General features: G+C 32.4%; 6 protein-coding genes and 6 long non-coding RNA genes across 91 annotated transcripts; 7 read left to right on the top strand and 5 right to left on the bottom strand.

The window, feature by feature from the left end:
* Positions 1-3980: 3980 nt before the first annotated feature.
* Positions 3981-18919, bottom strand: LOC141456777 (uncharacterized). Of its 4 annotated transcripts, XR_012459978.1 has the most exons (5): positions 18638-18828; positions 17561-17790; positions 6162-6453; positions 5742-5942; positions 3981-5329 (listed from the first exon to the last, which is right to left on the bottom strand). It is a non-coding gene; the product is annotated as an uncharacterized lncRNA (long non-coding RNA). The 4 variants fall into 4 exon arrangements; XR_012459979.1 differs by lacking the exons at positions 3981-5329; positions 5742-5942; positions 6162-6453 and adding exons at positions 10398-10499; positions 17330-17481 and having other exon boundaries at positions 18638-18825; XR_012459980.1 differs by lacking the exons at positions 3981-5329; positions 5742-5942; positions 6162-6453 and adding exons at positions 10494-10508; positions 17330-17481 and having other exon boundaries at positions 18638-18825.
* A 16093-nt stretch (positions 18920-35012) lies between these two features.
* myo (growth/differentiation factor myoglianin) lies at positions 35013-89639 on the top strand. Of its 2 annotated transcripts, none has more exons than XM_074133717.1 (5): positions 35013-35090; positions 57617-57978; positions 81388-81611; positions 83649-83840; positions 85641-89639. In XM_074133717.1, the coding sequence occupies exons 2-5, from the start codon at positions 57645-57647 to the stop codon at positions 86022-86024; spliced, it is 1134 nt and encodes a 377-aa protein (XP_073989818.1). In that variant the 5' UTR covers positions 35013-35090; positions 57617-57644; the 3' UTR covers positions 86025-89639. The 2 variants fall into 2 exon arrangements, with proteins under 2 accessions (XP_073989818.1, XP_073989817.1); XM_074133716.1 differs by having other exon boundaries at positions 35048-35090; positions 57454-57978.
* Positions 83669-97159, bottom strand: LOC141457156 (uncharacterized). Its single transcript, XR_012460213.1, has 3 exons — positions 96950-97159; positions 94523-94649; positions 83669-83808 (listed from the first exon to the last, which is right to left on the bottom strand). It is a non-coding gene; the product is annotated as an uncharacterized lncRNA (long non-coding RNA).
* Positions 97160-97247: 88 nt separating this feature from the next.
* LOC141457151 (inhibin beta chain-like) lies at positions 97248-269123 on the top strand. Of its 2 annotated transcripts, XM_074133720.1 has the most exons (6): positions 97248-97374; positions 97447-97501; positions 172997-173302; positions 250472-250665; positions 260433-260728; positions 262627-269123. In XM_074133720.1, exons 3-6 carry the CDS (start codon positions 173005-173007, stop codon positions 262919-262921), a joined length of 1083 nt encoding a protein of 360 aa, XP_073989821.1. In that variant the 5' UTR covers positions 97248-97374; positions 97447-97501; positions 172997-173004; the 3' UTR covers positions 262922-269123. The 2 variants fall into 2 exon arrangements, with proteins under 2 accessions (XP_073989821.1, XP_073989820.1); XM_074133719.1 differs by lacking the exons at positions 97248-97374; positions 97447-97501 and adding an exon at positions 104981-105250.
* LOC141457158 (uncharacterized) lies at positions 178941-287931 on the bottom strand. The gene is made up of 4 exons (XR_012460221.1): positions 287849-287931; positions 281358-281393; positions 209595-209821; positions 178941-178980 (listed from the first exon to the last, which is right to left on the bottom strand). It is a non-coding gene; the product is annotated as an uncharacterized lncRNA (long non-coding RNA).
* Positions 286942-305872, top strand: LOC141457157 (uncharacterized). 7 transcript variants are annotated; one of them, XR_012460216.1, is made up of 6 exons: positions 286942-287062; positions 287222-288261; positions 289097-289217; positions 303755-303811; positions 304578-304733; positions 305507-305766. It is a non-coding gene; the product is annotated as an uncharacterized lncRNA (long non-coding RNA). The 7 variants fall into 7 exon arrangements; XR_012460220.1 differs by having other exon boundaries at positions 286975-287071; positions 305507-305779; XR_012460217.1 differs by having other exon boundaries at positions 286978-288015; positions 288137-288261; positions 305507-305872.
* Positions 305873-306486: 614 nt separating this feature from the next.
* On the top strand, positions 306487-309989 carry LOC141456791 (vesicle-trafficking protein SEC22a-like). Of its 2 annotated transcripts, XM_074133066.1 has the most exons (7): positions 306487-306560; positions 306662-306872; positions 306968-307131; positions 307212-307394; positions 308615-308739; positions 308932-309000; positions 309616-309989. In XM_074133066.1, the coding sequence occupies exons 2-7, from the start codon at positions 306691-306693 to the stop codon at positions 309814-309816; spliced, it is 924 nt and encodes a 307-aa protein (XP_073989167.1). In that variant the 5' UTR covers positions 306487-306560; positions 306662-306690; the 3' UTR covers positions 309817-309989. The 2 variants fall into 2 exon arrangements, with proteins under 2 accessions (XP_073989167.1, XP_073989166.1); XM_074133065.1 differs by lacking the exon at positions 306487-306560 and having other exon boundaries at positions 306568-306872.
* Positions 309990-315149: 5160 nt separating this feature from the next.
* On the top strand, positions 315150-350204 carry LOC141457319 (kelch-like protein 17). 8 transcript variants are annotated; one of them, XM_074134093.1, is made up of 18 exons: positions 315221-315331; positions 317768-317986; positions 323873-323973; positions 328369-328557; positions 338301-338358; positions 342889-343028; positions 343112-343208; positions 343790-343911; positions 344069-344183; positions 344562-344668; positions 345048-345164; positions 345328-345541; positions 345616-345760; positions 346179-346279; positions 346985-347140; positions 347970-348225; positions 348950-349183; positions 349762-350204. In XM_074134093.1, exons 5-17 carry the CDS (start codon positions 338322-338324, stop codon positions 349179-349181), a joined length of 1839 nt encoding a protein of 612 aa, XP_073990194.1. In that variant the 5' UTR covers positions 315221-315331; positions 317768-317986; positions 323873-323973; positions 328369-328557; positions 338301-338321; the 3' UTR covers positions 349182-349183; positions 349762-350204. The 8 variants fall into 8 exon arrangements, 7 of the variants coding, with proteins under 7 accessions (XP_073990193.1, XP_073990194.1, XP_073990195.1 ...); XM_074134094.1 differs by lacking the exon at positions 323873-323973; XM_074134095.1 differs by lacking the exon at positions 328369-328557.
* On the bottom strand, positions 348704-352901 carry LOC141457321 (uncharacterized). 2 transcript variants are annotated; one of them, XM_074134149.1, is made up of 8 exons: positions 352771-352901; positions 352551-352678; positions 352299-352407; positions 351988-352214; positions 351800-351915; positions 351480-351726; positions 350218-350798; positions 348704-349191 (listed from the first exon to the last, which is right to left on the bottom strand). In XM_074134149.1, exons 1-7 carry the CDS (start codon positions 352808-352810, stop codon positions 350295-350297), a joined length of 1371 nt encoding a protein of 456 aa, XP_073990250.1. In that variant the 5' UTR covers positions 352811-352901; the 3' UTR covers positions 348704-349191; positions 350218-350294. The 2 variants fall into 2 exon arrangements, with proteins under 2 accessions (XP_073990250.1, XP_073990249.1); XM_074134148.1 differs by having other exon boundaries at positions 350222-350798.
* A 153-nt stretch (positions 352902-353054) lies between these two features.
* LOC141457320 (cytochrome P450 307a1-like) lies at positions 353055-411454 on the top strand. Of its 44 annotated transcripts, XM_074134122.1 has the most exons (15): positions 353477-353616; positions 354185-354332; positions 358641-358861; positions 360900-361101; positions 367543-368196; positions 377212-377317; positions 386850-386978; positions 388285-388401; positions 391251-391379; positions 396491-396610; positions 397629-397738; positions 406349-406880; positions 407856-408115; positions 408874-409390; positions 410225-411454. In XM_074134122.1, exons 12-15 carry the CDS (start codon positions 406469-406471, stop codon positions 410548-410550), a joined length of 1515 nt encoding a protein of 504 aa, XP_073990223.1. In that variant the 5' UTR covers positions 353477-353616; positions 354185-354332; positions 358641-358861; positions 360900-361101; positions 367543-368196; positions 377212-377317; positions 386850-386978; positions 388285-388401; positions 391251-391379; positions 396491-396610; positions 397629-397738; positions 406349-406468; the 3' UTR covers positions 410551-411454. The 44 variants fall into 44 exon arrangements, with proteins under 44 accessions (XP_073990199.1, XP_073990198.1, XP_073990223.1 ...); XM_074134097.1 differs by lacking the exons at positions 367543-368196; positions 386850-386978 and adding an exon at positions 353307-353442 and having other exon boundaries at positions 353554-353616; XM_074134108.1 differs by lacking the exon at positions 367543-368196.
* Positions 411455-414761: 3307 nt separating this feature from the next.
* LOC141457172 (uncharacterized) lies at positions 414762-433104 on the top strand. 7 transcript variants are annotated; one of them, XR_012460228.1, is made up of 9 exons: positions 414762-414976; positions 415530-415666; positions 415899-415960; positions 417370-417587; positions 418561-418701; positions 420078-420235; positions 422868-423006; positions 423377-423473; positions 429038-429903. It is a non-coding gene; the product is annotated as an uncharacterized lncRNA (long non-coding RNA). The 7 variants fall into 7 exon arrangements; XR_012460227.1 differs by having other exon boundaries at positions 414762-415147; XR_012460231.1 differs by lacking the exon at positions 429038-429903 and adding an exon at positions 432951-433104 and having other exon boundaries at positions 414762-415666.
* Positions 422733-450747, bottom strand: LOC141457173 (uncharacterized). Of its 11 annotated transcripts, XR_012460237.1 has the most exons (11): positions 450707-450747; positions 449964-450181; positions 448850-448990; positions 446583-447472; positions 442715-442819; positions 441524-441733; positions 437979-438212; positions 433688-435084; positions 432907-433007; positions 429993-430226; positions 426536-428956 (listed from the first exon to the last, which is right to left on the bottom strand). It is a non-coding gene; the product is annotated as an uncharacterized lncRNA (long non-coding RNA). The 11 variants fall into 11 exon arrangements; XR_012460240.1 differs by lacking the exons at positions 449964-450181; positions 450707-450747 and adding an exon at positions 449097-449957; XR_012460238.1 differs by lacking the exons at positions 446583-447472; positions 448850-448990; positions 449964-450181; positions 450707-450747 and adding exons at positions 422733-422984; positions 443263-443555 and having other exon boundaries at positions 428858-428956.
* Positions 450748-454385: the final 3638 nt, after the last annotated feature.

Raw genomic sequence — 454385 nt, 5'->3', positions numbered from 1 at the left:
ATTGAGACTATCAAACATCTGGAATTCTGATAGGTTTTAACTTATCCCTATCCTTCCAATCCCTTCGCTCACCGTTTAACGAGCTCCTTTACTATTATGTTCTACCGATACAAAAATTGCATTTTGCCTCACTTTTTGACGGGAATACTTAAAAATTACGCAATGTTTAAGATTTTAACAGGTTTTTACTATTTATTCTTACCACACTATACATTTTAGTTTATTGTGAAACATAATACATTTCTTTTGGATTTTAAAGACTATTATTAAGGATAATTACAACTTTCGATGTGTTTAAACATATATCGCTGCAAAATGGATTTTTGTTGTTTGTATTAAAGTGAAAGAGATAAATTCTAATTGATAGTGGCTAACTAAGAAGTAAGTTTAATCAGATCCTTATGATTTGAACTGCTTACAATTTTCCTTATGATTAGTGTTAAAATTTTCGAATATTCAATCGGTTACCAATATTTCGCGTTCATCATGAGCTTAAATAACCGAAGTTTAGGATAAATTTATTACTATTACATTTTAAATAATGATTAATTTATTACCTTTTTTAAGTGTCCAGTTAAACAAAACGTGCAAACAGGTGTTCTTCCATCCTCCCAAAAATTCCAGTTCATGTTTTGGTTTTTATGGCATGGTAAATCCACAGATCCTGTTGTTCATTTTTTTAAATTGTATTATAATATAATTACATATAATTATATTATTATTTAAAGTCTTTATTTATAAATATTACTTACAAAAAAACAATAATCAAAATGAAGTAGTCACCTCTAAAGACACCGACCGTGGTCATAGCCCTTCGTTGGATTAATTATATTACTATAATTATCTCATTTTAAATAAGACTAGTCCACTATAAAATTTGCGGGCGCGCGAAAGAGCAAATTTTTCTAAAAAAAAAATCTTTCCAACTAAAATAAATTTAAACGGTTCTCGAACTGGAAGACCAATTCACGCTCCTGCATCAAACCAGCGTCGATTCACATTTTATATTAAGTAGCTTTAAGTTGGGATCGAGAGGATTTAACTTGAGCCCTTCCAAGATTTTAGAGAGATTGATTTCATATTTGATCCATCTCTTTGAAACTGACTTTCATATTTACAAACGTCTACAGAAGTTTCGACCTATACGACCATCTACATCTTGTAATTTTTTTTTAAATTAAAAATTCTAAATCTCCAATCTTAGTGATGGCTTCTTCTTATTTGATTACTTTTTTTCATTTTTCAGGCTTCTCTAAACGTTTGTAGAAATAAATAAAGAAGATGACTATTTTTGTTGATAAGAATTCACTCCCGATTGAAAAATATACAGTGGAGTCTCGGTTATCCGTCACCCTTTTATCCATCCATTCCAATTAACCGTCACTGTCCTCAGTATTTAAAAATTAAAAAAAAAAATTATTTTAAAAAGAAAACTTTTTAAAAATTGTGTAATATAAAAAATGTGTATTCATTAATTTTAATACACAGTAGAATGAATTGAATAATGAAAGATACCTGACCTTTAAGGCTTAAGCGTATAAAATATTTGAATACCAGTTAATACAAAGTTTTATACACGTTAAACAAAAGAATCTGGAAATTTTCCTGTTTTTTCCATTAGGTATCCGTCTATTCGACTATCCGTCACGTGTCCGGTCCCGGTCATGACGGATAACCGAGACTCCACTGTATTGTATAGAAAAAAAGTAGATATTTTAAAAATATTTGCCTTCTTTATTTATGGCAGAGGATCTTTGTCCTAAAGGCTAGGGACCTTAACGATCGACTACCGACTTTAGGTGCAGAAGATCTTGAAAGCTTGGTTCCAGAAAGAAAAATTATTTAGAAGTAGGCAATAAGTAGCTTCAGCAGCTAAAAGAACTTCTTGGCCCGGTTAAATGAACAAAGTAAATTTCTGGACTACAAAAGTACAATATAAAACAAAACCGTTCAATCAATTAAAATTTACTTTAATTCGCTTAAAAAAATAAATAAAAAAATTTAATATTGTTGTTAATGTACCTGCTGTAAGTTGAGAAGCTAAATGATCAATGTAGCTAGAAGCTAATCGAAGAGTTTCAATTTTAGAAAGTTTTCTGTCAGGAGGCTCAGTGGGGATCAAGGCACGTAAGGTCGAAAAAGCTTTATTCACACTGCTTGTTAAAAATAAAAAATAAATTTTTATATTAGACAAAAGATTTAAATTCTTTTCATTAAAGAAAAAAGAAGGAATGATACTGAAATTCATAAAATAAAAAGAAAAATCTAATGTTACAGTATCCCATAAATGTTTAAAATGTATAGCTACTGACATTTTCTGACTAAAGAATAAAGAAGATTAAACATTTTATTTAACAGATTAAAAAAATTACAAAAGAATTATTCAGAAATTCGGTCATTATTATGATTTTGGAAATTGCCAATTACTGCACAAATTATACAAAAAGTGAAACAATTAATAGTGCAATAAATAATTAAATACATTTCCCTTCATTAATGGTCAATTCTTTAATAGCCTTATTAATCCTGGAAAATCTAAAACTGTAAATTTGCATAATTTTTAGCTAAAATTTAGTAGCTCTGAAGGGCATAATAACCCATTGGTTCATTGCCCCCCCCAAAAAAAAGAAAAAAAAAAGTAGCTCTGAAGATTGTATACGAAACTATTATTAGATAAAATACCTATGAGTTCGATCTCTCTCTCGCGCATTTGCTTGATTTCTTTGTTTTATTGGTTCTTCTTTTAATTTCATATTTCTTCCCATTTCTTATTGATGTGGACAATTTTCTTTTTGGTATGGCGAGTGAAGACAACCTTATTGGTATATGTTTAATTTTCTGCATCTGCAAATGTATTTTTGTGTAAAATTAAAACTGTCTGGTAGGACAGTTGTATAAGGGTTGTAGAAAATAAGAACTAAAATCTGTACTTATTATTTGGATACGTTTTTAGTTAATGTTATCAGATAAAGTTGAAAGTTAAATTTGGATGCCCAACTAAAAAAATTAATAATACTTAAATGTGTTGATAAATTTACTTACAGTTTAGTAAGAAAGATCCATTCCAACTGATGAACAGATGTTGAATGGTCATCTCTGTCGTCCACTCATTACAGTCAGATCTAAATGATCCGTGCCCTATGATGCATAAGCAGCCAATGCCATTAGTGGATGTTTTAGTTTCTTAGTTGTCTTTTTTTTATGATGATAAAGATTTGGTACTAAAAATTTAGCCGATCTTTTAAAAGTTTTTAAAGACCTTGTCCATAAGAAGATAGTTTTCATTTAGTATAAAAAAATTAATGCTAGAGTAAAATCTCCTCAAACACTCTTTCTTAATGCACTTATCAGTGCCAAACAGATAAATTGTTAATAAAATAACCAATCAGGCTGAGGTAGGTGCACTTTTTAGAAGCTTTAGCACAGGGTTGTCTTAAGAGCCGCATTTTATTATTCTGAAAAAAACAATAAAATAAAATAAAAGTGATGCTTTTGTAAATTTGTACTTTCAACATCAGTACGATTGGGCCATTTTATACCTTTTATATGTTACTTCGCAAACTTTTGTGTATATTATTAACGTGAATGTTGCAATTCAAATTCCATGTTGATAGAAAATTTCTTTTATAAGAAGTGCCACATTGCTAGCATTTTTTCCTTTGCTGAGATTTTTTCAGAAACATGTTTCTAAGATTTTATTTAAATTCGTATTTACATGCACATTTAGAACAATAACTTAATTCAAATACTTCTAGGAAGATTCGTTTGAGGTAGTTTAGCGCTAGGCTTCCGACTCAAGTGTCACGGTATAAGGATAGAATTCAATTAAACAGTTTAACAAAAACAAAGTATATTACAAGCATGAGAAATGTAGTAAAAGTAAGTCAAAAGAGAATTACAAGTTTTTATTTATTATTATGATTATTTTTTTTACTTATTTATTTAGAGTCAAAATTCTTTAATTTAATAAGATTAAAAATAAAAGAGTAATACACATAAGAATACTAGAATTGTTTTGTTCACTGAATAAAAATGCGGCCAGTGACCCAAATGCGATTTTTTTTTGCAGGTTTCAAATTGAAGGCGATGTATATATTCTAAATAAATAATTCATCACGAGCACTGCAACTGCATACATAAGTTCTTGACCTTATCTTCAAACTAAATGACAATGTCATCCTACAAAAGTTATCCCTGTGAATGTACGAGTTTCAACTTCTTTTTCCATTATAAACTGAATTTATTTCAATTAAAAAAAAAAAAATCGTTGAAACCAATATTAGAAAGATAAATTTAAAATAACTTTTTATTTTAACCGTTCTAAAAAAATTATTTTTTAGCTTCTTAGGACAGAGTCTAACATAAATAATTATAATAAAGATAGTACTTTTACTGATCATGGTAATAATAATAGTAACTATACACAGAAATAATGTGAGATTGAGTAATTTCTAATCATTTTTTTTTCTCTCTTTCTATTTATTTCAAATAATATAAGACAAGTGTAAAGTACTGGAACTTTAATTTCGTCATTAATCAAAACCAAGCCTAGACTGGGAATCAAACCTAGTACCGCGATACATCCAAGCTTACGCTCCGTGCCGCTAACCAAGATACCCACAACTTTCATTTACATTTACAATGTGCACAGATATTTGGGTTCACTTTAATCGGCGGTCCTTTGCTGCATTGATAATTTCTGTAGGCCATCCTAGATTTGTTTGGGAGTGGTTGTAAAACTGCAAAAGATTTAAAAGTTGGATGGAACCTCCCTTAAGATTGTCAGAGTCTGTTCGTTCACAGCAGGCGTCAGTTAAGTGTGCAATGATCTGCAAGTAGCTAGTCACTGTCCTACGGGTTCTCCAAGGTTACATAAAAAAATAGTATTAATTTTTGTTTATTTAGAGTTCTACAACAGTTTCACTCATTCAATCAGTTGGAGTTTATAATTCTTTTCAGTTTTAAAAACGCTTCAGCGAGATGTAACAAAATAAAACATAATTTTATAAGAGATTACTTTTTCTCGGTACTTGATAGTATGTTATTATGTCGTTTATATAAATCGATAAAGGCGTATCTTTCAATTGATTGTACTACGTACTTAGTGAAAGTGATAAATTGTTTTCGAATAATGAATGATAGAGACCCTGGACAGTTCTTGGTAGATTTGATATTCTGAAACTTGCCGGGGAGGAGAGACAAGGACACATGAATTGCTCTGCATTTCCTTCAATATTTCATGCATCTACTATTTTAATTTTTTATTTTTTTGTACCCGTGTAACTCATGTTTAGTCTTGTGAAAAATATTTTGAAGATCTTGTATCTTTCTGTAACAGAAGAACAAGATCACTGTTGCTGCTGTTAAACGATACGCCTGCATCAAAAATGTATTGGCATACACCAAAAAGCTGTCCTGATGCATTAAAAAATTTGAAATTTAATTAACGGCAACATGAAATAAGGTTTAGGATTTTTAAAATTGCATATACCTAAATGTAAAAAATCTAGACTTAACAAAAAAAAATGCATTGTTTATGTAATTGGAAAATTAATGTGAAATATGTGAACGGGGCATCTGCTACGGAAGAGGTTGTAACATTATCATGTAGCAAAATGATGTGATAGGTGAACAGTGCCGGATATTTTAGAACAAGTGCATGATGGTTGATCTTGGCACAGTTCATTGATAAGACTAAAATGTGATAGATAAGAAAGAATAAAGGACAATTGGTCTCTTACCATCTAAAGTTACCATCAACATTTGGGAATGATGTTTAACTTAGGCTTTGGAAAAGAACGTTACTTCTTATCACGACTAACCACATTGAATCAATTTTTGTTATTCATTGTTTTTCAGCACAATTTAAAAATAATAGGGTAAACCGGCTATTGCTGTTCCTCAAAGTAACCTTCAAAAAAACAGAATCCTCAAGTGCTCTCCTAGTAACAAGAAATCCAGCATTAAAGAAAGTAAGCAAGCAATGCTTTAGAAATAAAGTAAGTAGAAGTCCAGTAAATGAACCGGCCATAGAAGATATAGGAGAAAAAACTAATTTTCTTGTATGGAAGGAAAAAAGATCTTCGAGGAAGAACGAAAGATTAAAAGAAATATAACTACAAGGAATACATAAAATTATAAAGTAATATAACTTTCCTGACCTCATCATCTATGTTGTGGTGTTAAGATGTGCTATAAAAATGCATCTGTATCTATCCAGCGCCAATTTTGGGTCTATGGCCACCCTATTCCTCGTCCGTACGCTCCCCTCTAGCCAACTCATCTTCCTTCTTCCTCTGGAACGCCTTTCACAGATTCTAATTTCTATTGCCTTCCTTAATAACCCATGTTCTCTGTCAGCAAGGCCGAACCACCATGAACAGGTGCGATCACTGAATTAATTGCTTGCATTTTAACATGACTCTGATCGTATTATATCTGACACGCCCTCTCCTGTTCTTAAAAACAAATAATAATTTACATTACATTAAAATTTGCATTTTAAAAAAATTTACTTTCAAATATATATTGTAAAGTTTTCTATTATTGATATAAATTTTAATGATGTCTTTATAGGAGTTTTGAAGTATTTAATTGGCAAATACGTATATGTATATTATTTTAAATGCATAACAGAACAATTTTTACAACTGGTATTCTAAAATTTGATTTTTGAAAACAAAAGAGGTTCAGTTACATTAACTTGAAAAGTGGGACTTATTTAGTTTAAGAAGGTGTGCTAACACTTAAAAGTGATTACATCTCCTTCTTCCCAAACGAGAATAAATATTACAGAAAGTTATAACACTGTTACATTTGGGAAAACAGTTCTATCGACCGCCCTCTAGTTATTTACAGATTTGATGGCAATCCTGATTAATCGCTTAAAAGCGTCCTTTATGCATTAGATAGATTCTTCATTGAAATTTTTTTGACTTAAAAGCTTCTATAACTATCAATAAATTTATAAATTATATTTGGTTAGTCAATATAAATGCATTGATTCTTCAAAATATTAAGTTTATTATAAAATAAAATACTTTTTTGTGAGCAGGTCTTACTAAATCTCTACAGTAACATCTGCCTAATTAAGATCATATCTTTACTGTAAATGTAGTAATGGACCATATGTCAAGGCCTCGATATTATTTATTTACATGGTACATTTAATTTTTGCATAAGTAAATGTCAATTACTTATAAAAAGTTGATTTTAAGAAATTCTACAGTTTACAACTTTTCAGCTTTCGCTAATTCATCTTATCTACCATTTCTTCATATATAACAAAGAGTAGCCACTTTTTTTATAACACCCTCTTTTCTTATTGCTCTAACTTGAAAATTAAAGAGTATTGACAAGCCTAATATGGATAACAAACAAAGACTTATTTATTTTACACCTAATTGAGTAAACACAGTGAGTTTTAGCTTATAGCTCTTTTAAGAACTTGATTTTTAGAGATTCCAAGGCGATTAGTACAAGTTTCCTAAAATCTCTAAAATAAGGAGCAAATATTTGCAATATACTCTTAATAACATAATAACACTTAATTAAGCTTCTTTACAACACAGAAAAGAAAAGACAATTGTCGGAAAGTTTGATTTACAAAGTGGTTTACTGTTGCAAGAACAAATATGTACTTGTACTTATTTAGTTATTAGATTAGCCCACAATAGCAGACAGTCTCTCGAAAAGAAGAACCTAGCTATTTCCTCTCTAACGAGTAGTCAATAAATAGAACCACATTGCTTGTATGTAACCAATTGTAGCTATTCTTATGAGTATTTTTTGGACATTCTATTTTATAATGAAGCTTGAACGCAATGTAAAAATAACTGTTGGTAACAGTAATGAATACGTTAAAAAATGATTTGGCCTTATGCATATTATTGATACTTACTTACTGTGCCGTCCATACAGTAGGTTTTGCCTGAAGTGAGGCAATGATGTCTAAAGTAATTGGCTAAATAAGAGAGATATTTTGAGCATTTCCCTCAACAGTGCCCAACTCCATATTCTCTTTTAAAATGAATCTATACTATTTTAATTAATTTTAAATCTATCAGATGATGAATTCACTATCAGAAAAGTTTTACAGAAGAGCAAAACACAAGAATAAAAAAATAATAATAATAGTAAAACAGAGTAGGTATGAAACCATTTTATGAAATCATTTCTGTTTTGGCTTGATGACTAGTTAAAAATGTTTCCGTTAGATTGCACCTGTTCACGCTTAATATTTCATTGGAGATTTAGCCTGAGGATTTAACTAACAGAAGTCTAATAACAAAATCTGTCAACTACATAGTTGATGTTCTCCAAATAAGATTCACTTTCTACGCTTTTATGTGAAATACAATATTTCTTGTAGCCACTCAACATGCAGTTGATCTCATTACATGAGAGGCACTTTCTTTAACTAAGTAGAAAAATTTGTTTCTTTTCAGACTTCCGTATGCATTTTTTTTGGCATTGGCTTTCGCCATACAGCCAGCATCGTCTAGGTGCTTATCACTAGAATATCACTCACTCTCCATTCTTACTTATAAATACATTCGCTTCACCCATTCACCGAATCATCGATATTCCTGAAATTTTAAATAAATTAAACATCAATTTAAGCTAACATTAACTAAACATCCAATAAACATTATTGTAGAAATTTCTTTAATTAGAAGTGATTGAAGAAAAACAGTTATTTCACAGAAACATTCAATATTGAGAAAAAATATTTATTTGTATAAAATCAAAGAACGTGACTGCAATGAGTTTTTTTTGTAATTCACTAATAAAGTAAAAAAGTAAAGGACGACAAAAACAGAATAAATACAACTATCTAGCGGTGGATAAAAAGTTGATGTAAATAAAATACAAAAAAATAGAATGATGCATCAACCCGGTTGTATATAAATGACAAAGCCAGGAGGTTAGAATTTACTTGGTAAATATATTGTGCCGGTGTCGGCATTACCTTCTTTCTTCTTCATACGGAGGGGGGGCAGTCACAATTGAAGCACTGTTCTCAAAACATCGTCGTTTCGCACACTACTTTCAAACATTGATTCTTTCAATTTGTTGGCGGACACACACAATGTTTTGTCTCCTTCTATTATATAGTCTTACATTTTTTTTTTCTTGTTAAAGGATGCAACAATTGAAAAAGCAAATTAAATCTTTTTTTGTAATTTTTTTTTAACATGAAGGGTTGCTCACACGATACCAGTTTTCAATAGGAGATGTTTGAGGTCGAACACAGTTGTGCAGATATTCAAGTGCATAATGTTTTTATAAACATGCGCACATACATATATATTAAAGGGTTTGTGGGGGGCAGATAACTTGGTGCAATAAATTGTAAGTGGCCACTTGTCAACTTGGAATCTCTTGTTTGTGTGTATCTGTAAATGCAAGTTTAACTACCACCCTGTAGCCGGTCGAGTACCCCTTGTGACAAGGTGAAGTCCTTGCTTTTCCATTTGGGTTCACTGCACCATTGCTCCCCTACTTTGGCATCATTCCACGAACTAACTACTTCTTATCTGCTGCTTTACAACTGAGGCAATCCAAGTCATTCATACGCATTCTATATACTCCACATTCTTTAATTCATCACTAAACTATTCGTTTAAAACGTACAACGAATTCACTATGATTTCAAAAGATGGATAACTAAGCTATGAGTTGTTACAACCAGTGTAAAAATTATAATTTACTCAAGATTTTGTTCTCAATAATGTTACCAATATGTGGGGGTATTATCGTATTTGAAGAATAAACAGGAAGGAACGCTTCTGTCTCGATAACCCTCTCTCCTTTGACACTCAAAAATTAAATGAGAAAAATTCGACCCACAATACATAGCCCACTCAGTCGGCAGCAAGGACGGGTCTAAAATTGGAACCACGGTTTTTTTTTGGAGGGTAATGACGAAATCTCCCAAATAAAGCCTTGGTTTATTTACTTATATATCTTTAAAAAAATAACAAATAAATAAAAAGAACGAAAGATGGGAGAAGAAGAAATATATTGTAAATTAAGGGAACAAAAAGGAAGTATTGTTGCTGGTTACCAAGCAGCGCTTATTGCTGTTCGCTTATAGCTCCGATGATCCGATTAAAATCTAAATAAATTAAGAAATTGATATCTGTCTTTGCGGAGGGAGAGAAAAAATAAAGAAAATTCAAGGCACTTATTCACACAACCCATTAAAATCAATTCTCCTATTTTCACCTCCGTAAAAAATAATATAATTTCAGAAATATTCTAAAAAATGATTAATATAAACTAATTAATAATAAAAAAAAAAATGAAACAAAACAAAAGGGAGAACTCTTTTTCAATTTAAAGAAAAATATATTTTCATGAATTTTTATATATAATTGAAAACCAATTCTTTCAATCAAAACTCAAAAATTAGTATGTAGACCCTGAATATACCTAGGATGGTTCCTTTAAAGATTCTGTTCAAGACAGTTCCAAAGGCATCAATCAGTTCTTATCTGAAATTTCTACAATTAAGTTTGAAATTGTACGCGTTTTGAAAATATTTATTTTTGCACTGAATTTATTACTTAATTTATTTAGAATATGTACTAAATTAGATATAGAAGGTTTTATGGCCGTGCCGAATTTAAATTTTGAGTTTTTATAGATATATTTATTTGAACCCCCCTGAGTCAGAAAAAATGGTACCTATGGATTGTTAGCTGTATATACAATAGTTTGCATAACTCAATCACGGAAAATGATAGATTGTATCTCTAAAACGACTCCTACGACTTTTTTCTCAAGTTCATATGCTCACTTACACAGTAGATTTTTAATTTTTATTTTAAAGCTTTTTTTTAAGACATTATCAGTGGAGAAGAGGGATAAACTACGCTCTAATGCAGTGGTTCTTAACCGGTGTTCCGCGAATATGATCCTGGTGTTCCGCGAAATTTCAATTTTAAATTTATTGAAATTTAGAAACTTAAGAAAGATACGAAAACAAAAAATTGTTATTTTTTTTTTTAATTTGAATTTAATTTTAAGTTCTTGCTAAATACCGAATTTCAAATTATTTAATGTTAGTGTTCCGCGAGAAAAATATATTCATATAAATGTGTTCCGCGTCTATGAAAAGGTTAAGAACCACTGATATAAAGGGTTGAAAATTTTTTGGGTCATGAAATTCTGTAAAATTATGGCCGTTCTGTATCTCCCACTGTGAACCACGTATTGGTATGGAATTTTTTTCTCTTGTACACTTTGTTTTTCTCAATTATAAACCATAGTTATTTTTTGCACAGATATAAAAAGGTAGAAGATATAAAGGGTTGAAAATTTTTTGGGTCATGAAATTCTGTAAAATTATGGCCGTTCTGTATCTCCCACTGTGAACCACGTATTGGTATGGAATTTTTTTCTCTTGTACACTTTGTTTTTCTCAATTGTAAACCATAGTTATTTTGTGCACAGATCTAAAAAGGTAGAAGATATAAAGGGTTGAAAATTTTTTGGGTCATGAAATTCTGTAAAATTATGGCCGTTCTATATCTCCCACTGTGAACCACGTATTCGTATGAAATTTTGTTCTCTTGTACACTTAGTTTTTCTCAATTATAAGCTATAGTTATTTTTTGCACAGATCTATAAATGATGAAGATTTAAAGGGTTGAAAATTTTTTGGGTCATGAAATTCTGTAAAATTATGGCCGTTCTATATCTCCCACTGTGAACCACGTATTGATATGGAATTTTGTTCTATTGTACACTTTGTTTTTCACAATTATAAACTATAGTTATTTTGAGCCCAGATCTAAAAAGGTAGAAGATATAAAGGGTTGAAAATTTTTTGGGTCATGAAATTCTGTAAAATTATGGCCGTTCTACATCTCCCACTGTGAACCACGTATTGATATGGAATTTTGTTCTATTGTACACTTTGTTTTTCTCAATTATAAATTATAGTTATTTTGAGCCCAGATCTAAAAAGGTAGAAGATATAAGGGGTTGAAAATTTTTTGGGTCATGAAATTCTGTAAAATTATGGCCGTTCTGTATCTCCCACTGTGAACCACGTATTGGTATGGAATTTTTTTCTCTTGTACACTTTGTTTTTCTCAATTATAAACCATAGTTATTTTGTGCACAGATCTAAAAAGGTAGAAGATATAAAGGGTTGAAAATTTTTTGGGTCATGAAATTCTGTAAAATTATGGCCGTTCTATATCTCCCACTGTGAAGCACGTATTGATATGGAATTTTTTTCTCTTATACACTTTGTTTTTCTCAATTATAAACTATAGTTATTTTGTGCACAGATCTATAAATGTAGAAGATATAATAAGTTGAAAATTTTTTGGGTCATGAAATTCTGTAAAATTATGGCCGTTCTATATCTCTCACTGTGAACCACGTATTGATATGGAATTTTGTTCTATTGTACACTTTGTTTTTCTCAATTATAAACTATAGTTATTTTGAGCCCAGATCTAAAAAGGTAGAAGATATAAAGGGTTGAAAATTTTTTGGGTCATGAAATTCTGTAAAATTATGGCCGTTCTGTATCACCCACTGTGAACCACGTATTGGTATGGAATTTTTTTCTCTTGTACACTTTGTTTTTCTCAATTATAAATTATAGTTATTTTGAGCCCAGATCTAAAAAGGTAGAAGATATAAAGGGTTGAAAATTTTTTGGGTCATGAAATTCTGTAAAATTATGGCCGTTCTGTATCTCCCACTGTGAACCACGTATTGGTAAAGAATTTTTTTCTCTTGTACACTTTGTTTTTCTCAATTGTAAACCATAGTTATTTTGTGCACAGATCTAAAAAGGTAGAAGATATAAAGGGTTAAAAATTTTTTGGGTCATGAAATTCTGTAAAATTATGGCCGTTCTATATCTGCCACTGTGAACCACGTATTCGTATGAAATTTTGTTCTCTTATACACTTAGTTTTTCTCAATTATAAGCTATAGTTATTTTTTGCACAGATCTATAAATGATAAAGATTTAAAGGGTTGAAAATTTTTTGGGTCATGAAATTCTGTAAAATTATGGCCGTTCTATATCTCCCACTGTGAACCACGTTAATACGTGGAAATTGATATGGAATTTTGTTCTATTGTACACTTTGTTTTTCTCAATTATAAACTATAGTTATTTTGAGCCCAGATCTAAAAAGGTAGAAGATATAAAGGGTTGAAAATTTTTTGGGTCATGAAATTCTGTAAAATTATGGCCGTTCTATATCTCCCACTGTGAACCACGTATTGATATGGAATTTTGTTCTATTGTACACTTTGTTTTTCTCAATTATAAATTATAGTTATTTTGAGCCTAGATCTAAAAAGGTAGAAGATATAAAGGGTTGAAAATTTCTTGGGTCATGAAATTCTGTAAAATTATGGCCGTTCTATATCTCCCACTGTGAAGCACGTATTGATATGGAATTTTTTTCTCTTATACACTTTGTTTTTCTCAATTATAAACTATAGTTGTTTTGTGCACAGATCTATAAATGTAGAAGATATAAAGGGTTGAAAATTTTTTGGGTCATGAAATTCTGTAAAATTATGGCCCTTCTATATCTCCCACTGTGAACCACGTATTGATATGGAATTTTGTTCTCTTGTACACTTTGTTTTTCTCAATTATGAACTATAGTTATTTTGTGCACAGATCTATAAATGAAGAAGATTTAAAGGGTTGAAAATTTTTTGGGCCATGAAATTCTGTAAAATTATGGCCGTTCTATATCTCTCACTGTGAACCACGTATTGATATGGAATTTTGTTCTATTGTACACTTTGTTTTTCTCAATTATAAACTATAGTTATTTTGAGCCCAGATCTAAAAAGGTAGAAGATATAAAGGGTTGAAAATTTTTTGGGTCATGAAATTCTTTAAAATTATGGCCGTTCTGTATCTCCCACTGTGAACCACGTATTGGTATGGAATTTTTTTCTCTTGTACACTTTGTTTTTCTCAATTATAAACCATAGTTATTTTGTGCACAGATCTAAAAAGGTAGAAGATATAAATGGTTGAAAATTTTTTGGGTCATGAAATTCTGTAAAATTATGGCCGTTCTGTATCTCCCACTGTGAACCACGTATTGGTATGGAATTTTTTTCTCTTGTACACTTTGTTTTTCTCAATTATAAACCATAGTTATTTTGTGCACAGATCTAAAAAGGTAGAAGATATAAAGGGTTGAAAATTTTTTGGGTCATGAAATTCTGTAAAATTATGGCCGTTCTATATCTCCCACTGTGAACCACGTATTCGTATGAAATTTTTTTCTCTTGTACACTTAGTTTTTCTCAATTATAAGCTATAGTTATTTTTTGCACAGATCTATAAATGATGAAGATTTAAAGGGTTGAAAATTTTTTGGGTCATGAAATTCTGTAAAATTATGGCCGTTCTATATCTCCCACTGTGAACCACGTATTGATATGGAATTTTGTTCTATTGTACACTTTGTTTTTATCAATTATAAACTATAGTTATTTTGAGACCAGATCTAAAAAGGTAGAAGATATAAAGGGTTGAAAATTTTTTGGGTCATGAAATTCTGTAAAATTATGGCCGTTCTGTATCTCCCACTGTGAACCACGTATTGGTATGGATTTTTTTTCTCTTGTACACTTTGTTTTTCTCAATTATAAACCATAGTTATTTTGTGCACAGATCTAAAAAGGTAGAAGATATAAAGGGTTGAAAATTTTTTGGGTCATGAAATTCTGTAAAATTATGGCCGTTCTATATCTCCCACTGTGAACCACGTATTGATATGGAATTTTTTTCTCTTGTACACTTTGTTTTTCTCAATTATAAACCATAGTTATTTTGTGCACAGATCTAAAAAGGTAGAAGATATAAAGGGTTGAAAATTTTTTGGGTCATGAAATTCTGTAAAATTATGGCCGTTCTGTATCTCCCACTGTGAACCACGTATTGGTATGGAATTTTTTTCTCTTGTACACTTAGTTTTTCTCAATTATAAGCTATAGTTATTTTTGCACAGATCTATAAATGATGAAGATTTAAAGGGTTGAAAATTTTTTGGGTCATGAAATTCTGTAAAATTATGGCCGTTCTATATCTCCCACTGTGAACCACGTATTGATATGGAATTTTGTTCTATTGTACACTTTGTTTTTCTCAATTATAAACTATAGTTATTTTGAGCCCAGATCTAAAAAGGTAGAAGATATAAAGGGTTGAAAATTTTTTGGGTCATGAAATTCTGTAAAATTATGGCCGTTCTATATCTCCCACTGTGAACCACGTATTGATATGGAATTTTGTTCTATTGTACACTTTGTTTTTCTCAATTATAAATTATAGTTATTTTGAGCCCAGATCTAAAAAGGTAGAAGATATAAAGGGTTGAAAATTTTTTGGGTCATGAAATTCTGTAAAATTATGGCCGTTCTGTATCTCCCACTGTGAACCACGTATTTGTATGAAATTTTGTTCTCTTGTACACTTAGTTTTTCTCAATTATAAGCTATAGTTATTTTTTGCACAGATCTATAAATGATGAAGATTTAAAGGGTTGAAAATTTTTTGGGTCATGAAATTCTGTAAAATTATGGCCGTTCTATATCTCCCACTGTGAACCACGTATTGATATGGAATTTTGTTCTATTGTACACTTTGTTTTTCTCAATTATAAACTATAGTTATTTTGAGCACAGATCTAAAAAGGTAGAAGATATAAAGGGTTGAAAATTTTTTGGGTCATGAAATTCTGTAAAATTATGGCCGTTCTATATCTCCCACTGTGAACCACGTATTGATATGGAATTTTGTTCTATTGTACACTTTGTTTTTCTCAATTATAAATTATAGTTATTTTGAGCCCAGATCTAAAAAGGTAGAAGATATAAAGGGTTGAAAATTTTTTGGGTCATGAAATTCTGTAAAATTATGGCCGTTCTATATCTCCCACTGTGAACCACGTATTGATATGGAATTTTGTTTTATTGTACACTTTGTTTTTCTCAATTATAAACTATAGTTATTTTGAGCCCAGATCTAAAAAGGTAGAAGATATAAAGGGTTGAAAATTTTTTGGGTCATGAAATTCTGTAAAATTATGGCCGTTCTATATCTCCCACTGTGAACCACGTATTGATATGGAATTTTGTTCTATTGTACACTTTGTTTTTCTCAATTATAAATTATAGTTATTTTGAGCCCAGATCTAAAAAGGTAGAAGATATAAAGGGTTGAAAATTTTTTGGGTCATGAAATTCTGTAAAATTATGGCCGTTCTGTATCTCCCACTGTGAACCACGTATTGATATGGAATTTTGTTCTATTGTACACTTTGTTTTTCTCAATTATAAACTATAGTTATTTTGAGCCCAGATCTAAAAAGGTAGAAGATATAAAGGGTTGAAAATTTTTTGGGTCATGAAATTCTGTAAAATTATGGCCGTTCTATATCTCCCACTGTGAACCACGTATTGATATGGAATTTTGTTCTATTGTACACTTTGTTTTTCTCAATTATAAATTATAGTTATTTTGAGCCCAGATCTAAAAAGGTAGAAGATATAAAGGGTTGAAAATTTTTTGGGTCATGAAATTCTGTAAAATTATGGCCGTTCTATATCTCTCACTGTGAACCACGTATTGATATGGAATTTTGTTCTATTGTACACTTTGTTTTTCTCAATTATAAACTATAGTTATTTTGAGCCCAGATCTATAAATGTAGAAGATATAAAGCAGTGGTTCTTAACCGGTGTTCCGCAAATATGGTCGAAGTGTTCCGCGAAATTTCAATTTTAAATGTATTGAAAGTTAGAAACTTAGGAAAGATACGAAAACAAAAAATTGTTCCTTTTTTTAATTTGAATTTAATTTTAAGTTCTTGCTAAATACCGAATTTCAAATTATCTAATGTTAGTGTTTCGCGAGAAAAATATATACATATAATTTTGTTCCGCGTCTTTGAAAAGGTTAAGAACCACTGCTCTAATGTGTCATTTAAGCGCAATGAGTAGCCTCATTTTCTGCGCAATATTATTAGGTCTTAACTTTAAGATCTAGAGACCTAAGAAATAACTTACTGTTTCAGTAAAATTTTCAAATGAAAAAATCAGTTTAGCGCAACCGCCACTCTACTGAATAACTTAATTTTGCTTTTTCACTAAAAATACTTCAAAGAAAATTATAAATTTTTCGTGTATTGCGGGAAGAGAAAGTCATTTTCACCCCCAGATATCTAATATTTTCTTTAGGGCATTTAGAAAAAGCGAGGAATAAATAATAATATAAAAGTAATATAAAAGAATGAAAACAAAATAATAAATCACGGACCCAACACAGTCATGCAGTTTCGTTGTTAGTTGCAACAATAGAGGCATCATTAATTTTTAAACAGTATTGTGGACTTCAAATTCCAAGGACATCATGCATTAACTTTAGAAACGCATTTCTTTCTTTTGTTTCTTCACAAATTTTCATTTTTTCTAAATTTATTTGACGATTATATTATTAATCGAATACTTAGTATTTTAATGTGAATTACAACTATGATTTTGCACTGACCTCTACTCAACCAGTATTAAAGTGAGTGTAAGTAAAGTATATTTTAACAATTAGGTAATTATTATTGTTTTGTTTTCTTTTTAGTTATTCTAATTCTCTTCATGTTTGAAGTTTTCGTTTTCAAGTAGAACTTTTTCTCATTATTTCTCAGAGTTGAACCGTGGATGTATAAAATATCCTTTAGAGTGAAGAACTTGCCATATACATGTCAGCTAAGAACCCAGAATATCCTAAAACAAAAAACAAATAAAAGTTGTGTACAAATATTTCAAATAACATTGTAGTTTTAAGCTGTATCAATTTCATATCAATACCAATTTGAAATTTTATTTATTGAAGAAAAAAAGTAGTCTTTCTTAGTGCATGAGAATTCAAAGTTAAAAGAAATTCTGGACGCAATTTCCGAGAAAATTAATAAAAACAGAGAAAAAAATCCCTTTATTAAAGAGATAGACTTTGGTTGTCAGGTCTCATGGGGGTATCCAAGCAAAATCTAGTTATTTTTTTGGGCCATAGTGGTGATATTAACCAAAAAATTATTCTTTATAAACCCATTTTTTTTTTTATTCAAGTGACCTCAAAACAGATAACTCTGACATATGCGCATACATAGTTTGTTTAAATTTTATTTTATCAAATTAATGAATTATATTAGGGGAAACAATGAATTTACGAATTGACAACCGCCCACAATGTTTCTCATTTTACTTGCTGCGAGTTTAAAAATATTTAATTCCTGTTTTTTATTTTTGTAATCATTATTACTATTAAAGTAAATTAATTGCTTAAAATCTTGTTTATTATTTTTTTTAAGGTTTGATTCACATTTAAAGAAAAGTGGCACGCAACTTAACATTATTAGATGTTTTATCATATGCCGTGATAAAGTTAGGTGAGACTTTACAGAACTTATTCGTAATATTTATTTGTACAACACTTTTGTCTTAATAATATTAATTTATATATTATATGTTATTAAGCAGATTTATTGATAAGAAATAGATTAAATTTATAATTTTCAAATAACACATTGAAAACCACAATTAATGGCTGCGTCACAACTTTCGTTGTACTCACCTGCAACAGTAATCACTACAGCAACTCTTGCCTGGATTGCACTTCATTGTTTATAGTAATTCACATTATAAATTTTTACAAATAAACTAGAGTGATAGTTTTACTCATAACCAGTCACGTGTATTAAAAGCACCATGCTCTTTACTATCGCGATAGTAATCCCATTAATCAGCTGATACTGTTAGATTAATCCTATCGAACCAGATGATTAATTTACTGATTACTTAATTGTAATTTTTTATTTACTACAAAAATTAAAAGCTTAAAATAATGTATCGATTGGGTAAACATTATCAATTTAATTTAATTTACGGTAATTTACCGTACTCCAATTACTTTGTGAAGTTATCCTATTTAAAGAGCATTCATGCAATAATTTTTCTTTGGTAATTTTGAGCAGATTATTAATAATAATATTTAATAATTAATAATAAAATAATTAATAATTAAATACATAATTTTTTTAGAAAAAAGTATATACATACATAGGCATGGCTATATGCAGCCGTCTGCCAGAGTTTACTATAAATGAAAAAAAAAATCTTTCTTTATAAAACAAAAAAAAAATAGACCTAAAAAAATTAAATAATAAAATATAAATATAAAATAATAATAGTAAGTTGCTTTAAAACTTTAATAACAAATTAAATAAGCAAGTACAAAAAAGAAGACGGTACAAAACAAATAATACAAAAAATAAATTAAATATAAATAATAAATTCTAAGAAGAATCTGTGATCCAGATGTACCTATTCTCTAAGCATGTCGAGCATAGCGGATCGTGGGCGAGGATTTACTTGCCCGGATAAAAAAGCAATTATTCTACCCCTTGCATGAGTTCGCTTACCGAAATAGGGGGACCCGAAATTCTGCCAATAGAGGGCACACGCCCAGAAAATGGTATCTCTTCGCGGGCATTGAAATTACAAAGAGAACACGTTTCAACATAGCGATCTCTCTCAAGCCAAGGTCTACAGTTTAAAATATAATAACTCTCCCCTCAGCTTAAATAGCCAGCGAAGTTCAGAGTAATTTAGGTTCTCGGAGAAGGAGAGAGACTCGTGCACATGGGCAATTATCATGGATACAAGCAATAATTTAATCTACTTAAAAGTATTCGAAAATTATCAGCCCTTTTGGCACCACCGGTTATTTTACTTTTAATTGCCACAATAAGCCAAGGGATATGATTAGCTTTGTGGTCAGTTAGTTAACCCTTGCTAACTCACACACTCGGGTTTATGTTAAACTGCCGCTCCTTAGATTTTCTCTTCCTAGTAGTTCTTAAGCTCTCTATCCGGTGATGGGCAGTATCAGTACGAATACTGAATAAAGGTTCTGGGCGCCGATGACCTCAGATGCTTACATGTTTTATTATTAATAATTTAAAAAAAAACTTTCCTAATAATGCTGCACTTTTCAAATAAGCTCTTTTTTTACGCATTTTTTTTACCTAAACATCCTTAAAATACAGACTAGCTGAACCAAATGCAGCAAGTAATAATCATTTTTGTTTTTTACTAATTGTGTCTTTCATAATCCTTTATACTATGAAGTAGAAGAGGTTTCTTAATAAGTAATGAAAATCTGGAAATATGGCAAAGTTTTGCCCATTAAAAACGGCTAACTAATTGGTAAGTAGAAGCCACCATTACCCATTAACAATTTCTGTTTTCAGTTGTTTCAAAATTATGATTGTCATTAGTTAATAAAATGGAAAACTAATATAAATAAGAAATTTAAGCAACTCAAATGAAAAATAAAGATGACCAATTAAAACCAGTTTGAAATGCTATAAGGATCAGTAAATTGCTACATCTCAGTCACATTCTGTTATTTGTCTGCTGATCTCCAAGCACATTAATGTATTGCCATTAGGTTTTCTCTACGTAAATTTTGGATTTTGGAATCTCCAGCTATAGATTTGGACCTCAAACCTGACATATACTGTGTCTTCTTCAACTTTAACTCCCACATTTCGGTTTTTCCCCCTAAGGTAAATAAAATATCTTAAAACAACAAATTCAAAATATAAATACATATAGAACAGAAGAGATATTAACAGGAATCATTCTTAGCACTTTGTAAACGGTAAACTAATTATATCAATAATTACTTATATTACGGAAGAAGGTATAACAATTTTTATGGATGGAAGAAGCAGTGTTTTTTGTTCAAGCATGTTGAAGTGCTCTAAAATTAATCCAAAATGTTGCACATTTGCGATCATAACTAATTCATTCAACATGTTATCAATTTCGTAAATTAGACATACAAGTAATTTATATATTATTATAAAGAAAGGCATCATAACATGTCAATCCAGTATACAATAGATCCGTTAGAGGATCTCTCTGCTCGGTGGGGAAAATGTAATAGTGACCTATTAGTAGTGTTAACTTCATTACTAGTGTGACGCCACGCTTTACAGTTACAATAATTATTACTACTGTACATATTGCGATATTGCAGGCAAATAAATAGTAGATAAAATAAATTAATGCCACAATTTATATATTTATTATAAATGCCCCCTAAAAAAATTCTTTTTTAAAATTTTCATTGATCTAATTGAGACATTTTTTTTAAATAATTCAAATTGGTTGTTCTTGAACTGAACTGAATATTAAATGCATCTTATACCGTCAACGTATCAGAATGAAGAAGATTTAAGTTTTTTTCCTAAGAATCAAAATATTATCAGTCTTAACATTTATTTATGTTCCCAACGGCAGAATTTTCTCCTGACTTCATAACGAAAAAATATGTTTATATTCCTTCTTGCAGCCATAGGTCGCCTGATGATTATGGGCAGTCGCTGATCCAGAGACCCCAAAGCAAAAGGTTTTTTTAATTTACATTTTAATACATCTTAAGAAAAAAATTCCTGTTCTTTGCAAGAAGAAGATAATGCTTCTCGCCAATAAAACCAAGTGAAACAAATAAAATTGTGTTTGTATTGAAACGAATCAGATAGGTTTCTGTTTTGAATTCAGCCAAAGCTGAACGATAATTATATCGTCACTGTTATCTGCTAACAAATTTTTGCCAGAAATTAATTTTTTTTTAGAACCGGCAATCGCACTATTGGGCCTGTTGGTAGAACTTGCTGACAACTAACTCTAAATGAATGTATTTAAAAAAGAAACAAAAATCATGTGCCTAATACTAACACAAAATAATTTGTTCTAGCCGTTGATTGCGCCATTTGTACATTTTTTTTTTTTAATATTGTAAATAAATGTTAACACGATCAAATTTAACAATAATGCTGTAATAATATTATTGATAATATTTAAGTTTCCTCTGTAGAGTTGGTCAAAATTTTGTAATCGTCTTTTATGAAGCTGATCTGTTGGGTTTAGTTTGTGAAAACTCATTTTCCTTATGCCAAACGTTACGCCAGAGAGGGTTTTTGTCTAACTAGTGTAACTATGGTTCGAATTCCAGTTACGGAATGGATGTTGAGGTAAGTCTAAAAAGTATTAAAATTAATTCTGGTACGATGTCAGCATTAATAAGGCCATATAACTTGACAGACAGTTTGTATTTGTATAAGTTTGCTTTTTATTAATGCTACTCAATTTTAGTCATTTTTTTATTTTATTTTAAGGCGCGTCAACATCTGAGGTCGTTGCGCCCGGAGCTTTTTTCAGTTCACTGGCGGTCTACAGACAAAGATGTGAGGTCCTGAGTCGCCTTCACCAGTAGAAGATTTGGCTTTTTAATTATGTGGTATAATTGTAATAAACACTGAGAAAAAAGAGTCATCCATTAATCTCATGTCCGCTTGGCGGAGGATTGAGAAGATGAGGCACTAGATCTTTGGCCACAACAGGTTGATGGCAGAAGCGCTCAGGCTACTTTCCATCCTCTGAAGGATATTATTCATTTAGTTTTATGGCTGCGAAAGTTAAATGGTTCAAGATCGAGTCTAAATTTTGTTTTAGATTTTATCTATGATTTTTTGCTATTGGTTTTCTTTTGGATAGCAAAATGGGCGCACGGACAGCAATAGTCCCTTTCAACAAATAATAAAATAACGGGAAAGATCAAAGAGCGAATTTGGTCTTTATTCTGCAGTTTTGATAGGTGTAAACATTGTAAATTTAATAAATATTGCAGACAAATTTAAGTTTGAGTGTATTAATTAGCAAATAACAGAAAGAGGAATTTAAATTAAATTATGGACTTTTAAATATCTTCTTAAAAAAAATTAAATTAAATTAAAAGGTTCTCTTACAAACTTTTATTAATAACGCAGTTGCATTTTATGAGTCAATGAATGGAATATCAATTAATATTTTGAATGATATTAAAAATGTATATGCGATAATAATCTCTTATTAAAAAATTCATAAGTAATTGAAGTATGGTAAGAAATAGATTCCAAATTAGATTCTAGTACACAATAGTTTATAATTAATTAACTATGAAGATAGCAGGGCTATAAGTTAGGCAATTGATGACCTTGATTGATCAATAAAAAAAATAAATAAATAGATGCTACATTCCCTTTTTAAAAGCGGCCGGAGTTTGCATTAAAAATAAAAAAAAGAAGAGAAACAAAAAAAAAGAGATCATTTAAGTGAGTTAAAAGGTTCAGAAGGTTTGCAAAGTTCTATGGATGGCAATTAAGTGAGCCAAGAGGCGGAAGTCATAGAGAAGCTACAGGTGGTGTTACAATGACTTGCAATTAATACGGAAGCTGTAGTTTTGTGATTTTTACCTGAAAATTGATTTTTAATTTTTTTTTCTACTTGAGGCTTTTTTTTTCTTAGTACCACCTGGTTAACGGTGTTGCAATAATTATTATTAGTCTCCATTTGTAATAATACACATAAATTGAAAATTTACTTTAAATTCACTTAATTACACCAATAATGAAATTGGCCAAAAAACCAAATTTCTAAAGTTCAATCTTGTTCATATTAGATATATCAATTTTCTGCCTCACTTCCTTAAACATTTCTCGCTTCCCTAAAACCTTTTTGTTTTTCTTTTTAATCCTAAAGAATGTGTGTTTTGGAAGAATGTCTGCAATAGTAGAGGAGTCTTTTACACTAGAATTTTGGTAATTAGAAGCTGGTTAATTGGAACACTTGAAAAAGATAACCGCTTCTCAGCCTCATGACAGAAAATCAAATAAAAAAAAAAATAGTGCGGTATTTCAAAAGCTTTGACTTTTTTTTCTTACAAACTATTTTTTAAATTTACACACAAACACAAACACATTTTACATACATTTAGAAAAGAATATTGAAAAAATAAAAATAAAGTAAAACTGGAACACTTGATATGTTTAACTACATTCTGAAGTATAATTTAATTATATTTATTGATGTGCTAGTGCTGTAGGGGCGCCATCCATTTCTTCGCAAATGAGTTTAGATAATTCCAGTGCAGTATACAGGAAAAATAATATTTTTTGCACTGATTACATATTGGAACAGTGTTATTATGAGTAATAAATTATTAAAACCATTTCTGGTTTTTCACTCGATTGTGAATCAATTTATTTTGCTATACCAAAAAATAATTTAAGTTTTCGAAATTATTTAATTAGGACAAAAATTTAATTTCTAACAAAACTTTGCCAATGTTTCATTGACAGCGTTCAAAAATTAATAAACAAAATCCATTGCAACTGAGATATTCTGTTATCGACTCCATATATGCAGCATTTGGAATGCCATTTATAAAGGCTATCTTATGTGGTGGTGAATAAAATGAGCTAAACTGTAGTAACGATTTTTTTTTTCGAAAGGCTGCAAACAGTTAGGGGTACTTCCCCAGAGGAACCTCCAGGACTTCTCCTTGGTGTACTTCGACCTGATAGCACTGAATTTCTTTTATATTTAGTCAATTGGAAGGCCATTTTTTTTTCCTTTGGCTTTTTTTTTTCGGGTGTTGCCAACAACACAATTTTATTTCATTTTTTTAAAGGATAAATTACAGTTTACTAAAACATTTCTATCTGATCCAGAAAGTTAAGTACATGTACCGTCCTTGTTTTAAATTTATTTTATCTTTAAATTTTAAATAGATTCATTCTATATTTAACACGAAGTGTCTGATGAAAAAACTTTTTATTGACAAATTATGTACTAATAATATGTATTTAAATGAAAGTTTAATAAAAAAAAAAAAATTAAATCACACTGGATTAATTTAGAGAGTTGCATGATTAACAGATGTAATAATATTGGTTTGTAAGATTTTTGAATAGATACGCAATGTAATTATGTATGGGTATAACGAAAATATCTGAAATTAAAAAAAAGGAGATTGGGGAGGTTTATCGCTACATTTTTAAACAAGTGAAAATGATCAATAATTATACGTTTGCAGGAGATCATGTGTTCTACTTATTAGCCCCTATCGCAATTATAATGTAAATTTAGATACTTATTACATTTATTGAACCTCAAGTTATATTACATCATGTAATTTCATAGTTATCTTTATTTTTAGCATCTTATTACGTAATTACTTTTTATATTCATTTAGGTTATAGTTATGTTGATATAGATTTTGAGATTGGCAATTTACTAATTGAAATATTGAAATTACTTAAAAACATGCTTAGAAAAAAATTAATTGAAGCAGAAATTAAATGGAAACAAAAATTGTTGAATTGGCGCCACTAATGATTCACATTTAAATTATATTCTCCGTTTATTGAACTTATACAAATTCAGGAGCATTTCAGTTCAAAAGACAGCTTTCAATCGTTACTGATGTATTTAAAATTAATTAACTATTAATAATGATATTGCCATTAACCTTGCATTTTGAATAGAGCGACTTAAGTGACTTGAGGGTATATATCGTCTTTAAGATATAATCATAATTATTATTTCTTTTTACTTTATTTTCTACTGTTAACAGGAAAGTTAATTTAATTTTTGTTTATGAGAATTGTTTTTAGTTTTTTCTAATTTTGTACAATAATTTTGAACTTTCATAGGTATGTTTGCGAATGTAAATATGGGTCAATCCCACTGTTATATACATAATTGTATCGAAATAGTGTTAATTAAATAAAAGTATGACCTCAGGGTGTTAAAGGATTGGAGGATGAGGGAATTGGAGAAGCACTGGAGGCGCAAGAAAAGTTCTCTTGAGACTAATGGTTTTATGGAAGGGTAAAAGTAGGATACATATTTCATTTCCCCAAACTACCTTATCACCACCATATGATCGATCACCCAAGTGCGGCCCAGCCTCGCTTCTCGTCATTAAAATGCTACCCAGAAAGGAAGAACACTACCTTCGAAGACCTAAATAAATTTAAAAATTTGTCTATATCGCCAACAGTTTTTTATTTGGTAATTTATGGCGCGTCAATATCTGAGGTCACTGGCGTTCTGCGCTTTATTCATTACACACAGCCGGCTTCTGGACTGTGTTCTCTCTTTACAAACAAACTACACATCAACGAACTACAAGAAACTCCTTAAAAAAAGAAAATCTGGGGGGCTGAGCATCTAGATTCAAACCTAGGATCTAGGAATCAAGTACGCTAATCACTAACCTTCCCTGTTAGCAGTTATTATTTTTAAACGATATACATAATAGATTTAAAGTATAATAATAAATGTGCTAATCCTAGTCCAAACCACGTTCAGCCATGAACGAGATAAGTGTCCAATTTTACTTGTGCCTTATGGTATAAGTGACCTGAATGAAGCATCAGACTTCTTGGAATGATTTAGGGTGTGCGATAAATACAACTTTTTAAAATTCTCCCAATGCTTACCATCAACAAGCTTAGCTTGCTCAGCCCTGCAGTGACTAATGACAACTTTTTTTGGGACTCTCTCTTGGCTGTATTGGGTAATTTGGGTGAGGCATTTGACTTTTGCAAGCTTGTCAGTAGTATCATTGCTTGTGTACTCCACTGTAATCCACTAGAGTACGATCTTTGCATCTAGGCTTATCAGCTTCACAACGGGATACAGATTTAAATAATTGCTTAAATTCCCTCATTTAAGAACAAATACATTTGGTATTTGAGTACTTTCCCTAAACAAATATTAAAAAAGAATTCAATCTCAAATACATGTTACGGAAACGAAGAGTTCTGGGATTTGTAATTTATATTTTTACTTTAAAAGAGAAAAATGACGTTGTTGGGTATCCAATTTATTCAAAATCAAATGGAATATTCTGAAATTTTGAATTTGTCTATGTTTAAAAACCAAAAACACGAATGCATGTATGCATGAAACGTGTTAAACAATTTTATTATTATGATTATTTGTAGGCAAATGAACTTAGGTAAAGATTATCTTCCAAGTTTTGTCAACGTTAAGACAAATTATTGTCTTCTTCAGTCAAAAATTGAGTACAGATAAATTTTTGGTATTTCTTAGTTCTAAATGAATGTTACATTTGAATTACTGTTCTTTTTACGATTTTCTAAAACTCTCCTAAGAGTTTATAAAACTTTTAATATACACTACTATTATCTGAAATATTGTACTTGTCCGGAGCCCTCATTTTGGGAAGAATAGATACCAAAGATTTATTTATTTATTTATTGTTATAGTGGTCTTGTTTGCACACCAAAGATTAAAAAAATCTGTATTAATTTTTCAGAGAAGTTCTCAGATAATGGTAAAATAAAAATTAAACAAGTAGGAATGAAATAATCATCAGGAGATCAAACACGCATGTTATTATTTTAATATGCATTATATATGTACTTAATTATAATATAACCAAGAGGGATGATAAGTTGATTAAATGATTCCCTAACGTATGGCATATTTTATATTTTGTTTCTAATAAGAATTTTAGGATGACATTTAGAAGAGCAGAATGTTTGGATTCGTACCTGCTTGTAACGTTCTGATCTTATGTGAATCGAATTCCACAGTATTCTTATAGTAAGTTAGTAATCGAGTAGATTTGATGGGTGAAACTGTTAAGTCAGATGTTTTCAAGCTCTTCTTGAAGAATCAGCAGGTGTTCTGCAGCAGATGTTTGGAATCAACAGAAAAAAAAAATACAAGAGCATTAGTTAACAAAATTTCTCACAAAATGCAAAACATTAGTTTACAAGAACCAAAAAATTTTCCGATTTTTTTTTTCAAGAAATTTCCACACTGATCAGTCAATAGCAACACTGTTACCAAGAGTACAGGATTTAAAGCTTCTGCTTAAATTAGAGGTTCTGGGGGTTGAGGGAGAGGTAAGGGTTCATCTTTTCATTTCCCTTCTATGTGATTCAATTGAAAATCGGTTTGTGCCGAAGCTTCTTCTATTAACTGTCTGATTGTCAAAGGAGTTTCACATCTAACTACTTCAGTTTTCAAATCCTGACCGAAGATGCACCAAATTTATAAATGGCCGAGATGAAAATATAATAGCCATTAGCGGACGTTTCGTCTTGAGCATCACTGAGGTTTCTTTAGAAAGATTTTCATCGATTATTGTCGAAAAAAACCTTCTCCACTGCATCTTGAAATTCTAATGTAAACCATAATTTACTTTTGTTTTTATTTTTTAAATACTTTATATTTCTAGCCCAGTACACAAATATTATGCAGGAACAGTCCAACCTCGATAATCTTAAGTAATAATTGGGGGAAATAAAGACCACTAATAATCCAAAAATTAAATGATTTGATTACAAAATAGATTTAACAAAGAAATGTAAGTACATTTCTTTATCATATCCGTATTCTTTAGAACGAAATCGTGTTATTACCTAGTATTACAATCGAATAAAGTTTTCTTTACCAAACAAAGAAGCCACTAAACGCGTGAACCACAAATACACTTTTGGTTAATACTTTTGCGCTTAGCGAAACTTGCAGTAAGGAAAGCGTGCGTTTCGCAACAGTTATTCCGAAGTATTTATCAGTAACAATCAACTTGAAGATTACCTTTATTTTTTTCTGGTTACTTTATTTCTCCTTTAAGTGAAAAAAAAAAAATTACTTTTTGTGGGTATTCTCAATGAAGGGTTTAAACTGCATAAGTAGATGCAACTTAAATGTGATTTTATTTATTTGTTTTTTTTTGCTGCTACTTCTTCTTCTTCATCGCCTCCCTACTGAATATAAATCTGGCCTGAAGTTAATATCATATATCAATGCCTTAACGCAACGATAGGGCGTCACTTTGAAAAGTGAAAAGGTGTATTTGTATCAGTTTTACTTTGCAATGTAAGCTATAATATGCGTGTCATGAGATTCCTCTTCATATATCATTCGATAGGATGAGTTTCTCTCCCATATCAATGTGACCATATTACCATGTCAAATGACAAACCAATAAAATACAATTCACACGCACCACAAATATTATTCCTATATATAAAAGAATATTATGGGCAATGTGTTATAAATTTATTTTTCAATTAATATTTTTATGTTTTTTTTTTTTAACATCCGAAAGAGGAAGATTGCAATTGTGCAGATTTTAGATTCTGAGCTTCCTTCATTAATATTTATTTCAGGTAAATACTTTAGAAGGATTGTTTGAGCGAATTAGAGTTTAGAAAACACTACCTTATGTTTTTCATAGTTTGTAAAGAATTAAAATTAACTTAACCCCTAATCAGATGAGAAAATAATGCTTGTTTGATAATAAGCTTAAAGCGAGAGACCTGTTTCTCAAATTAAATTTTATTGTAATATATTTGAATTTTTTTAATGGCTCCCCAATTCTGAAAAAGTATAGTCAGGGACACTTAAATATATGAAAACTTATCGATTATTAAATGAAAGAGAGACGGAACGGTATTAAATAAATTTATTTACACAGATAGATTGTAAATATAGAAAGCTATTATAATTGACCAATTTAATTGCTAATCACTGTTTGTCAAATGATTATGATTATATGGATAGAAATGTTTAAATCTTATATTTCTTTACGTTGTTTTTTGTTTATATTTATAAGTTTTGAGTTTTTTTTATAATATTCATTTTATCCTGCTTTTCTTCTTTTTCCGATTACATGAAAAACCTTAAGAGCATTCCAAGCTTTTGTTTTTATAATTGTTCCAACAATTAATACTTGTTTTAAGAAATTATTTAAAAAAAAAATCATCATTTAAGGTGTCAGTTCAATCATGAGTGCTTTCAGTGCACTGCCGGCCTTCACATAGTGATGCGTATAAGGGTAGCGCATCTATTCTTCGTCATTATAAACATTATTTCTTTAAGGTGCCACCAGAGGAGAGTTAAATCATGTTGCTGTTGAGTATGTTCGGACGGGTAACATCACTTAGAATGATATTTAAATTATTACATTACGTGAAGTGAAGATCGCTCTAAGAAACAATTGGCTAGACTTGTTGTTTGGTTCTGATACTAATATGTATCATTTATATCGACCGTAATGTGAACGTTATTCTGTCGTCTGAATTTTTATTTAGGATAGATACTTTTTTTTTTTAGTAGGATGTAGTTAATGCATGCAAAAAAGACCATGACAAGGCCACGCCGTATAATAATTTTGAAGTGCCGTCTGCTACTGATTCATTCAAATTAAGATGGTATTGCCATTTCAGGAAACAAGTACTTAGGAAAGAACCAGCTGCGGGAACGCTATGTATCCGTGATCTGTTCCACTTCCTCGAGGAATGCGGGAATAATGCTCGTAACCGATTGCTAATGTTTGACTCCTGCGATTGGTGTCTGATTGGAGAGCACAGTTCTCGCTCAACTCTGCCTTGTTTTAATGACACTGGGCTGATTAGAGCTGTTTACTTTATAGTGGTCGCAATAAGTTCACTAAGTACAATTTTCTTCTACTGGGTTCTTCAATATTACATTAGATTTATTTTCACAGAGGTTAAAAAAATGTGCCACAATGACAAGTTTAAGAAAAATAAGTTATCCAGAACTGCAGTGTTAAGGAGTGATTTATGAGTTTTACCTTAAAAATATATGTATAGAAACAACTTTATGTTAAATAAATAAATATTAAATATAAATAATTAAATAAAATTTTTTTTAAAAAAAAAAGAATTTTTAAGTGGTTTCCGGACTTTGACTTCACTTGTTATGGGTAGAAATAAGAGTGGATAATGCAGTCCTTTTTATACCTGCAAAGAAGCAGCTGTGACCCCTCTAAGTGTTTAATTTACTATTTTTATTTGCCTGATTACAATTACGATATAAAAGGCTCGTAAAAAATATATATATATTAAAAAAACACCAATAACCTTCATTCTTAGCCTTTAAACAAAGGTAATAAGTACAAAGATCCAAAAACTATCATTTGAAATGTTCATATCTCCAATTAGAGTTCATATTTCTTAAAACAAACATTTTATTAATTCAAAAAAATATTTGTAGAGCATCAATACATACAAAATACTTGTTGGCGAATCAAAAATTCAGACTGACTGATCACAGGCCAAGGGTGGTGCAAAAGGATTTCCATCCACGAAACGTTGCTGAGTATGTAATTTAAACAAAATTCAGGGACTAATAGTATTTTGAATGCAAAGGAATTTTTTTTTTTAACTGTGTTATGAGGCTTTGGTCAGTGGCTGTGAGATTCACTTTTCTAATAAGAGTAATAAAAAAATAAATCAGCCTTATTTTAAAAAACTTACTTAAATTATATTTAACAATTTTTTGTTGAAACGAAAGTGAGTATTTGAAAACGTACTCTGCTGACTGGAAAGAACTTAGTTTTGTTTCCATAAGGCATGTATCTTCATCTGTTGTACCACTGCTTAGCACCAAATAGTCAGGAAAGAAATGTAAGAACAACACTGCCTTAAAACCTTTGACGAGGGAACTAAAAAAAAAATAAAATAAAATAAAAATTAATGAAATGAAATAAAAGTATGTAGGGTAGATAGTACTGTCCAGTTATGGCAATGTAATCTATGATGTTATTTCTTTCAACATGACAAAATATGTACGGCAATATGAGCAGATAATTCTACAGAAAGAACTGGTGCGATCATCCAGCATCTTTCTCTTCCTGCTATTCCAAAGTTCTAACTCATATACTTCCTTGAAATTCGGAATTTCAGCTTTATTTATTTAATTCTTACTGAAATTTAAAAAAAGTTCACTATTGACGTGATACGTATTTTGGAGAAAAGGTTAGACTCATCTCCCTTCAACTGCAAAAAAATCTTATCTAAATATAAACAAAAAAGTAAAATAACTAAATATTGTGAGTAAAACAATAGCAGTAAATAGCTTTATTTGAATTAAATTAGTTCTGGATTTAATTTTAAGACATGGAATTCACTCTTCACGATACGATAATTCTAAACTTTGTCCATGATTAGGGGCGCAAACGTTATCATTTTAATGTTACTGCAAACATAATTTAGGAGAAATAACTTTAGACATCATTATGTAAAAAATAAAATAAATTAATTATGGTATGTGATCGTAGATATAAGAGAGAGCAGTTCTAGCCTGACCAGGAAAGGTTAGATCTATTGCAGGAGAAAGAATTTAAGCAAGCATTTTCTGCATGAAGTGGGAAGGTCTTCAAGAAAACAGAAATCAACTTAGAGTCTGAGTTAGCCAAGGCTTACTCCAACGTGAAGACTAAACCTGTAAAATTGGTCCTAGGGTATGCAGATTTAGTGGGAAGAAATTTGGACACTTCTAAAAGAGAGAAATTGAACGATATCTAAAAATTATCATTTATTATTATGTATAAGACATGTTCATCCACCAGGTCATCTAAATGGAGTAAGATTCTGGACTGAACTTTGACAAGAGATTAATCTCGGACCCACAAGCTGACTGAAACAACAAGATGGGAACCATTTCAAATTACAAAGATGATGGGGGAAAAAATCGGTATTTCTAACATTGCTTAATTTCAGAGTAAATCCCTGACTTGACTTATAAATTGATCATCACCAATGCAGGTCTATGGAGTAGATGTGTAGGGTTCGACCAAAGATTGGGTTTAAAACCAAAATTTTAAAAGCATATTGCGTTTCAAATTGCCCGCTCAAAATTATCACCTTTACAAAAGTAAACATATACCTGCTACATCGAATTTTACAGCTGTAGATCTCAATTCAAAGCTTCGAGTGCAATATCACTCCTCTCCTCCACTGACAAACATGAAGCAGAGTACATCTTTCATTTTAAAGTAAGAGATTTTTGCAACTAAATGGTTTAATATCTACTCAACAAAGATAATCAGTTTTAATCAACTACAAATAAGTTTTTAAATGGCGCGCTCTAGCAATGAATACGGAGTCCAATTGTACTAGAATTACATCAAAGGTTAATGCTGTAAATTAACTGCTCAAAGAGTTTGGCTCTTTCTGAAGTCTTCAGAAAAGCAAAGCGCTAGAGTAATCATGCCATTCTTTTCAATGGAATTACTTTTTACCTACTTCTCTGTTATTTTTTTAATTAAGTCAGATCGTTCGTTAATTTCGTTGCTTTCTTGCAATATTAGAGATAATTATGAGGGTTAAGTTTACGGATTCATGAAGAAATGAAAATTATTCTTATTGAATTATTACCTTATTAAATGAGCGTCACATTAAAATTGTAATAATTACGAAAACCTAATATTAATATCTTAATAGATATTTTAATAGAACCTCCAGTAATGAAGTGAAAAAAAAAGGAGAATCAAAATAAAAATTATTGATCTTTTTTCACAAGACACTTACTGGCCACATCTAAAAACAGTTTCTACTATTAGGTTGACCGGAAAATTATGCAAGAGTTTATGTTTTGTTTAAAATACCCCTCCAAATAGTAAACTGTTTATGTTTGTTGCACTTTCGACTTTTAAAAATGTAAACCCTTATTAATCCTCTTTAAAACATACATGTTTGCTTACCTCTTTAACATTTTGTTACTTGGAAATAATTCAGTCTTTACTAAGATGTCAAATCGTGATTTTAGCATAATTTTGTTTTACGAGTTCAAACTCGGCCGTAACGGGGCCCAAACGGCCAGAAATATCAACGATGTCTGGGGCGAAGGCAGTACATATAAGTGAGTGCACTGTTCAACAATGGTTCCAGAGATTTGAGCCTTAAAGACAAAGAAGGCCGTGAAAAAAGTTCTGCCCTTGATGACGATGTTCTCCGAGCTTTGGTGGAAGAAAACCCCAGAACAACTGTTCGAGAACTGGCAGGGAAACTCGGAAGTCAGCAAATCAACCGTCGATGACCATCTCAAGGCGATTGGGAAGGTGAAAAAGCTTGAAAGTTGGGTTCCTCACTCATGAAGCGACCGCCAAAAAGATCAGCGGTATGAAATTTGTGCTGCACTTCTTTGCCGAAACAACAGCGATCCTTTTCTGTCCAGAATTGTGACTTGCGATGTAAAGTGAATCCTCTACGACAACAGCAGACGCTCTGGACAGTGGCTTGACAAAGGAGCACGACATTTTCCAAAGCCCCCAAATCATCAAAAAAAAAAAAGGTGATGGTTACTGATTTTGGTAGTCTTCATTTGGTCTAATTCATTACAGCTTCTTGAATCCTGGCGAAACCATTAATGCTGAATCGTATTGTAACCAAATTGACGTAATGCATCAGAAATTGGCAATAATGAAGCCATCTCTAGTCAATCGAAAGAGACCTATTCTGTTGCATGACAAAGCTCGGCCACATATCTCACGTTTGAATTCCCAAAAATTGTTGGAGCTTGGCTATGAGACTCTGCCACACCCGCCCTACACCGGACCTCTCGCCTACTGATTACCATTTTTTTTGACACCTAGACCACTATTTACAAAATAAAAAATTTATTGACCAAAGAACATTAGATATTTTTTTCTTAGAAGTACTGGTTAACAATTGGAGAGTCACTACAACTTAGCCAACCAATAAAATAACCACGCTACGCCACTACATAAGAAATGCAACAAAATGTTTTAGTGAGCATAATACTACCCTACTTTTTTTTTTGCCGGAACTTCTGATACTAAACTGCGATAAAGCGATCATTTCTCCATTTTTTTCTTCTTTTTTTTTATCTACTAAGCACTTTTTTACTTCCTTTTGTATCCCTTTTTATACTATTTTTTTTTGACAACCCCTATGTTGCACCCTACCGGAAATGATCCATCACGAAAGCCCTCTGTTTCCGTACACTTAATAACACATTTAAACAGAGCGTGCGCCAAAACGTTTTTTTTAAGGTACGAAAAAAATAAATTAATGATAAAAAAGAAATGAAAAAGAAGTTGGGGGAAAAAAAGTCGAATTAATATTGACAAAATGAAGGTAGGGTGAAGGGTGAGAAATGCTGCTCTTCACCCTCCCCACTGGTTGTAATAGAGAAGTGGTGGAAAAGAAGATCAGTATATATGTATAACTATATAATAAAAAGGTGGATGATGGAAGTATATATAGTAGAACAGTTTTGTTTTCACAATATAGGGTGGGGATATACAAACCAGTATATATTGCAGGTAGAGTTGATCACCTGCCCAGTCGCCCGTCAACTCATTCTTTAATCAACTACACAAGGTCCGTACCTACCTCATCATTGGATATATTATCTGTCCTCTTCAATACACTGTTATCTTCATCATCATCATCTTCATCTTTTTTTTTTTTCTTCTTTCATATATTTCGTATTACTCCTCCGATCAACATCACTTCATTATCAAACAATCTGCAACAGGTAAAATGTTTCTTATTTTTTTATTTATATTAAATTTATTCGTTCTAGAATTTATTATGTTGAAGTATATATATATCCTTCATAAATATAAATTTGATGTAGAGGCAAAGTTATAAAATTTAAAAAGTTTTATATATATGTATAAAACATTTAATTTAAGAACATTAAACACACGTGCAAATTCATTTTTTTCCCTTCACAAATTATTTAATAATCTCAAAATGTATTTTATGCCCTAATTTTTTTTTTTTTGCTATCTCCAATTAATTATTATATTCTGTATTTTATTAAAGCCCGCCTCACCTTTTATGAGCAGCTTATATCCGCCAATTAACTTACTCCGCTGAACTTAATAAATATACAGAAATTTCCTGTAATTAGGCATAATTTTTAATAGGCAACATATTATTAAGATTAATAATTTTTAAGAATATTCATTATAAAAAAAAAATATTACTCGATCAAGGATTTGTATTTTCAATAATTTATTTATTAAATTAAATATTTAGCTAATATTTTTGAAGTAGAAGGGAACAAAATTATTAAATAAAAAATACGGATACAAATTATTCAAACAACTTTCAAGCATCAACTTAAAAATTTTGTCAAATGCTGTTGAGACCATTCCATTTTCTCTTTGCCTCTCTTCCCAAAACCCAACTAAAAGCAATTCTGTTTGAGTTCAAGATCCTTAAAGGCAAGGTGAGAAATCAATTGGCCTGGATTGCTTGGTGATAACAAAAATGAATATAAAATTCTACTTTCTACAAGGTTTACTTTTTTTTTTGCAATCCAATTTCTTACATATTAAATTGGAAATTGCTCTCATCTATGAAATCGATGTAATCAATCGGATTTCTACCAATTTTTTTATTTTATTTCATACAACGTACTTTACCGCTTTATTCATGTAAACAACTTCTAATAATCTTTCCCCCTCCAAAAAAACAAGAGGGATAATGCTATTAGACCTTTCTGCTTGTTTCTAGGTTAGTTGACTAATGTTGGTTTGCCTTTGTTTACACAAAACCCAGATAATTGCACTCTCAGTTCTCAATGTCTGGACCTATATTTTTATTTGAGGATTACTCCTGTTAAGAGTTTTGCTTAAATATCTGTGTTCTACGGCCTCAGAGCTGTAAAGGCTGCTAGGAATATAAAATAGGAAAATAATTTATTGACTCATTTTTTGACGATTTTCCTCAAAAAAAAGTTTAATTAATTTTTCTTAAACATTGTGTAGACCTCAGAATGACTATTAGAATTTATTGTTTGGCCAAAAACATTTCTTTGATGCAACGTTCATCTTTCTTTTGAACAGCCGCTATATTACTTCACAAGACATATACCATGACAGTTGCAAATGAGTAAAAATGACTTATTTGAGAAAAAATGGTCAATTAGAATATGAAAACGTGATGTATGAAATTTTGAGTGAATTTTTCGGATTATTCTCTCTTTCTTCGAATTTCGGAACGAAATACCTGAGTTAATAAATACCTTACTTATTTATCAATATTTTTTTTATTTTCAATTTTATTTATGGCGCGTTATGTGAAATTATTAGCGCCTAGAGCCGGAGGTTTTTATCAGTTCACTGCCGATCTCCGTACAGTATTCTCTGTCCACTGCCGGGGGGGCCGTAAGATGTAAGAAGCTCTTAGGAAGAAAAATATCTAAAAGCCAGCAACTTGGTTTCAACCTGGGAATTCCGAGCGGGAATTTTCTCGTATGCCAATCCCTATTTATATATATTTTTTTAATTATTTAAGGCGCGTCAACATCTCAGGTTATTGGCGCCCGGAGCTTTTTTCAGTGCACTGCCAGCCTCCGGACAGTATTCTCTCTTTACAGACAACACTGTCTATCACCGGAGAGTGAGCTGTAAGAAGCTCCTAGGAAGAGTAAGGGTACGTTCACAACGGAGCTGTGAGCATAGATGATAGCGGAGATGATAGCAGTGATGCATCAGCGCTTATAGAATAACCTAGTACATTCTTATGTGAGCGTGCACAACGAAGCTTCGACTAGTGACTCATACTCGCTGGTATAAACGAGCATAGATGATAGAATTGAATTTTTCATTTTTCTGCTAGCTGAACTCCAGTATCGGAGCTTCAAAATGGACGTCGAAAAATTATTTAGTGCTGTCTTTACTCATTATTTTTGGTTATTATTTTATTATTTACTTTTAAACAATATTTTGTTTTTTAAATCGTGCTTACATTTATTTTTATGTGTATTTATTTGTTTTTCCTCAATATAACCTTACCTCAGAGTTATCACTAGTTTTTCTTCTATAGTTATAGGATTTCCATGACAATTTTTCCTACGTTTTCTTAATTTTGACCTTATTTTTTCTAAAATTTAGTCAAATGTGGTTGGACCCATCCTCACATATTCAAAAAAACGATCCGGATAATTTCAAAGTTCCTTATATAAATAGTGAAATTCGCCTAAAGTACTTCGTTTTTTATTTATGGGATGTACATGATATTTTCTACATCTTTTTTTTTTTAAATATACCATTTCGTTGCTGGTGAACATAAAAACTCTTCTTCACTACTCGACATGTTGCATGTATCACAGCTCCGTTGTGCACACTAATCAGCGATTATATTTTACTCTATCAGTTATCATCTCTGCTATCATCTATACTCACAGCTCCGTTGTGAACGTACCCTAAGTCTAAGGGCCAGCAGCTGGTTTCGAACCCGGAACCTCCAAATCCAGCTTATCACTATCATTTATCATTATTATTTGGAAAATTATGTAGGACATTCTGAATAAGCTGCATTCTTTTGCTTTCTAAATAAAGTTCTATTAAATTCCACCATACATCTAACATTAAGGGGCGCATGGATATTTAGTAAAAATTTCAACTACAATGGTGAAAGTCAGTACCTCGAATTATTTTTTTTTAAACTAAGGATTCAAGATTGGCGAGGAATCGGTCAAATAAAAAACAACTCGTTATATTATATTTGACCGATTTCTCGCCAATCTTGAATACTTAGTTTAATAATTTACGGCCACGAAGCCTATATATTCATTATTTTTATTTAAATACATAAAATTTAATTTATTGGTAAGTTTGAAGAATAAGGTGACGTAGTTTTTTTTTTACTCAAGTTCCAAAAGACTTAAAAACTCTGACGTACCTTATTCACACACATATAATGCTTTACACTCCAAAGAGTGATTCTGTACTAATTTTTCTTCAATAAGCAGTCCATTCATGGATTTCTATTATAAAATAATACTTTGCCTTACGATAAACTAGTAATTCGTGCTAGAAAATGTGGCACCTGCTGAAGTGGCGCGTTCTCTATATGAAACCAAAGGGATAGCAAGTGCTTAAACTGATTCTCCTCATTGCTAGTGCTTGCACATGAGGACGTTGCGACCCAGTGTCAAGTCATAAAAAAACTCTAATTATTCGTACACTTGTTCTGGAACTTGCTAGTCTCTGTGAGCCGCTAACTCCATTCTGAAAAAGGTAAAAAAGAGATGCAGTATGTATAATGTCCTCATGAAGTTAAATCCTACTAGACCGCGAACACAATGAATCCAACTTTTCTTGAAAGAATCTAACGACTTGCGCTTCTGCAAAAGAGTAATGGTGTTTGATTAAAATAAATTTTACTGGTGAAATCTTGAGAAAGGAAATCATTGTTGGATCGAGGTCCAACTGCATTTTAGCTAGGAACAGAAGAAAGAAGTTTTTTTTGGAGTGTGAGGAAGCATCAATTCTTTCCACAATGTACTTTCCATTAATTCTAAATTTTATTGCCAACAACTAGGTTAGAATTACTAAACTTCGACAAAAAGGTCTTAAAATTAGCCCGTTCTGTTTTTGTTTTTTTTGTTGTAAAAAAAAAATTTTGATCCAGAAAAAGATTTGTTCTTGGCCCACCTATCTTTAAAATAAAGCGAAAAAATAATAATAGAAGAACCTGATAGCCTTGTACTTATTTACATTCACCCAATTTTGGTTTGTAACGCTTTCTTTAAACGGAAAAATTAATAAATTTACAATCGATAAAGGAGTTAGAAGGAGTATAAGAGTTTTTTGACTCTTAAAAAAAAGAACGGTACGAGATTGTGATTAAAAGGATGAAAGATGGTAGAATATGCACAAAAATGCTTGATCAAATGATTAATCAGAATGACCTTTCTTTTGAACACTAATAAAAAATTGATTTTTTCCCTCATTTTTAACCGAAATTTACAAAAAATTTAATATCCAATTACATTTACAATTACTACAAACGAGTAGCACTGAATTGCAACATACTCAAAAATTATTTTAAATAAAATTACAAATGTAAATAAATTTGAACATACTGTAAATGCAAACGAGCAAACAAAAAAAAAGGGACTGACAGAAGCTACTTGAGGAAGGTCGGTCATAGTTCGCGTGAAATGTCGCGTTAATGAGGCTCCAGAAGGTTGCAGTCGATATCCGGGTCACTAGGGTAAAGTTATAGTCTGAGTGCGAAATATAGGCGGCAAAGAGGCGCTAGGCGTGTATTTTTTTTATGAAGCGTGCATGTATGTATGTATGTCTGTATATGCATGTATAGGTGTGTAGGGTAATATTAGAGGCAGTTTAATACAAGTATTGACACGCCGTTCTGTCTGCTGATATCATTATGTGTGTGTCTGTTCATATTACATTGTAATTACAACCACCTACACGTTAACTTTTTACACACACATTACAGAGGGAGAGGGAGGAGAGAGAGAGAGAGAGAGAGAGAGAGAAGTAACGCCCACTACACGTGCTACATTATTCCCGCAGTACAGCTCTACGACGCCCTTAATCCTATCAAACTAGTGGCATATTCTAGGTTCCCCATTCTAGCGACAGATTGTTGTTAAAAGCCCCTCAATATGGAACTATTGAACCATTCCTTCACATCGACAAAACTACCAAACTACATTACTATACAAGCACAGATTCTTTATAAGGAACCTACTCCAACACCTGTCCAAGAGAATTACGCTCGAAATTTCTTTCGAGAAAAAGTACAAAATTAAAAATTATAAATAATAATTATAGTTACACATAGGTAAAACTAATTTATTCACAAGTTTATAGTGAACTCTAGGAACCTTTTTCGAGAAAATAAAAATCCATTGATTATGGATGCAATTCCCGGATTTTCTTCAACCCTAACTTTAGCAACAAATATAATTTCTCAACAGTAGGATTGAATAGATAAATGGCCAGTTAGAAGGAATCTAACCAATTATTCTTTTTTTTATAAAAAAAAAAAAAAAAAAAAAAAACTTTAAAAGAATTTTCCGAAAAAAGTGCATCAATTAAATTTAAATACAATCAAAGCACCAAGATTTAAAGCAAATCGTAGGAGTCGTTTACGAGATAATCTAAAATCCTAAAAACACGATTCTGTAAAATGATTCTTCCAGTTGAGTGAATTTGGCTAAAACTTTATAGTGGCTTCTTGGTAGCATTTAAGCCAAATATCCAACTTTATCTTCTGCAACTTTTTATTTTTAGTTGTGATGGATGCAAAACTAAATAGACCAATTCATAAAAATCATTTTTTCGTACTGCCCGAATTTAAAAGAAAGTAAAATTAATTATGACAATAAACATAAAAATTTGGCCAAAAACAATAGCCTTCAGTTTAAATAGTGCTACATTGTTTATGTTTATTATTTTTCAAGAAGCGCAACGTCCAAGGTGATTAGTTCCTGGAACTTTCTAAGTGCACTAACAGCCTCTGGGGCCAAAGGTAGCACTATCCATCACTAATCAACGAAGAAGCTATATCGAGTCGCCTAATTATCAGATATCAGTACTCCAATAACGTGGCTGCCAATGAGCGGTTTAACTCAGTTTAACTCAAAGCCCAGTTTCAAAACTATGAAATACATGCTACTCAGTGAATAAAGATACTTCCGTGCCACACAGCCAAATGTCACAAATCTTTTGACCTAGATACGCCCTTGTAAATTCCTCCTATGCTTCACTAATTTTCAAACTCTGTTACAAAATTGCTTTACGAGAGTTACCGCTATCTGAGACCATCAGAATAACGTTATATAGTTCCTCTCTTTCTCTTTGTAAGATCTAAGTACGTATTTTCCAACATTCTCCAACTACAATAATTTGGAATTCAAATACAGCTTATTTAACAAAGACTTGACCGTCGCCTGACTGTCGATATTCTCGCCTATTTATAGTGCCCTTGGAGAATTGCCTCCAATATAGCAGTGTTCATTTCCAGTTATTCAAATTTATGAGGAGAATCATGGATATACTCACACGAGCCACTGATATTCCTTAGTTCATACTATATGAAACCAAGCTCTTGCTTTATACATGCCAGTTTCTCTTGACCAAAACTATCGGAAGAATAGTAGACGGCGCCATTATCTACTCCTTGAGAGTACCTCTCCACCAAACGACTGATATTCCAACCTTCCTGAGCGACTCATTTCTTTCATAGGATACTAACTGCACAGAAATAAATATATCTTTAGAAAAATTGATTCTAGGCGAGGTTTAACCTATTTTAAAGAATAAAAAGCAGAAAGTGAAAGTTGTCAGAGCGATTGTAGAAAAAAAGTTGTGACTTAAGTGGCTTTATTGTAAAAGCGCTCTAGAGAAGTGTTAGATGGCGAAGAGTGTAGTAAAATAAATACTTAATAATGAAAGGTACGCAAGATGGCCAAAATAATAAATAAGAAGATGAAAAGAATTTAAACTATTATTTACTTCTTTAAATTACCACTAAATATTCTGGATAAAAACTTATTGGTCCCTTATAAGTAGTCAACTAAATTTGCTATTAATAAACTCTATTTATGCTATAAATATTTAATTTGCATTTTTCCTCTTAAGACAACTATAAAAATCAATTAAGTTTCTTCGATAAAAGACTATTTCTAGGACACTTCAAAATAAATTTGTTTATGGTCAGGAGCTTTGACTAAGAAAAGCCAGACAAAAGTATTATTTCTAAAGAACTTCCGTTCATCTATGTTCATTTAAAGAATTAGATTAACTAAAGATTCATTTAATTTACGATAGTGACAAAAGGTAAAATTTCCCCTTATTTGTTGCCCTAAAATGTGGACACTTTCATTTAACACTGATACAATAATAAAGCCTTAAGGCTTTTTTTTACTGTACTTCATTCTTTACACGCGTAACTCAGTGAATTTTTTACTTTTGCTTATAAATCCTGAGAGACAATTGCAATAATGTACATCCAACATTTGAGTTTATTTTTCGAAAATATTTGTTTTGTGATTTCCTTGGAAACGATTTTTTTTTATTTTTTACCATTGGTCTACATGTGAGTGGGTAGCATAACTTCTTTTTTTAACAACTAAAACCAAAAGTGATTAATCTCTGTTAAAGGGCAAGTAAAACTGAAAGTTATTTATCAAAGGCGCGGGTCATGCAACTTTGTGAACATCACTTTTCCCTTCAACATGCACTAACTTACTTTGTATACTTGACACAAATTCGATACCTGCTTCTTTCAAAAAAACTATTCAAAAGTTTTGCTAATAAATTTATTTTCTTGTGAGTTTAAATACTTTTCTAACAAATTATAAGTCCCTTTAGTTTTGTACGTGCAAAACATAAAGCAGGAAACAAAACTAAGTACTCTTACTGCACAAGCTGGAACGCATAATAGTGTCAAACTCAAAACATGCAAAATTATAATGCAATCTTATGGCTTTTTCGTACATCTACTCAGAAATATTACCAAATCCAAAACATAAAAATTTAGAAAAAGTTTAAAAAGAAGTAATCAAGTTGTACGAATTATGAACTAATAAAACTTAATGGGTATATGTTATAATGGAATAAAATGCTTGCCTTAAGACCTACATGTTTCGTAGCTTTCCCTTTCCACATGCAACTTTTTTCACTGTACTGTGTTAAGTTACCTGTAATTTAGACAGTTACTTCAATTTTCTGTAAATTCCACTTTATATCTGAAAAGATATAAAACGTTAGCAAGTACACAGGTCAAAAGTGTGTTTCACCTCATACCATACACAGGGGCGGCTATAGCTCGTGTAGCGCCCGTGTGCAATGAAACCCTGGCGCCCCTAGGCCTGACCCCCCCCCCCCGCGGCTATAACTATTAACTAAGTTATCGCGTTTGATAACTGCCGCCACCGCGCTGGCTGGCCGCTTCTGTCATATCATTGTTGTACCATGTTGGTCCAAGACGATGCTCTTAGCTGTCTCAGGGAGCGCCGCGGCGCCCGTGTGCATTGCACACCCTGCACTATAGGTTAAGCCGCCCCTGACCATACAATAAAACCAATCATATACATAGAAAAACATCACAAAACCTCAAAGATTGTGCAATTCTTTTATTAATACAATTGAAATGATCACAAAATGATTGCTTAAGTGTAGTAGTTATGTAAATAAAGTTTTCAAAATCTAATTTAAATATATATTCAGTTTTGGGAAATCCGCAAATCAAAGAAACGAAAAAAAAACAAGGCATATAGCTTTACTCTGACAGAATTAGTATAGTAAGTGCGTAGTGTATTTTATAGTAAGCAATTGTAACAATACTAGTTTTCTGTAGGGACACGTGTCGAAGTAAACGGTTTTTGTTTGTAAATAAACTTGCCACACGCTACCATTGGATATAAGTGCAAATCAGACAAGTATTATTAGATCCCAATTTTATCACTCTATTAGATTAGCCTAGTCAAAACATTAATTTAACTAACACTGCTTAAAATAAATAAAAAAAACCTATGGTAAACACCGTTATTTTGTTTATGAATTATAGTGATGTTACAAAATGAAAAGATTACATTATTTTAAAGAGAAAATGCGTGATTTACGTTCTAGTTGATTTTTTTTTTTTTTTCTTTCTATACTCTCAATCCGGTTTTGTTGAAAAATCAATCCGGTTTGTTTTGTTGATGTTCACAAACGATTCCGCACAGCAATGTGCTGTCTACTAAGTGATTTCTCTATAAGATTGAAGGTCCCAAGATGTTCTGGGAGCCAATGAGGAGGACCATAAACATTTTATTGGTTTCCAGATTTCTACTGAAACTAGCTGGAAATGCAATTTTGACAACATGGAAAAGTAGATTACAAAACTAATTACTTAACTGCTTACTATTTTCAGTGTGCGTTCTTTAACGCCCCAAATACGAAGATTTTTGATCACCCTAGTATTGTCAGCTTACTAAGCCTATTTCACAAATTCAAGATAAGTTGTAGTTTCCAGTATTGGAAATGTCTTAACCCCAACAGGTCCACAAAGGCTAATTTCTAAAAAATATCGCAATTTTTCAGAATTTTTTTTTAAAGCAAATCATTTAACTGCAGAAATCAGTTAAAAGAAAGAAGAAAAACAAGAAGAAGAAGAAAAAAGAAAAAAAAACAAAAACAAAGGAATACAATTGTTTAATGCTCAAATAAGCGATTTGCAATCAGGCTGCAACAAACATTAACAGATAAAATAATCTGACGTCTAGTAGGGTCATAAATAATGGACTCTTCTGCGCCCGATAATGGATTCTATAAATAAAACCCGTTATTGATGAATTTTAATTTACCGTTCCAAAGAATAATCGATAAAATATCTGCAATTTCGGCATTCGGATAAAATCGAAAAATGTTCTTGACAAAACGTGACAAAGATTAAAAAAAAAACAACAACAACATGTAATTACCCTCTTTCACTTACGTTTTGGTATAAAAAGAAGCTTCTATTTAACTTTTAGGATAAATATTTTTTATGAATGAAACTTATCTTTTGAAAATTTTAAGTTTGTTTCGAAAAATGATTTTTTACAGAATTTTCCAATACGAATGATTTGTATTAATTTTACCTTATATCTTCCCTATGATTATCACATGAAGTTTATGATTGGTACGAGGCGATTAATCTTAGCATCATCTCTAGTCATGGATGTCACACGCCCAAACATCCTGGATCGTAAAACCGTTTCGAGTTATATTCTTTCGAAAGGCAGAAGTCAGCCAGCACATTTGACTTGGAATATCCAGATTTTGGGACCATTTTGATAGAAATGAAAGGTTTGTGGACTTATATTTCAACTATCTTTATAATAGGAGACTTCTCCCTTTATTCTTTCTTAAAGTTCTTTCTTCTAATTTGAGATGGAAGTCACTTTATTCAATAAGAGTCCAAGGTAGGGAAATTCGGCCACATTTGAAATCAAGCACTTTAATGACTTCTTATTTGTAAGCTGGTCTCACTAAATACAGCGATTCTCTTAGCTGTGCCTTCAGAGTAAGAATTAATTCCTACAAGGCTTCGTACAATCTAACAAATGCGAGCAATTAAGCTGACGGTTTTACACGCCTGATCTGATTGCCCTTTCTCCGTTTTGTTCAGGTTCAGATTTATACAGCAAGCGTACAACAAAGGGAACAATTCAAGGAGAGCCTTAACACATACATTTCTCAGGGAAAATTTGATACGGTTACTTAACTTTTCCAGTAGTAAGAGAAATGGGTCAGCGTGCCAATCGGAGCCATATACTTATAATTTTTACATTGTTATTTAATACTTAATAAAATTAGGGATATGTTTACCATTTATTTATTTTAGAATGTTTTGTAAGGTCGCATTCATTTTCCCCTACTCTTCGAATTTTAATAAAAAAACTGCAAGATAGCAAATGGATATAAATATACGAAACTTTGAACAGTGAAATATTACATGGCAATTTAAAAATGTCCACGTGAATTTTATGTGACTGAATAATTTTATTATGAAGAAGGGTGGCGCGACTGCAACCGAGTTACTCATGGGCAATGCAAATTTCTTATCCAAAGTGTCTACTGGTGACATGTGTGGCGCTCTACCCTGACTAATGTCCTCCCATAAGACCGCTTTGATTTACTGTCTCTTATTCATTCCAGAATTAGTTTCCTTTCTTTTTTCCTACTCCTTCTTGCAAATGTTTTATAAATTACCCAACAATAAAAAACTTTTCAACACTTTATTACAATTTTTGTATTGTAAATTTATTAGTTATTCATAATTTAACCACTTAAATTCAAATAGTTATTCTCTCATAAAGGAATCCAGTAAAATTTAAAAAATATTCTCTAATGGAATACTGAGAATTTAACCTTCCGCCCATGGTTTTTAGTACTATCTCGACTCGCAAGAGGGAAAAATTGCTACCCTGACGATTTTCCTAATCCAACAATGGTTTTTACAAAGTGGAACACCCTCGTACAGGGTGTTCATTTTAAGACGGCTCAAATGCATTTCATGCTTAAACGGATGATCTGAGCAAAAAATGGTAGAGAAAAAATTTGTTGCCCGTCACCACTAGTTTCAGAATATGTGACTTGATTTTAGATTCCTGCCCGCATATGCGGCTAACGCGCGACCAAAAGTGAGGGTTCGCTGTTGACCCCCATTTTCATATACACAGTTGAGTATAAAAAGTTATGAAAGAAAATGGAAACCGCAATTCGATATCTTCAAAATTAAAGGTGTTAGGCCACTTTAAAATCTGGTATTTATTAATCATATTTCAATTTTTTAACTTGTTATCAAAGAGAAAGAAGAGCACGTGATAGGTCATTTTTATGTATTTTTCATCCTCTTTCTAGTGGAAATATTGCCAAGGTAGTAAAGCTAGTATTTTTCTTAATATCGGGAAATAAGTCGTTTTCCGAGTGATTTTCTAAGAAAAATCAAATGTTAAGAGCTTTAGATGTTCTCAATAATACTCAAAATGGCTAAAAAATAATTTTACATCTGTTACAAACAAGAAGGTTTAATAATGTTTTGGTAATTTTGGGAGAGTTGCGTTTAATTACCAAAAAAATTGGAAACCTCCTGCCACATATTTAAGTGATCAATATCTTTCATGTAAAGGATCAACTTATTCCTTAATTTATCAAATAATGCACTTTATTCAACTTGTGAAGCATGTACTGTGCCTTCAAAGGTGTCTGTCTCCTCAGGCTCGCAAGCCAGGTTAGCCAGGAGGTTATCAGCACAGTACATGCTTCACTAGTTGAGTAAAGTGCATTCATTTCCCGATATTAAGAAAAATACTAGCTTTACTGCCTTGGCAATATTTTTAGTAGAAAGAGGATGAAAAAATACATAAAAATGACCTATCGCGTGCTCTTCTTTCTCTTTGATAACAAGTTAAAAAATGGAAATATGATTAATAAATACCAGATTTTGAAATGGCCTAGCACCTTTAATTTTGAAGATATCGAATTGCGGTTTCTGGTTTATTTCATAACTTTTTATACTCTTTAAAATTGTGTATATGAAAATAGGGATCAACTGCGAATTTTTTGCTCAGATCATCCGTTTAAGCATGAAATGCATTTGAGCCGTCTTAAATTAACACCCTTTTCGTTCGAACATTTCTAGGGGTTCATAGGAACTAGTAACTTATCCACCAAATTCCTCAACCAGATTTTGCAGTCTTATTTATTTAATTTTTTTTGAGATTTCTTGGAAACGGCTCTTACGATTTTTTCAACATAGTGTGATATTATTGAAAATTAAATATTCTGCTAAAATTCCACTTTTAACAAAAAACTAGCTTGATCGGTATAGTGAATCTTTTGATCGATTCCTTTGCGATAAAGACTAACACTTTGCAAATTGATTCTTCTGAGACTTTTATTAAAATCGAAGCTTCCTAAAAATAGTAAAGATTCAAATTTGAAGAAAAACTCGATAAAATTGTCTTCACAAATGCCCATTTTTGAAAACACGTCTGAGAACCCATTGTTTAAAATGCGATAAGATCTATATTAATCACCAATAAGAGAAAAGGCGGGAATGATAATAAAATAAAATAAAAAATGACTTACCTTCAAATTTACACATCAGGCACACGAAATTTTATTATTTCCTTTGATGATAAAAATGAATGAATCCATTTTCAGTCGTACAGTTGAATATAAAGCCCTGATGGAAACCTTCTTATTGGATCCTTTTCGGTTTAAAAATGGAATGAAATTAAAAGTTCAGTCGATCTGCAACAAAGAAAAAATAAATACTTTCACGAGGCTTGTAGCAGCATCAGAGATTACAGATAGAGATTGAAGAAATTGAAGTAAGAGTCAGTAAATGATTACTCTTCGATAGACACGGCTCTTTGTCACGGCAGCTCATCGTTTAGTACGCATCGAAACAGCGCCATCAGTACTTGGTGTGGCTACACTGTATTGCTCCACCAGAAAAATTAGTTGGTGCCATGTTAAGAGATAACTGATTAAATAAAGGAAGTTAAGAAGAAATAATTTGTTCTGAACAGGTAGGAGTTCCATGCAGTAGATTAAGAGACTGTACAATTATCTTCATCAACTGTATTGGCGGAAACGCAGATCTGTTCCCTGCGCCGCATGAGAAAAGCAATGAAAGGAGACCACGTTCTCAAGTTTTTGGCTCTCTTGATGTAGAGGCTCATTTTAAAAGCTATACCTCTAAGCATTTGAGTCTGCAACAAAAAAATTAGCAAAAAAAAATGCCAATAACGGCTTAGAAATATTATAATGACCAGTTACAGCAGTAAGAGAGAGTAAATTTGTTATAAATCAAGTACTTGCTGACGAAAGAGCTAATAATATTATATACATGTATGAAATAAAGATGGAGAATGTGTTTGAGTGTGCGGGTTCAGTTTATTATACGGTTCTTTTTACGGTTTGCTATTAATTACAATTACAACAAACGTATGAAAGTTACACTAATTGGAATCAATAAAAGAAGTATGCTGATGAATTGGTGGTCAACGTTTCAGCAGTCTTTTGATCGTAACTTGATTCATTAACATTCAAATGCACTCCACGTTTACTCATTTAAGAGGATATATATTTTTAAAAAAAGTGAAAATAAAGTGATGGTAATTTGAATTTCTTTTACCACTGTAATCTAACGATTTAATTTACATGCCAATATTCTAAGTTATACAAAAAAGAACATGAATAATATTTATGCAATGTTTTGATGTTTTCTAATCTCTTTTTTAATTAATATTGTAAATATTCGCAATTCATTTGAAGTAACATTTTTCTTGTTTTTAAAAATTAGCTCAAGTTCTAATATTGCTAAAATTTTTCTCTAACATTGGTAGGTAAGTGCAACAACTGATAAGTGGTGATGCTGTCTACTTGCCCATAAATAACAGTTTTCATTGAAAATTCATGTTTGAATTCACTTATGGTGGTCTTCTATTAATTTCCAGTCCTACGCGAAGAAATATCTTTCCGAGGATTTTTCTATTTCCAGGCTAAAGAAAATGGCCTTTCTTTTGACCCATGGTATGTAATAGATTACTTTACAAACTTTTGCTTCCGAAGTTTTCTATAGTTTTTATATAAATCTAATAAGACAACTCATCAGAACTAACGTCAGAATTGTTACAATGATTTGTTTTCTTTTTCTCAGAAAATAATTCTGAAGTGCCGGCTTTTGATCTATGTACAAAATAAATAATAATAATAAGACTCCTTATGGTTTGCATATGGATCTGTGTATTGAACTAGCGCACAAAAAATTTGTTTACAAATTTCAAATTTCGGAAATCGAAACGAAGAATGATCTTTCCGTCCACACCGATCTTACTATCATCGTACGGTAGTTGGGCGTTGTTAGTTGTTTATTGATGTGTTGAGTTATTATGAAATACTTCCTTGCAATTAATCTGTCTTAAATCCCACGAATAGTTTAGTTTGCACAAAAGACAATAAGCCTGGCGGCATTATGCTGCTCAGAACAATATACTGTCCTGCATGCTCTTCTGAAATTGCGTGCACAAATCCTATTTTCCCGCTTCTACAACTTCTATTTATTGGACGGATTTGTACAGTTGAAGACAACACAGAGTGTTCAGAGGTGCTAAACTTTGGCATTTAAATATATATTTCTATTACAAGAGAGATTCTAAACAACGGATCTTTGAAAAAATATATTTTTAAATTGAAAAACTAACTGTTTCAAAGAAATTTGTAGTATATATTTAGATGCTTTAAGTCACAACTCCATGAATCCAGGCTTCATTTATCAGCGTCTAGGTTTAGCTATCGTATGTATTGACGGGCAATTTTCATTCAGATGAAAAACGACAACTAGTATCTTGAGGTGCTTCATTTTTTCCCTTTTCTTTCACTTTTTGAAACTTCTTTTTGAAATTAATGTTTACAGAAAATCACATTTATTTGCCTGAAAGAGAATCTTTATAATAAAATCTCCTTAACAAAAACTTACAGTTTAAAATGTTAAGTATAAGGGTTGATTAAACGCCAAAAGGTACACAAATCAGCAAGTACCCAACAATTCATTAATTCTTCATTAGTATTTACGTAATTTTACTGCATTAATTTTCATTAATATGTTTTAGAATTTATTAGATGTCACAGACCCTCATGCTGGCCATTTTCGTCTACAAAATATATGTTCAAGTAGCACTGTAGATTGACTGTAATATCTAGTTATTTATAATAATCAAACTGTTAATTGCAGGTTAAAAAGAAAAACGTTATAAAAAATAAAAAAAAATTATGAGGCTAAAAAATTCAAAACTTTTTTTTAAAAAAAACTTACACCAACATATGTATACATCAATGACTTTGTTTATTTTGTTTATTTATTTTTATTTTTAAATAAAAATCGTCGGTTTAAGTTCATTCTTCGATTAAAGTAATTGTTATTGTATGAAGTAGTCAAACGTTTATAATAATAGGTAATAATTATCTGGCTTTATCGCAAATAATATAGTTTTCTTCAATTACATTCTCAATCTAGGTATTCATCCCACAATGTTGTACTATATATGTAATATAAAATAAATAAGATATGCATATTTTAGGACAGCTAATTATTCCAGTATTTTACTATAAGTAAAATTAGGGGGACTAAATTAAATTACAATTGAGAAATTAATAATTGTTGAATAATCTACTTGTTATTTGTGCTCACGAATATTTCGGCAAGACGAATTCAAGACAGTAGCCGACTCTAACTTTGTCTTTTTTTACTTTAACATGCATGTACGTATATGTTATTTATCATAATTATAAGAAAAAAATATTATAAATGAAGTGGCCAGCATAAGGGTCTGTGACATCTAATAAATTCTAAAAAATATTAATGAAAATTAATGCAGTAAAATTACGTAAATATTAATGAAGAATTAATGAATTGTTGGGTACTTGCTGATTTGTGTACCTTTTGGCGTTTAATCAACCCCTTATACTTAACATTTTAAACTGTAATTTTTGTTAAGGAGATTTTTGTACCTTTTGGATAGATTTTCCTTTTTGTCTATTTTGCAAAGTTACATATCTGCTTTACAGATTTTTTAAAATTTGGAATAAGCAATTCTATCATTATAACCTGATAAGGTTTTAAGTCGGAACCGTAACTATCACTGGAGAGATCTTTTTAAAGAATGATTATAGTTGCGGTCCCCCAAACCACGCTCAATAACCATTTTTTTGAAAAAGCGTTTTGAATAACATAGGAAGGTATTTGTACGTAAATAGCAAAATTAAACTGCGTTTTCAGTACTTCCTTTTAAGAGAAGTAAGAAAAATAAACTGCGATTGCAGTAGTTCTAGGCAAAGAGGCAAAGATTTTGTTAATCGAACGACATTAAACCGATTGATTTAAATCGGTTCACTTATTGATAATTTAAACGATTGCAGTACTTCCTCTTAGTAGGTGCAAGAGCATGATAGCACTTCACAGCCACGTAGAGGAGCTTTATCCACTTATTCGAGCTGAATTTTATCAAAATCGGACTAAGCGTTATAGAAATATTGGTAATAGTTATAGAAAGGGCCTTACTTGGGCGGGGAAAACTCCCCTCCATATGAGGCACAGCGTCGAGACTTTTAAAGTGCAAATCTGTACAAAATTTCGATTCGAATGACACTTCATTCATGAAAATCGGTTCACGTTTCGATAATTTGAAACGATTGCTATACTTCCCCTTAACAAGTGTAAGAGCAGATCGTCGCTTTAATGTTACGTAGGGGAGCCCTAACCCTGTCATCCTACCAAATTTTATCAAAATCGGGCTAAGATTTACAGAGTAATTAATGATAATAATTTTGGAGGGGGCCTTACATAAAGGGGGCTAACTCCTCTCCCTTTCCATGTACAGCGTCGAGACCCCCATAAGGCACATCTACATAACATTCCGACTCGAATGATACCTCATTCATGAAAATCGGTTCACGCGTTTAGGCGCTACGTTGTTTACAAAAAAGGTAACAACAACAAGAACAATTTTTGAAAATGCCGTTTTTGCACATTTTCGGCAACTTTTTTCTCAAAATCTATCAGATCTAAGTTGTTGCAAAAAAAATACAGTCATAAAGGAGGATTTGCCCTATATTATAAAGAAAATTTGGGAATTTTATCTTTTATAGAAAAAGAGAAAAAAATTGTTAAAGTTGGGTGTTTTTCAACGTTACGCTTTTTCGTGCAGTTTTTGATGATCAACCCTTGTACAACTGTCCTACCGGACAGTTTTAATATTGAGCTAAAAAATAATAATTTATTAAAAATACCAAAGAAAAACATTTTAATCAGTGTTTTACATCAGATTTTTGATCTGTGTAAAACATTTACATAAATTGAGCATTATTATTTCGAGATACGACAGCATGCAAGTAGAGAGAGATATGTTTCTTAATGAGATGAAGAGAGAGAGAGAGAGAAAAAAAAGCTGGAATCTGACCAAAATAATTACACGCTATAGATTTAAAACATCTGTTGGTATCCCAGCTGTTGCACCCCAAAGGCGGTCACCTCTTTCACCAACGGCCTCATAGATATGTATTTATATTAATCACTCCTCTGCCTTCATTGTCTAGAAACCTTGAGGCAATCTTCGAAATACAGGAAGTGTTGCAAAAAAAATATAGGCCAACAACAGGCTATAAAAAAATAAATAAAGATAAGTACAATAAAATATATAAATGCTGGTATAATGAATCATAGCGAAAAAAAATCGCTTAAGCTTGAAATTAATCAACCTAAGGATTTTTTTTAATGAATTCTACTCAAACAAGAAGTTTTGGGGTTATGGGGTCAATTTTTTTCTTTTAAGTTGTTGCAAAAACTCATATTTTGAGTGCCGTCCGTTTGATAGTCTTATTGACAAAGCCTCTAACAACACTTTACTCTAAATTTTGTAATAAAAATTTTAATTCTTATTTTATACTATATAAAAGTCTTCCTCTTATTGCAATTATTCTAACTTCTTTCGAACTTTGCTGAACTTACAGTAACCCTTCATTAACTAGATGGTACAGACTGCAATAAACTAGATTAGGTAAAAACTGATATGATGGTGAGCATATTATATTGTTCACCTCATGGCTGCTCCCCAATCATTCTTAACATTTTTTTTTCTCCCTTAGAAAAATGTGAGTGTGTGTGTAGTGTGTGTATGTGAGTATTCAAGGCGTCTTCAACATTTAAACAATTAAAGGGAAAACTAAATATTGAACATTTGACACGATCACAGTACTTCCACTTATTAAGATGAAGTGAGAGAAAGTAAAAAGCCGCAGAATGTCTAGGATAGAGAAGCCCCAATAAACAATGAAATATGTTAAAGTAGTAAGTAAGAATCACCTCGAGCTCTCGAGGTTATATCTCAACTATACAAGTCGTAATTGAGTGATTATGTTATACCTACAATCATGTGCAATAAAAATATAATCACGATTTAATAATAATAATAATAAAAAAAGAAGCCATCTATTATTAATCTAAAAATAGATGAAGGGCCTATACATGACATATATGTATATATGTCATGTAAATATGTACATTACATAAAAGAATTCCTATGTAAAGTAAATAAAGTAGTGGAATGGGATGACTAATCACCCTTAATAATATAGTTATCTATCCTAAATATTATTAGAGATTGGAATATTGATAGCTGTTAGTGAAGCGGCTGTGATGTGATAATAGAAGGACCAATGTGACTACCTTCTAAATTATAGTACCTTTCTTAAAATAGAAAATGTGTATATATATATATATAGAACAGAAAAAAAAGAAACTCACATTACATGTACCATTATATGAATGATATATAAAGAACACAAAAGATTGACCGGACTCAAATATGTATATATATAAGAAATGAGGCCAGGTAAGGCCCTTTAAACAAAGAACACTGAGTAACTATCTAAACATAAAAGCGCCCTTCTTGCTTTCTTTTATTCTTTTACACCTCCTATAAGCGTTATTCCATTTATTGCTTCTATCAATACTAATAAATTATAAAACCTAATTAATTATACCATACCATATTTGTAAATTAATAAAGTTTTACTTTTGAATATTAATGAGATATCGTTGATTTTATCCGTTGCAGTACGCATTTTTCTTATACATATAAATTCCGGAGGGGTATTGGAAATTCATTTGCTATCTGCAAATCAGAAATTGATTCATTAGACTGGTGTAGAGAATATGAGTTTTACTCACCGTTCTTTCATCACCGTAGTATATTATTTTAATGGATGAAGGATGTTAAACTCAGTAACATACAAAAAATGTTCGCGAAGTTATTTTTTACCGAAAAATAATACTTATGTTTGGCTCATCTAGTGTAAATAGTTCTTTATGAGTTTTAATTAAACTCCTACAATTTATAGCACTTCTTTCGCAACTCTAATCTCTCTTTTACAAAAAAATGTAACGTGACAAACTGTGATGCCTAGAGTTATCCGTTCAAAAACTTGGCATTCAACTAAATTCCGTGGTCAAGATTGTGTTCATAACATCTAAGAGAAAATTAGTCACATCTTTCAGGAGTAAATATTTTATCACAAAAGATAAAATGCAACCAACATTTTATTTATCGAAGGATATATATGTATAAACTGTATGTTTATATATAGTGTAGGGTGAAACTACAAAATATAAAAACACTACATCTTTATTATAATAGGTTTAGTAGCAAAAATCTTCACCATCACTCTTAATCATCCCTCATTCTTGAACGTCTTTGTTAAAACACTCACTTACACAATGTCTTAACCTTCTAACCTGCTACCTCTATCAAGTAGCGCACCCTACATATGTATATAAATATACATACAGTTTATTATTAGAAAATATAGTAGCAATATTAACAAAATAAAAGAAACATTTTGCCTTAGAAATTATAAGAATTATGTATATATTCAATTTTTAATTATTTTTCATTTCATTGTTAGATGTTATTTTTACTATGAACAAGATTTGCAAATCTTTATCATCTTCGATGTTACAGGAATTTATTCGGATAGTGTTTAAATCATAACAAACTAATGCTTATATACTTATAAGATGAAAAATGTGCAATTCTTGTTCATCTAGATATATAAGTTTAAAGATATATATATATATATATATAATATAAATATAGGGAAAATAAACACCTCACCCCCTGCATAAACCAGTACCTTAGGTGGCTAATCGTTAAGCAGTATTATCATGTTTGTAAACTTAAAAATTGCAAAATCGTAAATCTGAAATTAGTAAAATGATTGAAATATTATTCAAGTAGCAATGAAATATTACAATTATTTTATTTTACTTAATTTATTTTTTTGCAATGGTCGGTGAATGTTTTTGAAAAATCTTTATTGTTCCTAAGCGTTTTGAGGTCAGTGACTTTATCAAGGGCTCCTTTGGGACCGTGTAGTTTTAGAATTGCGTGGTTGTATCCAATAATTCGAAAAACTACTACTGTCTGATAATCATTATAGACTTTTTTAGAGGTGAAGAATCGTGCAAACAACGTTCGTTTAATATTGTAATAAGTAACGTTTCTCAATCAAGAAAATAAACCTCAACAAGGCTGAATTTTTCGGATCGCACATCATTCCTGCCTTTTTCAAACATTTGGTGCCGATTAGTATCCAGTAAATAGATTTGCTTCAAATTTTCGTGGTGTGAACTAGTCACTTCTGCAAAGATCTTGGAGCCCCACTTATACACAATATAATTACACAAACAACACTGTACAGAAACTCCTAACACTCTCTTAATAAACATCTCTTAAAACTTAACATACAGAGGTCTTCAGAGGTAGTTAATGTGAATAAATTTTGGGGTTAAACAACCTTTCAATCAAATCCTAGGACATCATCATCACGTTCACACATCCTCAATCACACTTGCAATTTGCTGAAACCTTAATTCCATGAACAGTCACTGATAGTTAAAAAAGACGAAAGACCTCTTAGTTCGCAGAAGATTTGGTTTTGTTGTTAGTCCCTCAAAAATCTACACCAACAATAAATCTGGCTAATGTTGTTGGTATCCGCACCAACGAAATCATTTAGCGGCCCCTAACATCAAAGAAATGATGCGATAAACAACATATTATGTTTGATTTGAGCTTTACCATTCACCTTTAACCTTCCGTATGTTTTAGTAAGACAGTAGACCTGCGAGCTTATTCCACCTCGTCTGATTTCCATATCATTATTTCTCATGGTAGTTGCGAAGCCACTAGTAAATGTTTGCTTCATTAACTAATCTTGATTTTTAAATTTATATATATTTGAATTATTATAACGTGTGTTTAAGTAGAACGCTAAGGGATTATGATACCGAGTTTTGTATAAAACCAATCAACCGTTCATTTAAAATTTCTTACTATCTAGCTGTTGAAAAAGTAGCAATAAAACAAATTTTCAAGTTAACGTACCTTAATGAAGGGCACAAAGGGAAAACGAAACGTTTGAGCAGGATAAAGACTTTTCAAAACACTTTTATCTGTCCATTGATGAAAACCAAGTCTTAAAATTTCATTTTGATTTTTATTAGTAAAAATTTAGACAAGATCAAGAACTTACATACGTGAAACGTGTTGCACAATACACATAAAACTTCCAAACGCGAGGTATCATTCTGAAAAGCGACAATTTTATTTAAATTACGAATGGATGCATGGAAGGCACACCTAGAACAAAATATAGTTTAAAAAATGAAAGCTATTAAATTCTACTTCAAATAAATGGAAAGTAAGCTCTAAAATGATGATAGAATTGATAACTAGTTTAAATTTAATAAATAAATTTGTACGGGTACAAATTTACCCCGTAAAAAAAGTTTAGTTTAATATTATTAATATAAATACATTTCAAAATTTGCTAGTAATTATTTGTTTTGATAATAAAATTATTGTTTACAGTTGCAATCAAAGCTAATTAAAGTGTAAAGTAGAGTGGAGGTGGCGGTGTGCGTGGCGGTCGAGTAATGCGGCGCGGGGGGTGGGGTGTTGGAGGAGGTGGTAGACTTGGAGCGGGAGTGCCAGCGAGCAGTGAGTGCATGCGGGTATGTGTGTGTGTGGGCAGGGGCCGGCGGAACACAGTGAGCAGCGGCATGTCTCCTGCCGGCGGACTAACCCTGCTGCTGGCCCTCATCACGGCGGCCGCCTCTGCATGTCCGGCTTGCCTAGCCCGCTCCCAACTTAGATCCGTTTCCCTGGCCAGCATCAAGGAGCAAATACTCAACAAACTGGGTCTAAGTCAACCGCCCAACATGACCGGCAGACAGTTTCCTTCCATACCTCCAGTGGACCAGATACTAGACGAATATTCTATGCAGGCTGACCAACCGACTGGAGGTCTTCAGTTCAAGCCAGGACCGGCCTACGCTGAAGAAAGTGACGACTATTCAGCTACCATTGAGAAAGTGATCGCTTTCGCACAACCCCGTAAGTACTTAAATTTCATTTACTTCGTATACTTCTTTTTTACATGTTTTTAATTTTTTCTTTGTTACTTTCTCTTACTAGGTAAGAGAAAATTTTGCAATCATTTAAAATTTTCGAAAACACTTAAAAACAGGACAAACGTTTTAAGATCGCCGCCCCCGTCCCATAAGTGTCCTCAATTGTACTTACCTGGAAAATATTTCAATTAAGTTGTAGACCCTGCACGAGTGCGATTACAATGTTTGTGAAAATATATTTTATACATTTAAATGAACTATCCAAACCCCTCTCCTTATGCAAGTGCTCTTAATAGAATTTTGAATTTGACAAATAAAATTTACAAATCTTCATGAATGTAATGAGTTAACTAGTTTAAAGAATAAAACAGTTTTTACGAGAAACACTCAAAATTTAACAATCCATCACTTCCATTTAGTTGATTCGGATTAAACGCTTGTTGTTGGGTGGCATGTAAAACAAATATGAAATTTGAATCACCTACGATTTTCGGTTTTTTAGTTTTGGTAATTTAAAAAAAAAAAAAACGAAAAAATCAATTGGAAAAACATATTTTTCGTTACCTGGGTATTTCAAAATGTGTGATAAGATGAAAAATCAAACTAGAAAATAAGCCTATCTTACGAGAAGTAAGAGAAAGCAAAAAAAAATCTAAAACAGCTTAAATAATCTGTACATGTGCACTTGGCGACGTAGCAATTAATATGATACAATAAAACTATGTTTGCCTGATTATGCTAATATTTTAAAGGAAAAATAAAAGAACAAATTAAGTATATTAAAAAAAAATTACTCTAAATAGAAGAGTATTTAAGATTTGTTCCGCACCTCTATCTCTTTTTTGTTGCTTTAGGGCATTCATCCATTTTCAGTTGAAGTGCGTATCATCTTCATCCACCAATTTGTCTGCTCTTTATCGCCCAATATATCTGAAAAAAAAAAACAGAATACTCTGTTAAAACAGATCTACAATAAAAGAAAAAAAATGAGCACTTTGAGAGACTAATTTATCCAACTTTTTACAGTAATAAGTATAAAGCAACATACAATTAAATAATCTGTTTTTAGTTTTTGTTTTAATTGCAATTGCATATTTAAGGGAGTAAAGTTCTATTGTATTCTTACTTTTCAAGGCCACTTCAAACGAATTTTGAAAATGACATTGCTCCTATTCATGAGGAACTTTTTTACAAGCATAAATTTAGGGATTTCTATATTGTCAACCAGTTCAATATATTATAAATTTAAATTATTCTTTAATAGGGAGGTCTAGGTTATACTTCTGCATTTATTAGAAGCTACCAAGATGAATTTAGGATTGCTTTATTGTATAAATATGTCTATATATTTTTATAAATATATTTAAATTTAACAAATTAAAAATAAATATTTAATCAAAGTAAAGATTGGTAGGGGCAGGAATTTAGTCCGAATAGCAGTAGCTATCCCAGCAAATAAAAATAAATATAAGCATGTTTATATTTTTATTGCAGGCCATTAGCATAAAAACAAGATCCTCCTTTCAAAGAGGTCTCTCTTGAAATCTAATAACTAGTTCAAATTAAGGTGCAAATGACGCGCGACTGAATTTTAACTACATATTATTGAAAAGTAAATAAAATAATTAATCGCATGGTCTAAGACCTCATTTCTTATGTCCCAAACACAAACATAAAACGCTATAATTTGTTCATCTAACTAGTTTAAACGCGAGGTACGATCACCTACCGGCGAAGAGTGAAGTGACCCGTGAAGGATTTCTTCTTACTTGAGGACAAGCCTTGAATCAAATTTAATATCGCGTTACATTACAACTCCACATCTATACTTAATAACCAACTCTGATATTAAATACATTTCATAATCTTAATATATAAGTTAAATTTTAAATAAGAAACTACTGATATATACATGTGAGTGTGTGACTGTTAAATTAACAAAATTATTTCTTCGCTATTTTTCCTCAAATTTCACATGAATCATTTTGAATGTGGCGATGTGATGATGAGAGTTGGAGAACTACATTCATCGTAAAACACATCATGTCACAAAAGAACTATAAGAGAGTGATTTATTCGTGCCGAAACATTTACCAATTATATAAAAATAGATCTGTCTAAACCTCTAACGAACTAAACAAAATGCAAAATATAGCTCGGAATTTGCGAATTTTCAACAAGACCAAAATATTGTCACAGTACGTTTTCATTATTTGTTCATAAGTCTTAAAGAGCCTGTTTCAATGTATGTTCAAAATAAACTTAAAAACCTGACCCTGTATTCACTAAATAATAGACCTATCCAGCGGAAAAAATACAGAGGGGGGGTCTCTCAAAATTCAGACGGCACCACCATTCAAAAGTAGCCCTATATTGTTTAAAAGTGCCCTGGAATGAATTTCCACTTTCTTAGGAACATCACCATTTATTTGACTAACGTTCCACATGCAAAACACAGCAAGTCAGTAAACCTGGCGAAAATTTATTATCCGAAAATGGATTTCCGATTCCAAAAATAAACATTTTCGAATCGAGGCCTCCAAGAATTCTAGAAAGAAAAGGAAATCATCGAAAGAAATTTTTTTTTGGCACGATGATTTAAATTTATTTAGTAAACTTGGCACCAGGAAAATTTTAGATCAATGTATCAGAATTAAAGAATGAAAGAATAAATTTCAGGCAGAAATGTTAGGAAAAGCACAAAAGTCCAGTTTTCACAGCGTAATAATCGTTATGTAACCGATGCAAGGCAGTGAACATTATAAAGGATATTTTCAGGTTACAGGGGCAGCAGTTAGGTTCAATTACAATGAAACAAGAAGTGAAGAACTATGTTGAGCACCCTGTGCCTCCAAGCGAGGAAGAGGAAACGTACTCTTGTATGGCTGTTCGTCCAGTGTTACAGAGATATAGGTTAGATGGCTTGGAAAACAATTACTCTCGTATAGAGTTAATAGAAGGACTAATTGAAATCGCTTATATAGTTGTTATTTAGCATCATCCAAATGTAGCCTATTTTTAATAAGTGAATATAATACGTAATCATATTTTTTGTTTAAATAAATAACAAAAAGCTTTTCTATCTACAACGGAGAGCACCGTGGTTATTAACTCATCCAGTATTTTTCATTATTCAAGTACCGAAAAATGAAAATTCAATAACTTTTTGGGAGCAACCCTTCTTGAAAGTAATTGCCCACAGCAACCACTCACCCCCTCACAGGATCTGCAGGGTTTTGTTGCCACTGTTTTAATTTAAAACACAAGTATAGATTTGGTTTACTTACTGTGAGTGGCATATATTTAGCTGAATTGTAAACAATTCACAATTGCAGTTGGAAGACACTCGAAGTAGAGTTATCGTGTGCCTAGATTTAATCAGTGCTCTACAATCTCAGAACCACACAAATATTCGAGACACCAGATAATCTAGAACATCATTCATTGCCCTGCAATAAGGAACAAGAAGTAAATACATACTTTTACAAAAATATTAAATTGTATTACTAATGTCGGTGAAAGATGATATAATTATTCATTAACAATTGAATTGATATGGTGAACCAAGTAAAAACATATGTGATGGCAAACCGTGTATTCAGCAGAGACAAACAACAAGCTAAGCAGCTTAAACAGTCACTACAACTGGGGAAACCGGAGGGTAGAAGTTTTGGTGCATAAGAATTGGCAACACTTTAACCAATGTACATTCTACGCCTAGCGAACAGTTCAATATGTAGACTATGCAATGAACTTCTAAATGTATATCCTTGTGATTGTAAAATGTCCAAAGAGGGTAATACTGGTTAGTAATTCAATATTCCGGAGACTCTGACCAAGGCATTAGCAAATGGCACAAATACGTTAGAATAAATTGTTTAAACGAAATTAAATTATTTAACTGCATGTAATAATCATAATCTAAAGAAATTATATTTATTTAGGGGAAGGGACGCATCTCCTGCTAAGTTAAAAAAATAAATTGTTAACTATATATCACGAATTGTGTGAAGATTTTCAAATAAAGTGAGTGAATCCTAGCAAATAAGCTAATTTTGAGCATGATTGCATTTATTAATTTGGGTGTCTAGGTATCTACTGACTGTGAAAATAAATTTAGTCCAATAAAGTGATGAACTCTGCCGTGAACTTTTAAAAGGCGTAATAATTCCTAAGGTTCATTTCAAATAAGTAAAAACACGAAGTTTATACAACATCGGTGGGAGTACTTTTGTTAAGGAATTCGCGCAAAATTGAAAGTCGTTCGGGGTGTATTCGTATATCTTCGATTGGAATTTCAGCAACTAACTTAAGCCTTATTAATATTTAAGCGATACATTCATATATTCACTAAAATAGCCCATAATAGAATTTTCTTGGAATAAAGTTTAGAAAAATGTTATAGGTCTGCGTTTTTGAATTTAACAAACCTCTAAATAAAATCAATGAAGCCATTCGAAAAAAATATTTTTAGTAAAGGGGCATTTTTGAATGAGTGATTTCTACTTCTAAGTTACCGACGGATTACATGATGGTAAGCAAACGAAAACCAAAATTTTAGCATTCAGCGCGTTTTCGCTTTTCAGCCAGAATGTTTACATACCGCTGCCGTTTGTGGCTGGAAAGACCTCGAAACTATTTTCAGTGAAAATTCAATATTAAAAAATTGCCTCGATTACAGTAATCCACTTATAAACGGGGAGAGAAAGTAAAAAAATAATAAATGAAGAATGTGTGAAAGAGATGTCAAGAGTAATAAAATACGTTACGATAGTGTTTAAACAGAATATGTTAGTAGAAGGAATCCTGGGATATCATATTTTATATTTTCAATAGGTAAGCGAATTTCATTGAAATAATGTAATACAGATTTATGTGGCGAGAAATTTGCTTATTGTTTAATAATTCACATCTGAGAATGGAAGAAGTCCTATTGACCTCCTTGTGTGCTCGTATACTATTATATAGAATCATATTTCCTACTCTTGTTTCAACCATTTATGCCTCCCCTCATTTTCATTACTATTATTACTAACAGTTTGTTAGTCATTGTCGTTTATTAGCTGAAACATCTCCTAAGTTGAGCTTTAAATACCTAATTATATGGAAACGATGATTAAATGAAAAATATCTTCATTACTTTATGGAAAATATTGCATTTGCCTCAGGTTTGCGAAATACAGTTTTTACCAGAAATGGTTGTTTAAACTCTCACTGAGCAGAAAGAAGGATGCATGCAGGTTCAGAGTGTACAGAAAATGGAGGAACCCCTTCATCATCCGACATTATGATGAAATCGTTAATTTTGTTCTTAATGAATTCTGATCTTTGGGCTCTGTTGTTATTGAAGCACAGCTAAATGCTGCGTTGTGTCCTGTGAGATGATTTGCAGAGATAGGCCTAAGATTATATTATTATAATTTCTTACTTAATTCGATCGTTGTATTATATCTTTCTCCTGGATGGATCCCCATAAAGATTTATTTTGGATCAGGACTTCAAGATAAGCTCTTGCTAAAGAAAAAAAGATTGCATTTTCAGTCTCTTTCGAATTAATAGCCCTCACTCAGGTAAACATCGCTATCCGTTCTGAACGCGGGCAATTCAGCCATTTCACTGCAACAAATAAGTGCCTTTATCGTATTGCAATTTTAGCGTAAAATATACATAAAAGTGTCAAGTGCAATAATAATTTTGCAGCAAATCTAAGTCAAAAATCACTGAAAATATTTTTCTCAATTTTTTAAAATTCACTTAATGGATGTTTTTATGGTAATAACATGTACAAATAAAATAGAAACTTAAAAACTTAAATATTTTTCTCTTAAATCTAAGAAAAACATAAGAAGTATATTCATTACAGAGGTCGCAGTCTAAAATGTTTGGGATTCCAAAGTTACATTGCCTAATTTTGAACGGTTTTAAATAACTTTTTTCATTATTAAAAATAGCAACATTCACACTATAATTGGTCGACCATAGTTTTATAAATAGGTAATCTTCTATAATTAGAACATTTCAGTGAACAATTTAGGCCTTTTTTTTACTCCCCCTTGTTTATAAAATTAGAACCCTAAATACTAGTATATTTTTAGATTTATTTTATACTACCTCCAGTAACATTTATGTCAAACTTAATTTTTTCTGTTAGAGGCCGAGGTTAAGTTCATAGGCAAAGACGAATAAATTCAAAGATTAAAAATTAAAATTAATGTATAGCTTAAATTTTGAGTACAGAGAAATTATTATTAGTCTGATTTTACCATTAATTTAATTTTTTATTTAAATATGTATGATTGAATTCATAAAGGTAAAATATTTCTGGAAATGTTACTCTAATACTTCATCCACCCTACAGTAAAGGAAGAAAAACCTCCTCTTTTTCCTACCTATAAATTCTGTATTGAAATGGATGCAACTGGAAGGCAGAAAGCACACATTCTTTCAGATAGTTAAATTCCTTGATGCCTAAAATCGAAAACAAAAGATTTAGGTTTTAGTAAATTTGTCAATATTAGAAACAGTTAAAAAAGTTTTTATTAACAATGTTAGTTGAAAGCGATAGGAGGTGTTTATGGATGGCGTTATTAGAATTTACGAAGTTCTTCCATTTTATGGTTAGTAGAAGGATGGTAATGAGAGGGTACTATGAGCGGAAAGAGGGACTGATAGAAACATCAAACGAGAAGTAGAAAACCACTATGATAATGATAATGATGAAGAGATGCGAGATGTAGCTGGGGCCGCCTTTCTAACGGTCGCACCAGCCCTTTTGTACTCCCCTAGCTTATCGGTGATTGATCGACCCAAACTACCCCTTTCACCTGCTCCCTTGATTATATAACCCTTCAACTTTTTTTTTTTTTAAATTGTGATTACTTTTAAAAGCTATTAACCAACTAACCCTTTACTAATATGTACTAACATCCTTTCTTTTTTTTACTTCAAGACATCTCTTTCTACGCTCGTTTTGCTGCCTATAAACATAACATTAATTAAAGCAGCTGAACTAAACAATAATTGATGCACTCAACCAAATTTAATTGATCGCTTATTTTATACCGTGTTTCCTTAATAGTATCTCTCCATTTTTTTTTTTTTTTTTTTTTAATTATTTATATTCAAAGCAGAAAAGCTTTTTATGAGTACACATTAAAAAAATAATTCCTGTTATAATGAATTTTTTTTTTATTTACTTTTTTTTTACTGTTCATTGATAATTATTTTAATACGAACTTCCTCTATAAAAAAATTGTCCTTTTTTTTTTTAATTTTTATTGTTAACAAACAGAAATTTTTATTTCTTTATTGAGCAATTAACATCTACAAACACCTGCTTTAATTAAAATTCAGGATATGAAAAAAATCATTCGACTTTTTCTTTCTAAAATTCCCATATTCTAACTGATTTTTAGATTATTAGTTTTTCTTCCTTAACTGTAGGGTGGATGAAGTATTTGAGTAACATTTCCAGAAATATTTTACCTTTATGAATTCAAAAAAATCCAAAAACAATAAAACTGCTTACTTGTTGACTTTTTTTTCTTCTTCTTTAAACTTATAATTCTTTTTCTTTTGGGTGGGGGAGGGTTGTAGAAATGGTATTATGATTCAAAGTGTCAGTGTGAGCCTTATGATATCGAAGAGGTTTTAAACTCTGGTGAAACGTTGTTCTTTTTTTGTAATCTTTATACACGTTACTTTCACATAGATTTTTAACTTTGTATAAATTTTACTAGATTTATTTTTCGCCCTCTGAAAATGTAAGCAAAATGTATATAAAACAAAAAATCCACTTTACACTTTATTGCAAATACTATTACTTTATAACTACGACATCTATAAAACCAAATAATGTTTTCACTTAATTATTTACGTATTTCAAGGTTAATTAATCAAGAAGCAAGCCATAAGTTGGTGTGCACTGTCTGAATGATGCTAATGTTCCTTTCGAAGACACTAGTATCTCGTACGAGTACTGGAAACATTCTGATGGCCGTCCGTTTGTAATGCTGCTTTCTGACTGTTCAAAGAGCTAAAACAGAAATTCTTAATAAGTATAATACAATACAAAAATGATTCTTAAGACAGAGAAAGACAGCAAAAGCAATGTAGGCTTACTGAATTTTAGTATCTCAATAACTATTATTAATAATTCAAAAGTGGGAACGTAAAAAAAAAAAAAAAATGTTATATGAGATAGTACAAAAATCAGAGAAAAAGAATTATTGTAAACAAATGGGAAAAGATACTGCTGCAATGCCTTAAAAATATTTGTTACTAGACTACAGAGTACCTTCCAATTGAAATAATACTACTTTTTCACTTTGGACCACGAATACCCTGAAATTATTTCTCCACATGTCCCATGGAGACCCTATAGGTAATTAAAGCCGGTCTAAAATTAGTCCGGATCAGCTATTATCTCAATATAGATGGAAAGAGCTTGCCAAATTACAGTTTATTAAACTTATAGCTGGTGTGTTTAACACTGCCATTCAGTAACTAATCAAAATCGGCAAATTTTCAATACATTTTTTTTTGTTTAAAGCTATGTAAATAAGAAAATTATATTATAATTTAAAGCAGAAGAATCAGTAATTACGAATATTCTTGAGGTTTAAATCCAATAATTTATCAGACAGGTAAATATTTTCAGAATCACTAAAACGTCTCATAAAATTAGCAAAAAGAAAAAGAAAGAAAAAAAGCCAATCAGATTGATGGAACTAAAGTAACAAAGACAACTAACAGAATGACATTATTGCATAATTGAAATAAAGAGCTAAGCCTTGACCTCATTTGCAAATTGTAGAGGCTGAGGTGCAGAAGCATTCAGTTCCTCTGTTTATTATGCACCATTTTTAGACCATGTCCAACTAAATATTTGGTAGATTTTTTTTTTAATTTATTACTAACTAGTTGAACAAAAACTTCAATTATAACCATTGTTTTGTATTATTATTTTAAACAAAAATTAATTAATAAATTAGCCTGCAATTATTACTGAAAATGTTCTTATTAATGAAAATTTACCCAATTGTTTTTTAAGCTTTCTATTACTGAACCGAAATTTGCAATTTTATTGCATCATATTTTCAGTTTCTCTAATTTTCTTTTACCTCTTACACTAGTTACCTTTAATTTTTTTAACGTTAATTGAACTTTTCACAGAAAAGGAAAATTGATTCTATAAGCGTTTCTCACTGAGGAACTAACACCATTTTCAAATTGGTGTTTTTTTTTTTTTGGTACCAGATTTTTCAGACTCAATGCTCCTCAAAACATGCATTTCCTGTAGTAATTTAGCGCGTTACAAAACTTTCTCTTTACCGCTGTACCGGCAGCAGTTCTTATTAATGAATTGAAAAGTGAATATTGATAATTTATACGTTAGCGAATTCGGTTTTCTTAGGTTTTTTACTTTTTTTTTGTTTTTTTTTTCTACTAATAAATAAGTACTACTTTTAAAGTTAATTTGATTTCTGAATGCCTCTTATTTTAGATTTTTAATAGTTTTTTAACAATTAATTTATGGGAAGGTTGTTTTCTTTAAAAAAAAATAAAAATTAGAAATAATGATAACTAATAAATTGTACCAAAGTTTGTAAGCACAGAACGGTAGGGGATGGGTTGATGGACAGAATGGAGGCAGCAGGTTGATGATTTGCGTGCATAATGACGTATGCCCACTGCCACACTCTCTAGACTGCCTACTCGGCCCTACAGTGTCCCTTCTAAAGTCGATAAAAAACGTTGCGTCACGCTGTTTATTAACTGCACCCACTGCTTACGTCCATCACAGCTCTTACTACCTTTTTTTAATGATTCCCCCACCTCCTACATATTGATTATCTTTATTCGTGATCCCATAATTCTACTAAGGAAAGGTGGTTATCACACGCTGCACTGTGCGTTTTATCAATCAATGTTTCCACTGTGCACTGGAGAGATTCGCTTACGTATGCTCAGACTCGCTGACGTCATTACCTCATTTTACTTCCGGCTTTCTGAGGTAGTCTTCGAAGTTTATTAATAATCACTTCCTTCTATTATTAATAAACTGTTACTGAAACACGCAAATTAAAAATATTAAACTTGTATTTACGGGTCTTTTCTGACCAAACACAATTTTAGATGATGTGTGATGGGATGGTAGGTTTCAAGTATAGCCTCATCAGTTCTTAGCTCTTCATGGTGGGAATAACCAACAAACTTTCAGAAGAAAATTATCTCAAAAAGCGCCATTCACGAACAACCGGCGTAGTTTGCAGAAGCTGCTGCACACCGCATTATAGTAAGTTAAATACTAAAATTAAAAACCGAGGGATTTTGAAAAATGGGTCTACATTATTAATTAAAATAAGAGTCTGCAGGGATTTTCGCAAGTCATAATATTGCACAACAAATTCTAAGGCTGTTTTAACCACTATGCTTCTGGAAGCGTATTTCAAGAAATGTTTTTTCGGTTTAGAATTACTTATAAACAGTAACCCTGATGTAGGATGTTGTAGATTGGGACAAATATGTAGGTGGTCAGAGTTAACCTCTCCTCAATATGTAGGAATTTCTGGCGATGAAGGAATAAATGGGCTTGCAAGTAAGGATTTCTGTTGGAACCACAATTCAATGAAAGTGGGAGGAGGTTTTACTAAAAGATGTTACTTCTTTTTACTGCGTACTCCTGACGAGATCGCGTAAAATAGGTAGATTACTTTTATACCTAATTAGCTTGTAAATCATCTTGAATAAGGAATGGTCTTCTTGCGGAGTTAGCACGATCCATCGTTTGCCGATTTATCATTAATCACCTCTTATACATGCATCGAAATAGATTGGTTAACCTTGGGTTGCTAGGAAATCAAGGTTGCACAATAGAATTATAGACATTATAATTGCTGCGTAAAATCTGTTACCATCAAGGGCTTTATTAGGGGAAATTTTCTTTGTTATTTGTTGATCAAACACATCTGCAAGTGTACAGTTCGCCATACTTCGAATTCTAATTGAACAATTCCTCTGTAACAAAGTTGTTATTTCTATCGAATATTATAAACTATAACAAAACAATATTGTTCGAAATATAGCGAGAGATAATTTCCTTAATAAAAGATTTTCGTTCTTTATTATTATTTTGCTTTGTTTTTAACTTACGGTATAAATAAAATCATCAAATGAATTAGTAAACTAAAATAAATTTACTTTAGTAAAACAAAACTATTATGAGCCTACTTTTCTATCTGAATTCCACAAAATTAATAAATTTGATGGCATGTAGTAAATTTTTGAAATTCAGAATAAAATATAATAAATTTTGGAAAAATAGATTAAATTAGTTTGGCGTCCAGCAGGGAAACACTCATACTCACGGAGAGAGTGAGCGGGAGAGATATGAAGAGAGTGTAGAGAGAGAGAAAGAGATATATAGGAAGCTGAGTATTACTAGCTGTTTAAAAATATATCACTTTCATTTAGTGATGCTATGACCATGTCAGCGACATGCTTCTCTTTTTTTCTCAGCTGCCAAATTACTACCTCGAATTCTCTTGTTGGATGTTTTTATTTATTTTTTAAATACTTTCGACGCCTACTTAACATCTTAAATTTATTTCTTATATATACTTTTTCATGTTTTGTTGGCAATCTTTCGTATGCGCATCATTTAATGACGGTTTAAAATTGTATAACTTGACATGTGTGAACCACATTTTTACTTTATTTCTCCGTTCTAATGTGTATTAGATTTTCGATTCTAATTTGCCAGAAATATGCGAAATATTTTATTCTTTAGGCGTGGTTAGTGTCGACATTATACTAAAAATTTTTTTCACTTTCAATTCTTTTACACTTACTAATTTAATCTTCTTAACAATATTTCACAGTTATTGAAGCAGGCGATGCTTAAAATAAACTCTTGTGGCCATCCTATAACCATACTTTTATCCTGGACACATACTTTCTGTATTCCACAATCTTTTTGCTTTAAATCGGAAGACAATAGAGTCTTTTTTTTTTTTTACTGTCTGACTCAGTAGAATTAACTTTCATCGTTACAAATAACACTTAAATGTTTTGGAGGAATGGAAAGGAATTTGGTTGGTCAGAATTTATTCTAACTTCGCCGTCTAAAGTTTGAATAGTTTTGTGCCTTACGCATCATTGATTCTTCCCTAACACCTCACTTTGAAAAGAATTGTCGCTATTACCTTTTGTTTTTAGGGGACTGTAAACACTGAACGCTTCTAGAGAGTAACAATGGGTGATAATTCCATTCATGTCACCTTAATTGGACTACTTATCCAGCTTTCGGTCAAAAAGAGCGAAATAATGGACTAGTTTGAAAAAGTGATACTACGCGATTTCATAATCTACTTATTTTATTAACTAATTCTTGATAGATTATTAAGAAATATTTAAACTCAATGCTTGTGATAATTTGAGTGTTTTGCTTAAGAAAGATTATTGTCAAATGCCAATCCCAAACAAAATTTCTAAAAAAAAAAGTAAAACTCCAACAAATAAAAAAGACTTAAACGTTAGTAGTTCTGGACGCTTTTTGAAGTGAAATTCATTTAAATATTTTGAAAAAATTTTATAATCACTCGAGACGTTTTAAAGTTAATGCATACTCACAAGCTTTCAAAAAGGGTGATTCGTCGCAACTTCAATCTTTCTTGTTAGGCCCCTTAGAGAACTGAGATTACATCCAGCTCTAGGTTCTTCTTGCATCTCTTGAGTTTAGACTTCAATTTATCGCTTTTGCTTTTAGGAAGATAGTATGTTTGACTCGCTGTCCTCGAAGCGCTCTTTGATAGCAAAGATGACTTAGTGCGTTAACTCAGCAAGTGTAGTTTGTGACTGAAATTTAGTTGAATTTTTCATTAGATTAACTGATTAAATCTACCTCTTATTAAATAGATATTGAAAATCCAAATCCTGTCAGAAATAGAAATACATGAGTGTGATATTATTCTAACCATAATTCCAATAAGAGTGACTAATATATTATATTAATAATTTCAACCTCGAAGAAATTATAAAATGTTTCATTTTAAAATGGAATCGTTAACTGATTGCAAGAATGTACACGGTAGTTTGTGAGCTATAAATATCGTTATATTAAGCGAATAAAGTTAACGTATACAACCATGCAATATTGTATACTTGCATGCTAACATATTTTGTACAGAGTGGGTGCATTCTGATCAATATTACAGTGACAACTATTTCCATTAATACCACTCTTGTTTGCTGTCAACAATTTTTTTTTTTTAATTACTATTTATGATTACGACATGTTGTGTGAACACATTTTCAGCACTTTAATATTAAAAAGTAAAATGTACTGCAATTAACTCATGCAACAAACTACTCTAAATGTTACTTTATTCGCTTCTTTTAAATTATTACATGCACCGGTTTCTAGTTACCTTTTATCTTGTCAGTTATTGTGCAGCTGGTGTATCTTACTTTATAGTGCAGATTAGGTATTCAAGATTTAAAGAAGTTATTGATAGTTTTGTGAATGTTAGAGGAAACTATCATTTTAGAAAATATACGATGTAAACTGCAGCTTCAAGCATCGAAAATTTTTAAAAAATCAAGAGGGGAAAAAATTATTACTCATTTGCAGCATATCTAGCTTTTCATTGTAAATATTACATGTTTCAATTAATTCGTTCTTCACACATTAAAGTGCCGACTACTATTCTGACCGATCAAAATTTGTCTGGAAAAAGGGTTTAATATAATTTAATTTCTCTTTCAGAATGACCGGACTGATAAAAGTTCTTCTGCGCAAAATAAAGAAAATGTAACTATTCAAATTCAAATTGAAGTTCTTAAAGCGAGGACCTGATTTTGATGATTTCTTTTATTTGTTAAAAATATCTGTTTCATTATTATCATATAAGAAATACTAAAATATTTTTGCAACAGACATTATTTCTGAAATCGCTGATTTAACCAATTTAACTACAGTTATTCCTGTTATCAGTGATAGCTCATAAAATTGCTTATTTCTCTTCCTTTAAGTTTGCTTAAGATTATAAAAATAATTATTTTTTAAAATTTTTATTTCTATGTATAAAATGTGAAACTCACAAAAAAAAATTAATTCAAAAATCGATCAAGTGCTCAAACTTTTTTTGGGGAAAAAAAGTTGGTGTGCGTTTTATCAATTTAGTCGGTTTATTTTACATTTCCAAATCATTTATAATTATACAGTATTATAATTATACATCCAAATCTCACGCAATATGGAGACATTACACACGCAAAGGCGATCTTGCACTCTGAACTCTTAAAACCCTATATAATTTAAAGCAATTAATTGTAAGTAGGTATTTTGTCTTTACGCTTCTTTTTATTTTTTTAAATCACTTTGCAATGATCTTGTATGAAAAAAAAATCTTTTCACATTCTCTTCTTCTTGAAAGAGGGAAGCGAGCGAGATTTCGTTACCTTTTGAAATGTTTTGAACTTTATGTTAGTCCCCAGAGTACAAAAAAAGGAGGGTTTTATAAAGTTGTCTGTATGTGTGTATCTACCATAACTCAAAAAAGAAAATTAGCCCTAAAATAAATTTAATTTAAATTATTCCACGCCTCTACAGAGGTTGTAGGATTCTCCCTTTTCAGCAGACCATTGCTGTTCATTCAAAGCTCAAAGATTAGTATCTAAGTCAACTCAGAGAAAACCCCATTTTCACCAAGGTTCCGTTCATACGTATATCGAGAGCTCTTTTTTTTCTATCCCCTACAGATGTCCCATATTTTTAGAAAGAGAAAACTATTGTCAAAATAGAGTGTTTTTCAAGGTTACGCTTTTTCGTGCACTTTTTGACGATCAGCCCTTATACAATCGTCCTACAGGACAGTTTTAATAAAGCTACACAGAGTTTTTTCTTTATCGATGATTGAACTATTAATTTAATCATTGCTCAAAAACAAAAACAATTCTAAAATCTGAAAAGGAAAAAAACACAAGAAACGGAAGGATCATAAACCTGTTTATAAACAGAGATTGAAAATGCGGCGACTGTTGAATTTTATTAGTGATTTAAATAAAAGGTCACAAAATCTCTAGATTAGAAACTGATAAAGCTGCACTGATCGTAGGTTAGATGGAACAATTTACTTTATCTCTACTTATATGCATGCTTTCAAATGGGAATGTTGACGGACTGGGCATACCCGAAACAGCCGACCTTGAGTAAGTCACTGAGTTCACCATGAGAAGGCCATCATCGCTCAGGCTCAATGACTGCCACACAGTAATCCCTCTCACCCAATCACATATCAATCCAAACTTACGTTAAATGGAATCTCTTACTACAAACAACTTTAAAAAAACTATTCGCTATTACTTTTTACTAAAAAAGAATAATGGTAACGGATATGAAGGAGAATAAAAGCATCCCGCCTTCCGTGAACAATATGGAGTATGTCAACTGTTAACAAAACAAGGCTACGGATAATTACGAGTATCACAACACAAGAATTAAAGGGATGTTCATAACTCAGCATTGTGCCATAATTTTTAATAAAAAAACAAATATCTTCTGGTAAACTATTTCTGAATTATTCATTGAATTGAATTAAAAAGCAATAAAAATATTAATAAAAATAAATAAATAGAGAAATATGTAACAGCATTTGCATACTTACATATGCTTCATGTATACAACGAAATAAAAATTATATACTATATTAACTGAAATATATTTATAAGAGTGCATCGACGCCCCCGATACTAAAAATAAACAGTATTAAATTATGTACGATAATTTTGTAAAATGAGACATGCTTGATGTTGGAGTGGGTGCCAAGAAAAACTAACTTTCTCGTTACATTGTTGAGAAACTTGTAAGCGGTTTATATAGATATTAAATTGTACACACTTGCCTGCCCAAAACTTCTCTTTCTGTTAGGATGATTTGTCAAAATTAATTTTATCATTAAATTAATGAAAGGCAATCTTTTTTATTTTTTATTTTTAAGCAAATATCTTTAGGTTTACGACTTACTTAGTTTACTTATTCGACAGTTTAAAACTTGTTTAAAAATCATTTTGGTGTCACTGCAACAATTCATTGATTTATAATACAGTACTGAATATGGTTAATAGGTGGTAGGCGTCAAAATAATTTATAAACGTCTTCAAAAATTGTATATTTTTAGAGGAGATAATCTTATACAGGAGCAGCCTAATTTTTCTTTGTTGAAATGGCAAAATTTATTAGAGGTAAGTTTTGCATTATGCATGATTCGCTAGTCATGCAAATGTCATTCTATTCTAAAAAAATATAATTTTGTAAATGGTACGATTCTACTCAGTTTTAACCAAACAATTAATACCCCTAATTTATTTCTTTTTAGTGTTCATCATTCACTTTTTAGTGTTAATTATTCCCTTTAGTAATTCGATAAAACTCTTAATGTATGAGAGTTTCGTCATAATGAAAATAAGTGGAAGGTAAACACATCCATGGAGGAATAGCTGCCATCAATACACAAAGATAAATTGGCTGAAATCTGCTTCGAAAGGGCGGAACAACTAACAGCAACTCTGCTGCGATCTTAGCATCCAGGTATCAAGCTTTAATAGCAGATTCAGAACCTAATAAAATAAGGAACCTGACCAAAAGACAAAAAGAAATTGCTCTATGTTGGATGCCATCTCGTTGTAGAGTTCTCAATGAGATAATGGAAAGCATTATGGCAGCATAGTACCTGATATAACTATACCGTATTCTTAGCCACAAGATTAATTACCGCAGCAGCAAGAAAACTATTAAAAGAAATTGAGAAGGCGCAAAGAAGAGAGAAAGTAGAAGCTACAAAGATATGAATTAACCAAAACGCAATATAAAAATTAGGATCCGAATAAAATGAGTTATTAATAAATAATTAATACTTACACAATGACTTCAAAATTGACCAAACAAGATCATAATACTCCATTTTGTAAAAAAACAAAAAACCAATTGTGCTCTCAATGACCTTGTATATATTTTATGATCTTTTATACTTGCATGCTGGAATTTTTTAAAAACATGTTCTTTAAACTGGTTTCTTTTTTCACACTGAAAAGAAAAAAAAGAAAACAATATTTTGAAAATCTCATAATTTATACTTTTTAAAAGTAACAATTTCAGATCTTAATTTACCTCAAGGATGTATAATAGTACTTTGCGAAACATATATAAATTTTAATTTCAAGAACATTAACATCGAAGTCATTGTGCACGTAGCTTTTCAGTGCATTGTCTTTTTCCGGATATTTGTTCTCTCGTTTCAGACCATTCTATACATAACTTTAAAAAACCTCATACTGTATAAAAACTTCCTTAGTTTTTGTTTACTTCAAAAACGATTGCTCCAAATTTCTATAAACCTAAAAATTTAGCACATTTTCAGGTTTCATAATAAAACATTAAATATAAACTTTTATAGAAACCTAAGAAATCGTTCTCTTCTCTATGCGGTGTAGTAAAAGTAGATTATAAGAAGTTTTGCAATAATTCAAATTGAGGTTTTATTTTCTCAAAATACTTGTTAGCAAATACACGTTTTTAGGTCTCCATAGTAGGCAAAAACAGTTTTATTTTGGTTAAAATTTGTCTTGATTATGTGAACTAAACTGCTTTTACAACTTCGTCATTTTAAAGAGACTAGAGACTTTTTTTTATTATGAGAAGTACAAAGTCGATGATCAGTACCAAAAATGAAAAAATAAAACGCTTGTACTTATATATACGCAAGTTGATTATTTACAAAGAGCTTACTGTGCTCTAACCTTTTTGTGAACCTAATGCCATAAACGTTACTATATGGCGATGTTTTACATTTCAAGACAACTACTGGAAGTATCGTTACTGGTGGATCTCAATTTCAATAATAATTCCTAGTGTGTTTTCTTATTATAAAACTTAAGCTTGAAACTAAGCTTTTTTTTTGTTCTATAATCTGCTGAAAAGTTAACAAGAGGAAGAGAGAGTAGTAAATTCTTAAAACCACTCCATGTGGCAAAATATCCATTTAAGTTTAAAAATAAAATGAAATAAAATAAAATTGTCAAAAATTTCGCAAACCCAGCACTGATGAAGTACCAAATTATTTAAAGAATTGGAAAAAAACAAAATTAATTTCCTGATAATTTCCGCATAACCAGTGAAGCGGAGAAATAAATGGACTTTCTTCCAACATTAGTTGATTATTTTGAAACGCATTAGATAATTAAGTAGTGCCGCTGTTTCCCCTATTGAATAAGTATGTACTTTCAATCCAAACACATACATATGGTTTCATTACGAAATTTGACCTGACTCAATAAGGATTATTATACCAATCAAAAGGCTTCCCTGCACATTGAGCACACCATACTCACTCCAGGTGATCCTGACTTTATAGGTGCAACTTTCGATAGAACATTTTCTTCCTCATTAACATAACGGCATGTTGATGTAGCTATATTTCAAAACTGTAATTGGGCTGTACATGTAAATAAATAATAAATAAACTCATTTAAATATGTATGTATCTATCTTGTACTGTTAAATATTCACAACTTTTTAAACATCAAATTTTTACTGAAATTGAATAATTTTAAAAGAAAGGTTTCATTCAATACTCATGGTCATAGAGAAGAAATACTTCGTCATATCAGTTTTGGACAGAACTGCCCCTGCACAGTGTCTGGATGAACAACTTTTGAGAAAGTATATCATTTACCCATTAATCCCTTTCTCATCTTGGTTTTCTTTGTTTAAAACATCATGAAATACGAAAGTGTTAAGGATGTAATTAAATTAGACGTTAATTACTGATGAATCCGAAGCCAATGTTGTAAGGAACATTAAAGAATTTACTATTCGGTTTTACTATTTCCTTTGAATAGAATGGATTCTTTTGTAATCCATTATGATAAAACTGCTGAATTTATCCCATTCTCTCTCTTGAATCTTGGTACAGAATATTATTATAAAACATTTCATAAGAATGTTAGGGGGCTTTAATTAAATCTACCTGCTTAAAGGTAATAACATTTTTATATTTTATTTTTATCTATATTCTGAAAAATGATTGCTAAAGTTAATTGCACGTTAATGTTCGCCCTAAAATGAGTTACTATAACTTCGGTAAGAACTTAATACCCTCTATCACCAATATAATGAATACTTTCAGTAACGCCCCTCTTCAAAACAATAAAAACTGCAGTTTGTACAATATGTATTATTAACCAGTTATTTGACCATTAAAAATATGGACATCTCTTTATTTTATAATTAATAGCGGCTTCAAAGAAATATAATAAGAAAAAAACGTTTCTACGAATTCCACCATCAACCCCAACAACAAGCTAAATTATTGCTCTTACTCTCAGAATATCATCTGGCAATGTAGTTAAGAAAACAAGGAAATGCTAAAAGAAGAAAAAATCTGAAATCCAATTTATAATTTGAAGTAATTTCCTTGTTCAACAAATATAGTTTGCTATTAATTAAATTTTTAGGTTCCATGCCTCAATTAAAGAAAAACAAAAAAAAGCAATACTGTAAGGACAGATTTAAGTTTAAATAAGATTTAAAGATGAAAAAGTTTTTAAAGTATCAGTGGAGCACCAAAGAGGGTATAGAGTTTATCTACCCAAAAATAAATAAACTAAAAATGTTTTCCCAATAATATGCTCTAAAAACCTAATTGTAATACATACTACTTTGTTTTTAACTAGGAAATTCCTGTTCTTAAACAAGATTAAATAACTTAAATCTCCTACCTTTGTTTACAAACATGAATCCATCTATTTTTTGCATCAGGACGATTGAATTAGATAAGATTCGAGTGGTTTCGCTCTTCAGCCTAAACCATCGTGACCAAGACGTTTGGTTGATGCACTTTTTTAGCTTGAATTCCTTTTTCATTTGGTTAGATTTAAGAGTTTGGAGAGGGATTTCAGAGTAAAGCTTGCAAAGTTTTTTTTCACCAAAGAACCGATCTGTCAACTTAAGGTACACAGATCTCTAACTTAAAAAGAAGCTCCCGAAGAAGAGTGCCAGTAGTACCCAAAACGTAGAAAAAAAGAAGATATTTTCAGAAGACATGCTATGGATTGACTTGCTCAAGATTTACTCCTAAATATGTATTACCTTTTTATTTTGATTGCCCGAATACTTTGCATTTCTTGTCTTACATGACCATCTCATCTTGTGCGGTCAACTTTTCGTCTCAGGAATTCTTGAAAAAGTTTTATAATTTGGAATGTCACCGCCCAGTTATTAGTTCCTAAGGGCACACAATTAAAAGAATTATTGGCATGGTTATCTTCTTAATTTAAAAAACAAATAACTAACGTATACAATACATATATCTGGATTAGAAGCAAGTTTTTCCAACTTAACAGTTTTTATACATATTTTTAAATTCGAGACGGAAATTCACATGTTTGGTACTCTAAAATTACCCACCAATAAACAGAAATAGGTTATGAAATGTTAGATAATCCCTAAATTAATAAGCAGCTGGTCATTTGTACTGTTTAATTCTAGTGCAATGTGGTTTCTACGTTCCATTCCTAGAATGTAAACAAACATTCACATTTGAAACGAAATCATTTTTAGTTTAATTTTATAAAATGTGAAATATTACCGTTTGTTTTGAGTCAAAAATCACCATGAGCACAATCACAAGAATGGTAAGATTTTTTTTATTTACTTTGAGATTGCTGTTTAATTTTCTGAAGAATCGAGAAATGGAGATCTGAAAGAAATTTAAGATTTTTTAAAGCACCCATATCAACTGACACGATTATGATCTTTAGAAAAGCTTCAAATAGAAATAAAATTTGTCAGTTTCATCTGGTTTTATCTTGTGCATATTTTTAAAGAAAAGTTTAGGTGCATAGTGCCTTCTAATAAAAATAAAATTAGAATTTTTTGGGTCTTAAAATATATGATTTTTCCGAGAGTGCATGAAATCTTAATTTTTGACAGATTTTGTTATTCAGTTAAATGTGGAAGACTTTTCACTAAAACAAGAGCATTCTTTGCTCTACAATTTTATAACCTTGTTCACATTTTCTGCTTGTCCTCAGAAGTATCATTTTTTTTTAGTAATGTTTTAGTAACCTATCTCTTTGTACTAATAAGGAAGGTTATCACTTTTATTAATATTCCGATTGTGAAGTGTGTTCTTCAATCTTAAGTATGTTTCAACTAATGGGTGTTGAACTTTATTCGAAAATGGCTCTTAGAATTTTCTGAACACTCCTTACGGACTTGTAAGTGGTACTTTGGAGTAAGTTTCTTGTGAAATTCCCGGTAAATGTTTTACTTTTATATCGGTGGTAAGGGTAAATATAAATATTGTTAGAAGAAAATTTGTGAGGTAGAACCTTGAGAGAAAAAGAAAGCCATTTGTGCGTTACAGCAGTTTTATTTTTCTATGACACTTAAATTTGATAACTCATTACACTCCACGATTTTGTGCAACACATACCAATTAATATTTATCAAAACATGTAGGTAAGGGAGAAGTGAAGAAGAGAAGTTAGGGGCAAAGCACCCAAGTAGGTGGGAGTGTAGGGAAAGCGAAGCCCTCGTAATAATTTGCATTGAGGAAGCCGTAGAGAATATGATGTGTTATTTATTTATTTAGAGAGAGACTGCGAGGAATGTGCACATCTAAGTTTTACAATTTGTTCATCCAGTTGGAGAAGGGTATTTAAAAGGCATTTAACTTCCACTCAGCAAGAACGTTTGTGTCCTGATGAAAGAAATTTTCAAATGGAAGTTGAATTTTCTGCACCAACCTAATGAACGAATCCCTGAAGTTGGCAAACAATCAAACCTGCCAGAAAAAAAAAAACACTAGTAAGCTATGACAGATAAAATCAGCGATTTAACGGGATGTTCAATTTTTGTTTAACTTAGCCATAAGATGGTTGTCATGAAAAAATTTTTAATTTAATACGTTTAATTAACTGAATGAAGAAGACAGAATGCCGACTTTGGAAGAATTAATGTACAATATGGCATGTAAGTTAATCTAGATAATGTAGGCTACGATTCCGAAATAGTTCATTCTAGACCAGCTGAATCAATTTAATGATGAACACAACCCAGTCGAACGAGGATATGCACGCACATAGATCGACTTTTCAATACATGGAGTGTGCTGTGAGTGAGAGAGAGAAAGAAAGAAAGACCACGTGGTGTGGCTGACCTTAGACAAAAACGTGACGTCATAAAGCCGGCCTTGCCCCACACCATCGGTCATCATGACAACGAACCTTGGTAACGTTGAATGTCTAGTGACGACAGCATACTTCTTGAATTCACACTGGTCGAAATTTATAATGAATAAACATTCATTTAAACATCCATTTTGACCAACAGGTGTGATGATGTTGTCATTCTCGATCTTTTTCCTTATTATTCGTGATAGTATTCTAGACACTTTAATCGGCAATACTTCTATATTGTGAGTTAGAATTTGTGAGTTCCTACAATTTTGGTTTCTTTTCTTATAAATAAAAAATCTATCATTTCTGTTAAAGTATTATTGCTGGAGCAGGTTTTTTTCAGGAACTGCGTAAAAACAGGAGACAAGCTTGTCGCCACCATGCTTGAATAGTTCAAGTGCCTGGCCGAAAAGACCACTTTCTTTCAAGTTTTAAAATGTTTCAAAGCCCCTCGTACTTCTTCCTTCACAATCCTCTCCATTCCTGCGCACTTACTTCTTTACTTTTCGCAGGAAGTTAGCTCTAGTTTTGCTCATCAGCTCTTCCATTCCATTCCGTTCCTGCATATCCATTTCTACTAATGCTCTTTCTGCTAACACTGGTCTTTAAATCTTTGAATATCTTACAGTTCTTTGCGAATCTGTTATAACCTAATGTACCGTCTATCTCTCTACGTCGCATATTCCATTTTTCTTCTTTTGCCGTTACCTCTCTCATATTTTCTCTTATAACATGCCTATCTATCGTTCTGTATTTTCTCCAGAGATTACCAGAGAAGCTGAGATTCCTGGAGAAATACTTAATCCACTTCCCATTTGAAACTCTTCCTCCTATCGAACTCTAAATATAGTGGTCCGGAATGGATTCTTAAGTTTAACCACATACTTTTCTTTAGGGTGGCCCTAATAGTACTAATTTCTTGTCAACGAATAACCGGCTTTGCTGAATTCGTAAAAGTTGAAACCAAATAGCTCAAATAAACAAGTACAAAATTTAGTTAAAAACCTAACATTATTATTTAAATTATTCTGTTTTATAAATTTTTACAGAAATTAAGAATAGTTTGCCTTTTTTCCCCATCTTACCATTAACCAATTTTAGTAAAAAATATCCTATCTTTTGAAAATTTAATTTAATTTTTACTTGTCAGATCCAAGGATGAGACATTGGCGGGGACAAGAGATGCTATATTTTCGTTTCTCTGAGAAGATGATGGAGAGCAAAGTGGTGCGAGCCCAGTTATGGTTGTACCTAAAGCCTCTACCACCGACGGAACACTATGACCACCAGGCGGTGACCATCACCGTGCTCAGGGCGCTCAGAAGTTCCAACACAGCGGATACACCAGTGTTCACACCATTAACAACGTTAAAGGTATAATTTTACTTTAGTTACAGCTATTTAGTAGGGGTATTTAGTAGAGTTTTTTTCTTCATTATTAACGATGTAAATACTATTTGCATCATCTCCTTAGACCTTATCAACCCATAAACGAAATATTAAATACCAACCAACTTTCGATTGTTCTAAACAAGTGTCAATAACACAACCTACTTAAGTTCTATAAGATTCTGATTCTGTTCTAATCAATAAACTCAAGATTAAATGTAAGTATTCAGGCATATTAACATAAAGTAATTGAAAAATGTACTGGCAGGGATCCAAAGGAGGGCGATGGCTCCAAATAATTAGATGTTTTATTAGAATTTGTATGACACACTAAAGCGAAAAGTGGGGAACAAGGGAATTTTGGATTGTCTGCGTTCTTTCCACTTTTTGGTGGAACCTCCCTACAATACAATCTACAAAAGCTCAAAGTCAAGTGATTTTAAGCAAAATCATTTGCTTATACTGGTTATAAAAAAATCTTTATTCACGTCGTTAAGTCATTTGTAGATTAAAAGTTTTGTCTCTTTATATTTACTGTCATCTTATTTATTATTAGACTTAATTATTAGTGAATTTGTGCAATATAATTAGGTTTTCCGTTAGTATTGGTCAAACTTACATCAAACGTACCATCAATACTGTTGACTTCTTTTCAACATTATTGTAACAAACTTCAATATCAAAGGATATTGACCACTATGGTTTGCTTATCGTTTCACGGACAATCTCTATAAAACTAGATATAGATTCGCCCCTTCAACTGACGTTTTAGACCAGTCCCTAAATCGTTTGTAAATCTAAGAAGGTATTTAAATTTGTCTTAGATTTCTCTTAAATGCACCAGCTAATCGGATTATAAACATCCTTTCATTAAGTAATTTTCATGTATTATGCAATAAACATAGCACTGTGTAATATTTTAAACAACCTGCAAATGTGTGGATAAAATAATATCATGATTAATTTCATTTATATAAATTTAGGGAATGAATGTTCAGCAAAATAAATGATATTTAAAAAAAAAATCGTTTAGCTTTATAGTTGTTCTTCGAAATAAAGTTAAAAAAAACAGTCTATCTTAATACATTCATTCATTAGAAACAAAGTGAATAAAGAAGAAATAAAAGAGAATTAATTCAGTGTAATATTTGCGATACATATCTTACAGTTAATAAAGTAAAACAAAAATTGTAGTAACATGGGTCATTTCCCTTTGATTGTCTCGCGTGTTCTTAATGCCATGCAGCCCTTATTAACACTATATCTATACTTTTTAAAACGCCTAATATTTTTTGGGAAATGCCGTTTAGCTTGTCAGTTTTCTTTCTTTCTTCTTTTTATTTTTATATCTGATTGTAAATTTAAATTAATTTCATTAAAACAAAATTGTATTTGGCAATTTAATTTTTTTTTTTACTGCTTGGTGTTTGAGTAAAAAAAATAATGTTGCCCGAAAGTACATATTTTTTGAAATTACTTGCCGGTTATTGTACTTCGCTCAAGATGTAGTTGCTTACTATTCTTTCCTACCCTAAAGTTACAGCAAGAATACTTCAGTTCTAGTGTGGGATCTCATTTGACTGTCCCAAATTTATGGAGAAGATTTACCTAGAAGCTTATCCTCTTGAAAAAAAGATACTAGCCCCTAAAAAGAAAGTAACTAAGTCTTTCTTTCTCATTGTAGGAGTGGCTAAGGTAAAACTAGATGAAAGGCTGCATAGGAAAACTAGAACTTTGAAACATATATATGTCGCATACGCATAAACGCATTATACAATTTATTTGATTCCTATAAGTACGAAACTTTCATTAATGCTGAACCCTAATACCAATACTTCTTTATGAAAGATAAATTTACAATTACATTGTTCTATAATGTAACACAGAACAATATTAAAACATTTTATTTACAATGATAATTTGCTAAAAATAAATTAACGCAAATAATTTTTTTTTTTTTAATGCATCTAGATTATTGTAGTGTTTATTTAATAAAAATTAATGACTTTTTGACTTTTGCAGGAAGCAAGACCGAGAGGTAGCCGAGGTAAATGGGTATCGTTAGAAGTAAAAAGGCTAGTCTCAGATTGGTTTAAATTTCCAATGGATAATCAAGGTATAGCAGTGCAGGCGTCCATCCAGGGTAGAGATGATCTCCATCCACAGCATCTTTTAGTCACACCTTCACAAAATGATAGATCATCATCATATTATGTAAGTTACATTTAAAAAAGAACATTTCTTATATAAATTTTATAAATTAAAAGTAATTTTGGCTTAATATTCCCGAGAATATTATTACTTCAAAATTTCTTTACTATCTCGTTCCATGTAAGGAAGCATTTTAAGCTGTCGAAAATTTTTCATATATTGTCTTTTACAAGTCACATTCTAATTATTCACTTCAAAGCACATTTTTCTTTAAAACAATTTTTGAGTTTGCGTGGGAAAATGGAGCATTTTCAAAATGAATAGTTCCCTAACTCTACTAACTACTATAAAGGCGAAAAAAAATCTTGAGTTGTAGAAATAAATCAAAAGTGCTTTTACATATTTTGTGTTTTGTAGGGGAGTGTTTTATGAACATTCGGGTATCAGAGTGCAGAGAACCCAGAGATTGCTTATTGTACTTTTCAGGTGGTACCTCGTATTTGCCTTTTCAGGCTCTGACTTTCTTTCCACATTATATTAATCAATAATTAATTATTTATATTAATTGATTTTATAGTATAGATAAAAACACATTGTTTAATCAAATCTAGAGAGCTTGTATTTTCAAAGGACAGTAACTTTTTACTGCTAAGTTTAATGTTTTTTTCAAAAGTAATCATTGACATGTGGCATTACATGTTTGAATGAAACGCTGTTACATTTTGGCTGCTTAAGCTATTAATAGCTAAAAATAGTCAATGCTCTGAAAAGCAGTAAATAAGTAATAATAAATGCACCAAAGAGATCTCTGTGATTGCAAAATGAAGAACAGTCATAATATTGGAATATTTATTTACTATGTATAAAAAACGACGGTCCAAAGGTAATAGGCAATACCGACCATAAAGCTGTGAGTAACGTCCACCAATAATATTCAACTTTTAAACCACTCTTAAAATTGAATGACCCGTAAACAAGTCCAGTGTCGTGTTCAATGGATATGCAGTTCCCAGAATGCACCCAATGATTTACTCCTTACTCATGCCATACTTTTTGTTATTACCCTTTTTTGTTATTTTTTTTCTTTTTACGGTCTTAAAAAGCCGTAAAAGTTTCGCTTTGCAGACAATAAATGTGTGCGTGAGAAGTGCAGCAATGTAAAAAGAGAATAGTAAAATAAAAATAAAAAAAATACATATAATACATATATGAAAAAAAGGGCTAAGCTGTTAAGCAAAAGCAAATGATGTAATCGGACAGGGTAGGGAATTGGAATGACGAATAATTAAAGAGTTGAGAAGTTGGCGTGATTATGGGAAGAGCGTGCAGACCCACGTGCCCTGCGGCTCGCATGAGCCAGCTACTCGCGCCTTAAACGGTAGTTTTTTCTCTTATATACCTACATACACATACTCTTTATCAAATATCTAACTAGGATGTGATCAACACCTAACAAACGATGAGATAATTGTGCTTTAAAATATAATATAACTATTGTGCTAGTTAATATACTATAACCAATGTATAAGTCTTAGAAAAAATACTTTCAAATATCCATTCATTTATCATTTACACATTTACATTTTTATCCTTTAATACATTTCTTCTGCAACCTCGTCAACAGGTGATAGTTATTCAATCAAAAAGTAGAGACCATAATAAAGTTATACGTTTAATTTCTTGTATTAGAATGTAAAGGGAGCCCTTAATTTTTGACTCAAGTGAATCCTGATTAACCTGCATCTATGGAATTTGAAATATCTGTTTTGTTTTGTTTTTTAATTTTTTGAGAATTATTTATAAAAATTAAAAACCAAGTTTGTAAAATATTTATTTTTAACACATATTTTTATTTCATTGCAGATACCATTTATAGAAGTACACATAGCAGATTCAAGAAAACATCGTACAAAAAGAACGATCAGTTTAAATTGTGCAGAGAATGCCAATGAAACCCGCTGTTGTCGTTATCCATTGACAGTTGATTTTGAAGAATTCGGATGGGATTGGATTATTGCTCCAAAAAAATATGAAGCAAACTATTGTTCTGGCGAATGTCCGTTAGTGTGGTTTCAGAAATACGCACATACCCATGTAGTACAATTGGCCAGCCCGCCGGGGAGTGATGGACCGTGCTGTGCACCGAGGAAAATGTCTTCGATATCTATGCTCTATTTTGACCAGGAGTTCAATATTATATATGGTCTACTACCTGGAATGGTAGTTGATCGATGTGGATGCTCCTAACAGTTTTAGAATTTTTTATTTTTATTAATTTTTTTTTTTAATTCTATCTCTGCGATGGAAGCATTTTTAAAAGAAGTTTTTGTTGTTGTTTTTGATAATTCTCCCATCGCAAGGCACCCTTAAATCAAATTTTACTATGAAGTTACTTAAACTACGTCAACAAAAAAATTGGTCAACAATCAGGTGACAGGTTTTTTTTAAAAAAATAATTTTTTGTTAAACAAAGCTACAACAATAAATACCTCAATAGTTTTAAACTTTATTTTGTAAACAGATTATTAGTTTAATTAATGCATTCATGACCAATAGACAAGTAGTAAAATGCTGTAATTGTACATATTTAAGGCTTCTGTATTGCCAAGATGTGAAAGGTCGGTAATTAGGCGTGAGATGTTGGCTTAGTATTTTGGTTAACCAGCGATACAAAAAAAAAGTCTTATAAAAAATTAAATTTAAAGAAACAACAAAAATCAAAATTTACGTCTTTGCTGAAGTTAATAATAATAAAAAAGAGCAAAGATATAAGTGAGATAAACTTATATTTTCCAAACTATTAATCTGGAAAAATTTTACGTCTAGAAAATATTTGAGTTTAATATTATTATTATTTTTATTTTAAATTGAAATCTTATAGGAACTGATCAAATTTTCAAATTCGAGTCGTGTTTGTTTTAAAAATAAATTAACAAATATTTTATTTTTATTTGTCAAGGCATTGTGATAATCCAAAGTCGTGTAGTTATAGTTAATTTATTCTTCTTTTTTTTAAATTTTTTTTTAGCTAAATGAAATTTTGAACTTTAAAAATAAAAAATTTAAAAAAATAAGAAAAACGTTTAACAAAAAATATTACTTTTCAGAATTTATTTGAATAACTTGTGATTTTTGTACTAATTGATCAAAATAGTGATATTTGTATTTTGATAAGGTTTATATTGAAGTGATATAAGGATTAAAAGTAATAATAATATACAAAAAAAAGTTGTTCAAACATTTATAATTAGTATATTAAAACAAAAAATTAATTAGTGTGATAAAACTTTTTTAAAATACATGATTTCATTATTTTTATTATTTTTTAAAATTTAATTTCGTTGTTTCTTTTTTAGTCTGTCCCTAGAATTTTATAGATTAACATTCTTATATTTTTCTTTTGTTCGTGTTTATATGATTCTGTACGTAAAAAAAGTAACTTTTCATAATTTTTTAAAATGGAACATATTTGCCTTCAAGATGCCTTAAACATAGGATTACTTTAACTTTGTAAACTTAAACAACCATAAGAAAACATAAGGTCACATTTGAAGTTTTTATTTCAGCACACAAGATTTTTTGTAAAAAAAAATAAAATACGATAAATTTGCCTAAAGCTCATTCAAAGAGGAAGAAAAGTGCAAATGTGGGATAGCATTTCCTTTATTATTGTTTTATTGATGTTTAACCATTTCTTGGCAGACAATTCAGTATAACGTTGAAATTAAAAGTATTGGGTGTTGTTGTATGTCTAAAAGTGCCTCATGCTCAATGTATGGTGACGACAGTCTTCATGCAGAGAGGGCATCACGGGAATAACCACTTCTGTCAAACACAAATATGCAAATAGAAAATCGGGGCTAATGACTGTTCTAAAACACTTTACAGATTAGTTTCCGGGCATGTGATCACAGATCTCCAAGCGAAGTCCAATACTTTCCCGCTACCTGACTTAGGTGCAATGCAGACTCTTCTTCTTTCAGTCTCGTTTTAATTAACCTTCAGTCGGTCTGAATCCAACTGAGATAGCTTTTTCCCTGCCAACCACTCGACGTTTCCATTTCCTTGGTTACCACAGTGACTCGGTATTTATTGAAAGTATTGGATAACATTTCCTTATTTAAATGTTATCCAGATTTCAGATAGAATGAACGTTTTTGACTTTATTCTCTTATGTCTATTGCCTCAACTGGCAAATATGACCTTATAGATAACTGGCGTTTGGCACTAATGACCATCAAATCGACAAAAGAAATCTTTGAGTAGACGTTTGAAAGTTGACTAGGATCTAACCCTGCGTTACGCAGTTTGGTTATAAGATTAGATGGAAAAGGATTTCATGGCTGCGGTTCTTTTCAAATGTTTTTTTAGAAATCTTCACAACCCTTCTGCGTCTTTCGAAGTCAAAAACATGGAAGAGAGGGTGCATTTATAAAAGAGATATTATTAAAGAATGGTTTAATCCAGATTTTGAAATAAAGCACTCTTCATTAAACGCAGTGAAAATAAAATTGATGGTGCTATTCCATATTTGTATCTCGATTTCTTGAAAACATTCAAGACAAAAGAACAAGCATCTTACAAAATATTTATTTTGGACAGAAAATAATTGAAGAAGCAACTAACAAATGTAAAATATTACTTTTTATATTAAGAAAATAACCAATTTTTTGTAGTGAATAAAATGCCTGCTAATATGGTATATAGTGGGACATTTGTCTATTTTGTAGATATTTATTTCAGATCTTAATGTAAATTTTTTTAAAAAGATTCTTGTCTTTAATTTTTTTGTGTTTATCAAAAAAGTTATAAAATAACTAACATTTCGTTTGTGTGTGATTTTTTCCAAACAGAGCACCAATCAAAATAGATTTACTTTTGGAAAAATGTCTTAAAAGAAAACAAAATTTAAGTTGAAGATTGGTTCTCAAATTTAAAATACTGAATTAAAATTTAACAAAATGTGCCGTTATTGTTTACAAAAAAAAAAGTTAAATTGAAATAAAAAAATTCTTATAAAACTGAAAATTAAACAATACAAATAAATTGAAGAGAAAAGAGAAAAGACTGTGTGCAACCAGAAGATCTCCTGGGCTAAAACAAATTATGGGGGAAGGGTTGAGAAAGAGCATATGTGATAAACGATACAGTCTCTAAGGTGAACCGAGACAAAAATTAAAAAAAACAAAAAAAAACGGTACCTATTTTACTAATATTAACTAACTGTATAAGAGTGAGTAATTAGAGCGAGCGAGAGAAAGCGAGATTGAGATAAAGTTAAATTAAAAATAGCATATTTTAGTGTTTTTGTTTTTTATTTTTTAAATTGGACAATTTTCAAATCAATCATGTTGAGACACTCTGGCAGTGCCAAAAACAAATGATGAAAATGGATTTAAGAATTAAAAAGTAATTTCTGCACAAAACCAATACATGGCAAATGTATAAGACAGAATTATTTAATTTAAACTAGAAAAACATACACTTATATGAATATACCATATATTTATATAATATATTTATTTATACATCTTATAAATTTATTGTGAATTTAATTATTGTAAAAAAAAATGACAATATCTACTTAACATCATATTTTTAACAAAATTATTGTAAAAAATAAAGGTTACACCTGCTTGAAAAAGCAGTTCAATGTTGGAAATCGTTTTAACGAAAACAATAAAAAATGTAAAATATGTACTAAACTTGTAAATGATTTATGTTTTTATTTAGATATTAATTTTTATTAAAAAAAAAAAGCCATGTATTCTTATGTTTCTTTTTGAACGGTTTGTTTTGTTAATCAAGATTTTACCACAATAATTTTGAGGACCTATTAAAAAGTTTTTTGTCCAACTGTAATATTTTTATTTCTTAAATTTGCTTATATTTCCACAAATAATAACCTAGTTTAAGTATATACTAGCAATATTTATTGACTTCATGATATTTGGGTAGGGAATATTATTTAAACCACCTAGATACAAGGCAAAGTTATATCATGAGTGAACTAGAAGGCTGTATTAATGTACTTTTATAATCTAATATAATTTTCATTAGGTTGAATTAAGCACGTGGAAGCTGGTTTAAAATGAGAGGTAAGTATGCATGCCTTCTGTTAGGTTGACTGCACTATGTATAAGATAGTTATATGTAGTTTTAAATTAAGTAATATAAGTGATTAATCAGATATTCTTTGTGATAAAGGAGAAATAGACAGTTATAAAGTAGGCAAAATCTGAGGATTCATTGAATGTAGAGATACAATCGGAAACAATTTGACACTTGCATAAAAATATCAGTTTTGAGTACAATTCTATCTCAACAGAATTACATGAGTTTCATGTGAGAGGATTCGAGTAATACATTAGAGGTCATTCTCCTAAAAGAAGTTACGGCTCCTGGGCAACAATTGGCCCCCGAATTCCTAAAATAATGCATTTCAATTATAAAAATTAAGAAGGGAGTTTTTTATAATTAACTATCTAGTTTTAAGCTTAAAAAAATTCACTGAAAGGGCGCAAACTTAAGTTTAAACCCTCCTTAAAGTCCAATTTTCCCAATTGAAAAAAGTTTTTGCAACCAGAAGTGCATTTGTTTATTTTTTTAATCCAAGGTGAAAAATTAAAGAAAAGAAATAAAATAAACTCATCGATCATTAACATAAAATCATAAAGAAGAATCTTCAGCTTGCCAAACATTTTCAAACATGAAGTGCTTTTAATAGAACTTTATTTTTGGCCGACCTCTTTTACTAAGCAAACCAGCCATTTAAAACATAGAAGAACTTAAATTAAGTCATAAATAATTATTTAAAAGAATGACGTACAGAAGTAAGTAAAAAATAAGATTTTGTAAATTGTAATTAGATGACAGAGCAAAAAAGAAATTTATTTTGCAAGAGTAACCATTAAGTGCTGCTTCCATCCGGATATATTTCAAACTTCAAACAAGCCCTACCATTTTAAATGTTTATATGTCAAGAAAAATGTAATAAAAAATAAATATATCTTCACAAATTAACAGTATTTGAGCATAATAACTGAAACTTTAAATAATCTATCTGAATTATATTTGAGGTAAGAAGAAATGAATTCGTTACTGGAGCTAAATAACAATATAATTGGATAGAGGGCTATCTATATCTAGGGTTAATTATGTACGGCAAATTAATGTGGAAGCTGTAATTGTAAAGAAAATAAAGTCGTCGAACATTGTAGATCTGTTTTACTACAGACATTTTCTATAGAATTAGACTTACTATTACCGGTCCATATTAAATATTTTAATAATCTACATAATATGGTTAATTCGCTATACGTCAAGATCTCCCCCCTAATATTTAATTTATTTATATATAGACTAAAACGTTTTATTGTTATATCTGTACTTAAACACTGTTATTTATTCAATTTGTACAAATTGTCACTGTATTATATTGCTTTAATGAATGAATTGTTGAACTTTAAAATAATTTGTTCCCAAACCGCTTAATGTAATGTTGTTGCACAGTATATTTGATAAACTGATTTATGAATAGAGGTTTTTACTTTAAAACCCAGGAATTGATGTTCGTAATGTTAAGGGAAGATTAAAGCATAACTCATTTTATTATTTTTAAAATGGTAACAATAAATATCATGGCAATAATGACGGATTAAGCCAGGTTAGATATCTGGTCAGGCAGAGTAAATTTCAACAGTTAATTGCGCTACTATGATCATTAGACAGAGAATAAATAGTTAATTTCAGAGTTGTAATTTTAGGCTGCTCTACAAGCCATTAGTTCCCACCCAAATTTTTTTTTAGAATGGTGTATAAAAAGTGACTACTGAATGGTGACCAAAACAAGAATTTTATTACTTGGCTTTTAGATTAACAGGGCAAAGAGTCGACAGAACGTTTCGTTGAAACATAAGATATCTCAAGATTTAGCGAGCATAACGTCGTAGGAATAGTGGAAGCGAAGCACTAATCAGGTGGTAAAGTTCACAGAATGATGTTAATTACTTCAAGTGGTGTATCGTTTAATTAATGCCTAGAATCAGAAAGAAGCAAGGGATACATTTGGCATAAGATAGCTTCTATAACTTTTTCAGGAAGTGAGAAAGCTGAAAGTAGCAGTTCGTAACAGTAGAGATCGTATGTGGTTAACAGCACGGTTGTTCTTAAAAGAGCGACTCTCTAGTATTACGTAGGCGTCTTCTTCCAGGTTCCAGAGGCTAATTAAATCGACAATTATAGATGCACATCAGTTTTTTTTTTTTGCTTCTTGTCTGTGCAGATTAGCCAGAGATGTAATTAATGTATTATTTATTATGAGTTCTATTGCTATTTTTGATTTAGTTACGCTTATACGCACATCAGTTACATTGGTAACGGTTAAAAACAATCCTTTGGTTTAGTTCCAATGTTTCTTATGCTTCGAACCGAATGGAATATTCCAGCAACCCTTGCGATTATGAAATAGAAGAGCAAATGAAAGAGAAAACCATTGAAAGAGTCATGACTTACTAACTATTTACAATTAAGTGAGGAAGGAAACCCTGTCCATTGGCTGGCTTTAATGGATTAATTTCTGTTGTTAAAAGTTTAATGTCCAAACAAGGTCAAACTAGGAACTAAAAACCGTTTGGGAAACACTATCTATCAATAGCTGACAGTTCTCTGATCTTTACATGCACTACAACTAGTTAGTGAGCTCTTTGGAGGACAAACTGAGCACTAAGACTTTGAAGAAATGCGCTCTAAAATGGACTGACGTCTCTTCTTAATTAAAACAACAAATATAATGATTACTATTATTATAAATGATGATAGTAAAGATTTAGAATATTTAAGACTTCCTCGCCTCTGACGTCTATTTCTATTACTTTTTAGAAAGTTCAACTGATTCATTAAAGCAACAGTTTAATTTGTTAAGATTTTTTTTTTTACCCAAAAGTTATCCAACATCTTATTATAAATCCAAAGCGTATAAAATTCCGAGAGGGTTATTGAAGAATTCCTTAAAATCGATGTTACTTTTTCTGCCTCTTCTGACTGATATACTCTGGGATTAGCAAAAATATCTTCATGAAGAAGGTCCTCAAGCAAATCTTCGGCATCACTAGCAAACTTATTCTGCTTGCACCCCGTACGGTCTTCGAATCTAAACCCAGAGCCCACTGGGCTCTTCTGATGCAAGATAATGCTACTTCTTGATGCTATTATTAGGCTATTTTTATTACATTCCCTCTTAAACTGGAGTTTTTTTTCAGATAGGCCAAATATCGTTCAGACTTTTAGCAAATTTCCTTTACTCCCCCCTCCCAGATGGGAAGTAGTACAATCGCGGTAACCCTTAACCTGGAGACAAGAAGCAACTCTTTCAGGATACCGTTCATTGGAAAGGAAGCTCTACGGGTAAAAGAACTCATTCTGTTCGTGTAACTCGGGAAAAAGAAGTACTCATCAGTGATAACAAACTGTCAAGGCGTGCTGATTAAGAGCGAACTTCAGCTCCATGATTTGGACCTAGTAATAGATGATTTCAAGCAAAAACTCTGTAATGCAAAGAAAGCAATCAGGTCAGAAATCTGTCAGAGCTTGTGCCCTCCTTATATTTGGTTTTGCTGAATTGATTTAGTAAAACATTCAAATATTTGGACAAACTTTAATAACAAATAGGTTGAAGTTTTTTACCCTTGTACACTTTTTATACGTACTATATATATTTAAATATATAAGAAATAAAAGAAATAATTCCAACTTATTATTAAAGTTTGCCCAAATATAGCTGAAAGCTTTACTAAATCAATCCAACAAAACCAATACTTCTTGTTATCTTATCACCTTGAAACACATTTCATTGTGAGCCTAAATGAATCTTTAATCAACCCTTGAAACACTCCAAGGAACAACCCTCACGTAATCTGGAAGAAGGAAGTATTGATGCTGTCACTTCTGTGACTTAAGAAGATATGTATATGATTGACTAGTACCAAGTTAGTTATCAATACTACCTTAGTTTAATTATCCAATGTATTCACATATTTCTAGTGTTCTTTGAATATTCTCGACATATTAGTATCAGTTTGGATTTGTCCTGCAATTGTATCTCTAAAAGGCGAATTAATTTATCAGGCAAACTATTACTGCAAATAAGGGGCAAATTATGCATGAATGTGGAAAATAAATTATTTTAGTTAAGAAATTGTGGCATTTATGAGTAAATATGTATTAAATACAAATGAACGAGATTTATATTTCATTTTAATGCTTTAATAAAAGGTAGTTTGAAGAGTAAAAGTTTGTTAAATGACCAGAATTGATTGATGATTTTAATTAAGATGAAAGAGAGTTGTTTTAAAGTGCAACAACCGCCATCTAAACAACAACAGACGTTTAAAACATTCTCATTAGAAATGGTAATGGCCAGTTTTTACTTTTTAAAAACTGGTTTCTATACAATCACACCAATATTCATAAATATAGAAGAGAAAAAAAATATTTAAAAAAGTAGGTTGTTCTTATTGGCCAAACCGCCAGGCTGTCTGCAAATTTTAGCAGTTATTCTCCTTCTTTTATTCATCTTAATTATACCTTCCGAAATAATTGTAGCTTCACTTTAATGACTTTTCTTCAACTTGAGTATTTACCTTGTCTTATTTTATTAATTTTTATCATTTCTTTTTGAATTTCCTACTAATTAATTAATTTAAATGTATAATTAAATATTTAAGAACAGTAAACTTAATAATTACTCGTAAACTATCTCAGTGATAATGCAGTGGACTCGCATGCGGATTTGACTTCATCCAATGATGCCCATATATATTTCCTCTGGTTCGGAGCCTCTAACAACACCTATACGGTGAGGGTCAGATTTGCCTGTAACGAGAAATACAAACAGTGAAGAGCCTCTTAACCTCAGTTGTTGATGCGCCTTATTTTAAAATAAAGTTTTACTGTTACTAACCAAATTATTAAGTTAATTATTATTATTAAGTTCTGAAGGGGAAAAAGAATGAAGATTTTCATATTACACAGAAACAACAGAAAAATCTGTAGTTTCTGGGCTATGAGAATATGAAAGTGAGTAAGTGCGAGGTCATCAAAGTTAGAATTGGATAAAAAAGTTCAATTGAAATATCAAAATACTATGCCTACGTGATCAGGCAGCCTTTTGGTCCTTCAACCGTTCAAGTTCGTGGAGGATTACTGTAAGCCTCCTATTAAACACACTTTAAAAACAAGTCTTATAATATCACATATTGGGGGTTAAGACGAGGTTTGCCATTTCATTAAGCCACTTAGATTGGCTACAGTCTTTCAGGCGGGGCTAGTCGCTAAATAACAGAGGTGCCGAGATCTTAAGACGAGGAATTTATTAATTCCAGGGTCCTCATCTTTTCGAATAGCCAAGCCGCCCAGCAAGACCGAAACTTGACAGTGTGATGATTGATAGGAAAAGTCTGCTGGGAATGCGGAACTGGAGGTCAATCGCACAGAATCCGTGTCCTGGGAAATCGTTGCTCAAGGAGGACAAGTAATCGCGTAAGGTTGGAGAACCAGGAAGAAGAATTGTACGTATATCAATGCAAGCGCTGTTCTTCTGAATATAGCAGTGAGAATCATTGGTGAAAACACTATACAGCTCACATTATGAACGAATCCAAGAAAATAGTTTAGTACCCTCAGCTTAATCTGTAAACATTTTTAAGAGATTTAGAAAGAACTGTAAAGAAAACATTAAAATAATTTGACGTTAATTCATAAAAACTAAAAAAGTGGATGAAACCAGTTCTGCAATATACATGAATATCAAATTGAATCAATAAATGAGGTAGCAATAAAAAAAAAAATACTATTAATTAGAAAGCAAGACTGTCACTTTATGATGGAAAGCCAGTTGATTCAGTGTTCAGGTTAGTAGGCTAATAAACTGGTTCTGTTTATAAACGCCTCATACATAGGTGTACTGTATTATATACAAATTTAATAAAAAATTATGTATTTCATGGTTATAAAAAAAAAGAAGTAGAAGCAAACCAATTTATAGCAGTAAGATTTTTTAGAGCCGTAATTTGATCTTCGTAGATAACCCCCGAGAAGACATGTTCTTTGGCTATTTAACGCCCCTGGAGGTCTGAAAAATGCAGCTCGTATCAATAATGCTTAAAGATCTGTATAGACTTCATTGAGGTACCAGGCTTGGCACTTAATTGTAAACGCCAACTAATTAGGCATTTTTGAAGTTCTTTCTTATACTTTTTGCGTCTTACAATGAGTGTTCCTTTATAAAATGAATCTACGACATTCTTCTCGTTTTTAAAAGTAAAATGTTTATAATCTTCGATACATCTGTAATTTTGAATTAAGTAGGTGCACTCCGGTAGTCAGATTCCCCAAATTCTCAAAACCTATTAGCATGTTGAAGTGGCGATTTTACAGAGACAAATTAATTTCGGCTGTTCAGCAAAACTCAAATGGTGCCTATCATTGAGGTCAGAGAAAAGAGGTAACAAAAATTCTTCAAATAGAAAGACTCTAACATTCATATCTAATAAATGTATCATTGTACATAGAATTAAATGGCTGAATAATATAAAATTGTAAGAGTAGAAAAAAAAAACAACCCTGCATTGTACACAGAATTAAGAAAGATGAGGTGGAAATACCTGTTGAATCTAAGTATAGAGTTCCCTTTCTTATTACCTTGTGCCCTAGATCGGGTGCGCCGGGCCCGTGAATGTACAGAGAGGGAGTTACGAGTGAGTACCTTAACCTGGCGACCCTTGTCTCCTTGTACGTCCCAATCACCCACTTTCATCCACTTACTACACCCTAGCCGACTCTACCTACAACCTCCTCCACTCAGTAGGAAAGGTTTGTTTTACTAGCTCTGTGACGGTGAAACGTGTTAACAGTTTACTGGAACGTATGCGAAAGATACGTCTATCTTTTTCTCCAATCCTCATTAATCCGTATTTAGATTCATTTTGAATCAATTAAATTATTAACGTCATAATGATTGTTAATTATTTAGCAACAAAGAATGAATTAAAACATCTTTACTTATCACACAATTCTACGTTATAAGAATTATTTAACAATTACTGAAATAAATACTGAAGTGTTCAAATATAATATAAGTTTGGTATCTTAGTTTCGTTATTCAGTATTCTGACCTTGTGCAGCTTCTGTAATTTGTTGGTTCTGTCGAAAGGTAGGAAGTCCTAATTGTGTCCTTAAGCTTTCTATGATTTGTTCACATGATTCTCTCGAGGCGTTGCGCAGACACAAAGGATTTATATTTTTCAAATGAATCCAATAGTGCTCAACGTTCCCAAGATCAGATTGTTGTATCCCAACACTGTTACCTTCCTTTCTCCGTAACGTGTAACAGGTGGGTGGTAATGAAAAGGTATTAAAACAGGTTATGATTTTGTTGAAAACAGTGTATTTAAAATTTTAATATCTGAAGGTTTCACATTGGAATCACTGTTGGTATTTACATAAACAATAAATTTTGTTAATTAGTTATTAATTATTATAATTGTATTATTAACAAATACAATTTTAAATTACAAATTAGCACCATTTTTTAAATTAGGTAATTTAATAAAAACTTAAACTTACCATAAATAAACTTCTGAATGGTAAGTTTTATTTGTTTTATTTTTAGTGAAGAATATTTAATGTGAACAAGATTTTCTGAAAACCACGACGTATAGTAGTTTGTAAGTACTTTCAACTTCGTTCTTACTTCTTGAAAGAATATGGATTAGGCTTTATTTGTTATATGTGGATTTTTTTTTAAATGAGTTATCATGTTGAGATGAATAATTTTTTTTTTTTTTACGTTTATTTATTCATCAAAAAGCATACATAATTCAATTACAATGCCGCAACAAACCCATGGTCATAAGACCGTCAGGCGAGTTCCATACAAAAAATAATCAAATAATTATCACAGATAGGTTAAATATTGATGAGATGAATATTTTAATTCTAGGTTTCATTTTCTGAGGAAATACGTGGGAGAAACTAATCTCGTAACTGGGGTATCACATAAACAAAGTTTTTTTTGCTGGAAATAGTCGAAAGAAAATTATTTACTCTTGAAATAGAAAACAAAATGAGAATTTAATAAGAGATGAGTATACTTATAAGAAAGGTGAAAATCAAACGTCTTTTTTTCTTCTATTATAAGAAAAACTGCATTAGTGCAAAGTGTCGAATTTTTTTTTAAATAAATTAAGATTCAGATAATAACTTATTCTTCTTTTATGCAATTTCTTTTGTGCCTCACTTGAAGTGTTAACAGCTTTGCACAATACAATTATCTCACTGCTTTGTTGCTTTGAAACTTGACGCTAAATTTCTTGAGACAGCCTTACACAAAAACCTCTGTGACAGTGTGATATCCGGGCAGTATGAGGAATATATTAGTTCTCATTTATTCTCAGTTTAATTTTTCAGTAGTGTCAAGTGTTGCTTACACAGTATGTGGGCAAGTATAGTCCCATTGTAATAGCATCTCTACTGCAAAACAGATCATTTTCAAGCCCTTATGACCCTTATTCTACTGAAAGAGTGAAAGTGTAAATGGTGATTTGAAGAAACAGTTTACATGCGAAGTGCTAGAGAATTTAACTTTGAATAAAATATGTTTACTGATATTGCAACGCCATGTAGCATGTTAAGATCTGAGAAGTTCCATCTTGCAAGAACACGCCTAGCCCTGGATCTTGTAAAGAGCACGATTCTGTATCTACCTAAATTTTCCTGTTTTCTCATAGATGCAAAGAGATTTTGTGATTACAGTGTCATTGGGCAACGGATCTGCCTGTTGTTATAATAATAATAGATTGATATAGAAAAGAAAGTGAAATTTTAATAAGTACCAATTCTGTTTGGATAGACATTAGTTCTATTTGTGAATTCGTAAGCGAAAATTTGATAAGTAATTGATTGCTCTTGTATCCGTCACTTATGTTTCTGAATACTAATGGTTTTAGAACAAAAAGAGAATACAACGGAACATGTGCGAAGTGCTTGAAATTTTAATTTTGAATAAAATATTTAAATTGCCTAAATCTGAAGCTGAAATTTGAATATAAAGTCTTTCAATCGGACTGCAATATTAAATGTTTAATTTAAATAGGTGAAAAAAAACTGAATTGCAAAAAAGAATAAAGCCGAGCGAGAAGATCTCTTCCATTATTATTAACTAGTGTTTAAATATATATTAGTAGGTAAGTGTAATAGAAATTGGTTTCATTGTTTCTCAATGTGTGTGGTATTTATGTAATAAATAAATTGGAGATTAATTAATACACTCTGTGTAAGATTATAGTAGTAATAGTGGGCAAGTTTTAGTTTATTAGTGCACCAGAATGTAATTGATGATATCTGTGGGACCAACGAGCAGTTAAATCACAATCCTCTTTCCTCCAGATATGATTTCCTCCTCTATATAGAATATTAATTGACTCTCTTAATTACAATACTTTTTCTATATATTCTTTTTAGTTCGTATTTTGACACATATAAATATTTGTATTTACATTTTATTTATATTAAACATGTATTAATAATAAATAATAAATTATTCTTACTGCACCTTGACTAAGCCATCTATTTATATTATGCAATGTACTTTATCAGGTTCGTTTGTCTGAGCCATTTCTTTGAAGATATACCCTGTACCTCATTTGCAGAGTTTCCATGAGGATGTGGAGAAACAGCCTCCTATCACGGAACGCGAATAGATTTCAGGCATAAAATGTAAAAAAATCGAAATTGCTTTGACTGATATTCATTAGATTACTTAATACGCTAAATTCTTGTGTATTAAACGACTTTATTAACCCAAATAATACAAATAAAAATTAGATTTTGTTCTTAAACGTTCTGTTATCAGTGAATAAGTTCAATGCGAGGAGAGGAGCAATTACTCCAAGTATGTATAATAAAAGTAAATAAACGTTTTGCAGGTTCCAATATTCAATTTAATCAAAATAAGTATAATAACCGATTCTGTTGAATTGATTCTTGTTGAACTGATTCTTGATTCTTGTTTTTTGGAACAAAAGCAATTATGTGATTTTATAAAAAGTGTATAAATTAAAATCTAGTATACTACTTGATGTATTTACTGCTTTAAAAGAAGTTGTAAGTGACTTCAATATTTAAGTACATCTTTAAAAATTACACCGCCAGATCATGTTACACAAATCTTGTGTAAATGATTAGAACATAAATTTAGTTGCAACTTCAAAGCATCAAAATCAAATGACTAAAACAGTTAAGTTCCACCGCATTCGGTCACACTGCCTGTTGAAGTTCAGGACTTGTTTGAACAGGCGTATGCCTCATAATTTGAAAGATTGGCCCAAATTATTATCACTTTAAGTTTTGTTTCTTTTCTCCCTTGCATTAATACAAACAAAACGACCTATGTTTGGATCAATACTTGTGATGAAGAATCCTTTACAACTTTAGGAAATTACGGATACATCCAAAAAAAAAACATGATTGTGGTTGACGGCTGGTGTCATCCGCTGTAAATCTCTTGTAGCCGATGAAACCATTAACAGCAGAGAGCTGTTGTAAAGAAATATGGCGAAACGCACCGGAATTGATGCCATCAGGTATTTTGTTGAACAGAGCCTTCATCATTTAGAGCATGCTAACAAGGCTGTTCTTAATATGGATAAGAAAATTTTTACAGTGATGGAATAAATCTATTTGTTTCTTGTTGACAAATGTTTTTACTGATAGAAAGGTTTATTTTACTTATTTGTGGCATTGTGCCATTGTCTTCAAGTATTAATATTATGCTTCATCACATTATGGTTTAATTGCTGATTATTACGATATATCATGTTTATGACATGAATGTAAAGGTTATTATACTTATTTTGATTAAATTGAATATTGGAACCTGCAAAACGTTTATTTACTTTTATTATACATACTTGGAGAGACTAGTAATTGCTCCTCTCCTCGCATTGAACTTATTCACTGATAACAGAACGTTTAAGAACAAAATCTAATTTTTATTTGTATTATTTGGGTTAATAAAGTCGTGCAAGTGTTTTATTAATAATTAAAAGTAATATTTTGATCAAAATCTAAGCCTCGATTTTAATATTTTGATTTAAACTACAAATAAAGCAAATGCCTTCATAAATATTATTCTGTGAATATAATAGTTGCTAGGAGATAATATTCGCTAAAATCATTCACCATAGTAAGAATATCTAAATGCTTAACTGTGTGGAATTAAAGCCGTGCTTTGAATTGCTTTACCACACAGTCAACGCTTCTACCCCTTCCTTCTTCGGCTTCTCTAATTCCTCGTGTATTTCTTGTTTTGTGTGTTTTATAGTTTGTTTAATATCGTCACTACAACTATAGTTTTGTGATTTGTTTAATATATTAGTAACTTTTTATTGGAGTAAAAGAATTCTACTTTAAGAATGACTTTGAATGGTGAAAGATCTATTATTGGTTATAAACCAGATGATATATAAATTTTTATACTTTATATCTCTGCAAAATTTGCAACTTCATTCAATTAAAAGTGGATTCGGAAGCTTTACTCTCAATCACTGGCAACACACTTTCAGTTTTAAGAGTTTTGGTCAATCAGAACAACCCGGTCCTCTTCAACAATTTATGTTTTAAATTACGGAAACTGATTATAAAGCGAAATTAGACAAAGCTTAAAGACTTTTCGAGAAAAATATGATAAATTTAAAATCTATTCTGTGAATTGAATTGCTGGTTAATTAGATATTCACAATTTTTTGTAATTGTTAACGAAGTTGTAAATCGTGCTGTAGGGATGCTTTAGAGGGGTAACGCTAATAGTTCATCAAAAATAAGTTTGTTCTTATCTTTTTTTCAAATCTGGATATCATATCTGGAGTCCAGAGGATGTCATATTCTGAAACGTTTTCATCCCTTGGATATACTCGTAAGTACAAAGAATACTTAGCGCCGCTTTTCGGGAGCTTCAAGGCCTCTTTCTCTCTAGAATGGGTACCGAAACATTCTGTCTTCAGGGATTATTGAAGTGTAAACAGTGGAACGGTTTTATGACAAGGAGTTTATTCACGGGTCTAGAACTTGTTGTAGGAGGAACTAAGGGCTTCGAGTGAACATATCTCAAGCAATACTTTGGGTTGAGTTCAAAAAGAATCTAGTGATCGAAATCACCTAGGAAGAATCTTAAACTAAACGGGAGTCAGACTTCTTTACAGACTGACAGGTACCATCGTTGCAGTATGGGATCGAATAGCCTAGAGCATTGATTCCCAAAGTGTGCGCCGCGGCTCCCCGGAGCGAAATATTCAATTAAACAATTCGGCAATTTGGTAGCATGGAACTTTCTGATTTTTGGAAATCAGTAAAATAGGAATATCCACTGGTTAGTTGTAAAGCTCTACGAATATTAGTTCCATTTGCAACATCCTATTAGTGCGAAGCTGGGTTTTCGCCGGTCGCGGTAATAAAAAGTAAATATCGCTCGAAAATTAACGTTGGACAAGAAATGAGGGTAGCCATATCCAATTTTATTCCGAGATTTGAGAAGTTGTGTAGTGAACATCAAGCCCATCCATCCCATTAATAATTTTAATAATGTTAATCATCAATGGACGTTCAATAAACTGTTAATTTAAAATTCGTGTTTAATTTATTTTCCAACTAACCTAACCACATGGTGGTTGTCCCGTCTCGATATGGATATTACCGAAACAGGTGAAATTAGATATATTATCTCAAGGAAAATAATAAGTATCTGTTTTTAATTTTTCGCTGTTAAATAGGTAATCGCTTTTGAGAAGGAAAGCTTTCCAATTTTTCAAGAAAGTCAAAAATTTAGAAAAAATCATGCATTAAGGGCGCCGCGGAAAAAATCCGATTATTTAGGGAACCGCAAACCGAAAAAGATTGGGAACCTCTGGCCTAGAGAGAAGTTTATATAAGAAAAAGAATGTTAAGTCCAATCACATTCTGCTCTGCAGCACTTCCGCTAAGTTGCGTTATAAGATCTTTTGACTTCTTGGTAACCACGAGAGATCAGATGGTAAACATTAAAAACTGGGAAAAATTTTACTGATGTAAACAAGAAAGGGGAGTTTTTTTCTTCACTTTTTGGATACTCGAGAGAATTGGACAATAGGCCGTCATTTAGAGTATGGTATGTTTTAGACATGCTCTTGGTTTCAATATAATCTAATCTACTTCTCTGGGACAGATGCCGGACTTACATTTTGTGCTACAGAGGGGGAGGAAAAGTTGTCAGAATTAATTGAGGAGGAGTTTAATTGGCCTAATATGATTTTGAAGTTCACCCTCTGAACGGAAGAACCCCGTATTAAAGTGTTATAGAGAGCTCCAAAAAGATTGAAATAAATATCTGGAAAAAGTTGAATGGGTGGATTATAGAGATTGTATAAAGTTGTGCGATGAGTGAAGCATTTTGTAATTACATGAATTAAAATGGCGATGTTTACTTTTTCTTTTTTGCCAAGTGTTGGAAGATGGTGAACACTAAAGCTCGAAAGATTTACGAGGGTCGTTTGAAAAGTCCGTGCAAAAATAAAAACTACTTAATTTTTTGGGGTAAACCTTTTTTATTTTTCAACATAGTCTCCTTTTAGGGTTATACACTTCGTCCAACGCTGCTCAAGTTTGTTGATCCCTTCCGAATAATAGGATTTGTCCAAGTCTGAAAAATAGCCATTCGTTTCTGCAATCACCTCCTCGTTTGAATAAAATCTTTTTCCCGCCAGCCATTTCTTCATATTGGGGAACAAATAGTAGTCCGAGGGAGCCAAGTCTGGAGAATAGGGGGGATGTGAAACGAGTTGGAACCCTATTTCCATTAATTTTGCGACCACAACTGCTGAGGTATGAGCTGTTGCGTTGTCGTGATGGAAAAGGACTTTTTTGTGGGCCAATCGTGGGCGTTTATCTTGCAGCTCGGTTTTCAAACTGTCCAATAACGATGAATAATATGCACCTGTAATAGTTTTACCCTTTTCCAGATAGTCGATGAGGATTATTCCTTGCGAATCCCAAAAGACAGTCGCCATAATCTTTCCGGCCGAAGGAACGGTCTTCGCCTATTTTGGCGCAGATTCCCCCTTGGTAACCCATTGTTTAGATTGTTCTTTGGTCTCAGGAGTGTAGTGATGTATCCATGTTTCATCCACAGTGACGAAACGACGCTTAAAGTCCTGCGGATTCTTCTGGAACAGCTGCAATCGTCCTTGCAACACTTCACACGATTTCGTTTTTGGTCAAGCGTGAGCAATCGCGGCACCCATCTTGCGGATAGCTTTGGTGTGCCCATATGGCCACTCCGAAAATTTTGAAACCATTTATAAACTGTTCTAATCGAAGGTGCAGAGTCACCATAATGTTTATCAAGCTTCTCTTTAGTCTCCTGAGGCGTTTTGCCTTTCATAAAGTAGTGTTTAATCAACACACGAAATTCTTTTTCGTCCATTTTTTGAAAATCACTCGACTTCCTCGATTCAAACGAATGCCAAACACAAAGAAATAGACCGATCTGGCTGAAACTTGGCGTGTGTTCTTTCAAGAGATGCTACTAACTAAACATAACCTCGATACGCGCCAGTAGTGCTATCTCTCTGACTTAGCACGGAGTTTTCAAACGACCCTCGTACATCTTTTTCAAGAAAAGGGAGGCATTATAACAGCTGGATAGAGAACTTAACCTTATTACGTTGCATATTTGCTGATTGATAATTTCTTTACTTTAAAGCTAAGTGCTAGAAGTTATGCGAAATGCAGGCAAATAGTTATGAAAAGTACGAATATAACTTTAAATGGACAAGAATCTTTAGTTTATCGCAAACTCTGATTTACAGACCATCACAATAATCGAATTCTTTTATTTCATAACTTTATTATTTGTCTACCAAATTTAAATCTATCAAGTGCTTAACTTAGCAATATTTTCATTTTTTTTTAGTATAAAATGAAAAAAAAAAACAAACTGTGGAAAAGAAAGTGTAACTTAGCAAAGTAAGTGGCTGTACGTTTAAACAGATTCTTCTAGATAAAAGATACAAGAGTTTTTCGTGGTACTGCAGAGACGGAAGTTTCTTCTTTAGACAAGAAGAAGAACTTGTTAGAAATGAAGAGAAAGCTAGTGGGCGATAGGGGGAGGTAGTTAGATTGGGGTTGATGGCACGTGGGTATGGATACGGTGGGGTTGGAGCATGCGCGCAGCCATATCTTTGACAGCGGTTCTCCTGGCGCGACCAGTGTGTCCCCGCGCGACCAAACGCTAAGATGAGACGGACCGCGTTTCCGAGGTAGCGACATACCCCGTTCTCGCAGTATGTCCCTGTGGTCAGCTACTGGCTGCCTGGCTGCCCTCTTCGTCCTGGCGGCTGCGGCTCGGCATAGACATCCTCATTATCCGACCACCACTATATCAGGTCAGTCATCAACTTCTTCCTTAATCTTAATTTTTTTTTTTGAAAAAATAATTTCCAGAAAATATTTGAGCGAGGAAAAAAGAAAGACAACCAGAAGATTACCTTCCCAAGACACTCCTGCATGCTAAGAAATAAGTCCCATACAGTACTGATTGTCCCTAACAATTCTTTATTAAAAAATTAAGTTACGGAAGTGGTAAACATAAGTAATGTTCAACAACTCTTGTATTAAAAAATGCTGAAGCTTTCTGATCTGATAAAGGTAAAAGTGGTTAGGAAAGAAATAAACTTTTTTCATAAATAAATAAATGAAAAATTTATTTTCTTTATAAATAAACCGCGGTTTTATAAATTTATAAGTATTTTAAAAAAAATACTTATTTAATAAAGTAAATTATTCAATGGTTTAAAGACCACTCTGCTTTTAGAGCGTTGAAATTCCTTGTAATATGATTCCCGTTAATCTGAAAGTGAGGATTAATTAATATGGGCAACACTGAAATTAATTTAAAATTGATAAAACATTAACCAATTATACCAACATAATAAAAATAAATTACAAAAGCAAATACAGTGGAAGAAGCCTGAGTACACGCGATAGTTAGTTTGGTATTAAACAAAACATTAGATTTAGGCCCAAACTCCCCGCATTGCGTCTTTTATATCTGCCAAACCAGGGCCAAAACTTCTAAGGGTGTGAGAAGAAATGGTTGAGCGGGGATATTTGCACGTGGAAACCACGTGCAGTCTCGCTTAACAAATACACAATTGGTTCTTATCTCTACCATATTCCTATTCAGTGCTAGAGCTCTCTGGCCAAATAAACCACCTAATCTCTTACAAATTCTAAGCTAATAATTGTTTTTTTTAACTCCATTTCTCTCTGTAATTTGACGAGCAATTGAGTAAGCTGGTGAACGATTAGTGGCGACAAATCATATAAATGTATTAAAAGCAGCAATCAATAGATTTTATTAAATAAACACGTTCGGTTTGAATGTGATAAACTCATTACAAGAAGTCTCCCGTTAAATGTGTACCAGAAAGGTGCCCAATTAAAAGTTAACGTTTAAAAATTAAAAATAAATTAAATTGAATTATAAAATTATTAATTTTTTCTCAATAATTAATAATAATAATTAATTGGAGCAGTTCTTAAATAAGGGATAATTAAAAGCTAGACACTAAAAATTCAACTTTGAATTGCATAATCTTACAAATGATTGAAATAGGGATTTTCTCGAGAAAAAAAAATTGGAAAACGCTTTCCATACTAATCATGGAAAACAAGACAAAAATATGTATTACAAAATGGTGTAATAATTACAACTTTCCGGGCCATTATCATCCTGCACGATAAATGAACGGGCGGTATCAAATCTAAAACTATAAAAGAATGCAAAACGTACAGAAACGGCAAAATGATTTTGAAATTATTTAAATCATTAACTTGTCCCTAAGAAAAATAATTGAGCAATATTTAATATATAGACAAAGTTAAAACAGATTATCAGATGAGAAAGTATAATTTTACTTTTTCCCTTACAACCAGCGTCAAGGATTTAGATAAATTTGGCCGGGATATTCAAGATAAAGAGCGATTATCCAGAATAATTGAGGTACTTAATTAAAATATAAATTTCAGTAAATATCTTACGGGTCTTAAAAAGAAAAAATATAGAGAAAATGATTTTTGAAACGTCGTCATCTTAAAGACTAATGAAGAAAATATCAATCAATAAATATTTAAAATTAAAAGAACATCTGAACTAAATTAAATTCACATTAATTTCTGTTTGCAAAATAAGTTATGACGAGCTAAATTTTATCACCAACTATTCCACTAAATAGATAATATTTAATAAAACAATTTATTTTTGAGATTCAAGGATAGATAAGCTTTTAGGTGATGATTTACTGAATCCTATCGAAATAATAAAATTTGAGAATAAATTTAATTTTCTATAAAAAAAAAGACAAATATTTGTTAGAAAAAAGAAAAGGACTTCAGTTGAGAATTGAGCACAATTTTAGTTTCAGCAATTTGCAGTTTAATTGTAATTCCTGCAATTTTATTCTTATAAATTGCAAGTTATTTACATTTTTACTCTTGGAACTGTTTAACCGAGAGAGAGGAGAGCAGCTATTTTTGAAGGGTAGCTCAAAATCAAGGAACCCTCTAAATCAGTACTTGGAAGGTTAACATTGGTGTTAAATAAAAAGAAGTAACAAGTAACAGTACCATGTTTTAAGAAAATGATTGGTTTATTTTGGAGAAGACCTTAAAAATTGGAAAGAATTCTTTACGGACAATACGCCTCTCTTTAAGTTTAACTGACTTAGTGAAAACATTTGCATCGAATTTGCTAGAAGTAGTAATATTCTGTGGAGAAACCATTTTGAACAAATCCAATACATCTTATTAGTGATGACTGCTTAAAATTCATTTCACTATACTATTTTAAATCTAGCTATCATAAGTAATTAGTAGGTAAATTTAAATGATTATCTTAAATTAACTTAGAATGATGCAGTTATCTTAAAAGATACTACTGTAGTTATCTGACGAGTAACTTGTCCGCCCTGCACGGTCCGAAATGTAGGGAAAACAACTATTTGATTTAAGAAGTATGGAACTTAAAAACAAAAAAACTGTAAGTTAATATATTTGTTTGAGTCAAAAAAACTGGAGAAATTTGTGTAATAAATGAAGTTTAAATTAGTGACAATAACTGCAAGTGAATAATAGTAAATCCAATTAATGAGTTAAAACTAAAGCTAGTTAAAACAGATAACTACCTTATACACTAAAGTAGAGTTTAGTTTAAATTGTTGGCTATTTAAATTAAGAGAGGAAAATTGATTAATTTAAATAAATATTATCATAAGCAGATTATATTTTGCTGGTTAATTAATAAGTAGGAGAAAGTATTAAATTTTTATTTGCGATACCCAATACCGGCAAGAATCCCGGATTTAGTCTTCGAAGACATCTGTTTTTAGTTTGAAAGTATTTGAAGCGTGCATTATTAATAATATAATTTTAATAAATTTGTTATTGTTTCTTTTGTCTAGTTTTGATCGATAATGTTCAATTTGTGAAAAGTTTTATGCGATATTAAATCTACTTATATAAGTGTTTCGATAAATATGTACGAATTTATATCATCTTCAAAGATTCATATTTTTCACAGTAAAACATATTTTCTGTAATTTATTTGATTACAGAAATATTGGTTGCTTAGGTGCGGATAAATCCGTGATAGTCTCTGAAGATGAAATAATATTTACAGAAACTTTGGCGTTAATATTGTACACTTAGGATTGGTAGGCGAAACTTCTCTTTTTGTTTAAATTGTTTTTAATGGACGTTTCAGCTATCATCAGCCTATGTAGAATATATTTTATTATTATTCTGATTCTATACTAAAATTTAATAAGACTAAAATACTTTTAATAAGACTAATTGAAGTTAATAAAAAACTATTTCTACTTATTCTACAGTAAAAAGAAAGTATTATGCGACCCAAAGTTAATAAATAAAAATTAATTGCTTTTATTGTTTTACACCTTAATAAAAACTAATTGTTGCCACAAATTATTCAGTTCTCACAACTCGTATTTATTTCTCGATTTGAGTAATAAGTTCTCTAACAGTTTTTTCTGTCTGTAGGTATCATTCATACATTATTATTGATAAAAAAAAGTCATTCTCATTCAATATCTTTATCAATGTACTTGAGTTTTTTTTCTTTTTCTTTTAATTTTATTTTGTAATTCTGTTTTTCATCAATACGACAAATCCTCAGACACTCTGTGACCAGACGGTCTGTATGCTAATTGTGTATACATTACGGTTGAAATGATTAGTCGGTTTTTTAATTATAACAGCTATATAAGGTACATTACATTTAAAAAAATACATTATTTTAACAAAATGTAAATCCCGAATTATGACGCTAAATTTAATAAATTTCTAGACGATAGGTTCAGGACCTTGCGAGCATTTAGAAAAATAGATATCGGATACGATGATATACTCCGGATACCGTCTCTTCTCGATAACACTACTCATACCTTTACGGTTGCTATCCTTTGATCGCCTAAGCTAGGAATTTTTGCGAAGCATGTTCTTAAACCTTTTTTTAATATCTGGAATTTATTAGTTTTTTCGATTTATGTTATTAACGCAAGTACTTAATACGTACTATTAAGAATGGTGATTGCGTTACTTCATTTTAATGGTTCCTTAATTCTAAAATAAACTCAGGAAGATTCGTTTGCGGAGTTTCCACGAGACGCAAACTGGATGGTTAGCGTAGTAATCAAAGAAAGGTTTATAGAATAAGTCGCGTTAAGTATTCGATGTAAACCCAGAGTTCAAATTGAAACTCCACCCGTCTAAATTAACTGCGGCTATACTCCAACAAGATCGCGGTCGGCCATTCAGATGATCATACTCTTTTTGACAACATGCCAGTGTAGATTAAAAGTAAAAGAAGCACATGCGATGCATAGGGCTACCAGCAGATGGTCTATGTGGGTTTTGTAATGGAAGAGAAGAATGCACGTATTGCATCAAAGTGAAGGAGGTTGGTTATGAGTCCAGAGTTTGACTCCACTTCACAGAAGAAAAACGCAAGCCTTCACTTATCCCAATTTATTTTGATTAGAATAAGATAGATAGATAGAGAAATACTGTATTTAGTTTTTTACAAAAACATTACATCATTTTGATTAGAATAATTAACAATTTAACCACAGTTCAAAGCGCATAAACAAGTCCAAAGTTTGTGAATTAAACAAAGTGCAGTTAAAGTTTTATTTTTAAAAGTTAGTGGAGCATGGATAAATAGAACAGTCGAACAATTATTTGGGAAACAATCCCCAAAATTCGCCCCTCTTTTGTCATTCGTTTTTCTTTCTTGCCGTACTTCATTTAAAACCATTTTCTCGTTAAAATTCATCCATCTTAGGATATCCTTTCTCTTTTTTGCAGGCACTAAAATAGAACATGTGCATTAAAATAAGTTAATGCTTGAACTATTTAATCCAATTAATTATATAATATTTTTTAAAAAAACTAAAGAAGAGCTGAAACATCGGTATTGAAAACTTTGTAAAGTATTTGATTGATTTCACGACTCGAGTTCAAAAATTTTTTGGATAACCTGTAAGTTAATGGATTGCCTGTAAGTTAATTTTAAAATGCCATTTACTACACGTCTTACATCAATTACAGAATAGAGCTACACCATACTAAGTACCAAGTATTTGTGTGTAGCAAGCATCTAATTAGGGTAAAACTGAACATTCTGAGTCAGAATCGCCCGCCCATACAATTGTAGCAAATCAGTAAGAGATTTTGAGTGTTTTTATCTTAATGTCATATGTTTTTATCTTCTAATACCTTTAGCTGGGAGTTGTAACAACATTGGACAAAAAAGTAGAATAACATTACATTAGTAAAATAAAGGAAATGAAACTATTCTTTAAGAGGTAAAAAAGTGGAAAACTAAAATATAACTCATTAACATACATAAGTGAAAAATAACTCAATTAGTTAGACATAAATTACTCAACAGTTACCACTCTAAGAGCAAAGAGCTTCTGAGCTTCAGAGCTTGGTACATAAAACTGTAAATATCATTAATTTGGTTCACACTATTTATATCTAACAACTAAATTAAATTAGTATTAAATGATTGAATAGCTAGTTGTAAAAAGATTAAATTACACAGACATACGTAAAATAGGACTTTTTACGGATTAATAATTTTTCGTATAAAAAAAAAAATCTAATTGGCTCTAGAAAGGTTTCATCAGATTGGAAAAACAAGGTTCTTTAAAAAATTCTTCAATCTTCTGAAAAATAATCAAACTAGGGTTTACCGTTCGTACAGTGCATATCAGAATACAAATTTAATTAAATTTTTGCCCATAAAAAATAAATTTCTTATGTTAAATTAATAAACAATAAATCTTTTATTGAATTTTAGTTTTATTCATATGCTTTTTCTCCATTTATAATTACATTAAAAAAAGAAACAGATAAAGTTAATTAAATTTAAGTTAATTTACTTTTTTTGAAACACAAACTTTGACCTAAATTAAAACTATTTAATGAAGCGTTATTATAATTAATAATTAATTATTGATCAAAAATTAAAAATTTCTTTCTTGGTTTTTAGTTCAAATATACGTACGTATAGTCGTACTGTTGCACGGTCTACTATTTGAAGTAGAAATTATTAATTACGAGGGTCGTTTGAAAAGTCCGTGCAAAAATAAAAACTACTTAATTTTTTTGGGTAAACCTTTTTTATTTTTCAACATAGTCTCCTTATCGCTTCTCGGCCTTTTGGCTAAGATCAAAGTGTAGTATTGAAGTCTCCTTTTAGGCTTATACACTTCGTCCAACGCTGCTCTAGTTTGTTGATCCCTTCCGAATAATAGGATTTGTCCAAGTCTGAAAAATAGCCATTCGTTTCTGCAATCACCGCCTCGTTTGAATAAAATCTTTTTCCCGCCAGCCATTTCTTCATATTGGGGAACAAATAGTAGTCCGAGGGAGCCAAGTCTGGAGAATAGGGGGGATGTGAAACGAGTTGGAACCCTATTTCCATTAATTTTGCGACCACAACTGCTGAGGTGTGAGCTGGTGCGTTGTCGTGATGGAAAAGGCCTTTTTTTTGGGCCAATCGTGGGCGTTTTTCTTGCAGCTCGGTTTTCAAACTGTCCAATAACGATGAATAATATGCACCTGTAATAGTTTTACCCTTTTCCAGATAGTCGATGAGGATTATTCCTTGCGAATCCCAAAAGACAGTCGCCATAATCTTTCCGGCCGAAGGAACGGTCTTCGCCTTTTTTGGCGCAGATTCCCCCTTGGTAACCCATTGTTTAGATTGTTCTTTGGTCTCAGGAGTGTAGTGATGTATCCATGTTTCATCCACAGTGACGAAACGACGCTTAAAGTCCTGCGGATTCTTCTGGAACAGCTGCAAACCGTCCTTGCAACACTTCACACGATTTCGTTTTTGGTCAAGCGTGAGCAATCGCGGCACCCATCTTGCGGATAGCTTTGCCATGTCCAAATGTTGATGCAAAATATTATGTACCCGTTCATTCGAGATGCCCACAGCACTAGCAATCTCACGCACCTTCACTCTTCTGTCATCCATCACCATATCATGGATTTTATCAATGATTTCTGGAATAGTAACCTCAACAGGGCGTCCAGAACGTTCAGCGTCGCTTGTGCCCATATGGCCACTCCGAAAATTTTGAAACCACTTATAAACTGTTCTAATCGAAGGTGCAGAGTTACCATAATGTTTATCAAGCTTCTCTTTAGTCTCCTGAGGCGTTTTGCCTTTCATAAAGTAGTGTTTAATCAATACACGAAATTCTTTTTGAAAATCACTCGACTTCCTCGATTCAAACGAATGCCAAACACAAAGATATAGACCGATCTGGCTGAAACTTGGTGTTTGTTCTTCCAAGAGATGCTACTAGCTAAACATAACCTCGATACGCGCCAGTGGTGCTATCTCTCTGACTTTTCAAACGACCCTCGTATTGTCTACAATTAACCATCTTTTTTAATTTTCATTTCATTTAAAATTATTCACCTATTTTTTTCCCAGAAAGTTGGTCATGGTCCAAAAGACTGGTTTAAAAAGAAGTTGGCTTTGTTTTTATCATATTTTGGAAGCTGTATTAAAGGACTGATGGACTTGAAAAGGTTTTTATTTTATTTTTTTAAATTATCTATGATAATTGTTCAGTCGAACCTCTTAATAACGGGCACTGGCGGGGAAAAGCAAAGTGGCCGCTGTTTGGAGGTGGTCGTTAGAAGGAGGTAGGCAAGTTTCATAATGAAAAAACCAAACATCTATTTAAAAATTGTTTATTATTAATAGATTTAGAAATTTACATAATTGCATAATTATTTAGCTATATGGAATGCATCAAATTTTTCTTAATTATCCAAAAAAATTATCAAAAAACTACATATTATTGACTTAATTAATAATTTTTATAACGATTTTTACAATAATCATCACATTTATTCATAACAATAATAAATTATGGTAAAATTATCATTATACTATCATCCATTATTAGAAAAATACTCGTAGAACAAACCTTTCGGCAAGTTGACGATGTCTCGATTTGGTTTTTGCAAAATCTTCCAACACATTTATTTTCTCTTCTAGGGTTAACCACTTTCGTTTGAGAGACATATAGGAAAAAATAATATTGTTCGTCCAAAATTATATTGAAAAATGATTAAATTGGTACAAGATGTGTGAGCTTATATAGGAAACTTTAGGAAAAAACAGAAAAAAAGAAAAACTTGAGAGGGGATAATTCTTTTTAGCACCGCGTCAAACGAACTTTTAATAATAAGGTTGGTGAGAGGTGAAACATATAATCCGTTCCCCAAAATCAATGTCCGCGGTCGCTATGTAGAGTGTCCGTTAGACGGAGGTTCTTTTATATAGAAAGTGTATAGGGTTAAAAATGGGGAAATCCAAAAACTGTCCGTAAATGGAGGTGGTTAGAAAACTGGCGTATAAAAATTAACCCAACTAAATCTAAATACATAGTCTTCACACTCAAACGTCAAACTTCACCACCTGTCTTCTTACATCACACACCTATCCCACCAGCCGACCATGTGCGGTACCTTGGAATGTACCTAGACAAGAGACTTACCTGGAACCCCCATACGGGACTTAAACGTACCGAACTAAACAAACGATACAAACTTCTAGCCAGACTACTCGACAAACGCTCAAAACTCTCACTGCAGAACAAACGACGACTCTATACAGCTCTTCTCACACCAATATGGACTTACGGACTTGAGCTTTACGGAACAGCTAAAAAATCAAACATCAATAGACTGCAAACACTCCAATCTAAAATTCTCCGCCACATAGTAGACGCTCCATCCTATGTTAGTAACCACACAATCCATACAGATCTCCAAATTCCACTCATCTCTGAACTTGCAAAATCCGTTATAAAAATTTTCATCAAAATCTCTCATTTCATCCCAACCCTTTGGCTGCAAACCTGTCTACAACTACGCTACCCTCCAATCCTCGAAGACGGCTGAGGCGCCGTTGGCCCCGTGACCAACTGGGTGACTAATGGCGGCCATCACTGGATGGTAAATTACATTAAAAGGATAAATATTAAAAAAAAAAAAAAAAATGGAGGTGGTCGCGAGTGAGAGTGTCCTTTAAGGGAGGCTCGACTGTAGTTAAAGGTTTCGGCTCGAATAATATCTTCTACAGTGGCTCTGATATTTTACGGAAGTTAGCTATGGTACAAAGATTACAAAGCCCAGTCGTGCGTAACAATTAGTTAGTGCACTTTTGCCGGTATTCTAATTGATGAAGCGCTGTTTTTGCTCTTGCAAGGACTTCGATGTTCTGGTATACTAAAAAAAAAGACTGTCGATGATTCCTTCCAAGATATTCCTGTATCAAGGAGCACCATTTAATTTCTCATGTAGAGTTCTTCCAAATATTGCTACTTTTCCTCGATATATTTCTCCTGCTTGTGCGCGAAGCATCATCTAATATTTCTTTTCATTTATTAGAATATTGTGGCAATGGTCACTCTTAACCTAACATCTTTTGGGTGTGGCTACATTTTTAAGGGCAATTAATATTAACATTGATGGTTGGTGACCGACCTAGACCCTACTCTAGAGAACAGAATTCACGTAGCGCGAGTACTATGATCAACACCTAGTATTTCTGCAGCCTTTATGGTTGAGATCTGCTTATGAAGTTATAAAACCATGTGTGAAATGGTAATTAACCTTCTTTTTTTTAGAGCTAAATGTATTTGCTTTACATGTTATTCTTCACGATTTCTTTATAGGATTAGCTTTAGATTCATAAACCTGTCAGCATTTAGAAGCTCCAAGCTTCAGTCTCTCTCTCCCGAACATCAAAATGGGATACTGTTAGCCGTGGTTTGTTGCGGCGTAGTCCTACACTCTCTTGGAGTGACATACAGGTGTAACAAGAAAACAGGTGATTGTAAGCAACGTTCAATTTTTACACACCCCCCCAAAAAAAAGAAGACACAAAAACTCTTTCAAATAATAATTTACAGCAGGGATTTAAGTACACATTAATTACCACTGTAGATCTTCATGATTGAGAAGGCTGCTAGGGTAAGCTAGAGTTATTCATGTGGGATACTCGCCAGGATGACAGAATCTCCGAAGAAGTGGATAATCAACTTCCCCCAATAAGAGCCACAACTAACAATCTAACCGTAAATAACCTAGTGTGAAAAAAGAAAAACCTCCTTTATAAGAATTATAAAGAGGATGACGTTTTCAAGCCTGTCAATAAATTGTCGCTTTATATTTACATTTCATTCTGTTTGATTTATTGAAAAATACCGTTCAAGTAAATAAATTTAACAATGATATAATTAGAGAGGACATCAAGTTAGAAATGTCCTTGTTAACATAATGTTAAGATTGAAAAGTTGTGTTAATACTTGAAATAAAAAATAGTAAATAAAGAATATATATATATACACAAAACTGGAGAATAACTAATTAATACATACAAAAACATAATAAGTTGATGAGACTGATTGTAAAGATAAAAAAGAAGAATGAGAAGCTAAAAAGCAGATGCAGGTAAAGTTTCTTTTTAAGAGTTGGGTTAGCAGCGTCAATAGAACAAGAACAAGAAGAAACGATCTTAAGAAAAGAAATAAAGAAGATTTCCAGAGTCCAAAACTGACACAAACACACATACAGAAATAATAGTGTCTAGGAAGAATGAAGGTTCAGAATGGAAGGTTTCACACTGTACAGCTGCTACAGTGAGACCCCCGTCAATGATTGATTGTCTTTATATACCTCTAGACCGGCCGTCTGTCTTACTTTAATGATTCATGCCCAAGGTCGTAGAATACACATTCAAAAACCTTTCATAATCAAGGAATCCCTTCCAGCTTTATGTTTATATTTTATTGAGTGAATGAGAGTTTTATGCACATTTCTGCATTATATACAAATCAACTTTTTTTTTACATACTTTCTATTTCACTCTTTGCATGTTTAAAATAATAATAATAATAATAAACTTACATTTTATTTAATTAATTATGAAATTTAGGTTCGAATTCATAAATTTTTCGTACACATTAAATAGCTTAAGTTTCAAGAATATATTGGTTTCGTGACCGTAAATTGTTAAACTAAGGATTCAAGATTGGCGAGGAATCGGTCCAATTAAAAAACAAACTCGTCTTTTTGCTAACGTTTCGACAAATATATTGTCTTCTTCTGGGCCTGGTTATTACAAATACAAAACAATTTACGGAGTCAGTAACATAGAAAATCAGTAATATAAACTTTACTGATCTAAATCAGTAATTAAATTTTACTGTTTATTTTTGTTTTAAGATTAATTTAAGTGTCAGCGACTTTCTTATAACTTCTAAAATCAGTTTGACGAAACTTAAAATTTCTGAAGTCTAGCTACAACTAAAACTAATATACGGCTCTTAATAAACATAATAAAATCTGGTGTAAACACTGAAACAACTTTTTCTTGCTGTAATTCACAAAATTAAATTTTGGCATTGTAAAAAAAAAAAAATTAAAAAAAAAATCGAAATTATAAATGTTCACTACAGTCATAATGATCTGTTCAAGGAAACTTGAAGTCTAAACGTCCCCTTTAACATCAGTGTCATCTGAAACCAAACTGATCCCGATGTATATTGGTATTCTAACTCAGAATTTTGGTTAGGTAGGTATCTCTCTTGAAGTTTTCTAGAAAATTTATTAGTATTATATTTATTTGTTTATAGATTAAAACCTGTTACAAAGAAGTTGTTTTTTGTGTTTTATAAAAATTACCAAAATAACTAAAAAACAATACTAATAATAGAAATAAAACTAGCACTACAATCACTGATATAGTACAAAATCAAGTAGTACCTAATTATACTAAGTGTAAAGAAATTTGAATCATTTTCAAAAAAAGATCGCTAAAATAATCGAGAAAATCTATTAGATAAAGCAGTTTTCATGGTAAAGCTTATTGCCATAGATTAAAATTCAAAGAAAAAGATAAAACATTACACCAACTCTTCAAAATGGTTTTTAGTTTAGTATCTTAAAGACTAACATAAGCACGGCCTCCTTCGTTGAGATAAACGATAGTTTAAGAGAGAATGTTTACATTTTACAGACAACTACTCCCTCATCATATTTTGCCAAGACAAGGTACTGAGTCGGACACCAAACAGGTAAAACATAAGAGACTAGTCTCACCGCAATTTATGAGGAAACTGCTCCAGATGAATCATGTGTAAGGATCTCAGTAACATAAAGACACTTTCTAAATCTATATTCCAAAATTTTGGCTAAATATATTGATGGCGATTTTTTGTCAACCATCTAATAAGGTAGGGGAAAAAGCCAATTTTAATGTCGAAAAAATGACAACAAGATATTACTTTAAAGAAAGAAAGCAACCACAAATATTGCATAAACCGGTCAATGAACAACACACACACAAATATATATATAATAAAAAGAAACTTGAATGAGTTTTAAGATTTCCATCGTCTAAATTGCTTAAAAAACAGGTTACCTACCTGAAAGTAAGCCTATGACATTTCAGCTTCAATAACTTTTTATTGAATTGCTGTAAAAAGATTTAAAAAAGATATATATGAGAAAGAAGACATTAAAATCAAACGGAAGAGTAGAAGTAAAAAAAGAATCGCCCAAGCCTAAAAGGAATAGCAAAATAAGATAATCAAATATATTGATTTACATTGTAAAAATAAGCGAATGAGCATGTGTGGTAGATATCAAAGAGATTGCGGTCTATGTAAATCCAATTGGAGGCCGCCGAATACAAGTTGTATGTGAAGAGGGCATAATAAAAGGAAGTGGAAAGAAGTCTCCCGACGTAACTTGTCTGTGTGGCCGTTTGTGGTGGCGGCCCTGCTGCTCCTTTCCCATCATCCGCTTCCACACTACAGCTGGTCCATACACACTCAAGAAGTAGCAGAGAGAGAGAGAAAAAACAACGTATTCCAATGGCAATGGAACACCGGACCTATACACAAACTGATTGATCAGTTCGTGGAATAATGAAATTTATTATTAAAATAGCCTCGGTTCCAACAGAATTTATAAACGTCAGCAGGCTAGTCTAGACTTGCATCGGCATTATTCTATAAGATTGTCAAACTTGCTTTCATGAATACACTATTCTTATTTAGTAAACACTAACCAAAACTACTAAATATTCTGAAATCAGTTAGTTGCTAATTCAAAATTTAAACTAATATCATCTAAGTTATGTATTTCCTACACACACCGAACTTACCAAAACATATTTCATTCTTACTAATATTATCAGTTTTGGAAGCGCTATACTAGCCGAGCGGTTTAGTGGTTTGTACCACAAAGAGGTATTGCGGTACTAGGCTAGACTTGGATTTTATTTAATGCGACAAATTTTGTAGTCTTTTTTTCCACTCCGTCCATGACATTTTGGTCTGTAGCGAACGTAAAACCAGCACGATGAAATTAGCACTACTTTTTACACTTTAAAAGCAGTAAAATAAATTGATGAAGTATTTTAGTTTTTTTTCAGAAATAGATGAAAAATTTCAGTGAATGTCAATGAAAGCCAATCGCCGCTAGTTTATTGATACGCCGGCTTTATTCAGTAACACAATTAGTAACATTAACCTTCAAAAATTTAGATTTCCATTAGATGGTGGTTGCCTAAGAAAAGATTTAGTTTTAACTGAGTTGGCTAAATTGTGTTTTTACTTTCAACTTTCGATATTATAATTCTCATCAGTAGAGTTACTGTTACTTAACAGTTGCAGTAAGCAAAAACTATATGATAATTTGTATAAATATCGTTAGCGTAAGATAAAATAACACATCTCCTAACTCACATCTACTAAGCACTTATGTGTACTCTACGTACACGAACTAGGAGAGTATTTGGAACCTATCAAACTTTCAACCCCACATTTACCACTAATAGCAGGTCTGCCTTGTTAAGAAATAGTAGGAAACATTTTTGGAGTATACAAACGAAAGAAATGCTTCTTAAAATAAATAAAAAAAAACATATTTTAAATAAATAATACTAAACTTGCATGAATGAATACTGTATACAAGAGGACAACCGGAAACGGAAAAATATTAATTTCATTGGATTAGCATAATGGAAAGAAAAGAAAGAATGGAGCCAGCATATCCGCAATTCTCTTTCCTCCGACGACTGAATTCAATGCCCACAAAGAGGGGCGATATGCTTCAGTATCCTTTAGCTCCATACTACTTCACAGTGGAAGCCGTTAAGTATGTAGCGAGTGAAGAGGAGGACCGATTCCAGCACGAGTAGTTTTTGGTGACGAGTCGGCGCTAATGTCCAAATTGTTGATGCATCCGAAAAAAAAAATCCATACATGAGTGAAGTAATCATTTAATGAAACTGGTAACTACGGTCAAACATTAGAATCATGGATATGCAGCAATACTTCTTTTTTTTATAAAGCAGTTTGTGTTTTATCAGAAAATGCTTAATTTCCGAGGGATGCAAAAAAAAAGGATAACTGCTTATTGTGTAGGCAGTGGATATTACCAAAAAGGGCTGAGAAGGAATAGAATCTATGAGCAAGATAAGATATCATCCAATGTGCCTTGGAATAAGAGACATGGTTGAGCTATGTCAAGAGGATACTGATTTATGCCTAGTCTAAAAGACTCTTGGATGGAAATCCTGATCAATTTTCAAGGGAGTGTGGACTGGTGATCTGGTTGGAGAGAAGAAAGTGAAAGACTGTCTCAGACGATCCTGTAACGGTGAGATTTGAAAGTAAAGCCCTGAAATGGTGTTCTCATTAAGAGAGTATCTAAGAGACATAGCCGAATACCTGAATGTTGAACTGTCTAGGCCGTAGAAGAGGATGTAGGGAAACCAAGGGAGCCATTGTAAAGAGGTAAACTTCCAAAAATATACAAATCTACCGCAGATGAGAGGTCATTGCACCACAAAATGTAACAGACACAAAAAGAACATCCAATTAACACATTTGGTAAAAAATGGAATTAGGCAATTATGTTCAGAATTCATAGAGGATTTTCCTGCCCGTTCGTGGCTGGCCAGTAAAACATTGCAAGTTTTAATTTGTACTAAAACAATTTTTATTAAAGTCTCTTTTCATGGCCTTGCCTAGGGCTTTCCAATGTCATTTATTTTTTACTTTCATTTTAATTGTTTAATTTCTATTTTACAAAGAGCGAATTTTAAAGTACTTTTTAAGTAGAAAAATAAAAAAGATTTTGGTGTCTGCTCGCCATTTTTTTGTTGTTTTTTTCACTGACCAGTTAGTCCCTGTTTTTTATTAAAATGGCGGGTCCAAAATTGTTTATTTGGGGGGGCAGGAAATGAAAAGTAAAATTTTCCACTTAAAAACTATTCTACCATTTAGGATAAAACAATCACTTTCTCATCGAGATTGTTTCTGAAAAGGTTTTTTAAAAAATAATTTGGGCAATATCTCTTTGAACAATGAAATAAGCAATAATATCCTGGATTTTCTCTGACGTAGCCCGCATATTTTTTCTATTTCTGATCACCTTCGGATTTCCAACCGTCAATAGAGAGATTGAGTCATCAGCTGGCAGAAGAGTATTCGACTTTCATTTTTTAATGTTTTTGTCGCACACAACAATTGTCTGTTTTTGTGACTTATGCAAAGATTCAACCTTCAATGGTAGGATGAAATTCTGAAGCCGATCTGGGTAGAAAAAAAACATGTTTGCTATTAACAAATGTATCAACTATGGTTGCTACAAAATTTACGAATCCAAGGCAGATAAAGGGTTTCGGGAGCCGAAGTTTACGGAAGCTTATCAGTGGGGTCAAATTTCGGCAAGCCTAAGAAAACTGGCTACTGTGTTAATTGTAATATATCTATGGTGATAATCTTTACAATTAACCAGTTAAGCGCCGAATTTAGATTTTTAAAAAAAACCCAAAGTGTGCGAAATTAAAATCAGGCAATGACGTGTATACACGTCGAACGCAGGGGGCAAAACAACCAAAAGTTTGCAACGTCATAATAAGTCACTGCAAGCGACTTTTTCTGCAATTTCTGGGGTTTGAGATTATCAGAGCATTCTGTGCTCATTCCAAAATCTTGCACCACTTCACGTACGCATTGCTGTAGTTAACTAGGGACGCAAGAGCTTTTATAAGAAAGAAAAGAGCTTTTTGAATTCTGTGCCAAATGAAAACATGCACGAACTGAGGTCTGAACCTCTAACTAAGGTAAAAACGGTATTGCAGAAGGGTTGAGAGCTCTAATGCAGAGACCAAACTTGTACCAACCACTTATCATTTGGCTGACTCCCACCGCAGTTCTATTGGTAAGATAAAGGAAACATCCCACCAAATAATATTCTTATTGTATTTTATTAAAATTTCGAGTTTTTATAGTTAATGGCAATTTTATAGTTTTCACAACGAGTATACACGTCGAACGCGAACCGTACCAAAGATTTGGTTTGACGTGTATACACGTCAACGCGCTTAACTGGTTAAAGACTCGAATTTTTCTTTGAAATCCTGGCATCTCTACTGGTTATCAAGTCCTATAAGTTGATTCGAGGCTAATGTAGGATTGCCGTTGGATCGGCAGGGTACCAGTGGTACCTTTAAAGCGTGGACGTGCTAGTAGACGTAGCAACGGTGCGGAAAAAAATTTCAGAAACCATTTTAAGCCATTCGTCTAAGTTTGTTAACTGCTCACTAATCCAAGAGATTTTTTTTTTTTTCATAGCCGCTGGAAAACTGCCTGTGTGTTTTATCACTTCAGAAACATGGATTTGAAGTTAATGCAACTAATTGTCTTTAAAAGGTAAAAAAAGAACTCAGTTTTTTTTATTTAAATTTTATAAAATTCGAAAAGAAAAACAAAAAAAATATTCATGCAAAAAAAAAATGCATTCCACTTATCGTAGCTATGTGGAAGGGCATTATTTCAAGAAAGGGTGAGAATGTCTGTAGGTCTGTACACAAGAAGAGGGAGGAATGTCTGTAAAGATACAACAGTCGCTTCCTTTCAGTGTTACCATCCCAAATCTCAACCTTCTACAACAATATATACTACCATCCCTACCAGTAGTACCAACCATTGCTGACAATTGAATTGTCGCTTTCCGGCTGTAGAACATTTTTGTATATATGGCGACTTAAAAGAGAGACTGAACTTGCTTTCGCTGAGTACGCGCGCGCCTACAAAGGTTACTTTGTAAAGCTTTTCTTATTTTTGGAACTTTACCAAATAGTGTCTTACCAATAATTTTATTGCCCTGAAAGAGAATACTAGTCTGGGGCAGTAAACACTGGGTATATAAGTTGAAAACTTCGGTTAGGGCGGTTACTGAACAAGGGGGCAAGAGCGGTTTGATTTAGATTGTTTGGCGATGTAGCCGGCTAGTAGAATTGGAATTTGAAAAATAATATGAAAGAATATGAATTTTAAATCCAATACAGTTTTAATGGGTTTTACAAATTAAACAATTTCATTCTGATTGCTCCTTCAAGATATTTATAAATTAAGCAACCTCCCACTATTTAAGATAATGTGATTTCATTCTGTTATTTTACCGTAATCTTATCAGTTGCCTTAAATATTAGCAAACATTTTAACCTTCTCATACTCCCGCAACTACAGCTGTTTTTCTGTAAATAGGTAGGGTAAAGTCGGGTAAGATGGCCACCATTTTATTTGGAGGGTGCCTGCAAAATTTTGGTTAGGGCTAGGCTTACTTTATTATTATTTTTGGAAACCTCATACGCACACAAACATAAGATAAGGGAAAAATTTCAGAAAAAATGCTGAGGGAAACATTTTTTTATTCTTACAAAGAAAAAATAGCAATTGGCCATCTATCCCCACTGGGTTGGGTGAGTTGGCCAATGTATCTTGGGAGAGATGGCCACATATTGTAAATGAAATTGCACAAGTAAAACTTAAAAATAACAGAAAAAAATGAATGGTTACTTAATATTTACTTATTATTCTTCTTTTTAAATGCGCTTTTACTACAATTTTGGCAAGAGTATGCAAAAAAAAGAGCAATTTTCGTGGAACCACTTCCGGCATATTTTGCATTCCAACCAATCTTTTTTTTTCTGGTCTTGTTGTAGCTTTCCCCATATCCTGTACATGCAGTTTCATCGATTTCTGAAATGGCATCATTTTCCTCTTCAAATTCGGGAAGGTGAGCTTTTTCTTTTTCGGACAATCCTTTCTTTCAGAATTGTCTCTTTGAGGATGGTATTTCTTGTTGGTTTGGATTTCTTTGCTACTCTGTTTTTCACAACAGCAATGTGCTCGGGTGAAGTTAATAAAGTGGCAACAGACTTTGCTCGTTTTCTTGCAGAGACGACAGTTTGGGTGTGCGGTTAATACGATCTCAAATTTTCTTCAGTATAATTGCCGCGGTTAGTGTTCTGTCTTTTATGCTGAGTTGGCATTTTTCTGTAGTGAATTGGAAACTGAGCCAAACTATAACAGAAAAAAAGTAAAAATAATTGGCCATCTATCCCTACTGTTTGATGGCCATCTGTCCCGAATGCTAGGAAGAGATTGCCATCATGATAAATAAAACATAATTTTTAACAGTTTTAGAGGTTAGGATTCATTAATGTATATTGTACTTACCTAATAAGTAGAAAACAACACTAAAATTTCGACACATACATTCACTGCAGCACGCAATATGTAACTATCATTATATTTTTTGTTGAGGCGATAATGTTTTTATTCTCTGAGTTAATTAATAACGCTTTGACGCAGACCAAAATGAACTCACTGTAGTCAGACATGAAGGTTCATCACTGGAGAAGTCACTCAGCGCCGTCGGACGACATTTCGGTTAAATTTCGACTGTTGGCCATCTCTCCCGATTGGCCATCTCACCCGACTTTACTCTAACAGACTATTGTGCATATTGTTCCAATTGCTTGGCGAAGGGGAACAACCGCCGCTACTTGTCTACCTAATTGCTTATCACAACCATCTAGGATTAAAGCGATTCTTCTAAAATCAATATAAAGAAGTAATTTCTGGTTCCAATAATGAGAAAATAGAATTATCTAGTGTTACGATGAATCACGTCTACCACGCTATAGAAGTTATTGCAGTCTGACTTGATTTACACTTTTTGATGGTATTTACAGAAATAACCAGCAGACAAACGACTTTATGACTCACAGAATTCTGGATTATTTAAAATAAAATCAATAATTATGTTAATGACTTTCTGATTTTTCCGCTTAAAAAAATAATAATGACAATAATAATATAAAAAAAAAATCTTAAATAATTTTCCTTTTTTTGTAGACAACTATAAATAAAAGATTATTCAAACTATAAAAATTTATTGCTTTATCAATTTAAAAGCAAGCAAATCCTCGGCGAGTTATATCCATAGATTTTTCTTTAGACGAGAATGGCCAACCTCCGACAATAAAATTGAAGTGCTTTCCGTTTTTCCCCTTACGAATGTTTAGAGGTCAAGAATCTGATTGTGATCAATTGGAAAATTCTTACATTAGATGATGAAATCTCTATCTCTAAATTTTATATATACAGGGTGTCCCAAGCTATATGGATAACGACTTTTTCTCGCAAACTAAGATAGCTAGAAAAAAACTAAAAAATACGTGTCCCCTTAGTTTTTTGTTAGAAATCCAAATTTACTTTGTAAATTTTTTTCGGTGCCTCCAGAAGCGAGATACAGGCACCAACTTCATTTTTTCAAATAGGAAGGTGCGGTTTTTATTTCAGAAATAGATTTCTCTATTTTTTTAAAGAAAAATTTACTTGAACAGTTTTTTTCTGAGAGCGATATTTTAGAAGTTATGAATGAAAACATGAATCTTATAAGAAATGTCAAAATGATAATATTATAACGGTTATCTGATTAAATAAGAAGAAAAGTTCTTTTTTATTATAAAGTTTACTCCTCATTAATATTACAGATCATGCTCGAAATGGCCTCCACCATTAGAGATGTATAGACATGCTCTTTTCTGCCAATTGCCCCTTACTGCCAAAGAAATAGATTCGGCTTTAACCGAGTTACAGGCATCTCTGCTTTAGTTCATCTACAGATGCCATCCCAGCTTGATTCTGATACACCTAGATTTAGAAATGCTTTTAGGTAAGCAGAAATAAGGAAAGAAAGAAAAAATTTATGAATAATCACCTTATTTTTCGGGTATCTCTAAAGGAAATAGTCCATAGGTGTTAAATCCGGTGAGAGAGGTGGCCATTGAATCGCCCCCGTGTCGATATAACACCATCAGGCATGTAAAGAGATATCTCGATAGGCAATTTGATGGGCGTGTTATATCGACACAGGGGCGATTCAGTGGCCACCTCGTTCACCGGACTTGACACCTATGGACTATTTCCTTTAGGGATACCCAAAAAACAAGGTGATTATTCATAATAAAATAGTACTTTTCTTCTTATTCTATCAAAAAACCGTTATGATATCATTTTGACATTTCTTATAAGAATCATGTTTTCATTCTTAACTTCTAAAATATCGCTCACAGAAAAAAACCGTTCAAGTAAATTTTTCTTTAAAAAAATAGAGGAATCTATTTCTGAAATAAAAACCGCACCTTCCCATTTGAAAAAATGAAGTTGGCGCCTGTATCTCGCTTCTGGAAGCACCGAAAAAAATTTACAAAGTAAATTTGTATTTCTAACAAAAAACTAAGGGAACACGTATTTTTTAGTTTTTTTCTAGCTATCTTAGTTTCCGAGAAAAAGTCGTTATCCATATAGCTTGGGACACCCTGTATATATTTTTCTGACGTGAATACGTCTTTAAATTTGCTATCATATGGAGGCAATCCAAAAAACCTAATGATAACAAAATCGGGGGATACAGTTTGGCATTATAGTTTCGAATCTATCGTCTAAATCCAAAATTAAATTAGACCACTGGATTAGCTAAAGGATCAAAGAATACGATAAGCGAGGACTGTAACGCATCGCGCGCGGTGAAGGAGGAAGCGCCGCCATTTTGAGATCATTTTGCTGCGTATCGAGATTTGCAATTAGTATAACTTTTGACTCAGAGAAGCTACGATGTTCGTTTAAGTTTTGATCGTCAGCAATCGATTGTATATAAAACATTAGTGTAAAATAGTTACAGTGAATATAATAAGGTGTTAGAATAAAAAAATATTATCAAAAATATATAATGTCGGCCTATACGCGTCGAAAAACCAAAACCAAATACAGAGATCGTATACGGTTGAAAAGGGCTTCTCAAGAACAATCGAATGGTAATAATAAAACACCATATGACCGAGTCAAGCTGTGCCGGGAACTTAAAAGAATGAATGCGGCCGAGTGGATCAACGACGGTGTCAGTACATCTGCAGCTGGGGCGATTGAAGTTATGCAAGAGGATGATGAAATAACTTCTACATTGACAACGGACTGTATAGGCATAGATTGTGTTCGATCGTCGATTATGAAGGCACATTGGGCAGCAGCTAGTGCACGTTTTACTAAGACGTTTGTCAACAATCCATTCGGACATACAATTTATTTTATATAAAAAATATAACCCATGACATAGCCACCGTTTTTTTAACCAAAAGTGGTTCAGTTTTAAAATATAAATATTTTATTTATTAAAATTAAAAAAAATCTGGTGGCCTAACAGTTTTCTCTTCAGTGACTAAAAACTACAAAAATTTTGTTCAACAAAATGGCTGTGCCGCATTACCGATTGTCTTCAAATTTGGAATTCTACTTATAAGTTAAAACTAATATAAAGGTAGTGAGACCATACATTATACTAAAATGGCACGTTAGATGGATATTTTGCCGCACTTTTTCTGATCACAAAACGGCTGTTTCTGGTTTAGAAATCAAAAATGAATAAAAGGTACTAAAAACTACTTTGTATCGATTCCCGGACTGGTTAATATGAGTAATTTATAGTTTCCGGTAGTTGGGCGTAAAGCATGCCTGAAAAAAATAAGACATTGCTAGAACTCAAAATAAAATAGTCTGCAATTATTCGATTGCATAAAAGAAAACAAATCGATTCATGCAAAATGATACTTTTTGGAAATCACTTACGTCATCTTGCATTTCATTTGACGCGCACGTTGATGTATAGTGGCAAAAAAGGCATTGGTCCAATTGAAAAAAACTTATAGGAGTAAGTGCATTTTGTTGAAAAATTACAAGTTTTCGTGTTCATAAGATTTGTAATGGATTCTTTTTTAGGTGTAAAACATTACTTAAACCAAAATATATTACTTCTTTCAAGGGAAAAAAGAAAATGATAGAACACAAAATTGACATTACTTATATTTATGTGATATCAAATGAAATTAAAAAAAAAGAAAATGTGACGAAACATTTCTTGTAACTAGGACAATGTTCTTAAAACCACGAACTTTATTTTTTACTTTTTCTTTCAATTTTTAAGTAAAATTTCTGTATCATTCGAACACATATAAGTTAGAGAAAATGAAATAATGTTGTACAAGATTGAGGTTACCTTTTTTTGCCCAATTTTCTTCTTTCACTTTCCAGGAATAACCTGTAAGAAGAAAAAAGGAAAACTAGTGTAAAACAGACAATTGTAATAAAAACTGCCCGAGGGAGTGTACTTTTTGAACACAGTTATTTGGAAAAGAAAATTAGAGCACTATTTTAGCCAATCTTTTCTTGGGAGTTTATCTAAAAGTTAATTAAATTAAAACAAATAGTGATGCCGACAAGGAGAGAGTCATGCTTTCTCTTCGTCTACTTCTTCATCAAATATATATGTGCAATGTTTCATTACTGAAATTAATAAATGAAAAGTATTTTTCTTTCTTTTCCTTTTGGCGAGGTTTTGAGAGCAGCTGGAAAATTTTAGTTGAATTTAAGTTGTCTTATTTTAAACAATCAAGTAAATTAGATAGTTCAATTAGCAGCAGGATATATAATTCACAAAATTATTTGCAAAAATATAAACTTTCTTTATGGTAGAACTAACTCTACTTCTGTTCATTTCTTCATTACTGCTCCAATACGCTTTTTTATTGCATTTAACTTTGAATGGAGTATAGCTTTTATTTTTACCCCTAACTGTGTTAGTATTAACACATATTGTTGGACACAATAATTGCCACAATAATTGTTAAAAGATTCTGGTTGTGAACTTTTCTTGGCTTACTTTTTAGTAATTTACATAATTAAATTTTCTTGAAATTAAAAATTCTTACTAAAAAAAGATGGCGGTTGTTTAAATTTATAACCCTGAGAATCTTGTTTTGCCATCATACAATAATTATTTTCTTAACAAAAGTTTTACAACTGTTATTCTTAAATTTTAATTAATTTTCACGGACTTATCGTTAAACTGAATAATCATCAACATCTTTCTCTTATTAGGTTAGGAATGTATCGTGTAAGCGCCAAGTTAGCCGAACGGTTAAGAGACTAGTCCCGCAAAGCTTAGATGTATTGTTGGTTAGTAGGTTCGATTCCCTGTCTAGGCATTGAATTTTATTTAATGGTTAATATGAGAAATTTATAGTAAAATATGTTTGCTAGTCGCTTCCGCCCAAGGCACCTAATTTAGACGTAAACAAAAATAGGCATTTCTTTACTACCTCAGTCCAAAAATTACTTATGACCATACTTCTATGTCTAATTAAAAGATTATATTAAAAAAGTTACTCTTATAGGATGAAAAAATTAATGCCAGTTTCAGTCATTATAAAATTTCCCTAGGTCATCTTCAAGGCTGTGGAACATATTTACAGCGTGTTAACCAATTAATTATATTACAATGAATATGTATAATGTAACGAAAATTTACAAAAATATTGACCTAATTTACAATATTCTTGTTTTACATCATTAGAGAGTTGGTGTGTCTTCTGTCTTGACTGTTCATGGACTGAATGTGATCGGTCTGTGTGTGATTGTGTTTGGTTGTAAGGAAGTCAGTGTAGCCAATTGTCAAGTATTTTGCAGTAAGTTGGTGTATATGTTGTTTAAATTGTTGGTGTCAGTTTTGAATGTACACTGCTTTCTGTCTTAGATATGTATATCATTTCTACTATGTATATCTTACTCTATCTAGTGAGTACCACAATATACTCTCTGGGTCGCAGCGGCTAGGTTTTCTGTCAAATCTTCTGGAATCTAATTTAAAAAATTAGTGATTGAGAAACTGGTAAAATTGCACAATAATCGTTTAAAAGTAAAAAGGTAATATTTAAACCTAATGCAGATAATACATATCTCCACGTTGCTGTAGTTTTGTTGCTGTTCTTCAGATTCATTGTAAGAGCGGTGTAGCGTAAATTTCAAAAGGGAGATTCATTAAAGATGAATGTTTCCAAAACTACAACCTTTCTAAGAGTTTAGGTGCGGAAAAGATAGATCCAAGAAGTGGGAATTACTAGCAGAATGGCCGACTGAAGACGCTGTTGTGCAGGTTAGGGTTCTTCATTAGCTAAAGTTCATATCCTAAATACAGTATTAGACTAGAAAAACAACGTGCACAGAGTAAACTCCATATTTTACTTCATCTTTACTAGAATTAAAATGATTCAGCTATTTTCCCTCAGCAATTAAATTCAGCCCTATTCAATCGTAATGGACTTGCTGTTCATTAACAAGTACGAATTTAGCCAAGGATTTTCAAAAAAATTAATTATCATATTATTCAATAATGGTTGACAAATTTTATTCTTACGAGCTGATTATTGTTTTTAAAAGAACTGTTGAAGTTAAAAACAAAATGGTTTCAGTAGTAATAATTTTGTTACATTCATGAGACAGTTGACAATAGTTGTGTACCAGATGCATTGTGAGAGAAGGTGGATAAGAATGTAGTATAATAAGGTCTAAACAGAAATGACACCAGAGTCTTGTAGGTGGTCTTTCGAAAGGTGTTCTTTTTGTTGGATCAGAGGATCTCTACCTAGCCAAGAATAAGGTACTGTCACATTGGTCCGTCAAAAAAACAAAAACATTCTCAATTAGATCACAAAATCAGTTTTTATTTCATTTTGTTAGTTTTACTCTATAAAACTGATTTAAATATAAACCAAAGGACAACGACATACTTTTAAATACGAACAGATATTCTTTAAACTAGGAAAAGGAACTTTTGATGGTTATTGATCAGGTTAACTTCTTTATCATTGTTAGTTTGAGTCTTTTCTAGAATTAAGTTACAATAATTTATAGATTTAGCGCCGACTATTGATATTTAAGGTCAAGGAACCTTCAATTAGAAATAAGGTTCATCTAAAGAAACCCTTTCTGCTTTATAAAGAAACAAATTCATCACGTGAACTTATTCAAAGATGGCCCATGGTAGGTTTTGCATCGAAGATGATAAAGAAGAAGATAAAGGACTGTTTTGTCATAGGGTACAGCACTTCAGAGATAGAAACCCAAATCTTCATAATTTACCTAAAATACCACTCACTAGACTACTAAGTCTAATCAAATGGTCAGTGCTGGAATTGGTTGTTTGTGCTTCACACAAACAAGTTGTGACTAATTTGTGTGCTTCTATACAATGAGGCAAACTTTCTGGCCTTATGAAGCCAGAATCTAATCTAATTATTTCAGCGATCCCTGGTCTAGCTTACCCAACCTTTGCCCATTTCGCGCTTCTTATCAATCTATTAATGAACCATTCAACACCGACAAATTATAATGTGTTTTTATATAAAATTTGTTAGAATGTAAGTACCACCCACCTAGCGTGCTCTTTGTGATAGGATACCAATTAAGTTCTCGCTGAAAGAGCTCTATTAAACAGTCAGCAATGGCAGCCCTTCATTTTCTGCTGTAAACGGATATTTTATTTTATTGTTTTAAACAGAACATTAACGCACTCAATTTAATAAAGTAGTGTTATAATTCTAATGATTATATTTTTAAAAAATAATTTCAAAATTGTAGAATTTGGATCACTTTGTTTTGGGCTCAGAACTTCTGTGGAATTTAATGCACTTTAATAATTCCAAGCAGGCTAAGTTTTTACTTTTCCTAGAAGTCTCTGTCGAGAGATGAGCAGTCTGTAACGAAAGAGCAATGTCCAGGGAAATGCTGTGCCCATAGAAAAGTTGCATTTATTTTTTATGGATCCGCTTAAGTTGAGCTAGCGTTAAAGGCAAAATAATTGTCGTACATTTGTTGTACAATTTGTTGCAATAAGAATACAGACAACCCAAATCCCAAATAATGTTTCCAACTTTTTTTATTAATAAACTCAGTTTTTTTGAGTTTACGTTAAACAAAAATTGAATTGAATTTTGAAATTGTAAATAAAATATAAAAAGAAAATGCGGATAATGAATTAAAAAAAAACAAAAACAGTATGTTATCATTAAATCTGGGTCGCCGAATGTTAAAACTATTATTCACAATACGATACAATGTAGAAACTTTTTGGTAGAATTGTGTTCCTTAAATCAAGAACCTGGATATGATTTATTGCAGGATAGTGAGCCTAAAGGGCGCCAAAAGATTCTTCTGTTCGCCAAGTAAATGCTCTCCTACTGCTATGCACTAGTTTCCTCTAGTCTGGGTTAAGATTCCTCAGTCTGGGCTTACTGTATCACTCTCCTGTATATATATTTTTAAGAATTAATTTTTAAAACTTGGTTTTAAAACGGGATATTTCAGCTTTACTGATTCCTTAGTTTGGTCCATTCTTCATTTCAAAGTAAGGGAACTTGTTATTAAAATTCTTCTTTTTCACTTCGAGGTTTAGGCTTGTAGCCTGTCCTCAGCTTTATTGTAGCCACCTTTCCCCGTAGCCTACCAATGTCCCATATACCGGAAGGCCTGTAATGAATGGTAACAAGTCTGCTGTCACCCATTCTATTTCTGTGGTCTACCCACCTTTTCTTGAACTCTATCATGGCCTCATCTTCATGTTATCCTTCATAATTCATCCTCTAAACCAGGGATCCCCAAACTTTTTACACAGGGGGCCAGTTCGCTGGCCCTCACATCGTTGGAGGGTCGGACTATAAAACAAACTATGAACAAATCCCCATACGAACTGCACATATATTATTTTAAAGTAAAAAACAAAACGAGAACAAATACAATATTTAAAATAAAGTACAAGTAAATTTAAATCAACAAACTGCCCAGTATTTCAATGGGAACTATGGACCTGCTTTTGGCTAATGAGATGGTGAATGTCCGGTTTAGTTACAGTGCTTTGCCTTTCTTCCTACTTCTGCTATTATTTCACACTGCTTCCGGAGCCATGACGCGTGCGTTCCGCGTCACCGGAAGTAGTACTGTACGTGAGTGACGCCCGCTGCGCTTTGAGGATGCCACAGGACGCATCCTCTTACTGACAACCAATGACAGAGGTGCCCCTTCCGGAAGTGCGGCGGGGGCCAGATAAATGGCCTCAGGGGGCCGCATATGGCCCGCGGGTTGTAGTTTGGGGACCCCTGCTCTAAACCATCTCAGAAATTTCGATTCCGTGGAATGAAGACCCTATTCTTACTAATGTGTCTTATTACCATTCGGACGGGCATAGTAATAACTCGGTTTTCTCTTGCTTACTTTCTTAGCTAAGTTCTTGTGAAGCGATGCACTTTACATTTAAAATTCACTAATTTCTTGTGTGCTGTCATGTTTGTTACTTTGATGTAAATAATGTTAATTTACGCTATTTTTGTAGCTAGCAATACTATTTATAGAGCGTGCTGAAATAAAGCTTTAAAAAACAAAAAAATAAAATAAACTATTTTACATTTACCGTAAAAGTAAAGAGACTATTACATAAGAAAGTCTTTGAACATCTAAGAACCCTTCTGTGAACTAAGGAACATATGTGTTTGGCTTTCAAAAGTTTACTAAGTGGTAGCGCTCACAATATGGAGGGGAATGTAAAACTATATATTTACTATAATGGATGTTTGGTTGCATTTTAGTAGGCTGCAAGATTAACTGTTGTTTATCTTCGGGGGATTCTGGAGGCAGGGGGAGGGAGTTATGGCGAGAATTGTTTTCATTTCCATTGGCTAACTTTACTGCAACATAACCTGCCATCATGTAGACTTATGATTGTGTCTATTTTTGTGTTGTGGAAGAAAAACCGCAATGAACATTCTGTCAATCGATCTATCTGTCTTCCATTGCAAGTTAAATGATTACAAAAACTTATGGATATTAATTTTTAAAAAGTCAACATTCTTTCTGTTGAAGAAAGTGAGACTTGCAGCTCCTTCGTAACCTCACCTTGAATCGTTGTTCACTCATCAAAGTTTCAAAACCAATTGCTAAGCCTAACATTTGGTCATATTCAAATGAAACCCTTTTTAGGTCTGTCTAGATCCAGTTTAACCATTAAACCCATAGGGGCACTTGTAACTATTTTAAATTTTGGCTATTAAAACCAAAAAAATACCCTGCACCCTGCCTCTATGAAAAGTAAGTTTTTAGTTTCTCTTGATATATATTTTCAGAGTGAGTAGAAGTCGTTTTTCTCGTTAAGATTTCTCGGATTAATTAACATTCCGGAGAAGAACTATTAGATTCAAGAATGTTCCTCACTACCTTCTATCTGTTGTAAGGGAAAAAATTTCAAAGTGATGTCACTTAAGATTGGTGATACACGAAATACGAAAAGTTGTTTCTATTTTTCACGATAAAAGTCAGCATCGATATCCATTTTTCAAAACTGTAATGAATATTTGATACTTTCTTCCGATACAATTTAGTTTTTGTAGAGTAGATATTGAATTGAAAATCATTTTTGAAAAGTTTTTTAGAACTTTTAATTTGTTTCAGTTATTCAATTAATTTGTTGCTAATTAAATATTGACAGGACGTAGTGGAAAATCTATTAAGCAGCAAATAATCCATAAATTACGGGCCGTAATTTATGGATTATTTTTGTTTTAGAGTTGTTAAATTGCTTCAAATTAAATAAAACAGATTCATTTTTATTTACCTTAAAAAAAAAGTTATCATTTTTTTAAAAAAGTATACTTTAAAGGATCAATGCAAAAAACAAATGTCTAAAAAACAAAACAAATGGTCAAAATTTGGGAGCATTAACGCCTAATTTCGTACACCGTAACTGCCAAAGAGATACTATGATAAAATATTGCTAGACAAAGCACAAAGAAAATTCAATAAATACAAAAAGTCGCCAATCGCCTAGCAAAATTGCCATTTAATTTTAGATATAGATTCTTTTCAATTAATTTTGCATTTTCAATACATCCTTTCTAATCAATTTCAACTATTCATTCAAGCAATTTTTCACAACTTTCAATTTCATGCCTGCTCCTTTAATGAAAGTCCTTGAACATGATATCGATTAGACGAACTATAGAAAACTTTAACTATAGTTATGTATACGTATATATATGTATTGTATATCTACCCTCTTCTATTAGGTGGCTGAAGACTGAATCAAATGATTTTTTTTAATGAATACTTGTATTGTGCGTATTCTGTTATACCCACAAACGCACATACATCTTGAGTCGAAGTTATAAGATGGAAGTCCGGCTTTTTCTGCCCAATTCTGTGAGTGCTGCCCTTTCATAGAGTTGCCCCAATCGGTTTGCCCAACAAGAAAGACTTTTCTCAACTGGAATAGATTTCAAATACCATTCAGGCTTTAAGAACTATTTCAGCTCCAAGTGACCATGTCAAGTATCTAGCCTGTCTATAAAGACTGATTTCTTACCTTTCATGTCATCACGCCCATCAATTCGCGGCCTCAAACTTGGCCTTACATCATTTATCAGTTATCACTGTTCGAAGCACCAGTCAGAGAGAGCTCCTGATAACGAACAATGTTATTATTTAAATTTTAAGGCCCGCAGTTGATTTTTTTAAAAAAAGATTTGTGCGAAAATTGTAAACAATTCTTATGAAAAATTGAGTTCTACCCACTATGAATAATTATTTAAAACTTTTATTACCGATGTGAGTAACTATTTTTATGTATTTGTAGTAAGGTTATGCTTTCGACTTAAGGTCTAGGTCATCTTCAAGGCTGTGGAACATAAGTAACAGATTATAATTTACATTATAATTTTGTAAATATATAAATAGTATATATATAAACAATTATTTTATGAACAATTGTAATTTGTTTACAATTAAAAGTTAAAATAATGTTACTATTTATAACGAAGAGTCTTTAATTCGTACACCTTTCGATCCGTTGGCTTTTTGCGGAAGTTAGCCATACTTGTCTAAATTATTGCAGTTTAACTATAAATAGTTTCTCTATATTTTGAAGTGGTAAATCCCATGCGCGCCGCGGTTTTGCATGCAATAGTTTCAAAGGTGATCGATGGTTGCATGTCAAATTAATCATATCTGTTCTAGATCGAATGCTTGTACTATAATTTTAAGTACTATTATAGTTGTATTATTATTTTTATTTTTTATTCTTTAATTAATTTATTTCTTTATTTATATTATTACAAAATGGAGTTAACTCACGTAAAGGAAGAAAGGGTGTTACTATATTGCTGTATTTTTCTCAGCCTTTGAGAAAAACAGAATTTTAGCTGATATACGAAGAAATTTTTAATTAAAACAATGCTTTTAATCCCAATGAAACGAGGAAGAAGTTTTCAATTTAACAGCGAAGGAACCGCAGAAGTAAGAAATATGTTTATAGCGATCAGTCATTAAGTTATTGTGTTTCTTTGAGTGTGAAATTTGGATGGCATTGGTTTAACAATAGAATACACAAAAAAACTAAGTCTGAGCTACCCTACTTCTGAATATTATGTACTACCAGCTGGGAATCGTTATTGTTTGCAAGTAAAAATACAATTATCACGTTAAATCAACACAACTAGCTTTTCCCAAGGAGAACACAATTATGAATTCCCCATAAAAATTTAAATACATAAATTTAAGACACTGCCTTATTAATATGTTTCTCGCAGCTGCTAACAAAACGAACTAAATACTCGTCCATCCAACGCTTGTTATCTCTGCAGAGATTTATATTTTTGTAGCCTATGTACGCAGATCATAAGAGTATTCATTTCTCTTGTAACGGCGCTGAGTTGGGTTATAATTGCTCTTCATGTCATACCGAAATATGAATTTAAATTTTACATCAACAGGTGCTTGTGGTAACCATATTTAGTAGGTGCAGATAGTGTTGTAAATTTCAGCTTCAATTACAGAAAAATCTGGTCTAAATGCTACGGTCTTAGTGATAAAAGTCTACTTTAGAAAGTAGGAGATAAATTGACAATTTAAAGCAAATCACGTTAAATTTAAAATGAAGTAGTGCCGTGGGCTTTGAAGCCTGTACGCTTAATATGGTGTTAATAACCAAGATATTATTAAAACTGTCCGGTAGGACAGTTGAATAAGGGTTGATCGTCAAAAACTGCACGAAAAAGCGTAACGTTGAAAAGCACCCAACTTTGACAATTTTTTTCTCTTTTTCTATTAAAGATAAAATTCCCAAATTTCCTTTAAAATAAAGGGCAAACCCTCCTTTATAACTGTAATTTTTTTGCAACAACTCATATCTAATAGGTTTTGAGAAAAAAGTTGCCGAAAATGAGCAAAAACAGCTTTTTCAAAAAATCTTCTTCTTCTTCTTCTTGTTACCTTTTTTGTAAACAACGTAGCGCCTAAACGCGCGAACCGATTTTCATGAATGAGGTGTCATTCGATTTGGAATTTTATGTAGATGTGCCTTTTTGGGGTCTCGACGCTGTACATCGAATGGGAGAGGAGTTAGCCCCCTTTATGTAAGGCCCCCTCCAAAATTATTATTACTAATTACTCTGTAAATCTTGTCCTGATTTTGATAAAATTTGGTAGGATGATAGTGTTAGGGCTCCCCTACGTAACAATAAAGCGACGATCTGCTCTTACACTTGTTAAGGGAAGTATAGCAATCGTTTTAAATTATCGAAACGTGAACCGATTTTCATGAATGAAGTGTCATTGGAATCGAAATTTTGTACAGATTTGCACTTTAAAAGTCTCGACGCCGTGCCTCATAAGGAGGGGAGTTTGCCCCACCCAAGTAAGGCCCTTTCTAAAATTATTATTACCAATATTTCTATAACCCTTAGTCCGATTTTGATAAAATTTAGCACGAAGAAACGGTTAAAGCTCCTCTACTGGCTGTGAAGTGCCATCATGCTCTTACTCCTACTAAGAGGAAGTACTACAATCGTCAAAATTATCAATGAGTGAACCGATTTACATCAATGAATTGTCGTTCGATTCAAATTCTTTGTCTCGTTGCCTTTTAGGGAGAAGTACTGTATTCGCAGTTTATTTTTCTTACTCCTCTTAAAGGAAGTACTGAAATAGCAGTTTAATTTTGCTATTTACGTAGAAATACCTTCCTATTTTATTCAAAACGCTTTTTCAAAATAATTGTTATTGATGATGGTTTGGGGACCGCTACTATAATCATTTTTTAAAAAGATCTCTCCAGTGGTAGTTACGGTTCCGACTTAACACCTTATCAGGTTATAATGATAGAATTGCTTATTCCAAATTTTAAAAAATTCTGTAAAGCAGATATGTAACTTTACAAAATAGATAAAAAGGACAATCTATCCAAAAGGTACAAAAATCTCCTTAACAAAAACTTACAGTTTAAAATGTTAAGCATAAGGGTTGATTAAACGCCAAAAGGTACACAAATCAGCAAGTACCCAATATATCATTAATACTTCATTGATATCATTTAAGTAATTTTACTGCATTAATAGTCATTAATATTTTTTAGAATTTATTAGATGTCACAGACCCTTATGCTGGCCACTTCATTTATAATATTTTTTGTTATAATTATTATAAATCACATATACGTATATGCATGTTAAAGTAGAAAAAGACAAAGTTAGAGTCGGCTACCGTCTTGAATTCGCCTTACACGAATATTTCGATTCGTGAGCACAAATAACACACAGTTATAACAAGTAGATGTAGTGGGAAGAATACCTAGATTGAAACTTTAATTGAAGAAAACTATATTATTTGCGATAAAGCTAGATTAATAATAAATAATACAGACAATAAATCTAAGTTAAATGGTGTACTACTTGAACAAATATTTTGTAGATGAAAATGGCCAGCATAAGTGTCTGTGACATCTAATAAATTCTAAAAAATATTAATGAAAATTAATGCAGTAGAATTACTTAACTATTAATGAAGTATTAATGAAATGTTGGGTACTCGCTGATTTGTGTACCTTTTGGCGTTTAATCAACCCTTATAATTAACATTTTAAACTGTAAGTTTTTGTTAAGGATATCAAATTTAAGACTATGTAGAGTCCATTGGCATACCTTTAACTTAAATTAAGACTTGCAGCAATCGAAAGCTTTTAAAACTTGTTGCTGACGACGTTTATTAGGCTTCTAGTCCTTTAAATACATCCAACACTTACGATGACCCCATTAGGCGTAGAAATCTTTTCTTGTATAATTTTGATGAAGATATCTAATACCTTCCCATTTATATTTTATATCATTTAATATTATCTGTTGCATGTGCTTTGCCTGCACGGGATATTTATATTTGTGTACATCATGTTATTTTATGTTCGCAAAACCTAAGCCGATGAATCTTCTTGTTTCTAACTGTCTTATCTTCAGATGGTGGACGCTAATGATCTAATTAGGCCGCGTTTTAGTCGGATAATTTTTCATTTATTTTATATTGATGGCATTGTATTGCTAACTGTGCTGTCCTTTGCAGGGGCTACATTGAGCCCATCCAGGTACTTCTTCAGGTTTTCCTTTTTCTGTTCCTGTAGTTGCAGTTGTTGTAGTTCTCAGCAATCTAGTGACGTTCACTCAAAAACCGAGTAAATTTATATTTAAATATATATAGATCGTAGGGTATTAAGTAGAGTAAATTTTAGTGTGAGAAAGGAGTCAAAATTTCTGGAAGAACGGATAAGGATTGTCGTAAGAGATGTATGTTGTCGTTCCTGCTGTTGTAGAATTTCGTTCAGACCGTTTTGTTGGAGATGGATGTTGAATTTTAGAGCGTCTTTGTAGCTGAAGAGCAAATCTTGACAACAACACGCTAGAAATTCACTTTTAAAGGTGGATGTTGAGCTCAAGACATACCATACAGACCTCTTAGACCTTTCACTCTCCTGGAGATGATGATGCAGTTTTCTCTGTTAGTGATGCACCCACGATGTTGGTCCAGGTGGTTTACCGCGCAAATAAGGCGCAAGCAGTAAGGGTTTCTCTGCTGGTCTTAGGACAGTTGAACCATAAGTTTGGACCAACATAGTTCACGCATCTAGGCATGATGTAGCGGTAAGATGACCATGTAAAGATCAACATTTGAGTTGCACAATATCTTTCGTTCTTCCACTTTTATGACTGTACTCAAGATCTTTATTTTTGGTTCACACTTTCGAACCACTTAGAATAGTGGAATAAAGAGTTTTGAGTATGGCGTCTTATGTTTATTATCTTTCTCATATGGAGACCAGTAAGGTGAACTCCTTAATTTCACTACCAGGGATAGAGTTGTGCAAGATTCGCAACAATACACGAGAAGTTTTGTTAGTTGGTTTTCTACTGGAGGTAATGTACTATTTTTTTGTAGGTTGTTTTTATCATTTCAGATAGTATTTCAAATGATTTCATTCTTGATAGTATATTTATATGTTCGTATAATTGTATAAAACATGCTCCTAATAAAATATGTTAATTAAAATATTTTTTAAGCTTGTTGCGGACAACTTGAAGGAAAACAAAGAAATAAATACTAGTCTCTCACTGTTATAATATAGTATAATATTATTAATAATCTAAATTATATTTGATAGTTATAACATGGTTACTAGATGTTAGAAAGTTTCTCTCCTCCTTCTTGGGCTGAAGAAAAGGACGCAGGACCTTAAATCCCCCGAAGCGTAAGAAGGGACTGTTCTTCTTCATCTAGTTCTAGCTTGACTGCACTTTGTTATATATATATATATATATATATATATATATATATATATATATATATATATATATATATATAAGAAGAAGAAGTGGCCCCTCGAGTGTTCAACATAGCAGGGGAAGAGAGGGGCAGAGAAGTAAAGGGTGTCCAGAGTGGCGGCGCCTAGGCCTACCAAATTAGCATAAATTTGTAAATAAAGTCCGCCGTTAGATAACTCACACCCACGCATGTCCATTATCCCGGGACCGCTTAATTGGGCGCTCGGGTTTACTTCTTCTACTTTTTTCTCCTCCATTTTAATTTAACTTGTGGTACTATTTGTGTGTGATGTGTTGCGTAGAGCGAACAGCCAGATGGCTCAGGTATGCCACGCAACGGCCCATCCGTCTTATGCAGGCCTCACGTCACTTTAGGAGCTCCCAAAACAACAACAAAGAAAAGAAAAGGACACAGGAGCTAGTTATACATGCGGTTTTATGACCTATTTATGCAGCCATTCGTCCCCCTACCACTAATACCATATGGATATAACATATGGACCGTTTTGGAACTCCTACTTTTGCCTTTCCCTTTCCTTTTTAATGAATTGATTAGTAATTAACTGAATTTACTTTTAATAGATATTTTCGAAGATATTTAAAAACAATAAAAAATAATAAATCCTGATAATTAATTACATACCCAAAACTGATTTACTACATCACGTTATGTCAAAGATCATTGCTTATTAGAATACTGTTAACGTTTTTAAATAATTCTTTAAAGTTCTTAAGTGATTGGCATTGTCGACTATTCTAGGGTAAATGGAACAAATGAAACCTATCACAACGATTTTGTGAAATTTGATTCTTTAATCTGGAATCTTTATAAAACAAAATCAAAAAAATCATAATGAATAATCGCATGAATTCCTTTTACCGCAATTTTACGTAATTGAAATAGGGCGCCACGGTAGCTGAGTGGTTAGAGGCGAGATCTACAAAGCTAATATATATTGTGGTACAGGGTTCGTTTCCCGGTCTTAGGCCTTGGATTTTATTTATTGGTTAATCAAAGAAATTTACAGTAAAATATGTTTGCTAGTCACCTCCGTCAACGACACCTAATTAGTAGTTGGACGTTAAGCCCCGCCTGAAAAAATAGGCGATTACTTTACTTTACTTTGCTTTGCTTTACGTAATTGAATTTCATAGTTTGGTGCACCCTAAACAATCTACTAGAAACTACTTTGCAACATTATTTCGATCAATTTTGGAGGTTAGATTACTTAAGTTGATTAAAAAAAAAAGAATACCTGTCATACCCAATCGAAAAGTGACTGTTTTCCTCACACAATCAAAAGGGATTTCCTTATTCCGCTGATTTTGGTTCATTTCGTTTTTAGTTTTTAGTTTTTCCACTCTTTACAAACTATTTAAAAGGAAAATAATTCCCTATGGAATATTTAATTTAAGAAAACTTATTTATTCTTGTTAGACAGATCTGTGCGATTAAAATATGTGCTGAGGAAAACCTGCGGATGGATCTTAGAAATAGGGAGATCTGTACCTTTTCGGACAGCCAGGCTGCGCTGAAGGCCTCCTTCAGAATTACCTCTTCCCTGGTCTGGGAATGTAGAAAGGCCTTACATAGGCTCGGCACAATAAAGTTCGGTTGAAATGGGTGCCGGGTCATGTGGGGATTAAGGGAAATGAGACAGCTGATCTACTAGCCAGGAATGGTGCTAACACTCCTTTCTTTGGTCCGGAGCCTGTCCTGGGGATCACCTTTCTTCGGCTCGTGCGGCTCTTAGAGATTGGATTTGGAGGAAGCACGAGAAGAGTTGGATGATGTGTCCTGGGGTTAAGTAAGTAAGCAAAGAGCCAAAGAGACCCTATGTTTGGGTAGGAATCAGATTACTCTCTATCACAGGCCTATTCACAGGTCAGGAAACATCTGCATAAGGTGGGGCTTATTAGCTCGGAACCGTTGTGGAGATTGTGTCAGAAAGAAGAGGAAAAGGCGTCTTACCAGCTGTTCGAGAGTGTTGCAATCGAGCGGTTGCGCTACGAAACCTTTGGAAAGTTGAGACCAAAGGAGATTATAGCGCAAAAAGAACTGGTAGGGAAAGTCCTCAACTTTTTTAGAAGGGCTGGATTCAACTACTAGACTCAAAAGGGGAAGAAGGCACAAGCACAATAAGCCTCTAGTGACTGCGGTGCCGTGGGGCATAGGTCCCGTCCCGTTTTCTAATCTTAATCTTATTCGGATCCCAGGCTTATAAAAAACGTAATTAAAAAAGGAAGAAATTTTATCGTAAATTTTAATAAACTCTTGGTATCTTTATTTTACCAAATTGTGACTGAGCCCAATATTTGCGTTAATTTGAGAATCACCCTAATTTGATTTGATAAATTGAAATATTACAGAGTGAAATCAAGATCTATTGAGGTTCCATTTTCTCGCTCTAGGATTGGCTCAAAGAATCTTGGCGTTCACCCAAATTCTTGTATCCAACCAACAACCTCTTTTTTTCAGGCCTCCAATATTGTGTGTGATGACCAGTTTAAGTATTGTTTGAGTCATCTGGCTCAAGAAATACCCACAGGGACCCCATCGCCCTTTGAAGAAGTGGCTAGACCTCTGCTCTATCTCCTAAGGAGGTCGACAATTAATAATAATGAAAAAGCTTTTTTCAAAACTCACAACCATTTAAACAAAAATAAAATACAAAAATTATATACTATAAAATTAAAAGAATTTCGAGCGTTTTTTAAGAAAAAAATTTACTTTAAAAATAACTTTTAAAATAAAAAACAATATACCTAGGTAATAGAAAAATTAGAATGTGATATTAATAATGTTAATACACTTCAGATATCGGTCGGTGTGTAGTTAATAAAATGAGATTCTTGCCAGCTATTTATCAAACATTCTTTAGAGAAGGTCATTAATACAGAATGATGGCTTCGTACGCACAACACTGCATCAGGACATCAGGAGTGAGTGAATTGATGGTTTTATTGCCGTGCTACAAATACCAGAGCTTTTTATAAAACATCAATGTGTGGAGTGTGTTTAGTCAATCAACGGTCTTTTTGGTATTTAATTAACTGAAATTTGTCAATACATCAATCTACGTATGAAACTTTTTTTTTAAATTTGTTTTAATGTACTTAGAATTTTCTGTACCTCAAAGGCGCCACGGTAGCCGAGCGGTTAGAGGAGCTAGGTGGTACTGGGTTCGATTCCCGGTTTAAGCCTTAGATTTTATTTTATAGTTAATAATTTATAGTAAAGCATGTCTGCTATCCGCCTCTAATCGTTTAAAAGTTCCATTTGAGAACAAGAAAAATATTATTAACGACTTCATCTCTCTGCTAAATAGAGGAAATACAAACTGATACTCCAACACTTGCTACAAAAAATAGTTATTTATTTAACAAGTGTGGAAAGTAGTACTTTTCCTCACGCGAGGCAGGGTTTGCACGCACGAGCGAGCGAAGCGATGCGAGTGCAAGTGCAAATTGCCGAGTGTGAGGAAAATACTTTACACTAGAGTTAAATATTATATTTTTTCTACAACCATTAGATTTATTAACTAAAATAATTAAAAATTTCATTTTTACAGTCTACAAAAAGTCATTTATTTATTATAAACATTTATTGTTATATTACAATTATTTAAATTACTTATTTCATTTTCTGCTGTTTCTTTTATTGATGGAGGAGTGTTTTCTGAACAGGCATCACTAGAATCCATTTTAAATTTCTATAAGGTAACACTATAACCTTTTTAACTGTTATAATTAAAAATATCTAATTATTTATTAAAGTATTATTTTTATTTCTATATTCCTTTCAATTTTTATTTTATTTTTTTAATATTCATTTTTTAATTATTTAGATAAAATAAATTTAAATAAGCTTATTAGAGTTTTACAGAAAATATTTATGTTAATAACAAAACTTCTTATATCAAGGAAGCACAATAAAGTTTTTCCACTCACTTGTGCGGAAAGTGACACTAATGGGAATTTCCCCCCCACTAGTGTGGGAAGTTGGGCATTACACAGCTGATTTTAATTGAGTAATGAGAACTTCCCTACATGGTTGCAGAAAAATATTTTTACATTCATTGCATTATCAACGCAGTTTATGGCAATGTTACATTTTAAAAGTTCTGCAAACGGACTAAGCTGAATAGCGGACAATGATTTTTGTCTATGAACCAGCAAGTACAAGGTGATAATACCATCATTGCAGATTTTGATTTTTTTCCCCCCAGAATTTATTCGTTTTAAGGTCCCCTGAGATTGAAAAAGTGGTATTAATCCTGTGACTGTGTGCGCCAGTGAGCAGCATGACTCAAAAACAGAAATATTACACAAAATTCAAATTTGATATTTCGAATTAATGCCACCCCACGTTTAATAATAGGCTTTTAGTGAAATCAGCAAAACGGAAATGGCATTTTCCAGAATGGATTTTTACCAGTTATTTTTTGGATTTTCCCGAAACGGCTCAATCGATTTTTTTAAAATAATTTTCTATGTCGTTAGATGAAAGGAAAGATGGATTTTGCTCGCCTCTAATGTGTCATTTAATTATAATGGACGGTCTTATCACCAGTATAATTTTATAAGCAAGAAAATTATTGGCTGGCTGTAATCTTAGAATTATACGGCAATCTTTTGATTGAAACACCTAGACGTAATAGTTTGGACTATTTGTGAGCCCCATTTCAACATGATCATATCGATTACTAAAAGAATAAAATGTTTGTTCTGAAAATGGTTTTCTCATTTCTTATGCAGTCTTTGATCAATCAATTATAATATACTTGAGTATCGATTAAAAAGTATAAGCAATTCTGTTATAGATTTCAGTAGATTAAAGTGATTATTGAATAATTAAATCAAAATGCTAAAGCCAAAAAACAAATATTGAGGGCAATTATTCAAATTAACTTCTTTGGTGAGAATTTTTTTTTTTTTTAAAGAAAATTTTGAATGTTTTTAACATGGCTTTAACCAGTTAAGCGTGTTTGGACGTGTATACATGTCAAACCAAATCTCTATTACGGTGCGTTCGACGTGTATACCTCGTTGTGGAAAATATAAAATTGCCATTAACTATAAAAACTCGAAATTTTAATAAAATACAATAAGAATATTATTTGGTGGGATGTTTCCTTTATCTGACCAATAGAACTGCGGTGAGAATCAGCCAAATGATAAGTGGTTTGGTATATGTTTGGTCTCCGCATTAGAGATTGGGAATTACTCACACAAATAGATGCCGCCCTTGTGCAATGCCGTTTTTACCTTAGATAGAGGTTCAGACCTCAGTACGAGCATTATTTCATTTTGCACAGAATTCAAAGCTCTTTTCTTCCTTGTAAAAGCTCTTGCGTCCTTAGTTAACTAGTCAATGCATACGTGAAGCGGTACAAGATTTTGGAATGAGCACAGAATGCTCTGGTAATCTCAAGCCGCGAGAGAGATTGCAGAAAAAGTGCTTGCAGTGACTATTACGACCTTGTAAACTTTTGGTTGTTTTGCCCTGCGTTCGATGTGTATACCACGTCATTGTCTGATTTTAATTCCGCACATTGTGGGTGGATTTTTAAAACTAAATTCCACGCTTAACTGGTTAAAGGCCATTTGAACCAAAAATATCATCATTAATTATTTAATTTTTTTTGTATTAATGCTACCTGAATTTCTTTAATCATTAACTGCTAACCTCAGTACGTAAACTTATTTGTTGCTAAATTCAATTTAATAATATGGTGAGATGCAATATCTATGCTTGATTAAATTTCAGCGGGCAATAACATATGGAAAGATTTATATAAAGGAATACATAAAAATGGGCGTTTATGAAGAAGAGGCGTCAGTCTTACAGTAAATGGTCGTTTAAACATTTTATAGGCTGAGATGGAGGAGAGGTTACTAGGGTAGTGCTTATCATCGGCACATGTTGAGGACTAATGTCGTGTAACCTAGAGCCATTGTTGCCTAGATCGTTCAAATCTTTCCTACATCTTACCAACACATTACTATAGGGAAAGGGCGGATGGAACTCCGTGTTCTACTACTTGTCTTGGATACTTCTATTTGATTGCTTGGTATTTTTATTGGAAGGATGTACTGTACTATTTCTTACCCTCTAGTTATCACTTTGTTTTAACTTCCTAGACTGGTTGATGCGTTCATCTTAACCTATTTTCTTAAACTGTGACTGAATTTTTATGTTTTAAAAAAGACTAAGGTTGGGTGATAGTAAATATTCTGCTCCAGTATTACATCAATCTCACTTAGTGATTTTTATAGACCACGTTGTGCTAAACTACCCTCTTCAACGCCATCTCAGATTATTGCAAACTGAACTAGTAAACAGCGATCAGCTCCTTGCTTATTGGGTCTTCTCCTGGATAATAATTTCAAATTAATATTGATAAAGCTGAAAGCAGTCATGTACTTAAATCAGTCTACTTTTTAAAATACAACTTTTATATAAAATTTTCTTAAATGTCTTCTAAGAATATTAGTACTAGGAATTTTTAAACTATTTCAAAAACCAAATTGTGGTTTAGTTTCGATTTGGTTCTAAGCAGGGAACCCGACTATAACTTAGCGTTTAAAATAAGTCGATCTATTAACTTCAAATACGTCTTTATGATTTACTCCAAAATAAGGCTTAAAAGATGTTATTTAAACTAGGTATAGTGATGTACACGTTCAAATCTTTAACTTTGACTTTAATAATTCTCCCAGGAGAGAACATCAAACATTTTGGGCTAAGTGGTGGGTGCATAGACTTTCCTTCTGAGTGCAATAGAATGTACAATACTATCAATTATGCATCATAAATGAAGATTTAATGTGTTGCATAAATTCCATGTTTGAAGAATATTCAGTAACCGGAAATGAGCAATTTCTTGAAAGGATTATTCACATTTTGATGATGATGATGTTATTATTATTGCTATTATTTATTATTTCTGTTATCATTATTATTATTTTTTATGATTTAAGGCGCGTCAAAATCTAAGGTGCCCGGAGCTTTTTTCAGTGCAAAGCCGGCCTCCGGACAGTGTTCTCTCGTTACAGACAACACTGTCCATCACCGGACAGTGAGCAGTAAGAAGCTCCTAGGAAGAGAAAATCTAAGGGTCAGCAGCTGGATTCGAACCCGGGACCTCCGCGTGGGAGTCCATTACGCTAATCCTTCCCCTAATTACTATTATTATTATTTCTTGCTCCCAGGTGTCAGAAGTTGGGTCGGTAGGGGTTTTAGTGAGGTAGATTACTACCTCACCCAGCTCCTCAGCGGGTACGGTTACTTCCGGGAATTTCTCTGGAAGATGGGGAAACGGTCAGAGGGAAATTGCCCTCAATGCGCAGGAATCACACATTTTTTTATATTTTGAGTGCAAAAGATGGGGTCGTGCCAGAAGGGATTTGAAAGGAATAGTAGGCCAATGGGTTCCTGAGCGCTTCTAAAGCTTAATGCTCTCTGGCAGGGCTCAGTGGAATGCTGTGGAAGTTCTAAAACTCAAAAGGAGAGATCTGGATGGAGAGGAGGCTAACCCCTAGTGGGTGAGGAACAGGAGTCTAGCCTGATGTATTGCTGCACAAGCGAATCCGGGCTAGACTCATCGGGGAGGCAGGGGGTGTTTTAGGCCGCTTAAGTGGGAGCTCAGAACTCAGTGCGTAACGGGCATTTCACCCCCTCAAAAAAAAAAAATTATTATTTCTAATTAGATTACTATTATTATTATTTTTTTTTGGCGCATCAACAGCTGAGGTCATTAGCGCCCGGAGCTTTTTCCATCACCGGACAGTGAGCTGTAAGAAGCTCCTAGGAAGAGAAAATCTAAGGGTCAGCTGCTGGATTCGAACCCGGGACCTCCGCGTGGGAGTCCAGTATGCTAACCTCATAGCTAACCCTTCCCTCTGATTACTATTATTATTATTATTATTATTACTATTATTATCTTAATTTCTTATGGCTCCCACGATTTTCTACATTGTTTGAATACTATTAGGTACGTATTGGTCTGTTATTATTAAGATTTTTCTCGGAATATGTTTATTTTGGAGGGAGATCAGTACATTTTCTTTTGATACTTATTTTAGTGTAATACACCAATCAAATTCATCCTAGAGAAACAATACCAAATAAAGTGATCTTGAGATACTACTCACACTTCAAGATAAGCCTATATAAATACACAAAATTAATTATAATAAAATGATTTAAATAATACAAAGGAATATATAATCAGATAAAAAAGATTTGAATGTTTGAACGAATGAATATAAATGAAAGAAAAAATTAAAACAAACTTGTTTGAAAAAGCACAAGTACGCTGCTTGAGCGTAGATTATAATAATAGTGGGGGTAATCAGTGGGGGTATCGGAGTTAAATGTTACTAATAAATTAGATAGATATCGATACGATGAATGAACAATGTAATCCCTTACAAGTTTATAGCAATGATCTAAACATCACACGAAGCTTTAATAAAAGTGTTCCCCGTATAGATGAAACACTTTCTGAATAAAGTATTCTTATTAATAGAACACATTCTAATATCTTCAGCTAGGAGAAATAAACAAAATAGATTTATGAAAAGAAGTTAAACTTCGATTTAATTCTAATTCTAGGCGCCTGGTTAAAGAATATTTAATAACATAATAACTAACTGTGCTTATTTAATAAAGAAAAATTATTGTTATTACGTTAAAAATTATATTAATCAAATAATATTATAATTAAGTACGTGCTATTAAACTGTATTTCTTATATTAGGCTTAAAATACTAACTGATGTACTATTTAGTGCCTTTTATTTTTTGAGAACCAATTAGATACTTGACCAATCAAAGTGTTTGCCTTTTTATTTTGTTGTTTCGCGCGAGTAAGAAATCACTTCCGCTCTAATCGCATAAGTAAAAAAAAAATAATTAAAAAGAAATTACTTAATTAATTAAGAAATTAACCTTTAATTTGAAATACGAGGTGTGGCTATTAAATAACTATACTATTGCTATAAAACAATTTATTTTAAATTTATACATATTTAGTTATTATCATCTTCAATATACACCCCTCCACTATCCCTACAACGCTCCATTGTTCGAAACAGTGCTGGAAGTCATTTTCTGTCAGCTCCTGCATGACGCGTGCCGCTTTTTCTTTCACAGCTTCAACGGACTCAAATCGTGTTCCTTTTTGATGCAGATTTGACTTTGGGGAACAGATAAAAGTCACATGGGGCCAGGTCAGGCCTAAAACTTGGCTAGAAACGTCTTGCAACAGACAATGCAGTGTGAGCCAGCGCGTTGTCTTGATGGAGAACCCTTGTTCTTCCATAAATCGGGTCGTTTTTTTCCTTACTCTTTCACGGAGTTGAGCAAGCACCTCACGGTAGTAATGTTGATTAATTATAATCGATATTTTCATCCGTTTTGGACGTGGAAGGGCGACCCGGGCGGTCATCATCTCCGACATCTTCTCGGCCATCTTGGAAACGCTTGAACCACTCAAAAACTCGCGCACTCGTGATTAACATTCATCGCCATAAATTTCTTTTAATAAATGATAAGTTTCGGTAGCGGTTTTACCCAGTTTCATGTGAAATTTCACGACAATTCGTTGCTCTACTACATGTGTAGGTATCATGTTTTCACATGATAACTAACACTTCTTACACAAACGACGGTTCCGGTCAGACAGATTTCTCTACAAACACGTGAGACGCTGTTAAATCGAAAGAGAAGGCTTTACGCTGCACAGTTGTCGGTCGTTAGGATTTGGCGCATGCATAGTTCTTCTGTAGCAGCATCAGTCTCGTTATTTAATAGCCACACCTCGTATCTCATCTACTTAAGGAGAGAAAGTTAGAGAAAAGACATCGTAATCAGACTTTTATGTTTTAGAAAATGATTCAGAAATTAATTTTAACGCTAGATAACTATGAAAATGTATGTATATATGTAGTAACTACAGGAAAACAATTAATAAATAAAAATAGAAAAATTAAAAAATAGGAGACTCGCGAAAAACGGTACCTGAACCGCAGCGCTACCTCGCCACGACCAGCGTCAAAATATACTGACGCACTAAACTGCATAATGCCAGCAAACAACATGCGCATTTCATTATGTAGTTTTGAAAAGTTTTGTCATTTTTTTTTTATTTGATCGTTGAGACAGTTTAGAGAATTGTTATTAAACTGAGCGAATATATGTTGAGTCAGTTTAGAGAATTGTTATTAAACTGAGCGAATATATGTTGAGTCACATTTTTTTGTTGTATTGTTTTTGTAATGTTTCATTTGTTTGTTCACACATAAATATGTTTAGGTACTAAAGAATAAATGTGTAGGTAGTAGGAGGACCACACGCAAGTAAATCTGAAAGAACTCCACAATCCAAAATGTCATCTCTTTCTTTTTCTAATTCTGTGTTTATAGAGGAGTGCTACGATATATAATTAAAGCATTAAATACTCCCTCCTAGGTTCAGGAACTTAGGGCATAGTACTATTTGTCATTTCCCACAGCGTTCATTAGACTTCATTGGTACTTTTTGGAATACCAATACACAAACTTTCACTTCAAGGGGGTTTTAACTTATTTTTTGTTACTCCTTGTCTTTATTTACCCTCTCAAATAATTGTAATCGCCCTTGTCCATTTCTTTGTATCCATTCATTGTTATTTCAATATTGTTATCGCTTTCAATATTTGATAGATAAAAATAATTCCAGCACGAGCCCAACTTCAACAGTTCACAGGCTAGGACAAAGTAAAATTATTTCTCCCCTGATGTCTTGCCATTTGTGATCTGATTAGGATTTCGCACTTGTGCTGGGCTGTGGTATCACAAAGTTATCAGCTCATTTTGAGGATAAACTCCATGTATTTTTACTGCCCCCTACTAAATAATTTCAAAGTAATTATAATCATCTCCTTTTTATTTCATTGCTCCATTCTTAGACGAATCTTGGTCTCTCTCTCTCTCTCTCTCTCTCCAGTAATAACGTCAGACTCCGCTCTTCTCCGTTTCTGTGATTCCTAAATCAACTTCCAGATCTTACAGCCATGATACTCCATTGAACGTAACTGTCGGTGGCTCTCAACGGATGATCTGAGCAAAAAAATGGTAGAGGAAAAATTTGTTGCCCGTCACCTCTAGTTTCAGAATATGTGACTTGATTTTAGATTCCTGGGCCGCATACGCGGCTGACGTGCGACCAAAAGTAAGGGTTCGCGGTTGACCCCCATTTTCATATACACAGTTTTAAAGAGTATGAAAAATTATGACAGAAACCGGAAACCGCAATTCGATATATGCAACATTAAAGGTGCTAGGCCATTTCAAAATCTGGTATTTATTAAACATATTTCAATTTTTTAACTTGTTATCAAAGAGAAAGAAGAGCACGCGATAGGCCATTTTTATGTATTTTTTCATCCCCTTTCTTCTAAAAATATTGCCAAGGCAGTAAAGCTAGTATTTTTTTTAATATCGGGAAATAAGTCGTTTTCCGAGTGATTTTTCTAAGAAAAATCAAATGTTAAGAGCTTTAGATGTTCTCAAGCATACACAAAATGGCTAAAAAATAATTTTACATCTGTTACAAACAAGAAGGTTTAATAATTATTTGGTAATTTTGGGAGAGTTGCGTTTAATTACCAAAAAAATTGGAAACCTCCTGCCACATATTTAAGTGATCAATATCTTTCATGTAATGGATCAAACTTATTCCTTAATTTATCTAATAATGCACTTTACTCAACTTGTGAAGCATGTACTGTGCCTTCAAAGGTGCCTCCTCAGATACAGAGAGCAGTTAATAACCTCCTGGCTAACCTGGCTTGCGAGCCTATTCATTACACTATTCCTTTTTATTGATGTATTCGTTCAGAAAGACAATTTCATTGCAATATTAATACAAGAAATAAGAAAATGCGTATTTATTTTACCCAATCGAATAATTACAGTTCTAAAGAGAGTAATTACTTGGACGCGTGATAAAAGGACGAAAACAAAGCGATAATTTGACTTGGATTGGTGATTGGAACATGAATGCCAATCCCATTGACATGAATGAATATTGTCCGTATTTCCGCTCCGTGGACTGCTGTCTACCCACACTCTTAAATAAATACATTCCGGGGGTATAAAACTTTTAACTAACTACCAAACTTTATCTAGCCAATTTCTTCCACTGCGGTACCTCTTGGACTATTGGCAACATTTCACCAACTATAGATATATTCTTTATGATATTCTTTATGTCAGAAAACTTCTGAATATTGTATCAATGCAACGAAAATGTATTGCTCTTGCACTTCGATTATCTTTCCTAGACAATTTTATTTATTTATTTTAGAAATTCATTTTTTAAAAATAAAGCATTTTCCATCTTAAGTCCAACTTTTTGATGCCACTGTTATATTTATCTGTGTTATCTAATAACAAACTTTTCAAGCCATGACAGTCAATTTTGATTTTTGCATCAAATAAATTTATAGATTGAGTTTATATTTTGTTTGATTTATTGGTAAAGTCAATAAGAGAAGGGCACTGATTAAAAGAATAATTTAAAAAAATTTAATTGATCAATCAATTAAAATTTTTATTTTTTAATTTTAATTTTAATCTTAATTTTTAGTTAATTAAAAATTTTAATTGATTAAATTAAAAGTTACTTTAATTCAATCAACTAATTTTGGTCGATTAATTTTTTTTATGATAAAAATTCAATTTTTTTTTTTAAATTTTGATTAAATTTTTGCCCATCTTTGGCTTTTTTTTTTTTTTTTTTTTTTTTTTTTTTTTTTTTTTTTTTTTTTTTTTTTTTTTTGCGCATCAACAGCTGAGGTCATTAGCGCCCGGAGCTTTTTCCAGTGCACTGCCGGCCTCCGGACAGTGTTCTCTCGTTACAGACAACACTGTCCATCACCGGACAGTGAGCTGTAAGAAGCTCCTAGGAAGAGAAAATCTAAGGGTCAGCTGCTGGATTCGAACCCGGGACCTCCGCGTGGGAGTCCAGTATGCTAACCTCATAGCTAATCCCTTCCCTCTTTGGCTGTTATTAATTTTATTTATCTCACCAATTTTGGAATTTCTGGAGTTGATATATAATTTTGGTGGTAATATATTCCTAAACCAAATCGTTAAACGGAAGAACTACTTCATGATCACGTCATATTTTTCAAGACGAGAATTTGCCCGAAGTACTAGAAGCATACATTTTATAAGGAATGCAATATACACTAATTTGATATTTCGTTTCGATATTGAGTTGGAAAATATAAATTTTTCATAATTAGAGAAACCATTATAGTTACCCAGTTTAGTGGATTTTCGCATCTACAATTTGCCATCTTAGTTAATAGTTTCCCCACCAAAACATTTAGTGCAGAGTCTATTTATATTCCTTTCTTAAGAACTGATGAAAGAAATGTTAAATTAAAACCATTATAGTTACCCAGTTTAGTGGATTTTCGCATCTACAATTTGCCATCTTAGTTAATAGTTTCCCCACCAAAACATTTAGTGCAGAGTCTATTTATATTCCTTTCTTAAGAACTGATGAAAGAAATGTTAAATTAAAACCATTATAGTTACCCAGTTTAGTGGATTTTCGCATCTACAATTTGCCATCTTAGTTAATAGTTTCCCCACCAAAACATTTAGTGCAGAGTCTATTTATATTCCTTTCTTAAGAACTGATGAAAGAAATGTTAAATTAAAACCATTATAGTTACCCAGTTTAGTGGATTTTCGCATCTACAATTTGCCATCTTAGTTAATAGTTTCCCCACCAAAACATTTAGTGCAGAGTCTATTTATATTCCTTTCTCAAGAACTGATGAAAGAAATGTTAAATTAAAACTATTATAGTTGTTGTGAAAGCGACTGAGATTTATTGCAATAAGTCAAATAGTTGGTAAGACTGATAATACCCAAGACTGATTAAAAAATGCCCGATAATAAGAGATTCTCCATTCACTGAGAACTTTAATGAAGTTGTAAAGAAAGTTTGCGCGGGCTTTCATTGAATAATGTAGGCCACAACCTAACTCAGACACGGAAGGATTTATTAAATTTCTTACGTAAAACTAATTAAAGATTACCTCGGAATGAAAAGGAGAAAACTCTCCAATAAAAATGTTTTGGAAATGTAATTTTAAAATAGAGAGTTCATATTTGCTGTTTAGTAATTTTTACTGCAAGAAAGCAACGAAATAATCGATTTAAGTTTAAAATATTAGAAAAATTCAAATCAACCATCGCCCCCCCCTAAACTACTTCAACAACCCTCCAGTTTTCTACCTGTAACCCTCCAGTGTTCCACAAGGAGGCGTGATCCCCCGTTTTGAGAAAGATTGGTTTAAAGAGAATAAATGAAATAATAGGATAAAATTAAATGATTTGCTATCCCTTTGCTTAATTTTCTAATTGAATCTGCCTTATAAAGAGATGCAGTATAGGAGAACTGCATACGGAACTTATCTCTCTCAGTTTTGCTGTGTCTTTTAAAGCGAAACGTTGGCTTCTTATATTTAAAGAAAAAGTATTCGCCAAGAGAAATGCCACAAAATTATAGAACTAAATATAATACGAGGTTCCTGACAGTGATTCTTTGTATAAATATAACTAAACGCCAGGCTCCAACCCACTCATCTGAGCTCAGCAAATGCATAAAATGAATATTAAATAGGCCACATTTAATATTATGTAATTGATAGAATACCTGGTTATATTTTATTACTCCTACAGGAGTTTGTTTCTAACTCAGGATAAAACGAATTTACGGCGCCCATTTTATTGTTACATCATAGTAAATCTTATTGCACTTGGAGAAAAATATTTACATTTTAATACATTTTTTTGAGGAGGGAAGTGCTCCATTTTCAAAATCATCTGATTCGCTAGATTTAAAAGTTTTATATTCCATTTAAACTTAGACATAGAAACTATAATACAGTTAGACATCAAAATTCTTAAGCAGGTCTGCGGCTTTAGTGATAGTGTTGCTAGACGTCGCTAGGACTAGGTTCTACAGCTGTCTATCACCGTGTGAACTAAGAATTCCTGCTAGAGCTCACATCCGAACGTTACATTGAATCCAACTTAGCTTAGTCCATCTTTCCTGGATTTTCATGTACGTAACTGATGAGCATGAAAGACACCGTATTATTTTAATATCTAGGTATAACTAGTAAGGTCCTCGTCAACCTTGTAGAAAGTCACCGTATTATTTTAATATCTAGGTATAACTAGTAAGGTCCTCGTCAACCTTGTAGAATGTTTATTTTACAGCTTTCTTTGTCAAGATGTGAACTTACTTCATAGAAACCCCACCTGGAAATCTCGTGAAAACACTCTGGAGCCAACTCTCTTTCTGTTACGAGAAGTGCGATGATTTTCGAGTCAAACATTCTATACAGGGATTTCGAGATATTTATTGAAGTATGGCCAAAGAATTTCGGTGTATACAAATTGGACCAATTGATTTAAACGTCTTCCAGGTGTAAATTATGATTGGATATTTTAACATATACAAATCAGAGGCGCCATTAAAAATCCGGATCGACCACGCTTATTTGAAATTTTAGCATAATAGATCAATAAACTGAAAATATAATGCACACATGGTGTTTCATATCGGAAACCTGTTTAACGTGTCGTTGATAACAAGCTAGTAAATGTTTTCTTAGTTGTTATTAGATGAAGTATTGGTAAAGTGCATATACAATATGCTAGCTGCAAATGGTAGCGCCGATGTACCAAACTGCTGTGGGCAGATGTATCGCTCATGTACGCCAGTGGCGCCTCAATTAATCGCTAATTAACACATCAGTAACTGAATCGTTTGAAGAAAATTGTAATTTAAATTATTTTTACTAAAGGATTTGGCTGAGAAGTCCTGTTTACCATGACAGTGATTCTGTGTAACATTATAATATTAATCTACAATAGAATCATCTTATCATCTTACAATGATGTTTTCTAGGGTGTTGAGCATTTTTCCAGTAATTTTAAGAGGAATAAAATGAATGCTCTGTTTTTACAGTTCAGCGAACATCTTCAAAGGAGGTGGGTTATTTAATCCGGTACCTCTGGGTAGGCTCTGCTTGTTTTTTTTTTTAGGTTAAGGAAATGGTTTCTCATGACCTATTTAGATTCATAACCTAGAACTAAGTGGGTTCTCAGTTTGCAAGGAAGACTACTGGGGTAAGATCTTGAACCTAGTCTAAAGGGGGAAATAGATCAGTAGAAAGCTAGGGGGACAAGATACAATAAACCACCCTGACTGCGGTGTCATGGGAACAAGGACCCTCCGCGTGTTCCAGCTATAATGATCATAATCAAGAGAAGAAATTAGCTCACAGCTTTAGAGCAAACTGAATTCATACGCCAAGTCCCCAGGTACAGATCCAGATGCTGACCTTTAGGTCTTGGTTCTTCCTAAGAGTTTCTCACAATGATGGACAGTGTGATCCGTAACATTTATAATATTATCCAACTTTTCAGATACTGACACGCCTTAACGAAGGAAGTGTTGTGTTAAGCTGTGATTGGGGGCTAATTATTGCCCGAGGAAGAGAAGGGATCCCAGAGTAAGATGAGATAAACAGAGAAATTCCAAGTTAATTATTTTAAAATTAAATGATACATAGTATTCACTCTAAATAAGAAAACTCTCCCTCCTCTCTCCTTCCACAATACTTCTGTACCAATTACTAACCAAGTACGATATCTCGGACTACATCTTGACTAAGGACTAACATGGAACCTCCAAACGGTGACTTAAACGAATTGACCTCAATCTGAGGTACAAAATGTTGAAAAAACAAACTCTACAAACGTTCAAATCTGACCCTACTTGCCCCAATATGGTTGTACAAAATACAACTCCACAGAAGTGCCAAAAAATCGAACATCAACCGACTTTAAACCTTACGGTCTAAAATTCTAAGAACAATAGTTAACGCTCCCTTCTACGTCTCCAATCACACAATACACTTCGATCTAAATATTCCCCTCGTCTCTGGAAATAGCCCCCATCTCGATACACAAAACTCCACTCAAATCTACACAATCATTACAACCCTCTTTTGCACAACATGTCTATTACAACCTTCAAATCCACAGATCACAGACTAAAGCGGCGGTGGCCACGTGTTCATCTCAACATTTAACGCCGACCTCCTAGGATGGTTGCTGCGTAAGCTTGCCAATCTAGCGAACTATAACGGCTTCTATCACTGGATGGTCGTCGTTCACTCCACTCACGCCCTTGGCGCACATGCATATGCGTGTATGTGTATTTGCGTCATCCCTTATCTCTCATCACGCCTATTGAACTAGATACAGTTGCAAAATAAATAAACAAATTAAAAAAAAAATGATTAAATTTAAATTATTAAATTTACTCCTTAAATTATTTTATTTGAAACAATTTTCCCAGACTTGGTGAAGATTAGGGAAGCAATGAGCGGTAGTATTCGGACGGAATCTATCTGCCTTTATTTTAAAATAGGAAAAAACAAAAACTCCTGTCAAAGATGGAAGAAAAAGATGATGCCCATATTACCATAATAAAAATTATAAGCGTGTAAAAACTGGGACAAAACACATAATAACACCTTTCGGCTGAACACAATAAATCACTTCCTTCTCCTCTAATCCACCTGACTATATATAACTTCCCTTCCCTTAAGGATCATGAAAGCCAATCAAATCTATTTTCAACTTGCATTCCCCCTTCCACTCACTATTAATTTTTTAAAGGTATAAAATTAATTAGACTTGCAAATTAATAATCTACTCTCGTTTTATTTGATTGGGTTTTAAAAAAAATCTGCCGCTTTACACGTCTTTTTTTGTTTTTGTTTTTTTAATTTTAATGATATATTTTTATTTATTTATTTATTTTTTTTGAAATTTTAAGTATAGAAAACAAACCTCAACTTTAATTCTTATTGTTATTTATATCCACTCTAAAAAGGCAATAGTCCCTTAAAGACCCAGTGAATTAGATTATAAAAATTATGGAACAAAACTAGCAAAAGTAAATGCAATTATATTTTGTAATAACTAAATAAAAAAAATCGACGTAAATGACAAAAATGGGGGAAAAAACGGAGATAATAGAATTAATTGCTTATACACTATTAAAATAAAACATAAACTAACCCTATTTTTACGTAAATAAACATCATAAATAAAGAATAATGGAAAAGCTGACAGCCTGCGTGATCGTAACGTTTAACAAAAAAATAGCCCAAGTACCTAAAATTATAGGCTAACACAAATAAGGGGGGGGGGTATATTTATTATATAATTTTCTTTTTTTAAAAAATAAATTATAAATTTGCATTATCATAATCACTAACAAGCACTGTTTAATTTTGAGATTAATATTTTGGGCTCCTGCTTAACTCCAAAAAAGAAAATTCAAAATTTAGCGAAAACCCTCACAAGACTCCCTCTAACTACTTCTGACCAACTTGAATATATTTTCTTTTAACTCCCAATTTTCCAAATATTTTTAATTCTTGTCAAAATTATATAGTTAGTGAAACCTCAAATGATACCAAAATGAAATTATTGAGAGTAGCCTAGAAATTCAGGACTTTTACTAGAAAAAGGACACAAATAAAATTTATATATCTTACATGTAGAAATTTAAATACGAAGTGAAGAGAGCTATACAGGGAGTTCATTTTAAGACGGCTCAATTGCATTTCATGCTTAAACGGTTAATCTGAGCAAAAAATGGTAGAGGAAAAATTTTGTTGTCCGTCACCTCTAGTTTCCGAATATGTGACTTGATTTTAGATTCCTGCCTCCATACGCGGCAGACGCGCGTCCAAAAGTAAGGGTTTGCCGTTGACTCCCATTTTCATATACATAGTTTTAAAGAGTATAAAAAGTTATGAAAGAAACCGGAAACCACAGTTCGATATCTTCAAAATTAAAGGTGCTAGGCCATTTCAAAATCTGATATTTATTAATTATATTTCAGTTTTTTAACTTGTTATCAAAGAGAAAGAAGAGCACGCGATAGGTCATTTTTATGTATTTTTTCATCCTCTTTCTACTAAAAATATTGCCAAGGCGGTAAAGCTAGTATTTTTCTTAATATCGGGGAAATAAGTCGTTTTCCGAGTGATTTTCTAAGAAAAATCAAATGTTAAGAGCTTTAGATGTTCTCAATAATACTCAAAATGGCTAAAAAATTATTTTACAAAGAAGAAGGTTTAATAATTATTTGGTAATTTTGAGAGAGTTGCGTTAAATTACCAAAAAAAAAAAAATGGAAACCTCCTGTGATGAATATCTTTCATTTAAAGGATCAAACTTGTTCCTGAATTTATCTAATAATGCACTTTACGCAGATTGTGCAGCATGTACTGTGCCTTCAAAGGTGCCTCCTCTGGCTCGCAAGCCAGATTAGCCAGGAGGTTATCAACTGTTCTCTGTATCTGAGAAAGCACCTTTGAAGGCACAGAACATTCTGCAGTAACAAATTTTTCCTCTACCATTTTTTGCTCAGATTAACCGTTTAAACATGAAATGCATTTGAGCCGTCTTAAAATGAACACCCTGAATATTAAAGATAAAAAGTGAAAGTTTTAAAGTGAATGATTCTTTTGCAGACATATTATGAAGTAAAATAGTATTTCTGTCTGTTAAGTTCAAAGTTACTAGAATGCTTGACTGAAACCCACAGTTCCTGTCCATATACTCTGATAATTGGTTTCTACAGCGCATTTTTTTTTTGCACTTTGTTGCCCAACGACAGTTCTGATCTTCTGTTAAGAACACTTGCTAATAAGTTCTTGTTTTAAGGCCCGTGTGTTTAATCCTTACATTTTTGATGCATGAAAGTCCAATTGTATAGTCTCAGTGCAAAGAAGTACAGTCTAATTGAAGTTTACCTTTAGTTCTAAATATTTTAACTTCTAAAAAAAAAAAAAAAATTTAATTGCATGAAATGAATGCGCACCAAACATCAGCAATTTATTAAAGACTACTCAAATCAGTTGAGCGAGAAATTATCGAATTAAATATAATTCGGCCCTAGGATTTCCCTTCTTGTTTGCTCAGGTAATCACTCATGCCGTTATCAAGACAGTCGTTTAATCTATACAAAATCAAAGCAGTAATTATCAGCAATGTTGAATACATGCTGTTAAATTTTTTTTTTTGCTTTTGCTTCCGGCCCTTTCGGGTCTATTCAGCTGGCTTCCCACTGATCTGCCGCTATCCTCTCAACGAAATGACCAGCCCAGGCGTACCATTGTTTGTTCCAGTGTCGATGTAATAGTTCGCTTCCATTCCTCTCTATTTACGGCCTAATTTGGATGTTATGTTCGTCAGAAAGAATATGCTTTGCTTTAACTTCAGAGATATAGTATGAGCAGGCCCAAATCCTCCTTGAAGAGAATACGCTTTCTTTTTTAATTGAATGAAAGAAATCTTTTTGTCAGCATTTGAACTCATCCAAAAAGGCCCCTCTTGTTTTAACAAACTTAACTGTTGGATTTTTTTTTAGAGATATGTAAATCTTATGAAAACTGCTAGTAGACAAGTTGTTGAGATAAGAATTTCCCAATTTGGTAAATCGTGGCTAAGAAGACGAAGTAGCCTGTAGACTGGGGGGGAGAATCTACTTTTAATCACGTGTCACAGGAGCTGACATGGCATACTTTTCATTTCCTTCCTCGTTTCTTCGTCTTATTTCTCCTTCACCCAAACAAACACTCAAAAAAAACAAAAAAAAACAACTAAAATAAAAAGAAAGAATGACTGAAGAGGAGAACAGTTTGGAGTATGGACAAGGTGATGGAAATACTTTGGCGGCGAGGTAAGGCCAAATACTGTTGGCATTCTTGAAGAGAGGGCGTTGTCGGGGGGTCTTTTGAAGACAGCGCGTGTTTGGTGCGTGCCAGCACTGTTTGCTCTATTGACTTCCTTCCTTTCATAATGGTGAATTGATGTCTACCAACCAAAACGCACATTTCTCACAATTCACACGAACCTCGTCTAATCACGACTTGCTAATATGTTTACTTCTCTTTCAAAATATAACCCCAAGTTAGAAGCCTTATTATAAACCAACTTCTACAGTTTCCACAAATGCTAAATTAGGTTTCTTTTCTGTTTTTCTGACAGTTGCTTTCTAAGATTGTAAATATCTAAAAGTAGTTATATTAAGACTTTCACTGACAAAGTTCCTGACAGGAGCTTTAGGCCAAAGTTTCTGAATAACTTTAAAAGGTTTTCTAATTCTGAGGCAGGGTCGAACAATTTTGAAAGGTAACTTTGTCGAAGAACATACATCACCCCTTGGTGAATGTACATAGAAAAATGTTGGTCACGAGTTCAGCATGTCTTCTATAAGCCTCTTAAATTAAGTAGAGAAATCCTGGTTTTACAAATTGAGTTGTATTTTTAATTAGTCTAACCGTAGGAGATTTCTTGGCAAAAGTTGCACAGATTTTGTAATAACAATTTAAATACATTTGATGGTAATCCATGAGCGTAGAAAGCTCTGTGTCAATTACTTCTTTTATCGGTTACGAACTTGAGAGAAAAACAAAAATCTGCTTAATTCTACGAAAGATAAATTAATGCATGATTGGTATGATTGGAATAAGGTCCTAGTTTTGCTTCTTCGTTTGCATTCCCACCTACACTGTTCGAAGGAATTGCATCTATTACCAATCTCTGCACGGGGCTAGTTCAAACGATAAACATGCTCTTGTTTGAACAGTCTCTGTCTACTAGTATCTTCATGGTAATTACGAAGATGAATAATATCCGATTGGCCGTAAATGTTGGAACTGGAAAAACCAATAAAATAATCACAGTAACACTACAAAACCACATTTTGTTTTTTTCATTTCAAGAAAGTTTTTGGAGGGAAAATTGTTTTCCCAATAAAATGAAAATTATGTTTTCAAATTCAGCATAAAAGGTTAAGTAAACTGATGTATTTTTGGAGAAAAAAAAAATAGTTCCTTAAAAATCAACGCTAAAGTCAATCTCAATCTCTACCTAAAACTAGAATAGTTTTTTTTTCTTGTCTACGAACGCACGAACAAATTGAACTAAGCGTTCCAACTCAAAACGACTCCAGACATTACAATCAAAAAAATTACGAAAACTACTTAACGCTCCGTTATATGTATCTAACCTCACTGACCATAATGACCTCAAAATACCTTTCATTACAAATCTTCCTAACACTCGTTTTCTCAAATTTCACTCCTTTACAGCAGCTCATCCTAACCCTCTTATCGAAAAAACTATCTTCCTCTGCAGTACCAGGCGATCCTCCAAGAAGATTGAAGAGAAGATGGTCTCGCGATCTACTGTCATAAGTGCTGTGTCCAAGATAATGGAGTGACACCACTGGGTACCTTCTCCAATCGTATATTTTCATCGTTGTTATTTTTATCAAGGACCACATTAACTTGTTGCAACAATCTTGTTGCAGTTATAAATTCGATAAAAGATTAAATAATAATAATAATAATAATAATTTAATTGTGATTTATTAATCAAAGGGGAAGAAAAAGGTGGAGAAGAAATGGCTCTTACTGAAATCATGGCAAAAAGCTGGTAAAAATCGATTCATTAGATCCAGGTAAATCGATTTCGGCCAAAACCATATTTACGCCTAGCCTGAGACATTTACTTATATTTACTTTACCTGAAGTAAAAGACTTAATTTATTCATTTCCAATTTTTGAATTCTGAATTTTGATGGATATCCTGCTTCGAAGATACTAATTTGTAAATATTATTTGTTTTTCTGAGCAGTTCAAATTTTAAGGATCCTTCATTCTGGGATGGAATATTTCTGGAGCAAAGTCAAAAGCTAAAAGATATTATTTCATCAGTCGCCACTTGGGAATTGCCGAGAGCATTGCCTATTCTATACGAACGGCGATCCTAAGAACATAAAGAAAGAATATCCAACTTTACCACAGAAAGAATACCTCAGAAGCGCTAAAAGATTAACTCCATGTAAGGATGTACCAGCAGGAAATATGCCGCTTTAAAGTTATAATTAGAGCGTAGGAAGATTAAACGTTTGGTTAAAGCTCGGCCCAGTGAAATTCGCGCTTTTTGCTTTTCCCGTTTTACTTTTCTTAAAAATAAAGGTTTTTTTTTAAATAAAGGATAAAAAAGGGAAAGAAGTGTAATCTGGTCTCCTTGATTTTTTTTCCCTCGTCCTATCATCCGGTTCACTGTTATTAGGTAAGCCGTCATAGTCGAGCTTCCTTTTTTTAAAATATTTATCACCTTTAGGAGAATGTCAATATGCAAATTTAGGGGCGTACCTCAAACCTCTTTTACTCCATCTATTTAAAACTTCTTTAGGGCTAAAATTAATTTACGTACACCTCCTAAGTTGTTAAAAATAGCATTCAGAACGTAATGGAATCTAAAATTAGAACAAGTACAATAGTATTGTGATGATAACAGACGTTAAATGAGTAAAATTACATTTCCATTATGATTTCAAATTGGAAAACACAGTTACAATAGAATTCACTCGCTATTCCCTTGAGAGATTAAGCATTAACAAAAATAATAATAATTCTACAATCAAACTTCCTCTTACCCTTCATTAAAGGAAGTAATGCAATCGAACTGGTTTTCGTTTTTTTTTTTAGATTTCTAGAGATATACTCGTTTTGAGATGTCCACTAGTTAGCTGAATAATAAGTTTTTGGATAAAAAGTCGATTAACTTGGAAATCGAATCAATTTAGCTGAATGGAAAATTATTTTCTCTAAAATATTGTAGCTCTTACGATATACTTTAATCTAAACCCAACTTAGTGCAAGGACTTGTAAGTATGAGAACTTAAGTTTGAGTTAAGTCAAATAATAATAATAATAGTATTGGATTTTGAAAAATAGCGATTTATATAGCAAAATTTAGATAGTTTAGGCTAAAATGATTCTTAAGTAATTCCCTATTATTAACCAAAGAATGGTGCGAAATGTTAAGCTGACTTCTCCCTGTCGTTGAATACGATGGTAACGAGAGGAAGTCAGGAACATCACACCATACCTCCCTGGCTCCCTCCGCCTTTGAGCATTCAAAGGCGTTGTTTCGGATGCTGGGTATTTTGGGCAAGCGCCATTCTAGTTCGAATGGAAAGGAAAGAGTGTGAGGCGCTAATAACCCAGCAGTTGATGCGCCGGAAAAAAAAAAAAATAGTATTGGATTCCGACGCGGAGGTCCCGGGTTCGAATCCAGCTGCTGACCCTTAGATTTTCTCTTCCTAGGAGCTTCTTACAGCTCACTGCCCGGTGATGGACAGTGTTGTCTGTAACGAGAGAACACTGTCCGGAGGCCGGCAGTGCACTGAAAAAAGCTCCGGGCGCCCAATAACCTTAGATGTTGACGCGCCTTAAATCATTAAAACAAATAATAATAATAAATAAAAATAATAATAATATAATAATAATAACAGGGCCAATGACCAAGCTGTCGTTTGCGCAGAGAAAAAATAATAAAATAAATATTGTGTTTCAAATCCGTTGACGACACCTAATTTAGTAGTTGGGCAGCTTCAGAAAAATAGGTAACTACTTTTTACTCATATAAAACTAACTTTATAATCTTCGTAATTTATATTATTTATTGTTGTTCATTCTTTTTGGTGACTGATTTATAGTTTCAATAGGATGAAAAAATAATTGTCATTTCAGTCGAGTAAAATTTATTTTGCCGAGCTTTCGACCTAGGGACTAGGTCATCTTCAGGGCTAGTATAGAAAGTAATACTAAGACAGAAGACACACCAACCCTGAAATGTAAAAGTACGTATTATTTTTTCATCCTATTATATTATTTAGTTCTGAGGGAGCTGATAGATGAGTTGTTCCCTTCAAAGTGCCATTTTAATGAAATGTACGGACCGACTACAGTTATTCTTTCAATGAGAATCAATATTCCAGTTTTTTTAAGAAAAAAAGCGCGAAGTATTCCAAGATTTTCTCGCAAAGAAAATTAGCGAACTACTTGAAAGTATTTTTTTTTACGCAATCTATTTCAATAAAGATCTTAGAGAATTTATTCCTTGGACGATTCCTGGATAAAATGCTTAGAATTGCCTCTAAAGCAGTGGTTTTACCCATTTGGGCCAAGAAAAAAAATAATGGTACTGGCAGAGAAAATAACAAACACACAAAAATTGGGTTTAAAGTAAAAAATAGAAGAAAAAAAATTATATAAATTTTCTCTCCCCTTATGCGTGTATTAAGAATAAATATCACATAAACACGGCCCAGCTCCTAATTTCAGATAATATCTCATTTGAACTTGATTTTTAAAAAGTTCAACTCCACGAAACAAGCTTAAGAATTGCATTGAAATTCTCTACCGCTTGAATACTACAAATAATTATAAGCTTTTATCTGATTTTAATGCTATTTTATTTATATTTGGCGTTAGTCTACTATAATAAACAGTTTTGGTATCTTATTGCAAGTTACGTAATTCAATGTTATATCTCCATATAAAAGTATAGGTAAAGTAATTAATGCCTAGGTTAATACCAGGTGGGTTTTACGTTCAACTACCAAATTAGATATCGAGAAACACATTACTAGGCCTCATTATCGGGTGACCACAAACATAAATTTACCAAAAATTTTCTCGTTTAAACCAGTAAATTTCTCATTAAAAAGCCAGCCTAGACGGAAAATCGAACTTAGTTCCATATTATTTCAGATACTCCATGTATTGAGGCTCCACGGTAGCCGAGCGGTTAGAAGCGAGACCTTCGAAGCTAATATGTATTGTGGTTCGATTCCCGGTCTTTAGGCCTTGGATTTTATTTAATGGTTAATACAAGAAATTTACAGTAAAGTATGTTTGCTAGTCGCCTCCGTCCACGACACCTAATTGGTAGTTGGACGTTAAGCCCCGCCTGAAAAAATAGGCGATTACTTTACTTTACTCCATGTACGCATATGTAAAAAAAAAAAAAAATTAGTTGACACTTACACTGTAACCACTTACAGGACTGGCTTTTCAAATGGAGAATCAAAACCAACGTTACGAAGTCAAAGTTTATAGTATTTACTCTCAGACGGAAAATCCTACCTCCTGTCATCTTGAACCAAACTCCTATACCAACTGTGGACAAAGTACGCTACCTTGGACTGTACCTAGACAAACGGTTGACATGGAATCCCCATACTAGACTGAAAAAACAAGAAACTAACCAGCGCTACAAACTTCTCGCGACTACTTGACAAACGATCGAAACTTAACCTAGATAACAAAAGACTCTTAATCTAAGAGTCTGTTACTGCGACCCATTTGGTCATACGGCATCGAAGTATGGGGATCGACTAAGCGTTCCAACTCACTACGCCTCCAGGCATTACAGTCAAAAATACATACTTCGAAAACTTCTTAACGCTCCGTTCTATGTATCTAACCTCACTATCCATAATGACCTCAAAATCCCTTTCATTAAAGATCTTCCTAACACTCGTTTTCTCAAATTTCATGCCTCTACAGCAGCTCATCCTAACCCTCTCAAAGAACACCTATCTTCCTCCACATTACCAGGTAATCCTCTAAGGAGATTGAAAAGAAGATGGCCTCGTGAACTTCTCTTATCGTGAGAGCAAAGCAAGTTACTGGAGTGGCACCACTGGGTGCCTTCTCCACTCATGATTTCCTGTTATTTCTTTTTTCTTTCACCATATTTGCTTGTTGCAACAACTGTTGCAGTGGTAAGTTACAATAAAAGATAAAAAAAAAGTTGACAAATCCCATCGATTATGGAGCTTCTCGTTTAATGTAAAACATTAAATATAATCAAGAGCTGGAAACAATTTGATTGATCTTATATCAAGAAGAAAGTTTTAATGATCAGGTCTGCTGATTGGAGGTAGTTGCCAAATTGACTTACCCAGCTCATGTTTTCCCGCTAGCGGAGATACCGGAGAAGAGTTTTTTTCAAGGGTGACTTACTAGAAATTCTAGCATCACGGCTCTGACTCGAAGTATCCATCAGAAGATGTTGTACTTACACAGAAGTAGTCTCAACAAACCGTAGTGAGCGGCAAAAAAGCTACAAGACGATGAGGAGACCGCGATACCAAATGTTCTTCAAGTTCTCTAAGGCGGCTATACAGTTTCTTTGAACGTTACTGTTTCTGCCACCCATTGGACACCTATATCCTAGAGGCTTCTACACTTTAATGAGTTCCTTCCGCGGATTATTCAGACTAATTTCCATTAATTCAATTATTATGAAAGTATCATACAGGTTATGTAGTCACTTATTTAACCTCACCATAACAATTGAAATTCCTCAGTCAAAATTAGCGACAGGTTTTAATACCCATAAAAACATGACAAATGATGAAATTCTCTCGAGTCAACTTGTCCAATTGTCATGGAAATTTATTTCTACTAAATTTGTTATGCAGTTTGAAAGTTTTGCCGGTCTTAACAACAACTTACTAGCCTGAGTCATGGCTGGTTTAAGACAATAAGCACAAACTATGTGTACATTACATTGCCATTTAAAGCGGCAGTTAGCCGACAATACGTTTAAGTCCGTTATATTTTACAATTATGTTAATTATCACCACCACCAATGTGCCGTCTTTAACAACGGAAGTGTTTAAAAAAAAAATAAAATCTGGTTTCAAATCTCACACGTCCGTCTCTTACCGCAGGTAATTACGTAAACAAATTTTATTATAAACTTTGAATTGATGATAAAAGTATAGTTTACGATGATGTTCCCGTTAAAAGTACCATTTCCATAGAAAAAAGTGACTAAAAACTATGTACACACTTCCATCTAGACTGTTTAGCCGATTATTTAAATATTTGAAAATAGTCCAAGAAAATCAAGTGGCAGCAGTGGATTTCATCGCTAGTCGATTCAATCCATCTACCCTTCAAGAGTGGTCATGCCAAATCCCTGTCTTGCTCCATGCATGGAGTAATCATTCACGCAATCCATTTTTTTTTTTTTTGCTACAGGCATTTTCAAGTAAAATTGGAGTTATCTCCAACTCCACATCCTTGGACCAGATGCTAATCACTTTCATCTAGTCTCCCAGCAACCAGATTTAAATTTTCTCAACAAATTTATCATTCATCATTTGCAATACTAAATTTGCAAAACATTGATGGGTTGAGAACAATTTTAAAAGAATAGAAGAAGAATAAAAAAGACCAAAGTGACGCTTAAATAGAAAATGTTTTTTGTTTTGTAAATATGAGAAGCAGAAACAGAGGCTGATCTCTGTAGAAGACATCCCATTCTGTTCTCATTCAATCATTTCATACATTTGTTTTGATATATTGTATTGTGTATATGGAAACAATTTTTCTAAAAACAAATTTATCTAGCGATCAATAAAACTTGCTCTTAAACTCATTTATCTATTGGCAAACAAATAAGCACGTTTCAATTGAAAAAAAATATACAAAACCTCTACAGTTATGACGTAAGCAGAGTAACCATGCATTCATCGGGTTTTCCTTAGGTTTCATTCGATATTTAAATTGAATTTGGCCTTCCGTTAGAATGTATACGCATGAGCAATGTACAGACCTACAGACAAATCTATGTAAGTATTGTTTTAATATTCATACAGATCAGTTCTAAGGTCGCTATCATTCTTCCCGAATGGGAAAATTCTTTTCCAACTAGTGTCTGGAAACCAAAATCTTCTAAAAATTCAAATGATTAAATAGTGAGAATAAAGGAAACAGAACTACTGTAAAGACAAGAAAGAACAGTTGGGTTAACATTGGATGATTACTTTGATCAGAGCGAGGTTATCCTAACTTTGATATCCATGAGGACTCATCCCTTTCACGGATATCCAGATTAATCTTCTAAACTATAATAAACCTAAAACATTTTTGCGAAGCATAAATTAGTTTAAAAAAACAAACCAGTCACTCCGCATAGCCTAAGAAACTACGTTCAATATTTCTTGTTAAAACGGTAGATTAAAAGTACTTTAAGGCTTCATTTGCTAAATTTTGCGTTACGAGTTTCAGTGGGAGAAAATTGCCTAATTTAACTAAAACTGATACAATTAAATCGAAATGACCGAATCTTAAATCGAATTAGCAAATCTTTGCCCACAAAAAACAAATCGATTAATCCTATCATTGTATTCTACTAGCAAGGAAGTTATTCAGATACTTGAAATAGTGATAATCCGTTAGAAAGAAGTCAAAATGATAGGTAGGTTGAAGAATCGAAATCTCTAATTTAATTTTTGGACGGTGATTTGTGAAACGTAATTCTAAGCCCTACAAATGACTTTAAATTAGCTTTTAGTGACCTGTAAAAATATTATATTAAGGATTCAAATTAGCGAGGAATCGGTCCAGAAATAAAAAACAACTACCCGTATTTTTCGCCAACATTTCGACAAATACGAGGTGTGGCTATTAAATAACGAGACTATTGCTGTAAAACATTTTATTTTAAATTTATACATATTTAGTTATTGTCACCTTCAATATACACCCCTCCCCTATCCCTATAACGCTCCATGCGAATTTACCATTGTTCGAAACAGTGCTGGAAGTCTTTTTCTGTGAGCTCCTGCATGACGCGTGCCGCTTTTTCTTTCACAGTTTCAACGGACTGAAATCGTGTTCCTTTTAATGCAGATTTCACTTTGGGGAACAGATAAAAGTCACATGGGGCCAGATCAGGCGAATAAGGCGGTTGGCCTAAAACTGGGATGTTGTACTTGACAGACAATAAAGTGTGAGCCGGCGTGATGTCTTGATGGAGAGCCCCGTGACTTGTTCTTCCACAAATCAAGTCGTTTTTACCCTTACTCTTACACGGATTTGAGCAAGCACCTCACGGTAGTAATGTTGATTAATTATAAATATTAATTTAATTTGATTAAATATTATCAAAAACTCGCTCACGTGTTTAACATTCATCGCCATAAACTTCTTTTAATAAAAGATAAATTTCAGTAGCGGTTTTACCAAGTTTCATGTGAAATTTCACGACAATTCGTAGCTGCACTACATGTGTAGTATCATGTTTTCGGCAAAACGAAACTAACACCTCTTACACAAACGACGGTTCCGGTCAGACAGATTTCTCTACAAACACGTGAGACGCTGCCATCGAACGATTACGCTGCACAGCTAACGATCGTTAAGATTTGGCGCATGCATAGTTCTTCTGTAGCAGCATCAGTCTCGTTATTTAATAGCCACACCTTGGATGTTGCCTTCATCAGGCAGTACTCCAATTACAAAGTTTTCTGTAACACAACCAATCCGCATAGCAAAGCCCTGAAGAAGGCAATATACTTGTCGAAACGTAGGCAAAAAAGAGGAATTGTTGTTTTTTTAAAAAATTTCTGGACCGATTCCTCGCTAATTTGAGTCCTTAATAAAACTTGAAAAAGGACATCAAAATTTTTTTTGAACACTATTAAATGGACGTCATAACCACTTTACGGATTTATGAAAAACGTAGTTCTCACATGTTGCAATTTCTTACAGTTTTTTTTAATGTTCAATTTATGGAGGTAAATTTATTCCGAATTAAGGGATTAGGAACTGCAATCCCTTAGAATAGAATTAATTAATTATCCCAACTGAAGATGCATTGTACGAAGCTTAGCTTTCAAAAATCTCAAAGATCAACTTGCATTTATTCATCAGACAATTTAATGAATATGGATGGGTCCTGTAATCTTTAATCCTTGGCAATCACCAATGAAATCTTAACAACTCGAGTAGAACAAATTTCTTTTTTTTTAATCTTTCGATCATTTGTAAATTAGTGCTTACAGTAAAAGCTAAGTGCTAAGTGAAGGATATCTACGAAGTACTTTACTTATAATAATTACGGTGTACATTATAAATACATGTGACCTAGTGAAGTCCAGCCAAGCACATGTGATGTAACATTAATAATAGCATAAAAGGCCAGCTCCGACGCCTACATACCTTGATAAGGGGACTTATAATCAATCATCTACTAAAAGAGGTAATTCTTAGAAATCATTGATTGATACAAATATTAATAAATCTCAACATCCGACATTTTATTAAATACATTTTTAAAAATATTAAATCTCGAAAAACAAAAATTAACTTAGTAAACTTACTACTAATCTTTGGAATAAAGAGAAACAGAACGAACAGCTGTAGTCAAGTGCTACCATATATGAGCAATATCTGTTAGAATCCTACGGAATTTCTCTCACTTAAATAATTATAAGAGTAAAATAAATTATTTTCTAATTACTACTCTAAAATTCTTCGCTCTATAGTTGACGCTCCTTCTACGTCACCAATCAAACCATTCACAAAGACTAAAACATTCCTCAAAGTCACACAACGTGCTTAAACTCGTTACAGAAAATTCCACCTTATCTTATTATCTAATCACAATCTACTGATATAACATCTTCTATAACACCTTAAAGACGCCTTAAAAGATAATGGCCTCGCGATCTCCACTCTAATGGTGAGAGTTAATAAAAATGAAGTGCTGCAGAGTTACACTGGGTTATATCTACACTCGAGTATGTTGTGGACATCATATATTATGCTTGTTGCTTACGAGGTGTGGCTATTAAATAACGAGACTGATGCAGCTACAGAAGAACTATGCATGTGCCAAATCTTAACGACCGACAGCTGTGCAGTGTAAAGCCTTCTCTTTCGATTGCAGCATGTTTGTAGAGAAATCTGTCTTACCGGAACCGTCGTTTGTGTAAGAGGTGTAAGTTTCGTTTTGCCGAAAACATGTAACTACACATGTAGTAGAGCAACGAATTGTCGTGAAATTTCACATCAAAACTTGATAAAACCGCTACTGAAACTCATCTTTTATTAAATGAAGTTTATGGTGATGAATGTTAATTACGTGCGCGAGTTTTTGAGTGGTTCAAGCGTTTCCAAGATGGCCGAGAAGACGTCGGAGATGATGACCGCATGGGTCGCCCTTCCACGTCCAAAACGGATGAAAATATCGATTATAATTAATCAACATTACTACCGTGAGGTGCTTGCTCAACTCCGTGAAAGAGTTAGGAAAAAAAGGACCCGATTTGTGGAAGAACAAGTCATGGGTTCTCCATCAAGACAACGCGCCGGCTCACACTGTATTGTCAGTCAAGACCTTTCTAGCCAAGTACAACATCCCAGTTTTAGACCTTATTCGCCTGACCTGGCCCCATGTGACTTTTATCTGTTCCCCAAAGTGAAATCTGCATTAAAAGGAACACGATTTCAGTCCGTTGAAGGTGTGAAAGAAAAAGCGGCACGCGACTTGCAGGAGCTTACAGAACAAGACTTCCAGCACTGTTTCGAACAATGGTAAATTCGCAGGGAGCGTTGTAGTGATAGGGGAGAGGTGTATATTGAAGGTGATAATAACTAATTATGTATAAATTTAAAATAGAATGTTTTACAGCAATAGTCTCGTTATTTAATAGCCACACCTCGTAAAATTCAATAATTCGTTGATTGTAACCAAATAAACGATAAAAAATAAAAAATTATAATTAGTAAAAATATAGTGTATATGTAAAATAAAGATGCAAAGCCCCACTAACGAATTTCTGTTTGTTTGGCCAGGTGGAACGATGTGCCCGAATTGCCTGTTGAACCACGAGGATGATGAAGGAAAATATTACGAAAGAAGTGAGGCGATCAGGTTGGAAGCGATCAAAATGCAAATACTTAGTAAATTAGGGCTTAGTGCCAAACCGAATATTAGCGCTACCAGTTCGCTACCCAGAGAACTAGTATTACAAACTTTAGTTAGGGCCAACGAAGGTCCGACCACTCCGGTGAATGAGGCCGCCAACGAAGATAATGAAGCAACGAATACCGATGATTTCTACGCAACCACTTCGGAGATCATCGCTTTTGCCGAGCCAGGTAATTAATTTTTCTTGCTTAATTTAAATTTTTGTTGTGTTCAAACATTGATTATCCAGTGTGAAATGAGACAACTAATGGGAAGTGTTTTTTTGACTTTATATTTATATATTTATTATATTATAATTTATTATATTAATAATTTATTTAATTAACTTATATTAATTATTTATTATATTTATTTATATTACTTTAATTATTATATTTATTGCGAATTGAGAACATGACCAGGTGCGCAAAATGAAGGCAAGACGAATTTTCCGTAGTTTTAGTAATTCGCTTCTTACGTTTTCACTGATATATCGCAGCCTTAATTACAAAAATCAAATAAAGTTTACTACATTTTTTGAACTGAACTCTTGTATCTCAAAAATCAGAGTGTAGAAGACATCTCAATGTAGAATTTTTTTTTATTTTATTTTATTTTTTTTTAACGGGCGGGACGGGACCTATACCCCAAGGCACCGCAGCCACAAGAGGCTTATTGTGCCTTCCTAAAGTCTAGTAGGTGAAACCTCCCCTTCCAAGAAGGTTGAGGGCTTTCCCTACCAGTTCCTTCTGCGCTATAATCTCCTTTGGTCTCAAAGAACCAAAGATGTCGTAGCGCAGTCTCTCGATTGCAATCGAATAGAAGGTGAGAGGCCGTTTCTTCCTCTTCCTGACACAATCTACACAGCGGTTCCGAGCTAATAAGCCCCTACCTTGAGCAGGTGCTTTCTGAACCTGCCATGCCCTGTGAGTAGGCCTGTAATCAGAGCAAACTGATTTCTGCCCAAGCCCAGAGTCAATTTGGTTCTTTGTTTACACAGCAAGGGCATAACACTCTTGCTGTGTTTGAACCCAGGAAGCATCACCCAGTACTTTTCGTGTTCTCTCCAGATCCAATCTCTGAGAGCCTCACGAACTGCACCCGTGGTGATCCCCAGGACAGGCTCCGGGCCAATGAAAGGAGTGTTGGCTCCATTCCTGGCCAGTAGATCAGCATCTCAATGTAAATGTGCATAGAATTTTCACCTGGCTTCATACTGGCGAGAATAAGTAGATATTGTTTTTTTTTCTTCAGCCGAGCCTTTCAATTTAAGTGAAGAAATTTTTTTTTAAAAATTTTTAAGCCACCAATAAATTAAAAAATTCAAAAACACTTTAAATTTTTGGATAGCTACTTTAAATAAATAAACAAAAGTTAGGTTTTGTTTAAGAATCATTCCCAGTAGGCTAAATGTGCAATAGATGTGCAATAGAAGCCAGGCCTTCCGTTCAGATCAATTGGAAAATCTACTCACGTCTTCCGGCTAGACCATTACCAGCCTAATGTGCCTTCCTGGACGGCTGACCTTGATTACCACTGGGAGGGTAATGTTGCAAAGGGGCGAGAACAAGCCCATATATATGATTGGTTGAATGGCCAATGTATAACAGAGTTAAAACCTACTCAGGGCTAATTTGAAACAATTGATTCGCTTTTCTAACTTCTCGTGAGAAATAGAATCTCTAGTTGCTCCTTTTTTTTTCTCTTCCTTTCTCTTAAAATTATTTTCAAATCATAAATGCTCTTTAAATTTAGTATTTCTAGTGAAACAATAATAAAATTTATTAAGAAAATATCAATCTGGTAGCAGGAGGACTAAGTTTCATCTGTTCAAGTTTTTAGATGAAAGTGTTGTGTATCTGATCAAAGGATGAAGTAGTGATAACTCCAATTTACTTGAAAAATGCCTTAAGGAATAAATTGACTGCAGGTAGTCCTGGAGCAAGACAGGAATTTGGCGGAGGATAGAGAGCGGATAGATTGAATCGACAAGAAATGAAATCCACAGCTGCCACTTGGTTCCCCAGAACTACTTTATAAATTAAAGAATCAACTATTTCCATGAAGAGCCAAAAAGAAGGCTTTTGCGAATAAGGAGGCTACTAACTTGATGGGAGACATAATTTTTGAGGCTACTCTAAGAATTCTTGTGCAAACTTGAAGTAAACTGAAAACATTTTGGGTGCCAATGAAAAATGAATCCTTACAGAGCCGAATAACTTAACTCACAAATCGTCTGGTAGATCTTGAGGCAACTCTGCCCGCCGACCGTCTATACTGGCGGTATTGCAGTAGATAAAATTAGATACATCACAGAACATTAAAGTAGAAGAATCTCTTTTTTTGATTCATTTCATTCTTAAACTGTCAGCCAATGGCAACTCCGCAGGTGTGGTTTTAATGTGTTAAGTTAATTAACAAGAAAACACAATAAGTACCTTGGAGTGGAGCGTTAATTGTGTAAAAGATAAACATGTTTGGAGGTAAACTGGGGAACTTAGTTTTGATAAATAAATTGGTTGTGGTGATACTTTAGCTCTGTATAAAGTACTAAGGGAGCAGAAGGCTATAAAGATGCCGATGGACAGAAGCACCACATCTTGCTTTAAGTAATTGATCAGCACTAAGAGCAGTCCTTGATATAAACGAGTTTCCACATAAATTCTGGCCATCATGTTTATATAGGAATATATTTCTTAGGAATAAGATTTGATATAGTAAATGTTAATTTAATGAAATTCTTTATAAACTATTATTATTGTTATCTTCAATTTATTTTAACTATTTTCTCCAACTACTCTAATAAATTTATTTAAATTAAAAAATGAAATTGAAATTTATATTTGCTAAAAATTTGGGAACTCACGTTTATCTCTCTTACAGTAATTTTTACTGTTTTTTTCTCACAAATACTCTCTGATTTTTCATTAAATGTAGATTGGCCACAGCCACAGCAGCAAATCGCTAGTTAAACTTTAAAGTCAACCTTAACAAAACCTTACAGTTTAAAATGTTAAGTATAAGGGTTGATTAAACGCCAAAAGGTACACAATTCATTCATGTAAATCGGTTCACGGGTTGATAATTTGAAACGATTGCCATACTTCCCCTTAACGAGTATAAGAGCAGATCGTCGCTTTAATGTTACGTAGGGAAGCCCTAACCCTATTATCCTACCAAATTTTATCAAAATCGGGCCAAGATTTACAGAGTTATTAGTAATAATAATTTTGGAGGGGGCCTTACATAAAGGGGGCTAACTCCTCTCCCATTCAATGTACAGGGTCGAGACCCCCAAAAAGCACATTTACATAAAATTCCAAATCAAATGACACCTCATTCGTGAAAATCGGTTCTCGCGTTTAGGCGCTACGTTGTTTACAAAAAAAGTAACAAGAACAAGAACATTTTCTGAAAATGCCGTTTTTGCTCATTTTCGGTAACATTTTTCTCGAAATATATTAGATCTTGGTTGTTACAAAAAAAAATACATTCCTTAAGGAGGAGTTGCCCTATATTATAAAGAAAATTTGGGAATTTTATCTTTTATAGAAAAAGAGAAAAAAATTGTCAAAGTTGGGTGTTTTTCAACGTTACGCTTTTTCGTGCAGTTTCTGACGATCAACCCTTATACAACTGTCCTACCGGACTGTTTTAATATCTACTGAACGAAAAACTATCATATTTTAATTTAGTCACAACTAATTCTTAAATATTATGATTAAATAAGTTATAACGTTATTACGACTAAAAATGCCGTTTTTGCTCATTTTCGGTAACATTTTAGCCATCAAACTTTTAGTCCATAAACGGGATAGTGATATTAATTTATTTATAAAAATTAAGAATTTAATCACTAAATTTTACACAACACTGTGGATAGATTGCGTCAAATTGCACTTCCTGTTAATCGAAACCAAAACAGAAATTGGCAGGACTGTATCAAACAGAAAATGCGGGGAAGAGAGACTTGTTTGGATTTTATTTTTTCTTCAAAATGTTAGTTTCAGTTGATAAATCAGTTTTTTTTGAACTTTTTATAGCAATATGCTGAGAAAAATTATTATGACACATCTACAGTAGATCTGATCATAAACTGCAAACATCTGATTATTTCCGATGTTGACAGAACACAAGTGAAATTCCTCCAAGTTCTTCAAATGACCACAATTTTTTCTTTTAATTTAAAATTTTGGAAGTTTTATCAAACGAAATATGAAAAATAATAAATAATCTCAATACTTTTTAAATTAGGTAAATTAAAATTCATATTTTATTTCATTTCTTTTCAACTCATTTTGGAAATCTATGCTGTTCTGTAGGACAAAATGCTTCTTTCCTTATATTTGATACAATCGATTTTTAATAATCTTTTTTTTTATATAAGTTATTTTATATAGTTTTATTTTTTAATAGTTTAGCATTTGGTGGTTATTATGGTTGATTTTGATTCGTTATAGCACGCATTTTTTCCATATTTCTGTCTAGTTTCGTATTTTCATTCATCATTAGAGATTAATTCATCAGTTTGGTGTAGAGAATTCGATTTGCACTTATAATTTTTCAGTCACACTCTGATGATCCAAAAGAAAATCCAAAAACCGTTCAGAAATAAGGGAAAATGAACGAGCTATGTATAGGATAAAGTCAACGATATTTAGCCCCAATGGTTGTGCTGACTATATCTACATATAAGTATCTAGATACAAGGGTAACTTGATCGATATAAATGAATAATACTAGAAGAAGAAGAGAGAGAGAGAGAGAGAGAGAGAGACAGACAACTAGAATCGCGATATTCCCGAGCGACGGCCTGCTTATAACTGGCATTGATTATTTAAATATTTCAATACACCTTCACTTGCTGGCATATAAACATCAATTGTCTATATCGTGTTTCCCGATTTACACTGCAAATGATTAAAATTACGTAATGTTTTAAGGTACAAAACAGATTCTTTTAGACATTTAGTAATGTTCCTAAATTAAATTTAAAAAGTTAATTAACAAACGCTTAATTTACTAACATTAAAATTCATAAGCAAAATGGCTATTCAATTATTTTAAAAATAATAGTTGATTAAAAAAAAAATTAAAGTAATGCCTATTATTTCAGGCGGGCTTTACGTCCCACTACCCGGTTAGATGTCGTGTACGTAGGCGACTAACAAACGTACTTAAATATAAATTTCTCATATTAACTATCAGATAAAATCCAAGGCCTAGACCAGGAATTGAACCCACTAACCAACAATGGAGCTTAGCTTTGCGTGCCTCATCTCTAACCGCTCGACTATTGTGGGGCCTTAGTTAATTAATGAGTATTCGAGAAAGGAGGAAGCTCTTAAGTTAGCCTATTCCAATAGGCCGATATAGGATCTCTTGGAGTGACGGTGTGTGTGTAAATATGTTTGGATTTAGTTCAGGGGTGCATAGATGACTGTGATGATATGCAAGGTGCGTTAAATCGAATAGTTGGGATCAAATATCTCCACAACAAGTCTTATATGTATTATAATTAGTGTTAAGGCTGCCAAGCGTGTTTGACAACCTTGTATTTTGTTGACCAATAAAAGAACTAAAGACAAAGTAACTGAAACTGCTAAGGAAGGAAGTAGTTCAGTTGGTAGCGCGATGAACTTACAAACAAGAGGTCCTAGGTTCAATCCCAGGAGTGCTATTCATAAATTTTTCCATTCTACAGACTAATGAACTCAGATAATGATGCGTCTTCCATTAAAAAAAGTAAATTAATAAATCATGTAAGGATGCAACAATACAATGTACACAGTAACAAGTTTTTATGTCACTTACCTGACGTGAAGAATGTAAACAGGTAGTTGGACAGTGTCTCGTACCGCCCACATCTCTGTGAACACAATATATAACTAGTTAGGTGCATTAGGGAAATAACTAAACTAGGTTAGCCCAGTTTTTATTTATTTTATTCAATTTATTTTGTGTTTTCTTTATCTAGTTAATAAAAGAAAAATAGTAAAAAATAGAAAAAGACGTAAAACTACGTTTTTATACATTTTCCTAGCCATGCTTATAAAAATCCCAGTCGACTATTTTCTACGTTGCATACATCGTATAATACAAGAACTATGTGGCTCTTGTCTACCAAACAATGAAACTGTAACTTTAAAATTTTTTACACGTACATTTATTTCCCCAAATGTTACACACTATTTCTGCATCACCATCATGTTTTCATTATTTGCATTTATAACCTCGCGTACAAATGTTTGCAGCAGTCGCATAATTTGAGCAGTACTATTAAAGCGAATTATAGCTTAGTCTGCTTTAATAAAAAAAAAGCTATTATTGCCTTCTCTTACTCCTAGTGAGAAGAATTACTGTGATCATGAGGGATTTATATTTCTGTATTTTCAATTTATATTTTTAGAATCTTAAAATTCTTTATTAACAATGTCTTTTCAACAAAATAACACTCAACTTTTGGGTAGATTACATGTTTTCTCCTCATTATTTTAAATTTCTACAGCCTAATTCAGAAACTACTCAATAGTGCTCCCTTAGATCCTTCCTTCTTACCCTTAGATTTTCTTTATCTAGGAGCCTTTTACAAGATCCTAGAACTAATAGATTTGCTAGAGTATTTTCGATTGCTTGTATTTGAGAGATGATTAGGCTATTGATTGATTGATTGAATGATAATCATCAGTAAAACATGAAAATTTAGAAATTAAAATGATGATTTTTACGATAAGAAATGATTGAAAAGAAGAATCTGAATAAAACTCACAAGAGACCGCAGGATATCACGCACGCTATCAATGAAATTTAAACATAATTCAGATTTTTATAAAATAGTATTAATATACGTATATTAAAACTCCTTTTAGATATTTATTTTAGAATCGAATAGCCTAACCCTGCATATAAATCCTTTGTACAATAAGACTATTTTGATTTGTCTACTTCCTGACGAAACCTGGCAAAGGCAAATAATACCTATCGCATGCTCTTCCTCAGAATCAATGGCTCGCGTAAAGTTGTTGGATTAATTTTGCAATAAAGCTGGAGTGGTTAGAGGCCCCGCAAAGCTAAGATGTATTGTTGGTTAATGGGTTCGATTTCTGGTCTAAATTTATATTAAAGTATGTTTGTTAGTCGCTTCCGTACACGATACGACAATTTGGTAGTTGGCCATAACCCCCGCCTGAAAAAAAAAATTAGGCGTTACTTCACTTTTTGCTGAAAATAATTTTTTAATTTTTTGTCAGAGGATGTCAAAACATGTCCTATTGGTGGAAAGTTAATTTGAAAAAATATATTTTGGGGGAGGGGTCGAAAGATAAAGAATAGCATAATTTTACAATAAACTGAGTATAAATACTATTCAATGAAATTCATACGGCATTAAAGTATAGTTTATCATTTATTGTTTGTTCAAATAATCCTTCAAGGGAAGCAAAAGAACAGAATTTAATTCGTTGTATATTCTTTAAAAATCTCCATTTTGTTTGTTTATATATTATTTATTTATATTTCTTTAAGTAAAAAAGAGTGGCTGTACAAATATTAGCATCAGAGGAATTTATTAATAAAGTGGAAAAAATATTTTATTAAAACAAGAAGTTTAGCGTAAAACATCAATTTCTCTGTTACCCGTCATTACACCGAATTCTATGGATATTACACTTGAATTACTAAGTGAATAAATGGTTGCTTTTACGTAATGTATGTGATATTTGACTTGTAAATGTTAGCTTTACAAACGATAACAGTTGCTATACTTTCCAACAGAAAAAGAAAATATCTAAATCTCGCAGCCCATCTGAAGGAAGAAAAAATGAAAACTCATTTCTTTTGAGAATCTAAAAAATACATACATTTGTTAGATGGTGTTATACTTATAAATTGTGATGTTAAAAAAAAAAAAAGGCGGAGGTCCCGGGTTCGAATCCAGCTGCTAACCCTTAGATTTTCTCTTCCTAGGAGCTTCTTACAGCTCACTGTCCGGTGATGGACAGTGTTGTCTGTAACGAGAGAACACTGTCCGGAGGCCGGCAGTGCACTGGAAAAAGTTCCGGGCGCTAATGACCTCAGCTGTTGATGCGGGGAAAAAAAAAAAAAAAAATCTTTTTTCATGCAATTCGATCTTTATTTAAATGAATTGCTATTCATGACGTAACGATCTCCGAAATGTCTCCAATGAAATATTCCACATTATATACAGGGTGTTCATTTTAAGACGGCTCAAATGCATTTCATGCTTAAACGGTTAATCTGAGCAGTAAATGGTAGAGGAAAAATTTGTTGCTGCAGCATGCACTGTGCCTTCAAAGGTGCCTTCTCAGATACAGAGAGCAGATGATAACCTCCTGGCTAACCTGGCTTGCGAGCCAGAGGAGGCACCTTTGAAGGCACAGTACATGCTTCACAAGTTGTGTAAAGTGCATTATTTGATAAATTAAGGAATAAGTTTGATTCTTTACATGAAAGATATATTGATCACTTAAATATCTGGCAGGAGGTTTCCAATTTTTTTGGTAATTAAACGCAACTCTCCCAAAATTACCTTGTAATTATTAAACCTTCTTGTTTGTAACAGATGTAAAATTAATTTTTAGTCATTTTGTGTATGCTAGAGAACATCTAAAGCTCTTAACATTTGATTTTTCTTAGAAAAATTACTCGGAAAACTACTTATTTCCCCGATATTAAGAAAAATACTAGCTTTACTGCCTTGGCAATATTTTCAGTAGAAAGAGGATGAAAAAATACATAAAAATGACCTATCGCGTGCTCTTCTTTCTCTTTGATAACAAAGAGCGGTTTCCGGTTTCTTTCATAACTTTTTATACTCTTTAAAACTATGTATATGAAAATGGGGGTCAACTGCAAACTCTTACTTTTGGACGCGCGTTAGCCACTTATGCGGTCAGGAAACTAAAATCAAGTCAAATATTCTGAAAATAGAGGTGACGGGCAACAAATTTTCCCTCTACCATTTTTCGCTCAGACTAACCGTTTAAGCATGAAATGCATTTGAGCCGCCTTAAAATGAACACCCTGTATATGGTCAAATAATAAAGAGATTTAGGTTTACAAAAATACAAATAAAGACAAGAAAATATAAGTAGATATACTTCTCATTTTTATTTCACCATCAAGATGAGAATCCGTGAAAAAGCAGAGGAGAGGTTTCAATGTACTATAAAGAAAAAAAAAAGAACAGAATAGTCTGAGATTGACTTTAGGCTGAATTTTAGTTTCCGTTCATGTATCTCGCTATCCAGGGTTGATGCACTCTATTGCTCTCAAAAGCATTATGCAGGGAGCCTGTGCATTAAAATATAATCTACAATGTCTGGACATGGAAGACAGTTAAAAAGGAAGCACATATATCTTGTTAGCGATGTTGTGCAAAAAAAAGAATAAAATAAAATAAAAGAGGGCGCAGGGGAGGCTGTGAAATGGACCAGAGCCGGGGAGATGGCCGGATAGTTGGAAGTTGGCAACAAGGCTGCACAATTCAATGTTGCGACTATAAAAATTGCCCACTGGGATCACCCTTATGTTCCCTAACATACAATAACGCCCATACCCTTGCTATATGCCTAAAAATTAAAACCATTGTATTTATATCAACATGAATTGTGGTTATTTCCGTTTCAAACTTTTTCCCCTTCTCCTGGAACAAAGCCCGCCCCTTAACTGTATTGATACGAGAGTAGTTATCTAATGGCCATGTACTCTTTGTTCGCACTATAAACTGTAGAAAGAAGCACTATATCTTATTTTTGTAAGACCATTACTCAAATCTTTATATCTCTCGAGATTTATCACTCATTTCCGTATCAATGAACTTTTAACTGTTAAATACTTTTTTCTCACTTCCGTTTATTTAGTGCGCACTCAATAATATTTAGCGATCATTTGCAACACTCAAATCTCTTCAACTTCAGCTTGTATCAGATATATTTATAAATTTATTTTCAAGTATATTCAGAAACCATGAGCGCCTTACAAGATATCGTGATAAGCACGTGATGATAGAACTTAAAAATATGATTCTAAAGTTTCCACTTTTTCACTTTCTCTTACTGTAACTAAGGAAAAGAGAAGATATAAGCAATGTAGTGGAGTGAACTGGTTTAACGGATGAACAAGAAAGGGAGGTTTCAGTTTAGTGATGAGTAAGGTTAAAGTAGAACAGAGAAGTTCAGGTGCGGTTTTCAGAAAAGAGGGTCTTTACGGAGTACCAGAATGGAGTGGATAAATGTGTGTCGCTTTGGTTAAAAGGAATAGTCAGTTTTGCAGATGGGTAATCGACTTGTCAACTGACGACAAGTCCACCCTGGGGTCGTCGTCTACTCACCCCTTGTTCACTGGATGGACCATAATAACTTGAAGACTTGCAAATGATTGCCCTCCTACATAAATCGGACACACAGAGAACCTTTGAACCGACCCACAGTTAGCTGGCCTTTATATACTCTACTACATTCATAATATTACCACACAAAGAAATGAACCTGCAAGATCAAAAACTATTAAGTAAAGATAAAAATTGATAAATGCTGAAAACAGTAATATGGTTCGAGTTTTGTACACTACAATTTAACTTGGTCTTCTCTAAATAAATAATTTGAAAAATTATTATCAGTGGGATTATCTAAAACCGCTCTAGAAACCATACAGTTCCCCTGAAGAGAGACAACTACAACAGCAGACTGAGTGTCGGGAAAAACCATGGTTTCTAAGAGGAAAACATTATTCCAGGTGAGGGAAGGGATTAGCTATGAGGTTAGCATACTGGACTCCCACGCGGAGGTCCCGGGTTCGAATCCAGCAGCTGACCCTTAGATTTTCTCTTCCTAGGAGCTTCTTACAGCTCACTGTCCGGTGATGGACAGTGTTGCCTGTAACGAGAGAACACTGTCCGGAGGCCGGCAGTGCACTGGAAAAAGCTCCGGGCGCTAATGACCTCAGCTGTTGATGCGCCAAAAAAAAAAAAAAAAAATTATTCCAGGTCTGAGCCATCTAAGATTGACAGCTGTCCGAACCATCCGTTCGGCGATTCCATTGACCAACATACTCCGTCAAAAGTTCCTAATTCTAGCTACCTAAACAATCCTTCATAAGATGGATAGATGTAACTTCGTCTGTTTCACTTATAGATACGGTGACCATTCGTACTGTTTTTGGCAGGACAGTACTGTTTTTTAAGACGCTGTGCTTTTCTTTTTTTTTAAGCATAAATGTCCTGTTTATTATTTATTTGTGCTGTTTTGTACTGTTTTTCAATGAAATTTAAATTATACTCAAATTAAATTTTTGAATATAAAAATATAGTATAAATGTATAATAATTAAGTTCGCAAATAATCGTTTAGAAAAATTTTTTCTGTGTACATTAACTTTGGACGAACCTTTAGCGTAAAACACAATCTGTTTTACCGATAGAGTAGACTAGTCGACTAGTGTAAACAGCGATCGCTAAACGTTACAAGAGTTACTATTTACATTTTGTTACTAATTAATAAGTGTATAGTTCAAGTAGTCGCTCAGTTTCGGTTGAATATGGGCCATATTAAGTGGCCATTGTTTTGTAATAACCGATTTCGTGTTAATAAACGTATTAATATTTTTTATAGGTTTTTTTTTTTGCTCCTTGTCCTGTTTTCTGATACAAAAATAATGGTCACCGTACTTATAGAGTAAAATCGGGTATGAAGCGCCATGTGTGGAGGTGACGCCTTGTGAAGGAACCAATCAATGGACTGTGAGAGATATTTTGCTTAATGAGAAAGGTCATTTATGCTAATTGGACTTAAAGTTGGTTGTAGTTCAGCAAAAATCAGATCAGCAGAAATGTCTGCGTACACTGTAGCACTTAGCTTTAAAATCTAATTAAGTAATTAAGCTCTTTGGTAAGGGGAAAACCTTGTTACCTGTTAAAACCTTCCCAGGCTTTTATTTAAAAATACTTCGAAATTTTGAAACCATTATTTAAGAGTAAAAAAAGGTGATAAAACAATCTATTACACTTAATTGACGCGTGAAATTAAAAACTGAATATTATTCAACCGCCCACACAGTTGACCCTTATTTAGAATTCTTAATTAAATTCAATTACAATTCTTTTTTTCCAAAAAATTTTTGAAAGTGTAGTAGTTTTAAACACCAATAGAGATGTAATGAGATTTTAGTTAATGAATTTTAGAATTTGATGATTTTTTTTGAAAAAAGACATAAAACAAATGTGACGTTTAGTGAAAAAATAATTATTTTAAATAATAATTTAAAAAGCAGTTTTATTTTTCCAAAAATATCGAGCATCGGAACATGTTTGAGTTCCCCCCAGGTTACGGCAAAGGTCTGTAGATAGATGTTTGTGTGTATTACCATTTAACACGAAAACCTAAAGACAAAAGAAGCTCAGTATTATTGTTCAGCTAGCCTATAGAACTTGATGTAACTTAGCGATAGAAATTCCTCTGCAATAAATACCAAATATTGGGATGCGGCGAAGAGGGAAAAGCCATTAATTTGAAGGATAGTGTAAAAAGTGGCAGGCTCCAGGACGGGTTTCAATTCTTATCATATGATTAGAGGAGCCCTTACAAGAATACCAAACGGTTTGTCGTTAAAAAAAGTGTCTCAATCACACAATAACTTTGATCAACCAAATTTGTCATTCATAGCCAAAGAATTTAGCGAAGTAATAAGCTAACCTCTAAAAAGTAAATTGCATTTATAACGAAATAAATAGTACCGCATGATGTTTTCTATTTTGTAATTAGGCCTTACAATATCAGGATCTCGGGATCTCGAATACCGGAATCCCGGACGATTTTTGTCCGTAATTAAAAACCGGTATTTATGTAAAAATACCGGTATTTTTGTATTACATTGGTTGATAAAAATTGAATTTATACACAATTTATCATTTTTCAGATAAAGAATTTAATTTATTATCTTCAATTATTGCTGCTCTTACTCCTGTAAAATTAACAGTAGATGCATTATGCCGAAAAGATGCAAATCTTTTGACGGCTGACGCTTCTTTGACATTTATGTTAAATACTCTTTCCCAGCAAAAATGTACAATTGCATTAGAATTATTGGAAGCATTAAAATCTCGAATTTTACTGCGACGAACTGAATTATCACAAATACTTCAGTGTCTGCAAAAAGGCTCACAAGATGTTGTAGAAGTATTTAAACGCATATCCAAATTTACAATCATTAAAAAAATTGTAAGCTTAACAAAACGGCTTACACATGAAAATCTAGAAGATACAGAAGATATGAAAGTTGTGCAAGAAACATCCCTTCCAATATCTTTTCAAATTAGTAACGAAACAATATTAGAATATGACAAGGTAAACGTAAACGCATTAAAGCGAAAACTACAGGCAGCAATAGACGTAACACTAAATACTTCACCCGTGCCTGCGTTTAAAAAAATTCCAAGTCTGGAACAAAAAAATAAAAGATGAAATTACTTTTTTTGAAATAACAGGAACCAAAGAAACGTATTTACAAAATGTGTATGATTTCTTAATGACAATAGTGCCGACAAGTGTAGAATCAGAAAGAGCTTTTTCAGCGGCTGGTTATATTTGTACGAAAATTCGGTCCTCGCTTGATGATGAAACGATTGATTGTTTATGTTTTTTAAGAGCATACTTTAATAAACAAAACGCAAGTTATTAATATTGTTTCATAAATACTTTCAATTAATTATATTTTTCGCTTCTTTAATTACATAACGCCATGCGAGCCTATTATATGTAAAATATAACATAAAATTTAATATGTACTTTTTTTATTTGCACGATTTTTTTATCTATCCATTCCTACTCTCTATGTAATAAAATTAATAATATCTACTCATTTCAGAACAATATTTATTAGATTTCAGCAATTATTTGTTAACAAGTCAATATAATATCTGATGTAAGTAAAAATATAACTAGTAAATTTTTTATTAATAATACCGGTTTTAATACCGGTATCCCGATATTTCAAATTTCAAATATCAAATACCGGCATTCAGATTTTACTTCGGTATTGTAAGCCCTATTTGTAATGATGTTTAAGTTCATCGTTTCTTCTTCATAAATGAGTGTTATCACTTTATCGCGTACCCATGTTTTGCTACAGACGATTGTTTTATTTAAATGGGATCATTTCTCTTACTAAATGAAAATAGAAATAAACAAAATTGAGTAAAGGGTACATGTCTATTAAATAGAATATACTTATTAAAAACACTATTATCATTCTGTTGCATTCCTTAACCAGTTAAGCGCGTTTGACGTCAAACCAAATCTCTGCTATAAAAACTCGAAATTTTAATAAAATACAATAAGAATATTATTCGGTGGGATGTTTCCCTTTATCTTACCAATAGAACTGGGGTGGGAGTCAGCCAAATGATAAGTGGTTGGTACATGTTTGGTCTCCGCATTAGAGATTGGGGAATTACGCCCACAAATAAAAGCTCTCAACCCTTGTGCAATGCTGTTTTCACCTTAGATAGAGATTCAGACCTCAGTCCGAGCATGATTTCATTTTGCACAGAATTCAAAGCTCTTTTCTTCCTTGTAAAAGCTCTTGCGTCCCTAGTTAACTAGTTAGCAATGCATACGTTAAGCGGTGCAAGATTTTTGAATGAGCACAGAATGCTCTGTAATCTCAAGCCCCAGATATTGCAGAAAAAGTCGCTTGCAGTGACTATTACGACGTTGTAAACTTTTGGTTGTTTTGCCCTGCATTCTACGTGTATACACGTCATTTTGTCTGATTTTAATTCCGCACACTGTGGGGGATTTTTTAAAACTAAATTCCACTCTTAACTGTTTAAACAATAAAATATTTTATTCATTACTATCGCTAAATATCTTTAATAAGTGCCATTTCTCGTTCTTCACTGCCACTCTAAACTTTACATACTTTAGTTTTTTGTTTTCTGGATTTCAAAAATATTTGAAATTAATATCTCTAACTCAAATATAAATAAAAAAGAATTTTAGGTTGAACGACGTAGACGGCCAGGCGGAAACAATAAATTATTATTCCGTAAAAACAAGCAAAAGAAAAATCTGTTTTCTAATACAGTAAAAAAGAAAAGCGAATCTGAATAATTTGTGCGCTGTAATCGGCTAATTAAAATACAGTAATTCAGTATCATTAGATAAATCCAGAGTTAATTAGGTTAAAAGAAGCTAAACAAGAGAAGCTGACAATCTTTCTATAATATAGATTTTAGCGATGGTGACTGGTATATATATCTTGGTATTATATTGTACCCAGTACTCTTTTGTGGTCACAGTACATACTACAACTAGCGGCACTTCTTAAATGTTGCATGTATGTACATACAAACACATGTATTATATATTCTTTTTTGTAACACCACATAGTAACGTATAATTCGGCAATCACCAAGACGTAGTGCTCCTAAGATCCTGCTTGGTCTTTATCCCATTCCCTACATTCAAAGAGAACAAACATTTCACTAAATTTTTTTTTATAGCCTTTATATCATTGGACCAGCCATTTCTACATTAATTCCATGTCAACGATTCTCCAAATATCTATACGAGGCGATGAGAATGGCCGCCTCTCCACCTTCTCTTCTTGAATGTTCTTCGAGAGAAGAATTATTACTAAATGTTTGGGGTCCCCTTTGTAGTTGGTACCAAAAGTTATGGTATTTTGCGATGGCTTTTGGCTATTTCCGCCAAATTGCTGTATAGTTTTCTTTAGTATGTTCTTTAGCTCTATCCAACTACGACTCAACCTAGTGATTTCTCCCAATATCTTATTTTCCATATTTTAAATCCTACGAGTATTACCGCTAGTCATCGAACTACTGGCGTGGTACATAAAATAGAGCAGAGGATAGCGAAAAGAGAACATTGAACAATTTATATATAATAATTACTTTGAAAATTATGCAAGCATTTCTATGTTCATCTATATAGTAGATTGGAAAAAGAAATCTGCCGGATAAAAATTTATTAAAGTTGGCAGAAGATTGTTTTTAACCAAAAAGAATGGTCATGGCAAGGACATATGGTCAAGCCGGTAGACTTGTTAACTAATGTGTACAAGAAGTGTTTCAATCTATTGAAGAATGGCCATCAGACAGAGAGATGCTTGTGTAAGAAAGATTAATACATAGCCGTGGAGAATAACTACTATCTGAGAATCTTTCTTTATTAAGAGCTTGCTTTAAACGCAGAGTTCCCTTTCCTATCAAAGCTGATGTTGTTCTTCCCTGCCGCCTCCATTCTATTGTTAGCCCTTAACTTGCTTTGCTTTTCTCTAACAGCCCTTTACACTAACCATCAAGACTATACACTGACAGACAGTGCGGGGCTAGGGAGAGCTGTTTCCCTCTTCTAGCAGCTAGCTGTGTCCTACCTCCGGGAATTTATATACATTCCCCACTACTTCTTACCGCAGATATATATATATACTTGCACATATAACGTGCTTCACATTTCTGTCAACACAAAACTTCTCATTTACCGCCTCTCCATGGCAGTCTACACTTTCTCCCACCTTCTCATTTCCTACCATCATCATCAAACTGAATTCTTTACATAACTTTCTTGGGTGCACACTTTCCATAAGTATCCTGTCTTTGACAAACCTATACATAAGCCCAAAACTAGGGATTCTTGTCTTTGGGTAATTTTACTAATTTTGTGTAAAAGCTTTCATTAAACTTTGTTTGGGATTACGTTCGACTGTTCAGTTGCGATATGTTGCGTTGCATCATCGTTTGCAGAAATTTGGCTGGTGCAAAATCTGTACAAAGCGTTTCCCAATCTTTTTTTTTAGCTCGCCTACCACTTGGTAGTACATTATGCAAAATGGTACCACTTTGTAAAAATGATTGTATTTCGTGAAATTTGTTATTCCGAGTATGTTATTTTATTATTATTATCTTCATTTGTATAGAGATACAATGTATCTGTTACAAAGGAGTTCAAGCTCATGTTCACTTTATAAACTTTGTAAAGTGTAAGATCTTAGTTTTAAAACTTTTTTTAAATAATAGAAAATTGCGTACATATTTTTCTCTTCAAAATTATTAATTATTTTACAAAGTTCTTTTTTAGGATTATTATATTTGTGCCCAAATCTTTTAAAATAATTTCTTTTAAGCATTCAACTATCTGTAAGTACCAATTAAATTTAATGTTGCTTGGATGGAGCTTACTCATTACAATCCAGTCTCTTTAAGCAGATCTTTACGTAGTTACTCGTATCATTCAAGTTCTGTCACATGATAATTCTACTAAATTTTCTTTATCTTTTATTGATAATGATGTAGCTTTTCCTTAATTTTCTTTATAGACGGGGTTTGAAATCCAATTATCATTTGTGCTTTGGATTTTGAAAAATACTCCATGAAAGACAATTTGAATCCTGTTAAATGTGCTATTATATTTTCTCATACATCTTGAGACAGACTAACTTATTACTGTACATATTTAGAACTTTACTGTATAATATTTAATTAAAATAATTTTTATGAATTATAGGAAAAATCGTATCAATATTTTTATGATTTAATTTTTCATGTCCGCCATTATTGATTATTTTTCGCGTAACACCAACCATCAACTCGCGTACCACAGGTTGGGAAACGCTGTTCTTTTACTATTGGAATCGATCATTTCTTTCAAATTGCCTAAATCGCAAACGCACGTAATCTAAAAACATTTATTTTCTTTTTCATTTGATTTTTTGTGGTTGTTGCACATTGTGGACATTATCTTATAATTGCTGAAAATACTCAAATCCTATTTGTGCAATCGTAAGTAATAATGTCAAACTACATTAACCCTCAAACCACAAGATGCGGGTCGGATCCGACCCGAGGCGAAAATATATTTCCATTGTTCCCCCCACAATTAACTCTTAGCGATTAGATTCGGTATACCCTTTCTGTGAGTCCTTAGGAAGAGCCCACACTGTTTCCGCCGATTCGGTAAGTGTCACTCCGCTCTCTAGGTTCTTATTTTTGTCAGTAAGCCAGATTCTAGGTCGGATCCGACCCGACCTTGGTATTAACGTTATACGTTTCGTCCTGTACAAGTGGAACAAAAATGAAGAAAGTTACTCTGGAGATGCACGTTCGACGTTTCTCAAGAACCTTGCGTTTTCCCTGACGCAACCTCTTGTAGGAAAAAGACTGAAAAACGAGCGTTTTCCAAAGGAATTACTCCTTACGATTGGAAAATATGTCCTACTTGTTCCCACTGATAATGGCGAACAATAAAATGATTTTTTTTCCTTAACGATGTGATAATTTTGTTACCACACCACTATTTTACTTTAATTTTCACTCAAGCTTTTTGTAAACTGTTTTATTTTTATTGAGACAAGGTTCCTTTTTCACGTTCATTTCTTCATGTATTAGTCTGTTCTAAGTTAATTGTGCCATAAAATTATACAATTTATTAAAAAATTTATACATTTTATTTAGAAATAAATGTGTTGTTTTGAGTTATATTTGAGTTTTTCACTGTAAGTAAGAAAATATAGTATCGGGTCGGATCCTACCTTAGAGTTCGTGTCACGAAAATTCATCTTGTGGTATGAGGGTTAAGATTGTGTCCGTAAGTTCTAACTACTGTTAGAATTATGAATAATAACAGAAGTAACCGCGAAGAATTGAAGATCAAATAAGTGTACATTCATCATTTTATCTCTCTTGGCCCGAAAGTTTATTTATCTAGTTTTTGATTTTCATCCATCTCCAGAGGTTTATAGTACGGGGCGGCAACGTAAATGAAGTCAAAATCTCTACAAAAAACTGATTAATAATTTAATTATTAAACAAACGGATAAAGTCAAAAATCTTATTTAGCATTGTGGACCTAACCAAATTAATACCTGTACTTCGTGTCTTTGGGCGCCGAGAATTGATAACAAGAAAACTTCTTTCGTTCTGGGTAAAGCATCCACTGGCGAAAGATGAACATCCAGATAATAATCTGTTGTTAAACTCTTAGACAACTTCCTGCAAACTTGTTAATTGACAAGTTTTCACCAATAAAAGGACCTGTAGATTCGATTCCATCAGGATAGGCTTGTTACCGGAAAGCATCTGTTCTGGGCACCACTACTTCATTTCCCTCAACCAGTCTTGTCTGTTTGATTAGACTCAGCAATCTCAAGAGTGTCGTGTGTATAATAGCCTAGGGCAGTGATGGCGAACCTATGACACGCGTGTCAGTGCTGAAATGCGTTCTCATTTTTGGTGACACGCATCTTTAAAGATAAAAAATTTCATAATTCAAATAATATTAAGACAAACAAACGGAATCGGTTAACAGATGAAGTCAGTGGTGCTTGCTTGGCTTTGAAATGTACCCAAGTATGAACCAAATTTAGCAGACAAACTTCAGCACCAAAAAAAGGCACTAATTTTTCTTATAAATTTTATATTGTTTTTCTGTTTTTGTTCAATTATATGTATATTACTTGAGTTTCTATGTTAAGTGTCAATGAAATATGTAAAACAAGTCTCTATATTTAAATCATTGGTTTCATCATTTTGGTTTTTGTATTTTAAATGGCATTAATACTCCGCCGCATAGTAGACGCTCCATTCTATGTTAACAACCACACAATCCATACAGATCTCCAAATTCCACTCATCTCCGAACTTGCCAAAATCCGATATAAAAATTTTCATCAAAAACTCTCATTTCATCCCAACCCTTTAGCTGCAAACTTGTCTTCAACTACGCTACCCTCCAATCCTCGAAGACGGCTGAGGCGCCGTTGGTCCCGTGACCAACTGGGTGACTAATGGCGGCCATCACTGGATGACCGTCATTCACGTCTGCCACGTTACTATATACATTTATCTCAATTACTTATTGTACCCTGTAAGTACAGGTGTAAATCTCAATAAAAGGATATTTAAAAAAAAAAATGGCATTAAACAAATAATTAACTTAAAAAAATTATAAATATTTCTATTTTTTTTTAGTCTTTACATTTGTGATGTGAGACACGCCACGAAAATTATATTTCGATTTTTCCAAATTTTGACACTCCGAGCTCAAAAGTTTCGCCATCACTGGCCTAGGGCATCAGTTTTATTACACCCTGAAGAGCTAAACTCTTCATGTAATGAGACTTCATGAAATAACTTCGTATACTCGTAATGAGACAATGTTGATTTCATCTTCATCCCGACAAAACCTGCCAAGGCAAATGATGTCACAAGCGCTTTCTCAGTATCAAGGCTCGCGTAAAGTTATTGGATTAATTTCGCAATAAAGCGCCAAGGTAGCCGAAAGGTTGTAGGCAAAACCCGCAATGCTAAGATGTATTGTTGGTTATAGTGGGTTAGATTCTCTGTCTGTATGTACTTGGATTTTTTATCTAAAGGTTTATAATAATAACAAGAAACTATATTTAGATTGTGTTAGTAAGTTCTCACTAATGTATTCATTCGCCTCCGTCTACGACTCCTAATTAGTTAGGCATAAAACCCTGCCTGAGCAAAATAGGCATTTGCTCTACTTTTACTGATTCCGCAATAAACTTAGGCGATCAGCTAACGATTTACTTTTTTCCGTCCGTTCCGTTTACATTCTGTTATTCTTTCAAGTTTTGATGGGTTAAGTTCCCTCTAAATTTTGCTTAAATAGTTCAAAGTTCTGTAAATGCTTGGCGGGAATAATCGGAAGGAAGTTAGGCAGTATGCCATTTTTTTTTTACATAGTTCTGAATGCCCAGCCATCCAAAAAGATTAAGATATTGTTTGACTACCATTTCTAATCAGCAGTACCTGAATTATCCTCTTTGGACATAATAGCCGTTAGAATTCCCAGGGAATATATATCATCCACCAAAAGGGGGTGGGAAAAAAAAAATTCTGCTAAAAATAGTCCATCTGCATTTAGTTATGTAAATTAGGTTGGTAGTATTCAAAAAAGTGATCGTACAATTATACTAGATGACAAGTTGAATTAAAAATTATGTTGCCGTGTACCCTGCAGGGGGTTGATCTTCTCTACAATAACATCAGCGAGAGAATGTTGAAATAAACCCCTAAAACACCTGCTCACTTTTACTACCTGTTGATTTTTTTTTCCTCTCTTTCTAAAAACATATCTGTCATAAGGTGGCACGTATTTCATTTTTTCCTTTTTTAAATAAATACTTTAAATATAATTGACGTCAATTCTGTACCCACAGTTATGAGTAGATATATGTTATCTATACGGACATGTATCTTCTATAAATCTTTAAATTTAAGCATTGTGTTCCGCCTTTGCTTCTTATATTATTATAAATGTGGTCCCAGACCGTGCAATCAACAACAATAGCACTTTAGAGGTATGCCTAACCTTCCCCCCCTCTCACCAAAAATGCCTTAACTTTAATGTTATTGAAAAATGTTTTCAATAAGTGTAGATCTCGTAAATGCCGTTTTTAGAGAAAATTTCTATAAAATTGAAAAATTAATTCAGTAAAAAAAAGTAAAATAAAGTAATCGCCTATTTTTTTCAGGCGGGGCTTAACGTCCAACTACCACAATTAGGTGTCGTGGACGGAGGCGACTAACTAACATACTTTACTGTAAATTTCCGCTATTAACCATTAAATAAAATCCAAGGCCTAAGACCGGGAAACGAACCCAGTACCACAATACATATTAGCTTCGCAGGTCTCTCCTCTAACCTCTCGGCTACCGTGGCGCCCATTAATTCAGTATTTTGTACTTTCAATTTGAAAGATTTTAGCCTAAACGTTCTTGTAGCGTCTACTGTTGGTACCAAAGGAGAAATATCTAGTCTAAATTTTCAATGATTTTTCGTGTTTGACTTCAGGTGGGATATTCACAATTTTTTTGGGGGGGCGTTTATTTTTGCAACAATCAGCGCGTTAGCGCTATAAGTAACAATGATAACAGAGTAACAAATGATAAGGTAACGAGTGGAGATGTTACCCAGTGGTAACACTCCAAAACCTTATATGGTTAGTCACTCTCTTCACTGGAGAGGAGATCACGAGGCCATTGTCTTTTTAAACGTCTTGTCTGGGTTATCAGGAAGAGTTCTAAAACAAAGAATTTGAGCTAGAGGATTTATTTGAGTTTGCAGGCTGAAGTGGAGTTTTCTGTATCGTGTTTTAGCAAACTTCGGTGATAAAAGGAATGTTAAGGTCCAGTGTGAATAGTCCAGGTTGGGAGACATAAAATGGAGCGTGTACAATAGTTCGAAGTATTTTAGATTGAAGAGATTGAATCCATTGGAGATCGGAGCGTTTGGTTGAACCCCACAGCTCTATTCCATACGCCCAGATGGGATTTTCTAAATAGAAGTATAAATCAGTCTTTCGTTGTCCAGAGAGAGAGCTTTGATCTATCGTCTAAGAGTCTTTTAAGTAGTCGATAACGTCTGTTTAGTTGTGTTCTTTTAAGTCTAGTGGGGGGGTTCACAAAAATTAATTTTAAAAAACTTTTTTTTGGGGACCTTTGAGTCCTCAAGACAGACATATTTTAATTATTATTTTATTTAGAAATTATAGACGTGCCAAAAGAAATGTACAAAATGCATGAAGCAATGGCAAAGCCGTCTGTTTGAGAACGCTGCTTAAATATGTATTAAAAGATACAAAATATTCAATCGAAAAAACAGTAAATAACTTAATAATTTCCTTTTCATTTCATCGAGATATTGGATACAATTTTATATTTAATTCAATTTAATCAGGGGAAAAAAATAAAGTGAATTACATGTCAGAAATCCACAAATACCTCACCTTCCAAGCATGGCGAACGTAACGGATTATAGGGCGAGGATCTGATATGCCAGTTAAAAAAGAAATAATATCCGCTCTGGAGAGTGTACTCTTATGAAAATAAAGATGGCGGAATGCTCTTAACAGTCAAGGCAGACACTTCCTGTGAAAACGGGAAAAACCGAAATTTGGACAAATGCAATAATTTCTGGCGATTAGTTAGAGGAAGCCAGACAGACAGTGAAGCTTAAGAAACTTGTATTTCCCATCGTAAATAGCGGAAATAGATAAGTACTTTTGTCTAGTGACTGCTATAGAACATACAGGACGTTTTGGATATGATCAGATTAGAGATGTTCAATGAAAGATTGAGAAATGGCGAAGGGTTGAGTGGTACATTGCCAGCGGAACTATATAAGACATGTATTTTATCACTGGCCAGTTTACCATCGAGGAAATCCGCTCTCTTACAGTTCTTCAAAACGTTGCAAAGTAGACTAGAAGGGAAGAGAAGATCGGAGACGGTTACTGGCGGCCGACAACTACCGCTATCCAAACAGGGTGAATAATACCATCAAAGAAAAACGTTTATTTCCATTTTTTTTTTTTTGTAATACGAAGCAGTTGTAAGTCTGGCAGTGCTATCCTCTACTAGTTGCCCTCCTAAGTAACACTACTTTCTAGCAGAGAGATCCAAGGAAAGATAAATCTGTGGGTATCGAGATTTATTTGAGTTGGCAAGCCGTACTACAACGAAGAGGCGAGCAATTCTTCGTCTCACGGTTCACACTACAGAAGCTGGTGGTCACTTTTGGCTGCAACACTTCTCATCAGCAACACAAACAGATTATTTCATCCCTTCAATTCCCCTAGTTTTGTTAATATCAGATCCTGGGTTTTAAAAAGTTCCCTGCAAGTATTTAACAAAAGGTTAGTGTGGATAATCACTCAACAGATTCTCGTGGGTAATAAACCCAAAAACTGCAGAGGTCACCTATAACTGCATCATTGAATTCTATAGTCGAACAATGGATAATCAATTGGCCTTTCACAATTAATTACTTTTACTAACACATGTTACCATTTAAATGCACTAAATTTTAAGCTCTTTAAAAAAACAATACGTAATTGTCATGTTTCATATGATCCAAGCATTTGAAGCTAGGCTACATATAAATAGATATTCGAATTTAAATGAAGAAAAAAAATAGATTAAAATCAGAAGTTATATGTTTTAGAATTATCTACAAATCATTTTATCAATCAAGAACTACTTTTCTTTAATCTACAAACCTTGCAGAAGATTTGAAGAGACTTCAAAATTATTTTATATCCAGAAGGGCAGATATTCTTAAAAGATTTTCGAGTAAATGAATCTTGAAGGCAATGAAATGATTTGAAATGATTTTCAAATAATTGAAAATGATCAATTATCGACTATATTAAAAAGAGATAAAGAATAAATAATGAGAACTTGGAAATTTTTAGCATATTTTATAAATTTTTATCGACGGCAATTTGACGGTTGCCATACTTTCTGTTGCTCTAGTAAGAAACTGGTGTTTTTGCATCAGTTTTACAAACGATTGTCTTTCTCTTACGATAATTATTAGAATTCAAAATTTTTTAAAATAATTTTACTTTTCTAAAATACTTTTTTAAATAATACATATACTTAATTTCCGTTTTAGTAATATAAAGTGATAAGATTGTCCATTACGCCGAAATGGCGCTTTAGAGAGATGGCTACCTTTTTTTAAGAATTGCCTTGTAAAAAAAAAAAGTCCATTAATACAGATGTATGCCCATGAATAATAGAAATTTGAAGAAAATCGAATAAGCTAATTTTTTTTTTTTTTAATCTCAACAATAAAATCGATTCATTTAAAGTGTAACCACAAATCGAAAGATTTGGACCAAAAAGAAATCGATTAGCACGTAAATAAAATAACAGATTTGAACTTCATCTAATATTTGAATGTAATCATTGAATAAACATGGTGGGAGGGGGGAGTAAATAAGAGCTTTATTGATAATAAAAAAGCACTAGAATTTGATCATTATTATTTAGGTCGCCATAGGAACGTGAAAGACAAGATCAGAGATCGAAGAATAAAGTATTTTTCAGAAATAATTTTCGTATTCCCCGAGAAATTAAAATAAATAATTTGTAAAAGACCCATTTTATCGTACTTAGGGGGGATTCAAAACTCAAAAATAACCCTCCTTCCAAGGGGTAAGTGAAAACAAAACAAAATTGAAAGATAGAATAAAATAATGTTTCAATGATTTGAGAATAGTAATGTTAAATTAAAAGTGAGGAAATGGATGAAAAGTGAGCGGATCAATGGGTGGATTAGATGCGGTTGTAATGGACCAGGAATGCTGTGTACAGTGAGGCTTCAAGCGGCATTAGGCAGGAGAACTCACCCCTCGTGGGCCTAACTGGTTGACAGTGGCCCGGCCCGACAAACAGCCGGCAAATGACCAACAAAATGATGTTTCCACTTTTCTCTCCGCTTTTTCTGCTACTACGTTTCCTTTTAATACATCGGCTCACATTTCCGTTTTGGGTTTATATTCTATTTCTTTATTTTGTTATTAATTTCATTTCCTCTTAAAGACAACTCCAAGATTCGTATAATTGTTTTAAATTGTAATTTCCCACCGAACAGGTTTCAAAATATACAATTTTTCATTTAAATAAAATCTTTCGGGAAAACTCTAACGACTTTACCTTACTACAATTCTTAAGATTTCTTTCCAAAAACTCCGAAGAATAAATTTGAAGAAGTGGTATCACTCCACAATTTTGGAACTAGTTCAGATAATCGCGATGCCATCCAATGAAAAAATATATATGTATTGTATGCAGTATATCTTCTGCATTAGTTATAATTTTACCTTTATGAATGAAGTATTTTTAGAAAAGATAGTCCAAGTTCAAGGAAATATATATCAAGAAGATGAATGGAAAAGTGGACGAACAGTATGAAGAACTTGGCAAGTAAGGTTGGCGAACTTTTTATGTTCAACTTTTTGAGAAAGGAGGGTTGTTAGTGGGCAACTTTCAAGACATTGTCCAGATTGCGGCGTGGAGAGGTTTCCGGAACAATAAAACTCAATCCGGATCGATATTTGTGAGTCCATGATCGAGTTTGTATTGATTGAACGTCACAAATCAAAGAATGATTGTTCTCTAGGATGCACCACTGCAAACTTACATTGAACTCATCCAATTTTTTCTTATTATTACTTTTTAACTTAAAGCACGTCAATTATCTGAAATTCTTGGCTTCCGGAGCCTTTTTCCGTAAACTGTATACCGGAAAATCTCCTTTCGTATCAGAAAACATTTCCATACAAGACATTGAGGTTACTTAGAAGAGAAAATCTAAAGGCAGACGGCTGGAATCGAACCCAAGACCAGTGCACTTGCCGCAGAGCTCTAACCATCTTTTTGATATTGCTATTATTATCATGTTCTCGAGGGCGTAAAATAAATAAAATTAAGAACATAGCCGCTGTCTCTAGGTACAGAGCCTTCATCGTTTCTTCAATATTATTCAACACAAAAGGGATGATTGTTCAGCTCAGCAACACAAAGGTTATAAACTGAACGCTCCAAAAATGGTGATTGTTTAATAAAAACATTAAATCAGTAATTAAATTATATCGGTACCATTTCTTTTATATCATAAAAGTAGGCCCTATCGTCATCATGAGATTATTTATAGTATTATTAATAGTTGCCTTATTTTATATTTAAACAAAATTTTTGAATTTATTCAACATCATCCAAAATTCCATTAAATATTTTTTGATTAATTGGTAATATACATATAAATATTGAGCGTGTGCATGTGTGATGATTAAAAGGTTCAGGCAATCATTATGAATATATAATTTTTTTATTAAAATTAACCTTTAATAATATTTTTTTTTTAACCCCTGATAACTAAATTATTTCAGCCTCAGGGCCTAAACAGCTGTTTCGTTCCCCCACTTTTTTTTCTATTGTTAATAATATGATTAACAGATGATTTCACAACGTGTGAGTAGAGAGAATTTAGTCCAACTAGTTTACTCAGGATGTCCAGTGTTGAAGAGCCATTACTCACCGCTCATCACCGTTTTCTTCTGAGTTAAGAGACCACGCTCTTGCTGCCGCCAGATAGCGCAGCAGAGTATTAAAATATTTATTATCGTTTTAACATTAGCATATCAATAAATTGAGAACATCATCCCATCTTCTACTTCCACATTAATGTCTTTAGATTAGAATGAAGACATCTTTTTATGACATTGCTAAGTCATTTTTATTACCACGAATTAGAATTATTGTATATTTATTAAACAAAATTATAATTATTTATATTTTTATTGAACAATTTTTAAATTAAAAAATAAAGTTAAGAACAATCGCATGCCTTTCACTTCAACATTTAAAGGAATCAAACAGTGAAGTTTAAAAAGTTACTGAGAGAAGCGTAACACCCCTAACACTCTTAAAATCAATTAGCATTGTAAAGATTTAGCAGATTACATATAAGGTAATAAAGTATGAGAGTTTTGCATTTACTTCAAATTTCTAATAGCTTTATCTCCTCTCTTATTGGTGTTATCTCTGCGAAAATAAGCACAATCATATTACTCATTTACCTCTACAATTGTGCATAATTGCACCTTTCTATCTAGGTTTGTGACGGAGATATGAGGTGATAAAATTTGGGTGTATTGCATTTCCTTCAAATTTCAAATAACTGTATCTCTTCTCTTATTGGTGTTATCTCTGCGAATATAGGCACAATAACATTACTCATTTACCTCTATAATTGTGCATAATTGCACTTTTCTATCTGGGTTTGTGACGGGGATATAAAGTGATAAAAATTGAGTGTATTGCATTTCCTTCAAATTTCTAATAGCTGTATCTCTTCTCTTATTGGTGTTATCTCTGCGAATATAGGCACAATAATATTACTCATTTACCTCTATAATTGGCATAATTGCACCTTTCTATCTGGGTTTATGACGGAGATATATGGTCATAAAGTTTGGGAGTTTTGCATTTCCTTCAAATTTCTAATAGCTGTTCTCTTCTCTTATTGGTGTTATCTCTGCGAAAATAGGCACAATCATAGTACTCGTTTACCTTTACAATTGTGCACAATTGGTGCTTTCTATCTGGGTTTGTGACGGAGATATAAGGGGATAAAATTTAGGAGTTTTGCATTTCCTTCAAATTTCAAATAGCTGTATCTCCTGTCTTATTGGTGTTATCTCTGCGAAAATAGGCACAATCATAGTACTCATTTACCTCTACAATTGTGTGGAATTGCAGCTTTCTATCTGGGTTTGTGACGGAGATATAAGGGGATAAAATTTAGGAGTTTTGCATTTCCTTCAAATTTCAAATAGCTGTATCTCCTGTCTTATTGGTGTTATCTCTGCGAAAATAGGCACAATCATAGTACTCATTTACCTCTACAATTGTGTGGAATTGCAGCTTTCTATCTGGGTTTGTGACGGAGATATAAGGGGATAAAATTTAGGAGTTTTGCATTTCCTTCAAATTTCAAATAGCTGTATCTCCTGTCTTATTGGTGTTATCTCTGCGAAAATAGGCACAATCATAGTACTCATTTACTTCTACAATTGTGTGGAATTGCAGCTTTCTATCTGGGTTTGTGACGGAGATATAAGGGGATAAAATTTAGGAGTTTTGCATTTCCTTCAAATTTCAAATAGCTGTATCTCCTGTCTTATTGGTGTTATCTCTGCGAAAATAGGCACAATCATAGTACTCATTTACCTCTACAATGGTGCATAATTGCACCTTTCTATATGGGTTTGTGACGGAGATATAAAGTGATAAAATTTGAGTGTATTGCATTTCCTACAAATTTCAAATAGCTGTATCTCCTGTCTTATTGGTGTTACCTCTGCGAAAATAGCCACAACTATTGTACACGTTTTCCTCTACAATTGTGCAAAATTGTAGTTTTCTATGAGTGTTTGTGAAGGAGATACAAGGTGATAAAGTTTTAGAGTTTAGCATTTCATTCATATTTCTGATAGCTGTATCTCCTATCGTATTGGTTTAATTTCTCCAGAATATGGAGAATTACAGTAGTCCTTTACTTTTATAATTGTATAGAATTCTCGCTTCATAGCTGTATTTTTAAGGAGCTATAAGATGATAATGTTTGGGTGGATTTCTTTATATGTATAATTCGATAATTGCTGTTTCTCCTGTACTGTTGGTTTAATCTCTGCGAAAATAGTGAAGATTATAGTACTCATTTACTAGTACAACTGTCGTATTTTTAAACTCGAATGAAATAAATAAACAGATCATTAACGGATTATTGTATTAAAAATACTAATGGTTTGTAATGGTTTTACGTTATTGTAGCTTTTTAATCACGAGCTTTAAATTCATAGTACGTAGGTTAGATGTTAAATTTATCGATAAATTTTGTGGTAAATGGATTAACTGTAGAGGTGAACCGAAATAGTAATAAGTAACAGTTCCTTTGAAATTAAGCTCTTAAAAATAGCTTTATAGCTTAAAATTACACTTTACTTTCTAATTTAATATAAAAATAAAAGCAAAAATTAAGTTGCTGATGACCAGCCGAAATAGCGGAACGTTTTTGAATAGTTCATTAAAAAAGAGTATCAATTTTTGTGAGCCTAATTTGAACATATTTCTTTTGTTAATTTGATTAAAAAATCCTTGTGGATGATTCTTAACCCTAGGAGGCGTTGCTAAGCGACTAATACAGTTTTGTAAAGGCCTACAACAGCGCATTCATTTAGCGTAATTTGGAATCAAACTGGACTAATAATCGTCCCTAAACTTAGTGAATCAACCGCCCTTTATAAACAGTTTTAACTGTTGTCAAGCTACTACAATTCAATTACCTTAACTGTTGTTATATATTCGTTCATATATTGGGGAAATTTAAATCAAAAAACATTCCCTTGAAGGCGATTCTATAATTAATAATGTGAAATAATTAATTAGAAAAGCGATTAGGAAAATTATTTAAGTCTGTATTTGAAATATTCTACTGATTTTCCCTTATTTGTGCTGTAGTGTTGGCAATCATGTTTTATTTCAAATTTGCAATTGTTACAATTAATGGCCAAAAATGCTATTTGTGCTGTAGTGTTGGCAATAATGTTTTATTTCAAATTTGCAATTGTTACAATTAATGGCCAAAAATGCTATTCACCTTCCTTTTTTGCTATTTGTTTTCTTAGTTAAAACGCTAAATAATTTATTAAAATTCCAAACAACAATAAAATTAATGAAGTTTTAGTAATATTAGAGGAGAAGCTAGTCTGGCCTTAGAGGGTTTCGTTGAAGAAGTTAGGCCATTCATCTTCAGCATGTATATACATAATTCTGAAAATCTGTTCGTACATTAAAGAAGCCTAATAATCAATCCATCCATCCAACTCACGATAGAAGCTGCTCTCTGGACCTACCACCCAAAATAACCTTTTTCATCTCTATTGATGACACAGCTCTTTTCATCCTTTAAGGATCCGATAATCTTCTAATGTTTCCCTATAAACTCAACCTTCAGTTATTAAATTCCTTCAAACAATCTTTTCTTCAAATAGAAATTGAATAGCAACACTAAATAATAAAAATTAATCTAGGAAGTTGTTATTATCCTGCTTTTTTCACAACTTGCCCTCGAATTCTTATTACAGAAAAGTATTAAACTCGAAATACTTTGTTATCTTCTTTATTGAATCGTTCAGATTTGATCTCATCTTTTTCCGTTCATTAAGACACAAAGCTTTCTTTACATTTATATCGTTTTAAATAAATTTTTTGGCCTGATTAAGCAAAATTAAAGCTATTGTAACTGAACAGTTCAAGATTAATATTTTGTTAGTCTCTTTTGTCACAAAATGTTTAATCTCTTCATCGATTTTATATCCTTACTAAATCTTAATCGCCTTTCAATTTTTCTTGCCCTTCTTTAATAAAATATAATTAGTATTTTGTTACGGAAGTTATGGGAGCCAAATTAGCGAATCAAGTTCAAATTCCTTCATCTTTTTCTAAAGTAAATCTGCCGTACCCAACATCTTTAAAACTTCGATTTTATCCGTCGATTTTAATCAATTCCGTACTTTCATCAGAAATCGAAATCTCTGAATAATCATTTTACTGATTAATTAATCTACCCCACTGCTGACGGATGAAATTTAATATTGTCCTAACAAGTCGCTGAAGTATTGTAAACAGTCTACAGCAGTGTAATTCCGTTATTGGGAGAACTGAACTCACCAATTCCATTCCACAATCAGAATATAATTTGTTTTCTTTATAATTTATGTTTTAATTCTACAATAATATAATGTAAAACTCGATCCGTGAAGATATCAATAAATATAACAAAAGGGATTGGCGATACGTTAGAATAGAGTGTTTTATTGGCAGATTCCTCGCTAATGTTTACTATTACGTATTTTAGGTACTTATATAATTGCTAATAAAATAAATTACATTGTAAACATTTAAAATGCAATAATTATTACCAACTAAGAGAAGTACACACAAGTAAGAGAAAGTGATTGCACGATACTCTATACAAGTATTTATTAAAGGCACCCTTTCAGTATAAGGACATCAACTACTCCGACAACAATTATGTACTTTTAATCAGTGGTACATTTATAGGAGTGCCTTTAAATTGGTGCAACCGGAAGGAAGGAAAGCGACAAGAGGTTATTAAGTAAAGAATATTGAGCACTGCCACCGTGAAGCTTGAAACTTGACAATCTACGGCCAATGCTAGGTATAGGAAGAATGAATTGTAAACAGTTGGGACTTAGAGTTTAGATTATACTTAACATATTAGTGACAGTTTAAAGATATAGAAGTATAGCTGACTGAATGGTGAAAGTCGATGACAAAAGAACAAAAACAAAAACTTAACTACCGCCCTGATGGACAAGTTACCCTCCCAAATTCAAATTTAAATAGACAAATTTTCAATAAGAATTAGTTTTAAAAGTAAATTTCATTCAACACTTTATTTTATATATATTTTATTTTATATATATTTTATTTTATATATATTTTATTTTATATATATTTTATTTTATATATATTTTATTTTATATATATTTTATTTTATATATATTTTATTTTTATATATTTTATTTTATATATATTTTATTTTATATATATTTTATATTATATATATTTTATTTTATATTATATTTTATTTTATATTATATTTTATTTTATATATATTTTATTTTATATATATTTTATTTTATATATATTTTATTTTATATATATTTTATTTTATGTATATTTTATTTTATATATATTTTATTTTATATATATTTTATATTATATATATTTTATTTTATATATATTTTATTTTATGTATATTTTATTTTATATATATTTTATTTTATATATATTTTATATTATATATATTTTATTTTATATTATATTTTATTTTATATTATATTTTATTTTATATATATTTTATTTTATATATATTTTATTTTATATATATTTTATTTTATATATATTTTATTTTATATATATTTTATTTTATATATATTTTATTTTATGTATATTTTATTTTATATATATTTTATTTTATATATATTTTATATTATATATATTTTATTTTATATTATATTTTATTTTATATTATATTTTATTTTATATATATTTTATATTATATATATTTTATTTTATGTATATTTTATTTTATATATATTTTATTTTATATATATTTTATATTATATATATTTTATTTTATATATATTTTATTTTATGTATATTTTATTTTATATATATTTTATATTATATATATTTTATTTTATATATATTTTATTTTATATATATTTTATATTATATATATTTTATTTTATATATATTTTATTTTATATATATTTTATTTTATATATATTTTATTTTATATATATTTTATATTATATATATTTTATTTTATATTATATTTTATTTTATATTATATTTTATTTTATATATATTTTATTTTATATATATTTTATTTTATATATATTTTATTTTATATATATTTTATTTTATATATATTTTATTTTATATATATTTTATTTTATGTATATTTTATTTTATATATATTTTATTTTATATATATTTTATATTATATATATTTTATTTTATATTATATTTTATTTTATATTATATTTTATTTTATATATATTTTATTTTATATATATTTTATTTTATATATATTTTATTTTATATATATTTTATTTTATGTATATTTTATTTTATATATATTTTATTTTATATATATTTTATTTTATATATATTTTATTTTATGTAGATTTTATTTTATATGTAATCTCAACTAGTAGAGAGGTTTCTTAGTTCAAAATTTCTAAAATGCTTTTAGTGCACAATAATTATTATAAATAGATGTAATTATTAGTTTTGAAATAACTTAATAATTCAACAAATATTTACATTAACGTTAATAACTATAATTTCAACGAAAATTTTAATAAAACTGTTTAAACATGTTTTACAAAACGTCAAAAAAACTCCCATAATTCTTACTTTATTTCCTCTGTAATGTTTAATTCGTATAAATGTAGGAATTACTTAAATTCGTAGACGATGAAAAGTTTAACGAAAAACTGACGTGGTTAGTCTACAGTCTATTGTTTATAATGCAAATCAATTTATTATATGCTCATTCCGGAAAATGTAAATGTTAATTAGCAATTAATTTTATTAAAGTAATGAAATAAAAAATAGGAATAATTACTTAAGCTTGTAACTTCGGCATAAAAGTTAATCCATCATTTGAATATTGTTTGTGCATTTTAGAACTATTAAAAGTTAATAATAATACAATTCACGATATAGTCGTTTTAATAAATATGAATGCATTAGGTGTCCATTAGAATAATCTGTGTGCTGGCTAATATGTGGTATTAAATGCCCATACTAATTGTAATTATTGCGAACTTGATAAACAATTAATGAACAAAACTTCTTTAAGTCTGGGACTTTTATTAACAATTATTTGACTTAATCAAATGATAGGCACGGCCACAGATGCAGCCAGCACTGTTGGTCAGATTAAAACGGAATAGGCACTCCCTGGGCTTATCTTGTCCGGATCTTTACCAAAAATATCAATAATAGTCCTTAAGCTGTTGAACAACCTATACATTTCTTTGAATTTCGAATTTAATTTTAAAATAGATCGAACTTTTTCCCCTGGTTCTATTTTTTTTTTTTTGGCTAGGTTCCGGTACATATTTGAATTCTCCAAAGAGATTTACAAAAGAGAACATCGATTTGCAGAGATTAGTTTTTATTTTAGATTTTTTAATTTTATTTTAGAGCTTCAATAGAATAATAATATGTGTATTCATTCATAGATTGCTTCATCATTCAAATCTTGAGTCAGGGACATTTAAGTCACTCATATGAAGAGTTGTTCCATTCATATGTTTGTTGCGGTTGAGATTTACTTGAGCGAGTGCAATTTCTAGATCAATATGCGAGAAAAAGGGTTGAAAGAAAGAAGAAGAGACAGAGTGTGGTGAATGTGTTTGTGTGTGATATATTTATACATATAGAGGTTGTAGGAGAAGAGAAAAGCGAAGACCATTTCTGGGTCAGGCAGACTCTCTGAACTCCAGCCAGACTGTTAGCCGGCGACTGGAGCGCAAGCAAAGAGGTTTGGCGGGACTATTCTAGGCGGGCACTACTCGTGTTGGCGGTGAAGCGGCTCTCTCTAGAAATGAACCAAGAAGATCTAGAAATCGTTGGGTGTGGGGGCGCAAGAGTGAGAGACAGCCTTTAATTTCGTAGCGCGGGCTGCCGAGGGCGAGGCCGTTACAAATACCCGCCCTGAGGCTCTATGTCGGGACCACTGTTGGAACTTAGCCAACCCCCTCCTGGACCTAAACAAGGCCCTCAACCAAATATTAATACAAAATGCATATATCCCCTCCCTCCAGTCTCCTACACCCTCCTGTCTAATATACTTTTTTATTACCTGCCTTGTTAAATTTCCCCCTCTTGTTGCCTCCCCTCGGAGTTTTACCATAATAAGCGTGTAAACATGTCGCTCCAAGTTTCAGACTCCTAAATATAGCCTAACAAGGAATTAGGTACCGAAAAATAATTAATTGATGCCCTTCGTGTCCATTTAGTTTCCCCACTTCTTACATGTTATTGGGGCCAACAGATCGCATTTTCCCACTTTGTTGAAGTGTTTTGATTTCTATTTGTTTCCCTTAGATTGTTTATCTAGAAGAATTGTTTCATAAGCGTTTCACTTTATTTTCAAAATGTCTATTACAGAAATTTGACATTTCAGTGGTGAGTGATAACCGTCAGTATTCCTGTAACCTAATACTTTGTAGGCTCTAAAATTGATTCCCCTTTTTTGAAATTACTTGCTAAATTACCAGGTGAGCCTGAAACCTATTCTTATTTAATTCTGTTCGTAGTATTTTCACTTGATCGCCTTTTTGCCTTTACTAACAATAATATTCTCTAACATTTGAATAAGTATCATATAAAAATGTGCTAAAAGACGGAATATAAAATTTAAAGTCGTATTGGTAAAACGAAACCATAATGCCAAAATTTAGATTTAAAAGTTGTTCTAGAATTACAAATTTAGTAAGTTTGTATTTTTCCGCCAACCTTAAATACCTCTTTATGAAATTAATGACATAATCTACATTTTTATCTGTTAGTCACTTGTCTAAATTACCATATCTTAATAAAAAGCTGATTTAGATTAAGCGGATTTAGATATTTGTGTGCGTTTTTAATCTTCTTATTAAAAGCAACTGCTTTGAGTTGCAGCTCTCTTTTAAATCGTCGCGGACCCAGTAACACTTAATTGTTCAGGATATGCACTGTCGACCCTACTAACTTTCTAAGGAAAGTAAGAAAGGTCTATGAAAAGCAAATCAGATGAAGAGCATGAAGAGCAATAAGGAAACATTGAGAACAATGGAAAGAGAAAAAGGATGTAGATGACAACTTGTTACGAAAATCAGCTGAAGATTGTTAGTACCACGAATAGATGAGTTCCAAAGTAAAGACAGAATGAAGTTAAGAATATGGAAATGAAGCTAGTCCATAATTTCATCAACCTGTTTTGTATTGTCAAGATCGGCAGTGAAACCGTTGAAGTCACCATCAAAATCGGTGAAGAAGATACTGTCTTAGAGATACTTAATAATGTTATGCGTCTATTTCGAAAAGTATATTTCGAAGCGCCTAATTATTTATGAGTATTGCGCTATATGAAGCAGAGACTTGACTCTACTAAATAAACAAGAAACAAGCAGATTGCTGTGCGCCGAAATGTACTACAATAGAGGAACAGCAGAGAATAGTAAGAAGTGTTGACAAGTATGCAGTGAAATTAAAACATCGTTCAATCCGAAAAGCTAAAATAGTTGGGGCATTTGAGGGAAAGACAGAATCCCCCTGTATGAATGAGATGACGGTTAAGTGAATGAGGACAATAGAAAGGCGTAAGATCGCAAGGAAGGAAACTGCGTTATTCGGTTTGATGGAAACCAGCTTCCAAGAGCTTCAGTATAAGTAGTGTGCTAACCAGAGCCACCCAGTCGTCAAATTATGGTTCTTTTTTTTGCTTTGAAATAAATATACATAACAATTCTTACTCACCCGAGAATTCTGATGATGGATATCTCGATCCCCTCTTTGTGTACACTTGACACAGATTAAAAAAATCTAACACTTCAAAAAAAATTTACGCTTTTTCTAAAAAATTAAATTTGGAATAACCGAAAACTGTTTAAACGCACTGGTTGAAAAGAAACAATTATTTTTAAAAACAAGAAGGACACTCCCGATCTGTCTGAAGCACTTCCGCATATTAACATCCTGCACATCTGTAAAAGAAACAAAATGAACTATTTTATAATATTTAAAAGAAATATATAGTTATAGTTATACATATATAGTTGCTAGATAATCACTACTATAATAGTTTGTTAAAAGAACATTTTATCAAGGTAGAGTATAAGATTATAGCTAATTATTAAATTAAAGTGTATTATCCGTGGAGATTGCCCAAAAAGCACTGCGATCCTCTGGAGTTATGGAGGCACAACTTCCAATCTTGCCTGGAGTTTGGTAAGAGGCTTCAGGGCAAGGTATGAAGCCCAATTTTTCAGTCTTACAAGCGCTTCGCATTCACACAATACCAGCCGTGCGTTACCTCTTCTTCTTGGCGAAAACCTGTATGAACATATGCACTCTCCGGCGCCAGAGTAGCCGAGAGGTTAAAGAGATTTGACCAGCAAAGCTAAGATGCATAGTACTAGGTTCAATTCCCGGAGTCTAGGCCTTGGATTTTATTTTTATGTTTAATAACAATATTTTTGCTAGTCACCTCCGTCGTCTCATTTGCCTAATTTGGTAGTTGGATGTAAAGCCCGTCTGAAAAATACTCATTAATGTACTTATTTTTAAACGCATGGTTGCCAGGCCGATCTCTTTAAGTATTCACAGCTAAATTTCAATAAATAAACCATAAAGTCAATAAAAATAAGGTTAGTGTTATAGGCTTTTTTTGGCTTAATTACGTAAACACATCATATGCCGATATCGAAGAAATTTTACGTAGTATCAATAGCTTTCTGATCTTGCAGGCCTCAACCAATGATTTCCAGTTCCGCATCTTCTGGCTATCTTCCCTTTGGAAGGCACCACGGTAGCCGAGCGGTTAGACCTGCGAAGCTAATATGTATTGTGGTACTGGGTTCGATTCCCGGTCTTAGGCCTTGGATTTCATTTAATAGTTAATAAAAGAAATGTACAGTAAAGTATGTTTGCTAGTCACCTCCGTCCACGATACCTAATTGGTAGTTGGACGTTAAGCCCCGCCTGAAAAAATAGGCGATTACTTTACTATTTTACTTTTTTTCCTTTGAATGGCCACTCTCTATGGATTTTACAAACAAAAACTCCACTTCGACCACCATGTAGATGTCCGTAGCGGATCACTCTCTTCTGGCCAATTATTTCCTGGACATTATACACGTTAATCCACCCTCTGATTACAGATTTAGATCCAGGAAATGCTACTAATACCCTTTCCAATGCTGACAATTTTTTTAAATTCATTTTTTCTTGATTGATCCAGGTTGCCGGCCATTCAAAGGATAGCGCCTTTGAAGTATACGTCGAATATTATTGTTTTTGTCTTCATATCATGCCTTTATTCTAAATAATGGAGATAATAACTTTTCTCCTCAATCAATCAATAATAACGCCTAATTATATAAATCCACGTTAATGTATTTCCATTCCAAGGTATTAACCAACTCATTAATGGAAAGTGGAGACGTTTTGGCGTTAAATTTTGATTTAAAAACCAAAAAACATTGTTTTATTTATGTAAGATATAAATCTATACAATAGCAAAAGATACATACAAAGGAAAAAGTAAATGTCTTGAGAAGTGTAAACGGATTGTACAGAAAATGTTTCTGATTGCCTGCCGTTCTCATCCTTTACACAAAACAAAAGAGACTGGAAGAGAGCAGATAAAAAAAACGACGACGACAGTTAAATTCATGTAAAAAACATTTTACGCGTCAAGATAGACTGAATAGAGTTCCAAGTATGTGGTGATGTTCGCGAGTTACAAGGACAGAGCTTAGTGTGAAGAAGAATAAAGAGAGAAGTATGTGGCAAAGAGAGAAGGATGAGAGATCGTGTATATAAAGAGATGTTTGAGGAAAGCATTAATTGACGACATAGTTTTTATTGAGGATTCACCAAAAGATAGAGTGTATGGTGCGAGTATAGAATTTGCTAGAGATATGTATGAAAATATATTGTCCATGTATCGGCCGTTCGTCTAAGAACCGCATACACTTATGTGTACCCTAAATTAGTATGTATGTAAGTGTGAGTCCCAAGTAGATGGTGGGGAAAAAAAGTTCGAAATACACACACACACACACACACATAGAGAAGATTGAAAAGCGTCCATCTAGAGCTGGAATTGTAAAGCTGAACGTCGCCCTGTACCATCCCATTCCACAAGCCCCTGGCTATACTCCTCTTCATCCAGTTTTTGCCAGCGAGTGTGGAGCCAAGGGAATCGATCCCGTCTGAGGCCTCTTTCACTCTACACTACTCCCTTCTCCCTTAACTATTTTGTTCCATCTTTTTCTAGTTCCCCTTTTTTCTTTCAACTCAATTTCTCACTATTTCCTCTCGATCCCCAATGAGAGAGGCCAGAAATCTCTCTCTCTCTTAGTCTTTCAAATCCACCAGCGGACTCCTTCTCTTCACGTAAAAATTCTACAAACAAACCTACCTCCATTTTTTTTTTCTATTTATTTTTTTAAATAAAAATTTAAATATTTGAATGACAACAGAAATAAAAAAATTACTTTAGAAAATAAACAGATATTTCAGAGGCTAAAACCAAGCCACCTTAAGCGTTCATTATTTTTGTACACATCATTTTGGAGGGAATAAAGATTCAGTGCAGACTTAGCTAAACCATAATTCTTCCAAAATTACTAAAATTTCCAATTATTTTTTCAACTAAATTTGAAATATTTTAGAATTAACTTCTAGTTAAAATTAGCATTATCTATTTCCTGGCAAAAAAACAAAATGGAATGCTGTTTTCGAAAATGACGCGTAAATTTAAAATCAAGCTTTCTTGGAGAAAGATTTTGTTGTAGATTTTTTTTTATTTTAATTTTCATTTTTTCCTCACTATTTACGTTTAAAGAAAGGCGAAGAATACAATTAAATTTATCAGTTAAATTTTCGTTTCAATTTAAAGATATATTTCTCTTACATAACCTAATAATGTAATAATTCAATAAAAATATTATTAATTTCGTGCATGGCTGTAACTCTTGACTTGAGCGATACCAAAAAAGAAATCAAAGTATTCCTATATCAAGAAAGCAATATTAAGCGTCTTGAAATTGATGGAAGACTTTTTTCGACCTGAACGTTAGATTTTCTGTTCAAAATAACCTAGCGGTTTTTTTTTTCGTCTAGAAGCGTACCGTTTTGTAAACACTTCGTAAGTAGCCAAAGCTCCAACTCTCCGTAACTGCTCCCTGTTTGAGCTGTTAATCTCATAGAAGTTGAGGAACTACAGCTTCGAGAACGATCTAAGTTTATTGTAGAGTGGGCAATTCAAAATTATGTATGGAGCAAATGCTGTTTTGTGTGCTAAAAAATGTGATTTTTTTTTGGTCCAAAAAATATTCTTTAAAAAATCCCAATAGGTTGGTAAGCCATTAACATCTAACAAACCATAATTTTTACATAATAAAATTGAAGTAGTGAACAGAAACGTGTTAGATTTTATTTAATCTAAATGGTTTAGACACCTGTATGCACAAAGGGGAAGGTAACTTTTCACGTATTATCATTGTTCAGAGCCTGGGTCCACAGCCTGTTAGATATATATATAAAAATAAGAAGGGTGTATGGTATTATATAAATAAGGTGTATATTCTGTTTTTGGAATGTTACTAACTGAGAATGTACCAGGTAAAATAGTGCGCTAGTTTGATTTATTACTATTTTACATCGCTAGCTGATATTTTATATACATATAAAAGCCCTTATATATAAATATATACTGTATAATATATTAAGGTAGCACTCAGGTAGCGGGAAGATTGTCCTGCGCTAGGCCTACATCATCTTTTCTTAGGCTAGTCTTTTGATAGATGGAAAACCGAGTCCCTCACACTCGCCCTTTATATATATATATATATATATATATATATATATATATAAAATAGTCTCTTCCCTTGTGCATAACTATAATAACGATACAAAAAAAAAATGAGTAAAAAGTAACACACTGCATTCTTATACAAAACATCTAAAATTTTTCAATATAATTAAAACTAAATTTAAATTTATTCTCTCTGTCAGCTCGTCCATTTTCTTATATTACTACGATACTAGTAAGTACCAACCAAACAAAAACAAAATTTCACCGACAGCTACGCCATGTCTGCATAAGGAACGCGAAAAACTGAAAAAACTTCCAACAAAATGTTGCACAATGCACTTTCTGACCATTTAATGCAATATTTATATTTAAAATATCTAATTAAAAAAGATAATATTAAATGAACAACAGGACAGCATAAAGTATTGTAAATTTAAATATTGTAAACTCTCAATATGTCTTCTATCTCCTTTATATTGCAATAATTTCTCTAGATATTGCTATACGAATCATTAGATTTATAGCGCTATCGATAATTCACATTAAAAAAGGATAGAACAACTATTATAACATGACAATATTGGTTTTACAAGTCGTTTTTTTTGTATCCTCGAACGGGATCGCGGTATAAATCTAACCTCTAAATCATAGTTCCGTTCGTGATACCTTTCATGTTATTTTCGATTTATACAATAATTATCTTGGGCCTATTATCGAAATTTATACTTTAAATTAAATTTCTTTCTTCTATATAGCTTCATGTATTTAAACTACACGCAACTTTAATTTTATTTAAGTAGATTATTTTTTTTTTTTTCTTTCAAGTAAAAAAGGGATTGGAACAGTCAATATGATTGCTTTAATTTGTTAGTTGAAAAGAACACGTTCGATTTTTAGTGTATAATTACAAAGTAGCTTTACTTCATTAATTTCTAATAATATTAGTGTTAATATATTTATCTGCTTTACAACTAATATGATATTTGTTTTTTCTTGTCATAAAATTGAAATTTACTTGAAATTGCTACATATTGCTACATCAGACCTCAAAACTTATTGTACATTTCTTCTAAAAAAAGGTCAAAATCAAAAATTTTCATGACGCCCATGAAAGTTGAGTAATTAATGAAGTATGCAGTCATAAGTATTGATTTGTTTAATTTTATTTTGTTGATTTCATTTTTTTTTGTAAGTTTAATTTTGATTTTAGAATGGTTCACTGAAAACTGATTAAATAAAACGTACTTATTGTTGCAACACATCACGATAATTTGGATTTTGGCCAATATTTAAAAAAAAAAAAAAATTATTATTGTAATAATAAACATATTTCACTTTTTATATGAACTACGTAACAATTTTTTTTTTTTTTTACTTATATGAGCAAAATTATAAAGTTTTGCGAGAGTTAAATATTAATTTTAGTTTATACAGGGTGTTCATTTTAAGACTGCTCAAATGCATTTCATGCTTAAACGGATGTTCTGAGCGAAAAATGGTAGAGGTAAAATTTGTTGCCTGACACCTCTAGTTTCAGAATATGTGACTTGATTTTAGATTCCTGCCCGCATACGCGGCTGACGCGCGACCAAAAGTGACGGTTTGCAGTTGACCCCCATTTTCATATACACAGTTTTAAAGAGTATAAAAAGTTATGAAAGAAACCGGAAACCGCAATTCGATATTTTTAAAATTAAAGGTGCTAGGCAATTTCAAAATCTGGTATTTTTAATCATATTTCAATTTTTTTAACTTGTTATCAAAGAGAAAGAAGAGCACTCGATAGGTCATTTTTATGTATTTTTTCATCCCCTTTCTACTAAAAATATTGCCAAGGCAGTAAAGCTAGTATTTTTCATAACATCGCGAAATAAGTCGTTTTCCGAGTGATTTTTCTAAGAAAAATCAAATGTTAAGAGCTTTAGATGTTCTCAAACATACTCAAAATGGCTAAAAAATAATTTTACATCTGTTACAAACAAGAAGGTTTAATAATTATTTGGTAATTTTGGGAGAGTTGCGTTTAATTACCAAAAAAATTGGAAACCTCCTGCCACATATTTGGGAGATCAATATCTTTCATGTAAAAGATCAAATTTATTCCTTAATTTACCAAATAATGCACTTTTGCAGGTTTTGCAGCATGAACTGTGTCTTGAAAGGTGCCTCCTCAGACTCGTAAGCCAGGTTAGCCAGGAGGTTATCAACTGCTCTCTGTATCTGAGGAGGCACCTTTGAAGGCACAGTACATGCTTCACAAGTTGAGTAAAGTGCATTATTTGATAAATTAAGGAATAAATTTGATCTTTTACATGAAAGATATTGATCACTTAAATATGTGTTTCCAGTTTCTTTCATAACTTTTTATACTCTTTAAAACTGTGTATATGAAAATGAGGGTCAACTGCGAACCCTCACTTTTGGTCGCGCGTCAGCTGCGTATGCGGGCAGGAATCTAAAATCAAGTCATATATTCTGAAACTAGAGGTGACAGGCAACAAATTTTTCCTCAACCATTTTTCGCTCAGAACAACCGTTTAAGCATGAAATGCATTTGAGCCGTCTTAAAATGAACACCCTGTATATACATTTTTTTAAAAACCCGAAAAACCAGGAAAAGCGTTCAGTATAATGCACTTGCTATATTTCGCCACTAGTCTAACAGGAAGTAATAATATTATAGAAGTATCATTTCCGTAATTGTAATAACAGTAAATAACTTTAAAATTCCACTTTAAAAAATATTTTTAAAATACTCTCAAACGATCTGCCTGGAAATGGATTTTATTAAATGAACTTATGCATTTTTTTCGAAAATATAATCTTTAAAATATAATTAATTTAAGCTGCAGTCAGTAAAAAGTCGTGTTGAGTTTGATTATTTTGTCTGAAAAATTTTGCAAATCAGAAACCTTCGATTCCTTCTTCTATCTAGAGGCCAGTAAAAACAAATCTGCTTTTACAAAACCTGTATTGAAAATAAATAGCCAGGAATATAATATGGTCTCCCACATTTCGTAGAGTACCAACCAAATAATTGTTCTAGAGGAGGAGCGACTGCGTGCTCGAGGCCCATCTCTGTTGGCCATTTTATACTTTATTACATATTTGGCCCATTAAGGCCCTATAGGCTTTCCTCTAAACACCACAGCCGGTGGCCGGCAGAACCCCATTCACCTCCCTGTCGTGCTCCTATATATATATATACTATATAACTTTATAGTTTCTCTCTTATTATTATTATGAAATAACAGCTGGTTGGTCACAACGTGATACACTTCTGAAAATTATATTAATTGCTCTACTAATAATATTTATACACGAAGAGTCAGTTCTCCAATTCCCTCATACTTTTTCAAACCTTTCATTTAAGTATTTTTTTGGATGGGGTGGACTGGTGAGTGAGTAAAATACTGTTTTAATGTAGATCAATTTTACGAGAATTTAAAAATAATAACTTAAGTGTAAATTGCAAATTTTATCTGCTACTGTTTAAATTATTTCTTAACTTTTACAAAACAAAGTAAGAAAGGTACACCCCAATTATTAATTACAATAAGTACAATTTTGCATTCTATTTTTCAATTAAATAATTGTCAGAAACTTGTGTTGCAGAGAAAACAAATAATTTGTATCGTTAACAAGTCTTTTACTCTAATTATTTTAACTGTTTTTCTTCCGTTGAATTAAACATTTCAAAGGACGAAAAGATAAATCAAAGATTAGCACGACTGCAATTGGGGACCCCAGGACCTACGGTTTGCAAATCTACCACTTCTCCAGTTAGTAATCTTTTCTCTGGTTGATCCCCGAATTATACAGGGTGAACCAGTAAGTAATGTCCATAGGCCTACTGTGTGTAGTACATCTAAAGTGGTGTTCAGTGACGTATAATACAACTTCATACACTGTTCTTGAGTGACGTCACTTTAATTTTTTTCTATCATTACTTTTTTTCCAATAAAAATGTTTTAACTCAGAAAGTAATTTTAGTCCGAATTCAATTTTGATGACACGATTAGAAAGACAGATAAATTTTCTAAAAATTGATACCATTTCGAAGCATAAGTTATTCTCCAAACAGCCTCAATCTTCCTCCGGATGCTGGAAAAATAAAAGTAATTGAATTTTTTAAGAAAACTCATTAGGCTCTTATGTGATCATTATCAGACCTAGGTGCTGGCACTTTTTATAAAAGTTTCCTTGTCTAATGGGCTTTCAAACGGTATATCATTTTCCAGGATTCCTTTTATCTTCGTATGAGAAATTACGTTTGTTTTACAAGAAAACGTGTTCACGAGCACTCAACAGTGTTAGTTTATCAAGTTGTTTAATTCATTAAAAACTCTTTTAGATGAACCAGTAGTCAATTTTAAACAGAATTTATCTGTCTTTCTAACCGTGTCATCAAAATCGAATTCGGACTAAAACTTTCTGAGTAATAACATTTTTATTGGAAAAAAGTAATGATTTTAGAAAAAAAACTTTAAAGTGACGTCACTCAAGAACAGAGGGAAAAATGAAGTTGGCCAATACGTCATTGAACTCCACTTTAGATGTACTACACACAGTAGGCCTATGGACATTACTTACAGGTTCACCCAATATATATGTATATCTCACAGGATTGTGTAGTATTCTCCTCAACATGCCAATTCACTGGTGGAATTCAACAAATTTTGCTTTTAGGTACATGATTTGTTTAAGGCTTTGTCCCAATAATAGATTCATTACCATAGGATTCTTAAATTCAAATTGCATTTTAGAAATAAAACTAAAAGTTACATCTAATTTAATTGAATTTCAGCAAACATTAAATTACAGTTTTTCCTTTACATATAACTACAACACAGGATAAAGGAGGATAACACAATCGAATAGGCTTGATATATCCTTTTTTTTAAAAGCATCAACTAATAAGAAAACTATCAGCCCTCGTTTCAAATTATCTGGAAGATTTAAGTGAAAATTAATCGAGTTGATTTTTGGCTCAGATTTACAGAAAGTTGTCAAAGTCGATTTTCCTTCTTATAAAAATATTTTCTCAGAAAATAAATGAATAAAAATGGCCCATAGTTTTGTAACTGTAAAATAATTAGAGATGTATAAATAAAATAGTAGAAGAAAAGCGACCGTTTTTATGCATAGGTTGTATCTCAAGAGTGGAGAAGTAGTACGGCGGCAAGAATATACTAAAACATGCAGACAAAGTGTCGTTGATGGTTTGCATAGGTCAGTTACTCCTACAAACAAACTGTTTTTTTAAAACTAGAGAAGAAGGACTTATTGTTTTGTCACTTTTAGTTAGTTCAAATTTCATTTCAAATATCTCTAAATAGTTTATATTTTTTTGCGCTACTATTGTGTAAGTGTTGTTGTTGTGTGTGTCAACAGACTACTTCAAATACGAAAATTTGCAGAAAATTACAATCTGATATTTCGTTTAGATTCTATCAGAAGGTGTGACATTAAGGATTTGATCAAAATGATGCTTTACCGATTCTATTTGTTTTAAGAATTACAGAACAAATTATTCTCTTTAAATGTTGTTGAAAGATTAATACAATAAAATTACATATACACACTAAAAAACTATTTAGATTAGAATCAGGACTTTTCTTCTGGATTAAGATCCAGATTTAATTAAATTAATCAAATTTAATAACATTTAAATTGCAAGTTTAACAATAATAATACCTGAAAGTAATTGTTTATAAAATTATTATTATTATTAAAACGGCAAATGGAGTCAATTTGCATTGTTGTAATATTGGTAGGCCTAGGCCTGTGTAGTATATGCAGGGAGGCTTGGTGCATTGTGCACTATAGGAAATCAATGCACGCAATGTGCCTACTATCCCCCCTAGACCCTAACGGCCAGACAAATGCATTATTCATCCCAAAACCTGCACGAATGCATCATTAATTCTCAACATATTGAAATACTGAAAGATTTTTTTGCAATATCAGATTACTTCAGAGAGAGATGGAAAGAGAAAAAAGGTATTCGACTGCACCGTTTATTCAAATTGACAAGTGTGTTCAATTTTTTATAACTTTTTTAATAAATTTACGCTGTGGTAAAATCTAGGATGAACGGCTAGTCGCTTGCTGATACAATTAGAATTATAATTCGAAAACTTTCTTGTAACTGAGCAAAACAGCTCAGGAATCAAACGTCCAATCTTTTTGGCTTTCTTACCGATCGCTCACTCACATTTCCCAAAATTTTCCAAAGATAATTATTCAAAAAAAAAGTTCACAAAAATAGCTAAGCTGGATTTAGATCTAACCAGACGTTATGGTTAAGGTAACGCACTTCTTCTTACTGGAATTCTATTCTATTTCTTCATTTCTTTAACTCATAATTTCAAACCATATTTAATTCTTGCTCATATTTTTGAGTCTGTATTTTAAATTAAAATAAACTTTAGAGGGGGGAGCCCCCCTCAAATCCGCCCCCAGAACTGCCCTAAAACGAAATTTCCTAGAAAAGTTATTAATAATTTTCATCTTCGTAGAAAAAAATTGTAAATACGGAAAATTGTAGGAACCAATTTCGTACGAAAATCGCAAAAAATGTGAAAAATCTCAGTAAAATGGTACTTCAGGTTAATGGATTTCCTTCCATGCTCAGAGGACCCCCCCCCCCAAAGTGCATTTCAAATGAAAACTCAACAACCGAAATCTGCACGAGTGCAATACAGTGGTACCTCGGTTTTCGAACGACTTGATTTTCGAACAAATCGGTATTCGACCAAGAAATTCGAGAAAATATTGTCCTGAAATCCGAATAAACATTATTGGAACTCGAATATCCGAGATGAGCCGAGTTGTTTTTATATTTACACTTTTAGATCTTATTTCTTGTGTTAGATACATGTTTTTACAAAAAATATAAAAAATTAGGCCAGTAAAACGGCATATTTCTGGGCTTAGAAACGAAATAAACTACTTAGTTTACTTTATTTCTTATGGGATAAATTGTTTCGGTTCTCGACCGCACTTCCGGAATGAATTGTGGTCGAGAACCGAGGTACCACTGTATTTCCTCTTACGAAGGGAAATAGAAAAGTAAGAATACCAATTTATTGACCAAATATTGTTTTTATACTACAATAATCTGTAATAAATATTTAAAATTTATAATAAATAAAGTAAAGGAAGTCAGGTGGGCTTCACTTCCAACTACCAAATTAGGTGTCGTGGTTGGTGGCGATTAGCAAACATACTTTACTGTAAATTTCTCACATCAACCATTAAATAAAATCCAAGACTAGACCGGGAATCGAACCCAGTACCACAATACATCTTAGATGTTCAGGTCTTGCTTCTAATTGAAAGAAATATAAATTACTAAATTTAAAAAAATAAATAGGCGGGTACTGGTTAATATCGTTGGTTGCCCTATTTCTAATCTATGAAGGGAAATGACGAAGACTACCTGCTATAACGGATGAAAATCTACGATATTTAAAAATATTTTACAGTTTATAAAAATAAAATTATTATAAGTGTTTAAAATTGGAAGTAAATTAGTTATATCTGTTATGACGCAGGGTTGCATCACTGACGTAGTCACTAGGTAGACATGACGTCACGGCCTGCAAGTGCTGTGTGTATTGTATGTGCAGGATTTGTGGGTTATGCACAGGTATTTACAAGCACTGACCTGCCTCACTTAATTCATAACTTCCTCCTTAATATAGGACATCCATTCAATACAAAATGTATGTTTACCACCACCAACCTTTCAAATATTTTTAGAACTCTGTTTTTTTAAATATATCGTATTTTATTTATTTATTATTATTTTTATTTTATTAATTTTTTTAATTTCTTTTTACAACTAGTTTTAGTTTAGAAAAATATGAAATTTAATAACTCTTTCCCCGTAGAGGGAAGTGGATTAGCCACTTCTTCAGGGTACTTGGCGTCCCTGCGGATATCCTAGCCTAACAACAGTACAGGGTAGTAAAATATATGTGCGGTAACGATCACCTCGGGGGCAACAGGCGAAACCCCGGGCTCTTGCTGAGACCTGTCAGAAACTAAGTTCTGGAAGCATCTGCACAAGGTGGGGCTTATTAGCTCGAAACCGTAATGGAGATTATGTCAGAAAGAGGAGGAAATGGCGTCTTACCTGCTGTTCGATTGTGTTGCAATCGAGTGGTTGCGCTATAAAACCTTTGGAACTTTGAGAGCAAAGGAGATAGTAGCGCAAAAAGAACTAGTAGGAGAAGCCCTCAACCTTCTTGGTAGGGGAGGTTTCGTCTACTAGATCCAAAAAGGGGATGATGGCACAATAAGCCTCTTGTGGCTGCGGTGCCGTGGGGCGTAGGTCCCGTCCCGTTTTCTTTAATCTTAATTTTAATAACTCTTTCAACAATAGCACTATTATTAAAAATTATTAGAACAATTTTTGTTTGTAAATATTGCCCTTAAAAGGATGAGATGGTCTCAGAATGTTTGTGAATTTAGAAGATAAAGTAAAGTAATCGCCTATTTTTTCAGGCGGGGCTTAACGTCCAACTAACCTTTAGGTGTCGTGGACGGAGGCGACTAGCAAACATACTTTACTGTAAATTTCTTTTATTAACTATTAAATAAAATCCAAGGCCTAAGACCGGGAATCGAACCCAGTACCACAATACATATTAGCTTTACTGATCTCGCCTCTAACCGCTCGGCTACCGTGGCGCCTTCAGATAACGAGTACACATAAAGAACCTGGAACCATCTACGATAAAACGTTAAAAAAAATTAAAAGTTTTCAATGAGGAGGATTGTTATGTTTCACAAGCTTTAGTGGGTTTGGAATTTATTGATAAAATTCTTTATTGGCTGGAATTAATTAAACAAAATTGTCACCATGATAATTCCGTTAAAAGAAAGAGTTGATTATAAATACACTTTAAAATTTAGAATACAGAGAATTTAATTTTAAAATGGAAACTTAATTAAATGCATGGAGTAGTTAGAATAAAAGTTATGAAGGGCAAAATAATGTTAAATGAATTATTACAAGTCCAAGAGGGAACTGACCTATCCCTATAACATACAGACCGTCACTCCTTCCGGAAGTATAGGCTCAATTCAATTAGGTATATGGCTGACAGGCCGGAAGATGGTGAAACGAAGTGTGAGGGTGTAACGTATTGCAATTTAGCCCTCCGCATGCACTCACTACAGGAGTGTGAGTGGCAGCAGTGCGCCTGGCGAGTTTAGTGAATAGGTGCATATCAACTCGGCTAACTGTTGTCGCACTACTACTACACGGAATATTGGAGACGTGGCCTCGCTTTAATTGAAATATCACGGCCTACCTCACTATTGCTGCTGCACTTTCAACACAGGCTATTGCATTAGGATTGATTCCCATTGCAACGGCTGAACTTCTAAACTCAAATACATTCTCCCATAGACAATCTAATCCTTCGGCACAAGTTTTTATGCCACAGCTGTCACACTCCTACGTACGCTCATGCCCTTCTGTCCTAACGCCCTGAACTCTGTTCTAATAGCTATTGCAAAACGACCCCGCATATTTCAGCGCTTAGGAATGAGGCTGATGCAATTCCGCACCTAGACCCATGAATGTTATGCGTGACTGGAATTGTTTGGGATTTAAACTTTCCCGAACACACCTATCTGGACAAAGATATAAATTTACTCTGAATCCATTCATGCCAGCTGAATAAATTGTTTAAATGAATTAAATGGATTAAAAAAAAAAAATAAATAAATATTTTGGATGCAAAAACTCATTTGACGAGTTATTTCCCCCATTATCTTTGATTACTGTATTCCTGACCGGTTATAGACTTCAACAGAGGTAGATTAATCAGTTTGATGTCTATCTCTGATGGTGGATGAAAGCCCGAATTCAATTCAGGGATACCATAAACATGCATACAACGACGTAGAGAATCAAAGATACCTGAACCTTTCAGCGACCAAGCAATATTAGGCTTCTTGCCACTCTCTGAAGATTATTCGAGTCAATTCAAACTTACCCGGCTAAACTTCACCTGTCCGCATTTCATTCACCTAAAGTTCAAATTAGCTATTTGATTCAGATGCGAATTTTTCATTTTTTATTTTGAACATTTCATTTACACAGATACTACTTAGTGAAAACGGCTTGATTTCCAAAATAAGCACTTTCTAGGTTTAATCTCAACATTAAATTGGCATCATTCAGATTTTATTTGAAGAAAATTGATGTTTTCTGGAAAATGTCATTTCAATTACAATAATTGGTATAAGAGAAAGTTGTATTTCCTTCTCTTCCTATTTAAAGAAGAAATTTGCGATCATGCTACATTTTCAATATGGAGTTTTTAACAGAAAATTTTATCAATTTGAGGTCTAACAAGCTGCAACTTTGTTTTTGGCGAGAGTTCTCCCATAGGCGCCCAAAGAATAGCGGATTTTTCTATGTGATATATTAATATCGTCATAAATACCTTAAAATTCAGAATTTAAACTAAAACTTGCTTATTGGAATTTTCAAAGAAATGAAGAGTAGCGAACAAATATCCAATATCATTTAAACGAGCAACTCAACAAATTCATATTACACTTTTCAAACACTGTGTACTACAATGTTTAATGTTATAATCAAAATAACAATTAATTAAGTTTTAGTTAAATTTAAGTTATCCCTTAACACCCTCTTGTATGTAGAAATTAATAAATTTTGTGAAAAATTAAAAACTAATTTGAATTCTGTATTGTAATCGTAAGAATTCTCTCTTTAATTGTAAAATTGATGTAATAGTTACTACGTCAATATTTGATGTCATCAATTTGAAAACTATTAATTATCAGTCTTTATTGTTAGAAACGGTAAATGCTTGTAAAGAGTTCGAGTTTTTCCTTTGATTATTTAATTAAATTTGGTTTTTGTAAACTATATAACATAGTTAAAAATTATTAAGCATTTAACAAAATGCCAATACTGAAATATTTGTGCTAATCTTGATTGTAACAATTGAAATAAATCAAAATGGAAATTTATGAACTTCTTGTTAAAATATGTATACAGAGTGATCCATTTAAAACGCACCAATCGCTTATAGGAAAGCGGAATTTCGAAAAAACCCACGAAGTTAACTATATGTTTTTTTTGGTCTAGTTTTCAACCTCAATGCTGTATCTTTATTTTTGGCGGAGTTACGGGTAAAAACCGGTTTGGGGTTTCATTAGGATCACTGGTTTTGACAATGATTATGAAAACTACATAAAAAACTGTGATAAATGACGTTGACCCCGTTTCGATATCCCTAATATTTGTCGAGATGTTTAAGATCAAAGTTACAATTTTATTAACTCGTGAAAGGTTTTCAATATTAATTTTCCACCAGAAATACACGTTTTTGGGAGGTCCTCTGACTACAAAAATGTTATTTGTGACGCAAAGAACAAAAACAATAATAATTAAAGATTTTAAAAATGTAGTGCAATGTAATGATCCCCTGTTCGAATCCCTCGTATTACTACATTTTATTTAAAAAAGTATTATGATGTATTAAGTAATATGAATAACTCCATACGCGGGATTCGAACTGGTGATCTCTCACTTACAAAGCCATGTTCTTGACCACAGACCCACACCCGCCCATCCCTGGCAAGATATTCTTACCGTAATTACAATTCAAGAAGTCTTGCATACGGGGTGCATTAAAATGATGTGTTGATTGCTTTTATTTGATGTTAAAACAAATTTATTCTGACGCACCCATAACCATTACATTGTACTACATTTTTAAAATCTTCAATTATTATTATTTTTTGTTATTTGCGTCACAAATAACATTTTTTACAGTCAGAGGACCTCCCAAAACGTGTATTTCTGGTGGAATATTAATATCGAAAACTGTTCAGGAATAGATAAAATTGTAACTTTGATCTTAAATATCTCAAATAATATTAGGGATATCGAAACGGGATTAACGTCATTTTTCACAGTTTTTTTATGTCGTTTTCATAATCATTGTCAAAACCTTATGAAAACCCAATCAGGTTATTGGCCGTAACTTCGCCAAAAATGAAGATACAGCATCGGGGGTAAAAAATTTAAAAACTAGACCAAAAAAAACATATACTCGTAGTTTACTTCGTGGGTTTTTTCGGAATTCCGCTTCCCTAAAATGTTATTAGCGATCGGTGCGTTTTAAATGGATCACCCTGTGTATATTTTAATTCAATTAACAATTATTTATGATTTAAATATATTGAACCTTTTTTCCACAGGAATTTTCGAAAAGATTTTAGCCATGCATGAAGCCACTCCCTCTTACAACAATTCTTGAACGTACAACATTATCAACATGTACGGAATAGAAGCTTTTAACCGCCATTTCATCGCCATAAAATTTGACTTCATTTTCTAGACGAATAATAACTCGTATGATATCTTGCTGGTCATTTCTTCCTATTTACTTTAAGAATCTATCTAATTTTTTATAATTTATCTTAGTTTCTTTATATTTTTTGTAAAGTGAACGCAAATTGTTCAGGCGGTGCACGGGTGTAAATACCTTGTATAAACCGTAATGTAAATTAGTAAAGACATTTAACTTGGATACCTCGTAAGTTGGACGTTAAATTCTATTTGGTATGTTATAAACAAAATGTTAAATAAGTATTAACTTTTGTTTTTTAACATTAACAATGTTGTCGTCTTTCACTCGCATATTTTGCATCAACATTTGGACATGACAAAGCTATCCGCAAGATGGGTGCCGCGATTGCTCACGCTTGACCAAAAACGAAATCGTGTGAAGTGTTGCAAGGACGGTTTGCAGCTGTTCCAGAAGAATCCGCAGGACTTTAAGCGTCGTTTCGTCACTGTGGATGAAACATGGATACATCACTACACTCCTGAGACCAAAGAACAATCTAAACAATGGGTTACCAAGGGGGAATCTGCGCCAAAAAAGGCGAAGACCGTTCCTTCGGCCGGAAAGATTATGGCGACTGTCTTTTGGGATTCGCAAGGAATAATCCTCATCGACCATCTGGAAAAGGGTAAAACTATTACAGGTGCATATTATTCATCGTTATTGGACCGTTTGAAAACCGAGCTGCAAGAAAACCGCCCACGATTGGCCCACAAAAAAGTCTTTTTCCATCACAACAACGCACCAGCTCACACCTCAGCAGTTGTGGTCGCAAAATTAATGGAAATAGGGTTCCAACTCGTTTCACATCCCCCCTATTCTCCAGACTTGGCTCCCTCGGACTACTATTTGTTCCCCAACATGAAGAAATGGCTGGCGGGAAAAAGATTTTATTCAAACGAGGAGGTGTATGCAGAAACGAATGGCTATTTTTCAGACTTGGACAAATCCTATTATTCGGAAGGGATCAACAAACTAGAGCAGCGTTGGACGAAGTGTATAAGCCTAAAAGGAGACTATGTTGAAAAATAAAAAAGGTTTACCCCAAAAAATTAAGTAGTTTTTATTTTTGCACGGACTTTTCAAACGACCCTCGTATAAATTATATTTTTCTATACAATCTTTGACAATTCCACCCCCTCCTTTCCAAGTCTCTTGGGGTGGGGGTAAATTTCGTAAAGCGCAGAAATATGTGTTTAAATTCAATAGAACCTTGGTTAGTAAACTGGCGTATAAAAATTAACCCAACTAAGTCTAAATACATAGTCTTCACACTCAAACGTCAAACTTCACCACCTGTCTTCTTACATCACACACCTATCCCACCAGCCGACCATGTGCGGTACCTTGGAATGTACCTAGACAAGAGACTTACCTGGGAACCCCCATACGAGACTTAAACGTACCGAACTAAACAAACGATACAAACATCTAGCCAGACTACTCGACAAACGCTCAAAACTGTCACTTCAGAACAAACGACGACTCTATACAGCTCTTCTCACACCAATATCGACTTACGGAATCGAACTTTACGGAACAGCTAAGAAATCCAACATCAATAGACTGCAAACCCTATAATCCAAAATACTCCGCCGCATAGTAGACGCTCCATTCTACATTAGCAACCACACAATACACACAGATCTCCAAATTCCACTCATCTCCGAACTTGCCAAAATTCGATATAAAAATTTTCACCAAAAACTCTCACTTCATCCCAACCCTTTAGCTGCAAACTTGTCTACAACTACGCTACCCTCCAATACTCGAAGACGGCTGAGGCGCCGTTGGCCCCGTGACCAACTGGGCGACTAATGGCGGCCATCACTGGATGACCGTCATTCACGTCTGCCACGCTATTCATATACATTTATCGCATTTAGGTACAGGTGTAAATTACATTAAAAGGATAAATTTTTAAAAAAAAAAATTGTTTGATTTTAATATTTGTTTTTTGAATCCTACAGGCTGTGCAACAATTTGATTGGCTTAGAGCGGAAGAAAGATTAGTAACAATTTTTTTTATTTTGTTACCGATCTTTTGACCTCGAAGACTTGATCATCTTCTGAGATGTGAATTTGGAATGTAATATCCAATAAAAACCAAAACTAAAATAAAAAATACTAATAATTATACCATAATACAAACAACAACACAAATAATCCATAAAAAAAAGATGATAAAGTATATATTTAGAGCCTTACACTACACAGAAAATCAGCACGAACTGCAAAGTGGAGATATGAGCGCTATCTGTACGGATAATCTGAAGTTGGACGTAAAGTTAGTTTACTTTTATTGAAACAAAGGGCTTTACTAGCCTTTTTAACACTTGCAGTTTACTCTAAGAACTTTTATTATTTTTACTTTTCACTAAAATTAAATTGTTTTCTAGTATTTTTATTTTAATTTGCACAAAATTATTATCTTAAAATTCTGAGTGTAAATAATATTTTGGTTACCAAAATAAGATTGTTTTCTTAAATACTTTTTAAGCACCTTACTATTGCGTTTAGAGGAAACAGTCTGATGCAGTTAAATTTTCGAAATTATTTTTTTTGAACAGAAAAACTATGATTGAAGTGGTTAAATTCTGCGAAAAAGTTTTCATCTTAATGTCCAACTGGGTTTGTGTGTTGTAGGGATTGTTTGTGTGAGTGTATCCCAGCCTAATATCGTAAACCTCCTCAGAAATATACTGTACGCTCAGGGCCTTACTCAGGTAGTTGATATATGCAACAACTTGCGAGGTTAGCTAACACTTAGGTAGCACTAAGCCTATCATACAGACAGCAATTTGGTTCTACTAAGTTAATTTCTCCTCAATGTGCAATCAAGTTCTCCGTTATGGTACTATTGTCCGATGAAGGAGCCATCCGTTACGAAGTATTCAGTCATTATAGAAATGTAGTAAGTGCAAGTTTATCAAGTGATTTTTCCATTTTTTGTGACGGAAAAATCCTTTTACGAGGGTCGTTTGAAAAGTCCGTGCAAAAATAAAAACTACTTAATTTTTTGGGGTAAACCTTTTTTATTTTTCAACATAGTCTCCTTTTAGGCTTATACACTTCGTCCAACGCTGCTCTAGTTTGTTGATCCCTTCCGAATAATAGGATTTGTCCAAGTCTGAAAAATAGCCATTCGTTTCGGCAATCACCTCCTCGTTTGAATAAAATCTTTTTCCCGCCAGCCATTTCTTCATATTGGGGAACAAATAGTAGTCCGAGGGAGCCAAGTCTGGAGAATAGGGGGGATGTGAAACGAGTTGGAACCCTATTTCCATTAATTTTGCGACCACAACTGCTGAGGTGTGAGCTGGTGCGTTGTCGTGATGGAAAAGGACTTTTTTGTGGGCCAATCGGGGGCGTTTTTCTTGCAGCTCGGTTTTCAAACGGCCCAATAACGATGAATAATATGCACCTGTAATAGTTTTACCCTTTTCCAGATAGTCGATGAGGATTATTCCTTGCGAATCCCAAAAGACAGTCGCCATAATCTTTCCGGCCGAAGGAACGGTCTTCGCCTTTTTTGGCGCAGATTCCCCCTTGGTATCACATTGTTTAGATTGTTCTTTGGTCTCAGGAATGTAGTGATGTATCCATGTTTCATCCACAGTGACGAAACGACGCTTAAAGTCCTGCGGATTCTTCTGGAACAGCTGCAATCAAGCGTGAGCAATCGCGGCACCCATCTTGCGGATAGCTTTGTCATGTCCAAATGTTGATGCAAAATATTATGTACCCGTTCATTCGAAATGCCCACAGCACTAGCAATCTCACGCACCTTCACTCTTCTGTCATCCATCACCATATCATGGATTTTATCAATGATTTCTGGAGTAGTAACCTCAACAGGGCGTCCAGAACGTTCAGCGTCACTTGTGCCCATATGGCCACTCCGAAAATTTTGAAACCACTTATAAACTGTTCTAATCGAAGGTGCAGAGTCACCATAATGTTTATCAAGCTTCTCTTTAGTCTCCTGAGGCGTTTTGACTTTCATAAAGTAGTGTTTAATCAAAACACGAAATTCTTTTTCGTCCATTTTTTGAAAATCACTCGACTTCCTCGATTCAAACGAATGCCAAACACAAAGAAATAGACCGATCTGGCTGAAACTTGGTGTGTGTTCTTCCAAGAGATGCTACTAACTAAACATAACCTCGATACGCGCCAGTGGTGCTATCTCTCTGACTTTGCACGGACTTTTCAAACGACCCTCGTATGTTCTTGTTAATTCGAAAACGATTTTCCCTTCTAATCTCCTATCACATTGAAAATGTCTCCAGAATTTTCGGAGGTTGCCTTACAGAACTGACATGTTAAGATTCTCTTGAGAAGCCATTCAAAAACTATTTACTGTAAGAATATCACGTGAAAGATCAGTAAAAGTACCGAATATCTCAAAAATGAAAAGAATTTTATGGAAAAAGACTCCTCCGTTTTTGTATTAACTTGAAACAATAACCAACCGCAGAGTCGTCAAACTCTCAGTTTTTTTTTTAAATATTTCATCTTGAAACAAAAACTGAAATGATTAAAAAAATAATAATAATTCTATTTACTGCCAACATTTTAATACTATATTTTAATAAGTATCTTAACCACCATAATTCTTTGAAGTATCCAGGAAAATGTATCAAATAAAAGTGTTGATCTACTCGATTACAATCGGAAGAACATTCACGTATCGTAAATACGTCATGTTTTAAAAAAAATTAAAAAACAGAAGAATAGATTTAGTCCCGAATAATCGATTTTCACCTAAAACTTAAAAGGGGACCCTCGCGGAATCTAAACGAAATTCGAATACCTGTTACATTCTGTTTATGAATTATAATGGCCACAGGCAGATAAACCTACTTTTTTTTGTAAAAACTACTTTTTTAGGTATAGAAAACCGCAATACCGGTTAAGTAATCGAAGTAGAAGATATACATAGTTGCCGTATTTCCCCTACGAGGGTAAGAATGTGTACAAAATTAAATTTTAATATTTTCATGGAATTTTTGGTGCACAAAAAAAAGAAAGTAATAATAATAAGAAAAAATAAATTAGAAAAACAAGAACAAAACTACTGGTAAAATTTGGAAGTAGAAAAAATAAAAACCAAATTAAAAGACAGCCTCCTAGCCAGTTGGGAAGAGACCATGCCGCCCCCAACGGTGAAGGTGGAGGTGCGAAAGCAAGCACGCTCTGTATCTACAGCCTACTTCTTTGTTTTGCACGGCGGCGGCGGTGGTGGCAAGTTAAGCCTAAGAATAGGTTGTTGCCAAGTGTTGAGTCCCCAACTTGTACAAACACTTCCCTCAGGAAATCAGTGAACAAACTTTCCATTGAGTTAACATAAGTTGTTTCATTTTATTTGTCCAATCTTGTTTCAAAATCATCTCCCCTCCCCCCCTCCCATTGAGTTCGCTCTGCTCCCTCCATTTTGCTCTTGCTCTGTCCGAATTTCCTTCATCTTCACACCAGAATTGAGTTTCAACTTTCGAGTAGGTGTTGCATCTTACTTCGCCCATTTCATTTTTTTTTTTTTTTTTTTGCCTTTTCCCTACATCTATTTCTTGGCGGCTGACGGCAGGTTTTCTTTTAATTTATTTACTTCCTACCTTGAGACCTTTCTCCTAAGAAAGCCAATCTCTAGAACAAGGTAGCAAACCGAATGATCACAGCATATCTCACGGTATAAGAATGGCTATAGGATTTCCGCAGTTGTCAATCACTTTCATGACTTATTGCCAATCTCTCTGCATGCTTTGGAAATTTCAATAAGTTAATGTTTTACCCAACAGTACTGTTCTAACCTTACAAAGATTCAAATTTCATATTTCTGTGGTTATTAGCTTTTGTTGATGTTTTATTTTTGTTTTGTTAGATAAAAAAATAAGATGAAATACACAAGTAAAAGAAGGAGAACAGAACATATCGTACAGTGAAATAAGGACATAACCTTTAAACTTTTTGTAACCCACAATGTATATACAAAATTCAATCTAAAGTTAGCCTTGGTTTATAAAAAGAAAACAACTTCGTTTGATCTAAAGTCTTTGCTGGATATAATAAGAACGAAGGGAGTCTAAAATAGTAATATTAAAGTAATGTAAAGTAAGCACAAAAAAAAGAAAAAGAAGAGGGAGGATTTCACATAATTAGAGAAGATGCGCAAACTCACAGAGGAGTACATACACCAAGGACGGCGGCAGACAAAGGAGCTGAAGACATGGAAGATTATCCTGTAGGACTTCAGACCATATATAACAAAAAACCATGATAAAGTCCCTTTGGCCAAGTAGTAAGCAGTTCGCCGCCCCACCGGCGGTGACATTTTTAAACTTTGCCCGCCTCCAGTTCTCCTTTTTTTTCTACTTCTACTTCTTCTTCTTCTTCTTCTTCTTCTTCTCCGGCCGATGTGACATCTTCCTCCATTCAACTTGGGAACATAATTTCTTATTCCCTCATTTTAATAATAATAATAATAAAATATTTCTTTATTTGATTTTTTTATTGTTTAGTGGCGTGTTTGCAAAACGCTGTATAATTTACACTAAACGAAGAAAACTTAATATTAATTCCAAAATAGTTTTCAAATATTATTTAAATTTGAATTCCCATTATTATTTAAGATCGTAAAAAGTGTGGCACGAGACACTCTTAACTTCTTTCACTACTATCCGGAAGGCTGCTAATTTTAGACTTTCTTCTTGGGTAACGCTTGAAGGAAGTGCTTGTGTCTTTGATGGCCTAAAAGGATGGGCCGATTCACAGATAATACCATTATATTAAATGAAATTACCCTGTATTACACTTAAGAGATACATTGAGGTTAAAACGAATGGCAAGAGATTTGTATGCTAGTTTCCCCAGTAGTCAGTAATGCAATCCCAAACTTTGGAAGTACCCAAGCAGTCCCTAAACTGGTGTGCCCCTGAAACAAATTTTTTGGAAGGAAAAAAAAAATTCAAATTAAAGTCACAGCCTTCTGAATGAATGGTTATTATATCAAATTTCTGGGAAAGTGAACAAAGATTCAGGCAATTTTCACTTCCGTTAATCATCAATTTTTTTTTTTTAATTTACTTCAACAGCAATACGTTAAATCTTGGAACTTCAGCAATTAAAAAAAATAATAACATTTGACGGATCCTAGGTCTACATAGATATGACGTCTGTGCAGGGGTAGGCAAAGGGGGTCCGCGGCAATATCTTGATTCCGTATTTAAATTAGGCAGCAAATTTAAAGGTCTTTTGGGTGCCTGGATTTGCGGGTAAAGAGGCTGGAATGTGATCATCAACATCTGGTTTCATTCCATCATCATAGTTCTGCGCTCCAAAGCCAGCAGTTGCTGGCCCGAAATCATTTTTGTGACCGATGATTGGAGAGACTCGTCTGGAGATCTTCAACATTTTGGGGTTAGAAAGTTTACGGAAAGGATTTTAGTTGTAAATCTTGTACCCAATCTGAGTAGGATGCAATTTGAGGTTTTAGTTATGATGTTGTTTGGACACGCTATAATACCAGAATGATAAATTCTGAGTGCAAGAATTGTAACATGAAGTTGGTAACATAGAATCTATGTGCCCGTTTCGTCATTGCTGTAGAGGCAAACTCTAAAAGGAATATTTGGTAGCCTTACAAAGAACTTACGATGTTGGAAGGCAGCCCGTGTATTGCTGCTTTTGGCGATATCGTTAGAGAATTTGGGGCTGCAGGTGGTTCAGAGCACCTTAATAATGATAATTCCATATCAGTCACAACAGTCTATCAACACTTTAAAACAAAATTGCATGTTAGATTAGCTGTGATCAAATTCTAAAATTCTCAAATTGGGGTAGCATTTTAAAAGAACAGATTTGGGGGAATGAAATGAACATGGAACTACACTACTCCTCTTCAAGGGTTGGATCAACGATTTGTGGTACGAACTAGATTAGCATATTTGGAACGGGTTCCAGGAAGACCGGAAGTTTAATCCAGTAATTTGGTTTTTTGTTTAGCTGTTAAATTGATCCTTCGTAACGAGCATGTTTATTGCATCCCTGGCCGGTTCGGACTTAAGTTGTTAAGTTCGGATTAAGTCTCCTATGTCAACATGATTGCAAATAAAAGATTACTTTAATCACTTGACGAACGAATTACTATTTCATTCAACCGAATAATGTGAGTTTTATTTCTATAAAAAGAAGTGATCCTTTTAGGAATTCATGTCTTCAAATGACGTAAAGATAAAAACATCATTACTTATTCTCATGAGTGACGTATTTCAATATTATACTAGTGAAACTAGGCCTTATATCTAGTTATAATTCAGTAAGCCTTCCCCAGTACGTTAGTAAATAAGATAAAAGAGGGGGCTGGAACATACTGAGAGTTATAGTTGTATGAATGAGCGCGTGGAAGGATTAAGGGTATCCTCGAAGTAAGCGTTCATCGTGTACTATGTAAAGAGATTTTAGTGGTAGGAAGTAGAGAGGTAAAGGAAGGGAGGATGATATTAGCCGTACTGGGATGGTCCAGTTCGAGAGGCAGCATCCCTTACATGACCAAGCGGTGTAGTGCATGCACAATGAGCTAGCCTACGCCCTACCCTGGCAGCCAGCCGGCTAATGAACCACCACCATTCTCTCCTCTACACCCCTTAAAGTGGTTTCTCCCCTTAACAACTTTCCTTGCCATGGAAAATTAACAGAATTCACTTAACTACCCACCTTAATTTATAAACTAACTTACTCGCAGTTCTGCTGTTTACATTCTTGTTATATTTTGCTCAATGGAAAATCTTAACGCTAACCGTCGCAATTATATTTTGTCCATTTAAATAGTACACAAGAAGTGAGCAAATGGTTTTCTCATATGTTCCATTTCTCTAAATTTAAGCTGAGCAAATAATTTTTTTGATATATCTAAGGCTGGAAACATAGTGGAGTGGCGAGCAAAGCGGTGAAAACAAACACATATGGGACCGCGCATAGTGGAGAGCAAAGCGAAGATAGAGCAACGCTATCTATAGAGAGTAGAGCAACGCGTTGCCACTTGTTTGATTTCTTCGCTCTTATCGCGCTCAATTTTCTAGGTTAAAATGGATATTGCTGCATTTATTGGTGAAGTTTTCTTAAAGAAACCTCTGTGGGACCAAAAGGATCCTCTCCATCCCAACCGATTTCTGTTGGATAAGGAATGGTACAGGATTAATGGGGTTTAACATTGAAATTCGTCCTTTTCTTGATTAACATGCCTTCAACACTGGTTGGTATGTAATCAAATGTTGAAATAAATATTAAAAAATACGCAGGAAACTTGCCAAGATGCTCCCGAAGTTGTTGATACAATTGATAGAATTCACCAAGTTCATATCTAGTCCTGTTTATATCATGAACCTGCTACTAAGCTGCTGTAAATACCAAATTTTAAAGAAAGAATTTTTGTATAGAAATAGTTCCTCCATCTTGTCTCGTCGAAAGGAGAAAGGCGACTAAACTCGTCACTATGTGCGTGCGACTCTTTGCTCGCTGCTCGTCGCTCTCTTTGATCTGAAGCAACTATCATCGCCGCTTTGCTCGCCGCTCCACTATGTTTCCAGCCTAAGAAAACAGACCAACTCGTAATAATCATTCTTCTAATGAATGTTTGGTGATGTCATAGAGTTTAAGCTTCATTTTCGTTATTTCCTTCCCCCCAAATTAAAGGTTTTATTTAATAAATAAAGTTTTATAGCTATCAGATTTATCTATTTATTACTATTTTTATTATTTATTCTTTTAATTGCTATTAGAATTCAAACACGTATAACGGAAGGTTATTCTTTTTTGAACTTTACTGCTTCAAATTTGCAAATCTATAAATGAAATATTCTAAAAAAGTACTCAGAGCTGGTTTTATAGCAAAAGACTCTGTTCTGTAGACATTTAAACCTTTTATAAACACGCTGAAACTAAGCCTGGGTTGGTTAAGGGGCAAGCTTTCTAAAAACTTCAGGATGAAAACAAAGTGATTTTTAATTTTTTTTTTTGTCTCTATCTTCCTTATTGCTTAGCTCTAAGAAAGGATTAAGGATTAAGAATAAAAATGAGTAAAGAACGAAATTGTAACTCAGCTGCTGTAGACGCCGCGGGAGCCGTTAGAGAACCTTTCCGAACGTGCAACTAAACTGAACTTTTTCTTTTTTTCTGCAACTGGCGATTTAAAAAATAAAAAGTTCAAAAACTTTTCACTTAACTATACCTCTTTTTAATTTTAAAGCATATTTTCTTTAAGTTTTCCACTTTGCTTTTTGTAAAAAAGCATGCGGGGACCACAAAATTATCATGAGTAATAAAAAAAGCAACTGAACGATTAATAAAAATTTTAAATTTAAACAAAATGAAAAGAATAATGCCTAGTACTATATGTTCTGACCAGATTTTTAAATTTTGGATTTCCTTATATTTGTTTGGCTCCCTCAGGGACAGGTTATCTTGGTACAAACTACGTACACTGGTCAGTGAGTTCCAGAGGCTTCTAGGAACAGAAATTCTAAGGGCACCAATTAGATAAAGCCAATTATATATTATTATTTTAATTATTACTATTATTTTTAAATATTTGTATTTTATTAATGTAATATATTATTAATATATAATTTTGTAGAATGTTTAAATGTTCAATTTACTGGTGCCATTTTATCGCATGAATATAATTTATCTCATAATATCGCTTATTTATAGTAGAAATAGTTAGATAATAGAGCACAAGTAGTGATTTGTATGAAGGCAAACAATAAATTTAAAATAGTACAAAGTTTAATCATCAAAATCGGTTTATTCAATGTGAATGCTTGAATAAAGAAAATGAAAAAATTACTTTATACGTGTTATGAATAATAATAATAATAATAACTTTAAAAAATTAATTTTTGTCCTTTTAGTTATTTATTTTTTACAGTCCTACGAACTCAATAAAGGACATTTGTTTGCACAGAGAAAAATGACGGTATTATGTGTAGCCAACTCTGTACCAATTCATATTCTACTAAATAAATGCAAATTTCTATTTAAACTACAAAAAACTAAAACTAGGATAAAGAAAGATGGCGGCTAGGGGAAAATCGAATTAGTTTTTTACTGGGCGGCTAGAAAAAACAATATAAAGATAGGAAAGTCTTATTAACTTTAAATATTTTTTCAGACCAAGTTTTTGTACAAATGAAGTTAACTACTACAAAAGGGATTCTAAAAAAATATTAGATTTTTCTTTTATTTTTATTTTTTGGCACAAAGAAAATAGAGATAGAAAATGTGGGAACATCAAATGTGTGTCTATTTGATAAACCCAAATTTCTAGGCAAAAGAATGTATGGGTAAAATTGCATTTAGTTTAGAAAGCTAACTCTTTGAATTAATAAGCTCCTTCATTTAATTATTCAATTTTAGGTGTATGTTTGCCGAAGAATGGCAGTAGCGGTGGGGATAGAAGAGGAAAGGGGGAGATTTTCCGCTGACACGATGGAGGAGCGTTTCCAGGCTAAAAGGCGAAGGGGGGGGTCATAGTCTCGTACAAAGGGAGATCCTCTTGTGTTTAATCCAGTTTTCTAGAATCTTATGTTTGTTCGGATCTTTTATCTCTCGGTCCTGAATGTCATCAAAAACTAGATTTATTCTATTTTGTTGGATTTATTAACACCTCCTTTCCTTTGGCTGGAGTTACCTAGTACTGCTAGCTAGCTGGCAATATCTGCGTTATGTGATTTACCGGAAGGTTATACAATTCCAATCTGATTGCTAAGTGTAGCTATTAATGTTTGACCCTCCCAACTTCTACTTCTTGGATTGTTTGTTTTAAATTATCCATTTGCATATAATTTGAATTTTCTCGTCTCAGTTTATCCAAGGATAAGGCAGAATAGATGTTCTGAATCCGCTCAACATTCTATACTTGTACAAAGAAAAGCACCCATAGTAAAACAAAAAATGACAAGTTATAAGCGCAACTGATTGAAAATGAACATTGATTTTGCAAGACAAAAGGGAATAAGCCCAAGCTAAAGGAGGGTTACTCTATATGGGGGAAACAAGGCCAGAGCAGATCTCATTTTGGTCATTAACCCTTTTGGAACTAAAATGGTTTGGACTGTTCAACATCAAAGGATATTTGGGACAGACTCTAGCGGGCCAGAAGAGGGTCAGCTCATAAAGCTAATCTGTTAAAGCAATGTTCAACTTTAAAGAGACAGAGATCTGGTAATGAACTTCGAAAAAACATAAGTTCTTACAATTAAAAATGTAACAAATTTTTGTGAATGTTTCATTGGCGATTTAATATAAATTATTTGGCTTCATTGATTGAGCGAAATTGATTTAAAACTTCATATTAGCGATTAGCACAAGAAAAGTATTAACAGAGTCACTTCCGTTGAATTAAGTGAACAGAATGACTGGAAATTCTCAGTGCATTCTTAACAGAGGTTCCTCTAACAATCTATGCTGCATTTTTTGCACAATTCTCTTTTGCATATTCTAATTATACTTTCGGTTTCGGTTTTTTAGTTTGGGTTCACTTCTTCTGCTCTGATAAACCATTGCAATAAAACCATAATTTATGTAAACTCAACTCACAGCTCAGTACGAAACTCGGACACTATATTCCTCTCTTATTTGAAAATATGCCTACAGGTTTGATAAATAATTTTAATAATATTTTAATATTAATTTTTGATATTAATAATTATATTTTGATATAATAATTTTTAATATTATTATACAGGTTGGATAAAGTAATATTTTAATTATTAATACTAGATTGAAAAGACAAGAAACTAACCAACGCTACAAATTTCTCGCCAGACTACTTGACAAACGATCTAAACTCAACCTACATAACAAAAGATTCCTATATCTTCTGCTACTGCGACCTATTTGGTCATACGGCATCGAAGTATGGGGATCGAAAAAGCGTTCCAACTCACTACGCCTCCAGACATTACAGTCAAAAATACTACGAAAACTTCTTAACGCTCCGTTCTATGTAGCTAATATCACTATCCATAATGACCTCAAAATCCCTTTCATTAACGACCTTACTAAAACTCCGTTTTCTCAAATTTCATTCCTCTACAGCAGCTCATCCTAACCCTCTAATCGAACAACTATCTTCTTCCGCAATACCAGGCGATCCTCCAAGAAGATTGAAGAGAAGATGGCCTCGCGATCTACTGTCATCATAAGAGCAAACATATGTCCAAGATAATGGAGTGACACTGCTGGATGCCTTCTCCGCTCGTATATTTTCACGTAATATTTTTTTAATCATGTACCACATTTGCTTGTTGCAACAATCGTTGCAGCTGTAAATTCAATAAAAGATTTAGGTTTGTGGTAAGGCCGTACATTTGCAATTTTTAAGTTTTTTTTTTAAATCAATAATTGTAACATTATTATATAGGTGAAAGAAGTATCAGGGATATGATAATGATGATAATATTAATAAATAACGTTGTCGCTGCGATATCCCAGGCAATGAGAAACTAGCAGCAACCTGGCGAAACCGGGATACGACTTAACACCAACCGTCCGCTATTCAATTACTACCAGGCTATTTGCCAAGCTTTAATATAGTACTTAAGCAAAAAATCTTAATCTCTTTTGAAGTTCACTAGTTTTAAGCATAAAAAAAATCCAGATGCCAACCAGTTTAAATCCAGAAAGTTTGCGTACTAATGTTTAGGCACTGTCCAGTTAAGATTAACGATTGAAGATTTAGTGATACAATTTGAGTCATAACTAAATTTTGTCCAACAATGAATGGATACAGTGTAACTTTTAATTCGAGTGATAATTATATTAGATTTTCTTTAAGAAAGTTTGATTCGAGGTTTTGGACAGTTCTGGTATCCTTTTTCAGCAACTGTGAAACAGAGTACTGTTGTATTACCTGTAATCTTCTAACTTCCATAATACCACAAACTTCAGTTTCCAGTTTCAGAAGAAGAACCCAACAGGTAATTGAAACTTCGAACCAACTTTCTTTAACAAAATTGTGTTTAATGGCCTCAGTTAACCATTTTATTTCATTAATTTCATTTGATTTGATTTTTAAGATTTTATTTATCCATAAATTGTTCAAAAACTAATGTTAACAAGCCACTGTAGGGTGCTGAAAAAATAATCTTCAATTAAAACGGGGCCATTGGGTAGAAAAAGTTAAGAACCATTGCTCTAAGGTCTAACTTAGAGTAAACTTACATTTCTAAATGGTTGCAGAATATAGAAGCATTTCTTTTATAAACCTCGTTAGCTGATTAGAAATGGTTGGTTAGGATGAAAAAGAGAATGATGTATCATTCAATAAATAGAAATCAAACTAAAACAGACATTGAACTATGTCAGCTTATCACTAGTAGTAGACCATATACTATATCAATATATAAAATGTTCTCCCATATATATCAATACATATATATGCACGGGAATACAAACATTTGAAGACAACAAGCGCAAGGGGTTGCCAATAGCAGGTCAATGTGCTGCAAACTGAAACTAGCAGACACTTCTTGTGCTGCTATCCCAACCAGTGGTAATATTGCAGAACTTTTTGTGCTGCTATTTCCTCGGCTGTGTTGTAAACCACCCGTGGATTATCGCTTTAACCACTTGGCTCTGTCTGCCGTTCGTCTATTCCACCACCGCTATCGCTTTAATTCTATCTTTCTCTCTCATTCGCACATACTAAACCACAAATGAATAAAATTATGGCTTCTTTTTGTGATTGAGGAAGTAGAAATGGTGTTAATTTTATATGTGCCCATTTTAATGCGAATAAAACTTAACGACTAATCTTGTCGCACAAGAATTATTTCTATTTTAACTTTTTTATTTTTATTTTTTTCGAATTTATTTAGGTATTTAGCTGGAATGGGCGACCGTTCCAAATAATATGCTGAGGGTAATCAAAGACTCTGTGCAACCCTAGGACTCATCTTCTAGATCCCTAAGGAGAGAGGAGGTGGTAATAGCTCGTTTGCGAACTGGCCACACTGGGTTGACCCACGGTTACCTTATGGGTGGCAAACCTGATTCCTTTCTGCATTACATGCAACGTACAGTTAATAATGCAACATATTGTCGCGGATTGTCCTTCTAACCAACGTCAGAACAATATTCCCATCACTTGAAAAGGACGTCCTGGCTTCTCTGCTCTAAATAATGTAATTATATTTTTAAAAGATATTGGCGTATCAATCAAATTTTAGTTGGGGATTCATATTTTTGTTTTATTGATTTAATTGTTTAGGTACTTATGTATTTATTAAAACTGTTCGGTAGGGCATTTGTATAAGGGTTGATCGTCAAAAAGTGTACGAAAAAGCGTAACGTTGAATAACACCAAACATTGACAATTTTGTTCTCTTTTTCTATAAAAGACATTATTCCCAAATTTTCTGAATAATATTGTACAAATCCTCGTATACAATAGTGATTTTTTTTTTGCAACAGCGTAGATCAAATAGACTTCGAGAAAAACGTTGCCAAAAATGAGCAAAAAAGAGAATTTTCAGAAAATGTTCTTGTTACCTTTTTTGTAAACAACGTAGCGCCCAATACGCGCGAACCAATTTTCATGAATGAGGTGTCATTCGATTCGGAATTTCATGTAGATGTGTCTTTTGGAGGGTTTCGACGCTGTACATTGAATGGGAGAGGAGTTAGCCCCATGTATGTAAGGCCTCCTCCAAAATTATTTCATCCGGACTTAATAGCCAGACTTAATTCCATCCGACTAACAATAGTCTCTGTAATAGATTTATTTATTTTTTTATTTTGTAATTTACAATTTGTATAAATATATACAATAAGTAAATGGGATGTAAATCAGATGAACTGGTGCAGGTAGAGCAGGAGGAGAGAAGCTACCCAGCGGTAGCACTTGCTATATGAGAGAGGAGAATGTGAAGAGGAGAATATGAGGAGGAGAGAGGAGATATAGGAGAGTAATGGCGTTTAGGCCTTCAGATTACAAGGAAGTCGCAGGGCCACTGGCGATTCAGTCGGCGAGGAGTATTAGGGATGTCAGAGGAGGCGAGAGACAGGATTAGAGCTAGTAGAGAGAGCAGTGTGGAATTTTTGATATTGTAGTCTTGGCGAGTTGGTCTATGAAGGGAATGTTAAGGTCGTGGTGAAGAGTGAGGTTAGTCACGTAGAAAGGAGCGTTAGCTATTTGTCGGAGGAGTTTTGATTGAAATGTCTTGGACTGTCCGTAAGTCCACATAGGTTTGAGAATAGTGTTGTACATTAAACGTTTGAGTTCAATGGGCAATTTGGAGCGTCGTCCAAGTAGTCCTGTAAAGCAGTTTCGCACGTTTCGTCATTGCTTGTCTTTTAAGTGTAGTTTGTGGGTTTCACGAGAGTCTTTTGTCTATGTAGAGCCAAAGGTAGCGCACCAGATATATGCAAGGGAGAGGATTGCAGTTGAAGAGGATAGAGATTTTTTTAAAAATCCAAATCTTGTGGATCATCTTTAAGGTATTCACTATAGATTATTTGGGAGGTTGGATCTTTTAAAATGATAAAAAACTAAATAAAAATGGAATCACGAAAAGGGAAAAATAATAATAACAATAAAAATAGAGACAGAGAAAGAAGAGTAATTTTAATGCTGTAATATTTTCTGTGGTCGATACGAGCGCACAGGGATAGTGCGTACTTTATGTACATTATATTTTGGTTGAAACTGTAATAAACTTTACTGCCTTACAAGGGTTTTGATTTAAAGAGTTGTTCAGAAAATATTAGGAGACGATTGTATAATGGTAGTGGTACAGCGAGAAAGAGGAATAGTATGGTCCTGGAGGCAAGGGAGAGGGGTAACAAAAAAAAGGAAGAAAGAGAAGTTGAACTAGGATAGTAAGACAGTGGTTGGAGGCGGTTGTGTTGCAGAATTGGACTAGAGGAAGAAGGGTAGTCTGCTAGGATAGCATACTGGAGCGACCTGCATTCAGTAAGGGAGGCGCCTCTATGTCCGCGTGACCCTCTACTCTACAGCCAGTGGAAGAAGATATTTGTAGTGACTAGTACTCGCGCACATGTCGGCCGCCATTCTTTACCAACACTCAAACCGCTCTCGCTATTACTACAAAGAATAAGGAGGGTCCAGTCCGAAAAGTGTTCCACACAAAACCAAAACTAATGCTCAATATAAACACTAACAGAGATTATCTCCCCTCACTAAATATACAATAGTGCCATCTAGTTTCCCTCTAGTATCTCCTACTAATAGTGTACTATCCAACTCACTATTTCACCAGTTTTTATTTTTATTCAACACTAAAAAATTCCACTCACTAAAATCACAGTACGGATTGATTGGGGTGAACTGGGTTTCTCAACTCGTGGTCATTGATTTCTCTTCCAAGTTGTGTACACTTTCTCTTATAGCAGTAAGAAAAAGAACAGAAATCTGTATTGAATGACCACAAGTCATTCTCCCTGTATCTCTGATTTAAGGGGAATTTAGAAGGTAAAATAAAATTGAATCAAGAGGAGATGGTCAATTTATTAAATGGTACCAACTGGACAATACTTGCTAAATACCTAAATAAAGTTATAAAATACAGGAAGTTACTGGTTGAGCATTTCCAACAGAGGTTATAAAATTATAATTGAGATTATAAAATTCGAAAATATAATTTTTAATATTGAATGTACTTTATTTTTCATTTCAAATTGAAATGTATGAATATTTATTTCTGAAATAAATAAAATAATAAATACTGTAATTAGAGGCTAAACTTAAATAAATTATTTAAAATAATAAATTAGATTCAATAATAAATTAAACTTAAATTAGACAATCTCGACTGACGGAAAGTGCCCATTTTCTTGTACGCTTTTTAGGTATAAAGCTGAATGTGTTTTGAAAAATAAAAGCATTTATTTATTCATTCATATCTCTGATTTGTTTTTAATAATTTCGTATATATATATAAGGTCCATATGTCTACAAAAAATGATTATGAAGCTAAACCGAAATAAAATAGGCATATTTTTTCTCTATTTTGTGAAAAAATAGGCTACCCATTATTATTCCTTTATGGCAAGATATTTAGTTAAATGAATATTGCCTATCTCAAGTTAAATTAGTTACTTAATTACAATTCGTTCGAGGTAAGAATATATCTATCTACAATTAGTGATCAGTTTTTCACCACCAATTTAGAAGGCCGAAATCATGCCAAGTCAGTTTATTCTTTTCCATTATCTTATACCTTAACCAGTTAAGCGTGTTTGACGGAGCGTTCGACGTGTATACTCGTTGTGAAAAATATAAAATTGCCATTAACTATAAAAATTCGAAATTTTAATAAAATACAATAAGAATATTATTTGGTGGGATGTTTCCTTTATCTTACCAATAGAACTGCCAAGTACTTTATACGGAGGGGGATGGTGGAGCCAGACAAATGATAAGTAGTTGGTACATGTTTGGTCTCCGCATTATAGATTGGGGAATTACGTACACAAATAGAAGCTCTCAACCCTTGTGCAATGCCGTTTTTACCTTAGATAGAGGTTCATACTCGTACCTCACAGTACGAGCATGATTTCATTTTGCACAGAATTCAAAGTTCATTTCTTCCTTGTAAAAGCTCTTGCGTCTCTAGTTAACTAGAGCAATGCATACGTGAAGCGGTGCAAGATTTTTGAATGAGCACAGAATGCTCTGTAATCTCAAGCCCCAGAAATTGCAGAAAAAGTCGCTTGCAGTGAAATATATTATGACGTTGTAAACTTTTGGTTGTTTTGCCCTGCGTTCGTCGTGTATACACGTCATTGTCGTGATTTTAATTTCGCACACTGTGGGGGGTTTTTTAAAAAACTAAATTCCACGCTTCACTGGTTAAGCAGTATTCTTTTTTGGCCCTACAAGGGGGACAGATGCAGTTAGATTAAAACTAACTCACAATTAATTTAAATGCCATTATTGGTTACCATTTTATCGCCCACTGACTTTAGAATAATAATAATAATTTAAACAGATTTTTTGTAGTTTCAATTTAATCTTTTACATGAAAGATATTGATCACTTAAATATGTAGCAGGAAGTTTCCAATTTTTTTGGTAATTAAACGCAACTCTCCCAAAATTACCAAATATTAAACCTTCTTGTTTGTAACAGATGTAAATTTAATTTTTAGCCATTTTGTGTATGCTTGAGAACATCTAAAGCTTTTTATCATTTGATTTTTCTTAGAAAAATCACTCGGAGAACGACTTATTTCCCGATATTAAGAAAAATACTAGCTTTACTGCCTTGGCAATATTTTTAGTAGAAAGGGGATGAAAAAATACATAAAAATGACCTATCGCGTGCTCTTCTTTCTCTTTGATAACAAGTTAAAAAATTGAAATATGATTAATAAATACCAGATTTTGAAATGGTCTAGCACCTTTAATTTTGAAAATATCGAATTGCGGTTTCCGGTTTCTTTCATAACTTTTTATACTCTTTAAAACTGTGTATATGAAAAATGGAGGTCAACTGCAAACCCTTACTTTTGGACACGCGTGTGTCGCGTACGCAATTTCCTGAAGCAATTTCAGGAATCTAAAATCAAGTCGCATATTCTGAAACTAGAGGCGACGGGCAACAAATTTTTGCTCAGATTAACCGTTTAAGCATGAAATGCATTTGAGCCTTCTTAAAATGAACACCCTGTATATATATTTTTTTTTTGCTAAACCACCTCTCAAAACGAGGACTTTGTAGTTGCGTAAAATTATGTTACTGCGGAATCGCTAAATGGTTAGAAAGCTTAACTTAAAAAGGTTGGCCCTTACAACTAGACGTTAAGACCCGTCTGATAAAAAATAAATAAAAAATGATGCTCTGGCGAGACTGAAAAGTCGCCCATGTATCAACAGAATCATTTTATTACAGTGGTCATAGTTACTATTGAAGTTAATTATCTCTTAGTACAAAATTCTGATTTAACGAAATTTAATTACGTAAATTACGGTAAAAAAAAGACCCATAAGTGGCCCACTCCAGATTTTTTTAAAGCTCTTAACTGCAGCAAACTTTTTTCGATTTTTTTTTTTCAGAATCGATTCTTGCCAAGCAAATACCTGATAATGCCAATAGTAAGATTAACTATTATGAATGTTGGTACAGTTTAGAAAAGTTATTATTATATATAGCCGTAAAATTACTTTCATTTTATCAATTATAGAGCTTGCCAAAACTTACACTAGAAAAATAAATCATTATTTTGAGATAGAAACTACGAAAATCAATCATGGTTGAATATAAAAAAACTTACAAAATTAAGAAATCCAAATAGCCGAATTTTAAATCTGATTATTATAATTTTCTTGTTATCTTTAATAAAATTTAGAATTGAAGCATTTTGTTTTTTTTATTTTGTATTTTCAGCGGCGGTTATGATTCTTCTATTTTTCTGTTGTGTTTAAATCAGAGGGCTGGCCCCATTTTCCTTGGCCTCATTCTATAAACTAGACTTACTAAATGGAAACAAAGTACCACTTTTTGCAGTGCACACATTTTGGCAACTCTGCTCTAACCAAATAAATTATTTCTGCTAACCGTGGGAGTCAGTTGGCCAGCAGCTCAACGAATATATGGGACAAGTTCACCTGTTTTCTTCATTTTATTTCTTTCTTTTTTTCTTTTAAGCTTAAAGCAGTTTTCTTTTTATTTACATTTTCCGCTAGTAAATATTGATTTAATATTTAAATAAATAAATAACTAGCTGACATGAATACTAGCACGACTTCGGAATTTCTACTATTATTTGGCTACGTCATACATTTGGTTCCCTGCAATAAAACTATCCTCAAGACAACGAGACCCCATCTTCCGTAAAACTACCATAAAATCAATTTCTTGTGGAGAACATCAAACAAAACCGAGATCTTTATATTCTGAATGTTTGAAACAAAACAAAAATAATGATACGTTTTCACGCTTTTGGTAAAAGATTTTTGGTAAAACTACGAATTTAGGCAGATAATTGAATTCTTTTTTTTAAATATTATTTAAGTAATAATATCGTACAATTCAACGAAATTGTCCAAAAAGATCTACCCTCGAATCTCAACTGAAAAACTTTTTTTCAGTAAATTATTTCAAATAAAAGTTCAAACTGTTTTAGGTTAGTAGTGCGTCTAGTTTAAATCTGATGAAGTGGTTTTTAAGAAAGTTACCCCCTGCAACCCCCCAAAAAAGATATTCGCTATTTATTTTTGTTTTTTATTATTAATTATCCATTTATTTATTAGGTACCTTAAAATTTACAACAAGCAAGTGTTTACCTAAAATGAAATGGCATGAATGACGAAGAAGAAGATACTCTGGGTTACCGCTTCATGACGTTGATATTAGTGAAGATAATCACGAGGCCATTAGCGCTTCATTCGTCTTAGGGGAGTATTGAGTAAAGTTAGATCAGAGCTTTGGGATAAATAGGAGGAATTCTGGAATCTTTGATTAATTTAAACACAGAATTTTAGCTAAAAATTTCGTTCTAGTTAATACTAATACAGGTAGTAAGATTTGGTGAAAGGCAAAGGAGTGGGTAGCCAAATCTCACATATCCCTGATTGGATTAGAAAAGCGGGACGGGACCTGTACCCCACGGCATCGCAGTTACAAGAGATTGTGCCTTCCCCTATTTTAGAACTAGTAGAAGAAATCTGCCCTCCTAAAGAGAGTTGAGGACTTTTCCTTTTTGCGCTACTATCTCCTTTGGTCTCAAAGATCTAAAGGTTTCGAAGCGCAACCGCTCGATTACAACGCTTCGGCGGTACATATACTAAATTGGAACGATATCCCTGATAATTATCCTTAAGTAAACTTTTCTGAACTATTTCTTGGACATCGAGGAGGGGCTAGAAGGAGAGGGAGGCCCCCCGGGTGAGATGGCTCGACAATGATGAGCAGGATCTGAGAGATTTGGGCGTAAGAAGGTGGAGAAGAGCGACCCAAGAGAGGGTTGAATGGCACAACAATATTGAGGCGGCCAAGGTCCTTCATGGACTGTAGTGCCAAGCAAGAAGAAGAAGAAGAAGAAGAACTTTTCTGAAAAAATATTTTTAAAATTTTTCCGACCACTCGCGGCCTATGAACTTGGAAAATTTAATACAGGAGATTTCAATCCTTCCTCTTACAGGATGTAAAACAAAGAAAATCTGAAATGAAAAGTTAAACATTCTTCTTCCCTTTTTCCAAATCCAAATTTGAACAACCAAATTTTAAACTGCACATTAAACCAAGAGAACCTATCCCCTCTTTCATAGAAAAATTATCCACTTAAAAAAATATTGATAGTGTTTAAACTATTCACGTAGTTTGAAGAAGAAAATTGAAAGAATTTTCGAGAAAAAAAAATTCAGGACATTATCACTAATCCGCGATTTTTAGTTTTTGGGTTTTGGGTGGATACATACATACACGCAAACTCTTACTATAGGAGAGTAAGGGAGAGTAGAAAGTCAAGTAAGATAGAAGCTGCTGAAAATCTCAGAAACAATCTTTAAATAAGTTGTCCAGGTTACAATGAAGAATAGGAGAGCAATTGAAAGAGAAGACAAAAAGAAGACGGACACAAACAGTGAACTAATCTCTCTTTAACACCATTGATTGCGAGTGGATAGCGTAAGTTGGGTAGAAGAACTGGATGGACACTAAATGGGACATTATTGAGGCGAACACCCAGCCGGGGGTGATTCACAACTATTGTTACACTGGTTTTTAGAAACTATCGTATAATTCACTAGCTTCAAGGCGGAGGCGGCAGTCCTCACTAGAGAAACACGCCCCCGTTGGCGGTCACATGCTAGTTCTCACACTTCTCCGTCTAATAATTTTCTTTCTCTTTCTTTTTTTTTAACCCCAATTTCTCTTTCACGCTGCCCTTGTCAATGTTTGTTTATCACTGAGAATCTTCAAGTTCTTGTTCTTGTCCCTAATTTTGCTACTTTATTCTGCATAATGCTCATCATTTATAATCGGGTACCTCATTCATGAAAATCGGTTCACACGTTTAGTCGCTGCTGATGTTTAGAGAAAAAGCCAGTACTAGAAGAACAGCAACAATTTCTAAAAACTCCTTTTTTGCCCATTTTCAGCAACATTGTTCTCAAAATCTATTAAATTTAAGCTATTAAGGATTTACCTTGTTTTTTTCAAGAAAAATTGAAAACTTTATCTTTTAAAGGAAAAGAAAAAGAAAACTTGTTTCAAAGTTGGGTGTTTTTCAAACATTACGCTTTTTCGTGCACTTTTTGACGATCAACTATTATACAAGCCGATCAACTGGCCAGGAATGGAGCTAGTAATCCTTTCATTGGCCCGGAACCAGTCCTAGGGATCATCAAGGGTGCAGTTCGTGAGGTTCTCAGAGATTAGATCTGGAGAGAACATGAAAAGAACTGGGTGATGCTTCCTGGGGTCAAACACAGTAAGAGTGTTATGCCCTCGCTATGTAAACCAAGAACTAAAGAGACTCTGGACTTGAGCAGAAATCAGATTACTGTGGTTACAGGCCTATTCACAGGGCATGGTAGGCTTCAGGAAGTACCTGCACAAGCTAGGTCTTATTAGCTTGGAACCTTGTTGCAGATTATGTCAGGAAGAAGAGGAAACGGTCTCTCCTAATTGCGTTGCAATCGAGCGGCTGCACTATGATATCTTTGGAACTTTGAGGCCAAAGGAGATTTTAGCGCAGAAGGAACTGGTAGGGAAATGCCTCAACCTTTTGAGAAGGGGAGGTTTCATCTCAAGGACAAGGCGCAATAAGCCTCTTTGTGGCTGCGGTGCCGTGAGGCTTTGGGACCCGTCCCGCTTCTAATCTAATCTAACTATTATACGACTGTTCTAACGGACAGATTTAATCAGAAATACACCTGCACAAATATAAAAAGTGTCATATGAAGAAATATTTGTTTAAGGAAATGTCAGAAAATCTAATCAAATATTGCCGATCTTCGCAAACTTTCGACAGGTTCGCGTATTCAACCAACAAATGGAAGAAATTTCGCTTAACGCTTCTGGGTTAGGTTCAGGTAGTTCTGGATACCGCCGAACAATCAGCAACAGTGCAAAATCGTGAGATCGTGCAATTAAATCACCGACTGCTCCCAGTTGTTGACTGTTCCTACAAAGTCATTCCATGGTCTCCGTATTCAACATATTTCCGCGTATTAATTAGAGAGGTTTAGTAGAAGATACACATTGTAACATAGAAGCTCTTCTAACATATTTGGCAGGAAATGCATGAAGACATGATAAAGAAAACTTAAAAAAAATCTCCATTTGATTAAAAATATATTTTTTCCTAGTGCATATATAAGAAATATTAATATTTAATAAAGTTATTTTCTATTTTATCTATTATATATTTTTATTGCAGGTACCCGATTAAATGGTCAACGGCTGGTTGAGTTCGTACCACCGGGTGAAGGGCCGGAATTAAGGGTAAAATCGGCCGTACTGTGGGTACGACTGGAGCCACGTAGTCATAGCTCCATCCAGAGGAACGTCACGTTATGGGCGTTCCGTCTAACCACACATCATCTGCCCAACGCCACACACCTAAGTGGTAAGGTATGTTTGAATCACACCAATCTTTTACTTACACACTCGTCTTCTCTTTCCATTCATATAACTTTATTTCTTTACTAACTTTGTCTATTTAGTACCATTCACCATTTTTTTCTATGCCATTTTCTTAATTTTTTTTTTTTGTTTTTTCTTTATCTTTCGCACTAATATTAACAATCTTCTTTTAATTCTATAAGTTGCTTTTTTATTTGCTAAAATTTATTCCGTTAGAAATTATAAGGGTGTTCGTACTTCAGTAAAAATTTATTCGATCAAAGCAAATGTAGCTGATTTTACCCGCCATAGCACGCATGTTTACTGTGTCCCTTAGTTGTTTCGGACATTCAACCATTATCAGAGGATAACTGATCAGTTCGGAGTAGAGGATTCAACTCACTCTATGTTTCTGTCTTAAACTATACTTGCTGACTGAGCAAGGGAGGTTACTTAAAGTGTTTGACTGTTTATTAACATTTTAAATAACGAACAACGCTTAACCACTTAACCCGCTAACAAGTTTATTATGGAAACATAGTCGAAGTTGAATCCTCTACACCAAACTGATTAAAGTACCAACTACTGATGAATAAAAGTCGAAATCGAGATACAATAAGAAAAAAGATGTTCAAACTAGATTGTAAAAACCTTTAAGTCAAATTCCTTTACACGACGAATCTATTGCAGCCGTACACAGGAAAGATACATCCAAAGAGGTTAAAACTGACAATCCCAGAGTTTTTTTGTTTTTTAATAGAGTCCTAAGAAAGCACTTCGCTCTTCTGAAATTTAAATACTTTAAAGTGAGTGGTGACTTGAAGGAATAGCCGATATTTCACTACTGCTTTATTCATGTCTAACTGGTTTTAGTGACCGTAAAAATATTATATTAAGGATTCAAATTGGCGAGGAATCGGCCAAATAAAAAACAACAACTCGTCCTATTTGCCAACATTTCAACAAATATATTGCCTTCTTCAGGGCCTGGATATTACAAATGAAACAATACAAACAATTTAGAGAATTTAAACACAGTAATACAGAAAATAATAATAACAATAAATAAATAAAATACAATAAATTCTTTATAATTATTGAAACTTAAGTGGCTATACGGGTAGTAATGATGGACACGAGTATGTACCTAAAAGACAAAGGAAAAAATCTCAAAAGATCTGGGTAAACCCCAGATTTTTTTTTTTTAAGACAAAAGGACTCTTTTTTTAAGACAAAAGGACTCTTTTTTTAAGGCTAAAGGACTCTTTAAAATTTCTGTACACTTAACATAAATTTTTAAAAAGTTTTCTTTTTAAAATAATTTTTTGTTTTTTTTTAATTTTTAAATACTGAGGACAGTGACGGTTAATTGGAATGGACGGATAAAAGGGTGACGGATAACCGAGACTCCACTGTATATACAAATATAACGGGACTTAGAAGGGAATTTTGGTAACGACTATAAAGAGACGGGACAGATACAATGAAATAATTACAATGTTTAGTTTAACAAAAGAGTAAAATAGATGTTACGTTGTTATTAATGTTTTTATATTAAAAGAAATTGTTTAATCGTAATATCCAGGCCCTGAAGATGGCAATATATTTGTCGAAACGTTGGCAAAAAAGACGAGTTGTTGTTTTTTATTTGGACCGATTCCTCGCCAATTTGAAGCCTCAATATCTAACAATTAACTGCAACAGTATTATAGCATAGCCGGTATTTACAATGCCTCTACTGCTGCATAACGTTAATTTCAGTCCACCTCCCAACCAATTTTAAAAGCTTAACAACATTTAAGTTGGTATTTAACTATAAAAGCGCTTTAATTTTTTTAGTAACAAGAAAATGGCAGTAAAAGTTAAACATAATTTCCTAACTTTGTAAACTAAGGGAGCAGAGTAAAGGGGGAAAAAAGGCTAAAGATGATGTCCTGTCAAGGGGGGTGATACCATGGTGAGGGGTTGGAAGAAACTAAGGGAGATCCAGCGTAGGCTCAAAGAGCTGAGAGGAATTACAACTTTTTCTTGTAGGAAAAACGTCATAATATCTTTTATCAGGATATCCGGTTTTAGGGAACTAGCTTCCCTCCCATATCTCAATAGCTAGCAGCACACGCTTTACAAACATAATAGCTCTTGTTTAACTAAATATAAAGAAATCACGCTACATTACAAGCTTATTTCAGTAATATATGAAGAGTTTTACTTATTTTCTGAAATTAGTTTAACATTAACTTTTATTTCGTGATTTTTAGTTATAATACTATGGTGGGTTATCTATCCAATTGTTCTTCCAAACTAATTAATAAAACTTAATAGTTTGAAACAAACTTGCGGCCACGTTAAATGAAAATAATTCTTTTTTGAAGTAACTATATTAGATTAAAGGGACGGCTCTAAGCCATCTTAGGATGTCGTCGACCTCATTCCAAATCTAATCAAAGGAAACTTTGACTTTGCTATGTGCAATGGTTTTACTCATCTATATTTTGTTCGTATTATCTTCTTAGTTTTGATTACGCAAAAAGGTCTTACTTTGCAAATTAACGATTGCCCTGAGTCTAGTTATTGAGATCATTTTCTACCCCCTCTTTACAAACTGTAAAAACATAACTACACATTTTTGAAAAGTAGTAAAAAATCACCATCGCTGAGGAGCATTGTCAAGTAATCAAAGTAATATTTCTGGAATGATTTAAACGCCTTATAGAACATGAGTATGTTTCTGCTAATGTTAATTTGTTGGTAAAATAACCGAAATTATGTAATTATATTTAAAGTAATGTTTAACGAAATGAAATAATTATTGTAAAATAAATTAAAAAGAATATTAAGAGGATTATTAGTATTTCGTGTCCAACACCAGCCGATTGTATCAGAGTGAACCGAATCTATTACAATGAAAACGCTATTCCACCTAATTTCACAATCCTTCGACCAAAATGTTGAATGAGTTAAGAGATCCAAGTTCCCCTCTCTAATCCTCCCTAGATCTCCCAACAACAGATTATCCACCTTTTTCAAACAATTGGATATCTTTCTTGATACCACTCAAGGGCAAAGCAAAAAACGGATTCGTTGAATTTTTTTTAATCTTCTGGACTAAATTTTTACTGTGTAAATAAATAGACTAGTTTCTGGTTGGTTATAATTTATCTCCTTAACAAAAACTTACAGTTTAAAAAGTTAAGTATAAGGGTTGATTAAACGCCAAAAGGTACACAAATCAGCAGTACCCAACATTTCATTAATACTTCATTGATATAATTTAAGTAATTTTACTGCATTAACTTTTCCTTCACATTTTTTAGAATTTATTAGATGTCACTGACCCTTATGCTGGCCAGTTCATTCATAATATTATTTTGTTACAATTATGATAAAATGTATATTATATCTTCGTAATTAAATAGGTACTTTATTTTAACTCTATTCCAAATTATTCTTCTGATTTATCTTTAATATGCCCTTTGTTCTGAGTAGTCACATATACATGCATGTTAAAGTAGAAAAAGACTAAGTTAGAGTCGGCTACTGTTTAAATTTGAATCACGGAGGATTTAAAACAATATTTCAGTCTTGAATTCGTCTTACCGAAATATTCGTGAGTACAAATAACATACAGTTAATAACAAGTAGATTATTCAACAATATTTACTCATTTCTCAATTGTAATTTAATTTAGTCCCCCGAATTTTACTTATGGTAAAATACTGGAATAATTAGCTGTCCTAAAAATATGCATATCTTTATTTTATATTACATATATACAACAATGTGGGAAGAACACCTAGATTGAGAATGTAATTGAAGAAAACCATATTAAAGTAAATAAAGAGTAAATATTTTGTAGACGAAAATGGCCAGCATAAGGGTCAGTGACATCTAATAAATTCTAAAAAATGTGAAGGAAAAGTTAATGCAGTAAAATTACTTAAATTATATCAATGAAGTATTAATGAAATGTTGGGTACTGCTGATTTGTGTACCTTTTGGCGTTTAATCAACCCTTATACTTAACTTTTTAAACTGTAAGTTTTTGTTAAGGAGATTTTTGTACCTTTTGGATAGATTTTCATTTTTGTCTATTTTGCTAAGTTACATATCTGCTTTACTGTTTTTTTAAAATTTGGAATAAGCAATTCTATCATTATAACCTGATAAGGTGTTAAGTAGGAACCGTAACTACCACTGGAGAGATCTTTTTAAAGAATGATTATAGTTGCGGTCCCCAAACCATCCTCAATAACAATTTTTTTGAGAAAGCCTTTTTATATAAAATAGGAAGGTATTTGTACGTAAAAAGCAAATTTAAACTGCGATTTCAGACCTTCCTTTTAAGAGAAGTAAGAAAAATAAACGGGCGATTACAGTACTTCTCCATAAAAGGCAAAGAGGCAAAGATTTTTAATCGAACGACAATTCATTAATGTAAATAGGTTCACCCATTGATAATTTTAACGATTGCAGTACTTCCTCTTAGTAGGTGTAAGAGCATGATGGCACTTCACAGCCATATAGAGGAGCTTTAATCACTTCTTCGTGCTAAATTTTATCAAAATCGGACAAAGCGTTATAGAAATATTGGTAATAATAGTTTTAGAAACGGCCTTACTTGGGTGGGGCAAACTCCCCTCCATATGAGGCATAGCGACGAGACTTTTAAAGTGCAAATCTATACAAAATTTCGATTCGAATGACACTTCATTCATGAAAATCAGTTCACTTGTCGATAATTTGAAACGATTGCTATACTTCCCCTTAACTAGTGTAAGAGCAGATTGCCGCTTTAATGTTACGTAGGGGAGCCCTAACTCTATCATCCTACCAAATTTTATCAAAATCGGGCTAAGATTTACAGAGTAATTAGTAATAATAATTTTGAAGGGGGCCTTACATAAAGGAGGCTAACTCCTCTCCCATTCGGTGTACAGCGTCGAGACCCCCAAAAGGCACATCTACATAAAATTCCGAATCGAATGTCACCTCATTCATGAAAATCGGTTCTCGCGTTTAGGCGCTACGTAGTTTACAAAAAAGGTAACAACAACAACAACAACAACAACAACAACAACAACAACAAGAAGAAGAAGAACAACAACAATTTCTGAAAATGCCGTTTTTGCTCATTTTCGGCAACTTTTTTCTCAAAATCTATTAGGTCTGGGGGGTTGCAAAAAAATTACAGTTATAAAGGAGGGTTTGCCCTATATTTTAAAGAAAATTTGGGAATTTTATCTTTTATAGAAAAAGAGAAAAAAATTGTCAAAGTTGGGTGTTTTTCAACGTTACGCTTTTTCGTGCAGTTTTTGACGATCAACCCTTATACAACTGTCCTACCGGACAGTTTTAATCCTTGTTGCTTATTTCAATTAAATGAAAAAGCAGTAGTTGGGTTACGCAACTTTAAAATGTACATCTTCATATTTTAATGTAGAGGCATTTTTACTAAAGTTAAGTTGTTAAAAATGTGTCGGCAACAGTTGTAATAATTTAACTGTTTAACTCTGAGTCTTTAACTTCAGATTTTTTAAATTGTATTAATTATTAGAGAGAGTTTTATTAATTATTCTCGAATAAAATTTGGTCAAAATTCTTTCGTATTAATTACATAATGGAATTTTTTGTAAGTATAATTTTTTTTAAAAAATTGTAGCCAGCCAGATAAGTTAGATTTAGCAGCTCCTCTAGTGCAAGAATCCTTAGTCAAAATTGTGTGCAGCAACAAATAGAGAAAATGATATGAATTTGAGAAATATAGCCCCGAGTATAACAAGAGAAATAGGAAGTTTTCTCTTTATTTTTCCCGCTATATTGGCAATAAGCCAAGTGGGGATACATATTTTTTTCCCCTTCCCATCTAAAACAGCGCGATACATTCATAGCACAGCGAACAGAGGCTATTTCGCCTCACTCATATAATAACTTTAACCAAAACTAAAAGAAATAAATATATGTTTTAAACTGCAGTCTGCAATGCATACAGTGTTTTATTTACTATAATTTAACAATATTGAAATTGTTCCATCTTTTAACTTGCTCAAAACCCGTCTGGAGCCCCTAGCTTTTTAAGTGGAAAATTAAAAGTGAATATAGTTAAAGGGAAATATTTAGGGTATTCTTTTTCAAATCTCTTGTTCCCTTAACCTTTGTTTTAATAATTGTTGTAGTCGCCTATTTTTTCAGGCAGGGCTTAACGTTCTTTAACCGATTAGGAGAGGGGATGGAAGTTCATACTTTACTATAAACCAATTTTTTCTAACAAATAAAAAGTAGTCATAAGCAGGATTCGTACTAGAGGTCTCCCACTTACAAAGCCACGCTTCATAACCACTATAAATCCAATATCCGCCCCATATTTATTATAACTGTAAATTGCAAATACTTTTTCTCTTATATACAAGAATGTTAGGACTGTTTAAATGGCGAAGATTGGGATGCGTTATACTCGTATTAGTACGTAAGAGACTGGCAATGCATTATGGAAGTGGTTTAATTACTGTTCATTATTTTTGGGGACTGATATATAGTTTCTATAGGATGAAAAAATAATTGCCATTTCAGTCGAGTAAAATTTATTATGCCAAGCTTTCGACCTAAGGACTAGGTCATCTTCAGGGCCAATTGACAAAGTAATATTTTACATCATTAAAGGGTTGGTGTGTCTTCTGTCTTCGTCTGTTTATGGACTAAAGATTGCCTAGTCACTAGGTCGAAAGCACGGCATAATTTTTTTTGTCTTCTTCTTCTTTTTAATGATTTAAGGCTCGTCAACATCTGAGGTTATTGGCGCCCAAAGCTTTATTCAGTGCACTACCGGCCTCCGGACAGTGTTCTCTCGTTACAGACAACACTTTTGGACAGCGAGCTGTAAGAAGCTCCTAGGAAGAGAAAATCTAAGGTACCAGCAGTTGGATTCTAACCCGGGACCTCCGCGTTGGAATCCAATACGCTAACCGCATAGCTAATCCTTTCCCTGCTCGGCATAATAAAAAAATACAAAATATCACTGTTATTTTTTTCATCCTATTGAAAGAATTTCATTTTAATGGGGGAAAAAAAAAAAAGAGCTTGTTATTTTATTTTCGTTGACAAACTCGGCAGACGCTATTATTAAAACTGTCCGGTAGGACAGTTGTATAAGGGTTGATCATCAAAAACTGTAGGAAAAAGCGTAACGTTGAAAAACACCCAACTTTGATATACCATTGCTCTGATGTATTGAGTTTATTTTGTTAAAAAAAATATATATATATATTTGTATTGTATGATTTTAGGTTAATAAACATCTTTATCTATCCATCTAATTTTTTTTTTTAATCTCAGAGGTAATCGTATCAAAAATGCTGTGATTTTTCGTTTTTGAACCATGGTGAATAACGTACGAGTTTCAGATCGATAGACACAGAACAGATCAATTGCTAACACCTTTTTTTTCGGGGCCAAGGAGATTTTAAAATGTTCGATTGATTTTCCGATCAATCGAACGCAAAATCGAATAAGCTCTGTTTGCAAATTTGCACCTTTGTTTAAAATAATTTGTTTAAACTCGAAACAGACAAGAATTTTATTAAAAAAAAAAAAAATTGCTATTTTGTGTGTCAACCATTTCATATTTATTTCTCATTATATTAATTCATTTAATTTTGTTAATACAGAAATATATTATTATATGATAATTATATCAGTTTAGAATAAATGTTGGCCCAAAGTATTTCTAAGCGTGCCACATTAATGGGCCAGTGTAATGACCCTAACAGCCCTTGAACCTTTGCGTGGGTCACAAGAATAAACTGATAAAAACTTCTTCCTTTTTTTCCCCTATTTTACTTTTTGCACAATCAGCAGTTTCCTGTACGCACCCAAAAATAAAGGTCGTCCGTACGTTTAAATTGCTTTCGCTTTTTTTTTTTTTTTTTGCAAACATAATAAACTGCAAGATAAAAATGCAATCGTCCATTAACTTAAAAGATTATTTTGTGAAAAATATGTAAACAAACGAGGGAAGAGAAATAGTAATAAATAGGCAGAAAGATAAGCGAGCGATTTGGATTTAGTTGGAGCAAGATTTAGTTAATTTAAAGCGAACACTGAAGACTTTTCTAGCCAATCACACGATTATATTTTTTCGAAATTGGCTCTTTCGGTTTTCTCTACAAAACAAAAGAAAAACAATTTTCCAGGCGGGCTTTAACCACTGGTATAAATTTATCTGTATTTCACACATATGTTTGCACACATAAATAATTACAATATCTAAGGGCTTGGCCAATAAGTTCGTTCGATTTTTATGTTGGTACAGATTCATTCCGATTTTCCTTTTTTATTCTCGGCGCAAGCGCAGAACTCGATTGTTCATTTGAAAGATTATGTTAAGCTTAACCTTTCTATGGATTTCGGTTTAATAAACATTACTATTGCGCTTGCTGCGTAGCTGTAAAGATGGAAGAAAATAAAGTGCATTTTCGTCATATTCTGCTCTATTATTTTAAAAAGGGCAAACGAGCTGCAGAGGCTCATAAAAAGATATGTTGTGTATAGGGTTATGATGCCTTAACAGAACGCGTGTACCAAAAGTGGTTAGCCAAATTCCGTTCTGGAGATTTTGACATCAATGATGCGCCCCGCTCCGAGATTAATTCAGATGATGTCAAGAGCGTAATCGATAAAGATCCATGCGAATCGGTGAGAGAGATAGCAATAGCACTTAACATATCCTGTACTAGCTCCAAAAATCATTTGCGCCGCCTGGGATACGTTTCTCGGCTCAATGTTTGGGTACAGCAAGAATTAACCGAGGCCAACTTAGCCACTCGCTTATCCATTTGCGATTCGCCGCGGAAACGTCAAGAAAACGACCCATTTTTAAAGCGGATAGTAACGGGAGATGAAAAATGGATCGTCCACGATAATGTAGTGCGTAAAAGATCATGGAAACACTGCAGTGAGCCGCCGCAAACAAGCTCGAAGGAGGGATTGTATCCGAAGAAGATTATGCTCTCTTGATGGTGGGATTATAAATGTATCATCTATTACTAGCTGTTACCGTCAGGCAAAACAATTGATTCAAACCGCATACTGCTTGCAGTTAACCAAATTGGACCATGCAATCCGCAGAAAATGCCCAGAATTGGCAAATCTCAAAGGTGTCGTCTCCCACCACGACAACGCCAGACCGCATACGTCATTGACCACTCGGAATAAACTGATGGGATGTTTTGCCTCATCCTCCGTATTCACCGAACCTGGCCACCTTCTGATTATCATTTATTCTGATAGTTGCAGAACTCCATGAACGGAAAAACTTTCAATAACGAGAAGACCGTCAAAAAACATTTGGATTGGTTTTTCGACGATAAGCCACAGACGTTCTACGAACGTGGTATAATGAAGTTGGTGGAAAGATGGCAAGAAGTTATCAATAAGAATGATCAATATATAATTGATTAAAATTTATTCTGTGTATCAAAAAAATAGTTATTTATTCCACCCTCAAAAACCGAACGAACTTATTTGCCAACCCATTATTTTAATTATTTTCGAGGTCAATTATTGTGCCTTAGGGCAGATCTAGGAAATGGTGGGGTAGTCTTCTCCCTTAAAGTACCAAATTAACATACTTCACTCTTGGTAACAATTAAACTTGCTTCCAAAATTTTTACCACGAAGAAAGAAACTTGCGAATCGCCCGCTAAATTTTGTTTTTTTTAAATCAAATCTCGTACTATCTATTCATCCATATTAAAATTATAAATTCTATATTTATGCTTCAGGAGTTCAGCACTTACACAGAGGTGATCAGCTCGTTACGCGTCTCATCGACGGGATGGGCTAAGCTAGATATCAGGTCGACGGTGGTCGACTGGTATTCACGTAGGAGCAGTAGCCGTTTGCGTGTACTAATAGATTGTTCAGGCTGCTCCAGGTATTTGGCACCAGCCTTGTTCCAGTCAGGTGCAGCGAACCGGCCGTTCCTAGTAGTTAGAACAGAGCCGGCCTTAGCCAGAAGAGTTAGAAGAAGAGCGCTGGATTGTACAGGCGCGACAAGAGGCCAGTGTTGTAAACAAAGGTAATTAACCAAAAAAGTATTCTTGCTAAAAAAAAAAGTTTAATTACACAGAGTGATCTATTTAAAACGCTCCAATCGCTAATAACTTTTTAGGAAAGCGGAATTTCGAAAAAACTCATGATGTAAATTATATGTTTTTTTTTCTAGTTTTCAAATTTTCCACCTCCAATGCTGTATCTTTATTTTTGGCGAAGTTACGGTCAAAAACCCGATTAGGGTTTCATAAGGACCACTGGTTTTGACAATGGTTACAAAAACTACATAAACAACTGTGAAAAATGTCGTTAATCCCGTTTCGATATCCCTAATATTAGTTGAGATATTTGAGATCAAAGTAACAATTTTCTCTATTCGTGATCGGTTTTCGATATTAATTTTCCACCAGAAATACACGTTTTGGGAGGTCCTCTGACTGCAAAAATTGTTATTTAATAAAGTGTAGTTATACGCGGCATTCGAACTGGGGACCTCCTACTTACAAAAGCCACGCTTTTGATCACTAGACCAACATCCGCCACTCCCTGGCACCGTAATCATAGGACAAGAAGTCTTGCATACGGGATACATTATCATGATGTTATGGTTGCTTTCATTTGATGATAAAACAAATTTATTCTGACTCACCCATAACCATTACATTACAATACATTTTTTAAAATCTTCAATTCTTATTATTTTTGTTCTTTGAGTCTCAAATAACATTTTTCGCAGTCAGAGGACCTCCCAAAACGTGTATTTCTGGTGGAAAATTAATATCGAAAACCGTTCACGAATAGATAAAATTGTAACTTTGATCTTAAATATCTCGACCAATATTAGTGATATCGAAACGGGGTTAACGTCATTTATCACAGTTTTTTATGTAGTTTTCATAATCATTGTCAAAACCAGTGGTCCTTATGAAACCCCAATCGGGTTTTTGACAGTAAATCCGCAAAACATGAAGATACAGCATCGGAGGTGGAAAATTTGAAAACAAAACCAAAAAAACATATAGTTTACTTCGTGGGTTTTTCGAAATTCCGCTTTCCTAAAAAGTTATTAGCGATTGGTGCGTTTTAAATGGATCATCCTGTATAATATGGGCGTTAAATTTTAAAATATCTCAATTAAAAAAGGTTCGAAAGTAAATCTTGATTTTTAAAACCAGAGTAGCCAACTTTTGCAGGTTAAGATCGTTTGGAGACGTAAGTAAAATACTTAGTTTTGCACTTTTAGACTAAAAACCCACTTTTTACCTTTGCGATAAACGCATTTTTCCCGTCCTACGATGTCCACGCCAACTGCTGCGAAGAGTTAAAAACTGTTCATTAGATTAGATTCTAGCAGGGGGCCTTGCCTTAAAGGCCTACACCACCGCGACCCATACGGATCTATTGTGGCTTCCACCACTCTAGAACTCGCCCTTCAGACCCAGTCTGTTTAATCAGACTCTTAATTCTGGAGACCAGCACCTGGGTTAAGCTCTCAGACCTTGGTTTTTACCTCCCCGAGAAGTAACATTCTTAGCCTGACAAGCCTCTAATTATATCGTAATCCGGCGATCTGGATTCCCAACTATCCTACAGCCAGTTCCAAATCTAAAGCAAGATCCGTTCTTCAAGTCCATTTCTAAAATGGTAGCTTAGGACAATTGACTGGACGCGCACTAAGTTAACAATGGTACTACGTAAATATTTGCAGTTTAATTGGACAGTAAGCAGATTAATTGTGATGACATTCTCGAATTTTAGCCAGTAAATACGGTTATCCCTGTAAATTCGTTTGCTTTGATTTATAGTATTTTGCCTCCTTATTTATGGGATGTTCATTGTACGTGGTGAATTGTTTGCTTTCTATCTAGAAGTCTTAAATTTTCATAATATCTCAATATATTTTATTTTTTATGTGATTGACAGGTTTTATGTTAGTTTCAAAAAACTAGGATGGGATGACTGGGTGATAGCACCATCTGGTTACTATGCCAACTATTGCCGTGGGGATTGTTCTGGTCACCGGACGCCAGACACCTTCCTCAACCATTATACACATGTTATAGAGGAAGTACGAAAGATGGACCGTTTGGCTGGACTCCAGCCATGTTGTGCTCCAATCAAGTTTTCTTCTACTTCGCTCATTTATTATGGACCGGACATGACCATTATCAAGAGGGACCTGCCAAAAATGGTCGTAGAAGAATGCGGATGCCCTTAAATTTTGTGTTCTATTTCACTTTCTTTGTGTTTTAGTTTTGTCTTTCTAGTAGGGGAAAATATATATGTATTTAAGAAAATGAAGAGAGAAGATATAAGAAGGAGTAATGGAAGTGAAGAAACTTAAACAAAATTATATATATATAATATAAAGACTTTTTTAAATTGTGTACAAAGCACCAAATAATAACAGCGTGTCTGTCCTATTTGTAAATACCATCAGTTAGTGAGGAGTTACAGTGCGACTGAGATAAGCGAGCAGCGACGTACTGCAATGGGAATTAAATAAAATATAGTAATAATAAAGTGATATAACGTGGATAAACTAAATGTTCAGACCCATGTGAAGTGCAGTGTGAAACTATTAAATAAAGAATTATGATTAATTATAAAATCCCTTATAAATCCTCCGAAATAATCCCTTTTTAGCCCATTTTCCCGACAGAAAGAAGAAATTCTTCCTTACTTCCTTACCAATTTCCTTCCTTATGAAATATCTATAGTTTTAATTAAAATACATATAATACATAAATATATATATTTCTTTTAGTAGTTTACACAGAACTATTTGTAGTATTAAAGAAAAAGAAATGCATTCCTTTTATCGAAGAAAAAAAAACCATTATATTAAATATTATACATAATGTTTATAATTAATTCTGTTGGTTTTAATTTTCTTTGTTTAATAAATCAAAATTGTGCTTTGACACTTTAAAAAATTACAAGAAAAATATTAATAAATAAAAATGGACTTTTAATCCTATAAAAATTATAAATAAATTATAAATATAATTAATAAATTTGTAAATATATTAGAGGATCGTTGCAGTTATAGTCATATTCTCAAAAAAATAAAAATTAAAAAAAAAAATTAAAAAAATATTTGCCAAAAAAAAAGAATAAAAAAAGATAATTATAAAAAAATCGTCAGATCTTTTTTAAATTGTATTTTTTTGTATTTTTATTATTATTATTTTTTGTAACGAATTTGTTTTATATGATTTGTTTATATACGTATATATTATATATATTTCTTTAGAGTTTATTTATTTGTTAATAAAGAGAAACTGCTATGTGGAATTATGCCATTCAACAGTATTTAAATATCTTTTTGTTATAACTAAATAACTAAAATATTTTTGTGCCAGCTCAGTAAAAGTTGCGCTTCGATTAAATAGAAATTAACAACAATGCATGCGCCTGAGAAGTTCTTTAAAATCTAAGTAAAGGCCTACGTACATGTGATTATTACACCAAATTTGCAAAAAATAAATAAATGCGAGAAAAAACTCTCGCGATTAAATATTTTCTTAAAATTATATATATATTATTTTTTAAATTGAAAAGTATTTTTGGGTATTTCAACGTGTTGATGAAAACGCTTCCTTCTAAAAATCCCACTGAAATATCAAATAATCCCTGAGAAAAAGTATCAAATCATAGAGATAGATGAAGCGCTATGGCAACTGATTAGAAAATTAGATAAAACTACTCCATTGACGTATTTCCAATGGGGTGTAGTATTTCCAACTAAGATGTTTAACCATTACGAACTCTTTGTTTATTGTATCCCTGACCGCTTACGGATTTTTATTCATCTTCAGAGGTACATAATCAGTTTTGGTGGTTGAGACTTGCTAAGTCAGTAAGTATAGCGTTGAGTCTGAAGCATAAAATGAGGTCTAAATTCTCGGCCCCATCGTGCTGGCTACATAGTTTTATATTTTTTAAATAAAATCAGGGATATTATCCAAATATTTATTTATACAAATTTGTAACTTTGATCAATACAAAAAATTCCTGATAAATATTATATAGGTGATAAAATGGTTTCTTAAAGATACTCAACCCTCCTTAAACCAGACGTACCCAAAACATAAAGATTCTGGAGTAAAAAATCTTTTTAATAAACGTTATAGCAGTTACGTATACTAATAAGTATGCAATGTTTAAACAAAAATTATGGTAGCCATTTCTAGAAAATTCAAAAAAATCTAAAATTTATTCAGTTAAGTTCCACTTCCGGTATCTTTATTTGTTCTTTATTTAATTACAGCGTTTTTTCGTAGTAACTAAACAAAATTACCCGCAATAAAACAACCCGCAATTTTCTGTTGTTTTTTTTGTTTTTTTTTAAATTTATTTATTCCGATAGTTAACAGACGGAAACAGGCGCGTACTCGAATATACATACATGCGTACAGCCATTTTTTGTTCAGGACACATCAAAAATTGTATTTCCGGAAAAAAAATCTTTTTTTTTTTTTTTTAAATAAATATTTGGTTCTAAACTCAATATGAAATAAGTAAAACATAATTTAAAAGAACAAAATTCTGTAAAATTTGAATGGTTGCGTATAATTTCTGAATAGCAGTTTCTACAAAGTGAGACGAAGTGTTTATTAGGTTGTATTGTAGTTATCAGGGTTTTAACATAATACATTCCATTTTACGGGTTTTTCTTTATGTCAAATGACCGCCCAATATATATTCTTTTTTTAACGATTTTATTGTCATCAATATAATATTTATTTCATTATTATTATTATTTTTTCTTAAATTTTTATAATAGAAAACTATGAATAAATGAATTAATTGACTAATAATAATAATAACAATAGAAAAAGAAATGACATACGATGACTTTGATAGTTTTAATATTATATAAATGTTTTCAGCATAAATGTCCGAAGCGTTGTAAATATTTAAAACGAATGCGATTCATTTATAGCTTAACAATTTTTTGAAATAATTGTAATTTGATCGGCGCGAATTTCCAAAAAAAAAAAGAAGGTCCGCTCTTAATGTATTTCCTTCTATAATCTCCAACAGTATTTTTACTTTCCAAAATACTCCACAAAATGGCAGGAAATTAGCTACCCCTTCCAACATATTCTTAAAAACATTTTTTTAAGAAGCAGAGAAAAGAAAAAAAAAATCTTAGAGAAAAATCTAATTCCCATCGATGAATTTCCATTAATTTCACCATAAAATGGAAAATTTAAGAAACAACTAATTTAATATGTTAATAGGATTAATGATTTTGGGACGATTTACAATGCACAGAAGTATAGGACATGTCCTGTTGAGCCGATAAAGACTCTATAGTCGCTTTTAATCGCTAAGAAATCCTTGGAAACACTTGTTGAGCATAGTAATATTTTGATTGGAGGATAGAGTAATTTCAAAAAAAAGAAAAAAAATGAAAGAGTTTCTATTTTAGAGAAAATTAAAATAAATGGCTGACTTTGAATTTGCGATATTTTGCCGACAAGTGAAATAACGGAAGTAAATCGCCCTTCCCCTAATACTTCCCAAATCCCAGCGGGGGGGGGGGAATAATCTTGAAACTTTTACCAATATTGTAAAGTGAATAAATAAATTAAGAAAATAAAATTTCCCTTTGTGTTGTGATACAAAAAATAAATATAATATATATTATGCACATTTAAGAATAGTTAGCTTTTTACAGGTTGAGTTCTGTAATTGAAAATAAAATAATTATAATTAATAAAATTAATTAATTAATTAAAATAATAATATTAAATTTAGAATTATAACTGTGATCGTTTCTCTTGTGAATTGGAGCGAGATGAATAGGCGTGAAGTAATTCTTGTTATCAAATCATTAAGGAAATAAATATATAAATAAAAATTATGAGCAAAATAATAATAATGAATAATAATTTAGGTAAAAAAAAGAAAAAAGAAAAATTTAATGAAAAAGGAAAATTTATAAGAAGAAAGTAATTGTGATGAAAATAAATGAAACACTGCCTACTTCGACAGATAATATATATTTGGAGGGAGTTGTATATATTTCTTCAAGAGGTCCAAGTAGTCGAAGCTCGCGATGAACACACGCAGCACGCATATTTAAAAATGAAATTTAAAAAAAAAGAAAAGAGATTAATAAATTTTAAATTCAAATTAACAAAGTTTATGGTTTGCCCAAATAAAGTAATAATTAAAATAATAACACTTTGTAAATGGGTTTCCAAAATACAAGTTTGTACACTCCAGCCTTTTCTAAATACTCTGATAATATTTTTTTTTTTTTTTAAACAAAATTTCTTAATCTTTAAAGTGGTCTGATGAACTGGTGTAAACCAATACAGTAAATAGGAATTATTGCGGTGGTTAAATTCATTCTGGTTAAAAACAGAAGAGCACTCAGAGAAATGAATGCCGTGTTCATTTATTTTGGCCAAATAATATAATATGGTGAATTACTTTTCGATTTTGCGTAAATTAAAAAGCAAAGTTGGAACAAACATGAATGGTTAGTTGGGTGAAGGGGAACTCAATGATCTATGCACTGGACTCAAGCAGAAAGCCTGGAGTTTGAGACTCAGTTTAATGTACCAGTTTTCAAATTTCCTCTTCCGGCAAAAAAGAACACTTGCTACACCTCACTTGAAGGGCAGTGTTGTTTGGATAAAGAGTAAACACTGACCAGTGGTTGGCCATGAAGTTAAAAAAGGCGACCATTAATGAACTTCGAGTTGATGAGCATTAATTTTTTAAAAAAAAAAAAAATGAGAGCAAAAAGAGAACTTCAATAATCATCTTAATTTTATAAGTAAAATGTGGAAAAGCTATGCATGAGATTTGGATGCACTTTCTCAAGATGGTGTACCAAAGTTTAGTGATTCTGGGCGAAAAAAAATCCAGTCAGAGATTTCAGAACTCCATTTAAGCTGTGAAGGTTCATTCTGTTAGTAATCAAATGGAAGCAGCGAAAAAAAAAAAATAATAATAATAATAGAAAAGGGAAGGGATTAGCTATGAGGTTTTAGCATACTGGACTCCCACGCGGAGGTCCCGGGTTCGAATCCAGCTGCTGACCCTTAGATTTTCTCTTCCTAGGAGCTTCTTACAGCTCACTGTCCGGTGATGGACAGTGTTGTCTGTAACGAGAGAACACTGTCCGGAGGCCGGCAGTGCACTGAAAAAAGCACCGGGCGCTAATAACCTCAGCTGTTGATGCGCAAAAAAAAAAAAAAAAATAATAATAACAGAAAAAAGTAGCGGATATTGAACTAGGTCCTCGAGATTATAGTGAATATAGTCTACATAATTTCCATTCCCCGATATTGCTAGTATTGTGCTTAGCAGATAACCTTTGTTGGCTTAAATAAAATAGTGAAAAGAACAATGAGATCTAAGTGTTTTAATTGAACGAATCGGAGTAAAGGATGTATAAAAAATGTCCTGGTTTTAGCTGACTTTTAGAATAATGGGTTTGGCAAATTTTGTGGCCCTTGTGGAGATGCTGTATTTTACGAAATTATAGAAAATCCGAAATATTATTCCAAGTAACGAGGCTGAAATATTCATCCCTACTTAGCAGATATCTGATCGGTATTTGAGGTAAAATACAAATCAGCGGCACTGCGTACCTCTTGAATGTTAAAGAGTAGCCTTCCGTTTTGTATCGGGCACTTATTTAGGTTTCGTAAAATATTCGAGGAAGCTTTAAAGATGAGTTTTAAATTTCAAATTTAAAAAAAAAAAACAAAAAAGAAGAAAAGGCTGAGTTACCCTTATTTTTGAAATTGTGGTTTATTACTATTTATTTATATTAATAGGATCAAGAATAAAGGATTAAACTTGAACAGTCTCGAAATGAATAGTTTGAAGAATTAAACTAAATAAAAATTTAAAAAAAAAAAAAAATGTAAAAATAAAAATAAGCAAAGACTGATATGTTTGTTATGTTGAAGCGTGTTGTGGGCTATAATGTATAAATCTTTTAAAGAAAACGAAAAAATTATATTTAATAAAATTGAAAAAAATTAGGTATGGTGGAAAAAAAATAATAATTGAAATAAATAAAAAAAATATTTAGCTCTTATTTCAATTAATTTAATAAAAATGAAATTAATGAAAGAAATTAATTTTAAAGGGCCTTTTAATGGGCTTGTAAAACATTGAAAACTTTTGACTATAAAAAAATATTTTTAATGAAAACTAAATTTCTGAATTTTAAAAATGAATTAAAGGAGATACAATTATTAATAGAAAAGAAAAAGCAATTGTAAATTAAAAAGAAAAATTAAATAGGTGCTAAACAAGCAATACATCACCATTATCTATTTAAATTTAAACTTATTGATTTTTGTTTTTTTTAAAAAATGTATTACCATGCACTTGTAAAAACAAAATAAAAAATTTAAAAAAAATAAATAAATAAAAATAAAGCCTTTTTGCTTCATCTGCCCTCTGTTATGATTTTAGAATAGTTAAGGAACAATGCCCTGTTATCAGTAAAAAAATAATAATAATAATTGCAAGAGTGAAATTTGTATAACAGTACAGTTGGAATAAAAATCATTGATTCATTTTATTGTTTTTATTATGTTTTCTTTTTTATCACCCTTTATGTTATTAATATTGCAGAAGATACGAGGGTCGTATGAAAAGTCCGTGCAAAGTAAGAGAGATAGCACTACTGGCGCGTATCGAGGTTATGTTTAGTTAGTAGCATCTCTTGGAAGAACACACACCAAGTTTCAGCCAGATCGGTCTATTTCTTTGTGTTTGGCATTCGTTTGAATCGAGGAAGTCGAGTGATTTTCAAAAAATGGACGAAAAAGAATTTCGTGTGTTGATAACAACACTACTTTATGAAAGGCAAAACGCCTCAGGAGACTAAAGAGAAGCTTGATAAACATTATGGTGACTCTGCAACTTCGATTAGAACAGTTTATAAGTGGTTTCAAAATTTTCGGAGTGGCCATATGGGCGCAAGTGACGCTGAACGTTCTGGACGCCCTGTTGAGGTTACTACTCCAGAAATCATTGATAAAATCCATGATATGGTGATGGATGACAGAAGAGTGAAGGTGCGTGAGATTGCTAGTGGCTGTGGGCATCTCGAATGAACGGGTACATAATATTTTGCATCAACATTTGGACATGACAAAGCTATCCGCAAGATGGGTGCCGCGATTGCTCACGCTTGACCAAAAACGAAATCGTGTGAAGTGTTGCAAGGACGGTTTGCAGCTGTTCCAGAAGAATCCGCAGGACTTTAAGCGTGGTTTCGTCACTGTGGATGAAACATGGATACATCACTACACTCCTGAAACCAAAGAACAATCTAAACAATGGGTTACCAAGGGGGAATCTGCGCCAAAAAAAAAGGCGAAGACCGTTCCTTCGGCCGGAAAGATTATGGCGACTGTCTTTTAGGATTCGCAAGGAATAATCCTCATCGACTATCTGGAAAAGGGTCAAACTATTACAGGTGCATATTATTCATCGTTATTGGACCGTTTGAAAACCGAGCTGCAAGAAAAACGCCCACGATTGGCCCACAAAAAAGTCCTTTTCCATCACGAGAACGCACCAACTCACACCTCAGCAGTTGTGGTCGCAAAATTAATGGAAATAGGGTTCCTACTCGTTTCACATCCCCCCTATTCTCCAGACTTGGCTCCCTCGGACTACTATTTGTTCCCCAATATGAAGAAATAGCTGGCGGGAAAAAGATTTTATTCAAACGAGGAGGTGATTGCAGAAACGAATGGCTATTTTTCAGACTTGGACAAATCCTATTATTTGGAAGGGATCAACAAACTAGAGCAGCGTTGGACGAAGTGTATAAGCCTAAAAGGAGACTATGTTGAAAAATAAAAAAGGTTTACCCCAAAAAATTAAGTAGTTTTTATTTTTGCACGGACTTTTCAAACGACCCTCGTAAATAACATTGACAGGAATAATGGTGTAGAGAAAGAAATTCGTTGGCTGATTTTTAATTTAAATAAAGAGTTTTGTTCAAGAAGAAAGTGCTTGTTGGTTCATTTGTCCTTTGTATCCTTCTTTTGCTTTATAAAGATTTCTTGTTAATATAATAAATTGAAGCGATTGGCTCAGTACATTGCGCTGGATTCCCACGCGGATAGCCCGGGTTCGAATCCAGCTGCTTGCCCTTAAAAATTAGGGCCCTAATCCCTTGTTAAGAGAAATTAAAAAAAGAAATAAGAAAAAGGAAAAAGGCCAGAGCAATAAAGGGTATGAATTTAGAGAAATAACCCCATTGCGAAAATTTCACACGACATTGGGCGCGTTCCACTAAGCGCTCACAACTATCAAAATGTACCTTTAGCCGTTCCACTTGAAGACCTCAGTCGTTGTGGTCGTGGCGAAAACGTCACTAATGACGTCATTATTTTCACTCTCGCAAAGCTAACAACGCCCAACACCTTAACAGCTGGGTCGAAGTGGGCGTTCAGAAATTTGGCACAATTTTTAAAAGCAAAGATGGCGACCGAAAAAATTATATGAGGTAAATGAAAGTATTATTTCATGTAAATAATAGAATGTATTTCTTGAAAGTCTAAAAAAAATTATAAAATGAAAAATTACTTATCCCTTTACATACTAAATCACTGAATAACCACCAATTACACTTTGATAGTTGAATAATACGTGGCTTAAGTTTTCGCTTTTCACCATTGCGATTTTGTAAAATTGCATTCCATTCTTCATCGGAACTAGATGAAGAACTTTCTAAAGCATTATTACTTTGCATTAATAAATATCCTACTGTTGCCACAAAATACATTTTAATTTTATAAATAATAACCTAAATTTTATAAATACTTCACGAAAATGTAATATAAAAATTGAATTATATATATACTTTTAATATAAGTCAACTTTACCAATAATTAATAAAGTTTATTATAACTGCTTATAAACGGGGTTGAAATTAAAAAACAACCTCTTCAAGCTTCTGACTTATTTTTGAGGTCGCCATTTGTAATGTATACATGAACGGTTAGAACGCCCCATATACCATTCTACTTGGCTTTTCGACAGTAACACTTGCAAGCATGTGGAACGGGCAAAAACGCGGTCTTGAGCGTGATCGTTGTGAGCGCTTAGTGGAACGCACCCTATGAAGTAAAGAAAAAATATATATTTGATGGTTATAAGAAGGGAAGGTAATAAAAATAAGGGAGTTGCAAGTTTAGACAGGAAGTGGTAGGAACTACATGGTGAGTATCTGTGATAAAGTGCACAACCAACTTACATTTACTTAAAATATCCTAGTATTACGAATTTGTTTTAGATATCTTTTAAAAATTCATTTTACGAGTCTGTGGTCAGATAAATTTGTACCCGAATATATCGATTTAGAGCTCTTTTTTCTATTATCTTGGTGCAGTTTATCTATTTTTATGTAATAATGATTTTATTTTATGACTCTGACGATTGCTTAGAGGAAAGCACTATGATTATGTCAAATTCTGGATGTTTTTTTTTAAACCGGAAATACATGATTTTGCCTAGAATTAACAGAAATTAGCAACTGTATACTTTAGAAAAGGAACTGTACGTGAAAATTCTAGGTAAAAAACAGAAACATCTAGAACAATAAAATCGTCAGTGTACCTCCATCGCAACCCGAAAGTTGGTCAGTAAAGATGTATGCTGTATGTTGGACCAGAAATCCATCACAGATCCTTCACTTCCGTCTGATTCACTCTTTTAAGATTTGCAGTTTTATTAACAAATTACGTACAAATCAATGTAATGGCAAAACGAAAGTCAGGAACAATTACAGGAGACAACAAAACGAAAAACAGTTCCAGGACTTCAGTAAAAACTGAAAACTATGACATCTGTAGAGAAATTTACGTCTGCTCTCATCACCTAATTTGGTAGTTAGACGTAAAACACGTCTGAAAATAATAGGCACTACTATAACATAGCGAAAGTAGAATTAATCAACTTCTGATGTCGGATATAAATCCGGAAACGGTCAGACGGGATAAACTCAACAATTTTGTATAATCATTTGTACCGGATGTAATAAATACATAAATATTAAATTTTGTCAGTTAATAGTAGTTATTGTTAGTAAGAGAAAATTGAGTAATTATTGTAAGAAAAAGTTGAGTAATTATTATTGTAAGAGAAAATTGTAAGAGTTTTCATATTAGAGTTAGAATAGTTACCATCAGATGAATAAAATATTTAATATTAATACTATAGCATAGAAAGAAATACAATTCTTCACTTAGGCTCTTTTGAAAAGCGAAATTTCTTTCAAGAAAACACTTAATAAAACAAGGTTACACAAGGATATATTTGATAGCGTTAAGAAATTAGACTGGCCATCAGCTGGTCAAACATTTTGTTGATTCTATGAACAATAGGAGTGGAAAATATAAAGAATGGCAGAGCATTCATCAGCTTTTTCTATTTGGACATAGTACATCTGTTTGTCTGCGGAAAAGACAATGGCCTCACAAACAAAAATAAATTAAATCTAGTACAAGAACTACTACTTCTAGGGTAAAAATCATCTCGGCTGCTCTTCCCAAATGTTTAGAAACTTGAATTAGCCACAGTCAAGGTAAGAAAATAGTTATTTTTATAGGAATGTGTATAGTTTGGTGATAAGTAAAAAAAACTACTTTATTAAGGTCGTTGACTTATTTTAAATTTAAAAAAATTAAAATTGGTATTCTCGAAGTTCTATCTTACAAATTTCTTTCAAAGTCTGAAGGTTGGAGTTTAAAAGAAATGTGCTCCCTGAATTACTTTTAATCGAATTTTCTAGCAAAATCATTCAATTAGAGATTCTACTCACTAGAGGTTGAATGAGAGAAAGAATTTCTCAAATTTATTTCGTCTACCGCCCCAATTTGAGAATCAATTATTTTCTAGCGCCCCCTAAAATTTTTAACTTTACCACATCTTAAATCAATCACAATCGCAATCATTACTTTGATTTAATTACAGAGTGCCATATGAGTCTTATCCTGTTTCTGAGTTCGAACTTACATTTTAAATGAGACTGTTCTAATTAGAGCAATAAAATGCAATTTTGTAAATAATATTTAGAAAAACGTTTATTTAAATTAAAAAAAAAAAATTGTTTATTAAGTTTGTCAATATTAGGCTCGAATTTACTCAAAAGAGGGGGACGTGTATTTTAACACCTGTGTTTCAAAAATATTGTAAATTTTTATATATTTTACATATAATTAAATATACAGTCGAGCCTCCCATAAAGGACACTCTCACTAACGACCACCTCTATTTACGGACAGTTTTTGGATTTCCTCGTTTTACCCCTAATACACGTTCTATATAAAAGAACCTCCGCCTAACGGACACTCTACATAGCGACCGCGGACATTGGCTTTTGGGGAACGGATTAAATGTTTCACCTCCCACCAACGACCACCTTATTATTAAAAGTTCGTTTGACGCGGTGATAAAAAGTAATTATCCCCTCTCAAGTTTTTGTTTTTTTCAAAAGTTTCCTGTATAAGCTCACACATCTTGTACCAATTTAATCATTTTTCAATACTACTTTGGACGTACAATATTATTTTTTCCGATATGTCTCCCACACGAAAGTGGTTAACTCTAGAAGAGAAAATAAATGTGTTAGAAGATTTTGTAAAAGCCAAATAGAGCCACCGTCAACTTGCCGAAAGGTTTGTTCTATTTTTCTAATAATAGATGATAGTATGATGATAATTTTACCATAAATTATTATTGTTATGAATAAATGCGATGATTATTATAAAAATTATTAATGAAGTCAATAATACGTAGTTTTTGATTTTTTTTTTGGGGATAATTAAGAAAAATTTGATGCATATCTTGTAGCTGCAATAATTATGCAATTATGTACGTTTTTAAATCTATTAATAATAAACAATTTTTAAATAGATGTTTGGAAAAAAAATCCATATTTTTTCATTATGAAACTTGGCTACCTCCTTCTAACGGCCACCTCCAAACAGCGGCCACTTTGCTTTCCCCCGCCAGTGTCCGTTGTTGAGTGATTCGACTGTATATACAGAAGAATAATTCTAATCTTAAATTAGGAAAAAATTATTTATAGAATTCGATTAGTAGTGAAAGATACAATTCGGCCAGCAGGTCTTTAACTTGGTCGAATTCAAACATGTAACTGACCATACCCAAACCCAGACACAGCAGCATTGATTGGAAAAAGTTATTCCAGCCCCGCCGGTTGGTGGCTCTAACGGAGCCACTCACTACTTTGACAACAACAATAATAAAATAAAATATATAAAAACTATCTTAGAAAGAATGAAAACTACTAAGAATAAAGTCGATACATGTGGGTCGGGGTAATGTACTATAGATGATTAGGTGACCTTCATCATTTATGGCCGCATTTTAAAAAACCATTGATCTGTTCTTACTATCGATTTAACCATCGATATTGACCGTGCGTGCGTTATTATATACATATATACATGGGTTACCCTTACAAATAATAGTTGCAGTTCAATTTCCGGATGCATGTATAAAATGATTTAATCTGTTACTGGCAAGGTAACACAAAATTATTTTCTGAAAGGTTACTTTTTTTTTGTAGCCTATTTCCTCTTATAATATTGTAGTATTGACGTTCTTTGAGATCGAAAAATTATTAAATGGTTTATATAAAATTGGTCTACACTATTGGTGTATCCGTGACGCCAGGGGGTTTATTGAAACAAGTTCCATAATTTATATTCCGTGTAAAATTGAAACCTATTCTAACTTATAGAATAATGGCGAACAATAGAAATATTATGAAGCCTTTAAACCTATAGGTACACCTTTTACTTTCACATACTAAGTAAGAAGAACATTTATTATTTATAAAAGAATTCTTCCCAATTAAATAAATAGATTATGAAGTGAATACGAGGGTCGTTTGAAAAGTCCGTGCAAAAATAAAAACTACTTAATTTTTTGGGGTAAACCTTTTTTATTTTTCAACATAGTCTCCTTTTAGGCTTATACACTTCGTCCAACGCTGCTCTAGTTTGTTGATCCCTTCCGAATAATAGGATTTGTCCAAGTCTGAAAAATAGCCATTCGTTTCTGCAATCACCTCCTCGTTTGAATAAAATCTTTTTCCCGCCAGCTATTTCTTCATATTGGGGAACAAATAGTAGTCCGAGGGAGCCAAGTCTGGAGAATAGGGGGGATGTGAAACGAGTAGGAACCCTATTTCCATTAATTTTGCGACCACAACTGTTGAGGTGTAAGTTGGTGCGTTCTCGTGATGGAAAATGACTTTTTTGTGGGCCAATCGTGGGAGTTTTTTTTGCAGCTCGGTTTTCAAACGGTCCAATAACGATGAATAATATGCACCTGTAATAGTTTGACCCTTTTCCAGATAGTCGATGAGGATTATTCCTTGCGAATCCCAAAAGACAGTCGCCATAAACTTTCCGGCCGAAGGAACGGTCTTCGCCTTTTTTGGCGCAAATTCCCCCTTGGTAACCCATTGTTTAGATTGTTCTTTGGTCTCAGGAGTGTAGTGATGTATCCATGTTTCATCCACAGTGACGAAACGACGCTTAAAGTCCTGCGGATTCTTCTGGAACAGCTGCAAACCGTCCTTGCAACACTTCACACGATTTCGTTTTTGGTCAAGCGTGAGAAAATCACTCGACTTCCTCGATTCAAACGAATGCCAAACACAAAGAAATAGACCGATCAGGCTGAAACTTGGTGTGTGTTCTTCCAATAGATGCTACTAACTAAACATAACCTCGATACGCGCCAGAAGTGCTATCTCTCTGACTTTGCACGGACTTTTCAAACGACCCTCGTATTTGCAGTACTATTTGGCCAAGTTTGATTGAACGAGTTCAAATAAAAGTGAACTAAATAAAATATTAAAACAAATAAAGAACAAAAATATTATTTGGGGTGAAACACTCTCATGACTCCGCAATTTAAATAATATTATTTGGGGTGAAACACTCTCATGACTCCGCAATTTAAATAATATTATTTGGGGTGAAACACTCTCATGACTCCGCAATTTAAATAATATTATTTGGGGTGAAACACTCTCATGACTCCGCAATTTAAATAATATTATTTGGGGTGAAACACTCTCATGACTCCGCAATTTAAATAATATTATTTGGGGTGAAACACTCTCATGACTCCGCAATTTAAATAATATTATTTGGGGTGAAACACTCTCATGACTCCGCAATTTAAATAATATTATTTGGGGTGAAACACTCTCATGACTCCGCAATTTAAATAATATTATTTGGGGTGAAACACTCTCATGACTCCGCAATTTAAATAATATTATTTATTTATTTTTTTAAACAATTTTGAGTGAAAAATTGTTTTTACAAGATTGTAAAGTGCCACTACCGCTTCAAATTCGAATTTTATTTAAATATCTGATTGCTTTAAATTACAGAGGCGATACGACCACCTAATAGCTATAAATATTGCTTAATCTGAATTACCCAGAACTACTTCAAAAAAATATTTTCCACGGAAACTCATTCAAAAGAAAACTGTAGAACTACATTAGAACAATGGGAAAGTGGTTTAAGAGTTCTTTTCCAAAACATTCCAGAATAAATTTGAGATTGAATTGATTCAGAAAATCGGTGCTAAGTGATTTTGCCCCAAAAGCTAATTAAAAATAAAATTTGAAATTTATGCGAATTTCTCGTTTTTGTTTACACACACACAGAGAGAGATTTGCACGCCCAGACCAATTTGAGGGGGGGGGGAGCTAAAAAGTATGGAAACCGATATTTCTGGTGTGAGCTCAAAAATCGAATATATCGACAACGATATATATCGATCACGTTGTCTTCTCTTTAAAGTAAAAACAAATATAAAATTAAAATTACAAAAAAAAAATTAACTATGAATAGCTTTTAGTGACCGTAAAATCTTTATATTCAGAATTCAATTAGCAAGGAATCGATCCAGAATAAAAAACAACTCCCGTCTTTTTGCCAACGTTCTAGACCGATTAATCCCTAAATCGAATTCTTAATATAAAACAAAAATTAACTATCTAAGTTAACTTATAATAGCTTTTAGTAACCGCAAAAATATTATATTAAAGATTCAAATTAGCGAGGAATCTGTCCAAATAAAAACAAAAACTCGTCTTTTCAGCCAACGTTTCGGCAAATATATTGCCTTCTTCAGGGCCTGGATATTACAAATGAAAACAATACAAAACAATTTGGGAAATTGAAACAGTGTTGTTTTTATTTGTAATATCCAGGCCCTGAAGAAGACAATATATTTGCCGAAACGTTGGCTGAAAAGACGAGTTTTTGTTTTTATTTGGTCCGATTCCTCGCTAATTTGAATCCTTTATCTAAGTTCACTATTAGGAAAAAAAAAGAAGATTTTTGTATCGTAGATTCTTTTTCTTCATTTTTGGGAGCTGATTCATTAGTCAAAGAGGAAGAAAAAATCTTCCCAACTTCAGTAATAATTTTTTTTAAAATTTTGGTTAAGCTTTCGACTTAGGGAGACTAGGGCATCTTCACGGCTTACTATCATAGCAAATCACATACTGGTGGTTGAAGTTTTGGTTTCTGAGAGAGAAAACACCATTTTAAAGTGTTTATGGGTGGATAGTTAACAGCGCACTTTTGTATTTTATAGGGTTTGTCTTATACTGCAAAGAGCTTTTGTTTTTTTGGTGTGGGGTTATTCTTAAAACTGTTTGTTTCAATAAATTCTTAAAAAAATGTCTTTAAAACTGAAAGATTCAATAAACTTTTCGAGTAAAATGATACTTAGAGTCAGACGAATTTTAATTAAATTTAATGTAGAATTGTAAGCGCCACGGTAGCCGAGCGGTTAGAGAAGAGACCTGTAAAGCTAATATGTATTGTGGTACTGGGTACGATTCCCGGTCTTAGGCCTTGGATTTTATTTAATGGTTAATAAAAGAAATTTAGTGTAAAGTATGTTTGCTAGTCGCCTCCGTCCACGAAACCTAATTTGGTAGTTGGACGTAAAGCCCGCCTGAAAAAAGTAGGTATAACTTTACTTTTTACTTTTTATAGAATTGTTCTTAATACTGTATAGGCAATGACACAATAGAGAGCAGCTTAACCACCTCTCTCAGATTGGCCGAGGAAGAATTTAGATGGGTAAAATTTTCAAATATAAGTTGCACATCTACATACGTAATGAGCATATAACAGAATGTACTGCTAAGCCGTAAGAGATATCGTAAAGAAGTAATAAATCTGGCGTAAAGGGTTGAGGACTGAAGAATGGTAAGTTAAGTGGCCATCAGGAATTTTGTAGTAAGATGATGTGCACACGAAATGAAGTGACTAATCGTAATTAGTTATTCGAAGAAGTTGGAAATGGGATGAGTACACTTTGGAGGTGGAGAAAGCTAGCTAGCTAGACAGAGGGGTCACGGTCTGAGTGTATGAACCCTGTAGGTCTGTGGCGGGCAGTGGTTGGGTGTCAGGGTGAAAATTTGCTTGAGGGGTGTTTTTGCGAAAGGGGGGGGATGCCGTAGAAGAAGAGGTCTGAAAGCTGGACAGATTTATATGTCTCGGGATATGGCACCACCAGGATACGCTGGCGGGGCGCATCCTCTCCATCCAAGTGCACAACAACTAACTACACTTAGCCCCACACCCCAGTATCTCCTCCTCCTCTAACACATATTCACCCGCTCCATACCACTTATTCAACATCTTTTTTTTTTTTTTACATTTCCAGAGGATTTTTCCTTTTGCTACTCCTCGGCTTCTTCATTTTCTATCCATTTAACATCCCAGAAAAATGAAAACCAACTGCCCCTACCCGCTGCCAAAAGAAAGAAAAAAAAAAAAGCAGATAACTCCATCATTGGGATAAGACCACCACCTAACGAACCTTCCCTGGTTATTGTTCGCTCATGACCACTCCAAACTAGTCGGTAAATTTAAAGCCAAATAAAATAACTCGCACGCTACCCTACATTTTCGTGTGGCTTATCTTTCTCACAATGATACATTTTGTCCGTTCAAACAAAGTCGTCGGAAGTGGGGGTTTATGAAAAAATTAAATAAAAAAAAAATAATTAAAATTGAAAAAGCATGAGATTATGCTTGCTTCTTCTTCAAAACAAATTATGGGACATGTTACATATTTATGTATTTAGGGATTTCATTTTAGCGCTTATTTTAAGAACGTGTCACCCTATAATTTCTATCTCTTTCACGAATTCCAATTCTTAGTTTAGCCAATTTATTAAAAATATTTCATTAAAGATAGCTAATTGTTATGTAAATTCAGAGTTTGAATATAGAACGTGGTCCGCCAGCGTTTACATCTCAAAAAAAAAAAATTATAATAACTTTTTTTAAATCAATATTTTAATAATGAATTTGAAATTGAATGAAAGTTCGAATTTTAAGGGAAAAAAAGATGAAGGTCCTTGCCCAGAAAGACATCTATCTAATTTAGTAAATTTTAAAACATATTTTAATTATTAGTTAGAACATTATTTAATAAATTTCACCGTAAAAGACATTATTCAAGTCATATTCTTAAGATTTTAGACTGTAGTGTCTGTAGGCGTTTGCGAGTTTGCGAGGGTTTGGTTGAGCCCCACACTTCTGCTCCGTATGTCAAATATTAACAGTGTCTTGTAAATCAGTCAGTTTGTGATTCAAGTCGAGTTTGGATCTGCGGTCAAGTAGTAAGTAGCTTGTAGTGTCTATTCACGGTCTTGTCATTTCAGTCGAGTATGTGGGTTCCCCAGGTGAGTCTCTTGTCAATGTACAGTCTTAAGTGTAAAGTACTACGTCAGCTGGAGGAATCGTTACACCGTTCAGTTGAACTGGTGGACTCGCAGATTTTCGTAATGTGCACTGGATTTTTGTTCATTAATTTTTATTTTCCATTTTCGGAACCAGGTTTCGAGAAGCTTTAAGCGAGTTTGAATATTCTGACTGGCTTGCACCGAATCGGAGTGGGATGAATGTTGAAACTATTGCATTTTGGGATAGAGGTAAGTCAGCAGTAGTATATTAGAAAAAGGAAAGGGCCTAGAATGCTTCCTTGAGGGACTCCAGCTTTTATGGGTATAAAGGACGAGAGGGCCTGTCCTTGACGAACGCGGCAGTACCGATCAGTTAAGTAAGATTTTAAGGTTAGATAATAGGTGAATGGTCTTATAATGAATGGGCAAGTCATATTACGGACAATAAATCTAATTCTTATTTATTTTTATTATAATTTTTTATTTTTTAATGATTTAAGGCGCGTCAACATCTAAGGTTGTTGGCGCCCAGAGCTTTTTTCAGTGCACTGCCGGCCTCCGGACAGTGTTCTCTCGTTACAGACAACACTGTGAGCTGTAAGAAGCTTCTAGGAAGAAAAAAATCTAAGAACCAACAGCCCAGAATCTCCTTTTGGGAATCCAAAACGCTAACCGCTTAGCGCTATCCCCTCCCTTCTAATCCTTATTATTTCTACTAAAATTTGGTAGCCATCTTTTAACTATTTAGTATTATTTCGGGCAAAGATTTTTTGTTTGTTCGATACACATTTATTTTAGAATCAAAATAAACTAAGCGTTCTGTAAATGTAAATAATTTGGCTGTATTTTATTAAATATTAATGAACTTTAATTTACTTACTTTCGAATTCCAATTGTCACGAATCCAAAGCAGCATCTGAAAACAAAAATATAAATAGTGTGTAAAAAAAAATGAGGGTGCCAAAAAGGGAAACAGCAATTCTTATATCAAGAGGAAAACAAAATGTACAAATTTATTGAATGCTGTATCAAAGGGCTCTTGGGGAGTCTCCCCCCTCACGGGGAACTACAGTTTTTTTTTTATCTATTGGGCAATATACAGATCAAGAAAGATATTATACACAATAATACAATAGCCTGTATGACGCTGACTTTCTCTAAGAATTGCATCATTTATTTCTTCGCAGATATAGTTAAAATTCGGTTTTAACCTTATTTTACTTGTAAAGCAGGAAAAATTAGTATAATATTGCAATATTGCAGCACAAATGACTTTATACACGTTAGTATAATGCATCTAGATCTTACTCGTTACTCTTTTAACTAACTTCTACTCTCCTAACTCTTACCAGTTACCCGACTTCCTCCTGATACAGCTTATACAGTTTAATTCCTTTAACCGTGGAAATTAAAGAGAAAGAAAATAGAAACAGCTAAAAATTTTGCTGCTGTAAAATACATAAAAACATTTTCAATGGATCCAAAAACAGATATTTCCAGAAAATTTCTCAAATTCGACATGATCGCAATAAATTTGTCTTCTGTAAAAGAGAATTTGAATTTGGAATAAAATTTATAAGTAAGACGATTAGAATTTCAGGAAGAGAAATTCGTGTAACTCTTCTTGGCAGGTAGAATAGAATAAATCTTTAATTCAATAAATAATAAATAATGAAGTACAATGCACAAAACATTGTAACCTTCTTAACAGTGCTAGTAGAAAGGTTAAGATGAGCAGGATAAGAATGCAGGGAAAAAAAAGGAAAGGAAAAACCTGCAGCTAGTGGAGAGAGTTAGGGAAGGATGTGTTTTTATTCTTTTGTGTCCTGTAAAGAATAGAAGGATCTGAAGGAGGCTACGTCGCGGCAGAGAGGATTAGGATGGCAGTCTAGGATGGAAAGGAGTTTCAGTAGACGATTTTGTGTATAGGAGTGTACTGAGGGATAATGGATGCAGTCTCCGTGGAGTGAGTCAATTCTAGTGCGTCGTGGAGAGTCTGTTGCGAGTCTGAGAAATTATTTCTTCGTTGTCCTGGAGTTTCTTGATGTTGCTACTACAAGTCCAGGCTCAAGGCGGAGCAGGCGTAGAGCACCATCGGCCTTCATGGCAGATATTATTGTAGAGGAAGCAATGTCAGATCTGATAATTAGTGAATATTACTGTAATAGCGCTGGAAAGGATGGAACCAGAAAGCAAGGTGGTGGTAAATGGATAAATAAAATACAACAAGATGGTTACTCTAGCTTAGGAGAGGAGAGCACAAGGTGAACAAGTTGGGCTTTATCCACATATAACCAGGACAAATAAGCAAGTAAGTTGTGGGTCGATGTGACTCTTTCAAATCGGCTAGTTATACATTGAGAGAAACTGCTATCCGTTGCCGTTCTGTAAAACCCCGATCCACTCTATTCTTGGGAGGCAATAGAGGTTCTAGTTTTTTTTTTCTTTGTCGCCGCCAGACGGCCCTTTACACGGCCTCCACCGCCCGTCCAACAGTGTGCACAGACCTACATACCCGCGCGCGCGCACGCAGGATGGTGTCAACGTGACAAATGAAGTTGGGTGCTGAACAACCCGGTCATTAATGGTGTGCTACCACACTACAGGACCAACTAAGAGTGTCTACCATGGGATGGGAACATGCCGTCTTCACTGTCTCATATGCTCTTCACATTCTTCTGTTTTGTGTCGCTCCTAGTAGGATACTCCGTCAGTGGTGTGGTAGCTCGCGGAAACACCTATGCTGATTGTTCTCTTCCTACAGACGCTAACTAGTTGGCTTCATTGTCACCTACTACTCATTATTACCCTGAATCGGATACTAAAGTGCATTGCACTTGCAACTTCTCTTCTTAACAAGTCAACCTGAACTAACATGATTCTATAAACACTATCGAAACTCTGCTACTAATGAAGGTTAAAATTTATTTAATTATTATTAATACTATTCTCTAATTAAAAATATTATGAAGTTCACACTAACACAACTTTCTCTTGCCAGTTTCTCAAAAATTATTTAATTCTAACTAACACACATATTGTAAAACAAAAAACATCGGAGAGAAGAAAGTAGCTCAGTGGTTAAACTGAATTTCAACCTAAGATCCCTGGTTCGAATCCAACTGCCTGTCCTTTAATTTTTTTTTTCCTTAGATGTCTACGATAAATTTAAAACAGAAATGCATTAAAAGAATAAAATTTCAGATAAAACCTAATACTCCATCCACTCCCCTAGGTTTGAATTTACTGCTTGTTTTCTACATTTAACTAAATGTTGAGATTAAAGAATTGCATAATTTAAAAAAAAAACACTTCTTTTTATTATTAGAACATTATTATTATTTTTGTTATTTATACAGAAATGAGTAAACAAGGAAATGCCTGATGATTGGATAACTCTCTGACTATAAAGAAAATAAAGAAAAAAAAAGATAGTTTGTCGCCAGAGAGCAGCAGAGTAAGCAAGTTCATTTAAAAGTTTTACTATTCTCCCTCATATAATTTCCACATTCTGTGAAAATCTTGATATTTCCTGGGACTATAAAAGAAACAAAGTCAACACTTGCAGTCAACGAGACGAGTTAGTATACTATGCAACACATATCAAATAGTCCAATATGCAAATTTTCAAATTTAATTTGCTGTTGGCGAATGTGTTTATTGTAGTTGTAGTAAATGTGCAACTGAAAGTTGTAGAAACTTAACCAATTAACATTTTCACAGAAATAACTTTTTAAAAGTAAAAAAATAATAATAATAATAAAAGCTGGGGCAAGAGAAATTTGTAGTAATGGATAGAATTTTTTTATAGTCTATATAATTCTGTTAGATATTTTTTTGCTCGTTATTTAGTTGCAAAATTAATTATTTTAAACAATAAGATAAACAAACTTTCTACACTAACTGTTAATAATAAAGGACTATATCTTTTATTTCACTTGTTTGCCTAGGTTTGAATTATGGTGGGTTTCCAGAGATAGAAAGTTATAGCTGGTATCTAGGGTTCCTCTATGGTTCAACCAAGTATTAACCCATTAACTTCCTGATTTCTTATTATAAGTTAACTCCCATTAACTTACTGTGAGTATCATGCACATTGGCTATCCAGAAATGTAAGCCAAGACTACAAAGTATTAAAGCTTGAAGTATTATCTTTGATTTTCCCCGTCCATAGCACGCAAGTTTATTGTGTCCCTAACCGGTTTTGGACTTTCATCTACGTCATCAGAGATAAATTAATCCAGATTTTGGTTTTAGAGATTTCGACTATTTTCATCTCGCATCAAACTTGCTAACTGAACTAGAAAAGTTTAGTTTATGCTTCTGCCGCTAGATAGCATTAAAATGCTATTTTAAACTAGATTTTTTTCTTCCTAGGAGCTTCTTACAGCTCACAGTGTTGTCTGTAACGAGAGAACACTGTCCGGAGGCCGGCAGTGCACTGAAAAAATGCTCTTTGAAATGCTGTAGACTAGCTTCTTCCATTTTAGTTGTGCTGTAGCCCTTCCAGGAATCGGAGTAGACGATTGACCCTTCTTCAATGTGGTTTGTTATCGCATCTAACAGTACTGGTAAAGAACGGTTTGGAACCTTAACTAGAAAGCATTCGTCCGTTTCGCGGCAAACGCCACCAAATATCCACTGTTGTGGAAGAATTCGACCGACATTGTTCTTTCGTTTTGTAAATAAGCTCTCGTCTATCGCAACTATTTTTTCACGACCACCGATTTTTTTTGGCTCACGTTCCGCTAATACTTCTACACAAACTTCTCTCAAGTAGTTGTTCCAATCTACAACTGTATTATGATTCATATCCAGTTGTTTTTCACACCATTTGACTGATGTCATCTCTTCGCTCCAGCCGTAAATAAATCCCAAAGATGTCAGAAAACTCAATCTGGACGATTCGAACCACGTCCCATTGCGAATGCTCATCTTCGTGCGGCATGTTGAAAGATTGCACCGCCAACATACTCCGTCACAAAAAGTCAGTTTCATTTCATGATTCTGCTCGCATGTTGCATTCTTTGGCAATATACCTTTCTCTTGAAAAAAAAAAAGACAGCATCTTCTTCAGTTCTGGCTAAATCCCAAATTTTCATCACTTTTTTAAAACAAAAATTAAGATGGAAGAAAAAAAGGAAAACGTGCTTTATTTTGAATGAATTCAGAGAATAAAGCAAATGGCCCCAACCGAACATTCCCCTTATGGTTATAAGAAATTTGGCGGAATTCTACATTATTTGGCGGTTTTCCGCTTGCGCCCGACTCGTCGATTCGTCGATTGGAAATAGGTTGTAGTTAAATGTATTTTGGTGTGGATTCCTCTTACAAGTTGCAATGTATCAGTGAACTTCTACATAGAAGCTTCAAGTCAGTTTTATTTTAGTGTAAACGACTACACTATTAATTATTTTCATTTTAATTTGCCTCAATTTTTTGTGGCGGGACGGAATCATTTTTTATTTTTAAATAGGGATTTGAATCAACTCGTTCCATCATCGGACTCGTTCAGTTTTACCCAAAACTGTTTTTCGCTTGCGCCCGGCTAACGGAAAAGTACCGAAAATTATTTAGGTAGGCATATATTTGTTAATACAACTTTTTTTCTCTCGTGTTTCCGGAAAATTCGAAAAAATGTGAAAAAATTAATAAAAAAGTCGTGTGAGTTCACATTTCCTTGGGTGCCATGCTATGAATGTACTTCACTAATATTGCGAAATGTAAATTTTCGTGTCAGCTTTAAATACCGCAGATATCATTGTCAACTTGTAAACTGGACAGAAGTGTAGGAGAATGTCTCCACCTCCCTCAAACATTAAATTAATCGATCCATTAATTGATTTAATCTACTTTTTTTATTGATCGTTATATTTTCTTAGTAAAAATAAAACAATTTAAATCCTTGATCAAAGTTATCACATACAGTTTTTTTTAATTTAATAAAGTACCCGTCAGAGAAGGATTGCTGAGGATTAAATAAATGTAGATACAATGAAAGAGATTATGCGAAGAAAAAAATGGTTTTACCCACTGTTGGCTGCTGTACTTCTTAATGGATATAAGAAAATATAAACTTAGAACGAGTGTAGACGGGCAATTTGTACAAATGATTTGTAGTCCACTTTAATGTTATATCTAGTGACAATGTAAACACACACACACTTCGTGCTTGTATCACATATACAAAATATGGAGCCATGAATTAAATAAGGTTTAACCAAAACTATATTATATATACAAGAATACTGCCAAACAAAAGACTAATGTAGCCATCTTTTTTTTTTATTAAAACAAAAAGAAAATCTATGAATTTTCATTCGGTTTTCTCTAACTATAACTCTCGAGATTTTAACAAATAAACTTTTACAAACTCCGAATTTCTTACTAAGTGTGAGAAGTTATTGTAATCGTGCAGATTCTCGATTTTGAGATTTCATCTGTTTTTACTAACTACCGACTTCAGTTCGATTGTTGTCCCCCACTACTAGTATATCTTTCTCGATAACATCTTGGCTATAGATACAGGTTATTATTTATTGTGCTGTGTTTCATTTTGTGTAGAAGATATGCAGTAGTGATTAGGTATGATTAGTAAGTTATGCCTAGATTAATTCCATTTGAATTTTGTGTTAAGTTTAATTAAATTCAATGTATGCGCGTTCAATTTTTACTCATTTGATCCACAAAACATTGGCGTTAATCTAAGCAATGCTTAAGTTCAAACAAGTGTTTTATCTTTAGTTCCAGCAACAATAGAACAGTTTGCTGCCTTTCTTGAGTATAAACATCTGGGTCCACTGCTCCAAATTGAAGCATTATAACGCTGAAAATTCAGGGATATAATACCCTCCTTGGCAAAATTAAAGGATCACTTCTAAATTGCTGCAAATTGTTGTTATGAAATCTTTCAATTTATTTGACTCCAAAGTGTTGTACAATAATTTTGATTCATTTTCATTAATATTTATGTTTTATAATGCAAGAAAATTGCATTTTTCTACCACAAGATTGCATTCTAAGTCCCGATATACTTTTTGAATCGAGGAAAAAAAGTTCTTTACTTTTCTCACTGAAAAAGTTTAAGTGAAAAGTGAATGAAAAATAAGTTTTGGAAGGGGTTAGCCAAAGGCAAATTGCAATTCTTCTTTAACAATGTCATTCTGTAGAGTGTCAGATGGTTTTGAAAGAAAGGTGGTTTTTTTTGAAGACCTAGTCTTCTTAGGTTACCTCAGAATGGCAACCAACCATTAGTATTCATAAAATAATCATTTCCATTATTTATTTCGCAACAATTGATATGAAACTAATTTTTCCATGGAGCAAAATTTAAAAGTTCCTGTTAAGAGATCAATTATTCAATTTTATTACCTGAATGATTTTGAGAAGAAATAATTTCTGCCTCCTGTATTCTCAAAAAAACTGGACACTAAACTCACGACAAACACGAACGCCTGAAATCACAAATTAATTTTGAGCAGAAATATCTCATTTAAAAAAAGGAACATTTTTCTAATAGAAAAGTACATGCAATCAAGGTATTTGTCAAATTGAAATTTTTTAACATTTTAACATATATATTTAATTATTATAAGATTTTAATACTTTGTAGAAAGGATTTTTAATACCTTAAAATAAAAGAACTTCGTTATTTTTAAGATCCTGAGAGTATTTTAAGATTTACATTTGGAATATTGTCAATGTTACTGAACTTGGAGAAAAAAGAAAAGTAACACTTTTAAAATGTACCGTTATGCATTTTATAAACTCCTCAGCTTAACTTTGTAAGTTCAAAATTGCTAACAATGCAGTAAATCAATAAAAATGTTTTGTTAATTCAATATTTTACCATTATATTTCAAGTTCATAAGTGATACGTATTCGGTATTTAGTTAACGTTCTCTAAAATTCATGCAGAGCTTCAGATAATGTAGATACCATTTAACCCTATGAATACTATTATTATGTAGAAATACGAGAAATACTCGTAATAATAAGATTTAATTTCCATTACGTTTTGTACAATAAAAATAGTAATTTACTAAAAATTATCAATTTATACTAACGCCATATTGTAATTTGAAAATTAATTCCATTTTTCACCCTCTTTCCTACAAAGTTAATTATCATGAAATACTTAATTTTGTGCACTTTTACATTGTTTAATATCTATTTTATGAATTGAGACATAAAAAGAGTTAAATACATTGAATCTATCTTAATAATTATTTAATTTAAAAAAACTTACACATTTAAACAATTAAGAATGGTGACTTCAGGAAGGGCGACTAGAGGTCAACGGGATAACTCTTAGACGGATGCTGATGCTTTTGTTGATCCATGGTTTTTTATACAAACTTTTAATTAACTTTAAATTATTATTTATATATTTCCTTAAAAAAAAGATTGATATAATAAATGTACTTGGATTACAAACGAATACTTATTTACTTTTTAAACTGTAAAAGTTATAAAGCCACAATTTTGACAATCCAAATATTTTAAATATGTCTTGATTAAATACAAAATTTCTTTTATAATTCTAAAAAAATAATATGAAATTTTTTATTTATTAATAATGTTAATTTTGTTAATTGTGTATACAATACATATATACAGTTTTTCAGAGTACACCTTTGGGAAGGTTCCATCTGTTGCCATATTTTCTGTTTACGTAAATATATTGACAAAATGAATAATGAAATCTCAAATTTATTGATCTTTGATGAAAGTAAGCACGGTAAGTCAAATTATTTTTGTTTGTACATTTTCGATATTTTGGTAGTTTACTTTTATAAATTCCTGTTTGTTTTATTACTTTTATGCAATTAGGAAATTTTTTCTTTCCATTAAATTTAGTAACTTGCCCTCATTATTACTGCGTCCTTTGAATTTCTCTTTTTATTGAGTTTAGAGTAGAATTTTTTTTTTTTTGCTTAGGTGAAGTAGTTTTATATAAAATTTAATCGTGTAGTATTTATAAGATATCCTTGTGCTACCCAGTTTTTTTAAATCGCTAAATGTTTGATAAAATAGGACTATATAACTTAATTAATCTTAATAACGTTTTTATATTGCCTTATTAATTAAAATTCCAATATTTTAAGTTCTGAATGACAAAAGCTTGATCTTTAACGTCTATCCAGTGCAATCTGTCGAGTATTGTTGGAACCAATAAAAGTATTTAACACTTTCACAAATTTATTTATTATCTTGGAGTTGTTTTACAATGCAATCACAATGAATAAATGTACGCCCTTTTTGTTGGTGCATTAACGCAAGTTTTTCTCGACATTTTAATTAGGTTGTATTTATGAATTCCAATTCAGCTAGCGAATTCCAAGTTTCAAAAGACAAAGATGGTTATTTATTTATTTTTTTAAAAAAGCTCAAAAACCAATTCTATTCAGATATATTTCCAGTTAACGGTTTTTTCAAAGCAATCATTAAATGGAATTAATGTAGGATTGCGATTGTCCTGATACTGATTCATTGGAAAGTGTGGCAACAAGGTTACTCAAGCTGGGGATAATGCTTAACCAGTAGTCCTTACAATATCGTAGATCTTTAGGATTATTTCATGTGTATGTACTGAATTTTTCATGCCTCTCTTAAGTTAGTTGCTTTTGAATCACATTTTAGGTCTTCTTCAGTATTGTTATTGCAGTTTGTTGGTCCAGTTACTCTTCGTAATAATTAAATGTGATGAAAAGTATAGAGTACATAGAATAATTAATCTAATAGAAAATTGATGATTAGGAGAAAGTCTTGTGCATTAAGTAATATTAAGTCAGTGTTTGATAGCGGGATCAATGAATTAGAGATAGCCGATAAATGTTCAGCATTTTTTTAAAATAAAAAACTAAATGAAATGCTAAAAAAAGTTATTTTATATTCTTTAAAGTGTACTCTAAATAAATGTGTAAGATTTTTATTTTTTTGCGCCGGAGAAAGAGGCAGGTCAGAAAGGCAAAAGTCTGTAGTATGTGCCACTCTTGTACCATAGTCTCCCGGATTTGGGCCGACCAAGAAAGAAGGAGGCTAGAGAAAATTTATTTTTCACTGTGGTATTTCTATCCCCAAGACATTTGTATAAGTAGAGGGGGAAGGGTGAAGAAGGGGAGCGCAATTTGGTACTGCGAAGCATTGCAGCATTTGCTATTGTCTGGCATGTTCCCAAACTGGCGGAGAAGGAGCTACACCCCGCCCCCAATATTTCTCTATTATCAAGAGATATGTTGAATCTGCCTCACTCTTTCCTTCATTTGGCGTGTTTGTGTGCATCCTCAGTATGTATACTACGATCGCTTCCAACAGTCTTTTTCGGGCACCAACTTACTAGGAGATCAGCGTTGAGCGTGTCCATACCCTACCCAGTGTCCAAGTCTTTTTTTATCAATGAAACTTAGCTCAACTGTTCCCAGCCACTATCACTAGATTATTCTATAGGAGATCCTCTATACAGAGTATATAAATTAGCCAGATTTACTCACTATGTACACAATGCATACGCTAGCTTTAGACTTTTTCACATTCTTCCAATAGACAAATTTCTTTTAAACTTAAAAAAAACGTTGGTAGAACTGTGTATTCATGCTAATGTATCACTTGAGATGGAAGATTAAGTTAATAGTACTTACCTTAATTCGGAAAAATCTTGCTAACAGTCTGAATGACAGTCTGTATAATAATACATCCTAAAAAAAATCTTAGGTTTTCTTTTATTTAAAAAAAAAATGTTGACATACGGGTGATCCATTTAAAACGCACCAATCGCTAATAACGTTTTAGGAAAGTGAAATTTCGAAAAAACCCACGAAGTAAACTGTTTTTTTTTGGTCTAGTTTTAAAATTTTCCACCCCCGATGCTGTAACTTTACTTTTGGCGGAGTTACGGTTAAAAACCCGATTTGGGTTCATAAGGACCACTGGTTTTGACAATGATTATGAAAACTACATAAAAAAACTGTGAAAATTACGTTGACCATGTTACGATATTCCCAATATTAGTCGAGATATTTAAGATCAAAGTTACAATTTTATCTATTCGTGATCGGTTTTCGTTATTAATTGGGAGGTTCTTTGACTGTAAAAAATGTTATTCGTGACGCAAAGTAAAAAAAATAATAATAATTGAAGATTTTAAAAAATGTAGTGCAATGTAATGGTTGTGGTTGAATCAGGATAAATTTGTTTTATCATCAAATAAAAGCAACCATCACATCATTTTAATGCACCCAGTATGCAAAACTTCTTGACCTATGATTACGGTAAGAATACCTTGGGCGGATGTTGGTCTAGTTGTCAAGAGCGTGGCTTTGTAAGTGGGAGATCCCCAGTTCGAATCCCGTATGTGTGACTACACTTTATTCAAAAAAGTATTATGATTTCGGCTAATATTAGGGATATCGAAACGGAGTCAACGTCATTTTTCACAGTTTTTTATGTAGTTTTCATAATCATTGTCAAAACGTGTGGTCCTTATGAAACCCTAATCGGGTTGATTTGGCTCCGCCAAAAATGAAGATACAGCATCGGGGGTGAAACATTTGAAAACTAGACCAAAAAAAACATAATATAGTTTATTTAATGGGGATTTCCGCCTCCCTAAAAAGTAATTAGCGATTGGTGCGTTTTAAATGGATCACCCTGTATATCAATTAAAAATCTCCAGCTATAAGTAACCAAGTATCACTACGCTAGCTCCTCTCAGGCCAGAACATTTATTGTGTACAAAAAAAAAAATTCATTTTCGTATAATTTGTGATAACGGTATTTAGACATTTAATTTATTTAGTTATCGAACTTTGTGGTTAAATCATCAATCATTTCGTTAAAAAATTAGTCTTATTTTTCTCCATTCTTTTCGAATTAACAAATTTGTACTCGGATTTTTATTTGTCACAAATTATCCTCTTTAGAATTCCTCAAAACTTCCGTTTCTGTATTCAGTTTCGAAAATATGACACGCTTGAAATACTTAATAAATAAAAACAGAAAATAAAAATATATAGCAAGTAAAATCGCTATAGCCACTCTTCCTCCAAAAGAAATATCCTTTATTTAGTGCAAATTTGTAAACAAATTTTGTGGTGATCACAATTCTTTACAAATAGTAGCAGGCAAAATGATCATCAGATTTCTATGTTACACTATTTGTGGGTTTGTGGATTTGGCTTAGAATATTGTAAAATAAAACATAAATTTCCTATTAATTTTTGGTGTTACAAAACAAGTTTGATAATTTGAAGGGATGATGACAGAGAGTGCACATAACCGCTACTAAAAGGAGAAAGAATGACCGGAAAAGGAATATAGATGATAGTGATTTGGATATCTAGGAACATTTACAAATAAAATGCAGATACACTAGATAAGTTTAAACCACAGTGTGTTCAATAAAATAGCAGCGAAAGGTCACTGGATTGGTTGTGGTTGTGAGAAGAGTTCATTTCCTTCTATCCGTTTGGTCAGTCTACAGTCCTCTGATCACTGCGTGGTGTGGAAGTCAAATTCAAACTTGTGAATCAATCTAAATTGATGAATGAAAATTCGAAGCCAGTCAGAGACAGAAATAAACATGCCAGCAACAATGATTAAAATTACTTTAAAAAAAAATGGACCTTTTTTCTTTGAAGTTTTAAAAAAATTCTCTTTGTAAAGTTACAGAACTTACAGACTACTTTTTTTTATGTAACTTGAAGTTATTTGAAGCTCGAATAGTATCAAACGGAATACCAAATTAGTGTTTCTTACAACTTTTTAAGATATTTTGTTCACATACACTACAAATTTTAGTCGTATCTAAAACAGGTATTTTCTCTGGTAAGACAATTTGAAAAATTTTGTCACGATTTCAGTGCTGTTACTTAACAAAAAAAAAAACAACCTTGTTGGAAAAATAAATGCACCGAAGTAAATAGAAAAACTGTGTCCTTAGTTTGAAAAAGTTTCAAATAATATTGATTTTGATGGACGTCACAGAAATCATTGGGTTAATAGGTAATCAATCATCAGTCTTAATTTTTTTTTTTTTTTTTTGCTAATAGAGTTGAACTAACTGTGCATGTGAAGTTACTGGGTGTGAAACATAATGGATGAGAGATTTTTGAGTAAACTTCATCCTAAATTGATATAATTTAGACAGATATAGTACTGTATAGTAGAGTGTAGAATTTAAAAGAGAATGTTTTTGATTACTTATTGCTGACAAATCAATTCAATCTGATCGAGTGAAGTGACAATTATACGAGTAAGAACAGTTTTTTCATCCGATAGACTCAGATTACCTAAAAGTAATTTTATGGAAGGAAGAGTTACAAATAGAAGTCAAAATTATTAAAATGTGAAGTATATTAAATAATACGAAAATTTGAGAAAGTAGTTACCACCAAACTGAGACACAAGATATTTATTTCCAAAAAAAAACAAAAATCTTAAATTTTTTGTTTTTTTCCTTTATTCTTAAATTTGCAACTGCGTAATACAAAACGCAACAAGCAAATATGATATCGTATAGTACGAGTACATAAATGTGATATAGAAAAATAAAATGAAATAATATATAAAGTAAAATAATAAATAAATAAGTAAATAAAATAAAATCACTGGAATAGTGAATAAAGGCCATCCAACGATGAAGTCGGTTAAAGTAATACCGAATGCGTGGAATACGAAGGATGGCCTTGTTTATCTCTCGACCAGGTGATCGCGAGGCCATCGGCACCTCAGTCTGCGAGGAGGATTTGACGGGAGGTTAGTGCTGGACAGGTTGCTGATTAAGGAATTATGGTGTAGGTAAAGGTTGGAGTGGAATTTGATGTAGTGGGACTGGGCAAGGTCAGAAACAAGATGGAATTCGCAGGTCGGTGTGGATGGTATGGTTGCTCACGTAGGAGGGTTCCTCAGTGATGGTTCGAAGGATTTTTGAACTGGAGGGTTTGGATTCTGTTTAGGTTTGAACGCTTAGCTGTTCCGTACAGTTCAACATAAATTTAATATAGTTATATTGTTAAGGAAATAAAATATCTGGCATTCAGCAAGTCTTGATTGTCACTATTGGAAGAGTGGGGCAAAGGGAGAAGCTGCGCGCTTCCTATATCTTAATATCATTAGTGCGTTATTGTCGACTGTATGTACATGCCCTTAAGATAAAATTTAATTTGTAACAAGTGTTTACTTTAATTATGATTGTAATATAACTCTTATTATTGTGTTGTTGTTTATATATATTCAGTATTCTTATTTTCCCCCGTTAATCCTAACATATTGTAACGAAGTTGTCCTGGGCATAGAAGAAAGGCCTAGATTGTTCTAGAGGTTGAGCGATCAAAGTCAGTAACAGGCCGCCACTGCATAAACAAAAGGGCGGTATCTACCTGTGGCAGAGAAGAAAGGCCTAGATTGTTCTAGGGGTTAAGCGACCAAAGTCGGTATCAGGACACCACTGTGTAGACAAAAGGGCCGGTCTTTACCTGAACTAGAAAGGAAAGGGCTAGATTGTTCAAGGAGTTAGTGACCTGTGTAAAAGCCAGCTAAGAGAAAGGCCTCAGTTGGGGTGGTGGCCTATGTGTTTTCCCAGCCAGTGATTGACAGGTAGGAGCGTGACAGAGAGTAGGAGGAGGGCGGCCCCAGCTGAGGTGGTGGCAGTATGTTTTCTCCAGCCAATGAACGTCAGGAGGGCGTGGAAACTTATGCTCAGAGAGTTGGAGGAGGGCAGTCCCAGTTGGAGGGAGGCACGCAGTTAAAAGGAGGCAGACACAGCTGGAGAAGTCAGTTTTTAAGAGTTTAAAGGAGTTCTTAACGAGTTGTTAATCAGTTTTAATCAAGTTCTTAACGAGTTTTTAATCGAGTTCTAAGAGTTTTACAGTCTTGTAGTTTCTAGTCAGTCAGTGAGTTTTGGAGTTAGTCTTCGAGAGTCAGTGTTGAGACATAGTTAGAGAGAGTCAGTGTTGTGGAGTGCTTCAGTGGTAGCTAGTTGGGCAATTAGTCAGTTGATGAGTAGAGCTGTGTTAGTGCAGCTGAGACTAGTGCAATTCGGTGCAGTGCGGACCAGGGGTCAGTCGGGGAACAGTTTTGTGGCGTTACGTAGTGAGTAAGTAACAGTAAACTGTTGTGACTGTTGTAAATGGTGACTGTAATGAATAGCGTTAGTTGCTAGTAAATGTTAATGTGAGTAAAGGTAATGGGTTAATAAATCAGGTTATTACTTACAAACTTTAGCGAGTTTTATTATTTAATCAAACCCACATATTATTTAAAATAACTAGTGGCAGGCACTAGTTGTGTAAGTAAAGTTCTTTCTTAGTAAAAGGACAAGAAAAACGTTACAATATATTAGCAAGTCTTAGGAGTAAACAGCAAATTTTCTAATTCGCGTATGTTTTTTGAAAGCTTTCTTGCTACTGCTTCGGATGTTCTTGTAAGTTTGATAAAAAAATGATCTAAATAAAAACGATAATTTTTAAAACGTCAAGTTAGTACAAATAAATCTTTGAAGACATTTTACGTAAAGGCTGTAAACCAAAACCTTGCTATATTTTTTTATTTTTAATTTTCGGTTTGTTGATATTTGCGGAGAAAAATTCTGGAAATACTGCCATAGCATTATATTGTTTACCTGAGTTTCATTTTAAGGTCCTCAGAAATCGAAAAGAGAGTTTAACTATTTTAGATTGTTTATAGAATGTGAAAGAAGAGGGATTCAGAGTAGAAGAGTGACTCCTTGGCTCGCATCTTTTTTTCTCGAAATTCCACGTTCCGAAGACTAAGTTTATTTGCTTTAATATTACAAAACGCATTTTCTCCTCTGTAAAAATTTAAATTATTAGTTGTAGAATTTACAATTCTAGTTTGGATGCAAAATCCTGTGTTGTATATAAGATAAGATAAGATAAGATAAGATAAGATATTCTGTATTTATGAAAACATATTACAGTGAGTGGTACAAAATAAACGAAAAAAATAATTCACTGGTGCATAACTGAATACAATTTTCTTCTACTTACCAATCAAAACAAGTAAACACAAATTTTCTGAATTTTAAAACAGATAAAAAATAATTATAAACGTTATTAAGTTGTTGAGAGTTTGCAACATCTAATATATCTGCTACATCACTATTTATTACATTTATATTTTTAAACAAAGATTTTCTATAATTGTTATAAGAAGGGCAATATTTTAAGATATGAGCGAGCGTTTCCTTTGCATTTAGATTACAAGTTTGACAATTAATTGTTGTATCTATGACATACTGTTCTCCATTTAAATATATTCTAATTAGATTTATATTACTTAGCCTAAGCTGAATTAATAACCTTTGCTGTTTTATGTTTGAATTACCAATAAAATAAAAAGGAACACAGTCTGTTTGTACAAAAAATCTAAAATCTGGGTTATATTTTGAATTATACACTCTCTCCAGATCCAGGGATTTTAAGTGGTTTGACCATTTCTCTAAAATGTCTTTTTTACACTGTCGGAGCAGATCCGAACTACTAAATCTTACGTCATAATAACCAATTGTATGCAATACTTTGGCAAGATAAGAAAACCAGTGTTTTTGTATTGTATTGTCTTGCTTATATACTTCGAAAAGGCAAATCTTTGGTAGCTCGGAAGAAGACATAGCGAGTACTTTAATCCACCAGTTAAGAGTACGCTCCAGTATTACCACGCGAATATCTTTGCACCCAGTTTCACTTCTAATAAAATGATTAGGGGTGTTTAATGGTAGGTGAAATAGACCTTTAAAAAACGAAACTTGAAGTTTCTCCGGTACTTTCAAATAGTTGATGGACCAAAGTTCAGAAGCATACAGAAGTGTAGCAGCTGAGATTGACTCAAATAATCTAATTTTAGACTCCCATGTGTTTGATTTGGCCTTAATTAAAATTTCCCGAACCTTCGCTAGAGCTTTATTACCCTTAGTAAAGAAGTACTTGGAAGCACACTTAAATGCTCCTGTACATGTAAAAGGAACTCCAAGATAATTATATGTATTAGTGTATTCAATAATTCTATTGTCATAAAAAAGTGGAGGATAAAACTTTGCTTTCGGGGAAGCACGAAAAATGACGATTTGTGTTTTGTCGGTATTTAGCTGCAGCTGATTAAGAGCACAATAATCATGAAGGGTAGTTAATTTAATTTGAGCATCCTCATGGGAATCTGCAAACAGAACAAGGTCATCTGCAAACATAAGACAGAGTATACTCGATTCATCACCGACTTTAGATCCAGATAACCCTCTTTCTTCGAAGAATTTTACAAAATCTGACAGAAATAAGGAAAATAAAGAGGGGGATAGGGATTCACCCTGCAACACTCCCCTACTTATCCTACAAGATGCACTGTTCAATCTATTATTTACTCTCAGTTGAAAATTTGATTCGGCATAGAAATTTTTAATCAACCTAATAAATTTACCGCTAACACCGATTGCATTCAATTTATTCCAGAGGAGATCATGATTAATGCTATCAAAAGCTTTATGAAGGTCAATGAAGATTGCAAAAAGGGGTTTCTTATAAACTCGGGTATGAAGCGATATTAAGACGGACAAAGAAAACAAGTTATACATCGTGGAGCGACCCTTTCTGAATCCAGATTGCTCTTTAGGTATTATACTATTGAGTTCGCACCAGGTAGTAAGCCTTGCAAGCAAAATTGATGTAAAGAGTTTAGCAATTGTATTAACAAGAGCAATGGACCGATAGTTATTAGGATCACAAATGTCGCCTTTTTTAAATAAAAGAACAAGAATAATACTAGCCCACTGTTGCGGAATTTTTTCAGCTAAAAATATTAAGTTAAACAAATTTAAAACATAGTGTTCCCATTCAGGGCTAAGGTTTTTAAAGACTTCATAAACTAGACCATCATTACCAGGACTTTTATTATTACTACTAGAGGCAATAGCAAATTGGAGTTCTTCTAAGGTTATTGCTGAATCAAGCAACTGGCAGCCAACATTACAATAATCAGTATGTACATAGTCAATGCTTGGGTATAACACTTGAAAATAATTTAACCAATCTTTAATTTCAATAGGAATAGCAGGTGCTCGTCTAGGTGAAAGAGTCTTTACTGCTGCCCAAAATTGTTTAGAATTCTTAACCTGGCAAAAGTCCGCAGTTAGCTGTTTGTAGTAGTTTTCTTTTTTATCTTTTATTAATTGAAAATACTGTCTTTTGTGTTTGGAATACAAGAAAAAAGATTCTTCGTTATATTTTGTAGTTCTTAAATTTTTATATAATTGCTTTAGTTTTTTATTATTAAGCTTACAGTCAGAATCAAACCAAGGTTTTGGTTTACTATAGTTAACATATGATAACTCTTTACAAACTCTAAACATTTCACAATCCCTAGCCACCTGCTGCAAAGTCAACAAAAAGTTAATATATAAATTATCCGGATCAGAGCTATTATAGTAAATATTATCATAGGCTTGCAAACAATACTTGAAATGATCAACTTTGTTGGGATCCCATTTTATCATTGAATAATCTTTATAATGTACCGAAATTCCTGAAAGTATTACACTAGCAGAAGGTACGTCTAGTTTCAAATATAATGCCTTATGTTGTGAATAATCAAAACAATCAATTACTTCTAAATCATTTATTAATTTTAAGGCCGAATCATTCACCCAGACCATATCAATTAGACTTTTCCCCACTGTGGAAATATAGGTAAAATGAGCCGGTCTATCAGATTTTGTTCTACCATTACATACTTCAAAATTTAGACTATCCATCATTTCTAAAAGCAAAGTACCTCTTTTATTCAGGTTATTATCATAAGAAAATCTGGGCCACTCTAGTTTGGTTTCAAAAAACACTTGCTCGTCCGAGTAATCTAAATTTCCTACCCTTGCATTAAAATCACCCATAATAACAAACAACGTTTCGGAAGGAAGAGTTTCTTTAAGAAAATCAATTTTCTCTCGAAAGATAGTGCTACAAGAGTCCACATTCACAGTGGGTCCCCAATATAAACAACCTAACACCAAAGTATTGCATTCCACAATTAATTTTACTATTAAAAACCACTCATTTGATTCAATAAGTGAAATTTTAGGCTCATATAATTTTTTATAAAATAGCATTAGTCCACCACACGCTCTTCCATATTTCGAGACTTTTGTAGCTTTTACTTTGAAATGAGAAAAATCTTTGAGAAAAACAGGTATATTTAACAGATCAGCATCCGAAAACCAAGTTTCTACAAAACAGAATACTTCGATTTTTGAGAATAATTGTGCAGTTTTATGATTTAGATATAAATTATTTAAATTAGTAAAGCCAGAGATATTACAGAAAATAATACTGAATTCTTTATTTACTTTTATATTTTGCTTACTACTATGATTAGATGGAGTTTGTTGATCCAGTTCTTTGGTGGAAACGAAAATTGTCGAGTTTCTTCAAAGTTTCTCGCTTGACTTTCTTGCTGGATTGATTGTCTTCTTTGGAAGACTTAGAAGTTTCGGGATAACATTCCGAAATTAAACGTTCAGCCTCTTCCAGAGAATAGTTTTGTCCTTTTAATTTAATATAGTTACGGCTTATTATACAAGTTGGTTCGTATTTTTTCAAGCTCTGCAAACATTGGTAAAGCTTTCTTCTATACTCCCTCTCCTCACGAGTCCGATCCGGTGCAATTTGTATTTTGTTCCTATTAAATTCAGTCCTTTTTTTCCATAAATCCGACATAAATTTATTGCTTGTCAACGAGAGACATATGGGTCTCGGATTCTTCCCCCTACCAATACGGTAACAGTTATTAATTACTAAATCAGGTAAATCAAATGCAACTTCGTTGCAGACTTTTTTGACTACATTCAAAGTGTCCACAACATGTTCATCTTTTTCCTCCGGAACTCCATAAATTATGACATTATTTTTTTTTGCTTCCTTTTTCAAGAACTCTATTTCAGCTTGCTGACGCTTTATAATCTTATCCTGTTCAAAAGTTTTAACTTTAAAGTTTCGAATTTCTACATACAAGTCATTGATAGTTGTTTGCAATTTATCAAATTTTTCCACCAGAGATCTATTTTCCTGAGTTCCTTGCTTAATTGCGTCCATAATATCCTCAAGCGATAAAGACATTTTAATATGGAAAAAATTAAATATAAGCAAAACTTTTAACCAATAAGTAGAGCAAGTTAAAAGTTCGATAAACAAACTAGGCAAAACAACCTTTGTTTACTATTCAATACTATATTGATATAAATATAGATTAAGATACCTGAGTAGAATAGTGGGGGACACCAAGTATACGCCTACTTTCCAACAGCACAAAATTTTCTAATAAAATTCTTATTAAATGTATAATCTTCTTTTATTAATAACTCGATAACTATTAATATAATGAAATCAAAACTTCCACAAATATCAGGTTCTAATTATACTTCACATGTTTCACAAAAATAAAGTTCATAAAACTTATGCTGACCACAATAAAAACTTGGTTATAAGACAGAGCTCAAAGTAACGATGTTGCCTCTTCGCTTACTCGTACCAAACTCCTGTGTTGTATATATTTATATTTAAAAATGGAAAATGAACAAGATGGAGCAGAAAAGTATTTAGATTTTCATTGCGACTTTGATCATTGATAAAAGTATTTTGTGTTTTGGCGCCGAGACGAATGCGTGAGTGTGGAAAGGAAACTGAAGGGGGAGATACGAGTACAAAAAATAAAGAAGGGAGGTTGTTCAAGCCGAGCCTGACCTCCTAGACAATGACATAGTGGGTAAGTGGACCCATGGATCATCCGCCTCCACGAGACTGACTGGACGGCCGCCTAATGGCAGCTCCCACTGCGTCTACAAATACATACTCACTCCAAAACTTACTCTCATGCTCCAACAATCTCTTCATTGAGTAGAACGAGTGAAGTAGAGAGAGAGAAATTGGCTCTTGAGTGAGGCAATTGGCCCGAATTAAAGATTCTTTGGGTTTTGTCACAAAAAAAAATAGCAATATTTTTTTCTGGATACACAGTTATTTTTTAGAAATTAATTTTCTTGGCTAATACACTGTTTATTGTAACCATAACTTGGTAATATTTTGTTTCAGTACTCTAAATTAAATAACTTTCACTCGTGCTGAAAAATCCATTTATTTAAGGAAGTAAACTTATTCATAGGAGCACATACGAGGTGTGGCTATTAAATAACGAGACTATTGCAACAAAACATTTTATTTTAAATTTATACATAGTTATTATCACCTTCAATATACACCCCTCCCCTATCCCTACAACGCTCCATGCGAATTTACCATTGTTCGAAACAGTGCTGGAAGTCTTTCTGTAAGCTCCTGCAAGACGCGTGCCGCTTTTTCTTTCACAGCTTCAACGGACCGAAATTGTGTTCCTTTTAATGCAGATTTGACTTTAGGGGAACAGATAAAAGTCATATGGGGCCAGGTCAGGCGAATAAGGCGGATGGCCTAAAACTGGGATGTTGTACTTGGCTAGAAACGACTTGACAGACAATGCAGTGTGAGCCGGTGCGTTGTCTTGATGATGGGGAACCCATGACTTGTTCTTTTACAAATCGGGTCGTTTTTTTCCTTACTCTTTCACGGAGTTGAGCAAGCACCTCACGTTAGTAATGTTGATTAATTATAATCGATATTTTCATCCGTTTTGGACTTGGAAGGGCGACCCGGGCGGTCATCATCTCCGACGTCTTCTCGGCCATCTTGGAAACGCTTGAACCACTCAAAACCTCGCGCACGTGATTAACATTCATCGCAATAAACTTCTTTTAATAAAAGATAAGTTTCAATAGCGGTTTTGCCAAGTTTCATGTGAAATTTCACGACAATTCGTTGCTCTACTACATTGTAGTATCATGTTTTCGGCAAAATGAAACTAACCCTCTCACACAAACGACGGTTCCGGTCAGACAGATTTCTCTACAAACACGTGAGACGCTACAATCGAAAGAGAAGGCTTTACGCTGCACAGCTTTCGGTCGTTAGGATTTGGCGCATGCATAGTTCTTCAGTAGCAGCATCAGCCACACCTCGTATTTGTTTCATCAATTTCAAAATTAGAAATCAGGTCTTACTCTAAATAAATAAAAAAAATCAGATGTAAAACATTTTTTTAAACCCTCTCTAAGTAAAGTGAATAGTATATTGCCAAATATGTTTAAAGAAAAATTGTTAAAGTCGGTTGTTGCGGCTGCAGCCTCACGGATTTATTGGTGAAGATGCAAATGTCCTTCATTAAACAGGTTTACCATCAAAACACTCAGTGAAAGCTGAAGTAGGAATTGGTTCCAAGCTTGCTTTATGTGGCTTGTAATAAAATTTTGAAAATACTTTTTAGTTTCCTTCTTCTTGCCTCACAAATAATGATTAGTCTAACCATAGAAGTAATAAAAGGATTATTAATATGAACAGTATAGGTAGAATATCTGCTGCTCTCCTTGCTTTACCTTATCACTTCAAAAGCAGAGGCATCCAGAGTACATTAAATTACAAAGCCCAATTTGGTCTTACTTTTTTTCAGTACTAGCTTGGATCTTCACAGCTCCAGTAGTACTTTGAGAAAAGTTGACTTTTCCTTTTATTTCTACTCCAAAATTTACTTATAGCCATCCTTTTCCATACAGTCTATTCCACATTTTAAAGGTTACAGAAAAGAAAGCAAAGAGTATTAACAAAAAACATTTATATTGACCAGAAAATAATTGATAATAATTTTTGAAAAAATAAGGGAAAAACTTTCTTGGGTTGTTTCACCACAACTAGAATAAAATGGTCAAATACTGTAGCCAGTGCATGTGATTCGATCCTCTGCCATAGTGCATTTTCATCATGTTTTGATCCTTCACAGACTTCTGAAAGAACTATCTACTTCACTAGTGGTGCATGGCTCGGTAAGTTGTGTCAGCAGAGCTTTTTTTCGACGCTGGAAAGAGAGAGATTCAGTCTCGTTTAAGACAGACTAAAAAGTCTGTTAGTACATAAATATTAAATTTCTTGTACTAGTTATTCCAAATAATAAACGTTACAGAATAAATTGATTTAATACAAGGAATGTGTTAGCATATTCAGATGGCAAGTTAAATGAGCGTAATGTTGGAGATGAATTTTTTATCGCATCTTCTGTTAGTTCAACATTACTGCACTTCACTTTAATTCATTACCTCAAAATAATATTAAATTTGGCGCTCATTATAAACTTATTTTTGTCCATTTGTGCGTTTCCTTTTATTTTTCCATCATTTATTTTATTTTATTTTTCCAGGTCTGTAGAAGGTGGCAGCAGTTCTTTCCTGGACTTTCTTATCACTTAAAATGTTTGGTAATAGAGACAGCTCAAAAATCCTCTTTCTAATTTATTTTTAATACTACCTTTCAAAAACTTTGAATGCCTCTTTTTTTTTAAGGCGATCCGTCAGTTTCTCGTGCGAAAAGTGAACCAAGTTCAGATGCATAAAAAAAAAAAGTATTCTGCTTTTCAATACCTTCAAAACTTGCTTAACTTTTTTTTTATGTGAAACTGAATATTATAAACAATTTAAATTAAGCAATATAGGGCAATTATGTATGGATTTGATGACCAAAGAAAATTTATAGCTGTGGTGATAAGTTCGCCAAGTGATAGTGCTGTAAGAAATAGTTTATTGGCCCGAATTAAAACAATATGTCAAGTGATGAGGTTGTCAGTGGGTTGGGAAGGGGTGCCGCCCACACGGCCGCCCGCATGCCGCCTTTACTCCTCCATACAGACATGAGGCGGCTAATTCGGCCTGGATAACCAAACACTCGTAGAATTTCTAATGGTTTACTAAGTCGCCTACGAAGCCTTGCCAATTAATAGACACAACTTTAACCTTTTTATTTGGGTAAATACATTATGGTGAGTGATGCACTCACTTCAGTAAATGAATTAAAAGTTTATGAGTCCGCTTCTAAGAATACATTCTGTCAATTGATCTTAAAAAAATTAGTACTTATAAATGTAAACAAATTTTAATAAAGATGACCTTCGTAACTTAATTTAATATTTTTATTAGTAGTTTATAATAGTGCTCTCATCAAATCAAGAAAACGTTCTTTCATTATAGATATCAAGGTTGAAGAAACTCCATTTCATCTCCTAGAGGTAATGCAAGCGATCCCTAACGATTAGGGGCTGAAGCTGGATGTGTAGTTATCGTTTGAGTTCTGTAATGATACTAATTTTTTGAGGGAGAAGACAAAATGGGCTAATTTGCGACAAGGTTCGTTCTTTTCCTTCATTAAGGTTTCTAATTTAGATTATAATAGTACACTGGGAGACATACTTATACATTTTACATAATTCCATAACTTCTTCGTCAAATGTTACACCGCAACTAACTTGTGATTAATATAAACTTATTTTTTTAAATGAAAGAAGAGGCAAAAGAAGGATTATAAAAGAATGCAACTCCTAAACTTTTATGCTAGGCCATTGAAAAAGTATTTGCTCAAAAACTCCTTTTGAGCTACTTTTATTCCACTAAATTCAATTATTTACGATTAATTATTTACCAGATACCCAAAAATGGAATAGAGCAAATCATTTTTTGGAATCAAAATCAATGGCAAGATTAGAAGAATTATTTTGTTTTTACTTTTTGGTAATTCAATTATGTACTGTGAAATGATTTAAAAAAATTAATTTTAGGAAGTCGTATGACGGTTTTTGTTGGCCTTGTTTTATTTTGAACTGTGTATTGATGAATCTAGGTTTTTAAAAAACTCCACTTCTTTTGTGAGTTACAAATAAAAGCCAAACTTGTCGACACAGATATATGACTTCTTCAGACGCTTAGTTTCATAAATTGTACCGATAATGGTTGACTTTTTTCAGTTTTTAATGTTTTAAACTCTGTTTCCCTCAAACTTAGCAAATTTACACTTCACTATAGAGGTACTGAAGAAGGTAGATATCTGAGCAGAAAAGTTAGGTGTTTTGTTTTTATTTTTAAAAAATAGTCCACAATATAAAAATTAGTTATTTTTTTTTCAGAAAACATTATCTAAGGAGAATTTCTATTCTTGAATCTGACACTCTCATGTGGGTCTGTTTGGACAAAGTGGTTTAAGAACTTAGCTTTGAAGATACAATTTCCACGTCTGGGAATTTGTTGTAAAAATACAAATTCCAGCTTGTTCATTTACACAAAATAAACTTCTATATTTTGTTAGTAAATAAACTTATACAAACTGTGTAATAAAACAAAAATAAGATTACTGCTTCGTTTTTTCTTTTATTTTGTATTTTTCTTTACCCCACTTGGTAGAGAATATCACTAATGAAAATAAATATTGTATTTACAAAAAATTAATTGAAGTATATGGTGAACAAAAACACAAATTCTTCATTATCAACTGAATAAACGAACAAAGTGGCTCACGCCATCTAGAAATCTCAAATGTTATTCTTCGTTATAAATAAACTACACATATAAGAAATCTTTCATTCATCATCTACTTATCTTAGTTTGGATTATTTTTTTGGTGTTTTAATTAATAAACACTGGAGAAAAATCTACCATCACTTATACAAATACACTAGAACATATTAGGAAACAAAGCGTAGAAGGTTGGTGCAGTTTAATAAAAGCTTAAGTCTATGAATAAAGATATATCTCGGGTTTATGGTGACTTTGGAGGGTCTACTCCTGAGGTGTTCAGCTAAAAGAGGGCTATTGTGGGCCTAGTGGAGAGGCCTTGCCTTAGAGACCTTTTAGAAGAAACCAACTAACCAGTCTTTTTCTGTCTCTCTGGCGCTTTTTCGGAAACGAGCATTGCACATCGATATCGTCAGTTGTAAGCAGTAGATATTTCATTTTATCCAGAATTTTTTAAATACGGTATATATTTGTTTTTTATACTGCAAAGGTTTTGAAAAATTGTCTGAAATTTATCCCTTCAAAAAGCAACAATTTAAGATTTAAATAATTGCTCGCCAGGCTGCAGCACTGTGCAGGCAAGTTTATTATGAGTTTTCATTTTTCACCGCAGGAGTTCTCTAGCTGTCAGGAACAAGTGTACGTGTCGTTTGAGTGATATATAACCTGGTAAGTATATAACCTTATAAAAAAAAAAACAAGATTGTTTTATTAAAACTGACTGTGTTTCGTGTTTGTGTGTTTCTTTGATGATTTTTTTTATTATTTAGCGTTTATTAATTGCGTTCTACGGTGTGTGATGATAGTCTATGCACTTATTATCAGATCCAAGGATGGCTTGCCATTATCTGCTAGAACAGATTTCAGCGATGAAGTAAATAGGAACATTAAAGAAAATAAGAAATATGTTAAATTAGTTGGAACTAAAGCAGCTCAAGTTCCTGAAAAATGTGTGTTACAGTTGAAGGATTACACAATTTAGTTAGTATGCTTGTTATTCATTTACAATACAGTTGAAATGCAAAGTGTTTTGTAGATTTTTTATTAACATTTGCAAAGCAATTATCTTTTTGCAGTATGATCACTTGCGTTGGAGTATCTTACTTAGTAATGACTGAATTCCATTATCCAGCGGCATTAGCGTTTAGTTTTTTAAATGAGTTAATGAGAGAATTTATTCAGTTATATGATTCGAATAAAGTTAACACTGCCAGAAGACCATATCAGTTCATTGAATTTGGTAATTTTCTCTTCTATTTGGTTATAAACATTGTATTCAAAATAAAGACTAATCATTTTTTTTTTTTCTTGCAATTTCAGATAGTTATATTCATAAAACAAGACAGGCGTACAATAAACCTCAAAATTTGGCAAGTAGAGTCAATTTAGCCGATTTGAATACAGAGCTTAAACTTAGACCTCCATATCAATTGTCGCTCACGGACGTAGAACCATACATTAATGGCAACAAGTTAATGACTAATCACTTACCACAACTTGGAGGTAAATATATCTTTTTTAAATGCTTTCAACTTTCAAAAAGGGTTTTTAACCAACACTGTTAATATATGTTGGGCACAAGCAGTAATGATTCCAATCATCAGTAATTTTGAAATGCGGTATGTTAACATAACATTTCCAGGAGCTCTGGATACATGAACAGATCGTGGCCGTTGCTACATATTTTTTAATTGACCTGCTATTGGTGGCAACCAATGAAGGTAACCTTTGTTTTTAAATCGCTAAAATTATGAATTCCACACTGTTTTACTGAACAAGTGAAAGTTAAAATAAGAGAGAACAACGAGAATTTGAATTATATATAAAGATGTTTTATTAAAGGTGAAAGACTTATGTGATTTGATTCGCAAGGTTTATTAGGTAAACTGTCCAGGAGGATAATAAAAACCGAAAAAATCACAATTCCTTTGACTTATTGATTTTTAATAGTAAGTAAAATAGTGGAGTGAGTTAAAAACCAAAATACAAAAATGGTTTTTAAGTTACTCTTATTGAATTACTCTGGATTGTGTTTGTTTCCAACAAAATATTTGATTTAAACGATATTGTCTTATCTGCCGGTAGAGATTTTTAATTTGAGGTACTAAAAAGAAACTTTTTTCTTCTTTTTCCTCTGATTCAAATTGATAACTCATGATTGCTGTCTCATGTTGCCAGGGACTGAGCTTTTGCAGATGTATATTTAAAAATTTCTTTTTTGGCGTGAGAAATAAAACTACCAATTTCTTGGCCATTTATTTGGGACGTACGCTAAAGAATCCTAGCCTGTACAAATTACTGATATTTTTAAACAACATCGGCATACAAGAAATATTGTAAAAGAGTACATCGATCAAGTAACCAACTTGCTAAGGAAGTATCTCAGGTTTCCAGGAGTCAGTACTTATAAAATAGATAACGAATTTAAGCATCTTAAATTATTTAGATTGTTCACGAATCTGGCATAACCGATTTGTCTAAATTAAGATGTTTAAATTCAGGGATTAGTTTAGTGGTTAGTGCACAGTATTCCTACGCGGTAACCCTTGGTTTGATTACCCTTAGATTTACCCTTCTCAGGTGACTTTACAGCTTCCTGGATGGTGATGGACAGGGTGCCTGTATCGCGAGAACACTGAAGGCCTGCAGTGTACTTGAAAAATCTTTGAGTGCCGATGACTTCAGTTGTTGAAGTACCTTAATTATATATTTATTAATTTCAGTTGGGCCGCCACCAAAACTAGAACCTATGACATCATATTCATGGGTTGCAGTTATGTTTTCATTTCTATTAATACTATTGGGCTTGTACAGAGGATTTATGGCATTGCACAAATCTAGTATAGAGGTAATTTCTATTATGATTTTATCAACTAATTGTTTAAAAAAGCAAAGATTACAATTTCCTGAAATAAATAAATTTCTTTTCATGGAATTCACATACTTATTAGCAGTAATGACGTAGAGCATTCTCATTAATGCATTTTTTTTTTCTTAGTAACAATATCTGAAAAGATTGACTAAAGATTTTTTTTTTCAGGAATACGACGGCCCCAGTCCTATTCATGGGTTTATTTACCTCCTAGAAAGCTTATTTAGGGCATTTCAGGTAAAAATACAAATCCTATTTTTCCAGTGTCAGAACCAACTGAATCTTCACAAAGATATCAAATGTATTCGTAACAAGATAGCAAAATTAAAATTCGGAAATTCCATTATAAGTTTCAGCTGAGCTTTGATCCTTTAATACAAAAAACCTCGCCTTCAAAACCATTCCAAAAATTCTCCTCGCCAGCTGAGTCGCTGCTTACCCCAAAACCGCTGAATTTAATAAATTAATTGTCCACACATGGTTCTTTTTCTCCTCAAGACAATCAGGCCTAATTATATTTTATTATAAAGTTTGAAAATATCAAATACATTAAAAAAGAAAAAGTTGGTGAACAATTATTTTTATTAAACAAACCACTGACATGTAAGATGCCGAAGCAATTGTGGCACTAATGCGCTAATCGGCCATAAGATCGTACTGACTTTATCGTGATTTCAGCTCCTAATCTTTAGTTGAATGATCTGGCTGTCTCATAGTAATATCTGAATATTTCTAAGGGTAGTACTGAAGGATACAAAATCTTGAAGATCCTTAGAAACCAATCCACATGGAATTTTTTTTTAAAAAAATATACAGATTTAAAATACCTATTTTGGTATTTTTCTGTTTCAGGTACATTTGCTGTTATATAATTCAAAATTCAGGATTTTGGAAAGTTGGTTGTGTACTCTTATTTTATTCCTTTGTATATTTTTCTTGTGGGAGCTCAGAGATCCATCTCAGCATGCAGTATTCGCTGTGTCTACTGTTGCAACTCACTTATGTACAATTACCAGAAAATTGCAACTTAAATTGCCAGATTATCATGTTTGACATGAATTACACTTGTATATTACAAATTTAAAATATCATTTTAATTGTTCATATGTATTTATTTGCGATCAGTTCAAAAGAAAAACAGTCTTTCCCCAATTTTCACTTGTGTAATTTTTTAATTAAAAAAAAATGTTACCTATTCGTATTTTATTAAATGTTTGTATAATGTCTATCGATTTAATTTTGTCACAAGCATCTATAATCCCGATTGTTGTTAACCATTTTTTCTTTGTTGGTTAGGACCGTTCAACGGTCTAAAAATACAATCGGCTTCTCAGTAAGATGAGAGTATAAAAATAAGCTTTTCATTTTGTACGCTCGAAATAAGCTTGAACTGAACACCGTTGCTTCTGAAAAAATCACTTATACATCTTTCTGTTACTACTATTCTTAAGGTACCAATTCACAAATTTTCTTCAAACACCTAATATTTGAGTCATATCTAATTCTTGCCAACTTTATAGTTTATATCCTTCATTACATTGAAATATAACTTTCTAGGGAAGCCTACCCCAATCTCTCTCAAAACAACGATTCGAAGATTCATCTTAATACAGAGAAAAACATTCTGATTAACTTTCGGAATCAAACTATTATAATATTAAATTTCTTTATTGGAATGCATTTATTAGAAATCACGTAGCATTGTTCAATCTGCACCATTAAGGTACTCATAGAATTCTACATCAGTGAGTTCTTTTAATTAAGATACTTCTGTCTGTACAGATACCAAATAGGAAGTAATGCAGTTGGTATTAATGGTATTTAATACACAGATACATACTCAATTTTATCGCAAGTTAACATTTCTAAAAGAAGTTGAAGCTGAAATATAATGTTATTGCTACAACAGAGTATGTATCGAGGGCCGGTTCCAGGTTTTTGTAGACCCTTAGGCTACAGATCATCAGCTTTTGCTTTAATCACTCCTTCTGGGTCTTCCATTTATGGGGGACGGCAAATAATGTGGGCCTCTAGAGGCGCTACGGGCTGGGCATTTCCCGAAGCCCGGTGTTGTCGCAGGCCCTATATGTATCTATGGTACACTTCTTATCTGGTCAGCAACTACATTATCGTTCATTCCTAAATTAAAGATTATTACATTCGTATTTGACTGTCAATGCTCAAATGACTCGGGATCGAAATCTAATAAAGGTACTGGAAACTATGTGCAAACTGCCATTCAATTAGCAAACCAATTAAATATAGACTAATTAAAAGGAGAAAGAAAAGAAAATATAAATACTTCCTTGTTAATTTATTTTTGTTTTTCAAAATAAAGTAAACAAAATAACTGTAAAAAATGTATAATGTCCCGAAGAAAGTAAATTAACAGTGAAATTTACTAAAAGAAAATAGTTACTTTAGATTACAGTACTAAATAATACCAAGAGCTATCTAGCGAATTAAGACTGAACTAAACAAACATTTAGTTTCTAATGTTGTCGCTAGATCGTGCAAGCATGTCAATTCCTAGGTTTTTTGTTCTGCATTGGAATTTTTAATTTTTGTGTTTTACCACAACCTATCTACTGAAGTAGTCGGCATTAAAGACAGTCTCTATTTAGCAAAACTTTATTAATAAAAAAGATCTGGCTACCCAGTGTGTACACTCCATCTCTTAGTTAATAATTCACTAAAGCAGAAATTTCTATCTTTCCAGTCAAACTAGTAAAGAATTTTTATTTTTCCTTTTTTTTTGCAACCGTAACTCAAAATTCAGGCTAAAATGTGTGTATAATTCACTTCTGGCTTATTTAATAATTCTCTGATAGAGAAAACTCTATCTTTTTTGCTAACAAAACGAGAATTCCTTATTTTCCCTTTTATTTTGCAATCGTAACTTCAAATACAATTGTACAATACAATTCACGCCTGAATTTCGAATACTTATACAAAATAATTTGAAAAATAAGGAATATTGCTTTAGTTGGCCTGTAAAGATTGCGATTTCTGTTTTATCCATTTAATTACTAAGCCAGAGGTGGAATGTACACACAGGGGAGCCTAGAATTTGAATCTACAGTTACAAAATTAACTGAAAAATAAGCAGTTCTCATCTTATTTGACTAGAAGGATTGAGATTTTAGCTTTATTGATGAATAAGAAAGCCAAACAAGAATTGTACATAAAAGGAAGCCGAAATTTAAAGTTTTGATTGCAAAATAAAAAGAAAAGAAAGGAATTCTCGTCTAGTTTGACAGGAGATTCTGATATTTCTGCTTCAATGTATTAGTTATTAGTCAAAAGAGGATTGCACTAACAGAGTAACCCGAATTTGTAACTACCATTGCAAAATTAATAGAAAAATAAGTCATTCTGGTCTAGTTTGACTGGAAAGATTAAGATTTCTGCTTATTCCTATTGATAACTAAGCCACAAGTGGATTGTGCAAACAGGTGCGCTGACTTTAAAGTTACGATTGCAGAATAATTGGGAAAATAAAGAATGCTCATTAAGTTTTACTGGAAAAATTGATTTTTTCTTCATTTTTTCGCAATCTATCTTCGCTATAGTTCAAAACTAGAACCGATTTTCTTATTTCTCCATTCATTTTTTAGACGTAATTTGAAATTCAGGTCCTTAACTTTCACATGAAAAATTGAAATTACATTCTACAATACATTCATTCACAATCTGTCTCCTTTTATCGTTGAAAACTAGAAGAAAATTTTCTTAATCATGTTTCAAAACTAATATAAAATTCTGGCTACCCAGTGTGTACATTCCACTCTAGGCTTATATATTGATACATGGAAACAGAAATACTAATATTTTCGGTTAAACTACATCAGAATTCCTTATTTTTCCATTAACTTGGCAATTATATCTCAATATTCGGGCAACCCGGTGTGTACATTCCACTATTGGCTTATTTATTGATACATGGAAACAGAAATACTAATAATTTCGGTCAAACTACATAAGAATTCCTTATTTTTCCATTAACTTGGCAATTCTTTCTCAATATTCAGGCAACCCTGTGTGTACATTCCACTGTTGGCTTATTTATTGATACATGGAAACAGAAATACTAATATTTTCGGTTAAACTACATCAGAATTCCTTATTTTTCCATTAACTTGGCAATTATATCTCAATATTCGGGCAACCCGGTGTGTACATTCCACTATTGGCTTATTTATTGATACATGGAAACAGAAATACTAATAATTTCGGTCAAACTACATAAGAATTCCTTATTTTTCCATTAACTTGGCAATTCTTTCTCAATATTCAGGCAACCCTGTGTATACATTCCAATCTTGGCTTATTTATTGATACATGGAAACAGAAATACTAATAATTTCGGTCAAACTACATAAGAATTCCTTATTTTTCCATTAACTTGGCAATTCTTTCTCAATATTCAGGCAACCCTGTGTGTACATTCCACTGTTGGCTTATTTATTGATACATGGAAACAGAAATGCTAATATTTTCGGTCAAACTATATGAGAATTCCTTATTTTTCCATTAACTTGGCAATTGTATCTCAATATACAGACAACCCTGTGTATACATTCCAATCTTGGCTTATTTATTGATACATGGAAAAAGAAATGCTAATATTTTCGGCCAAACTACATAAGAATTCCTTATTTTTCCATTAACTGGGCAATCGTACCTCAATATACAGGCAACCCTGTGTGTACATTCCACCCTTGGCTTGTTTATGAATACATGGAAACAGAAATGCTAATATTTTCTGCCTCATATTTTGAAAACTAGAAGAGAGTCTTATTTCTACTTCATATTAAAATTCGGTTGCTCTTTGATTAAATCTGCACTGTGTTTCCACCTCTGGCTTAGTTATTGATGCACTGAAGCAGAAATTCCAATATTTCCGATCATTCTAGACAAGATTTCCTTTTTTTCTTTTTGGAATGTTAACTCGAAATTCAGGCCACTCTGCGTATCATTCTCAACAACAATACAGTTTCTATTCATAATTACATTGAAATATAACTTAGGGGGGGTCTTTTAGGGAAGCCCACCCAATCGCTCTCAAAACAACGTTTAAATGGTTCTTATTAACATGAAAAAACTTTTTTGGTTAATTTTCGGAATCAAACTGTTATAATATTAAATTTCTTTATGGGAATGCATTTATTAGAAATCAAACATCATCACTCAATCTCCATCAATAAGGTACCGATAGAATTCTACATCAGTGAATTCTTTTTATTAAGATATCTCTGTATGTAGAGGTATCAAATAGGATCTAATGCAGTTTGTTGCACAGAGTGCCAGATACTCAATTTTATCGCATATTAACATTTCTAAAAAATGTTGAAGCTGAAATATAATGTTATTGCTACAACAGAGTATGTATCGAGGGCCGGTTCCAGGTTTTTGTGGACCCTTAGATCAGCTTTTGCTTTAATCACTCCTTCTTGGTCTTCCACTTAGGGGGGGGAAGGCAAATAATGTGGGTCTCTAGAGGCGCTACGGGCTCGGCATTTCCCGAAGATCAGTGTTGTCGCAGGCCCTATATGTATCTATGGTACACTTCTTATCTGGTCAGCAACTACATTATCGTTCATTCCTAAATTAAAGATTATTACATTCGTATTTGACTGTCAATGCTCAAATGACTCGGGATCGAAATCTAATAAAGATACTGGAAACTATGTGCAAATTGCCATTCAATTAGCAAACCAATATAGCTTATTAAATTTAGACTAATGAAAAGGAGAAAAAAAAAGAAAATATAAATACTTCCTTGTTATTTTATTTTTGTTTTCAAAATACAGTAAACAAAATAACTGTAAAAAATGTATAATGACCTGAAGAAAGTAAATTAACAGTGAAATTTACTAAAAGAAAATAGTTAGTTTAGATTACAGTACTAAATAATACCAAGAGCCATCTAGCCAATTAAGACTGAACTAAAGAAAATTTAGTTTCTAATGCTGTCGCTAGATCGTGTAGGCATGTCAATTCCTAGGTTTTTGGTTCTGCTTTGGATTCTTAATTTTTGTTTTCTACCTCACAACCTGTTACTGAAGTACTCTGCATCAAACACAGTCTCTATTTACCATAGCTTTATCAAAACTTTTATTTAAAAAATGTTATATATTTAATAGAGAGAAATGCTAGTGTAACCTAATGAAATTATTCTGTGCGGATTTTTAATATTAAAGAAATGAACAGTGCATGTTTAAACATGCTTACAAATGACTAAGGTTACTCATTATAAGTATTGTTTATACAATAATTCTTAACGTTATGATATGTTCACCATCTTGTTTGGAGCAAGATGACATAATTGATGGCAGTGAACTCACTCTTCTAGGTAAAGTTTTTCAGCACATACTAGATGACTAATTTTACTAAGTTCTAAAATAGCACATCTTGTTTGATTCCGAGTTCATCATATTTTTGTTTTAAATATAATTTTTCATCTTCCCAGAAGATCGTTAAATCGAGATGGTTATACAAAAGTAAGTATAAGTGAATGCAATGTTCAAAAGAAACTTTGGAAGGTGATTTGGTCTGTGGTGATTTTGTAAGTAAAATTTTGGATCAAGTTAGAACATTTTCTTTTCTTTTTAAGTAATCTTAAATGGTATTCAATTTTAGCTTTTCCAAGGTTAATTTTAAGATTCTTTGAAGTGATACTTGTGGAAGGATTCAATGAACCTAATATTTTGTGATAGCCTTTTAATAATTTATCTTTCAAATATCTACTTTGAATAAATTAAAGTAAGTTAATTAATATAAAAACACACTATTCAAAATCAAAGTTCATTTTAATTTCATCTGTACTTTCCTTGGAATGAGATGCACACCATGATTAACAGTGCTGTGATTCAAGCCATTGATATAAATGCCCGAAGTTCTTTTTTAAATATCTTTGAAAGATAAGAGTATGAAATTATAACGATTGCATTATTAAATTAGTAAATGCCTAAAGGTTAGAATTTACATTTCGTAGTTTGTTGATAACCTATTTATAAGTCACATACTTAGCTTTCATACTTCACATTTTACAGATATGACATTTGTAACAGTCATCTGTTATCAAAAAGGTCCATTCTTTCTCTGTTAAAAAAAAAAAACCTCACCGAAATAAACTGCCTCAGGATGGGATTTATGTTTAAAAAAATAAGCGTTTTAATTTTGAGCGACCTTTATTTCTTGATAAACAAAAAAGTAAGGTTGAAGTGTGTAAATTCTTCTTTTTAAGCTTTAGTTTTAATTAAATCACTAATATTATTACTGATGTCAAAATATTAACTGGAAATTTAAAAATATTAAGAGATATCTTTCTAGTATTTACGTTGTCGCAAAGTTGTAAAATAACTTTATCTATGGGACCCACAGTCTTAATCGTCACAGCTCCCATCCTTGCCAAGATTCTCCACCATCTCCTTTCAAAGGTGCCAAAATCAACTTTTGTCAAACATCTCATTCTCGTTGGCATGCCTCAGCTGTTTAACTTCAAGAGTATCCTAAATCAAATCCTCGTAACTCTACAGATAACTTTTTTGTAAATGATTTGTCTTTAAAATTTTATAAAGGGATAACACCAATCCACAAAAAGAAGTTTTTAAGTGAACTTCTTGAAGAGACAGTGTCGAAGTAGTATAGTATGAAACGTTTTTTAGATATGTTGAATTATACTTTTTTACATCATTTAATTAATTCATTAATAGTCGCTATAATTTGAAATGTTTATTTATTTGTTTGCATTTTTGTATGTTATATTTTTGAATGAACTTTAAATATTACTGGTATATTTCTAAAGAGATGCATCGATTTCTGGTTGTTTCTTCGTCTCCTGAAAAACTATAAGACCATAATATGAGTTAGCATTTATCATTTAAAGGCTTAGGCCTCTTTTCATTGTAAGACCATCTTAAGTATTACTAGAGTTCTAAGTAGATAGAACTACTTGCTTTTTGCAACGCCCATTGCAATTTTACATCTGACAGTTAGGTGTTTGGTCTTACTTACATTTATACTATTCAACTTTCACGGCTGCTAAACCAGCCTATCGAAACTTTCCTTAACCTCATTAGACCTTCTATCAATATTCATGTTTTCTCCTTATAAAATTCTGAGCAGACTTGTGAATATTATGCCACACATTGTAGAACAGGGTTGAAGAGTAGGTCCAACATCAGTCATTTCCTTGCTTCAGATCTTTAATAGATCTAAAGTTTCTCTGAAAATGTATCACGCTACTAGTATCCTGCAGAGAAGTTATTCAAGTGTATTGCTAGGGCGTCGTAGTTTATTGCACCGCTTTTTTGCAATTCCTCCTTTTGGACTCTGCCATACTCTGATTTGGGATCTTCGAAAAGTTGCTTGTTGGGAGGTAACATTGCCCTTGCAAAATATATTTTAATTTGTAGACAATTTTTTTTCTGAATCCTCAGTAGATGTTATATTCTTACTGATCCTTCGTAGAAAGTAAGAAATGTAAAATGTTTAATATGCTCATCAAAGAGACACTGTGACCGATAATTATCTCAACTCATTTGGTTATCAAGATAGGATACAGGATTACTTTTTGCCAAAGTTCGTGAATTAACTCCCAAGTCCATTTTTTTTTTGTAGATTAAAATATAAAGTGATTCGCTTATAAGTCCAAATTGGTACTTACAAATTTAGCTAACAGGTTAATGAAGGAGTATATTTGAAAAAAAAAAACTTGAAATAATACACGTAAGAGAGTATTAGGAATAAAGGTATTCGATCAAGTAATTTCAATTTCATGTTAAGTATATTTTTGTATGTTCTTTCTCACTTTGAATGTTTGTTTTCGTCAGGAGTAGTATAAAAATTAATAATTTTTATAGAAGTGTGTTATCTGTTACGAATTTCACTGTTCTTGCATCTCATTAATTTTGCTATAGTAGAGTTAAAAAAAAAACTATGTAATATGCAGAGAATTTCTGCCTAGCCAATAATGTGTTCTTGTTTTGTATGTTCCAAGATACTTCACTTATTGATTGGGCTATACTAGAATGTGGCGCTCCAAGTGGACACAACTGGCACTAATTGGAACAACATTGCACTTGATCGGTGATAAGGAGGTCTGTGATTCTGTTTTCAGTTATCTGCAACAACTCTTCCGAGAAGCACTGCCCAGAAGCTTCATTCTTCATTATGTGAAGAATTGGCGATACTTGCAACCATGTTTTTCTTTTAAAAGGTATGTTAAGATTATTGTTTTTTAAGTAATCAATATTCAACTACTTTATAATTACAAGTCTACTTGTATATGTTTGTGTAATTTTAATAAATTATTGATATTAAACATCATTAAAATGGGAAGTTTCTTCGCTAAGTATTATTCTTTAATTAACATTGAATTAATTGGTAATATATTTTTAAAGCTTTTGAGAAGATTTTAAGAAGTATTTTAATTTAAAAAATAATAGAATGATAAAAAGGTCTCCTAATTCTTCCTTGGCACATTACTATCTTACTTCTTCTGTAGGGTAGTAAGTGTTCCAATTGTTAGTATGCGGATTCTCATTGTTTTGAGGATCGTTGCCAATGAACGAACGATTTGCATTCCATAAATTACATTAGCTCAAATCTGAATTAATCCGATTAGCACCATGAAAGTATTGGTTATTATCTTAACATAAGCATCCTTTATCCCACATTTTCGTGAAAAATCTACACTTTTGGTCATGTAATTCTAACCATTTATAAGTTTACGAATTAAATATATTCCTTGGCAGCTAAAAATCTAGCGGTAATTCGTTTCTCTCATGATGGTAACGACTAATTTCTGTTAGAAGGGTGTAGGCGCTTCTATGATGGTAGATGGCTATTTAGGTACTTTGTGAGGAGGATGATGCCTGTTGGTTTAGGCATTTGAGATCAATCTCTAAGTGAGTCTTGGTCCAGGATTACGTCCTGCTGTGCATTTTTTAGTTCTATTATTTCTAGCGGATTTCCTGGTTGTTTATCTTAAACAAAATAGAATTACTACAAAAAGCTACTGCAGTGTACAGAATCACTTTTATCAAACTCTTCTCAGGTATTGATTTTGTGCGGTTCTAGAGGTAGTTCTACATTTAATATTCTGTTAATAAAATTTCTAAAATTTATAGTTTAAAAAAAATATTTAATTATAATTAACATATTTGTATATAACTTTAACAACAATATTCGGCCCAAACTAAAATATTTGATATGATATGAAATTCAAGGTTTTGAATTTGTGCATACGGCTGTTGGCAAATGAAATACATCCAACATTTTTTTAAAACGTGTTTTGATTTGTGAGCAATGAGTAGGAACAAAGAAAACTTTTGAAGGTTTTTGGAACTCTTCTCCGGTTAGGCTGAAAGAGCTTGTGATTTAATAAGCGAACGAGTTTTGTCCGATGCCTCTTAAGAAAAATCTTGTTTTCCTCGATGAACTATCAAATATCAAAGGCTTTCAAGTCTCTGGGAAGAAATGAAAATGTTAATTTCCTGTTTGTGACTTAATAAACGTATTGGAAAATGCGATGGAGAAAACTTAAAATGGACATTCATTCCTGCATTTTTAAATTTGAGATACTTTTTCCACGGATACAATAGTTAAAGCGAAATAGTGGAACCACGAATATGATGCACCCAGCAATTTTATCGATACATTATTATTATATCAGTATACGAGTATTACATTACATATAGTTGATCCTCAGTTAACTGCTTGAATTTACTGCAGTGCAATTTGAATAACGAACAATTGTATTTAACTGTACAATTTCTCAGAACATAATTTTCCTTATTTTAGGTCTTTTTTTTCTATCTTAATGTTCTTTAACTCACGTAATTCAAACGAAAATACATTTTCGAAAAGGCGATAAAGTCGCAGTGTTATTTAAATCTTAATAAGCAAAAAAGACAGGGAAATTTTTAAATAGAATATATATTTTTTAAATTATTAACGGAGAAATTATTAATTTTAATACTAAGTGAAACTGCAAGTATGTAATATTTACAATTAAAATGAGAAAAGTGAGATTTTTAGTATAAAGGAAAAGTAAATATTAATATAATTTGTTTAAAAGTTAAGTTGTTAATTATGTTTATTTATTATTAAACATATTTACATAAATTTTTCCTAAAATAGCTGTATGCGCACCAATAACTATGACGGACGGAAGTGTATTGGTCACGGTAGGCCCAGTATGCATCCTACAATCTGATTGAACCTCCAGGTCCGTATAATAATATGGCTTTCTCTTACTGCACTTGAGTGAAACAATGCGACCACATCTACATACATTGTTCATAAACATTTAAAAATCCATTACTGGAAACATTTTCCTACTTTTAGGAACAAAAACTATTGTCCTTAATAGTAAAACATGTGTGTCACATTCAAAAAAAAAAAAAGCTATTAATATTTACGATGAATTTTTATTTTTAAATTATGCCAGTCATTTGTGGAAGCTAGCTACTGAAACCTTACTGAAGCTAACTGCCTTACTGAAACCCAATATAATTCGGCCCTCTTCCTAGCTACCCCTAGCTTTGATGGGTTTGTGATGAGCTCAGTTACTTAGTACCAGGGCTAGTGAGATTCAATCTACCGGCCAATTGGAGGGATCCAACATCTGTAACCTGTCTGCTGGGGCTACAATAACACTGCTGAAGGTTATGTGTTGGTATTAAGCATGACAATGGTTTCAGTGATAATGCTTAGTATCGTAAATTAATGTATTGCATTTTGGGGTGTCTCTCTAAAGGTCCCAGCTTCTAATCTTTGTTAAATAATTGTCATATTTTGACATAGATTTATTCCAAGAGAACCAATACATTTAAGAGATCTCCTTAACAGAAACTTACAAAAACATTTTTTAAGAAGATAATAACAAAAAATTAATAATTATGACGTTAATTATTAAAATAAAATAAAAAATGATACATAACATGACACTTCTGGGAGAGAGAACGTTAAAGGTAGAGCTGAGAAAATACTTTTCCTTTTAGGTTACACCTTTTAATAGAATTATTTTCCGAGTCACAACTTTTCATTTTAGGTTTTTATTTATTTATTTACTTTTCTTTTTTTGTAGAATGAGTGGTAATAAAAAACTTCTTAATGCACCTTGGCAATGAGATTCTGTAATAATTATCGATTATAGTTGTTGCAGTGTTAGTAAATTTAATACTGTTCTATCAGAACGTAATAACAAAAAGAGAAGCAAATTACTTATTGGAGATTAACACGTTATCTTCATTATTATAGTTTTTCGAAGGCCTTATACTGTTTACGACTGACCTCACATTGAGAACACTCTCTATTATGTCTCTCTTTCTAACATATTAGATGACGGACCTTTTATAGGCTATTAATTTATTTGATTAAACCATTTCCTTGGGATTATTTTCTTGCTCTATTTTGAGGAGAAAACAAAAAATTCTCAAAAGGGAATGCACTTTTTGAGTATCTCTGAGTTATTTGAGTTGGCAAAAAAATATTAGAAACACTAAAAATAGCCATGACAGTTTAATTTATTAACAGGATGAGATTTAAAGTTTCAATAAAGTAAAGAACGGAATTATTAAATGAAAATTACATAATTCGAACCCAACAAAAGGCTTATCGGGACAACCACTTGTGTGTCGTAAATATCTGACTCATCTTTTTGCACAATCATGTCCTCAGTCTTATAGTGTTTGGTCTCACTTGGCAAACTTAGGATGGCAAAGTGATGATACAGATTTCCTGCATCTGCACAAGATCACTGAGAAATTAGTCCCACTAATTAAAAATTGTTTTCTGTCTTTTACAAGGCATATAGTACTGCATCATTACAAACCCAGTGTAGAGTACATGGGCTCCATGCCCAGGCTATCAGTTCCAGCGACACCAACTGTGTAGGTGTACTGCTTATCAGCAGAGAGTTTAAATATTGCACACTATTCTTAAATAACTAACCACTCCAGCCCATATGTATCATGGCACAAAGGGGATTTCTTCTAGAATAACCGTCTAGTCTGGATCTGCCAGTTAGTACTCAACGACCGCTCAGGTTTGCGCTTTTCTTCAAATATCGGCCCAAATTTAGGTGCTTTTTTATTCCAAACAACCAACTCGGTACAAAAACTTGTCCCTGCTCATCCCTTAAGGATAAAATGATTGTTAAGGATAAAAAACGTTCATCAATATTGATTGGAAGAGAGTCAAAATTATAAATTTATTAATTGAAGTGATTGTGGAAGTGATTGAATATTCCGATTACTTCGTTCGCTGGCATTCATTCCAATTTCTAAGCTGATTTACCAAGTATTTGCAAAATTGAATTATCTATGCAACATAAAGAAGAACTGTATTGAAGAAAGAAAGGCAGTAAAATACTAAATGATCTCCAAATGAATTGAAATAGGGGTATTGCTATAGAAGGGAAGCTCCCTTTGGACACCAGAGCAATATTAAATTTCTAGAGGCCTTGCATAATAACATTGGTTTGGTTAGTTTGGCGCCAGTAGTACTAAAACTGACGACAGCTGTCTCTACTCTGCGTTTATTGTGGCATCGATTATGAACATTTGGACCCTCTGGAGGAAGAGCTTTTCCACTTTCATCAGCTTCAGCAGGCTTCAGATGTATTGGTGTCTGGAGTTTCTTTATCCACTGTTTCTTCACTTCGATATTGAACCTTCCAGTTGTTCCAGGAAAATGTCTTACTTCTAACTATGATAATTGTATATTAACGGACAAATTCTCCCCTAAATTGGATTTTTTTTTCTCACTAGACTTTTAATCTAGGTAGAATAAACCATACTCTCTAAGAAATAAGAACAATGACGCCAAAGAAATAAGAATTTATTTGTGGCAATGCTTCCTCAAAGCATTCACAAAGGGTTGGTAATTTTACACATGTAAATCTCACAAAAATTCCCAAAATATAAATTATTCTGGGGGGGAAAAAAATAAATGGCACATTTGCTGCAAAATTTTAAATGATTTTCAATTAAATTTAAAAAAATATATATTCTTAATTTTTTCGTTATAGGGTTTTTATTTTAAAATAAATAATGAACAGATACAATTAATTACTGCAAAACCTTATAAGTTAAATTCTTCTCAAGGGCAAAAACCGTATGAGGAGTTGTGTATTTTGTATCTAAACTATTATTTTTTAGAGTATCGTTCATCTTTGTTTGGTTATTGATTCATTAATCCAAGGGGAAGATAGATATTGCAAGCTTTAATCATAATTTTTGGTTTAGTTTTAATTTTCTTAAATTTTTCAAATTTGTAATTAATTTTATTTAAAAATATTAGCTAAATTTCATGTGTGTGTAAGGGAGCTTTGTCTGATTAGTGATTGAGAACCATAAACTCTCCTCACTTTGTTATTAATTATTTATTAATCTCTGTGACTAGAATAATAAAAACTAATTCTTAAATTTATTTTATTGTCATGTGGCATTTTAGGAAAGGCTCGAGGTCGTTCTTGTAATCATGTACTGGTCCCAATAAAATCAAGAAATTGTCAAGTTTGATTTTTGTAGGTAGCCAGGGGCTCTTCTGTCTGATTAATTATGTCAGTCATTTAATTAGGTTTGAATAGGAACAATTTAGTAAAAGATTAAATTTTTTTAAAAAATGCGATGATAGTGCTCTATAAATTGATCATTTTACCATCCATAACATGTTCCTCTTACTTGGATTGTCTTCGAAATGGACAATATATGCATAAAAACAGCGTGAAGAATTGGAAATATAATAGAATAAAGAACCAGAGAGATGAGCGAAATGTATAAATAAAACTGATGTAGTAATGAAGATTAAACTAAGCGATTTAGGCGAAGGTCCTCTGATAATAGTGTTGAGAAGATGCTAGCGGTACAATAAACCCCCATGGATTTCCGTGATTTGAGTTGAGAGCAACTGCAACATCTAGAGACAGCTGGATGAACATCGCAACTGCTTCTTCCTTCGTACATAGTAACTAGATTTATTTAGACAGTTTGTTTAAGTATTTTAAATAACGCCTTTAGTTAAAAATCCTAAACTTGTATATTTTACCAGTAACATATTTACAACTAGAAAGAAAATCATTGCAATCTTTTTACAGAAATCGCAAAACATCTGAAAACTTAATTCAGCAGATTGGCGGCACGTCCGATCTACCTGTTATCTTCATATTTGGGATTGGTGTGTGTAATTTCCATTAAGGTAATGAGCATGTTCGTTATAATTAAGTAAAGCCTGCTTCCAGCTCTCTTATTACATTAGGTTTAAAGAAAAAAAAAAAAAGAAGTTGATTGTCGGTTCCAAAAGTATTGACTCGCTTCTCCGTGCATAGAAATATACCCAAAAACACGTACGAGGGTAAGAAGGACAAAAAATAAAATAAAAAAACAAATAAAATAAAAAATGGTATCTCAAAACAAGCATTACACCAATACTCTATTTCGAAGAATCTAATTAGTTCGCAGGCCATCAGCTAAAGCAACAAGAGGAAATAATACAAGTAAAGAAAAGATGTAAATGGTTTTTATGAAATGATGATGTCATATTAATGAAATCTGACAATACAATACAGTCAGGTTATAATTTCCGAACTTGTCAATAAATTGAGGACGACATCTGTCAAAACAAATCGAGAATGAGAAGATAACACTTGATAGAGCTGTCGTTCCAGAAGGTTACAACTATATCAGCTTGGTTCCAATAAAAGGAGGCCCTAAATATTTAGGAGTTTGAATTGGAATATAACCAGAATTCAATGTACTATTTTTTTTCTAAAAGAGCAAACCAAAATTCTTTTTATCTTCTTCCTGGATGATGGAAACAATAAATTAATTAGGCTTTATAAAGCCTCAGTTTCTTAGAAAATGCGAGAAAGAAAATAAGTTATTTTGTGAAACATTTGGGAATGTAGTGTTTGAATTTTCTGCACCTTTATTTGTTAGATGTAAAATATAAAATAACTGACATTCAGTTATGTAGTTTAATTTTCGGACCGTCAAACTGTACTGAAGGCCCTTACTTCCTTCAGAACTACATCTTCCCTGATTTGGGAATGCAAAAAGTCCCTGGAAGAACTATTCAGGAGCGGAGCTAACATATATTGGCCCGAAACCTGTCTTGGGAATCACCAAGGATGCAGTTCGTGAGGCTCTCAGAGACTGGATATGTACAGAGCATGAAAAGAACTTGGTGATGTGTCCTGGGGTCAAACACGTATATAACGCCCTTGGCTGTGTAAACAAAGAGCCAAAGAGACCCTGTGCTTGGGTAGAAATTTAGATTACGCTGATCCAGGCCTATTCACGGGGCATGGTAGGTTCAGGAAGCATCTGTTCAAGGTGGGGCTCGGAACCGTTGTGCAGACTGAGTCAGGAAGTGGAGGAAACGCCTCTCACTTGTTGTTCGATTGCGTTACAATCGAATGGTTGCGCTATGAAATTTTTGGAACTTAAGGGGAGGTTTCGTGTACTAGATCCAAAGGGAGAAGGTACCATAAGCTTCTTTTGGCTGCGGCACATTGGGGCATTGGTCCCGTCCCGCTATCTTTAATCTTAATATTATGAAGTTTAGTGTAATTAATTTAATATTTAAAATTTAATTCAATTGATTTTAGTTTATCTACAAAAAAAAATACAATAAACAAATATAATTTGCAATACAATTTCGAAATTTATGCAATAAAACAAATAAATTTAATCTTTTTCTTATAAACTTAATTTTTCGCATTAGACATTTTATAAAATAATCATAGTCATTTTTACAATATACCTTGCATGAACAGTATGAATTGGTGAAACATTTTATAAAGTTACTAGGTTAAAGAAAATGTCAGGATTTTATTGTCTCTTGTGTAACATACAATCTACACACATGCAATTCTATTACTTTCATTTAAAACACTGTTTCAAGGAACTTCATTTATAAACAGCGTTCTATAGGAGAGATTACTGTTTTGTTCTAAATCCTGTTTGAAGTATTTTGTCTGGTTAAACATCTTTTTCAAATATGTTGCAGAAATTTCAATTTGGAAGATGGTTCATACCACTTTGGCAAATGTGGAGTTTAAGGTTTTCAATTTTGTGAACTTGGACATAACGTATGTTTGGCCTTATCAATTTGGTTTGAAACATTTCTTCTGTTTTTCTTTTTGAGATCAGTGATTTTAGAAGGCTTTTGGAGGAGCTGTGTTGTCACGCTTCCTTCAATGGTATCATTTTACTGTAGTGAAATATATAGTATTAAAAACAACTATCTTTTTAGTACTTATCTTTGTTTAAAGAAATTAAAAAATAAATACTGTAAGAGAAAGTCTAATGGGTGTATGGTTCAGGTTTTGTTTTCATTTACCTTTTACGAGGTATTTAAATACTTTTGCCATTTTCTTTCTAATTTGCAAAGAGAGACATAGGTGGAATCACAGGGTTTTTTTATAATTTATTCTGTATTTTAAATATTTTGAATATTTTCATCAAATTTTGCCATATATTTGTTTTGTACAATATTAATGACTGTTGAAACTATCTCATAAATTTAATTATTCCGCTTGAAAACAATTTTTCTTTATAAATCATCACACTTCAATAAGAACATGAACTTAATATTGAAAAATATGAAATAACCTTCTTTATCTGAGATAAAAAAGGGACGAAAACCAACATAAGTGTGTATATTAAAAATTGATTTATCTGTTTATTTTTAAACTTGACCTTCATCTGTTGTAGGTGAAAGACCTTTCTTTTTTACAAAAAAAAGTTGAAAGTCAGCTGTGAAATGGTTTTGTATTCTCACGTCTTTCACTTATGTGCCTAATGAAGATATTTTTTTCAAGCTGATAATTAAACAAATTCCCATTGTCTTTCATTTGAACTGATGATAGAAGTAATACAGACAGTTTGGTTACAGTTTAATTCCTCTTGAACTTCATTCTCAGTTTCTTTTAAAATAAGTTTTCTATAAGGTAACATTTCTCTCTGTTTTAGGCAATACGAAGGCAAATATAAAAAATGCTTTCTTATCCTAAACATCTGTTATTAAGGCTTTCTCTTATCGCTGCCCATGAAATAAATTATCTTGAAATTTATAATTTGTACGCAAGATAGTTGACATCAATATTATACGTGTTATCTATAAGAAAGGTTTACTGTTGAAGGAAGATTAAAGATTAAAGCTCTCCAAAAAACTTAACTAAAAGAGAGTCAGAGTCAAAAAGAGAGAAATTCAGAGTCAATCCAAAGTATTCAAATTAAACCTTTTGGCGACAGTCCAAAGAAAATTTCAGAAAATTCTTCTGTTCTTTTGGAATATCTACCGCTGCACTATTTTCTCCCGTTTAATTTTAGTTAGGCATTCCATATTTATAAATTATGAACTTAGAACAGTAATTATCTTCTTCATCCAATCTCATAAGAACTTCATTTGAATAATGTTTCCAGGAGAAATATTTCTTATAAAAGTTACATATCTGTATATATAAAATGAAGATACAAAGTTTTCAAAGGATTATTACTTTGCACAACTCCTTTTGTGAATTATGCTGACCTTACACACACACCACTGACAAGCATACTTACTGATCAAAATACTAAAATGACTTTTTATACGCAGGGGCCTTCAAAACCTGTATTTCTGGTAAAATCTCAAAATAAATGCCTGCAGTTTTAAAGGTGTAGTGACAATAATTAAGGCCCAGCTCAGCTATGTGGAGAAGCAAGTGGGTTGCTTGAGGATTGACATTTATAAGCAAAATAATTAAAGAAGAAAGAATTTAAAACATCACAAAGGAAAAGAAAAATAAATGAAATAATTCGTTGAGCCAGGGTGAGATACATTGACGTTAATAGCAAACTACCAAATAAATAAGGAGAGAAAATGAGAAATAAAATAAGATTAGAATACTAGGATTAAAATCAGAATAAAACTAAAAAGAAAAAAAAAGAAATCGTATGGAAGCAGGCAATCCAATATTATATAAAAAAATTTGGTTTACCAGCGTATTATTTTTGTAATCGATACTGAGATTTAAAAAACACCAACTTTATTGGCTTTACATTTAGACAATTTATTAATACATTTTCAGTTTCCCTTAATGCACATACGTATACCAATATATATGTACATGTCAAGCCCAGGGATAAATAAAATAATGTTTTATAGTAATAAAACAAAAAAAAAGATTCACAAATTTTAAAACCTTAAACAAAATTGTTTGTAAAAGTATAGATACTGCTGCCTAATGAGTCTAGATTAACCCAATTTTATTTCTATTTCCCGAACCATATCCAGGTGGTAGCACAGTAATAAGAGAAAGTATAAAATGAAACTTAAGGAAACCTTTAAATAAACTATCCACTTTATGTAATCGTTTAACTTTGTGTACAACTTGTTGATTGAATATTTCACGTGTACTAAGTGCATCACGCGATCTACATTGTTTTTTTTAGCACATACTCATCTAAGGTTCCAATATTTATTTGTTCGTGAGCTTTGAATTTATTTGCAGAATAAATAGTTGTTAATTTTTTGTATTTTATTGGATGGATGTTTATTAAATTTCGTGGGAGTTATATTTTAAATTATTTTTTACTTTTTTGTTTTTAGGAAGTATTGTGAGCGGTCAAATTTTAAAATTCTCAGGAAATTAAGGGAAAAAAAAGTCTGCGCACGGTCTATCTGCGTTACCATATTCGAAAATTGTATAAGGATAAAAATTTGAATTTTATTTATCAGAGAGCTCGAACTTTACATCTCTTAAAGGCCATTTCAGTATAATACACGCATTACATTAAGGTGCGTATTAAAATCATTGCTAGTATTTCCAGTATAAATGAAATGTATAGTTAACTGAAAGAGCGACTTTACGGTTTAGGTTTCTGAATTGTTTTTAAAGAAGTTAAACAGCTCCAACAATTTTGCAATAAACTTGGCCACATTAATTGCAAGCTTAATAACCATTAATTTTATTTGAAACATTTACCAGAAAGAAAGAGTAATTTAGTGGGGATAGGAAGAGCGATAGGTACAACTATAAAACATATTTTTCCACTTTTTTTCCAACTCTTTTTCGAAACAAAGAACTCTTAAAGTCTTGGAATTCCCCAAGCAATTGTTGAATGATCCGTCTTCTCCCCGAGGTCATGACGACAGGTGTTGTACAGCTGGCCCATTTATAAACTCTACACATACCTTCAAAGCAATAAACGATTTTAGGAATCAATATTTACATTTATTTTTTTAATTTTGCAGGCAGACTTCTTTTAATTGTAACCCAATATGTTGTAGACCAGTGGTTCTCAAACTTATTTCGTCTACCGCCCACTTTGAAAATCAATTATTTTCTAGCGCCCCCTAAACTTTTTAACTTTACCGCATCTTAAAAATCACAATCACAATCATTACTTTGGTTTAATTATAGCGTGCCATATGAGTCTTATTCTGTTTCTGAGTTCAAACTTATATATTTAAGAGAGCAATAAAACGAAACTTTATTAATTAATACGAGTATTTAGAAAAACTTCTATTCAAATTAAAACAAACATTTCAATTTAAATTTGAAAACTAATCAAAGTTAATTAAAAACTAATTAAAGTGATTGTGAAGAGTGAATTTTTAACAGGTTTGTTTATATCGGGCTCGAATTTACTCAAAAACAGGCGTAAGTTACAGCGTTTGGTAACATGCAAAGAAAGAGAAAGATTTCTCTTTCTAGTTAGCAGCGTTACCACAGCACTAAATCCACTTTCGCACCAAATACCATCGATGGGAATGCTATCAAAAATAGTTGAACTATCGATCACAATCCTGGGTATAATTGCAGGATTGGCTTTTGTAGTCAAAATTAACGAAAAAATAAAATAAAAAAACGAAGAAATAATCGATGTAGTGTAGTTGGCAGTTTTTGATTTTGCTTTAAAATATTAAACCGCTTCAACATCCCCCAATTTTCTCTGGGCCCTTTACCCCCCCCCCCTATAGGCCTCCAGCATTGCCCCCCTATAGGACCTTATGTACGGTTACCATAAAAATGTTCAAAGTCTTCGAAAGAAAAATGCTGAGGAAGATGGACCCGTATATGAGGGAGGTGAATGGAGGATAAGAAAAAATATTGAGCTATATGAGCTGTATGGAGAGTGTGATATTGTGAAGTTTATTCAAGCTAGAATAGAATGGTTAGGCCATATAGTAAGAGTGCCGGACTATAGAATGCCGAAGAAAATCTTTTTATCTGCCATGCAAGGCAAAAGAGGAAGAGGACGTCCAAGAAGACGTTGGGCTCAGTATGTAAAAAACGACCTGAATATATTGGGCGTCACAAATTGGAAAAAGAAAGCCGAGTGCAGGGAGCAATGACTTAATGTTTTTAAGGAAGCCAAGGCCCACCCCGGGCTGTAGTGCTGTGTAGTAAGTACGAGGGTCGTTTGAAAAGTCCGTGCAAAAATAAAAACTACTTAATTTTTTGGGGTAAACCTTTTTTATTTTTCAACATAGTCTCCTTTTAGGCTTATACACTTTGTCCAACGCTGCTCTAGTTTGTTGATCCCTTCCGAATAATAGGATTTGTCCAAGTCTGAAAAATAGCCATTCGTTTCTGCAATCACCTCCTCGTTTGAATAAAATCTTTTTCCCGCCAGCCATTTCTTCATATTGGGGAACAAATAGAAGTCCGAGGGAGCCAAGTCTGGAGAATAGGGGGGATGTGAAACGAGTTGGAACCCTATTTTCATTAATTTTGCGACCACAACTGCTGAGGTGAGAGCTGGTGCGTTGTCGTGATGGAAAAGGACTTTTTTGTGGGCCAATCGTGGGCGTTTTTCTTGCAGCTCGGTTTTCAAACGGTCCAATAACGATGAATAATATGCACCTGTAATAGTTTTACCCTTTTCCAGATAGTCGATGAGGATTATTCCTTGCGAATCCCAAAAGACAGTCGCCATAATCTTTCCGGCCGAAAGAACGGTCTTCGCCTTTTTTGGCGCAGATTACCCCTTGGTAACCCATTGTTTAGATTGTTCTTTGGTCTCAGGAGTGTAGTGATGTATCCATGTTTCATCCACAGTGACGAAACGACGCTTAAAGTCCTGCGGATTTTTTTGGAACAGCTGCAAACCGTCCTTGCAACAATTCACACGATTTCGTTTTTGGTCAAGCGTGAGCAATCGCGGCACCCATCTTGCGGATAGCTTTGTCATGTCCAAATGTTGATGCAAAATATTATGTACCCGTTCATTCGAGATGCCCACAGCACTAGCAATCTCACGCACCTTCACTCTTCTGTCATCCATCACCATATCATGGATTTTATCAATGATTTCTGGAGTAGTAACCTCAACAGGGCGTCCAGAACGTTCAGCGTCACTTGTGCCCATATGGCCACTCCGAAAATTTTGAAACCACTTATAAACTGTTCTAATCGAAGGTGCAGAGTCACCATAATGTTTATCAAGCTTCTCTTTAGTCTCCTGAGGCGTTTTGCCTTTCATAAATTAGTGTTTAATCAACGCACGAAATTCTTTTTCGTCCATTTTTTGAAAATCACTCGACTTCCTCGATTCAAACGAATGCCAAACACAAAGAAATAGACCGATCTGGCTGAAACTTGGTGTGTGTTCTTCCAAGAGATGCTACTAACTAAACATAACCTCGATACGCGCCAGTAGTGCTATCTCTCTGACTTTGCACGGACTTTTCAAACGACCCTCGTAAGTAAGTACAGGCCTCCAGCACCCATAATGAGGCGTTAACGCCCTCTTTCTCAAAGTGGTATCTTCAAACCCCATAGCTGTATTGGTGCCTAAAATCACTTTATAAATAAACTCCTAATAATTTTTTAAATTAACAAAAAATTTATATATTTAAATGAAAATGAAAGATATTTGTGTACTACTTTGTAATCTGTTCGTATTGACGTAGTGTTCCGGATATCTTTGAATGATGTGATGCAAATGAAGTAAGCTGTCCTCATTCTCTACCTTCTTAGCTGGCACAGGTTCCCATTGTTCACAGCAATCCAAATCATCTACAGATGGAGTAGATCTAAACAATCAATACTACTTGACATTCTTAACTACTGTTCTTTATTTATTAATACGTTTTTTTGTAAACACGATTTTTTAAAATTAATGTTAAAACTATTATTAAAATTTAGGGAGGGATATGGCCGTTATTTTAATCTCTAATCAATTAAAGAAGTAACCGTTTTCCAATCGATTGATCCTGCCCGATTATCGAAACTTTATACAAAAATTGTAGTGGAATGATTAGGCGAGAAATTATAAGGATTGAGTAAGATAAGTGTATGTGATGAGAAAATCATTAAGAAGGTAAATTCTGATTTGCCAGAAATAATGAATTCTTAGAATTATATGAACCTCGGTGAATTAATGAATATAATTGGACGAATCATGTTGGAATGGGAAATGGTTGCATAAAGCAAGAAATTTGTTGTCCGCTTGATGTGGTAAAAAAGCTGGACTTGATAATGTGACAACCGATTCGAGAGCCGATGTAGTGTTTAAGATGCTTTCTGAACATAACTACACCTTTTTAGACGCGACTGTTGACAGAGGTGGAACTCATGCGGTACAAGTGTAGACTAGAATGTAAAATTAAAAAGTATTCTCTATCCATCAGTAGGTGTTCTTAAGACTTATTTTTTTTCTTGAAATTGATTTGCTACGACTCCTCAATAAATAAAAAATCTAAAAAGATTGATAATCAAAAACAAAGGAACATGGGTGGAATTAGAATCTTAAATGTAAAAATAAGAAAAGAGATTGTTCTGTCTTCTACAAAAAATCTAAAACACTTAGAAAAGTTTGTAATAACATTGTCATTTCCTATAAACGTTTCTTTTGATTAGCATACAACACGAACTGAAAGAAAATCGTTTTTTCGGAACGGATTTTTGTCAAAGCCATAGTAACTGTAGTGGAATTCCACTTTTGTTTTCTGCTATTTATAGTTTGTTTTTTTTTAAACACAATTGCGTCGAAATTTATTTTTTTTTTGTTTCGTGTTTAGACGACTTCAAATAATTTATATCAAGTGGAAACCCGAATTTCAAAAAAAAAATTGACACTATTGCAATAGACTTCCTTTGAGCCTGGACTAAGAGAAAGTGGAAAACCCGTTAGAGATGCCATTGTACAGAGTGAGTTCGTCGAATGTATTTGGAAAGATGATGGTCAAGTGGGCTGTACTGGGTTCAACTAGCCGCCACAGCCGATGGTCTGTAATGTGCACGCTGCTTTTCGATCGATAATCTGTTGCTTCTACACAGGTTTAGAGAGAGTCATTGCCCGCAGTTTCTGTCTTTTAACATCCACAGCCTCCTAACTGCCAGGAACTTGAGTAAGCCGCTATAATTATTGTTCGCGATATGATCTGCAATGAATTATTCAAATTATATAGATTTGAATGCTAATTCAGTAGGTTTAATAATTGTAAAGTGTCCTTGTTTATTGATATTTTTATTTCTAAGCTTTAGTAGCCTTTACAGATTTTGGTCAGGCGATTTATTGAAACTTAATTATTATTATCAGCCACTTGATGCCAGCTACTTACTTATTCAATGAAATAATATAATATATTTTATTAAATTCAATGTAAGAACTGACACCAGGTGAACTTTGGTTATTTCGTTTCCACTGTTGAATATTCATTACACATTATAACGGGAAAGGCAGGTGGGATGCTATTTCTCAGTTTTAACAAACATATTATGGCTTAGACGCAAACGGCATTACTTATTTATAGAAGGGTTTAGAAAACCTTGAACGTGTCAGTCTAATTTCAAAATTTGATGTACCATAGGTAGGTTGCCTACAAATAGGAATTCCCTAACTCCTGCAAAATTTAAATACTTCCCCTTTGTTTTGCAACGTTGAAGCTTGTTACTGCCACAGTAGTTACTGCTGTTTTGAGGCTGTAGTTTTACTGTGATTATTAGAGATTATTGTTGGTGCTGCTTGATAAACAATGATGGCCTTGTGGCCGATTGACAGTATTAAATGAAGATTGTCCTAGGGATTTCGTTTCTTTCGATATCTTTTTGGATCAGGAAGTGCTCTGCCAAAAAAAAAAATGATATAGAATATCACATCATTAAGTACGAGTAAGTTCAAAGGGTGCTCCAATAACAGTAATGGAATGTGTTCACTGCATCCAGATCTTGAACAATAACTATAAGGAAAGAAAAGAAAAAATGAAAGACAAAAGAGTGTAGAGGAACAACATGCCTATCCCTACAATACTTTAATCAACAAATAGCACATACCCAACTTTTTATTCACCTTTTTTAATCTACTTTTTTTACAACTTTTTTTTTATATTCAAATCTAGACTATACGCTGTACCGAGTGCTCCAATTACTGTAGAACATTTTTATGTTGTATGGTGGTACTCCGAGATGTAATTGAACTCCTCTTCATCTGCTTTGAGGCTGATGCTATTCACCTCAGAATAATCTGTTATAAAAATAGAATTGCCGCAAAACAGAATTCAATTATATGTCGTTTCAGTCTGTGTGTGTATATTTTGATGTAAATAAAATGTAGATTTTAATTATAGCACACATCTGTGAGCATGCAAAAAGTTTTGGTGCCGCCTGATATAGTCGATGTGAGAGTGGATTGAAAAGGGAACCCTTTAATCGGTAGATAATTTGTACATTTCAATGCAAGGTAATGCAAACCCTTCAAGAATGGTTCATGCAGTTATAAATACATATATTAAGCCTTTGTGGCTTCATGTTACTGTTTAAGCTTCATCTTCGTGGACAGTATCAACAAGCAGGTACTGCGCTCGGACGGGTAAAAGTACTACACTGCTGCAAATAATAAATGGTTTCCAGTAAAGTGAAAGGGGTATTCCAATTGAAACCCGGGACTTTACAGGGTATATACTGTTAAAAATCATTTTAGTATTTAATTGTTAGTCTCATAAGAGATTTTAGAAATATGATAACAGGTTTTAGTTTTAATTGTACATTGACTTTGCAAAAAATAATTTATCTGTAGGTATCTCAATTTAGCTTAATGAGACCTAAATTATACTAATAACGCTAATTATACTAATTATACTAATTATACTAATTCATTGAATCAAATCAAAATTAGTAACACTAAAGCTAGCTTAATTAATAAAAAATAAATTAAATTAAAAATAAAGCAAAATCTGTGATAGCCTACATTTTAAATTATTTTACAAATTACTATAGTTGAGCAAATAACACTAGCACAGTTCAAAGCTAATAGAATGAAATCAACTGCCATTGAACCTGTGAAAATGTATGAGGCAATGTACCATTAATAACTGAGTTCCGCATTAAAATTGAGTGTTATTAAGAAATCGTGCCAGCACTTAACAAGTACTTCTAAAGTGTACATACACACTGACGTTGTGAGAATTTAATTCGGCAAGTGTAAATTTTTCCTTGAAATAATGGAAGCAATAATAGTGTATTTAAAAACATTTTCAAACTTTGGATGGTTGGAAACTTTTAAAAAGTTTTTTCTTAGGTTTTCGAGTATGCCTCCCGTATTAAGCAAAAGATGTACACATTCAGACTGATTCACATCATGTCCGTATTAAATTTAATTTTTCTTTTAGTTATTTAGTGTTTTTGGACGAAATTTTGTTACATCACATTTATTGACTATATTTTGTACTATTTGTTTTAGGTTGAACTGGTGTCAGTTCGTTATAATTAAATTAATTACATTAAAATTTATAAGGGTGCAGTAAGGTGATTCAATTTTTTTGAATTCCTCTCTTGTTCAACATTGCTTAGTTTACCTAATAGTAGTCACTTTATCTTTTGTTACAAACAAAAATATTTTTAAATATCACTGCTATGGCAAAATGTAGAAAGTGTATTAACGTATAGTACAAATATTTCAACCGTAAGTGCGCCAAATGTAAACTGCTATTTCATTTAGAATGTGTCGGTCTTTTGTCGAATGACTAAAAGATATTAAAAGATTTAAATCAAACATGTGCACGTACTGCGATGTGGAGATATGCGAATGTCTTGTTCAGATTCAACGCCAGCGTCTCCAGTTGCCACTAGAGGGCCTTCGGCCTCTGACGTTTAAAAAAGATGTACTGTAGTTGAAAGAGGTACTCGTGCGGTTAATTTATTCTAAACAATTTTAATGGTAGATATTGAAATCGTTAGATGTGTGTCATTTCTCAAATCAAGAAAATACAACCACTATAATTGCTCTATAAAAGTAGATTCTCTTATTGACCAATTGCGCTCTCAGTTGAGATGCCGAAGATTGAACCTACAGAGGCAACACTGTGGAGATCCATTATGCTGGTGAGGGGAGAAAAAAATATAAAGAACTAGAACTCGATATTGATGTTGGAGAGGTCTTTTTTTGTGTACTGAGCAAGGCCAGGTCAGCGTACAGTCTCCTGACGCTACACTTTAAGAATCTTTATGGTGCAGCCTTTGCGGCCAAGAAGTTAAACGTTATGAAGTAAATCTGGGTGAAGAGTGGAAGAAAGCTAACGGATCTCCTATAATTACAGTTCATCAACCAGTAATATACCATTTCAATAAGATTTCATTCATATCAATTAAATTTTTTGTAATATCTAGGGATTTCTCTTATTTTTCATACTGGAAAATCCCTAATATTCACGATTTCATCTCTATAATTGCAGTAATTTTTATTGCTTAGATTTAAATTTACTTTATATGTCTCTAAGCGAAATCCAAGTATTGCTATTTACTTAAAAGTGCCTACTGAATTTGTAGTTGAGGGATTCTGTCCACTGCTACTATCCAAATTATTTCACTGTATTTTATTAGGTTAAAAAAGATATGATAAAAAACTGAAGGAGATAGGTAAAAACGGTTCTTTTGAGTAAACTCTAAAAATTAAAGTATAAATCTATCATAGGAGGAGAAAGTAATTATCAAGGCTTCTGCGTAATTAATATCGCCTTGTCACTTTTTTTTTAATTGTTATGCTAGTTGCGTTTGTGTATATTTTTAGAAAATAGCACACAGGCATTCATAAATATTGCATGCTTTATATAGAAGCAAATTAAATAATGTTTAAGGAGCCACTTATTTAGTTTCCTGCTATACTTACCTTACTGTAATTGAATGAAAAGTACTTGATACTTGTTTTATTGTTTGTTTTAATGAAGGCGCATCAAATTGTGGTTATCAGTGCTCGGAAATTTTTCAATCTATTTACTTTTCCGGTCAACAGAACAACTTTGTTTTTGGTGAAAATAGTTTTTTACTGTAAGTAAACTTAGAGATGAACTGTTTAAATTTCAAAAGCAAATTGGGAAAGAAAGTGTGCTATTGTTCTGTAATTGTAGATTAAGTGAATTTATTGAAATTTGGACTTTTTGCCATTATGAAAATTGATTGCTTTACTGATGGTGAAAAATAGAAGAAATGTCACGTTTTAAAGCCATAATGACTGTCGGAATTCTTTTAAATTATACTATTTTGCTGGCTCTATAGTTCAAATAATTTTATTATTATTATTATTAAAAAAAAAGGTGGTTAACTTCGCAGTGCTAGAGATAATATCCTGGATTTTGAACGCATATTTATCATATTTCTGACTAGTTTAGACTCATCCATCATCACTAATTAGTTGGTGTAGAGATTTCGACTTCAATTTTGCTGTGTTAATTAGTTTTTCTAGTTTAGTATTGTCAGCAAGCATAGTGCGAGACGGACATATAAGTGAAGTCGAATCATCTCCATCAAACTGGTTAAACTACCAATGATAGAGAAAAAAAATGAGAAACCGGTCGTGAATATGAGGCGTACTACAACGAATAAAATCAACTAAATTATTATTATACCTAATTAAATACACTTTAATGTGAAATACTTTTTATAACTCCAAAAAATGAAAATAGTTACTTCGATCTAAATACGATACTCCTACTAGAGAATTTTACATAACCATAGTTATTAATGACCTTAATTTAAATTTTTAATGATTTAGTAGCACTAGGTAATGTAGTACAATTTTGGCGTATGTCTTATAAGAAGTGAATAGGCCAGAACCTAGTTGGTCTGTTATCTAGGTGCACGCCCGTTCGATACATCTTCACCTACTGACACATTCACCTTATCTTGGTTTTCTTTATTCATATCACAGTAACCAAGTTTTAGCGTTCAGTCTAAAACGCAGAATTATTTATAACAAAGGCTAACTCATGCCCTAATTTCACTTTCTCTTACCGCGCTGACAATCCAACAGCTTTTTTATTAACGGAAATATAATTTTGAGAGACCCCGAGAACGTAAAAGAGGTTTTTACCAAGTGGTCAGGTTACGTTTGAGAATCAAACGGCTGCAAAAATTTCCTGAGAAACATATCGATCAACTAAATGAGAATTAATTTCTACTTCCTATTATTTTCCAGTTGTATGAGACGATTTTGATTTTTCGTCGGAAATGGGTCAATGTCCTCAAATTGTTGATGCACTCTTAATTATAATAATAATCTCTATGAATAAACTAATTCTTTAAATTTTGTTTGTTGCAGGTCGCACCATATTATGTGAAGATGAAGGGGGCGGTAGCCAGGAATATTTGCTATCCAAGTGAGTTTTCATTTGTGAACCTATTTTCTTTTTCGAGAACCGCAGCAAGAGATACCAGATCGCCTTCCCTCGTTGTAGCGTGAGAAAGTAAACAAACTGATGGGAAACGATCGTTAAACTTTCTCTAGCTGAAATTATTTCACAACATTAATTAAAACATAAAACATGTAGAGTTTCAGGAAAGAGTATGTCTCCTGATAAAGTTATTGAATGTTAAGTTAAAATTGTCAATTATAGAAACAAAGCAGTTTCGCGAATTAGTTACCTCCCCTGTTGCATTAATAACTTGTCAGGCTGATTATTTTCAGCCTTAGAGGGCTATAAATCATCCATTTTATAGAAATAATCCAATTGGAAATGCTGAAACGATTGCAATATGTCCCTTGACAGCTATAAGAGATAGTAAGAGTGAATTCTATTGATCAGTGAGTGAGAGATAATGTTATCAAGCTGATTGCTCTAACACGATAAGGGATGATCGGTCCAATCTAGTAAAGACCCTTCACAAGGAGAAGTAGCGAGGGAATTAATCCTTCTTTCATTTTAGAAAACAGGAAATCGCTTCTCAACTGTAACACCTTCTTAAATAAATTAATGTAATTTAAAATTTCTGTTAAATTTTTCACCGATTGTTAAAGATTTTTTTATCCTGGGTAAAAAAACGTACTGCTAATTTTTAAGATCTATTTTAGCTCCCTTACTGGTGACCAGCGAGTCTCTGCAGAACATCTTCCTCCCCTCAGTTCTAGATATCTAAGAAATACCAGATACTTGAAAAGGTTTCAAGGAGATAACTTCCCAGGTGTAGGACCCTTCCTTATATAGTGGAATCGCAGTTAGTTAAAAATGAATCGAAGTTTCTACTATCTCCCCACAGAATCTACAGGTGCCATTGCCTTCCAGATACATCTTCTTCATGTGTCCTCAGAGTGAGAATCCACTGTGCTAATTGGTGCCCGGATGATTTCGGACAGAAAAATTAGAATTATGAATTATTTCAGTATTGCCTGCAGAGTTAATTGTTTAAAGTTGTTCTTTAAATCATTGTTAATTTTTATACCACTCTCTTTAAAAATATTTTGTAGATGACAAAACTAAGCATTATATATCGTGTCTTTTCTATTTCCATATTTTCTGGCAAAAGTAATTTTTAGTGATAATTAAAAATTTTTTAATTATATTCCAAACAATTGTAAAAAGAAAAAGTCGTGTGAGTATAAACAGCAGATTTGTATTTGTGTATTCCACTATTATTTAGTACTAAAAATCTAAAAATGGAACTTTTAAAATATAACAATTGGGAAATGCTAAAAACGTAAAGGGCATTCACCCAGTAGAGTATTTTTCGCGGCTGGACAAGGTTGTCTACCTACCCACGTATGTTGACTCCGACAGCACAGGTGAGACGTTATATCGACCATAGTAAACAATGCCTGCTCACTCCATTTGTCGTATGTTGTGGGGGAGTAGACGGTGTGTTTATGAGTACAATAGCCTCGCGTGGTTCTGTGTTTCGATAGTCAACCATTAGTCATTGTTCGTTCGTATTATAGTTTGAACGATAAATTAAATTGAATATTGAAAAAGGAGCAACCCATTGCTTAGTTTTTTAAACAATGTTAACTCATATTACTTTCGGAAAGTGGTATGGTATTTAGGTGCTGCATAGCTATAATAGAAGACTTTGTATTGTCAGCGCATCCCTAGCTACTCACAGATCTTCCTGACTTCCCCACAAATTATTCAATTTAAAAAAAAAAATCTGATGTAGCACTACTCTCACGACTTCCTCTTATCGCAGTTTTAAATCAAATTTTCTTTAGACATGGAATTTGTGCCAAATAAGTAACTACTTCAATATTATATCGCAATATAACACCTTAGTACATAAGCGAATGAAAATCGCCGAGTTGCTGATGGATAGTCCTTCTTTGCTTAGTGCCTAAAATTTAGCTAATGCAAAATTTCATTTCACGTATTTCATTTTTTTGGTAGTGAACTCATGTCAATTAACTAATCTACAGTAATCCAAAATTAGAGTATAAAACGGAAATATAAATAAAGGAGTTTTTAAGTGAGTAATTTGCTCTTTAGTTTCGCCCTTTAATTTAGTATTCACACTTAATGGCACTAATAAAATTTTATAATTTTATATATTATTAAAATTTTATAAATTATTATTCTTATTTCTAAGTAACATTCAAAAGATAATCGATAGAAATTAAAAAAGGCTTTGGCATATGATAAAATCATATTTGGCTGACAGTCCAGAAATTGTAACAGTGCTTCTAGTGGGGTTACACTGACATCTAGCGATAGAACTAATAAAGTTTAATAGTGAGCTAGTAGAAAGAACTAATGTAAGTAAATTTGTTGCTCCGTGTATGTCATGACCCTCCCTGGTAGATTTAATTGAAATCTTGATTGCCCACTATCATTATCCTTGTTACTATTATTAGACTGTTGTAAAAACTTATTTGCTTTTTTTTTTTTTTTTAAAATTTAAATAACGAGTGACTAAATTGTTTTTTTCCTTCATTTTGTTTCATTAATGTTGTATAGAAGACATTGCCATTTTGGCAGATCAAGTTTTTATTAGAAATTTACCATTCTTATCGATACTGTAGATTGATGAGATGGTCATAACGCCATTGAATTGTTTATTGAATGTACGCATCTGTAGAGTGGCAAAGTGCAAACTCTAAATCAATTTTAGTTAAATACATCAACTCCTTATAATCAATATCAAACTCTAACAGTAATGTAGGGACATTAGAGATATTATATAAGTACATAATTGATGAGTTAGTCAAGTTCCTTGAAGAAATGGCTGGCCTACTTTCTCGTACAGGAATCCAACAGAATTTGGCTACAAAAAGTGACTTAAATTTTCAGTAAAGTTCATCAGACTAATACAAAAAAGAAAAAAGTTATAAATTTTGACTTCTTAAAAATTTGGAAAAGAAAAAAACTTAGTGAGGTTGTTGAAGTTAAAAGTTTGGTACAGTACTACAGTAGCCAGTGTAAAAAGAATGACGTAGAGGCCGTCGACAAAAGGAATTGAAATGAGAATCTAAAGGGAACAAAATGAAATGTAGATCTATAAAAACCTTGCTGGATGAGGGATAATGTGAGAGTGTGGTGGTACTAGAAGAAGAAATTCTTGGGTTCTTGAAGGATGGTAATAAAAATTAAATTTATTGTAGACGTGATGGTTATAATTTTTTTTTAAAAAAAAAGAACCTTGATTAAGGAAGATATTGGTGATGAGGTAGAGTGGAATGGAAGAGTTTGGTGGTACAAAGCCGAGCCCAATCCTTTGATGTGCTCAATTAAAAGCTTTTTAAAAATTGAACACGTAATCTGTACTGGAAGTCGTAGGTTCTTTAATGTTTTAATTCAATTTTGGCTCATCTGTGGACAACATAATTTAAAAAATGCCTCCTCCATCTTTTAAAATAAAAAACAATAAATTTTAAATAATTATTTATATCGTTGTTTTAATTGCTTGAATTAAAGCTTCTATAGCTAATATTGATTTTATATATGTATTTATTTATTAAAAGGGTTGTATTTTAATTAGTTTAGACAAATTCGATTTCTACATTAATGTTTTGCCAGGCAGTTTAATGCTAATAATAACACCTTCAGTTTATCGATTACTTGATAATGACACTGCACCTGGTAAACTTTAGACAGGACATCCATAATAAATTATAATAAATTGGATTATATTTCAGTCAATTTAAGAAAAGATACTTTATTCAAAAATATACATATATACTGCTTTTCTTATAGAGTTTTAATTTACACTGTAGCCTCCTAACTATTTACAATTATAAAAGGATCAAAATCAAGTAGTTAAACAAAGAGAACATTTTTACTAAAACCTAAACATTGGAAGCTCTCTTTAACTAAGAGCGTTTCTCGCCCCTTCGATGTCGGTACTTAACTCCAACGTTCTAGTTCCCTATGTTTCTACAAAGCGGGTTGTTAATAAGACAGGCAGAGGAAACAAAAATTTCAGTGGCGAGGTAAATTTTTCCACTTTATCCACCTTACAAGAATCGAGCCGCTTCACCGACCCTTGATGAGTCTCAGATGCGGTCTCTTCTACATACAACATAATCATTTAATTTTATTTTATGTGATGAGGCAAGTTTAGTCTCGGACACGGTATAAAACAAATCACTATTGGTAATTTTTAACAGTATATTAAAGAAAAACAAAATTTGTTGGTACAATGACACAATAGTAGTGAAATGTATGTCGGTCCAAAGGCCAACTGAATCAATTTAAATTTCTTTAGAGTTAATAAGTTAAACAATATATTATCGTAGCTAATGGAAAAATAGGGTTACAATAAAGCAACTATTTCCCACTAATGAACAGATAAATAAAGGTAAAATCAATATTTTTGCACTTGTTACATCGGAAAGTAACCGGCACTTCTTTCTTTGAAAGAAGAAAATGTTGAATAATATTGTACGTTCTCAACATTAATATTAGTGAATATCAATATAATTTCAGATGATTCATCCACTGAGGGTATGGAAGTGGAGGAATTATGCAACAGCAACGGACAAACGGCTGTCACACATTTCTACAGTACTCAAGATCACTGTAAAGTCGCCTTTGACACCATCAACAGAATGAGACAAAATACGCAGGTTTTTGGTTTAAATTTTGGTAATATTATAACCTTCCATAGTGTTGACGAATCTAAATTTTTTTTTTCTCCATGAATTTGCAGATGACCGATATCACACTTAAAGTAGGAGATGTTTGCATTCAAGCGCATAGAGTTGTTCTAGCCTCAACTAGTCCTTATTTCTTCGCCATGTTTAATGGTACGTTTAAAAGTCAACTATTTTTCAATATTTTTACCTAATAGTTAGGGAATTCAATGCTACTGTTAAATTTATAAATTAACATTTTTTTTTTATTGAGCCTCCAAATAAAGTTTAGAGTACAACAGGTAAATTAAAATTAGAAACGTTAAAAATGTAAAAAATGATTTGCTAGTTATTTAGCATTTTACGTACAAATAAATTATCTTTATGTTTGGAAGTCAAAAGTAAAGAAAACACAAAAAGATCAGTTATTAAAATCCGTAATTTATTTCTTTTAGAGTACTGAAAAAATTGTCTTAGTTCTTCCTTAATTAAAGTAAATATTAACAATTGACATTCAATTCAATATATTCATTGTATTGGAGCGTATCTTTTCTTTCGTTTAAATAAAATGAGCAAATCTTTAGCGATAGTGTTAAATTCTTTGAAAATAAGTTGAAAGTTCTTCCGACCTTCAAAATAAAACTTATTTAAGGGGATAATTTGAATTGAAGTCCTTTCAAAGGGGACTGTATGTCTAAAGTCAACATATTAGCATTACATTTCTCAATATAATGAATTCTTTATGTTGATAATAGATGACATGGCAGAAAGACAATCTAGGGAAGTGGTTCTGCATGAAATTGATGTAATGGCTTTAAAACTACTGGTAGATTATTCGTACACAGGAGGTATCCTGATTACTGAGGACAATGTCCAGGTCAATGTCAATGTTAATATTAACATTTTGTTAGGTTGTGCAAATTGAAAGCATTTATATACCACTAGATTATTAACTAATACAATTTTATAATGCTGTTTATTACTATATGTTAGTTAATTATTGTGTGCAATCTAATCGAATGAATTAAATCTAGGTACTTCTACCAGCATCAAGTTTGTTGCAAATATGTTCAGTAAGAGAAGCGTGTTGTGAATTTTTATTAAAACAACTTCATCCATCAAACTGTTTAGGAATTAGAAGTTTTGCAGGTAAATTTTGTTTATTCAATATTCTTAAATACGAAATAAAGCGTTTAATTAAATTAAAACAGAATTTATCGAATCAAATTTATTTTAAAAATAAAGAATTTGTGAATTAGTTACATTATAATAACTATTGTAATTAATTATTGTAATTAGGTAACTATTAGGTATTTTAGGAAGGCCCTAACAATTTAAGCGGTACTTTTAATTTTCATCAACAGCCGGAACATCATACAGTGCAAATAGGGGTCTATAGACGTAGTTGATGCAGCTGTTAGGTTTTAGCTTTTTCAAATATATAATTGATTAGAAACAATTTTTCTACTATAAAAATTAATAGATTAAAAAAAAAAAATCTTTTAAACTTACCTTTTTTAACTTCAGATGCTCACGGATGCACAGAGCTACAAAATAAATCTTACAGATTTGCGCTGCAAAATTTTCAAGAAGTTATGAATACTGAAGAATTTCTATTACTTCCATTCTCAGAGGTATTTCAAGTTTATTCTGCTTCGATGAAATTTTGTCTTCAGTTAGATGGAGGAAATCATATTAGATTAGTGATAGTATTTTTCTAGGCTGAAAATATTTACAAGCTATTTTTAAAGTTCAGATTAATTTGATAGCTTGACAAGGTTAGTTTTCTTTTTTATGAATAATTATTAATTAGTTAACCAACCAAAAAAGCAAAATTTACTAAATAATGTTATTTCGTTCTGCTAAAACTATTCAAGAAAATATAGTTTACATTTTTCGCTTATAACATTAAAATATTAGAAGATGAATAGCATTAAATTTTATTCAACTTTAGACAAAGATAGTAAAAATTTTGTTATTAAGTTGCATGATGCATGCTAATTCGTTGACTAGGTAGAAGAGCTTATTTCGAACAACCAACTCAATATTGCGTCCGAAGAAAAAGTATTTTTGGCAGTGCTCAACTGGGTGAAACATTGCGTATCAGATAGAGTCCAATTTATAGCAAAGGTATGGCTTTTAGATTTTAGAAAACAAAAATAGCTAGTGAAAACAAATTGAAGCAGATTTTTCATGTATAATAATTTGTAGTTAAATATTTTATTCAATATTATTGTTTATTAAAATAAATATTTTTTTCTAACGAAATATATTTATTGATGTTTGTTCTAAGTTATTAAGCCATGTAAGACTTCCGCTGATGTCCAGAGACTTCTTGATGTCTACGGTTGATTCCGAGGTCTTAGTTAGGGATAGTGCAGAATGTAAGGAATTATTACTTGAAGCAATGAAATATCATTTACTTCCCGAACAGCGGTCACTTTTAATTAGCGAAAGAACTTCACAACGTAGGCCCGAAGGAATTAAGCAATATGTTTTTGCTATAGGTATAATATTTTTTTTATTTCTATAAAGTAATTCTTCAACGTTTCTGTAAATTAAATGTTGTTTAAAAACACAGGAGGTGGTAGTCTATTTGCTATACATAGTGAATGTGAAGTGTACAATCCACGGGCAGACAGGTGGTTCCCTATTGCACCGATGATTTGTCGCCGAAGTAGATCAGGTGTCACTGGACTTGGACGGATGCTTTATGTTGTTGGAGGGTGAGTAATTCTGTATTAATAGAGAGCTAAGACTAGCGTATTGCGATGTTCTCTTACCAGCCCAGTTTTCATAAAGAATCACTTTTATTTTTGGTTGGATTAATTAAAGACTTTTCGAGGTAGAAAATTGGAAAGGATATTACTTGATCATGAACAACTCAAAATCAAATTTTCATCTCTTTTACTACTACATACTGTTTCTTTTGTCCATCCTAGAAAGTAAGAGATTTTTTAAAGAAATAAAAAATGTTTAGATTGAAAAAAGGAAAATCAGTTTCATAAATTTGAAACATTTAAATTTAAGTAAATAGGTGAGAGTTAGGTGCAAAGTTCTGGGGGTGAAAGAGTGCAAGTTTTAGTTTAAAAAATCCATTATTTTTTCGCATAGTATTTTTTTAATTCATAATTTTATTTTTAGCTACGATGGAGCTTCAGATCTGGCAAGTGCTGAATGTTACAATCCTCAAACTAATACTTGGTCTAGTATAACCTCAATGGGGACCAAAAGAAGTTGTTTAGGTATTTTCCTTTTTATTAAATTATTCCATAAATGGGGTGAATCAAAAGTCTTGCTTTTTTCTCTTCAGTTTCCAACAGTTTCGTATCAGTATCCTTTTTACTTTCAGTTTAATGTAAATTTACGAAAAGTATAAATAAGGATTTAAGCAAAATTTTATTTGAGTTATAAGATATTTCACTCGAACAATACGAACAGTCAAAAATGGTTCTCTAAATTTGATCATGAGCCAATGCAAGCCATTCAGCGGCTTGTAGAACGAGTTTTGATCGGAAAATTTCTCTATCATAAGACCAAAAAATAATTTTCTTCAATAGGTCTCTGCAAGACCTTATGTTAATTGTTAGATCGAAAAATTGAATTTGAAGCTTTGTCCTCACCTAGCGTTCATTTATGGCTCTCTTATTTCCACCTTGTACTCTCCATGACACACTTCTTACAATAAAAAATTACAAACACAGGAGGTGAAAGCGAGATATTTGAATGTTCAGCCTCTTACGATAGCAGTAGTATCAGAAGAGCTTTGAACCATTAGCTCACAGATCAATGAGGACCTACTAAAAAAAAGATTGCTTACATTTCGAGAGTCAGGGAGAAACAAACCATTTTTAAATTGTAAGGTGAAAAATGCCAGACTTTTCTTACATCTTGAAAATTAAATTAAAGAAAAGCAATCATTTATGTTTTATTTTGTTTCCTTATTTTAGGCATTTGCAGTTTTGATGGATTAGTGTATGCATGTGGGGGATACGATGGCGCATCGTGTCTTAGTAGTTTAGAAAGATACGATCCACTGACTGGGGTATGGAGTTCATGTCCCGCTATGAATACTAGAAGAAGATATTGCAGAGTAGCAGTAGTTGGTAACTTATTTTTATTTCTTTAAAAATTGTTAATAGTTTGTGTAAATGTCGTTGAACTAAATATTGCTGAATGTTATTTGAGAAAAGCAAATATATCATCCAAACAACAAGATGGCTAGATTTATCACTTAACTTTATAGAAAAATCTTAATGCCAGATTATCAGTTTAACATTGTAAATCGTAGATTACGGATCATTGTAACGGATGGATGGATTAATTTAATGTGCGATAAGCCTTAGCTTGACGCGAATTATTGTTTGCTAGTTTCTTTCTCATATTCCTTATATTGAAAAAAGTTTAGATGGAGGTAACCTGACAATAAGCGATGTGCTTGTGAAATATGTACCTTAATAGGTACGCGATTTTACAGAACATGATTTAACTTATTTGTAAACTCTATATGAGCTCCAAGGATTTGCATTAAACTTTGTGCGCTAACTGGATATATAAGATCGCATAATTTTATTTGAAAATAAAACTTTGATACGGCAAAATACTCGTAGCTTTAAGGGGGAGTTTTAGGTAACTGAGTTAAACTCAGAAATTGAAATCATGCTCCCCGAATTGTTCGCATGTTGCAACCACTTTTATTCTGATGAATTTGTGTGCTATAGTAGGGCTGTTATGATCAGTTGATGTATGTATATCAGTTACGATTGTAACTGACAGTTGAGAGAGTAATTATTGTAGTAAGGAAAAGTGGTTTCTTACACGACCTCCATTCATGTAACTGAGAATGTAAAATTCGTAATTCCTTAAAAGTGTGGAAAAACATATATAAAAAATATATAATGATTTACATATTTAATTTAAGGGATAAATCCACAGATAATTGTATATATGCGTTGGGAGGTTATGATTCTACAAACTATCAGAACAGCGTTGAACGTTTGGATCCAAGAGAAGGCAAGTGGCTTAGTATGCCAAATATGAGTACTCGTAGATCTAGTTGTGGTGTAGCAGCTGTTGACTGTCTTTTGTACTGTATTGGAGGAAATGATGGTACTATGTGCATGGCTAGTGGTGAAAGATTCGATACTCGACGTAATACTTGGGAAGCAATCGCTCCAATGCATTCCAGAAGGTGAGTTTTTTTTTAAATTACTCGCTCCGTATTTAGAATGTAGAAATTGTATTAGAACAACAATGACAAGCCTAAAGAACTTATTGTACACTCTTTGTTTATTTATTGTACACCATTTATTTATACTTACTTCCTTATTATGGAAGTCTTGGCCAAATTGAAATTCCGAACACTTTGGGAAAGAGAATCCCTTAGTTATGGCGAAAGCTCTGCAACGGTTGCACTAAATTAATATGTCGACGTGGAAAGTTGATTCTTCTAAATACTGATCTGCGACTTTTAAAGCTCAGAGTAGATTTGGTCAGCGCACTTATAATGTGCTCCTTTATCCCTTTGGAGATAAAGGGGCTTTTTCTAAATCTGTTTATCGTACGAATTACTGCCGGGCACTACTGACTTAATAGTTTGGCTCTCAAAATAAAGCAAATATTGCACTGGAAGTCTTAATAGTACTGGAAAACTTGATCGAAAAATCGAATTCATTTAAATACTTTATTATACAATTTTTGAACAAAAATATTGAGTAACATGTAATGGTTTAATTCCAATAATTCTAGAATAAAGTTATAATATCATCAAACAAAAGTTTTTGCATTCAATTTTACTTAGATAGATACATTCTTGTTTCAAAAAATAAAGCAAAAATTGCATGTATCTTTTCACAATCCTATTTTTAAGAACAAATCTATTTTTGTTATTCTATTTATTTTTATTTTTTTCACAGATCTACGCATGAAGTTGTGAACTGCGAAGGTACTTTAATAGCGTTAGGTGGAAATGATGGTTCATCTTCACTTAATTCCGTGGAACGATATGACATTAGATTAAACAAATGGACAGTAGTCGCTTCAATGATGGCAAGGCGAAGCTCAGTAGGAGCTTCACTGTTGGAATGCTTTAACTTAGAACTTCTGGTAGCACCAAATCAAACTGTTGCTCCAAGAACCATAGTTTAAGGGTAATTTCCTAGATTCACATAAAGTAATATCTCAGGCATTTGTTAAAATTTGTGCACATTCAAATAAAATAGTTATAAATGATATGTAATTTTGTAAAATTCTTTATGGGTATTCAAAAATATTCTACTTAAAATTAAAAATTAATGTATTTTTTCCAAACATTTTAGATCTACGATCTTCTTTTTATTGCTTAAACATAGGTATTTTCTAATGCTGTAATTAAATCAAAAGATTAACAATAGATGTACAAGAAATATTGTAATCTGCCCTAGACTTTTCTGCATAGTGCTGGCCTCCGGGCAGTAATCTCTCGTTAGTAAAACTCTGCCCATTATTCGGCAATGAGTTGCATGAGACTGTTGAGAAGAGAAAAATCTAGGTGTGGGCAACTGGATTCTAACATGGGATTTGTGCGTGGAACTCGAAAGCACTAACCATTCAGTTAATCCCTTCCCTATTTTATTTATTAGGGGTACAATGTAATAACTTCCTCAGTGACTCCTTTGGAGTTTGCGACTCTTACTTTAGAAAACCCTGCAGTACTAAGATTTATGTTATATTCTTATTTTATTTTCAGAATATGTTAACTGAATAAACTACTGCCATTGCTCTCAGGGCTATTCTCTACAAAACAACCAGACGAAGTAAGGGCGTTGTTGACAAAAAGGAAAAAAGAAAAAGAAATATTAGCGTTTTTTAATGAATTTAGTTTTAGTAATAAGTGAAACCCCTTCATGTTTTATGCAATCACCATTCAAAGGGGGCCAAGGAGATTTTTTAAAACAGATAGTATTATATTAAATATGAATGAATGCAAAATTAAAAGACTTTAATGAATTATTAAACCCGCTAATAAATGATTTATTTATGTTATCACAATTTCGTTTCAGTATTAACGTGCATTTAAAAAAAAAACATTTTGCTTACTTCACTATTCAGAATTCCGTTAATATTTTGTATGTTGTCACATTATTTATAACAATACTGTAAAAACAAATCAAATATAAATATTAGAAAATAGTACTTAACTTACTCACATCTTCACCTTCCAGATTCCAGTTTCCTCATTTATGTGTTCTTGAGAATGTAAAAATTATATATATATATTTTTTAATCTTCTATATTAGCATTGTTTAGTTTAACACTATCCGCTAGTAAAGAATCAACAACATTAACGAGATCGACAGTCATGAGACTGATCAAGGGATAATTCTTAGTTGTACAAACAATCAATTTCTCAAAAGTTTCTTTCCAATTTTTAATCATATTTTCTTCTGATTCAATATTATCCAATTCGACATTCCATTTTTTTTTCCATATATTCGTTATAGCTTTCTCTGGTTCGTTATTATCAAGATTATTACTTGACGATTTTGTCTGTTTATCATAAAATCTTTTCCACTTTAGTAGCAATACTGACGTCATATCAATAAAATGTGGCATTTTCTCAATTAAATATTGATCACTAGTTTTTAACAGTGTTGTTTTCATTTCATTTACTTTTTCTACTGCAGTATTTAGTTTATTAATTAAAAATTTCAATGTATTCTCGCATATGATTAATGTGCAGCACAATTCGTTTAACATTATGCACTGATATTCCCAATCGATGTGCTGAAAGAAACAAAACAATTTTTGGCATGTCACAATCAAGACTAATACTTAATAGTATTGATTAAGCTTTAACTAGTCTTCAGCAACAGCGACCAGGAGAAAATAGTCGTAAGTACTCAAGTGTATATAATTATAATTAATACAGGTTAATACCAAACAGCCAGTCAAAAACTTTTAATGTCCCAAATTATGATCACTTTTCGTAAAACCACCGAAAGATTTTTAAAAGACTACTTAAGAATCAGAGCTAAGCAAGTAAGTTCAATAACTATGATAAGAAAGTATTCGATAAGGATCTTTTTTGAGAATATCACTTATTTTTATGCTCAGTATTTCGGTAGAACTAATTCAAACAGAGAACCCTAAGAAAATTAAAAGAAAAATTTTCAAGTATAGACTCTTGTTTCATTATTATCGTGAAAAAGAATTTTATTATCTTAAACAAATGTAGAGAAACAATAATTAAGAGTTATTATTTACAGGAAATTTCATTCTGAACTTCACAATTGCACAATTGATTCTCTGTACGTTTATTACCAAGCAGTAAACTCAGGACTTGTTACATAGGAAAAACCTCGTTAAACAACGTGTTACTGGACAGTACAAAGTAATCACTTTTCACTACAATTATTTAATTTCCAAACAAACGGCCAAACAGTCGGTAACATTAAAAAATGTTACCTTGTTAATGTCCTCGCTGTTCCAGATGCTTTCTAGCACACTCTCAAGAAATGAAATTATTGCATCTGAACAAATGCCATCAAACGAAACTTCTTTCAGAATGTTAAATATATTTTCCAAAATAGAATCTTTCCAATAATTAAAGCATATCACAGCATGTTTCGTTAAAGAATTTTTTATGTAGTTGAATACTGTTTGCAAACACTTTTCTACAATTATGTCTGTTTTTGAAGAATTAGTCACATATCTGAAACGATTATTTTAAAGTAGTATACATTTCCAAATAAAACTATTTTAATAAATTTAGCTAAAAATACAACCTTAGTAAGCTAGTAGAAAAACTTCTATATTCGCAAGTGTTGGCACTTGTTTCGATACTTGCTAGCCCAGAATCTATTTCATTACTAAAAGTCTTATTAGGAATGGGTTCGATTTCCTGGAAAAATCTAATTGTAACAATCTACTGTAACAATAAGCATAATTTATGCATAGAAATATAGTCTAGTACCTTCAGAGAATGTAATGACAAATTAGTTTGTTTAGTACTATTTGAGCGCTTAAGGATTAAAGTTTTACGCGAATTTACAGCAAATTTTAATTTGATCAGCGCTCGCATGAACTCAGCATTATCATCAGCTAATGATTCATTATCACTGCTACTGTCACAACCATCAAACGTTTTTGGCAGTTTAATGTCGTCAGTTATACTAGGAAACCATTCTTCTGAACCCAAATCTGAAATGTAAATGTATTTCAGAAAAATTAAGTATGCATATTGAGAATTAGTCCATTATAAAAATTTTAAATTCTTAAAAGTACCTGAGTCGTCCTGGTACGAGCAGGATGGTAATAAATTATTTATCACTTTCAAAACATTGTTTCGCTGCACTGAAATTATTCTGTTTTCAAAGGATACAACTTCATTCGTCTGTAAATATCATAATATAATAATCACTAAATACTTGCTAAAATTCTCAATGAGACTTCCCACAAGGTAAATGATACATTATAATTTTTAGGTGGAAAATCACATTCTTCTGAAGAAGTTTCTTTACACCTACCAATACTTACATTTTGCCATTCTCTTAAACAAGCGTTTTGTATATTTTCTACATATTCATTAAGACTTAAATTTGTTGGTTTTGATCGAATAATAGAAATTGCCACTGCAATGCACACTTTCAGATAAATATTTTGTACTGAAATTTTAAAGCGTCTATTTGAAAAAAGTAGCAAAAATTTATTTATTTTTTTTAAATAAATACATAGTTATTTTTGCTTATTAACTTACGGAAACTTTTAAAATCAGTACTAGATTCCATCTTCGTCATGCGTAAAATCTAGAATCCTCCTAACAGCATAAATTTAAAAATTTAAAGATCTAGCTCTTATTGAATGTTATAACCGTCATAACCTTTTTATCTAAAAGACTTGTTTTTTTAACGAGTTTACGAAAATTAAGTTTTCAAAATTTTTAATTCTCCATTTTTATTTGTAAAAAAAAAATTGTCATTGCTCTAATCCAAGGTATAAATTATAAATATATACATTAGATTCAATTATCCGCTGCAGAGATGCTCTTCTCAGGAAATATTTTTTGACCATGGACGTTCATTTGTATTTTTGGATGCATTCTCCTGATGTGCAACCTCTTTAAAAAATTGTCATCTAAGTGATTGCTTCTAAAGAAAATACCATTTCAGCAATGTGATCTGGGTGAGAATTTTCCTCATTCCTCTTTACAAAATTTTGATTTGTGATATTGAATGTGCGTGTATGTTACCTGGCAGATGGCGAGAACAAGAACCAAGAAGTTTTAGAAATATCTTTTTTAGTAGTATTATTGCTCCCAGATACTACTTAAAATACAAGAAAATCAAGTGAAGCTACTTTATATTATAAAATTATTTGGCTGAAGGAAAAGTTAAAAATTCGTTGTGTTGGTGGACGATTTTATCACTTAGTATGTTATAAAATCCAGTTAGTTTTATCTGTAGCTTTCATACATATGTGTTTTAAGTTCATGATTTTTTTTTGTTACTTTCAACTTAAACGGCATTCGCATTTTGACCAGGTATCCACCAGCTTTTTCATCCGAGATTCCTGAGGATTTGTAAATAGCACAAAATTACTAAATGTAAGCCATCGCTTTAACTTAAATTTTGTATCAGATGTTTGGGATTAATGAGATAATTAAGTAAATTATGTTAACTCATTAACCCACCTCTGCCCACATCTGATTAGTAAATGGACAAAAAACCTACCTGAAATAATAAACATTTTTTTAATTTTTACTAATTTTGATATATCGTTTCCGCTCGTCTTTCTGTCTTTCAGTATTCACTCTTCTGCATTTAAACTTATTCAAACATATTAGCAAACATTATTAATTAAAAATATTTTCAACTCTTTGATCTGCCACACCTGCAGCAGATATACAATATGATCTCTGCATGCATCATCGGGCCAGACATGATGGAGTAACAGATCTTTGTCTCAGCTCACTAAATTTTCAAAGTGGAATTATCATACTTTTAGCTAACTACGATACAGTTCTCTTTTTATAGAACCTCTAAAAATGTACTTGTTTTTCCTGAAATATTAGAAATGAGTATGCATGCCTGTACTAGCTCTTGAAATGTACGATCCATCTTATTATTTTTGAAATGTACTGTGTAACACTTTTTTAATTTTTTTGTTTTCAGATCTTAACATTTTCTCAAAATGGCTAATCTGAGTCCACAATCTTATTGACTTGAAACTTTTGCCCAGAAAAATTGTTATGAGGGATTCTTGGAGAAGTCAACATACTTTCTGTATACATTCTGTATTGAATGGTAGTTCAATTTATTGGTTAGTTCTAATACCTACCTATTAAAAATCAGGAGCAATGCTAGAATTTCAAATTTTGAAGACTTTCAATTAATCGAACAAAAAAAATTTAATAAAATAATCTACTATTTTCATTTTGCTTAAATAAAGAAAGAAAATAGGGGAGAAAATTCGAGAACTTGAGGGTTTTGGAAGACTGACTCTTAGATATTAAGGGTTTAGTAAAAGGAATCAGGCAGTACAATTCATTAAAAGACACCCTCTCATCTCAGGTTTGATTAGTATAGCGCAGCCAAATCCATCGCGTCCTAAAAGATCTATCTCTTAAATTTCTGTGTTTGTTCATTGAATAAAGGCTTCTTTGAAGTGTACAAGATTTAGTAAACTACCTAGTTTACCTGTGAGTGAGAGCTAAACAGGTGGCAAGTTTTGGAATTTGGCTAAGATTTGCAAACTCAATTATTGCTAACTCTCATTTCAAGCCCTATCTATTTTGTGAAAAATGGGTGTTATCAATATAAAGATTGTTAATATTAGTTAGAATTGGAAATCTGGATGGAGCCAAAATCTTTAAAACTGTGGCAAGTGCACTTCCCCAACGGCATTTCTTACACCTTAGTTAATCTGCAGCAGAGTGTACAACATATCACCTACCTAATAAGAGGCAGATCGAAAGCTCCAGAGATGTAAATTATAATTTGTGCCAGATATTACCTAAAAGGTGTAATTTTGAGTGGTTTCTGGCCAATTTGATTCATGTATTTTACTTTAAATTTACTATTAATCACTCACATATTCCGAATTAACGTAAAATAATTACTACAAATTAGGTTTTTAGATATTTTTTCATTAGTAATGGTTACAAAAATAATCATTTTCTAAATTCCATAAAGCGAGGATTTTTGTTTTTTAATCCAATGAAAATAAGAAGAAGCAACAGGATACGTTGATTATCCTTTCAGATGTGCCTTTGGGGTCACCTTGAATACACCTACTTGTTAGTCATCTCTACACTAGCCTTATACCGTCTTCAAATATAAACTATGTAAATAATTATTAGTGTTACATTATTTAGTAAGAGTGGCCTTTAGTTTGATATCATCCTTTAAAATAAATTTAATGTTTCAAAAGAAATAAAATTTTGATTTTCTCCAGTTCGTTGGTTTTTCAAATGATCTTACTATCTCTACACGTTAGAGGAAGTATTGTCGTCTTGCACATTTTCGAGCTTAATTTTTTATGTTTCATTTTATCCATTGTAGCGCGTATAATTATTGTATCACTGACCAGTTTCTTACTTTCGTACATCATCAGAGGAAGATTAATCAGTTTTTTGTAGAGATTTCTACTTTTCTTATGTTTCTGTCTCGCACTACACTTTTGGATTTTTGGTGTAGTTGTTTAAGGAAGTAGTAACTTGAATGAATTTAATGATCCCAGCATATTTCTTAAACTCTTCGACATCCAACTTGCAAAATAAAGCTGCAGACTTATTTTTACTACCAGCTCAGAAAATTAAATAATCCTATAAAGTGGCGGGAGATACCGGAGCGTCGGAGGAAAAATTATTCTAATAATAGAAAATAATGAATTTCCTTAATAAAGAAAAGCCTGGGAATGATGTCAAACAGTTGACCTAAATAACTTAATTGCAGATTCAGCCCATTTTTAAATTAATATTTGTTGTTAATTTTTATTGCGTCCATCTTTCTCAGAAATAAAATAAATATTCTAATTGAATTCAATAAAATTTATAAAAATGTATCCTTAAATTCTAAAGTATAATAACATTGTTTTAATAAATTAACAATAAATGTAATTTTGATTTTTTTAAAAATTTATTTTATAAAATGCTGATTAGATTGTAATTTAATACAGTTGTAATTGGATTTTAATTACGTAAAATGTATATACATTTATTGTAAAATTATGAAGTAATATTTACTGTATTGTTTAGATAGCTGTTGTACATATAACAACATAATGTCTTGTTGTGTAAGTTTGTCGCTAATGTATCTATTTACGTGGATATCTTTGGATTTTTGGTGTAGTTTTTGGACTTTACTATACAATAGCGTTGCTCTTAATTTATAATGTAGAATTTTCGTGGACGGGATTTTTTCATACCTTTTTTTTTTTATCTTAGTTTTTTCCCTGTTATATCAAGATATTTCTGTGATGGATTCATTTTTAAATTAAGTGAGTTTAATTTTTATTTAATTTTCACGTAATTATTAAGGAATAGTTTTCAGATTAAAACTTTAACATACAACTAATATAGAAGTGGTGAAGCCATTTCTTTAAGACTTTTGGCTTATTCCAACATCATTTTCTTATCAACCTTACTGCACACTAGAACAAACATTTAGACTTGCAGAGACATTTTGCATTTTACTAAATTCATATAAAATAATTGAATATAAAATTATAACAGATCTTAGGTTGCTGAAAATTTGGTTTTGCAGCATTATCCTGTTCTAATTTCATAACATACCAGTTTAACTGCAAAATCACTGAGCATTAGAAAAAAATAATAATAATAACCGTATATTTACAATTCTCACAAATGGTTACTTTTTCATACTCTTAATAAGAGAAAATATTGCGAACGCGTTACATTTTCTGCATTGAGTTTTCAACCGAATACAATACAAGTTTTTGTGGTCTCGAGTCCAAGTGGCATTTCAAAAGTGGTTGTCTGAAATGATGAAAGTAGGCATGGTGTACATATCGATACTCTCATGGAACCTAATAAGAAGTTAGCCTTCAAAGTCTTTCAAGTACTTATTATCATTTTTCCATTTTCCACTATCTAAACATTTATGATTATTTGTTGGGTTTGTTTGTTTATTTTTAGGTTCCAACAATTTCCTTTAAAATTGATAAAAAAATGTAATTGTATTCTCATAGATCTACAACTTTTATTTGGAACATTTTTCCAGTTAAATTCGATTAAGACCAGTTTTGGATTGAGAAATGGTTAGTCTTGCTCTTAAAATGTTACTTCTGTGTAATATAGGGTTCTCCCACTCATGTAGTATTTAAAAATATTATTGGGTTGTCAATATTGTGCATAGTCAAAATTGTGAATTTCCAAAACGATTTCCCTACTTTACCGCGATTTTCTTGAAACAACTTGTGATTATTTTTTTGTTACTTCATGCACTAACTGTTCATATAGAAAACTACAACAATTTTAGAAAAGTGGTCAGGCTCGTAGTGCTAGATAACATCTCTGATTGTATGTGTCGTAGTTCGAATGTTCCTATGTTACTGGCCAATTTCGAATTTTTAACCTTCATCAGAAGTTTATTAATAATCAATTTGGCTTAGAGAATTCTACTTTTTCTAAGCTTCCGTCTCTCATTACTAACACAATTTACGCATATGTGAATCTCTTGAATGATTTGTTTTCTGGATTTTATGTATATTTTTTTTCATGAAAATGGATTTCGATAATTGTTGAACATCATGAATTGAATAAATATTTATTTTTATAAATATATACATAAAATAAATAATGAACTGTAATGTATAATACATTTTAACCTTCATAACAAGTGAGGAACGAGAAAGATTAAGAGGGTAGGATAGGAATCAGGGTAAAAAGGAAAGGACAAACCTGCAACTAGTTAAACATCATGCTCACCTAATATTTCAATTAGGAAAATTAAAATTTAGTACAAATTCGCAGCTTGACGAGGACCTTAAGAGTTTTGGTAAGGAAAAGAGTGGTGGTAATACTAGACTTTTTTGGTAATACTTTTTTTTTTAATAAAGGAGATTAGTGAACCTTGAAAACAACATCTACATACGTTTCTTTCCAAACCATAAATGGATGTAAGTCCATGTCCTCTAAGTGCACTTTACCATGGCCTGGCATGGAGGATCTTGGAAAATGATAACAAGAAGGGGGTGCAAAACTGGTTTGGAGAGAAGTCCTGAAGAGTTTGTTAGGGTATGAACAAAGTGGGGATAAATATCCTGTCGACTGATGTTTATGATAGAGGAACTTGACTAAAGTATTGGTTTTGGAAACTCATCCATAGAGGAATTAGGCTTAACAATCCATAGAAAAAAAAAAAAAAAAAAATCACCAGATACTCTTAAATGTAATTTTTATCTAAAGTCTAAGTAATAACTATATTCATATATGTATTTATAAACTTATGTATGACATTAAAAGACTCTTCGATTATATTTTTCGGGGCATTTGCCAAAATATGTATTACTGGAAAAAACTTAACTTTGAAAATGTGACCCGACCATAGGGGAAAGATCTTGTAGATAAATCTCACTTGAAACTTACACATACTTTTTTTCTTGCAGCGATTTTCAGAAATAAAGAAGGAAACATAATCACAAAAGCTTGTCAGATATTTCCATACGAAGACGTATTATTAGCTAGAAACCAGACAACATTGGAAGTCGTAATGTAGAAATAGCATATAAAAAAAGGAAATGGATCTCTTAATTTTTCAGCCTAAAAACTAAATATAAAGAAATCCTTCCATGCTTGGAAAAGCAGGATGACAGTCAACAAGTGTAGGGTATGACAGAATATATTTATATATTTAAATCCTTCGAGTAAAATATATAAATTATCATTATATTATCACGTAAGAAATGCGAAGTTATATGAATTCTCATGCAAAATGCTTTACTAACTTATCAAATAAGTAACTAACTATTGTCTCAAAGTTGGGTTTTTTAATAACAGCATTACCTAAGAAATCTAAATTTCTAAAGTTTGACTGGATGCTGTTACCACCAGCGTAGTAAAAAAGTAAGAAAATAAAGTAACAGATATATTCAACAGTAACCAATATTTTATTCTCTACTTAGACTACAATAAATAGAAAAGAAAAAAAAACAAAAAGACTTGGGCCACTCTCCAGCCCACCCGTCAGAACGTCCTTCCAATAATCGTTTCTATTAGCATTGATTTATACAGAGAATGGAGATAAGCCCGGATGTATAGAATGTCAAGTTAATATGAATACCTTTTTTTTTGTGGAATTCATTAAAATAGTTTAATATTATATTATTACGGAAATACTGTCCTTGGAAATCATTGAATGATTCTTGGAAAATTTATTTAGTGCGATAAGGGTGATGGACACTCATTGCAGACGTTGGGTAATCCTAATGGCTGCCCTATTTCACATTAACGAGGGCATTATCTCTAAGCGGTAGTTCTTGCTTTCTCTTTCGCGCCCTAAGAAGAAATTAAATATTGGAATCGTAAAAATGTTCGTGTATTCACCTGAAATTTTCTTGTTGAGGTTCCCTGAGGGCGACAAAATGGTTTTTACAAATCGATGTGATTGTGTGAGTGAAAGGTGTTTATGATTGTTCAGGATGAATTTGATTAGTGAAGTAAGTACATTCACTTTACTTTTTAAAACTATTCATTTAGGATATAACACATATTATAATTGTATGTAAACTGTGGTAAGAAAGGTCATATTTCTTACCAAATATAATAGGAAGATAGAATAATGCTAATTTCAGTCATCATTTCTTTATTTTTGCTGAGCTTTCGACTAGGGACTACGTCATCTTCAGGGCCCTGGAACGTATTTTACATATTATTTTTATTAATTTGTATAACATTAATTTACAAAACCTTATTAGGTAAATAATGAATTACTGATCTTATTAATGAATTAATCACCAAAAACAATGAACAATACTTGTAAGAGGAAAGACAAACGATTTTCACTGAAGTGGATTTATTACCAAGAAAACAATGGAAAGGTAATTAAATAAGGTGAATAAAATTAATTTTATACAAATTAATGTACATTATAACTCTACTGTAAAATATGTTCCACAGCCCTGAATATGACCTAGCCCATATAAAAAAACCTATCACCAAACTAACTGGTCCATTGAAATTGCATTTGTATATTAATTGCAGTAAGAGAAATTTGTGTTGCGAATCAGATATTACCATAGGCATTCACAAAACCTTCAAATTATTTAAATACCCAACTTTCAATTCCGGAAATGTTCTAAAATCATAAGGCTTCTTGTTAACAGCAACATTGGTTTTCATAATAGTTCGGTAATGGCATTTGGTAGTGAAAACAATGTTTTATACGGCATAACAAATATTTAGTTACTTTTAGAAAACAGAAGAGACACAAAATATCTCATATAGAACTTTGAATTAGCTGATTTTTTTCAAGTAGGAATAAACAAAACAAAACTACAATAATAAAAACATCTTCAAATTAATTTAGAGGTCATTTATAAAACTATCAATAGTTGAATACTGCCAAAATTACACGTAGAAAATAATAAATAATTATTTCGTGTCCAGTTGTGTTAGTGATTTTAAAAATACTGCATATGTGACTAATTTATTGACGATAATAATTATTTTTCAATAAATTTTAGTTGTTCTGTTTTTTTTTTAATTTGCCTTGTATTATTAAAAAATGTTTGTTTACTTCTACTTTATTTTTAAATAGTTTCTAGGTGAAGTTTTACTTTTATGAATTCTTATTGTTGTTTATACAGACAATATTTTGGTAATATCTTGAAATGAAAAATTTCTACGAGTTATGTATGTGTTCACAGTTGTTGATTTAAATTCACAAAAAATAACGGGATTCTTTCAATGATCATTAGTTTACGGAAGAAGTGTCAATTGAAAGTGGGAAAGCATTACAAATAACTTGTGAAATTTTGGTGTATTTACAATTAAATTAGTATAAGGAGCTTAAAACTCATATACTTTATGCTAAACACTAATAAAATCAACAAAAATCAAATAATTAAGGTATGTATTTTTCTAATTCATAAATTTATAGTTTTGATATAAATATCTAAATATCTTAAATGTTTTTTATTTATATTCACTTATTCACGTGTATCCAAACATTTACCAGTCAGTGGTTCACGAAAAAAGTGTAAAGTTTAATCGATATCAGTTACTGAGTACATCGTCTGTTGACAGAAGTTGAATAATGTAAAAATAAAAACCAGAAACAAAAACTAAAGATTAATTAGTTGCAAAGAATGATTTTTAAAACTCAGAGTAATATGACTTCTTCGGAAGCTAGATAATAAATCAATTTTGAAAACTAAACTCAATGCTAATAAAAATTTACCCACTGCGCAATTAATGATAAACAAACTTAAGACATTTGGGAAAACAAGTGATTTGTGTACAAAAAGAAATTGCAGATTACGTAAATCAAAATAAAACCAACTAGATAAAGTAAAAATTATGTCTAGCAATACTGAATTATTAAAATTATTGAACTTGAAAATAAATTAATTACGATGTACATATATTGCAGAACTGAACTTAGAACCATTTCTTACTTGTTTTACCTGACCGTCTTTTTAAAGTTAGAGATCGTTTTTAATTAAATCATGTTACGTAGCTTGGTAGCATTGCTTATAGGATTGAAAATGATTTTTAAACATTTTCTTAACATCTATGATTTTGTGAATTGTGTACATTTTTTTATTACTAAAAAGAGAGACAACAAGACTAGTTGCATCAATACCATAGACCTCAGGATATTTTTTTTAAAAAAAACCTCTAACACTAATAAATGGAATGCATGAGGCGGATTGTTAACTGAAATTCTTAGATTTATTTACTAAATTTAGAAAAATTTTCCATCCTACTCATAATTGATATTATATAGAAACTTTAACTCCTTCATTTTGAAACTCTAAAATAAAGTGGAACAAAATTTAAAATATTGAATAAAAAGTGGAGCAAAATTTAAAATATTGAGTAATGTGGTGTGTTCTATTTTTATTTTCAGCTTAATAGAACTATATCATTAAACAATTCAAACTTATTACAGAATGTTATAAATATTTTATTCTGTTTAAACATATATATTATATACATTTATATACAATTATAATAAGTACGTGTATTAAATTAAGAACATTATACACTACTGAGGTTATTTAGCCAATGATTTATTATGATTTGTATGTCTACCTTGTTTTTTTTCTCTCAATTTATTTAGTATAATTCCGTAAAAGAAATGGAGGTAACAGTCAAAATTTATAAATCTTGAGATTTCCTGGCCTGCTTTTATTTCGTTTATCTAGTAATTTTGCAGGGCGGATCCGAAATACTTGTTTAGGAGACTCATCTACCATGATAGCGGCTTGTCTGTTGGACAAAAACGGAGACCTACACGGTTATTATTGTTATAATCCTGTGGTATTTTTACAATATTAAAGAGAAGCCGGACGTATTTATGAGGTTATTTCTTATCTGAAAATTGAAGATTTAATGAACGTTTGATAAATACTGTCTAGTAGGTTTTGTTACAATAATTTTGATAATATTGTTTGTTATTAGTGTATACAACAGGGTGGACCTAGGAAGGGATCGTTCCTATACCCCCAGCTGGGCAAAATAAGATATTTAAGGATTACATTTTGATGAATTAAAAACTACCTTACCTTTCTTTTATTAGGTAAAGTTAAGTAACTTGTTGTTTCCCTCGATTCTGTTAGGTGCATGAATTTTCTTCATATTTCACGTGTGTTCTGGAGTTATAGTTATTTATTTGAGTTTTTAAACAAATCGAAGGCTGCCGTTTCATTGAGGTTATTAAAAACAAAATTGACGGGGAATGAATTAATATGGTTTTGAATTTAAGCATGTAATAGTGAAAATATTCACCAAACATTACAACCATTACCACTGATTAACAAAATTAAGTCCAATCCTTTCATTAATAACTTTGCTATTCATCTTAATTCTTTTCATCAATCTCTACTTTTAATAAGTTGTCAAAACGCAAACAAAATAAAAATGCCTAAAATGTTAACTCATTATTCAGGGTGCGATTTGTTCATTTATAGTACATCATTTCAAGTTCTTTATTAAGCTAAAAAGACCATCCTGTACTAAGTTAAGACGCGAGTTAATATAATCAAATGTTTTGTTATTCGCAGTCAATAAATCCACCCACCCAAAGAAGCGTTAGTCAGCGATAAGTAAATTCAATTTCATGGGCGAAAGATAAAAAATATATATTTTTTTTATGCCATTCTCTTGGCGGAAGGCTACGACGAGGAGTTCATTAGACCGAGAGCGAGAACTCTTTAGTCAGACGGGTTGACATCTGAGTAATAGACTGGGATCTTCCTTGAATATTCTGAATAGCTAATTTATGAATTTGTGCATCACAGTGGCGGGCATTACCAGGTTGGAGCATGACTCTGAGTTGTCGAGTAGAGCGTTTCTGTTAAATTACTTCCTCCACTTAGCGGTTAGCTCGCAGTTCAGCGTTCTTCAGGGACATTCTTTTCTTCAGGGCTTGCGAAGAGACTGACTTTTACAAGAATCACACAAATTAAAGTGATTTAGACAGTATTGCTTATCTCACATCAGTATTATTTTGGAAAAAAAAAAATCTTTAAAAAACTAAACGGTTTAAATTGACTCCATTGACTCAGAAGTAACGTGCTAGGCGGGCATACCAGAGGTCGGCTTCGAATTCAAAGTATGTCTTCTTTAGACTTTCTCTTCTTAGAAACTTTTACTGCTTAAAGTTGTAACGTATATTGTGAGGAAGTGAAAGAGAAAGAGAGTGTGTCATCTTTTTGAAAAAATATTGAAAAACTGATTTTTTTTTTTAAATTTTAATTTGTATTTATAATTTCTATTTTCTGTTTGATTCCAGAAAGTTTGATATCAGGGTCAGTAGGTAGTCACGCGGAGCTGATCGCATTAAGAACGGTGAAACAGCTCAATGTGGCCTTGGTACAAGCCAGGGACGAATACATAAAGGGTCTCGGCACACTTTTACATTTGTCTTTGCTCTTATCCACTCGCTGTGAACTATTTCATAATCACTTCACGTGATGCTGGACACGTGGCTAGGAATTAAGAAAAGGACACCGAAACGCGATGATTAGCAAAGTGTGTCGCTAAGGCCTTGTGACGTTGAGTTTGCTCCCTGCGAATTGATTTCTTTGTTTTTGTTTACACTTCTCACCAACAATATTCTTCAGTATTTTAAATATTATTGAATACTCTAATATTGTGTTTGTGTCTGTGGTACAAGAAAACATAACTTACAAAATGGACAAGTTAGTTAGTACCTTGTTTTTGTAATAGGGAACAAGTGCAGAGAGAGTGAACGAGATTATAGACAATACTCGGGATTTTATGTGGTCGCTTTTCCATTTCATGTTGCAATCTAAGGCACATCTGATATCTTTAGTGTCTTGAGCCTTCTCAGTGCACTCCAGTCCAAAGAATCTTTAGGAATTCTAGAATTTGAATGAGTAAATCTTTTTTCAGCACCAGGTAAATTTCAAGGTGTCTAAATCTTTCTAGAATATAGGCATCTCAGCAGAATTTGCCATCATATTACCGAGCTTCTTTAGTTGCTCTTTGAGTCAAGAAATCCAGTTGCTTCATCTTACGAACTTTCCAGGAAGCGAGGAGCACACTCTACCCACAAAACACCCTCAACGATTCCCAAATATTATAAGATTCAAGAGTGGTTTCTCTAGGGAAGTTATAGGAATAGAGGGGAACCGCTAGGATCTCTAAGAATATTTGAGGGATCGGAAAGCCGACAAATTAGTTTTGCCACTCCAAAGTGCCAAACGCTATCCTCAGAGAGGATATATTTCGCCCTAACACTAGCTCTCTAGTGTTAGAAAGAGGAGCCTGCAGACTCCTAAGCCATAGCACTCACTTCCCGTAATGGGGTGGGGAGAGATGCTGCTCATTGTCCAACATTTGCAAAGTTTTCTGGAGAAATGATATACAATCCTGCAGCTTTGAGGATGCGCCCGGTACTTCGTTTTCGATATAATTAAACCTTGTTCACGGATCACACGACGCCTTCGATTAGAATATAGAATTTTCTGAAAAGAATAGAGGGTAGCAGCGTTCCTAGTAATTTTAGCTCCGTAGCGCCATTTAGCTTCTTTGCTTGCCTCCCTACCCCAAACATCTTCTCCAGATGTTACGAAGATGACACTTTAGCCCATCTCTCAGCAAGTTAGAGAGGTAAGATTAAGGATAACCGTGCTCAGACTGACTCTATGTTGGCCGGCTCCTAGGAGCAATTGCCCGAGAGAGGAGGTAAAGATCCGATTTTTCCCCTCTTGTTTAAAATGGTTGACTACAGTTTCTTAAGAAAATTGCATCGAAGACACTTTTGTCGGAGAAGCTATTTTTGTTTGTTTTCCACCATTTTCTTAACAAATAATCGAGTTGAACTATAAAACTCCCCAGTTCTTATGTTTTTTTCATAAAGGTTTCTGGGGGGGGGGAGGTATGTGTGCTTCTTTTTTCGGACACATTTAGAATTCTACAGTTTTGCCAGCCAAATATTGTTAGTGCGAATTGAATATGTTGTAAACATTCTGAGTTTTAAGAAAATCTGAAAAATATTGAATTAGAAATAGTCATATGATTCTATTTTACACGATTGGTTATTTTTAATTGTAAACTACAGAATTCAGTAAGTTATTCGGCATTACTCTATTAACTTTAAGCCCTTTGACGTATGAAACTATCTAGTCTTGAATCAATCATAATGTCAGAAAGTAACCAGTGTGTCTGCCGCGGCATTACGGCTTCAAAATTAAATTTCAAATGGAAGCAAGCAATATATTTATGTATGGTGATAGGCGTTCTCCTTTGTTATACTAATATGTATTGTGTGTACTAAATGTAACAGCCGTAGAGTACACGTTGAATATCTTCTGGTAAACACCACCATAAACAAGGATAACACATTAAATACGTCTCTGACCTGCCTGACTGCATTAAATCAATAATAAAAACAAAAATTATTGGTTGTTGTTGACATTTATAAAACATCCTTTTAGATTGTTTAAAGAATTAATTAATTAAAATTAATTGTATGATAAGATTTTGGCCCCTTAATTTAACCTCAAGTACAAAAGCTTTATTTACAATTATATCCACATAAGTTGAGTCCAACAGGCTTATCTGACTTTTAGGAAGGGAATTGTCATTAAAATTCACTTGTTTCTAAAACTTTTCATAATTTTTTTAAATTTTCTTGAATACATAAACATAAAAGGGTATAAACATAATGAAACATTATATACTGTATGAATATGGGTTTTCCGCCTGTACTTAAAAATAAAAAAAAAATCTTTAGAAGAGGTTGCAGTTTTAATTTACTAGTCCAGTAAATGATATATTTTATTACAGTTAGCGGCAAAAGTTATTTGCTATTTCACCGAATAGTGATTCAATAGTAGATGTATTTTCAGTACTAAGTCGGCTTAGTACTTCTTTTTCAGTATTCTCGCTATTATTTATTACTCTTTTATTGATCACTTTGATTTTAACATTATTTTTAAAAGTTCCATTATTTGTCTCAAACTTTAATAATTGAAAACATCTGCCATTTGCCTAAATGTCTAAATACACCTTATACGATATTTGTAAGCCTGACCACAGGTAACAGAAACATAACTTTAGAAATAAAAAGACCTTTGATGAGCGAATTGAGAGTATCAAAACTACTAATGTATTTATTTATATTCTGAATAATTACGTAGAATCGTAGGATAAAAATACCTTGAGCTAACAAGATAGGATAGGGATTTGTGGTTGCCAGATTCTTGATATAATTTCCATCCTTAAATCTACAATTTTTTTTTAGTGCACCACTCGTCTCTAGAGGACAGAAGTGAGCTGTAAGAGGCTACTGGGAAGAGAAGTCTAGTTCAGACTCTAAAAGTATTAGCAAAAAAGCTTAAGCCACCGCGACCCTGGCACCAGAGAAATTCTGACAGAAAACTGGATTTGAACTGCGGTCTCCATAAGCATTGAGCTAATTCCCTACTTTAATAGATCTTGGTCATTCTTTTATATTTTTTTCTATTTCTGATGTATAAAAATATAAATCTTATCAAACGAAGATATTAGGTCAGTGATTGGAGAGTAGAGCACTTAATTCTCTTGTAGAGATCTCGGATTTGCATCCAGATGTCTGTCCTTAGATTTCTCTGGAGACAATAACTCTTTGGGTTGCGATGGCGTAGGCACTTCAGCCAACTCTTGTAGTATCTAATACTTCCTAAAGGAGTCTCTTGCAGCTCAGAACTCAGTACCAGGATAAACAGTAATACCTGTGAAAAAACTGTCTGGGAGAGGGCAGTGCACTAATATTTATAAAAGGTCTGATAAATGTTTCAATTATGTAAAAGATTGTGGTTTTTTTTCTGTTTGTAGGTAAACCAATGATTTCAAAGTTTGTGAAATAGGCAAATGACACTCAACCGTTCTTCTAGAGTTGAATATGTTGCTAAAGTCATAAGTTCGAAGATATCTACTTGAATTTGATCATGGTTTATGCTTGGACAATATTTTAGTACTCTTATAATCTATACTCAGATAAGTACCTATTACTTTTATTTGAAATTCTCACCATGAAAGTTAACTTTAATGAGGTATCTTACTTCGCTGAGAAATACGAATTATGCAGAAAATTTTTGTAAATTAAAACTTAAAGATAGTCATGCATTGTATTCGCCCAGATTTTGTGTGTTAAGGGTAGAAATTATATCAAGAATCTAGCAAGCACATATCTCTAACCTATCTTGGTAGCTCACGGTATTTTTATCCTACGATTCTATATTATTCAGAATATAAATAAATAAATATATTAGCTGTCTTAATACTCTCAATTCGCTCATCTTGGTCTTTATATTGCAGAAGTCATGTTTTTGGTATTTGTGGAGAGACTGAAAAATACCGTATAAAGTGTATATAGACATTTAGGGAAATAGCAGAAGTTTTGGATGAGCTCTTTACTTTGTGATGGATATGAAGTTACCCACTGTTGTGACCACCCAATCTGTATTTTTTTTTTGGCAAGTTTACTAAGTGAGACTTACACTAAACTATCCTCAAGCTTTTAATGTTTACTAACTTTTCAAATATACTAATTTGTAAACCTAATAAGTACCTAAAGAATTTTTTTTTTATCTGGAAAGCCTTTCTAGCCACTGAAAGCAATTTATTCTTTTTTCAAAACTATCCTCATGATGAAATAAATACCCACTATTTAAGCCTTGAAAGGGGATACATTTGTTGTCACATTATTTCTTCTTTTCCTAGGATTTAGGTGGTAGAAATATTTCTACCAACACCCTTTGGGAATTTGGATTATGCATACTTAAAAACCATACTTCTTCTTTTTGTGGCAACCAGATTATTTCTAAGCAGACAGGGGACAAATATTTCAACAGTCCTGTTATTTTCAATTAACTTTTAAAGTAGAAAACTATTTATACTGTTATATGAGACAGCTGATGAAAGGTGGCAAACAGTGTCTAAATTAGTGCTGCACGAGACCGAGACGAGGCGAGACTTTATGCAATCTCGATCTCGGTCTCGGTCGCTCAAGTCTCGGTCTCGGTCTCGTCGAGATATCTCGGTCACGGTCTCGGTTTTTTGAATTTTTGTTTAAGTATTAAAAGCGGTTTGCTATTAATAATCTTTTCAAAAAATGTTATTATTTTCTAATAATTATTTTAATTTATATGTTGGTAATGAAAATGTGTGTAAAAGAAGACAACTACTTACACTTCAATGCATCATATATTACTATTACTGTTATATATCTTTATATAATTTCAAAAAAATGTTAAAAACGCGCCAAATGAAAGACCCAAATAACATATCTGCCTCCTATAACAAGTCGATTCGTGAAATAAAAAATACACCTCCCAACAAACTTCCCGCTCCATTAGTTATGGCTGTTGGTGAAGATAAAGAATCTGATGATTCACCTTTTGACGACGACGACGACTGCATCAATATTTTTGCACCATTTGCTCAAAAATCAGCAAATATCACCGAAGCATGGAAGACAGAAATAATTAATTACACCAAATTAGACCAAGCACCAGTAGACGTTGACATTTTAAAATGGTGGAAAACACTTGAGAATTCCTTCAAAAATTTGTCTAGAATGGCGAAAGATATTTTTAGTATCTGTGCAACTTCAGTGCCATCGGAAAGATTATTTTCGCAAGCTGCGATGATAATGACCAATAGAAGATCTTCTCTAACTTCTGACTCAGTAAAAGCTCTTTTATGTATCAATGCTTGGGCAAAGTGTATCTTAAAAACGAAAATTTGTGGCAATTTTTTTTTAGGTGCATTGATAGTCTTTTTTTTCAAATTCACTAATTCCAAAATTCTAAAATATAATTCAAATAATATCTAAGTTCAAAGTATTAGATTATTAATAGTGAAATTTATGAAATTGAATGAATGAATGATATGAATAGTGAAATTTAGTGAATTTATGTAAAAATTATGTAATTCGAAGGGGGCCGTGGCAGCCGAGCGGTGCGAGACCTGCGAAGCTAATGTGTATTATGGTACTGGGTTCGATTCCCGGTCTTAGGCCTTGGATTTTATTTAATGTTTAATACGAGAAATTTATAGTAAAATATGTTTGCTAGTCGCCTCCGTCCGCGACACCTAATTGGTAGTTGGACGTAAAGCCCCGCCTGAAAAAATAGGCGATTACTTTACTTTACTTATTTTACTTATGTAATTCGAAGTCAAATAGATGTAGTAATATTGAACATATATAATAAAATCGTATCTTTTAATAATTAATTCAATACCCGTAATAATTATTTATTAATAAAGAACACAATTTTATAATTTTGTAGCTAAAAATTAATATTTGAAAAACCGAGACGAGACCGAGATTTCTCGACGAGATATATATCATGTCTCGATCTCGGTCTCGGTCTCGGTTGCTCAAGTCTCGTCTCGGTCTCGGTCTCGGTACCGAGACCGAGATTTGTCTCGTTTCTCGTGCAGCACTAGTCTAAATAATGATTTCGGAACCTTTTTTAAGTTAATAAATGCAAATGGCTGGCAGAATTATGTTTGTTATTAGTTATTACTATTAAGGAAGCGCAACTTTTATAAAATACAATTTGCCTGTAGAGATAATTAAGCTGCTGGTAGGATAATGTGGGGGAAGTAGCCAAGGGATCCACCAAAGCTTTAAGGAGAGTATTTTCGCTTTACAACAATTGCTCAATCCAGACAATTCAATCCAGAAAAAAAAAGAATTAAAATTAAAAGAATAAAGTTATTCAATTTTTCGCTCAATTCAATTTTCGCATACATTAAGAATCCTGCTCTTGATTTTGATCTTGTATCTGCCTTCATTTGGATCTGATTTTAAAGATCTCAGCCCCATAAAACAAGCTCAAGGATCGCATTGAAATTCTGTATCTTGAATATTGTATATCATGATGAATAATTGCTGGCTTTCATCATAAGTTATTGTGAAATTATGTTAATGTTGTTTATGTTTGATTTGGCGTTTTTGCATTATGACTAGAAATCAAAATAAATTGTGAAATATATTTATTTTTAAAACAACATAAAAATCATACAATTTGTAAGGAAATTAATTTGAGTTGTTTAGCTAACATATTAAGTAAGACTATGGCCAATTTCAGGAATAAATTAGTTTATTTGTTTTTAATGTCAACGCTTTTGACCTTGAGACTACATCATCTTCCGTTTTACACTTACTAACATTTGTAATTTGTTTTACAATGTGGGTGTTAACTTCATAGGTTGGTGTGTCTTTGCTCCTTAGATGCATATAGTTCATTTTTACTAAATCGATAGTTGGACGTTAAGACTCGTCTGAAAAAGTAGGCGATTACTTTACCTAGTTGTATACATTTATTTTCAACATACTGCCAGATAATTGAATTAATTTTCAGGTGAAGTAGATGGATATCCATACAAACCTTTTATGTCTCTCACTTGACTTCTAATCTGGAAGCAAATAGCCACTGTGTGTTTCACTGATTTCCCAGAATCAGTTCGTTAACTCTTGGGGCTGACAAAAAAACTGCCCACTCTTTTGTTTGTCATGTAATTCATAAGTACAAACTTCGTTTCCTTCACTTCATTTGGACCATTGCTATCGAACATCGGTCACATCCTTTACTATACAGAGTTTTTATTTGCTTATGGTTATTTGAACAAAATTTGTCTTTTACGTTGACGAGAATTTAATTACTCTATGTCACTTAAATTGCAGTGACGAGATAATTTTTTTAAATTTAATAGGCGTTAACATCTGAGATCATTGATGCCCGTGCACTGCCGACTTCTGGGCAGTAGTCCTTAGTTACAGATAATCATGTTAGTGACTTTTAAGAAGAAAAATCCAAAGGTGTTATTATTACTTTAAAAATAACATTACATTTATTACGTTTAAATTTATTTATAATATTTTAACTACAATTATATTTAAATCGAATGTTAGGTATTGGGAACAAAGAGCGCTTTAGCTATTGGTTACTATATAAAAGTGTGTATTTAAAATTACATGTATAATATTACCTGTAACCTTGACATTGTTGAAGATAAATCTGTAATGTCATCAGGCTCTTTCTTATGTAACACTTTTCTTTTTCTTTTCTCAAATCGTCATGTGTCTTCCATTTTGGTTTTGTCCAACACATTTCTAACTTTTATAGATAGAATTAGGAGGTGATATTCTTATGTAAGAATTCACTCATCTATTATTTCTTAGAGTTTACTTCTTGAAATCCGACAAAGTACTGAAATGGTACTTCAGAGGATATTCCATATTTCCTCTCGTATCTTCCACCCTGTCTATGATTCAGATTGAATATGATTCAGAGCCGGCTTTGGCGACGGAGCCTTTTTCATTGCACCACTGCCTCCCTCCACTGCAAGTTGTAAGAGGCTTCTTTTTTGTTGGTTTCTATTTTTACATTAACAATAATCAGTGTTGGTAAAAATCAGTTTTGGAGCCATTGTCGAGATTAGATAATAAAAAGAAAAGAGATAAAAATACTTCTAAAAACACCTTATATTCTCTCAGAATATTGGAACTATCGGTTGTGGTATTTGTTTAGCTAAACTCTTTGTCGGGTCTCGTCGCATTTTTCAACACTTCATCTTGACTATTTTTTTGCTAAGAATAGTTGCAAGGTATGTTATGCCGAATGCAAGCTACTTTGACATTAATTCTTTTCTAAACTATTATTCACCGTCCATTTTTGGTTCCAACAAGGTATGGAAAGAATAAATACTTCCATCATATTTCAGTAGTACCTTATTATTGTGGTATGATGGTTGTAATTGTTGGTAAACAATAAAAATTGTCGAGATTTCCAAAACTGGAACTTAAATGAGTGTCTGGGGAAAACCATGTACTTCTAGCTAGTTGTATCCTTTTGCTTTCAGATTACCACCGCAATATACCATAATCTTCTTACTAAGCTGGTGTTAAACCTACTTAAGTAAAAGTTATATGGAAAATTACATTGTTATTGCTCGTTAAAGGTGGTCTTTAGTCCTGGGCAAATAGGCAACTCCCTTGGAGTTCTTCCCATTCACAGAATAGCTAAAATAAGTAGGTCTCTCTGACGCCTAATATCCAGGTAAGTGAATGACCAATTGAGATGTATTATCCTTCCCAAATTAGTATAATTGGGATAATATTTCTGAACATTTTCATGTATTTACAACGACGTATTTAACTTTTCAATAAAAGAATAATTTTTGGTGGGAAACATAACTGACTTTCTCTTATTGGATCGCGTATTTCTTAAATAACAGAATTCTTCTATAGATTTAGCAATTTTCTACTAAACGTTGGCATTACGGAGACATACTAACACCTTCTAACGCAAATTTTTCTGGAAAATGAGCTAAATAATACAGCTAATATTAAGGTAACTAGTACTGTTAAAAAAATAAAAGAAAAACAGCTTTTTCACTTGCAGGAAGCAGTGGATCATTCTAAAAGAAAAAAAAATGAAAAAGTGAAAATAAGTGTAATCACAGATGTATCATTTTTTAAAGTTATCTTTTCTAAAAGTCAAAGCATATCCATTGAAACCACTGAGCTTCGATTGTAATATTTCTTATCGACAGATTGCTTGAACAGGGCCGAATGGTTCATGGTTCTAGAAGTTATTATGGTGAGCTGTTAGCCGACCACCTGCCAGGAAGTCACATGATCTGGTCGATGGAGGTCATTGCAGATTTTGCTTGACTAAGAGAGAGTGTCACTGCTCCACGTGCGAATGTGACAAGCGTGTTGTTCCCCAATTGTATTGTGTCTGCGGATGCGCCTCTCAGGCGACTCTCTGGCTTCCTAGTAAGCATTTTGCACTTAGCCAAGAATAACGCTGGATGATAAAGGTTGTTACAACAGGTCTTTATGGGTCGCAGTGGTTGTGGGTCGATTTAAAACCTCCAACTCGTCTATATTTTAACATTCCAATTATGTTTATTTATCTCATATTATGTTGCTCGTTTTTAATAAGCCGATTAAAAAAAACCAATGGTTTAGTGCTGTTTAACAATTCTAACAATTACAACGGATTCTAAAACCAAGCTTATTTACTCCACACGCTTGAATACTGTTTGATATGTGAAGACTTATTCTTTTTCAATTTTGAAAATTGAATCTATCACAACTAATTATCAATCCTATTCTATCGATTGAAATACTTTCAGTTTCTTCTTCACACATTGTGAACTAATTGCTCACTTTCACTCTCTACTTAATGTCGATTTAGTATAGTCCTACAGCTTTATTTCTGCATTAAAGTACACTATTTGGATACAATATACTAAAAGTATGCATATGAAGTGGGATGGCAATAAATTTTTTTCAAATATTTATATGTTGATATGGCTAGCATTAAAATTAAACAATTTTAAACAGTGAAAGTTAACTGCTGGCGTGCTGAATACTATAACGGTTCCAATGTATATATGTATTTGTTTACTACTCAGTTATGTAATGTTTTTATTGTTTTACACTATTAACAGTTTACTAAACCAGTAAACAACTAACGGGCCAATTACTTAACAAACATCACATTATTGACAAAAAAAAAATATATATATATAAAGATGGATTTTAAGAATGTTTTAATTTTTTAAACTTATAGTTTCACTTGAAGGTTATGTTAAATGTGTCTGTATCATTTAATAAATAAATAATTTAAACTGTTGAGAAAGCTTTAAATCGTCTGAGATTTACAAAGAATTTATTTCATTTATGTATGAAAAGAATAATCACAGTAAATTAAATCCAAAAAAGTTATTCACTCACTGTCAAGATTTTTGTTTTCAAATTAAAAATTCAGGATGAAAAATTAACTTGAGTTTGTTGGTGGTGAACTTCTTTGTCTAATTGGTCTTATTTTTGTTCAGTTCCTTTTCTGATTAAAAGATATTTTTTATTTAAAGAATTACTATTCTGCAACTGACAGTAATGACAGTGAACTTAGTTAATAAAGTATAAACAATGTTTACAGATAGCTAAACTTCGCGAGACGTCATCTTACTTCGCATTAAAATTACCACGTTATCAAATAACTCTTAGATAGACATACTCGTAACTGTCACAGAACTTCTTAACTGAGTTGATGAGAATTGAATTTTATCGAATCATCTTTTAATGTATGTTGATAATTAACTTTTTTCTCCCGTTATAAATAATTGTTAAATTCATCTCACTATTGTATCACTAGAACAATTTCTTATTTGCTGAGATTTTAGATAAGTATTGGGTTATTTTGTTAGACTGGGATAGCAAGAAAAATACAAAGACCCCTGAAGACTTATAAGAACAGAACGGCTTTTTAGCATTATATTATTTTATGAGAAATTACTACGCCAGTATTATATGTTGGCCTTCCGCATCTTCCACAATGCTTTAACGATGATGGTTGGACGTAGAGCCTGCCTAAACATAATTTCAATAAAATGTACCACAGGTTGGTAATTGTCAAGGCCTTTTGCTTTGCGCCTATGACCTGAGATATTTACGCACCTTAATTAAAACAATCAACCAGAAATAACTTCTTTTTTTAAATCAAAACCGTTAATATATCCTATTTGTGGGAGGGATTAGCTAATTAGTTAGCGTATTGGATTCCCGCACGGAAACCCCGGGTTCGAATCAGGCCCTCTAGATTATATATTCTCTCTCTTGGAATTGTTACAGCTAATAGTTTGGTGATGAACAGAGTTGTCTGTAACGACAGAGAATGGTCCAGAGACCGGATGTAATGGTAAAAGCTTCAGGCGCTAGTGACTTAAGATATTGGCGCGCCACAAAGGAGAATAAAAATTTTAATAATATCCGTTTTTGCATCTAAAACACTGGCAATCAGGGAGACAACCAAAAAGAATTTAAAAAGGTTTATTAAAAAGCGTCCTTACAAATACTTCAGTTTTTATTTACATTTGAATGTTAATTAGACACTTTAACAAAAGGAGCTTTGCCCTGAGAAATATTAATTATAATTGAATTGATGAACTAGTGCTTCATAAACACAAATTACCATTTATTGTCTATTCACTATTTAATATTATTTTTAGTTGCGCAATGGTATTTTAAAAAAAAGAAAAAAGAATACTCATATTTGGGGAAAAATAATTTCAAAGAAAATTATTGAGTATTTAATACAAAATATTGATGTATTAGCATTATTATTTATTATCGCTTTACATTATTATTTAGATGAATATCTGTAATACGATACCCAAAGTTGGATATGTGTTACTAGTTTAATCGCCTTTTTTTTCTGATGACTGCTGTTTACATAATTCTTCTCGCTAGATGGATCTCATATCGTTAACCTGGCCTGGGAGGTTCTTAAAATTGTGGCAAATCTCACATAGAATGAACCTAACAAGTTCTCTATATGAACTTTTTATTTTAACTTTCTCTTGCACGATTTGTTTTTTGATGTAGTGTAAAATTTTTTAAATCTAGTTTTCTCAGAAAAAATACTTTTAAGATTCCCTGAATTGTAACAAGTGCTTTTTACGAATGGATATCTGTTAGTGTTTGTTTACAGGCAGGCAGTCAACATTTGCAATTTTTGTTGTTTGCTCCCATACAATAAGGTTCACCTGATTAATAATGTTTTCGACAAATTAACGGAGGTGGTTCTTTACTATCTACTATAGTTTTGTTTTTGCTCAAAAATGGCCCTCTATTTTCTTCAAAATCAGCAGTATTGGTACTTTTTACAAACTTACAGATCTATAAGTATTATTATCAAATAAATGTATCAACATTTCTCAAAAAAGTTTATTGAAAGGTACTTTTGTGAGAGAGCTGAGGCAGGTTTTTTTATCTGAAGTGCTATAAGGTACATTAAATGAAATCACAGTCTTTTCATCTTTATAATGTTAATAAGAAATCAATATGGAATTGTAATACCAAATTTGAAGAAAATCGGTTTCCCTAAAAGTGCCACTTCACTGACGAACATATTTTTCAGCTTTTTGCATGAAGTGGAAACCAAAAATATTCTAGGCATTCACTTTTTTTTATTCTGGGGGTTCTTTGATTGTGGTGCCATTATGATTTTCTGTAAAGTTTATTATATTGTTCTAACTCCTGCATAAATGTTTTTAATTATCAAATATTTTGCGAAATTTTGAGTAGGTGAAATTAATCGTAAGTACCACTCTAACACCTTTTTTCAATATTATTTTTTATAGAGAATCTAAATTATACTAAATGGTTTTATTTGAACTGGACAATACGTTATACCATCACTTTGTTTGAAGAGAACATGGACTAATAGTAAACTGAATAGATCGTAATAGTGAATATGAATAAAATAAAGCCAAGTATCTTTTATTTAAAAAATCTAAATCTCAGGAAAGTTTTATTGTGGAAACTGCGGTAATAGAAAGTCATGTTGATGTACAAGCCAGATATTTACTTTATTTTTCGGTATTATCTTTAAGAATCTGCTGCGATTGTTTCAAAAATGTTTATCTCTAAATGTTCACTAATATTTGACTATCTTTTCAATTGAAATATTTTTCCAGGAACTAAATTTTTGGAGTTTTGGAGAGAATCGGTGCGACCAGGTGGAGATTCCCTCTAAAGTAGCACTTCAGTGTGGTACCGGGCACACCAACGAGCAGTATTAAGGTAATTTTAAAAATCTTCATACTATTGTATAGTTAATCGCTAAAGATAATCACTGAACTGGCAAAGAGTGACTCTAGTCCAAAGTTTTCAAAATTTTTGTCCAAATTTTCGTAACTCTTGTGACTAGCTGCTAGTGATCATGATCAAACCTCACTTACAGAAATGTTTTAAAATATAGTTTCTACTAAACGAGTCAAATTTGCAAAAAACATAACATTTACTGTTCGTCTTATCATTTTTCCTCCAGTGTTCTACAACCTAAGGCTAGAAGTCTACATAATCCGCTATTTATAAACTTCGTAACAATTTTTGGAAACCTTCCGAGGAATTAATAGTGAAGGACTAAGGTCGAGGATAAGAATGGGAGCCGTTGATACTTTCTACTGGTATCTTCGTAGCAAAATGCTCGTTCATTTATGGTTTGATTAGACACATTTAATAAACTCAATTGATATTTTATTGGCAAGATATAAGTGACTTAACAGATGTATGGTCGCCAGAATATCAAAGATGGAGCTACTTCTTTTATATGACTTAACTCTTTTATGGAGCGCTTTTCCTTGTTTCTAAGATCATATAAAAACTGAATAAACAAAAAACCATAATGCATTGTGCTGATAAGCCGACCTCTTTCTGTCTAAGGCTAACTAAATATGTTTGGAAAATTTCGCTTGGCGAACTGAGCAAAATATGCTAACAGAATTTATCAAAGGCGAAATGGGTTTAGGAGTATCTGGGAAGCTTGGCCTTAAATCGGTTCTGACTATATTTACTAGTCTAGGTTCTCTTGAACACTGCGAGACAATTAATTCTGAAAGCTAATATATTAAGTGGTGTTTTTAGGAAAGTTCTTTCGCTAGCAATCCGGAGATTTTCAGAGTCATTGGGCATCACATACCGCTTCTTAAAGATTATTTTTATAATACATAATTTAAAAGCCTTCAACTATTCCTCATTATAAGAACATTTGTGATTGTCAGATGAGTAACTAGTAAGGGGAAATAGTTTTAGTGTTAAACTATATCTAATTCGGCTTATCATATAAAAATGACATGTGTTCTAGTGAAAGGAACAAGGTGTAATTCTACGAGCCTGTTACACTGTTATCTGCATCACACAATAGACATATCACACAGCCTGCATACTCTGCACTTCCACAGATATAACGTTACATAAAACAGACACGCTTCTATTAAAGTATACTGCATGTTTTACAGCAAATAGATAATTGTTCTAAATACGGTTTAATTTATTATTTTACTGATATTTTAGACTTTTTATTTATTTATTAAGAAACACTTTATTTACAATTGCTTAAAATTGGGTTGCTCAATTTCATTGAGTGGCTTAAAATTGTATTGAGCAGTCAATAATAACTGCACGCCCAAATCGATTACACAAATTTTTGTTAATATGAAAAGACTGTTTACAACAATATTAATTTGTTTTTGTTCATTCACAATAATTTCATCTTTCGAGCCTGCTCATTTTCTTTAAGTTTAACTAAAACTAGTTCCGGCTAAATAGGCACACTGATCAAGTTGGACACCGTAATTTTGACCTTCAGGACTTATTGCGTCTTTTTAATTTCACACAGATTAGATAGATCAGTTGATAAAAACACTTTTTTTCAATCAAGAATATATAATTGAAGATAATTATTGTTTTACTATTATTATTTCCAAAACTGTAACTCTTAACAAGGAAATTTTTGTCTTGAAACAGTTAGTAAATTACATAAGTGGCTCTATGTTAATACAGTTACTGTAAGCGTTGACACAATAACTGTTCTGCTTCTGTATTTAAATAAAAGCAAAACATAACGAAAAGGTGGAAAGATTTATGGCAGACCACATACTACGAGTATACTGACAATAACGGTTCCGTTATGTGCTCACTTTTTCGACGTAACTATTATTGCTTAGTCAAACACCCCCTGCGTAACTTGTACACATTTCATCATAAATTTACGGTTTCACTTTCTTTAGTAGCTGTTGTAGGAAGTTTTTTTTTTTTCTTTCTTATGTAATAAAAAAACAATACAAACCAAATTTAGTAATAGAATTCTAATTTATTGTTACTTCGCAGGTTTGATCTCTCTCTCTTTTGTGAGGAACTAATATTATTATTTACCCCTTTATCCTGTTGCTGAGGATGTAGTGGCAAATTGAGAAAGTCCGTTTTGGGATCGAGACTGTACTACATTCCTGTATGTTTGGGGTAAGCGAACCCTACAAGGTCAATCAGATCATTTGATATTATTGACTTCATCAATGCCATAACTATGCTACTAAATGAAATCGTAACTATTGCCAATTTTAAACACTTACATTGGCAGTATAGGTACAGGATACGATTTAGTATTCCCGGGGAAGAAACTTCTATCCTATAAATGGAGCAATTAATGGCGTATAATAAAGCTTCATTATGTTCAGTATAAGAATGATTCTGTGTAAAACACTCTGTCTTCTTTGAGTAGGACCTGCATGGAACAACAACTTTTATTAAAAGTAGTGCTTTAATCCGAGAATAATTGTTTTTTTTAGGTTTCTTTCCCCTTTTCGGTTCAGGGCTGACCGATTTTAATATTTTTTGGGGGCAATCAGTTTTTATTGTAAAATCCACAACATTACTTTTTCTAAAAGTATGTTTCTATGCGTATCTCCATGATGGATCTTCTCCATAAAGTTCGAGAAACTTAATAATAATTATTTATCATATGAAAGAGCTCGCGAAAATATATTTCAGATTCATTTATCCTACCTCTCAGAAAGTAGAGCTGCTTAAATGCGTACTGTTTAGTAGATTACCTCACATTAAAATATAATACAACTTTTGAAATAACATTGGATCTTTAACAATAAAATTTCTTTAACAAAATATGAGAAAAAATTGTGAAGGAAAGTATATAAAAACCAAAAATAGTGGCAATAAATTTGAATGTTGAAATAGTATAAATTAAGGTTATGTAAGATAATGTATGAAAGAGAGGATTATCTAGATAAGATGATAGGAAGGCCAGTTTTGATGCTGGAGAGGAGGGGTAAGAGAAGGTTTGTTGCTATGCGCCACTGTTTGATGTATGTTGAGAAGTATGTCTCCTGTATAAATATCGGTAGGTAATATTTTAGTAGATTTGGCCACATCACAAAATAACTTCTTCTCCTTTACAGGAAATAGTAGTACATTAGCTTTTAGTAGGGCTAATGTATACTTTTCATCATCATATATAGTTACTGTGAAACTTTCACATTATAGTTCCAACAACAGTAGTTCTGGTGATGAATCTCCTACGTATATAACTAGTTTTAAAATTCATTGCAGGGTCTTATCCACTCCTGCAATACTTACACCACCCTGAGCAATATCCACAGTTATATTAATTTTGTATTAAACGATTATATTTTAGATATGCCCCAAATACATAATAGAGGCTTTAGGGTGGACCAATGGTAGTGCGAGATCCTGGTGGTCAGGTGAAAGAATTTTCCGTTTTTATTTTTCAATATCAGAAAGTTGGTAGCGTTGAGGTTAGAGAACACATTCAAATCGACCTTTTAGAGTAGTAGTATACACACTTTATTTTGCAATCTTCGTTCTAACAAATCTTGAATTGATTCTGATTTGATCTTGAATTTTGGACTGAAATTGAGGCACGTTATTATTTTTTTTAATCTTTGATTCAGTTCATATCTTTAGTATAGAATTTAGGAAAGATGGAGTGGTGCAAAGTGGCCAAGCGACGGATCCATAAGTATTCTCTCTATAATCCCTGGTTTACCAGTGTCCATTAACATACGCAAGCCCTAAAGCTGCCTCTGACTAGCTTATCACCGTTGGCATTTCAACACCCAGTTGGTGGACAACCTTGTCTTGCTTCACCCACGTGCAATGGTAGAAGATTTCTTCCGGGGTCAAACCTAAAATGATACAACTTACCAGATTCAGCAGTACTATTCGTTTTTTTTTTTTTTCAACTTTTTTAGAAGTTAGCAGACTTAGTGCAACAGTAGTTTTGGTTAAATAACTTTGACGTTAACTGCTTTGTGAGGGTCTCAGAATGAAATCTTACACTTGTGTTTGGCTCAGGTTAATTTGGTGTCACCATTTCTCAAATTCGTATACTGTAAGACTGATTATGACAGCCTTAGGCAAGCTGCAGAAGAGGGGTTTACCAAGCCATGAATACGCCTTCTCATTATCAACTGGACCTAGCCGGCTCATAAAAATGACTCTGATCAGTTTGAAAAAATCAGAGCTAAACCTGATGAACCATACAACAGCTGCTATAGCTTCACCAAACTAAACTTTCTCTAAAATATATTTCAGATTTAAATGTATGAACAGTGTATGTTCTGGAGTAGATTTCATGAAAACCGCGAAAAAGTGAAGGAATAAAAATCGCTTTTTTGATCGAAGGATAACCTGGTGGTAACACTTATATTGAATAGCCTTTTGAATTTTCGATGGTTTTTTCGTTCTTAAGTTTTCAAAAAATAATTTTTTTAAATTCTCTTTTTTTCTGATTCTAGGAAGTTCTATTAAAAAAAAGGTATCCAACAAATTTACGTGAGGATAAAATACCAAACCAATAGATTCATAAATATAGAACATTGTTTCTCTTAGGGTTTCAGTTCAGGTAGGTGACAACTAGTTAATCGTACATAGATTGTCCATTGGGTCTTAAGAAGCTCTAATTAAATGACGGGCCAACTACTTATTACAAATACTATTATAGAATTAGAGAATTGTTTAAATAATTGACATTCCATCCATTAAATTAGGTTTAGGATTAAAAGAATGTTTCAGTACAGTTCTTATACTTTGCTTGATTGATACAATCAATATTTCTATTTTTGTTAACTTAATTCTACTTAGTTCTATTGGCCGAGTGTACTCATAGAATTGTTTAACTTAGACCAAAGTAATCTCTGTGGTTTTCAACCCAGTATTGTTATAGATGGAGACAAAATACAGTTTCAGTCCAAACCTCAGGTACTGGCCGAAATTTAAACAGCCGAGAAAGTAACTCCAGATTTCTTTGGCATACATTGTGCAAAAGAGGACCATTCACTAATTCCACATTCGGTGAAGTTCCCCAAGGAGAGATAATGCACTTACTAAAGGAGATAATGAAATAGCGTTCTTAGTTCTTTAGCTTAGCAACAGTACTTCATCGAGTTCTTGTAAAAAGTCTAAATGGAAGAAGTAGAAATTCACTATCGATTCTAAACTTGATAAATAATCTTGAGTTGTTATAATGTTCTGAAACTGGGACATTAAATAGGTTAGGAAACGGTCTAATTCTGCTTAATTCTTCGTTATAGAAGAAACGTGTACTGTTCTGTGCCCATTCAGGGTGAGCTGGGATAACCCTTAAGGGCACTGTTCTTTGAAGCACTTGGACACTTGGGTGTTGGCTTGCATCTGACACCCTTTGCAAATGACATTACATATGAAAATTCGTGGGCTCACCTTTATTTAGAACTACACTTATGTAAAAGGAAAGTCTGTCCAAACTCTTCAACTTCCTCTAAATAATCATACTTATGATTTTAAGTGAGTTTAAACTTTTTTGGAAGGTTTTAGTGCAAGTGAACTACATTTTTTGTTGTGGTCCCCTGAATTAGAGAAGCAGATGTTTACGTTTTCTCTCTTTTCCCCCTTACTACATGTGTGTGGGTGGCCGTGTTTATATTTAGAAGAATCTCAACATGTTGAAACTAACACCAAATTTAAGGAAATCCTTTACAATTATCCAAAATGAAGTCTACGCGATTGCCTCAAAGATAGGTTTAAATAATCTTATTACTTTCCTATATACCAATATGATTTTGTTAAGCTAATTAAATGTAACGTGGAAAATTTGTTCACCTTGAAATTTATCAGGTTTTGCATAGATAATGACCAGGACGGAATTCTAATCATTTCATACTAGTTATTTGGTTTTTAGTTATTTGATTAATTTGTATCAGAATAAAGAAGGCAAATATCAGATCTAGATCACGTAAACCTACATTAAAAGTTTATTTTTTTAAATAATTGTTTATTGATATGAAACAACAGGTACAAATGTGCGTCTTTTTTTGTCAATGAATACGCTAAAGATTTGTTTTAACAAAAGAACAGCTAAACAGAGTTTCATGTTATTTAGATTGCAAAAAACCTTGCTGTTTCCTGAATATATTTCTTATATTGACCTTTTTTTTTTTTTCCTGATTTCAATTTTTATTTCGTGTAAAGTCGCCATTGAATGTCACCTCCTCTTATCTGGAAAAACTGAATTGATATCTAAAATATTTTCCTGTCATTTAGGAATTGTCATTCAGACATTTTTTTTGGGGGGGTATTTTAAATTTAGAATACCATATTGATGTCTTATAATTGCTTACACATTTAAAATAATTTTTCAAACGAAATAAGATTTTTAATTTTAACCAAGGAAAAAAATGTTTATAACTCTTTTTCCTGTTCTAGTTCTGATTCGATGAATTCGGACTTAACAAACCGTCCATATGCAAAGACCAGTTCTCTTAATGTTTACTTCTAAACACTGTGTAAATGTTTCGAGCAGTTACAGAAATGTACAAATTTAGACATTTCCTTACTAAATTATGAAATAAATTTGTCTGTGAAATCTTGGAATTCTCGAAAAATAATGTACAAGTAGAAGATAAGAAGAGTTTAAGCAAAAATAATGGTCACGATATAATTAAAAGTTCTTTATTAATGAGCTATGTTTCAATTTAAAGTTAAAAGAATAAAAACAAATCTGGCGTGAGACATCAGTAAAACTCACATCCGTCTTTTCAGAAAAATTTGGAATTTTAAAAAGAAATTCACGTTATACTTTTCACTCCCATTAACTCGTATAATCATTATTCTTTACCTTTCAAAGTATGGCGGAAGTTTTAGATTCCTCAGAACATTCTAGAAAGGCAAAAAAAAAAGTTTATAATTGGGCATTTAGAATTCTGGGAGAGAAAAAGCTTTGGAAAAATTTTCAAAAATCTTTAGTACAAAAAAAAAACTTTTTAAGACTACGGAAATTTGATATCTTGAAACTATAGGATACATAATATGGATACAAGAAATATAATACGCAAGATCAACAAGTGGGAAAATTCTCAGTCTTACAAAAAGGCGAGGTTGCTTACGAGGCGTCAGCATGATAAGCCTCTGGTGCCCGAGAAACAGTGCCGTTCCCGAATCTAAACCTAACCTTCTAGACAGTATGTAGTGTACTGTTTTGTCGTGTATTTAGAGGGATGCAGTTCCTTGGTAAATTGATTTTACTGGGAAATTGGTTAAATATTATGATATTGATTAAGACTGAGATAAAAAATCAATTTTGAAAAATGGGCCATAACAATTAGGAGTAAGAGGAAAACTATTTTTTCTTATGAGACTTCCTGGTGTTTACGGTGAATATAAAGAAAGGAGTAGTTACAATGGTGCAAGTAGGATATCTAGTATCACATAGTGTTGGTATTGTTTGTCGGCAGTAGTGGAGGACACTCGGTTGACGGGCTACATCAATTATATGATGAGACGAACATTAGTCAGTCTGGAGGACCATCCTCTTCTCCTTCCTAGTTCTCCCTTAGACTCTTACCAAACAAATATCCTAACAGACAGACAGTTGTGTCTGTTTATTTTCTTATCAGTTTTGTGTATATATGTCTGTGTGTATACGTTGTATATAATTTGCAAAAAAGATAAATGAGCGTAGAATTATAATAAGCTACATTATATATTTATTTCCCTAAATGTGGGTCACAGTTTGAAATAAGGTGAATATCACTCCACACCTTGCCATTACTACCACCTACCTCACAATCTAACTTTACATCTATTCACAGTTTATTGTAATAAATATTTTTTTTTAATCAACGTTGAGTAATAATTAAGCCAAAGAATTTTTTAGTTATTTTCTCGTACTTTTTAAATTTTCTTATAAATAGTTTGCTTAAATTTCTCGCGATTCTTCCTTTAATTATCATATTTATTTAGCGGGTTAATATTACATTAATTACTTATAGTAATTAGGAATTAAACATTACTAAACTTTTAACACTATTTATTGTACATGTTTTTTATATAATAATTCTTTTTAGAACATATGGTCTTTATCTAGAAATTGTTGTTAATCATAAGGTTAATTATAATTAAATACATATGACTGAAAAATATTTTTATATTTCAATCCTATCCTCTCCACCTTTGCTGACGATACTGCTATCTTATCTCCTCATTACGATCCTCTTATGAACTCTTCAAACGCACATCAACCACTTACAGGACTGACTTATCAAATGGCGAATAAAACCTAACGTTACGAAATCAAAACATATAGTATTTTCTCTAAGACGAAAAATCCTACATCCCATCATCTTGAACCAAATTCCTATACCAACTGTGGACGAAGTACGCTACCTTGGACTGTGCCTAAACGGTTGACATGGAATCCCCATACTAGACTGAAAAGACCAGAAACTAACCAACGCTACAAACTTCTCGCGAGACTACTTGACAAACTCAACTTACAAAACAAAAGACTGTTATTACTGCGACCTATTTGGTCATACGGCATTGAAGTATGGGGATTGACTAAACGTTCCAATTCTTTACGCATCCAGACTTTACAATCAAAAATACTACGAAAACTACTTAACGCTCCATTCTATATTTCTAACCTCACCATTCATAATGATCTCAAAATCCCTTTCATCAACGACCTTACTAAAACTCGTTTCTCAAAATTTAATTCCTTTACAACAGCTCATCCTAATCCTTTAATTGAACAGTTATCTTCTTCTACATTATTAGGCAATTCTCCAAGGAGATTGAAGAGAAGATGGCCCCGCGAACTACTCTCCTCACAACATTATAGTGATCTGATCACGTTAATGGAGTGTCGCCACTGGGTGTCGCCTTTTCCAATCTTCAATCAAGAAACTTTAGAGTTAACATAGGGATTGAAATATTTTATTTTTTAATCATTTATTGAAATTTGCGACTGCAATGGATGTGATGTAATATAGTGTCTTGACTGAAGAAGATAAGTGTTCAATTAAAGGATTAGGATGAGTTGTTGTAAAACTCTAAAACAAACTTTTTTTCACGAAAGTTGAAACAATGCTTCTCGTTCTGTGGGTGAACAGACTGGAAAATTTGACCTGAATAAGAATTTTCTTTTCATTAAACGTTGATGAATTATGACAGTTTTGTTTTCAACTCATCTATAGAGTTTTCCCTGGAAAGTAGTCAATTTTCTGTTTTTCTTCTTGTCGACACTCCACTAACCTACAGGTCTTTAGAAACTGACCCACCACTTTAACTGCATAATATATGTACATGTCCCAAGTGTGCATGAGTGGTGACGCAATAACGAACCAAACCACTTGAACTTGGTCCCCTTATATTTATACTTCTTTAATTTTGTCCAACGTACGAATCTATTCTATTCAGTCAATTACAGCTTACTCTTTTACTTTCTTAAACATTAATGTTACTTTCTCCTTTACATCAGGTCCGTTGTTAGAGGTTTAAGAAAGAAGATCGTCTAAGAATGAAATCAGGTGGAGAGGTCGTGTTGGTAGCCCCCCTATATGAGGCGCTCAGCGCAATACTGGCCCAACTCTACTGAAGTACTTATTGGGTAAAGTAGATTTGAAAGTTTGATGAAAAGCTGTATTTATTTATGGCAGTGATTTTTCAAGTAAATTCCAAAACTTTATCATACATTGCAGTGTAGTACCTAATTTTCACTTATGCATTAAATTGGTACATTAAAACAAACAATTCTTGTGGGTTGGGCCACTATTGAAAAATCCGATTTCAGTTGATTTGGGAAAATATGTGGGATAGGCCTATACTATAATGCTAAAAATCCGGTAACATGTGTCTTAAGAAGAATACGTTATATTCTTAATACATACTTTTCACATCTTATCCACTTCCTTCTTCTTCATCAGAACTTCCCAGTAATAAACCAGGGTCTTCTGTTGCTGCACTTCTTTTCTTTTAATGTTATTAATGTTTTTGTTCTAACCTCCGCATTGATCACTGTACATCATAAATTTGCTTGTCTTTATGCAGTGCAAGATGCAAGACCCTATTTCTTGCGGACCTCTTGAAGCCTTCATCCCAGACATACATACAAGCATCCTGGTTATTGAGATTGTAAATCCCTAGACAAAATGTCCAGAGCTGTCTTTTATAAAATAGCACATACCAACAGAGAGAACTGGTGTAGACAAAAGTTTTCATTAGATTAAACGCTATAACTGTGACATCATTTTCTGGTTTGCCTACTTCAGCATCGGCCTTCATTCCATCTCTGGCCGGACTCAGCTTTTCTTAAATGAAGTTCTTTTTGAACTTTGCAATCCTCTAGTTGCCTTTCAGATGCTGTGATTTTCTTCTGTGCCATAACACACTTTCCATGTCATCTGTTGAGTAGACTGCGAAGGATGGTTGAGCCAATAATACACTCATAGATTAGCATATGATGAGTGCAAACATGTTGATATGTCAGTTTTCACATTTTTGTGGGTTGGGCCACTATTGCGCTGAGCGCCTCTTATCATGTTAACATTTTTCTAACCGTTAGAGTCGTAGTTATACGCTGATGTCGAATTGGAGACCTCCATCTTACAATCCTTTGCTCATAATTATTAGTCAACATAACCACATAACCAACTCGTCTCGTTTGTAACATTCGGAAGAGATACTTTATTGATTTCAGGTGAAGATAATGATTCGTTCTCTCTATTTTTTATTCTTTCATAGTAATTTATTTTAATTAACTCATTTTTACTCTCTCTTTTGTACTTTGGCTCTTTTGTGCCCTTACTTCCCACGAATTCCAGGTTTTTCTTTTAGTTTTAATCTAGTAGAATAAATACAAACAATATGTTAATACTACTTTCTGCTTATTTTTATATAATTTTTCTTTGTTACAGTAAGTACTGCTATTGATAATTTACTGCGAGTTACCAGATTAATTCAGAAGAAGTGCTGTTAGGTCATAGCTTAAATTTGTTGTTCGTACGCCTTAAAAAAAAACATATGAAGTTGTGGTAAGCAATTATTTTAGCAGTCTGTATTAAGATAGTGTGTCTCACTAAAATTAAATTAAATTCGGTAGTAAGAAATCAAAAGGTTTCAAGTAAAGACCTATGACAAAGGTCTTTACTGCCTACCGATCAGCTTGCTTATTGAATATTTTTTATAAGAAGCATTAAAGTGTTGAAAAAGAAAATGTTCAGGCTTTTGGGTTGAATTTCCATCTTAAAGAAATATTTACTTTAAACTTTTCGTTTTGCCGATGATAATTGCTGCGGTCTGGAGGACAGTAAATGGATCTGCGATGAAAGTGAAGTATCTGGCAAAATCTTGAATACCCTGGTTAAAATATGGAATTTTCCACATGCTATACAGACGTACATGTTACCAATTTCCGCTTAGCAATAGAGCATGACCACTTGTGGAAATAATTGAATCACCTAAAGATCTGCCTCACAGCGACATATAGTATTCTCTTTGCGATTCTCAGCAAATTTTTGGACGCGCAAAAGCACAGTATCGGATTATGTTAATGACGAAATTGCTAGAAATTAATGGTAAAGAAATATGGGCATTTATCTAGAAGCCAAATTGGGCAGTTTCCACCTGTTACTGGGGTTAAAGATTAAACCTGTCCAAGGTTTATGCAAGCAGGTCTCTGAAAAGAAAATAATATCTATGAAATAAAAATGAAACTGAATTCGACATTAGAGCTTTACCCACACATTGTGTTTAAAGACTTTATAATTTATATAACGGAAAAGTTGTAATTGATTAATTTCTAAAAATATATACTATGTTGAAGTAATTATCAAGCATTACTTGGCAAGATATTTTTATAAGTCAACTAACAGTGCTAGTTGAACTTTGTAATGATGAACTAGTTTGCTTGTAACCCTTAGCAACAATACTGTAAACCCTGAATTGATGACAGCATCAGTTTATGAAGTTACTTTGTTAGTGAAGTGAAGTTCATGTTGGTTTTGATTGGCTTGAAGAAAAAAAAAAGCTTTTTCTAAAAAGGCCACGTCGTTCATCTCATAATTCATAAAGAACGACATAAAAAGGGCACAAATTAAAATTTTGAACTTCTCTTAGCCCATAACAATCCCATTTTTTTTTTTTTTTTTTTTTGCTGCTCTACTCAATGTCTCACGTCATTCCTAAAAAAAAGATTTCCTACTTTTAAAATTAACTGGAGGAGTCAACAACATAGTTCTGTTAGAATCATCTTAATTAGAATTTACTTGGGGCATCTTTTATAAATAAATTTTTAAAGTGTAATTATTATTATTTAGTAGAGCAATCCTATTTTTAAAAAAAATCACAATGTAAACTACTGAAATAAGTAAAAATGGAAAGCAGAATTTGGAAATACCCATCATAAATGTTTTAGGGAATTACAAAAACTATTGGCCCAATTTGTAACTAATCCATTAATTCTTTTAAAGAAAAAAGGGGTTAATCCAAATCATTTTTGTTCACACCATGCATTGGCACACAAAGAAAATAACAGGAATTTTCTGCCTTTTATTTATATAACAATGCAAAGTGGGAAAGCAAAGTCCAGTCCATTGTCATATGTCGGTATTTTTTATTACTGTATTTTCCCAACATGAAAAGCTGGTGGTTTTAGAACAGTAGAAATTTCTTGTCTCACCTATTAGGTTGTTTAAATAAATTCTACAGTTATCTTACGTGTTAGTTTCCTTATATAACAAATATCTATATATATAGAAGACACCATGTAGATTTAACCAAAATGGGCCTATTTTAGTGTCTAAACTTGTTCTACTTTATAATTTCTAAGAACTATTGGAGATGCAAGTATCTTACAAAACATTTAGACGCACGCGCAATACACACAATCCTCACGTCATAAACACTTGTTGACTCCTTCAATTCTCTTTGTTTCATATTTACATTTGGCATGTATTAATAAATTACTGGCGCTATCCTTATTACATTAATTTTATCCTTTTTTTTATTTTGGTATTGTGTATACCTAATACTAACTTTTTGCACAAAAAATAACGTCTTTTTAGAGTTTTATCATTCGCAATTCTATTCGTTTAGTTTATTTAATTGTATATGCAATAAATAAACCGGATTTTAGTTCTACTGATTTCTGTAGCTACAAGAAATTTACAATTTAAATGATAGAGAAAACATTAGCAACAATTAAAAAGAAAAATGGAATAAAAATAAATTGAACATTGATATTCAGAATTAGATTTTCATTTAGTGAGAAGTGTACTAACCTCTACTTCGAAAATCTTTCAAGTGTCCTTGTAGGTTTTCGAATCTGACAACCCTAGCACTCACATAATTCAAATAACTTAAAACAACGTAAACCAGCGGGTATTGCGATTGATGGATACTAACCTGCTCACAAGCGATTCAGGCTACTCATACGGATTTGAGGTGTTTTTAGGGCCCTCTGATTGGCCTTTCGTTATTGTTATTTTATTAATTTAAGGGGTCAATCACTAGGCCATTTGTTTTCAGTAAGTAAGGTAGTGGAAGATGAAAATATAAGAGCCGACAGTTGGTTGCGAACACGGGATCCCGCGATTTTATTATTATTATTATTGAAGTTTACAGCCATAAGCAAAAGCAGTTTAGAAAATTTATTGTCAGGATCGTTACATAATAGGTCAATTTTAGAGGATATTCACAAAACGTAAGAATCACTTAAATCTTATAAATTATTTAAAGTTTTGCATCTCTCCAATTTTTGTTACGCACATTTTACACCATGGTTGAAATTAACAAATTATGAATAATAAAATTTTTAGTTGCCAAAGGACTTGAACAAAGGATTACAAATGTGTCCGTATATATATATATTTTTTTTTTTCAGAATTTAAAAGCACAGTCCACCATCAATCTACTTCTTTTAACAACAGAAGCTGTGACATTTCTTCTTCATCTTAATCTTGCAGTGGTGGTTCCTTGTGCTCAACACGAGATTTGCAGCAGTGACTATTAAGTAGGCCTACTGTATTTATTCTAATAGTTTATACATTTAATTTCTGAAGAAATAATAAACATTTTTAAAGTCATCTCATAAAAACAACTTCTTTTATAGAATATATGAAGTTATGGACTGTAATGAACATCAGAGGGATTCTGATCTCCCCTCTCCAAAAAGTGCTGCCTTCATAATAAAATTTTCTAGAAAAATGTTTCAATTAAAAGTTGTAGGTTTACGTAAGACAACTAATGAAACATTTAGTTTAAGGAAAATCGTGGGGGCCAGTTTTGGGAAAATTATAAACTCAAAAATTTAATTCAGTTAAGTAATATTTCTGGATGACCTATTTTGACTATAACTTGGTGTGGCATCCTTTTTGGCAGCTAACTGAAATTTCAGCTATGTACGATTTTTTTTTTTCTTTACGTATTATAACGGATAAATACATATATACACACCCCACTCGCACAGAGGCCAATTTGTAAAATCCACTTTGTTCGACTTAAAGAACCTCAAAACGGATATTTCCAGTTAAAAATCAAAATAGAAATCTGCATGATTACCGTACCTTACTTTTAGAAGAGTAAGTGAAATTAAAAAACTTCAAAAATTAAAAAAAGCGATGTTATGAGGTGCGTGTTGCTGATTAAATTGTACCGAGGAAGTATACTCTTTTGGTTGATCCACGGCCGAAAGCAATTCCACTGATTAAGGATTTTTCCAAAATAGTAGATTAAGAAAAATACTTATATAATATTGTAAAGCCAGGCAATAAAAGAAGATTTAAACAGTAATGGTCTGAGAAAGACTTATTCAGACACTGTTTTTCTTTTACGTTTCAGATACCATTTGTGCTCTTCATCAGGAGCTTTTAAAAATTCGATGCAACCTACTAAAGTCATTTGCCAGTACTTTCTCAGAGGTTCCTGATGTAAGACTACCAAAAAATGTTTCTCGTTCATCAGTTCATTGCCAAAGGTTCCATTGTACAATTTGCCCTTGCGGTTATTTCCAAGGGCTTTCCACCTTCCATCTACTACATCTAATCGGTAGTTGGATATTAAACTTTACTGGAAAATATCACCAAGTTTTACTGTAGCAAATTATTAATTAAGTTTCCATCTGCCCTCCAAATAATTTGTATTGTTTTTTGTTTTTTTGTTTATCTGGCTGGCTGATAAGTGATTGATGTTTTGTTATCTTTCCTTTCTTGTCTCCCTATAAATGTTGAGTTGCGTATGTTTATTATTCAGTGAACCGTGTTTAAAAAAGAGAGTTTACCCGAGTGACCGAAGGAAAAGAAGTTTACAAGAGTAGGGTAAAAGAGTCAGAGAGACAGATAATTTGTCATGAGAAAGTTTGACAATGCCATGTAAATAAGTGGAGAAGATCAATACTAAGTAGGGATGCTAACAGGTCGTGGTAAGGACGAAGATAGAGTGCGGGAGGTTGTTGTTGCCGACCGACTGGCCAGAGTGCGCCACCTCCCCCTACAATATATTCCAGCTTCTCTTCAATGTATGCTAATTTATGTAACTCTGAACTCATCCATTGATTCAGTAACTAACACTTCATTCTTCGGCTGTACACCTTCCAGCTGTTGAGTGCTCTTAGTTCTAAAGTTGTAGTGGGATTTTGTTTTTATTTAATCGACAGCTGTTTATTAAATTAAAGTTTGTGGAATTAAAAGTTACCTTCATCAATGGAATAGGTCCATTTCTACGTGGTGATAGTCATTTAAGGTCTCTATTCCTTAGTTGGATGTGGGCTAGCCATTTCTGGGTATTGGTTACTGTGGTCTTACGCTAACACGAACAAAACTATTACTGACACTTCAAAGACTAAACACTACCGGAAAATAATTCAGGAAGCCACAATAGATTATTTAGGCCGCCGTGGGTCTAGGCTTGAAGGCACTCACTTCACAACCTTTTTCATTCTACTACTTGTTCTTACAATATTAAGTGAAAATATTGCAATATGCCGATTATCGAAATTGAAATTTCTACTGTAATACTTATTTTAAGTATGTACCCAGAAGGACGCTAATCTCTAGCTCGAATATAAGTTTTTCACTCATTCAAGTTTAATAGTTAAGCCCTGCTTCAACAATTAGACTATTCCTTTACTCACCTCTTGACAATTACGTTATTCACACTTCGGTAACAACATTCTAGCTCAAGTACGAACACTAGTAAGGAAACAACGATGGTCTTTTAAGGTTGCAGTCGTAATGGTTTTATATCATTTCTCTTTAATGTAAACCTCCCTTAGAAATGAGATAGATAGTGTTTTCAGGCACTTTACTGGTAAGCATCAATTTCCCTAGAATTTTATGCAGAAAAAAAGTTACCTGATTATAGCTCAACTTTAATAAGCCTTTTATGACTTGTAAAACTTCAAAATTTAAAGAAAATTTCTTCAGCTGTTTTCATTTAAATCAAGAAAAAAAAAAGTGTGCGTATTTTTTTGTACTTGCTAAAAATGGTTTTAATTATCATTTACCTCGAAGTCTGAATTTTCGGTGAAGATTCATTCTCAGAAATTAGTTTTCTCATTCAGTTTTGGGAGTGCAAAGAATGATGCTACTAAGTGAATAGTTTATGAGAGGAATTAGGTGATGTTATATTTGAATAGATAGCAATTGAGTATGTTGGTTGGTATACTGGCTGAGCATGCTTGGGTGCTCTGCATTTATTGAAAATATGAAGAACGGATAGTTTGAGTGTCAGAATTGTGATGATTCTTTTCATTTTTACTTCTTTTGAACTTTAACGAACCTGAACGAATATCTGTGATATTGCATTCGACTGGAAGAAGGTCCTTGGGGTGACCTTTAGAGAGCTACATTAGTCTCAAGTACCTCGCCCTTCGGCATTGTAATGTAATGGAAAGAAATTAGAAACTAAGAGGTTAGTGTAATGGACTCCAACGCGAAAGTCCTAGGTTCAAATCCACTTACTGCCAGATTTATTTTTCACAGGAGCTCAGGTGTTACTTGTGAAAATTCAGCAGGACGTCAAATAATATGTCTTAAATAAAGAAAAAAAACAATAGTACATTCTTTTGATTCTTGAAGAAGTTTATCGAAATATCGAGTTGAGAGAATTACTGAAAATTGCGTGCCATTGACATGATTTAAAAATATCTATAGATGACAATTTTCAATTCTGATGTTCTGTTCTTAATTATTCTGAATTTCAAGACGCAAGATTAACTTCTTTATTAGGATTTGAATCTTACTTTTGAACTTTAATAATCTCATGTCATTAATTAATTATTTTATTGGTTTTTCATTTGTGAATTTGAGTGCAACGATTGTGCAATGCTAGCTGCTTTTTGTTTATTACCTAATACCACCAATATTATAAAAATGAAAAAAATGTCTGCAAGTAGGAAAAAAAATCGGTTGGCACCCAGTGAATCAATTGAGACAGTGACCTCTAGCTGAAGGACATGTCCAAATTGACTTAATTGTACAACAGAACTGGAACTAATTGTGGAAGTGGCCACTTCCCATAGGACTCGCCCTTTTTTACAGGGGCAACTTAAAAATGTGCTCTTGCTACCGACCACATTTCGTCATTGTCATATTTCTCAGTAACATGTTAGTTAGTTGTTACGGCAATCATCTTCAGGTGGAAAAGTCTTTCAGTTTTTCAACGTTTTTTCACCTTTTTTTTTTTGTTTTGTTTACTTAGTTTTACAAATAGTTGTCTTGGTGGAAACTGGAAAGAAAATGTAAATTAGTACGCCCAGATGAATTGCTAGGCAAGGAAAATAAATAATGTTAAAATACTCTGAAGAAAACCACAATTTAAAGTTAAATGTGATTATCGGCTGGATAGATTTAAAAATTTAGTAACTTGTAATATGATTTTCAGAAATATATTGCTCTATAAAATGGAATTCAACATTCTTAAAAAGTATTAAGTTTGATAAACTTTAGTATTCTAAAATTACTAATCTTTACTTTCAAAATAATCCATTGTACGTATTGAAATATTGGACAGTCTTCTGATACCCACCTCTTGTATCAGGATCAAATTTGAAAACATTTTTAGAACTAGACACCATTATTATAAACCTATAAATAAAAATATGTAAATTAAAGCGCTTAAAAATCTAAGATTTTTGGTGCAGGAATCTTTTTTAGTGAAAATCCGTCCCTGGACAGTGTTAACATGTTAATTTCATTCTTTTTTCAACCTTAAGTTTCTAGCAGAGTACAATCTAAGGAAAGGAAGCAGGATTAAACTCTTGGACCCGCGTGGGTAGGCTTTTTCACTAAAATTATGAGGTACTCTTCAAAATTGAATGTCAGTAATGTAAAATTATCAATTGAACGTTAACTGAAATTCTTATTAAGCGTTTTCACGTTTGTTTGATTATTTAAATGTTTAATTGGTAAAAGTGATGATATCGATTGTTGAACTTCAACAAAGCAATATTTACAGTGTTGACATGGAGGTTATGGTAATTGTTAGCACATGACGACTTGTAAATCAGTACAACCTTCCGTTATGTTAGCCTGATAGTGCCCTCCCCTTGACCAACCAGTACAAATAATACTACTTGGTACTGTAGTCTCATCTTCTATATAGGACATAAGTTCATCTCATTATTATTTTCTGTATAAGTGTATTTATGTATTAAGATTGGCGTCCCCAAGACCTGCGTATCACTTTTCTTCAGTAACCATTATTCTGTTGAATTACTATGCATCGAGGACGAATTATAGACAAGAAGACGCTTATCACTTTTATAGCTTCTGCCTTTGAACCTTTCAAAGACGAAAATACAGTGCTAAACAAATGTATATAAATATATTTATTTATTTACAACATCTTTCATTATTCGTCTAGCTGTTTTTTTATTTGAATTTTAACTTTGTCTGTTGACTTTTTATTATGCTCAATATAAATATCTTTTGTGTTATATTTACCTATTTTATCATTTGGTATCAATTTCAAATGGAATTTATTACAAACAGAAAACCTTTCACCTATAGGATAAAGCATGTTATAAATGAATTTTTGAATATCAGTAGACTAGGACATTTACATGATTTTATGCTTAAATAATAATTCTTGAAAAACCTCACACTGACGACTTTTTTATTGTAGGGGGAAGAAAATAAGATTGAGATTGATTAACTTCGAACCTGTGATCAAGGGAGTGAATAACGGAGGATATTACAGGATTGTCGTCTTCGCCTTCCCTAATCCTTTGTGAGGAGTTTGAAGGTTAGCTCCTTTTTAATCTTGCCCATACCAAACTGCATGAATTGAGTTATCAGAGTTTATTTTATCTTCTAATGGATAGTGGTGTATAGAATATCATGCAAATTAGTATTGGGAATGTCAGCTTTTGGAATGCCCCCAAAAAAATTAAAAAATAAACTTTATTTTCTATGTCCTAATATCTTCTATTTGAAGCGATTAATAGATAACGTTGTATAATAATCGACAAGTTTTTCTGTGACTTTATTATAAAAAAAAGTAAAGATTCCAAATTGCAAATGACTAATTTAAACTCAAAAATGTTATAAATTCTGATGTCTTTCTAAGACCTAAGGCTAAGTTTCAAGACCTTCGGTGATAAATGAAAAATACTGAAACAGGCAATAATTTCTCTTCCTTTTCGGATGAATTTATCATCACCAAAAAAGTACCACTAGGTAGCATGAAAAAGAGGTTTCTGTGCTACGAAAAAATTATAGTACTATAAAATAACAATTTTTTTTCTAGTGGCCTAAATAACATTGAATATAGTCCGCTACAAGTACCTGCTACAAAATACGCATTTCACTTTCAAACAGCTTTACTGCAATAAATCTAAGTAGTGAAAGTCATTGGAGTCTTTTTTTTTTATCTGTTTTGTATTTTTTTATTGCATGCAGTTTTGTCGGTAGTAAAAAGGCTCCCGATAGACTAGCGGCTACCTGCAACGACAACCCTCTCTCGGAATATGTAGCTGTATTTCATTTAAAGTAGCTGGTCATATCCTCGTTCATATTGTCAACAAAGTGAACTGTAACATGCTTACGTATTGTAATATGTGAATATTGTGTGACAACTTGTAACTGTAAATAATACGACTGCCGTATTTAATAGGAAAGGGCTGGGCTTCTTTTTGTTCTTCAGAGAATATTTACTACAATATTTTTTTTTTCAAGAGACTCTTTTATTTGTGATGTTTGAAGCGAGCTAGTGGAATTTTGGTAAAGTTATGGAAACAAAATATAATTTGTTCCTTCCTTAGGTTGAAGATGTGGCTGCCTATAAGAAGGATAATTGTAGAATGTGTTCTTCGTAACCAATAGAATTGACATTGAAATGGCTACAAGATTCTCAAGAATGATGCTCAGAGAGGTATCACAAGGCCTTAGTTATTTCTATTTTTTTATCATTATATGTCTTCTTCTCTTGCCCAGATTCTACAGCGTTGCTTTAGATTTAATTATCTTTTATATAAACTAGTCCAATAATTTTTTATTGGAAATATTTTCCAAGACAATTATTGTTGTTGAGTTTTCTACTAAAGCACTTCTTTAAAGTACCAAGTCAGTACATTATTCTGCCAGGTAAATAATAATAGGTACATTTACAGTATTGTAGAAATAATAAATAAATAGGTTGCCTGAGTCTTAACTAATGGATTTCTGAACTTTTAAATGTTTCTAACTGCACATTTATAAAATTATTATTTGTTTGATACATGCTTATTGGAAAAATTACTGTGGAGGTTTTGGAGAATTTTAAAGTTGAGCTCAATAGTACCAAAGAAGGGGAGAAGACTGATCGCGCTTCTTTATGATTTACTTGAGAGGACCTAATATTAAAACTTAGCCAGTTCGTAACTAGCATCCTAACTAACCATGCCCATATCGATTATACGTTTAAGTAAATTTCTAAATAAGAAGTGTAATAATTTCATCCAAATAATGTTCAATGTTTTGTTATAGTAAAACACGTCTACTGAAATCAAATATAAAAGCTGAACGTTCCAACCAAACTTTTCTGATTTAGCTGTCTTGAGTGCCAGTAGTTATTTTATCGTATATGTATAGCAATGTAACCATTTATTGCTAATAAACGCATCGTATTACCCGATATATCCATCGTATCATCAGTTGCTTCTCTCCATATCAAAGAATGGATGAGATTTAATGCAAAGAGACCATTTGACGGTTTTCCCTGTCATATAAAAAGAGCTGATACATTTCTTTAAAAAAAAAGTACTCTATCATTGTGGCCGTCTAAAGCAACCGTCTCTTCCGACATGGGTCAAATATTTTTATATATATTTTTTTGGGTCATCTAATGCCAGAAACACATCCACGTCTGCGTTCATTCCATCTCCCAAGGACACACGCATTATCATTCTTAACTCCGGGTGAGCGTCTAAGTTATTATACTCGTAGATGGTCAGCTAACAATTCGGCTATATGACACCAGTCAACATACCTGCTACCAGCACAGATCAAGCGGCTTGCTGTGCTCATGAATATTGGAGAATTAGGCTAAATAATTTAAACTTCATTATTCGCCAGTAGGTCTAGAGCTTCATTCTTAGGTAATACTCATTGTAAGACTATGTTTCTGTCTTCTAATGCCCGTCAGTCAGTTTCTACAACTTCAAATAACAAGCAAGCGTTTCGGACTCGTTTAGTGTGGAAATACAGGTCACAGCTGCTTATGAGTCAATCAATGGTTAATTCCTTTTTCCAATCTTTATAACCTATAATTCTAGAGATGTCGCCCAAGTTCCTCATTAGAATTAGTTGCCACTTTTCCAATTGATGTCGTTAGTTAGAACTCCTTCATCTATGTTCATACTTGCATCTATTGCTGATCCATCAGTAAAGAAATGGATGATGGATAAGCTAGATATCTTACAATGATTGTTTCTAAGGCTAAAGCTTTTATTATTCATTCTTGATAATACGGTATTAATGAGGTGCCGGATTTGGTAATTAATCGTTTTTCAATGAGTAATAAATAAAAATGAGGCGTCTGCTATTGATTACTGCGGTATGCTATGTTTGATATTTAAATGAAACTGTGTTGATGCAGTTGCCGTATCGCACACAAAATGAATCAAATACAACGTACATAATAATACATACGCCTATCCACAAAAAAAAAAAATAAATAAATAAATTAAATAAAAATAAATAATGGATACATGCATAATGTATACATTGTAAGGGTGATGGTGAGTTGTGACGGTAAACCCAAATAGTTGTAAACATCATCAACTATCACCGTGTTTTGTTTTAAGTACATAGGTGTTAATATGATGGTGAGTTTGTTAAGCTGGGATACCTAGTAGGACGCCAATACCTAAGAAGAAGTGACCAAGTACACTTCGTCATATAACGTTTTTGGTTTTGCGCTCCGCATTGCAACAAATAAGTACTAAACGATTTATAATTTTAATTTTTTTAGCCTTTGGCAATAGAAGCACTTTTTAGTTATGTGCAATTCGTAAGTAATTTATTAAATTGACTAGGACCTGTAAGATACAAAATTTAAATTTTATCATGGATTATTTTTAATTTTTAAATTACACATGTACATTAAAAGAATTTCTTACTCAAGCATTTAATAGTCACTAGAAAATAACTTCCAAGAACATTAGGACTCTTTATTATTTCATTGTAAACTGTGTCAACAATTCTATGACGTCATCTGCATCTCTTATTACGTGGTTTTCCATCTTATGAAATATTAATAAATTCTTAATTGTACCAATATATGTAATTTAATTACATACTAGGTATTGCACTTAAAATTTTGTATATAATTAATGTTATTTTTAGTTTTTTCCGTTCAATTTACTCAAAAATGATATAACGGAAATGCAAGTATTTTAAGAAAAAATCTTTAAAGAAGAAAGTACCAAAGATTTTAATGGATAAATATAAGAAACCCAAGAACTCCAAGGAAACAATGTCTTTTCTCATTCGTTCTTTAATTTATTTTTTTGGGAGTTATTAATTTAGAAAAGGCTGAACATTGCCAACAAATCGTTGCAATTTCTTAGGAGTTTTAAGTTTTTTGGGAAAGTAATACTCTTGAGGCTATGAATTTGATTTGTCTCCCCAGTGAAAAACTTCAAGCTTTAAGTGTGGGTGTGATTTGATGACAATGAACGTTCATCAAGACAATTGATTATTTCTGTGTTGAAAAATTAGTATCCTTGCGCGTGAATATCAACGCGTAATGGTTAGAATATTGGCACTGTCAATTCCTAGTTTTTATTTTAGTTTTTACCTCACGATAGGTTTTCCTCATCCACCCAGATATGTTTTCAGATTTTCATAATTTCTTTTCAGGAAATCTATTTGAAATAATGTAAGAAAAGTCGTGAGGGAACTCAAGAGATTCTAGAGATAAGTTAGGACAAGCCTCTGTTAAAGGGAATAAAGACTGATTGCTTTTAAAAAAATAAAATAAAATAAAGCAAGAACGTTACAAACAAAATGGGCTGTTCGTAGTTTTGCTCTTTTCCAAATTTATGTCTAATAGCTCCATTGGATGTATACTCTTGCCCAATCAAAGTACTTCAAAAACCTATAAAAAAGTGCAACAATTTTTTTTTTTACAGTTTTAAGCTCCAAAAAGATTATCTGACGTTTTCACTTACCATGGGGAAAAAACTAAAAAAAAAATAGGGTATCCTGCACTGAGATGATTTAATGAATTAAGAATATTGATGAGTAGTATTGAAAGCCGGATACAGATTTTCCGTTTGTGTAGTTAAAACTGCTGATAATAGCTGATATCCAAATTTAATATGATGTAATCTATTTCCGCAACGCTGATCATTCCATTTTAGGTATGAAAGTAATTCAATAAATAATTCTTTTTGTAATTATTTTATTATTGAAAGGTTAATTTCTATTTTTAGTTTAATTTTTTTTTTTTTAATAAAACATTTAACTGTCTCGTGTATCAAATGAAAAATTGGTGTTTTAGAAATCCTTCAGGTTTTTTCAAATTATAAAAAAGTAACAAAGAAAGAAGTACCGTTCTTTTCTTGTTAGGTTTCCCAGCGTTAAAAAAAAAAAAAAAATCTCTAAACGACGCATAAATGTAGCATCTTGGTTTTATTCCCCTCAGCTCACTTTCTGAATACTATTTAATTGGTTATCAACTTGTACCAAAACTTGAAGTCAAACATCGTGTTTGATTTTTTAGCTTCCTAATTTTGTTTAGAATTGTTGAGTTTGTTATCCATTTATGATGCAATTGTTGTAAATGTAATGGATTAATAAAACTAATTCATAAATGCATCCATTAGATGGATTCGAACTCATTATTCACATTTTCACACATAAGTAAAAAATCTCTGTTAACAATAGTAAATCAGTTATAACTGATTTTTAGAATTTTGACAATAATTAATATAAAACTAAAATCTAATTTAGAGAATTTACAAACATTTCCTCAACTGTGACAACATAATTTGAAAAAATTTAGTATATCACAATAGAATTCTTTTATAATAAATGAAAGAGAAATTGTTTTATAGTTCAACAAAATTCAAAACCATACAAAATACCGAAACAAAAGTAGGTAATTAATATATACAACTACATTAACTATTAAATAAACAATAAGTATTGAAAGTCTTTTCAAGTAGGTACTTTATTACAGAAGGGTGCTCTTACCTGTCACCATATCCCTTTCTCTAAAAGTCCAGGCTATCCCTAAATATTATTGGTTGCTACCCAAGATTTGCTGACTTCTATAAATATGGGCGTACTGCTGTCAAATTTTCTACAGTACTCTTTCAACAGTCCTACTGCTATAAGCTGTAGTTTTAATTAAATAGAAGATAGTGGTTATAAGTATTATAGTTTTTTTTTTAGTTTGTGCTATTAGCTACTATTTATACCAAATAATATTTTAATCATCATTTTTATCAACCTACGTTATTCTTGGATTTATTATTTTATTTATCAGTTACAATTTTTCAAGATTCTTACATTTTGTATTGGGTGAGTTTTCTTCTTTCTTTTTAAGATTTCAACTTTTTCAATTTTTTTTATTTTTTATTATATATTTTTTTGTTAAATTATTATAAAAATGGTGTGCTTAGTAAAAATTGGTTAGACGTAAGTAGATGTTAAAATTCAAAACAATTGTTGCAACTCTTCGGCGGCACCACTTAGTTTGGCTTGACATCTTTTATTTTAGTCTCAGTTTTTATTATTTAGAGTTTTTTCATTACATTTCATAGAGTGTTGATAAGGTTTTCTGTCAGTTCATCCATGACAATAAAACATTATTATTAGCTTTAAATAATATTACGGTTTATTATATTAAATAAAAATGAAATTTCATGAAAATAAATTTGGGCAAAAGTGGCATTAAGTCTTGGACGAATTGCTTATTTAAAACAAAATCTTGTTTGCCATTATCGAGTGAGAGTGAATGAAGAATCCTGATTGGCTAGAAAGTGCCAAATTTGATTTCAATGTTGTAACAGAATATTTGAACCATTAGAATATATTTTTTGGGAGATTTATTTTGACCATTCACACCAGCTTGTCACAATAAATTGTTTTGTGTAATTATACAATTGTGTGAAAGTGTTTTGCTGGTTTTGTGTATTTCTAAGAATAATTTAACGTGGAAAATTCAATTTCCTAAAACTTAACATGACTTATTTTACATAAATTGCTGTAATATAATAATTAATCGAGCTGACAGTAACAATAGTCATATTAAGAAACATTAAATAATTAATTAAAAAAAAAACTAGCAGATTTTCATTTTGTTTACTAATTTAATGACCTTCATAATTGGAATTTTATATTTTAAACTAATTACTTTAAAATTTTGTATAAATATTAGGGGTAGGAATCTAATCATTTTCACCGAAATGAACTTCATTGTAAACCATCAATCTTTTTGAATAGTTTTCACATCATTCCCGAAAAATAGTTGCCAGTAAACCAAATGGATTTTTAAATGGATCAAAATAAGTTATATAAAAAATTTACGATGTCCATATCCACGTAACTGAATCAGCTCAAATGTGATTTCTTCAGTAAATAAATTTTCCCGAAAAGTCTATTTAAGTGAAAACTGGTTGTGGTGTGAGTGTGGTTCCTCAGACTTCATCGTATGCAAATTCTTCAAGTTTCTAATAGCTCATTATCTACAGACTATTTAATTTATCTAAATGTTGAATGGGAATTCTCCTATAACCACTCTCAAGTTATTTTTATTGTGTAATGTAAAATCAATCAAATTAAAGTAGATTAACTTGAATTCAGTTTGTTGAAACTGAAAAAGAGAACTGCTGTCAAGAAAATGCCTTTAAAAAAGTAATAACACTTATTAGTTCACAGGGGTTCTCAGAACACTACTTCCGTTGAAACTGGGAATAGAGATTCTAGGCCATTGCACATTTCCTTTTACGAGAGTAAGAGAATGTTAAACAAAGGTCAAGATATACACGAAAAGCTATGAAAATAATGTGGAAAAATGTTGACCTAGTATTGATGTCATTTCGTAGTGGTACTTAAACAGAAAAATAATTATAATTGCGGTTGTATATTTTTGCTCATTTTCTTCTTATGCATCTAACGACTCAGAGCATCAAAAATCAGTGAATCTTAATAATTGAAGCAATAGAAATTACTTCTGTGGTAGAAAGTGCTTTTAGGTTTCAAGGAGACACCAGCTGTCTCAGTTCCAATCGGTTTATCACAGTAATTACGAGTAATAAATTGAAAAAAAAGAACACCACTGCCCTCGTAATATCAAATAGTCTTATCTTGTTCATTACTTTTCTTTAAAGTCTTATTCTGCCACACCAAAATTCCAAAAATGCTGTGATGCTTTTTATTTGATAAATTATAACTTTGTTTAAAGTTTTATTTATTGAAATAAAAATTAATATATGTAAAATCATTTAAAATGAGACGTACAAAATTCGTACATAATACATAATAAAATATTGCCAGCATAACCAATGTACCAGATATATGTAACGTTTCTGCTGTTTTCAATGTCAGATAAAAGCGACCTTCAAAGAATTATAAATTTTGAATCTCCATTGATGTGTCTAGTGTATATATATTTTATTATGTATGCCTTAACCACGTCAGCTGTGACGGATTTTTTTCTCCAGATTCCTTTTGTTCTCTTTTTATTTTATGCGAAAGAAAAATCTAAAAAATTCATATGATTTTTCTCTTACTATAGTTATTAAAATTTCATATTTTTCTTTTAACTAAACTGCAGAGCGCAGTCCTTATAAATACAGAGTAGATGTGGTGACGAAGGTGTAAGGTTATTCTAGGTTATTTCTCACTTCTACCTCACAGGATAATTTAAGGTCGTACGGTAGACAAAACAAACCAAGCTCTCAAATTCCCCAAAATAATTTTCCTAAAAAAGCTTTATAAGTTTTATTTATGTGGGCAAGTCTTTTTAAATAAATAGCACAGCTTTTCAAAAAAAAAAAAAAAATCAAAAATATAATTTACTTATGTATATCTTTCGGTAAATCAGTTTTACAAAAAAACTTAGAAATTCAAACAAGTTATGTTGTCCACTGTTATTTTACAGTTGACGATAGTTAGTTCTGAACAAGCACTTTAAAGGGCAGTTTAATCAGTAATTAACCCTAATCTCTCCCCCAAATTGTGACAAAAATTTAAAGTAAAAATTACTAATTCTCTAAAAAATAGATTTTGGAGAAACTTTTTGCTGGTCTGACGCATACGCCAACTTATTTTTCAATGTAATTATATTAGTACTTTTTTTTTTTTTTTTTTTGAGCATCGTCTTCAGGGCATTAGCGCCCGTTCAAGTTTATTTTAATGATCTGAACCGGCAGAAAACAGTTGCGACAATTCGAGAATTGACTAAAAAATAGTTAATAACAATGTGTTTTATATCGAGAGAACACTTTGCGGAGACTAGCAGTGCAATGAAAAAAGCTCCGGATGACAAAAGACCTCAGATGTTAACTCACCTTAAATTAATATACTATGTGTAAATTATTATTCTTTTATTATTTTATGTTATTATTAATTTAAATAAATATATTTATTATAGTATATATTAATAATAGTTTTAAAAATATAATATAGTGGTACGCGGTACTCTTGGTCTTTAGATCATCAGTGATTGACTAAGTAATTAATATAATTAAAAAATTATAAAAATAAAAAGCTATAGAGAAAATAATTTTTATTATCTCTTAATCTCAGTAAATTAAAAATGTTATCAGTAAACATTTTTTAACAAATCAAAGTACTGAAGAGATCTTTAGATTTGAAGACGATTAAATATAGCTTCCAGCTAGGAAATAAAAAGTTTTAGAAATACCCTTGATAGGCATAAAATCATCTATCCTCTAATCACGTATTCTTGGAAGCTATAGTTCTTGTCCCAATATTCGCCAATGGCAGCTGGTACAAGACCAGTAATGTAGACTCATTTCTCCTAAAATATCCATAAAACCTGAGATTTCGTTTAGAAGTTATTTTCTCCAGCATCTTGAAACAATTTTGCACTAATTTCGAGGTGAAGAATATATTGGACTATAAAAATTTTTGTTTGTTCAGGCTACAAGCTTTGAGGGCCCTAAATCTTCACCTTTAAAGTTTGTCTTGTAATTATTTTAACACTTCATCAAATGGGCTTGTATCCAAGAAAAGTGATATTAGTTTTTTTTAAATGAAATCTAAATATTGTTTCAAGATTTTTCATTTATCGAAAATATCTTCAATTAGAAATTATTACGAATATAATTAGTTCGTTTTTTCACGGTGAGTTAACAATTTATAAATTAGGTATTATATAAGTAATAATGATAACAGAAAAAGGAACAAACATTAATAAGAGAGAAGAGTACGGTTGAAGCCAGCAGTAGAAAGGGAGACGGGGTAGAAATAATTTGTTAAAGAAATGAGATAGAATAGACAATAAGGTTTGGTTCTGTATATATAGGTGTGATGGTGGCTGGCTAAAGGCATAGGAAGTGGAGCTTCAGAGACGAGTACATCTATCGTCAAGACTAGTACACCGACCACTCCGCATCACCTCCAGTAGGGCTTTCACTTTTCTTTTATGTCCATCACATTTTACCTAATGGAAGGAATATATCTGAGCTCTGCTTCATATCTCCTGCTGGCCGCGCTAGCACTAATCATGCTGGCCGTGGTCGGGGATCTATGTCGGAGAAAGTGGAAATCATCTGGCAGTACCAACACTTCCGGCATTAAGGCACCTGGACCCAGGCCGTGGCCTCTGCTTGGCTCCCTACATCTGCTCGGTGGTTACGATGTGCCGTATAAGGCATTCGATGTGCTTTCTTCCAAATATGGTCCTGTTTTTAGTATTAAACTTGGACAGGTACAATGTTTGGTCGTATCGAGTTTGGAATACATCCGAGAGGTGTTAGTCACTAAGGGAGATCACTTTGACGGCAGGCCAAACTTCAGCAGATACCATCAACTCTTCAGTGGCAACAAGGAAAATTGTGAGTGTTTTATTTATTTTGCTATTGTTTTGAAATTTCAGTATACATATGTTTATTCGAGATTTCACTTTCTTATAAAACCAATTTCATTTGGCTATACATATCTTTAAATTTACGGAGATATGATTCATACAAATGAACAATTCTTTCAAAAATGCTTGCTAATAATTTAAACAGAAGGAAGAAAGAATATTGCCTATTTCAGAAAGCTTGGAAGAAATAAAAAATAATTCCCCCATATTTCTCACAATTAAATAAGTTATATTTTTTTGGTTGAAAAATTGTGGTAAATATTATCAGAGGTTTACTACAAAGTGTTAAATATTCCCTTAATTTTCTAAATACGCATCAATTCCCTACGCAAATTGACTATTTGTTACTCAAATTAATTCATTGAAAATCTTTAAATTTTTGGATTTGTTGTGTGTTCTGTTTCATTGAATTGATGAATAATTTGCTTTCCACTCGTTAAAGGAATAAAGGTAAAACTTTCCTCAAGAGAGTGAATGTATGAAAGTTACTCAAGTGTTAGTTTATAATTCAGCAGTTTTTAAGGTTACTTATGGAATATCTAACAATTTGGGCATACTTTCCTTGGCTTTCTTACTGCTAAAGAGCGTTAGTTCCTAAATTTTGTTGAAGTTTAGAGCCAATTACCTTTCTTTAGAGATTTCAATGTATTAGGATTAATACAATATCACTTGGGATCCTCTCAAGAATTAGTTGAGGGCGAATCTCTTATGATATCTTGCCAGTCTTCAGAATAAGCCAGATAGACAGCATTCTGTCGTTTGTGGAAGAGTTGAGGGTTTTTTTTTCTATTCAAGCATTTCTCTTGCCGTCATTACCTGCTTGCACGCAGGTCATTAGATTAACACATATTTTGTAGAATTTCAAATCATAATATTTAGACTTGTACCTACTTATTATTTTATATGTGTTCTGAAGTTTCTAATTGCAATATTTGTCCCACAGCTTTGGCATTCTCCGATTGGTCTGAGATGCAGAAAACAAGACGTGAAATGCTAAGAGATCATACGTTTCCAAGAGCTTTTACTGCAAGATTTCATCAACTGGACACGTTGCTCAATGAAGAACTGTTGGGTCTTTGTACAGTGCTGAGAGAAGGCTCAACCAATATAAAGCCATTGCTTCTACAGACTTGTGCCAACGTGTTTATGGCGTATTTTTGCTCAATTAAATTCTCCTCTGATGATGAAGATTTTGTAAAAATGGTGAGAAAACCATTCTTATACCAAACTATGACTTTGTTATTAAAGGCATTTTTACTTGCTGAGGAGTAGATTCTCGTGCTTAATTTTTAGGTTACTAAAACTCCTAGGTTCTATTTCCAATTTTTCGAATAAGAATTGTTTTTTTTAATTACCGAGAATGGTATCTTTATTGTACCCTTAAGGTTCACAAACTCTTAATGACTCTTGTCAGGGGTTCATTACTTTGTTCACCATTAAAATAGTGAATGATAACATAGCTAATACTGATGAATGAAAACGGTGATTTAGTATTTTGGGATCTTACAAACTGTCCTGTAAAGGTGATATGATTACAGTATCTGAGTAAAACGAAAATTATATACTTTTTTAGTCCTTACCAGTTTATAGTTTAATTGATCAATTCGGAACTGAGACCATTTTTTCAATATTGGTTAGTAATTAATATGTAGCCATCATAAACAAGGAGTTAATTCTAGTATAAGTTCGTACGCGACACAGAAACCAAAAAGATTTACTTTCAAATGAACGCAATTACTTGAACAAATATCTAACAAATACTTGAACAAACATTAAGAATAAGTAATCTCTTTTACTTCACCTACTTTTTTATAAATGTTTGAAACTTTATTAATTTATTCACGAATAAACAGAAATTTTAATTGGCTTGAAATAGTGTTCTTGGCTTCCTGTTCCAAAAAAAGGAACTAATTCTTAATATTAATAAAAATTACATTATTTTTTTCTATTTTTGTTAATAGGTTAGAAACTTTGACGAAATATTTTACGAAGTAAACCAAGGATATGCAGCAGACTTTATACCGTGGCTTTTACCATTGCATTCACAAAATCTTAAAAGAATGAAAAAATGGTCGCATGAAATTAGAGAATTCATGGAAACTCGAGTTATTAACAAGAAATTAGACAATTGGATCAATGGTCAAGACCAAGAAGATTATGTTGATGCTTTGATTCAACATGTTAAATCGCCAAATGCAACCATGTCACTAGAAACTGCATTGTTCGCACTTGAAGACATTGTCGGCGGGCATTCAGCTGTGGCCAATCTGATTGTGAAAATATTGGGATTTATTGCATTCTTACCAGACGTTCAGAAGAGGATACAAGATGAAGTTGACGCTGTTTCTTGTGGAAAAGATATAACACTTGCTGACAGAACTCAAATGCCATATACTGAGGCGGTGGTATTGGAGGCCATTCGACATATATCTTCACCTATAGTGCCTCACGTGGCTAATCAAACCAGCACTGTAGCAGGTAAAGACAAAACAAGTTTTTGTAATTAATTTATTTTTCTTACAAGCCTAAATTTTTAAATTTTAATTGCTGATCGAGGGTTGTTCAAAAGCAAATAGCTGATCCATTCTCATTAGACCATTCCCAGCTTTCATAGCGAAATCTTTTATGAAGTAAACCATTAGGATATGCAGCAGACTTTATACCGTGGCTTTTACCTCTCCATTCAGAAAATCTTAGAAGATTGAAAAAATAGTCGCATGAAATTAGAGAATTGTGGAAACTCGAGTTCTTAACTAGGGCAACAGCGAAAAATCTGTTGGCGAGGCTGCTTTGCCCCGGGATTTAGCTGCAGTATATCACACACTCTTTTTGGCGAAAGTTATGAGGACCAAGTAATTGTGTACAAATATATCTTCTCTTAGCAGAAGGCATATTCATAGAAAGGAATTTTTGTAGTAGGAATAGGACCATTCCTATGGGTTGCCGCTATTATTTAAAATATGTTAAAAAAAATTAATTGCTTTTAGATTTGATGATTATACTCGTATTTCCCTTTTATTCCCCAAGTGAGTTTGGACAATTCATTTCTTGGTTTTCACGGAAGACAAGTGAACAGAAATCAGTCGCGCCTGATTCCCTATGATCGAGTTGTCCTTAGGGTTCCCATTTCTTTCTGCCCCCGATATCACTGTTATCTTCTTACAGATCCCTCCTGCCGATTGATTTAGACATTCTGGCTTCGGCTAAGTACAAAAAATATGAAACAAATTTATAATAACATAGTTATACTGAGATATATCTGAAATATTCGATGGAATAAGTATTTTATTTTATTTATTTATTTTTTTGCAGGATACACTGTTGAAAAAGACACGCTCATATTTCTAAACAATTACACTCTTAATATGAGTCCTGAACTTTGGACAGAACCAGAGAAGTTTGCACCCGAAAGATTCCTATCAGAAGATGGAAGGATAATAAAACCAGAACATTTTCTGCCATTTGGAGGTGGTCGTAGATCGTGTATGGGTTATAAGATGACACAATTTGTTTCCTTCGCTACACTTGCAACACTTTTACAAAGGTTTACTATATTACCAATAGAATATTGTAGAGTCCCTTTAGGAAATTTAGCTCTACCATATGAAACTATGCAGTTTAGATTTCATCCACGATAAAAATGGCAATGTTTTGTTTTTGTTGCCATAATTACGTCTAGTTTTCACTTTTTTAAAAAATATAAAACATGTGATATCAAATGCTTTCTTTAATATATTTCTTTTTTAAACTTTAAAAGTTGTAATAATTTTCAATTAAAAGTTTAAAATATTTTTTAACTTCCACAACATAGTGTATGTTGCTTATCTACTCAATATTGTTTTATACTTAGTTCTCATTGTTATAAAGTACAGGGTATTGAGACTGAAATTAATAGATTGTTGAATAGCGAGTTTACTCAAGTCTGGAACGATATCTTTTTATCTTAGAGAAAAAAAGAAAAATTAAAATGTGATTTGACTATATTTTATTAATTATTATTATTTTAATTGTTTTTTGTTGGTGGTAATAGCTAGTCAAAATATGTACCCAAAATTAAAACAACTAGCACACATTACTCCTTTATACAAATTGTGGCCATTTTAATCAATTAAGGTAAATAACCGTTCCTGTTTTAACAATAAAACTGTGGGCTATTTTATAAAAGAGTCATGTGTACAAAATATTTTTAGGTACAAAAGTTTTTATTTTTATCATTATTTTATTTTATTTTCTATTATTTTTTTTTTTTGTTTTGCCAAAGAATAGATGTTACAAATGTTTTTAATTTATATATATTAAAAATTGTCACTTGTTTTATTGGACTAATAACCATTACGGAACAAATTTATCGGACAACACAAATATTTAAGTTTTTACTGGATAAAATAATTCCATATTTTGTACATAAATAGTTTGTGGAACAAAGAGAAGACTCAAAAATAGATTATTTTTTAGATTTTGTAACTATTCTTAAATATAAGAACTGATAAATGAAAATATTTTAATTTGTAAAGGAAATAAATGAGTGTTGTCAACGAAAAATGTTTCTATAATTTGTTCAATCATTTATTGACAATCATCTCCTTATTTCAGATAAGCAAACCACTAATCACAAATCACAGTTGGTTTTAAATGCGGTTATAATTGCTCAAGGCGAAGTATAAGAACTAATAGAATTCAATGCAATAGAAAGGTGCACTGTTTTGGATAATCCTGGTTATCGCTGTTGGATTACCTGTATCTTGGGCGTTATCAAAAAGCCACAAGATTTATGCGTTTCATTTTCGACTTAGGCATTTTTTTTTTTTTTTGTGATCTCTTGTTTGAACATCATTGCAAACTTAGTTCAGAAATTCAGGCGTTAAGGTCACTGATTCTCGGGACCCATCAGCTCATCTACCTCCGGATTCGTCTACCATTTACTAATGTGAGATTTCTTGGCATATGCTACCCTAAAAAGAAGTATTACCCCAATACATGACCAGTTGTGGTTCATAAATGAGCAGAATTAATTTATAAAAACGAAATTATTCTTTTCTACCCGGAACTTGCCAACGATTTCCTCGAACTAGTTTTCCAATATCTGGATTCAAAGACTGAGAACAGACAATCTTCTGTAAGGCAGATAGATGTTTATCAGTTAATCTGTACGCCGTTTTATTTAATTTCATGGACGAAAATAGTTGCTCACACAAGTACATACTTCCAAAATAACATAATATTTGAGCAGCAAACTTTTTAATTTCCAAGTAGTCCTTACCTAATTAAGAATATTTTGGGAATTCCTGATTCTTGATCTTGTATTTTTCATTCTGGAAATCAATTAATTCGATTTTCCCTTTACGCTACTTCCTTCATAACAATTTTTTCTATTTTTATTTCATTTCAGTACATCGTGGGCTACAAAAAATAACCTCGAGGGCCGTATGCGATCTAGTAATTATTATTCTCTTCTCTTCCTTTTAGTTCAAGTAAATTTATTATTTCAGGAATTAGGGGTTTTCGCTATTGTTCCCCCAAGGAACGTACCTCCCGATCCTTATTAATGAAATTATTTATGAAATCTTTGAAGGTATTTATTTATTTATGACATCTTTTTTTCCTTTTTAATTCCTTTCTCCTTTATTTCAATCTATCTGAGGATGTAACGCTAAGGGTTCTGAAAAATTATAGAATAATCAAAATAAAAATTGGACAATAATGTAAAAGAAAATCTAGTTGCTAGTAAATTTAGTAGGCTAGTTACAGAGGTTCCGAAAAATGGTAAAAAAAAGTATATCTTCCCTGTTTTCCTAGAAGTTTTTTATTTTCTACTTTTAGAATTCTATTTCTGTGCCAGGATTTGATCATACACATTAGATCGGATAGTTTTAAAAATCTTCACGTTTCATTAGAAATTCCTTATTTTCTTCGAACATTTGATTTATATACATGGGTTGGATAATACATATACCTTACGTTTGCTAGTTTAGGAAGACTCTTGTAGCTGTGGTGCCGTGTGGCATAGGTCCCGTCCTGCTTTCTAATTTTAGGATGTAGAGGTCCAGACAAATTGAAAATAATCACTAGTTGTACTAAGAATCTCTTATTCTAGGTCTGGATAATGCACACTATGTCGGCTAATTGCGGATTTAGAGTTTCAGGAAAATAGAAATAAGAAAATCATTGCCAAATCTATTGTTAGAAATTCCTTATTTTCTACTTTTAGAATTCTATTCTCATGCCAGGATTTGATTATAAGCAATAGGTTAACTAGATTTGGAATTGGAAGTTCAGAAGAAAAAGTAAACATAAAAAAAAGGCTATACCACACATGAGGCCCTTTCAACTCCCATTTTTAAGTTTGTAAATTTCATGAGAGATAATAAAATACATCACTACTGTGATATATATTAATATGTTAAATGTTTATGCATAATATAATATGTTTTTAGAATAGCGTAATTTTAGTTTCGCTAGCAATTTGAATGTAGGCCCCTCCTGATCTTGAGGCCCTAGGCTGAAGCCTAGTTAGCCTATAGGGAAATCCGGCATTGGTAACATTCCATTCTTTGTCTGTTAGAAGTTTGTAGCCCACATATCAATATTTCTTCCTACGCGTCGTACATCGGTTGAGTTAATTGAAGTACGTACTAGAAACTTTAATACTTCGTTATATTCTATAAGTTTACTTTAAAAACGTAGCAAGTACAATTTGTTTGTTTGTTTTAATTTAATTTTTTGCTAATTAAAACTGTCTATTGCTATTGCTATTTTTTGAATAAGGACTTAGGATTTATAAACTTGGGGAAGTGCTTTTAGGTTAGGAGCTGTTGGATTCATGGATCTTATTTTTGTACTTCATTGTTTGATACGATAAAGGTGAATGTTTTTATAGCTGCCTAAATTTTTTGTTGGAATTTTATTGTGTGTATGTTATTAACCTTTGCGTGTCCTTTTTTGTTGTTGAAGTCTATTGTTCAGGCGGAATATGTTAATATTAATGTAGAGTTCCTTTGTCTGCTTTAGATATAAGAGATTATCTTCTATTTTCTATCGTATTTGCTGTGTTTAGTTTCTGATTGTCTATTTACTTCTGTGTCTTCAGTTTTTTATGGATCTTTCTGATAATATCAGCCGGTAAGTGTCGTGCGTGTTCTTGTTAATGATATTCTAGTTAGTAGTAATGTTACTGCCACCCCTGCGTCGATCTTTAGGTATTTTGATGTGTTAATTATTTTTGAGGTTATATGTAACTCCTTTCTTTTAGGGAGTTGAATATGTCCAAACACACAAACTTAATTATAACAGCTAGTTGCGAGGGAAGGGATTAGCTATGCGGTTAGCGTACTGGTCCTGGGTTCGAATCCAGCTGCTGACCCTTAGATTTTCTCTTCCTAGGAGCTTCTTACAGCTCACTGTCCGGTGATGGACAGGGTTGTCTGTAACGAGAGAACACTGTCCGGTGGCCGGCAGTGCACTGGAAAAAGCTCCGGGCGCTAATGACCTCAGCTGTTGATGCGCCAAAAAAAAAAGAAAAAAAAAATAGCTAGTTGCGTCTTGTTTACTGCTATAAAAATTTTTTTTATAGATTATTTGCGCCATTGTTATATTATTTGTATCACTTATTCATCATTATTTCATTTTCAGAAAAATATTTCCTAGTAGATATGATTGTGGTTTTTGTTTAAATTTGCACCCCCCCCGCATATGAAATACAACTCCATTTTTTGAATTTTTAAGTATTACAAATGCCTTAAACGTATAAAATCCTTTAATAAGTACTAGGTTTAATTAATTTTTATTCCATTATTTTTACACATTTTTTTACGCTTTAGTAACATTTGGAATAACACACCTGCATAACATGTAACCTTCCTCACTTAGTCAGCAAGTGAACAGCGTGATGGGAATGTTGTCGGAGTAGATATATTTAATCGTTTTGAAACAAATTAAACTTTTTTCGTGAGAATTGAATACAGAATTGTTTAATTTAGTAGCTACGTACTTGAACTCCTTGATAAAAGATTTACTTTAAAAGTAAAATTTCCTATTTCGGCAGTCTTACACATGGTGTGAATTTAGGTAAAATTAAGAATGTAGCATTCTTTCAGAATTGAATGAATTTCCAGAGTTCTTTCATCCATGGCTTTTCAAACCTTCTTGGCTTGCAGCCCAAAAATGTCCAGCTTTCACATGAATTGATTTTTCTTAACGGTCGCTCTATACTTATAGCAGCATGACCGTAAATATGAGGTGATTTGCATCCATTTTATTTCTGATAATAAACTAAACTAGAAAATCTTGTACCCTCCATTTGTATAACTGTTCTTCAGGTAGTCTTCTATTATTACGTTCAGTATAATACAACATGAACTTAAACTTTCATATAATTTAAATATTTCTCTTTTAAAGGAGGGTGTAAATTCATTGAAAAATTTAACATATAATTTTCACGTTAATTCTGAATCATTACAGAATGTTTTTCAGTAACCGAACTATTTTTGGTTAATCTTTACAATAGCCTATTTAAGTGCGGTAAAGTAATACTTTTTAAAAACATTCATTTTATTAGTTCCCACCACAGTTACTTCCATTAATTTTACTTTTGTTCCTGCAAACATTTTACGGTTTGCAGCAGTAAATTTTACAAAAGATTGGTACCCAACTCTACAAATTTGCAACCATTACAAACAAGGAAACTTAATGAAAACTGCGAACAAAGGAAAATGGGAGAAAAATTATATTGCTTCAAACTGAAAGTTAATTTATTCAGTAAGTACACGTTTAAATAGATTAATTACACAATACGATGGCATACAAAATGTTTATATATGCATCCAATTTAAAGTGGTATTGTGGCTCAATGATAAGATGTGATTGTTAAAACAAAACAAGAAATTTAAAATGATATTTTTGTAATTAAGTAAACAATTAGTAATTAGTCCAAAATTAAGTCGCATACACTTAAAAATTAATTTTCTATTGCATTTATTTTTTCTTTTAGATTAGAAGAAAAAGATATAATTCATTCTGAACAATTGAAGGACCAGTCTTGTAGAAATTAAAGTAAGTACATTATTCTGGGTTGATGTGAGTTATATTAAAACTTCAATAAGACATTTGTATAAGGGTTGATCGCCAGACATTAATATTCTGTTATTGTACATTAAAACTGTCTGGTAGGACAGTTGCATAAGGGTTGCAAAAACATATATTAATTAATAGAAAATTAAAAAAAAAAAAACAAAGAAATTTAAATTACGTAAAATAATAAGTAAAAGTTTTCCTTTAAACATTTTACTAATTTACGCATTTTTTAAGTGATTAGAATCGCTTATTCATTCATATTTTAGTTATCAATCATTATTTCGCAGTGAAATTGCAAAAATGTCAGTGTTTTATACTTAAATTCTCGCACCTCCCTCGTATAAAATACTAACTTTTAACTTCTAAAAACTTGCACAGAATTATAAACAAAAAAATGAACAGAGTTTTAAACAAATACTAGGTTTCAATTATTTCAAGTGAACTAAAGAAAGCTGCAAGACGTGGAAGATACTCGTAATTTGGAAAGAGTTAGAAGTCAGAGTTTGCGAAGTAAGGATCAAGGACAACTTTATCAATCATAGATTTGCCTAATCCTGTACATTCCCCGTACCACCTCTCGGTCCCCTTCTATTTATTATTATTTCGCAATTCCGGAAATGCAAGAACATAAAAATTCACTATGGGTCCACAAAATTCTCCCACTCCTTGACATAACTGTTTCTCGACTAAAGATTCACCTCGATCCCTCACACTAGACCGACGAGAAAGGAACCAAACTCCTGCATTTAACTTCTTTTAAGCCTTTTCGGCAGACGCTAAAAATTCTGTAATCAATAAGAGACTGCTATATTATGTTACTGTCTTTATTATAACAGGAATGAATGGGGTAGTAGTGGCAACGAGCAGGAGTAGAATGAGAATTACTTCTTGGAGCAAGCTATAGCTATAGCTGCAATATAACTACAGCTGGTGCTTGTGGAGCAAACTGTACTTATGATAGAAATCATGGGGTACTACTTTTCCAATCGTCAGTGAATCCAGTCTCCCTAATCAAAACTCTTTAGGATTAATAGTAAATGCTCTACGGTTCGCATTGATCTTACCATTCATAATGACCACCATATCCCTTTTATCCATTATCTAGCGATATCCTGTTTTCACGATTTTATGGTTTCATATCATTTTATAATTCCTAACATGCTTAATAATATTGAAGAATTACTTCATATTATATTTTAGTAAAAAAAGTATATTGAAAGAAAATTAAATAAATACCTAAACTGTGACGAAAGAAATTTGTGAATGCTCTCGCCAGAATTCGTTAGTGTATACTTATTAGTGCATCCACTAAACTAAATTTATTTCTGGTTATTGTATGGTAATCTGGAGCATTTTAATATTTCGTTGTAAATGCTGTTTTGTTTCAGTAATCCGTTTGCAGTCTTCAATAAGAGCAATGCTTCAAGAGCTGAAAAAAACAAAATTTAGTTGGGGATTGTTCTTTGCTTACTTTAAGTACAGCTGGTTTTGATTGAATATTGGACACATTCAAAAAATAAATAAATATAAAACGCTATATTGAATAATCAAGATAGGTTGAGACGCTTTGTTCTAGAAAGGATTGCGAAGTCTTCCTGTGGTAATGGTAAGACAAAATTAATAGTAAAACTTAAATTTTCGGTATCGATCTGAGTGAAGTTTTTAGTAAGTGATATTCTGATCCGATAAAAGATTGACAGCAGTGCATTTAAGTACCAAGTCACCTTTAAGCCAATCTATTATCACCCTGAATGTATTTTCTTATTAGCATAAAGTAATTGCAGAAGATTGAAGTCTTACTGTTGATTGATGGATAGAATGGATTAGCATGGCTGAGGAAAAACGTTAGATTTGTTGACAACCTTTTACTCCACTCCACTTCTTCTTAATCTTCAACTTTTTATAAAAATCGTTAGTTTTTAAAGATTTACTTCTGGAAATTTTTGTTTGTAAATAGTGAAATCTCAATACATCTTATAGAGATTTATTAAGAATTTCCCTCGCTTGTAGTACCAATATTGGTTGGTTCTATCATACATAGCTTGTGAAGAGAGTGGAATTTATAAATACATTATTTTGGTATCAAAGAATAAATCAGAAATAAAGTCCTTATATTTAAATTAAAGAAAGTTGGCAACCTTATTAGAAATTCTATACATTCTGTTCTTACTTTAAAATTAGGAATGGAAAAAAAATAAAGGTATTAAGGTCATGCCAATCCTATCTAGCGGCAATAGCTTGAACTAGAGGGGTAATTACATTGGAAATAGTTCCAGTGATGACCGCTAGGTAGCATGAACATGTACTTTGACACTATTAAATAACTTCCTAACCAAAGAACTGTCTGGTAAGGCATTGTGATAAGAAGGTTATTCGGTTTTCTCCAGATATACACTCGTATCATGTAGCAACAGTAATAATTCACTTTATTTATTAAATATTCTTCACCCACGGTGATGAAACATTTTATATCGTCAGTATTTTAAAAAGAAGTTTTCCTTTAAAAAAAATTCCATTTTTAAAATTCGCTGTTTACCTCATAATTTGATGGTTTTTTATTTACGATTGATGGTTTTAAGGTGATGCTGCTGTAACTAAGTGAATGAGAACTTTACATGCCGTGGAAAACTGATTGTTTATCTATTTGCATTAAGCGATAACTTCCTAGGAAATTAAAAAACTTGTTTTTGAATCATTACTACGTTAAGGACTTCTTGCAGGTAAGCAAGATTTTTTGTGTATACTTTTATTTTTAATTACGAGTTGATGTGATTAGAAGTGTTTATGAAATTGACATGTTTCCAAGACAGTTGATAGTAGATGCATTTGAATTGTGCTCATGTAATTTTAAAAAGTTGATTTTAGTCTTCATTATTTTGTTTCATAAAGATATTTCAATGGTGATAAGTAGGTAGATTTAGTTCGTAACTTGTTAGTAATTTTTGGTCGTCTTTATTACTGTAAAAGAAAATTGCTAATTACGATTATGCATTTGGGAATTATGAACTTCCAAGTAAATATTTAGATTTCTCTCATTTGAGCTGGGTTGATGACATTTTATCCATTGTAACTCCTACAGCAACAGTAAGTACATGTTTTCAGCTTACAGCATGTAAGTTTCTCAGTTAAGATTTATGTCGTATTATCTTAAGATAAATAATAAAGGATACGGTAATAGATTAGATACCTAGTAAGTGCAATGATTTGCCTAAATTCAAATTATCCAGAAGGTACATGAACTTAAATTTACGTTTTTTTTCAAAAAAAAGGTGGATGCGCTTACACTTTTAATGATTAATGATAAATCTTAGGGCTTTTTAGCGATCAAATTGGTTTACTGAAGTGATTTATTAAGTCATAAACATTAGTGTTGTACAGATTACACATTTCATTATATAATTTGATTGGTCTTTTTACTTTTTCAAAGCTGAACTTTTTGCAACAATTAAGTCAAGTATCTTAAATAGGCAGATGGGGCGTGTTACTTTCTGTTATTATAACCAATTTCATTATTTTGAAGGATCCTTCTATTCTTCCAGCATGTACGACCATATTTATGAGCTAATTCGCATCCATTCTATTTTGATAATAAACAAAACTAGATTCTCTAACTGTTAAACTGTTCTTCGAGTATTCTTATCTATTAATTACTACATTCAGAATAATACTGCATAAACTAAAAACTTTTTTCATATAAATTTTTATCTTTGTTGCTGAAAAAAAAGTTTTAATCTGATTAAAATTCTGTTATATTTTCCAATCACAGAACTATTTCTGTTCTGTTAAGAAAAATAATAATAATAATAATAATTAAAAAATTAGAATATTAGTAGCATGTTTGTTGTTGTATTGTTCAATCAGAGTAATCTTATTGATAAATAATAAGTATGTTTTTTGAAAATATATTTCATTTTCTTTGAAAGAAAGGGTTAGGTTCTTAAAAAATGTTTTATACTTTCATTTATTTAATTTTTATGAATACATTATCAGTTATTATACTTTTTTTTTCTAGGTTCTTAATCCTAACTAAACTTAGTAAAAACTAATTATTTTAAGTACATAAATATTGTTGATTGTACAGAATGTTGATTTTCAGATTAAATACCTCTGGTACTGGAGTACTGCCTGCAAAACTGTTCATCAATAGAAGCCCAAGTGAAATAGACGAAAATAAATTGACTGAAACTAGTCAATTAGTTAATCGGCAAAACTGGCAGGCTGCTTTGTTAACCAGTTTTTAGCTGGATAGGCTAGGTTAGGTTAGATTAGATCAGATTAGACTAGGCTAGGGTAGGTTAGCTTAAGTTAGGCTAGGTTAATTAAGCTAGGGTAGGTTAGGTTAAGTTAGGCTAAGGTTAATTAAGCTAAGGTAGGTTAGGTTAAATTAAGTTAGGCTAGGATTTGTCAAGATTTCTCTTCAGTACGATTTGAGCATTGTAGGGGAGTAGATCGCTCTGTCGCTCGTCACCTTAAAAACATATCTACTCTAGTGTGAATGATAACATATGTCTGTCTAGTAAATAATCACTATCATACACTTACATGAACATTCTTGTATAAGAATTAAAAAAAAAAAATATTTCTAATATCAAATATGAAAGAGGTATCACGTAACATACACTGGGCCAAAAAAGTCTGTGAACACTAACCTAAATTTTATTACTTTTATTATTATCTTATTAGAAACTTCTTTTATTTTCAAATGAAATATACTATTCGATAGAGAGAAACCAGAGTTTTTCATTTTATATTCAATCTTTTATTTTTGTTCAGCAGGAATATCACAATTAAATGTTTAACAAAACAACACCCCAAACGAATGCAAAAAAAGTCTGTGAACACTTTGCAGAAATAAATCATTCTCACACATTGTACGTGAATTATAAATTTTAAAAACTTGTAGGACCTCCTATGTTCCTAATCACTTCCAACAAGCGAGCTTTCATCGATCCTAATAATTTTGTGGTCGTCAATGTTGGAATTTTATCCCACTCTTCTAAAATAGCGTTTTTTAGTTGTTCACGGTTTCTTATTCCTCGTTTATTTATTTGGCGGCTGATTTCATCCCACAAATGTTCTATTGGGTTAAGGTCTGGCAATTGTGGAGGGGTGTTTAGGCGCCAGAGTGTATTATTTAAAAGCCATTCCCGAGTTTTTAGTGCGGTATGTTTCGGGTCATTGTCTTGTTGGAAGACAAACGTTCCCTCCAACCCTAATTTTTTTGAATTTTCTTTTAAATTGCGTCTTAATATATCCACATACACATATTGGTCCATCATACCATTAATTAGATCTAACTTGCCCACTCCTTTAGCACTCATGCACCCCACACCAGAATGTTGCCTCCCCCATGCTTAAAAGTAGGCTTCATATTTTTCATTTTCATAGCTTCATTTCTTTTTCGCCACACTTTTTGTCGTCAATCAGACCCACATACATTGAATTTCGACTCATCTGAAAAGATTACGGTTTCCCAGAAACTAGAAAGCTTAGAAACATATTCTTTCGCGAAATCCAATCGGCGGTTACTATTTATTTTATTGATTAAAGGTTTTTTCCTCGGGACTCGACCGCAATAATCGTATTCATGTAATTTATTTCTAATTGTCTGTGGTGTTACGCTTACACATAACCACTTGATAATTCTTGACTGATTTTTTGAGCGCTTGTCCTGGGTTCTTCTCGAACAGACTTCAGAATTTGCAGTTTATGAAAGGAATTAAGTTTTGGTGGCCGTCCACTGCGTGGCCTACTAATCACATTTCCGTACTTTTTAATTATATTATGCACCGTTGAAGGGTTTTTTTGAACTATCTTCCCTATTTCTCGAATACTTTTTCTTTCATTTCGCAACGTCACAATAAGTTCTCGAATTGGTCTGGGAACTTCCATATTAGTGGTTAAATATGTACTAATTAGATTATTTATTCACAAAACTGACTGTAGTGGTTTCTACAATACAATAGAGAACTTTGAAACTTTATTCAATCGTTTTTCTGTTTGTTATCTTAATGTTTTTACATATTTATACAGCTGTTCACAGACTTTTTTTGCATTCGTTTGGGGTGTTGTTTTGTTAAACATTTAATTGTGATATTCCTGCTGAACAAAAATAAAAGATTGAATATAAAATGAAAAACTCTGGTTTCTCTCTATCGAATAGTATATCTCATTTGAAAATAAAAGAAGTTTCTAATAAGATAATAATAAAAGTAATAAAATTTAGGTTAGTGTTCACAGACTTTTTTGGCCCAGTGTATGTCTGTCTAGTCAAAAATCACAATTACTCTATGATGTTAATCGCCCCACCTACCCACCCTGCGAATATCACACCTGTATATAGTCTGTCCGTACTATTGCACCTTCGACAAGCAAGAAACGTTTTATGCATTTTCCTCAGTATAAAACAATTTATTTTAGCTTACTTCCGGTATCAATAATTAAAACATTTATAATGCCGTCTATCTATATAATATTTCCTAATTAAAATGGTGTACTACGTAGTCTCCCTGCATCCTGTTAATTGTGTATGTAACACTTTATCTATGTCCAATCTGCTTGAATGTTTTTAATTTAGCTGATATTCAATTATAAAGACTCAATTATTGTAGATTAAATATGGTTAATGCATTTATTTATTTATCATCGATAACTGAGAATCAGCTGACATAAAAACATACACGTCCCAACCTTGGGGTACCATAGGTTAGGTTACTCTAAATTAAAGGATAGGATAAGAAAACACATTTAATTAAGTTCTTAGGAAATAAATATTTTTATTTAAGAATTAATAATTTTAATACGTTCTACAGTTTAAGAAGTTAACAAAATTTAAGAATAATCATTAGTTATTTGAATTACATAAGTAACTATGACATTATTTCAGGCTTCTGGTTTTAGACAGAGGTGCTCGTGTTGATAACAACTATCTCTTTCACTGCAACACTTTGCACAGCATTGATTTGTGGATTGTAATTGACACTACTTCTGTTGCTTGAAGTATCTATAAAGATAATTATACAAAGGTTAGTGATATTTAATTTTTAAAAAAAATTAAAATTTTCTTAAACGTTGGTAATCTCTTTTTCAAATTTGCACAATGAGATAAAAAATCATGCATGATCAGTCTCTTTACATTTGTTTTCTTTATTTTTTCATTTTATTTAAATTTTCCATGTATCTTAGTAAGATCACTTATTAGGAAATGTTCGTTTTCAAAAAATAAATAAATAAAATAATAATAACAAATAAAAAAAAAAAAAAGAAACAGAGACTGAAAAAGAAATAGATATTAATACAAATATAAAAAAAAGTAGAAAGCAGTACATTTTGTTATACATATTATATAATTTATTCAAATAGTTCATATAACAGTAAAGAAAAATTTTTGTTTAGGTAGCAAGAGGAATAGTGTTAATTTGAGATGTACAGGGAGTAAAAAGGAAGGATTCCTCTCAGGACGTTGCACTAAATATTGACTTCCACCTTTCACGTAAGTTCTTTAAAATTATTTGCATGTTGAAATCAGCTAAACTGGCTACGTGGCTAACTGGTTAAACGTATTGCTTGAATATCTAGTAATCAATTATACTTGTTAACTAGTTAATCTGTTAAACTGGTATTACTGGTGTATCTGTTTAACAGGTTTATGGTTATCTAGTTATTCGGCTTAACATCTAACTAATTTTTTAGGTTAAACTGGCTACCTGGTTCAACTAGTAAAATAGTTTATCCGTTGAACTAGATAGGTAACTAGCTAATCGGTTAAATGGTTTATCTGGTTGACAGGCTAACTAGATAACTGGGTAATAAGTTACCTTGGTTTATACTAGTCAGCCAATAAAACCGATTAACTGGTTACCCAATTTAACTAGTTAAACCAGGTGTCAGGTTAACCAATTAACTAGTTAACCGGGATGAATAGTTCAACCTCTTAGCCGGTAAACCAGATAAATTGATTAGCTAGTTAACCGGTTAAACTGGCTGACTGGTTAAACTGGTTAACTAGTTGATCTGTTGAACTGGGTAACTAGTTGAGCTGATTAACTAGTTAACCGGTTAAACTGGCTGACTGGTTTAACTGGTTAACTAGTTGATCGGTTGAACTGCGTAATCGGTTTAGCTGATTAATAGTTAACCGGTTAAACTGGAACCTGGTTTAACTGGTTAACTAGTAAATCGGTGTGGTTAGATTAACCTAGCTTAACTTAACCTAACCTAATTAGGAGGGTTAGGTTAGCTTAGGTTAACCTAACCTAATTAAAAGGGGGGTTAGGTTACGTTATCCTAGCCTAACATAACTTAACCTAACCTACTTCAGCTTAATTGACATAGCCTAACTTAACCTAACCTACCCTAGCCTAATCTAATCTTATTTAATTAAACCTAACCTAACCTACTAACCTAATTTATCCAGTTATAAACTGGTTAACAAAGCAGCCTGCCAGTTTTGCCGATTAACTAATTGACTAGTTAAACTAGCCAGTCATTTAAACAAATTACCTAGTTAACCAATTTAACTAATGGAACCAGTTAGCCAGGTTAACCGATAACTAATAAACCAGTTTAACCAATTAACTAGTTAACCAGTATAATCTATCAACTAGTTAACTGGTTTAATCGGCTAATGGGTTTAACTAGCGTACTGGTTCAACTAGTTGATCAGTTAAACTGCCTAACTGGTTAAGGGTGTAACTGGGTAGAAAGTTAATCGGTTAAACTTGTTAACTGTTCATCGGTCCAGCTAGCCAACTGGTTCACTGGCTAAACTTGTTAAACTAATTCAAATCGTTACCTTTGACATTTCGTTTCACCTTACAACTTATTTTCTTCATTTGTCCACTTATTCTCTTACAAATCCACTTAACTCTCTAACATAGAAGGGGATAAGCGGAGATTCAAGAAGTGGACAGTTAAAAGAATCAATTGATAGGTGAAAAAAATATAATTTAATAAATGACAAAGGTAACCAATCGAACTAGTTTAACCAGTTAAACCAGTTAACCAGTTGTTAGTTTGACCGATAAACAGTTAACAAGTTTAACCGATTAACTAGTTACCCAGTTATACCTTAACCAATTAGCCAGTTTAACCGGTAAACTAATTAAAGCAGTTAGCTAGTTAAACTAGTTTAATCGGTTACTAGTTAACCAGGTTGACTGGTTAACCCATTAGCCGATACAACAATAAATTAGTTTCCATTTTTTTACCCATACGAAAAATGATAATTTAAAACTAATTGTAATTTATTGTAGTTAAAAAAGTTATAATAAAAGCTATAATGAACTAATACTTCGTTCTTACTGTTTGTTTCCCCATTCACCTACTGATTAAGGTACTTCATTTAAAAAAAAAATCCAAATATAAGTACCACAATTTTCAATTTCTTTTCTTTTCGTTTTCTTTTTTGCACCATTAGCTAGCCAAAATTAAATATTGAATACACTGAAATCTGGAGCACTTTTATAAATTATTCCCATCCTTTCACTAATATATTTTTCTTGGCAAACTTGATGTTTTAAGCATGAGCAGCCATTTTTTTTTTTTTTTAATGAAGTAATATTTGCACGTTATGCATGTTATTTATTTATATTTCAGGTACTCATTACATTCAAATTATTTTTTCCGCGTCAACTCTAATTTATTTGCTTTTCAAGTTCGTTTCCTTATATAATGGAATAGTAAAAAAAACATCTAAAATAAAACATTAGTTCTAAAAATCAGTCAGAGCACAAAATATAAATAATAAAGCTAAAAAATAAAATATTAGTTCTAAAAAAATGCGTCAGAGAACGCAAAACATCAAGAAAGTTATAATAAAAAATTAGTTATAAAAAATCCGTCAGAGGGCGAAACTAAACAGGCAAGATTGTCGGTTTACATACGTCAGAGAGCACAAAATATCATTAAAATAAAATATTAGTTCCAAAAAAATGCGTAAGAGTACGTAAAATATCAAAAAAGTTAATAAAAAAAATTATTTCTAATAAAAATCTGTCAGAGGGCGCCACTAAACAGCCAAGATTGACGTTGTTTACATAGGTAAACAACTTTGACAGTTAGTAGTTCTAAAAATGACCACCAGATTGCACAGCTGTTCACCTCTAGTATATATACGTAGACATAAACAAATTTTCTTCAGTACGACTTGAGTGATGCAGGGGTGTATATCGCTCTCGCTCGTCACTCCAAAACCATCGACATTCTTGTCATCACCTCTGTCATAAAGAATCATGATAGTAGTGTAATGGTTATGAAGATGTTGTCGCTTCGACGGTCGGAAAGCAACTATTCTCCCCACCCTGCCCCACCCCCGCGACGAACTTTCTTATATACCCTCTGGAGACCATGTTACCATAACAACGCGTCCCATCACCATGACAACCACCAAACATTCAGCGAACTGCCGCTAGATCGCTCCCATGCCTTTTTTAGCATGCTAACGCCTCTCATGACTTTCAAACATTTAACCACGCTAACGACTCACATGACTTCTAAACATTTAACCGTGCTGACGACTCTCATGACACATATACGACCTTGCACTCATATCTAACCATGCTAACGCCTCTCATGACTTTCAAACATTTAACCACGCTAACGACTCACATGACTTCTAAACATTTACCCACGCTAACCACTCTCATGACTTATAAACATTTAACCGTGCTGACGACTCTCATGACACATATACGACCTTGCACTCATATCTAACCATGCTAACCACTCTCATGACTTATAAACATTTAACCAAGCTAACTACTCCCATGACTTCCACAAATTTAACATGCTGACAACTCTCATGACATATGTAAGACCTTGCACTCCAATCTCCAACCATGCTAACCACTCTCATGACTTCCAAACATTTAACCATGCCAACGACTCCCATGACATATATACGATCTTGCACTCGTATCTAACCATGTTAACCACTCACATGACTTCCAAACATTTAACCATGCTAACCACTCTCATGACTTCCACACTTTTAACTATGCCAACGACTCTCATGACATATATTAGCACTCATATCAAACCATGCTAACTACTCATGACTACCAAACTTTTAACCATGCTAACCACTCTCACGACTTCCAAACATTTAACCATGCCAACGACTCTCATGACTTATTTACAACCTTGCATTCATATCTAACCATGCTAACCACTCTTATAACTTCCTCACATTTAACCATGCTAACCACTCTCATGACTTATTTATTACTACCTTGCACTCACATTTAACTCTCTATACCTAAATAGAACTATTTTGTACTCACATTTAGCTGTGTTGGTGAAACTCTTGATCTATATAGAACAACATTGCCCTCACATTTAATCAAGATGGTGATTCTCTAGACTTATATAAGACCACCTTATAATTATTTAAAATAATTATAGCTTTTATAATTTTGTAATAAAAATGATCGTAAACAAAAATGGAATAATTATTTAAATAAAAGAAAGATAATCGAAAAAATTATTTACATAGCGAAAAAATAAAATTGATGTTATTAGAAGGTAAAGAAGAAAAATAAACATACTGCTTCAAGTCAAAAAAATATACGATAAACTAATACTTTAAATCTGACGTAAAATTTAAAATTATTGAGAGTTCTGTTTTACGTAATTAACGTCTTTAAATTATTATATTTCAAAAAAAAAAAAAAAAGGTAATTTTACTTAACTATCCAGAAAAGTATGAGTCAACAATAATTTTTGAATTTAAGTTACCTTATTTTCTCATAAATACTACTGATTCCACATTCAGTTTTTGTCTAGTGGCATAAATAGCACAAGCAAACACATAAGTTTCAAATGCTAAGGAACTACATTCTAGAATAAATTGTTAAACTGCAATGATAACTAATATTATTTTTTCGGATGTTAGTCACGATAAAAAAAATATGTACATTTCACAATTTTATCAAAGTTTCTGAATTATTTATTTTATAAACAGTTAGCTTATACATGATCAGAAAATTACAACTGGAATCTTAATAAATTATTTACACTTCATGATATTGTACTTTTAACAGTAATTGGTTAAGAATAAGTGTATATGCTTTAGTTAAATTAAATTCCCTGGCTAAATTATTCTATTGCGAAGTTACATGTTTTTAGCTTCGTTGCTATTAACGTATTTAATTGTAGTTTTCTACATTTAAAATATTGATTTGAAAAACTATAGTAAACTTATCATCTTAAGTTGTTCTTGCACTTTAGAGAGAGAAGTTAGGCTTGCCCTGTAAACTTCTATTCCAATAAAATTCACGGCTTGACTACCGATTGTTCAATAAGTTGAATTAAACATTATTTAAGAATTCTATTGTAAAATATTTATGAATAATACAAGTTTGAGAAACAGAGATTTGATTCAAAGAGTCAATATCATTCCCAAACGAGCATAGCGAGTGGGCACAGAACAAAGAAGTAAAATGTTCTTTCAATTGTGCAATATTAATTTTATTTCTGGAGGCTTTCAATAATTTAGAAGATAAACTGGAAAAGCTAACTGTTAATGATATTTTTTAATAAATTGCGTGACATTTTTACTAATGCATAAGCATAGGGTAAGTTCAGAGACCGGAATCAGTGAACGAGTTGTTGGAATCGATTCCAACCCTGGAACTGATTCAAATCCAACGACTCCAAAGGCGGACTCGTTCTGCCCATCACTAATAAGCATGTGTTGTATAACCAAAGAGAACCTTCCTTGTTCCACAAGCACCATAATATGAAGTTTTATAATAAAGTTCTGCTAATAAATTATACACTTATTTTGCCTTATAAAAGTAAAAAAAATCGTATAATTAATATGATTGTGACATAAGATCAATGCATAATACTTATTATAACTAAATAATAAAATACATTTTTCAATAACTGATTCTTAGCAAAAGTTGTTTCCATATTTTCATCGAATGGATGTTTTCTCAACGTCTTTTCCCAGTTTCCAGTATTGGTTGTTTTCTAGAAACAAGATAATAATTATCAACCAAATTAAACTTTTGTCCTAAAAAATTAAGTGAATAATAATTTAATTTGTTACAGGCAGACAGAAACTACGTGAAAAGAGGTTCAATTTAACAGACAAGTGTGGTTGCGCTACTACATTGCAATAAGAGTTTTATAAAAAAATGAATGTAATAAGAAATGTGTAGTTTAATGAAAAATAAAGAAAACTATAATAAAAAAAACTAGTGTTTAACTTTATTTCATAAACAAGTAAACCACGAAAGTACACCAAGAAAAAAATTAAATAAAATAAAAATAAACAAAGAACTGCACAAGGCATTTCTTTGGACCACCTAAAATTATTATGCACTCCCGATGTCATAACGACCAAAAGCACAATAAAAATAATTAAAGCATAACATCCAATAAAAGCCGTACAATAAAAGCAGAAAGATATAATTCTAGAGAATAACATGTAACAATAACATTAAAAAAAAAAAAAATAAAAAAATAAATATATCATTACGTACTTCCAATGACAGCGTTCACTTCTAATAAAATAACCTTTATATGCCCCTGAATTAAATTTTCATGCAATAACTGAGCAAAATTTTCATTGTGGGATTTGAAGACAAGGGAACTTAAAAGATCGCAAAGTCGTCGCGACAAAGACTAGACCGCGTTCTGTTTGACAGAGCTGATGCAACATTGTGTAATACAACTAGACCGCCTGAGTCTGATATCGAGTTTTGGGAGTTACAGTTTTGGGATCACTTCCATATCCTCTTTAGTACATAATTTTACGATTCATGAAAATTCATTTAAAACAGACATTGGATATTCACTATCAAATCGTTTATAGTAATTGAAAATGAACACATTTCTTAATGAAAGAAAAGAGAATATACCCGAAATAATAAAGACACAGACAAATCGTACAGAAAATAGACAAAAACACAGAATTAATGCCTGAAATTTGGAAATAAGAAACACTAGTACTAGATACACTACCTTTATGATATTTCAAGTATAGAAATAGTGTTCAACTTACTTGTGCAGGTTTACTGACTCTTATCTCCAAACGTACGAAATACCAGTTCCAGGAAATATTGCAGCTATAACAACTATCAACATCCAATTCATCTACATCTCTCCCACAGCAAAGACAAGTCACTGATAAGCATATGTTGTATAACCAAAGAGAACCTCCCTTGTTCCACAAGCACCATAATATGGAGTTTTATAATAGGTGTAACTTAATATATTTGTTCTCGAATTAAAAATGCTACAACAAATAAATCATTTAATTATTTTCGAGGGGATATTTTTTTTTATTTTGAAAAATAAAGTATTTTATTTTGAAGTGAATCTGGTTAAGTGTGAGCGAATGTAAGGCTATATAAGTCTTGTGAGTCACTAATATGGTTAAATGAGTGTTTAAGAACGTCCTGTGAAAGTCTTGTGAGTCACCAGTCGATTGAAGTTTTCCCAAACTCTGTAAAGAAGTTTATAATTTTTTAATAATAAAAAAAATAGTGTACATATTAATAATATTGTATTTATTTTTCCTCTTAATCTCTTAAATAACAAGAAATTAAAAAAATACGAAAAAACAAAACATAAAAAAATGGTTAAAAAAGGCCTCCAGCTTGAAAGAGAATCTTTAATTGTTAAAATAGTGATTGTTCTGCTACCTAGGAGTGACAGTACAAACTGCAGTATATTTGTTATTAACTCCATTGTTTTTATTAATTATTATGTAGCTCAAGCGTTTTTTAATTAGGAAATATTATATAGATAGACGGCATTATAAATGTTTTAATTATTGATACCGGAAGTAAGCTAAAATAAATTGTTTTATACTGAGGAAAATGCATAAAACGTTTCTTGCTTGTCGAAGGTGCAATAGTACGGACAGACTATATACAGGTGTGATATTCGCAGGATAGGTGGGTGGGGTGATTAACATCATAGAGTAATTGTGATTTTTGACTAGACAGACATATGTTACGTGATACCTCTTTCATATTTGATATTAGAAATATTTTTTTTTTTAATTCTTATACAAGAATGTTCATGTAAGTGTATGATAGTGATTATTTACTAGACAGACATATGTTATCATTCACACTAGAGTAGATATGTTTTTAAGGTGACGAGCGACAGAGCGATCTACTCCCCTACAATGCTCAAATCGTACTGAAGAGAAATCTTGACAAATCCTAGCCTAACTTAATTTAACCTAACCTACCTTAGCTTAATTAACCTTAGCCTAACTTAACCTAACCTACCCTAGCTTAATTAACCTAGCCTAACTTAAGCTAACCTACCCTAGCCTAGTCTAATCTGATCTAATCTAACCTAACCTAGCCTATCCAGCTAAAAACTGGTTAACAAAGCAGCCTGCCAGTTTTGCCGATTAACTAATTGACTAGTTAAACTAGCCAGCCATTTAAACAAATTACCTAGTTAACCAATTTAACTAATGGAACCAGTTAGCCAGGTTAACCGATAACTAATAAACCAGTTTAACCAATTAACTAGTTAACCAGTATAATCTATTAACTAGTTAACTGGTTTAATCGGCTAATGGGTTTAACTAGCGTACTGGTTCAACTAGTTGATCAGTTAAACTGCCTAACTGGTTAAGGGTATAACTGGGTAGAAAGTTAATCGGTTAAACTTGTTAACTGTTCATCGGTTAAACTAGCCAACTGGTTAATTTTAAACAGGCTTGTTAAACTAGTTCAACTGGTTACCTTTGTCATTTCGTTTCACCTTACAACTTATTTTCTTCATTTGTCCACTTACCAATCCACTTATATCTCTAATATAGGCGGATAGGCGTAAGATCAAGAAGTGGATAGTTAAAAGAATCAATTGATTGGTAGAGAAAATAAATTGATAAATGACAAAGGTAACCAGTTGAACTAGTTTAACCAGTTTATCCAGTTAACCAGTTGATATTTATGACCGATAACAGTTAACAAGTTTAACCGATTAACTAGTTACCCAGTTATACCTTAACCAGTTAGCCAGTTTAACCGATAAACTAGTTAAAGCAGTTAGCTATTTAAACTAGTTTTACCGGTTACTAGTTAACTAGGTTGACTGGTTAACCCATTAGCCAATTAAACCAGATTCCTGCGTTAAATAGGTTATACTGTTTAAATAGTTAATGGTAAACTGGTTCAGTTTATCGGTTAACCTTGCCAACAGGTTCAGTTAATTAAATTGGTAAACTAGGTAATCGTTTTTACTGGAAACAGACTAGTTTATCTAGTAAACTAGATAATCGGCTAAACTAGCTAATTTGTTAACCAGTTTAACTGGTTAAGTACTTAATCGGGTTAAACGGTTTAACAGGCTAACTAGTTTAACTAGTTATTCCGTTAAACTGGTTACCTTTGCCATTTATCAAATTATTTCTCTTCACCCATCATTTATTTTCTTCACCTATTAACTTACTGTATTCATCTATCTACTTATAGATCTACCTACCAGCTTATATAAGTGTATAGGTAAAATAAGTGGATAAATGAAGAAAATAAATTATAAGGAGAAGAAAATAAGTTGCTAGGCGAAGCAAAGTGACAATGGTAACCAATTAAACAAGTTTAACTAGTTTTACCTAGTAACTAGTAACTTTTACTAGTAACACGTTTAAGTGATTAACCAGTCAACCAGTAAAACCAGTTTAACCGATTAATCAGTATCATCCGAAAAACCGATAAAGTAGTTAGTTTAACCAGTTAAACGAGCATAACTGTTATAACTGGTTACACTGGTGTACTGTTTTAACTAGTTTACTAGTAAAAGCAGTGATCCAGTGTAACCGATTTGATTCTTTATTCAGTACACCAGAACAGTGTAACAAGTACAACCAGTTTAAACTGTGCAACAGTTAGCTAGTTTAACTGGTTGAAAGATTAACCAATTATTTTACTTTAGATACTTTATCATACCTGTAACAGTGCATAATAGGCCAATTGTGCTCTTCTGTTTCAAGGCAAGTTGGATCCAGTTCTACATCAGTTTCTACCCTGATCCATGTTCGGTGTCGTGTCTTCAGGAACATTATGAATAATCATACAACAATAAATTAGTTTCCATTTTTTTACCCATACGAAAAATGATAATTTAAAACTAATTGTAATTTATTGTAGTTAAAAAAGTTATAATAAAAGCCATAATGAACTAATACTTCGTTCTTACTGTTTATTTCCCTATACACCTACTAATTAAGTTACTTTATTTAAAAAAATAAATGATTTTTTTTCTACTATACGGGCTGCAATTTTCCATTTCCATTTTTTTTTAATTACCATTAGCTAGCACAAAAAAAAAAAATTGAGTAAACTGAAATCTTGAGCACTTCAATAAATTGCTCCCATTCTTTCCCAACACATTTTTCTTGGCAACCTTGATGTTTTAAGTATGAGCTGGCTTTTTTCTTTTTTTTTTTTTGTTAAATGAAGTAATATTTGCACGTTGTGTATGTTATTATTTATTTATATTTCAGATACTCTAATTTATTTGCTCTTCAAGTTAGTTTCCTTATGTAATGAAACAGATTGCCAATACAACATTTTAAACAAAGTAGCATTGGGAGTAGAAAAATTTCATAAACGAATTCATTTTCTTAAAGCAAATGAATTTTCTTGACTCGGAGGATTTTTTTTTTTATAATGAGTTAACAAAAAAACCAACGCTTATTTTATAATGGAGAATTAGTAAATTACTTACCAACAGGTTAGAGAAGTATTTGGAAGTTACATTAATAGAATAGCCTCAATCACTTGGTTTGAACCTAGAACCAGCCCAGGGGCTTCATCGTGTCCTAGCAAAGATTCAGTACTAAGACCAGAGATAGTCAACCTGGTCTCTAACGAAAACTATTGGGAGATTTAAGCTTTCATGATATGCTGTGGGGTTTTTGTCTGATTTGATAGTGGTGAATATTAAAGAAAACCTGTGATAGAATAAAACAAAAGAAATACATTATGCCCAAATTGTAGAAAAAATATTACATTTATTGAAAACATCGGAAGTTATTACTCATTTCTAGGAGATTCAAGCTTTATTGCTCGTAATATTTTTACCCAACAGAAAATCCGTCTGAACATTCACCGAAAGGGGAAGGAAGACCTTCGTTTGTTCTTAACGAAAGTTGAAGTAGGTATCAATTATTTATTTTTGAATCTACCCCAAGGATTTAATTAATAAGGGGCGAGTTATGATGTGGAATTTCTGAGTTTGGATTTAAATATTCTACTTAGAGACCTATAAAAGGAACTAATTAAAATCAAGACACTTGATTACAATGTGTAAGAGTAATTTATTATGTTCATGGTGTTCACAGACTTTTTTTCATTTGTGTGTGGTGTTGTTTTGTTTAACGTTTCATTATGATATTCCTGTTAAAAAAAAATAATAATAATAAAAGATTTTATATAAAATAAAAAACCCTTGTTTCTCTCTACCGAATAGTATAATTTAATTTGAAAAACAAAAAAGAAGAAGTTTCTACTAAGATAAAAGTAATAAAATTTAGGTAAGTGTTCACAGACTTCTTTGACCCAGTGTAAACGAAGAATACTAATTTTGAACTCATAGTCGATTTAAAAAAAAGATGAAAGAATTCATCAAAAAGGTTTAGAAATCAATTTAAATACTTGTAGTGTTCAAAAAAATTAAAGAATTAACCAACACTGAACGAAACAATAATATTTATATTTAAGTGATAATTAAATAACATGCTGTTTTCATGCAAGAATAATAAAAATATCATTAAATAATTGATAATAAAGTTTTACCTTGTTTAAAGAATATCCAAGTTCATCAGCATCTCAACAGATCACCAGTCCAATAGCACTTGTCACTTTTTAAAATAATTCACGATACTATTTACACTAAAACTGTACATCATGCACTAAGTATAACTTAAACTCGATTTATAAAATGGAATTTCACTTTGCCACGCACTAATATTCACTTAAAAAATCACATTAATAAAGAGACACCACGAACGTGTTAAAGATGGCCGACGGAATCTGATCAGACTGATCAGCTGGTAAGTGAAGATTATCTAAGCAGCTGATTCCAGCTGTTTTTTAAAAATTTATTTTCATACATATGGTAATCTACCAAAATACAATGTAATTAATAAATTAAAATTTTATTAACCTAACATACAAAAGTTAGGTCTTCTAAAATAGATAATATGATTTGAATAATGTAATTAATTGCATAAGTCTACCTAATTTTGTACAGCAATCCAACGTGTCAAAATTGTCAGATATATCAGCTAAATCAAGAAATATACGAGGGTCGTTTGAAAAGTCCGTGCAAAAATAAAAACTACTTAATTTTTTGGGGCAAACCTTTTTTATTTTTCAACATAGTCTCCTTTTAGGCTTATACACTTCTTCCAACGCTGCTCTAGTTTGTTGATCCCTTCCGAATAATAGGATTTGTCCAAGTCTGAAAAATAGCCATTCGTTTCTGCAATCACCTCCTCGTTTGAATAAAATCTTTTTCCCGCCAGCCATTTCTTCATATTGGGGAACAAATAGTAGTCCGAGGGAGCCAAGTCTGGAGAATAGGGGGGATGTGAAACGAGTTGGAACCCTATTTCCATTAATTTTGCGACCACAACTGCTGAGGTGTGAGCTGGTGCGTTGTCGTGATGGAAAAGGACTTTTTTGTGGGCCAATCGTGGGCGTTTTTCTTGCAGCTCGGTTTTCAAACGGTCCAATAACGATGAATAATATGCACCTGTAACAGTTTGACCCTTTTCCAGATAGTCGATGAGATTATTCCTTGCGAATCCCAAAAGACAGTCGCCATAATCTTTCCGGCCGAAGGAACGGTCTTCGCCTTTTTTGGCGCAGATTCCCCCTTGGTAACCCATTGTTTAGATTGTTCTTTGGTCTCAGGAGTGTAGTGATGTATCCATGTTTCATCTACAGTGACGAAACCACGCTTAAAGTCCTGCGGATTCTTCTGGAACAGCTGCAAACCGCCCTTGCAACACTTCACACGATTTCGTTTTTGGTCAAGCGTGAGCGATCGCGGCACCCATCTTGCGGATAGCTTTGTCATGTCCAAATGCTGATGCAAAATATTATGTACCCGTTCATTCGAGATGCCCACAGCACTAGCAATCTCACGCACCTTCACTCTTCTGTCATCCATCACCATATCATGGATTTTATCAATGATTTCTGGAGTAGTAACCTCAACAGGGCGTCCAGAACGTTCAGCGTCACTTGTGCCCATATGGCCACTCCGAAAATTTTGAAACCACTTAAAAACTGTTCTAATCGAAGGTGCAGAGTCACCATAATGTTTATCAAGCTTCTCTTTAGTCTCCTGAGGCGTTTTGCCTTTCATATAGTAATGTTTAATCAACACACGAAATTCTTTTTCGTCCATTTTTTGAAAATCACTCGACTTCCTCGATTCAAACGAATGCCAAACACAAAGAAATAGACCGATCTGGCTGAAACTTGGTGTGTGTTCTTCCAAGAGATGCTACTAACTAAACATAACCTCGATACGCGCCAGTGGTGCTATCTCTCTGACTTTGCACGGACTTTTCAAATGACCCTCGTAGCTGCTGTGTACTACTGTTTTCCACTTTATGCACGATATGTACAGTTATTCGTTCAACTTATTGATAGATACTTTGACTTGAACCCAAATTTAGTGAGATGGTATTTTCTGAGTCAGTCAAGTTATGTAATAGATGTTAGCAGAAAAATTAGTTCAACCGTAATAACCTAAATTAATAAATAAGTAAGTAAATCCGATCTAATATTGCTGCAGATGTCCAGATTATAATTTGACAAGAAAAGATGAAGGTCCACTTTTGGCATTAACAAAAAAACTACTTTTCTCTTTCTTAATGAACTAGTAAGATTTCATAGAGTTAGACGCTTTCAGCGAACTTAAGAAAATACGACAGTAAGTTCCTGATGTTTTTGAAAATGTTGCAAGTTTCTGACGCTATTTACCAAACCACGAACAGGCCTCAAACTGGATCTGTATAAATGATACGCAAATAAAAAGTACAGTGCCAGTAAATTAATATTAGATTATTTAGCTAATAGCTCGATGTTAGCTATTTGAAAACAATGTAACAATTTCAGAGAAATAATAAAATTCAAATCTTTTTAAGAACTTAGGCCTTGGGCACACAGAAAGCAGTCTGTCGCGGCGGTCTGCGATATGGGGACGTCGCACAGGACGCGATTCTTTTGTTAGAGCACTCCAGTTTGGTAGCAGTGCGTTTTTTTTGTTATTTGTTTTAATTTTTATATATTGAGTATGAGCTCAGGCGAAGAACAACTCCTTCTGCTATCAACTTTTCAAAGCAAAAGGAAGATAAGACGAAGTTGGGTGCATGAAATGAATAAGAAGAGAGAACAATTAGGGGAATACCACCGCTTGTGTATTGAACTGGAGTCACATGAAGTTAGGTTCTAGTATTTTCGTATGTCGCGAGAATGAAATAAAAAATGAGTAATAAAGTTTCTTAACATTGGAATCTTTATTTCGTATTACCAGGTGGCAGGGCGGTCACGGAGAAATCTGTAATTTTGTACTACCAGATCGCTTGTCGTCGCGACAAGGACTAGTCCGCGGCGGTAGACCGCGTTCTGTTTGACAGAGATGATGATGACATTGTGTAATACAACTATACCGCCTGACCGCCTCGGTCTGATATCGAGTTTGGGAAGTTACAGTTATGAGATCACTTCTATATCCTCTTTAGTACATAATTTTACGATTCATGAAAATTCATTTAAAACAGACATTGGATATTCACTATCAAATCGTTTATAGTAAATGAAAATGAAAACATTTCTCAAAGAAAGAAATGAGAATATACAAAATTAAAAAATAAAATAAATATAAAATTACAATGAACAAAAACACAGAATTAAAGCCTGGAATATGGAAATAAGAAACACTAGTACTAGATACACTACCTTTATGGTATTTCAAGTAGAGAAATAGTATTTCAACTTACTTGTGCAGGTTTACTGACTCTTATCTCCAAACATACGAAATACCAGTTCCAGGAAATATTGCAGCTATAACAACTATCAACATCCAATTCATCTACATCTCTCCCACAGCAAAGACAAGTCACTGATAAGCATATGTTGTATAACCTAAGAGAACCTTCCTTGTTCCACAAGCACCGTAATATGGAGCTTTACAATTGGTGACACTTAATATATTTGATCTCGAATTAAAAATGCTACAACAAATAAATCATTTAATTATTTTCGAGAGGATATTTTTTATTTTGAAAAATAAAGTATTTCATTTTGAAGTGAAACTAGTTATTGAATAATAGAATAAATTTTATAAAAATAGATGTTTTCAATTTTTAGACTATAATTGCTAAACAATCTAGCTAGACTTGAAGTCATTTTTTTTAGATAGTAGGATTCAAGATAAAGTGAAAGATGTTAGGAAACAAGAGACTATTCTTGTACACTGCTATTACTAATGCAAAGAAGTGGTCACAACCACTAAATGCTTTCCTTATTTAAGTAAGAGAAAATTAAAGAATAATTTAACTGAATATATAAATATATATAAAACTCCCAGTTTGTCTAAGAAAAAGAGAAAAAAATTGTCAAAGTTGGGTGTTTTTCAACGTTACGCTTTCTTGTACATTTTTTGACGACCAACCCTTATACAACTGTCCTACCGGACAGTTTTAATATCACCCTAGTTTTTCCCCATGTAATGGTCAAGTCTATAACACAAAACAGCTTCTCAAAATACAAGTTTACGGCTTGTGTAACAAGACCCTAATCAAAAACTATTAAAACTCTACTACTTTGTGTCGGAAAGTGCACAAAAAAGGTTTGTTTTTTTTAAATTGGAGATTGGAAAATGTAACAAATAGCAACAGATTGGACAAGGGAACTCAAGTACGGTGTACATTAGTTTTCACTGATAAAATCTTTCAAGTATAACTAACTCTTGCGTCTAATTGATTACTTTCATTGCATTTAGCACACACAATTAAACTGGTATCGGGGACACACAAAAATGGTTTTACAGATGTTACACAAATTTTTGGGGATGATTTTGAAATTCTGCCTATACGCAGCTATACCACTACTGATGGAGGGGATCTTAAATAATTACAGGTATCAACTACTGAGTGCATTACGAACCCATTGGTCTATTTCCAGATCCAAGGGCTGCAAAAACTAAAATTTAAGGTTATTTTGGTACTGGCTCTGTTAGCCTGCTCATAAGAGCAGCTTACCACGAGGAGGTAGAGCTCAGGATTCTGCCCACCCCCAAAAAAAACATTCTTGCCTAACCGTATTATAGCAAGTTTTGACCCTGAATATTGTATACAGGGAACTGAACTTATTAACGTCCTAAAATTATTTTCTTATATCTATCGGAAGCTATCGGATTACATTACTAGTGATAATTAACTTCGATATTATAGAAATAGATCTTAATGTACTCGTAAATTATTTGTTATGTTTAGAAGGCGATGAATACAAAGCTCTAAAGTCGAATGATGAGAAATGGAATCAAACGGTCTCAACTGGGCTGTTTGAAAAAAGTTAGACCTCTAGCTGGCTGGATATCATGGAACTGGATTAGAAATTGAGCAAATCTTTTACACACCTTGGTTTCTGCTCAAACTGTGGTGTGAGAAAGGGCTAAAGTACCGTTCTACTATTTCCCATAAGTCAAAGAACCTTCTTTATTAGTTTGAAATATGAAAAATGAAATTTAAGACTTCTCCCTCCAATTTAAGATGAAAAATAGAAAAAAAGTGCTGTACCGTTTTATATTTTAAAGAAAAGTTTTTTACTTTTAGTCTGAAAGCAACTATAAGTTTAGCTTTTTGCTGAATAAGATCACATCCTACATTTCATCTATTGTAAGGCCTACTCAGAACTTAGAAATTTAAACACATTCACTTTGAACAAACCAAATAAAACAAGCTATCTAATCCAGATATTAACAACGGTCCCAAACAAACAAGTTGGACGTTTATGTGATTTTATAAATTGTGAACATATTAAAACTATGAGTGCAAGTTTGGAGATTTAGTTTTATCAAAGCTCAACCATTTTGATTCCTATATAACCATTATGTTTTTTTGTGAAGTTCGTTTTACACTCTGCTCAAAAGAAACTTTGATAATGCTCAAATTCTAATATCTACATAGCATTCTTTAGTATTAATTTTGAAACAAATCGCAGAACACATTAAAAGCATTGTTTTAATGGTAAGGTTCAGAAAAATAGAATATGTAAAAGAATGTTTATGACCTAATAATTCTCTTCAGTAAACCAATTTGAATACTAAAAAACCCTAACTGTCTTGGAAACATGTCAATTTCATAAACCCTTCTGATCACAATAACTCGTAATTGATAGTAGAAGTATACACAAAAAAATGTTGCTTACCTGCAAGAAGTCCTTAACGCAGTAATGATGCAAAAACAAGTTTTATAATTTCCTAGGAAGTTATCGCTTAATGCAAATAGATAATACAATCAGTTTTCTAAGGTATGTAAAGTTCTCATTGACTTAGTTACAGCAGCATCAACTTTTAACTATCATTCATAAATTTAAAAAAAAACATCAAGTTATGAGGTCAACAGTGAATTTTAAACATGGAAAGTCTTTTGGAGGAAAACTTCTTTTTAAAATACTGGCGATATAAAATGTTTACCAATGTGGGTGAAGAACATTTAAAAAATAAATCAAATTATTACTGTGGCTACTTGATACAGTGAATATTTAGACAATACCGAATATCCTTTTTACCCCACAGCCTTACCAGACAGTTCTTTCGTTAGGTTATTTAATGTTTATTTTAATAGTTTCAAAGTACATGTTCCTGCTACCTAGCGGTAATCACTGGAACTAGTTCCTAATTACTTCTTTCTAATTTAAGGTACTGCCGCTAGATAGCATTTGCATGGCCTTATGCCTCTATTTTTTTTTCCCATTTCTAATTTTAAAGCAAGAATAGAACGTTCCAATAAGGTTGCCTACTTTCTTTAATTTAAATATAAGGACTTTAATTTCTGATTTATTCTTCGATTTAAATAGAGTAAATACCAAAATAAATTCCACTCTCTCCACAACTATGTCGTATAATAGAACCAACCAATATTGGTACAACAAGCGAGGAAAATTCTAAATAAATCTCTATAAGATCTATTGAGATTTCACTATTTACAAACTAAAATTTACATAAGTAAATCAATAAAAACTAACGGGTTTTTTAAGTTGAAGATGTGGAGTTAAAGGTTGTCAACAAATCTAACGTTTTTCCTCAGCCATGCTAATCCATTCTATCCATCAATCAACAGTAAGACTTCAATCTTCTGCAATTACTTTATGCTAATATGAAAATACATTGAGGGTGATAATAGATTGGCGTAAAAGTTAATTCGTACTTGCGTGCACTGCTGTCAAACTTTTATTGGATGAGAATATCACTTACTACTTACTAAAAACTTCACTCAGCTCGATACCGAAAATTTAAGTTTTACTATTAATTTTGTCTTACCATTACCACAGGAAGACTTCGCAATCCTTTCTAGAACAAAGCGTCTCAACCTATCTTGATTATTCAATATAGCGTTTTATATTTATTTATTTTTTGAATGTGTCCAATATTCAATCAAAACCAGCTGTACTTAAAGTAAGCAAAGAACAATCCCCAACTAAATTTTGTTTTTTTCAGCTCTTGAAGACTAGAATAACTGCAAATGGATTTCTGGAACAAAACAGCATTTACAACGAAATAATTAAGATGCTCTAGATTACCATACAATAACCAGAAATAAATTTAGTTTAGTAGATGCACTAATAAGTATATGAATAAATAAATAAGATTAAAATAACGAAATAACATTTCGTTTCAAAAATAACATTCAAAACTTAGTTTAGTGGCTGCACTAATGAGCTACACAAACGAATTCTGTTGAGAGCATTCACGAATTTCTTCGTCACAACATACGTATTGACATTTTCTTTAAAAAAACTTTTCCTTAAACGTAATAATCAAGTAATTTTTCAATATTACACATGTTAAGCATTATAAAATGTAAGTGAAGTGTAAGATCTTCCTCAAAACAATAAAATAAAATCGGGCAAAAAGGATTTTGCTAGATAGAGGATAAAAGATTTTGAGGTCGATATGAATGATAAGATCAATGCGAACCGAAGAGCATTTACAGTTTTCCTAATGATTTTTGATTGGAGAAACTCGATTCGTTGACAATTGGAAAGGTAGTAAGTACCCCACGATTTCTGTCAATGTAGAGATTGCTCCATACCAGCTTCTTTAGCAGCCTTTTATTTATTACAGAGAGTTTTTGGTTTGTATCAATTTTTTAAGAGAAATATTTCAATACATGCTCAAGATCATAATAATATAAAGAAAGTACGTTGTTTATAGGAAATCGTAAATGCTATTCAAGAGAAAATACGAAAAATCAGATTCAGTACATTAGTTGTTAGATTGACAGATTTTCGCCAAAAGGAGCCACTAAACTAAATATCCAAATTGACGATTCGTAAAAACATTTATCGAAAACAAATATATCCGTTGAAATCTGAATAACATTCTACTTGATCGTAATATCTTGTAATTATTATGGGTAAGAAAAAGTAATGGAATTGTAATGAGCGTTTGGTGGATATTAAAGTAAAAGTGAAAAATTAAAGGACCAAGTGACAAAGATAAGATAAATACCTTGTGAAGTCGATACAAAAGGAAAGGTCTTGTTCACACACTTGCTCCAGCAAGTACTTCTCATTCTACTCCTGCATGTAGGCACTACTACCCTCTTCATTCTTGCTACAAAATAGTCAAAAACCATTACCATCGAAATACAGAGCTAGTAACTTCTTATCAGTTCTATCTACGAAGCCATTTAATTTTTTATTTGAATTGCCGAAATCACCATCATGCCAAAGTTTCCATACATTTACCAACTTTTTTTTCAAGTCCTAAAATTTATGATAAATACACTTTGGCATCTTGTTATTTTTTCTTCCCCTGGCTATATTATAGGAAATAAAACAATAACAAAAACATGAAACGATTCTCCCAAATAACATAAATAATTGTGTGTAATACGTACATGGGTTATTTAATATCATTAAATAAGGTTCCTTTTTATTAAATCTAAATCTGTTGATTTAATGACTCCTCAGTTATACAGTTAATGTAATATAAGTAGTCAATTTCATGTACAGGTCTAACTCGTTCTACAAGCGAATTAAGCTTATCGTACTCACCTTCCTCGTCTTAGATTCCTGACTTATGGTTTTCGTTACTTCACTTCGATATAGAACTAAACTTCTCGAACTTTACTTTTTACAGGTGTTCCTAAAGGCTTAAGAATTTACTAATCTGATGAGGATCAGTTCACGAATAATAATCAGTAGTGAGTTTACATCCCTTATCGGTTTCGGTCTTTCAACCACCTCAGAGGTAGAATAACCAGATTAGGTAGGGATTTCGACTTCATTTACCCTCTCATGCCGCACTACAGTTATTAACTGAGCAGACTGTTCGAGAGAGGTTACGTGGTGTTATCCAAAATATTAACGTATTGTCAAACATTTGTAAAAATTATGAATTAAAATAATTGAAATCTAGTACATGTTGAAAGCATTTATTTTTTTTTAATTCTGTGCTAGTAATAATTATTTTAAAACTGAATAGTAGGAAATGTACGAGGGAGGCGCGAGAATTTAAGTTTAAAACACAGACATTGTTGCATTTTCACTGCGAAATAATTATTGGAATGTTAATATAGGGTAGCCCAAATTCGAAGTTACAATTGTAAAATTAATGGAAAAATAAGTAATTTTGGCCCAGTTTGACTGGAATGATTAAGGTTTCTGCTTTTTTACTATTGATAACTAAGGATGTTGCGATTGCAGACATTATGGAAAAATGTTTTTCTTCATCTGTTTGCTACCTTTCTCATTCTATTTTTTAGAACTAGAAGAGAATTTCTTATTTATCCCTCCATTTTTCAGACGTAACTTCAAATTTTGGGCTACCCTGTGTATACATTCTATCCCTGGCATATTTATTAATCCACTGAAATCTTAATCTTTCCAGTGAATTTAGGCGAGAATCCTTTTATTTTTTTAACACTTGTAACTCAAAATTCATACAACGCTCTATATACATATCAATCAACTCTGGCTTATTTTGTAATTTAATATAATTTAAAATCTCTATCTTTCCGGTTAACTAGACGAAAATTTCTCATTTTACTTTTATTTTGCTATCGTAACTTCAGATTCAGATACACTGCTTGTACAATCCACTTCACGCATGAATTTATAATTACTATTACAAAGCAATTGGAAAAATAAGTAATTGTTGTCTAGTTTTTTTAAAAAAATATTTCATTTCAGCTTCAGTGCATTAATAACTAAGGCAAAAATACATTATGCAAACAGAGGAAACCGAATTTAAAGTTGCGATGGCAAAATTAATGGCAAAATAAGGAGTACTCATTTTGTTTAATTGGAACGATTGAGATTTCTACTTTATTGTATAAATAACAAAAGTCTGAATTTTTAGTTATGATTGCAATATTAGTGAAAAGATAAGGAAATTTTATATGTACACCCCGGGTTGCTGTTTATAATTTGACGTTTTGTTTGCAAAATTATTAGAAAAATAAGTAATTTCCGTCAAGCGGCGTAGCTAATTTGAACAATCGAATTCACGCTTGAATTTCGAATCACAATTACAAAATAATTGAAAAATATGAAATTTTTGTATAGTTTTGGGCAGACCTATTTGATTTCTGATTCACTATATTAATAAATAAGACATAGTTGGATCGTACACCTAGGGCAGACTTTAATTAGAAGTTACGTTTCGGAATTAATGGAAAAATTAGGAATTCTCGTCTAGTTCGACTGGAAAATTTGAGATTTTTGCTTAAGTCTTTGAATAAGTAGCCAAACATGGAAAATACACTCAGAGTTGTCTTTAATTAGAAGTTAAGTTCCAGAATGAGTGGAAAAATTAGGAATTTAGCATTGACTTCATTATTGACTATCAAATACGAAATCACTGCATTTCAATGAAATTAGGAGAACATTTCCACTTTTTCCAATAGTTTTTACTTCTTGATTAACAAAAGAGATCGTCCCATTATGTATAATGTATCATTAGCCTTTATAGTAACTATAAAATGCAGAAACATCAGCATTCCAGTGAAATTAGGAGAAAATTTCCACTTTTCCAATGGTTATTTCTTCATACTTGGGAAAAAAAAAACGTACCTACTTCTACATCCTTACATCGGCCTCAATATTAACTATCAAATAGAAAACAGGAGTGTTAGAGTGAAATTAGAAAACGATTTCTACATATTCGAATGGTATTTGATTGATTTGATGGTTTTTCACAACAGATCGTTTCTTGCTGATTAAACTAGAATTGCCTTATTATTAACTAATGTATACAGAAACCACAGCATCTCAGTGAAATTGGGATAAAAGCTCAATTTTTCCAATTACTTTTTACTTTCTGTTTTTAAAAAATGATAGACTTTACAATTACAATCTAGCATTGGTCTTAATACTAACTATCGAACAAGCAAAATTAGACAATTTTGACTTTTTCAGTAGCTTTTTACCTCTTACTTTTTAAAAAAAGATTGTACCTACACGTACATTTTACCATTGGCCTTAATAGTGACTATCAAATACAAAAAAGGAGTGTTCGGGTGAAAGTAGAAGACGATTTCTACTTTTTCCAATGGTTTTTATTTCTTGATTTTCAAAACAGATCAACCCAACATATACAATCTAGGATTGCCTTTACTATTAACTATCAAATGCAGTAACAGCAGCCTTACAGTGAAATTAAGAGACTATTTCCACTTTTTCCAAAGGGTTTCTTTTTTATTCCTTCCACTCTCACAGCTATTTCTAACATTTTTTCAGGTTTTCCTTTTTTATTATAAAAAAGTTTATAAATTATTTTTAAATAATAAAACTAGCTAATTAATAATATTGTATTTATTTTTCCTTTTAATCTCTTAAATAATAAGTAATGGAAAAAATACAAAAAAAGAAAACATTAAAGAAAAAAAAAAGACAGTTAAAAAAGGCCTCCAAAGTCTAGAAAGAGAAATCTAAACGTTCAAATAGTGATTGTTCTGCTACCTAGGAGTGACAGTACAAACTGCAGTACATTCGTAATTAACTCCATTCTTTTTATTAATTATTATGTAGCTCAAGCTTTTTTAATTAGGAAGTATTATATAGATAGATGACATTATAAATGTGTTAGTTATTGATACCGGAAGAAAGCTAAAATTAATTGTATTATGCCGAGAAAAATGCATAAAAAGTTTTTTGCTTGTCGAAGGTGCAATAGTACTGCCAGGCTATATAGGTAAGTGATTTGTTGGGTGGGATGGTGGGGCATTTAAATTTTATTATCCTATTTATCGGTGTGCATAGTAATAGATTTCATATTTAATCTTTGGAATATTTTTTTTATAATTCTTATACAAGGACTTAAATGTATGTTTATGATAGTGGTTTTTAGACTATACAGACATATGTTATCATACCTTTTTCATATTTGATAATGTGATACTAGAGTAGATGTGTTTAAGGTGACGAGCGACAGAGCAATGTACTCCCGTTCAACACTCAAGTCGTACTGAAGAGAAATCTTAACAATTGTATAGTTTTAGTACTACCTGGTGGCAAATATATGAACTAAAATGTGTTTATATAGTTGACAAGTTCAGTAAGTGCTGCTACCTCGTGGCCATTTTTGAAACTATTTTTAATTTTTTATTTTTTTTATAGTATTTACTTCTTGATTTTCAATAAAGATTGACCCAACATATATAATCTAGGATTGCCGAAAGGAAATTAAAATATTAACTATCAAATGCAGTAACAGCAGCCTTGCAGTGAAATTAAGAGACTATTTCCACTTTTTCCAAAGGTTTTCTTTTTTATTCCTTCCACTCTTGCAGCTATTTGTAACCTTCTTTTCAGGTTTTCCTTTTTCTTTTCTTTTTTTTTTAATTAAACGCTTTTTAACAATAAATCTGTACAAACATGTTAATAAAATATCTTCAACAGTTTATGTTTATTTTTGAAAATTATTTCTTTCATCCTGTTGTCTGTTCGCTATCGAAGTTTTTTGAACTTCCCTCTTTTTTTTTATGAGATGAAAAGAAGAATAAATAAGATTCTTTTTTTAATTTTTTTTTTTTTTTTTTTTTTATACAGTAAACAAATTAAACATTTTATTAAAAACAAAGAACATGCAATTTGAAGCAAAAATTCTAACATTACATTGTGAAATTAATGTGCATATTACATATAATTGTTTTATTGATTCTTCACAAAAATTTCCTAGGATAGATGATTTTCGTCTATTTCACTTGGGCTTCTATTGATGAACAGTTTTGCAGGCAGTACTCCAGTATCAGAGGTATTCAATCTGAAAATCAACATTCTGTACAATCAACAATATTTATGTACTTAAAATAATTAGTTTTTACTAAGTTTAGTTAGGATTAAGAACCTAGAAAAAAAAAGTATAATAACTGATAATGTATTCATAAAAATTAAATAAATGAAAGTATAAAACATTTTTTAAAGAACCTAACCCTTTCTTTCAAAGAAAATGAAATATATTTTCAAAAAACATACTTATTATTTATCAATAAGATTACTCTGATTGAACAATACAACAACAAACATGCTACTAATATTCTAATTTTTTAATTATTATTATTATTATTATTTTTCTTAACAGAACAGAAATAGTTCTGTGATTGGAAAATATAACAGAATTTTAATCAGATTAAAACTTTTTTTTCAGCAACAAAGATAAAAATTTATATGAAAAAAGTTTTTAGTTTATGCAGTATTATTCTGAATGTAGTAATTAATAGATAAGAATACTCGAAGAACAGTTTAACAGTTAGAGAATCTAGTTTTGTTTATTATCAAAATAGAATGGATGCGAATTAGCTCATAAATATGGTCGTACATGCTGGAAGAATAGAAGGATCCTTCAAAATAATGAAATTGGTTATAATAACAGAAAGTAACACGCCCCATCTGCCTATTTAAGATACTTGACTTAATTGTTGCAAAAAGTTCAGTTTTGAAAAAGTAAAAAGACCAATCAAATTATATAATGAAATGTGTAATCTGTACAACACTAATGTTTATGACTTAATAAATCACTTCAGTAAACCAATTTGATCGCTAAAAAGCCCTAAGATTTATCATTAATCATTAAAAGTGTAAGCGCATCCACCTTTTTTTTGAAAAAAAACGTAAATTTAAGTTCATGTACCTTCTGGATAATTTGAATTTAGGCAAATCATTGCACTTACTAGGTATCTAATCTATTACCGTATCCTTTATTATTTATCTTAAGATAATACGACATAAATCTTAACTGAGAAACTTACATGCTGTAAGCTGAAAACATGTACTTACTGTTGCTGTAGGAGTTACAATGGATAAAATGTCATCAACCCAGCTCAAATGAGAGAAATCTAAATATTTACTTGGAAGTTCATAATTCCCAAATGCATAATCGTAATTAGCAATTTTCTTTTACAGTAATAAAGACGACCAAAAATTACTAACAAGTTACGAACTAAATCTACCTACTTATCACCATTGAAATATCTTTATGAAACAAAATAATGAAGACTAAAATCAACTTTTTAAAATTACATGAGCACAATTCAAATGCATCTACTATCAACTGTCTTGGAAACATGTCAATTTCATAAACACTTCTAATCACATCAACTCGTAATTAAAAATAAAAGTATACACAAAAAATCTTGCTTACCTGCAAGAAGTCCTTAACGTAGTAATGATTCAAAAACAAGTTTTTTAATTTCCTAGGAAGTTATCGCTTAATGCAAATAGATAAACAATCAGTTTTCCACGGCATGTAAAGTTCTCATTCACTTAGTTACAGCAGCATCACCTTAAAACCATCAATCGTAAATAAAAAACCATCAAATTATGAGGTAAACAGCGAATTTTAAAAATGGAATTTTTTTTAAAGGAAAACTTCTTTTTAAAATACTGACGATATAAAATGTTTCATCACCGTGGGTGAAGAATATTTAATAAATAAAGTGAATTATTACTGTTGCTACATGATACGAGTGTATATCTGGAGAAAACCGAATAACCTTCTTATCACAATGCCTTACCAGACAGTTCTTTGGTTAGGAAGTTATTTAATAGTGTCAAAGTACATGTTCATGCTACCTAGCGGTCATCACTGGAACTATTTCCAATGTAATTACCCCTCTAGTTCAAGCTATTGCCGCTAGATAGGATTGGCATGACCTTAATACCTTTATTTTTTTTCCATTCCTAATTTTAAAGTAAGAACAGAATGTATAGAATTTCTAATAAGGTTGCCAACTTTCTTTAATTTAAATATAAGGACTTTATTTCTGATTTATTCTTTGATACCAAAATAATGTATTTATAAATTTCACTCTCTTCACAAGCTATGTATGATAGAACCAACCAATATTGGTACTACAAGCGAGGGAAATTCTTAATAAATCTCTATAAGATGTATTGAGATTTCACTATTTACAAACAAAAATTTCCAGAAGTAAATCTTTAAAAACTAACGATTTTTATAAAAAGTTGAAGATTAAGAAGAAGTGGAGTGGAGTAAAAGGTTGTCAACAAATCTAACGTTTTTCCTCAGCCATGCTAATCCATTCTATCCATCAATCAACAGTAAGACTTCAATCTTCTGCAATTACTTTATGCTAATAAGAAAATACATTCAGGGTGATAATAGATTGGCTTAAAGGTGACTTGGTACTTAAATGCACTGCTGTCAATCTTTTATCGGATCAGAATATCACTTACTAAAAACTTCACTCAGATCGATACCGAAAATTTAAGTTTTACTATTAATTTTGTCTTACCATTACCACAGGAAGACTTCGCAATCCTTTCTAGAACAAAGCGTCTCAACCTATCTTGATTATTCAATATAGCGTTTTATATTTATTTATTTTTTGAATGTGTCCAATATTCAATCAAAACCAGCTGTACTTAAAGTAAGCAAAGAACAATCCCCAACTAAATTTTGTTTTTTTCAGCTCTTGAAGCATTGCTCTTATTGAAGACTGCAAACGGATTACTGAAACAAAACAGCATTTACAACGAAATATTAAAATGCTCCAGATTACCATACAATAACCAGAAATAAATTTAGTTTAGTGGATGCACTAATAAGTATACACTAACGAATTCTGGCGAGAGCATTCACAAATTTCATTCGTCACAGTTCAGGTATTTATTTGATTTTCTTTCAATATACTTTTTTTACTAAAATATAATATGAAGTAATTCTTCAATATTATTAAGCATGTTAGGAATTATAAAATGATATGAAACATAATCGTAATTAGCAATTTACTTTTACAGTAATAAAGACGACCAAAAATTACTAACATGTTACGAACTACATCTACCTACTTATAACCGTTGAAAGATTTTTATGAAACAATATAATGAAGACTAAATTCAACTTTTTAAAATTATATGCACACATTTAATATGCATATACTATCAACTGTCTTGGAAACATGTCAATTTCAAAAACCCTTCTAATCACATCAACTGGTAATTAAAAATAAAAGTATACACAAAAAATGTTGCTTACCAGATAGAAGTCCTTAACGTAGTATTGATGGAAAAATAAATATTGTGAATTAAACTCTCTCACTGTAAATTCCGAGAAAACAAAAATTGTAATATTCCATAAAGGGGGAACATTAGGCAAAACAAATAATTTCTTTTACAATAGCTCTAAAATTGAAATTTGTAAGTCTTTTAATTATCTGGGAGTAAAATTTGCATCATCGGGGAAATTTAGACAAGTAAGCTTATCGTTTCTATCGAAGAATGTCATTGCCAGTCAAAGAGTTAGAAGGTTATTAGGATCGTGTAAGTCTGACTCTTGGGATGCAAAGAATAAGGTGTACGATTCGTTATCTGAAAGCGTGTTGCTGTATATGTCTGAAATCTGGGGATTACAGTATGCTAATGTTGTAGAAAGAGGACAATTAAAATTTTTTAAAATGTTGTTAAGCTTGCCAGTCAATACTCCAGATAGTTTTGTTAGAGTTTTGACGGGACGCTCCCATGTTATATGTAAAATATTAAAACGAACTCTTCGATGGTGGAGTAAATTACTGGAAATGTCTGAGGAAAAATTGCCCAAACAATGTTATAATAAATTATTGCAAATAATAGATTTTAAAAGTGTTCCTTTTAATTGGGCAAAAGATGTAAGGGTAATTCTAAGAGAACTTGGAGCCAAAAATGTATGGCATTGCCAAAATTTGGACAGCGAAAACTTGAAGAGTCTCATTGACAGTATAAACAATCATTATTTAAGTAAAGATATAGAATTTATATTAAACTCTTCATTTAATAAATACTTTCGTAGAGTCAGTAACCTTGGAATACCAGAAGCTTATCTTTATTATAATATAAATTTCTGTAAACTTAAATTGATCTCACAATTGAGAATGGCAGGTAAAAATACTCTAGGATTGTTGTAAATAGGGAGAGAATACAATTCAATAAAGATGTATATTGTAGATGTTGTGGTACAGGTGAGAAAGAAGATCTGCCTCACTTTCTGCTTTATTGCCCAGCCCTTTCTCCCTATAGAGCTATATACCTGGACAAGTACATTACAAGTAATAATATGTTGGACAATCTTGAAAGTATGCTATCTGATTTAGATATTAATAAAATTAACAATGTATATCTATTTGTAATTAATAGTTTAAAATTTATAAAATTCATGTTGACATGAGATAGTAGAAAATCATTTTATCTGGAAATAATTAAGTTATATATTATGTTTTATGCTGTCTTTGTTAGTCACTAATGTCAGATCAGTATTCAAAAAGCTTTGATCTAAATTCGTTTATTTATGAAAGATATTTAATTTGATTTTCAATGTTTACATTTTTTTTTTTTTATGTAACAGTTGATATTTTATTTTATATTCCCACTCACTTGCTATGAATGTAAAATTCTAAAAGCAATAAAGAGATATATATATATATATATAGTATTGATGGAAAAAAAAGTTTTTTAATTACGTAGGAAGTTATTGCTTAATGCAAATAGATAATGCAATCAGTTTTCTAAGGTATGTAAAGTTCTCACTGACTTAGTTGTATACACCTACATCAACTTAAAACTATTAATCATAAATAAATAAAACATGAAATTATGAGGTAAACAGTGAATTTTAAACATGGAATTTTTTTTAGAGGAAAACTTTTTAAAATACTGACGATATAAAATGTTTATCAACGTGGGTGAAGAACATTTAATAAATAAAGTGAATTATTACTGTTGCTACATGATATACAGAATATTTGGACAAAAGGGAACTACCTTTTTACCACACTGCCCTACCGAACAGTTGTTTAGTTGGGAGGTTATTGAATGTTTATTTTAATAGTGTCAAAGTACAAATTCATGCTACCTAGCGGTGATTACTGGAACTATTTCCAATGTAATTACATCTTTCTAGTTTATGTTATTGCCGCTAGATAGAATTGGCATGACCTTAATACCTCTATTTTTTTTTCATTTTTAATTTTAAAGTAAGAACAGAATGTATAGAATTTCTAATAAGGGTGTCCAATTTCTTTAATTTAAATATAAGAACTTTAATTTCTGATTTATTCTTTGATTTATATAGAGCAAATACCAAAATAATATATTTATAAATTCCACTCTCTTCACAAGCTATGTATAATAAAACCAACCAATATTGGTACAACAAGCGAGGAAAATTCTTAATCAATCTCCCTAAGATGATATTTCACTATTTACAAGTAACGCAACTAAAATTTCCATAAGTATATCTTTAAAAACTAACGATTTTTATAAGAAGTTGAAGATGTGGAGTAAAGGTTGTCAACAAATCTAACGCTGTTCCTCAGCCATGCTAATCCGTTGTATCCATCAATCAACAGTAAGGCTTCAATCTTCTGCAATTACTTTATGCTAATTTTAAAATACATTGGTGATAATAGATTGGCTCAAAGGTGACTTAAATGCACTGCTGTCAAACTTTTATCGGATGACAATATCACTTACTACTTACCAAAAACTTCACTCACGTTTATATTGATAATTTAAGTTTTACTATTAATTTTGTCTCTCCATTACCGCAGGAGAATTTCGCGATCCTCTCTAGAACAAAGCGTCTCAACCTATCTTTTAGATTATTCAATATAGCGTTTTACATTTTTTTTATTTTTTAAATGTGTCCAATATTCAATCAAAACCTGCTGTTATTAAAGTAAGCAAAGAAGAATTCCCAAACTAAATTTTGTTTGTTTCAGTTCTTGAAGTAAGAAAAATTAAACTGTGTTTACAATACTTCTTTAAAAGGAGCAAAAGAAATTAAATATCAAATTCGCACGATTGCAATACTACCCTTCAACAGCTGCAAAAGTAGGATGCAGTTTAATGCCTCGTAGCAAAGCACTTCTTCCTGCCAAATTTAATTAAAATTGGGAGATGATTATTGATAATAGTTTAAAAGGGGCGTTACATAAATGGGGCTTACTCCCTTTCTAATATTCTACACATTAATATCTACGAAAGCTATATCCATTGAAATCTGAATAATACGAAGAGAGATACAAAAGTAAAGAAATTTGAACGAATTTGAAAACTACCAAAATTCAACCTCCTTTATCTCATTAACCACTGAAATTTAAAAACTATGAAAAAATGAAATTTATACCAGTTTTAGAGTTAATTTTTCTCTTTAATTTAGAAAAAAATTAATTTAAATCTAAAGAATACGAAGAGAGTATAAAGGTTAGAAATTTTAACGAATTTTAAAACCACCATCTTTATTAACCCTTATCTGGAGAGATCTTTTTAAAGAATGCTTTTGGTTGCAGTCCTCAAAGAATCCTCAAAAAAGATTTTTTGAAAAATCGTAAATAGCAAAATTAAACTGCGATTACTATACTTCTGCTTAAAAGAATCTATTACACCTGGGTTGTTGCAAGTACGTACAAATACTGAAGAAACATGCTTTTAGTAGAGTACATATTCCAAAAATGTAAACTTTGAAATCTAATAATACACATTTAGCAGCAATTAATTTAATTTTGTTTGCTAAGATGCCTTGTTATTATCGTTAGGTACGCACGTTAGAATTTTATGTACTATTTGCGTCGTCGTAATCAATGAGATTTTTGGAAAGGAAACTAATTTTTGTAAAGAAATTTTAAGAATGAACACTTATATTTAAAATAAAAAACATATATTTTAATTGTTCTTTCAGTAAT

This window comes from Rhodnius prolixus, unplaced genomic scaffold (genome assembly GCF_049639745.1).
Source record: "Rhodnius prolixus isolate KJV_2025 unplaced genomic scaffold, Rpr scaffold_10, whole genome shotgun sequence".
Taxonomy (NCBI): Eukaryota; Metazoa; Arthropoda; class Insecta; order Hemiptera; family Reduviidae; genus Rhodnius; species Rhodnius prolixus.
The sequence above is the reverse complement of the archived record's forward strand: the minus strand, read 5'-3'. Positions and strand labels throughout refer to the sequence as shown.

Excerpts from the sequence above, each read along its gene's own strand:
- LOC141456791 (XM_074133066.1), top strand. The coding sequence starts at position 306,691 with ATGATAGTCTATGCACTTATTATCAGATCCAAGGATGGCTTGCCATTA. Across the intron at positions 306,873-306,967 it reads TTGAAGGATTACACAATTTA|TATGATCACTTGCGTTGGAG; the intron begins GTTAGTATGCTT and ends ATCTTTTTGCAG. Across the intron at positions 307,395-308,614 it reads TCACTTACCACAACTTGGAG|TTGGGCCGCCACCAAAACTA; the intron begins GTAAATATATCT and ends TATTAATTTCAG.
- LOC141457151 (XM_074133719.1), top strand. The coding sequence starts at position 105,151 with ATGTCCCTGTGGTCAGCTACTGGCTGCCTGGCTGCCCTCTTCGTCCTG. Across the intron at positions 250,666-260,432 it reads CCACACACCTAAGTGGTAAG|GAGTTCAGCACTTACACAGA; the intron begins GTATGTTTGAAT and ends TTTATGCTTCAG. Across the intron at positions 260,729-262,626 it reads GGCCAGTGTTGTAAACAAAG|GTTTTATGTTAGTTTCAAAA; the intron begins GTAATTAACCAA and ends TGTGATTGACAG.
- LOC141457319 (XM_074134090.1), top strand. Across the intron at positions 343,029-343,111 it reads GAATGAGACAAAATACGCAG|ATGACCGATATCACACTTAA; the intron begins GTTTTTGGTTTA and ends ATGAATTTGCAG. Across the intron at positions 345,165-345,327 it reads GAGTCCAATTTATAGCAAAG|TTATTAAGCCATGTAAGACT; the intron begins GTATGGCTTTTA and ends GTTTGTTCTAAG.
- myo (XM_074133716.1), top strand. The coding sequence starts at position 57,519 with ATGCGGCGCGGGGGGTGGGGTGTTGGAGGAGGTGGTAGACTTGGAGCG. Across the intron at positions 57,979-81,387 it reads GATCGCTTTCGCACAACCCC|ATCCAAGGATGAGACATTGG; the intron begins GTAAGTACTTAA and ends TTTACTTGTCAG. Across the intron at positions 83,841-85,640 it reads ATAGATCATCATCATATTAT|ATACCATTTATAGAAGTACA; the intron begins GTAAGTTACATT and ends ATTTCATTGCAG.
- LOC141457321 (XM_074134149.1), bottom strand. The coding sequence starts at position 352,810 with ATGACGAAGATGGAATCTAGTACTGATTTTAAAAGTTTCC. Across the intron at positions 352,679-352,770 it reads TACTGATTTTAAAAGTTTCC|TACAAAATATTTATCTGAAA; the intron begins GTAAGTTAATAA and ends TTAAAATTTCAG. Across the intron at positions 351,727-351,799 it reads TTTTCTACTAGCTTACTAAG|ATATGTGACTAATTCTTCAA; the intron begins GTTGTATTTTTA and ends TAATCGTTTCAG.
- LOC141457320 (XM_074134098.1), top strand. The coding sequence starts at position 406,469 with ATGTCCATCACATTTTACCTAATGGAAGGAATATATCTGAGCTCTGCT. Across the intron at positions 408,116-408,873 it reads ATGAAGATTTTGTAAAAATG|GTTAGAAACTTTGACGAAAT; the intron begins GTGAGAAAACCA and ends TTTTGTTAATAG. Across the intron at positions 409,391-410,224 it reads TCAAACCAGCACTGTAGCAG|GATACACTGTTGAAAAAGAC; the intron begins GTAAAGACAAAA and ends ATTTTTTTGCAG.